The sequence below is a fragment of the Centruroides vittatus genome, unplaced genomic scaffold (genome assembly GCF_030686945.1).
Source record: "Centruroides vittatus isolate TY-2023 unplaced genomic scaffold, ASM3068694v2 contig_355, whole genome shotgun sequence".
NCBI lineage: Eukaryota > Metazoa > Arthropoda > Arachnida > Scorpiones > Buthidae > Centruroides > Centruroides vittatus.
This window is the reverse complement of record NW_027122178.1, coordinates 1,050,403-1,627,118: the sequence shown is the minus strand read 5'-3', so window position 1 is coordinate 1,627,118 and position 576,716 is coordinate 1,050,403. Positions and strand designations below refer to the sequence as shown.

Genomic DNA, 576,716 nt, shown 5'->3' with positions numbered 1-576,716 from the left:
ACAAGATAAAGCCCTTCTACTGTAATGAAAAGAAACCTTTGGCAATTTTCTTGTCAGAAAATACACGAGTGTCAATGTGACAATCAACAAAAATGAACAGGACCATTAATACCAAGACTAAAGGCATTTTGCAAGAAGTAGATAGTCACAGTTAATTTATTACCATTCTGAATTTAATAGCTTTTATGGCACAATCTTATAATCTTTCAAAGTTCAAAAGGAAAAAGAAAGAAAAGTCAAATATATAAATTTTAAATTGACTTTTTTTGAATGGATATATTTACAAATTTATCAAATTACTGAAATAAATCGCTTTAAAACTTTACTAAATTATATTTTAGATTGTTTTTAGTAATTTAATATATTATTTTATTTTATTAAATTACTTTAAACATTTTAAAAGAATTTACATTTATTATTTAATATTGAAAATATTAATAAATATTGTCCGTGAGTGTAGTGTAAAACTGGGATTACATTTATGTAAATAATTTATATATTAAAATATTAGGTATTCTTCTTATCAAATACCTGTTAAATAGGGCCTACCTGAAGACCCGAGGCCTAAAAAATAGAATAAGAAATGATTCTTTATTTACGAAGGTCTCCACAGGATTAACAGGATCATTTATGGGGCCTGATGACCTGGAAATTATGGAGACCCGTAAATGGTCTTCTTGTCTATAGGAGGCTATTCACGAGACCTCGTATTTGTAAGACTCTCAAAAAAAACTCACCTCAAACATTAATAAAACCTTTTCATTAAATTTTAAATTGTTTAAAAATACAATACTTAACGCCGTATTTGTTATTTTAATATATAATACGCTTCATAAAGGATCAACCATTGAAAACTTTATGAGGCCTCAAAATAAATCTTATAATAGGTTTCACAAATAGGTCTTACATTAAGCTTCGCAAATATGCCTCACAACAAGAATAGGCCTTACAAAGACCTATTGTAAGTCTTGTTCTTATTATTAGAAAGTCTCTTCCACTTAGGCTACACGCAAAGGGAAAAAAATTACCTGCTTAATCAATGAAATGTGATAGGAAATATTTAAAAAAATGACAATAAAAATATTTTAATTAAAATTTTTATAAGATTGTTTTCTCTCGTGACAGTTAATTCTAAAAACATCTGATGTTATCATTTTAAAAAATGATTCAATTTTTCTTCATTTTTGAAGTAAAAAATCGTGTTTTTCATTCAATCTCATCTAAAGTTTACAAATCAACATTGTAATAAAAAAAGATAAATAAAGCTATAACATTACAAAAATTGATTTTATTGTATTTTATTTTTAAATTTTTATCTTATTTTCTGGAGCAAAGAATGCAAACAACGCCTACTTCTATCCATTTCTTTAATACTATAATCAGTCTGCTATTTAGTATTGGCAGGTATATATTATGTAATTAAATCACTGATTGATTAATTAATTAATCGTCACTTATCGTTTAAAACATAATTCATTAAAAGTTTCGAGAGTTATGATTATTTCTGGGAAAAATATATTTCGAAATTTTCAAATAAATTATATATTTAACTAATAATAAATTGCTGTAGTATGTAATTTTAAACCGGGTATATCTTAATTTACAAAATATTAAAGAATATTGATTTTAAAATTTCATTTTATAAAATTTTAAAAATCATTTTTGACATATTTTTTATTAAAAAAACACTTTTATTGAGTAGCTTAACGTATAAAAAATAATAACGATCTAAATTAAAAATTATAAATAAAATATAATATAATTTTCATAATATATTGAAGGTGTAGAGTGGGGTGTAAGTTGAGTGTAATTATTTTTTTATTTTATTGTACTAAATATATAGAGGTTTGCCACCTACTAGGAATGTATTCCTAGATATTTTCTAACCATCATTAAGGGATGGTTATTGGTTTAATCTTCATCGTGACGATATTACTGAAGCTGATCTGATCGAAAGTAACTTACGTGACGCGAAGCGTGATCGAATTTCGGAAGAGTCCTAGTTCGATTTCCGCTTAGATAAATGTTTAAATTTTACTCGAAATAGAAATGTTTTATTTAATTGTGTTACATGACTGTAATCAAATGACTTTCAGCTTTCATTTCTCTATTAATATAGCAAATGTTGGAATAAAGGAAAGGGAATAAAGGCCTATCAGCCAGTTAACTGATGTATATGTATAATTACATACGCACTTTTTTAAAGAACGGTTCAAATTGGTTTCGATAGCTGCATGTTATACATGATCACAAGTAACGTGCCGTTGTTAACTAATTTTTGGACAACCGTGTTGTGATTCTCTACAAAAATTCCTGCTCTATAGAAAATCACAGTAATTCCTTCCAAAATCCACATTGATGTGCTTAACATTTATATAATTTAATTATGTAAATATTAAACATGCTAATATGTAATTCCATGTAATTCCATGCATCACAATTCCTTGCTCATGCTTGTAATTCCATGCACCTTATTATCATTAACGAAAAATCTCATTAATCATTAATCATTAGCTCTAAATAATATGACTTTTTGATTTATATTTAGAAATAATTTCTTAAATGAAAATCGAGAATTTTGAATACATTTACATAAATCCATAAGAATGTAAGCATTAATAATTCTGATATGGAATTACATATTCATCTCTTTCATATCATTATATGTGATTGATTCGAAAAGGGTTGTTAATACCTCGTGTTAAAGTTTAAGATACTGAAAAACACGTGACAATCTTTGATATTGCTTAATTTTAATTGATGAATCACACTGAGATATGGCTCAATTAACCAATTTGTGGTACAAGAACATCAATTTAAAATAATAAATTTTAATATTTTAATTGAAAAATATGAAAATTTTGCTTAGTGATTCTTATATATTCTTTCTGTTCCGAAACTGTCTTGAAAGCAATAAATAAATCGTCAAAAAGAAATTTTCTGAGCTGGTAAAACGTCATTTTATTGAATTTTCAAATTGGAATTTATGAGACGATGCAATTTAAGTTATTCTTTAAAAAATAAAAGTTAGAATACAAAGAATATAATATTGTTATATAGCAAGAATAGAAGGTCTTCTATTCTTTTATGAAATTTATAGAGTTTGTTTCAATGTCTTTTATAAGTTTTCCAGGAAATATGTAAAAAGTCTGCATCTCTGTTTTCTGTCAAACTCTTCCATGAAATGTATAAAAAGTCAGTTTCCATATCATCTATGAGTCTGCTTTTGTATCTTCTATAAAAGTCTTCCATGAATTATATAGAAAGTCAGTTTTCATATCCTCTATGAAAGTTTTCTGCAAAATGTCAACTATATCTTCTACTAATCTTTCATGAAACGCATGAAATGCCTGCTTTTATATCTTTTACGAAAGTCTTCTATGAAATGTATAAAAAGTCTTTAGAAAGTATAAAAAATATTATAATATTCTATAACTAAAAACACTTTCTAAAAAAGATTTCTTACTTGAAATGTGTCATTTGTCAATATTTATTGTAAAATACTGACTGAGTATAAAATAAATTCGAATTGATGACGACTCATTTGTTATTCGTTCAAGGATAAAGTATTGTTACTTTCAGAAACTAGAATAAAGTAAACTTAACATATTTAAATTTTAGAAATAAATTGAAAAGAATTGAGACTTTCTCATCAAGTCAACCAAATGACTTTTGATTCTCAAGGTCTTCCCGATCTTTATCTTGAACAATATTTCTCATTTTCTAATTTTCAAGCTCTTTTTTTAAATAAAGAACTCTTGGATAAAGTTAGAAAGTCTTAAGAAAATTACTAAAAGTTCTTGATAAGTTTTGTTAAAATATATATATATTTTTTTTTAACAAAAACTATCAAGAACTTTTAGTAATTTTCTTATATATATATATATATTAATAACTATTAGTTAATTCTATATATATATATATATATATAATGATTTATTGCACAGTTACTAAATTTGAATAAATTGCGTCGAAAATTTTTATTGGATAGTTGAAATATAATGGATCTATCTATTTTCAAGATTAAATCTTAGAACTATATGACTAGAATTTGTTTCGATATATTAAGCGAATAATATATTCACAGACTTAATCAATATTATAAATGTCAACATTCTACTGGATAAAATTTTTAATACATAAAAAATATTATTTTGTAAAACAGAATATGATTTATAAGTTTAAATTAAATTTTAAATCTTGAAATTTATTTTCTAGAAAGTTTATTCAGAGATTGATCAAATGATGTTTAAGTAAAGCTGCATGCATGCATTTTTATAACGTTTTTAAAAACAACATTTTGTTTTTGTACGGTTTTCTGCTTGTCCTTTTATCTTCCTACATAATTTATATATATATATATTAGCAACAGATGAACAAAGCGTACATTAGTTTCATTAAATTAATAAATGCAACAGCGACGTTCATTTTTATTCGCACTATGGATAGTGAACAAAAATCAGGATTTGCAAAATAATTAAATATAATTGTTTAATAAACAACAGAGTAACTATTTTGTCTGTGAATTAACATTAACTGTTTGTGTATGTATTATTATTATTATTAATTATACTGAGCCAAGTACAAGCCTTCTAAAGAGCAAAGAAGAACATTCAAATTATTAAAATAGCTTATGTTGAAGAAAAGTACACCTTTTAGCCCTTAAAGAGCCTGCCGGAAGCATTTAAGGCTTCAGTCTATCGCCCTAGGAGAACTGGAATTAAATCTGAGCACTCGAAAAATCCTGGGAAGTCTGGGACAACAGCCACTCTTGCATTTTTCGAGAGGTAGTCTGAGCCCGGATATATTAGGCTCGCCCTCTCTAACCAGCTGACTCATTGTGGACATGGCCGAACCTATGTTAAGCCTGAAAAACGGCATAATGTGGGTTTGTTTAAAGGGCTGAAAGAGTAAAAAAATTACCATTGTCAGAAGATGCTTACTAGAAAGCATGACCTATAAAGCAATTGTTAAAGCCAGAAAACATAGTAATATAAAGGAAATCCTCGTCAGTTCGAAATTCAAGGGACAAAATAATCGCGACTTCGAATTATAGAATTTGAAATTATCCGAGATTTAAGTACAGTATTTATGTACAATATTCCAAATGCCACGTGACTGATGTAATTTATTAAGCAAACGAAATACAGCGACGAGCACAGAATACTATTTTCGTTAATTAATAATTAATAATAATATAAATAAACGGGTAAACAGCACGTGTCTAGTGAGAACTCATAGGTTGCCAGATAGGTTTTATAAAGTGTAAAGCAGAATTCCTCGAAATGTAGCCCAAATTATGTATTATATTATATTATATGATCGCAAGTAATCGTGAGCCTACTTCTTTGGGAGAATGACTATAAGGTTAGACAGATGCGGACAGGACAGGACACACATACAGTATTTTGAAAGGAAACTTGGCATACCCCAAGTATTACTTGCATACCCCCACTTTGAAGACCACTGGCCTAGAGCCTACAAATATCTCAATATGCTACTTGTAGCCCAATCTCGCAATCTCGAAAACCAGCAGTATTTTATGAGATAAGAGAAAAAAAGGTAGTCCAAGAGTAAGGTGAAACCGGAAAATGTGTTTCTGTAAAAACAAAGCCGTATTGACCAGATTAGTAGTTCTCGGTATATTGTTCTCTTATAGCATGGAGGCATTTCGATCTAAATGAACAAGTTATCATAACCATACACAGTTCAGACAAAATTTTCACTTCGAATTTCAAAGTAGCCGTATTTCGAAATAATCGAATTCCTTAACATCTAAATCACTATATCCCCTGCCGGGCCAAAAGTACAGCTACAAACTAACAGGATTTTGAACTATCCGAGTTGGAATTAACGAGGATTTCCTGTAGTAACATTTTTTGCGAGAGAGCATCAGGATCGTCAAGAACGATGAAAATGGGTATTTTCTCCGTCTAGGAGAAAACTTAAGGGGCGATAGCGATTCTCAGTCTTGTAAAATTAACGTTATTTTTACTAAGAGAAAATACAATCTTTAAGACTTCTTTTTTAAATAAAGAAACATTCTACGCATTTCATTTGTTCAAAATGCAAAAGGCAAAATGGATCTGCCCACTATACTCCAAAGCTTCATGTAGTCCATGATTTTGGACAGCAACTGTCCTTGCTAGAGAGCGTAAACTTAATTAGTTCTTCATACCTACATAAAACTATAAGTATAAAAATTAATTGTAATTACATGAACAGATAAAAGTCGATTACAGTAATTTGTAATTATACTTTTTTAATAGTTAGGTCCTTAAAATGATTTCATTTCAAATGGTAAATGTTGTACAAAAAATACTTTCGATATCAAATAATTGCATGTCTTAATAAATTTTATTAAATTTAAGACAATCGTTCATTATTCTGATCTGTTAATTTGTGAAGAAAGATAAAAATAGCTTCAATAAAATGGCTCCCGTTGAAAATTTTTCACACTTTTATTCATTAATTCTGTTGTGATGAATTATTTTCTTGGAAATCAAAAGAAAATTTTGGAATTTTGAAATACAGTAGAGCGTCGTTTATCCGAAAGCCGGTTATCCGAAATCTTTCCAGTCGGACTGTGTCGCGCTGAATCGAACGTTTTTGATACTAGATTAACTTGTAAAGTATAATTTTTTTGTTTTTATATTTTTCAATATATTTATTTTGTTTGTACAAACTAAAGAATAATTTTTAACGATACAATAGCCTCGATTATTATTATAAAAATTTTCGTTAGGCTTAAAATCGACGAAAATTCAACACGAAGCGACACGCAACGGAGAAAATCAACACGAAGCGACACGCAACGAAGAAAAATTTGAACATCGGACAGGTTAATATATTTTTTCGTACATACTCGGTTATCCGAACAACCCCAGTCACCAATTGATTCGGATAAATGACGCTCTACTGTATTGCATATTAGGATCAATATGCATATAGTTTTCTCTTTCTTTTCTGGGACTTCTTCCACCATCACCATCGATGAATGAACTTTGCAATCAGCAGTAAGAAAATTATGGAAATTGCATCCAAGAATGCATAACCATTAAAAGGTATGCCGCCAATTATCGGGCATAGAAGTCCAGATACGTATTTTGATATGTTATATCGACTAGATTTTTGAAGACCAAAGGGAAGATCTCCAAGATATCCGAAAACTGCTAATAGTCTCTATTCCTGTTTTGTTTTACGACAGATTCGGTCGTATATTTTACTCATGATGGAACGTTTTAGAAAAGTAATTTAATTTAATTAACTAAACTGCCTGAAATAACTTTAAAAATTACAAATCTAATCACTCACCATCGGGGAAGTAATCTTGTATAAATTCATTCATCAAATTAGTCTCGCTTGCTGAAGTCGTAGGTTATTAAGCAAGACAGCCACGAATCACTTTCTTCGGGACAAAATGTTCCCTCGAAGTATTTTTCGAGTTTGAGCTTGAGGCAAGCTAAAATGCCCATTCTGCCTCTTCTAAACAGTCTTGCCAAGCGGGTTCAGCTAATGGTGAGAATTTATAAGTCAGAACCTTTCTCTATCCAGAATTATTATAGTAATGTACTGTACGTACTTACTTCGGACAACGAAAGATTGTAACCAGTATCCAGTTATTAGTATAAAAAAGGCGACAAATATCCCTTTGAAAATCATCTTTAATGAATTATTTCTAGTTGTTGCGAGAATCTAGACGATATAATGAATTTTAAATTGTTGATCTTTACAATTAAATTGATAATTGTTACAATACTTTTACGTAACAATAATGTTTTTTACGTAGTATCCGTAATGGAAATGACTTAAATGTACTTTAACGCTTTAATTGGTCATGTTTTTTAGAGTTGGGGTTTTTGAGAGATTGGTCATTATGAATGATAGAGGTGGGGATTATATAACTCCATTATATACTAAAGTGCATCTACACACACACAAATCATGATTAAATTCTACATTTGGTTATGTTTATCAGGTTTCGGAGATGGGAAAGATGGTAAATTTTAAAAATGTTGGGAGGAGATGATCACCCTTACCATATATAGTACAGTACATGCTGAAGATTAAATTTTACTTTCGATAATTTTTATAGGGGACTGAGGGTGGAGATGAACTCACATCACTACAATGCACGTAGACACACACTCATCCAAAATATACAAATATAATTACTGATTAAATTATTATATATTTTAAAATCATGTTTATCAAGATTGGGTATGGAGATGGCAAGGTGGGGCCACCCCTTAAAAAACCATTAAAATGCATTATCATTAAACTTAGGTACTGTAAGTCCTGAGAGTTTCGCATTCTGTCTTAATTAAAAATGGATGAAATTTTCGTTACCATTATTACAAAAATTATAAACTTTCTTATAAATTATTTACTGGCTGCTTTGTAATTAATTACTTAAATAAAAATAAAACTTGTAATGGTTGCTAAAAATTCTATTTAAAAACATATAATTAATTTATGCTTTATATTATTATAAAACAGTAATTTAATTAATTTATTTTTTTTTATTTGTTATAGTTAAACTATAAAATTAATACACAGACACAGCAATTAAGTATTAAAATAAATTTTAAAAAATTTACGAGATTAGGGTCAAAGTTCATGTAGAAGCCACGTTAATTTCAACAGAGGAGCGATTTTCAATATGAATTTTTAATATAAAAGCATTTAAAAATATCTAATATCTATATATTTTTAATTAAAATTGTTAAAATTTACATTAAAAAACTGAAATTGAAGCAGCAGTTGTGTTAGTCTGAACGTTCATTTTACTTCATAACACGTAGTATATGAGATAAATACTATTTTCATGAGAAAATCGATGCCGAGATTTCGATCTAAAAGTATATTTTTAATGTATTAAACACAATTTAACATTTAAGCATAAATTTCTTTGTTTATTAGCAATTTAATAATTTCGACATGATGATGATGAGATTACAATTTAAAAGTTATGAAGTCAACGAATGAAATTCATTCTAAATTTTGTTTTTTTTTACATTTATAGCTCCTATTGATTTTTTAAACGATCCAAAACTGGAAATGAAAGTGGTTAAGATTTTTGTCGATCTTTCCACGTGACACGTTCACGAAAGCATCGTGGTATAACTCATTTGCATAATGCGGAACACAGAGGAGGGGGAGAGAAAACTAATATGACGTCTCTACTAAACTTTTTCTAATAAAAATCACATTTTAATCTATTATATTTCGTAAAAAAGAAGGTTGTATCAGATAAATTTCCATTTTAAAATAGAAAAAGTGTTGTGTGTGCGTGTGTTTTCTTTGATAAGAATCCTGTGATTATTTTTAATATTCTAAAAAAACGAAACGAAATACCTCGTGTTTCTTAATTCGAATAATAAAATTTAATTTATTTTATTTTTAATTTATATAAAAATTATTAAAATTAATTTAAAATTTTAAACTTTTAACCAATCGAAAAAAGCCGAATTTTATGTAAAAATGTGCGCATTATACGCGAATAAAGTACTAAAATCAGCAAAGTATGACTAAAATAATGATGAGTTTTATAACCTTAAAGTGCATTTAACAGTTTTGTAAGAATACATCCATCTTCTTGATGTCCACTGTTCATTATTCCCAAAAGACAAAATTTAAATTGATGTCTCTTGTAACTCGCTTCAAAGTGTATTCTAAAAGTTGGCCATTGAAAATAGAAAATACCTTGTTCTCATCAGTTAAAGCATTAAATATACCTTAAATATATTTTTTTAAAACATTATTTTAATTAAAATAATTTGATCATTACACTCCAACTTATAAGAAAAGTTTTAAACACTGAAACTACAAGTCATTAATTAGTAAGTTAAACAATTTAGGAATAGTTAAGGAATTATTAATGATACGTAAGTGTTACAACTGTTTAAATTCATCGGAGCGTAACACGTTTAAATAAATTATTATAACTCATTTAAAAGAAAATTTTGCTCTAGAATAGTGATTCTTAACATGGAATGCACCACTCCCGCTATGTTAGGTGCATTCGTTTGCCAAAATAGCTCACATTTTTACGTCAGTTGCACGTCATTCTTATATTTTTGTTACGGGAAAGTGTAAAATTACATTAAATTGGCATAATAGTGTACACTATACCGGCAAAACAAATGCACTCTTTGTGTTACAGATTACCTATTGTATACATTTAATTAGTAACACGAGCAAAGTTTAGAGTTTATAATGAACACTTCTTCAAAAACATCATCAAAACATCCCTAAAACACTCCAATTTATATCTATTTGAGTCTCACTTCAGTAGAAGTTTAAGAATTTTGGTGGATTTTTTCAATCACTTAAGCAGTGCATAAAGATAGAATACACGTGAAAAAATAGAACCCTACTCTCTTAAATTAAAAAAAAGAAAAGAAAATTTATGGGGTGCTAGAGATAGTTTAAAAATTCAAGAGGGGTGCGGACAGCAGAAAAGGTTAAGAATCACTTTTCTAGAATTAAAGAGTAAACTTTAAGTAAGGAACAATTTTTCTTTGTATATATACATAAAAAGAGAGAAATAAATAAAAATACGATGTCAACAGAAAGATTTATTATACATATTAAGATAAATTTCACTTCAGATAAATTTTATTGAGTAAAACATGGAGTAGAAAATCTTCAAAATATCTTTGAATACAACATTTACGAATTATGAAACGACATCTTTAAATGATTTATTGGAGATTTTCTATTGTGATAAATGAAATATTTGTGTTAAATTCTCGATCCATTTCGTAGGAAATTTGTATTGTTTATATGATTTACAAATTTATAAATTAAGTCACTTTTCAAATTGATGAGTACTATAAAAAAAATGTCAACATTTTTGTCATGTAATCAATTATCATTAAAATTTGAATAATTTCTTATGGATTGAATTGATGAAATAACAAAGCAACATTTGGCCGATCTGCTAAGCGGGGATGTCTCCAAGGTGGATTTTCTATTTTACTGGTCCCTGTTTAGGTGTTAGGCACGTGAAGAAAACTCGCTACCAGTCCGTTGGTGAGGTTCCCCGCGACCAATGTTCAGATACACTCGATCACCAATGAGCCTAATTTCTCATAGAACATTTAAACAACATTATAACTTGTTTAAACGTTATAATGTTGTTTAAACATTGAAACGACGTGTTTAAACAAATTATAGAACTATAAATTGTTATAACTTATGTACTAAAGTACATAATATATAGAAATTACGTTTTTAAAGTTATACAACGCTAAAGCAAAACTATAAGGAATTTAGGAACAATTTCAGAAATGATAGAATTATATATAGTAGGCATATATTATTCTTGTAACTAATATCAAGAAAGTCTCAATTTATTCCCGTTGTCGCCAACGTTTTCTGTATGATAAGTCAATTCTCTAAGCTTTGAATTTAAAACTACAATGTAATAAAGTTTAAACAAAATTTTTATACTCCTGACTGTTATTCATTTGTATAAATTATTTGCGAATATTATACAATAATAAAAATTAATCGTTTGAACAGTTTAAACAACATTAAATTAAACTAATTGCAAAATATTGATTATAATGTTTAACCGGAAAAACAATTTATTGCTACATCTCCATTATCATCTAGAAGAGGGGAGGAAAAACAAGAAAAAAATCTGTGATAGTTTGAATGGATATGAGACAGAACATATAAATGAGTTTGGGTATTTTGGGAATAGCTCGTGTCTGATAGAATTGATAGAGAAATTGGTTGAAAGACGAATAACGTTTGAAAGTAATTGGTAGCGTGGGAGAATTGCCAATAAATGATGCCTTTTCTTCCTTCCAACTTACTTTATGATAAATCGGTCGTATACAGAAAGGAGATTAATAGTTATAATATATGTCTACTGTGCAGCCATTATCTGAAAATTATACAGTGAATCACACTTGAGATATGAGAGGTGTGCGGTGAAGAGAGAGCAGACCTCCTGATAATAGTACTTGTTGTTTATAATTAACGTGACAAGTAATTATTATAGTTAATTCTATCATTTGTGGTTCGTGTTAGAGTTAGTTTATATGATAAAACTATAGTTTTATGTTAGAAACTATAATAATTTTCTCTAAGTTACATTATAATCTATTAACGTTTCGTAACAATCTTGTAGAAGGATGTGAAATAATGTTACGTTACTGTTAAATATTTAACACGTAATTTATATGTAATGATGAACAATACATGTAAAGTACATTATCATGAAATATTTTTACGATTCTTTGCGAATGAATTTAAAAAAACTGAAAGAATTTCTAACCGAAAGAAATTCTATTTTTAGAAAGGTTATAAATTGTGTTAGAATTTGCTTCTTTGTATTTGTTGTAACCGAAATGTCGATTGTTTTTTTTTGTATTTTTCTACACTGAAAATGTTCTCTTTGAGACTAGAGGCTGGTATATATCAAACAGAATTGAAGTCGATTGTAGATAACAATACTGTGAAACAACTCTTTTGCAATTCACAATTGAATTATTATATGAAAAATGTTTTTATGGGTTTTTATAAATTATTTATTAATTTAGAAAATTATTAAAAGTAGACAAAGCTTGCGTAAGAATCGTGATCGAAAAAAAGTCTTGACGAATTAATTTTTCCACTTGTTTTAATCAAATTTACTATTTACATCTTCAAATTGTACCCAAAGCATTAAGAAACGCATTAAAATTTTGAAATATAAAATCCAACTTTGATATAACGACCATCTAAATAGTGCTACCCTGTATAAGCGCCAAATGGTCAACGGATCTTTCCCATAAATATTCGAGAAACTTTCAGTATTTGTTAATTATTAAATCTGCCACCAGTGGCTGACTGAATAAAACCACTGAAAACTAATAATTGGTGGGCTCGCACGTCAACAATAGGCTATCAATGCGGAGTTTTCCTAGTTTTCTTCATAAATAGCGGCCAGTTACCCCATAAAAAGTCCCCTGAAGGTATCCCCTTTGGCAGATCGTCCAAATGTTACGTTGCCTTATCGCATCAGTCCAATCCAAGAATCATTAAATGTACAATTTTTTATTGTAACATATTGCTATCACCAAATCACGTAACTTTTACACTCTCAAACTGAAACTTGTGTATAGATTTCAATCTTACGTATTGTATAGTTCTTATTGTTGAGGTAAATCGATTTAGTGTCAATTTCAGAGGCAGACAAAGGTTGGCTCTAAATCGAAGTTTGAAGGCAATTAAAGAAATTTTCTTTTTATTTATTTCCAAAATATTAAAATTTAAAAAATAAAATAATTTTTTGATTAACTTTCGAGTAGTTTGGCCAATTTGGGAATTGTCATTCTCTCTTATTTAATATAATCGATTGTTGATTCAAGCTTGATTTGATAACTGTGTCATATATAAATCAATCTTTGGCGATGTCAACGAGTTGAGAATCCAAAATAAAATTGTAAATTTTTTAATTCAAAAATTTAATATCTTTCTTTATGTTTAATTTTAAATATAACATTTTAAATTTCTTTCTTTTACATGATTTAATTTAAAGCAGTTGCTTCTAAGATTAAGGTGCATAAATTTTAAAGTTTATTTAAAATAATTAGTGCCAATAAGCCATTTTTTCGGGGAATGGGCGCGATTCTATATTTTTGTAAGAAGAGAATCATCGAGAAAACATTAACAGGTGCATAATTTATTTTAAAAAGCATTAATTCAGATGGCTATATTTAGATATACAATTCATATAAAAAGTATTAACTCAGATTCATTAACTTCTAGTGCATAATTTATTAAGAAAGCATTAAATCAGCTTTATAATCTTCGGTGTATAACTTATTAACAGGGCAATAAGTCAGATAGATAAATACAGGTGCACAATTAATTCAGATGCATAAACTCGATTGCAGAAAAAAGAAGGCACCAAATCAGCCTCATAATTATAGGTGCATAGTTTATCAGCAAAACACTAATTAATTATGATACATAAACTATCAAGAAGGTAATAACTCATACATATAATACTGTATATTAAGAAGATTTAACTCAGGTGTATAAACTGAATGGTTTTATTATAAAAAGCGTGTTTTTTAATATTACACACTTTTAATAATTCCTGTAATACATAGAATAATCACATATTTCAAATTATTATTACTATTTATTTTTAAATAGTAACTTTAATTGATCAACTTTAGCGATCTACAGAATATAGAAAAGAAAGAAAGTATTTAATCCGAAAATACTGTATATAAATTTATGCATATTATATTCAATTAAATATCAAAATCTAAAATTTATATCTCGTTTTCATGTTTCTAAGGTTTTGTACTTTTACTGCAAGTTGTAAACAAGCAGGCACCGTTCTTAATTAAAATAAATATTTATTAAATTAATAAATAATCATAAAGAAACTATTAGTCTTTAATTAGTTTTTCATCTTACTTCCTCTACAACCACGTTGTTTTTCTTGTTTATGCTTATGCTGAAGAAACTGAAACTTTAATTAATAATTAATGCAGCATTTACAAAATCATTTATTATCATAACAATAATACAGTATAGATATACATTCCAACATTCCATTTTTTGCGACAACATACTTTTCAGGTCTTTATCCCTCATCGGTTGGCTACCCGTAACCGAGTGGTACTAAACACTAATCGTTAGTTGGTCCTGGATTTGCATCTCACTCACGTGGAGTTTTCTGAATTTTTCTTCATGTCTAATATCTAAATAGGGAGTCAGTTTTCCATTGAAAGTCCTCGTAGGAGGCAATTCCCTTTACCTATGAGTTACGTTGTCTTATTCCATCAATCCAATTCATCCTTTAGTTTCTATTTTAAAATATTAAAACCAATTTCTATAATTCTAAACATTCAAGAGAAGCTAAATTAGAAAAAACTCTTTAGATGATTTTATTCAGAAAGCAAATTAATATTTAAGAATTCACCAATGGGCACGTTGCTTATCTAGCTACATTAAAGCCGCTTTACCAGGCAATGCTTCCAACGTCTATGTTAGTGGCTTGCAGCAAATTAAATGCATTTAATCCAGAACACAGAATAATTAGGAAACCAGTTAGAATAATCATTTATCCAGATAATTTCATTAACTTCTAAGTGCTTTCTAGGCTAAGGATAGAGGCGATGTTCATTAGTCTACGTACTAGAAGAAAAATAGTTTTGTGTACATTACGAAGTAGGATTTAATAAATGTATATACGGTAAGTATACGCAATGTATATATCAATAAATAAAATATATATAAAAATATATAATACATATATTAGACAGGCTTGCAAGAAATTTGTGATTATAAAAAAAAACCTAACGCAAGGCCTTTGAGACGGAAAATACATTTTTCCACGGGCCCAGAGAAAACCTAGAAACTCGTAGTGTTTCTTACTCCTATAAATTAATATAAGTTTTACTTGCAAAAAAAACTGGACCCTATTTACGTGAAGAAAATCCAGAAAACTCTAGGTAGCCGGTCCACTGGCAAGGTGCGAACCAACGACCAACTACCAATTTTAAGTGGTTTTTATCTACTGTTCGCTGCTTAGATGTTTTTAAAACTGAATTTAGTATTGTTTTACAAATAAAGATCATGAAATAGGCTGACCATAATTTCTTCATATCTAAAAGATACGGAGAGCTGCAGCTGATAATTACAGACCTTCTCTTATTAGAATTTTGTCAAGAAATATTATATATAACATTTTATTTTCGAAAATTGATATTTTTATTACAATATGACAAAATTTAATAGGTATGTTGACGTAAAGTAAAACCAAGCATATTTTTCAGATGAACTTATTTTGTTTACATTAATTTGTTTAAATTCCGCTTACTCGTAATTTTATCATAAAACTTATCGGATTGTACTGTAAGTTGCAGTTTTGCTTTATAATTAGCATTGCTTTCGTGGTTTCAATATTTAATTTCGACCTCTCTTTTGACCATAGGAATTCGCCAGTAAAACTATAGCTCCTGAGGAAGAAAGAACTAATTTTATCAAATTATTAAAATCTTTTTTCGTTCATTTCATTAAATATTTTGATCCATCTGTCGGCTACATTGATATTTTTCTTCGTTTCGTCTTTCCAAGTGTTTGCTTTTATTAGCGCCCATTGATCGAATTATCGAATTTCATCGGTTTCTGTTCGTATAGTTTGTTTCTTAAATCGTTGAAACTATTCTGTAAGCTATATTTTATGCTCTTTCTACTTCAATGCTATCCATTTAAATTTATGACCCTTATCGACACAGAATAAACATTTTCTAACAAATCACCAGTTCGGAATACAATATGCAAATGTGTTTAATGTACAAACTGAAGAGTTTCCTTGATGTTCGAGAACGCGACAAAAGTGCAAATTTTACTAAAAACGACGGGACGGCGGGGACAGAGAGGGATGAAGTATTGTTCCGTTCAAAATGCTGTCATAAAATAGTTTTCATATAATATTTAAAAAACTATTGAAAAATTACTCTCTTCATTTTTCTTAGATTAGTAAAGACACAGAAAACATTTACAGGGCGCCTCTAAATTACAGCTATTCAACTGTTCATATGATTCATTAAGTATACAAAAATTAAAGGAAAATTGGTTTTTAATGAAACGGATGTACTTGCTTTTTACTACATAAAAACTAATTCTTGGTGCAATGTTTGACACTGCTGGACGTAAAATCGCTTCAACGTTTTTTAGCGATGAACGATATTGGGATTTGATATGTGTTAAAGCTGAAAAAGTAATTTCACATAAATATGTGGTGTTGAATGGCAGAAGAACATTTTCAAACTCTCACAAATTATTTTCAATATTTTTCATTAAAATCTCGCGACCCCAATATTTCGCTAAGCGACCCTAAATGGGGTCGTGACCCATAGTTTAAGAAGCCCTGCCTTATGCCATCAATCCAATACGAATTCATCTATAAATATATATTTTTCATTAAATTAAAAAATATATATATAATTCGAATTGTTAAACACAAGATCGTGTTATTAACTCAATCACTTGGCTTTTGACTCCACCTTTATTTAGTTGATCAACTAAATAAAGGTGGAGTCAAAAGCCAAGTGATTGAGTTAATAACACGATCTTGTGTTTAACAATTCGAATAAGCAATCTAGCACAACATGGTTTCTCTACGACTGATATATATAATTGTTACATCGTTTAAATAATGTCGACCGAGCTGATAGATGTTGAAAAATTTATATCTATAAAGTCCATTTTCTGTGATGCCTTCTAACAGAACTGATTAACCCCGATAGGTGCATTCCATTAGTTTGGACCATAAACCATCACCAGAGTTTAAAAAGTTCGCTAAACTAATGACTAACCACTAACTCAATTATTTTTGGTTTCACTCTTCAGATTATTCGCTTAACTATGTTATAAGTCTACAATATCGTAAAATTCGGACATAGTACCATTTCTTCTAAGAAAAGAAAGTTAAATTTTGTTCAGCTTTACATCGTTTTATTTAATTGAATTGTCGTTATTATTTTATTTAAAGCGAGGAGGACGAAACGGAAAATATTCAATTTACAAAAATTTCAAAATTACAATTTTTTTAAGGTATAAAAATATCTTATGATTAATTATATTAAACTTTAATTACAAGGAATATTGTAATGATTGAAAACATATTAATATTTTTAATTATAAAAATATTTATAATTTATAACACATCTATACGGTAAGCAGTATATCCGTTATAACAGACTAAATAATTTCATTCAATTTAATTTATAATTATTTTAAACCTAACACAAGATGACAGCCTAACCATATACTTTTAAGCCAAATTGCATTGTTTAATCCTTTATTAATTAGTCTTATAAAAATAGCCCAAATGTAAATCTCTAGTCGTTTAAATATTTATTATATTTTTACTTTCCATTTTTTATTTTAAATAAAAATTATATTTACACCACATACCTAACATGATTTTCTAATTTTAGAGATAAAATGTAATACATTTAAAAATTGTTTTATATAATACGTTAAAGAGATAGAATTTTGATTGAATTTACAACTAACCAAATTTTTAGAAACTCTTTTATTAAATTTTTAGAAAATTTTATTGTAAGAAAACTTTAAAACTATTCCTAGCTTGAATCACTTAAACTTTATCAATTAATGAAATGTATTTGTCGATTCTGGAAATTTAAACTTTATCTAATTTACTGTTATACTTCGTATAATAAAATTGTTATTATACATGATACAACAGAAGTTTAGAAGGAAGATTTATATTTCAAATTTAAAAATATAACTAAAATTTAAATTTTTTTTTAAAAGTTACTCTAAATTTAGAAAATTTAAAACAGTATTTCTTTTTATTATTGTTCCTGACGTATTTAAATATTAACATTTTTTGAAATGTATTTTTGTATTTAATCATTCTTAGTTTGCTATATTCCTAGCAATTTTTATTTATTTATTTTTTTTCGTTAACATACGTAAAATTCTAAACTATAAGAATAGAAAATTGCTTTTGACATAACTATCAATATAATAATTCGTCTATATATATATAAAACTTACAGTATACAATATATTGCAGCATCTGTAAGAAAAAAAAACGAATAATCTGTTTAGCATAGTATAAATTCTTTAATCCGGCTCCCTCTGAAAAATAGCCAACAATCCTTCGCTGTCCGGTAATATTCCCAAATGCTGTTTTCGTTTTTGTCTCTTACCGCCCGGTGGACAAGAAAGCTATTTTTATTCATACCCATTAGGGGTTGGCCAGCCTCATAATAGGATCGACCGGATGATAAGAGATATCTGGACAAACCCGAAAAATTCTCGGTAGGCTGACGTCTTATCCTGCCTCGTTATTCAATTAATGTTAACCAGTGGCGTAACTACATATGAACGGACTCCTATGCAACATTTCCAAAACATGCCACCACCACTGGGCTTTCTTGTAATTTTTTTCGTGACACAATCTAATTATAGTGATAAGTAATATATTCCTTTTTAAAATAGTAAAAGATATTAGTACACGTAGGTCTACTGACTGTGTGATGAACGTTGATCACCTAAAAAATATTTTCTGTACTTAATTACAGCAAATATATCTACTGTCTTGGACAAATCCAGTTTCCTCACTTCTAAATGTCTATAGAAAGTAATGCTAAACCAATTACTTGTTAGTCGCTCTTCGAGTATTGATCGCTTCAAATATTTCTTTTTATAATTTTGGCTATTTAGGTTATTTTGGCTACTATGAACTGGCAAGGTCCCCTACTTGCTAGTCCCCTTGGGAGCTGAAGTATAAGACGGCTTGATGAGTAATGCTGTTAAGGTCCGTTCCTCACCATCCGGTCGTTCCCATTGTGAGCCTGCCCGAATCCACAATGGGTATGCAAAAAAACCCTCTTGTGCCCATAAGGTAGAAAAAGTTTAAGAATATTCTGGTATATAATTAAAATTACATATATGATAAAATATATCTTCTATATATAATTTATTTTCTTTAATAATGTTATACTGTTATATAAAATAATATTAAAATATTAATTACTTTTTTAAATTGTAAAAATTTCTGAATGAGTAAATATTTTTAAAGCACATTTCTTCAGGAACTACTTAATTAGCATAACCTTTTTTATCCACAATACTAGTTTAATGAAGTATTTTAATATATAATTTTTTACAAATCATGTGAATAAATTTTTACGTAATTATTTACAATTTTTACTGAACTGCTTTTATGTTGGAAATCCTTTTCTGTGATATTTCCTTTTTCTAAGTAAATGCCATTTCTCTTTCTGCAGAATCAATGAAATCTCCAAGGAATGAGTCGAAATTGGCATTTGGTAAAGCATTAAGTAGAATCTGGCGATTAGTTATGATAAGTTAGTGACATTGATGGGAAATACACTATGGGACAACTATACCAATATCTGCTACAAATAACAAAAATAACGTATCACTAAAATAACTTTTCCATTGCTGGACGTTAAAGAAAATTCTGTATATTTTTCAAATATGTTTTTAAATTAATAGAGAAGCATTACTAAATCACAATAAAAAACAAAAGATAAATTAATTAAGTTTTAACTAATTAATTAGAAGACCCTCGAGAGAGGCGCCGATCAATTACCTTTTTGAGTAATCCGTCATATTACAAGACTAAAATTCGCACCATAAACTGATAAAAAATAAAAATTTTTATTCTTAACACAAAAAAATGCGACGTAAGGAATACATAATATTTTTGAGGCCGTCCTGGATTGAAGTGTAAGCTAAAGGACCTGCTGATTTCTCCATAATAGGGATTGGATTCATGGTACAAGGTAAAGCAACCTATGGCCGATCTGCCAAAAGGGGACGTCCCCCGGGAGAACTGTCTTTCAGAAACTGGTCATTATTTACGAATTATGACTCAGAAAACTCCACTCACTCAGACACAAACTACTAGAGTTCAGTAATTTTATTCATTCGGCCACTAGTGGGCCTATAATAGCCTTGCTGTTTGTACATGTATTTGTGTAAAATATTCTGACTATGTGACAACTATTTAATTTTGCTACTTTTTTTCATATTAAGTAAAAGTCTTGATTAAAGTTTAATGCTTCTAGACTTACGTGGAGTATGGCATACTGGAAAAGCCGTGATGAATATCTCCTATATTTTTATAGTTACTTTATTTTATTTATGTTACTATGCAAGCTATTTCTCTCATTTCGAATTTATTTTATCAGCAAATAGATCGTGGACCCGTCAGTGGCCGAGTCGATAAAACCATTGAACATGATACGTGGGTTCGCGCCTTCACGACGGGCTAGCCACGTGGCGTTTTCCGGGTTTTCTTCACGTTAGTAATACTTAGATAGGGGCCATTTTCCCATAAAAGATCTCCCGGAAGGCATCGCCCATATGTTGCATTGCCATATATAAATAAAACCAAACAAAAAAAAAAATAGAGCGTAACCTAAAAATTTTTGGCGATTTTTTCACATTTCGATTGCTTATATTTCGGCAACTCCTTCATAGAAAAATCTGAAATTTTGTACACTACCTAAGAAAATAATTATCTTTCGAACGAGATATTCAGAATCAGTTTACGCATTGAGGCGGAGAAATTGATCCCCGAAAATCAGCAACTCTGATTTCTATATATATTCGGTGACTTTTTTTACTTGGCTGCCGTGATTCTCAATTAATTCTTAATCCAAAATAATTTTAATATTTCTAATTAAGTTTTTCATTATCAATTTTTTTAACCTAGAGTATGATAATGATCGTTAATTTAGATTTAAAGATGAAAGTAACAATTGTATTTAGTGATAATTAGAGATGCAATGAGGGAGGAGTGATGTTTAAGTATCAGTTCTTTAACAAAAATTCCATTTTTCTTGTTTTTAATTGTTACAACAATTCATTAAATCGAAACAAGATGTTAAAAACATTTAAAACATGAGTTTTACTTGTTAACCTTTAAACGATATGACAAAGATTATCTGAAGCCCCAGTCTGTTCGGATTAAATTATCTTCCTTAACAAATGTTTTTAATTAACTTTTTTAACAATCCAAATAAAATTTTCCTTCATCATCTTAATAATTATATAAAATTTAATTATATTCGATTTGTACCATTAAAATATAGCATAACTTAGAAAATTTTCTATTCCTAATTCAACTACTCAAAAATCTTACAATTTTATTTGTAATTATTTAAAATTTTTACTTTTTCTTTTATTTTATTTTGTCCGCCGTCTAGATTTGACTGTTGTTGGAGGTTCGATTGTATATAGTTTAATTTATTTTAATAGTTAATTATTGGACTAATTCCGATTCTTAATGGGATTTAAACAATATAATGACCTAAATTTTTTGAAAATTTTCATATTCTCTTTGTCATTTTTCATTTCATAAAATAACTAATCGTTAGGTTACTCACGTTTACGAGTCATCAATAAGATCAATATCTTATTGATGCTTTCAGAATTTGCAAAATTTATTCTCTCAAGTGATAAATTGTTATCCATTCCTATTTCTTCTTACATAGAAAAATGAAATTAAATATAATTTATTTGAAGAAGAAAATTAATTGTGACGTAAAATTTTTGAAACTCTTAATAAATTTCAACACATCACTTCAATAAATCAACAAAACTAAATCTTTTGAAAGAGACAAAGAAAAGTGTCCTAAAATTATATTTCATTAAAAGTTATTTAGAAATAAAACAATACATTTAAGTGCAGCCAATGGTGTGGCATATTTCATTATAAAAGGATTCTTGTCATTGGCTTAAGTAATAAATGATACAAATTAGATGGCCGGATTGTAGAAGCGGTCTACCGTTCTCCGGATTTCCCTAAACATGGTTCGAATACCGAATTGTTTGAATTAGTTCGAGTACCGAGGTACCGCTAACCAATTATAATTTTACTCTATTCTATTGTAAATTTATTTTAATTTGAAGAAAGCATTTCTATTATCTATTATCACTTGTATCAGTTGAAAAGCACGCGAGAATTTTTCTTCCATTTTAGACAGAAGAACTTGGAATATTTATTTAGATCTTGTTTTACTTTGTGTCAAACATATTCAGTTAACAAAGCATACTGCAAAGTAGGAAATCACAATGACTAAAGGTTTTGATTCAAAAATATGATTGTTAGATTATATTATAACTAGATAGTTTCCCGTCATGCTTGACGGGAAACTATTTATAGATAATTAATGGTCCGGACTTTTGTCCCAGTCAGGTGAGTCGGAGCCGTCTTGTTAGTATGTTTTCGTTACATGGTGAAAAGAATGAAATTTGTTAATCTCATACCCAATGCCGTAACTAGGCAGGGACAATAGGTGCACCCGCACAGGGCCCACTTGGATGGGGGCCCAAAATGCATGTATTTGTTTTATTATTTTCCCGAACCTAATTAATTAAGAGGCCTAAATGCAAACTCTTGCACAGGGCACAGGAATGACTAGTTCTACTCATCCCCTTCTCCTCGTTAATATATTACGTTTCCATCAATCACTACTCACTTGTCAGACTGACCCAACCGGAAAAACATGGCTGACCATGACGGTATACATGCTTCCGCCATATGCGAAACCATACCAAAAATTTATAGCTTCGAAAAATGTTTCCTTGCTGTCTTTTCTGAATAATAGAGATCTTGACATTTATTTGATTTCTTAAATGAGATAAGGCAAATTCTAAATTAATAAAATCCTGCAACCAGTTGCAAAACTTTTCTGGCTATTATGAGTTTTCATTTAAAAAATAACTTTTATATTATTAATCACAATATATAAAATTGTATGTGTATTATAATATTTTGTTATTTAAAAACTTTTCAAATTATTAAATATTATAAAATATCAAAAAAAACTTAATTTTGATGGTAAGGATGAGTTTTATATAAAAAATTTGTAAATTCTAATAACGAGTAAAATCTTTATTAAGTTCGACGTTTCTTGCGATATGACCCTCTCCATCTCCTCATCCTTTTAACCTTTAACCACCAAAATTTATTAGCATCAATACACCTTGTACACAAGTTATCGTGCCAAAATTCGTTTCTTAATCTCCATCCTGAGATACTAAACGAAACAGACGCCAACACACACGTTCCATGAAAATTGTTTTCCTGTTTTTGAATTTTTTAGTTCAGGACGTCTCAAAACGTGGAGACTTGCGAAAAACTCAGAGGATCAAATTTGTCACGATTCTAATACTTGTTATGTATACATAACAGCCAGGAAAGTAAAACTCTTCAATTATAGTTGAAAAATCACATCATTAAGAAATCTCTTTAGTTGCAGTTAAAAAGCGCCTCACAGAGAAAAATAAGTTATCTTACGAAGGTCAAGGACTCTTTAAGGACCATTCTGTAATCTGAACTGTTGTGATATTTCGAGTTACATAACGTATTGACTCGTTTGCAGTTGCATGATTTGTTGAACACTTGGCAGCACACGAACACCTTGAAAATTCTTAGCGACTAGTTAAAGATGACTCGGTGTGACACTGTTCTTAGCGGTATTTCGTTGCCCGAAATCGATGGCAAAGAAACAATTTCTCTTTAAGAACAACACTCCTGGCGTACAACTGCTTCAAAACTCCGAACTTTGTTAAGTTTATACAAGTCATTTTCCAGAGCCAAAATCACAGCTGTAACGATTCCTACGTCCTCTGTCAACGTCCTCTATCGGAATGCAAACGTTGTCTTCGACTGTTGCTGGAGGAAACTTTTTATCAGAATTCTTCAGCATTTCTTGGCTTGTTTATTTAGGCAATCGTGTGCTAAAGGTCATTTTTTAATAATATCTTTTTCTTACTGCAAAGATTACAAGTTACTTTGCTGCTATGCTCTTCATCTTCTTCAGTTGATACCCTACAAATGGTACGGACTGCTTGAACATTTCTAGAAGTGGCCGGGTCACTTCTAGCAGTATCAGACAACAATAAAAATATTACTATTAACATTAATAATAGCAACCTAACAATAAAAAATAATCATAAACTATAAATATTACAATGCGTTATGAAGTACCGCCATCTATTGAGAAAGAAAGACAACAAATGAAGCTATAAACAAACAGACTTTGATTATTATATTAATAATTAATTGAGTAAGTCAACCATTAGTTAAACAGGAAACAGTTTATAAAAATTATCGGTATATTATTAAAATATTTTAAAAATTTTAATGTAATTTATCGGCAGTCACTCTGCAAATCTATTATTGAACTTTCTTTAACAAAGAGAGAGAAAATTTTTACAAGTTTAAGCATATTTTATCATATTCTGCTTCTTTCTATTCTTTGCAATAATAAATAAAACGTACAATTGACTATTACCTACTTATTAATTTAAAAAGCTGTCATGAGCTCGTGGAAGAATCGCCGCCGTTCACTATTTGTAACAGATGTCACCATACATAATTTTATGAGATTTAATTAAAAATCTTTATATTATTAATTATTATAAAATGTCAAAGGATTATTTGTGGAAGTAGGGATGACCTTTTTAAGAAATTGCAAATACTAATAACGAGTAAAATTTTTATTAAGGTTGACCCTACTCTAGCTATGTATAGAAATACTCCTGCCAAGTTTCAAAACTTTTGATTTATACAGTCCTGGGATATAATGCAAGATAGGCGTTAACACCATACAACATACACACCTACACGCACAGACAATGCACATACCTACAAACATACTGAATTTTGTAAAGGGTTTTTACATTTTTGGGTTCCTGTTGTGTCAGACGTCAAAAAATACAAAAAAAGGAATCCTATTTGACTGATAACCATATTTTTCCTATATTATAGTTTATGACAGCCGTAAAGTAAAACTACAAGAAAATATTAAAACATTAATAAATTATTTATTAATTTTATCAATGTATTTCTTTATAATTTATTAGAAATTTTACAGTAAAATGTATTTTTTATTTGCAATAATTTTTAAAATTATGGATAAATACAGTTGAACTTGTTTATCTCAAACATGTTTATCTCGAAATTTATTTTTCCCCCGCATTTTCAGCCTCAGTTTTATTTTCCATGTTTATCTCAAATTAATTTTCTCCCAAAACCTCTATATTTCAAATTGTGAACTGAAGTGTTAACTAAAAATCCAAAGCTCTGCGGGTACATTTTGATAGCATAAACTGTAATTGGAGAAAATCTCTTATCATAATTTACAGTGCACAGTTGCAATCAACAATGTTTTTCTCTGATTGGGTACTGCGACTTATCGGTTGAGAAAAGTCTGGCATCAGAAACTATTGAGAAACTATTCCTGTTAAGGTATGTCAAAAATGTTTTATTTATATCTAACACAGGTATGTACTGTACTTGCTATTGTATTACTACAATACCATACCTCCAATCAAACCTTTATATCTGGGAACCTGCCTATCTCGAATTATTTTTCTCATTCTCAAGAGATTCGAAATAAACAGGTTCAACTGTTTATATAAAAGTATAGTTTTTTGTAAAGTAAGCGTCTCATCCTTAATTCGTTTTAAAATATTCTTTGTCTTTTTTAAAATCATATCTTATTACATTTGTAGTATGGAAGGAAGGAAAAAAGTATAGTTTTCTTGTATGTTACCAAGATCACAAATATTTTCTTTATTGTGTTAAATGAATCTAATTATATAAATTAATTTATTGGATTAATTGTAATTTGCAAAAGCAATATTTTCAATCAATAATAAATTTCATTATTTTAATGTTAATTACTGTTCTATTATTCTTAAATATATTTAGTCTACTTTAATAAAATTTGTCGTAGAAAAAGTAACTCTTATAAAATTCAATTTATTTACATTTATATGATGCACTTTCTATCAAATTAAACTTTCAGATATGGAAAGTAAATAAATGAGAGAAATGTAATATTATACTGTTACAAATAAAATTCATAAACATCTCAAAAATAATAAAATTTTTATTTATATCAAAATTTTTTCATAAGTACTACACAAATCTACTTTAAAGCTTTAAAAGTTATGCAGTATAAACGTAAATTACACTTAAAATTAAATATGAAAGCTTTAAACAAGTTCTTTCATTTTATTCGGATTATTGTATTTTACAATGGCTTCTTTCAATCTACTCCAGAATAATAATCGAGCGCCTTCTTCAGTTGACCATAACAAATAAGTTTTTGTTTTTAACAAATAACGAAGTCTTCGAGGTAGTAACGCTTTTTTTAATTCTTCCATTTTGACTAAAATTAACGCATCTCTATTTTCTTCGAATAACTTGTCGTGAGCCAAATATAGTTCCATCATACTCCAATCGTCCTTCAGAAAATTGTTCGATAACAGAATCACTACTTTACGACTCTCTTCTATTTTGTCGATAATATTTTGATGGATTTCCTCTCCGAGTTTAAAATCGCGAAGGCGTATGCACAGCTTCAATCTCGATTCATCAGATTCCATTTTAGGCACGAATTCATTCGCTACCCATTCTATATCTTTATCGCAAAACGATATAAAGGCGTCGTACTTGTATTGATGAGAAGATAGTTTTTCTTGTTTAAGATACCAAACTTTCGATCGTAAATGAAACAGCAAATAACGAATGCTCCAGCGATAATAATATATCACTGATCCAGCTAATAAGATAACTAATATTGTACTACATAAAGATATTACAATTGTTACTGTTGCATCAGTTTCTAAATGTAAACAATCTTCAAATCTTGACTGAAGATTCATTACTTTTTCATCGGAAATTTTCTCCATAAAAAAACAAATAAAATTATCAGAATCTCTGTAGTCGGTGACATTTAACCACATATGCAAATAGTAAAGATTACAAGGTAAACAATTAAACGGATTCGATGATAAATTAACAAATTTGATGTTTTGTAAAATTTCAAATAATTCTTTAGAAAAGTTGCTTATAAGATTAGAAGAAATATCAAGATTTTCTAACAGTGGTAAATCGATTGACTCATTAGTAATCTCTTTAATACGATTGTTTCTCAGATTTAAATATCGTAGATTGAAATGGGAAAAATTAGATAGATATTTTATGGCATTGTTTTCTAAATTCAAAAACCTAAGATTGAAAACAAAATTGATAGAAGATTGTGGAATGAAATAAAAACGATTAGTACTCAGATTTAGATACTGAAGAGAATGAAAAACTACAAAGATATCGTCTTGAATAATTTCTAAACGATTTCTTGATAAATCAAGCGATACAAGAGAAGTCAAATTATCAAACGTGCCTTCGGGTATGGATGCGAGATGACATTCACTAAGATAAAGATAACGCAAGCGAGAAAAAGATGCGAAGGATCCCCTTTGCAAGTGTGTTATATAAGTTTTCGAAAGTATGAGTATCTGGAGATTTGACGGTGCTGAGTAGGATCGCGCTGGCAAAGAAAACTCTTTGCTTACAGGTTTATTAGCTTCTAAATTCAAATACGTCAGATTAATAAACTGTGGTTTATAAAACGGTTCGGGTATAGAGTGTAATCGATTTCTACTAAAATCCACAATTCTTAAACCTGGAAGGTTGTCTAACGCATTTTCCTCTATTAAATAAATTGTACTTTTTGTCATATTTAATACTTGCAACTTAGGAGTATATGAAAAATCGCCATTTTGAATAATATCAAAATGATTTTCTGGAATTTCTAATTTAAGCAAATCAATTTCTGGGATGGAAGAAAACAATTTTACTGATTTTATATTTTGCGTTAAATAAAGAGAAAATTCTGTAATTGTTGCTTGGCGAAGGAAGTAAATCTGATCAAGTTGATTATAAATCAGTGCTATTTCGTGTTCTGATGTAGGAAACTTTTTAATCCTCTCTGCGGTCATCATCATTTCATAAATACCTTGAATAACTAATCTACACGATGCATTTCGATGTTCATCAATGGCCATAAAGTCAAACTTTGGTGAAGTCACATCGCATTTACCTACAGCTTCAGCGATGCCAATCATACGACGTCTATTAAAATTTATGTGAACTTTGACTTTTCTGATACCAGACAATGTGGATGCTAATGGAGTCAACAAAGAGAATTTTAAACCATAATTATTCATTTGATGTGGAGAAACTCGGAATTTCCTAATCGTCATGTTTGTAAGCCTTAAACAAATTTTTTCGTCCAAATTGTGAATGAAATTATCGCTTTCCATTCCTATTGTCATTTCAACTGCGCTACGTTTATGTCCGACGTAAGGTGAGAAACTTTTAACAGAAGAGTACATATCACAACTTGCCTGAAGCATTTGCTTATTCGTAGAAACTTTGCAATTTTGCATAAATATTAATTCGTGATCTTTTAGATCATCACAGGTATTGCTGGTTACATTCCAAGAATTAATTGGATAAATCGTCGCAGTAAAGACACAAATAAAGATAAACATATTTATCTGAAAAACAATTTTAAATATTAATATATCAGGTAGAAGTAAAATATATTTAAAAGTTTTAATAATTTATATGTTCCTTAGAATTGTAAAATTTATTAAATTAACACTTCATTATCTGAAATAGATTCGGATTAAATTATACCCTGTCTCTTTCCTTTTGCAAAAAGCACTCACTAAATTCACTGGTACTAAAACTGCACCCACAGACACAAGCACATGAATCAAAAATCCTTCAGAAGCGTGTCTGGCAAAGAAAAGTAGAAATACAAATAAAAAATATTAGACGGCAGCTAGGCAAGCTGACACAATACGCTAATAACAAAACAACACCTAAATTAATGAAACAACTAAAAAAAATTATCAAAAAAATTAAAACATAACCAAAGCAAGAACAACACTATGTCCACATTGACATACTCAAACAAAAACTTGCAGCGAAAGCACGTCGACTCAAATGATATATAACTTGCTCTGTATGGAAACAACAAAATAAATTATTCACAAACGAGCAATTATTTATTATGACATCGTCACAATGCCACGCTTTTAAAACAACCATATAGTTTTCACAATTCTACTGAAAAAAGTTTCTGACGCAATTATTTTAAACCCCGATGCAGATCTGGCTATTGATTAAAAAACTGCTTTTGTCTGTGGCTTACATTGTATAGATGTCACGTAGAAAAATATTTGCTAAGATCTTGTATCAGTTATTATAAGTGTTGCAACGAATAGTATTTTCGGCCTGAGGCCGAATACCGAATATTCCGTGAGGAGTGTGGCCGAATAGCCGAATATTCGGCCAAACTATTCGGCTTGATTAACGCAGGTACGAAAATTGGCGCGCAAACCGCATTATGGCAAGGACCCTGCTCTCTATTGGCCCGCTGTCACTATGCTTCGCCAATCGCGTTAATTCCTGACAGTTGTAGCGGACAGACGAGAGCGTCATGGCAGTATGTGATAAATGATGATATCAAATGTGGATAACAATGAAATGACCTACACGTGTAAATAACGGAAAAAGAACAGAGAAGGACCGCGAAGTAAAAATGTGAAAATAAATATGAAATTGAGTTGATAACATAATCGAACAAATCGAAGGAGCTTATTGGCGCCAAATTCGCGGCCGTCAATGCCAAATAATTGTTCTCATAGACTTCGAAAAGCTAAATGCTTGTAATGAAAGTCACTTAGCGTGCATGGGCGAAAGCCTGGGGCCGTTCGGGCTACCAAGCTTCCAGTATCGTGCCGTCATTGGAAGCGGTGGAAGCGGCGCTTCCACCTTCCAATGACATTCCCTCGTAGTTTCTAAAATATAAATTTTCATATTTTAACGTACTTTGAATTAATTAAAATTAATATTTTATTATAACTGCATTATGTATCTTATTAAAAACTTCTATACTATATGTGAAAAAAACGATAAGATTGCTATTGTATATTCGAATGTCAGTGACGGAATGGAAGAGCTTCCGAGACAGCTTTCAAGGAGAGAATAACTGAATGGTGTAAAGCAGCCAGAGGGCATTGGTGCATGCGCTTTACAGAGCACCAACCTCAGCCGGTTTAGCTGGTGGAAACCACACACGTGTAACGCTTCCAACGATTCTATCCCTTAGCCACTGGTAGGAGCTATCTGACTGAGTGCATTGTTTAAGATTTAAAAAGTAAAGAGTATTCAATGTTATTTCTATGTACGTTTTTTTGCAAAGTTATATTTAATTACAGTATAATTAAAAGAAAATTATAATTATATTGACAGATTTTCAGACATAAAATCTTTAGAATTGTTATCATTTTTAGATGTTTTTCATAATATTAAAATTATTAACAATTTTTCCAAGCGTGTTTTAATTCTTTAAATTAAGTAAATTTTATGGGAAATTTTTTGATTTATCTAAATTACGTAGTGAATCGCAATATTTATATTCGTGTCTGGACTATATTGACAAGTAACTCTTAGACATAAAACATATTATAATTAATGTCGATCCGAACAAAGACGTACTAAAAGAATTATATGATTTAATTAATATCATTAATTTTTACGGTACCATCTACCAGTGGGTCTGTTGAGCGCAGTTTTTCAACCACGAAGCAAATTCATACATTGGCCAGGAACACTCGGTCGGAGGAAAAACTGTCGTTGCTAGCGTTGCTTTCGATAGAAAAAGAGCTTTCAAATATGTTGATAGTATCAACGACCAGCGACTTTTATGATGAAGTAATTAACGACTTTGCGGAAAAAATCGCCGAATAGAGTTAGTTTATAAAAAATTTTAAAAACAAGTTTTTCTATCATTGTTTGTATCGTATCAATTTATATTATGTATGTATTATTTGTATTTTAGAACTAAAATACAGAAATTGTTTATTTTTGTCATTTCCAGTATTTGTTTAAAACTTTTATGGAAATGTGATGTACCGGACGGGTCTGACCCGTCACGAAAGACGCGAAAAAACGGTTAATTTAGAGAAAAATTTATTAGTTTAAAAAAACATAGGTAAAAGTCGTTTGTAGTCGGACACCCATTGTTTATATCAAACTGCCAGGCAGAAACCATAAATCGCGGAAGGAAGTCGTCCTATGATCGGTGGAAGATCGAATTCGTCTTCGATTTAGACTTTTCTCGCGCTCCAGGTAAGAGTCTCGTTACGTTTAGTAACGAGGGACCAACCACTCGGGAAGCGTGATTGAGGGAGAACGACCAACCAAAATGGATGAAAGAAAGAACGGAGATTGATATAATCTCCGACAATCGAGGACACCTGGCACTCGGTTAACGTTCCGAATGACCAAACCGCCATGTGTCAACGCGCAAAAAAAAAAAAAAAAAAAAAAATGTACAATTTCTCGTCTATTGTGCCAACCTGTAACCAGGTGTGATATTCAGCGGGTTCGCACAGGTTCGGCCGAACCCGTTGATAAAATTTTCAGTTTTCCGAACCTTGTTTTCATTGAACCTTGCACATTTCTCAGTGGTTTTGTTTGTTTTTTTTTTAAATATATTAAAAAATACGTATTATACTCTGTAATACTACTAAACTAGAGTTTTATACCCCGTTCGCACCGAGCATTTCAATCTAGATTGTGAGCAAGGTCGGGGACTGTCTTGGTGCGATCTCTCTCGACCGTTTTAATCTCGACCGAAACGAGGTTTAATCGCGATCGATTTAAGAGAGTTCTTGAAACTAGATCCAGTCATAAGAGAGATCCCACAATCTCATGCGCGCGAGATAATACAAGATGGCTGTGGAACACGTGTCGGGCTATGGACAGCGAAATAAAAAGTATATTGTGTTTCGAGAGATGATGACATCTCTCTATTATCAGCAGTGCCATTCGGGGTAAAAAATTTCTCTGCCTAAAAAACAAGTCGACAGCACTAATATACTATTGTTACCCGGTCTTCGCCCAAGGCTCGTTATGTTCCAAATACGCCACTGATTATTAGATATATCGCAAGAAAAGGTATTGTATTTATTTCTAGTCAAAACTTCCATTTCGTTTGTCGGTGATTGTCAGGGAAAAATTTTCTGCTAGCGAACCCTTTGTTAACTATTTCGAATATCACCACTGCCTGTAACCCGTGCCTCTTCGGACTTAGACCGTGTCCTCGACGCCAACAGAGGAAGTCTCCCCGTGCCCTACAGACTTGTCAACGCCACTGTCCCGGGGGCACTTTCGATCGACCATCGAAGAACCAAATCGACGCCCAGGATATCAGAACGGCTGATTGTCCTAAAGCAAACTACTTTGTACATAGTATATGTTTATTTTATGTTTCTTTTTTGTCGGTTTTTGTCAGGTACGTCTCTTCCGCCACCACGCACGTACGATTGGACCCTAGGCCATCACTGACGCGCAATTAACTGATTGCCCCTGAAAGTCGACTTCTTACAGAAACACAGCTTCCCTATCATCAAATGTCACGGCATGCCAGTGCAAGCTTCTCGAATCTGTGAAATCATAACTGTGACTTATACCGACGTCCTATCTATCTCTTTTCTCTGTTATCACCAGGCTATGAGTCACGTAATTGTAAAGTGGGAAATATACGACGGAAAAGTGACGAATCGAAAGTATCGTGCGCGCACATTATGATGTATGCATAGGCATACGTGAAGTAGAGGAAAGAGAAAGGAAAGAGCAAAGACGAGCGCTTAAAAAGAACGATAGGCAGTGTCAGACCCTCAGATGTGCAACGATTCTCGAACGAATAGGTGTGTACTGTACAGTAAGTGTGCTGATCTTTGTAATTATAAATTGTGAATACATGTGACTAATATTATTTTCTTTTTTATTTTGTGCGTGTTATAAGTTATAAATAAATATAAACAAACAACACTAACCCGATAACATTAAATCTAATACCAAAATGATTAATTTACTGTGTTTTTGTTATTTCTTACTCCTGTTTTTAGGTATTCGATATTCGGCCAAATAGTGATTTAAATATTCGGTATTCGGCCGAATAGCGAAAAATAGGCCGAGTACCGAATAGTAACCGAATATTCGTTGCACCACTAGTTATTATCTTATCAGTGAACGTTCTGTGTAGAGGAAGAGTTCACCTCGGGAGCCGCAAAAACATTTTAAAAGAGTCTCACGCGGCTTTTTGAAAATGTTTCTGAAATTTCTTCAAAAGTTATCCTTAAAAGACACCATAACCATATGAAACTAATTTTATTGTAAAAAAAATTATTAAATTATCAAAACAATGAAACAGGCCAGACGACCTTACTATCAGACTTACCCCGATTCGAACCTGATTCTAGTTCCCACAATTTATCATGGGTATTATGGATAGAGACATCGTTCCCATTTCTCATCCACGTAAGTTGACCGATTTGCTGGTACTCCTCATACAGTAATGAACTTTCTTATAACACGATAGTAGCGAGTTTGCGCAATATTATTTTCCGTTATTCTTACAAATTTAGAAAATGGCGTAACATCACAGGCGGCGTTTGTGCACATGCTCTTATGAAATTATATTTTGAAAACGAAAAGTATTGCAGACAAGGATACAGCTTTAAAGGAAATATATAAGTAACGTAACGAAACGAAATTATTGACTGAAAAATATTGTATTGATCAATCTGAAAGTTGTACAAAACTTGGAAATCTTCAATACGGAACAACTGGAAAATTACTAACTTATCATACAGGAACTTAAAAAACAACATAGCTGAATTTAGACTTTATTGGTGTTAGTTATAGGAAAATACATTTCGAGTGTCATACCACTCATCAGTTCTTATAATCTTTTAGTAGCTGTATTCTTCAAAGATGTTATTTATACTATTTCAAAAACAATTGGACTTTTCTTAACATATAATAATCAATTTTAAAATGATCACATTTAAAAAAAGATTTTTTATTCTTCTCATTCATTTGTGATTTATTTCATAACTGGTCTTGTTATTTAATGAATGGTAAGACTAGTTACATTTTTAAAATTTATTATTATATGTTAAGAAAAATCCGATTTGATAAGTCCGTAGAAAAGAGATATTATATGCTTGAAAGTGAAACTGTAAAAGAAACGGAACAAGAAGCTAGAATAACAATTGGAAAATTATTTTATATGTAAATCTATGCAGAGATCTGCGAAGGAACAAGAATGCTTATATCAAACTATTAGATTTAATATCAAAAAATTGTAATTTCAAATATATTGACATATGTTCGGATTATAATTTACAGATTGTTTTAAGCATTTGGGCATCAAAAATCCCAAATCGTGCCTTCTCGATGGCTACGTTTGAAATAATGACATCAATATTTTGTTATAAACAAAAAACTAACATTTACTTTAGGCAATTGTACATTAGAATAAGAGAATAAATACGCATTTAACTTTCCAAGTAATTTTCAATGTCATCATAGTAATGCTGTGTTAAATTTCTATTGATATATTTTTAATACAGTATTATTTAACAATGAAGTAATAATTCTCATCTAACATGTATCGATTGCTTTGACACATTTTCCTCTGAAACTTGTGTGTTTTTCCTGTGTTTATATAAAGGAACTGATTAAATGTAACTGATAAAAATTTCCGTTTATATGATGTGTATTTCATATTAAATTTTATTTGACATTAAAATCATGAAAATTATTCATATATTTCAAACGTTATAAAATAGAATAGAATAAATGTTATAATAAATGATAGATCTATTAAAATTGTAGAAACAAGAATACTTTCAGTAAAAATAACGATATTAAGTCAATCATTTTAATTTTTAATTAATTTAAGTGGATTTAGCTTTTAAAAAGTCAGATTGACAGATTCAAGAGATTCCATTAAATTAAAACAACAACAATCACTGTTTAAATATCACAATAGAATCAATTAAAATCTTGCCTATTGTTTTTGTTTTTTTTTTTTTTTTTTTTTTTTTTTTTGGTTAATAGTGTAGTTTATATTCTAAATCTCCGGTTTACAAAATATGAACTTTTAACCAAAAAAAGAGTTTTGTTGATTTGTTTGATGAAACCGTGTTTCTTTCTATAATTTAGGCTTCGTAAACACTAGTGTTGTGTTATGTTACAAAAATCGACTAAACCGAATAAAGAAATTTGATGGAAAACTTGCCAAGTGTCTTTGTAACACAACACAACACTAGTGTTTACTAAGCCAAAAAAAGAGTAATAGGCAAGAATTCAATTGACTTTTATTATAATAATTAAATTGTAATTCTTGCTTTTAGTTTAACGATTTTGAATAAATACCTATATAGAGAGATTTTAAACCTTAGTTAGACTGCAATTTGAAAAAAATGTAGACCTATAAATTCCCACTGTCTTTCCTTAATCTCGCGAATGGAGACAGATAAACATCGAGACCAGATATGGAGAATATAGTGGCAAAAGGCCCGATTAACTATATGAAAACTTTCAGTGTAAACTGGAAGTCAAGTTATGTCAATTTAAAACGTTTTCCCTGGAAGCAGCTAATAGATAACTCTCACGAATCCATTGCTAACGGAAAAGTATAATGTACAGGATCAAAATACTACAGTAGTAATTTGAGGTGAAGAGCATATATTTTAAATAAAATAAATTAAAAATTGCAGTCCGGTATTTTGACGATGTCACAATAAATAATTTATAATTAGGAAATCGCTGCAAACAATTTGTAAACATTGTTTTAAGTTTAAGTGAAGACTGCTTATTATTCATTAGAGATTAGACGGACAACCCGAGAGTATTTTCCTTCCTTTTCAAACGGAAGGGTTTCAAAATTCTAATAATTATTTTATTTAATTTGTCTCCTGTATTAATACACTCATAACTGCGAGAAAGCGTTTATTGATGATAATAAAAGTTAATTTTTTTCATTTTTAATTAAATTCGCAAATAATAAAACGTTTATTTTATCAAATATTAGTTCACAATCATTAGTAAATTTAATAAAAGTGAATATTTAAAGCTATGATAAAATAAAAAATAATAAATTATTGACTAATTTAAAAAATTTTATTACTGTTATACAGAATTTTATACTCATATCCGATGACTATAAAATTCTGCAGTAAAATTTTGAGTATAAAATTCATGAGTATACTCTTCGACCGATCTGCACCAAATTTTTCATACATACTCTTTAGTACCCTACGGATAACGTGTTACCGTAAAACCTGGACACCCCATCCTTCCCCTGAATTTACCCCGTGGTTTGTTTTTAATTATTATACAACTCTTACTTGCATATACTTCATTACTCAATACCTATATTCCTCTGATTTCATTCCCTTTAACATTCAACTATCTAACTTCTTTAAGGGAAAAAGTTTTAAATTAAAATAAACAAAAACAGTTTTTATTTGTTTGTTCCTATGAAATATTACCATTTAAATGAAAAAATTATTAGTAATAATTAAAAAAAAAGTGCCGTGACCAGGATTCGAACCTGGGTTATTGCGGCCACAACGCAATGTCCTAACCACTAGACGATCACGGCAACCCGACACGTGTGTAAGTTCTTCTTATTCCCTATAAATATCTGAAATTACTAAAGTGTTACAAGTTAAATGTAAAAGTACAAAAAGTAGTTCAATATAAAAAAGTAGTCCGTTCAGTTGTAGTTATCTTTAGTGTACATTATACGTTATGTAGCCTATATTTTTCTTACATAATTTATAATTTATGATGTAAAAGGATACAAATATTTTAGTTACATTATGTTAATTGAATTTAATTATATACTTTTCTATCTACAAGAACAATTACTTTCATTAAAATTACAATCCCCTGTTTTCTTTTTAAACTTTAATTACTCCTTTATTATAATAAAACGTTTATAATTATTATATTAATTAAATTTATTCTTTATTTAAAAATCTTTTCGGCCATAGTATAGCCGAAAAAACGAAAAAGCAGTCACTATTTATTCACTTTCACTGTTCCACAATACAGTCGACTGACCTTCCTTTGAAGGCTACCAGAAGTACAGTACACTATAAATGCATTGTATTTATAATATCGTAATGCTTTTTCTTTTTGTTTACAATTAGAAAATATGTTTCTAAAATGAAACCAAAAGTAGCGGAGATACCAACGATAGTAATATAAAATAGGACTTAATATTAATTCGAAACATAAAGAACACATACGGTAATAGATAATGTTACAGTCATAAAGAAGTTCATTAATCTTCATATCTAGAATTGAGATCTTCCAATTTTTTATCCATTAATTCTGTAGGAAGAAAACAAATAAAAAGATTAAAATCTCTATAATCGATCCCATTCAGCCAAGTATGCAAGTAAAAAAAGGTTTCAATGTGAATTATAAAAATGGATTGGAAGATAAATTAACAAAACTCGATATTTAATAAAATATCGATAATTTCTTTGAAAAAGATAATTGCGCGATTGGAAAATAGATAAAGATTATGCAGCAGGGAAAAATCTGCAAGGGAATAATCAATTCTTTGTTTGAATAGTTAAACTAAACTAAAATACAGACAAAAAGGCATGGGTATACTAATACTTTGATCAGATTGTTCCTCAAATTTAAGTGTCGTAGACTGGAATGTGAAAAGCTTCAAAGATCTCTAATAAAATTGTTTTGAAAATTTATGAATGTAAGATTCAACGCCATAGATATAAAACGATTATTATTTCGATTGTTGCTTCTTAAATCTCATAACTTGACAAATGTAGGACTTATCATACAAGATATGTGTTTACAAGAGCATGGCAAAATTAATTACTTTTAATTGTCGTTTTTGTATGCATTTCGGGTCTAAATTCCTCTTCAGCCCTTGACAATTCTTTAAAAACTGGTTTCGGAAGAAGTCACAATTATAGATTTTATATATCAAAACTGTAATCTAAAAACTATGTAGAATATTCCAGAGTTTAAAACACATCTTAAAATCTATACTTAAAATAAATGTTAAATTATGTTTAATACAGGTACTGTACTTCTCACTTTACGACCTATCTGCTTAACGACCACTCGCACTTACGACCAATCAAGTTTCGACCGGCAATTCGGGGAATCCCCTTTCTCAGCTTGAGTGTCGATCAGTGGCGTGGTGACATGCGCATTAAGCGTACTATAATTGTCTTATAGTACTGTAATAGGCTAATAGTGTACTATAATTGTCTTATAGTACTTAATAGGCTAATAGTGTACTATAATAGTCTTTTTATGAATAAATTTACAGTTTGTTGCATAATTTGTATAATTTTACAACGATCCTATATTCCCGGCGCAAGCTTCTCGCTTATCGACCAATTCGCTTAACGACGTAATCGTCGGAACGGAACTCGGTCGTACAGTGAGGAGTACCTGCACATTAAAATGGCCCAAAAAGTAGTAAGTCACCCAAATGTAGCCTAGAGCAGTGATCTCAAACTTTTTTGATCGCGTACCCGTAAGACGTAAATAGTTATAAGTTGTACCTCCTATAATATAACATAATATTATTATTTTATATTATATCATCGCAAGTGATCGTGAGCCTACTTCTTCGGGAGGATGACTATAAGATTAGACAGATGCGGACAGGACACACATACAGTATTTTGAAAAGAAACTTGGCGTACCCCACTTTGAAGACTACTGGCCTAGAGCCTAAAAATACCTCAATATGCTACTTGTAGCCTAATCTCCCAATCTCGAAAACCAGCAGTATTTTATGAGATAAAAGAAAAAAGAGTAGTCCGAAGGTAAGGTGACACACGAAAATGTGTTTCTGTAAAAGCAAAGCCATATTGATCTGATTAGTAGTTCTCGGTATATTGTTCTCTTATAGCATAGAGGCACTTCGATCTAAACGAACAAGTTATCATAACCATAACACAGTTCAGACAAACTTTTCACTTCGAATTTCAAAGTAGCCGTATTTTGAAATAATCGAATTCCTTAAATTTTACATTTGGTTATGTTTATCAGGTTTCGGAGATGCGAAAGATGGTAAATTTTAAAAACGTTCGGAGATGATCACTCTTACCTGTACAGTACATGGTGACGGTGATTAAATTTTACTTTCAATATTTTTTATAGGGGACAGGGTAGAGATGAACTCACATCACTACAATGCACGTAGACACACACTCATCCGAAATATACAAATATAATTACTGATTAAATTATTATATATTTTTAAATCATGTTTATCAAGATTGGGTATGGAGATGGCATGGTGGGGCCACCCCTTAAAAAAACCATTAAAATGCATCATCATTAAACTTAGGTACTGTAAGTCCTGAGAGTTTCGCATTCTGTCTTCATTAAAAATGGATGAAATTTTCGTTACGATTATTACAAAAATTATAAAATTTCTTATAAATTATTTACTGACTGCTTTGTAATTAATTACTTAAATAAAAATAAAACTTGTAATGGTTGCTAAAAATTCTATTTAAAAACATAATTAATTTATGCTTTATATTATTATAAAACAGTAATTTAATTAATTTATTTTTTCTATTTGTTATAGTTAAACTATAAAATTAATACACAGACACAGCAATTAAGTATTAAAATAAATTTTAAAAAATTTACGAGATTAGGGTCAAAGTTCATGTAGAAGCCACGTTAATTTCAACAGAGGAGCGATTTTCAATATGAATTTTTAATATAAAAGCATAAAAAATATCTAATATCTATATATTTTTAATTAAAATTGTTAAAATTTACATTAAAAAACTGAAATTAAAGCAGCAGTCGTGTAGTCTGAACGTTCATTTTACTTCATAACACGTAGTATATGAGATAAATACTGTTTTCATGAGAAAATCGATGCCGAGATTTCGATCTAAACGTATATTTTTAAAAATAATTTGGGCTATATTTCGAAGAGTTCTGCTTTACACTTTATAAAACCTATCTGGCAACCTGTAAGTTCTCACTGGACAGGTGCTGGTTAGCACGCAGTTTATTTATATTAATTATTAATTAACGAAAATAGCATTCTGTGCTCGTCGCTGTATTTCGTTTGCTTAATAAATTACATCAGTTACGTGGCATTTGGAATATTGTACATAAATACTGTACTTAAATCTCGGATAATTTGAAATTCTATAATTCGAAGTCGCGATTATTTTGTCCTTTGAATTTCGAACTGACGAGGATTTCCTTTATATTACTACGTTTTCTGGCTTTAACAATTGTTATATAGGTCATGCTTTCTAGTAAACATCTTCTGACAAGCGTAATTTTTTACTCTTTCAGCCCTTTAAGCAAACCCACGTTAAGCCGTTTTTCAGGTTTAATTAACGTGGATTCGGCCATGTCCACAATGAGTCAGCTGGTTAGAGAGGACGAGCCTAATATATCTGGGCTCAGATTACCTCTCGAAAAATGGCTGTTGTCCCAAACTTTCCAGGATTTTTCCAGTGCCCGGATTTAATTCCAGTTCTCCTAGGGCGATAGACTAAAGCCTTAAATGTCTCCGGCAGGCTCTTTAAGGGCTAAAAGTGTACTTTTCTTCAACATAAGCTATTTTAATAATTTGAACGTTCTTTTTAGCTCTTTAGAAGGCTTGTACTTGGCTCAGTATAATTAATAATAATAATAATACGTACACAAACAGTTAATGTGAATTCATAGACAAAATAGTTACTCTGTTGTTTATTAAAGAATTATATTTTTATTTTGCAAATATTTTGTTCACTATCCATAGTGCGAATAAAAATGAACGTCGCTGTTGCATTTATTAATTTAATGAAACTAATGTACGCTTTGTTCATCTGTTGCTAATATATATATATATAAATTATGTAGTCGCTCCTGACCAGTTGCGTTTCTTTGTTACGTCTTTAGTGAATTTGCCAGTTTGCCGAGTTGTTAGGTCTCTCGCCTCACACCACTAAGGACTCGGTTCGAGTGGGGAGGGGAGAGGGATGAGGCTCGCCAATGATCCTAGTCTTAAGTTCCCGCTTTAGGATGTGGTGGCCACGATAACTATCTTATGCAACATAATTTTATAAGAGTGGGCAAGTAAACTTTTTATTTATGAATAAGGTTATGGCAGTAGAACTTTGGTACTTTTGACTTTTTAAAGTAGATCACACCCCACAAAAAATTACTAGGCCTATCGGTCAAAATGGTAAGATTGCAATTTCAATAATGCATTATAATCGTAATAAACTATTCTATACGTGACTGCAATAGTAATTTTTCCAGGAAAAATTACTACTGCAGGTGAATTGAATAAAAGTTTTGTTTTCTGATCTAACTGTCAGTTTTGTATCAAATATTAAACACCAGTTAACGTCCTACTAATAATCATTGTCCAAGAAGACTGTAAAAAATAAAATTCATTTTTAACACGTTTGTGAACGAAATTCTCTTTATTTAATTTTACAGGGGTTGGCCCATAAGTTTTCTCCAGATCTGAAAAAAAGCTTCTCGACGGCCCTGGCGATAAGAACACGCGAAGATCGTCCATTTTAATTGAAACAGAAGAATATTGAAAAGATTGTACTCTTAAACTACCGTATTTTACGGAGTATAAGACGCACCTTAATTTTTAAGCAATTTTTTAAAAAAAATACTCATAAGACGCTACGGACCATAAGACGCGCCTGAATTTTGGAGGCAATTTTTCGAAGAAAAAAGTGCGTCTTATAGTCCGTAAAATACGGTATATGATGGGCATTCGGCTAATCACAGAATAAGAACATTGATAAAGAAACGATAAAAACGATTTTGTCAGAGTAATTTGGTATGAGAAAGAGGTGCTTAGAATAATCCAATCCTCAGAGGACCAGAAGCAGAAACAAAAAAATTTGCAGTGCAGTTTTGAAAAAATCGTACATCTCCAAAATTTTTACATTTTATGATAACAAGAAATGCATCCTGCCTCTTTTAATATGATCCCGAAGCGAAGCGGCAGAGTATATAACTACAAATTCTCACATAACTTATTTTGAAGAAATCAATGTCTCGATCAAAGATCAGCATGCTTTCTTCTAATGGGTTTATCTAACCGCGGAGGATGAGGCATTTATTATTGACGCATCTTTTTTCTATATTTGCCTACTCCATAGCGGTAGGTATGAACCTACCGTCATGGAGTAGGCAAACGTAGAAAAAAGATGATGGATGGCATATCGAAGCGTCGTTCCTTTGCCTGCTGACTTCATTACTGATTAGACCCGATTGTAATAGACAAAATATGCCGGTTATATATCATTAATTTCGCTCTAATCAATCCATCGTTACTGAAATTCAGATAGCTGAGCGGTTAAGCTATCACCCTGTCACTCTGGATGCTTCCGGAAACGAAACCGGATGAGCCGAAAACCCCAGGAATTTTTTGGAGTGATTCGTCCGGATGTGTCGGGCTCCGTCTCTCATCACTAAGCCGTCTCATAGTGGGCCTGGCTGAAGCCATAATGGCTTGCTCTACAAAGAGGAAAGAGTTTTAAATATATTTTAATGTATAATAATGTAAAGCATTTTTTAATTGGTAAATGTTAATAAACTTTATTTTTAATGTAAAAAGCACGAATTTTAAAATTAAAATACAAAACTTGTATCTTGATCATCACGCCCCTAGTGTTAAAAATACTAATCACGTGATGATTAGTCACATGGATAATGTCAATTTGTGAGTAATCAGCTGATATTTTCGATTAATTAAATTTCAGTACGCATATTCTTAAGAACCGATGAGTACAGAATTAACTACTCCATTAACTGCATTTTCGCTGGAAGATGATCAACGTTATCTTCCCCTGAAAACTTCAGATATAGAAGACCAAATAGTGCCGGATGTCTCTTTTGTGCCAACATCTGTACTAACTAAAGAGAGTGTTCGGGAAAACCAACCCTTATTGAGGAGGACTGAAGATTGTGCTTGTAACTTTAACCATTTTCCTGACGATCCACAGTTTTCAACGATTGTTAAGGAAGCTGAAGTAGCTATTGGAAATGGTGTTTACCCTCAACGAATTTACCAAGGATCCAGTGGTAGTTATTTTGTGAAAAACAATGATAGTACGGTAAATATATCCTTACTTTGTTTACTTTTTAAATAAATAAATGATTTTTGTATTAATTCTTATTTTTTTTAATACTGTTATTCACTAAACATTTTAATGCCATAAACTATTACAAACTTTTTCATTTTTACCATATTTTTCTGTATTGTTGTAAATTAAATTTGTTACAATCACTGAATTAATAACATATAAAAGTATATTTTTCCTAAATTATTGTTTGTCATAATTGAACAGTTTTTTGATATTTAGGACACCCCAATTTCAAAGTTATGTTATAATTTTAACCTAAATCCACATACCTTATGTGTTTTTTGAATGTTGTAATTTTATTTTGGATTGCAACATTTATCTTTGAAAACTTAGATAATATGTATATATACACATGTTTTTCTGAATAGATCTACAAACTCATATATTAACTTCAAAGAATTTAAACAAATTGAATTATGCTATATATAACAAGAAGGAAAATTTTGTTGTTTAAGTATTTTATAATTCTAATTTTTATTTCAGTTTTCAGGTGTTTAGTTTGGATAAAATGTTAGAATTAAACAGAAATTTTTACATGCGAAATTTAAACTATTACCAATGACTTTCTCTGAATTGGATTATATTGAGCCTGTCTTCTGAAGTTTTTATTGAATATTTATCTTCATATATCATCATTAATATTAGAAAAAACTTATCACATTTAAAGACTTTATGAACATTATTTTATTTCACAGAAGACTATTTCTATAGTATTTTGCTATCTTTGATCGTACTTTAATTGGTAATTTTCTAACTTAAAATTGTCCATTTATATATTATTTTGGTTAACACATTTTTCAATGATAATGATTATTTATATTTTGATTTGTTAGAAAGAAAAGTAGATTTCTCTTTAAATAATTTTTTCAATAACAAATAAAAAGTGATTAAAAATAATTTCAATCACTATTATTATTATTATTTAGGCCTATAGATTAACTCAGTTTCAATCACAATATATTTTAATTACAATAAATATGAAATATAAAGAATGATCAACTAGATTTTCTACTGATTACAAATATTTCTTGATTAAACATTGAAATACCAAAGTTGAATTATAATATCTTGAAAATATTAGTTTTAGTGTGTACTTCTATCATATAGCTAAACATCATGAAAATCATGAAATATTTTTCAAAATATTATTTAAAGTTTATTTCAGATTATTGTATTTAGATTGAAATGCCAGTAATTAAGTAATCTAATATATTTTAGGTATGAAGCCATATAATGAACAGATAAACTCTGTGTTTATGGAGATTTCATTAAATGTACATAAACTGATATGAAACTTTTTTGATTTTATTTGGATAATTTTCAATAATTTTAACTTCATAAAATGTGTTTTTAAAATTTTACAGGCATTCAAATTAGATCTGTGGAAAAATTTATACATATATATATTATATATATAGTAAGACCTCGCTTAATGTGGGGGATGCATGTTCCTATACAACAAAGTGCTAAATGAAACAATGTTAAACGAGGTCATTTTAACATAGAGTAAATAGGGAAAGAGGAACACGCGACCAAAAATAAACAGATTTTCTTTTAATTTTAAGTCATTTTTATATTAATTTGTATATTAATATATGTTAAATAACACATAAACATATGTACACAGAAATGTAAAGTTCAATTTCTGTGATGTAGGTCCTGACTTTTCTGAAATTCTTGTTTTTTTTTTTTTTTTTGCAATAAAGTTGTGGTTTCACTTGTCACTTTTTTTCTTTCTTTAAGCAAATGTCGGTAGCAGAAGATTGCATCCAAAATGCTTCGTTTTGCTTTTGCACTCCTTTCAAAATCTGGATTATTCGGTACAATTTGATCAACAATTTCAGTTATCATTACCAAACTTTTACTAAGGAAATCTGTAGAGAAATTTTTTGGGTTCTTCGTTTTCAGAATCACTATTTTTCAGTTCTACATCAATTCCTTGTGCCAGTTCTTGATGGTTGTCACTGGTAAAGATCTCACCAGAAACTTGTAGTAACTCCTTAATATCCTGCTTGTCTACAGCTCCTAGTCCTGCTGTATTGATTAGGTTGACCAAAGTCAACCTAACGATACAGTGATAGGCTCTTCTCATTGAGAATTCTTGAATACCTTCAGCCATAACTTCTTCCACACTTCATTCATGCATTTATCAGTTAATTCTTGCTAAGTGAAACCGATATTGCCTATGGCATCCACGATGTTATATTTTTTCCAAAATTGCATCAAACAAACATAGATTTAAGGAAAGTACAGCGCTACAACGAATTGCCACCTTTTGCTGATTGGTTCATGTTCATAAATAATTGTATTATATACTAATCAATGAAATGCCGAGATAATTTAAATCAGCGTAAATTTTGAGCTTAAAAAAAGGCTTCGAGCAGACCACGTTATTTCGAATCAGCGTTAAGTGAGGCAGCATTAAGCAGGGTCTTACTGTATATATATTACATATCATATTTCCTTGATTCTAAAAAATGCTATTGAGTTTGGAATCTTTAAGGTTTTTTCAGGGAAGGAAAGTTTTTAAATAAGCCTAATATATTTCATTAAGTTTTGTCAAGTAATAATGAGTTCAAAAAACAATACAGATATTGTGAAACAGATATTGTTTGATAGCTCTGTTTCCATATTTGGTATATATAATAACTATTTATTTTAATGCTGCATCATAATATCATCTCAAAGACATGTAAACATTTAAACACTAGTTTTAAATGAGCTGTTTGTTATTTGTAAACCTCATTCGAACTGATGTGAATGTTGAGTAATATTACCTAGCTGAAAAGTCTATTATTAGTGCATAAAACATCACATGGTTTGCTTGATATGATTATTGTTTGGACTGTAAGACACTTAATTCTAGCATGTACAGTATCTTTACTTCAAACAAGTAAAAATAGATTTTAAAAAAGTGTCTTAGAATTAAGCAAATACAATACATTCAATTGCATGTAGAAGTCAGAAAGAATAAATATTATTAAATAAATATACGAAAGTAATTTCAATATTTCAAATCACAAAATGATAATATATAAATATGACTACCACTTCCTTGAAAAACAATGCTCACATATTGTCAAGGAAAACATTTGCTGCTGGATAAGGTTGAATATATTTATTTTTTAATCATTTAATTTTTTCATCTATTTTCTACTTGAATTTATCTGTGAATATTTAATCTTTTAATAATTACTATAAAATATTTTCTTATTTTCAACAATATTTATTTGATTATTTACTTAATCATAATTTTTTTCATTTTTATAATTTTATTATCAACAACAAAATAAAACATTTAATAAGTACTTTTACTTTTGCATGTACTGTACATTCTAGCTTGATCAGAATTTTTAAAAAAGAACAACAAAATTTGATTACATAGAATGGGTTTTTTTTTATCTTGTGAAACTTAGTCCTAATGAGTTTCAACACCTGTATATTTGCATAATTACCAATAAAAAAAAATAGTATGATAAATATAAATTAGAAAGAACTGATAAACCAAAGGAAATTATATTATTTTACTGCATTTCATATTATTAATTTTTTATTGTTAGTTCAATTATATCCACAAAGTTGGATAATTATTGCAATTATATTATATAACATATGTGCTCGATAATAAACTAAATAAATATTAAACATATAAGAATTTGAGAAATATATAATAAATATTATTCATTTATACCTGTTGTTAAAATTATTTTAGTGATAGGAGTTTAGATAGTTTGTTTTTTTAAGTCACAAGCAACTTAAATTCATATGCTTTGTTTCTTATTGCATAAAAAATTCTTTTGATATAGTAAGCAAGTTTTTTTTTTTACTTTCTCTCCTGCAAACAATTTACATTTGAAAACTGAGATTATAGCTCTTTTACTAATTTTGCACTCTCTCTCTCTCTCTAAACTCAGCAGATTTTTCAACTTTCTGAGCCTTTCGTGTTACCAGTCTCGAGCTCTTTCTTGCCTTCTCTCCCACTTGCCTTCCAATTTAAGGACTTTTTGGGCAGGAACTTCTAACCAATTATAGATATTCTGTGTGAATAGCTTTCACCCAGGTCTGCTTGAATCAGATGAGGACGAAGCTTACTTTTGCATTCGCCCATCTCCAATGTGGGTGGTCTCCTGCTTGTTTACTGCCAGGTGTTTACCACTGGACCACCCTTGAATCCAATTAGCTTCCTTTTGTTCCCTTACTGTTTACAAGCCAATACTTTACAGAAGTATTAATTATTTTTAGAATTTTATATATTCATTATAATAGAAATGTCAACAGATATATAGTATAGTATTTAAAATGTCTACTCGGACTTATTTTATTAACAGGACATATTATACCAACGTTTTTGTTCAGCAAAAGTTAAGAAAGCTTATTAGAAAAAACAGTCTTTATTTTCCACTTGTACACATACACAATATTGTGTTTCGGACTAGTTCGTCTCTCATCATCAGGTCTACATTCAATATTTTCTAAAACAGATCATTAAAATCAATATAAATTTTTAAAATCCTGACAATAAAAAACCGATTACATTAAATTATTTACAGTTTTTCTATTTTTAAACACTTCGAAAATCAAAATTATAAACAGAGCCACTATCATTATATTTATTAGATACCTGTACAATAGTAATAAACATAGGTTACATTATTAAAGTATATTTTAAACATATTTACAACATAGAGATTGTATTTCCAACTTTTACTTGAACTATTAACTTATTATTAGATGCTCTCTCTTATATATGTCCCGTGTCACTCTCTTATATATGTCCCGTGTCATTCCTTCTGTCGACGATTCTATTCCATGATTGGTGGATTTCTCTTCCTATATTGTTGTTCATTCTGTTCTGTTGTCTTGCTAAGTAAATGTGTTTGTACAGTTGCCTTTTGAAATTATTTTTTTCTTTTTTCTTTATTTTTACAGTATTTAAATCTATTTCACACCCAGTTGTATTACAGTGCTATGTCCTGTTAATAAACTAAATCTGAGTAGACATTTTAAATGCTATACTATAAGATGAGAACACAGAGGCATATGATTTAATAAAATTTACCTATAATTTATCTTTCTATTTCTATTCCATTTTTCTTTAGTTTCAAAAAGTGTTTGTGCTTCATTTGGCTAGTTTAAAAGAAAGCCACCAAGGAGGGATGAATAACCTTCTATATTGTAGAATTGTAGTATTGTTGAAAATATTGTAACTTCTAAATTGTATCTGGGTGAAATAAAGTTGTTGATTGGCTAGTATTTTTGGAGTTTGTGAATATAATTCTTAGAGAATAATGGTGTTTGAACCAGTTACATATCTATGTCAACACATTTGTATTGCTGTATCTTGATGACATTTTTCAATACCAGATTAATTTTAGAAAATATATGAGTTTAAAATAATAATAATTAAAATAAAAACATTTCAATATCATATGATAATATTTAAAAAGAAAAAAAAACAGGAAAAGATTGGTACGGCTTTCTTATTATTCAAGCAATAAATTTTTAAAAAAGTTGTTATTACATTTTTTTTACAGTAATTGGATTCTATTCTAAATTAATGTATCTTTATTCAAATTTATATTAATACAGAAAACCAATTTAAAAACTTATGAAATTAAATTAGAAAATATTTTGGTTTTTAAGTAAGGAACTTAATGTAGTCATATCTATTGATCAAAATCCTAATAATTTTTCATGAATAAGGATAAAGATTACATGACTTAATTATATTACATGTTTTCAAACAAATTTAAATTTGTATTTATTAATTCTGAACCTTTTGAAAACAGTAACTGTTACCTAATTATTATTGCATTAAAGGTTCCTCAAAAACAAAATATTTTTTATTTTAGCTATCTAAATTTTTTTCAGCATTTGAAGTTGTATTATATGTGATATATGTTTTTGAATAAATTGATATTATTAAATTATATAAATTTATAAAATCATTTTAAGACTTCAACTTATCAACTTATCCAGAATAAATAAAAAATTTATCAGATATACATATACTGTAGTTTCATTTAATTTCTCAATAGGTATTTTTTCTTTGATTCATGTAGAAACATGACAATTAAGTTTTTAAAAATTGGTTACACTTATCAATAAATCTATGTATTTATGTTTTGGAAATGCCACAACTTAAAAGAAATTTTTTAATGTATATATGATTAATATATTCAAATTAGTGAAATTTTAGTTCTAAAATCTGTGCTTTTTTCATAATTTTTCACTTATATTTACAAACTAAAATGCAATAAATTCATATAATTTATAACTGTTAAGATCATTTTTACTTTGCTGTTATATCAGGGCTATGTAATTGACTAAGTAAATTTTCTCCCTCTTTAGTTCATAGTATATCAGCCAAATGCAGATCATTATCTTAATTAATCAAGTTTTTATTTCATTTATTGGAACTTTAAACATTTAAAAAATTTTCTAATATTCAACTTGACTTTGGATCTTAACAGAACTGAATAATCTGAGTTCTGAATCCTGGGATCTGATTATCTGTTTTGATAATCTTTCATTGTTAACACTCTCTCTCATTGCCAAGACTGTTTCTTTATTTAATCTGTTTTTTAATTATGCACTTAGAAACATTATTTATATTAAAGGAAACAATATTTTTCTTAAAATAATGGATAAATTTACAATTTGTACTAAAGTCTAATGGTGCACTCCGAGGGGCCAAGGGGCCCTGTCTCCTCTAGAGAAAAAGGAAAACAAATGTTAGAAATTTTCCAAAAATCATTATTAAAATTCATTTATATTTATATATATATTCTGTGGTGTCTCTTATTTCTATACATCTTATGAATTATCAGTCAAATGGTGAAGTTTATTGTATTTGCATTAAAAAATTTTTATTTATTCAACTCTTTTCTCCCGAGATTAAATCCTGACTGCACCACTGCTAAAATCTTATGTAGTTGAATAATATATATTAAAGTTCATCCTTGCTAATTATTATGAGGTTATTCGAGTTAACAGATTTGTACATAAAAAGTCAAAAAAAAATGATTACACATAGATGTACAGGTACTCCTCACTTTATGACCTATCTGTTTAACGACCACTCAACTTATGACCAATCAAGTTTCGACCTGCAATTTGGGGAATCCCCTTTCTCAGTTTGAGTGTCAGTCAGTGGCAAATGGTGACATGCGCACTAAGCATACTATAATAGGCTTGCGTGTACTATAATAGTCTTTTTGTGAATAAATTTGAAGTTTGTTGCATAATTTGTATAATTTTACAACGATCCTATATTCCCGGTGCAAGCTCCTCACTTATCGACCAATTCGCTTAACAATGTAGTCATCGGAACGGAACTCGGTCGTAAAGTGAGGAGTGCCTGTATATATTTTGTAGTTTCAAAAACCAAATTTTATACTGTATTTGCCTACATGGTATACATATTTTTTATTTATGTTAAAATGTGTAATACATATTAATTTTACAAATTTGTCATATTATAAAAAAAACCTATGATTTACAATATTTATTTTATTTTTGTTTTCTTTTTGGTTGGAACATTTTGAACAATGGAAATATGAACAAGCTTAATTCAAATTAAGTGGAGTGAAGTTAGCAGGAGTGCCTTATGTACGAAAGGTCCCTTTTTAGTTTCAATCACGTATTGCAATGTACTGTACTTTACAGAAATTTTTGGAATTATCTTTGTAATTTGTATAATTTTCTTGTTAGCATTATTAATTTTTAAGATATTTAACATTAGTTTTTTTGTAAACTTTTTTCCCCTCGGTGTGGGTTCCTGTCCGTGGTGAGGGGACCTCCCAGAGATGGTTTAGTAATTCTCTTTACCATCCCTGGGATCTGAACGCCCACCCAGTGTTTGCCGTGCGTGGTGTCCCGTATGCCGGAAAGGGGGATCCTGGTAGTTGAGGGGCAACATAACGTCCCCAACACACTGCTTTGGCCCCTGCTTCGGATAAACGGGAGGCTCAAATCAGGCTCCGTTTGAGTCAATCGGCTGGTCGTTGAGTCATTCTTGATCTCGGCCTGGAGTCAACCGATCGATGCAGACCGGGCGACACATCAGACAAGATGTGCTCTTCTCGACTGCATTGTGAGAGTATAGCTCCTGGGAAACCCTGGTGTGACGGTCTATGGGAGTCTCCCATGTGATAGCATCCCCTAGTTGGGCCCCATGGTGGGTGGGGTCACTAGGAGCTGAATGTAAATTCTTAAATATGGATTTTAAAACAACAAAACAAGCGACCAAAGACCAGAACTCCAGCCAACCTGCTTACTTAATAGTGCATGCAACTGGAGAAAAACCTCTATCTAAAGCATCGCCATTCTTGATTCAAAAATTGTTTGAATCGACCATAGGACAATTGAAAAAAATACAAAAATTAAGATCGGGAGATTTACTGGTGGAAACAGCTTCTCCACAACAATCGGCAAAACTTCTGCAAACAAAGACTCTGGGAGAAATGGAAGTCACTGTCACACCACACGGAAGCCTAAACTCATCACGTGGTGTGATATCTGAAATTGATCTGATGTCTGAAGATGAATCAGACATTCAGATCGGTCTTTCAGACCAAGGCGTCACTGCTGTCTGACGCATCTCCATTCGTCGGGATGGCAAGTTTATTCCTACGAAACATCTTATTTTGACATTTAATAAACCGACTTTGCCATCTGTTATTACAGCAGGGTATCTACGCTGCTGTGAAGTTCAGTTCGCCCGTATGTTCCAAATCCGCTGCGTTGCTTTAAATGCCAGCGATTTGGACATTCACAAACATCTTGCCGAGGGAAAAGCGTATGCGCACAGTGTGGGACTGAAGGTCATGAGAGTACCGAATGTAAAACTACTCCATGCTGTGTGAACTGCAAGGATACCCATCCTGCCTACTCCCGAAAATGCCCTGCATGGCAGAGAGAGAAAGAGATCCAGCGAGTGAAAACCATCAACAATTTACCATACCCATAGGCTCGCCGAATGGTCACTTCAAGTGCACCACTGAAACAAAAAACATTTGCTGCTGCTCTGAAATTCACAAAGACATGTGAAGTTCAGACGGACATTTCTGTTTTCCCAAAGGAATCTCTCACTCGCCATGCAAAATGTTTACTGATCCCTTCAAAAGAAACACCAGAAAAGGACAATACAAAACAAAAAACACCCCTACCTAAAACAGGGGTGATAACAAGAAACCTGGGTTCTAAAAAGGCTAGTAAGAACCCATTAAACAAACAGAGAGTGAAAGCAGCTCTCTCTAAATCCAAAAAATCAGAGACTCAGTCTGTGAGCGAGTTCTCTGATATCTCTGATGAAGAGAATAATGTGGAGGTTACAAAACCAATGTCACCTCCAAAAGAGAGACCACCTGTTAAATTAAAGAGGGATACCCTCGCAAAGAATGCTGTCTCAAACACATAATGGATTATAAAATAATCCAATGGAACTGTCGTGGTTTCTGCAACAACTTTTCTGACATTAAATACTTGACATCATGTACCACATCTCTCTGCGTGGCACTCCAGGAAACACATCTAAAACCTGGAGAAAAAATTTCTTTAAAAGGATTTCATCTCTACCGTAAGGATGACGATAGCCACACCCGCGCCAGTGGAGGTGTGGCTATACTGGTTTCAAACCGCATCCCTTCCTTACCGGTACAAATAACAACAGAGCTGCAAGCTGTGGCAGTCAGAATTTCTATTGGAGTAACTGTAACAGTTTGTTCCATATACTTGCCACCAGATGTCAGAGTCGATGAAGATGAATTGGATGACTTGGTTGAACAGCTGCCGACTCCATTCCTTTTACTTGGTGATTTCAATGGCCACAATCCAATGTGGGGCAGTCCCGACATAAATTGTCGAGGCAGGGCCATTGAGAGATTTATAGGCAATCACCAACTATATTTATTTAATACTGGAGAAGTGACATACTTCCACACCCCAACAAGAACATTCACTGCCATTGATCTATCATTAGCAACCCCAAATCTGTTTTCAGCGCTTACATGGGAGGTTGGATCTAATCCACTTTCCAGTGACCACTTCCCAATATTTTTAAAATATCGAGGCAGAGAAAGCTGTGAAACAGCCCGTCCACCACGCTGGAAACTTGAAACGGCAGATTGGCCTGCATTTTCCTCTTTGGCTAACATCACTGAGGAAATGGTCAATACTACTGATATCAATGATGCAGTTGAAGTTGTCACTTCCAGTATTATTCAGGCAGCTGAAAAAATAATGGGGAAAACGTCAACCAGATATCCAAAACATCCGAAACCATGGTGGGATCAGAATTGCGAGGCAGCATTTAAAAAACAAAAGAAAGCATGGGGGATTTTCAGAAGATACCCCACTGCTGAGAATTTGATAGCTTTTAAAAAAGCAAAGGCAAATGCCAGAAAAATAAGAAGGCAAAGCCAAAGGGATTCTTGGAGGAAGTATGTATCTAGCATAACATCTTCCACCAGCTACAAAAGCAATCTGGGATAAAATCCATAAAATTAATGGGAAATATGCTTTTCATTCCCTGTCCATGTGGAAAATAATGGCACAATAATCAGTGATATGCAAGGTATTGCTGATTTGTTGGGTGAAACATTTTCGTCTTTATCCAGCAATATTATGTATACAAGGGATTTTCAGGCTTATAAAGTCCAAACTGAAAAACAATATCTAAACTTCCACTCTCCATCTAATGAGGAATATAATGTGCCATTCAGCAGAATAGAACTATGTACAGCAATCTCTCGCTCGGGGAATACTGCTGTAGGCCCGGATAAAATCCACTACAGCATGATTAAAAATCTGTCAGACAATTCCCTCAGTAATCTTCTGAATCTGTTTAACAGAATATGGACAGAATGTATTTTTCCTGACTCTTGGAGGCTATCAATTATTATTCCCATCCCAAGCCAGGTAAAGACTGCAAGAATCCCTCTAATTATAGACCAATTTCTCTGACTAGTTGTCTCTGCAAACTTTTCGAGAGAATGGTAAACAGACGCCTGATGTTCCTCCTAGAGGAAAAGAACTACTTTTCACCACATCAGAGTGGATTCCGTAGGAACAGAAGTACCACAGACAATTTATTAAACCTTGAAACATCCATATACGAAGCATTTGTTAGACGACAGCACTTAGTGTCTGTGTTTTTTGATATAGAGAAGGCCTATGATCGTTGCTGGCGATACGGAATACTCCGTGATCTGCATGAATTCGGACTGCGAGGTAATCTGCCAATTTTTATAAAAAACTTCCTACAGAATCGAAGATTCCAAGTCAGGATGGGCAACACTTTGTCTAGGCTTTTCACACAAGAAGAGGGTGTCCCTCAAGGTTCTATTTTGAGTGTAACTCTGTTCCTAATAAAAATTAACAGCATAGCTAAGTGCCTTCCTCCCAGTGTGAAACACTCTCTGTATGTGGATGACTTTCAGATCTCCTGTCAGTCTAGTAACATGGGTTTCATCGAGAGACAACTGCAAACCTCCCTAAATCGCATCGACGATTGATCCAAGACCAATGGTTTCAGTTTTAATGCAGAGAAGACCTCGTGCATCCATTTTTGCCGAAGGCGTGGTTTGCACCTGGATCCTGAAATTCACCTAAATGGGGTCAAAATCCCAATGGTTAACGAGGCTAAGTTTCTTGGTGTCATGTTTGACTATAAATTGACGTTTTTGCCTCACTTGCGCAATTTGAAGAGTAGATGTTTAAAAGCTCTGAACCTTTTAAAGGTATTATGCTGCTTATCCTGGGGAGCAGACAAATGTTCAATGCTCAGGATTTATAGGGCTCTTGTCCGCTCTAAGCTGGATTATGGATGCATTGTATATGGCTCTGCGCGAGAATCTACTCTTCGGATGCTGGATCCAATCCACCATCAAGCATTGCGTTTGTGCACTGGTGCGTTTCGAACTTCTCCTCTTCAAAGTCTGTACGTGGATGCTCATGAGCCTTCACTATCTCTTAGGAGAAAACAGTCGTCTCTTTTTTATTACATTAAACAGAAATCTCAGAATAAACTGTTAGCTGATCGTTCAGATACTCAGCTGAAAAGATTATTTGCAGCTCGTCCAAGTAGTGTACCTACATTCGACATAAGAATGGAGAATCTAAGCAGCACGATTGACCTGGACACAAGCAACATTTCACATGCCAAGGTCGATAATATATCACCTTGGTCAATTCCTGTGATAAATGTTGATTTAAGCTTAAAGCAGTTTCCCAAAGAAACTACACCAGACTACGTCTATAGACAGCACTTTGCAGAAATTCATCATCGTGACAGGAATTTAATTCCTATATACACTGATGGATCTAAATCGGATGACTATGTTGGCTTAGCCTTTGTTTGCCAGGATGAAATTGTTGCAGAACAAATATCACCGAATTCTTCCATCTTTACTGCGGAGTTGCAGGCTATTTATTTAGCCTTAAAGTATGTAAATAGGAAAGGTCATCGTTGCTGCGTGATTTACACTGACTCAGTCAGTGCACTTCAGGCCTTGATCTCGTGTGAACCTAGTTCTCACTCAATAGTGATTAAAATTCTTAAAATGATTTGTCATCTTATTGCGATTAATTTCTCTATAAAATTTTGTTGGGTCCCAGGCCACGTGGGTATAAGGGGAAATGAAGAAGCTGATGCAGCTGCAAAGTCAGCAAGCCCTTCTCAGCATACAATGTTTATTGAAGGAGTGACTTGAAGCTTGTTGTTAAAAAACGACTAGCAGAGAGATGGCAAAATGTGTGGAACGAACAAGTCCACAATAAACTACACGAGATCAAACCTATCATAGAAAATTGGACACAGAAGAAACTATATGGCAGGAGATCTGAGGTTATTCTTACCCGTTTGAGAATTGGACATACTCGACTGACTCATCAATACCTTTTGAAGGGTGATGACCAGCCTGTATGTCGGTATTGTAAGTACCCTCTTAGTGTAAAACACATACTGTGCAATTGCTCTGTCTTTGAGAGGTCGCGTAAACAGTATTTTCGAAATACAAGTCTGTCAGAGATTTTGGGCCAGAGGTCAAGTCTGGACAATCTACTGGACTTTCTGAAAGTCATTAATATGTATAAAGAGATTTGATCATTTATTTATTATATAGTTTTATCTATTTTGTTTTTTACTTAAATTGTTGTATATATTTGTTGTTGTTGTTGTTTGTTTATTTATCTATTTAATTTATTTATTTTATTCTGTTCTTTATTTATGTTTAGTACGTAATTTGTATCATATGTTTATTGATTTGTCTTGTTTAAATTTATTTATCATTTGACCTGGCGCAGCTTAGCCTACATGGTTCTTGTGCCAAAAAACAAGAATCAACCAACCGTAAACTTTTTTAATTTTTGAGATTTATATTTTGATTAGGAAGTCTTCACATATATGATTTCACTTTCTTATTGAATTATGGCAGAATCCTATTTAGGAGTATTATAGCTTACATTTAGGCATAGGTCACATTTAATTTTATAGGCTTCAGGATTTTTTCTATTAGAAAAATGATTCTATTTTAACCAGCATTTTTTGAAACTATCTTGTTATATTTATGTATGTCCACTTTCACAATTTAATCAATTATTTTTAAGAACTAATTTATTGACCTCTCTAGAGTTTTGATCTTTATGAATTCTGTGCTCAAACCTTTGACCTCATGGATTAAAATACCTCTGGTGAGTCTGGTTTTATATTTTTGGAAATCTTTTAGTTTATTTCAGTTTACTATTCAATGTTACTGTATATTCTACAAATATCACTTGTGCTCATTTTCTACATTGTTATTGTCCATGATATATTTATAGTAGTCTCATTTCTGCAGAAATATTAATAACACTACTCTGCATCAAAATTTTCCCATGAAAGAAAATATGATTTTTTTTTACGTAAGTTAATGTGCTAAATATGAATCAGATGGCCAAAATCGTCTATTACCCACAATTTTTTTCAAAAATACCACTTTTTTTTTGCATAAAAATCCCTCTTTTAGACAAACTTTCTGTTGCTGCTGTTTGAATTAAATGTAAAACTAGAAGTGGAAACTTTTGGAGAAAGAAGTTAAGATGCCCTGTTACAGAAAAAGAGAATCAAGAAATGTGAAATTTTTCAATGGAAGACAATCTCGTTTTTTGCCACAATATACTGCATTTGTTGGAGGAACTTCGGGGATTATATAGATTACTCCCTATGGAATTTCAGGACTTTGAATATACATCTGAACTCAGAGGACCGAGATGAGTTCGATACCCGGATGAGATGAAAAATAAGAAAGTTATTATATTTACGATTTCTTGCCTTTCACAATGCATTCTACACCATTTTAGAGTTAGTTTTCCACTAGGTGACACTGCTTATAGTTCAGTATACGTTTCCTTTTTTTTCTTTTGTTCAAGAACTACCGTGAATCAATAACCAGTGATGTTAAACACTGGGCAGCCTGCCGGCGACTCCCCTCCAGGAGGAGTCTGTCGGGAGCATGAATAGTCAAATGCCATCTAGTGGAAAACTCTAAAATGGTATAGAATGCATTGTGAAAGGCAAGAAATCATTAATATCATAACTTTCTTATTTTTGGTCTCCGGTCCAGAAGTAGGATATGGTTGAACTCATCTCGGTCCCCTGAGTTAAGATACATATTCAAAGTCCCGAAATTCCATTGGGAGTAATCTATAGTACAGCCGGAACTTCGGCTACCACAACATCCCACAGGACAGTGACTTTCTATTGACTATTAAAGTTCAGCCTTAAAGAAGTTTTGTACACAATGGCAACAAACACCCAGTCATTCTGGTTGCTCACATTGTTCACATGAAAGAAATGTACAACAACATGAAGGTAACATACAATGAGCATAAGTGGAATGTGTGTGCTGACGTCAAAGTTGTTACAGTACTAACAGGTCTTCAAGGAGGATATACAGTAATACCCCGAACTTACGTGATAGGTGGGACTGAGCGATAACCAAGTAAGTCAAATTCACGTAAGTTGGGGTATAATTTCGCATATAAATACATACAAATTATTTTTAATTCGGGCCAGAGACTAAAGAAAACAATAATTTAGAGAAGAAAAATGTTTAATAAAATCTTAGATAATACATATGTATAACAAATTATATTATAAAATCGTAAACTGAAGTTATTTTGATGTAGAAGGTTTCATAAAATCTAACAAATTCGTCTGACGGCTCAAAGAATTTTTTTTTCCCCGCAAAATTTCCTCGTAGCATGCTAATAATATTTTTATTTTTCGTTTTGTAGAGGAAATGTGCTCTTCGTTGGAGTCTATATTTTCTAAAATTTGTAATCCCTTTTCAATTGAACTGAGGCCTTCTGTCAAGTTTTCACAGCTTCGAGAATTTTTTTCTTTACCTTTTATAATTGTTATGATCGTCGATTCTGGTAGATCAAACTTCTTTGCCAATTCACAAATTTTCATTTTTGTATCGAAGTCTTTAATAATAATAACTTTACATTCCAAAGATAAAGTTTTTCTTTTCTTGTTTGATGCAGAGGAATCACTTCTACTTTGTTTGGATGACATAGTAGAGTCTCTCAAGTCTCCATAGATATAACAAATACAGAAATAAGTAACACAAAATAAATTGTAGCTATTTGTCGATTCTGCGAGACATGTCTGAACATGTAAGCTGAACAATAGTGCGGGGGGAGTGAGTAATCAAGAGTTGAGTGGTGCTCAAACAAAAGATGAATCGACAAGATTTGAAAATCGTGTAACTCCGGGTTCGTGTAAGTCAAGGTATTACTGTACTAAATTCTACTGTTTTTTATGTGAACAGAACAGTCAAGCAAGAATCAGTCACTACTTGGTAAAAACATGGCTCGGTTATGTAGCAAACATACAAAGTCGAAAGAATATTGCTTTTTCTGCTTTGGTGGAGAAAACTAAAATCCTCTTACTTCCTCTTCATATCAAGTTTGATGAAAAACTTTGTGAAAGGTATGGACAGAGAAGAAGAAGGCTTTGCTTACCTGAAGCAAAAGTTTTCTCATCTGTGCAATGCAAAAGTAAAGGAGGGAATTTTTTGTTGGTCTCCAAGTAAGATAGCTTTTGAAGTATCTTAGTTTCAAGGAAAACTTAACTTAGCAGAAAGGACGGTGTGGGACACATTTGAAAACATGCACATGAGTGTTTTGGGGAATGTACAAGTGAACAGCTATGAGGAAATCATGGAGAAGCTAGTAAAATCCTACCAAACGGTGGATTGCAATATGTCCCAAGATGGATTTCCTGCTTTCCCATTTAGATATTTTTCACACCTAGTGGAAGGTGGAGGAAGAACATGTTAGTCAATTACTGCTAGGCACTACAGCAAGAGACTTCAGAAGAATATAAAAGATAACATGCTATTAAGTGTTTAAGTTTTTAAATGTATTGAATTATGATAAAGGAATAATTAACATAAATTTATTTGTATCTAATTATCCAATTAGCAATGTCTGTGTAACCAATAAATAAAACATTTTCTATTCAAAATATCATATCTTAAACCTCATTTTTCTCAAAAGTGGTGGGTTTTAGACTAATTCTGTTGCCAGATTCAGATTCAGAACCATTGAAACTAAAAATCTGAAAATGTTTGATGGTAGAGGGAAAAAATTTTTCCAGAACAGTGTAATACATTTTATGTTTAATTAATGCAATGAGATTTTAAATTCATTTTCTGTATAATAAAACATTATCAAAGCTTATCTTATTTGTAAGCTTCTTATCATTAGTTATCAAAATTAAGGGGGGAGAGTTTTATTTATTATAGCAAATAATTAAATGAAATTTCTAGATTATTTTTATGATTATTGCAAAAATTATTATTAATTTAATTTAATATATTTCATGGATGAGAAAATTTGTTTGTTTAGTTGTTTTAAGTCCTTTTTTCAGAATTATAGCATTCAGCTTCATTAGTAATGACAATGAACAGACAAAAGAACATTTTGTACATTTTATGTCTGGACAAATGAAACCAAACAAAATATAACCATCTTAGCAGACATTTTCTCACAGTTCTTAAAGGGAAAGAAACACATTATATACATCATCATTACAAAGACATACACAAAATTTCCTGATAAGAAACAAAAGAGAATGATTAAGTAGAAAATTACAAAAAATATAAAGATAATTAAGAAAACAAAATAAAACTTTTCATAGGAGTCAATAACAACATAACTGAAGAAAATTCCTGATTATTAGGAATAAGTTAGCTCTAATCATGTGATTACATATTAGGCCTAAACGGTTATTAAGCATTTGTTATACATAATATCTCCATTATATCCTCTGGAGAAATATGTTTGTAAATCATTTCTCCAGAGAATTTTATGTGGAAACAAGAGAATCTGTCTTTTGTATTAAAATAATAAATTATCAACAATTAAATAATAGTTATTACATAAATCTTATATATGCTGAATATGATTGTTGAAAAGAAAAACAAATTAACCCTTAAAGATTTATTTAGTCATTGCCAGATTAATCTGAATAAACATATTCTGTTTACTAACTATTAAGTCAGCAAGTTGTATAATTGTATAAGGTACTAGCATTTACACATTGATTATGATTTGTTTATTAAGAGATTAGTCACTCAGTTATTTAAGAAATGTCTGCCATAAAAAGAAATTGTTTGCTAGAGTTTTAAAAAATTCCCTTCAGAAGAGACTTCTTTTTTTTAATGTTTTGCTTCCATATACTCTCTTTACAGGTCAAATTCTGATATAATGAAATTTTCATAACAAACAGTTCTCTTCTATTTGGGTGAATTTATTTACTAACTTATAAAAAAGCAAATATTGTTTTAGTGAAATCAATAACTCAGCATAATGAATATTGTTTTATTACCATACTTATAAAAAACGTCTGTACTATAGATAGACAAAGACTATAGCTACTTTGGTAAAGTTTGTCTAAGTTTAGCTTGTTTTGAACTCAGTGACATTCGTTCATAGTGAATGCGATTTGCAATTCAGGAACAGTATACTTAGCAAAATTACTTTGTAGTCTTTCTCTTACTGTATTTTTATTTTCGTTCAGGCCAGCTAGTGAATATTTAAATTTAACAGCGGTGCCTCTCAGCAATTCTGTTGTTTTTTCTGTGCACATTTGTGAGAAACTTATTTATGAGAAACTTTTTATGAGAAACTTCTAGGACTTTCTGCGCATTCTTTTTTCGAATGCTTTGGAACTTTTTCTTTGGTTAGAGTGCTCCCATTTTATATATTGCTGTAATAGCACACACCAATTGCTATTACAATTATTACAAAGTTAAGTAATTTTATGTTCACATAACCATTAAAATGAACAAACTATTGAGATGGGACTTCAATTACAGCAATTTATATTAAAAAAATAATAATAGTTTGGAAAATTAGATCTTGAGAAGAAAAAGTGATGTAAGAAAATTTGATATTTCTTCTTTGACTCTATCTAAATTATAATTGAATTAACTGATGAAAGAAATTCGGGGGGAAAAATCCTCTAGTATTGAGCCTTTAGGTCTAAAAACTGGATGATTTGATCTACATATAAAATGCAAAAATTTACTGCCATGCAAAAAAAAGAAATTTACATACGATAGTGTAATTTGAAAATTGCGCCACCTACAATGAATTTCTAACATCACATGCTGTCGAGATTACCGGAAGCGCGACCATTGGGGTTCCCTAGGTAAACTTTAACCAAATAATCTTACAACACTTGCAAAAAGTTTAATTTATTAATACAAACATTTTTAATATTAAGTAATTTATTTCACATTATTTATTATTTCCTGTTTAACTGTTACAATTTTAAATTGTAAATATTTATATTATAAACATGGAACACACTTTTGAATTTCAAAGTTATTCCAAATTTTAAATTGTTATAACATTCACATTTACATTACAAAATAGAATATAAAGTGATATGGACCTATTGCTAGGCTGAAAACATTTGTATTAAATTAAACTTTTTGCAGGTTTTGTATTAAGGTTACTCTTGTATGTGTTATTGATTAGTTGTAACAGAATAATTTTATTTTTATTTATTCAAAATATATTTTGATGTTTATATGTTGTTAGCAGTAATAAAATACTTAAATGAAACATTCAGTGCTTTAATGACAAAAAATGTAAAAGAACAATACAAGAAATTAAACAGTTACTGCTGGAAAGTATGAGAAATGTGTGGATTTTCTCTGTTATAGAATAGTTCCAGCTTATAGATTTAATAAATTCAATAAGAAAAATACCAGAGTGATTTTTTCCTTACTGTCATTCTTTTACATATGAAAGATTGCTAGATAGTACATTATTTTTCTTTCATTTTATAAATTTATAATTGTGTATACTGATAACATGTTAAACAAAGAATTATAAATAATGTTAAATAGATTACTTAATATTAATTTAACATTAATAAATAGCATTATTCAGAAATGATTCTATAAAAGATTTAACTTTTGTTTATAGGAATATAAATATAAATAAATTTAAAATCATATCTAAAAGAATGCTTTACAGCTAACACACAATATTTATCATTATCATTTCTACTGTGCATAGTAGAGATGATAATGACATTAATACATAGCTATGTATAAAATTTTACATTTTTATAAAAATGTATTTCTTTTTACATATCTGTATTGGATTTTAATATTGTATTTATTTACTTATTTTTTCTGGCATTTATGTTATGTTTATATTTTATTTTTGTTAATTTTACTGGGATTGTAATTCATTCTTGTATTGGGAGACTAGGGTAGATGTACCAGTTTTGGCCAGTGTACCAGTTCTGGCCAGAAAACGAATTTAACTTAAAAATATAATCACCACATATTCAAATCTGTCCAACAAAACAAACTTTTATTGTTAACTATTCACACAGTTAACAATAAAAGTTTGTTTCATTTGTGATTATATTTTTAAGTTAAATTTGTTTTCTGGCCAGAACTGGTACTACACTGGCCAAAACTGGTACATCTACCCTACCATTGCCATAATGCATTACCAAATGTATATGTCTAATTAAAATAAATTAACAATAAATTGTTACTATATATTTTTCAGTGTTATATGACATATAATACTAATTATCTATCTAATCTTCACTATTTATAAACTATGAAGATAAGGTAGTATTCAAACAAACAACTTAGATTTGCTATTTAAATTTAATAATTATTTTATTGAAAGATAACTGCTTAAATTCTGAAAAAAATCATTTCTACAAAAAAGACACTATTTAGTAACTGGAATTAATTTTAAAATGTTTTATACAAAATAATCCATCTAAATTCACAATCTGTATGAATGATAGTTAGTTATAAAGTGTTTTTCATAATTCACATACTATAGGAGATGTGCAGAAATGTGCAAATGTGCAGAAAAACATCAGGAGATTATAGACAAAGCAACAGGGGCTATATATAATGTACTGGTTATATGATGCCTCATTTTGGGTTTGCAGTATTATCAAATGGAAATTAATTGCACAAAATTCAAATGTATGGTTGAATCACTTTCAACTAATATAGGCCCAGCTGTATAGTTCTGTAACTAAGTGGAATGTTTTGAGGGTTGAACTTTTTTTTAATACTCAATATGCATATGATAACAAGAACACAACATATTATCAGTTTTTAATGTTATTTTTTAGTTTATTTAAATAAAATTAAGCAGTACAATAATAAAAAACATCAATGTTTTGTGTGTTAAATAGAACAAGTTCAATCCTCACAAACGATTTCTATTAGGATTTGTAATATATTTCTTTATGTACTCTTAAGTTTTTCCAAGGTAAATTTGTTATATCCATTTTTTGATTCTCACCATAAATTTTAGTACACATTTTTATAGAGAAATTTTAGATAAAAATATTATCCATTGGTATAACGTGTCAAACTATAATTCCTTTTATATTTTTAAAATAGGAAAGATTAGAATCACACATTTCAAATTTGTCAGAGTCAAGCTGTTTGTTTACTGACTTCCCCACACTGCTCATAACACACTGATTATTAATTACAGAACTATGCAGTTGAGCCTATATTAGTTGAAAGTGATACAACCATGAATATGAATTTTGTGCAATTAATTTCCATTTGATGGTATTGCAGACCTGAAATGAAACAGCATATAATCAATACACTATACATTTGCCCTAGTTTCTTTTCCTACAATTACCTGATGCTTCTTTGCACAATCTCCTGTGATGCATGATATAAAATCCTGTATATATACAAGGTTATTATATTAACCAAGTAGAGACTGACAAATATCTAAATTTGTCTTCTTTTTTATACAAAAACTAATTTTTTTTCATATTTCAGGAGATTTGTGTTTCATTATTCTTAAATGTACCGAAATTATTATTCATTTAATACTATTTAATTTATTATTAGTATTAATAATTTATCATTCTGTTCAGTAAGTTTAAGTTTTAATATTGTTTAAGAATTACTTTATCTATGTAGACTTTACACTAATAATTTGATAAGTCTGATAGAGTAGCTATTAATAATTTTTTTAATGACTTTTAAAATGCAAAAGTAGAATAAATCTGTAAAATGAAATATTTTATTGATTATTTTTTAAGAAATTTTTGAAACTAATGACAAAGCATATTTATTATTTTATTTTGACTGTTTGGATCAAAATTAAATAACAACATACTTCATACTAATTAATATATACAAAAAATTAAACTAAAATATTATAACACAAAATAAACTCTTCTATTAACACTGGAGTGAGTAATAAACAGTCACAATCAAAACCTTTTTACCAGTATTGTACTTGACACAAAAACCTAACGTTTTCAGCCTCCACCAAGGCCTTCTTCAGGTGCTGAACTAACTGGAATCTCCCTTGGACCATTAGAACAATGCTTCCCAAGTTATAATCATTGTACGTATCATGTTTTACCCCTCCGCCTGGCTCCGTTCAAATTCCTCGAACAGGTATCTCCACGCATGCATGATCATCTCCCCATCCTTAAAGTTGATACAGGTGCCCGCAACATTGGCTTTATAGATCTCCCAGGCCTCCAGGTAATGAATGTGATCGATTTGAAATGCCTGTCTAATTAATTTGGTGTTCCGGAAGTCCGCTCGAATTTCGTTTATATTTCATGTGTTAAAATATTATGTACCAGTAATAATGTTTTAAATTTATATTTTGTTCTCCAATGTATTCTGATTTTAGAACATTGATTTACTTGAAGAGGATCTAGTTGTCATTGAAAACATTTGTCAGAAATATTTTCAAAGTTATATTAAGTTTCATACTAAAGTTAACAAAAGTTTTTTTTTATTTTTGTGGTGTTTTGTGAGTTGTTATCCAATTAAGAGAAATAATTAAGTTTTGTGTAAAGAGATACACTAAACAAAAAGCCAGAGAAACTATTTAATTTGAAAATAAAAATTTTTAGAACTTGTTTACATTTCAGATCCATTCTATAGAAATAATGTTCTAAAGCAAATATTCAAAAATAAACATTTCTTTTAAACTCTAAGAACATTTATCAAAATCCCAAATTTAAAAAATTGCTCCAGTCAACTAACACCAATTTTTACATCTAGTATTGAAACAGAACCATTGCTTTAGTGTAATGTTTTCTTGCCTGCCCCTTTCATAGTATTCATATCCAAAGATTGAGACTGTTACTCTCTTTTTGACATTGATCACTTTATCATTATTTAGTTATTACTATTTTTTCTACTGTTTTTAGCAATAGGAAACTCAAGTCAGTATGACCACAAATGCTTGACCCAGTATATTTGAATTTCTTCCTTTCTAGCAGCTTGGTCTAAGGCAGGGATGGCCAACATACAGCCCGCGTAATGGGTTTATCCGGCCCAGCCCACGATTAATTATTCAAAATTAGCTACTTAACTTCCAATAATTGGTGGAATGGATTCACAATACTTCTTCATGTTTTAAAAAAATTCTGTTGTAGAGATCTACAACTTTTGCATTCCTCTGTTATAAATTTACACTATCTGAAGAACGAAAGACCACACACTCACTGAAACTCATCTGCCATTCTGCCATGTCACTCTGTTTATGCCGCCTGCCTGTTGACCATTTTCTTTTCTTTTCTTTTTTTTTTTTGCTCATACGTTTCTTTACATCGTAAAATGACGTTGTGCATGTGTCAGGAACTTCTGTTATTTAACATGATTTAATTTTAATATTTTGTCCAGTCCACGAAAGAATTTTTCTTTCCAATTCGGCCCGGGGCAAAAACTGTTGGTCACCCCTGGTCTAAGGCCATCATAAAATGGAAAAATTCTTTTTGATATCTCTTATAATCACTGTTCAATTGCTGACAGGTCTTACTTATATAGTATGTAAACATTTATTGTTAATGAAAACATGTTTAATTTGATAAAGATAAAAAAAAAATTATTTATCAAATTCAATTTAGAGTATTTTGGAAGAAAAGAACATCTCGGAGTAAAACTCAAACCTGCAACTCATGCTTACTATGCAGAAACATTGCCACTTATGCTACCAGGATCTGTCTGATCTTTGCTTCCAGACCAATTAATTAATTTATATAAACCATAATGGTCACTCAGAAGAAAATAAGTTAATTTATTTGTCATATATCCTGTTCAATTATGTTTGACCAAACATAATGTATGCACTTTAAATAGTTTTATTAAAAAAATTTCATGTTTGAAACTTTTCCAGTATTTAATTTGAATCAATATGAAGATGAGATGAAGACATCTCATAAAGCATGTAATCAGAATATAGAATAGAAGTGACTCTTTCAAACCATGTCTGCTGTCGGACTTTGGTGACACTAGGCATAGGTTAGTAAAGTTAGTGATATGCCACGGTGTTTTCTAAGGACGGTTAAACCCAGAGTGTTTCCTCTTGCCCTCTCTGGGATGCGATGTTACACGTGGGGAAAATGCCTTCCAGGAGGTCTTTTAAGGGAAACTAGCCCTTATTCAGGTGTTACAAATGTGGAAAAAACCCAGAAAACTCCACATAGCCAGTCCGTTCGAGCGTGGCATAAACCCGCAACCGAACTCCCAGTGTTTAGTGGCAGATCTGCTCGGCCACTGGTGGGCCTTTCAAACCCATAGTGAGATAAATTTTGCTTTATCAAAACTAAGATTGTAAGTTGAACAATTTAAGGCAGTGTCCTAATGATATTCAAGTACATAGATGATTTGAAGTTTTCCATAAAAGAGAAAGAACAAAGAACATTGTGAACTTGACCAAACTTGTGACCATAGACCTGCTTAGTGCCTCCAGAGTGGAACATGTTTAAATAATTTATGACAACTGAAAATTACTATTACCATACTTATTTATCCATATTTTTCATTGTTATTTTAATAGCTGTTAGCAGAAATGTAATTGCAGTGTAAATATTATGATACATTATAATTACATTTCATTTGTCCATCGTTAATCTCAGAGTTAGGTGGATGAAAATTGAAATCAGATATGGAAAGCTTAGGGGCCAGAGACTCCAATTAACAATGTACTAACTTCCAGTCTAGACTAGAAGTCATGCAGTGTCAATTCAAAATTTTTATTGGGCTGCAATTTAAAAAAATTGTAGACCTATAAATTCCCAGTCTTGTCTTGAGAACGGAGTTAGACAGATGAAAGTTGAGACCAGATATGAAAAGTTTAGGGGCAGGAGGCCCTGATTAACTATATATGAACTTCTAATGCAAATCAGAAGTCATGTTATTTCAATTCAAAGATTTTCCCCTGAAAGGAGTTAGATGACCCTATTGCTAACAGGAAAAGTATGATGCAAGCCACTACTAATTTGAGATGGAGAGCATATAATTTAAAGTAAATAAATTAAAAATATCATTAAAAATTGCAGTTTGGCATTGTGGCAATGTTGTAATAAGTAATATGGATTTTTATTTGGTGTAATCATTCTGTTTTACTGATTTAGATTTTTAAAGATTTCTTTTAAATTAATTAATTTCTTAAATCCAAAGCTAACAAAAAACAAAGGTTTTGCGTCTAACACCGGTAAAAGGTTCCCGAAAGTGTTGTTTAAAGCTAACAAATTTTTCTAAGTTAATTTTAAAAATTAATATTATAAGGAAATATATTTATTTTTCAGTTTAACAGATATTTAACATATTTAACCAAAATTCATTTATTAGAAAACTATTGGCGTTTTTAAACCCAAAGATGAAGAACCATATGGCCGTCTTAATCCTAAATGGACCAAATGGATGCATAAGTTATGTTGTCCGTGCTGTTTTGGAAGAAGTTGCTTAGTTCCTAATCAAGGTTATCTTTCAGAAGCAGGAGCATCTTTAGTTGATCAAAAATTGCAGCTCAACATTGTACCAAAGACTAAAGTAAACTATAAAAATTTAATTTTTTAACATATAAATATTGATATTTAATGTTTTATTCTTGTTTATGTAAGTGGATCTTGTCTATTTTTTTTAGATAGTGAGACTTGCCAGTGAGACATTTAATTATTCTGCTATTGATAGAGCTAAAGCAAGAACAAAAAAGAATGTTTCAGAAAGATTTCCTAAAGTTGGTAGGCATTTTCATAGAATAGGTCTGCCTCCAAAAGTAAGTAAAAGAATTTTGTTATGTAAATACAGTAGACCCCCCCTATAACATGGTAGATACGCTTCGTGTTATATGAATCCGTGTTGTACGAGTCACTTGAATACATGAGCCAATCACAGCCCGGCACTTGTGCAGTTTAGGGGCTATGGCTGTTTGAAAGGTTTTCTTCCATAAAATTAATCGATTCTAGACTAATTTGACTCAACATTTCCAAAACACATATAATTTTTTGGGAATAATCCATATAAACTATGCTATAAACAAAAAATTGTAGGATTACTTACCGAGTGTGCACCATTCAACGACGCCATTGCTTAAGCTTGTTTTTGTTGCGGAGTGGCTCATCGGACGGCGGGCGCATGTTTCCTGATCAGTGCATTTTTCACAGATAAATAACTTAACTTTGAAGACATCATTAATAAAAATATAATTTTTATGGCCGTTGAATAATAAATGTTTTTTAGTAGGTCCGCTGCTCAATGGTTTGTACAATATCCGCTATTGGTCCAGATTTGACCAATCCTGTCGCGACACAAGTCGGCGATGACATTTTACCATGTTATACAAGTCTCTTTTAGCATGTTATATGAATACAATCGCAATTTTTTTGCCATGTTATACGAATCCGTGTTATATGAACCCATGTTATAGGGGGGTCTACTGTATATACAATTCAGGTATATTATATCATATAAGCTTACAGATTTTGGATTTTCTTCATTTAGGTTGGTTCTTTTCAACTATATGTTGAAGGCTACAAAGATGCAGATTTTTGGTTAAGGAAATTTGAATCAGAACCATTACCAGAAAATTTACAAAGGCAATTTCAGTTACAGTTTGAACGATTAGTAGTATTGGATTATATCATAAGAAATACTGGTAAAACTTGAATAATAAAATCATGTTTATTTACTATTTATGTTTTCAATTCATTATGAAATATGTTGAAATCATATAATTATAGATAGAGGGAATGACAATTGGTTGATAAAATATGTTAAACCAGATTTAGAAAATGGAAATAAGGTAAATATTTTGAAAGTAATCTTAAATTTAATAATCTTTTTACAGAATACTTATGTTTATATTATTATTTTCTAAAATAAAAACTACAAATAAATGATACTTATTACAAAAAGCTAAATTTTTTTATACAATCAAAGCATAAAGTCATACTATACACTAAATTTAATATAATAAAGTTCATTGTTGAAGACTGTTTAAAATAAATAAATTCTGTTATTTTCAATTAATTTCTTTTTGTTCACAATTGAAATGAACTGTAGTGCAACGTGACAATTTTATCTTATGAGAGTGGTGGCTAAAAGTAGTGCAACGTTACAAATACCAGGTGTATAAGCTTAAATCCGCTGTTTTTTAGTCAGAAAAAAAAACACGTTTTTTTCATAGCAAGCAAAAACAAATTTATTCAAAGTACTTTCCCTGACTAGTGACACATTTTTTCCATCTCTCGGGCAATGTGTGGATACCATGCCAAAAAAATTCTTTTTCTTTCGAGGCAAACCACTCATCAAGCCATTTCTGGACATTTTCGTAAGAATCAAAGTGGCGCTCAGCAAGCGCGTGACCCATCGACAAAAATAAGTGATAGTCAGAAGGGGCCAGACCTGGTGAATAAGCGGGATGGGGTAGCACCTCCCAGTCGAGTGTCTCCAAGTAGTTTCGGACCAATGTTGATGAGTGCGATGGTGCATTGTCGTAGAGGAAAATCAGCTTGTGTCTTTGCTGATAATCTGGCCTTTTTTCATGCAGAGCATGGTGCAATTTGATCAGTTGTTGGTAGTAGTGGTGGGCATTGACAGTTTCACCAGGTTTCAACAGCTCATAGTAGATGATACCCTGCTGATCCCACCAAACGCACAGCAACATCTTCCGTCCAAAGCGATTTGGTCTTGGGGAAGATGTTGATGGTTTGCCTGGATCAACCCACGATTTCTTGCGTTTAGGATTCTCGAAATGTATACATTTTTCGTCGCCAGTTAGAATTCGATGAAGAAACGACTTTCGTTTTTGTCTGGCGAGTAAGATTTCGCATGTGTTTTGGCGTCGTGTGTCGGCATCTGCCTATCGTTCAATTCGTGCAGCACCCATTTTCCGATCTTTTGAATCTTTCCCATGGCACGTAGACGCATGGAAATGGCTGGTTGAGTAACACCCAGTTGCTCAGCAAGCATTTTTTGTGATTGGGTATTGTTCTCATCCAAAAGAGCCTGCAATTGATGGTCTTCAACCTTCCTGGGCCGATTTTCACGCTTCTTGTCGCTTAGGTCAAAATTGCTGTCTTTGAACTGACGAAACCAATCTCTGCACGTGGTTTCCGATAAAGCACTGTCGCCATAGGCTTCCACAAGCATTCGATGAGCTTCGGCAGCCGATTTCTTCAAATTGAAGCAGAAAAGCAGAGCTTCCCACATATGCTGTTTTTCTGGCACAAAACTAGGCATGATTACCAAAGGAAAAATGTATGATGTCGTATGAAATCGCTGATGATGTGCACTGATTAATGTTGACAAATGTCCAAATCATCAAAAAAAAAAAATATGGCGTCTCCACGGTAGCTTAATACGCTTACTAACGCCATCTATTAGCAAACAGCGGATTTAAGCTTATACACCTGGTATATACAAACTAATAATAAATAATTACTAGGCATGTTTTTTAAAGAAAATTACTTTATTTGATATATTAGTATGTTGAGTATTCACTGATGTTATTTATTAAGCAAATGGGATATGGCTACAAACACAGAATGCTATTTTCATTAATTAATAATAATATGAATATGCTGCAGGTAAACATGTGTCTGGTGAGAACTTCACAGGTTGCCAGATAGGTTTTATAAAGTGTAAAGTAGAATTCCTCAAAATATAGTCCAAATTATTTTGGGCTACATTTCAAGAAATTCTGCCACTCAGCTATCCAGCTGTCTAAATTTTCTGTTAATTTATACTGTTAGTATGAAAGCGTGATTAATGAAAGTTTTTCTTTTTACATAATATATGTAATTATGCCCCTACAAAGCAAATTAGATGTATTTTTTAGCTTATAAATATTTCAGTTTAGTTTTTCATAAATGAGGAAAAACCATTCATAAGAAATGCAATGTTCTTTTTTTAATGCCTTTGTAAAAACAAACAAGTTAATTCATAACTGAAATTTTGCAAAAATTTATTGTAAAATGCTTATTAATTGGTTGCTTTGTTGTTAAAGACGACTTCATAAAAGGCAAATGAGATTTTATATGTGTGTGATTTATGAAATGCTTATGTTATAATTTCATTTAAAATAAACATTTATTGAAAAGTCTTAATCGATTCTGCTAAAGCTTAATTTGAAAAAAAACTTTGACTAATGTTTTCAGTTTACAAATCGAGGTCTTCTTCAGGTCTATACATTCCACGATGGAAAGTGTGAATAGAATAACAATGTTTTTTGAAAAATTAAATAAAGTAACTTTCAAGTACATAAAAATAAAATAAATAGAGCAAGATACAGGAATGATTAAAAATAAAACAAAACTAAAAAGTAACAAATCAAATTATATAAATATATATGAGAACATTCCATTATACAGAGTGTTTGGAAAGTCACTATGCACTTATATATTTATTAACAGATGTGTTTCAATATACAATGCAGGAAATAAAAATGAATGATAATTATAAACAATTAAACAAATATCAAGCAATGGGATCGGTTATTGTATATTTAAAAAACAATAATCTTTAAAAAATTGTAAAAATTTTTTAAAAATAAACGAGTTTCTAAAATTAACTCTTTTCTATCCGACTTCGAAAGAGCTAAGAACTGAGATGGACACCGTGGAAATTAATAAATACTTCTTACTTTATTATTCACCATCCATGCGTTATCATTCAAAATATCCAAATGCATTTCGCAAAATTTTCCTTTGCCTCTTCAGTGGATATTACACCTTTACGACAGTGTTACATTTATATTCTATCAAATTTTCCCAGCATGCATCTACAGATAATCCGGTATTCAGGTTGATGACATTTGCATAATTTTTTATACAATAATGTTCCGCGATACGTCTTGTTACAATATTTTCAAATTTATACAATATTTTGATACTATTTCTATTTATGATACAATTATTATTTTTACAATGTTGATACCATGGGGATTCACTTCGCTTCAGGCGAATTGCCGCTTCATGCTCTTTAACACGTTGTTCAAGCTGTCTTCCCGTTTCTCCAACATAGATCTTACTTTCTGGGCATGTACATATTAGTTTGTAGACGACTCCTGCTGTTTTCAAAGGGTCTTGTGCATGTCCTACTATTCCTCTGTTTACCACATGAATACTTTTGCTTAATCTATTTTTCTGTTCGCCCACTAAGTTGACAGAACAATTATTAAAGTTATTTTTATATTTTTCATAGAACTTTTTAATATATGGTATTTTAATGTATAGGTTTTTACTTTTTTCTTCTTTTACATTATATCTACTTATTGTATAACAATTATACCACTTACGTATTACTTGTTGAGGGTAATCGTTTAGCAGATATTTTTTAAACAGTACGTAAGTAATACGTATTTAGATCTAGAAAATTTTTACAATTTTTTAAAGATTATTGTTTTTTAATTATAAACAATGTTGAAAGTGGCCCCCATTAGCATCAATACAGGCTTGGATCCTTCTTTTGTTTCTAAACATTACTATCAGTTGCTTGCTTGAAATAGACTGAATGATTGCTGTTATCACTGCTTTCAAGTCATCCAGCATGTGCGGACAATCTTGATACACTGCAGATTTTGCTGCTCCCCACAGATAAAAGTCTGGTGGATTTAGATCTAGTGAGTGTGGGGCCATATGTCTTTTGAAATAATGCAAAAATATGATTAGAAAAATGTACAGTGACTCCTATCATTACATCATGATGTTACCTTATAAATGAACACAGTTATATTGGGATTACCACACACAAGATTCTAGTCTCCTAGTTGGTGTTGGAACTCTATTCATTTAAAATATTTTTGATAATTTATAGTTATTCAATTTGAAAACATTCATTACCTTATTTCTGTTCTATATCCAATCTTAAGAATTATATTTAGTGGCAATTATTAAAAGTTTACATATTTGTGTTCTTGTTTGATAGTCATATAATTTAAAGTTAACTTGTTAAGAAATTACCGTATTTTACGGACTATAAGACGCACTTTTTTCTTCGAAAAATTGCCTTCAAAATTAGGGTGCATCTTATAGTCCGTAGCGTCTTATAGTCTGTAAAATACGGTATTTATTTCAACCAACTAACCTGTGGCTCCAGCATGAATCCATTCCTTTTAGCAAATGTTTTTGGGTCCATTCATAATCCTTCTTTGGGCTTTCCAAATCGAACATAAAATTTGATGTCTACATTGTAATTAAATACACTTTTGGATGATGTGTTTGGAACAAAATTGAATTATATTACAACTGAGATAGATGTATTGCCAGTAAATATGTAATAAAATATGATGCAGGATATTTCTATAAGTGTGATCACTGTTAGTCTGCTACTTCACCACTTTATAAGTTAATTTTTATTGCATTTCCCTTTAATTGCATATTTCCATGCAATAGAAATGCTGGCTGCATATTTTCTATAGATGAGGCTTTGAATATTTCAAATATCTCGGTATATTTGGCTTCTCTTTTGTTGCAGACTTGTCTAATGATCTTAGTACCATTCCACTGTACTAAGTTGCTCTCCTACATAGCAAAGACCACTATCATCATGTTAATTTCTTTTTAGAGATGTCATACTTGTGTTCTTTAATTCCATACTGTAGTATTTTAGATGTGAATCTAGAGAATGTCGAATCTGTTATCCTTAGCTGGTATAACAGCTAAAGATATGTGATATAATTGAAATATAAATTAAGTGTATATTTTAAACCTTTTCAGAGTTGGAGTCCATCAAAACCACCAGAAATTAAAATAGCAGCTATTGATAATGGTCTTGCATTTCCTTTTAAGCATCCAGATTCATGGAGAGCATGTAAGTTCAGACTTAGAAATAAGACTGAAAATTTATATATAATAAATATTCATATTGTATTAGTCATAATAAATATTAGAAAAAATTGATTAAATGGGATATTTCATTTGGTTCAGTAATAATGGATAAAACTTAGAAACACTTAATTTTTTATATTTATATTTGATGACAGACATTTTAATTAAAACATTTACATTCTATACTTATATGTATTTAAAAATACAAAATTAAATTTTTAGTTATTAAAATAATAATTCTTAAAACAAGAAAAATAAGTCACTTACCTTCAAATTTAAGTTGATTTTACTTATTAAAGTTACATAAAGGCAAAATTGCCTTTTCACCATCTCATAATAATTTTAAAACTTTAAGTAACAATTTAAAAACATATAGATAAAAGATAGGCTAGAAATAGTACTCAAACTCATACAATATAAAAGCTGGAGAATATATTACCCAATTAAAGCATCTAATGCACTCTCTTCTAGATATACAAATAACTTAGCTCTGAACATAGCTATATATAGAACTCTTTTTGTAAAAAAAACTTATTGCTGATATGCATACATGGTAACTAAAAATGAAATTCTGTTTTAGGAAAAATGTAACATTAACCAAAAAAGAGTGTTTAATACTTCTATTTATTTATGTTTTGTAATAAGTATACATGTTTATAATGTAGCATTTGTATCTTCCAAATTCTGTTGAATAAAATACATTTCTGGTTAAGATTGCAGATCTGAATGAGCCTGTTGAGACTTAACAGAGCTACAGGCTATACCTATAGGAGCAAAAATGTCAAAGGAACCATATTTCTACATGCCACCCTTCATGAGATATTTGCGTCCAAATGTGGAACTCCAATGGCAGCAGTTCTGGTCACCATTTTGCTTGTGGATGTTATGTTTGCATGTGGCACTTGGTGCCATAATGGTGACCAGAATGTATAACATAAATAATAAATGCATTAACTTTCTACTGATCAAAAACAGTTTTAACCTTGAACCAGTACTACTGTCTATTAACTACACACACGGAACTATTCACAGTGTGATAACAAAACATTGAAAAAACAGAAAAACAAACGTTTTCGAACCCGTTCTGGGCTCTGCATCAAGAGACTAGATAGTAGTTATTTACTACTGTCTATTCTCCGTGCACTGCTTTGGTCAAGAGTCACTGTCACTTGCCTTGACTGACACTCTGCTTATAATTATGTGCTGAGGTGCAAGTGCAATAGCAAGCAACTCAGCACATGGGGACAAACCTCCACACTCCCTAAAACAATATAACATAAAGTATTCCACAAACAGTCAAGTGGGCTACTCAAAGCTGGCATAATCTCATGTAGACTAAATAGATGAATCTGTAATAACAAGGCTTTTTCTTATTCTTTACCAATAGATTTTGTAGGAATGTCTGTCCACCATGCTGGGATGCCAGTTAAACACAACAGTCTTAGCAGTGCATGCAGTGCATGACTCCCGATTGCACCCTGGAAGTAGTCTGATTTCAGGGGGGGGTTATGAAAGGGTCACATGTAGAGGTATGGTTCCTTTGACTTTTTTTCTCCTATGGATATGGTCTACAGCTCCTTTAAGATCCCAAGTGTCATTCTCAGATAATAACTAACATAATTTAAGATAGTAACATTTTTTTTGAAAGACACTGTATGTATAGGTTGTTTTGCAAGTGCACAGATTTGAGTAGGTTATTACAATATTCACTTGCAATATAAAATTTTGCTAAAATTTTCCATTTCTGTTATATTAAATTCCAAAAATCAGCAAAAATTAGCATGTTTTTTTACTAACAAATATCCATTTTTCTAATTAATTCCTAATGAGATGAAAGCCATAATTGGTATCTAATGTTCTCATTCCTAAAATAAAATTTAAAAATTTTTTCTTTGAAATTGTATATTAATTCTATTCGATAGATTCATTGAATGAGTAATAAATTTTTTTGAATTTTTATAATTTTTACTTCAGTTTTATTTTTAGTTGATATTTCATTTTTAATCTGATGATAATTTATTTTCAGATCCATATCATTGGGCATGGCTTCCATATGCCAAAATTCCATTTTCTAGTGAAACAAGAGATTTGGTTTTACCACAGCTTTCTGATATGAATTTTGTGGAAGATTTATGTGATGATCTGTATGAATTGTTTAAGGTATGATGTATTTGGTTAATAATTTTAATTTTTATAATTTAATCATCTATAAAATGTATCTTTGACATGATAATTTTGCATGTATGTACAATATGGGTTCCAACTTTAAGTGCTTCCATCATTATAAATCTGTCATTTTGCATATTTTTGTTACATTAGCTTTATGTTTACATGATATATTAGATGGGTTGATGTTAAAATTAACAAAAATAACACTTGAAATTTGCACCATATTCAAATTGATGAGAAAAATGCTAACTTCTGGAAACCAAATTAAATTTTTATTCAGGAACATTTTTGTTCTTTTACAAGAACATCATTAGCAATGAAAATTATTGAGTGCATTAGAACAAATACATTAAAAAAAAAGAACAGTTTTACATTGCAACTTTTTCAAATTTTAAAAGTTATAATTATTCAAAAATTAATAAAATAAAGTAAAATCAAAATAAATTAAAACAGGAAAAGAAACAAATTGAATTAAATATAACACCATATAACATTAAATGCATACTTGCAGTCACCCTAACTATGTGACAGTCAACAAACACACATATTGATGCTGCTTCTAGATAAAGTTGGAAAGAACTTTTTATTCAAAAAGTTATAATCATTAGAGTCTAAATTGATTTCCAAAATTAAGTATTTTTTTCCTTATTTATTTGATATTAAAATTAACTCTTCCTTTGTCAAAATGTTTTACAATGTATGAAGAGCTACTTTTGATGTCTTATACATATTTTACTTCTTTTTTTTTTTTTTTTTAATCTGCCTAATAGAGAAAAACATCTCTAAAATAGAAACCTGCATAAACAGGAAAAAACTCTGGGATGGAGCAATTTTTCTGTTAAATTTGCTACAAGCCAGAAACATGTCTAACACAGAACAGAAGATTTTTTTTGGATATGAAGAACATAATTTCATTTGAATAAAATGGAAGATTAAGATTTACTTATACACAAATAAGTGTCTCCATTATAATGATTACATCAGAACAAACTATTTAGAGAATGAGTTTAAACTTTTTCAGAGAAATAAAGGTCACATGACAAGAGAAATACAAATAAGATCAGTTAATTAACTGAAGTTCTGCCTTATCCAACATGAACCTGTAATGAATACACTACTTTTCTTTTATAGTAATTCATAGGTTTTAAACAATAACAAGTATTGTTTAACAATAAAATGACTTGTTTCTGTCACCTTTTATTATTTAACTTCAATATGAGAGAAACCATTTATATTATGTTATGATTTTTCTTTGTATTTCTGGAATATTACTATGTTTTTAAACATAGTAATATTCCAGAAGAACTATGTTTTTAAACATAGTAATATTCCAGAAGAACAAAGAAAATAATGACATATTATGAAACTTATACTTGTTCTTTCTCTCTTTAATTTTGGTATGGGGAATATAGTAACAATAATCTATTAGACATTAAGAGTTTTGTAAAATCCAACTTACAGAAGTCTCCCTGCAAATGTCAGAGACAAACTTTTTTATTTTGATTTTATCTTTGTTTTTCTATAAGAAGCATACTTCTATTTAAACATTTGATGTTAGTCAGAGGTCAACATTGCTTTATATTGGCCAAAGATGCTACAGTCTATTGGAATAAAATAAATAAAAAATATCTGTGGAACATCTTTCAGCCAATATGCTTGTGGAACAATGGCTGCTCCCATAAATACTAAGTATACAGTGGAGCAAGTTATGCAAAAATTTTATTTTTGTTCTAACAGTTTTCTGCAAGGTATGTTGCCATGGATTATATGCATGAAAATAGGATATAATACAATAAATCAGACACTTTCACTACAAAGAATTCTTTCTTTTACTCATAAATCTAGATGTGATTATTTTTAATTATCACTAGTTTTAAATCAAATTTTAATAAATAAGTAAAATGATACAAGGAAAGATACCTTAATCTGAACATTCTCTTAAAATATCTTCATCTTACTTGGTATCGTATTACTTTCCAGTGCCTTCTTCCATTTACCATTATCGTGTTATATCAAAACTAGAAATTCCCCTGCCAAGCATGACAGACTACTTTCTGTGTGGAACTATAGATTTCAAGAAGTCCAAGAAGAGTAGCTAAATGTTTCTACAAACTAGTCTATACTGCCTGTGAAAGCATAATTAATGCACAATAATACATTTTAAATAACAAGCTTGGTAGATCATTACTTTTGATTGGATAATAGAATCCATATTCTATTATCTATAAAAAAAAAAATTATTTTTTTAATTGTAGAAGTGACACAGTGTGGCTATCATTTTTTAAAGTTTAAATTATAAATTTACTGTAGTAAGTTTAAAATATGCCATTTGCCAAAATATTTTAAGATGCAACTTAAGGGAAATTCCATTGTTAAGCATGAACTAAATGAGGTCACTGATGTCACTGCAAATAAGTGCACTCACTGATCCAAAATTGATAAAACATTTATTCTATAGCTAATATTTCTGCAAAATAAATAGCATATTATACTTTCCATCAGAACTTCAAACAAGTATAACCAAAATTTCATCTGGATTGGACAAAAAGTTCAGGAATTCACATACACAACAGACAATGACATTTATATTATTAATAAAGACTTCTTGTTATATTTTATTGTAATGTTTTTTAGCCCTATGATTATATGGATGTATATGTTAGGCTTAAAGACCAAAAACACTCATTGAGCAAAAAAAAAATTGATCAACATCGTCTGACTGCTCAGATCCAGCCACAATGTGAATTTTACATCATGGCACTCAGAAATGTGCACAATGCATTGTAGCATTTATTAATGCAGCCACAACACATTATGATAAAAATATCTGTGCAAATATAAATAACAAATTTCTGTAGAATTCCATTTTATTCTAAATAACAATCTACATTGAGAATGAGTAATTATTTATTGTGATGTTGTCACAATGTCAGGCTGCAATTTTTCATCATAATGTTCTCAGTTTTTTAGTAGTGTTTTGTTCCTATATATCATACTTTTCCTGTTAGATAGATGACTAGCAAAATTCCATTGCTAAGTCTGTTTGGGGGAAAATTTTTGAATTGAAATAACATGACTTCTGGTGCAAACTGGAAATTTATATATAGTTAATTGGAGCCTCCTACCTCTTAAGCTTTCCATATCTGGTTTTGACTTTCATCTATCTAACGCCATTCTCAAGATTTAGGAAAGACAATGGAAATTTATAGGCTACAATATTTTCAAATTGCAGCCCAATTATACTGAAAATAATCTTTAATTTCTCTCATAATCTCTCAACAATCTTACATCTGAGCTTTAAATTTTTAAGATAGAAACTTCTATTCATCATTTTTTTTTTAACTAATATTAATATAAAAATTTGTTTGGAATTGGTCTCTGTGGGAGTGTCATTATTGCAAATAAATCTGCAATCAATTGGCAAAGTGACTTATAAATAAATTTCTTTACTTGACTTTGTATCTGCAAAGTCAAATAAAGAAATTTTAGGTATCATATTTAGGTCATAGGTATCATTACATATCAAGTAAAGACTATTTTAGGTATCATATGTAAATATCAAGGATTCATAAGGAAAACAATTGACAGCAAATTGTCTTCTTGATTGTTAATTATAAAAGAAAATGAAGAGTTTTGTATATCATTCTATGGTTCTTTTATCATACAACATTTTGTGATAGAAACTTTCACTGATGAGTATTTTTCTAATAGTAAATATTGTTCAGAATTGGTCCTTTGGTGGAAATTATGCATAAATTATTTATTTTTGTAAGAACAACTGTTTTGATATTTGGAATTGCACTTTGTTTTTGGTGAGACATATACACTTTTTCTCAATGCAGTATCTTTTGCATTGACAGCTTATAATACTTTGCTTGCTTCCAGATGACAACATAGAAACTGAAAGAAAAGTTAGTAAAGTTAAAGATACATCTTGCAGTTTAATGAAGTTGCTGTCAGCAACTATAAATTCATTGCAAGCATAAAATGGGTCAAGGTGTCCTTTTTTTTTTTTTTACCTAATTGATAAAGACCTGATGAATTAATTCTACCAACAATGGCTAAGATGTTTCTGGGAGTTGCACATCCTCTGTCAATGCCAGGGACTCTGATCACAGTATAGTATAACTTCCAGTAACAACTTCAGAAAATGTTGAATTTTTTCTTGACCAGATTCAGCACATTCTCTCTCAATTCTAATATTGCTCTTCCTTTTATGGTTTAATTCTTAATATAGATTAGAGTTTGATTTTATTTATTTTATAATATTAATTATTTTATTACATCACTTAAAAATACATTTCTTTATTATATATTTTAAATATTTAAGTAATTTGTTACTTATTTTTGCACAGATGATTATCACATTGCATCATGTCTGCATTGTTAAGCATCCACAACACGTTATGGCATTTTCTCATTGCCAGATTATGTTTTGGTTGATTATTAAAAGAATCTCAACACAAATTTCTTTGTGGTCTTATTGAATATTCAAAATGTGTTGTGGCTGGATCTGAAGTCAGAATGCATTGTGGTTGATTTTTTTCTCAATGAACATTTTCAGTCTTTGAGCTTTTTAACATATATGTCAAATTTCAATAAATTCTGTTAAGTACATCTCATTTATTTTTTAAATGGGACTTTCAATCTTATTTATCTTAAGAAATGTCACATGATTCTTACATTTAATTCATATTTTGTTTTTAAAGCGTGAAGTTGAAGCTAAGCATTTTAGTGGGTCAGAAAACATTTCTCAAATTAAAAACTGTTTTGTTTCTTTAAAAATCTGTCTTTATTGCATTGATACTTAAACATGATACCAACTATTACAGAAGTTTATAACTTTCAGTCTTTAATTTCTGCTCCAGATTGATCTTTACTTGTAGAGTATTCCAAATACTTTTTACTTTTCCCTGCATATTTTGATTTTTTTTTTTTTAGATGACAATATGGTCTTCACATTAGTGATTATAATCTTTTTATTATAAATTATGCAAATGTATTTTAAGATGATGATTTAATATTATTTTGGAATTTTATGGTAAATTACAGAGTGATCGAGGATTTGATCGTCAAATTTTTGAGCGTCAAGCATCAGTAGTCAGGGGTCAAGTAAGTGTTTCTGTTGTTATTTCTGTTTGAAAAATAAAGTACTTTAGATAATTTAAGATTTTTTTTCTTTGACTTGTAGATATTAAATCTTTCTCAAGCACTTAAAGATGGAAAATCCCCTGTTCAGTTAGTTCAAATGCCAGCTGTAATTGTCGAAAGAAGCAAAAAGGGAAGAGTTAAAGCTATTAATGATAGTTTTACACAGAAATTCCAAGACAAAGCACCATTTTTCTCTTGGTGTTAATTTATAATTCCAGTACCAGTCTATCCATTTTAAATATTTCACCTATAATTTCAGAAAAATTTATAAATTAAGTGTTATGTGAATTATAGTTTGAATGTATTCATTATCCATTTCATTCAGAAGAAAACGAAATCTCTCTCATACACATATGATATATAAAAAATACATATATATATATTATTATAACACTTATTGTTTAATCATTATCTAAGTTAACAGCATTAAATTTTTTAATGAACTTTTCTTCTAAATTAATTAACATAACTTTTCCTAAATTTTAATATATATTGTCTATACATTAGTATCAGTACACACATCATCATTATATTCTCTTTATGGTCTTTGCTTATTAATTTATTAATTAAAAGCAGTTTGTAACATGAAATAATTTGAACATAAATTTGTTACAGTAACATTTCTGTGAGTTTATAAATATAATATTGGTTCCTATCAGATATTTTTGATTTAAATGTAAACAGAATTTTTTAACTGAATGATGAAAAAATAGCTTCAAGCTTATTAGTTTTATAATATTCTCATCTTTTTTAAATTGCCAAATGAAATGATTTAAATTGGCTACTTTATAAATATGTAAACTTTGTGATTTCATATCTAGTCACTTTTTTCTCTTTAAAAAATTGTTCTGGTCATAGATATTGAATTAAAGACCATAAAGAAAAATGCTTTAAAGATTCAATATAATTTTTCAAATTTCTTTAATGTTGTAGAGAGTGTTTGTTTTTAAAATTATCATTTACATTTTAGAAATTAAGAAAGGGATATATTATGTAATAACATCAAAAGTATATTTATTAGTATATCAACATTTGATATTACTGTATATGAATATTGCCAGTATTTCTACATAATTGAGGTTGTTAACACATGTTTAGAGTAACCTTTTAACTTTACCATATATTTTCATTAAATTTGCATATCCATAATGCTCATTTGATGTATTTACAATAACACAAAGAACTTTTGTCAATATGAATAATTCAGCTCCAAATTTGGATTGGAGCCTTAGGTATTTATGGATCCAGAGTCTCCATAAATTCCTGATGTAATCCAAATATATTGATTGGGTTCTGCTGTACTGTACATCATGCAAAAATCTGAAGCTATGAAATTACAAGATCAAGCTGTGGAAGATCATTATTGCAGAATATTATGTGATGTATTTAACAGGTTTTAGATCATGCAGAAATATTTATAATACTCATAAAGCATCAAATGTGTGTTTACATATATTGAAGTTTGCATTTGATTACTAAATATAAGATCATAGATAAGAAATCAAATATCATATTTCATGACGTATAAGATGCAAAATAAGGCTCAAAAAGTCATCTTGAGTCTTATATATGAGGTTGTGAACTCCCATAGGCTAATGAATTTCTTAAATAGTCTTCAGGTATCCCTATCTAGCCCAACTCTTGAATAAAAATGTTAATTGTTTAATTAAAAATATTATTATTACTTTTTAACCAGAATACAGTAGAAAAAGAAAATGGGGTCAACTGCTAAAGATACAGGATAGCTTAAATACACTAAATACTTTTTCCCTAAATATTCTTTGCTGAAATGGGAGTGCATCTTATATGTTATATCTTATAGAATAGAGTAATTCTCTGTTCACTACAGGATTTTCTATATAATAACCCTCTTTAAAGATTATGTGATAATCATGAGTTCTTAAATTCTATACATAAATTTAAAAAATACTTCAATATATAAAAACATGCATTTCATGTTTATACTTATAACAAATGAAATGTCATTTAAAACAGTTTTTTGATAGTTAACATCTTTGACTCAACAGCAATAAGCAAAAGCATTTTTGTCAATATGAATAATTCAGCTCCAAATTTGGATTGGAACCTTAGGTATTTATGGATCCAGAGTCTCCATAAATTCCTGATGTAATCCAAATATATTGATTGGGTTCTGCTGTACTGTACATCATACAGTACAGCATGCCGGGTGTGCCATCATACAAACTGATATCATTATAGGTTGAAATGTCTGTATTATGCAAAATTGAAAGTGACAACGTTGATCAGAGATGCTAGTGTCTCATATTGACAAATAAATTGTCAAAAGTATTTTGATACAATTAGCATTTTTGCAGAGCAAGAGAACAGTTTCTCCTGCAAAGACGAGAATTTGTCAATATAACTAATTTGATTTTTCCACTTCTATTATCATATATTTAGTAATAATGGAAACTTAGAAGGTACAATAATTTACTTTTGATGCTGATTTGCATAATGTATCCCAATTACTTTGAAATTTATAAAAATCTTTAGTTACTTTGTCAAAAATTTGAGAATTAAACTTAAATATAAGTTTATAATACAGTCTTCCAAAAAAGAATGCTATCATGTTAAATTACTGTAATTATGTTAATTATTACCTGAGAAGTATGCGAAATAAATCAATCAATAGAGTAATTGTCTGAGTTTCATCTCCCATCTGCATTAAAACATGTTTACTGCCTCTAAGAAGTGCCATAAATGGCAACTCCACAGTAGAAAAGGTGTTTTGTGTTTGGAAGTTTGCAGTCAGAATCACTCATCAATGTGTAACCTGCAGGAGCTGTAGAATTGTGGCTGCTGTGGGAGAAGTGACAACAGATATGCTATAGCAATTGTAGAAAGAATTTAAGTATCTGGTGGATGTGTGCCATGTGACACAAGGTGTACACATTGATAAATTATAATGGGCAGATGTGAGACAATTTTCCAATGTTTGTAATGTACTCTACAGTATATTACAATGTTCTCAGTTAATAATTAGCATATTTACAATAATTTAAAATGATAGAATTCTTTTTGGAAGAACATATACTTGATTAATTTTTGGAAATTTCTTTGAGCATAATGATTTTCAAACATTAGATGATAGGCATTATTTATTAATTTGTAAAATGTATTAATTTCTGTTACTATTATAATAACTCATATTAAAATTTTATTATTTAATATAATAATAATTGTTGCCAAAATAAAATTTTTGTATACATAGTTGTTTTGACAAATTTTCAAATTGTTTGATTTTTCTCAATTAGCATTTTGCTATGGAATTAAGAAAAAATCAAATAGATTAGAAAAATTTTATAAGGATAGGCAAATTTTAAAAGAAAATTTCGATATTCTGGCTTTAATTTCAGAGTTCCATACTCAAACCAGTTTTTAAGGATTCTAAAATTAATTAAAATCCTTAAAATTAATGGAAAGGAACAAAATTTATTAAAATTTTATCCTTCTTTCAGTATTCCAAAGTATAGGGCGACTCAAAAGTTTGTCAACCAAGTTCTGTTTCAGGTACACTTGTGAATATGAATTGTACACTGAGTTTAGAACTTGAGGTTATATAATTTTAAAAATATAATATTTAAGTATTTGAGTAAGATTGCAATTTAGTCCTTTCAATGGTTATAAGACTTTTGAGATTATTCCATATATTAATAAATTGGAATTTAAGTGTGTTAATATTTACCATTTAAATTTCTGATAAATTCCAATAAGAGAATTTTGACAGAGGATAATTTATTTTTTGAATTATATTTTGTACCTGCAGTTAAATCTTGTGTTTTGTAATTGCACTGACGTTTGCCTATGAAGGTACAAAACTATTTTTTAAAGTGAATCCATTATAAAATTGTAAAATGTATTGCATGAATGTAATCAATTCACATAAATTGATATATTCACTTTACTATTCCAAAAAATATTTGTTATAAATTGTCAATAAATTAATTTTCTTGTATTTGTTTACCATTTTAATAATTCGATTTTATTATTAAGCATTGCTTGGACAATATTAGAGGAAGATATAAAGAGACTTGACATTCAAGATGAAATGTAACATTTCATCATGAATCTTATTATAAATATGAAATATTTATAATAATAAGATTCATGATAGAGAAAAGACTGTTTGATAACTTAATAAAAAATAACATCAAGAAGCCAGTTTCAATTGCTTGGCTTATGTTAAAATAGTAGATGGTATCTACAGGTCCATCAAGAGCTTGGATAGGTCCGGAGTAGAGCTAGCCTCTTACCAAGTTTCCTTTGCCTTTTTTTAAACTGATGAAATATATAGAATGTTTCTTTAATAATGGTAATTGGCTAGTAGGTCCTCCCAGTAGGCTCCATGGTCCAATATGACTAGTTCTACTCATTTTGAATGCTGCTTGATAAAAAAAAACTGATTGAACATGATGTTTTATTAACATAGAACACATTAAACATGTTAGTTAAACATTGATTTTGACTTAGTGACGACCAATTAGAAAGTGGAGATGAGGAAAGATAACCAATTGAAGTAGTTAATAAACGTTAGTAAGTTTTTGTCATTTAATTTAATTTAAACACGAATTCTTGAAAGCCATTTATATTACATGAATATCAAAGCGGTTTTTATTAATTAATTTGATTTAAAAAATGTTGTAGACTTACAAATTTCCACTGTTCCACCGTCTTTCCTTAATCTTGAGAACGGAGTTTTTTTTTTTTTTTTTTTTTTAACTCTTTCCGCCCTGTGGGTACTAAGAGGGCCTCTTTTAGTAGGCCCATTATGGGTTCGGCCAGGCCCACAATGGGGCGACCGGGTGGTGAGGGACGGGGCCCGACATATCCGAACGGACCACCCCCCGAAAAATTCCTGGGGATTATTCGACCCGTTCGGATTCGATCCCGGGTCCCCCAGAGCGGAGTTAGATAGATGAAAGACGAGACATATATGGAAAACTTAGGAGCAGGAGGCCCCGATTAACTATATAGAACCTTCCGATGCAAACCAGAAGTCACGTTATTTTAATTCAAAAATGTTCCCCTGAAAGGAGTTAAGCATAATCCATTGTTAAAGGAAAAGTGTGATGTGCAGGGACAAGCCACTACTAATTTGAGGTAGAAAGCATATAAATAAATTGAAAATATGATTAAAAATTGCAGCCCGGCATAAATATTTGCTGGGTTTTATTTATATATTCTATTTTATGAGCGTGAAATTGGAGTGAAGTCGCTTTTTACAAAATACACTGACACGTCATTTTCAAAGTCACTTTAAAATTAAAATTACGCTAGCGAATTGAACCGATTTCACGCCATAATATGCAAAGAGTACACTCAAACCTGTTTTTGTGCGATTTTTTTTTGTACGATTTGTTTTGTGCGGTATATGAATTTCAATCAAATTAGTACACCGCACAAAAACAGGTTTGAGTGTAATTTAGTACATATAGTTCTGGATCTCTTGGATATGAAAGAGATGACGATTTTACGAGAAATTAAGAATAAAGGCAGCTCGAATGATATGGACATATAAGACAAGCACGACTGGAATGGGGAATTGAGTGAAAGAGAGGAAGTGGGAATGAAAAAGAAGCACGGAAAAATATGGTTTGTCAGAAGAGGATGTACTGGACAGAGAGAAGTGACAAAGTTGTACAACTTGACTCAGAAGAAATGAGGAATTGAAAACACCAAATTCAAAAAATAAATATATGAAACAAGAATATTTAATACATTTAACAGTATCTATCTGTTTCAATTACCCATACTTTATTATAGTACTGTAAATCTTATGTCAAAAATTTATATCGTATGTGGTCGTTAAAGATATTTAGCTCAGAAACGATCTCTAAACTTAACATCTGACCAAAAAACGGTATAATTGTGTTATCAAAACTGATTCTTAGGTGTTTTCGTAAGCAGTTTTTATAATGAGACCGAGAAAAATGAAATAAAAACAGACTTTAAAACATGGAACTATGAAATTGTATTTGCAAAATGAACTTAATGTTTTACATGAATTATTTCTTACAAATAAGTATTTTACTATAAATTCATAACATATTTTCATAAATACAAGAATCATTCGAGGGCTTCGTCTAATATTTTACATCATCAAATCTTGAAGAGTTGAGATGAATATGATACATTGCAATGATTTATATTATTTTTCAGACGATGTAATTTTTTTATTCGTGTAAGCCTTATTAGTATATTAATATAGTTATTTTTCCGTCTAATTTCAAACCGTGTCTTCTATTATGTTTATCCGTATTGCACGATGAAGCGCTTTTCGATAGACTCTTACTTTACATCCATCTTTATTTAGGTGCCGATACGCAGGGCCGGATCATCGTATAGACAAATGAGACAAATGACTAGGGCCCGGTCAAACTGTCTATTTTGAAAATATTTGCAAATAAGATAGTTTACTTTTCTAAATGTTTATATAAAGTTTATTCGTATTTATATACGAGTACTTACTTTTTAAAAATATATTGGCTTTTATTTAAATTATCTTTTTCATTATTCAATTTACCTTTTAATGGGTAAAATATTATATTATTTAAATATTAACAAAAAAGGTTAATTTAAACAATTAATATTTTAAGGTAACATTGTTATTGTATAACAACTTTTGTTAGACATTTAATAAAATAAATTTCAATTTTTTTAAATTTATAAATAAATTGTTCAAACGTTTCTAGAAAAACTAAAATTTATTGTTGTATATTAAATATTTTTTATTAATAAAAATTTGTTTTAGTTTTTCACATTATTTAGTTTTGTTTTATTTATTGTTTTATATTTTTCGTGTGCTCTATTTCTTGTGGGAGAGGGAAGGGGCCCGGTAAGAAGAAAATGTCTAGGGCCCCCAAAGTGGGTTAATCCGGCCCCGCCGATACGTGTTTCGGGCTCTTGTCTCTAATCTGTCGGCTACAAAATTAGTTTAACAATATTATAAAATTATAAAACTTGTTTTTAAAAAACGTATCTCATTATTGTTTCTTATCTCGCATATTGTTTAAAACAAATAAACACATGGCATTCTCTCCTCTTTACAAATGCATTGAACAATTAAAAAGCAGTATATACATCTTGTACCAGAAAAATAAGAGTGAAACACATCTTCCGGTTTTATACAATATGTTGGATAAGAAATCATATGAAATCTATTGAATATTTTTTTATAGTTTATGAATATGATATTTTCAAGACAGTAAAATCATATTCATAAGTTCATGGAATTATTGGATTCATAGTGAGAATAAATTGAAATAACTTTTCCTAATATTGCTGCCACTAGTGTCCCTGTGAATAACTTCCATTGGCCAAAGGGACCACTGAACACCGATAGTAAGTAGTCTGACAAACGGTTTGGCCACGTGCAGTTTTTCGGGTTTTCTTTAGGCGTCAAACGCCTAAATATAGGCCAGCTCCCTTGGAAACTCTCCCCTTGGCAGATCGCAATGTTTTGTGTTGGTTTGTCTCATCAATCCAATCCAGTCTCTAGTACCGTTTATAAAACAAATTATTGCTTAGCAACTGATTTAAATATGTTTCTCGAAATTTCATTTACACTTGTTAAACCATTTACATTATAAATTCAATTTTGTTTTTATTTGTAAAGAAAAAGAAACTTTCTGTTCGTTGTTGTAATAGCACCTGCGCTAGTCTAAACTTTCCTGCTACCCCAGGAATTTTACACAACAAAGTGGCGCAAATTAAAATAATAATAATAATAATAATAAAATTATGGAATAAACACATTGTGCACAGTTTCGAAAATAGAACTTTATATCCCTTTAAACTTGTTCAATCGGATAATTGTGACATATCTAAAATTGTTGATACAGTAAGGACATTGAAGAGGTGATCTAAACCCTACTAGTTTTGATCTTGATTTTATCTAATCGGTCCATTGTCCTCGACTGTAATCAGTGCGTGACATTAATAAAATTAAAACAAAAAAATGATATTTAGACTCGAATTTCAAATTTCCTTTTTATTATTATTTCGTCCTTGTCCGATGCATGAAATTAAAAATAGTACTGTATATGAAACAGGCTTGTTCAAACTTTGGCTGCTCTGGATGATAAACAGCTAAGTAAGCAAACCAATGGCATAGTAAAACGGATTATATCATTGGTTTACTTACTTAGCGCTTGCCGCCTATACTCGTCCTTTGAGAACTACAACCTACTGGTTCCTGTGCCTTTGTCATGTTTCTTATACGAATTACGGTTATCATCTTCCTCTTCAGTAGAAGTATGCAGTAAATTTTTAAAATTGTTTATACAGAAAAATAATTATTTATTAATATTTAAAATCAATTGAAAATCTGAATGTATTTAGCAATTTTCTTTCTAAACGTGTGACCAATTTTACAATATTCAGATAATTATCTTTCATTTTGGATCAGAGCATTTATTTTGAAATCTAACAACACTTGAACAGCCGAAAGACAGAAATAAAATTTTTATATTTGTCTTTCGGCTGTTCTTTCTGTCAAATCATCATAAACATAATAGAAATTATCCTCTAGTGTGTGTGACTCCTTTTTTCTTTGATATAACAAGTCCCACTACAATAAGTCTTCGTGGACAAGTTAAATTACTAAACATAATAGAAAATTTATACGTCATAAATATGGAAATCATAAAGCAAGCGGCCGTAAAATAAGGCTTATTATAAAAAAAAATTTTAAAGTATTTCTATACCTGCAGCAGTTTGAGCTTAAGTAAAAATACTGTATATATTTTACAGACGAGTGGAATAAGATATCACGTTATATTAACTTATTACAAAATAACGTTTTATGTCTTTAAGAAATTGCTTACAACAATCTAATTGCATCTTCCTTGGATTCAATATTGCGAATATATTTACAAGTTCGTCAATGTCGACATGAGAATTATAATGACAATGAATTAGGGCTAGTCATTGCAGCTCTCATGTAATTGCTCAATCTTCTCAACATGCTGACTGACCTTTCGCATTCGCTTGATGTTGTGGGGATTATGACACAAAAGTATTCAGAAATATATGTGGATCTCAAGTTTTCCCCGATTCCGCCAATGTACACGGCAACTCCTCGTCTGCTAATCCAGGTCTTCCGCCTTTGAGAATCTCGAGACTAGGTAGGTCATCACAATCAAAGTCTCTCTCTCTTTGATCACAATAGATGTCAATGAGTCCTTTTAGACTCATTGACATCTATTGTGACATTCAGACATCTAAAAATTTAATTTTCATCAAATACGCTGAAAATATCGTATTGATGCGTTATTAACAATAGAATTAAATAATATCTCTTACAAATTATATAATTCTGTAAAAAAAATTAATAAATAAGCCATTCATCGCGTTATTAGTCAGCATTTTATACAATAAACACAAACTTTAACCTTAAAAATACTGTAGTTTTTTCGTTAAACAAGTAGAAACATTAACTGGAGCCCAGCTTTGTGATGTATTACAATCCTACACTGTGGAAAAAGATCTCATTAGACCTCCCACTGATGACTCTTTTTTATGATAAGAAAGATATTAATAAAAGAAATTAGTTTCATTTATATCGTCTCATATAAGAGAAATGGAATACAGTAGAGCGTCGATAAGTGGAACGTCGGTAAGTGGAATGGTCGGAAAGTGGAACGATTTTCAGTTGGACTGTGTCGTGCTGAATCGAATGTTTTTGATACTAAATTTACTTCTAAAGTATAATTTTCATGTTTTTTATATTCTTTAATATATTTATTTTGTTTGTACAAAATGCAGAAATAATTTTTAACGATACGATAGCCTCGATGATTATTATAAAAATTTTCGTTAGGCTTAAAATCGACGAAAATTCAACACGAAGCGACACGCAACGGAGAAAAATTCAACAGGAAGCGATACGCAACGGAGAAAAATTTGAACATCGGACTGGTTAATGTATTTTTTCGTACAAAGTCGGAAACTGGAACAAATCATTAACTGGAAAGACCCCAGTCCCCAATTGGTTCCACTTATCGACGCTCTACTGTATTCTTGACTGATTGCCAACAAGGCTTATCTCATTTGTGTGAAGTGGCTTTATTAATGTTCTCTAAATAGCGAATACGCTACTGTAAAATATGTGTAGTATTTTATAATAACGAATTTTATGTTGTTTATATATTAATTATCGTATATCCTTTTATAAAGTATTATTTCGGGATTCCATTTGTTGGGATGCAATTTGTAAAAATCGTAGACCTATAAATTCACACTGTCGTCGTCGTCCGTCCGTCCGTCCGTTTTTCCTTAATCTCGAAAACGGAGTTAGAGAGCTGAAAGCCGAGACGGATACGGCAACATTAGAGGCATGAGGTCCCGATTAACTATATAAGAACTTTTGATGGAAACCGGAAGTCATGTTATTTCAATTCAAAAATTTTCTGCCGAAAGGTGTTAAATAGATGACCGGCACGACTCCATTGTTAAAGGAAAAGTATGGATGTACAGAGGCAAGCTACTACTAATTTGAAGTGGAGAGCATATATTTTAAATTAAATAAATTTAAAATATGATTAAAAATTGCATCTCGGCATTGTGGCGATGTCAGAATAAATATTTGCTCGTTAGTTATTATGAACATGCTTGGAGAGTCTTAAGGAGTCAATATAAGTCAGAGCCCACTATACAGTAACACAACACATCATGCGTTGTCAATAGTAATACGACAAGGATACATTTGGTTATTTGACAGTCAGATTATGCTTATTTACCGCGTGGACGTTGATGTAATGTGATTAACTCTTCTAACATAATATTTTAATCATTTTTGAAAGGATTTTCAAGGAAATAAAAGTGTATCCATACATTTAACTTGATTCTACTAAAATGAAAACGAAGTGGTTTCGTATCTAGCACCTATATTTAATAACAATTAAATAATATTTAAAATTGCTAATTGTTAAATTTAGATTCTAATAAGTTGGTATCAATTAATAGCATGCATTTCATTAATAGTAATTACAAAAATTGATTTATTTTTCAGTAATGCGCATAATACGCTAATGATGTTAAATAAGTGCTTATACATTTTGAATGTTTACTATTATATCCTGTTCTTTATTATGGCATATAAGGCGCTTTATTTCCTAACTTACTACTTGTTTAACAAATTTTAATTGCTGATATTTTATCTTTTTATTAGGAAAATTTATTTATAAACTCTTTATGTCATTATAATACATTTATTATTTTGTCTGTTATGTATTATCTAATACAATCTAGACATTTAAATGGGATTATTTAGCTACCTTAACAGCATTATTTTAATAGTTCGAAATAATTGGAAATTAATTTATTGCTTGAAAAATTAATTAGACTTTAAATAGAATGTGTATAAATAGGTCGTTAGAAAATTGGGCAAGAGGTCATAAAGCCAAATGCATTTATAATTGTTAAATATTAAAAATGAAGTACAAAGTATTTTTGATATATCGAACTAATGTTTCGTATATACTTGAAGAAAACGATCGGATGGGAAAGGCGGTTGAGGCATCGAATTCTGGCGAGCAACCGCATGAATTTTTCATGGAAGGTCTGTTCCGGATATGTTGGGCACCAATGTGCGCCTAGCCGAATCAGCGATGGATAAAAGGTCTTCTTAGTGTCCTCAGGATAGAAAGAGAGGAAAAAATACTTGGGGGCTTTTTCTAGTATACATGATTTTTACATTATAGTTACCAATTACTACTATACTATTGCCAATAATATATTGGCAATATATACGTATTGACTTTGAATGAAAAAAATGTACGCAAAAACTGTTTCCGATACTCCTAAACGACAATGAATCCTAACTAGATAAATTGTAACATAGGAAATTTTTTTATAATTTATCAAATAAGTAAATAAGTATAAAATATTTTATAAATATAGCCTAAGCGATCATACATATTATAATTAAATTACATTTAAAGAAATGTTCTGTGAGGTACCACTGATAGTCCACGGAGCATATTGTTTAATCAGTCGTTCAGGCACAAACCTTGTACCTGGAAGCACCAGGGGAAATTTTTAGCGAGTCACACAAATGGTATTTCATGGCGGTTAATGTTTAAACAGTTTTCTAATGTGCAAAATAGTTTTAGATAACATTTTAAGGAGATGGATCACGTTTCAATTCATTTCAAAGTATTAATATATGGATCACGTATCAATTCATTTAAATATTAATATATATATTAATATATATATATTAATACTTTGAAATGAATTGAAACGTGATCCATCTCCTTAAAATGTTATCTAAAACTATTTTGCACATTAGAAAACTGTTTAAACATTAACCGCCATGAAATACCATTTGTGTGACTCGCTAAAAATTTCCCCTGGTGCTTCCAGGTACAAGGTTTGTGCCTGAACGACTGATTAAACAATATGCTCCGTGGACTATCAGTGGTACCTCACAGAACATTTCTTTAAATGTAATTTAATTAAAAAATAAAGCAATACAAACCTGCAACTGAGACAATATATATTAATTAATCACGGGCCTGTTCTATACAGTACATGTAAATTCATTCATCTAAGCCTTGGAGCATATATATTTTACTGTACCTCAAACAAAACCTTCAAAATTAGCATATTATTTTAAAAAATCCATTCAAAAAGAAAATTCAAATTTTCTAATATGAAAAAACAGCATAAATCTATTAAAAGAGAATGGCCCAGGTGACACAATAAATTTTTATTTTCATTTTAAATTGTTCAATTTCGGTCACTGGCATTGCATCAGTCGACGTTTACGATGAATTAAAACGTGTTGCATTTAATGAATTATGAATAAATATTCACAATCATCATTTCAGAATTTAACGAAAGAATTCAATAATAATTTGGCTGAATGTCTTTCCAAAAAGGTTTTACAAAAATTTATTTATTTCGTGTATTAAACATTGACTGAATCATGAAAAGGAATTGCGTAGTGTGTACGTTTTCTTAATTCGATTGTAGAATAAAAATAAAATTCGATAGTATAAAACTTATTTTATACTATTAAATAATTTTATAAATAATAAACTAGTTTTTTTTCGTGTACTGCATCGTGCATTTATTTAATCAGATTGCATTTTATTCAATGGCGTAAGAAACATTTTAATGAAAATAGAACAAATGTTTAAAAATCTAATTAAAATTTTGATTGAATTTCTTCACTTTGAAAATTAATTAAATATATAGTTTTCGCTAGTATTTTAATAGCTAGTAAAGTGATCGGTTCTGAAAGAAATGTATTTTACTCATAAATACAACCAAACCTCTGAGCGATGATCACTGAAGAAAACATAAAAATGGCTGTTGTTTGAAGGTTATTTTGTCTGCATTTTTGTTGTTTTTAAGAAGAGAAAAAAGAAAGAAAGAAAAAAATGGTCGCTGTTTGTAGTAGTACTGTATTTAAATTCATGCAATCACACATAAATATATGTATAATCATACTTAATAAAGATATACTCTTATAGGCCTATATAGACTATATATATATTTTAAGTATGATTGCATGCAATTTAAATACTATCCATCTACAAGTGAAAAAGTATGCATTATAAATTTAAATTATTTATATAATTACAGTTTACGTGGTTCAATAGTCAATGAAAATGTTTTTATTATTGTTAGTGTTAAAAATTCATTAGATTCATCGTTAAATGTAGTTTTAAACGATTAGAGATGGTCAATTTGCTCAAAAAATAGATGAGAATAACCAAATTTTTAATTATTTTTTAAAAATATTATTGTAGAGCATCAAACACAAGACCGTGTTATTTATTAAACACTTGGCACTTTTCCACTTCTATTAGTCAACTAATAGAAGTGGAAAAGTGCCAAGTGTTTAATAAATAACACGGTCTTGTGTTTGATGCTCAACATATAAGAAAACACGGTTTCAAGAATACCTAAATATTATTGTAGTTTTTTATTTTAATTTCATTAAATAAAAATTAAATTGGCAAAATTCACAGAAATAGAATACTGCAATGTTTAAGATAATCGCTAAAAAATTAAAAGGAAATTATTTAATTTAATTAGTACTAATAATAATAAATGAATTTCTCGAATTTCTGAACTCATATTTTTCCTCGTTTAATTATAATATATTCTCATTTTTATTCACTAAAGTACACACGCAGGAAGTGGGATGTAGTTCTAAATTTGATAAATGTAGACTGGGACGTGGAAAAAATATTAACGAAAGTCAGAAAATTTCATTACATTCCAGTATCTGAAAAATATACATAAATAAGTTATATAAGTTATGCACATACGTGTAATTAATGAGGAAATTAAATGCGTTATAACTCTCTCAATAACAGCAATATTAAAGATTTTTTTAATAATTTTACTATAAATTTTAAGGTAAAATTAGCTCACAATCCATGTATTTATTTAATTTTATGTTTAAATAATGTATTTTTTTTCCTTGTTATTTTTTAATATAGTTAAACCTTCAATAACGGTGGTCAATTTTTCAAAAGCGTTTCTTTTTGAAATGGGTGCGAAATAACCCCTCAAAAACGGCCATTTTTATGTTTCTGTTGGCCGTTGTTCAGAGGTTTGATTGTATTTAGAAGAATTTTTAGGCTTTCGTATGTTTCTTATTTCATAAGTTTCTTGACACGTAAAACCGAGTGTGAAGTTGTAAAATTCCCATAGAATATACATTTAAATCCTTTTGACAAGAGTGTAAATATTAATTAATACTTTTAACGTGACAGATTTTCAGTAGGAAAATCAAATTATGTTGAATTTAAATAGTTTAAAGCATCGAACAAACAAACATGGTTGAACTGTTGTATAAAAAAAAGATAAAATTTACCTTTGCAAATGGCTTCAAATATTTAAATAAATAAACATTAATTTTCCTTTTTTGTTTTGTTCTATTGACTAGAATGTGTCCGCAGGCGATGTCGTGCAATTGTGATTTCACTTAATGAATAACTTATTCCCTTTTTATTGTACCACGTTGTCTTTAGTGCAACACGAATGTCGTGTAAAGAATTCTTCTAAGAGCAATATTGTTTAGAATTGATCTGCACAAATTAATTAAAAATCTGTAATTAATTATAGATTAATCTAAATTATATACTAGAATAACACACAAATTAAGGAACTACCATTTTCTGATTCTCACAATCTATGAGAGAATTCATTTTAAAAATGAAAACAAAATTAATTTTTTATGAAATTACAGTATAATAACAATGAGAAAATTATCTAAGAAAGAACTTCTCAACCTTTTTTTTTTTAGTTGTTGACCTCTTTAGTCAGATCGTGACGATAGCCATAAATACCGTTTGGGAATCGCGAACCACCAGTTGAGAAACTTAACTAAAGGAAACTAAACTATCAATAGAATCTATATTAACACACTTCTGAAATATTAAATAGAATTTATTAACTTAAATAAGTTAAATTATCATAAACCTTCGATAATTATTCTAAATTTATTTAGTTTTTTATTTATATTCATAATTATAAAAAATTATATTACTGGTTATGCATCACTGACATTCTTCAACCTATCTTGGAGGTTACAAACACGTTATGCAGTATTTTAAACATCATCTTTTAAAGAATAAAGTCGATATCCTTGACAGGCATCTCTTGTTTAGGAATTAGAAGAAGTAGGACGTGAGAAATAATTTGAAAGCAGACTATCTAACATCTTCACATCAACAGTATTTCAAGGAAAACATATACTAGACAAAGTTCTAGTATTTAACAAATGGACGTACTGAGCATTAACTGTCCCTATACATTTACCACGTTTTATTATTCTTGGATATGACATAAACTATAATCATCCGTCTGAAAGTCATTACATGTTTTTACGATTTTTATATTATTTTAAATATTTCTAATCATTTTTTGTGAATACTTATTAAATTTGCCATTTCTTTTTAGCTGTTTTTATCAAAATTTAAAGCACTTTACTAAATTCACACTCGTAGTAAGCCTTTACAGCATACATTTTTCTCCTAAAGTCACGTTTCTTTGCTCCCTATTGAACTATTTTTATTGTAAATAAATTTTTAAAACTAATTTGGACTTTATATATTTTTAAAAATTTCTTAAAGCAAATTTATATTTAAAAAAAAAAGAATAATAAGAATATTAATTTGTCGATGAGTGAAGGTTATTAAGCTATGTCATGACTACGTTTAACATCATTACTAATGACTTTAAAGGAAAAAACAAAAAAGATTATCAACAAAATGGCTTGTTTTCAACTTACATAAGCATTATTATTATAAAAAAATATATAAAATACTCGATTTTTACAGTAAATTTTTAAGAAAAAATTTTTTATAAGTATGTATTATAAGAGTTATTATATGAAAATCTCAGTTTTATGAACATTAAATTCAGTTCCTAAATATATATATTAATTGTAAACCAGCTTACTATATGAGAACATTCTAAAAATCTCTAGAAAGCAAATACAGAATGGCCCAAAAGTTAATTAATAGTTTTGAAGCAAGTATTTTATTGTAGTTATGAGTCATTCTGTGCATTGTAGTTATAGACAAAACACGAAACAAATCACGAAACAAGCAACTATAAAAAAAAATCTGTTGCAGTTTGTTACTCGTTTTATGAATTTTTACTATTTTATATACAACTTTATTATTTAAATGTATCTAGAAAATAATATTTTATAAAAGTTTCATAGCAAAAATCTTTGTTATTCTATAAATAACAATTTAATTATTAATAAAGTAAAACAAAAAAAAAATTGAAAGGCTGTAACTAGTTGTATTTATGTGTAAAAGAATATATTTTTTAAATAATAGAAAGCTTATAACTACTAACAAATACAGGATTTCAAACAAAAATACTGTACTAAATATTTAATGAAGCTTGAAAGCATAACAAATTATCTTAGCATGTGTTAATTGTATATCTTTTTCCGAAGGTTACCGATGATTCACAGGTTCTGGTTGATTTTTTCAGTAACCTTCTTTAACGAGGTATACGAATTAATAAACATGGAATGCCAATTAAATTAACGGGAATCTAATTAGTATAAAGTATTTTAATGTGTATACGTAATTAAGTTGTTATTTATAAAATTAGAAACAATGGGTGGCCAGTAACTCAGTCGTCTTTCGGACAAAATTTCTTAATGAATTATTTATTGAATATGATTTGGTGTAACTTTTGATTTTGATGAACTTTAAACGGTTAGTTTACTACTGATTATTAATAAATAACTATGAGCCCGCTGACCTTATTGTTAATTTACTTTTAGACCAGTGTATTTGATGATATTTATAAATAAATGTGTATAATTTTTATTCAGGACAAGATTTAAACTGGTTGTAGCTCTTAGCTGTAACATATAAGCTTAAAAGGTGCTTCCTTCTTCAACAAACGATAATAAATTTATAAACGTGAGGCCTTTGTTTAGCTTATGTGTAAATCCATTCTTGATAACATCGATTTATTGAACGTTTAATTGCGTTTTATGTATACTTATATTTAAATCAATAAAAATGTTTTATAAAAAAGCTTAAAATATAATATACTTATTATTTTTTAATGTAAAGTAAGAAAATAAACTATTTCAAAATTGTATTTACAGAATCTGGTTATGCCAAGTTGATTAATTAAACGAAATTTACAATCTATATATATAAAAAACAAAAGTGTAATTAATTAAAAGTGCATTTGAATCATTGAAGCTTGAGAAATGCTTCTATTTTTAGTCACGAATCTTGTATATAATAATTATATACAGAATATTAATCAGGCCGCATCTCTTCAACAGTCCATTCACTTTTTTCTTGTTAGCTCCCCATAGATTCTACGGAAAATAATTTACAAAATTAATACAAACAATGGAAGTAAAAAACATTTTTTGACCCAAATTCACATTTAAACAATAATAACTTTTTTAAAATTTTAATTATATTGTTATAAACCTTATTGTTTAGGGAATATCTGCGTGAAAATTTAAATGTGTGACAATCTTTAAGCCCACGCAAAACTCAAATAACCTAGTGAAGTATACTTACTCGTCCGATAAACAACAGGTAGAACCACAAATGAATAAGAATTATAAAAAAAAAAAAAAATCGTCTTGAAATGGGGGAAGTACATCTAGATTACTATTTGTAAAGTAGGTCGGTCGGTGACACAACCTCACCCTCTGACCTCTTAAAGACTGGTTTCCGATGACTTCTTCCTCATCTGTAACTTCTAGGATGATCTATGTCGAGCGACAGAGGGAGGCACCTGTGCACGCAGTCGATAGTCATATGCCAGTAGTGTTGCACTTGAACGCTTGCTGCATAACCAGTCTGACACTAATGGGAATCGAAGATGGAAGTTTTGATCTTGATCTCCAGTTTACTAAGAGTGGCTTTAGTCGCCGGTGTTTACATCCTCAACATACGTGCACTACTGATACTCGCGTGGCAATCCAAGACGTGTGTTCATTCTCTAACCACCGGTGCTGTTCTTTTAAGTTGTTTGCTATATTTAAGTAGTTGGACGCCTTACCTGACTTACGGACTAGCGAACGGACAATGGCTACTGTTAACTGCAAGAAGTCACTGCGTCTTACAGCAATTCGTTACCATGGAAACATCATCCGTTCTTCTCGCTCTTTTAGCTGTAAGGATAACTTATAAGTTTTTCGTTCGAATTCGCAGTAAATCCGTTTCTAGTGCTTTTGCTTCTAGTTTAATCTTGTGCGTAGCTTGGTTAGGTCCTCAACTTGTTTTCGATGTTATTAATTTAGTTAGAGATGAACCTGAACGTGGAAGCAATTATCGATTCCTCGACGATTTATTAGTGGTACCTAATACAGTAAATGCTACTAGAGGTTATCGAGTGGGTTTTATGATATGTATGCAAGCTCTGAGCTCACCTGTTATCAGTTATTACACATCTCAATATATATTTTTGGTGCTTCCATTAGCTCATATTGTTGCCTATTGCTCCTTACGTTTGTATCTGATGAAAAGAGGTCGATGTTTATCTCCTGGCCATGATAATTCCGGGATTGAAACAGGTAAGACATTTTTCTGACCTTGTTCTTTTTTTATACATAACAAATATTTTTGTCTATGAAAAATTATAACAAAAAATAACGTTTCGTACACGTCATGTCATTTATAAATTGTCTTTTCTACGTAAAATATTTTAATTAAGAATTAAAATATAAAATATAACAACTTAGAATTTATTAGATTTAACGAAAAGTTATCATTTAGACTATAATTTTATTTCTAAATTTAGCTAAAACTAATTATAATAAAGGTAAAATTTCATTTTCTAAATGTATAAGATAGAATATTTTCACTAAATTTAATAGAGAAAAATTGTTATCTCGTAAAATTATAAATATCTTGAATTATTTTTAAGCAATAATTAATTAAAATCTAATCTGCTTTTATTATTTAATGCAATAAAATATTATAATTTTATCTTTTGTATGCATACGGACACTTATACTGATTTACAAAATAATTGTAAAAGTTTGTTAATATGAATCATAATTAACGAAATAATTACGATTCATATCCATAAGTATAACTGGAATACGTAAAAGTTACAGTTAGTAGACTTTTGGATCACCCTCATAATATAAAGGATATAATTAAATTTAATAAAATAGCTTATCCTTAAAGTAATTTAATATTTAAAATATACAAAAAACACGATTTAAATCAATGTATAATAAATATAAAGTTACAATAGCATTAAATCGACTTCGACCTTGCTACTAAACCTTGAAAATTTAATAAATTAATAATAATTTAAATTAAAAATTCATATTAAAAATTGAAAGCGTATCAAATGAAATTTTATAATTTCGTGTAGAAAATAATAATTCTGTAAAAATATACCTCTATTTTTTGCTTTTTCCTTCTTTGCTGTTGGACATTTACCAATATTGTAAAATCATTTATCATATCCAAAAACTTCTTAAAGTATGGAATTTTAACAGTTCTTATAACTTTTAAATTATGTTATTTTATAATTTTGTGCATCCCTCCTCAACATATACAACATCCTTTTGTGTTGAGGAGGTATGAAAGACGTAAGATATGACTAAAAGTACTAAGGAAACTCGTGATAATTTGGAAAATAATTGCACAGACAAATACAATTTCGAAGTGAGTGGCTCACATTATTATTACATAATCACATTATTAGATACCATGTTTTGTAAAATTTTAAAAATAAAAAATTGGCAGGTATCACTCTTGAATTAAATATAAAAGAAACGACTCTCAGTCTATAAATAACTCGAAAAACTCTACAAATTTTATAAATAAAAATGTACAGAATACTTTTTTATATGAATTATTTATATAAAATATTATAATTTGTATAAAAAATGGCTTTAAAAGCCAGTTTTGTAGTCAGTTACGCTTAAACTTAGTTTACGATTCATATTAATAAGTGTATTTGGAGTAATCAAAAAAAAAAAAAAAACACCGTAAACTAACTTTTGGCCGTTATAATATAAGAAAAATATAATTAGATTTCTTAAACATAAAAGTCCCTTCTTTTATAAAGTATTATAGTAAAGTTATTGTGTATTTAAGCATTAAAAATCGCATTGTGTTTGAATAATTCTATTTAATGTATCCTTGGTATAAACATAATTCAACTTTTGTGCATTTAACATACAGTATAATACATATTTTTAAAGTGGTGTATACAGATTTAAAGCTCTTTCAAATTCACATTGATATTATAGGTACATTTAACAAATGTTGCCGGACATAATGATGAAAAAAAAAACGTCATGCAGTTCTTTCCTACACCATCAGTGAAGTGTTGAGACCTTGTCATACAATAGCAGCACTTCCTTTTCGCTCAAATTAAACATTTCGATATATTATAAGGCACAAGGATATATATTTTTTATTTATTTATTTATTTATAATCTTACGTTCTATATTTAAAATTAAACAATTAAAATCTGATAAGATAGATGTTCGTTGGGAGTTCCCCTTCCCAAAAAGGTTGCTTTATTTATAGATTAAAGTAGTGTATAACAATTAATTTCCGTTCGAAAACTAATTTTTTTGGATAAATATTTCATTATTATAGTCCAAGGAAGCGTTACTCGAATTGGTTTTCCCCCTTCTTAACATCAAGTAAATATCCAAAAGAAAAACAAAACAAACTTTTGTATAAAAACATTAGTGTTTTTGGATAGAAAATTAAAAATGAATAATAAATTTTGTTAAACTTCATTAATTATTTTTAATAAAAAGCAATTTTAAATGTTTTAAGGTTAATTTTTTTATTATCTAAAAACACTAAATTTTTCAAAAAATATCAAAACTAAATAATAAAAAGACATTTTGTGTGCTATTTAAAGATTAATTATTTTTATCTAAAAAGGTCAAATTTTTGTTTAAAACTTTGAGTTTTTGGATTTAAAAAAAATTAAAATATTCAAATTAATGAATTTTAAAAAATAACAAACAAATTTTTATAATTAATTTTTTAGAAATCAAAGTAATTTTATAAACAGAATTTAGACTTAATTCCATAAAAATTCTTCAAAACCTGTTCTAATATAATAAAATCGATATAAATTTTTATTTAAAAAATCGAATATTTGCTAACAATAAAAAGCAATAAATGTCACCGAAGTAATTTTAAAATACTTATTTCAGGTTTATGAATGAAACGAAAAAGTAGTTTATTTTCTTGATTCTTTACGAAATATTAAACGAGAATTTAAAAGTTTTATATTTAATTTTACAAAAATTTAATAATTTTTTAAATAAAATTTAAGTAGAAATTATGGTAATTTATTAAATATTCACGATTTCGTCAAGATGATCGAGTGAAAGAATCCACACGGAAGAACGGATCTATCGTGATATCGTACTTCCGTACACCATCTTATTTGTCATTCTTATCTCGTCACGTTTTAGTGTCATGAACTGAGTAGGTGTGTATATTCGGTTATGTGTGACCAGCTCTAGTCTTCAGAGCGTGACGACGTGACTCCCATGAACGTGACATGTCTTTATTCCGCTTTTCTGCGTGATGCTTTCACCTAGAGGTCAAGCAGGAACTTATACACACCTATTTTTTTCTATTTTCACTACAGTTAATTTGTATATAACTTTTCCTTTTATTCATTTTTAGTACTCTTAAACGCACAGTTGTAGTTTCTAGAAGTGTTTCCTAATTCTAGAGTATTCTACGCGTGTTTTTGACAGTGAAAATCGATTTTTTTTTTTTTTTTTTTTTTTTTTTGGATGTTCTTCCGGTGGTTTAAGGTGGAACTTTAGAAATTCTGTTTAAGTGTCAACGTGGGTGGAGTTTAGTTTAAGAAAATTTTTAGGTTTTGGGTTAATTATGGTAAAAGTTTTTTATTTTATGTATTTGTTTTCGCATGTCTGCCTGAAAAATAAAGTTATACAAATTGATAAATAATAATTACAACGTTTAAATTGGGTTGTAATGTCTTCTAATTTAAGAATTGATATATTTTAGGACAGAAAAGATATAATGATTTTATAGAAATATATTACAGTCCTTTATAGGGCTCAGAAATATTCTTGACCTGAGAAGGTATAATGGTTTCTATAAAATTATTGTACCTTCTATAAGACTCATTACATAACTTATACAGTAAACTTATGCATTTTTAGGATAATTTCTTTATAAATTTAAAAGATATATTCTATGCACCAGAAGATATAATAACTTCTATATGATCATTATATCTTTTCAGGCGTATAATATATTTTTTAAACTTATAAAAAATTTTCTGATATATATATATATAAGTTTTTTTTTAGTAAATATTATAATTGTATATACACTGTGATCCAAAAGTCTTTATACAAAATATAGATCACCGGAAGAATGTACTTGTAGTATGTGTGTGCACTTGTTAACATATGTACTGTACTTCATGAGTGGGAGAAAAGCATTTAGATTTGCATTCAATTAAATAGCACCACACAGGCCTTCACCTTGTATGTCGCATAACATGACTCGTAATATGTTATGTGACTTTAAATAATTGCAAAATACCGTGAACTTTTTGCCTATGTATGCAGACTTTTGAATCACTTTAAACAAACGTTAATTTATTTATATATATATATAAATTAACGTTTGTTTAACTTTCTAAATTATATAGAGTAGCATAAAAGTCAGATAACCTAGATGTAATATTTCAGTTAATTGACTTACAGGCCGATAATTTATTACGATTTATATTTTCATTACAGATCAATACGTAAAATTCCCTATAAGAGTAAAAGAGATACAATATCTTCTTTTTTTCCATGTATAATTGTTTAAAGTAAATGTATAATTTTGCAGCAGATTTTAGATAAAATGTCAAAAGAAAGGATTTTTTTTATAATTAACACGTTTAAGTCCAATTTAATTTTAGTTTTTAATTCTTATATCATTCATGCTCTACAAGTAAAATGACACTTCCAAGTAATAGGACCTACTATTATATTTAAAAACTATGTCAAGTGTGATACTGAATTAATTATTATTAAACCCCTCATCAAAAGAGCCGAAATAATTGTATTTAAAACGTCCCAATATAAAACTAAGTAATATAAATTAAATATAGATATTTAATGATATACTGTACATATCCGGATATATCGAGATGATACGATGATGCTTATTACAAGATAGGGTATTGTTTAACGTTTGTAGGGGTGTAATTTGTTATGAAAACCGTGCAGGAAGTTGATACAGGGCTTATTCTAATACGGAAGAATGGACTTAAAAAAATCTGTTGAATAGAGGGCGAGGAAAGAAACGTTTTTGTTCGTGTACTCTGCCCGACACATCATCCAAAACTAATGAGGTTGTTTAACAATAATAATAATAAAATATATTCTTAATAAGCTTCATATTATATTTTAGAGCATTTTATAATACAGTATTAATATGAAAATTTTCTAGTTATATTAGTGTTTACTAATAAGATTACATCAAAAAATCAAATATAAAATGACAAATTTAGGCAATAGTCAATTACCTTTAATATAAATTTTTTAAACTTAATATAATAATTTTCAAATAAATAAATTATGTTTTCATATATTTATTTTTAAACATAAAACGTATGTTATTATTACAAATACATATAATTAAATCACTGGATTTAATTTACATCTGGATTTAATTTACAAAAACTTCAATCCACCTGCAAAGTTACATCTGTTTTATCAGAAAATATAATAATACTGTACTTTGTTATTTTAATTACTTTAAAACTGCTTATATAGGAATATATTAAACTAAACTGTAAAATGGTCTAAAGTCAGTTGTTAACTGTGTTTTGCTTTAGGCCCAATATATTACATATTACATACATTATTACATATGCATATATTTTAATGTATATATGTATGTAGACCTACTTCAAGTGACTTTTAAATGAAAAAAAAAAAAAAATACAAAGAAAAGGTTAGAATCTTCACGATAAGAATTCAAAGAATAAAAGTTTCGATCCATGATGTACAGACAGATAGAAATGACAGTTAAAGATCGAAACCTTTCGATTCTTAACTTTTATATGTTTAATAAGCCATTTGACATCCTAAATATCCTATTATCTAATGGGCTAACTAGGAATGTGTAGCGATTAACATCAATCATAAACTATTACAGGACGAGCAGACTAATCACGTTAATGCTATCGTATGATTGAGGGTGTAAAACTACCACACTAACGAGATTCATATTGTTAGGCAGGAAGCATTAAGCTTTTTTTATATCTTCCTCTCCTTTTACTATATATATATTTTTTATTTTCTATATTTTATTTCGGTTCAGTTGGCGAACAAAAACAACTAACTGTATAGGTGACACAATAAGGTCATTGGAAGTGCTCTGAATAATCTTTATACTTTTTTTATTTACCGTAAAAGTACATGAAAAATCGTTAAATATTTTTTATAGTTAATTTATAAAACGATATTTATTTATTTAAAATATTTATATATAATTTTTTATAACGTTATAAAGTCATTAACTATTAAAATAGCAGAAAAATGGCACTAAGCCATTAAAATCACAAAAAAAATAATTATTATGAATATTATAAAGGTAATAATGTTGTAAATATTTAATTGTAATTATTTTTTTTAATTGTGTTTTACTCTTTATTTTATTCCTTATATCCTCATTAACAGCAATTAATAATGAATATCCTTTCATAAAACATTCTTATAAAAGTTCTGATAGATCATAATTTATTTAAGTGAATATTTTATATATTATTTTAATTGACTGTTATTAAATATGTTTAAGCATGGTTTTATTAATTATTGATATATTCTAAAGAGCCGTTTATAAGGCTAGTTAATTGTAAATTTTTTCCTAATTTTTTATGTTTTATATGATAAAATAAGCCTTCTGTTAGATACAATCGATTTTTTTGCACGAGGAAAGTAATTTAATTTTAAAATTTTTATACTTATTTGATAGAATTTAAAAAAAAAAAAACTCACTAAAATTGTTTACAAATATTCAGTTAATATATTCAAATACAAGCAAACTTCTGAACACCCGCCACTGATGGGAATATAAAAAATGGCCGTGGTAATCGTATATGGACTGTGAATTATTACAGTGAAACCTGTTAAAACCGGAATCGCACGGTACCAAAGTATTTTTTTCGTTTTGGCAGGCTCCCGTTTTGAACACGTTTTATTATTATTATTTTTTTTAGTTATTAAATTACACCAAATGAACGTAATGTTGATTTTTTACACACGTAAAGAAATTTTATTACCGTGCTAAAATTAAAATGATTGCAACTAAAGACGAAAGTATTCGAATGCAAGAATTGAAACTATTCGATTGTAAAAAGCTATTGTTGTCCTAAAAGCTTGTGCTAGGTCTTAAATGCGATCTTTATGAACTCATACAGCGAACGAGTCAATTCTAATACTAACTCGTAGAACTAGTTCTTAGTATTCGAATTGTATATTAACTTGTTTCCTGCCCTTAGTTGATTCCAACAAAGAGATTAGTCCGTATGTCTCCTTTCTTTCTCTGACCATATCCGAAGTTATTCTCTGCGATGACTGTTATTCCTGGAGGCGAGTTTATTTATTTGTGTACAAGAAAAATCTTGATTTTTCTCTTTATCCAGTTTGTTAAGTTCTTCGTACCCAAAAACCTCATATGTTTTCGTTTTAGACAAGTTTTACTATATTTAGATGATGTGTTTTATAAAGAATATTCCAATATGGAGCTAAATTAATTTGGAAAATTGATTAAAACTACGGTTAATTTTATTAATTATGAATAGATTGTTAAAGAATTTTTTCTGCCTAATCAAGATTTAAGTTAAATTTTATTATCTTCTTGTAATGTGTTGAAGAAGGAAAGCATGTAGCAATACACTGAAGATTTCTTTTTTATCATAATAATTATTAGCTTTAATTATTTATTATTAATATAGTATTTAATTTTATCGAATTTTATTGTGTAATTAGATTATAAATTAAGATAATTTTAATATTTATTATTATTATTATTTTTAGGTTATTTGCAGAGGATTATTGAAACGAATAGCTGTTGCAGGGATTATAAAAATGACACATTTGTCAACATGTCTCTTTATTATAACTGTATCTGGATGATATTCCTTCGTCCTTTGGCTATTTTACATGCCATGTATTTACAGTCGAAGGATTGGGAAAGTGCTTATTATATGGACTTTGGTACTCATCTAGTACTAGCCTTCGCTTCTGTTTTTAGTCCTTTATCACCAAGATTTGGAATTTGTCAACCTTTCAGGAGAAGAAAAAGTGACTACAAGACAAAAAATAATAAACCTGAAATATTTGTCTCGGAAAAAACTGCAAATTTTTTAGAAATATCTCCAAAAAAACAAACAGAAAAGGAAGAAAGTGTTTGTTAAATTATTATTATTGTCATTATCTGATCTGTTAATTTTATTTCTATGCAGAAAAGGGGTATATTGAATTGTAATTATACCCTCAAAAATATATGAGAATAGAAATTTCTCGTTGTTTATTACGAATTTGGTTGGCTTTAATCAAAAAAATTAAGTAAAATGTTTTAGATGATTTTCTATATTTTTTTTATTTAAATAATATACATTCGTGTTTTTTAATGAGATTTTTATCCTTACAGCGCAACGAAGCCAATAATGAACGGGATATCCTGTATATGCTAATGCTGTAGATAGCTATTTTATGGGGCATTGGTTATAAATCATCCAAAGCAAAAATGTGATATATTATATAGAGTAGAAGATTTATAAATATATAAAGAAATTTTTAAATACTGCACTTTATGAGAATGCTCTGCTTTAAGTTGATTTATATGATGGGATAATTTAGCATACACACATGTATCGATTTACTATATTATAAATATATATACCTAGCTATGCAATATCCGTCCACAGCTATATTTTAATAACAATAAAATTATTGTTTATATCTAAAATATTACAATAAATATCTTTTGAAATGATCATCCTGTTATCATTAATGATAAATTTATCCTGTCTTTATCATTAATGGTATGTTGTATAGACTTTATGCATGTATAACTGTTTTTATTATGAAAATTTATAAATCAATAATTATGTAAAATTATATATTTATTATATATCTATTATTCTTTTTCCTTCTATTTTTAGTTAAAATGTAAATTGCACATTTTTTATAATATACATAATCGAAAGATTTAATTGTGTTTTTAATGATAATGTAAGATAATTATTTTGATGATTTATTTCTAAATTATTAAATTTAAAATAATACATCAATAATAAATTGTTAATATTTTCTGAAGTATTTTTTAATATTCCAAAAGTCGTAATTCCAAAGATTCGTGCGCTGTGTCCCAAGAAAGGATTGAATTGATGGAATAACACAACTCAACACAAGTGAGATATGTCAAGAAAGGTTCCTTCTGGAGGAGTTTCTGTAAGAAATTGGTCTCTATTCAGGTGTTAGACACCTGAAAAAAATCAGAAAACTCCAATAGTCAGCACATTTATCAGGCACAACTGACCAGTATTCAGTGGTATTAGGCCTATCCATATTGCCTTCTCAAGAATGCTATTTCAAGCTTATATCTCTGGTCCTGATAAGAAGAGTTACAGTAATTTGAAACTGGGAATATCCATACATCTAAAAACTACATTCTTTCGTGATATATCGATGCTGTGACCTTTGAACTTTAACTGTAAAGACAATTGTAACTTTAAAATTAAAAATGGTAACACATCTTATGACAAATCGTTTTAAACTATTTTTAATGCTGAATTCAACGGTGCAATCAAATTTGAAATGGGCGAACCTGTCAATATTACACCAAAATATGTACCACAAGGTTGTCTTTGAAATTTTTAAAGTTAGAAGCATTTTGCCTTTAAATGTCAAAAATTAAATAAGAAAATAACGTAAAGACAGCTTTTAGACTGTTATTATTCTCAAAGTTTCAAATTTCTATATCTCATAGAACTATAAATGTAAGCCAGCAAGGTCGTTCCAGATCTTTTTGGTACACTGAATAAGAATAATTGTTTTAATATCTACACATTGCACAAGAGTAAAGAATTTCAATAGATCTTAAAACAATATAAAGATTTATATATAATTTAATGTAAGTTAATTGTTAAACTCATTTTTATCAGTAAATATCTATTCAGTTAACCGTATACAAATTTCTTCATCAATAGTATAAAAAGTATTAAATCTAAAAATATTAGAATAGCTTTCATACTTGGTTGATTAAGAATAGACGTGCTGAATATAGGAAACAATTATTTTGTTAAAAAACAAGACTACCAACGAAACTTATCTTAAGACGAAGAGCGGGGATTTCTGAGGATGATTGAACCCACAAACAAAGGATGCATTGTCGGAGGAAAAAAGACGGATTTTATCGTATAGGAGTCAATATTCATTTTCTTTGGATGAACATATGACATAATGCACTAGGATCTGAACACATATCTTTCAGTAAGAAAGGATACGATAGCAAAAAGATGCTTGAACAATTAATGCTCTAATAAAGAGTAGGGCAAAAATATATGCTTTGGATGATGATGAACAAATATAAAACAAAAATAATGTATGCGGTTGTGTAATTTTATTCATTCTAAGGAATACAATGGGAGGAATTGTCATAATGGTTTCTTGTATAGAGAGAAAAGAATGTTGTTACCAGCAACTAAACATATAATTTATACACTAAAATCCGAACCCACTCTTTCATTACAAAAATCACGTGGGTTCGATCCCATTGGAGCCAAACATACAAATTTTCTTGAGATAAATATATAATTTATGTAATAACAGAATTTATAATAAATGTGCTAGTTATAATATATATTTTATATTTTTTTAAAGAAATCAAAATTATAAAAGCATTACGATAAATATTTTATTTTTTCGGAAAAAATATTAAGTATTTTTAAAATTCTCATTATAATAATTCTATATAATTATGCAAATTTTTTCAATTAAAAAATAAAATATTCTTAAAAAACAAACTTTTAGTTTTATTTTAAATTTTTATAAAAAAATTAAATAAAGTTATGTTTTAAAATGATCGTTGAGAGTAATTTTGACAAGATTGAATATTTCAGAGAAAAAATATTTTAAACATTATAAATATTTATATTTATGAAAGAGCAAACGGTTGTACTGTGCATAAATATTAATCCTACAAAAAACAAAGCGAGACCATAAAATATGAATATTAATTTAAGAATCATCAAATAAAATTTCATAAAGTTAAATATTTATTTAAACATCCTGAAAAGTTATAAATCATTTGGATAGAACTGTAAATCAGAACAACCAAGCATATTTTATGGGAATCTTAACGTTACAGAAGTGACATTTATTTATATTGTCTTTTGTCTGTCTGTAAGAGACAGACTCCAAATCCAAAAACTCTAGAAAATTAAAATTTTCAGTTGTTTACTGGTTCTCTCCTTAAAATGGCTAGTGTTTTAAGTTTAATTTTCTTGAATACAAAGTACTAAAAGAATATAAACTTCTTAAACTCAAAGCACTAATATTCGTTACAATTATGATAAGATAAAACTCGTATTTATATACAGTCGAACTTCAAACAACGGCCATGTCTAAATGGCGCCAGTTTTTCAGAGTTGTTTCTTTTTGAATGTATACAACATAACCTCCAAATAACGGCCATTTTTATGTCTTCATAAAGACCGTTGTTCAGAAGTTTGACTGTACATTATTTGTCTGTCTGTATGTCTGACGGCAAAACTTTTTAGACATTAAGCATTGAATTAGTAATATTATTGGAGAGTAATGTCAGAAATATTCCTACACGATACAAATATAAAGTTTTGTTTTTTAAATATCCTAACTTTTTATATGTATAAATATACTCTTACAATTTAAATTTAAAGGCATGGATATAATTGTTTATGTTAAACTATCCATCACATTATTTTTTTAGATATTCTACGAACAAACACACAAATATATATTTATATGTTTAACAAATTTCTAAGGCAAATGAATAATTTTATGTTATATAAACAATATAAAAGTGTATCAAAATTTAATTATACGCTGAATTTTAAATTTTCATAATTATATGTTTCTCTTTAATTATATTTAAGATTAAAATGTTGAATTTAAATTTTTAGTCACGCAAGTTTTTAATTTTTTTTTTTTTGTTTTTTTTTATCGCTATTACAGTAAGTTCTTTAATTTCGCATTAACACAGACTTCTACATTAAATAGGCCAATTGATTTTTATAAACACGTATATATGTTGTTATAAAATTTTAATAAGATTCTATATAAAGAATTCCTTAGGTTCATTTATTGATTATGAATAAATATTTTTTGGTATAAATTAATTTATTTAAATGGTAATTTGTTACAGGAATTTATTCGGTTATTTTTACGTTCAAGCTTTGTTTAACCTGTTAAAAAAAGGCATTTTTTAAGGTTTTTAAAGATATATTTAAATATTCATGATTTGTGTGCACGGTTTTTGATTTTAGTTAATCGTAATTCATTTACTGTAATTGTGGTAAACTGAGTCTGTAACAACGTGTTTTTCTTTTATAAAATTGGTGTAAACGTGATAAAAATATGACTACGAGTGAATAAAGTAGCAATTTAATCTTTTACTATAGTTAACTAACTTTGGGTCATCCTGTATATCTGTACAGTAAGAATTACGTCACGATAGATACATTACGAGAAGGATTTAGTGAAAATATTAGAATGAATACTTGGTGGTTCAACCATTGTAAGAGTATATTTCCCAATGCGTAGGGGTAAAAAATATGGTTTAAAATAGGATAAAAACGTGAAAGTGTCTTTATCTGCTAAACACATAAATTTTCCATCTTGAGTTTGTATAAGTGTCAAACAATTGAATATAGATAATTTTAATTAATCAGTTTATAGATTATTGAACTATTAATATATTTTCGTCCTACATTTTAAATTCGGGAAATGGATAAAGGTAATTACTGGAAATTCATTTAAATATATATCAAAATTATACAAGAGAAATAATATAACTAATGATAATAGAGTTAAAAAAATCCTTAGTAATTATAGTTGATCACAGACAAACCAGGAATTTCTGCTCTCTTATTTTTATATTTTTGAGAAATCATGGATCATAGATGAAGTAGAAAATTTTAATTCTTTAAATCTTATTTATTTCTGAGAAATTTTAACTATAAGCGAATCAAGACAACAATGTAAATTCTTACTTATAAATTACACTTGTATTTTCAATAGGACAATATAAAAGATAGTTTAGCATAATATCTCCCAGAGATGGAATCTTGATTCTCAAATTAAATCATATTCCAGATACTGTTACAATATTTCGATAGATTTTAAGACTGAGAAGTCTTTGATTTAGAAAAATTTGATTTTATAATTCTCTCGAAAATTTCATATTTAAAGAAGAACTTAAAAGATTTAATACATAGTTTATTCATTTGATATATGAATTCCTCTTGATATCCGCATAGTGGCGATAAGGCTGATGCTAAACGAAATGGAAGAAACATGGAAGTACAAACTCCTAGTAGGGACAGCCAAGGATTGAATCGGATAGAATTGATGGGATAGGGCAACGAAACTGGCAATGAAAGAGTGCCTACCAGGAGAGCTTCTTACGGGAAACTGGTCCTTATTTAGGTAAATAAAATCACAAAAATCGTAAAAAAAATTCTTGTAAAAGAATTTCATCACATTTAATTCGACGGAAGACTACATGAAAGATAAAACTCCGACTCCCGCAGTAGTATAAGTAAAGGCCTGCTGTGAGGAATGCGCTTTGTCATTCGTGAAACTATTTCGTCAGTTAACGTTTTTATAGTTCTTTAAAATATTTATTTTAAAATCAAATACGATGAAGCCCAATAAATTTTTTGCAAGTTTTGTAATTTCTAAATTAATTATGTTTCCATAAATAGAAATATATAGAACATACTTCAATGTTAGTTGAGATATATCAATGATAATCGATCTAATTACACAAATGAATAATTATGTAATATTGAAATAGAGCTTATACGTCTGTAGAGATAAATGTCACCTGGCAATTTGGAAAAGATTTAATACAAATAAACGATGAAAACAAAGAGAAGTGATAGGAATGACTGGTAATAGTAACTTTTCTTATAGCAGTGATTGGTTCTGCCTGTAGTTTTCATATTTTATTATTATTTTCCCCCTTTTAATTTGTCCTGTGTACCGCTGTTTAAAGAACGGAAGTTCTGGAAACACAGTCAAGTATTTACTTTAAAATTGTATTTTACTTTCGGAAGAGAGAGTCTTTTTTAAAGCTCTTTCTGCCCTGTTGGCGCTAAGAGGGCCTTTTTAGCAAGGCTATTATAGATTCGGCCAAGTTCACAATGGGGATGATGAGGGACGCGGCCCGACACGTCCAGACTGACCATCCAGCAAAACATTTCTGAATTTTTTGACCCGTCCGGTTCGATCTCGGGTTCCCCAGTGGGATAGGCTGCTACCCTAATCTCTCAGCTCTCCAGCAATGAGGGAAGAGAGGATGGTCAACGATTGCTACTTAATATCGGTCTATTAATATTTGAAAAGTGATTCGTGTTAGACAGGTCGTGATGGCCCCACATGTGATCGAATTTGCTAACCTTAATGTCCGAAAGACTTCGTATGACTTGTTTAAATAAAAAAAATCTTGTAGAAATAATAAAATAATTGATTTTATGTGATGATAAAGTGTTTATATTTTTGCAACAGATTGTATAAATTAAGTGGGAAGTATGTTCTCGTAAATATTGCGTTTATAGAAAAATTATTGGGCTGCCATTTCAAAAAATTGTAGGCCTATAAATTTCGATTGTCCTTTGTCTGTGTGCCTGTCTGTCTTTCTTAATCTCGAGAAAGGAGTTAGAGAGATGAAAGTCGTGACCAGATGTCGAAGCTCAGTAGAATAGGAGGCCCAGATTAACTATATACGAACTTACGATTTGAAACGAAAGTAACATTACTTCAATTCAAAATTTTTTCCTGAACGGAGTTAGATATATGACCGACACTACTCTATTGCTAACAGGAAAAGTATGACGTGCAGGGGCAAGACCACCCCTAAAAGAATTGAGAACATTGTAACAAAAAGTTTTAGCATAATATTGTGACGATGACACGATAAATAATTGCTCGTTAGAATTGGTTTTGTTTATTTGGTTATGACAACGCGACATGTGAGCGATCTGTCAACGAAAATGCATCCTGGGTAGACTTTTTATGTAAAGCTGGCCCCTATTTAGGTATTACTAACGCGAAGAAAACCCAGAAAACTCCACGTGGCCAGTCCGTTGGCCATACGCGAACCCACGACCGACTACCTGTGTTCGATGGTTTTATCCACTCGGTTACAGAAGATATTCATTGGGCTGCAATTTGAAAAAAAAATTGCAGACCTATAAAATTCCCTTCCTCGAAAACGGAGTTAGATAGATGAAAGTCGAGATCATATATAGAAATCTAAGAGAAAGAGAATCAGATTAACTATATATGAACTTTCGATTTGTACCGCAAGTCACGTTATTTTCATTCAAAATTTTCCCCTGAATAGAGTTAGATACATAATTGGCACGACTCTATTGCTAACAGGAAAAGTATGATGTACAGAAGCAAAACACTACTACACTCCACGCAGGCAAGTGCTGTCGCAGTAATGACTTAATGGCCTGTAATAGAACATCTATTTCGCTCTATATCATTGTTGCAGTAATTAAGTGAATATAATATAATATAATATAATATACAGTATGTTTTTTTAAATTATACCCTTTTTTGTAAGAATTATATTTAGTTAATAATTTTGTTAAATTTTTTTTCAATAATTGCGCTACATGTAAATCCAGCGATCAAATATAGACAGAAATTGATCGATATGTGGAAATTCAATCGATAAGTTGTAGCGGGATGTAAGACATGATTCAAGTTAGAAGTATTTGAACATAACTGCCGAATTTGGTAGCAATTGGTCGCACGACCTAGGCGTGTATAGCAAACAAACAAACAAACATTCTCATTTATATATATACCAGTAGATTAATAATAATAAAAGGGAAAAGTTTCCGGAAAAATGTAAATTAACCTCATAAATTAAATGTGAAGTTAATTTACATTTTTCCCGGAAACTCTTCCTGTTTATTATATATCAAAACAATAATTTATATTATTGCTTTGATATTAGAAACTGACCGCCGGATCAACCTGTCACTCTGAAAGACCTGTGATCGATCCGGATTAGCAACCTCAGAAATTTTCATGGGTAGTTTGCCCCATACGTTGGGTTCTGTTTGTCCACTCGGCCGCTCCCATTGTGGACCTGGCCGAATCCACGATGAGTATGAAAAAAGGCTTCTTAGTGCCTACAGGATAGAAAGTGTAAAAATAAGTTCTTTTATAGTATATGATATACTTGGCTGCTCTTGAAACTGAAAACAATATGTCGAAAATAAGAAAACTGAATATTTTCTACTGCCATAATTATGATAAACAAACACTTTTCCACAGATAAAATCATAAATTTATATAATATCATATTGAGTGACGCAATCGCTGCCTCAATTGCGCCACCGGATATGATTGCTAAGCCCAACAGTTTTAATGACCAAAATGAATTTCGTGTTCTGAAATTTGTATTTACTGATTTTGAAACGTAAATTTCTGTAACATGATTTAAAACTGTACGAATACAAAACATATAAAATAAGTTCATAAATAAAAAATATTTTAATGTATATATTATAAAATAAATAATGTTATAGTTATATCGGGGACACATTGTGATTGTTTGCTTCATTCACATAAAATTTTGAGGCACTGAAACAGTGCTTCATAAAGGCTTTACGTGCCTGGAGTGTTCTTTCGTATGGTTTAAAAACACGTGTGTATTTTCCTACCGTCCTAAGATACAATTTCCAGTGTAATGAAGCTACTCATTCTTCTGCTTTACGAATGTTCATATAAAGATGGAATAACTAAATAATTTAGTTCGTTGATGTAAATTGACATAAATTTCTTTAATTAATAATCTTTCATTTAAAATTATTAATATAATAATAACTAATCTGTTTGTTTTGTCTTCCTTTGTTGTTTTTTATCTCCACAGATGGCGCTACTTTATAACATGTATGAAATTCTATAAACACAAGGTATGGATACGATACCGTAATGCATTGCGGACGTCGGTCGGAGAAAGAGCCGCAAAGGCTATAATCTCCATATTAAATTAAATTGAAGAAGAAAAATGCATTGCGGCAGTTGCCATTTTGATTCCTTTGTGGTAGTGTATACGGTATTTGTAGAGTGAATTTGGTGTTTTTGGTAAGATTGCAGATGTGAATGACGCTGTTCGGAGATGTAGAGCATGTCTATAGGAGCAATAAAGCGAAAGGAACCATATCTCTATATGTGACACTTCTTGAGATTTAGCCCCCCGAAATCAGCCTACAGCCTACTTCCAGAGATATACAGTCACGCGGCGTGCTCCGCTAAGCCTGTTGCATGTTTAACAGATAGTACAGCACGGTGATCAGCTATTTAACGATATTTATTGGAAAAGAATAAAGAAAAGCCTGACACCCGACGTTTGCGAGATATTTGCCTCCAAATGTGAAATCCATTGGTGGCAGTTCCGGTTGCCATCTTGCTTGTGGACGTCATGCTAGCAAGCAAGTTATGTTATAGGCACGGCAATCTGTGCCTATAACAAATAATAAATGCATTAACTTCTACAGACCGAAAACAATTTTCCCGTGTACCAGTATTATTGCCTATTCTCCATGCTCCGCGTCATCAAGGCTCGCTATCGCTTTCTTTCTTTCTGTTTAATCTGGTTCATATGGAGACTTCGGCCTTTATCGGCCCTTCTCTCTGAAGAGCGCTATCGCTTGCCTTGACTGACGCTCCACATGTAGTCTGCGCTTCGGTGCTCACTATCGCTCGTACCTCGGCGCCCGAGTGGGAGCGAGCTCCCACACCCCCTAAAACTGTATAACATCAAGTACTCCACGAACAGTCGAGTGAACTACTCGAACCCGGCATAGTCGCATGGGCTAAATAGCTAAAAGCGATAGTCTTAGAGACATCATTCTGCTGCTTTTCCTTGCCGCGCTGCATGTGTGCATCCTGCTTTAGAGGAGCGCACAGTGCGACTTGAATGTGGCTGATTTCGAGGGCTATATTTCGCAAGGATCACGTTTAGAGATATGGCTCTTTTGCTTCGGTAGACATGCTCTACCGCTCTGTTAAGGTTGACGGCCAGATGGCCGAGAGGTCAAGATTGCAGCCTACCGCTCTGGGAGACCCGGGTTTGAATCCAGACGGGTCGATAAATCTCCAGGAATTTTTCGGGGGTGGGCAGTCCGGCTATGTCAGGCCCCGTCCCTCACCACCCGGCCGCCCCATTGTGGGCCTGGCCGAACCCATAAAAGATTGCTAATAAAGGTCTTCTTATGGTCCACAGGGCAGAAAGACTAAAGAAAATCCTCTGTTAAGGTCCGAACAGTGGCATTCGTATCTGCAATTGTACTCAATTTAGAAAGTTCAATTCTCTGTCATTTATTCCGTCTCCCATTTGCACCCATCTTGCTTTTCTGCAGGAAATCTAAGTAATCTAACATCCGAAGATTTACTTTTAAGCCACACAATAACTCATTCTTTCACTTTTTGAACTTGAGCACTTAAAGCTGATTCACACGGAAACCACGTGTAGGGGATTTTTTAAACTCTTTCTGCCCTGTGGGCACTAAGAATGCCTCATTTTAGCAAGACGATTAGAGGTTTGGCCAGGCCCAGAATGGGGCAGTCGGGTGGTGAAAGACGGGGTCCCGACATAGCCGGTCGGACCACCACCCGAAAAATTCCTGGGGATTTTTCGACCCGTCCGGATTCGAACGCGGGTTCTCCAGAGCAGTAGGAAACCACCTTGACCGCTCGGCCATCCGACTGTCAACCTCATATAGGGTATATTCTATCGATAAGCCCCAAAAGGGCCGTTGCCACAAAGGGTCAAAGGATCGTGTCCAGACCTTGTTTCTACAGTACTTACTTCCTGTTTTGTTAAATAAAATCCTTGTTGTTTGGACTTCGGTGTGTGGGTGTTTATTGTTTCCTTTGTTTAACCACGCTAAACTCTGCTAAAACTTTCATTACATGAACAGCGTGGTTCGGCATGGAGAGGCTTCAAGAACGAACATAAAAAATGTGGAAAAGTTTGTGAAAGAATTTGGTGCGTTATGTGACTGCTGAGTTTTTTCTCCCAGCAAGTGTTTAATTGTGATGAAACCGGACTGTTTTAGAAAAAAATGCCGAACATAACGTTCATAACCCAGGAGGAAAAGGTTTTGCCTGGACGCAAGTTAATGAAGGACTGGCTAACCCTTGTTTTGTGACAATGATAATGGCGATTTCAAGGTGAAACCATTGCTCGTGTATCATTCGGAGAACCGTCGTGTGTTTAAGGATGATTTTCTGGGTTGTCAAAATTGAAGCGTTAATGCAATTCCGGCGCTCTTCCGAAGACAGTGCGACCATAAACCGTGTCCTTTACATACCCCGACAGAAAGAAATACCACATGGCATGAGGTCCAGGGATGTATTATGCATCTGTTTAGCGGTAATGCTTTACCCACTCAGCCACTGGTTTGCTTTTACATTGCTCTTTCCCTTGCTTTTTAACTGGGGGTTTAATCATCAAAGAAAAGTGCAGTACGGGAAGAACAAAAAGTTTGTAAAATCTTTTTAATAGAAAATAGAAAAATCTATTTCAAAATAGAAAAATTATCGGAATAAAAAGCAGTTTGCACAGTAGGTTCCTTTGTTGACAGGGGTAAAATTTTATTAGATAACAAATAGAAAATACAGTATTTACTTGAACGCCTACTAAAGTAGTAAAACGTTAAATTAATAAGTATAAATTACAAGACTTTTTAGACTGGAACCTAATTTCCAGATACCGAAAATGAAATGAAAAGTTCATCGATGACTTTCAAAATCGCCTTTGTCGGTGTCGTATTTTAAAATATCAAAAAGTGATTCGATACGCTTTAGAGTACATTTTATATTTATTTATTAAGATTTCAAATTCATATTTCTTATATGTAAAAATAATGATAACACAATATAAATAAATATGTAAATGCGGTAAAAGTTTCTTTCTGAAATTTGAAATAATACAAGAGTGCACACTTATGCTTTATTTTACCCATCCTTATTATTAATACCCTCCTCAGACTCAACCATATCGGCGGTCTTTCTTTTCTCTCCTTTCACCTTTCATCTGGCTTTCCACACCAAACATTATGTTATATAAGTTGCCGACAGGTATTTGAACTGTAGGAAGACAAACTAATATTCAAATACTAAATAGAAAAACAGAATTAATAAATCATATAGTTGACTTGAAAATGTAATAATTGTTTCGATGCTATTATTACAGAAACAATCATTGTATTGTAAAACCGTTTATTTCGCCATTTATTGTTTAGAATTTCGAGTGCCCGGGTTGCACGTTAAACGGAAGCGAGCACGCTTTCGTTTGACGTGCAACCCGGGAGCTCGAATGTGAGGATTTTTAATTAATATAGTTAATTAAAAATCCTGTAATAAAAAATATCGTAATATAGTTACGATATTTTTTATTACAAGATAACGCCAGGTATACCACAAATTACACGCTCCATCTGACCCAGTTTGGACCGCGATAAGCTGTCCTCGGCGCCAGGTGGGTATTAGTTTATCAATCGGAACGAATTTTAGAATCCGGAAACAAATTGATGGACAAGCTAGACGACGACCTAAGAAAAAGGACCGACGACGTAACGCTGGTGTTGGCAGAGGAGCGGAAAAAAGATAGAAAGACATCGAGGTCTTCGGTGCACGACTGCACTATGCGGAGGATGAAGAAGCGTGAATTTCGTTATTTAAACGATTTCGACGGTTTCATTACAACACATCCTTACAAACACCCCTCGCCGTAACATTCACAATTGAACCATTATTTAGTTTTTCGTCGCATCCAATCATTTACATATCACGCTTCGTTACAGTAAACGACACCGTCACATAACACCAACACTGCTTCCCGAAATCCAACCCCTAGGTCCTCGTCCTGGGAAGTGGAAACGTCACTCGATGTTTTCGAGTGGCGGCTAAAGGGGCTCTGGTACAAACACTACAGTTGTCTTAATTAATCTTTTCTGTGAAACTGTCAACACAGATGTAAGGGATATTTGCAAAATGCTAAAACTTTCTAAAGATATTTTCATTGAAGAGCACGGATGCTGTGTTTAAACTGTTTCATAAGTATAAAGGAATCATGTAATTTATATATAAACTAGCAGGTAGGCCCGGCGTTGCTCGGGCAAAAGTAACGATAGCAAAAATTAAAATTATTACATTATAGTCACAAAAGAAAAAAAGTAATTTCATCAACGAACTAAGTATTTCTAAATAAAGGTCGAATTTGAAAATCGAATGTTCTAATATTGTTCGATTTTTACGACTTGTTCTGATTATATCGTTCAATTTTCATCGAATGTTCTAAAGAAGAAAGGTCGAGAAAAACCGAACTAATGTGTTTAAATTTGAAAATCGAATATGTTCTAACATATTATCTTTTCTTTCTTTTTTTTCTCCAGCGCCGGTAAATCTTGCACGTCGCTTTCTCTTGTTCTCCATTGTTACTTAACACTTCCATTGTTGACATGGAAGTGTTAAGTAACAATGGAGAACAAGAGAAAGCGACGTGCAAGATTTACCGGCGCTGGAGAAAAAAAAGAAAGAAAAAGATAATATGTTAGAACATATTCGATTTTCAAATTTAAACACATTAGTTCGGTTTTTCTCGACCTTTCTTCTTTAGAACATTCGATGAAAATTGAACGATATAATCAGAACAAGTCGTAAAAATCGAACAATATTAGAACATTCGATTTTCAAATTCGACCTTTATTTAGAAATACTTAGTTCGTTGATGAAATTACTTTTTACTTAACACTTCCATTGTTGATGGAAGTGTTAAGACTTAATCCTGTCCATCTCCCCCGTGGGGAGGAATTTCGAAAAATCCCTTTTTAGTGTGCGTCCTCGTGACGTACCCTAACTGTGTACCAAATTTCAACTTTCAACTCCTTACCGTTTGGGCTCTGCACTGATTATTATTATTATTATTATGTTGGGTTAAGTGAGATATACTCGGTTAACACCGGTGGCTGTGTGCTATGCCGGACCAAAGTCAAGGCATAGTAACCAAAACAGAAATTAAAGAAGTGTATCAGTGTGTGTGTCTGTATTCAGGAATTTTCTCACAATATGACATGTATTCAATATAGTGGCCTTCTGTAGTGTGATGTATATGTTTCTATTCAATTGTAATGTGCCCAGGCTTTTGTGTAGTGTGTGTGGTATGACACCTGTAGAGGAGAGAACAACAGGTACAATAAGCACCCTATCCATCCTCCACAGATGCCTTATTTCCTGGGCGAGTTCTGTGTACTTGCTAAATTTTTCAGCACATGCGTTTTGTATATTGTGAGTGTTTGGAATGGATATGTCTATAATGTATGTGATTTTACTGTGTTTGTCAACGAGTGTGATGTCTGGTCTGTTGTGGTATATTGTTTTATCTGTGATTATGGTTCTGTCGTAGTACATTTTGTGCGTGTTGTTTTCCAATACTGTCTGTGGAATGTATTTGTAGTATGGCTAGTGGATGCCTACTAATTTGTGTTTTTTTACAAGCTCTTGGTGTATTATATTTGCTACTTGGTTATGTCTGTGTAAATAATCTGTCTGTGCCAAGAGCTTGCAACCAGAGGTGATGTGTTGTATAGTTTCTGGCATGATGTGACATTTTCTGCACGTGTCATTTGTGAGTGTTGCATCTTTGAGTATGTGTTTTCTGTAGTTTTTAGTATTTATGACCTGATCCTGTATGGCAATCATGAATCCTTCCGTCTCCCCAAAGAGGCATCCCCGAGCTAACCAGCTGTTTGACGCAGTTTTGTCAACAAAATCCTGGGCCAGATCATAAGGATGCCTGCCATGGAGTGCCTTTCGAGCCACGATTGCTTAATGGTGTCTATGCTTTTTATATGTTGCGTTGTGTCCATATGATGTGAGTGTAAGTTTAATGGTGTGTTATTCGAGTCTGCTAGAGTTACTGCTTTATGTAATTGTGATGTTTCTTGTTTTTTGTAGAAAAACTCTCGCAGTGACTGTATTTGTTTGTAGTGAAGGTTAACTATGTCAATCAGGCCACGTCCGCCATCTTTACGTGGAAGGGTTAATCTTTCTGTGGCAGATTTAAGATGATGTTGTTTATGCTTAGTAAGTGTTGTTCTTGTTTTCCTTTGGAGTTGCTCAAGATCTGTGTGAGTCCAATGTATAACTCCAAAAGAATATGTGAGTACTGGGATGACATATGTGTTTATTGCTTTAACTGTGTATTTTGCATTTAACTGTGTTCTGAGAATAGCATTTAACCTACTTTGGTATTCTTTAATTAATCTTTGCTTTATTTGTGCATGTTCTGTTAGTTTGGCCTGTTGGAATACTAAATACTTGCAGAACTCGCCCTCTTCCATGGATTCAATAACGTCTCCATTTCCAAGTGCAAAATCTTCTTTCTTCAGGATTCCTTTTTCTATGTGAACTGTTTTGCATTTATCTAGGCCAAATTCCATTTGTATGTCCTTGGTGTATGAATGTGTGATTTGTAGGAGTTGATGAAGTTGTTTTTGTGTGGATGCATAAAGTTTTATGTCATCCATGTACATGAGATGTGACAGTGTAAACTGTGTTGTTTTTTCGTGTCTGATATTGTAACCATATTGCGTGTTGTTTAACATGTTGGATAATGGGTTCAGGACTAAGCAGAACCAGAGAGGACTCAAGGAATCTCCTTGAAATATTCCTCGCCTAATAAAAATTTGGTTTGTTTGTATGGAAGTGTTACTAACCCTGAGATGTAGTGTTGTTCTCCAGTGCTGCATAGTGTTTTGAAAGAATGCAATGAGTGATGGATGTATTTTGTACATGTGTAGAATATGTAGCAGCCAACTGTGTGGAACACTGTCGAATGCTTTTCTGCAGTCTATATATGCCATGTGTATGTTTCTGTGTTGTTTGTGTGCTTGCCGTAGAATGACTGAATCTATGAGTAACTGTTCTTTGCATCCCCTGTGGTTTCTACGACAACCTTTTTGCTGTTCTGTTAGAATGTTGTGTTCTTCAACGTGTTTGTATATTTTGTTTGCGATACAGGATGTCAATAATTTGTAGAGTGTTGGAAGACATGTAATTGGTCTGTATTGTGTGGGGTCTGTGGTATTGTTGTTTTTAGGTTTCATGTAGGTGATGCCCTGGGTAAGAAAATTTGGCATGTCTTGTGGATTGATGATGATGTGTGTTAGATGTTTAGCTAGTTCCTGGTGCAGTGATGTAAACTTTTTGTACCAGAAATTGTGAATGTTGTCTACACCAGGTGTCTTCCAGTTGTGTGTTCTGTTAACAGTGTATTGGAAATCATGTATGCTTATTTCAACACAGGGCATAGTTGGTATGTTGTGTAAGTTTCTGTTCTCCTCCTCGATCCAGCCTGCATCAGCATTATGCGTGACAGCACTGGACCAAAGAGAAGACCAATATGTTGTGAGTTCTTCTTCTGTTGGTGTGCCACTGTGCTGTGTAACAGTGTTTGCTTTGTTATTGATTTGTCTGTAAAAGAGTTTTTCATTGTTTGTAAATAATTTATTTTGTTGTTTTCGTAGTGTACATGTTTTGTATCGTTTGAGTCTACGTGCTTTGGCAGCAAGTTTTTGTTTTAGTGTATCAATGTATTCTGTAATGCGTGTGTTGTGATGTTCATGTTTTGTGTGTGTTTTTATTTTCTTGAAAATGTTTTTGAGCTGTTTCCTTAATTTGGGTGTTATGTTGTTTTTAGTGTATTGTGTTAGCCTGCCTAATTGCTGTCTAATGTCATTTATTTGTGTTTCTATTCTTCTCTGCCAGGCAGGCTTGTGATAGAATTGTGTTTTCTGTGTATTTGTCTGTGATTGTACTTTCAGTCCATGGTGTGTCACTACTGTGACTGCCCCAGCATAAACTAATGTATGAATGTCTGCGAGTGTAGAAATTGAATGAATGTAGTGTGGTAGTAAGTGAGTGTTTACATAATTTAGTGTTTTTCCTACTTTTTTTGACGTGTTGATTTTTGGTATTCGTGGTCGTTGTGTGGGATCTGTACCTGTATATTTAGTGAGTGTTTCCTGAAATATAAGTGAGAGCGTATTAACTAAATCCAAGTCTATGTTATCAGTGATGGATGAGGAAGTGTCTGTAGTATCATTAGTGGTAATTGTTGTATGTGTGTTCTTATCAATGCTTGTTGCTGGATTATCCTGACAGGTTACATGATCTTCATTAATGTTAGATGTTTCTGTCTGTTGATGTATTTGATCAGCAACCTGTTGTTTGATAAGTTCAAGTGTTGTTTGTGGTGTAAGACCGCCGACTGCCAGGGGAAAACAGTTAATCCCGCGTCAGGAAAACCTAGGGTCGAAAACGTATGTGGGTGGTGGCGGTAGGAGACAAAGATGACAAGTGTCTTACACAAAACCGTTTATTCTAACTACTAAGTTAACTTACATATTATTGGTACAAATTGCGATCTAGATCGACTCTTATGGTGATAGAGATCTCCAGTTGTCGGTAGTCGGATGCGGTCGTCTTCCGAAGATGCGTGCCCGGGGCTGGAATGACGAACTGTCTATTGCACTGGACGTGTGGCTTGGACGGGGGTCACCAGCTGGCGGACGTAGGTTCTGGCGTCTATGAGGTAACACTGGTCCAGAGGAGAACTGCCGCACTTCTTCCAAGAACGACGGAAGGAGGGTCCACACCCTTGACCTTGCGACTCGGGAGTTTTATAGGGGTTTCCCCCCTGAATTTCACCGTTTTGATTGGTTCTATTCTTCCTCTCCCTTACCCCGATTGGTCATTTCTTTTGTTTCTATGCGAAACTGGAGACCGATCTGGGTCGGGAGAGTTCCGAGAGGTGTTGACGGAGTCTTTGAAGTTCGTGCTCGTATATTCCGGCCGTTATGGCCCTCTCTTTGACGTTTTTGACCTCACGCGGTCCGCCAGATGCTTCGGTGGCCATTTACCCCCCTCTGTTTCCCGTTTCCGACACTCGTACACGAGCACCTGGACAAAGCTCCCTCTCTCTCGGTTGACATCCCCTCGGTCGTTCATTATCGTGTCGCGTTTGTTTTAGGATAAGTTTGGGAGAGTTTCTTTCGTGTCTGGTTTACATCACCAACACATGTTCCTGACACGATTTGACTCTCGAAACTTTCCGACTTCGGAACTTTATAATTATTCACCATTTTTACGCGTTTTTGCGATCCCTACAGTGGAATAAGGTTGTTGTGTATAATTGTTCTTTTTTGATCAACAACCCTTTGTTCGGTGACAGTGAGATGAGGATACTGTTGTGTGAATCTATGGTGTAGTTGTTGTCTGTATGCTGTCATGTTTGTTTCGAGTTTTATGATGGTGTAATAAGTACGGATGATAAACTCGTTCATTTCTACTGTCCATTTCATCCGTTGGCGTGGTTTTCCAGCCTTTGTGGTCTGTGGATGCATTGCCACAGAAACACCAAGGCTGGGTTGGTTCCTCACATCTGTTGAGGGCATTGCAGTAGCCATGCTTGGGCCGGTGCTGCTTTCGCCACCGGTAACCAAGGGAGACTGTGACCTATTTTTCGAACGTGAGCCTCTGCCTAACCCACGAACGCGGACCTTGTTAACCCGGGCGACGTCCGAGCCGGTATCACACTTTGATCTAGTTATTATCATGATGAATATCTCCACAGAATGTGGGCGTGGTCACTCTTAGTTTTATTTCTTCCCATAGACCTTACTGGCATGGGTGTCCCTACCAGGAGCTTATGCTCCAGCCTGCATTGCCCTATGGATCAGTAAAATTACTGGGCTCTCCCACCACGACCAGGTGGTGACCACGGGAGAGTTATTATTATTATTATTATTATCATCAACTCGTCTCGATTATATATATAGATATGAGGATGTTTGTTTGTTTGTTTGTTTTTTTTTTTTGTTTCGCTATACACTCCTAGGGCGTTTGAGCAATTGCTACGAAACTCGGTGGTTCCGCTTAAATACTTCTAACTTAGATCATGTCGTACATCCCACCCCAAAATATCTATTGAATTTCTGTAAATCAATTAATTTCTGTCTACATTCAATTTTCTGATTTACACGTAGCGCCATATATTGGTAAAAAATTTACCAAAATCATAAACTAAATATAATTCTTACCAAACAAAACAAAAATATATATTACATTCGCTCAATTACTGTGACAGGTAGCACATAGCACTTTCCACACGTATTTTTGCTTTTCGAACGATATTTTCTTAATAAGTGTAGCCGAGTAGACAAAACCACTGAATACCGGTAGTTAGTTTGTAGTTTGTCGTGAATTCGGGCATGGCCAACGGGCCAGCCAAAAGCAGTTTTCCGATTTAGTAACACCTAAATAGGGACCAACTTCTCATAAAAGTCTTCCCTAGATGCATCCCCTCAGCAGATCGCTCACGTGGTGCGTTGCCTTAACCAGATAAACCAAACTAATTGTAACAAGTCATTACTTATTTTGAAATGGTCATAATGCCGAGCTGCAACTTTTCGTCAATTCTTTTAGTGGTGGTCTTGCCCCTGTACTGTACATCATACTTTTCCTGTTAGCAATAAAGTCGTGTCGGTCATCCATCTAACTCCGTTCGGGAGAAAAGTAACGTTACTTCCGTTCTAAACTGGATATTCGTATATCTAAGTCTTCTGCCCTAAGCTTTTCACTTCTGGTATCGACTTTCATCCATCTAACTCCTTTCTCGCGATTAAGGAAGGACAGGTAGATAGGTGACGACAGCGGGTCTACAATTTTTTCAAATTGCAGCCCAATAATTTTTCTATAAACGCAGTATTTACGAGAACACACTTCCCGCATAGTTTATACAATCTGTTTCCAAAATTTTTAAAAATTTATTATCACATAAAAGCATATATTCTAGTATTTTTACAATTTTTTTCTAATTAAATATTAAAAATTAAAAAAGAACCATCGGACGAAAAAATAACAAATTATGACTGTAAAGTATCGTCGCCAGGGAAACCTTTTCAATCTACATTTTCCAGCGTTCTCCTCTCTGTGGATAAAAGGACGAAACACCCCCGAGAAGGCAAGATGCCCACCAGTGGCCGAGTGGACTCAGTTGCCGCTCATAGCGGCGGTAACCAGACCCTAAACACTGGGAAGTGTGTGGGTTCGCGCCCCGGTCGGACAGGCTGGCAGCTAGGAGTTTTCCGGGTTTTCTCCTAGTAGATAACGCCTAAATAGAAGCCAGCTCTCCATAAAAGTCCTCTCGGAAAGCGTTCTATCTCCCCTCGCGTACGTTAAGACCGTTTTCTATAAGGCCGGCTTGTCGGTCGCCTAGCAATCAAACCAAACTCGTCGGAGTATAGTGCCTAACTGTGTCATAAACTCCATATAAACACCCTGTCCAAGAAAGAGAAGGCAAGATGGTAACAAGGACACTCGTATATCACCGAATCCGATTTTAGAAAATTTTCGTATTTTTAATTGGAAAAATGTTTGTGTTTTTTTTAAATATATATATTTAAAAAAAATTTTACCCCGAATGGCACTGCTGATAATAGACAGATGTCATCATCTCTCGAAATACAATATCCTTTTTATTTCGCTGTCCATAGCCCGACACGTGTTCCACAGCCATCTTGTATTATCTCGTGCGATATTAATATATTATATTAATATCGTTTATACTTGAACTATATTTATACGATTAGATAAATGATAATTTACTCTTATGGGGAAATCCCGTTTTATGTAGAAGAATCCGCCAACGGATATTCCAAGAGGAATTTTTCCAAACCTCTTCATAAAGTCGTTTATCTTTTAAATACAAAATTATAAAATATTAATCAGTTTCCTATAAGTAAATCCCGTATTTCCTTGTTTTTTCGTTGATGCTGTTTATAATTAACCTGATTCAGCTTTTTCAAATTCATTTTTATACAATTCTCAATACTCAGTGGTGATATTCAGCGGGTTCCACAGGTTCGGCCGAACCCGTTGGTAAAATTTTCAGTTTCCCGAACCTTGTTAAACACATGTAATATTTCTCAGTAGTTTTGTTTCTTTTAAAAAATATATTAAAATATACGTATTATACTCTGTAACACTACTAAACTAGAGCCTTATACCCCGTTCGCACCGAGCATTTCAATCTAGATTGTGAGCAAGGTCGGGGACTATGCCTTGGTGCGATCTCTCTCGACCGTTTCAATCTCGACCGAAACGAGGTTTAATCGCGATTGATTCAAAAGAGTTCTTGAAACTAGATCCATTCATAAGAGAAATCCCACAATCTCACGCGCGCGAGATAATACAAGATGGCTGTGGAACATGTGTCGGGCTATGGACAGCGAAATAAAAAGTATATTGTATTTCGAGAGATGATGACATCTGTCTATTATCAGCAGTGCCATTCGGGGTGAAAAATTTCTCTGCCTAAAAAAAAATAAACAAAAAAGGTCGACAGCACTAATATACTATTGTTACCCGGTCTTCGCCCAGGGCTCGTTACGTTCCAAATACGCCACTGATTATTAGATATATCGCAAGAAAAGGTATTGTATTTATTTCTAGCCAAAACTTCCATTTTGTTTGTCGGTGATTGTTAGGGAAAAATTTTCTGCTAGCGAACCCTTTGTTAAATATTTCGAAGATCACCACTGTCAATACTTTTATTCAGTCTGTACAATGTACTGTACAATGCCAGCATCGCTGAGCACAGCTGAGCTTAAGATACAGTATAATACATAATAATACGTTTTTAATTCACAACATTTGTTTAATTAGCTTCATGCATTTTAAGAGAAATAACGTTATGAAAAACTGTGTCATGTGGAGGGTTAACAGTAAGGCCTGGGTGACCGGACAGTTTTTCCTGGAATGAATCCATGAAGTTATTGTTCCTAGTGTGAGGAAAAATCTTAATAAAAATAACTTGCCATTGAAGTGCTTGCTTTTGATGGACGATACTCCTACCCATCCCCAGGCATGAAGACCGAGTTACTGGAAGAGTTCGACTTCATATCATCGTGAAGTCTCTGCCTCCTAATACGACTCCACTGATTCAGCTGATGGATCAACACGTCATTTCTAACTTTAAAAAGTATTACATCAAAGCAGTTTTTAATAGGTATCTCTGTCATGGAGTTAACCTCGAAGCACTTTTGAAAGAATCACTTCAATATCTTCCTTTGCTTAGGTCTTATTGACAAGGCCTGGCAGCAAGTGACTCGCAAGACCTTGAACTCAGCCTGGAGGCAGTGGCGTAGCGTGGGTGTCAGCCGCCCGGGCGGAGGAAAATTTCGCCGCCTCCTTATTTAGGTATTCTTACAAGATATTATTATTTATTGTGAAATTTTGCCGCCCCCTATAAGTGCCGCCCGGGGCGGGCCGCCCCTGCCGCCTCCACTACGCTAAGCCACTGCCTGGAGAAACCTCTGGCCTGATTGTGTTGCAGAGAGAGACTTCGAGGGATTCGAGACAGAGCCTACTAGAGTTGTCAAAGACATTGTATCTCTGGGCAAAAGCATGGGCCTGGAAGTCGACAATACTGACGTCGAAGAGCTGGTGAAGGAACACGGCACAGAGTTGTCTACCTACGAACTCAAACTCATTCAAAAGGAGTAGCAGAATGCTTGAAAAGATGCCGTTGGAGGAAGAAGAGGGAAAGGAGGATGTGCCTACTGCTCTTATTAATGAAATGTGCAAAATGGGGTAAAGCGCAAAGTTTTGTCGAAAGATATAATTCTGATAAGGCCAGCCGTTATAAAGAAAGACAATTTACAACTTTTTGCTTATAAACTATAAACTGCATTTACTTATGCTTTTGATGGTGCGAGTGCCATTTTTTAAAATATTAACAATATTGAAACAACCATTTATTTTACAGTTTTCTGCATTTATTATTACTACGAAGACTGAAATCAGGTCAGATAACTGCTTAAGCTACGCAGATTTTTCTACATCATTGCTTACATCATTGGACGCTAAGCGCCTTTAGGGAGCGTAAATGTTCATTCTAGATTTCGTTTCACTTGATGTTCGTCTTCCGGTGAGGAGAGTTGAGATGACAGCCTCAGGACAGTGACGAGATAGCGATCGTTGAGATGAGTCTCGAAAGTAGAGGTGCACGGGATAGAGAGGAGAAATCGTCAGTGACTGGGAGCGATAACGATTTCGTCTGGCGACCCAGAATCGTCGGATGACGCAGGTTAGAAGTACTACCTGTTTGTTGATGTTCAGACTTTGTGCACACGTCTTTTTTTAAAGTTCGGGGTTTTATCGACCCTTTTCCTTTCTAATTCTTCCTTGATTTGCTGGACTTCCCTTTCCTCGCTCCCCGATTGGTCTCTCACTTGTCTTCAGGTGAAAATTGAGATCAGTTCGGATTCAGTTCAGATCTCTTTTCCCGATCAAGTTCTCTTCTCACTATTGTATATGAGCAATGGTGTCAAAGTCCGGCATTGCTGACATCGATGCATGTAAACTCGGCACTTTGCGGAATCTTTCGTCTGTCTCCGCTTCACGTTAATTATTTATAACAAATTTTTATAAACCTTTTTAGGTTCGAACTCGATCTGGGCCTCACATGATCAACAACTGATAATCTCCAAATGAGATTTTCGTCTTCTAATTGTAATAAACTCCTCAAAAGCAATACCGCACGCTAGGTATTTGCTTATGCCCTTAATGTACTGTACATTAATGCATTGACATATACCCCGTTATTTCATAAATCATATTTTAATATCCTTTGATACATTTACGGTTTCAACCGTAATTCATTGCTGGGGCTTTTGTTAATTGGATGTTTTTTGTCGGCTGATAGTTCCTAATTATGTATAAAACAAATAAATAAAAACGTAATAAACTTGGTATGTTATAATATAATAATATAATATAATATTTAGTTGGTATGTTATAATATAATATTACGTTGCATTATTAGGCATTTTTATGGATGAAATACAGCTAAAAAGTAAAACAAAGGTTTTGTATTGTAGGTCGGGAACGGATTAATCCATTATACATTGTTTCTTATGGGCAAATTTGTTTCGGTTTGAGAACAAGTCGGTTTCCGAACAACATTTAGAAACAAATTAAGTTTGTAAATCGAGGTTTAGATATACAGTGGAACATCGCTTAACGAGCAAATCAAATATTTAAAAATTGACTCGCTTAACTAGCGAAGTTTCGCATAACGAGTGACGGAGAGAGGGGGGAAGTCCCGGATTGTGCGCATGCTCCATCGTGCTATTATCTGTGAATTTTTTTTTCTGCAAATCGAATTCGCATTCCAGGTTGGTTCATTCCGTGCTAGAAGAAAAGATGATGATTCATGCTCCTTAACAATATATATTATATAATTTTCTTTGAATAAACGGGACTGTTATGCGTAAAATACCGTATTTACTCACATATAGGACGAGGAGTGATTTTAAAGATCAAAATAAAGAAAATTATATTTATTAATACAATTCTCATTTTATTTCGTTTAATAACAAATAAATTATCACCAAATGCACGTATTAAGGCTAACAACCATGTTTTCTTGACACTATCACCTTTTGTCTACTCGGACTCGCTCTCCGAAGCTTCGTTATAATTCTCCTCTTTTTCACTCTTACTCCACAAAGCATCGTCCTCTGATCCATCGAGTGAATTTAAAATGCAGTATTTCCTGAATGACTGCTATCAGCTTTTGAAGATTGCTTTTCCACGCATCCGATATCCATGTGGCAAAATCAAAAGATTATAATGCACGTGGCAGAAAAAGTTTATTTTTAATGATTCAGAATGTACAAATATTCATTAAAAATACCAATTTAACAAATATGAAATAACTACATTTATAATCATTGCTAAGTGACCAGCTATTTTCGGATCATCTCTTTAAAAGCGGCATTTACCTTGACCTCGATAGCACTCTGCTATAATGGCAGCATGAACCTTACAGGGTTCACAAAAATTATTGCAAAAACGCAAAGGATCATTCGCCGCGCATATAGGACCTAGGTTTTTGAAGCAGTGAAAAATGATTAAAACCTCATCCTATACGCAAATAAATACGGTATTTGAGTATTTTTTCAGCAGAGAATGCATTATTATATTTTACATTAATTTCTATGGGAAAATTTGTTTCGCTTAACGAGTGTTTCGCATTACGAGTAAGGTTCTAAAGCGAATTATGCTCGTTAAGCGAGGTTCCACTGTATTTATTTTATCGTTAATCATGTTAATTTAATTACAAAAAAAAATTAACAATTTAAAAAAAAATAAAAAATCTAGAATTTAACTTTAAAATTTTGAAAATTATTATTGTATTAATTTTTAAATTTTATTATTAGTATTGCCATAATAAATTATTAAATTATTCCTATTATATTTTTACGTTTATTATTAATATAGATTTTTATTTATTTTTTTTACAATTTTGTGGCCAGATAGCCAAATTGTTAAATGTTGCTAGAGGTCTCTGTCGCTGCACGTGTTTGAATGGCGCGAAGCACGGTTTGACGAAGGTTCTAGAATACTTTGTGGTTTGACAAGTTTTAAAAAATGTCGGTGTTTGTTCGATATGCGAAAGAAAGGCAAATCGCTTGGGAATGGTGCCGTGAATTTATATGCTGGGAATTTTGTGCACAACTCATCGAACAGGATAATGAGAATCAACTTTATCCTAAGATAGAATCAGGTACAATTAGTTTAAAAGGTTAATGTTACTTATGGTTCCAAAATATCGGCTCGTCTCTGATTCCAGCAAATAGAAGAAAGGAAACAGTGGGGACGCACGTTCTAACCTAACCTAACGTATTCTAATACATTACCATAATTATTAGCAACCAATAAACGCAATATTCCTTCTTACCAGTTTAACAGAAGAAAGGAAAGGGTTGTCAGTGACCTTGACCTTTGCCTATGGCACCCTGCCTCCGGTGTCCCCTGCCGCCCATTTGCCTCCGAGATTAGTGCTCACTTTGGGAACCACTGATTTAAAAGATAAAAGCGTTGTCAAACTATAATTTTTTGAAGTTAAAAAAATAAAGCAACTTGGTCGTAATTCGAGAAATCATCAAAAATTTTTTTCTATTTACAGACATTTATCAATAGATGACGGGTTCGAACACTGTTATTCTCTAGGAATTATTGCATCTGCAGATTTGAAAAGTATTAGCTGATTGACAACTTTATTTACCTGGTTGCATTTGGAAACTACGATATTTCCTTCCTCAGTGGGCTTTCTTCCAAATGAGTCAAACAAAGCACAAACACTTTTTTGATACTGTAGTAAATATACAATAAATTTACAATAATACATGTACTAAAAATTTAAAATGTTTTACTTTACAGAATATTTCAATATTCCAATCATTATTTTTTTTTTCCATAATTATATGAGCAACACCATTTTGTAAAGCACATTGTGAACACAAATGTCACCTGGCAGCAATGACTATTGGTACAGAGCTGCATTATTGTTTACTCTTTCAATATTATTAGTCTCAAACTTGTATGTTACATTATGTTTTTAATTAAACTACTAACTTTATTTATTGGATCTGTCTCCTATAAACAATTAGTACTGATAAAATAATTTCTTTACTTTCAAAGTAACTTACAGATATAATTATTTTTTTTTAGATAAGATTGCAATAAAATATTAAAAACTTTTGGTAACTATTATTTTATTTTATTCAAGAATTACTGTTTTTTGTTTTGAGAACTCCAGATTTTCTGTTTTCATTTAATGTTTTTTGGAATCTACAGTTCAATCTGTTTAAAAGCTTGTTTTAGGAAGATTTTTATTTGAATTTTGATTACAAAATAGTTATTTTATTAATATTATTTACAGTAATATGGTACATCTTTAAAAATATTATGAGTCATAAAATTTTTGAAATTCAAAATATTTATTCATAAGTTTTTGTTGTCTAACTAATTTTTTCTAACTGTGAATAAATTAAATTGAATCTTTAATATTGATTAATATATTTTTTTCCTTATTTGTTGTAGAATTTTTTCAACGATTAGTAGAATCTAATGATCAAGATAAAGAAGATTTCACATTTTATCGAACTTTAATAAAATATTTAAAACTAACAAATCACTTACTAGATGAAAATGTTTCAAATGATGACTTTCAATGCAATTTGGAGACCTGTTTAGACTGTCTGAATGAGATGTGCTGTGTCTATCCTCAACTTAAATATTTTGGTCATCATTTAAATAAATTATTTCAGGTATGTTATACAAATAAAGATATGTTATAAACAAATATAATTTTTATTAGATTTGTTGTTAGATTTTGATGTTTTTGCAATACAAACTAGAGCAGAGGTTGGCAACCCAAATGCATTGGCGTGTCACAAAACATGTAATTGAAAATACCGGACACTATGCGTGTCACTAAAATAAAATTATAAAATTTATTGCACATTAACACATTTTTATTTAACTAAAAAATACACACTATATAAAAAATTACAATATTTAAACATTAGTGCAGGAGTCCCCAACCCTATGTCCGTGGGTACCATAGCGCCCACCGATCATTTTGTGTGCCCCCGCCGCTGTGTGACCACGATAAAAATAAAAATATTTCATTTTTCAGTAAAATGGTATGTAAAAGTTTTCTCATTTTTAATGATTATCCACACAAAAGTAGAAATGGCATCCAACACAGATAAAAGCACAAAGCGAAACGCGACCGATCTCTTTTTCCCCTCGCGCCAAATCTTCGCCAACCAAATTTCCCATACCTAAAATGAAATGAATCGGTCCGTTTCTGTGATTGCCATGACAACGCAGACATTTGTTTGGAGCTCCAGCGTTGCCATATTTGGCCACTTTGCGCCAAATTTGGCTACCCTTTTTTTAGTTTGGCGTAAAAAATATCATTTGGCGAATTGGCTACTTTTTGGATTACATAAATTTGACGTGACTACATTTTATTTATAAGTATATTATTTGAATAAAAATCACTTTAAAATGGTGTTTTGTCGTTTTTGATTAATTACAGACCCAAATAAAACAAATATTTGTTTCATTATGTTTTTCAAATTATGCTCTTTTCAAATACATTTTTGTTTGTCTCCTTTATAATAAATGAATATATCTATATCAGGTGATGAGGGACGGAGCCCGACATATCCGCTTGGACCATCCCGAAAAATTCCTGGGGATTTTTCGACCCGATCGGATTCGATTCCGGGTCTTTCCAGAGGGGGTAGGCTGGAGGGGTAGAGATAAAAATTTTGGATCTTCAGAACGATGTTATCTTAAAATCCATTGTATCAGATGAGAACTTCTGGAATATAGTTGAAAGAAACAAATTTCCATTCTTGAAAAAAAGCAGCGTATAAAATAAAATAGTTTTTCGGTTCCACATATTTGTGTTAATCATTGATTTTATAATGTTCATTGTCAAAAACAAAGTACAGATCACGACTTACAGATGAACACCTTGACAATTGCTTACGAGCAGGAATAACATCATACTCTTCTAATTACGAAGCAATGGCCAATGAAATGCAATGCCAAAAATCACATTGACTTTGAGATTTATATTTTTTTTGTAAAGAATTTTTATACTTTGTAGATTTTGTATGCATTGTTTAGTAATTACTTGTTTTATAAAAATTATTCTTGTGTATGTTAAATTACATTTTTGGAATTAAATGTTTTTCGTATATTATATGTATTATTAACTATGTCCAATTCTAAATTCACCTTGAAAAAATAAATGGTGCCCGCCGTCCGACCGGTATTCTAAAATGTGCTCTTAGGTACAAAAAGGTTGGGGACCCCTGCATTAGTGTCTCCCTTGTGGTTCAATCTTAGAAGCTAACACATCAATACTTGGCTCATAGTTTTTAATTTTATGAACAATTGGTGTACCACTCAAAATTCTTTCGCAAGCCACCTAGTGGCACGCATGGCATAAGTTGCCAACCGCTGAACTAGAGTATCTAAGTATATATTATCAGTATGTTACAATTGGCAATATAGCAAACTTTAGAAATAATCATTATCTGTTGTGTTCTTTATGTGGTGTAAATATGTAGGTGATTCAAAAAGTAAGGTAACAAGAGCTCTCCTGTACAAATTTGATTTTACAGGCAGATATTGTGATACAGATTATTATGGCACTGGTACATATTATTTTTTAACATAGTCACCATGCTTGTCCAAACATTTATTCCAATGGTATAACAAGGCATCGATACTGGCAGAGAAGAAATCTGCGTCGAGTCCCTTCAGCCATGTCATGACGGCTTGCTGAACTTCCATATCAGTTTGGATAAGCCCACCACTCAGGTGCTTCTTGAATGGTCTGAAGAGATGGAAATCACTTCATTGTGAATCAGACCTTCAATACAACACAGATTGTCATCTGTGGAGGATGTGTTTGACCTACCAGATCTTTACTCAGTTTGCACATCTGTCCTGTCTTTATCAAACTTTGTGCACTAAACCCACACCTGTTTTTGTGACATGACATTATCACCATACATCCTCAACAAGTTGATGATGAATTTTTACTGGTGAGTTGCCCTTAGATGCAGAAACTGAATCACACTATACACTTCCATGTTTGACCATGTTTCTGTGAGCACAGCCATCTTCAAAATGATATTGCGAGAGTCTAAATGACATTTGCTCCAAGCAACACCTGTGCGATAAAGCTGTGGTCTTCTGCTGCAGCCCTAATGGAAAATTTGAACAAGAGGTATATGACACCCATGAGAGCTCTTGTTACCTTACTTTTTGAATCAGCCTTGTAATATACTGTTTACTATTTAGCTTATTTCAATCAAATTTTGATTTAGCACCATTATTTGTTTACCTCAGAAACTGACACTACATCAAGTGTGACACTAAACAGAAATAGCTCATGCAATAAGAACTATACAAAACAGATCAGTTAAATAACTCACTACTCACCACACCAAAATTACTTCAAAAAATTACGTACACGGAACCTGATATTTAACGGCAATCAAACATCCATCTAGAAATGGTTTGGAACCTGATGCAGAGCCCAGAAGGGGTTCAAAAACATTTGTTTATCAATATTTATGCATTATCACATCATAAAAGGTTCTGTGTATGTAATTTTTTGCAGATCAGTTATATGCACTTGTTTGAAGTTTTAGTTTGAAAGTCACTTAATTTAGTGATGATAATTATTTCCAATGCAAAATTTTAGAGTCAATATTCGCATACTGAAGGGTTTGCTACTTAATATTTATGGGGAAGATCCATTCAGGGATATTCACAGAAGCTGCCCAAGGATTTGTGAGACCTAGGCAAAATTTATTTTTGAGACCATTAAAAGAATGATGGAGGTAGAGGTAGATTTATTTATATCTATGATAATATAAGTAATTTTAATTAATACAGAAACAGACAGTAAAACACACAATAAAATAAAATTTGTACAATAGTTTTACAATAAATTGGAAAATTCACTTACAGAACTGCTCTCATGCTTTTAGCAGTGCTAAATTTATCAATTACAGAGAAAAACGTCCAGCTCTGCAGCAATATTTCTTTCACTGGACAAGATCAAAAGTGAAGAAAGTCTCTCTTGTACCCCCCTTTTTTAAGATAGTTCTTCTTGATCAGTAGTGCTCTTGATAAGCACTGCAGAATTGTAACACCCCAAAAGAAAAAGAAAATTCAAAAAAAGATTGATTTTTATTATTTGTAAGTATATAAATTATTATATACTGTAAAAATTAATGTTTTTTTATCAAAACTAGCACCAACCAAATCATTATATGAAATCAAAAAGATTCTATTAAAGTTGTATGCCATGCACTTTTCTGAGACAGCCACAAGATGCTACTGTCCTTGATCAATTTTTATCTTTGAGAATAGCCATTCTTCAGATAGAACAGATAATTATATTTTCAACAGTTACTGATAATTGATAGTACTTTTGTAGTATTTTTAAATGTGTACTAAAACTAATACTAAACTAATACTAAAATGTACTATAAAATTTGTGAGGCTCTGGGCATTGCATTCTGTGCCTAGATAAGGCCACTTCTGAGTGTTCATTATGAGAGTGATGCTGTGTAGGAGGATTTGATTATACTTTGCCCTTACTTTAACTATACATAACAAAATTTGTATTCTGCAAAATAGCCAAGACAAAGACATTGATGTCTTCTGAGCAAGCGTATAAGTGGTAACTGAGTAAAATGAAATGCCAATGTCTAAAATATGCACTTCTATAGTACTAATTTGCTTCAATTTAAGTTTAATGAAGGTATACATCAAGGTAACTGAATAGACTGGATGTAGGTTAGTTGATGACTAATACATTATCTCTATTGATTAGACAATTTTAGCTACTGAGTGATTGTGAACACATCACATGTTCTTATATTTCTGATATCATGTGATTGGCAGTTGGTTGTTTTTGTTTCTCAAAGCCTTGCCATTTTTGTCTTGTCTATAGGAAATAAACAAAATTGTTTTTAGATGTTTTGTGTCAAAAAAAAAAGAGGAGATAGCTTTTTATACACATCTCTTTATGACATAATGTATTCAAATAAAAAACATACATAAAATAAAATTATAATTTGTATTATAAAACATTTGAGTGATTTTAATGTTTGTTTGTGATAAAATTAGAAATTATTTCAGTTATAGTTTATTAATAAGAATTGAGTTATTTTCAAAGCCCATTTACAAATTTTTTATAACTAGGAAAGAAAAGTTATGCACTAACATGTATTAAGAATTATACTAAATAATAGAATGATACAAAATTTTGGTTGTTGTGTCTTTTGAAGGCCTGATAAACTTTTAATGAATATGCTAAAAGAGACTGTCTTAACAATCACAGGGTGGAAAGAATACAAAATAATAAATATTATAAGTATAATATGAGATAAAAAAAATTTTTTAGGACTGGAAGCAAAACATTCTCATTTGACAGAGAGTATAAACTGTATCAGTTGAGTCCGCATAAGTTGACACCTGATAACTCAACACCATCAGTTAAGTAGTCAGTTTTTTGTGATCCTGGCTGACTTACATAGGCATTAATGTTAAAAAACTCCGGTTTACTCGACACCATTTAACTCGTCACCACTGGATAAGTCGACATACTTTTGCTGTCCCACACGCCGATAAGTCGTCACCCCCTCCTGAAAAATGAATTCACTCCACACGTGTGGTGCAAACTCATTTTTTTCAGGAGGGGGAGTCGATTTATTTATTAATAATTGATTTATTAATATGTATATATATATATACATATTAATAAAAATGCCTTAACATTTTATGTATTTTTATATATAAAATAATAACAGATAAACGAAAAGAAAATATACAATCTACATCAATGTCACACCAGAATCCAATTTTGCATTTTCTCACGCTAGAGGCATTAAGAATCCTTAGACATTACTGGCTAACAATTGACAATTGCGAAGATGATGTTTTCAAGGCGTTCATGATCATTGAAAAAGAAAGTCGAGACAGTTAAGTGCTCAAAACAAACAACACTAAACGAATTTTTCAGTTTTTCATCTACATAGTAATTGTAAATGGAGGACACAATGTATTGTAAGTCTATACTACTGTATAACACACTATTGTATTTTCCTAATTGTAGTTTTGTGGTTTTTTTTCCAACTTTGCTTTAGTCGTCACATCGGATAACTCGACACATTTTCACTTCCCCTTGGGGTGGAAGTGGAAATGTTTCAAAACTGTTTCGAAAAAAAATTTTAACCAAAAATTATGCTTAAGGTAATTAAATAAGCTTTCAGTACTTTTTGTAACTATCAAAAATTTTTAAGATGAGTTGTTATATAACAACTGGAAAGAAGGGTGATTTCATTATCACAAAATAAGAGTTTATCAATATAAATTCTTAGATATTTTAATTTTAACTCTTAAATCCTAAAATGAATATTTACTTTTACACCAAAGAATATTAAATTATATAAATATTTTTCAAAATATTTAAATATAACCTAACACTCTTTACATTTTACTAATGTCAATATCAAGTAAAAGTGAGACCAAATAAACTTAGTTTGATGCCATAAGTTGAGATTATGTTTCTAAAAATACAATTTTTTCTATATAATATTGATCGTAAATAGCAACAAAAAATACAGCACTTAAATATAATTATTTCATATACTCCTAATACGAATTTATGCAGTCAGAAAACAGAATTGTAAAACAGTTGTCAAGTAATCATAGTAATCATAGAATGCTTTATATAGACAAGTAAATATATATATAAATCATTCTATATTATATATAGAAAGACTTATATACAATATATTTTATCTATTACTGAATTAATTCCAAATAAATTAAAAGTATAAAATTGGGGGAAAATAGTATTAATAATTATGAAATATATAGGGTAACTAAAATTATGTCTCCTGTTTTATTTTAAATCAATTGTGTTGAAATTCATACACTATAAATTACATATTACAAAGCTTATCTTGGTAAAGGATTTTGAGTCTCACTTGATTTCAATATGGCTGCCTGCAATGCCAATGCACAAGCTTATGTAGCATTTTTTCTTCAAAGCTATAACTTAATGTATAATGCAAAACATTGTTATAAGATATTTATATTTAATTAAAAGTACTTTTGCTTACTTTATGTAAAGCTTCATTAGTTAGATATTGAACAGAATGATCAGCACGAACTTCAAAATTTAGAAATTTTCTTTTTGAAATACAAACTTTTAAAATTGAAAAATGCTCTTTTAAAATATTTAAAAGAAAAGTATAATATAACAAATAAAATAAATAATATAAATGCTATAACAAATAAATAAATATAATAAAGTAGTCTTGCTTTGGAACCACATTGTATTGCTGCAAATTATTTCAGTATGAAGGAAAATCAATTCATGCTAAGCTAACACTTGCCTTGTTAATAAAGATGGTTTGACAAGGTAAGTGTTGGTATGGATTGATGTTCCATCCTACAGATATAATAAAATATGTAAATAAATAACAAAAATTACAAATTATAAAATTAAGTTGCATCCTGGAGACAGAAGGTTGGTTGGTTTATAGAATTGTTTTGGAGGATGAACAAGGTTCCGAGAAGAAATAACAAGTATGTTATCAGTCCTGCTTATCATGGAAGCATCATGATGAAAATTGTGATGTATAACCAAATCTTCCAATTTAGTGGAATTTCTTTCTGCTAAATAAAATCAAATTGTAATATAAGAACTGTATTGTGGTCATAACAATAAAAATAACCTGCAACTTAATAAGATTAATGAAATTAATATGGAAATTGTAAGGATTTTTAGTCCTACATTGTATTGAAACCAGTAAACACAAAGTTCAATAGATGTGGGAGTTGTACATGAAAATAAAAAATAAGAATGATATTTCTTCACATTCTCTTGAAAGGGTCTCATGTCCCACTTTAGGCTTATCTCACAGTTCAAGAACCACTGGTTTATAAGAATATATGTATTACATGTGAGTTATATAACGTAAGATACAAGAGAGTAAATCTTTACTTAATGATTGTATGAAATGCCACATTTAAATACTGTACTGTGTTATTATGTAGAGTATAAGTTACTGTAATTATGTTAATTATTATCCAAGAAGTATATGATGTACACCAATCTGAGTTTCATCTTTTATATGTATTAAAACATCTTATTGTCTACTACCTGTAAAAAGCACTATAAACAAAAATGGTAACTTCCCATAGAGAAGATGTTTTGTGTTTTGCATTTTACAAAGTCAGAATCATTTATCATTGTGCATTTATGTAGACTAACATTTATATATAAATGGAAGTAGATTTCACATGAATGTTACTCTTGGTTTACATGATTTCAATTAACACACAACTTTCACACGATTTAAATTGACGATTGAATGTACTACTCAAAAATTTATATGGAATACTGTATAATATTTCTTATTACAATAATAGTTTCTTCATGGAGGGCTGAAAATGTAGAGGTTGTCTGTAAACTGTTTGATTTATTAGAAGAAAAAGATATTGATCTATATTTTATTAATCAGGCTGAAAATGTAGAGGTTGTCTGTAAACTGTTTGATTTATTAGAAGAAAAAGATATTGATCTATATTTTATTAACGTATTTAGCAACTTAAATTTGAAATTAGTTATCATTTTCTAGTTTTCAATTTCCTGATTTTATAGCAGCAATAATTATTAATGTAAGCAATTCATTGATCTGTTTATATTTAGGAAATTCGAATTGATTTAAGTTATCAAGAAAGATGTAAAGTATGGAAGACACTGTTTAATTTATCACAAAGTTGTCTTTTAAAACAAATCTTAGAGTTACTTCCAAAACCATGTATTCTAAATGTAAGTATTAAAATATTTTAATTATTTCACATAATTGTATTAATTGACAGTCTTTATTTTTTTTATACAGTTAATCAATGGTTTTGATATGAATAAACATGATTCCATTAATGACAGATCTTTTATTGATAAAGTTGTAGAATTCATAAAAAATTTGTGAGTAAATGAAATATAATTTTAATATTTCTTCTTAACTATATTAAATAATTATTATCTGAATTGTTTTAGATAACTTTGTCATTAATTATAATATTGCTGACAGGAAATCTTACTTTTGCACTTAACTAATATCATTGAAACTTATTTTAAATTCTTATAATCAAACAGCCAAATAGTCAAGATGGCTAAGATGTCAGCATACTGCTCTGAGGGACATAGCATCAGATCAGATAAGGCACAGAGAGGCTTATGAGAGACAAAACAAAAATTCTTATAATAATTTTATTTTAAAATCAAACATTTTCAGATTGTCAGAAACATCTATTTTTCCATCTAGTTTTGAATTATCAATATTTGTGATTTCTTTGTAAACATTTTTGATTAAGTTACAAATATGTATAATTTATATATTTTTATTCATTTTTAAGGCATATCATTTGAATATTCTATTGTTGCTGACATAAACATAAATATTTAAAAATAAATAAATAAAAATTGGGTATATGAATTAGCTGAAAAAGTTTTTGATGAAAATTCTTCAAGAAACTGATGTTCTTATAAAAATGAATTTCAATGATTATTAATTAGTATTTTTATCAGAATTATTTAGATTATTAATTAAACACTATAAATTAATCAAAATCTGATGATTTTAAAGCAGATAATTAATATTCAATATGTGATATTTCAAATATTCAAAAAATATTATTAAAAGAATGTTAATTGAGATTTCTGTATTATTAAAAATAATGAGATATTGGTAAAAGCTTATATGCAATAATTTTCAGAATTTCAATTCAAGCCCATATCAAATCATAGAATAAAATTTTTTACAACACTTCATATTGAATTCATAACATTTCTTAGAACTGAATTGAATAAATTATATTATCTTCTAGGCCAGTTGAGAAAAAAGACTTCAATAAAATAAAAGAATTGTTAGTAGAAGATGAAAGGATAAGAAATATTTTAAATGAAAACATTTCTGCAAATAATAATGACAGAGAGGTAAGTAAATATATACAAATTTTTTAAAATAAAATTTTATTGAAAATGTGAGGGGCTGACCCATCTCAACTATCCTGATATATAGTTGAGGTGTGAGGTTGTCAATATGGGGCATGATGGCAAGGACAAGTAGAAAGGTTGAGAGGATATTATGTAGGTGCAACTGAGACAGACTCTGATTGCAACAAATCATTTACTTGACACAAAAAGCTGACAAGGTTTCCACAATCTTGAGAGTTCAAAGTCAGTCTTCCTCACCCTTCCAAGATAATCCCAATGAAGGAATGTCTGTTATTAATGAGTGAGAGTTCCTTTGATGACTCCAGGATGATATAGTCAACTTCTAGTGATGGGAAGATATTGATCTGAGAAAGGGAGAGTGACAAAAGTAGATACAAGACACATACAACAAATAGTCTAACACTTGGAATTTTTAGAAAAAGCTGTTGTGTCCTTGAAATTCCAGGTTTTATTTTCTGTTCTTGATCATCCATTTCAATTGGTCACTTTCTAAGTAGTTGAGCACTCATTGTTAAGTATAACAAGATCTCATCTTTGATTTTGACCTCTCTCATAATCTATGTTTAATCCAATCCCAACTGGAGTCTTAAGCCATGGTCACACCATGTGATTTCCAACCGCATAGGTGACCACAACTGCAACAAGCATGAGTTGCACATGTCTTCTTGTGGCCACACATTGTTTGCTGACGTTGCAACTTGGAAACACGTGACCCTATAATAAACCAATAAAACTACAGTGTAAGGAACTGAGTCCGAGCGTTATTTTTATTTTATTATTATTTTTCGTTTTATTATATTTTGTTTGGGGCTTATATTTAGTTAGGACAAAGGTTTCCCACCACTCTCTTATTAGTAACCAAAAAAGAAGATAATAAACCAACTCACGAAAGAATGAGTGGCGTAGGAAAAATCGCGCGCACTTGCGCTGCCCAGCGGAAATAAACAGTCTGCAGAAAAAAAAATGGAGAGGGGAATCCCCACACTCACTAGAAAAGAAATACTTACTAAACCGTCATAAAACATCCCAGAAAATTGTGCTAAATGCTTTGTAAACGGTTTATAAGATTTTGTCAGAGAATTGAAGCTGCCAGAAAGAAATTTGATGTTAGAAAAACTAAGTATGTAAATAAGGGGAGTAACCTAGCTGAATTGGTGACGTCACCTCACAGCATAAAACCAGCACGCTAACCAAAGACGATCGAGGTGTACTACTGAGTGAAAGATTCGAAGCGAAGTCCAGATTGAGAATTAGGCGATCCAGGGTGTTTAAAGAGGAATTCGATTTGATGATAGCAAAAGGATTGAGGAAACAGGTTCCTAGTATAGTGAGGTGACGGATAGACGTTTGGTTTGTAAGAGACTCTGTTCATAGTTCTTAAGTATTTGATTTGTCGGATTTTCAAAGGGGAATTAAGACTAAGTTAAACTAAGTAGCTGAGTTTTATTGTTGGGTTGACTTGTTGATTTTTGTTAATAAATTTTGTTTTGGATTATAGACATAGGACATAGTTAAATTCGATTTACTAATTAAATATATTTGAAACTTTTGCTTTGACTTGAGATTTGTCGTTATTCTTACTAAATTTTTCAGTACATGCGTAAAAGCCCAGGCCTGGCAAACTAATCTTGAATCCGCATAAAGTACCCGTTAGGTTAACAGAAGTTTTACCGGCCGCAGTTAGTGTTGGTTTCCTAAGATACTAAAAATAGTACTTTACAACAGTAGCTTGTTTTTGACTACTTTTGTGAGTTTACCAACATTTTACATTCTACTTCAGAGTATTTATGGAATTTTAGCCACTTTTCTTATTAAAATGGCAAGCAGTTTCTTTCCTGGATTGAATAAAAGAAAAAAGGCAATTACTTTGATAAAGCTGGCGAGAATACATGAAAAGATAAAATCTTCGATAAAACAAAGAATTAAAATCCCATAGGTATTCGTGAGCCTGAATAAGCTCAATCAATCTCGATTCTGTAAAAGTATTAATCCTCTAACTATCCACCATGATGATGAACTATTTTCAATGTTGTCACCATATGATGTGGCACAAAGGCATTTGTTGATTGGATGCACGTTTGCAATTAATGCAAGTAGAACAAACTTTTGTTTCTAGTTGCGGTTGCAGTTGCCTCAGTTTACAAAGGGGGTTTACTAGTTAATGGGAACAGTTGTTGCAGTTGCAGTTGCCTGCACGGCTAGAAATCGTATGGTGTACCACGGCTTTAGGACTTACATTGTTTACGTGTTCATGTCATATTTTTCGTACTAAAAAATTATTTCTAACTTCCTTTTTATCCCCACAAGACAGCTAACTCAATAACCTAAAACCAGCAATAAGAACACTCACTTTAGAACAGCACACATTTTCTTCTGTCTGGCGTGGACTTCATCAGGCTAATGTACAAAAATAGAACTGCATGTGTTGAATCAAATAGATTTGAATATACAGCTGCTTGCTGATTGGTGGAGATGTCTCCAGCATGAAACTTGTGAAAATATCAAGATTTAAGAAGAATGGAGCTTCAATATCTATAGCTTATGGAGATATAAACTAACCTGCCAAAAAATTAGAGACAGTAGCGCATCAATATTGTTACCTCCACTCATGAGGGAAATGCTTTGAGTCAGAACATTTGCATATGATGCCATAGGTGCAGTACAATACTTATCAGTTGTGTGTGAGCTTGGTTAAAGTATCAATGGGCTGTGTAAAGGAATTTATTGCCATTTGATTGTGGATAGATTGTTGGAGCAAGAAGAATAGATCACTCTATAGGCCATCTTGCTGATAAACTGAGGATTGGCCATCTTGCTGATAGAGCAAGATGGCCAATTTTCATGGATTTTCTTGTGCAACAGGTTCAAGGGGTTTACCAAGAAAACTTAAATTCCATATAGACATTAGCAGCACATGCACAGTGTGGGTGCCTTTGGCTGATGCAAGAATGTCACTGCTGGTGGCTAACCAGGTTAGTAACCATGCAATAAAGAGCAATTCTGTGCCAAATCACATCAGTGAACACATTGTACAACATACACTACATTCCTTGGGGTTTGGTAGTCATTGACCCACTCAGGTACCACTACCAACACCCAGGCATCTGGCAATGCTCCTCACCTAAGCCAAAGAATATCAAATTGGATAGTGGCTGACTGATGCTGTGTTGTGTTCAGATGAATTTTGTTTTTGGCTAATGATTGTGTTTGTGTAATGACCACGTGAAGCCATGGATACATCGCGTCAGCAAGATATTGTGCAAGCTGATGGCAGCTCTGTCCTGGTTTAGAGTTTGTTCTGTTGGTGTGAACAGAAACCAATAGTGAGATTGCGGTCGACTTTGACAGGTGCAATGTATGCTACTCTTGTGGCAGACATTTTGCATCCCTTTACGCTTTCTGTATTCTCCAACAGTGATGGTTTATACCAACAGGATAATGCTACTCCCCACAAGGCATGGTTGACACAGCAATAGTTTCAAGAACACTTGACAGATTTTCAGCTACTTTCTTAGCTGTCTTTGTTACCAGACTTGAACCCCACAGAGCATTTATGGGACACTGCAAATGTCACTCATTGTGTTGCAGAACTGTCTAACAAATGCAACTGAATTATGTCAAGCCATTGAACATGTCTGGTTTTAAAATATCTTAAAATGGCTTGCCATAATACAGTTGCAATGGCTTGGCATAAGAACTCAGATACATCATAGAGTCCATGCCACATTGTGTAGTTGCTGTTATTTGGGCTCAGGGAGGAACTACATGTTATTAAGTTGGTGTCTCTAATTTTTTGGCACTTTAGTTTATAAGGAGATTTCAAGAAAAGTGGCCATCAACTTTAAAGATGATGACACTTTCCCAACAGCATAGAATACAGTAAAACTTCTTTTTAATGGATCACAGAATAACAAATTTTTTTTTTCTGGGTCCTAATTTTACCTCTTTAGTGGATCCATTACAGTCTTTATTCTTTTTATATAGTTTATCCAATGGTTTTTCCTCTTTCAATGTAATTTCATCTCTTTTTAATGGATCCATAACTCAAAATAACAGATTTTTATCTAGCCCCATTTATTGTAAACTTAGTTTTTCAATGTTTAGTTAATGTTTGGGTGTTTCTGGGAATTTGTAGAGTTCATTGATGCATCTGGATATGTACATATGCATAGTCAGCAGGCTGATACAATTTAGCTTGCTGATTGTAATACAAAAGCTAAAATAATATGGAAAATACAGAAGAAGCAGAATATCATTTTTGTAAACTTTCTTGACTTGATGATGAATCTCATATGATCACATTTTCTGCATGAAAAGATGAATCACAGATCTCACTTTACATGTGACAGGATTTTTTACATACTTATTCATTTTAAATACTCACAGCAACAATAAAAATGCTAATTACTCAATAAAGATCAAAAGTATGATTAACTAACGAGTGAGACTGACTGATTTTGAATTATCCTGCTAATCCAAAATCAGTCAGTCTATTTGCTTTGTGCAAATATGATGTGCAAATAGACTACTTTCTGAACAACCCGTGTAATTCTACATGATCACTGCTTACATTCATGAGAGAATATTAAATTTATAACTTCTAGTTGAATACAACTTTTAGGGAAATTGTCTGGTACTCAGTCATATAATCATCCATTTGATGATCATATAATCATCCATTTTTTTTAATTTTATAAACTTTTTTATCATATTGAGTATATAGAATTTGCCTGTGCTTTTATATGTCCAGTAATATTTTTGTTGTAGTTTATATTATTAGCTTCATAAGCATTAATAAAGTAATTGTTGAAAACATACAAATTGAAGCATAATAAATAACACACACATTTATTTAAAATTTAGACATCAAGTCCAGATGGATCATACCAAAGTGCTGTTTCAAATCTTTCTGATACTTTAGTCAATGAAATGTAAGTTTTTAAAAATCTCAATATTTTTAGATATAAAATCATTCAATGTACATAATATTTAGTGTAACAGAAAAAGAAATGCATGTTGAAAATAGTGATGAAAGTGATTGTATACAAGACAAAGAAATTTGTCAACAAGCAGTTCATTCAGATGACAGTGTTGTAGAAATTAATAATAAAACTAAAGAAGCTTTTAAATGTAAGAAAATAATTAATACTTTATAAAATAAGAATTAATTCATTATAAATTATATATTAATTAACAAAAATTTTAATTTAGCTAGTTATTTTCAAACACCTGCTCCCTTGCCAGATTTAAAAACAGTTCTTAGAAGAAATGCAGTTAAACAAAAAATGACTATAGAATCAGATAATGAATTTGAAAATCTAAATAGATCTCCATCACCCACTTCCAGTATTTCTTCATCCAGGAGTTATGAAGATGCAGCACGTAGAAGGGTAAGTGCAAATTATTAACTTATTTTATGCAAATTTTATAAAATCTGTGTTTATGTAATGGATTTTACCATAAAACAAAAAATAAATACTAAAAGAACATCACTTATAAATTAATCTCAATACAATTAAAATATATTAAATACTTTATTAAAAATTTCTACTGATATTTTATTATTTGTATTAAATAGGTGAAAATTATTTTATCAAAAAATTACTTTTAACTATATATACGTTTTACTGAATTTAATTAAAGAAACAAGCTATTTGAGTATTTTAATAAAGTTAACCTTTGAAAGTTATTTTTTTATTTAATATAACAAATCTGCATTAGCTCACTTCTTTTCTCATTTACTTATTTATGTGAAATGTTTGAAAAGAAACAGAGTACTTACAGGAAACATAGTATAGTTGAAAAGGAAATTGAATAAGATACCAGAAAAATGTAAAATTTCAAAAAAATGAAATATTTTTATGGGCTATGAAATGTCAAAGCTCAAGCCCACATTCTAGACATAAATATTACTTTTTCATCCCACACAATCCAATGACCCATAGCCATATAAAATAGCTGCGTTCAGAGTGTTAGTCACTAGGCCTACACACATTGTTTCAACATCACAAACACCAGGAAGGGGCTTACAGAGAAGAAATTCCCATAGCTCACTGATAGAGCAGAAAGCTTGTAAGGAACATCCACATCTGTGAGGCAAATATACAACCCCACCAACAGTTGCCTAGATTTATAATTTTAGATTATGATTCCAGGCTATTGTCAACTTATAAACAGATAGCCAAACACATAAATGCTCATATCACATATCCATCTATAGACTGTTGAGCAATGATAAGGATAAAGTAAACACTGATAGGGTCTAGAAGAGTATACTCTATCCCAATTTATGATGGTAGAACCAATGTATGCTGTCTATTGAACCTACTAATGAATCTTTATCTCTCAGTCTTAAAGAACATAAATAACACACACATTTATCCTTGACCTTAGAAAAGGATAAACCAATTATAACCTTAGCTCAGTATGCTGCAGAGTCAAGGGTGTCAATTAATTTTAGCAAAGCAAGGCTAATATGACAGGTTTTTAAAGAACATTTATTAATAACATGGAGACACTTGAAATATTTAAGGAAAACTTAAATGGGGATTGTATTAACAACAAAGACTGTAAAATACTGTCTTTGTTGACATGGAAGTCATTGTTTGATAACCCCTGATGAATATTGGAGTCCCATCCACACAAGGTAACTACAACTAAATTTAAAATTAAGCAGGTTAAACAGGATATTAATAAATTTATAGCTTTGTAACAAATTACAGGATTTATTGATGAATAATAAATAAAAACAATGTTTTACTTTCCCAGCTTGTTATTTGTACAGTATAACATGGGAAAATATTGCAATCGTGTCAGATTTGATCCTCCAAGTTTTCTGAGACCTCCTGAATCAAAAATGGCAAAAAAAAAAAAAAAAAAAAAAAAAAAAAAAAAAAAAATCATATGTTTTGGTGTCTATTTCATTTAATATCTCAGGATGGAATAATGATTAAGAAATGAAAGTTAGCACAGTAGCTTGTGTATAAAGGGCATTGACGCTATTAAATTTTGATAGTTATAGATCGAGGAGTGGGGAGATAGAAAGGTGTTACATGTCATAACTTGAGTGGAGTCTAACTTAATGAAGATTTTACTTGTTATTAGCATTTATAACTTTATATAAAAGTTGTTTTTTAACAAAACCTTGTAACAGATGGAGCCATAAACTAATTTTAAATTTGTTCTATTATGTTGTCATATTTTTACCTGGAAAGTTATGCATTTTGTTTCTGGGTTTTTATTTAATGAAATGTCTTGTTTTAAGTTTAAATAATTCTGCGACTCTGAAAACTTTTTCTAATTAATAATTTTAATCAATTAAAAATTTAAATTTATAGAATTTAAGAAGATAACTCATTAGAAAGAACTGTAAATATACAGGTGATTTTTTTTTTTTTTTTTTTTAAACAGGGATATGCTGTATATCTTCTAATAGATGCCTCCCACATTTAATTATCGAACTGGCTGGCCAACCCGACACTTATTAGTCTGTGAATATGGTCTACAAAAAATAAAAAAACCAAGTAAAGAACAGATCAAAATATACAGATATAACAAAGAATAATTAACAACCCCTTTTCTCTAATTTTGATCAACTGACTCAGATTCGACACACTTGAACACTTGAAAATGAAAGAGTTTTGGTCTCGATTTTGCCAGAGAGTGTAGTCTATTCGAGTCTTTGCTGTAAGGCTGTGTTTATGCAAATGCAAGAAGAGGGAAAAAACACACAAAAATGAACTTTCCGGACCAGAATTTGCAATAGTGACACTGTTTATGCAGAAGCAAGAAACAAATTTCTCGCATGAATGTGCAAGAAATGCGCACAAATGTCTAGACTCTGTGTGAGCATTAGTTCTAAATTATGCCACTGTGGCAAACAGCACCAATAGCCAGAAATTGATTTGTGGTATTTTCTGGTCATAATTACAAATTATGGTTGCTTTATTAGTAATTATTATTTGTTAAAAATGAAAATAAGTTATTGTCCTTTAAACAAAAGATAACATTCTCAAACTAAATTATAACATCAAATGAAACAAAACCTATAAAAGTAAAATAACATTTGGACTTGACTCCTAATAAATAATGTATTTTATATCATGGTCAACTAATTTTATTTCAGTTATTGTTTAGTCACTTTTTCCTTGCTGGGAATTACTATTCTCACTTATTTTGAAGTCATTTTCTGTTCTGAGGCCTGTTAATAATATAAACACGTTTTAAATAAAATCTCAACAGATGACACACCACACAATTTTTAACTCTTGCCAGAAAACTTACTGGACTTGTTGTTGGATTTTTTGAAGATTGTATTTATTTTAAGACAAAAATAAATGAAAATAAATGTATACAAACATAGAATATAGTTTGTGGTATACAATATACAAGTTTTAGAAAGTTTTAAACAGTACTTTTTGTTCCATCTATTAAAATTGAAAAATTTATTGTGTGCGAACATGACAAGTATTTTTTCAATTTTTGACTCTGTTCTGTGAGCAGTAATAGGGCTTTTTACCAAGCTCATTATGGCTTGAATAAAAGGAGGTGATCAAATGGTGAGGGACAGGATCCAACATATCTGAAACAGATCACATCCCAAAAAATTCCTAGGGAATTTTTGATCATTCAGATTGGATCCCATGTCCTTGGAGTGGTAAACTGGCATTTTAATTGCTTCAGCTATTTGGCCATAATTTGTTTATATCAAAGAAGTATCTTTTAGATCAACTGGGGTATTCTTTAATATTTTAAATACTGTCAAATAGAAAATATTGCTTTCTTTTAATAAGTTTTTATTCCATGTTATCTGCAAAGTATCAAAATAGATACATGGATTTTGTTGAACGTTCTTGTAATTGTTATTAATAGAGAAGTATTAAGATATCAAAATTTGTTCATAGTGAAATGCTAGGAACTACTTCTGCACTTCTGACAACTGATTTAGTTGTCATTTGATTATTAATTTTTATTGTTTTGTGTTATCATAATTACAGTGGGCGATTGGTTAATGAACAAATCGGATAACAAACACTTTCATGAAGGATTTTTATGTTCAGACAACGAACACCTCACAGAACAAACATAAGAAGAAGTGATGTAAAATAATGAATACCAATTAATCTTCCCTTGTCTTCAGGCAACAATTTGAAACTTTTTGGAGCACATGAGACATTGACATCAATGCTTGACCTGGTATATACTGATCGGATAGTATTCCTTCAAACTTTGAAACTCTCCCTTCTAATTCCAGCTTTTTATTTTTCTGATAAAGAATTTTTTTATAGTATTCGCAAGACTGTCAGGCGGGCACTCCTTAAGTTTTGCGACAGTTTTTATTTTCGAAAGGTGAGAGTATAGCAGCAAAGGTAGAGAGTGGGCTTGAACACATATACAGTAGGACACAGTTCAATCTTATCTAAGAAAGATGCTGTATAATCAAGAAGACTCAAGCAGATTAAGGAGTAACAAAAATCATATCTGAGAAATAAAGAATATTGAAGAGCTCATAATGGAACCTGAAACTGATCTGACGACAGAAGAACGCCAAGAAACTTGGTGAAATATGAAAAAGAGGATGAATGCTGATATCTGCTATTAAACATCTTTTTAAAAAGTGGGAAGATGTCAGAACATCATCTTAGAATGGCATCCAAACCAGGTTGGCATTAATAGGCTTGGGATCTCTACAATTACAATGCTACTATTTACTTCTGAAAAATCCTGAAGAAGAGAGAAAAGCAATCGACATTGGACAGATTCTTTAACCCTCACAAACAGAAAAAACATGACTAATGAAAATGCAAGACTGTGTATATATATTTTTATTATTGCATATAAATAAACATAGTAAGAAAGTATATATTTTTTATTTTTTTGGGTCTCCAGAATGAATTGATCAAGTTCCCATAAAAACCTATGGTAAATCAATAATCAATTAACGAACAATTTGGATAGCAAACAAAGTCTTGGAACAGATTATGTTCATTAACCAATCACCCACTATACTGTATTTTTAAAACATGCATGTTGATTTTAAATTATATACTGTTTGATTTCTGAAATACTGTATTTCCATGCACATAAGAACATGCTCTTACAGATATTGCAATTAGCATATTTTGCAAAACAGTTAAAAGAAACTCATTACTTTTAAAAAACTTTTAGAGTATCAGAAGAATTTTATTGTGTTTACATTGACACTACAATGCAGTGCCAAATCAAGCTGGCACATATAAGACCATATGCTTCAAAATTGTGAAAACAGGCAATTCTTACATTTAGGAGCATGCTCTCATATATATGGAAATATGGTATATGCTTAACTAAGAATAGTATGTTACCAAAAAAGTTTTTTAGTTAAAATTTTCTATGAACAGTATTACAACATGTGTTATAAGAATCCAATTACGAGATTGTAATTTGATAAGTAACACGTAAAGAAATAGTTTTATACTTTTTAAAAATCATAATTATCCAAGGAGAAATGATCAAAATATCTTCATTTTATATGATATTTGTATGTTTTAGTTATATGTTACAAGTATTTTCAATTAAGAATTAGAGAATGCTTACTTTATAACACACATCTATATACATTTTTTTAAATGTATTTCTTATAATAATAGTTTTTTATAATACTTTTTGCATTTTTTATAACACAGTTGTTTAACATAAAAAAGCTAAGATGAATTTGATGAGATTTGAAACATTTGTCTTCCTATCCAAAAAGTAACTTTTAAATGGTTCACTGTAAATAATTCAAATTGTTAGTCATTTGTAATTTAGAATTGTACAATAAGATTTGTGTTGCAAGTTTGGAGATGATATCAATTATTAATTTTGATAATGTCACCTCCAAAAGTGTTTCAACTTGGTTTAAATATATCAATTATTTGGCATAAGCAATACATTACAATATTCCTCTCTTTGCAGATTCCATGGTCTATGGAAGAAGAAGAATTATTAGTTGCCGGTGTTCAAAAATATGGAACAGGCCACTGGAAGTTCATTATATCAGATGGAGGACTCTACAATCGAACACCACGTGATCTTTATGACAAATGGAAAAATATTAATAAATATAATCATCTTGAAATGATAAAAGCAAGATTAAAGAAAAAATTTGCTCAAGAAAAGAAATGAATTTATTTATTTAATAAGAATTATTTATACTTTTCAATTAAATGGAATATTTAACATTAATTGACCTATGCAAAAATATAAAGATTATTAGAAAAATTCTCAATAAATATTTCAACTAGATACAGGTACTCCTCACTTTACAACTAAGTTCCGTTCCAATGACTATGTCGTTAAGTAAATTGGTCGATAAGTGATGAGCTTGTGCTGGGAATATAGGATCATTGTAAAATTATACAAATTATGCAACAAACTTCAAATTTATTCATAGAAAGATTATTATAGTATGCTATTAGCCTATTATAGTACTATAAGACTATTATAGTATGTGCAAGCCTATTATAGTACGCTTAGTGCGCATGTCACCATTTGCCACTGACCGACACTCAAGCTGAGAAAGGGGATTCCCCAAATTGCAGGTCGAAACTTGATTGGTCATAAGTGCGAGTGGTCGTTAAGCAGATAGGTCGTAAAATGAAATCTCTTTATTGAGAAATCCAGAGCTTTTGTGCCCTTACATTGTCTAACCATATAGATTATCAGATATATTTAATTCAATTAAAAAATTGTTATTTGTAAAAATTTGAATAAACTAAAAATAGATTTCAGGTCTGATAACATTTATAATAATAAAAATCAACGCTTTTAGCCCATGACTATAAATTAGATAGAGTTAGGATTTAATAAATAGGATTTAACAATTTGGAGGGCTTATCGCACCAAGGCTGACAGAAATAAGGACCAGATCTTTTACAAAAAAATTAGTCTTTAATAATCACATATCAAATTTAGGTAAGGATGCATTTCGGGTACAAGGACCCCTCATCAGCTTACAAACACATGGCACCAACATAATAATTATAGCAATTATATTCTTGTACCCGAAATGCATCCTTACCTAAATTTGAAATGTGATTATTAAAGACTAACTTTTTTGTAAAAGATCTGGTCCTTATTTCAGTCAGCCTTGGTGTGATAAGCCTTCCAAATTGTTAAATCCTATTTATTAGGTTATCTAACTCTAATTTAATCTGATAACATTTGTTCAAATAAAAATGTTTTTTGCTGTTGTGTGCTGTACATATGAACTGTATATCAATATACGGTACATCAGGGATGGACAACCTTTTTCTATGTAAGGGCTGCATTTGAAGACTTTTGAACTGATGCGGGCTGCATACATGAGAAAGAGAAGAAAAATGTTGGGTAAATCAGAATTATTTATTCATATATAATTATAAACTAGCATAGGTATACTTAATTTAGCTTTTGGAACTGATGTAAATGTAATATATTGGAAATATTTGGTTAAATATTCGTCACTGCTAGTTTTAAATTAGTTTCGATGTGTCTGTTAGCCGGTTTCTTGTTTTAATTTTTACTAAATTCATTGTGGGAAAAACTATTCCCATACATAAGTTGTAGAAAATAACGTTTGAATTTTTGTTGCATACTTCCTTAAGCTGGGAAATTGATATATTTATTCACATTTTATGCATCGCGGGCCACAAAATATATGAATGCGGGCCGCAGGTTGCCCATCCCTGCGGTACATATATATGTATATTGATATATTTTGTTAATATTAAATATTCTTACAATATAAAAAAAATTATTATATTCATTATTAATCTATGTAGTTATTTCCATATTTATGATATTTAAGCAAAGTTGTAAATATCCCTATGTAGTAGTGAAAAATTATTACAAAATAACAACTCTGATTCTATTCATTTAAGCTAATGAAAAGACTAATTTGATAATTAACATTTTATTTTAAAATGAAACTGTTTTATTTGTTGATTTGAATTGCATTTTGTGATTGTAACTGATTAGGATATTTGGAAACAATTGAAGTTTTATTTTGTGGTAATTTGCTTTTATTGAATAAATTATTTCAATTTTTTGTAATGTTCTGAAACATTATATTGATATGTATAATTTTCTATACTTTACAAATGTACAGTATTTAATTTTCAAATTAAATTTAAATGTACTCAGTAAATAGAGATAAACCAAAGAGCATGGAAATAATTTCTTGTGTGTTGTTATAAGGATAAAAAAATCATAATTTTTGCTGTGGGATAGAAGTTTTGAACTTTATTGACACCAAACAAAGTTGACAACCTCTATCCAACAGCAATCAAAATAAGTGTGTTTAAATTTTAAGAAAGTTGTACATGCCAAAGTTCAAATTGGAACAACTAATTTTTTAAAAGAAATGAAGTGAATATGCTTTAATGAGAATAAATTTTTAAAACTCATTAACAATGAGCACTTATCGTATAATAAAAAATAGTTACTATAAATTATCATTATTAATAATATTTTTGTTTTATTGTAATCAACGTAAAGTTTTTTAATCTAACAAAAAATGGGGCCCTATTGGGCTTCAATGAGCTCTATGCCCGAACAAACCTAGATCCGCCCGATTGAAAAGCTCGTCCACAGATATGACAAATGTTTCAATCTTCACCGTGATTGTGTCGAAAAATAACCTGCTAAACCGAAATCGTATGACGCTACTTGCCTGTTGATTCTCACAACATGCCACTTTTGGCATGCGTGCCATAGGTTCACCCCGACTGAAAAAAGGATGATCAGATGATAAACTGAAATTGTTTGACACGTTACTTGCCAGTTGCTTGTGATGATGTGATTGTAACGACTGAAAAGGGACAGCTTGTCTGTCCGAAATGTACAAATAAATAAAGTTCATCAGTCTGAGAGTTCGCGATAGTGTGTGATGTCCTAAAAAGCGCTATTTATAGTGATCAAATAATTACTTGTACGAATATATTTAAAAAAACTCATTACTAATAACAATTATAGAAGTGCTTTTATTACAACTTATTTTTAATAATACAGTCAAACCTGTTTTTACGCGCTCTTTTTATGTGCGATTTTTTTAATGCGAATTTTTAATTTATGCGGTTTTTTATTTGTGCGGTATAGTTGGCGACTAGTCTCGTGCGATTCGTCATGTCTTACGTTGACTTATTATAGCTAAATAAACTTATTATAGCATAAATGCACTTATTATAGTAATATTATTGCATGAATATGCGAAAAATGAAATAATTTACTTTTTAAGTCAACAAAACACCACCTGGACAAAAATATGTAAAACAGACGATAGACCAGACGATGCAGTCAAGTGCTGACATCTGTTGTCAATAAATTCTATTTCGTACGGTTTTGTGTTATTTTCTATATGAGACTTTTTTATGCGGTCCCTGTTGACCGCATAAAAAAAATATTTTTTAATTGTGTTGCGAAAACTTTTTTACAGCCATTCGTGAAGTTTTCGTGCTATTTTTTTTTTTTTTTAATGCGTCTTTTTTAATGCGGTCCCTATCTCCCGCATAAAAACAGGTTTGACTGTATATAAACGTTAAATATAGTTAATATTAACCAGAATTATAGGAATCAGACATGTCAGCTAATGAATAGCAAACGTTGTGCTTAGCAATTGGCATAATAGTGATTAGTTCTTGCAGCAACACTATATGTAACTTAAGATAAACCCAATTGCTATCTATTTTTGCTTTCCTACTCTTTATCCGAAGCTAAGCTTATTTAGATCAACAGTAAACGATTTTTTAAAATAAAATATAAAAATCGTTATTTATACTGTTGTCTTTATATAACTGGGCGGCAATTTGAAAAAAAATTGTTAAACCTATAAATTCCCGCTATCGTCCGTCTTTCCTTAATCTCGAGAACTGAGTTAGATAGATGAAAGACGTGACCAGGTATGGAAACCTTATGGACACGAAGACCCAATTAACTATACGAATTTCCTGTGCAAATTAGGAGTAATTTTATTTCAATTAAAAATTTTTCCCTGAAGGAGTTAGATGACCAGCACGACTCTATTGTTAAAGGAAAAGTATGATGTACTGGGGCAAGCCGCCACTAATTTGAGGTGGAGAGCATATATTTTAAAATTAAATTATAAATTGCAGCCCGGTATTGTGACATCGTCACAATAAATATTTGCTCGTTCTTATATAAGAGCAATAAATTAGCAATATATGTAATCTATAGAGGCTTTGTTTTCGCTAAACGGGAAATGACGTCACAAGTTTTAATCTTTTGTTTTATAATGTTTAAACGTGAGGAATTATAATATTAATAATGATGCGGTAAAATAAAGTTACATATAAAATTAATTAAACCAAACCAAATCTCCGAACCTACATCATCTAGCTCCAGTGCTTAGCATCTTATTCACTCCGCTATCGCCACTCTTGGATATGAAACTTCCAAAGACTTGGCTAAATACTAAATTTTCAGATGCCCATTTTTCGGAAAAGCTCGAAAAGTGGGTTTAATTATTTGGACGAAGAGCCGTTCGTGTTTAAGCCTACGTGCTCACCAAGCTTCGTTCGAATTGTAGACTCGAATGTCTGGACCTCCTCTTGCTAGCAATAGGAATGATTTTTTAATGAATAATTCCGAACAACAAACACATTTGATCACAATGTTTAAACAGTATTTTAAAGGTTCAAAACTGTGGTTAAAATTTTTTAGTCTACTGAAAAAAAAGATTAAAACGAAAAAAGTCATTCAAAAAATTCCCCAAAATTTCTACTGGTGAATAAAATATCCCAATCTGGAAACACTGGGCGGCATTGCATAAAACTACCTTCGGTTCTCGACGTCACTTACCACTTTTCTTCCCGAATTTGCCGTGTGATGTTATGAAATCGTTAGATGTTCGTGTTGTGCACGGGATCCCCATTGCACGGAAGCTCGACATTTTGCTGTTTTTCCTGAAGTGTGTTTTGTGATTCAATTTCACGCTGAATGTCCAAACAAGCGGACTAGGATTTTATTGCCAGTATTGTTACCTTAATAAAAAAGTCGCCAAGTGGAGATTTTGGCCCTATGCAGCGCGATCCCTGCGTTCACTAGAAAGTGTTTTTTACCTCTCCTGAAAAGTTTGTTTTTTGGCATTGCACACTTGATTTATTTAATGAAAGAGCCCGGTAGGATTTTTGTGACCAGAACACTCTTTGTAACTGAATATGTATAAATATAAAAAGGTATTTGCAGATGTGATACGTCCTGTGAGAAATTTATTACACTGTAGATGTTTAATTTGTTTATTTGACTTCAAATGTTCTTAATCAATCAAAAGTATTGAACCAGAATTATAAAATCAATTCACAACTTTGTATCCATTGTCAATGCATGTCGATTGGTCTTATGACTTAATTCTGAAAACTTCATACGAACATCTTAAACGCAAAAACGTATAGCAGTTGAGTATCAAAAATATATTCGTAAGCAGGGAGAGACCAAGGAGCATAGTCCCTTTGTAAATGAATAAATTAAGGAAAACCCAAATAAGTACAGAAAAAACGGTTTGAATGTCAAATGCGCACTTATGTATCAATATTGTATAAGCCAACAACCGTAAGTAGGTGAATAGCGAACTTTTCCTATAGTTGGCTTTAAAATATACAAACGATTTCAATAATTACAAAATAGTATTTTGGGTACAAATACCATATTTTCTAATAATTCACCGGATTGCACATCTCAGAAAAAGTTGGAAGAAAACAGCACGAACCCACAACGTCGAGCTTACTCGTTATACTGTTTATTGAGTTTTTTAAACGAATCGCAATGCACACAGAAAAGTTTAAAGAATAATTTCTCATAAACTAATACTCATTGGCACGAGTTATGTTACGTGGCATTAGTAGAAGAGATGTGCTAAAACATATTAAAATTTCAGCAAAATTCAGAATTTCGAAGCTAGGATGTCTCTTCGTATGCATAAAAACTGTCATGCAAGACAGCATCACTTCTCCTCTTCCTATTATGTCGGAGAGTTGAACAAGTGTCTAGAATGCTTTCTTACCACAGAAGTGATTAATAAGCAGAAGATTAAATCCATGATGTAGAAAATTCATCTTTAAGATTAATGGTAAATGTTTAAGACATCTTCGAGTAGATCACGTGGAATCGTGAGATGCTTCTGATGACTTCATGCTAGAACACGCGAGCACCGAACACATCGATTCGGTTGAAAATAGCCTTTCCTTCAAGCAGTTGTTATAAGATTCTTCTACTTCTATGATAATGATGTTCACTTGCCCCATACTTTAAGAAAATATTTGAAATTTCATTGGAGAAGATGAGGAAAAATCTATAATCTATAATGACCAGAGCCAATTGATTAATAACCCAGACCTCTTGAGAGATTCTTTTATAATTTTTATAACAGACAAGTACTCAGACTAATTCGATTACTTTAAGAGTCGGTAAAAGCTTATAAATTAAGCTTTTACCGATTGAAGAGTTGAAAAATAAATAAAATTTAACTTTAGATAAATTTTTATCAAGATGTTCTTACTTTTAATATTCTTAAACACAGATCCTATATAGTAGCTATGTATACTGCTATTATATACTGTGGTATGTATAGACCTTATATATTATTATACATTTTAATTAATATAATTAATAAGAAAATTAATTAAATAATGCAGAGTGAATTTATCAAATGACATATATTTTATTTTATTTTTTTCTGTTAATGCGAGTAAAGTAAATGGAGAAAAGATTTTCTGTACTTTAAGCCAACTTTATTAATGGTAGTTTGGATGATTTGTTTTCCAGACAATCTCTATGACGCACGATAATTCGTCGGTTCCAGACTCTTCCGCCAATGTCACGCTTGTCACCATAGAGCTTAATCTGCCATAACTTTCATTTCGTCATAACACAAAAGTTTTCCAATAGTGCTTAATAGCAATCGTTACGACTAAAGCCTTCCGATAGAGATTACTCCTCTCACATCCTCCTTTCCCCACTAAATATCATCGTTATTAAAGGAGTATTGATCTTTATTGTCATTAAAATAAATGTTTACGTGTACACAGAAGGGCCGAAAAATCAGTTAGCCGCGTTTTGTGTGTTTCAGGTACTCGTGAATATTATTGGTAAATTGAGTTTAGAACAGCATGGAAACAATTTGAAAAATGCAAGTTTAGTTTTTATGCTGGTTAACTGACAATAAGAGAAATAATACTATTTTTGTTTTTTACAGTACACATTAGTTAATTTTTATACTAACAGATGGCGATAGATATTATTCCCTTCTTTTAAATACACACACATATATATAGAGGCACGTGAAAATAAATTTATATATAAATTTATTAGCATAACAGTGAATATAAATGTTGAAAAAAATTGAAAAAAATAATAATTTTTAAATGTTAATTCTTTCACGCAACGGAAATAGCGAACTTTGCTTAAAATAAATCTTAAAATAGAAGTCCAGCTGGAGAAAATGTGGGTGTGACCTGTTTTAGAAACAGTTCCTATTCTTTATTTCTGTTGCATTATTTATATTAACAATATAATTCTTTAATGATCATAAAACGAAATTTAATCTCAAGTAATTTACGAATAAATTCAGGGTGGTCCTAAAATCGGTTAACCATTCTAAAGATTAAATTTCTATAGAAGGATAATTAATATAACTTTTTAAAGTAAAGTTTTATCTTCATTAGTCGAAAATATATTATTTTACTCTGTTACTTTATATAGGCTAATTAATTAATAGATGTGATAGAATGTAACTGCTTGGCACCGTAGAATCAGCAGTTTTATGAAAGTATATATACTTGTATGGTGCCAAAGTTCTTACATTACACTAAGATACAGTTCCATTTAATCGAGAGATCAATGTTAATTCGGTTAAGATAGACAAAACTTAGGATTATTCCATCAATTTATCGACAATGCAGCACTTTTATTTAAAGAACTGTCAACTGTCTGTTTAAAAGTGATTTAAGATAGAAACAATAATAATTTGTATATATATGGCCCAACCCAACAGTTAGTTTACCGTGTATTTTGCAAGCGATTCAGCAATTTGTGTGTTCGTTAAATCGTAATTTTTATCGAATAAGAAGATTTCATTTTAAACATTTTACAAATAATAAAGAATTTTTATAGGGCAGCAATTTAGTGTTTACAGCGTTAGCTGGCTTTTAGGCCACTCTATATTTAAACAAATCAAAATTATCGTCGTAAATATAATTTTTCTGTTAAAACCGTTTATATCGTGTAACATAATTAAATTTAATTGAAGTTGTTTAATTGTTGTAAAACGTGCTTCTGGCTGTTTATTGGAAAATAATAAAAATAGTAATAAAAAAATTAAAAGTTATATTATTTCAAAATAACGCATTAAATTTCTGTATTTTAAAAAGTGTAAGGTTTAATATTTTTCTATTTTGATCGTTGCTTTGAAAAATAATATCTGATAAAATTTTATACAAAGTAAATTTATCTCGTACAAAATTCTAATTAAACTAATATGCTGTATATCAGTTTGTTTTGTGACCTTTGCATGTTCAGCTCTCACTCACGTGTTTGAGTCAACACGTTTGAATTGTGACGTGTCTGAACACATGTTTGAGTATTGATCTGTCTGGATGCATGTTCCAGTAGTGAGTATTTGAGTATGTATTTACTTTACACAATTGAGCACATATTTGATTACTGGCACTTTACTCACGCAGTTGAACACGTATTAGAGTATTAACTCACGTGTTTGACTACAATTACGAATAGTGACGTATTCAATGTGATTACTCGCGTATTCGATTACTCATGTGTGTATTTTAATGTTTATAATGCACTGATATGAAATGAACAATTAAATTTTTTACACTTGAATTTAAATGCTTTAATTAATTTATATTTAATTTTAGTAGAAATTCCTATTTTAAAAAGTTCTGATGTTTTGATATCAATAAAGCTTTTAGTGTTTATTTAGAATTCCACAATGAATATAACTCAAAGAATGAAATCCGTATCAGATGATATCATATAAAAATTATTTTCTGACACTTTTATCAACATTCCATTTTTCAAAATAAATGGAATGTTTTTTTTCTAGAATTAAATTGTTTTTTAAAATATACACCAATTTACGCGTTTATTTAATAAATTATCCTGGACAATTTTAATATAAACTCATTTTATAATGAAAAAAAATACAACTTTTTGTTTAATTGATTAAAAATTAATTACATTTAATTCAATTATAATTTAATATTATCTTAAAGCCATAAAATATAATTAAGTAATTATAATTAAACTTCGACTTTAGATAATTTTAAATTAAAAATAAATTAGATAATTAAGATTTTAAATTTAATTAATTTGTCTTAATTGTTTTTTAAAACAAATGATTTGTAACTTTTAAAATTGCTAATTATAAAATTAAGAATTTTATATTTATTAAATGTAAATATAAATAAAATTACTAAATTTTTATTATTTTACTAGTTTAAATACAAAGCATTTTACACATTTTTTCATTCTTTGATAATGTAACTTATATAATTCATTGAATGAAGGAATGAAAATTTATGGGGATGTTATTAACAACGGGAGCACGTTATTAGCATTTATAAATTATTCCTCTGTCGTTTGTTTATCATTTATTATCCTATCTGGAAAAATGTAATTGTGTAATAACTTTTAGATATACTCGATTTTGTACATAAATATTTGCTTTGTATATGAAGTACGATCTTAAAATCAGTAACAAGTCATTTGCATAGTCCTCTTATTGTTGAAATTAATGATCATGCTGCTTATAGAATAATTAATAATTCATACATTTCTATTGTTTCGTTATTAATCACTTTAAATAGCTAATATAAATATCTATTTAATGCTATTTAAATTACTTAATTAACTTCACCGCTGGTGTCGTACTCGAACAGTTTTCAGTTTTAAATAAATTTATTGTTATTTTTCTATTATTGAAATTTTCAATTTAAAAACTAATGAAAGGAATTTATTTAAATCGAATTAGCATAGTGAAAAGAGTATCGTTTTACAATTTTTCTGACTGTTCCAGAGTATTTATTATGGTATTATAATAGAGTCTTTGGAAGAAAAACCGACTTTATTATTATCCTTAGAGTATGTAATTGAAAGTAATTTATTTACCTTCAGAAAAATGCTAATTTATACTAATTGAATAAATATAATCGTGCTATTGTTGAAACTCTTGTACTTTGTTAATTTATGAATTGTTTCACGTACTGCTTTGTCTCGCTACCGACTTAATTGGACAATACAGTGTATAGCATTAATATATGACATATATGTTAAATTACGCCATTAATATACAGTTTAGTGCATTAATATAAGTGCATAACGTCAATATATGTTATATATTAATGTTATTTATAGTATTATTTTTATCGTTCGGATTTTATTACCTAAATATATGAAGAGAATATTGAACTAGAATACTGAATTTATTATCAATAATATATTGAAAGTAAGATTTTTTGCTTGTTTATAGCATAGCTTTCCTTCGGTTAACATGTTATTCTTTCAATTTAGCGCAGTGTGGACTTAATAGAAAGCTATAAAATTGGAAAATTAGCATTAAAAAAACCACAGAAAATACATTACACACGCTTTAAGACAGTTATAGGAGCAGGAAGTTTATCGCCTTTTAATTAATCTGAATGACTACAGAAATATTTCACTACTAATTCAACATCCTACAGATGATAAATACCGATATAGGTAATAAAAAAATTAAAAAAGGTCCAACCAATTAAAAAATATTCACTTTTTTTTAATTCTCCGTAGCATAGCTAGCGAAGTGGAAGCATTAATATCACCCATCGTTTCTAAAGAATGGACGGAGGGTCCTAGGGTAGAGGACCACCATCTGCGAAACCAAAGAACTAACACACGTTGTACAAGGTACAAAATAATCACTGGCCCAATGGGCAAATATTTCGCGGTAACTGGCGACGACACCATCGCTTCAATCAGTCACTTGTCTCGCGGAGACACGAAATCCATTAAGAAGTACTCAGTCGGAGGTTATATATAACTAGTCGAGAGAAGAACCGATAAAAAATGGCACTAGTTTCATTCTCAGACACAATAATTAGAGTCGATAACATAGAATGTCACAACCCTATCACCGTATAACTCTGACAAATGATTGCAGATCACAGGCAAGTCACCCTACGGTTTGTCATAGTCACTCACGTGTATGATGGTGCGGAAGTGCTTCTGCCCCCTCTATGCCTCCCTAGGTTTCTATAATGAGGTACACCTTCGGAAGAAAAATCAATAAAATATCTAAGTGGCACAGTCCAACCGCATACCTCGCTTCTGAACATTTTTTTTATGCCCCGTGTTTTGCTCTTCTTAAATTAAATGGGAAGTTTATTACAAATTCATTTTTTTCTCTTACTTATTAAAAGCAAGAAAAAAATTTTGTAACGTTAATTGAAAAACGCCCATGTTTATTTTTGCATTTTTTTCCTATATCAAATTCTTTGATTTTATTAATTAAAATACAGTAAAAAAATAAGATTAAATTTATTATTTTATATATTTTTTAAAATTTTATTTTATTTGTTGTAATAAGTATTTAATCTGTTCTACAAGTTCATGTAAAAATTAATTTTATTTTAATTATTTTGCATGGAAAATTGTAATAAAAGTATATTTTTACTCTTATTAAAATATCTATTAATTTTATTTCTTTACTTATTGTACCATTAAAAATAAATAAATATAAATAATTTGTAAAGAATGATTTTATTTTTATTTGGAATATTTGTAAATAATTAAATTTTTATTTTATTTTAATCAATGTTTTAAATTTAGTATAGTTTTTAACGTTAAAATTTGTCAAAAGATGGCGTTACCCTTTTTTTTGCATTTAATAAATTAATTAATCGATTTCATTGTACACGTGTTTAAAGGTTAAAATATAATTTTTGTATTATTTAACACTTATTGATGAGTCACGTATTCATTACTTACATTGCTTGTGAGTTATATACATTTATATACTTTGTAAATGCGTAGTTATTTTTTAAAATAAATTGCATTTTTATTATATTTTTTAATTTATTTATGCAAAATTTTGCAAAGTAAAGCAATTGCTTTGTACTTTTTTTTGTAAGCGGGTCATATTTTAAGTGCCGAATGATATAACTTATAGGACAAGGATGTACTGTACTAACTTGTACAAGGATAAGATGGCAAAATGCTATATTGTAAATCAATTGGTTGTGGAGAATGCTTTGAAGAGATGCGGCTCCAATAAGTTACGATTCACAATCACATATAGTAATTGGGACTTGCCGAATATGGAGCATATTATGCAATATAAATTTATATGACCTTTGACGTATCTTCCCCGCTGTGATGTAGGAAAAGCCCACACATATTCTCTTCTGCAGTCATATTTCTTCACACCCTGACATCCCGTGGAATAAGAGAAGTGCTGGCCTATCTGCCACGGTGGGTGTTCGCTAAGTTTTTTTATGACACAACCTATGTCAAAGGTGAAAACGGTATTATATGGTCCTTAGATTAATATAATCGTAGTTTAGTTAGTTTCTGTGACTTGTATTTAATAAGTAAATGAGATTGTTTTCCAGAATAGGAATAAAGGATTTTTAAGTCTCAATTGCAATTTTATAGAAAATAAGAAGAGATATTTTTTAAAAATTATTCATTACACTGCAATTCTGACAAGTGCAGAGGGATGTTACTAAGCTAAAGAATAGTGATTAAAAATAATTTATGTTATTAATTACAGTTAGACCCCGCTTAACGCGGGGGATGCGTTCCTAGACAACAAAGCGCTAAGCGAAATAGCGTTAAACGAGACCATTAACGAGTAAATAGGGATAGGGGACACGCGACTAAAAAATAAGCAAATTTTACTATAATTTTAAGTTATTTTTATATAAACTTTTGCATAATAAAATATGTTAAATAACACACAAACATATGCGCACAGAAATGTAAAGTTAATTTTTTGTGACGAAGGTCCTGGCTCTTCTGAAATTCTTGTTTTTTGCGATGAAGTCGTGTAGTTTTATTGGTCGCTTTCTCTTTCTTTCCTTGAGCAAATGTCGGTAGCAGAAGATAGCATTTAAAGGCTCTTACCAGAAACCTGCAGTAACTCTCCAATATACTACTCGTCTACATCTCCTGTATCGATTAAGTTGACAATTTTGTCAATCTAACGATCAGCGATAGGATCTTCTTTATGAGAATTCTTGAATACCTTCAGCCATAACATCTTCCACACTCCGTTCATGCATTTCTCAGTTAATTCTTGCCAAGCGAAGTCGATATATCTTATGGCATCCATGATGTTATATTTTTTCCAAAATTTCACAAAACAAACATAGATTTAAGGGAAGTACAGCGCTACGACGAATTGCCACCTTTTTCTGATTGGTTCGTGTTTGGGAATAATTGTATTATATACGAATCAATGAAATACCGCGTTATATTGAATCAGCGTTAAGCGGGGTCTTACTGTACTTTTAAAAAATTCGTTATTTTACATTATGCTTTCCATTATGCATTACACTTGTGCATATAAATTGTAAATTGGATTTCGAACAAGTATTTCTCTTTTACAAAAGTTGAAGAAAATATGCAGCAATTTAATCTTTAGAAACGTTAACTGATTTTTGAGCTACCCTGTATATATTATATAAATACCGTGAGAATACAGTCTTCACAGCGTGAATATAGGGAGCATGCGAAACGTAAGTAATTAATAATCTCAAAGAAACGTTAAAAACAGAGATTATCATGGTTTAAAGAAAATTGGAACTGTCGAGTACTTAGAATATAGTCAAATCTCCTATAGCGGTGACCCCTAAACGAATGTCGCTATTCAAGAAATTTTCCTTACGTATTTACGTAAAATAATCTCTAAACAACAGCTATTTTTTCCATTATCTTCAATGCATACTTATGTTTATTTTTGTATGTTATTTCTACTTGTTTTAACATCGAAAACGAGATAAAATCTGTTAGAGACTTTAATCCATTGCTATCACTTGAATTACAAATTACGCATCTATCGTAAGTTATATGAAAATAAAATAACAAGACAAGTATCCATCACAGAACATATTTTTGTAAAGGAGTAGCGATATCGAAGGTGCTCTTAAGCTATGTAATAATTGCATATCACCACGAACTCATCTCAGGTCGTACTTAACTCTAGCAAAGACAGGTATGGCTCATTGGTTTTAATGTATTTTAGCAGATGCTTGACTAACAACCAGACCTCGGTTACGTGCGACATCATAAATTACGTACGTCTATTGTCAATGATCTTCTTAAACGGTCAATTACTGTATTTTTTCCCGTCCGTTTATTGTATAAGCCTCCAGGTAAAATAACTAACTAGACAACTCCTCAGTACTACAACTACGTAATTAGAAGTTGTAATTAATGATTTAACACATAATTAACACTAACGATGGGAGACACGCGAACGACTACAGCTATTTTGAATTAGTCAACCGGATGTTGATAGTAAAATCAATTAAAATGAGGCAACAGAAAAAGTTTGTGCTTACACAAGAATAATATTATTCTAATTTAAATTGTCGATAAAATAAATAAATTAATTACGAAGTCTGACAGGTCACATGGATTATAAGCATTTATATATAGTGGTTTTGGGGATCAAAAATGTCTCATTATAATTTTCCAACCAGTGGATCACGATCTACGAATCCTGTTGGTAGATTGTGGTGTTCTCTTCCAGGTGATATTACGTATAAAAAGTTGGAGAACGTCACCTTTGTTCCATTTGTATTATTGATATAATTGCAGTGCTTTATAGCGTAACGTGTAACTTTATATATGTACTGATATAGGCCTATTACATATCTTGCGTAGTAATGTTCATCCATTAAAAGCCAAAATATAAATATATACTGTAGTTTTTAAGTTTTTTATAGATTATTTAATGGTTAAATTAAGAAATGTAAAGTAATATATATGTATTTTAATTAAAGTTAGTCAATTATAGGTAATTTATTTGTAGTAGGAAGAAAGAAAAAGCAATAAAGGCCCAAACGAGGAAACAAAGATGATTTAATGATGCCACTTTTTTTATTGTTGGCTTAAAAAGTTAAGAATCAAGATTGTTAAATGATAAATTGCACACGAGACAAGACAAAAGTGATATCCCATTCGAAACTTCTAAAATTTCTACGCTTTGCAATTAAATATTTAAAAAAAGTTTTAAAAAATCAGATTTGTTTGACAAGCAAATTAATTAGACGCGGGTCAAAATGGCTAACAGATCATCATTTTAAAATGTAAGTACCCATAAATATAGTAGAATGCTCATTAACATCAAAAAATATAGCCTTATTTTAACACATTAGGAGGCCATCGAATAAGCATACAATCTGTAAAGAGTGAAAATTTTTCTTAAAAAATGTCCTCTAATTAATTTTAATAAGAATTTTCGCATCTTTAACAACTGCAACCCATATTTTTTTTAAATACAGGTAACGGTGTATTTTTTTTATCAGGTAGCAAAGTCATGATTCATTTCTTTTGATAAACGACCAGTCGCCCTTTTTCCTTAATTAATAGCCAGCAGTTTGTTTGCAGTACTAATTAAATACGAAACGTTATCAGTCCTGTGATCCTCCCCCTTCGAATTAGTAAAACTGATTTACAAACAAATAAGATCCCTGCAAGGCCCTTCGCAGTCAATATATGAGAAACGACTCCTTTATGGGGGTCTACAAATTGTTTATATTCTAAAAGCATCCTACTCGAAATGTTTTTAACTTTATTACTAAACACGTTGCCCTCCCTTCTTCGAAATTTTGCAAATTCTTCGCACAAAAAAGTACTCTAAATCACTAGTTTTTACTCAAAATAAATACAATATATAAAAGTTCTGCAAACAGTAATAAAATACATAGATGCTGTTGATTATATTAACATATTTATGGTTTTAAACAGAGAGTAAGTGATTCAATACATTGTATATACAGTAAATATATTATATATTTACTTCATAATATATAGACACAGAAAAATAATTAGGCAGATTTCAATACACGTCAAAAGATTTTTAACCATTAAAGAAAATTTAGAGTGTAACATATCAGTTTTATTTACACAAACATCTGCTTCCAAGAAGGGCTAAACTCTATTTATAATTGTTTGACTCTAAATAAACTATATAATAAATTAAACTTAAACACATTTAAGTAAATTCTAGATTAGAAAGATAGATAAAGTAGATAAAAAAAAAGAAAGAAAAATACGCTTAAAGGTTAGATCCAGAAGACACGAAAGCAAGAAGTTAACTCTTTTATTTATTAGTGTTAATGTATATTAATATAGTTTTTTTAAAACGATTTAAAGCAATTTTTTATTGTTTTTAGTTAAGACATCGCTAAAGAAACATGTCTTTTCTTATCAGTTAATGCCACCTGGCTAGTCATCGCTAGTCAAGTTATAATTTATGTTAGTACTTAAATTGAACAATGTCATCTTGTCGTATCTTTATTTTATCTTACGACCGAACACAAACTGTAATTTTCGAAACTCATCGCTCAATGCTACGTACAACGTCCCAATTTTCTAAAAGAAAAACAAAATATATATATACGCTAAAAAATTTATGAGTTCAATCAGTTATCTTCATTCAATACTATTGACAGTTAAAATCAATATTCTTTAGAAATTACATTTTATAATTTTTTGATAGATGGTTTACTCAATTTTTCTTGTATATAGGTTAAAGAGATTCTCTCTCTCTCGATACTATTAAATGATTAGTTCATGACAATCATAAAGCAAAATACCTATAATTTTATCAAAGTTAATCTATCACTGAGACGGAAATATTTTTAGTTAATTATGCAGTCGTGATAGGGTAAGTAGGTCATCTATATTTTGTGTAAATGAGGAGAATAACTTTGAATGTACTTTCTAATGGGTGGCTGATTACACCATTAATTGTATACGTGTGTTCTAGTCTTTATCTTTAGTTTCTTTCTGGCGAAATTCGTTATCATATCGTGCATTTTAAACTAGTTCTAATACCAAATTGAGCGTCTTTCTTCCAGTATTCTTTCACATAAATATATGAAAAAGTATAATTTACTGTATAGATAGAGTTATAAAATGCATTTATCTTTATTCTAATCAATATTTTGCGAGTCAACTTGCGCGTGAAAAGACCCGTCAACTTTACAAGCATCTATTACTTTATTAATTGGAAAATTAAGTTATCACAGCAGAAAACTAAGAGATTGTTCAACTATCGAGATAAAAATCGAAACGTTTTTTAAGAAAGTAAAAAAATATAACAATTTTTTTGTCATCTCAAAACCTTTTTTTTTGTATAATACCCGAAGCCATTTAACGTAGCAGGTATCTAACAAGGTCACAGTTACCACTTTCCCAAACCGTAAATACCATCAAGTCGGTCGACAGACAGTACAGTAATATATAACCAAACAAGACATTCTTAACTTCACCTGCCGTTCGAAGTTTTTTAAATCAAGTCACGTGAACAGGTAAGAAAAGAGAGAGAGAGAGAAGAAAAAAATGCCCGGATGCGGAAACTACATGTAATTACTTAGACCTATCTGTGAGAAACATTCTAGACTGCCTCAAGATAAATCAATTTATCAAACAACAAATGCTATATCTTCTCTTATATCCCCCATCTTTGAACTATGTCCTCAAAAATTTTCTCTGTACTTTTACGTGATTGGTTAAAAAGTTTTAGTAAATATTTTATAGGACTTTGTCATTTTAATTTGCGTCAACCTTTCTCCTATCGAAAACACTTCACGAAGCGCACAAATATATTACTTTTTTTTTTCTTTGAAGAATCGTTGACAGAATGAGATTTTATATAAGTATTTATCCACTCTAACTCGAGTGCTAATTAAACTTTGTGGAGTGCACCAGATAAGCCATTTTATTACTAATTGATTATTTTCTTCATTTGTGCATATTAATTATTTTCGTAAAAGAATAAAATTGTTTTTAATATTTATCTCAATATTTTAAAGAATAATTTCATTTTTTTTTCTTCTAACTATACGCATTGTTGCCACATTCAAAATAATACGTTGACTATTTTAAAATCTTTATTAAAAATTCCCGTAAAGGATGTATTTTAAATACAAATAACGTATTAGATATTAATAATATTTATTAATTTTGAATGTTTGAATAATAATAATATTAACATTTTGTTAATTTTTAAAATTTTCTAGATAAAAAACACCAGGTGTCGCGACGTCCTTGGAAAAATGTTTACAGGAAGAAATTGCGACGTAATATTTTTATTTATATATTTAAACATTTTTATCTTTATTAATATTAATTTGCATAATTTACATTTTGCATATTAAATAAGAAAAATATATGAAATTTTTCACTTCAAATTCTTATTTTACGGTATAGAAAAAGTTGAGTTAAAAGGCGCCCTTGGTTTTGATATTTTTAATCATTTAACACACGAAATTTCATTGTTTTTAATTAGTTATGAGCTTTACGAGACGTAGGAATGCGGAATTTTATAAATTTGCAAATTTAAACGTGTCTGGAAGATAGAAAATAAGGAAGCAATCTTCGAAATGAAAACAAAGAAACAAGATATCAAGTTTCATTTCCATAACAAGAGTAAGTTTATCTCATCTTTTGTGTAACAAATATATTTATTTATTTATCTTGTGATAAATGTGTAAATGCTTTTATGCATTAATCATGTATAACAGCAAAAATATATATAAAATAGGTGTTTTTATTTATGTTTATATTTTAAAAAAGAAACACAAAATAAGATAAGATTATATTAATTAAAAAATTTTAAGCAATTCAATCAATTAACGCCTATTATAACCTTCAAAGTGATAACCTTACAGAAGGGTGTATTATTGTCTCTTCTATATGACACGTTCATACTTAAATCTAGTGACGTAAAACCCCCCACGAAGTGTCGCAGTAATATCATTTCAGTACAAGGGTAAGTGATTATGTAAGCTTTAAAGGATTAAAGAACAAATTTTCGATTTTTTTAATCTAAAAAAACAATATTTAGAAAATTAAAAAATGTGTTTTACATATTTTTGAAATATCTTTTCATAACGTTCTAATGAAGAAGTATTTTTCATAAGTATATTAAGAGAAATATATTTTCTCATAATAGTACTTAAGAATAGCTCGATGACAATGTTATAATCTGGTGACAAAGTCCATTTATTTAACTGTAGATTTTCTTGAACAAGCTGTAAAACAAAAATCTATAATTCATCGATTTAAAATTCAGTTTAGGAAATAAAATTGATAGAAAAAAATGTTTTGTATGGAATCTCTTAGCATTTATTTTTAAACAGCCGAGTTGAGGAAAAGTTATTCTTATTTCCCAGAACAACTATATTTTTTAGATTTAAGTAGTCCTATGGGTAAAGAAGTATCTAATATATATTTTGACTTCTTTCAAATATAACTAGGAGATCTCATATATCTCCACTACACAGCACATATATTTTTTTTCGTACATAATTTACAAGTATTATTAAGAAGCTTTAGAATAAAGGTTGTCTTCGTGTCGCATTTTTTTCCTTGCAAAACAAAATTTAAGATTCACAAAATTGTAAATATCTTTTTTTAAATTTAAAATGTTTTCTTTCTTGCAAAACATAAGTGAAAGTTGCTGTCATGCATTATATATAAAACGCAATTGGCGTCATTATTTATTGATTATTCAATTGATAAATTTACTTCAGGGAAGTCGTTTGTGTAATATAGTATCGCAGATTCCATTCTACATATTTTTATTTCAATATAGCAGAGTTTTAAATATTTTAAAATTCTCAAAGCACATGAAAACTATTGTTGAGCTTCTCAGAAATGAAAATAATGAGTAGTGTCTTATTACTGATTTTGTTTTGTCTGCATTAACGATAAAATGTCCCAGTCTTTTATGATTGAATTTAACAAAGGTGAAAAATATTTGTATAATTTATTATTTTAAAATGTTTGTTTTTTAAAATCTATTTTTAAATTAAAAAAAACCCCCAATAAAAAATTGTCAATTTATAAATACTGGTATAACAAACAGATCAAGTAGAATAATGAAATTTCTAAATGTTAAAGATCAAGTCAATCTGTCATTTTGCAACAAGCTAATACTTTAGAACACATTACTTCTGAATATTAACATTCAAATAAATATCCTTATATCTTCAAACAAAAGTAAATGATTCGTTACAGCAAAACAAACATAACGAATGCGTAATCGTCTATCTGTATAGTGACTGTTTAGATGGATCTGGTTCTAATTATCGAGCGATTATTTATATGTGACGTGACAAATAGGCAGTAAGGATCACCTTCCGAGTAAGAGGCCTGGAATATGTCAACAACAAAAGAATTAAACTACTGTAAAAGAAACACTAAAGCCACTGACTCGACTTTTTCAATTACCAAACTTGATATAATCCATTCACATTATTACTAGCTTATTTTTCTTATTTTTTAATGTATGTTTATAGGATATATGAACTCGTAAATACTATAAAAATTCCTGATTTTTCCTTCGTGTCCAGTAGACGTTTCATTTGTCAATGTTTTCAGTTTTTTCTTGTACAGTGATGTATTCTTTTGTGTTTCACTGTGTATGCTTTGTAAGGAGGAAATGTAGCAAATACTTAAGGCGCCTCCTGTTTGTATTCGATGTCACGTTGCGTAACAATCGTAACGTCATTGCACTTATGCTTTAAGGTAACGGATGTTGCTTCTTGATATCTTAATTAAATCATTTTCCATCCCTACAAAATGAGAATGAGAAGAAAATTTACCGCCTTAGAAATAAGCGCACTGCATTTAATGGGGCCCAGGAAATAGGAAGATTATGTAGTGGGCCTAAAGAGTTATGAGATATGACGAATAGTCCTCAGGCAAATTTACTGCACCAGGCCTCTTTATTCCGGTATGTAAGGGTTTTTGCTCCTTTATGATCTCTATTGGTGATGGAAGGTTGTAGCTAAACTTGTTGGAATGCCATAAATGATCAGGTGCAGTAACAACTATAAATTACATCATTCCGATTCTACAGCAAGAAAAATTGCAATAAAAATCTAAAATAGTGGCAGATGGATTATTTTAAAATTTATATTTGTAACATTTGTTTCTAAAATCTTAAATATTCCTGAGCGTAAAATTGTAGTTTTGATTTTATTTATTATTACCTTTTTCCTTAATTAAACTTTCACCTCATTATCTGTTCTCCACTTCAGTTTTGAAATGTTTAATCAGTGAGAGTTTTGCACCTCTTTCTTTATTAAAAATATGAAAAAACTCTCCCTGTTAGCTTTCACCCCCAAAAAAAGCCAGCAGCAGCCGCAGTTAATGACTCATACTAAAGTAAGTGCTTATAAGAAATTACAAGCAGACCTATCCTGACCTTTTTCTAAACATAATATCATAAATTTTACTTTCTTTCTGTAACTCACTGTACATTACACTAGTTGAACCAGTTTTAATACATTCGAGAATTTTTTTCTGCTCAAATGCAATTTATGTACACTCTAATTACAAATTCACTTGAATGTCCTCCTATCATATCTAGTATTGTTGATCTTAGTTGCATTAAATAAAGATACTCATAAGTTTAGTTGATAAGACGATAAGAATGATTTAACTTTTTACCTCGAAGCGATAGAATTTTTTTCTAAAGAAGGAAGTTGTGACATGTGACATTTTGAATATAAAATTTTTTTATTTTATTAAGGTTAATTAATTTTTTAATAAATTGGTTCTTAAGCTTAAGACTTGAATCGTGATTTTTCAAGTTTGTTCTTAAAATATACGTCAGAAAGTTATATAAATTAGATTTAATGTAGTAAAGAAGTCCTTTGCTCTATTGAGTTAATAAAAATTTTAAAATTTTTACGAATGCATTCTATGTATAAATATTTTTATACACTACTCAAAAGGCATTTATATACACTCTTTAATGCATATAAAATTACTTTGTATGCGGTATACTCATAAATATATTTTTATTTAAAGTAGGCTACTAATTTTATCATTTGTGCAGAATTTCTTAAATGATTGCAATTTATCTTTTAAGTTTCATTATGGTGAAAATACCAGTTTTGCGAAGGGAAAAAAAACAATGGAAGTGCAACATGTAAACAAATAAAAGGAAATCTGTTAATGGAAGGAAGTGAAGATTCTTTTTGAGGAATTTAAAGAAGAAAACCAGTTGATAAATGATCTAAATGGAATTCTAATGCTTTTAGAAAAAGTTCAGTATAAAACGAATAGTTTTTATTCGCATTATCTTAAAATTGAACATATAAAGTAATTTTTATATTTGAGTTTTAAAAAAGGAAATAATTGATAAAATTTCTATTCCATTTTAATTTTTCATCTGAACTTTTTTCATATGAAACCTTCCTTTTAAACAGGATTGATGCTGAATATATATAATTGTAATTAAAAATGTTTTCTGTGTTACGTTAATCCCGTTTGTTTTGGTTCAGAATGAAAGTAAATAAGGGAATTTATCTAAACAATATAAAATATTATAAAAAAAAAGGACATGAAAGACAACAAAAAATGATGGAGAAGTGTGCAAAATGTCATATTACGACCTACAGTTATATATTGATTATATCAATTTGTATAGTGACACTCAGACGGGTAATTCTTCAACACTGTCATGCTTCTGCACGACAACCTGGACAAGTTTGATAATCGATCGAATGCCGAAGGGAAAAGAAAAGTAGTAGTGACTAAGAAAAAACATACCTTAAATCGAAAGCTTGTAACGGTCAAAAGAAGAAGAAGAAAAAAAAAAAAAAAGCCGTTAGTCAGTTTAGGATTAAACAAAATCTGAACAATGACCTTTGATGTCAGACCACCTGGTAGAGTTCGTTACAAACTGATAGAAATTGTGTCACTTCTTCAATGTAAAATCTAAAAAAGTCTTTTGTTTTAGTTCTTTTTTTTAGGTTTCGGAATAATGTTTAGTAGAGTAAGATGTTACCCAATAGCGATAACATTTTTTTTTAAATATCTGTGGAGTAAACCTTTCTATCCATCATTTCTGCCTGATGTCTTTTAAATGTCTGAAATGTTAAAGAAGATGAATTACGATCTTTTAGAATTATGATGAAACTAAGCCTTCTCTTTGATGAGATTTTCAGTAAACTATATTCTTCAATAAAAGCCGTTTTATACATCTTATAATTACATACATTAACAACTTAATCGTCTAATAACCTTCCCTATAGATTCAAAAAAATTATCAAGTTATAGTAGAATTTATTTCTTAAAAAATAAAACTTTACAATTAAAAAACTATCCTTACTTTTTCACTAAAAAAAAAATGTGGATATAGACTAATAACGAGTTAAAATTCAAAAATTTTATGATAAATTATTCATATTTACTTTTATCTGATTGTATAAAATGTTTGTACAAAAATATTTTAGAGTTTCCAAGTAAGGATAATATATTAGAATCGCTACAAAAATTAACTGATCAATTATAATTTATAAAACAATCTTTATATAAAATCTTACGCATAAACTTTTAAAATATATGTTATGTTAAATTCCTCAATTTCTGAATCGAAATTCGAGACGATAAAACTTAAAAGAAAAAGTATTTGAATTATAAACAATAAAGTATTAACACCTTTTACATCGTGACAGTATAATATTTATGGACGATATACATCTTGCACTATAAAGGAGCGGAATTATTTCAGAGTCAGGAGCTATTGACTAAAGGTAACTTGGGAGCCTCATCACCCATCATAAGGCCTCTCTGTTAGTTTGAAGCGTGGAATGAATAAAGAGTTAAATTTCTAAAATCTGCCATGTCATTGTCATATCGAGATAACTAGGAGGATTTTTTTTTTGTCGTCATCAAACTGACTAAGGAGATGGAATGGACAAAAAATGGAGAAAGAGACCGAAAACCTTCAAATCTAAAAAAATCCATAAGTAAGAGAAAGACATAATAACACAAAAGTAAGGATATAAAAAAAAGGAGGAAGAAAATTATGAGGTACGTAAGAGGTGATGATTGACACCAACCTTAAAATGCTGAAGATTATAGATGTTAGGAAAGATATAAAAACAAGCATTTTCATGCTTAGAGGTGATACAAAGTAGGAAGGAGTGGCAAATTGCAGAGAGAGAAGAGAGAAAAGGGTGGTGGATAAATGGATACAAAAGGAGAAAAGTGTGATAGAATTAAAGAACGATGCCACAATCAAATTATATCATTTGAAACAAAATCACGATTTTTTTTTTACCTTGAATTTGCTGTGATATTCTGATATACTTAAAATAATCTTACATTTTATGATTTTTATTACTAAAAAAAAAAGTTTATTCATTTTTCGTTGAAAATTTTCAAATTAAAAGAAAATGATAAATTTGCTTTAAGAAAACGTTTTATTTAAATTTTCTTATTTTTTTAATGCATAAATGTAATTTTATATTCAATACAAGAATTCTAAAATATAGTAGATGTAAATTTATGATGACTTATTCGAAATTGTTTTTTGAATCGATCTTAGTATCAAAAGTTTTTCTAAGTCCTTAATTCGTTATAGAAACACGATTAGTCTGTAGAAAAATTTGCTTTTATCTTAATTTTATCAATTTAAAACGAGATTCGCTAAAATTCATATGCTGAGTTAATGTTTAGGCCTATATTTAAATGGAGATAACTAGAACTATACAGATTCTAATGGGAAAGTAGAGGTTTACTTTTTTCTTCATTATAGACAATAGTATATTTTTATAATAAAGAAGATAAAAATAATAGAAAAGGAAAAGTAAAGCACAACTGGCTGGCGCCACAATCTACTTACCAAGTCGTCCGATTGATCGAACAAGTCGTAACATTTTCTTTGATAGGGCCTATCGATCTCAGTAAAACGGCGACAGTTCGATCTGTCTGGACAAAACTAAATTTTCTGATGGTCAAGCATTAAATGCTTTGACGGTCAAACCTATAAAAAGATAAAGGATTTTTTAAATGATCCAAAAAAAAGTAGGTTCAGAATCGTCACTTTCGAATTTGCTTTTTCTTTCTTCTTTCTTTTTCGTCTCTGGATCGTAACACACTTTTTCTTACGAGGAATTTATCTGTAAATATATAACGTTAAAGCATTTTCTTTCATTTCTATATATTTCTTTTTTTTTTTTTAATTTGTGTATAGATTTATTTTTCTGGTATTTTTCGTTCTACTTTATCGCTGAATTAACTGCATCGATAATGCTCTAATTTGATTTTCTTTGGATTGATTTTTATTTTTCGCATTAACTATTTATCTTTTCGTCTAATTTATTGCCCCTTTTACGAGTCTAGCGTGAACAATAAAGTTTCTTTTCAAAGAAATTAAAAAAGTTAGTTTCAGGATTATGAATGGATACGTAATAAAACAGTTGAAAAGTTATTGCTATAGTTGTATTTATTGATATTGAACTTCAAAACTTTCGAACAAGAAAAATCTTATTTATTCTAACGTGTCCATTCTTTAGAGATGAAGAATGAGTATATTATATATATAAGAAAAATGTGCGGTTAGATATTGAATGAAGTAAACTTTCGGGTATTTCATTTATTTGTTTATTGTTGTACAGTATATTAGATGAAATTTTCAACGGAAGTAAGTTTTGATTTAAAAATAACTAAATTTAACTGTATTAATTCTGAAATTACATTTAAACTCGGAAATATAGAAGAGAAATTTTAAGTAAGTTATATATATATGTAAGATATATATACTTCCTGGGTCAGTTTTCGACAAAATATGCTTCAACAGTTGAACAAATTAATAACTTTTTTATTCACGGGTCAAGTGTTGAATACTAAGTAAATATTAAAATTTAGACTCATATTATTAATATTAAAGCACACCAGGCGTTACTAAATCACCACCCTTAGAGTAAAAATTTCTGTTAAAATATAGGTAAATGTGTTTTGACCTTCCGTCAAAGGCGTACCCTACTGTACTCAGTGACATTCCTGCATCTTTATAGTGGGTATCATTTTTTTACGGCCGAGCGGCACGTCCATCTTCTAGACATTTTATGTCAAAACAGAATATTAAGACTTAAAAGAGAAATAGAGAAACTAATGTACATAAAACTAGGCAATTGTAAAGTGCATATATTTTTGAAACTAGTCTAAACTCTAAAGACTTTCTTTTAAAGAAGGGAAACGTACGAGCTTAACAATTCGTGACAACATATTAATTTAATTCACAATTATAGGAAATTATACACGCAGTTTCTTTTTGCAAAACATTGTATCAAGAATATTTTCGCAAATAAAACAATATGAAAAAATCATAAATAAATATCGGAGGAAAAAAGCGGAAAGCGGCTTAAAAAACAGAAATGTGCCATAAACATTAATTATCCTAAACTAAATTAAATCTCAATAAATTATAAAATTAATCTGTTAATTAACACTCTTGTATGAGCTTAATACTCGTAGCCTACATCAAGTATATGAAAATCAATGCGATTATCTGATTAAAAAAATATTTTAACATTTTTATGCACATTGATAATGATAAGTATCACTTTATAAAACCTGTTTTTTATTAAGTTTCGTATCATTAAGTGCGAAAAGTCAAACGAATGAGTGTAAATTTTATAGCAAATATTAACAAGTGCAAATGCTATTAGTTATCAGACTGTAAAAAAAAGGTCTTGCATACCAACAACCTGTTTTCCCATTAAAGAAACATTACAGATATAAGATAACCACGCCTACTTGTCAGGTGCTAGTTATTTTTCAAGTCTTCACAGGTGTTATTTTAAAATATCAAGTAGATTGAAGTCGAATGGAATAAAATCTCTGATAACTACTACAAGATTAGATCTGCCGAGAAGATTTTGCTATATGCATCAATTATTATATCATAATCCTATATTATCCTATCATAACTGACACCATCTTAATGTCTACTATCCTATCATGGGTTATTACCGTGATAAGATTGCTACCAATGCATTTATCGTCTTATTATGATTTTTTCATGTTTTAACGCGTTTAAATAATAACGTTCCGGGTGTTTTATTATTTATTTATGATGATTTCTATCAAAGATCTCCGGAAATCTTTATTCGTAACGAAAAAAAACGAGAAGGAAGTTATCTGAATTGTAAATAGGAAGATGCATGCACTCTTGTAATTTAATTTAGTGCTTCCTGATTATATACCAAATGAATTGTGTGTTATTTATTAATGCATGATTATTTTGCACACTCTATTAACTCTTTATCCTTTTTCGATCTTCGATAATCCTTCACAATTCATCATTCATTCATTCTTCATCTTGATACCATTCATTTTTCGTTTCTGCTTTCATCTTGATATCGTTCTTGTTTCGGTTGTGATGGTTTTTATTAGGGGCCCTTTATTTTTATTTTTTTATCACTTCTATCTTTTTGATATCATTCGTTATATCAACCCTTCTTTGCTGTCAATAGCGTTTTAATCCCATTCATTGAATCTATACTTTTCCAAAGATGGTTCTACTTTCCACTGTTTTTTCAAAGATAGCACCTTGCCATAGATTATTATAATTTCTAGTATAGTTCAATAGATGGTCTATTTTATGCAGAACATTTCAAATTTTTTAATAGTTTCTTGAAAACTTGAGATTTCCAGTCATTTTTCATAGATAATTCTAAACTTTGATAAGTTTTTATAGATAGTTTCAGTATCCATAGACGGATTCAAAAATATGAAAATATATTATAAATAAATATATTAATAAAGCACATCCTTCTACTACATATTTCAAAGTTTCATTCATTCAGTTTGAAGAATGGGTGGTGATGCCTTCGAAATGCGTTGTGCAATGTTTGTGATTAATAGGACAGGTACAAATGTGTTGAGTTGGTTTGAACAAGTTTAACGAATGAATAATAAGCAATTAGCAAAGTAAAATAGAAGGAAAAAAGACGACTAAAAAGATTTAAATTTAAATAAATAGATTATTCCATTTAGAATGTTTTACATTTCATTTATATTCTATACGAAAATGAAACTCTAAATTCATTTACACTCTTAAAATTGTCTTATTAAGCGATAAGATATAATAATTTTTATAAAAATTCTTAAAAGCAACGTTAGATATCGATTAAGTATTCGTTTATCGAATTGTTGGAATACAGAAAAATAATTACAACCATTTAACTGTAATCAAATTCGTTTAAAATAGATTATTGTTTATCTGCAAAAACAAATGAGCACAAGAATATACATTAGAATATTTCGAAATACACTTTTATCAGATTATTTTTATACATAAAAAAAATGATATGTAATATTGCACAACATAATATTTTTAATTTTCTTCGCCGAACTAAAATAAAGTTCCTTGACACTTGACAGTCCTTGATGTGGACTATGATCTTGTCAACATTAATATCAAAGATGTCATAGCAAAACTTATTTCTGACTGAAATATTATCAACATTCTTAATAATTTTTAAACGTTTTTTAGTTTCTTTTTTTCATAATTTTTCACTCGAAAAATATATTTTCTATTCCGTTATTGGCTTTTGGAAACATTTATGACATTCTCATAAAATTATTTGGAGATTAATGCAATTGTTGTTTACAATTATAAAGATTTTTTTTAAAAAAATAATGTCTTTTCTACAGATGTAATAAATAATAGGAGGAAAATGTTTACGGAATATACGATGCAATTCCCACCTGCCGAAATATAGTCCTATATATTAACAGGTGTTACTACGTATCTTTCGAGTTGTTCCATTTGTAAAGACGAAGCTCCGAGGCATGTTTTCTTCGTTTTCTCGAGGACATTCTTTCGAAAATAGTACAATTTCTTGACGATTTTCGACTCAACAAGGCTTTTGGAAAGAAAAATTTCCTTTTAGAGAAATATTCCAAGTACCGAATCCATACTAAATTACTTATTTTCTTATCAATGCGATGCTACCGCAAAGCGAAAACCTTCAGACAATTCGACATCAGCAATCTGCAAAAATCTAGAAATGCAATAAACAGACTGGACTGCAATCAGGGGATTACCTGTGGACTTTATTTCAGTACGAATCATGAGACGTTTATGGGGGGTCGAAAAATCGGTCTTTGGCCTCATACCTCCCGGTATTCGCTGCCGATGCGATAAGGGTGTCTCTCAGGTAGGGGGTCGATTCGCAGCACTGTGGCCAGGGTGGCCTCGGTACTTTTTTATGGAGGTTTTGTGCTCTGCACGTGCAGACCTCCCTCATATCTTAGGGGGAAGAATGGGGGATTAAACTATCAGTAAATGGAGGCCTCTTTTGATGCCGACTAAAGGTGATACTGCCTGACTTGTCTGAGAATCTTCGTGCGATCCTCTCACTCGAAATCACGTTTGTTAAGATTTCTCTGATTAATAATCGTGACAAAATTTATTAATTGGCTGGTGCTCGATGCGGACCGGGGAGAGTTAACGAGGCAAAAAACTCCATAATTTTTTACCATTACTTTTTATTGTCATAACATTGTTATATAATTTTTCATTACTTATCACAAGAGTAATCATTTTCCCATTATAAATGAGTATTTATTAAAATAATATTGCTATTCATTGTTATTGAAATAACAAAAGTCCAATGTAACAAATTATACGGTAATCATAATTAAATTTTATTTTTATTTAATTGAATGTAGACTATGATATTCATAGTAATTAAAAAGTAGTTTAAATTAATACGACAATAAACTTTCATATAAAATTTTTAAAAGTTTGAAATTATTGATTTAGAAGTTAAAATTTGTAAGTAAATGAAATGATTGTTTAGGTATCTTCTTCATTAATTAAAGAATTGCTTTTACACGACGGTCATCAAACGAAAAATTCCAGTTGGCAACGAGATGAAATCTCTTGTTACTGCTTTAATTTAATAGGTCAACTTCTATCTCTAATCGGAATTGCAATTTTGTTACAACAGAAAAAGATATCTACAAATCAAAAAATTAAATAAAATACTCCTGTAATGAAATATTTCATATAAAAAGTTTGATAACGGTGTTGAAAATATTTGTATTAAAATAATTTTTAAAATATAATTCAAAATTGTTTTAATAATTTAGTACGAAAATTTTCTTTCTTTTTTATCCATTTTTTCGTATTGATAACAATGCATTTTAAGATGAGTGCGGTTCGTTGTTTTTATTTATAAATCTGAGAAAATTTACTGATTTAACAATAAGATTATACTAATGTAAAAATCGCAACTTATTTAAATCAAAAGCATTGATATAAACAGATTATGAATTAATACGTGTTCAATATGACAAGTTTTGCGATCCTCTTTGTTTTGTATTTATTTATCTGTCAGTGAGTTGCGACTCGCTGATTAGGAAACTTTTGTAGACTTGTGTATTGTTTGTACTCTTTATTTTCTCTGGAATTATAATCGAATTTCAATTAGAAATTGCTTGAGAAAAGAGATTAATAATAAAATTTGACATTTTATACCTCTATATGGAAATGGTAAATTTTTTGACTACCTAACGAAGATTTATTGGTGAAATTTCTGATTTAGTGAAAACTTTAAAACGTCATCATTTAAATTCATCGAAACTTTAAGTAAAGATGTCTAAGAAATGAACAGTAATTAATTATATGTATTCGTTAAATCTAAAGAAATATTTTATAAGTGAGTGTTCATAAATTTTATTTGAAAAACACTAACTGAATCTAATAGAATTTGAAGCATACTAAATTAGAATCTAACTGACTGAAATAAGAAAGTACAGTGTCCAATAACCTATTTTGGAATCAGTAGGAAAATTTCTACCGTTTCTATACTAAACTTGCGTCATTCTAAAAAGATTTATACGATTCTTCTACACCACATGAGTCTACCACGATATCATCTGCCATTAAATTCCCAAGAGGACCCTCATTTATCAGTCTTTAAATTCGTTGTTTATTGACTTCGTTTATGGCCCCAAAAGTTTCTAAAAAGATAAAGTTATCATTTCCATCTTTCACTTTAACTTCTGTATTTTTCAATTTTATCGTTTTTATATTGATTATTAATCGCTCGATATCGCATTGTGTTAAAACTTTTATTATCAAAAAACAAAAAGAAATGCTCAGATTAAGTTAATATTCTACCACTGAAATAGAGAGAAATCAAAATTATGAACAGTTAACATGCGTGTATTGTAAATTTACTGTTGAATGTTGAATATTTGCCACTTGTCTATTAAACATCGAAAATAAAATTCATACAGAACTGATCCTATACAATAATAATATATTTTTATAATAATCTATAAATTCTAGTGAATAAATTACAATGTAACAGAAAATCAAAATTTAATATAAGTTATGAATACACGAAAACTCCAAAGTATTACATTAGGTAACATATAATCAATACATTGAAAGCATTATTGCAGTGACTTGTAGATTTATAACGGCTTGAGTTTACTTTAACAACTAGAAAATTAATTATAAAATTAAGAATTAGGTTAGTCTAAGTAATATAGAAAGTTAAAATTTGAATGAATTCGCTGGACTAGTTTCGTGTATTGAGAATGAAACGGTTGAGAGAGAAGGATTGATTGATACGCACTAACTCGTTGGTTAACTAAGATTTATACTTCTTGTCGAATAAAGAATTAGACATATAATGTATTAAGAGAGTGAATTATGCTTTTTTGTCGCCTTCTACTCGTCTACCGAGATCCTGTCTACAGTTCCATCGGGAGGTCTATATGATGATGAATGACATGGTCATAGCCTCCGACATCGGGTTAAAGGTCAATTCAACATCGATGGATCGTAAACAGTGGGCCTAACGGATATGTGACCCTGGGTGTAGGTATTTATCACACGCTTAAGACTGGATTAGAAATAAAACGGTTTGTTTACGTCAATCAAGTGTAAAATTTGATAGTTGTCATATTTAAAGATTACGTTGTACGCGGAAGTTAGGAGAGTTAAATTTAGATTAGAGTTGTACTTTTAAAATATAAAAAAAAATGTCTCGTATCTAATAAATATCACAAAGAAAGGAAACTTTAAAATAGGGAAAAGAAAATTCAAATCGTAATTTACTTGCAGAACTTTAAAAATATTGTACGAGTTTCACCATAAATCAGATAAGTGCCTTTTATGTACAAGATTTTCTGTTTGCTTCGGTAAACAAAACGATCGAAATAAAGTCTTTTCTATAGATATCACGTTTTTTTTATTTTACATAAATCACACCTGATAAAGAAAAATCATTCGGATAGTGCATACACAGGAAAAACTTTTGGGATAAATGGGTGACATTTATGAAAGAGATTAGAGAAAGGGCCATCTGCTACACTCTTAACTCGAGAGTTCCATAACGTAGATTGTACGTCCATGCCGTACACACGGAGGCCACAGCAGGTATGGGTTACTTTATGCGTTGCCTTGTACGACCTTTGACCCACAATCCATTTGTTGTCATCACTGGTGTGGTTAGACAGGAACATGATGGTAAAAAGTACCCGAAATGGTTAAATATCTACCATTTCGAAATTATTTACTTGTAGAATATCTGGCGAAATTAGCGAGCTTAAGGTAGTATCTATTGTTTAGAGGTGAATCCGAGTTTGCCCTTTCTGCGGATTCGAATTCTTTCCCAAGTTGTCCTAACTTGTTACAAGTTCTATTTATAACTAGGAATAGGAGGGCAGGTGGGCGCTTGTCCCGACTTCTTTATCGGATGCCGACAGGAGCCTTGTGAATAAAGATCCTAATTGTAAAGTTTAGAAACGATTTTACCTGAAACTATACGCAAGAAAAATGTCTATCGAGTTAAGTTATGCTTTAAAAGATGCAAACAAGGAAGTTATAAATTAATCTAATCCATCAAATTAATCTTAAGATAAAAATATTTTTAAAAAGTATGTTTTATTTATGAATGAAGTAATGTAAATCCTAAATTTTAAGATTTTATTTATGCTGATTTTCTGGAACTTTTTAAAAATCAGATGCAATACAAAATTAGAACAAGATGCAAAACGATTTTTAAACCATTTTGTATGAAGAAAGACGTAGAAGTTTGAAGTGAGAATTTTGCAGATTTGAAATTCGCAAGTAAAAGAAACAAAATATATTGTTTCGTTTTTAATTTTCGTACTTTCAGTACATTTTTATTATTATTTTTAATAAAATAAACTTAATTATATGTATAGTTCAGGAAGGGAAAGACAAGTTAGTCTGTCGGAGGTACGTTTTGCAATTTTCTTGTTCATACCCGCAGACACGTTGTCTGTTATTTGCAGGGATATATAGGTTGTATTTACAAAATGTAATAAACGGCATGGACACACGTGGGTGGACCCAAACGAGCCGAAATTTCAAAGCACGTACCAAATAGAAATTATTTGTTCAGTTGGGGCATTTTTGGAAAGGAGCCTTAAGCACGGAGAAGAGAGAGAAAGATAAGTTTCTGTACTTAGTATAACTGTTCCGGAATCACGTGTCACTTTACATCTACTTTTACACGGTATATTTTTCAACTGGTATATTATTAATAACCTTGTCAAATGTCAACAGCCTCATTTTTCTTTTTTTTAAATACCTTCCTGATAATATAATTTGTCAGCTTGTGTATAGATTAAATGTTTGCTTTTCATATTTATTCTGATTTTTAAACGTCATTATCATATTTTTTATTAATATAATTACTGTAGGGATCTTTTTTTACATAAAGGTGTTTTATTTTAGTAACTTGTATCAAACAGTTTTCCAGGTTAAAGCCGGCTCTGGCAACTCGAACAGATTCATGTTGCCAGAAAGTTGATTCAAAATATTAATAATAAAGCATTATACAAGAGTTATTATTCTTAAAAAGACGTTATTACAGCAAAAATATTTGTGATATAATGAGGAGAATCGGCTCATAAATACTCTTTTAAGACGTATAATAAGCTTATTTAGTATAATTAACACATAGTACTATCAATATATCATTTATATTAGACATAAAAAGTTGAAAAATAGTAATGGTAGGCCTATCGACAAATTACATTAAGCGGTTATTTTGAAAATACATCAACACCAGTTTGTAACGTGAAAGTAAAGTAGATCTACTGTATAATTATATACAGTAGGTGCAATCTCGGGTACAGCCCAGAGGCCCTAATGACGAGGAAGCTCGGATTTAAGAAGCGCAGATGCAGATTGAGATTGATGTTAATCTGATGGACAATTAGCAAGTTTTCAGAATTTTTAAAAACTTTGAACCGAAAAGATTGCTTAGTTTTTTATTAAAAGGAAAAAATAAGTAAGTAGATATTTTAATAGTCAATGAAAGATAACCTAATCTTTGTAGTAAGCAGCGACAGACTATTTTTGTTTATTTAACAGGAAAAATTCTGCCATTTTTTAAACTTTAAAATTAGAAGTACCGTAATAGAGGCGTTTGCGTTTCTTGTGTTATACAATTTTATAGTGTTTTGGACGATTTTTATTTATTTATTTATTGTTATAACTTAAAATTATGAGCTGTTTTTATTCTTTGTTATTGTTCACACGTATAGTTATTCTGTCAAATGCAAAATTATTTTTAATTTAAATTTTATCAAATGTTTTTCTAATCAGAATTGATTTTAAATAAGCAACGATTTAAAAAATGAAGAAGTTAGGGAAAGGAATTAATGTAGTAAACATTAAGTAACCTAATCTATTATAGCATTTATAATTATTTTAAATATTGTTTTCATGCGCGATTAAGAATTAAAGTTTCTGAAATTTAATGTAACCGTATAACAAATATTTAAATAAAGTCGACAGTAGTTTTTTAATAATTACTTTATCGTTCTTAAATTATTGTAAAAAAAATAATTATCACAGAATGATTTAAGATACAAAAAAAGTTTTGTATACACAGTAAAATGTCTATTTAACATTTCTATATTTAGCATTTACCGCATTTCGCATTTTTTTTTTTTTTTTTTTTTTTTTTTTTTTTTGTTTAAAGATAAACATTAAAAACAGATAATTTATTAAATTCACGAAATTTCGAATGTATTTTCTAAATGAAAATCTGGAAAATGCAAATATTAGAAATGTAACAAATATCCCCTTCTCTAAAGATAGTCACGTGGTGTAATCTTCAGCTTCTTCCATTCTCGTTCCTCACTTTATCTTTTTCCTGCTCGATCTCTTCCTCTACCAGTTCAGTGAAGTGAAGTGAAGAGAAAAGAGCTTAATATTTGTTTAATTTCGCTCAAATTCAAAAAATATTGTGCTTCGTATGGCGCATTTAATATTAACAATAAATTGCTTGTTCCATTTAAATTGAATTCACTTTCAATAATTTAAAAAATCTATTTATATTCCTAATTAAGTATTAATTTTTAATTTCGTGTTATCATTATGAGATTACTTTACTCAGATAAAAAGATATATAGCTTATATTAACTAGTTGATCCGATCAGATATTATATAATACATTTTTATGACAATAAATATGGTTGTACAAAATGTTCTCATATGCTTTAAAATATATTTACTCTGTATCAAAGTATTTATAATGAATATGCCGTTATTTAGAACAGCACAATATGTTTTAATTAAAAGTCCTACCAAATAGGTTGAGCCGCAGTTCAGCATTATATTCTGAGTCTTTTGAAATTCGAGATAGTCTTGTTCCGTCCACTTTGAATTATCGTTACTCTACTGTACTGTATATGTTTGGCTAGAAATTATCGTCGTTTTTTTTGTATTGTTTTAAAATACAGTAGAGAGTCGTTAATCCGAATCAATTGGGGACTGGGGTTGTTCGGATTAGTGATTTGTTCGGATAACCGATTATGTGCGAAAAAATATATTAACCTGTCCGATGTTCAAATTTTTCTCCGTTGCGTGTCGCTTCGTGCTGAATTTTCGTCGATTTTAAGCCTAACGAAAATTTTTATAATAATAATCGAGGCTATCGTATCGTTAAAAATTATTTCTGCATTTTGTACAAACAAAATAAATATATTGAAGAATATAAAAACATGAAAATTATACTTTAGAAGTAAATCTAGTATCAAAAACGTTCGATTCAGCACGACACAGTCCGACTGGAAAGCGTTCGGATTATCGGCGATTCGAATTACCGGGGTTCGGATTAACGACTCTCTACTGTATTACCCTTTATTACCTTTAATAATTCTCTTAATCTAAAAATTGTTTATAGTTCAATAGCTTAATGCTCAAGTATAGTTTATTCGAATGCTCTCATTTTAATAACAGACAAGTGAAAACATATCCGACATATTGCGTATCCGTCATTATTACAGATGCAATTTACTGGTAATTTCAAAAATGAGCTTTGCTGCAACACAGCTTAGCTCTCCTATCAAGACTCAACTCAGCACGGTATTTCCAAATAACTAAGCTGAGCTTTGACAAACTTCGGAAATAATTTGTGATACACGATCCATATTTCTGTAAGATATAGCTGATGGAAAACTTAACTTTTTCATTAATTATATATCTTCGTTTTTGGTTCTAATGTAGTGAAATTATTTTTCATTAGATAATTTTTTAATAAATAAATAAATAATAATCTCTGTGATTTGCACAAAATAATAATGTTATTTTTTTAATAGAAACAAATAGAGTCAGTGCATTTTAGAATATCTTCGTCTCTTTTTTTTTAGTCCCTCTCATAACTGCAATAGAAGAAATAATTAATAAAAATTCTAACTATTTTATAATTACAAAATTTAATTTTCATGAAACACTATTTTGACTTTCTTTTAAATTATTCTGCAGAAAATATAGTCACACTAAAATAATCATTTTTCACATATTCGTACAATTCAAAAAGTGTTATTCAGTATCACATTTTATACCTTTTTTTCGTTTATAAAAACTAAAACATGTACAAAATATGATGACACATGGGGAAGAAAACTAAATCAATAAATCTGATTTCATAGTTGTCGTGACTATAGAAATAAGAGGAATTTTATTTAATTTATGCAATTACACTTTTATCATGCATGTTATTAGTAAGAAGTGTGTAGAGAAACTCGTGCATTGTGACTCTTAACGAGTTATAATGCATAAGTCACAGAACAGCTATTTTATATCTGTTCTTAAGATGTTTTAATTTTTATTTAGTGCCACCCGTGCATGACATAATCGCTACTAATTACTCACTTGTTTTCACACACCAGTTTTACTATCTTAGCCATCTCGTCATCTTCCTCTGGCGAAGAACCTGTAAATTAGACATCCTAGAACGTGACTCGAGGTACTTTGTATCGACTAAACTCCCGTGGGGTTGGAAACGTTCTCAAAAATGACTAAAACACGTTTTTTAAAAATGAAAATCCGTTTCTTCTTATCTCTCGTGTCTTAGAATTATATCCGTGACTGTTCGCAATTTAGATTCGACACTTTGACCCTTGTACCTTCTACACCTGTCTTTCCCTTTATTAAAGATGCAAGTATATGGTACTATAGCTCCTTATACCATTCGATCTCATATTTGTGTTTGTTAGATTAAACGAATTCTCTCGGTATTAAAACACAGTCAACGTAGGCAATATTCATGCTTGAGACATAATTATAATTTATATGAATTTCAAAATTATTTTTCTCTTTTGCATATAAAAAACAAAAATATAGTTAATGCAATTGTACTATATCGACTTTAAAATATACTAAATTCTCACTTGAGGAAATTCTTTAGAAGACAGGTAAGATCTAACTTGATTCGTGACATATACGTCAGGTCGTCACCTTTAACATCATCTATTTTCTTTCCATCACCGTGTCCTACTTAAAAAACGTATTCTGGTTTATCCACATTTGCACTTTCAATGAATATGTAACGATAGTTTACATAATGACCATTACTTATAATTATCATTTTTAACGGTTTACGGATAACAGGGGAGAAATTAGTATATTTTGATGAGGTCGAGCACTTCTGTGTGCATCGACATTGTAAAAATTCCTTAGTTAAGTATGAGCAATGTGTGCATTGAGGCCAGCGTGGGAATTGCGCCGAGGTTCTTATCAGAAGGAACAGGCGCGCTCTTCTTTATAAAAGCTATTTTTATCTACAAATATATTTTCTTTTACATCGAAAAAACCCGGATTTCTAATTTTATACAAGTTACGTTTCACAATGTATATTTCTGCGACCAGCCATAACTTTATTTTCATGTTTTCGTGCTCGAAATTAAAAATAAACAATAATAGTAATTTAGTTTCATATAACTTTGAACGCGTTTATGCATTTTTTAAATAATATATTTGATAATTTATAAATAAATAAAGTTATAAAAATTTTATTTATTTACTTATAAATTTAAATAGGTATATTGCTATTTTTCTCTAATGCAAAATTCAAGAAAAAAACAATAACTTTTTTCAGAAAAAATATTTAAAATGTGAAATAAATAAATCAGTTATTCGCATTATTATTATTACTTTTTAGAGATTTTTAATATTAAATATTCAATTTTAGATAAGTAGCGACAAAAGGCAGTAAATAATAAACAGGTGAGCTAATAACGCGTTTATATTAAAAGCATTAAGTACATGGATACTGTTCCAGATAGAAATGGCATTTCCCAAGGCTTCGTCGCTTAGGTCAAAGTTCGTCTAAAATACGGTCACGTTCCATTTTCCTACGACCGTGAAGCGTGATTGAAAGAGTGACACGTATGCTACGCGTCACTCTAAAAAAATCTAAATAAAATTAATGCTTACGTCTTAAATATTAAAAAAATAACAAGAGAAACAAGATCATGGACAACACATTTATTTTTTATAAAATATCTGAATAAATATATTTTATAAACAATATATACAAACGGTATGGATCGGACCTAGTCCTCATTTGACATCCAAAAAAGATTCCCTTGATTAGTATATGGACATCATTTTTCGTTAGTGTTTTTTAAAATATACTTACAGTATACACATAAGCTTTCTACAAAAAACATTTTTTTTTCCTAAAATTTTTCAATCGAATCTACACACTGATCAAACGAGAAGAGTTTTTCTTAACCTGTGTCCACCAGAAGTTTTCGAACTCGGGCCCCGTTTCTTACACGAAGATTTGCCACCCAAAGCATAGATACACTTTTTTTTTATTTCTAGAAAGTTTAAATAGTCCAAAAACAAAATGAGACTTAAAAATGTTTATTGCTAGCGAAAATACTTAAGCTTGTTAATACATTAGTTCTGTGCAAATTATTACAGTCCATTCGGCAGCCTAAAGCTATTTCCGGAAGTCTATTGTAGTTTCCAGGTAAAGTGGACATGTGAATGACTGCGAGTGTGAGTAGTTGATTGAGAGGTCTTTGCTGTTTTCCCGCAAGCAACGACTTTAATTGGTAGAGGGACACAGGTAAGGTAGTTTATTTACAACATCGGTCTGGGCTATTGTATCGAAAGAAACTATTGAAAACTGGGGATCAATTTATGACTAAAGTGTTCAACAGTTAGTCCTCCACCCCCTTAAGTCGGTGAAGGGCTTCTAATAACAGAACCGTAGGACTTTATGCCCCACCCTTCTTCGGGACTTTGTGATGCGGGGGAGAATTGTATTCCTACGCCTTTAGGCGAAAATCTTTTTGTCCCGTCCATTAGTGTCAAGTTTGGGAGTGGTCCGGAAAGATGACATCACACTTATTGTTAGTTATCCTTTGTTGATGTGATTAGTAATGCTTTTCCAATTGAAACAGGATCTGTTATAATTGGGTCTTTATTATTATTATTATTATTCTTATTCTTAGAAAAAATTTTTTTTCGATTTCTGTTCGTTAGGGATGACATTTATAAATTATAACGATTTGACACTCATTATATTTTGTTACTGCTACTAAGGCAAAAGAATATTACAAATGGTTTCAAAGACGTGTTAAAAATAAGTAAATGAAAAATTACTTAATTAGTGTTGAATAAGTATATAAGTTTACTGGCCTAAAGTACAGTGTGTCCTCGTTATAACTCAATTGAGAACATGAAGTGGGAGCTTAAAAAAATTTTTGGGACGTGTTTCCATTTGATTATTTTCGTTATTTTACTTGTATAGTATGTTCATTATTAATTTTTGATTGGAGAAAATTATTTTGACGAATACGATTTGCCAATCTCTTTTAGAAACGTTATTTTAATAAGTGTATAAACTCACGAGTTAAACGAAGAACACACTGCATGTTATATTTTACAGAATTATAGTAAATAAATATGAAACAATTTATCGGAACATAATTACATATATATGTATGTATATATATACATACACATATGTATGTATTTATATACATATAGTATAAGATGTTCCCATTTAAAAAGTTTATCAAGCTTCTCTTGACTTAAAAAAACAAACAAAGATCAGTGCGCGAGGAATGTATAATTGAAAGGACCCGTTTTATTAAAATGATCAAAATAATGGCAACAACAATAGCGAACAATGTTTCGTTTTGCACACAATACAAAGAAGTAGTCCACTATGAAGAGAGCCTCGATATACTGTACTGTACATCCATGCCACATTGGTCTCGATAAATGCACAAGGCCACGAATGGCCCTAAATCTAAATAATGTACTCTTGTAGTGTATCCAATATTAATTTTTAATATCGTAGTTCCATTAGCACACGCACACGCACTGCACACACACGCACACTTATGAGCTACGGGTTCCAGCCCGATGCTTGGGATGCAGAAGTTTATCTGAAAGGACGTTTCTTGTCCCTTTTTGTAACTTTCCTTTCGTGAGTTTTTTCCGTTTCTTTAGCAAAAAGTTTCGATGGATCGTCTGGCATCTTAGGTCCGGGTTGATTCGAATGAATGGTTAAATAAGAGAATCCTCTTTTGATAAATGAAAAACAATGTCTCTTCCCCTTGTGACGATCTGGTTTACCTTTAAGTGGTTTGCCTTTTTTATTAAAACCCACGAACCAGTCGGAGTTATAAAGTGACTGAAATTTGGTATACATGTCTGGACTGAGTACTTCTTTAAATAAACACCTTTTGTTTTCTCCTACAAACTATAAAAATAAATAAAAATAAAAATTAGTCAACAATTTATCACCGTATTATAAATTTAAACATAAGATTTTAAGCTTTATTAACTTGTTTTATTAAATTTTGAATTCTAAAAATACTTTCTCAACTAAACAGGGTTATTAGTATCATTATCAATCGATTTTAATAGGAGAAAAACTATCAATATTTAATGATGTCATCCAATGTCACTCACACGATATATAAAAATCATCTCGACGAGTCAATGACACAATCGATACAACTCGACAATTTTAGACTTTCGAAATATTTCTTTATTTAACTTTAGAAAAATTACGTATCCATATAAAATGCGGTAATAATTTATCTTTAGCTTTATAAATTACGCATTCGTCTAATATTTCACATCACTTTTATATTCACGTGACGGAAAGATGGCACGTCAACTGACGTCAGAATATCAAACAGTAGAAACTGTCAATATTTGCAAAGATAAATCTAAGTTAAACTTATAGAGATATAGGCCTATATCGTTCTTTGGAAGGTAGCAACTGGGACCTTTTGTTAGTTTCGTTTACATAAAATCATTAAGCTGTTTTGACAACTCGATAATTTTGTTATTATTATTATTATTTTACAAATATCTTCTGTTACATATAACCAGGACGGGCGAGCTTCTCCGCATAGTTCTCTCTGAATTGCAAACACCACAACCTCAAGGTAAAATGGGGCCAGGGGCTGGGTGTTGATTACTAATAAAACTCGCTTATTTTTTATAATGACAAATTCTTTCCTTCTTTTAATTGAGCTGACGATAAAAATTATCCCGATGCTCTTTGATCGGTTACAATGGAGGAGATTTTGTGATGACGAAGTTAAAAAGGCCTCAATTTCTATGTAGAGCCTTGGGCAACCCATTTTTTTTTTCTTTTTTTTTTAGAAGTCAACACAGGGATTAAGAAAAATAGAAATGAAACGTTAGATAAAAGGAGCCGTAAGGGGGAAGAGGGGAATATTAGATTTACGAACTCCCTTTCTTTATCTACTGCCTCATCGAGGTCAGATTTCGGTTAGTTATTGCATAAACAAGATATCTGTAAAGATAGCAAAGTAAAGTCGATGTTATGAAATCGTAGAAAAATTTCTAATTTATACTCACATATGTATAAAAAAATATTCAATATTTTTTCAACTACAGACAAAGACTGACCACAAATATAATCTTATCACTCGGTGTGGTCTTTAAAATCCAGTTTCCCAACGTAATTACAAGGAAGTCAAGGTTGCAATCTACTGTTAAGAACTACGTAATGGTTTTCTCCTGCAAACATTACTATATTTTACTCCAATTAGGAAGGTATCTAACTTCTATACAGGAAGTAGGGACACTATAGATTACTGATGTTAGCGTGCAAACGTGTCATTGTGCAAACAGTACGACAAATTGTTACGTCTCTCTTAAGGTAGTTCTACAACTTCTAGAACAATAACTTTCTGATCTGACATTACATTAAAATGATTTCTTTCGTCCGTTTTGTATTATTCATAAGTTGACGGATCGTAAATATTCATATTTTTTAAATATAATTTTGAAATACGGAAATCTTTATTTCTGTTGAAATATAACGAAGCGTTGCGTTGTAGTATGAACTGCGCTGTAATCTTGTTTATTATTGAAATAACTTAAAATACTGAAATTAAATAAATACTTAAGCTTGAATATTAAACATGGAATATGTACGTAAAATAAATAATAAACGCGTTATAATATACTTAAAGGTGAAGAAAGAAAATAATTTGGATGAATTTCATCTAAGATTTTCATAATTTTAAAATCTGAAATTCTTCAAGTTTGAATATTTCATATTTTCGATATGTTTATAGTTTAAATAATGGAGCCTAATACAGAACTCGAATGACTATAATACTCTACCAACCAGAAATAGTAAATTTCGAAATTATTTATGGAAATGGCCAGCGGAAGAAAGAGATCCTAGGAAAGAGTGCATTGGTATTATTGATTTTACAGACACTACAAAGATCGTAGGTGATATAGTCTTTTCTATCGTCCACCATCTTTTTCTTTAATGGGGTTTTGGGGCTTACCTCAGGCGTAAACAGCAAAGTAAGACATCTCTGTTTGACAGATTGCTGTGGTAGTCAAAGTCGACGCCACGTTTGTCTGCTGGCTTTTCTAATCGCCAACCATCGGCAGCGATCACGTCTGGCCAGGGTTAATGGTGTTTCGGCTAGGGTGGTCGGTAAAACACGCCCAATACCCTTACATCGGGACTTTGTGGGACCAAATAATAACACGACCCACTCCGAGAACAAATAATGGACTCTGCTAAGTAACTATCTACCGTTCGACCAAGTTAAGTAACGTCTATAACAGATTTTTTTATTGTATCTCTGAATTTGAATTTGTTTGATAAAGATCGAGATTCTTACCCTTGCTATGAGTTTTCCTCTTTTATTAAAACAAAGGTATCGGCCAGAATTCAAGCCCATAATTTTCAGTCCTATGGTATTTTTTCGCACCACTGTCTCAAGACTCATATTGGCTAGAGAAAAACAAAAAAATCACCTATTAAAATAACATGTACACTTATTTATATAATTCTACATAATATATACTGTATAACTAATTTTAGATTAAATAGCTATATCACAAATTTAAAACTTCCTAAATATGTAAAAATTGTTGATATGATATATCTTATGAAAGTAGTGTATGCCTTCTAATAGAATATTTACTTTTACATATACTTTACAGTGTAACATAATTATATTGTTTTTATATTATTACAACTTCTACACTTTTCTGATTTTTATTATCCTAAACTTTTCAAATATAATGTAAATAGTATAAGTTATTACAAAAAAATCTCATTAAGTTTCTAAATTTTCCTACTTTTAATTTCACTGGTAACAATACATTTATAATGTTATTATCACTATAACACAGCATATTTAAAATAATATAATTATAAAAAAAAACTATAATCAGATAGAAAAATATGAATTTTACTATAAATTCTGTATAGTAAGTATAGTTTATATCAATACAATTACTATTCTTTTCTTAAAGTAACTGCTCTTATTTATGCAAAGTCATCGCTAAAAATCCCTACTAAACGATAGAAGAAAAACCGAAAAAATTCCTTAACAGCAAATTTATCTTACAGACAGCACGGGGTCTGTTATCCCTACCCCACTGAGAGGATAAGAAGTAGTGTCCCAACGCTAAAGACCCCCTGCAGTTGATTATTGATATGTGGTTAGCTGTAAATTAAGTAAGAAGATAATGGAGGACAAGTAATCGCAGCAGATAAGACGCATCCACGACCTTGAATACTTTTGTTTACTTGATTAGCGGCTCCGACTTATAAATACTACCAGAAATACATATATCATTTTAATAAGATTTTAAAACTCTCATAAAAATTCAATTGGATAACACTAAAACATTATTTTTACCCCGCGGCTAACGCAGGTGTGCCCTTTCTTAATAAAGAGGCAGGTATTTTTTTAGGCAGGTGTTCGATCAATAATTGGAGCAGAAAAAAAGGGGTAATGATTGATTTACTATATTTAACTATATTAAGCATATCATAAAACTGTATAAATTTTTAGTGTTACAAGGTCAAACTAATCAGTGAATCATGCTAAATTTACACCCTAATTTTAGTGACTAAAGCCGTGCAGTTTTGTAGAACCACCCATTCGTTCAAGTTAGACGATTGGCAGACGTAAATTATTCTGACCTTAAACATTTTTTTCTGCTTCGATTTTGCTCTATGACAGATGTCATGAGCTATTAAAAACGTTACGAAGTGTTATTATGATAGGAATTTAAAATAGTATCGCTTCCAGCGGAATGTGTTTCAGAGATTGGCAGAGACTGAGATTTTTCTTTCGTACTACTTCGAAGCCTTCGAGCATCTAATTGGGGCCTCGAAGGCTTCAATTTTTAATATATATATATATATATATTAAATAACTCTGTACTCTGTAACAGTTCTGTCAGATACAAGAAATTCTGAAATAGAATAACAATTTATTATTATTGTTTCTTTTGTCCTTATCCCTATGTGTATTGTTGTTTAATACATAGATTTTATTTAGTTTTCAATGTTATTTCTTAATATATCAAAATTTAAAATCACTAAATAACGTAAAAAGCAAATTTTAAAATAATTCCTGAAATATTTTCGAAAAAGTTTATAATAATATAAAGGAAAAAATTCTAAAGTATTTGATCATTATAATACAATATATTTTGAAATATATTTTTATAAAACAAATTATAAAAATTTATATTAATACCTTTTGAAACCAATATATATATATTTACGATTGACGAAATTTCGTATATAAAGTAAATACAATTTATCGAATAAAAAAATCTTGATCTATTATAATCCTTAATGTAAGATTTAAAAGGATTTATTCTGTAATTTCTTTTATGAAATTACTGATCATGAAAAATCTTTGAGTTCTCATTCCTTTCCTCGAAATTATTAGGAATTTTTATAAAAGAGTCTAAGGAATATATTAAAGGGAAGAAAATACTCACCGAAAGGAGATTGGTCAACACCCAAAGCGGTTATATTTTTTCCTACGATACTCAGATGCTTTCGACTGCACTGGTTATATAACAAGGAGTATCTTTTGACATCGGCACCTGTTATGCTTCCAGGAAGATTTTCTGCTCCTTTGACCAGACCGCTCGCAACGTCCTGACACAACACCTAAGATTAATAATCAGCATTGAAGTATAACTATATCATGTAATATTATTACGCGACGTAAAATATCGGTTCGATCGCTAAGATAGAAAAGACACAGGTGTGGTAACATTCCGCATTTGTGAAACATTTTGTAGAAAAGAAGGGCGACGGTAACAATAAAAGAGAAAATCCCATTAAAAGCCGCCAAGGATATTGCGGAGTTAGATGGCTTAACGACAACATAAACAGGTGTCTAATACGTGTCGGCGGACTCTTTACGATCGGTCGAGTCGGCGGCGTACGTCGAGCGGAGTGTGTCCCCCCCGCCAACGACGTGAGAACAAGACCGCCACTAGGTTTATAGGACATTTTTATAAGCGGTGCCCCAATGGCTACTCGCGAATACGTCGGGACAGTTCCATGCTGGAGTGCCTAAGGGGTTTCGACGCCCGGGCCAACCCCGTTTTGCTAAAGGCGGTTTCACATAGCCAGCGATTTGCGAGAAGCGACAAGAAAATTGCGACGATTGCTAATAATTTGTCGCACTAGCCATCAAAAACGTCGTAACTCGGCGACGAGATTTTTCCAGCTAACTCGTTCTCGCTTGGATATAGTCGCAGCGACAAACGAGTGAAATGGAGAAAAATTAATCTCGAAGTCATTCGATCGTCACAGCTGTTATAAAATAAGAAAGCAGTCGAAGACAAAAACAATATTCCAGCGGCCGAAAATTATGCCACAATTGCAGCGAAAATTATGAATGGTAGTAGTAGAAATAATGAAATGGAATATAAATTTATTATTTCTCTTATTATTAAAATATAAATAGGATCAATTATTTTATGTGTTTATGTATCTGTCATCAAATGAAGAACAATGAACGGAGAAATGTTTCTTTTCTGAATAATAGTAAATGGAATGAATCCACCGTCGTCTTTTGACTTGGATGTAACATAAATAATAATAAAAATATTAGCATTAACGATTTATATTTTAAGAGGGATCTCCATGTCAGTTACCTACATTGCCTCGCGAGTATTGCGATGTGGTAAACTTTATCTCTGTAGTAGCATTTCTCTTATAAATAAAATTCGCTATTTATTTCGCATCGCAAATCGCTATCGCAAGCTATGTAAAATTGCCTTAGGGCTATCCATCCAAACACTACTCCAGTACTTGCGAGAAACTTTATTCCTTTACGTCGATTTTTAGGCACGGTAGCGATTTCGCTTCGTACAGAAATTTTACGAGATTCCTAAAATAACAATTTTGTTTTTAATCCGAATTTGTGATATCGATATCAGAAGAATGATAAATAAATTGTTTTTTTTTGGGGGGGAATTAATTAATCAATTTTATTTGAAATGCACATATACGCCTTTATTTGAATGGCAAAAAGTAATTAAGCCATAATGCCTAATCAAGAATGCTGGTAGAAAACTTTTTTCTAACTCGTTGTTCTTTTAACCGATTCCCAGTCGAGTTTGCAGCTAATGGGCTATTTCCCTCTAGCTCCAGACGTTTGGGGAAATAATGACTACTACGACTTCGACAGCAAATATTGTTCTCGCTCTGTATCGAATGTCATTCACTTCCCGACTAACCAAAGTACTTTTTTTTATTTCGATATCCTTCCTGCCTATTTAAATAAGCGCTTTCTAAATTTCTATTATTTGATTGCAATGTTAAAATTTTTAAATTTTCTCAGTGGAAAAAGTTTAATTTTAATGTTGCGCTTTGCAAAAGTTTTAGAATTTTACGAATAAAATTAGCTTTGGCTTTTATGTTTTCTTTTGTAGGTTAACTATTATCGAATAAACGAATATTTTCTTTTAGTCTCTTCCACACAAGATAAATACTGCATTTTAAAATATCTTATACGTACTTAGAAATAAAGCTAATTAAGGTACTAATTAATAGATATAAAAATTATCATTATTATTTATTTAATCCGTTCGAAATATTTTACATAAATCTATACAACTGGCAATAAATAATAATACGTTAACAGATCTTTGACGATAATTTAACCGTTTTACCTTTTTTTTAAGTGACACAGATTTGTCAAATTGCATAACGCTTAAGTCTACGGAACAATTATCCATTACTCTTGACGCCGCCGCAAAAGACAAGTCGTTGTAAAATACACAACGAGCACAACACAATCAAACTTAATGTATGTAAATTATTGTGATCCTTTGCTGTTCTTAATCTAGTCGCATCCAGTGATTGGTTAATTGTGAACACCTATCAAGACTTGTCAACAAGTTAGTTGCATTTGCATTGCTTCAGGCTCCGTACTGTTATAATGATAGCCTTTTAGACGGCTAATGTTTCATTCTTTCAGAAAAAGCTGAGTATTTATACAATTTAATAATATAAGCTATAATTTTATAATAAAGAATTAAAATTTTTTCACTTTCATCTCTTATCTATTTATTATTTTATTTAACATTTTAAATCTTTGCAGATAAAAAGAAATGTAAACGTAAAAATTATTCGTATATATATTTAAAATTTAATTTAAATTAATATTTGTAATTCTTAAATAAATAAATATTTAATTATTTAATATATGAGAATTAAAACAATTTTTCTAAACCTTAAATTTTTGAGGAAATATAATTTTCGGAATAGATGTAACGAAAGAAAATAAGAGAACTGTAAAAGTGTTGTTTGAACGTAATTAATGAAAGTCGAGCAGCAGGTCGAGTTTAAATCTTCCAATTAAGTGAAAGAAATTGAACTATTGTAGTTAATTCCATTATTATATAGAAAATCTATTCCAATGTGAGCATTTAAACAGTGTTTCTAATTTCATATTCTACACACGCCTTTCTAGGGAATACTCGTAGAACTTTGCCCAATGGCTGTATATCTAACCGATGTAGAATGCTGTACTTAATTTTATTTACATTATACGATTTTATGTGTAAGCGCTTAGACATGATTTTAGTTACTGAGCTTTAACCTATTTCGAATGGCGCCCATCTATTAAACCTATCTGTAAGCGTGGAATGAAACCAATGTCTGGACAAAGTATATGATGAAATAGTAAACCGGGTTGGAAAATTGTCAAATGGCTTAAATTACTATGGCTATCTATCGTTCTCAAAGGATCTGGGCTGGTCAAAAATTTTTAAAACTATTTACTTACTATTACCGCTCGACATAAGAGATTTTTTTATCTCCAAAATTCTTATCACTTATTTTAAAGTTACTTTTATGTTAATTTTTTTTTAGTTATCTTATCTCCCGTGCCTTTAGGGATTTGTTAATTATAGTAATCTTCCACTACTGTCACTTCCAATTAGATTTAACATCTTAACATTGCTAAGGGGTCGTCTATCACTACCTGTCCAAAATAACTTTAATTTTAAGAAACTTTAGATTTAATTAATATTTCTATATTTAGTTTAAAAAAAACTTTTTTATGATTTGTTTTTTCCTTCTATAATAATATATATATAAGTAATGTAACTGAAGAACATCTTTAAAATAACTTACCAGTAGATTTTTATTTTTATTTTATTGCATGTTCCAAAACACGAAAAAATAAAAATAAAGAAATTCTTTTATAAAAAGAAAAATGTATTTTTTTCTCTTTCCCCAAATATAAAAATCTTTTCGAAGGGTTTTTTGTAACATTACAAAAATAGCAAATATTATTTTAGGAATCTCTTTCTAGTGATTCAAACTGCTGTTTGATGAGTCTGTGTTTTCAGCGTTACAGTTCACGAAGATTATCATGATGGAATATTTAAATAATGTACGTAATAAAATTAAACTTTATATTTAAATTATGCATAACAATAAAAAAATTGTTATTTTAAAAAAAAGCTATAAAAATTACAATAGGATTGTATTTTAAAAAGCTGTAATTATTCGAGTTTATTTTGAAAAATAATTAGTTTCTTTTTATTCCATTTATAATCGAGCTTATAAAAATTACGTAATAAATTTAGCCTAAGAATAAAATTTTAAATAAATATCCAAACGATTCTTAATTAAAAATCAATAATAAAAGTAATAATTAACATTTTCGAAAAAAAATATCCATTTAAATTGGTTAAGTTTCCGATAAGATCACGTTTCAAAAAGTTAACGGAGTAATCAATTAAAAGTTAAACGTTAATGATTAGCATAATTGAATAGCGTAACTCGAACTGGATATTTTACTGGAACAACCTTTCATAAAGGAACCATCAGTCATCGTCGACCAGATGAATATCTGTGGACGTGGTATGCAGAGTAGAATACGCATACCTAGTAACGTTAACAGCCATCGGGTCATACTGGTCTTTTTGAAATACATTCCTACAGTAACATTATACTCGGACAACAGCACGTGTTACAGACATGTGAAACTTACCATTGGTGAACTGTACATACACGCTAGGACGGTAACTTGGAGCAACCTGTTAAAGAACAAACTGCTTTAGATTCTATAATTAACTGTCTTTCGAGACGAAAGTTATATAAACAAAAAACAGAATATGCTATTTATATACACATAAGTTTTATATTTCATAGTTATGTCTATATTTCGTAACGAGTCCTATATTCCTACGTATGTTTCGCTATCAAAATACGAACCATGAAACTTTGATTCTATATTTTCGCCAGCTGACGAATATAAGCGAGTGAACATTTCAAAAGATGGGTAATTTAAAATAAAAAAAAAAAATTATTTATTCCAAAGAGTATTTTATCCATATTTTGTATAGTAATTCGACGAATATTTGGCAATTTCGTAATTGTACAGTACGTGATTCACCGAAGGCTACCAACAGTGTTTGAGATGTAGGTCTTACCTGTTCTGTGTATTACACAATATAATTTATCCATTTTGAGTCGTATTTAAATGCATTATTGATCTTTCGACGAGTCTAAATGCAACAAATTCAAATATCTATTTTATAATAAATTATTATATATATATAAAGAAATTAAATAAGTAGTAAAATCAAAGTTTCATTTCTTAGATTAAGTAAAATAAAATTCTAATAATTAAAAACTCAAAAAAAAAAAAAAATTCAAAATATAATAATGGGAAAAAGTTATTGCATCTAATAAGATGAAAAAGTTGTCTAGACTATATGAATTTTGATGCAGAGCTTTATTAAAAGATAATTTATTTTGATGGTTATTATATTCGCTGTGCCTTTATTTTTAAATTTCGAATTAAAAAGATCATTGGTTAGAATTTTAATGAGAAAAGTTTTCGAAAAAAAATCTTTTAATTCTACGCTTCGTCACTATTAGATTGACTTATAATGGATAAATATAAATATATGATTGCTACCAGTATTTTGGGTGGAATACGGTAACTTGCCACCCATCATACAACTTCGCCCGAACGATGATAAGAGTGGCACTCCGCCCAAACCCTAAATATAAACGCCGCTCCAGACTCCGCCCAATTTAGCTACTTCAAGTTCAATCGAATAATCGAGTTTAATCGATTTAAGATAATATCGATTGTCGTTAATCGCGATAATTAAATTGCTTGGCAATAGTTTTCGTTGTTTAATAGTCCCTGAGCGTCTTGTTTTCATATATAAAAATAACTGATAAGTTTGTTTTTCAATAACCGCAACAGACATACGTTCTAATCGTGTCATGGTTAGAACGAGTTTCGTAAGTATTAAATATGCTTAACGTAATTTTGCATTATTTTTATTTTTTCGTAACTCAAAGAAGAACTCTATTTTTTGATATTTTCACGGATTAATCTTTTTGAATATAACATCTTTTCTATTTTAGATGCAGACTTGTGGTACTACTTTTTTTCCTATCTACAACGAATAAATTGCAGCAGGAGGAGTCGCGGAAAAAAGTAAGAAAGTAAATTTATATATGCAGTATATATATATAAATATAGAGCTATATATAACTTGAGCTCCTTCATTACTAAACTACTTCATTTTCACTGCTGCTTTTTTTTTTTTTTTTTTTTGTAAAGCAAATAAGACAATTACACAATTCCAGCTTAGTCGATGCGCTTTCTTCACAAAAGAGAAGAAAATTCACACAATTTCTGTATTTAAGAGTTCTAGGAAGAATAGCGAAAAACAAGCCTCGGGTCAAGCGGGAAAGTTGTCGCCTTAGGATATACAGTAAGTATTTCTCTATTTGTTATGTTACTTCTGTTTGTTCAACAAGGTAGACGTTATAGCATGAACAGATCTTACTACCACAAAACAAGTTCCTTGTCACACGCTCTAATTCGAGTGCTTAATGGGGAATAACTTTAACTATAATATAATCGGCTGTTAAAAGCTAAATAACACGCTAATAAAATCGGAATAAATCGTCTACAATTAAAGAATTTAATCTCTCTCTCTCTTTTTTTTTAATCTAAAAATCGCTGAGTTGTAATTTTATCTCTCATTTTATTATTTTTTAGTATTATCTTTATGAAAGTACTTAAAATTTACCAAAAATAATTTGGATAAATATTTAAGTTCCGTCTACGTATCCTGAAATCTCGATATTGTAAGAAAGACTTCAGAAATGTGTGTAAAACATATAAATGTCTTTTTTAAATGATTGTTAATGTCTAGGTTATTGGGGCATTGAAATCACGTGCAAGATTTTCTGAATTTTACAAAATATAAAGAAAGCAAACACGAAACAACTACAATGGTCGAACAAATGATGACATTAATATTGCAAAACGCTATAATTTGTCACGCATAATTTTGCATTGTAAAAATATTTGGAAAAGAGAAGGGGAAAAACCGGTGGCGGATGGCAGCGATTTTTATAAGAAACGTCATAAAACGTCCTAAATATCCAATTTGGACGGATGTTATAAGCCCGAAGGATCTTTCATCGATGGAACCGCACCCGGTAACAACAAGGACGTTAAAACAGACGGGATCCCTTATCTCCGAATTTTTTCGTCCGATCACGTCACTTTTACGCGATGACCTGCATCGACGCCAAAGGGAGAAACGCCCCGGGCTAACAATAGTTCCGTTGCAGGATTTTTATTGAGAGGCACTCCATACAATACCAATATATACAATTTCTCCACAGAAATTTCTCGCTGTCTTACGGGGAAATTAAATCGCGACGCCATGCTACTTTGCATTTAGATTAGAAATTTGCCAAGAATTTATATTAAAGGGAAAATCGAGACGTTATTTCAGAAATTAAATAAAGCTAATCATATATACAGTACATATTAACCGCCGATTACAGATATTTCATATCTCTGAGTAAATTAGAAAATGCTATTGACATTCTTTTCTAAACAAAAGACGTTCGAAAAATACATCGGATATTTTAAAATTATTTATTCCAGCAATTTTAAATGGAATATGGACAAAATTGCATTGTCAAAGCTTTCTTTGGTACGTATAAAGAATTTTAAAGATATTTAATATATATTTAGTGTGTGTGTGTGTGTGTGAGTGGAGATAACTTTTGTCGATAGTTTTTTCGGTCTATCTCTCATCCATCATGGATGTCTTCTACCGCTTTTATTTTGTGCATTCCCAATCTCCTTTTACTTATACCCCGTGGGTAGAAAGACCTTTTATTTCGGCACCGTAAACAGAAAGAAATGATCGAGAAGATGAATCATCGGGTGGATCCTTCCGGTGATTGAAAGGAATCAAAGACGTTTAATCAGAGTAGAGAATAAAATCCCAACGACGTAATGACGATTTTCATAATCTTATATCGCGCCTTATAATCTCGACTATAAAAATAATACGTCGGTTAGAAAATAAAAATTCTTTTTTCTTTATCGTTTTATACTTATTAGGACGATTTTAATTAACTATAAAAGCGTATTTAAAATTAGATAAGGCTCTCCTTTTGTCTCGCTCTACGATAATTTTAAAAGTCGGACTTAATTGCCTTCAAAAGTAGTTTCCCAAATCGTAGCGAAGAGCTATCAAGAATTACAATAAAGCCGTTACGCGATATCCACGCGTAGTAACGATCGATGGAACATCCAATACCTAAAAATAGGGTTGCGTATCGTCTTTCGACCGTCGTCGGCCGAGAAATTGGCGCAGTTTTCGTTTCAATAATATTATATGGGTCGAATACGTTACGCCGCCGCTATAACGTAACTTCTTTTACTCGAGTTAATATAAATGAAACTCCACTTACACTCTTCTCATATATACTGCCTCTATTGTTCGACACAAAAAACACTTTCCTTTCGGATAAGTTCGAAACATATATCTATTCGACATGTAACATGCAAATATTTTAAATTATTAATGCCACTTATCTCGTATCGAAAAAAATGGAACTGACGTCACGAAAACTTCCCCCATACACAAAAGATTGGGAAATGCTTATTACCGGAAATGTTATAATTTGTAATAGGAATTTGTTTGTTTAGAAAAAAGTCAGAGAATAAAATGAATAAAACGTTGGAATTGCTTTTCGATGCAGTCGACATCCCAAAATGAATTTAAAAGAGGCGAAGCGAATAAAAATTCCATCAAACGAATCGGGTTTGATTTATAATATGCGATTAATTATAGATTTATATGGATGAAATAAAAATTTTCTCGTTAATTTCGATTAATGGAAATCTTTGAGTAGTCCCGCAATGGTGGTTCGTTGCACTCGCTCCGAATTCCATCGCTATCACTCCGTTATCTCGGACAGTAACCACACGCGTTGGTTGTAAAACAGCAAACTCATTCTTCTCTTTAATTGTCCAAGGTTTCGACGACTTTACGGCCAAACTTCTGGCTTCGGACACAAAACAATTTCTTTTTCTTTTTTTAAATCGATCAGTTTTTATATTAACAAGATAGCGCCGGGCGTTGGACCAGGACAGACTAGTTCAGAGTCCAGCAGACACTAAACCTTCGCAACTTATCCGGAACGTAATATGTAGAGAAGACATAAATTCTGATGTCAAAAATGGCCGTACGATCATTCAAAATCATAGAGTGCCGGGTCAAAGAGTGTAGTTCGAAAAATCGACCGGATAAGTAAATAATAAATTTTTTGTTCTTTTTTCCTTTCTTCTATAGCCAAAATCTTTGCCTCTTACATCGTTTCCTCTCCCCTCGTTAACGGGCGCGGGCAATTCGCCGGCAACAATACGCGAATGACAAAACGATGACGAAAATTATTTGTAACTAAACGAATTGTCAAATAAACAAATAATTGTAATAACAGAAATTTGATCAGAAACGAGTTCGATTTCATCCTGCAAATTCTTTCTCCGTTATAATAACTTTCGTCGAAATCGTTTGGAATAAAGGAATGTAAATAGAAAGCCAGAGATAAATTTCCAGCGAGTGACGTAACGACTTTCTTAACTTTTAAACGTCGGAAAATTTAAATAGATATTTTGCAACGTCTCTCTACATTAGTCCGCATACCAGGAGCGATTATCGAGCCATTAAAGTTATTCGGACGGTAATAAAATTACGAGTTTCTAACCAGACAATTTTATCGACGTCGGAAAAAGTGGCCGAGAGAGAGAAAGAGGAGCGGACGTCATTTAAAAACGCTTCTTTTTTTTCTTCGTATCGAATAGTTCTTTCGGTGTCCGACGACCGACGAAAAACTTTCCCGTTTCCCGACAACGCGGCCTCCGTCCCACTCGTGACGTGACCGCTACGACGAAAAGATCGCCTCCGGGCCAAATGGTAGCGAAGACAGAAGCGCCCGCGTAACACGTGGGTCCTGAAGATGGCACAAAGAATTGGAAAATTTTCGATTCCGAACGACGCATATTCTGTAAACCGGAATAGTTCCAAGTTTATTTGGCGTCACCACTATTAAATATTTCGAGTTCCATTAAGGGCGGGTGGATTCCTTCGGTTGTTTGTTTTGACTACTGCCACGGACCATGCTACTGCGCTAAATTGCACGCTATAGGTGCGAACATTACACCTCTCGGCGGGTGACGACCTTGAATAGAGAGAGTCCGTCTGCGCGCTCTCGCTTTTAAGGAAAAAGTCCGATTAAATCGGCAAAAATTTCCGCCGCTATCGATTCGTCTCCTGTTATTTGTTTAAAAAAGCCAACAAACAGAAATAAGCGTGGATGGTGGATAAATTTACTACTGTCCGAGTGACGTCACCGAGTATTGCTTTACCTGTTAAGAGACGGCGGCTATTGCTCCCGTCTGCTAGTATCAATAAATGTCTGTTCTCCGGATACGGTCCGTCCGCCTACAAACGTGCTTTCGAAGTCAATTTTCGTCTAATTGTTTTTTACTAAGGGGTGCGTTACCGACGATCGTAGCTTTAAACGCCACCTCGTCCAAAAAATAAATCAATCGAACGTATATTAAAGCCAGGAAACGAAATATATTATTTATCCGGGAAAATCGTAAAATATCGGGACTTAACCAGCCTAGGCTTAACGTTTGCTACCAGGAAATTAATGAAGATATCCTTTCTCCCGTTCCTGACGACACTCGAGGGAGTGAGCGTACAATAGAGTACTCCTTTAATCCCAATGCGTATCGCCCGAAAGAGCTGACAGCTTCATTCCATAATCCCTGTACCGTCGCTCGAGGGTACGAGTCCCTAACGTGCCTTCCTATTACCACCTGGGACAAATTAGTTCGTACATGCATGCCACACATACCAGCCAAAACCTTCAAATACACCTAATTCGATCCCCGAGGTATCTGCAAATTAAGTACAGAGCCAGTTCGTATCGAATTGGGTCTTCCGGAAATTTCCATGAGGTCGACCAGACGAGCAAAAGAAAAACGTTTTTCTCGACAAAAACTTTATTAGACGCGCTTTTCGCCTTCCGCCGGTCATTTTTTAAACTTTCTCGTACGCCCGGCCGTAAATCGCAGCGCCTTCGACTCGGGTCTGCGCCAATCTACTAATTTAGCCAGGCTTATATGTATATTTATAGCTTCTGCCGAGAGGAGGAACTTATGATGTCACTATTATTTAACCAATGGTAAAGAAGAACGATTAATAAGGGGGAAAACGATAATCTAGCGGAGAAAGAAAAATAGTGGAAAAAGCGAGATCGCGCGTAGAAAAAGAAGGTTTCGAATTTTAGGCAGAGAGGCGCTCCGCCACACCCAACCTGTTAGCCCTAAGAGAGAGAGAAGGTACCTGCGGTGACTAAGTAACACCGCCCGGGCGACCGTAGCGCGGCCACCCGGCGAGTCGAAAGTACCCAGGCCAGGAAGTCCGACGGACCAACGAGAAAGGCGTCCGACCGCACGTTATTTAAGGTCGCACGCGCGCAGCCCCGTCCGGAAAGACGCGTCGGTAAATGGCCACGCCGCCGACGATGGCGGAAAACCGGTCCGGAGTGGCCGAAAGATACTTTAGAGCGGACGGACGAGACGAACCGTTAGGGTACTTACTTGGTTATGAACATGGATTTTCATACAGAAGGCATGGAGACCCTCGTCTCCAAATATAGTAGGTCGACACGGGTGGTGGCACCGTAGACCCCCACCACCTTCAACTGACCACCTCGCGCGCAAGGCGCGGGCAATATCCAATCTTTGGCCGGAGACTCTATTCGATGAATAACGGCGAGGGTGCCGTCGGCTGACGTTTCGATAATCCTTGGATCGAGATTGGCACAGTTCGGCCCGTTTTTCATGCTTTCCAAGCCAGCGGCATCTGGCTTATACACGAGAATCCTTGCTTACTAGAAGCCACCGCTTGTTTGGACTGACTATCCGTATAACTGCCGGTACGATATCAACAGACGTAGCTGCGTCACGTGATACAGCCGGTCCGTCCAATGGCAGCGATTGGCTCGGCTTTCCCGCGTTTCACCTCGCCTCGGGGACGGCAGTTGCCGAGGTGACGGAAAGACTAAGATCGTCTGCGCCTCCGGCTACCTGGGGAACCAGCCATCACCCAATTTTTATTTATCTCGCCAGGGCGCCCGTTCCGATTCGAACCCTTTCTTTGTTGACGTCAGCCCTCGTGACTAACGCAATTTTCCGGTTCCAGTTTAAACCAGAAAATTTCCCGCTCGACATGTCTTTGCTCGTCGTAGACGAAACGATCGCAAGTTATTGTTTTCCTCTGTAAACGGAAATACTTTAACCAATGAAAATACGAAATAATCACTTTTGTTCACTTACGGCTTATTCTGGCTACGAACGTTATTTACGCAGCGGATATTTATTACATGTAGTGAGATAGGTACGGTAGTAACTAATGTTAGAGATGTATTAGTGTTTGATCGTACGTGCAAAAGCATTTACTGCGAAAATGAAGTATAGTTCGACTTTAAAACAATACAAAAAGCAACTTTATGTGTAAAAGTTTCTCCTACGTTTACGCTTCGAAAATAAGAGACAAAAAGTTATCGACCGAACATGATTATCAGATAGGATCATCTCGTGGAAATTAAGAGTATTATTTACGTACTGTACGTATAGATCAAATGCGTACGCGTTAAATGTAGCCTATCTGATAGTCCTATCTGTCATTTATCTTATTAAGAACAATTTATTTAAAATCCTTTTTAATACAGAACGAATAACTTACCGGAAGAAAATATTCTAGCAAAATTTTGTCGGGTGGCGAATGTGTTAGGGCTGACGTCACGGGCGATTCACCGTTGGTGGTCTGCGATGACGAGGTGTGTACAATTTACTTATCGTTTGTGTAACGCTTTTATTGTCTCTTCCCGTAAATAACCATTCCCGATTATTAGAATGAATAAGATTCGAGTATACACCTAGTTATGGAAGAAAGAGTCAATATTCCATCCCCTAATGAAATATGATTGTCTAACGAGATAGTAATTTTATCTGATCGAAAGTCCATATTACTGATGTGTTATATATACTGGAAATAACACACGCTCGATCTTTTCGAAATTATATCTACGTGCCTTAAATTGCGATGGATTTTGTTATATTGAAATTAAAATCGTTATCATAAATATTTTCGTGTAATTAAATTATAATTCAGCTTCTTTTTCCATGAAATCGTACTTTAAATGTTTATATATTTCGCTACATTATTCTGCTAATTTATAAAATAATTTTATAGGCAACGAAATTAAATTATAATTATTATCTTTAATTGTAATAATTAAAAACTGTAAATTTAATTATGATTTAACTGCTATCGTCATTATATACTGTTAATTTATAATATTTAAAATTTAAATACAAAAGAAAATGTCTAAATAAATTGTAAACCCGTAACCACTTAATGAAAATGGGATGCATAATTATTTAAATGAATATAATTTATTCTTTAATTTAGCAAACTTTTTAAATTAGCATAAATTCAAGAATCAAATATACAGAATTTAATAATTATAATTTAAGTTATTAAAATGTTCTGTGTCTGTTATAAGAAAAAATAAAAAAATTTAAAGAAATGTAAGAATTTCTAGTGAAGAATTCTCTACTTAACAGTCCTTAAAGATAAAAGTACTGTACTTGTTTGGATCACTGTTTTATTAGCAAATTTTTCCAGTTGATAATATTGTTAAGCCTGTTACCTGCCATAAGCCAGAGTAAACTTGTCTAAGATCTCACGTTTATACATTATATCGAATTAAGTGAACTGCGAAGAGCGCGGAATTATAAACTGTCCCAATGGGAGATTGACCCCGACGTTAAAACAAAATATGTTATAAATTTTGTGAGGATGAATTACTGAATTTATGTAAATTAACGTAAATATGATATCAAACATAATTTATAAGATATAGAGAGTTTATGAAAATATTGATCGGAGTTTTAATTGACATCAGCAACATCACGGCTAAGTTTAAATGGTTTCAAAAATATTTATCTCGTTCCACGTAAGAATAATAATTGATTTGAATGATGTACGATCGCGATTAATCAAATTAGATAACAGGATATTTTACTGTCTTCCTAAATTCGTGGCTTCGATTCTTATCGAAGTTAACCACAAATTTCTATCTAAATTTTGATTTCTTTCCCAATAACCAATTGTCCAATTTTAATAATATACGGTCGGTTACGAAGCAGACAGAAAGAATACGTTTACTTCTTCTTAGATGGAAAGCGTCAAAAATACGGCTTGAACAGATGCTATCGTATAATAGTCCATGCTGAATTGAAAAACATTACCTTTTGTTAATAGTTTTTTAAACTTAAATTTAGTATTATTTCCGGAATTAAAACCAAAATCACGACGTTAATATGCAGATTTGTTGTGGTATAGTTTCAGTCGAATGTAAATGACCATCATACATGAAATTCGTGTTAAGGTATTACGAGGCTTCGATTTAATCGCTTACCTGTACGACTCCGATAAAACGTCCTCTAATGAGACGACACGCGTGCGAAATCACAAATTAGCGGTCATAAATCCCGTTAACAATTGTTCTTTTATGTTTGAAGAAAAACATCAAAGGATCCTCTGTTAGTGAAATCGCATTTTTTTTTTTTTTTTTTTTTTTTTGATCTATAGGCCTAACTGCACAGAATTTTTCCCGATGAAAACTATGCGGCTTAAACAGTTAAAAATAAAATAATAGTTTAAAAGGGGGAAAAACTAAGAGAAAAAGAATGTAGTGTCCCGAAGATGAAATGTCCTTTCACCTGATCCCCCTACAGGGCATCAATTTTTCAAACCTGTGACGGTATGCAGAATTTTTTCACTCTCTTTCTCTCTCTCTCTCTCTCTCTCTCTCTCTGTCTCTCTTTTTAACTATTCTTGGACATTAATTAAATATATTGCTTAAATTTTAAATTATCATAATTAGTGAGTAATTTATAATTTCATTATTTTTTAAATACTTGACGTTTCCTCGAATCAAAAAACATTGACGCAGAGTTAAATTTCTAAATCGGAGCTATAAATTAATTACATTTCATTAAATAATCGGAAAAGAAATAATTAATTTTAATTAAGGTATAAATTATTTTGTATTTAAAATTTTTATCTAAAATCAAATAGTTTTAAACTCGCAGGCGTTTAATTAAAAATGGCCGGAAAATATGTTAATTATTATAATTTATCGTTACAAATTATGAAGAAACAATTTTTTCGCTCGTATAGATTCTTTATCACTAGCTTCCAGCAAATTTTTGGTCGTTTTATTGGAATCTGGAACCTAATTAGGGACGAAATATCCCAGGTATGTATGTGGATAACAGTAATACACGTTCTACCGAAGAGAAGAAAATGTGCCGGGTGTTTGGAACCGTAATAGCAATATCCCATGGCAGAAGGGGAGGGAAAAATTTGTAATCTTTAAGAAGAGGCCGTTTTCTCCGACTATTGATCAATAAAGGAATGGGAAATATGTAGTTATCCTTATCAAAAATTTGTAACAGGATTTATCGCTGGTACTTCCACATTCAAATCGGTATGTGTAAATATATAATCGAGACACGTTCAATTATATCAAATGGCAGCCGGTTAAGCGTGTTGTGGGATGCATCGATAACTGGCGTCGACGTTTCCGCACAAGTGGCGACGTCTGACGTTCGTTGCAGACAACATCCGTAGCGATTCTTTGTCCGCTTTTGATTCCACTTCGTTTCCTGTTTATTACGATGTTTCGTCACTGTATTCGTCGATATTTTAATATACGGAATCCGTCGCCATTTTTGCTTGTTTATTTATTTATTTCGATGATGTCACCCGCATTGCTGACGATGTCGTTCCAAATATGTTACGTTGTTTGAAAAGTTTACGCTTACAAAGAGTAATTATACGCTCGTCGTTGCGATTTACGATGGCAATTCTCGAATTTAAATTTCGCTTTATTCTAAATTTCAAACATCGGTAACCACATAATATACATTGGAATCGCTAATGATATATTTACAAACAGAGATTTAATTGCGTACATTCCTATTTATATCTATTTTTATAGATAATTAATTAAACAATTGCTGAAAAAAAATTATCATCGTAGATTCGTTTCGTAATAAAAAGGTGATTTAGAATTACGTGTTTAGATAACATTAAACCGTATTTACGAATATAAGCTAATTGGAATGTTTTACTTTAGAATGAATGACTTTGATATAAGCTATTTAAAAATCTAGGAGTTATATATCGACTAGTCATCAATATATCAGTTGTCTGCACTTACATTTATTAACTAGTTTATATGAAAATTGATAGTTGTATATAGTCTAATATACTTCTAGGACGAAAAATGAGACGAATCTGAAAATTTTCCATTATCATTACACTATATGACACATTTGAACATATTTCCATCGCTTGCAACATAAGTTCCTTTGAAACTTTTAAATAAAATCGTGTTGCATACATACATAATGGCAAATGCGTACGTAATATGTAAACAATGCTTTTTTAAGAATAAAAAAAGGTCTATAATAATTTTCGACTTAAGCTTAATTTAATGAATATTCGACTATAATTTCCGTTCATTTAAACTGTATTACTTTTTTGTGTTATTTACAAATAAGAAGAAAAAACACATAAATAAAATTGAAATTCAAAAAAGTATTGTTAAATAACAGCTTATTATTATTATTATTTTCCTACTATTCAGCGCCACCTGGAGTGAAAATGTAAAACCAATCGTCCGGGTGAGGAAAGAAGTATTAGAACGGGTCTTACATTTAATTCGAAATATTAATTTTTATCGGGTGCTAAACAGCACTTTAAAAAATAAAATAAAATAAAACCATTTCCGATAGCATTGTTAAGTTGATTAATGCTTTCGGAGATGGATAAAGATACAAGGACATATTTTAGCAAAAAGAAACCTTATATGGCATCCCGATTCTTCAATAGGTGAATGGTTGTAGAGTAATTTCGTCGGAAGTGAAGTTATTTCCTGTCTTACAACCTTACATGTGATCATATTACCACTAAACACTGAACTAAATTCATTCACCAGCGTTGCTTTTCATTCACGTTCTTCTAAATATAGAACAAGAAAACACCCACAGCTTGTATATATGGCGCCTGTAACCAGCGGGAGGGGCGAGAAGGAGAATGAATAGATGAGTGTCATAAAGAAAACACTTCATAAACGATGTTTCGTCGAGTGTCTGTGGTAGATTTCAATTATCGACCAAACCACAATTAACGGAAAAAAACTCTTAGGTCTAGGCAGAAAATTGCATTTTCTAATCGGAAACGTTACTTCTTCCCAGCGAAGGTCATCGAAGAGACCGTCCTCGAGTAACACTATTTTCTTATTTAATACGTGTCAATCATAAAAGCGTCGAGATAGTTTTTTTATTCATTTATTTGATCCAATTCACAACATTACTACCGGAAACTATTATCTCAATTGGTGATGTCAAAAAGGGTGGAATAATAAGTGAAATTTTTCCGATAACCTTCACATACATTAACGATAAGATGCGTCTAATCACTTTTTTACTGAAAGATTTATCAAAAGTTTTTCCTTTATCCGAGGAATTTTATGTTTATATATTCTATACTTATAAATATTTTCTTAGGTAGAATTTAAAACGTTCTCGCTTCTACTCAGGTGGCTGAAATGTCGATAGAAAAAAGCACTTAAATATATTTATCCAGTAAAGTTTTTAATTAAAAATATATTAAAGCAATTTAAGAAATAGGAAAAAAGTCTTCTTTTAACTCCACTTTAATTATTATTTGTATCGAGAGTTGTATTAAAATTTTTTCCTCTATTTCTTTTTTTTAAACAGATGTAACATTTTAACAAATCGCGACTTATGTAATAAAATTTATGTTTATGTGCCGAAGTTCCTAGAACGTAAAGATAAAGAACTTCCAGGAATGGTTAACAGTTTATTCCCTGATCTAAACGTTTATACGAGTCGGAACATTACTAATCACTCAGCAGCACTGTCTATCGCACCCGACATTCTTGGTAGCAAGTTGATACTAAGTCGGAGAAGTTTATTTACACTTTGCTTGTTAATACGTTTGAATATTACTGAAGAAAATACTTTGGTGAAAATCAATAATAATATATATTTAACGGTTCATAAATATTTACCATTTTTATCAGAATTTATTAACCGCATTATCTCTCGTACTATTTTTAGCACTAGCGTAAATCTACTTGCATTTTAATATATATATATATATATATGTATATATATATATATACGCGTGTTAAAATTTTTCGATACTGTACTGTTGTTCGGAAATGTAAACGTTAAAAACTAAGTAAAATATAAAAGATAATTCAGGAGTTACGAGAATTTATAAACATATTTATCCTCGTATGTTTTCTATTATCTTATATAAGTGCTTTTTAGCTTGATTATAATAAATAGGCCTGCTCAAGTAGTATTATTAAGTGTACGGATAACGTTTATTTAATTGAAAAATGATTTCGGGAAATCAGACAAGTGTTACGCAGTGAAAAAGAAACAAATTGCCTTCTTTATATGTACTGTACGTACAACGTACAAAGAACGTTGATGCAGAGCTCGGTGGAAAAAGGCAAAGACATTATAGATATTAATTGTAGACAGAACATTGTTACGAAGTGGGTGTTGTGTGGGATCTCGCCCACTTTCTAGTTAAATTTGGAGCACCCATGTAACTTTAAACTTTCGTGGTATTATCAATCACTACGTAATATAAGAAAATAAATGTTGTTTATGAGCAATCACATAAAATCTTAACTTATATGCACATGTATATACATACATTCGAATTGATAATTATAAAAGCTATTTAAAACGATTATAATACGCATAATTTTAAAATAAACTTTGAAAATTGATATAGCACTCTTCTTTTCAAGAATTATCTAAACAATTTCGGGTAGGCGTACCACAATTCCGCCTACACTACAATAACCTGGCATGCTTATTGCCAAAATCAGTCGTTGGAACATATGGTTGCATAGGACACACCTACCAGAATCTAAAGGATTATATTTCTAAACACTCCGCACACGTCACTTGGATACAATGCGCTCCCTTTTGTTATTTTTGCATTTAAGCATTAATGTTTTGTTGGAAAGACGAAGAAGTGGCTTACTCGAAACTTTTCAGACAAGTCGCGGAACGAAATACGAAAGAATATTTTTTAATTAACAACAAACAAGTTAAAAGCTCGAAATAAATTCGAAGTAAAAATATATCGATTGTTATTGTTATTGTTTAATTTATTAAAATATTAAACAGATAAATCACGTATATTCCGAGAATTTTTTTGTTATCATTTCCTGTTTAGTAATTTCACTTATCCATATATTGCTACTACAAAGGGGATTATCTCGATGTGATTTTTCACGCGAAAAATGGCACGTAAAACAGCAGTAATTTAACTTTGAACGTGATTATGTAGGATCTTCATTGATATTATATTTACTAGACACTCACGATCTTTGTATTTTTTCAACTCTGACCCTGTACCTTACAGAAAACACCTGGCCATTCAGTTTTTTTTTTTTTTTTACGTACGATTTCCTTCTGACTACTCGGAGGTCTGGTAACATCGAAATCGTGATTCACTCGATTAGATACGCTCCCGCTTGTCTAAATTGTATGGTAGTGTGAAAATTAAAAGGAGGTGACAATGAAATCATTGTTATATTATATAACTAACAAATATTTTGGATAATCTCAATAATCGTAAACATCGGTTCAACTTAAAGCGCAAGAAAATACATAAAGGCATGGATAATTAAATCTTTCGCTTAATTATCAATTCACCGTAACGTGCACTTTTTATTTTTTACGCGATTAATTCTCGATCAGTCTAACAATTTTTCTATTAACGTTAAATTTAATTTACATTTTTTCATCTATTAACTACTATTGAAAATCGCATCATTCTCATTAAAAATAATTTTATAAAATTTAAGGAGATAAGCTTTTTTTAAGAATTTTACCGAAGAAAAATGAGTTATTAATCGATTAAAATTCTCTAAAGCCTCTATAATTTTGCTGGAAAAACTATTCTTCTGCTTTAAACGTTATTGTACTAATTTAATAAGTTATAAAGAAATTTTTGTTCATTAATTTCCGTATTTTTTACATTTTTAGTCTATAAAACTAAATTATACATAGCTAAGTAATTAAAGTTTCGTGGATTTTTTTTAAACTTCTGATACAAGGAAAGTAGATAAAACCGTTTTCCTTTATCTGTGAAACGTCAGTCGACCTCCTCACGATCTTCATTGTTAGTGTCGTGTCTATTAAAAAAAACTTCACCCAAAAATCTCGACCTCTGTTTAAATAATTAAATTACGGCGCGAATTAAACCCACACAACACCCACGTAATATTAAAATATTTTCTCTAGATCCGGAATAAAATCGAATTCAATTTACAAAATTTTTGAATTTTCAGAAACCATTTCCTACTTTTTAGTAGGCGTATATATTTGTCGGGAACAAATAGCCCATGGTCAAAACCACTAATCCTTCCTGTAAACACGAGAAGATATAGTGAGAAGCATAAAATAAACAATTGTTTTAATTTATATACACTGCTTCATTCTCGACATACGTAGGATATACATAGACATAGAAACGTAAAAGAGAATGTTCTTTTTTTTTATTACGGTCTAAGGGGAAGAAAATTCTGCTCCGCCCATAGGTCTATCTGGGAGTTTTTGGAGACAGGTACGGTGAACCACAGGGAACAGCAGCCATGATAGATCTCGCCTGCTAAGGCCATGCCCATTCGTCAATGTCTGCTGTCGGCACCCTGTAACGTAGTACCCGCATGAAACCCGGCGTGGGAACCGAGATCAGTTTGTCCTTTCTACTTGGGTATGTTATTAGAAGCCGGAAACACATCGGTTTTTACTCTAGTCGTACTTATATTAAACCGTATAAAATATTTGCTTATTCTAAAAATCTCTTTCCTATTTTTCAAAAATGTCAAAGACTCGTCGAATCGCTAGGTTTTCCGTACAATCGTTTATAACCAAAGACTAGAAACCACCGTAAAAAATATAGGATGTATCGAGTTTCAGACAGTATTCTTTACTTTCGGTACTTGATTTAATTATTTGTTACTTATAATTTGAAGTCCTTAAAAGCAGAAATTAAAATGTTTTCTTTGGATGGCAGGTAATAAATTTCGAGAGATATCGAATATATTTTCTGGAATGGTGACAAAATTAAATTGAAAAAAGTAGGCGGATGACGAAAGAATAACTCTATTCAGACAGAGACTATCGAAGGCAATTTTCCATATAAAATATACGATGGGACGAGTTATGCAAGAACGATAATTTATCACTCCAAAAGCGTCGATATGGTTCTCGAATTTTTCTCCTCCTTTTTATTAGGAGTTTTCGAAATTTTTCTCAGAGGTTTCATCGCATGATTAATCGAATTAAATGCACAAAAGCTAAAATACTTTCCTTTAATATTTTTTCCCACACCATTGGGTCACGTGACGCGACGCCATCATCGATCAGCCTATAGCCATATTTCCATTATAGGCCTACCGCCAGATAAGGGGGAAGTAGATATGATGGACAGTAACTTCTGGTAAATGGGGTCTTGGAGAATTTTCACGGTCTGTTAATGATGATACAGCTCCGGGCTTTAAACGACTTAATCAGCTTCGCATAACTGATACAACTGTGACGTATTGACCTGTCATAGAAAATCTCTACTTATCTAAACTTACCGTTTCTTATATACTATTACAACTTTGTAATATGGAGATAGTATCGCCAACAATGGGTAACCGACTATTAGAAACGATGATTGATTCCGTTTACTTACTTATCCCGCAAAACCGTTGATTTTATTTCAAAGAAATCTAAAGCAAACACGTCATTCAATGTATTCTATCTGGCAGCACTTCCGAATATTCTCTTTGATCACGCTTAACGACGTAATTAAAAACGTTTTCGGAACCGCAATCGACCAGGGCCACAAACGTCATGAATTCTTTCTTATTTCGTAAATATTTTTCATTTTTTTTTAAATAGATATAAGATAAAACAATTAAAATGTACTATCGAATGTTAATTCTTAACAAAAGTTCCCTTATAAGTTAATCTAGATAAAGCAGAACTTGTAAGTTAATTTTATACAATTAAGAAGAATTATCTCTATATATTAAGCTAAAAACGTTGTTAAAATATATTTTTATAATAGATATAATATAATGAAAAGTGTTAAATATAATTTATAATAATATTTAACACGTTTTAACGTTAAATAGCAGCAAATCATTTATATTTAATGCGCTGACAACAACGATAGTGGAAATTACATATCATAACATTATCTACGTTTTCAAGAGTATAACATTTCGTGAAACATTTATCATTTATGATATATCAATTTTTTGACGTTAAGTAAATATTATTATTTTATATTTTAAACATTCCGATCGTTCCTTTCCTAAACTAAAGTCGAGTTTCTGCGAACAAATAAAATGCCGGACTTCGAAACCAGGCGACAAAGTCACCAAAGAAGTCTGTGCCACTGTATGGCGGCATTTCATCGATCTTTTCTATTTGTTAGACAATTATTTTGTTACGTTTAACTTATTCGACAAACATCGCATCTACGTAATCGATGGCTGATACGAAAGTCGATTATCTTCCGTTTAAATATTTATTTTAATTTGCGTGAATATTTTCGAATAATTGTACGATTTAGTCTAAGATTTCAAGTTTTAACAACTGCTGAAAAAATAGGAAGCACTGAAAATTTATTTTATTAAATCTTAATCTTAAATATTATCGCTAATTTTGATGTAAGGAGAGGACCAAAAGTTATTTAACCGTTCTAAAGCTAGAATTGCTCTTATTCGAATACTCTAGTACTTACAAATTTAACAGAATTTAACAAATCTGATTCGTGATTCATATTCATAAATGTAGGTGAAGACGAGAAAGAACATGGTTAAGTAACTTTTGGGCTACCCTGTTTTCTCTCCGTAATCTGAAGACAAAGTTTTATTATCCTGATCGAAGTAACAAATATTAGTTTCCTATTTTTCACCGTAAATTTGTTTCTCCTCGGTTTAAAGAAATCTCCTCAAATTACAACCGATTGTTCGTGTAAAAGATATATTTCAACGTTGATAAATAAGTTCAAATTTCTAATTAAACAATTTTTTCTTTAAACCGTGTTTCCTTATTTTTGTAAATCTCGTAGAAAATTATATAAAAACCATAATCAAATAATATAAATTCGTTCAATACCGATGCTGGTAAAATGAGGCCAGGTCCTTATAGGGGCATGGGAACGTCAAAACAAAAGAGGGTCAGTTAAAAAAGCAGCGTTTAACTTCCACCATATACAATTACTGCTATTAAATTCGATATCCGAGTCGTTAATCATTGATTGATTTACATACAAATTTGAAATTCTATCAAATTACATAAAAATTCGGTCAAAATAGTCCAATTAAAAAATACAGGTAAGTTAAAAGACCTCACAGAAGGTTGAAAATAATGGTTTCACCAAGAAGGCGTGACAGTGGTTTCTACAACGACCTCGGTGTCGACATCGTGGATTACTAAAGCAAGAGAATTGCATTGTTGCAACGATTAATCTAAAGACCCATCGAGCAGGGTGGCCTGAACCCCCGAAGACACTTCTACGCCATCGGTACTGCACAATTACGTATGCATCTTCCTTTGTAACGAATCGCGGGAGTATGTGCACCGATTAACCTGTCATGTGCCTCTGTCTTCAGAAGGAAATCCTAAAACTTATGTCCGTCGTGTTTCATGGATTGTTCGTTTGCTTCCAAGTATTACGTATTAAAGGTCAAAGTTCATTTTGCATATCGAAATCTTTTTTTTTTCTATTTCAGAATTTGCTTAAGAAATATTCTGGAGAGTGGAATTTATCCGATCACGCGAGATCCATAATAAATTTTGACGTGACCCCCAATTAATTTTTATCTCCAAAATTAATATGTAATAAATTAATATTGGGATTTTTAATTATGAAAATGTATTTAGCTTAATGGCCTCATATCACTTCTAGGCATACGAGAATTTTCTACTTTTATAACAGACACACCTTTTTTTTAAATCTTTATTCATTTTCTATTCTCTACTTTGCTTTTGTTTTTATGCAATACTTATACAGTTTATTAATAATTAATTAAATAATAATTCAGCATTTTAAGGATTTAGATTTTAACTGATCTTCTATTAGTTTTCTAATATATTTATATAAATAATAGAGCGTAAGTAATGTAATTCTCAAGGAATCAATAAAATTTTAACTTAATGAGCTAAATTGCATTCGGAGCTAAGTTAACATGGAATAAATCCATCATCCGAAATTCTTATTTTTATCTAAATTGAAATGTTTTTATAGCTTTTCGTTAACTGAAAATAGCTCTTCAGTAAATGAATGCTGTACAACTAAACTATAGTGAAATGTAAATGAGATTGTGGACATAAATTTAAAATATAGTCATTATGAAAACTCTTTAATTAATCAATTATTATGTATTAACGCGATGAAACGAATTAAAACGGACTTTTGAGTTCTATATGTCATGAAATTAACACAGTCGACTAGTAGGTGTTATCACTCGACCGAAATGTCGGTTTAAAAAAAACATAGAGCAATGCCCATGATAGAAGGGAAGGGCCTCTTCAGTACCAGACGGAGGATCAAGCCGCTATGATTAGCCAAAACAAAGCTGGTGTAATTATAGTAGATCATAAGTCATGTTTGGCGGTGGGCCAGCTGTCGAGAAAAGGGGCGGATTACACCCTGAGACCCCTCAAGGGTGCTTTGCACCCTGGTTGTTGTAAATATCACAACACGTGACATTGATGTAAGTAATGACGTACCTGTCACTTGCATCCAATTAGGTCACTTCCTTCCTCGCAGGTGGTGTCGAGGGGTGAGGTTAGCCCGGCATTGTCGGCTTAACGATTGGAATGTTCCATTTAGAGCAATGTAGGAATTTGTGAAGTAGTCAACTACGATCGACTCGATGAAAGAAACACTCGTTACATTCTTAAAGACCGCGCCGAAGTGTATGTGAAGAAGGAAGTTCGAGCATCGGCTGTAAGTAAAGTAAAAGTTCTAAGTCAAATTATATTAAAGTTAACGACCAGAAGAGTTTTAATTGTAGGAATATCTTATTACTGATATACTTACACAAAAGATAACGCTGGAAAAATTACCTTCTTTAATTTTATAAAAAGAACTTCAAGAAGTAATACAAAAAATAACGGTATTATTCTAAACGTAATCCTTAATAGTTGAGTAAGTATTATATTTGGAAATTTATCGGCTTCCTTGTTCCCTTTAATGCTTCAGGCAGCGGCTACTTTTATACGCTTAAACCCTCTATCAATTATTGCATCTGTGACACCATCTAACTATCCCCCTTCTAAGATAGCCTTCGGGATTCTTTAAACACTGAAGTAAAAATTTAGCCAATAATCTATCTTTGCAAATCGATTCAATCTTAAAATAGTCATCTTGCATTCCATTTTTTCCTTTTTCTTCAATGATTGGACTGAACTGAGTAAACAATTATTTTATTGTATTAAATATGTATAAAATATCCAAATTTTATCAACATTTTTTAGACAAGTTATCCGGTAAAAAAAAAATATTGAACTATTGTCGAAACATATAAAAGCCTTTGCAATCAGTTCTTCCATATTCTCTGTTGATTGATTTTTTCACCCTCTACATCTGAGTTTGATTATGGTGTTGCAAAGACACTTCATTGTATTGCAACAGATGTGTCAAATGTAAATGTTTATTAGATCGTACGTATCGGAGTTTGGCTGAGTTGCAACATTTTTACAAAGTGTTGTAAGACAGCCAAAATACCGGCGCATAAACGTTTCATCCAACAACCTCTTTGAAAATAATTATTTTCCACTTATTCGACAATATTTTTCGACTTTCTATGCACGAAAACATCGTATTAAATTAATTGCGTATTAAATATTTGGCGAATTTGCATCTAATCATAGAATAAAAGGAGTATTCATAGCTTTACAAAACTCCATCAACGTGTCTATGTTTATGATATAGGATATTTATCACCGACTCACAGCAGGTAAGCCGGTAGCTCTGCGCCAAGTACACTTGTCCAGATAAAAACATGTTCAGAAAAAATCGATTGGTTAAAAAAAAGTTGGTGTGTGCAACTAAGAAAAAGGTCAATAGGTTAGAATGATGTACTTAGGAGTTCGCTACTCTACCTGGCTCGGTTCAGATAACAAGTAGATAACATGTCCAACAGGCAGCTTAATTCGTTCTTATGCTGAATACAAATCAAAGATGTTTGCAGTAACTTAATTTTTTTTATTTAGCCTTTGCCCTTTGCTTTAAGAAAAGGTCTAAAATAAATAGACTTATGAGATCGCATATCTTTTGATATATGCCCTACTCTTTCTCTGATAATGTACTTTTATTTACAACTCGGATATAATATTTCTATTTATGATAATACGTTTTAAATTTAACGCTCTAAAAACATTAATTCGAAAAAAAAAAATCTAATAAGAAGAGGTGGAGCGTGTAGGTAGAAATGCTCTCCATTTTTGGATTTATAACGTCCACTTAATTACAGTATTTGTAGTTATTATTAGACTACTGATTTTAAGATAGACCTTTACTTTTTTTTTGTTGTTTTTTTGATTGACATTCATCCTTTAAATGTAATTTAATTGAACTTCTGATACAATTTTCATTAAACAACTACCATTTAAGGTAGTTACTTAATGAAAATTGTAACTTAGAAAAGTCAATTAAAATGCAGCCGCTCAATTTATTCTGAAAGTGTAAATTAGTGTTTTGCAATTTCTTATTTTGATGTTAGTGAAATTTGCATTTTTAAAACTCGAATAAAATTTTTAAAAAATTATCTAAATTATGAGAAACTGGTACTCATTAATTAGTGCAAAAACTAATTATAGATGTTTTTATGATAAAGTTTTCAAGTTTCTTTTCTTATCTTAATATGTTTTAAGAATTAGATACTATTAAACAATTATATCTACGTCTTATACTATAAAAATTCAATATTCGTAAAATTGCTAAGTGGCAAATTTGCTAGAATAATACATTTAATTATAGGCTATTCGGTTAAAAGCTACACGAATTTAATTATACTTTAAAGTAAAAAAAAAAAAAAAAAAAAAAAACGAGATATTAATCTTTAAATTGGTTTAAAGTGAGATTCTATATACATAAATGTCTTCTTCATTATTATTTTTTTCTTAACTTTAGAAGCGATGACGCACTGTAAAGAAAATTTAAACGTGAAGGCATTCAAGGTTAGATCTACTTATGAAACGGTTAAGAATAAATCGTAGGTAAGATCTGTGGCAAATTGCCAGATATTAGAACGTTTTTCTGTATACACAAAACACATATTTATAAATTCGTACATAATATTATATGCATCGATTGTCAAACTGTTTAATCGGGCAGATAACAATCTTTTAAAGAATTTCTCTCGATAGATATATCGAATAGTCGACTTTGTGCATCTCCGGAGCAGAAAATTGACATCATGTAAGAGGAAATTAGCGGGAACGAAGTTAGCCATCTGCTCGCCACACCCTGTCTGGGAGTCGGCGAGCTACTTGTGTTGATGGCAAAGAGTGATAATTAATACTCTCGGGGTTCCGAAACTTTCACCTTACGACGTGTCCTGACTGTAGACCCATCGATACGAACTATATCCATCCATCAAAAGCAAAAAAAAAAAAAAAAAAAATTCAGCAACTGCCCGTTATTAGAAACATATCCATCTTCCTTATTTGTAAAAAACTACACTTCTCTTGTTTGTGTATCCAGTTGCGTAGAATTATACACGTATAAAATGCTTTTTTATTCAAAATGTATGCTATTCAATTTGTACTATTTTGTACAGAAAAGTACGCAAAGTAAACAGAATGTCTATAAATAATGACGATCGATATCTGTTGAAACGACGCCACTCGTGCAGCAAATGGTGCAACTATCAAGCGAGAAGATCTATTGTAGGAAGACATATGAGTTATTATTCTTATCGACTTTAAACTTAAACTAGTCTCGGACATTTAGATTAATTCAATGTCACCCTTACATATCATCTCTCTCGATCTGAGTATTAAATGCAGCTAGACACTTTAAATTACATATAACGTTTTCATCTTAAATGAATAGCCGCTATATTTAATATAATGAATTGTCCTGTATGAACATTCTACTGTTTCATTTAGATATAAATCTACATAACTTGATAAATCATTCTTATTTATAGATATTTAAACATTCTTTATATAAATCGACCAGACTTAAGTTGAAAAAAAATACTGACCTAAAAATTAGTTAATCCGTATTTTGTATAATTCCAGGTTCACTTGTGAATATGAATCGCAAACCGAATATATTGAGGTGTTTTAATTCATCTTTTAAGAAATTTTTAACAATTTGTAAATAATAAAGTACACGAATAAGGCATTAATTATGTCTTTACAGTGTTTAACTGACATTTGGACCATACTGTACACCAAAAATAAATTACATATAAAAAGTTTTGCTTCCAGTTCGATAAAATTGCGAAACAAATTTAAAATTAAAAATCAATTATTGAATATATTTCATAGTTTTTATAATTTAGAATTTTTAAAATACTTTTTACTCAAAACTTTGACATAAGAAAAAAATAATAATAAATTTACTTATGTCTTGTAGAAATTTCAATTTAATTCCCTAATATCTTAATAGATATAAAAATGCAGTAGTGGTTAGCTACACCCTTAGTACATCAAAACAGTAAAGCTAGAAATGTCTTATCGCAATATCCTGATGTCCCGATGTGCATCTATCTAATGGGACACTTGTCTTGGGTTGTCGCGTGTAGCAGGCCACAGTGTCCCGTGTCTCGCTCACTAATTAAGTTGTCCAGAACACCCTCTTGATTAATACATCGCTGGCTGTAGACGCCCAGTCAAATAAATAGTCTCCAAGTTCCGCCCTTGAAGGTACTAGGGATTAATGTGAATTTTTTTTATTAATCTACTTCTGGATAACCTATATAAATATTTCTATGTTGGGCCATGTATTGATTAGATTTATATAGCCATTAATACTAAAGTACAAGGGAGGAGATTATTTATAACAAGGCAACAAATCTGTTCCGAACTGTATCTTCAGATTAAGTAACGTTTGGTTTAATGTTTGCAATTAATCTTGCAAGTAATTATTATTATATATCGACTTGTGTTTTTATATAGAACTTTCGGACAAAGAAAGCTTTGAAGGAGTTCGGTTTCAATTTTCTTAATGTTATAAATTTTTAAATACCCTAAATTTAGAATATAACTTTTGCTTTTGCTTGCCATTTATTTTGTCAATGCAAGTTAATTAATTATTATTTCTATATTTAGCTATACTAATATATTAATAATTGAACATTTATATTCTCGTGTTTTAAGTTTACTAGCTTTATTTTTGCATATTTAAAATAAATTAAAAATATATATATTTTTACATATGTTTTACGTAGTGTTTTTTCTTTTTTTTTTTTTTATGTGGAAGAAATGAAAGCGAATCTTTAACCTTCAAACAAGAATATCAAGAAATTTCTTTTTATTGTTTAGATACTTCTGCAGCTATTTCTTTGCTCGAACGACATTGAAAGTTCAAGTAGAAGAAACCAGTTTATCCATTTAAAATTTAAAACGTAAGTATCTGTGCATATGATCTTGTAATTACTTAAAATTTGAAGAACGGTTAAATGCGGAATGCAAGCAGTAGTATTTATTATTGCATGGATAATTTATAATAGGGAATGTAATAATTTTATTTTACTTTTTTAAAATTCAGTATGTTGTAAAAGGAACATCAGATAAAAGTGCAACGGGTTCCACTCTAACCACTACCTCTTGACATAATCAATACATTAAATCAAATTAAACCAATTTAGTGTTTTTCTTTCCATTATAAGCTTAGTTTCATTAGTTTCCTTCTTTCATTTCGCGAGCAGATCAAGTTAATAGCTATTATCTGCTCTGGTTGCTGATATGTTAGCGACCAAACCCTTAGGCGTACTATGACAAATCCGGCTGAAGTCACGCTATATTACGTCATTAAGCTTAATTAGGAACCATTCATTTAGATATACGATTTTTCCGTTTTGAAATATTATTTATAAATACGATGAGCACGAATTTTCCAAATCAATATTCTCGGGCATACGGTCATTTGTGCAACTTGACGTTTAATCGAACATGTAAAAATACCCCTTAAAAGAGGCCTCTACAAAAATGAGAATTTTTTTATAACTGATGGACTTTGGGCCTCCTGTCATATGGGCATTAGTTTTTCATATAGTGTCGATGTACTTCCTATATATCTAACTGCTCATTAACGAGAAGAAGCGGGCACAAAAACATGGTCCAATTTTCCGAGAAGACTCGTCATAGCGATTTTACACTTAGATAACCCTGTTGGGGTTCCCGATTTTCAAACACCTCCGCCCCCTTTCCACAGATCTCCCCCAATAGCGATGATTTTTCCAAAATCCATGATGCCATCTTATCATATTCACATCGACAGGTTGAGGTAGCCCCAGGTTGACATAACCTTTAACCCGAAGAATACGCCTCTCGTTCCTTCCATAACGAAAATCCTGGGAAAAAATCATTTAAGAGGGCGTAAGATAAGTTTTTGGGCGGAATTGACCCACGGTTAAAACAACCTTGGATAATCTTTGATCTGTTATCTGGACCACACTCGAGTCGGTAGCTTTTAAGAATATTTTAAAATATATTACTTACCGTGGCTGTAGGTTAAAATCATTTACGATGGGTATAGAAAAATTGTAATTTTTCTATACGATAATTACTGTCTCTTCAAAACAAAGAAAAAAAACAACAGGCACTCGTGAGCCTTTCAATAGGTGACGTCTTGTTGGAAAGAAATATAAATTACATATACTCTACTATCACGCGTGATGCAACGTGAATGTTTGCTATTAATTCGGTTATAAACATGTCTTTCTTGACGGTGACCCAACTATTTATTACCCATTAGATCTCTGTAGGACGCCCAACACTTCAGATTTTCTTCTCTGATTCCGTATTCAGGAACATAAGGATCGTTTTAAACTTCGTCGTATAAAATTATAAAATAAAGGCTATTATTTTGTAAGTTATAAGGCCGAAAACTTTTAACTTAATCCTTCGATAACACATTTATTGTTGTTCTCTCGTAGATCAGAAAGAGGAAAAATCTTCAATTATAAAAATATATATTAATAAATTTAATAAGTTGTCTAAATTTATTTATTTATTTATTCGATAACGTGATCAAATATTTTCATTATTAACATTCTATTGTTATCTTCTTTTTTCCTATAAACATTTTAGATTTCTATGAATTACAAGCAGGCTTACTTCGAGGAAGCAGTCACATAAAGAGTCAAATTGATATTCTTGTAACATAAGAATAGCCTTTAGTAGCTTTTAAAGTGTATAGAATATCTCTTGTACATTCGATATCTACAAGGTAAAAGATATTGTTCTTAATAAAAAATGGATTAAGTCATCCTTCATAACAGCATCTTACGTCACACTGTCATCTTGTAAAAACATTTACATTCTCCAATGCATCCTAAACAGCCTCACCTTACATGCATACCTTGACGTACAGATATGTCAAGGGTATTTGTAGAATTTCTATGAACCTTCGAGGGAATATTTACAGTTGCTATAATAATATTATGTCGATACTCTAAAATGTTTATACGTAAATAATTTATTATTAAGATTATTAGTAATGGAAATGTTAAATTCGAATTTTTAAATTCGTGAAAAGCATTTTATAAAAGGAAAAAAATACATATTAAAATTATTGCATCATTCAATTATTGCATGGCAATATTAAAAATGCTATCGAAAGAGTGTAAGGTATTTTATAAATTTTGCTAATAAGCTTAAGGGTTCGCATAAGGGCAAACACTTTAGACAACATGGACGTTGCGCCTACGTGTTTTGACCCCAACTTCCCACGCTTTTTGACAAAAAGCCAACATTAAAGACGAACGACTATCGCTAGTTGCAGCTTATGACAAGTTGCAGCACTTTGGCGACTACTAGACGCGTTCTTTCCCATCAAAATATCGTGGAAGTGCAAACAATAATTCAAACATCTCCTGTCATATCTCAAAGAATTTCTAACAACCAGGAAGTCGTTTGTAGGTTCCAGTCGTTCCTTTTCTAAACGATTATCCAAAAACAATGTAATCAGATTTTTTATAAATATCGAAAATATACATTGCTATTTATTAATTTTTACTTAACAATACGTGAATCAATGAAGTACATGATACAAGAAGCGTCCTAAAAGTCAATTAATTGTGTTTTGTTTTTCTTGTCTGAAGTATACCTGAGAATAAGAATTGTAAACTGAATTCAGAACAAAATACGTTTCATTTTAAACAATTTTTGTGAAGTTTATATGTAAATGAAGAGTTTAAATAAGACTGCAATTAAGTCTTTACAATGATTAACTGACTTTTAGCCATTTTGTATAGCCTCTAGCGATTGTTCGATACTCGAAATTTGTATCTCGAATTCAAGCTGTTCAAAAAGAAATTATAAAATATGTTTAATATAATGATAAGTAGTATAATAATTCTAATTAGCATACTTTAATGAATTTCGTATCATTAATATTAATGAACTTTAAAAAATATTTATGGAAACCTTTGCGATTTTAATTTTAACTTTTATTGAAAGTATAATTGTTCGAGTCTAATTTTTCCCTTGTTATTTCTTTATTTCATTATTAGGACATTTAAATTCCTTCATTTATTTTAAAATTTATATTGGGATAAAGATATCTCTTGGTTTAATAAAAGCCTAATCCTTTATGCAAAGTCAGACGTATAGACATAATTACGACAAGGAATATTCAAAGTAGCCATTGTTCTACTTTGATTTATAATTAAGGACAACGTGTTTTCCCCTTCTTATTGCCTAATTATCTATATTAATATAATTCACGACGTAGATAATATAATAATTTCTTAATTTAGATCTGTGGTCGAAAGGTTGATTATAAATTTAAACTTTGAGAGAATTCAAAAATGTTTCGACTCGAAGATCTGGAAATGTTTAATTATTCTCAGAATCATATTTTCTATAACAACAATTTCATTGTTTTAGAAATTATACGAGTAACTGTAAAAAACAAAATTATTGTATAAATTTCACGATTTTTTGAATTTTTAAAATTAAGAAAAGATTTATTATTTAAAATTTAATTAGGAAATTAGTATTTTGACTTTTAACTCAGTTTCTATTTTGACATTTTAGATAAATATATATATAGATAGAGGGTAACCCAACAGTCACGTAATAGTAAAGACTAAATTACTGTATTATTCAAATACAAAACGATATCCTTCTTGTTTAATACACAAAATTACAACTCAGACTCATTTTCAAAATATATATATTTGAATAACATCATGTATTTGAATAATACAGTAATTTAGTCTTTACAACGGTTATATATATATACACATGAATGAAATAGTACTTAATACGGCGACATAATATAGAAGCACTTTTAAATTTCTTTTTTAATTAATAGAATTCAGATATACGTGATTTTCTCAAAAATTTTCCTGCTAATGAGGCTTCCCTGTCATATATTACAGTTAGTAGGAGAAGCTATAAAAATTCTTATAGGCAAACAATAATATCATTATATTATCTTTAAAATATTTAAAATAAAATAAAAATAATAATATAAAAAATGAATAAAATTAAAATAATATATTAACATATGCATCTAACAAATTTAAAGAAAAAAATAAGCAAATATTAAAATATTTATTTATTTTAAAAGTATGTTATATTAATTATTTGAAATAACTTATAAATTATCTAACCTAATTGCTTTATTATATAAAAGTACATATTATGTAAATATATATCATTATCAATTATTAAAAACTTAGACAATTAAATATAATAATAGCTTGAAAACAAAAAATATAAATTATTTAATATATATAGGGCCTATATATAATTGAATAGTAAAAATTGATGAAGCCATCCACTTTATTAAATTAAAAAAGACATTAAAACTTTTTCGATCGAAAAAAGTGCTATCACTTTAATGAACTGATAAATCTCGGTATCCTATATTTTAAAAGAATGCCAGGACATAAATAAAACGAAATAAAAAAACACTCGAGGTTACGTAAGATAACGTGGTAGTGTATAAAGAATGTCTAATATAGAAAGTCCGGTAGAGGACATAATATAGTTTATCAAAATATCTTACAAGACGAAAACAAAGAGGTCCTTTGTTGTCGTTTCAAAACATTAAGCTCAATATAGATAATATACTTCATAAAGCACAATTCTCGGTAAGATAAAATAAAGCGAACGTCCTTCGTTTTTCATATCTACATCCTGGTGCATCTATTGTGGCCTTTATTCTTTCATATAACTGATATATATTATATATATTTATTTATTATGAATTAAAATTTCTCCTTGTTACATTGTTAAATAATTTCATTTAAACATATTTCTAATAAAATCGATTTGATTTATCAGACACTGTATTCATTTCTTTTTTTAACTTATTATAAACTAGCTCTATTAAAAATGATTAAAAAATAATTTGTTTATTATTAAACACGTAAACTTTAAATTTATATGTATTAATATTAGAGTTTAACAATAGCTGTTATTATTATTTACTGTTATTTGGATCTATTTTACGTAAAGGACGTTAAAGATTTATAAATGATGCGATAACTGTTAAAAATAATAATAAATCGTGTAAAAAACAAAATAGGAATCAGAAAAAGTTGTCGAGCCTGTTTTACCTTTGTCACCATGGCCTACTTTTACATTTATTTATTAATTCACTTATCAATTTTTGAAATGTATGATTAAAAGAATTCCTCCTTTCTGTCTGAAAACAAAATGGAAAAAAGTGTAAAAAATTTTTTATATTGTTATTGTGTGTGAGCGTGTTAATCTTTATAAAATGTCTGACGTGTTAGAAGGGCCACTTTATATATTATTTTAGAAAATAAACAAACTTAAGAGCCGCTTCTTGTCTCTATTCTTGGTTCGCTTTATTCTTAACGTTCTTTCCTTAATTAAAATTTTTAATTAAATTGTTTTTATTTTCCGTAATAATTCTGTCTTAATTTTACTAATTTATACACTAATTTTTTACTACTATCTTTTAATTGTATAAACAGATTAGAATTAGAATTATATTAATAATAAAATTACTAACTTAAATAACAAAACATAATGATGATAACTTTTATTTGGGAAATTTTATTTGTTCTTAATCCAACTTTTATCTTATGTTTATTTTGCATAAGTAAATAGATAATTAGTATTGATAAAGATATAAATAATTCTATTGTTTAAAATAAATTTATATAAATATTCTACGAAATATAAGTAATAATTAAGAGTCATTTTAAATAATAATAATGATAACCGTTCAGTTTAACTTTTAAGTAAAATTAATGGCAGTATTTATAAAAACTTTTAAAGGCATTTTCCTAAAATAAAAAAGAAAAAACAAAATTATCTTATTGGCCATCTTTTCTCACAGTTGATAATCGATAATCATTTTTCTGATTTAACTAATTACAAAACTGATTTTAAGAATGAAAATAGAATCTATATCACAGCAGGGGGTAGAATTTTAAAAAGGATATTCCGACAAATAACCTGTTTTTATCTTAAGAGATAAGAATAATAAAGTAAAAGGATGAGAATATCGGTAAGGAAATTACCAACCTGGTGCGTTTATTACGGATTATGATAAAATTATTATCGTTCTTTTAATTGAAATTTACTTTATCAATTTAGTTTTTTCTTTTATAAATATACTCAATCTAAAATCTTAAGTCGTTACTTGATAAAAAAATTATGCAATTTTTTAATGTTAATTTTCGATAATTACAAAAAGAATTTATTAAAATTGATTATGTTCTATTAATTTTAAATTGAATCCTCAAAGTATTTTATTATTATTGTTTTTTTCCTGCATTATTTAATTGGGCACAAATTAGATATCTTAATAAAAACTAAAAAAATTAATAAATTATTGTAACGTCACGCTTATAAAAATAAATAATATTACGTTACGTGTATAGACTAAATATAATATAAGTTTGACTGACAATATTTTAACGAAACCGAAACTTAATAAGCACGTCTAACCATTAGAAAATGTTGATGAAAGGTCAAAAAGTCAACTCAGTCAGTCACGACCTCCAGTACGTCCTTCGTCGAACTAAAAAAGTATATTCTTTTTTTTACTGCTAGATATTCACGTGTATATCCAGATATCAATTTGGCCAAGGTCCTCTCAGTAGGGGGTTTGATGTAGGTCACACCTGTTGAACTTTCCCCTTCTGATAAAAGTGTCAACTCTACCGTTCGTGTTACTAACCAACTAAATTTAGTGTCTAAAGGAATGCAAAAATTGAGTTTATATTTTATTATTATATAATACAGGTAGTTGTGATGTGTGTATGTATGTATATACATTTTGTTTGTGGAATACCGGTTTTAAATATATCATTCTTTTATGATGTGTGATGTGATTTTATTTTATAGTCTTATCGTAATAATCACTGTAACAGTTAAATTGATATTCAAAATGGCTTCTAATCAGGAAAAGTATATACTTATTTATTTATTTTATAGGTGAGTTTAGTACTTAAACAATTTTTTGTTCGTCAATTGTCGTCTATAAATAATTTATAAGTAAATCTAATATACTGGACTGTAAATAAAATTTGAATATATAGATATATATATTTCTAAAGCTACACTTTTGATGTATTTTTAAAAAAGTATAAGTAAAGCTTGAAAACTTTTCACAAAGAATAACTCACAGAATCTTAAAGTTCAAAAGAGCCCTTCAGTTCTTTTGTAACTGAAGTGCTTCTTTCAAAACTATCTCCTTTTATATGTTATTTTAAATTTTTAGCCTGCGTAAAAAAATAAAATATTTGTGCATGAAGTGATTCGAAAATGTAAAAAAATGTCTTTAAATTTAGTATTAAAAAAATAATTCTGAAGATCTTATAACTGACTCGTTTTTTAAAGGAAGCAAACTCTTACGAACCCAATTAAAACTCGAAATGTTGACGGAGAAAATGTAAAAAATTCGATAATAAAATGAATTAAATTTGGGAATATTTTTAAGTATTAAAGTTGTCAGGACACACAACATTATCGTTTCTTAGAAATTTATCGCGAGCCCACGAAAACTACCAGTTGCGACATAAATGAATAAAAAAAAAGCAAATTATGCGCTTTAATTTATGCCCATAATTTTCGTATATATTAAATTATCCACTTTATAAATAAAGTATCTTACGTAAAAGTATGTTATTTTAATATTCGACTATTAGGTAAATATAGACTTAAGTAAATTCTCGCAGTTAATTAAAAATTATTAAACATAATAATTATTCTTTAATAGATAAAAGTATCATTAGTATGTCATTAAATGATTATAATCTCGTTTGGATGTAGTATTATAAATTCTGCTGATATTATCAGTTTATTATCTAAGTATTGCATTATTATTATTAAATTATTCCCATCATCAACCTCACGTCTTGTCAAATACTAAGCTCATTATGCTGCTAGTGAATACACTGACAACATGTCAGTGCATCATTTTGTTTTTCTGAATCTGCCTTTCACTAACTTGACAAGCGTGAGAACATGATGCAACTTAATAAAACTTCGAAGGAACTTATTAATAATTATGAAAATTTTATTGACTTGCCCCTTCTCGCTTTATTATAAAAACTAAAAGTTACTTACTGGAAAAGATATTTTAAATTTGATTTTTATAACTGTCAAAATTTTCTCACATTTCTTTAATTTTTTATATTAAGTGTTGATTAAGATAACTTTCAATACTGTTTTTATTTAATATAAGATAGCCAAAGGCCACTCTGTATTATAGATCTATATGAAGTAAGAAGGCACAAATTAGGTTATAAGTCCTGGAAATTTTTTTATTAAAGATCTATGATTTGCATAATAATTTCGAGGAATGTTTAATAAGTGAATTAATGATTACTACGATTTTATTAAAAGTTAAAGGAATTTATTTAAAATATTTAAGATGTTTTTTTAAGTTTAAAACTATTTAAAGGGGACTTTTTAGAATTTTATTTAATTAAAAGCGATCAAAGTAAGTTTTAATCGTAGACAGAACTTGAATAAGAATTTATGCTAAAAATATGTTATGAAGAACACTTTTAGAGTTTGTTTGCATCGAAAGAATGTGTTATTAAGAGGAAGATATGTGAACAGTCGAGAATAACTAAATATATTAATAACAAGACAATGACAGTCTCATTTCGATCATTTATATATCACCGAAATATTTTAATCTATCGATAAATAAAACTTTCAACGAAATAAAAATTAATAAGAAAAATATATAAAATGCGATTTATTGTCAGTAAAATATATATATTTTCTTTTTATTATAATTATTATTCGTTATTAAAAATGGTGTTATCCGACATGACATCAATTTGTCGTGTGTCACAGTTTCATCAATTGCCGCCGGTGTCACTACTTGAATGAAGTATGACCCTACGTAAGGTACAACTTAATAAGGTGCAACAACTGTGGGCCCAGAAGCGGAGGAGTTACCCAGGTGTGAACATAAACAGAACCAATGGTAATTGGATACGAGAAACGTTAATAGTTGATTAATGGGCGAACAGAGGGGGAAGATTATCTCACTAAACTGAATATTCATGTTATATGTAGTAGATAGTGGTATCATTCATTTTGTGGTTGGTTGACTTGAATTTTTGATATATAGGAAACATTACCTCTATAAATCAAATTAATACAGAGGTGTAACTAATTACAGGCGTACTGCTTTAATATTAATATTATTTGCAACAAGGATACTACTAAGAAGTGTCCTGCAGCAATTGTTCTCGTAAAATTAGTATAGATTCTCTTCCCAATGATATAATATGCAGAAGCATTATGTGAACCTTCGTCTATGACCTTCCTAATAGATTCCACACAACGCTATTATTTAATTCAAAGCGATGTAGTTCTATCAAGAATAGCTCAAATTATAATATTTTGCTCACGTTCTATAATGTGTAATATCATACTTAAAATATTAAGCTATAGATATAATTTTATTAAGAAATTTTTTAAAAATTGTGCATTTACTGATGCGGAACTTACATTTTACTAAACCTACCCTTTTTTCTACAATTTAATGAAAGTCATTATAACTACCGAATATTAATATAATTACAATGAAAATTAATAAAATATTAACTAAGACCGAGTGTTAAATACAGTGCTAGAAGCTACTGTAAATAGAAGTAGAGGTGAGTTAATTATGAAACTGCAAAAATGCAGCAGCTCTGTCAACAGTGCAATCATTCTAGGCACGTCAGAGCCTTACAAAAATTAATAGGTCGGTCGTGATTTCCTGCCGATGTCGATGCGACATGTCTCATTAATCATGACAAAAACATCATTGGAATGTTAACGGATAGACATTCGGGTAGAGACACAATTAAGTTAACCTTATCGTTTGCTAAATTTACAATTCAATTACACCCCTCCCTTTCAATATGGATTCTGTTATCATTTATAAGATACCATCTCTAGTTTTGAAAGCAGATAAAAAATCTTGAGTTATTTACTAGCTTTTTTGATTGTTAAAAGAAAATTTTTTTACTGTTATAAATCTTCCATTAAATAAAATTTATTAATAATAATAATTGAGAAGAAAAATTAATTTAGGAAAAATCATTTTTTAAAGGTAAAGTCAACACTTCTTTCAAAGGTGACGAGTTTCTAGGTCGCACTTTGATTTATTTATATTCTTCCGAGAGAATTCTAACTGTTGTTTTGGTTTTTTATTGGTTTTTTACGTTATTTTATTACACAGATTTTCTTTTAGTTTGAGTTTTAAACACGAAATTCTTTAACTACATCGATGGTTTTTAAACGATTGCTCGATTTAAAATTAAAAAGTACTTTCACCAAGGTTTGTGTTCTTTGTAATTACTTAATTTTAAATAATTATAAAATACCATAAATTGATTTTAAAGTTGCCTACATTATTTTAATAAGCCCTAAAATAAATTTTATGCATTTAAAAAGTGTTAATTCCATCAATAAAATATATACAATTTTCCAGATATGTAGCATCATAATCTTTTAATTATTAATAAGATGTAGGCCTCAATACATATGTTAATCGATATAATGTATTCATCTTCAAATATTTTATTTCATTAATTATACACAAAGCTCTTTTCGAGGTATTTATCTCTACTTAATTTACGGATATAACTTTACCTTTTAAGGAGCTGGAGAATATCCTGTTGGTTCCATTACTAGGCATAAAAAATATTTAGTTATTCGAATGTATACCATGTATCAGTTAAGACCACCTACTGATAAATCTCTTAACTGGTTTGCGATTTTAATTCCAAAGATGAAAAATCTTGATCATCCGCAAAACGGACATTGCAGTGTCTTCTTGCATTTAATGCGATGCGACGTCTATGTAAATAATATCCTCTAATATAAATGTCAGGTAAGTGAAGAATAATGAAAACATGTTTTCGAAATTTTTCAAATTGTTGTCATAGAAGTGACAGTAAAATCGCACGCGGCTCTTTACTGGTAAAAACATAAAAAGTTTTATTTTGCTATTTAAATTACACTGATAAACAAAAGATTAACGGCAATTTCAAACGAAAAGAAGAGGAAGAATTCGAGCTATATCTTTAAAAATCTATTCGTTCTTCTATAAAATTAACATGAAATCGTCATTATCTTACATTTTAAATTTAAGAAACAATATTTCTCTTGTTGAATATAAAATATACAGAATACTACATTTTGATAACGCAATTATTATCATATATTAATACATGTAACATTATATACATACAACTTAACCTTATGAGACTATGCTGTATAGATATATTTCATATACATTATTATGTATACATTTAAAATATAGGCTGTGTGTGTGTGTGTGTGTGTGCGTGTGTGGTTACATTGTCTCGATAGAATAATAATATGCAATTTTCGAATCAATTTATAGTTTTGTGTATTCTATGATAACATTATATTGTATCTATTTATGCAATAATAATACTTAAAAAAACTATGCAGTTGGATCATACATAATCCGAAATATCTCGTTAAAGTGGCACGCAGTTTTTAAAAATGACCTGTCACACCTGACATTTGATCATTCGATAAAGGAATTACTCAACAGACTAATTTTGAGTTTTTCACGGATATAAAAAATAGAATCAATAATTAACAATTATATACGTAGGTAAAGAAAGTTTAATTTACGAACAAGTGCTATTTGATCATCATTTCTCAATAACTTCAATTAATGAAGAAAGTATCAACAGAGAAAGAGTATAATCTGCAAAGAAATTATTTCTCGCCAGATCGTTACTAATTTTAAACCGATTTTTTCGCAAATGGAATTAAAAACCGACTACATCTATCACAATCCGTTATAGGTAATTACACTCTAGACAACGAAAATTGGAAGGAAATGAGTTCTCTTCTAATCAGTGATCGTCATCAAAGGATTCAAGTGTTTAATTCCCATCCAGTCGTTCGTAGCACTTGCATTTGATGGAGCACGCATTACCCCTCTCAATCTTGAAGAAGAAAAAAAAAACATTATTGCTAATAAAAGGGGCAAAGAAGGCGTTTAAAAAATGAACAGGGATGCTTAAATTATTCCCCACAGCTAAAATCCGTACAATGTAAGGGCGTGGTATCTCTAAGATTGTTTGTTGCCAAAGCTGTCTTGTGTGTGCATCATCTTTTTTTCCTCTGTTACTCGCGTGTGATGGGAGAGGCCAAAGGGGGTAAGCAATACTGTTCTAGTAATCGATTGCAGCACACCCCCTTTTATCCACTATTAACACGGATAAGGGGGCGTAATTGTAAGGGGCGTTTACGAGCTATTCCTCAAGGTTCTAATATATCGACAATTACTTTTAAATTTTGTGATCGTCTCTTCAAACTCTAACGATACGTATCGCTTATATGGTTTGAAGGTATAATTTTTTGCCCGCTATGTGTATTTAGTGATGTGCTGAACTAATTTGTTCTTTGATGGGTTCTCAATCTCAAAAGAAAGTCTACTGAATACCATCCGGATTCTGTTCCTGTTAGTTTAACTAATAGAAAATTATTATCCTATTTATAATAGAGAAGCGATGCATAGAATAGAAATTTAGAACTTTATGCCATGTTCAGTACACTGATTCATATAATTCCCTCGTATTTTCCTTTACAAATGCATGATGTTTCTACTTCTCATGTTGATTTTATCCGAAATTTATATATTGATTATTTGATTTTGTATATTGATTATATTTTTATTCGTAAAGCTGAATTATTATCATAGCATCCACGGATAGAAATACTATTGGCAGAGAATGTCGTTACATGTTTAAAGTTTTACTTGTTAAAGAGCATGCAGGAACTTCAACTAATTCGTACCTATTCTCTTGCTAATAAAGCATAGCATATTTGTCACATAAATTGAGCTTGATTATACAGCAAATTACTTATTTTAATAGCCATTTTTCAAGAGCTGAAATCCTATAAATTTCGATCTTGTGTTATTGATGTGCTTCTTGTTATTTTGTGTCGAACGATTGAGTAGCGTGACCAGCACCAATATCCAGTATAAGACTCTAGGTAATGCATAAATTCACAGATAACATCTACCAACGACAAGCAGTAGCTAAAATTTTCTAATCAACCTTCAGGTTACATGATATCTATTGAGGTTTTCACTCACATGCAACATTTGAGGTGTCAATGAATTAATACTTCAACATTGATCTTCTGATTTGATTGTACTACTTCATTCACAGTAATCATTAAGAAAGTTCTTGTTTTCTGCTTGAATAAGCATGCTTACTTCATCATAATCCATTGGAGCACAATTTTTTTTTATATCACTCTGTAATTTCCAAAATAAATAACTCATTTAAATGAATTTCTACAATTAAATTTGTGGAATGAAAGATTTCAAAAATTGAATTAAGATCATCATCTTAAATTGAATCAAAATAAATTTTGATTCATGTTAATATCTAGAGCATAGTTACTCTTGATTTTGTATGTAAAGGTTCGAAACTATGTCATTCTCTTGATCGTAAAGTAGAAAATTTATGTTTAAAGAGTGGCATTTAGGTCACACTCATCATCTGAACCAGATAAGAGATGCATTTTTCCTCTTTTTTTTTCATTGTGTGAATGTTATACCTCTTTAAATTCCTAAACAAGTACGCATTTTTTCGGTATGTTCAATCACGTTTTTTTTGTAAGTCAAATGGGTGTCATTAGATATTTTTTACTGGAGATTCTAAACGTTTCAGTTAACAAAACAAAGTCATTCCATTAATTTTATTGCAACAACCAGTAACACTGTAATATCAAATAACTAGAAATTATTCAAAAGTTTTATATTGTTTTGTAATAATATTTAGTAAGCTTCAAGATAACGTCTTAAAATATCCAAAAAAGCTATTTGAATGTCAATACGCAGGGTGGTCCAAAAAAATCAATTAACCGTTGAATAGCGTAAATTGCTATTTTATTCAAACACTACTAGCAAATTATAGAAAAATTCTTCAAAATGGGATCTTTCCTATTCAATGCACAAATTATAGCGCTTTAACAAAATCAAGTTTAGGAATTCATGGTCACAAGTGTAGCTGATACAGTTAACTGATATTCTGTATTTTAATTGATCCCAAATTGATTCTAATATTTTCTAACAACTCGGAGTAATTATTTTTATAAAGATTATCCGATTTTTATATAAACTAACTTTTCCTTATGAAACTAGAAATCGTTATGAAGTTATCGATCAGTTTTATAAGGACAGGGGAAAAGTTTTCTTAGGACATGGCAGATTATTGCCAAATGGTGAATGTCACATGATTTTCATCGAAACGGACAAAGCTATTAAATGGCAACTTTAGTGAGTAATGTTGACATTTCCCTGAAATAATTCTATTATAATAGCAGAACAAACAACAATAATTTTACTTTGTCTGACAACTCGCTTTGTATATGCTTGTTAAGTTTGTTTGATGTTTTATTTTTACATGTTACAAAATTATGTCAAGTACTCTCAAGAAGACATAGATCCTAGCTAGATCAGCTTAAACTGGAACAAATATTTTTAAGCTTATTCAATAGAATATAAATATTATGAATTTACCAAGAAACTCTTCCACAAACAATTTACTCCATGAGAAAAATATTAATTTTAATATTTAAAATTTATTAACCCATTAAGTGACGTTATTTAAATCATTCGTTACAAAAGTGTGATTGATCTCTATTAAAAATATAATAAATTTCGTCCAAAAAGTTGTTAAACAACCACATAAATCTCAAAGTGAGTCATTGGAGATATTTTATAAACTAAAAAGAAAAAAAAAATGTTAATGTATCACAGATTATCGGCTCAGCATGCAAAGTGTATGAATTGGGAACATAAAAATAAATAATTAAGTGCAATAGCATAAAAGACAATATTGATAATTTAAGAAGAAATACACCTGTAGTATCTACTTGTTACTTTTATAGAGTCGTAGTTCATGGAAATGGTTAATAAGTTCGTCAACGGGTGGTACACGTAACAGAAGAAACCATCTCTTATGCGAGAAAAACCACAGGTTACCATCTGACTTATATAGAACTGCATGGGGTAGATAAAAATCAGCGGGTAGTCCAACGCGGAATCTGGATAAAGGAATAGTTAGTAAAAATTTATATTAAAAAAAATGCATTTACAGGTATGTGTTCATAAAAAATATGCTTATTTTACAGATGCTAATGTCAATATAGAACTGTTTTAATGCCAGAAATATTGCAAGATAGGTTTAAAGTAGATAACAGAAGGAAATTTAAAGTTTGTGATATATCAGATTTTGACCTCACTTTTAAATATTAAATACTTAGTTTAATGAATTATTTTATATTGATGTTTTGTTACGGTGCCTGCTTTCATCTAAATTAAAAAGTCAAATTTATGATAATAATTGCAGGACACACTTGGCCTAGTCACTCGCACCCTCATAGGTTTGTTATGAGTCGTGTGCTCAATGTATCATCTAAATCTTCCCTTTTAAGGCTTGGAGATTTAAATTTTTGTTTGCTTGCCCACCTTATGGCCTTGTTTATCTCTTTAGAATTGTTAAATTCAAGGATAATTTTATCAAATTTAACGACGAAATGAAAATGATTTTAAATAAAATTTCTATTTAATTTGGTTGTAATTAAAAATGATTAAACTCGATAATTTTATAGTAAAGATTTAGATGAATGCGAAACTCCATTGTGACCTTGCTAAATCGAACACGTGAGGGATGAAGGATATCAAATGTTTATTCAACCTCATAAAAAGTTGTAAACTACTACGATTGGAACTTACCAGGTTTAGTATTCAATATGTAACAGAATTTACATAGTTTGTGAAGCATTTATAACATAAATTATTAGGAAACTTTATTTCTACTCATGTATAAATATCGAAAAGTATGCAAATTACGCTTCACGTTATGAAAATTAAGACACTGACCTATTATTTTGCAAAGTCTTCGAGAACATTTTTCATCCTAAATCATCAGCTGCATTCTAAAACATAGCAATCGTCTCGTTAAATTTGTTTAAATAGGGGGGAACTACTTAAAATTGTTATCAGTGTAATAACAATCTCAAATTCTAGCAGTAATTATAAAAATAATACGTAACTTTTCAGAAAAAGCGCCTTTAAACATGTAAAAGAAATTCGAAATTTTGGTTACACGTTAACAGGGTCAACAGCATAAAGGAGGAGCAATAGTAGAAAAGTTTCTAAATAGCCATATAATGTTTGACTAAGCTATAAACACCAAATAAAGAAATAACAGATTGCCAAATAAATTACATTTTGGTACAGCAAATGGTGTTATTTACTACTCATGGGGTCGCCTGTCATTTCTTTCAGAGTGCACGCGTCATGTGATCGAGTGACTGTACCCCTCCTCTTCCAAGACGTGCGGTGGGTTGGATACTTAACAAGGTGTGTCGTTATTTCATATGTCGTATGTCCACCTGAAAACCAATACCTCAATCCGTGTTACAAATTGGATTAGGAGAGTAGGTGTGGTGTAACTCTGTGTAGCGTGAAACTCCAAATACGCATACGTGCACATAAAAATATAGGAACTAATTTAAATTTAGTTTTATCTCGTTTACTCTGCCTTTTCTATCATCTGTTTTGATTTTTATAAACATACCAAATTATAAAAAGTACCATGTATTCATGCTACTTTTTATAAGAATTAACTAAATTCATTTGTATTAACATTACTTATGGCTAAACACATGATTGTTTTCCGTTTCCTGTATTCGTGACAATGAATCGATTCCAGAATGTTCGTGAATTGCTAACTTTACTTAGGCTATATTATTACATAGAGTTTCGTGTGGAAAGTTCAACAATTAAAAAAGTTTCTATGAAACAAAAAAATTGTGTTACTACACGAAACGAAAGATTTTATATAAGTAAAACATTTTATATACATGTATACAATATACATTCAATATACATATTATTAATTTGCTAATAATAATAATAATAAGTGTATATAATTGTTGTTGAAATATATATCTTTATATCACTAACAAAATATTTTTTATATTATAAAATTATTTGATGAAAATGTAATTTTAAAATATATATAAAAATATAACACATACAAACGTAAGTGTGTAATATTTTTATACATTCATATGTGTGATACAGCTTTCCTTATGAATTGTTTAAAACCGTAAGGGGTGAGGAGGTCAAAAAGTGAATGTCAGAGGCCTTACTAAGCATTTAAAAATTGATTAATTTAGAATTTAATTTCATATTTTAAGCGAAATTTTCCTTAACGACACTTAGGCACGTCCACCTATACAATGTTGGATACGAACGCTTGATGATTATTAAATAAGTGATATTTGAAACTTAAATAAAGTAAAATTACTGCAGAAATTTAAACAAAATTTTGGTTAGGAGAATAATCCTTCCACCCCGTAGAAACATTAAAGTTCAGACGGAAGGCGGCACTATTCACCTGCTTTGCCGCCATTGTGTCGAGGGTGATGTGATGGGACTGGGCTAAACTCATAAGCATCCACCCACATCTTCTACATAATTATGTTGTCTCCCGGACACGGGGGCGTCCCATCAACCACCGGTGTGATTAATACACGTATTGTACAACTTACACACTTCTGTACAAGAAAATAAGCATATAGTTATCGATCATTTGAAATATTTTCTAGTAACGTCTGTTTATATAAATCCAATCGATCATCTTCGAGAATAAATAACTTATAAAAAATGATCACGAATCACGAAACAAAAAGATATTTTCGAGCATCGACGATACATCACCCCACATCAATCGAAAAGTCACAAGTAAAAGATATTTCTTCTCGAGTCAATTTTGAATTTTAAAACTTTCTCTTTTTTTAGATATGGAATGGAAGAAGGCAGGTGCAACAACACACCCCTAGACAATGGCATGTTTGTACTGGAAAAAAAAATCCATTTTAGTTTCTTGGCCCCCATGCAGGGTCTATTTGTTCTCCGCCTTTACATTGTCACCGACATCGTACTTCACCTCTCTCTAGGATCTCGTGCCCTTCGACCTTATTCTGACCTTAAGCGATGACCGAATTCGCCAATACTAATTGGTTCCTATTTTTCTTCTCGTACTTTAGATTGATTCGTGTTTAAAACAGAAAAAGATGAGTTTTTTTGGTTTAGTTAATTCGGACCGGATCAACGTGTCATTCTTCTTGCTTCTGAAAGAATTCCATTAGATTTATCACCATTAGAATGTTGGCAGGAGTGTCCGAAAGCTTGGATCACAACTCGATCCTTGAGAGGGGACCACGCGACTATGCTTGTATATAATCATAGACTGCTCTTCTTATCCCAATCTGGTTTTCCTGTTCTTAATAACCTTTAATTGGCTTCAATGTCTTTAACATTACACACGTTCCACTTATGAATTATTTACTTTAACAGGATACATTCATAAATGTCACACAGACAAGGATTGCTTTTCGCTTCCCCATTTTTTCCTCTTCTGTACCAGTGCTTAGCTACTGATTTGCTTTCACCGCATCTCTGCATCTTCGTTTTATTGTTATGAATCGTAATGATTCACGAGAGCATTCAGAAGTACATTTTCTTAAAGCAGTTAATTATTTTTTTATAAAGTTTTATAAATGTTTTTTATCTAAAAATTAGTTTTTCAAATAAGCATTTTTTAAACAGATCTTTATCATAAATTTACAATTAAAATTTACTATACGAGGCTTTATAAACGAAGTAGTAATAAATTAATGAGCTTTAAAAATATATTTTTATTGTAATTTTTTTTTTAAATAAGGTATATTATCTGCTATAAGTATATTATTTTTCAGTTAACCTCATTGAAAATTTCCAACTTAAATGTTAGCTAAAACAGTAATAAACACATTTAAAATTTAAATGCAGTATCAGTATCGTAATTAGACAGGCGCAACAGGTGCACAGGCACAGGGCCTCGAAATATATACTGTAATAATATTTTCGTTTATAAATGATCTTGTGTATTTCTTGTGTACACAAAAATCATTTATAAACAATTAGTTTTTCATATTTTTTTTCTAATTATTTCCTCTTCCCAAAAAATTAGAGCCCCAAAATAAACCATGTACAAAACAAATGAAAAGCTAGTTGCAACACTGTGTAGTATGTTATTTTTAAAATTTAAGAATCTAAATTTTTTCTAAATGTAGTTAGTTTTAAAGTTTAAAAATATATCGATTTACCTATACAGAGTGACCCAAAAATCATTTAAATCATTGTAAAGACTAAATTTCTGTCTTATTCAAATGTTTTACTACTTATCACAATTTATTAAAAATTGTTTAAATGAGATTCTTCATATGAAATGCACAAAAGACAACGCTTTAATGCATTTTCGAGCAATTTGAAATTCATCCAAAGTCACGGTTAATCGACCTGTAGATTTATAAGCAAGAATTTAGTTGAATTAACTGCGGGATGATACAAAATTCAATTAAGTGTGTTTTGTTTTGTGTTCAGATACAAGTTAATCGTGCATTTTTTACAGATTTGTTGGAGTTTGTAAGTAATAAAAGTATTTGAATAAATAACGGTTTATTTTTTATTATAGATAACTGACTTTTGGACTCCTCTGCATATTTGATGACCAAATCAACTTTAATTAAAGTCCAGATTCACTTTTTCGATATGTATATAAAGTGTAATTTCAAATGTGAAATAAAAAATTTGAATCATATTTAATAGGCTATACAATTTACAGATAGTATTTAATCACGATTACGAAAAAAAAGCAAAATTTGGACGTAATTTCAAGCTATAAAACCATAACAGAAGCTATTAAATAAATTTGCTCAACTAATTCTAGTCATAAAATAACATACAATTCCTTATCAATTTATAAGTCTTATTATTCCTTAATAGATTATAGAGACCTACTATTACGGAATGACAAATACATCTGAAATTGCCATTCTAATGCGTCCTTGGTTGAAAAACTTCCATCTGCTTACCTCTCCCCAGGGCATATTTTTCAATTCCATATAAAGGAGAGGCACCACGCATTCGAAATAAAGACACCGCAGTTTAGAGTAACGTGACGCGACAACCGTGACTACTGCGTGACACTGTTTCTAATCCATCATGGTGACGATCCCTCCCGGTACTCCGTCACACGGAGGACAAGTACGATACCGTGGGAAAAGTTATAGTCTTATCCCCCGTGCGACAAAGGTCAAAGGTAAAGAACTAGTCGGTATTGCAATAGCCACCGAGACGAGCGAAAGCGTTCTTCTTCACAACACGACAGCGCAGTTTTATCTATTTCTCTTTCTCCACTGTGCTTTTTTACGTATACGAAAGATGTCACTCGTAAATGATATACTTCGCCTATTGAAAGATGTATTGGTCTACGAATTATCACAACGATGCGTCAACTCCCTGTCGTAATTAAATGGTAGTTAGGACTCTTTATGTGGATTCATTTCTCTCGTCCTTCAACATCTACTTTTCTTTATAAGTTTTTTTCGTGTCTGTATCTGAAAATAGCAGTTATTTAACATTTCAGGACATTAGAAAGGCATTTATATAGCATTTGAAGGTTAAAGATTATTCGAAGAACAGTCACTGCACTTTTATTAAACGATGTAATCGTATCTATCGACATTGCATGAAAATTTGATTCGTTTTTATGATATTAAATACTTCAAAGCATTATCACTACTTTACAAAGTTAATTGCAGGCTTTGTAATTTTTTTTAATTATTTAGAATAGACTGGAAATTGGAAATTTTTATACCAATTACGATTTGTAAAAAATTTAATAGCGAGGGTGGCCCAAAAGTCGGTTAATTATTGCAAAGATTAAATTTCTCTCTTACTTAGAAACTTTATTATAGGCCTATATAGACGCTACAAAAATTCACGAGATCCTTCTTGTTCGATATACAATTTTCTATACTTTAATAAATTCAGATTTATAAAAGTAATACCTGTAACCCACTGTTAACTGGCTCAAGAACCATTTTTTGGAGTAGATTTCTTTAAAACAGACTCCAGAGAATATAAGAAAGGTTTTATATAATTCAAGAGAGATAATTCGGATCTTCAATTTAGCATTTTTATGCAATACAATTTCTTGCGATTGGATTCTATAAAAACAGAATCCAATCGCAAGAAATCGTGTCACGAGTAGAACAACCTTTAACCCGAAGGTGGGTCAAGGGGCCTTCGCCCGCCCTGTACCCCAGGTCAGCACCAAGTTGTTGATTACAGATTGCCACCTGCCAATTTGGTACCATAGTAGTGTCTTGCCTCTTGACTCAGGTGTGAACTCCCTTCGTTCTCAACACTATTTCGGGAAATTTCGACACAGAAATTTGAAATTTATTTTTTTTCGTTTTGCACTATGGACTTTGTTCACATCACCCAATACATTTAATACAAATTTTTTAAATTTCAGAGTCCTTGAATTTCTCATCCAGCACTACTTGGAGGAAAGGAAGAAAACAACGAAATTTTAAAGCTTTGAAGCTTTCAATTATATGTAAAAGTAAAAATTAAACTTATATTTATCAAAATTATAGATTATTTATTAACGTGTATCATAAACAGAAGTGAACAAATAACCTTATTGTTATAAAAATATACTTTATTTAAATTTCTCTTAAATTTGAAATTTTAACTGATATTTCTGTAAACTTTCCAACTTAAAGTTAAGTTATCTGGATTTTAAAGGGAACTGGCCACAAATAATAGAATTTCTATCTGTATTTTGGTCTCAAAAAAGGAAGTTAACATACCTCCTCTCTTCCAATAAAACTTAACGAAGAGAAATTTTTGTGAAAATATTCCACATAAATTCTAAAAGATATTTAATATACTTTTTCCCGTAATTCAAGTCAAATCACGCATGGGCTGTAATTATTTAGCTTTCAGCTCACGATCATCCATGTATCTTCTACAGCCTTAACGTCCACTACTGTTAAAAACAATACCGGCGCTGCAGGCTTTCTTTTTTCTTGTCTACATGAAGAATCACAAAGAAAAAAAAACAAATATAAAACTGATAATCTTGCGGGGGTGTTAAAAACCCATTTTGAGCAAACTAATACCCGAAATAGCGCTAATAGATTTTCTAGTAGTGCTGATAAGAACTTGGCGGCCCTTTCTGGGTGGTTTGAAATTTCGTTTTCAATAGAATTGGGTGGACGAGTTCCTGAATCCTACGATGCGGTAGGCCCGAGGTTAAATTTAACCACAAAGGGTTAAAAATAACTTACTCTATAATTACCCCATTGCGACAGTTTTTTCTAACACTAGACAAAGCCATACCATAATGGACACTATCTTACAAATTTAAAAACTCACCCAGTTTAGTACGTGCCCGGAATATACCTGACGGCTGCGGTAGGGCTATGTGTTAACTGTAACCCCTGTTTCAATTTTGCTGCCGAATATTTGCTGCTGGCAAACTAAACGATGCGGTAGGTTATTTAGTAAAGATTTTTTCTTTTTTGGGGGGAAATACCTATTCAAACATAAGACTTTAAATTCGTGCATAGTTCTATTTATTTCGGTCCGAACCGTTTATGTTAAATTTTGTGAAATCTTTGCATACACCCTGATAAATTTCCCATTTATGTTAAAGAAAATCTAAAAATTTTAAGGCATTTTTCTTAAGATTCATCTCATTCCTTCGCTTACAGTCAACAGGTGGTGGGAATCTGTACACTCAAGATTGGTGTCTAAGTTATTTATAGACATAGAGGAATTGTTGTTATAATTAATAAATTAAATACATACACTTTGTGATTTTTTAAAAGCCGTATCGCTTATCACGAGTGAAAGAATCGTTGTTTAAAATTGATGATAAGTCAACAGTTGGCGGTGAACAGAGTTAAATTTAGAAATACTTTTTTTTTCGTTCTTTCTTTAATGAAAGTATTATTAAAGAAGATTTGTTCCTTTATCAATTAGCCTACCAAGACTGATATCTTTTTATATGTCTGCAGATGAAATAAGTTTACTCACTGTCTGCAAACTATGGGAGGTTATAGTCGGTCTGACTGGCGACCCTTTAAACACCTTTAGAACATCATTCACAGCGACAGGTCTGAATTATCTTTTCTTGGAAACTTATTTTATGTAAGCTGATAAACAGTGGGTTTTCCTACTTGCAATACGTTATAAAGCTAGTTTTTCCTGCTTTTAATTAAGTGTGGGTTGGGTAATACTGAATACCCTTTTAGGAATTATAGGATTATATTAGAAATGGAATTCTATAATCTTCCGCTTTATGTAACTTTTTTAGTAATTAAATTTGTTTAATATTATTGCATCTTCGTAAATTATCTGATTTAATATCACAACTGAAGGAAATTAAACATTATAATACTATAAAAAATGCTCGTATACAGTGCAACAGTCTCTTGAAAAAGTATGGAAAAGATAGATTTTATGACAACCACGAGGAATGATCATATTGTATAGTAAATAAATGAATATATAAACACTGTGTTCTCTGTAGATGAAACTTAGCAATAGGAAAAAATCAACATCTTTATATTATCATTTATAATATAATAATTAAGTGTTTTGGTTTCGAGAAAACTTGAGGACAGCATATAAACAATAAACAAACCGAATTGAATGTTATAATTCTTTTAATTTACGAAAAATTTATACGGACAGACAATCATTCGGACAAAGTGTAAAAGAAAAAATATTTTCTTAAATCTCTAAAAATATCATCCAAAACAGTTATATTTTTAGTAAAGAATCCCGAAGACAAATTCCATTTTATGGCTCCCGCACTTTACAATTCACACTAAATATAGAAAATGCGAAAATAATATCATCCAACAGCTGCTAGAAGCGATAAATTTTTAATGAATAATCACCTAATTAAGTAAACTGATCTTTTATATTCGGTACAATTTATATTTTGTAACATCTGGCGCAATCGTATCTATCGGAACCATCAATATAATTGGTCATTTTAAAATTGTCCTTGTAATAAAAGATTAAGTAACTCGTATAATTAATTTACCGGCGAATAGCCTTGCACTTTTTTCCCCTTAACTAAATGTTACTTAAGGTAAATTAATCTTAAAGATAAGAATCAGTTATAAAGACCATGCAATTTGATCGTATCTAAAAAATCAAACCCTATCGGTCGTACACACCTATGATTTTATGTCTAATAATTGAGAAAACGTTAAACATATTAATGCTGTAAAAAAAAATTGGATTCTGTGCTCTACGAATCCTCTAAGATTAATCAGAGTGATCGAGTGAAGCATTGCACAATCTTCCTCTTTTTTCTTATTGTTTTCTATTACCATAATTAACTTAAGTGTCATTTACCTGTCGTCATTTTTTTTCTCTATTTATAAATATATTTTAATACTTCAACACGCAATAAGTTTTAAAATAGTTATATTTAAAATAAATCTTTATAATCAATTCTTTTGCATACTTTTTATTAATTCGAAGATCAATATTTTAAATAAATTTATATACTTCCACACGAGTAGTAATAATTACAGAAACATTTCGATATTAGTTTTAAATATTGGATAATGTATACAATGTAAGCGGTATAGGGAAGTATTAAATTCGTATACGTGATTTAAAATTTATAATTTATTCTTCATGAACGTTTCTATGATTAAATTTGATTTATGTATACGATACACATCATACATTATACATGGAATATCAGACAATAATAATATTTCGGCCTTCAAAATTCTGTTTATTACAGTCTCTTCGCATTATATTAATTATTTTAGATAATATTTTCTTTTTGGTCAAGTTCTCCTTTTTTTTTGTTTGTTTAAAATATTGGCTCTCTGCTGTATTATTGCATTAAGAGATTCAACTTATCATTAATCTTTGGAATAAAACTTTAAAAAATTCGTTAAAGGTTATCGAATACTCTGAAAGGTTTCGATGTTAATGTCACATTTCTAAATCAGAAGTTGAAGTAATGCATTTTCTTTCACTGGCCTCTTTCCGGTTAATCCAGCCCGTGGCTGCCAACTGTATAAAAAGATTAAACTTCACCCTACCAGCAAATCCATCATGTTTTTCTCTTACGAAAGAAATGCAAATATTTTATATATAATTTAACTAAAGAAAAACTTCTCGTATGTTTAGTCTATAAAAATATTATTAAAATAAATTTTAATAAGCGTTAAAAATCATTAAAGTTCTTTGTTGAAGTGGATAAGAAATAGAAGAGGCAGCATTAAGATCCTCGCCTTTGATGTTCCGCTCTTGGCCTGCAAGGTCAGGTAAACACATAGCTAGAGGACAATGGAACGTAATCTCACACGTGGACCTTTTTATCTTCCCCCGATTCGCTTCCCCCTCTTCTTTTAACCCGATGTCGACGTGTAAGTCATAAAATAGACTGGTTGAAGCATTAACGATATTGTTATTTTTTTTCCTTCCTTTATATCTTTTATCTTAATATTTATTTTCGTGGCATCTGCAAATTATTTTACAATTTAACAAATAAAAGAAAAAATATATATTACATATATATATATATATATATAAATGCCTCGTCAGCTTTATTAAAAAAAATTGTTTGCAGTATTCGGTTTAAGAAGTGGAATATAAAAATAGAAAGTGATAAAAATGGTAAGAGTTAAGACCTTTTCTTTTTATTTTATTCCAACAAACATTATTATTCTTTATAATGTTTTAATAGTTGATAAGGAACATTGCAATTCGAAAATTTTAAGGAGGAGAAAGAATTTTAATTATTTAAAATGACATTTTTTAATACATTTAGTGTGTTTATACTTTTTATCCTGATTTTATTATTGCATGTTTTCTCATTTTTCTCTCTGTTAAGTATAAACAAACTCTTTATTCTTAAGGAAAGCGTTTTATTTTCGTTTAAGATTCAATTTTTTGCACATAATGGAATTATAAGCAACCGAGAAGTAGAATGCGATTTACTAACGTTATAATAATCTTAACTGCACTTTTTGAATTTATTTTCCTATTAAAATAAAAAGGAAACATCTCGGAATATTCGAAATTTGCTTGAGGATTTTGTTTTGAGCATGGCTTAGGGAAAACGTACTCATTTCGAAATGAGTTTTAATAGAGAGTGCATTAAGCACTTAAAGATTAATTACGAGTAAACATACAATACACAACAAGATTCTAAACTGCAACTTTCAAAGTTTTGGAGATACGTTGGAAAGTTTAGTCCATTAACAACGCAACTTTAAACATTTTTCATCAAATGAATCTGTCTTCCTGGTAGTTGGCACCGATGTCTCGCGACTTTTTAAAGGGGTGGACGATATAGTCAAGTTTCTCCGCCAAAGTGTCTACTTCCTTGCATCAAAGGGTCACATCGTCAGGGCTTAGGTTACTCGTATCGTCACGACTGCGATTTAAACTGACGCAATGATTCATCGAATTACTTATTCGATTCGATATTCTAAATCTGACAATCTCGCCGTTCGCATAATTTTCAACATAAGCTATATTTTGTCTGGAAGCCATCTGGAAACTAACTAACTAGCATTATTAAACTCTATATCACTTTTACTCATTTTATGTTTACATTCTTAACGACAAACGAAAAAATAAGAAAATTTAGTAATTACATCGTGACACATAATTACATAGATGATGTCAAAGGTGATTGTTACAGAAATGGAAGTAGCTGATTTACGTTACACGATGCTCATTTATTTATCGTAGATGACAACCATGAACCGAGTTGAATCTTTAGGTGTAAATGCGTAGATAAATTGTGGCTTGTGCTGCATGAATAGTTCTTTTGTATTACTGTTATCTTTTTTCCTTTAGATTCTGAAGAAATAATTTTATTTGTCACACAGCATTTAGTCCTACCATAATTACTCTATTATATCCTCTACGGGTAATTCTAAACTGTCGAATCATTTTAAGGATAGTTCTGTGTGATAATTTAGAAATTTAACAAACAAAACTTTCAACTGACCACTGCTTTATATCATTGTTATGTAAAAAATTAAATGCAAAATTGGATAATATTATCACTTACAAACAGATTACTCTGCTTAGAATCTTACAAAGCAGCAGCTTGTAATAGTATTAGTATTGTTTACATAGTGTAATTACTAGACAATGGAAATTAAAAACTGTTTAAAAATGATATGACTTGCCTGTTTAATTTTGATGACAATTTTTAATATTCTTACTCAACTATTTACGTAATTAATGATGCTTTATCGGGTAGTAATGACATCAACGTTCATCTACGCTAAGATCTTGCCCGCAGGTATTTCGTGTAACGGCACGGTGTTAGTATTAACCATTCAAACTTGATAATTATTCGAAAAGTAGTTCTAACTTATATGATCAATGTGTTCAGTGCGACGATCTCTATTTAAGAAAGATCTGAAATGAGGGATGAACTAAAAGAGGAGGTCGAACGAAACAAAACGCCGGTCGTGGGAACGCGTGCCTATGACCTTGGGATAGGAGGTTAAAAAAAGGAACAGAGTAGTACGGGGCAGTTCTTAAGAAGTGTTTCGACTTAAACATGAAAAGACGAACGGCATGCGCTCGGACACACTGTAATAACTTGATAAAAATCTTGTGAGGAAGTCTATCATTTAACAAGCACCCTATGTCCAATCATTGGAACAGAAAAAAAGATTACAATCTCGTAATCCATCAATGATTATTCACACGTTCATCTTACAAACTTACAAGAGATTGATATATTTTTTTTTCCTACTATAATTGCAGTTTTGCTATGGATATGATCAAGTTGTTATATAGATGTCTATATTAATCCTGGATAAAGCTTTATTTGGGAACATTTATAAATTAATAACAATTTTCTCCCTTTTCTTCGAACTTCGCCAATCAAGAAAGAAACCACAATTTCTAAGCACGTCTTGAAACCAAGTTCAAAATTTATGATCTTTTTAATTAAGATTTTTGATAATTTAAGCTTAATTAACTAAAGCCAACAACAATAGGTTAATATTCACTAAGTGAAGATTAAAAAATATACATTTTTTATTCACTTTTTTTTCCTTCTATATTCAGTAAAACTTATGTAGTAATTTTATTAAATTTTTATCAACACAGTTGAAAAACCTTATTGATAAAAATTTAATTGTCCCGAAAACAGTATGGATTCCAAATCAAGAAAAGATCAGTTGTAATTAAGAAGATATGCAAAAATCTAAGAAATTCCATACAAATTTAATTTCCAAACGTTATCAAATTAAAGATCAGAGAAATGGCGAGTCTGCAATAGAATGAGTAAATAACAGAGCTGTCACTCTCTCTAATGCTCTCTCATTAACTTCTATCCTCCTCCAAATGACGTGAAATTTGATTTGCAAGAGGTACCCTCTAACAAGCTTGGCATTCAACAAAATGCCTCTTGGACTTTCAGACAGATTTCGAATTTTTTCTGATTTCTACGCAAATGATTATATGGGAGCATGCATCAAACTTTTTTCAACTTTTTCATTAACTTTAATCATCAAATATGCATTAGTTTTGATAAAGGTAATGAGTTTTAACGCCATTACCAAATCTTACATTCAATCGAATTATATTTACCATTCTAGTTTACAATTTATTATTTAGAAAGATCTTATTCCAATTAGGATTGAAGACTAAGAGTATCAGCTGGATAAATTTAAACTAGAAATCAATAAGTTAAAAATGTTTCTATAAGACATATATACTATTGGATATTGTTGAAACGCTATAATTTATGCGTTGAACAAGAAGAATAGCATGAATATTTGTAACTATTTGAATAAGACAGCAATATAATGCTAATTTATAACTGTTAATACGAGGGACGAAAAAATCAGTTAAGTAAAAATGGAAAAGACAAGAAAAAAGTGTTGTTACAGCTATAGTACCGCTCGCATACCTTTATTAATCAATAAAGATAAAAATTCAAACAACCATTCTTTACGTACGAGGCTGTAAATAAATAACTGTAATTATCGACTCCTTACAAAGCACGAGTATTTAAAATATCGACGTTCAGTCACCAACCCAATAAATCAAAAACTAGTGAATTCCTGTTTCGATCTTAACATTAGAAGAGTTGAGTTGACTTAATAACTAACCGACACCAAATTGGCGAGTTATAAATCTCTGCTCACTTGATCATAAAAATAGTAAGTTTTTTGTTTCTTTTTTTCTTTAATCTTTTACAACCTTCTTACTCCCCGACTACAGTTAGCATTCCAACTACTGAAGGTTTCATCTTTAAATGATGCCAGAAGGCATATAAAGTAATAAAAAAAGTACGTTTTAACGATCGTGTTAATTGTTTTGATGTCGTATCAAATGTTCTCGAAATGGGTTAAAAGCTGTCCATTAACTATATTTAATGTATTGGTAATGACTTGGGAAAGTCGCATTTTATAGAGAAGACTTTTCTCGTGATGACCTGAAAAATTGAAATAAATTATTCATTGAATAACGAATTGTTACTGTAGATATAAATGGTTCTTTAACTTAATTAACTTAATAATGGCATGAGTCGAATATAGGAGAAGTTTTTATGAAAATTATGTAAAGGGTTTGGTTGATAATCTCATTATGGGTTGTTAAAAATAGGTCTGAAAAGGGCTACATGGTTCTTAATGTTAAATAGTGGAGGAAAGTTACAAGGGTTAATGGATCTAATGGGAAATTGATAGTATAAGGCCATAAGGGTTAATGTGCTTAATGGAGAGTGAGGCATATCATTATAAAGTTAATTGCTGTAAAATGTGGTAATATAAAGATATAATGGTCAGTTCTTTAAGTATGAGAAATTTAATTGTGAATGATAAGGTACCGAGCAGGATAATAGCTAATTATTGGATTATAATTAGAGATTCATTAGACCAATATCGCTCGAATACCCTATCTCTACTTTAAGTGAACCCTATAAAAATTTAATAGTAATTAGTAAACGTCTTATTACATTCCAAATGTCTACTCAGCTGTATTCAGGGCAGCTACAATAATACCATGAGGCACTGTTTGAGGCGCAGATATGTAGTCAATGCCCTGTGGACATATAGGCCAAGATGATGTGAAAATGGAGGATGTAGAACTCAGTGCCGACGCCCCATTCCCTGTGCGTTGACCCCTGACATATCTTTTCCTGCCCCTTTATCGTTGGGTGATGACCTTGTTATTTGAAGCCTACTAACAACTCTGTATAACATGACAGATAAGGAAATTTCATTTAAAATTATGTTTAAAACACACCTTATAAAGTTTTTAAGCCGAAAGAAACCGAAACCCTACTTTTCAATCATAAGTCTTTTCCTCTAAACTTATCCAATTATTACTGTTAAAGAGGTTCTTTTTTTTAATCATTTTACCGCTATCTACATTATCTTTTTTTTTATCTTTATTCCTGTAAATTGATTCTAAAAATATAACTGACGTTTATTTTTTTCAATTTTAAGCTCTTTTTCCTCCCTATTTTAATATTAAAATATATAAATATTCCATTTATTTTTACTTAAATCTCTAATGTTTTTCAATGGGAAGGAAAAAAAACATTTATTAATATAAATAGATAAATTTGACGAATTAATTAAATTATTTAAAAATAAAATTTATCATTTTTATTCTGGTACCTAAAGGTAAACAAATAAAATTTGAATAAATTCTCAAAATGCACTCCATTAGAAGGAACTTATATGTCTACATCTTTAATACTTAAACATGTTATATATTATTATTATTATTATTATTATTATTATTTAAATAACACGAAACATTTTTTTAAAATCTTTTATTAAAAGTGTGATGACAAATGACGTTGTCATAGTTCTAGTTCTTTAAACTTTTCCGGTATTATTTCTGTAAGGAATACTTTGACATGTTTAATATTAAATTCAATCTCATACAAAATCTGAATGTTTTTCTTCTATGCAATGGAAAAATTTCTAAGAATATTAAAATATCATTACTCGAATTTTAAGAGAAAAACTTGTAAGGAAAAAAATAGTAATATTAAAACATTCAAATATCGTTCGATGAAAGAGTAATTCATTGATTTCGAATCATTCTTCCTATTTTTTGTAACATCTTGAAACGACAAACGGAAATCTAAAGGATAAACTTTTCTTTCACTTTTCAAAACTAACGGGCACCTATTTAATATATAAACCCCATTATAATGCCAAAATAATAAAATACAATTAATCGTTTATCTTTTATTCACTTCTTTCCATAAAAATCAATTTTTCTAACGAATTCTTTTATTATATTTAACAAAAATTAGAATCGATTTTTCTCCAGATTTTGTGTAATTAAATATTTATAATAAAATAATATTTAAATTTTAATTATATATTATATATTTTAATAAACTTTTTAAAGGACTTTTTCCTAATAAAAAGTCCTCCTTAAAATTGAGGTCGTATGATAAAAAGAAGATAAGTGGAGAAATTTTAAGTGAACCGCGTGAAACTTTTAATTAATTATGAATCAATTTATATACTTAAATGCCATAAAGTTAGTAACAGAAAAGGAAAGTTCATGATCAAATATTGATTTTTATATTATTCAGAGTAGATGAAAAAGCAGAGAAAAAGAAAGGGGGAAAAAGAAACGAAGAAAGAAAAATAATCAAGGAAACCAAATAACTGGAAATTATCTAAGAATTTTAAACGTGAATAAATTCATTAATATGATTATAATTTACAGTTTTTTTAAAATTCAATAATATTAATTTAAATTCGATTAAACGCTCCAAATATATTTTAATAAGATGTAAATAGATCTTTAAAAAAAACATTTTTCCAATTAGGGATATATCGCGTGAGAGTCTCGAAAGGAAATGAAAGTATCAAAAGTAATCTAGTTGATAACAAACCGCTTATAGATCAATAAAAAGCATTTCTTCATCGCTCATATAGTAAATGCAGGGTGGGAGAATAGCGCTAGTTAACAGTGCAGACAAATTGCTGGGTATTATGGTCGTTCCCATACAATAGTCAAAGAGATCGATTAGTGAAGGCGCCGAGGATCAAATAACAGCCCACATACACTGCAACTAATGATATACGGGGATTGAGAAAACGTGCCACTTGCAATAACCAGCATTCTTTCTTTGAATGGACTTGATAGAGGCTATGAATGGTCAACCGTTCATTCAAGTCAGTGACGAGACGGAAATATGAAATCGGTTGGTACTCATCTAACTTATATCGAGTCGTCTCGGCTCTCTTCATAACTGTTTCTGATGGATGTTCTCCACTAGTTAATCAAGCGAACCAGGACATTTTATGAAATCTATGAATGAAAATCGATCAATTTTTAGATATTTCATTTATATTTCAACAGTCGTAAGAATTCCATTAAAAGAAGTGAGCTTCTAATAAAAGTTTCGTAGCATTAAATTTTAGTTTGAAAATTTGTCATTCATTGAATGCATTTTGAAAATTTAAAATGGATTAAAACTATTTTAAGATTAAATTAGTATAAGAAAATGCAGACAGCCCACAACGTGTCCAACTTAGATACTTTTTTTTTAATGTAACGAATTTTTTATCTTTCAAATCAAATTTTTTCCTGGAAAATGCTTAAGAAGGCTGCACACGATCTCGATTTTTAATCAAAGTAGGAAAAAACTAATCAGGTTTAATGAAAACGATATTGGATCCCTCAATGAATTTTCTTCATCTAAATTAAAGAAGCGGTGACAAATAGGGGTGCCATAAATTCGCTTTGCATCCGGGTGAAGTAATTAAAGAGGGACGGGCTTAACAGCTATCTTACTTTTTAAGAAACACGGAAAAGTTTGCTTGAAAATTTAACCTTTTTTTTTATATAAATAAATATTGAAAGATTGACTTTTAAAAGCTTACATTCGGCTACAAACGTATAAAATTCTTTTTTTACTATATGTTTCCAATATCATTTGAAAGCACGCACTATAAAAACAGGAATTTTTATCATCTTTTCCAAATCTTCTTCCCTCTAAAGCAATAAAATATATATATATATTTATTTTTGTCGAACATAAAAATAGTGTTTTACTGTCTATTGTACATCGAAATTAATTTTTTTCTTTTCTGTTAGATTTTACTGCTGTTTAACTCGAAGTGCGGTCGATATTGTATGTCTGACATTTTCTTCCGTAAATCCAATCTTCTAAAGAATTTTTCTTATTCAATTTCACTTTTCCATGTCGATAATCTTCTGTCATTCACAAGTAATCCTATATAAAGCTTTGTCGGAGAGATTTTTAGTCGAAATCCTTTTTCATGCTCCGTGCATCTCGAGTAGACTTTGGGTAATCCCGTCAGCTTTAATACTATACTTATACAAAATCTTTATTTACTATGTTACTATAGTAGACTATAGGATAATATTAAAGTTTTTATCGCCATTCTAAACTACTTCCGCTATCAATATTCCGCTTTATAACACGGAATATTGATTTCTTTCAGCGTTACAACATTGAAATTTTTCGAGTGTATTTTATACAGTCTGAATATCCGAAAATGAATTTAATATTTTTCTAAAGGAATTTCGTCTTAAAATTTCTACCATTGTAGTATTAACAATATAACGATAATAATATATTTAAACATGAAAATTATTAATAAACGTAAGGTTTATTTCTTTTTGATTAACTGAAGTTCAACATGCGTAAAATTAGCGATACAAATTCTTTATATATATAGGTTAGAATTTCTATACCAGAATATATTATAAAATATTAAACATTTCCTTTAAAAGATCATCCTTATTTTTAAAAGACTGAACAATTCAGTGATTTATATTAATCATTGCTATAAATACTCTTAAAATAAATTATAATTTATAAGAAAACACTTTTACGAATTTAAATCTTTCCTTATTTCTCGAGGTTTATAATTAATTTCATTTAATTTATCTATGACATGTTAAGTGTAGATATTATATTAGAAAAGTATAATATGACACAAAAACATTATTAATGGTTTTAATAAAGTGATTATGGGTCATTCGCTTTGCCATCATCTATTCTTGTTTTCTTATTCAATTATTTTGATTCACTAATGTCTAACGATTATTAATACATTTCCATCATTGTTAATGCTCTCAAGCGTGACTATAACCATTAATGGCTATTTTATTGTTAAATAATGTATTTTCATCTTTCAACTCCACTACGTCTGGATGTAATTATCATCAGGAAGCTCGATTATCTCCATTTGTGATAATGTTTTAGACTAACCGACTAATATACATGATATTTAGTTTAATGACGTGACAAATTTCTGAATGATTATCCTTAAAATACACATTATTTTACTTCGAACATATTTATAGAAGTCGGTTGCTACATGTTTGAAATTTCTTCGCATTGACTTTGCAGATAAAAGTAGGTTGTTTTATGATTTATAGAGTAAAACTAAGTTGTAGACATGATTTATGATTGAAACAAACTTAGATTGGGGGAACTTAGAGATATAAGAAAAAATATTTTTAGAAATCTTCCTGATACATCAAAAATGACACGAAATTTCTTAGATTTTTATTAAAATCTTGTGACTGAAATATTCAAGTCTTCGTGAGAATTTTAAATTACGAAAAGATACAAATGCAAAAAAAAAAAAAAACTCTATATCATCCATCTTCTTTGAAATATTATAATGATTTGGACATATTTAATTTATTTTTTAAAACTTAAATTTACTAATTTGGGTATAACAAGGGCTTGTTGAAAGTGAATTTCTTGGAAAACTTAAATATCCACCCAGACTGCTTATTACTAAACCTTAGACATGGTATTTAAGTGTGACTCATCTGTTGAAAGATGAAAATTTTCAAATATGAGCTGTTTAAACCATACTACAAATTATAAACTAAGGGGGAAAAATAACAAATATTTAAGAAATAGTTCGTATTGAAAAAATTGCGTTAATATGCATTGCAAACAATATTGTAGAAAAGTTTTCATCGCTATTCTTTGTTATTTGCATATAAAAAATGACAATATATTGCCCATTATTAACATCAATTTATTGTAGATGTAAATAACAGTCTTTAAAATATCGTTCTCTTTTAATATCCTATGATTCCGATGTAATTCAATGAAGACCAAAGAAAAATGAAAGATTGTGGAGAGAGAAACCAATAAAATTGATGACGTTAAAGGCAAAAATAGGCTCGATTCCTAGAGCATATCCTGTTCCAAAAGCTAATTGCCTCCTTTAGGGTCTTATTTATTCAAATGTGGAAGATCCTATCAGAATGACTTATCAAGGATAGTCTCCTCTCCGTTACCTCGATTAGACTACAGGTTTTGCGGCGCTCCTGCTCTTTTATAAGAGAACATAAAAGCTGAAAAAGAGAATGCTCTCTTTAAAAAACTAACCTTTCACTTTTGAGAAAATTGACCATTTGAAGCAATATTGCTATATTCCGACGTGAGGATGTGCCAGGGCGTGGAGTTCACAGTATAGGGGTGTAGTTCACTATTTGTTAAACCAGGTGGGTGTAATCATGAGATCAGAGCGGAGTAACCTACCGAATTAACCCTAATTTTTTAGACAGATTACATGAATTAGCACCGGAACAGGATGCGAAGAGACTAAAATGCCAGTCACGCTCTTGGCCTTTCTTAAATACAAAAAATTGCAGGTTTTTTACTCCTAGGTTATCATCAAACATACGAATGGATGATTCTATGTATTAATTCAGTGCGTATATCACATTTTAATAAATTTTAAACGCGAGTCTTTAAATTTAGTTCGACGAAGGAACCAGCGATTATTAACAGTTCGTTTCGTTTAAGTAGAATGACAAAAATTTCACGCGACAGTGAAAGGTTAAATATCCGAAGGGAAAAGAACACACCCTGGTGATATATGTCTGAGAGTAGACGTTACACTAGAGATTTACTGATGGCAACTCGGGGCGGAGATTGTTGGATTTTGTTAAGGTATGCGAGGCCAAACAGTGGAATTTTTACTTATTTCTAAAATTCTCTCCTCGAGAAGAGTGTCAAAACTTATAAAAATTACCTTAAAACTTCAATTACAGCACATTACCAAACCCAACAGGGGAAGATCGCAAAACAAGTTGAAGAGTGGCTGACTCGAAAGCCTTCTATGCTTATAATGATGTCAATGCCACTTTTTCATTATCTCTCATTACATTTTTTAGATATTTTCATTAACTTTTAAATAAAATAATTAATAAAATGCTAATATTAGAAATCAATTTATTAAGCACCGAGAATTTTTTCTTCTTGATTCTTTTTTTTCATTGACATATTTTGATTTATGACACTTAATGACATTTAATAAATTAACTTTTTAAAGAAATTAATATTATAAATACTTATAAACTAAATGGCTTAATCAATCAAACAGCATTATTGACTACTGTCAAAAACAAGGAAAAAAAATTGTCGGTTAAATGTGCTTCAAAGGCTAAATCCCATTTAAATAGTTAAAAAAAAACAATTAATTTTTTTAAAGTTCGGTTGCAACCGGAATTTACACTTTTAGAGATTTAATAATGCATATTTAATATTGATCTCGTTAAACATTTTTATTTCTATAAAACGAACGAGTCGTTATGGGGGAAAAATGAACAAGTTTTATCCAAGGACAATTTATACAAAAGTTGCAACTGCGGAACTTTCCATTATTAATCTTAGCGAAAGCTGCATTGTGAAGATGAGCAATATTAGGAGAAAAGTAGATAACCCCTCGGTATTTTCTGTCAGTCGTCTAATGTCTGGGATGGCGCCTTATGTACTAACTAAGCACCAGCCGTCGCCTACCTTGACATAACAGACGATGGAGTATGCTTCTACTGACACTTGTAAATCACACCCAGGGTTGTCCAGTCATACAAATATTCACTTCCATTAATTTCATAAGTGAAAAAAAACAAACCAACTAGTTCCTTCCTAATATAATTTATTGTAATTAAAGATATTATTAAATTATACATTTGATAATCCTAAATTTGTTGTATATCAAGTACCAGATTAAAGTCTATTATGTTTTATTCAATTGCAAATCTTTCGTATAATAGGCTTCAGTTATTGGAATCGTTGTCACGTTTTTCTTTCTTTCTTTTTGTGCTTATATTTTCTTTACTTAATTATGTTTTTATATAATTATTTTATTTAATTAAGTTTTTTAAATATATATATATATATATATATATATATATATTTTGCTTTTATAATTTTTAGTAAACAAACAGACAAAAGTAGAACAATATTTCGAATCCTAAAAGTTTTCCTGAGAAGAGCGAAGAGATATTAAAATTATAAAAGTAGGACGTCTTTAGTGCCACAAATCACTAAAGGGGTACGGGCTTGTAGCTCTGGTTCTATAAATCACAGATGCCATTTTTATAGCTTTTATTCTACTAAATGAGTTAGTTTTTTTTTCTTTTTTTGTTCGTAAGACTCGCAACAAGACGGGACGTATATATTGCACTGTCGGAAAATACCCAAATTCTAATGAGTTTATTTGAGCAAAAGAAAATGGAGTATCACCTGCAAAATCGCCAATGATCTGGTATGTGTCTCGGGCTCTGATGGGTGCCCCGCCACAGCCAAAAAGTTTCTAACGATGCTGGCCGTGACCTCTAGTGACAGGATAAACAAACATACGAAGAATGGAACGAATACCACCAGCTCGATTCGAGGAATCTATAAAACGTTGTCAGAAAAGGAGTAATAGACGTATCTTATTGCCAAAAAAACTATATTCGGCCATTCCCGTCATGTACTTTAATTCGGAGATTCAATGAACAATTATTTCATTGCTTTCTAAACACTCGAAAAACGATTAAAAGTGACGTGATACAGTCCAGCAACATAGATACTAATGTTTATTGTACTGGAAGCATATTGTGATTTATTATATTACCCATATCGAATGTTTTCTCCTTACCAAATTTATCACTTTGGGAATTTTTGAGAGCAGACATTAAGAGCTGGCCATTTATTACATTTTCTTAAATTAATCCGGTAAATTATGTTATGAAAGGGTATTTTTTCTCTTCCGTAAAAAATAAATATTTCTATAGAAAAATTAGCAAAGGTTTTCTAGAATTTAAGTGTTTTTTTCCCATAAAAATTTTAAAGAAAGATGCATGCGATGATTATTTATATGAGAATGAATCAGGATAACATCCGATAAACTTTGACATGGATTTGTAAGAAAATGTATGGAGGTTGACCACATTATAATTCGAACCAATAAATATCTCGGAAGACAGATGTAAAATATTTTTGTTTTGACCCTCCTATTATATGGTTAGTGAGACAGAACTATTGACATCATTAGGTGATAGCGGCCAACTATTCCCTCGATGGTGGCGACCCTGGTGGTCGGTATGGTTATCTATCACAGACTCTGGCAGGATATATTTCATTGTGTCAGCAGACTGAGATGTCAGATTCTAGTACCTCTGTGAGTCCGGTCAGTGTACGACGCCAAAGAATTTTCGGCATTCTCTATAGATCCGAGTCGACCTTTGACTTTTTGGTGATTGCGACGGTGGAAATAGGGACCCCGGTGTGCCCTTCTTAAGGGTCAATTGGCTCCCCTTCGAGTTGCGAAAATGTAAAAAAGAAATGATAACATGTCGTCGGAACAATATTTTTACCCAATCAAAATTATGGAAAACAATGTTTCCAATTTTACAGTTTCTAATTATGATAATCTCTAATCAGAAAATATATTAATATAATTTGCACAGTTTTAAGGTTTGAATTATAAATAGCCTTTCAAACGGATACAGTATACTTTCTGATGGCTGGTATGGTGTATATTTGAATATTCATTTTAAAAAATTACATAAATTGATGACTGAAGCACCAGCGTTATCCTATATGATGTAATGTTTTTCCTGCCTCGTCAAGACTGCGACGAGCATCGATGCACAATTACTTGTAACAATTGGAGATTGTGTGAGAAAAAAGAAAAAAAGGTTTGCTTTCCCAAATTATCTCTTATCTAAATGCCAATTTTAGTAATTGAAAATCGCCATTAAATAAGTAATGCACATCGTTTACGTGACCCTTGTTACTCTTATTAAAATGACCCATATCTTTAGGCCGCACGCAATAATTCCTTTTAAGGGAATATCTTTGATCAGTTGTTTTTACTATAGAGAGAGGATAATTTAAGAATGCGGAAATGTAGGCGTCATTTAGAACCTTATTGGCTACATATGTTAGATATAGGTGTGTCTTTTATATGACGTTATCAAAGGGTGAAATTGTGACACGAAGATATTGCACGTTGTTTTACATTCCTAAGTTCGTGACATCCCGCAAGCAATGCCAGGTGAATTTTGATTGTATATATTGATTTATACAATCCAAGAAAACAGAACGAGATTTGAAAACATTACGAAAATGTGTGCAAGCGCATTATCTTTTTTTAAAAAAAACAATTATCTTTTCCTTGAAATATTTTAACAATTCTATTTTTTATAACGTAATTTTATATTTAAACTTATTTTAGTAATTCTGATTAAATCACTCATAAAATAAAACACTGCCATCTGATTAGCGCCATCTGTTGCTGATCACACTAATTAAATTAAAATCTAAAAGAAAAATAAATATTTCAACGTGACATCGACAGAAATCAGAAGGAAAAAATAAAACCTTTCACTTAAAAAACGAAATTCTTCAATTTGTTTCGAGTTTTAATCAGGTTTAAATTTGTTCAACCAGAAGCGAACCGAATCGATGAGATAAAAGTTCTGTAGTCTTCAATCTTCCAAACTTTAATACGACTTCATTCTTTTCAATGGAGTATTTCGTAGAATTAAAAGACGAACCTAGCGATGCTGGAGGTCTGTCCCACTAGAGTCCTTAACTGATTTACGGCGTTGGGGACTGGGGTGCTGATAACTCACGTGCCGCCCCCATCGCGAGTCGGTGGTCCCTGGACGAGGGGATGCAAAACATGCCTTATTCCCTCTAACCAAGTCGATAGGTTTGATGTAGATTTGACAAATAATATCGATACCATATTTTTTTTTATGTCTACTAAAGAGAACAGAGAGTTTTTTGATCTGTAGAGCGAGAGGGGTTCTAGAGTTTCCTTCTTATTTATAGCCTTCTAAATGCGTGACAAATATGTTTCGTTTAAATAAAATTCTGTGGAAGAAGAAAAATTCCAAAAATTAAATAATTTGTCGTTAGCATTCAGTTTGTATAAAAGCAATGACATTTCAGCCTTTCCTCCTTGAAACCAACCACGCTTGGCATCCGAACAATTTAACTCCTCTCGATAACATACTTTATCAACAAATCCTATAAAAGACTTTTGTACCGTACTTCACAGCAGGTTTATCACAGGAAAGGTCGTATTAACAAAGGACATCATTCCAAACCCGGTTTTCTGTTGAAGAAAAAAGAAAAAAATAAAGGAAAATACCTCATTTCCGTAATAACTTAACATACACGTATTTTTGCCTTTTAAAGCGCCAGCTTACTTCACATTGTTCATAAATCAGCACAAGGATTAAAGAATGGAGAAAACAAGGCGACGGTGAAGCCCCCTGCCGATTAAAACCGGCATCATTATCGTGTAGACGACAGAAGAGAGATTTACGTGCGGGAAAGAAGCAAAAGAGGATAACCCGACGAAAATTAAAAAGATGAGATGATACGATAACAAATGATGCTGTCAATGATGTAGACCTTGTCGTTGATGCATTGACGAAACGTCAGCGGTGGGCCGAAATAACTTTCTACCTTGACTAAAATACCTCCAAATTACTTTTAATTACCTTTAAGTCAATGCCAACCGACGAGTTTACGTTCACTCCCTTTAATTTTCTTCTACCTTGTACGTGACGTACACACGTTGACTACATACATGTACGCATACGCATACATACAATACTGAGTCTGATAGTTTGAAAATTTATATTTACTTCCGAGTGATTGTTAAATGAGCGTGAAGAATTTGATCAAAAAAAATATATAATGCTGCGCAATTACATCCCCTGCAACTTCAAAAGCGATAAATGTAACTCAGAACAGAATGTATAAAAAATATTAGATATTGTCGCTTCTTAAATGACCTTTTAATTATTATCATTCGACTCGAGAGATATTTGAAACGAGAAATACATGGCGGTATTTTACAGAGAGCTTCTGCAGCTTCGATATACCATCTGGTGTAAAGAGAAAACTGTGACGTCATAGCCATCTGGGCGATCAATTAAGCAAAGAAGGCAGATAGAATGTAGAAGAGAGTTTAAGAGTAATTGCCTGCCAAGACCGGAGTGAGGAATTATGAGATTGAACAAAGCACCGATTGCAGTCCCTCTACAGGACATCGTAAGTTACGACTTTTGTTAAGTCCGATAGTGTCTAGGAGTGTCGCCTTCATTACAGATGACACTTTTCTTCTTTGTAGACTTTGTCCTACTTTTAAGTCTCGGAGAAAATAATTAAAGAAAATCATCGAATTTCTAATGAAAAATAATACATTTTTTAAATCTATTTTATTCTTACACAATCACTTCTGCTATTCCTACTCCTTTTAGAATGATATAACAAATCATGTTTATAATGTATGCAATAGGAGCAGCTAGTTAAGTTGATTTAATGCTTCAAAAAAATAAAAAAAAGAATGATAATTTGAATATTTAAACTCGTCTTTTATTCTCTTATGTTTTTTAATAACTTTTTCGGCACGTATTAATAAAAGAATAAATGCATTTAAATATCCTATATAAATATAATATAAGGAATATAATTATAATCTATATTTAATAATAAGTACAGTAAAATCTTTATCATGTGAGAAACTAAAAATCTATCATCTGTTGGATCAAGTCATACGAGAACGACTTGATCCAGATAATTGACTTTCTCTTGCATTCAAACAACGATATAAGTTATTTTCACCGTTTAAGGAAAAACCAGCTAGAACAATTTCCTTTATGACCTACTGTATATTAAGCAAACTAGTTTTACTATCACCAATTCAATTCCAAATTTGTTTTCTTTATAAATCACTCCTAAAGTGGTAAAAATCCAGCCAAAAGAATTTCTTTCTTAAATTTAATTAATCGTCCTCTGCATTAGTCTAAATCCCTTAAAATAAATTCATTTCAAGCTCTGTAAATATCTCGTTTGATATTTACTTATGCAGATGACTTTATAAGTGTAAGTTGATATAAAATTTAAATATTAAATTTTAAATTCCTCGTGTTTAAATGCAAAAGCAAAAAAATGATATATTGCAAATCGAGCGAATCTACTTTTTCAATTTAAATTTTTTATTTGATAGACAAGTTAAAAGACAACAAAACGACCTCGATTTTGCAGAAAGATTTATTTTCCATGTCTTAACTGGGTGAAATATGTGAAGACTTTAAAATCCGGATTCAACCTGCCTGTCTGTCTCTTGTCCAAAATGATAGAGTGTAAAGGAAGAGAAAAATGTCAGACCCACCCTTTCAAACACTATTTACTATTACCAACAATTTAACAAAACAAAATTATAATAATTATACAACTATTGAATTAAATATCTATTTAATTGTTATAGTCTAGTTTTGAGGTAAAATCATTTCCTCGTTTCATAGGTGAAACAAACAATCATCTGTCAACAACTATACACCTTATCAAATGAACTTTATACGAAGAAAAGTCGTTAATAGATCCTTCACCTTTCAGTTCCAGTTACATTCTTCAAGGACGTTTATATTTTCGATATTTATAAATAGATATTAATACAAAAATTACACCAATTATTTCCTTTTCGACACATTTTGCCTTTTTAAACACCTATTTCATGTTTCTGTTGTTTCTTATCTCATTTAACATAGTTTCTAGCCCGTTCTTTCGCCATATCATTAATTAAATTACTACATATTAATTGTTTAAATAACTTATCGTTAGTATCCTCAGGATAGACTCATAAACTTAATGAGCAAATGAATCGTGTAATTAAACACTATATAACGTAGTTATGTTCGTAAAATAACTAATTACAAATATTTAATAACTTTTAAATAGAATACGACATCAACTGACTTGTCAGTTATAAGGATTATATAAGCTTAAGTATTGAAAATACTTTCAGTAAACAACATTCCATCAAAGGCTGAAGATTAGAATACAAACAATGATATCACCTTCAAAACTATTTTGCAAAAAAACAAAGAAAAAATGTTCCCAAATACTTTTTGATTATCAGAGGGGGAAAGTCACTGTTTTATTGGATGTTCGTTGAACTCAGAAAAAGATAAAATTCGATAGTCGTTAAACAGTTTAAGAAGAACCGTTTGAATGTATAGTAATTAAGTAATTTGTGCATAGAAACAGCGAAAAAATAATAAAAATTTATCTATTTGATATTGGATAAATTGTTTTTCTCAAATAACACTTTTTATTTTCTCGCTTTTTTATGGGAAGGAATAAAAACACTTCCATATAAACAAATATAAACGATTCTACAGTTGTGTTTTCTCTATTACCCCCTTCATCATTTCCACATTTTCTTAATACTATTATATAAGGGGCCAATTTCACTAGGGCCGACGAGAAGAGAGCTAGAAATTTTCTAGGGACCGAAGAAAACTTAGGGGTCCGTAGTGATTCCTAAAAATTAATTTTAATTTTTCTAACAATAAATAAAAGCTTTAAGACTGCTTTTACTTTTCCGGCTGATATGTATACATAACAAGGGAAAGTATTGGAATCGTGTCAAATTTGACCCTCCGAGTTTTTTCAATCTCCACGTTATGAGACCCCCTGAATCTGAACGAAATTTGGCACGGTATCTCGTGTATAAGAGGCATTGATGCTATTAAATTTTGGTGATTAAAGGTCGAGGACAAGGGAAAAGGAGGGTGGTCACGTGTCATATGTCGCGTGGAGTTGGATTTAATGAAGACTTTACTTGTTATGAGCATTTACAGATCTCTATAAAACTCACCTCTACCCTCAAAATTAAGTCCTTTGCTATTTTATAACAATTAAAAATATATAAAGTTTTTATAACAAAATCTCGTAATAGATGGCGCCACATATAATTTTATTTATTTATTATGATTAATAATTAAAATACGATTTTAAAAATAAAATCTCATAACAGCCGGTAAAGTTACGCAACTCGTTGCTAGATTTTTTATTAATAAAGAAACATTCTAAGCATTTCTTATGTATTAAAAAAATGGCAAAAGGGGCACGGCTCATGCAAGGTCTCGACAGATGTAGATTTCACATTACCATTTCTATTAATAATAGTGTATTTAAAAGTCGCGAAAGTTTTATATTATTGTGATAAATAATATACAAGATAGCCCAAAGGTCAGTTTACGATTATAAAAGACTCAGTTATGCTATCTTCTTCAAAACGAGATCTTATTTGTTCGATACGTAAATTATAACGCTTTAATCAATCCGTTTGACTCACATTCACAACTATACTTGGACGCACTTAAAAAGCAAATGTGATTTTGGGTCATCTTGTATTTCAAATATTTTTTAATGCGTTTAATACGACAAATTTCACACACAAGATGTAATGAAATTATGTAATTTAAAATTTTTCTATTAAAAAGTTCCAATTATTATTTTTAAGTATTTATAATTATAAAACTCACCTTATCAGCTCGACTGTATTATTGGATAGATATTCCTTCCACCTGAATGACTTTCACTTGAAATAAGAAATAAAAAACAATTTTTAATGTAATTAATTATTAAAATAAACGGAAAATAGTTCGAAATTCTAAACAAAAAGTATCGCTAAAAAATTCTTCCAAATTTTTTCTAGCAATTAATCTAGGATAGGGTAAAAGTTTTTTCTTTGTTAAGCAAACACGAGGGGGATATAAAATATTTTAGACTATTATATAAACTCTGTTGTTTCCTTCCGTCCTATTCACCAATGTCCTATTTTCTGTGTAGGTTCCTGTTTAAAATTTTTGTTATATCCTTTACTAGATAAATTCTAGTTTTACAGAACTTTTATTACTACAATAGAATTACATACATTTTTTATCTAAAATTAAAAAAAGAAGCATTTCTTCTTATCGTGTGAAATATTGATCCTAACCAGACTTATATTTGCTGACCTGTAGGAAATGTGTGTACATCTTCAATCCAATACTGTGTTTTAAAAACAGAGATAAAGCAGAAAAATTAATATTTATTTTCTGTAGATTTTTAAAGGATACAAGCATTTTTTTTTTTTTTTTTTACGAACTTCTCATAATTCTTCGTCGGTATCTCTATTTTCCATCAGAGTTCCTTGATTCGCATTCAATAATGACAGAAATCCAAGTTTGATTTACGTCTCTGCTATTTTGTAGACAACATTGAATCCCAAACTGCTGTTTAGCTTTGGTAACAATGATAGTTACAATCTCAATATATTTCTGTTGACAGCTCAGATAGGGAGACTTATGTTTATCGAGAATTCCCGCTGTCTTGAATGGAATACGAATTTATATACATAAATTTATATTTCGCAGATATAAATGACATTTATTTATAAATATTTTTGAGAAATAAAATATTTAAAAAATCTGTACAAAAAACTATTTATTTTTATTATTATTTTTTATTAATAATACATACTTTTAGTACATTTAAGTGTTGTAAATTAGGTGATGTTACGTAGCGCCATCTTCCGAGAAAAGATATATCTATTTTTTGTTTTTCGAAATTAATTTTTTGAAATTTGTCAATATGTTAAAATAATTCAAAAAATTGCTGTACTGTAAATGATTTCGATTACTTTAATTTAACTATAATTTAAATGTTTTAAATTTGAAATAAATAAATTGTTAAAAAAAAACTCCTTACGGAATAATATGAGTAAAGGTTCGTTTGTTTCGTCACAATAGTATACTATGTTACGTCATTTTGATATCATCCCTACAATTTTTGCAATAATAAATTTTAAATGACATCAAATTGACGTAAAAGCATATGCCATGTTCTGACAAACTAAATGCATTTTATTTTCATTATATACGGGTGGCCCAAAAGTCAGGTAACTAGTGAGAAAAACCTAAATTGCTGTCTTATTAAAATATTTAAATACTTGACATTATTTTTAAAATCACAGTTGTACAGTCTTTTTTAAGAATAAAATACAATACCTCGTTCTAAATTCAGTTTGTGATTACTATTCACACTCTTATCTGGAACACAGAAAGCAAAAACATTTTTAGTTCATCCTGTGAAAAATAACCGAAAAATTTTCTCAAATTCAAACACGTTTAACTCAAATTACACTTATTTATGGAATGTATCTATTCTTTGAACATTTCTAAAATGTTTCTGAATGATAAATTCAGTATATTTACAATGGTATCTTTGGTATAAAGGTTCAAATATATCGCTTGTTAGCAATTAACTAGACAAAAAGCTGTTACTAGTTTCAAATTAAATTACTTTTCTATTCCTCATAACAATCTTTTTTTAAAAAAAATTGAAGTAAATTACGAAAACATCACACTTTGGTGCGATAGTCTAGTAGATGATTACACATTTATATGAGAGCATCTCAAAACGATAATCCTTCCAAGATGACGTTCAGACCTACCACTGAGCATACAACATCTCGTTCTAAGAAATGCCATTTCCTGCACTACCTGGAGTTAAGTAGAATGTTACCTGTCATCTCTATTTATTTAACGTTGATACCTTTGACAAGATTCTCTCTTTCATACTCATTTGAAATATTTGTTTTTCTTACAAGGCAGTATGAGAGAATTTTCATATTTAGAAAAAGATTGCCCGTGACAAGAGATATTAATAATCGTTATTTCGACAAACTGAGTTAGAAAAATTTATTTTTTATTTATTGTCACCTGTTATAAACTAAGAAAACTAAGAAGACCTAAAGAAAGAAAAGAAGAATTTCCTATTCTTCAGGTGTTTCATTTTTCTTACTTCATTTTGTAATGATAACCGAATGGATCCATCTTAATCTAAAACACTTGAAATTCCGTTTAAAAAAAACCCTCTAATTTTTCAAATCCATCTTTCAATTGCTCGTTTTCCTTCTTCCGCACTATAATAATCGTCAAATAAGAACAATTTTCCGCAATAAATGTGCTTCTAAAAGAACATTTGAAAGAGGACCATTAGTCAATGCCTTCGACTCCACCAAAAAGTAAAAAGATTAATCTTTTCCTAAACAGGCTGCTTGAGTTTGGGTGTGCGGGACAGTGAGAGTCACCCTGGCGTGGAAATTGCGACTCACCTCCACACCTGAGGTCACGTGTCAGCAGGGTCGCTGGGCTGTCATTACGTCATGTCTGTCACTTCAGTCTGTCCGCTTGTCTGTCATAGCACCGGAGGAAGTCGAGTGCCGAAATTAGGTACTCCGTCGGGGGTAGTATTCGGGGATGGAAAAGCCCCTTAACTTTCAAGATAGACTAACTGTCGAAAAAAAAAGTTGAAGATTTTGATAAAATTAAGATTTTAATTCGTCCTCGAATACTTATGGTAAAATACAGCGAGACATTGACAAAGCATCTTGTTGAAGAAGCATAAAAAAAAAAAGGTTTAGCATCTCCATAATCGAGCCGCACGCCATTTACTATTTTAAACCCCATCATTATCTGAATACTTGGTATTAAATTATCGCTTTTTACATTTAATGGTGTCTAATAGCAGTCTTGACATTGTTAGTTGAATATGTATGGCGAGTTTTGAAAACAAGGTCTTATTTTCTTTTTTTTTTTAAGAAAGTATGACCCTACAAATTCTTATTACTTGCCAGATCAAAATATTAAGTGAAGACGTTTCATTTTTCAAAATTTATGTTAAGTAATCGCTAATTTATGGCTACTTGCTGCTAATTAGACGTACACTGAATTCTAAATAATTTTTTTCTCGATGATAATTCGTAGTAAATTTGTCTGCAGCAGTGATAGAACCTTAGTATCGTGACCTTTTACCACTCCCTCACCCTTGGGGTCGCGAACTTGACCTTTGATCTTCAGATTCCTTCATTCTCTACCTCCCTCACTTGCTCGTTTTGACCTCTACGGGTCATCTCCAAATACTAATGGGCGTCGGCCAGTTTTTACACTGACGTTCCTTTATTGGGTTGGAAGCATCATTTTTTTTTTTTAAAGTACAAAACGCCCTTTTTGCATTTTTACGATACTTATTCCTATTGTTGCTTTCCTTTAATATCTAGAGATTTTTATAGATGTAAATTTGATTAAATAGGAGAATTCCCTGTCTTTTCTTTCGTCTTTTCTTTTGGGCATTTATATTTAAAATCTATACAGAAAGTATAATAATAAAAATTTAAACCCTTCATTCTCATCTGAATTCAGCTTATCATAAATTTTACTGGTAAATAAAGTTATCATACGGAATCATTAGTGTCAAGTCTACATTAAAAATTCTAAGGAAATGCTTTAGTATCTTCTAAAGTTAGAAAATTTCTTTCAAGGAAAAGAATTCATTCATACTGATTATAATATAACAAAATAAAGTTATATGTTAAGTTTTAAACTTCTTTAAATATAATCTGAGTTAATTGTATTTATAATGCTACATAAATTAGCCTGTATGGTTGTTTTTCTTTCACGCTTCCCTTGTAAAACTGTGAAACAATCTTTACATTGGTGGAAATAAATGTAAGAATTTTGCAGTTTTATTTATTTATTTATTTGTTGAATAGTTTAATTTGGAATATTCTGTGAATACGTCGAGCGCCTGTTTACTTGTAAAATAATAATCATTAAGAATAAAAGAAATTAAGAACTATTATACAGTAAATAAAAGTATCAAGCTAAAAGATCGGCATAAATTGTAGGATGAAGTGATAATTTTTGTTAATTTTAAAGAGAGAAAAATTTTTAGAGAAGAGAATTAAATGATATAACTTGATTAAATAATTTTTAAAAGATTTTTGAAACTGAAATGAACGTATTTAGCAAAGTTTTATAATTTTGTTAAGTGCGTGTGCTTGTTTCTCTGTTTGTTTTTGATGAGTAATATTATCGAAAATGTTTTGGAAAAATTAGAAATTAATTTATTCTTGTACGCGCTGCTTTCTTTTTACCGGCATCAAACTACTTTCGGCATTTTAAAGGCATCCTTAAAACTTAAATAATGATTGGTACTTAACTAACAAAACAAAAAATCTTAACGATATAATTGATTATATATAGATTAAATATTAGATTACATATATTATATAAATACATCTTGACAAAAGTATTTTAAAGTACGAAATCATCGTTAATTTTTATCTTCAAATAACTAACCATATCAAATAGCCTAAAGTAGTGGTGAGTTTTGGTACTTTTTCTTTTTACGGGAATGTCATGAAATGTTACCTTACCAGATTTAGTTGCATTTAAATTTCTAAATAGCTTTCTGGACACGTTAAATTGAGTACTTTAATTACGATTATTCGATAAATTTAGAATAATTTCAAAAAACTCTTTCTTCATATTTATGAATTAAAATTATAAATAGGCCTAATTATTTATTATAATTACTTCTAGACAGATTTAAATGAGAAATAATAGCCAATTCTATTAAATAAAAGAAATAATAAAATAAAGATCAAAATACATTTAAAATTAAACACAATCTAAAATTAACCCTTGGATGCACGGCATGACGGACTTACGCAAATGCATAAAAGGGATCGAAAAGACCTCCATATAAGGACTAAACTAAAACTAGTGGACTTTTTCACAGTACTATTTCATATTTCTTATTGAAACTCAAAACATAACTTTAACGACATATTTAAGAAATACTGTATATCGATAAAGATATAATTGGTAACAACAAATATATCGATAAAAGAATAAAATAATATTCATTCATATTTTTTAAATAATACATTTAAGAAATATGTACCGGTATATTCCATATATGTTGCCATGTTATGTTTCCTGACTCTCCCGTTCACACGTCTGTCTCAAACATACATCTAGATTAAAGCAATCTTTACAGATAATTACTCCGTGTTCTTTGAAATTGTATTTGTAGCATTTACAACAGTTTTGAGCGACTTTCCTATGAAAGCGACGTGGATACGTGAAACAATACATTTTTAAATCTTTGGCATTTCTTCCTCTATTGGACATGACACTTAACACCATGCCATAGCTTGAAGGATAAATTGATTATTTTATTTTATTTTCCACGCGAGGGGGATAGGCTCACAGCTTAGCTCTTTCAAAATAGTCTTCTGTTTTAGATTTTCACATTGGTAAAATTGGTACATTAGCGTATGTACTGTACGTATATGCAGAAAGCATTGATAACTGTCACATCTGTAACATTACACTAATGTACAAAACAAATGGCCATCTTGATTCTACTGGTACAAGTATAGGTTCGAGTTTTCTGGTCAAGTACGTCCGCTCCGTTTTATTACAATATAAATTAATATATAAAACTAAATAATATATTAAAAATTATAAATATATATATTTATATTGGCAGATTAAAATGAATTTTTTCTCTATAAGTTTTCAAAAAGTATTTAATTATTATACATTTTCCTTGTAATCTTGGACTAGTGATTTTTAATTACGTCTTTTTTCAGCAATCCGTATTGATCAGAGACCAAGATTCTTAATCAATTCTTATTACGCTGATTAAGTGTCTCGGACTCCGATCAATACGGGTTGTTCAAAAAAGACGTGATTAAAAATCGCTAGTCCAAGATTATAAGAAAATTCATACAAGTTATATCCATTTCCGAACTTAACGTTTTTGATTATCTTTATTTAACTATTGAGAAAAGATCTCAATAATTAAATGTTATACATTAGATGACGCACACTACTTCAAACATTTCATTTTTATATCAATATCCATAAACATAAAAATTAAATGGCATAAATATCTTTCGTTTGCTTCGTTGTATTATACGGAAAAAATAGTAACCAAAGAATATGGTCCAAAATAATACTGTATAAAATTATCAATTTGTGCCCAATTCTGCAGGATAAAATGGAAATAAAGGATTATTATCAATTGAAACAGTTTATTAATGCACAACTCGTTTTCTCTTTAAAAATGAATACGATTTACTAGAGGGTGAAGATGTTTACTGAATGTAATAAATTATTTTTTTAAGTTTTATATGATGCACTGAATTACATTGAATATATAAAGATATGCAAATCCAGAATCGAATTCGGCGAGCAACCCCAGGAATCGCTGGACGAATCGCTCCATGAGCGATTCGTCCTGAATGAGCCTACCAGTAATTGAATGAATAAAACCTCTAAACATTAGTCGTGGGTTGTCTAACATCTAAATAGGAGCCAGTTTTTCATAGAAAATCCTCGAGGCATCCCCTCTTGTCAGATTGCTCACATTTCGCGTTGCCTTACTTCATAAAACCAAACCAAACTGTAAGGGATGTGTTGGCCCCCGCCACTCATTACTCTGCATCACCATGGTTGGCTTAGCCGAATCTGAGCGTGGGTTCAGCCAAGCCAACAATGGAGATGTAGAGAATTTAAGGATACCTACCATGGCCGCGGTGGGTATTCTTCGACTTCCAATACTGTGGGCGCTAAGTCCACCGTATGGATTATCAAGATCAATTGTTGTTATGGAATGTATTCCGGAACTTCAAAGTGAATTAAAGGTGATTGTTTTAACAGATTTTTTTTCGATTTTAATTAATTAATATGAAAATTTACTATTCGTCCGAATTTTATAAGAATAAACTCTAACATATTAGTGAAAACTATCATACGTTTCAGTGCTGGTCCTCAGTGCCGGATGTAAGTAGTGTCCAATTGATCATAGCATTCTCTGATGCCAAAACATTCCTCGATAAAGGAATGAGATATGTCGTATTGAGAAACCTATGTTCCCCAATGAATGAAGAGACATCGGTGTTCCATATTTCATAATAATATTATAGTAGTTGTATCCAGCAAAATATATGCTGTAAAAGGTTATTAATTTACAACTAAATAGGGAAAATAAAAGCAAATAAATCTATTTCCATAAAGTTTATTTTTATAAAACTTTCTCGGTAAACAGCACTAGTACTTTCACGAACTGAAAATAGATTTCATCTTAGTACTTTTGTATAAACAGATTCGATTATGTCACTGGTCAATTTTAACAAAGACTAATATTGGGCGTATTCAAAATCTCAGGGAGCTGCCAGCACCACTCTTTGAGCACCTCTGTTCAAAATATCAGGCAACTTCCGGTTGCTGCCATCAAACTGCTATTAAATTTTGGTGGTTAAAGGTCGTGCGTATCTCCAGTAGAGTCAGACTTAATGATGATTTTACTCGTCATTAACATTTATACTTTTTTATGAAACTCATCCCTACCCTGAAAATTAAGCTTTTTGCCATTTTATAGTAATTAAAAATATAATAATTTTTTATAACAAAATCCCATAACAGATGGCGCCACACACAATTTTATTATATTGTAATTAAATACTGTATATAAAAGTTATTTTTTAAAAAACCTCATAATAGTTGGGAAAGTTATGCAACTCGTTGCCGATTTTTTTTAGCAAGCCTATCATGATTTCGACCACGTCCACAATGAGGCAGCTGAATAACGAAAACGTGGCCCGATATATTCGAGAGGACCGCTCCCAAAAAATTTCCTGGATTTTTTGACCCGTCGAATCTGATCCCGGGTCCTTAGAAAGTTACGTTGCCACATTAACCATGCGGCCATCCGGTTGTCCGTTTTTATACTGGATGGGGTAAGTTCCATCGTCGGAATGTCAAGGAGGAATGCCACTCCGCCAAAAACGAAACTAGGCACATTTTCACTTCTAATTACTTAAAATCAAATTAAACAGTAAATCCTGACAACTGCCTTTTATTGTATCATTCGTTGCAAGAATACCATTACACTAAAGTCCTTTGGTAGCTACAGGAAAGAGAGTTAGACCGTATCCTAATCCGCGGCAATTGTGCTCAAACACGTTTGTTTTTGTTTTCTGGAAATTTTTCATTCGCTATTGATTGTGTTTTGTTTTCACTCAAAATGATTGATGACGAGAAGTTAATAAAATTAATTCAGCTATACCCAATCGTGTACGACATTTCACACAAATATTGTTAAGACCACTGTCTGGAAAAATAATACGTGGGAAGAAATGTATGAAACTCTATCATAAGTATTAACATTTCCAACCCTTAGGTTTGACCGACTATTTAGTAGCTTGAGTAACACTTACAGATAAATTAAACGATTGTCCAACTATGATGTGAAGTGCATGTTTAAATGTGTCGGGCTCAGTGGCGTAGCGTAGTGGGGGCGGCAGGGGCGGCCCGCCCCGGGCGGCACTTTTAGGGGGCGGCAAAATTTTACAATAAATAATAATAATATTTTGTAAAAATTTTTGTAATAAATGTGATTATTGAATTGCAAAACATATATACATGACTTTTTTATTTGTAACATGTACTGTACAATACACAATAATGATGATTGTTCTTGCCGAAAAGTTCTTTAGAATTACTGTATATTTTAGTCTTTTAAATTGAGATACCTAAATAAGGGGGCAGCGAAATTTTCCTCCGCCCCGGGCGGCTGACTCCCACGCTACGCCACTGGTCGGGCTCACTTCTAACTGAACAGTAGGACAATTCAGATAAGTTTAGTGAAAGTGAGCCCACCAAAACAGTGGGCAATTCAGTTAAGTTTTGGTGGGGCCCACTTCCAACTAAACAGTCGATTTGGTTTATTTGGTTATGGCAACGGGACACATGGGCGTTCTGTCGACGGGGAAATGCCTCCAGGGAGGTCTTTTTGTGGGAAATTGGCCCTATTTAGGTGTTAGGCGGAAAAAAAACACGGAAAACTACGAGGCCAGCCGGTTGGCGAGGAGCGAACCCACGACCGGAATGTGAATTTTCAAGATGTGAAAATTCCAGCATTTCCGAATCATTTCTGCTTATAATTTGAGTTTAAATTTAAATTCAGAATCCGATGATAATTGGAGACTGGTGTCACGATACAGATTTTTAAAAACTTATTTACAGATAAATGAAAATAAGTAGATGAATTTTTTTATTTACATATACATAAAAGTTTCATGAAGATATCAGAGAATACATTCAGTTCTTGGTAAAGAGTGTTCTCCATGATAGAGATGTCAATTTTTTCACAGAATCATAATATTTAAGAGACTGAGTTTCGTCTACATATCAATCATTATAAAACGTATAATAACCGAGTTACCAGAAATAGATTATATAAATATATAAATCCATTATAGGTACTGTACAGTAGTAGGATCCAAAAGTTCGGAACTTAACATATATCTTGTGTTGAATAGTTTAAAACACCAACGCACAACCACCATCAAACTAATCTCCTTGAGCGACCATACACTTTTCCTAGCGTTAATACAGCTTCTTGAAACATTGCTGTAAGCTATATTTTGCAACCACCCGTAATTCCTCCTGCGATGTTGTTTTTATTTCATTTGATGACTCAAAACGATGTCCCTGCAGATATTGTTTCACCAGTGGAAAGTGGTAAAAGTCAGGAGGGGATAAGTGGGGTGAATAAGTGGCTTGAAGCACATTATTACCATTTCTGGCAAGAAACTCTGACCATTATGGACCGGTGTGTAGGCGCGATATCACGGAGAAGGTAACATTGTCCACTTCGTCACATATCCGTCATAAAGGATTGAAATCTGACGAAGTGGGTAATGTTACCTTCTCCCTGTCAACGCGCATACACACCGATACATAATGGCACAGAGTTTCTCGCCAGAAATGGTAATAATGTGCTTCCACGTCCATCCTATTCATCCAACTTGCAATGAGTATTACACATGTCTTCCACCGATATTGAATTTTTGCACAAGGGTAGTGCTTGATATGAAATTGCAATCTCCAAACCATTTCATTCTATGGACCATAACGAGCAAGTTTTCCAGGTATAAAAATTAAGGTATCCATCACCGTAGCCTGCTGCCAGTTTGTAGAGGCTCTGTCGTATCACTGACTACTTCTCTGGGGCAGCCTCTTGACATCACCTTTCATCGGTAGTTAAAGCACCTTGTCAGAAAAATTCTAACAGGACTAGAGGATTCCTCAATGCCAGAGGGGTACACAGCGATGATAACTGGAATACATACAAAGGTGTTATCAAGTTGCAATCTCTCTGCATTTTCGGTTATCGACTGACATTTTCAAACATGATTTGTTACTCGTGGTGTTCTTATGGGCTTCTTATTGGTAGACCTTCCTCAGCGTCAAGGAAATATGCTTCACATTTACAGAGAGCGACAGTCTTCTCTGTGATGATGTAGATTGTGATCAAAATAGATTTATAAAAAGGTGTACACAAGCACTATCGCAAACGTAATAGCCAAAATAATTATTATTGAGAATCTACTAGATGCTACTGTCCCGGTAATCTAGGTACACACAATCACGGGATCCCGTTAGAGAAACCCTAATAAGAAGTATCAGCAACATTTTTTCATATTTTTTATCATAAAAAAATTTTTATAAATGACGAAATAAAAATATGTTATTAATCGAAAATTTGTTCTAGAGCAGGGATCACCAAACTACGGCCCGCGGCCTCCAAGATCAGTTCATCCGGCCCGTCGCCGCACTGTGTCACAAATGAGCTAAAATATAGTTATTTATATGGAAATATCATAGATTATAGATGGACTTACTAGGTAGAAAAAATTAAAATAAGTATAAGTAAAAATGCCAAAATTGGTCCAATCTGATTTTTGCATCTGACAGTAATATAATATTTAGGAAAATCAGTAAAATAAAAAAATTTGGCGACTTTTTCCGACTTTGGATATCAGAGCGCTTTTCATGTAAATACCTGCAACGAAGTCTGTAAGAAAAGTGATTACCAGCTGCGGAGAGACTTTTCCCAGAATTCGTGTTCGAATACCGAATTGTTCGAGCACCGAGATACCGCCGTATTTCGTTCGTCATTTTATGAATTATTGCATATCTACAGTTTAAAAAAGTTTAATAACACTTACCTAAAAACATTTAAATAAACTTTTCTTTTTATAGATTAATCTTAGTATTTAGTAAACAGAGTGAGTGTTAAGGTCTAAAAGCAACGACGACGACGACACCTGGTTGATAAGAAAGTTAAAACAAGGAAGAAAAAATTGCACTATCAGTTTTCATGAAACTGACGAAAAACACAAAATAATTTGAAAATTTCAATATTCTAAAATCCATGGGCAAATTTGACACAACTTGAATTACAAAAAAAAAAAAAAATATATCGAATAACGAAGTTTACACTTAAAAATTGTGAAATTTGGTATGGAGAATTTCCAAAACAGTGTTAGAGCGAAACCCTTTTATGTGAGAGGTATCTGTATTTTAACCGTTTCAATCTTGTGAACACAAAGAGGCTTTTTCCCAGACCCATCGTGGTTTCGATCAGGTGCATAATGGAGCGGCCATATGGTGAGGAATAAAGCCCGATATATCCAGGACAACCATAAAAACTCATCTCCATCAGACTTGATTAATTAGTTGGAATAATTTTGGCACAAAAACGATACAAGTGGAAGAAAGAAAATTGTATTCGCTTTCATTTATGCGTCATTATTTTCTGCTAGTACAATTAGAACGTAATCTTATATATAAAATTCTCGTGTCACAATGTTAGTTACCTTACTCCTCCGAAACGGCTTTACCGATTTTTACCAAATTTTATATGCATATTCAGTAGGTCTGAGAATCGGCTACTATCTATTTTACATACCCCTACACCATTTCCCCCTTTCAAAAATATATTTATATATGGATTAAGGCTTTTATGTCCAACAGCTGGCGCTAACTTCCGACGACCTAAGTTTGCTTTTCTGTGAGGCATTATGCTTTTCTGTGAGAATGGACTGAAGCAGATCATTTTCTATCTATCTATATAAATAAAATATAACGTTTGTTTGTTCCTACCGATTCCTTTGAAATTTTGACACAACGTTGCATTCGAATACGCACGTGTTTTTATATAATATACATGTCGAAATTCCCCCCAGTGGGGGGAGATGGACGGGATTAAGGCTTACCGTGAAGAACTCGGCTTCTATTATACTATTTTACATGCGGTTTTTTGCGTTTTAATAGGTTACGTCAACAGAATATACACTAAAAAGGGATTTTTCGATATTCCCCAGCGGAAAAAGTGACGGGATTAAGGCTTACTGTGAAGAACTCGGCTTTTATTATACTATTTTAGATGCGTTTTTGATTGCGTTTTAATAGGGTACGTCAAGAGAATGTACACTAAGAAGGAATTTTTTGAAATTTCCCCCACGGGGGAAGTGTTATACATTTATAATAGATACATTTTGAGCCACAACAACGCGTGGCTGGGTCAGCTAGTTAAATCTAATATCCTTTTTATTAATCAGTTCATTTTAACTTGTGTAAATACATTTTATCATTACTAGGGTTTCTCAAACGGGATCCCGGTCGTTTTTTTAACCCGGGAAATTTTTCTTGTCCAGGGATATCCCGCAAATTTTTTAAAAATTCACTTTTTTCTTATTTTATGTTAAGGTTGAGGAAAGTTTGCAAATAAAAAGTATCATTAACTCATAAACTGTCAGAATACATTTGTATTTATTAATTTTAAACCTACTTATTAGTTTTTTTAACTTTTGTTCGTTATGGCAGGTCACAAATGGTCAATAATCAATACGTAGCTTATTTGTGGCAGAACTCTCAAAATTCTTTACCAGTAATATCTGGAATAAGTGTGCTTGTGCTGTCTTAATTTTTAACCATGCTTAGTAGCTTCAATAACTGCGTAACGCCAAGTTGTGCAAATTGGGCAACGATACAAACGAGTACGAAGTTTGCAAGTAAAACTTCATACTTGCTTTATTGTTTTATGAACTTGCTTTATTGTTTTATTGAAAGTTTTATGCATACATGCATAAAACTTTCTTCATAACCTGATTATTAAAGACAAACGAACTGCCGAATTATTGGGCTATGATCTTTCTATTAATGCAGTTGAGGTAGACAAATCAAGAATACTAGAGAACAAAAGAAGTACTACAATCTCGAAAACGAACTAGAAATCTTTCAAGATACAGATGAAAACACATATTTGTCTTCTCTTAAATGCATAAAACACGATTCCAATCACATCAATTGAATCGGTAAAGGCATTCTTGGTAGCAAGACTTTTCATTACTAAAATAAGAATCAGATTGAGCGATCGGAGTATTGACCATCTTTGTTTTTTAAAATCGTATAAAAATTTACAATATTTTGTATTATATTTTATTTAAAAAATCAAAAATTACCTTCTAAGTTAGAAGTTTGATCTAATTTTTTTTTTTAATTTTCAACTCAATTCAAAGGCATTTTTTGTCGTTGCTGTATGCAGTTTCCAGCAAACATTAATAAATGTTTTCTATTTGTGAAAATTTCTACGTAATTCAAAGGTAATTTTTAATACATATCTTATACAGCATTATTAATATGATTTTGGAGGATGCAGAACGTATTAAATTACTTTAAAAGACAAAAAATAATTAAATCATTTGATTTCATGACATTTTGTATATCTTAAAAATAATTTTGTCCCGGAATTTTCCGGGATCCCGGGAAACAGTTCACTTTTATCCCGCGATTCCGGGACAAGCAAAAGACCGGGAAATGAGAAACCCTAATCATTACAATGGCCTTTTTCTAGTTCTTCCGGAAAATTTTTTCTAAGGGGAATCAATACGGTCCACTAGTAGACGGAATCCCGAGAGCTTGTGTCAGCCTAACCTATGAACCTGAAAACGAATCTTGACAGATTTAAAACCCCACGGATTTTCGGGGTTGTTCCAACCTTCATCATATGGCCAACTATTGTGGGCCTGGCCAAACCCACAAGGAGGTTGATAAAAAAGCCTTTAGTGCCCACAGGGCGAATAAAAAAATGGCCTAATTAAGCCATATAGATTACACAGTATATATATATATAACAATATTTTTTATTTTTAGCATAGATTTCCGAGTCGAAGATAAGTCAAGGAAGCTAGGAACTCCCCAAAAAAGTTTGAGGCAATCGCAAAGAGAAATCGGATTATCCGTGAAAAAAATACGTGGGACAAAAGAAAACTGGGATCTTATCTATCTATCCCGGTTAAAGTTCCACATCATCAATACATTCGTTAATTCATTTCGTCTTCCATCTTTCATTTCTAAAAATTGTAACAGGACAGTTAGTTTTTTAGACTGCAATTTGAAAAAAAATTGTAGACCTATAAATTCCCACTATCGTCCTCCGTCTGTCTTTCCTTAATCTCGAGAGAAATCTCGTTAGATGAAAGACGAGACCAGGACCGTGTTCATGATGCTCAAGCATTCTTAGCTCCCCCCACTAAGCCACTCAGAATTCTAACTTAGGTGTTCTGCGTTACTGAACACAGCCCAGGTACCTTAGGGCAGGAAGCCAAGATTAAACTATATACGAACTTCTAGTGCAAACCAGAAGTCATGTTATTTCAATTCAAAAATTTTCCCCTGAAAGTAGTTAGTTAGATGACTGGCAGGACTCTATTGCTAACAGGAAAAGCATGACGTATAGGGGCAAGACACTAGAAATTTGAAGTGGAGAGCATATATATTAAATTAAAAAATTATTAAAAATTGCAGTCCAGTATTGTGACAATGTCACAACAAATAATTGCTTGTTCTTTTTAAACCCTTTCCATTTTTTGAGTACTTCTTATCAAGCCAATCACAGGTTTGACAGTGCCTACAATGGGAAGTCCAAATGGCGAGGGTCTGGGGTCAACATCCAGGAGACCATCCCCGTCTGAAAAACCAGATTTGATTCCGGGTCCCTGGAGAGAGATTAAGTATTTTTTTATTAGAAGCTTTTTATAAGAAATCAATCTAAATATTAAAAAATTTTGATTTAATATTTATTTTCCAATGTTTTAAGTAATAATGTAAGAATATTGCATGTCAATATCTGTACTTTTGATCCTTTCCATTTAATAGATTTATTTTATGAAACATTTCAAATTTAATAACCAAAATTATGCAATGAAACAATAGTGTATATATTAACAAAAATTTATAAAAATACAACTTTGAGATGAATTTAAACATAAGAAAAACATTTAATCCATTGAATAATTCACAAAGTTCGATTTTTCATAATACACGTGAATAAATACAAAATTAAAAATACATCATAGTTCAAATCTTAAAGAATTGAATTATGCTACATATTATTCTGTTGGTTAAAAATGCTTATTGATATGCAAAATACTTATTCTCTGTTTATTTAATAAAATTTCATTTTTATTCCTGGGTTATAGTCATTTGGATTGGAAGCATTTTTGGATAAGTATATGTTTTTCGAACTGGAGTAGCACCTGAAAAGATAATTTTAACGATTAAATAATTTACAAAATTATAATTAAAAAAAATATTTAATTTTATAATAATGTTAGATAAAACTTTAAATATATACCTGTAGGAATGTATTTTTTAAAATTTTCCAAACAATTTCCAATATTGTTTTCAAATGATTTTATGATAGATACAGCATTTTCTACTTGTAAATCATTCTTATTTTTTATATCTTGAAGAATACTGAATTGGGTATTGACATGATTTTTTTGAAATTCTTTCTGTGTGTGTAACATTTTGTTATAATCATCATCCACTTTATTTGAAATATTGTATGCTTCCTAAAAATATATAATTTATCATAATTAAATTAAATAATAATAAAATGATCAAATTATAAAACTTACATTTATTTCAGCTTGAGTTTGTCTCAGTTCAAATGCTGATACTTTGGAGTATTCATTCACAGAATTTTTCAATTGTTCTACATTTTCATTTAAGTCCTTATATAAAGAAACAGTATGAATAAAGCAATAAAATCATTAGAGTTTCTTTCTAGATACATATACAATATTTAATTTAGTAGTTTTACTTTATTAATGTTAAGAAGAAAGTATAATTTTCATGAGAAAATTTTTGAATTAATATACATAAATTTAAAGATACTGCAGACATGATTTAACAACTTTGGATATAATCATTGTCTTTAATGAGCCATTCCATTTATCTTCATTAAAAAAAAAATTTATCAAATGAACAATTCAGTCATATTCATATGACAAAATTAGTTAATGTTTAGATTGTCCTATATTGTATGGAAATTAGCATTTTTATTCCTTTTACTTTTTTAAATATTCATATTTGATTTTATACAAATTTTATTTTTACCATTTGATATTGATTCAATATTTTGCAGTCAATATCAACATTTTATAATACGTTACATATTATGGGAAAAAATTTTAATCTTATTCTAAATAATAAATAGTTATTAATAATCAAACTTTTATTGTATTAGAACAAAATTAAATTATTTAATTTTTATAATATCCATTAAATTACTTACAATTTCTGTTTTTGAAGTTAAATTCTTAATGTTTTCCTTAAGAAGCTCATTTTGCATAAAACCTATCTTAGAAACTTCTGTAACCTAGTAAATCATATTTGAATTTAAAATCTTTATGTAAAATTTAAATAAAAGTATTATATGTACCATGAACCAACCTGTTGCATTTTATCATCAATTTCTTCATGCCAAGAATTAATAGATGACTTAAATGAATTTTCTAAAGCAACCGCAGATTTCTTCAAGTTTACAGAATTGCTATAAATTATATAAAAGTTAAAATCAAATTATTTTTTAAAATTCAAAATTAATTATCAGCAAAATACCTTAATAAAACTGTTTTATTTTTTTCTAATAGTAGTTTGGCTTGATTTATTTTTTCAGTGTGCTAAGTAAAATAAAATATAATTAGTAAGAATATTAGGAGAAAATATAATTGATGAGAATATCTAATATGTAATTATAAAAATAAATATGTAAAATATCTATATCAATTAATATGAAGTTATATTTGAGTTTTTTGAAAATTAAACATTAAAAAAAATAACTTAAAATTTTTCTATTGTTTATTAAATATAGCAGAAACTGCGAGTATTAAAAAAAATTGAATATATTAAAAACCAGTAGTTAAACCTTGATTGATTTTATATGAATTAACTTTTATTCTCTCTGAAATGTATCAAATCAAATTTTATCAAATAAAAAAGTTTTCAGTAATAATTTTAATAATTATTGAAACAAGTTTTGCTTTAATTTAAAATATTAAAAATTATTATTTGTGATAATTAACAATCAATTAAAATTTCTACCATATATATATTTATAAGAGTCAGTAACACAAACCAAATAAATTCAGTTTTTAATACATATGTTCAAAAATATAAAAGCTATAAAAACTTGATAAATTTTATTAACTCACAAATAATTATTTTTTTTTCTTTTCTGTAAAATTTGTTGAATGGGAGATTGAAAAATAGTTTCAGAGTATAATAGTAATAGTTTCAGAGTATACTACCAACAATGCAGTCTTTCTTTTTTTTTTTTTAACACTGCTTTGTGGGCACTAAGAGGTCCTCTTTTTAGCAAGTTCATTATGGGTTCAGCCAGATCCACAATAGGGTGGCTAAGTGGTGAAGGACAGATCTAGACACATTCATAAGGACCACTCCTAAAATGTACTGGAATTTTTTCAACCCATCTGGATATGATTCCAAGTCCACAGAGCAGTAGGCTGCTATCTTAACCATTTCACCATCTGGTCATCAGCAATGCCATATAATGCTTTTTTAAGATTTTAATTCGTGATTTTTCTAAATTATAAACTTTTATCCAATTTAATACATCATAAAATTTTTTATTACTCAGAGAAACTGCTAACGTATGAATGTATTTTCATGAAAATGAAATAATAATTGAGAAATTAACAATGCAGAGCCTTCCTCATCTTTACAAAGGATAAATTGTACAAAACACATATAGACTGAACCATTTCAAAGTAATGCCAAACAAACTACTGGATTATTTATCAAGCTATAACAACACTAATTTAATGATTAGATATAAACCAACTTGTCTAATGGTAGGTGATAAGCAGTAGTCACAGATTTAGTCCACTTCAGGCCAATATTTTCTTCCAGAATAGTCTAAATTTAAATTCAAAATTAAATTTATCAGTAGATGGTGTAGTAACTGCATATGTATAGAGAAACTGCTTTATATCTAATCATTAAATTAGTCTTGTTATAACCTGATAAATAATGCAGCTGTTTATTTAACAAACAGAAAAAATGGGACTGAATGACATGATAGAAAATTGACTTTATCTTCAGAATTTAATACAGTAATAAGGATGATGAATAATTGGAGAGTCATCAGAAAATGATTAACAAGTATTTATTTAATCTTAAATATTTCTATAAAAATATGAGAGATGTTTAATCCAAAACATTATGATAAATAAACAAGCAATAAAATTTCCAAGACTGTTAATGATGAATACTGCTGCATTTCTCTTTTCATTCTATACTTTTTCAAAAAACAAAAATACAGATTTTGTGCCATTTTTATAAGTTATAAACATGATGACTAGTTCCTCTATTAGCAAATTGGTAAATGTTGCTCAAAAGGAGCATTCAATAGCTTTAAGTGCAAAACCTGTACTAACAAAAAGAGGACAAGAAAAGCAATGCTTTATCATATTTATGACAGCTGTAGAGCTGGATAAGTAAGAAAAGTTTCTCATTGTGAATACCCTGAATACTTTATTTCACTATAAAACTAAATAATGAAATAACTGATATTTTCATTTATTATTGTAATATTGTCCAAAATAATTATAAAAAACGATGGAGTCAGACTTTCTATTCTTCTTTTAATCTTAAAGTATATGAAAAAATTATATTTTTCTTCCAGTTCTGACTTATGAATCCTGTATAACTAAAAAATTTTTTTAAAACATTGTGTTAACAATGAATAAAAAAGATTACAGTTAAAAAGGTAAAAAGAAATCAACTTGCAGAGAAAAAACTTTTTATTTACTTTAACAAACCCATGGGTTTGTTGAAGTAAATAAAAAGTAATTTCAAAAGTTAAAGTAACATTTGGAATTAATACATCTACTAAGTGATATTTAAAAATTAATACCTTAGAGATATAATTATTACAAGCTTTATGTTTCTCAGTTATTCTCATTGTATCTTTAATCCAGAAATTGACTTTTTCATTTATCTTTGTCCAGTTCTGTAATATTTAAAATTTAAATTCAAAAATTTGAATTGAAACTTTTTTAATTATAAATATTTACCTCAGTCATTTCTTTTGCAGATTTCTGTAAATTTGTCACAATTACTTCAGAAGAATTGCATCTCTGTTTTTTCTCTTTTTCATAATCGCTCTTAAAAGTCTTCATCTCATTAAGCACATGACTTTGTTCAATTGTATTATTTTGAACTGTTTTGGTTAAATTTTCAAACTGAAAATATTTATTACAAAATTTTATGTAAAACAATTAAAAACACATTGAATTTTTCATATAAAATAAATTATATTAATACTGTATATTTATATAATTTAAAAATTCATCATATTTACTTGTAAATGATTAATTAGTTTTAAACTATAAAAAATACTTGCATTATTCTGTATATTAATCTTCATTTCTTTTGTTAAATTGAAATTTTGAAGAATTTGTTGTTCATCCAGAAAACATTTTATTTTAGTTTTCAGATCATTCACAGTACCTTGAAACATAGGCTAAAACAATTTTTTTTTTAATTTTTATAAAATATATGTAATAATATTCTAAATTTTACTATTAAACATATTTAATAACAACTTTATGATAAGATTTAATAATGCAAATTGTTAAAACTATTAAAATTTGAAAAGAAAAAATTAAAAATTGCAATAGAGAAGGGAAAAAACCTTTCATTTAATCATAACTAAAAGTATTGATTTTCAAATAAGATTACTTATATTTAATTATTAGTTGAGTATTAAATAGATATTTAAGGTAATATAAAAATATGTGATTATGTTTAAATTGAACTGGAAGTTTTTAATTTAAATCAATCTTAGTTGCATTTTTCTTCCACCAAATAATTTTCCATTTTTACATATTCTAAAGTAACAATAAAGACTATAAGTTCTAGAAATATACAATAAGAATCAAAAGCTAAATACATTAGCAAAAAGTAGATATAATTTTAATCATTTTTATTATATAAAATATTAAAACAAATTTATTACATAAAATATTCAGTCTTACCATAGTTTTTTCATTAGCCTTTAAATGATTTTCATACCAAATATTTTGTTTCTGATTCTCAAATTTTAAATTATTTGTTAAATGGTCTACATTGTTTGTAAATGAATTATGAAATGTATTTAAAACATTACATATGTCATCCGATCTTTTTTTATGAATTTCAACAAGGGCATCTGTAAAATATATTAAATATATCAAATCTTTAAAATATATTTATTTATGTATATAAAACATGTTATACCGGGGGGAGGGGTGCAAAAGTAGGTATATAGTTGAGAATCTGAGAAATACAAATGTTTGGTGTTCATTATTATTATTTTCATTATCTTTTATTAGTTTGTATTCCTTATTTGTGATTTAATTTGTACATAGAAATAAATGTTTTTTCTTTCTATTTTCTCCCTGTATGTTTTTTTCCATAATAACAACTGTATACCTACTTTTGCATCCCCCTGTATATTATGCCAAAACTATGAATAACTTGCCAAAATTTTTTTCTAAATCATTATATGAAGATCTATGTTTTTGATCCATTTCTTCAACACACGTTTTCAATAAATTAATTTTTTTTAAAATACCATCTTTCATTTCTTGTAATATAATGGTATTTTCTTTCTCCATTTGATTTTTCCTTTCCAGTGTAGAATGTAATAAATGTGCATCAGAAGTACTATTTTCCACAACTTCTAACACCTATTCAAAAATTAAAATAAAAATTTAGCATTTTATATTGTTTAAATTTGTCAAAAAAAATAGAGCTTTAATAGTATTTTTACTGAAAATCCTGGGAAAAACAAATATAAATATAATCAAACATTAAATACAAATTATATATTTTATAATACATTTTATAATTAAAACGTTAACATTTTTAAATTACAAAATATTTGCCACCATCTTAAAATTGTTCTGATAATATAAATCAGACAAATACACACATTTCCTTTCACATTTATCAAATTATAAAATAAAAAAACTTATATAAATGAAATTTAAACATATTAATAAAGTAAATTACATATTTATTATTTGATGATGATAATTTGAATCATATTTTTGATATTCAAGCAAAATTCTTAAGCATATAAAAACTTAGTTTCTAGGAACGCTTTCATAATATCAAAGAGTTGCAATACTTTTCTTTTATATTATAAAAATGTGCCTTTTACTTTTTCAGCTATTATAATAACATGAGAAAATATTAGAATCATGTGAATTTGATCCTCCAGGTTTTTGCAAATCTGATTATTTTGAGAGCCTGTGAACAAGAAATAAATATTTCTATATATAACATCTCTTTAATCCAAAAATCTTGTTTGGTAGACTATCTCACAGCTTTCTGGTTAGAAACAGCTTTATTTCACAAATTGGATTACAAATGCATTTCAGGTTGGTATATGCACCTTGTATTATGCTGTGTTATGAAGTAACATTTCATAACACACAGCCCAAATACAATTTTTTAAATTTTATGCTAATGTGTCTTAGTATTTCTTAAACAAATTTTTTTTGCGGTAAACTTATGCAATTCATTGTTGGATTTTCTCAATATCATTGAACAATTATTTATTAAATAATTAATGTAATAAATCAATATAATAACTAAAATTAACATAAAAAAACAAGATTAATTTCATGAATGTGGAATTTTTTCTTTATTGTGGCATGAAGCAATGATTTATAACTAAAGATCAATGAATTTTTAACTTAAAAATGAATATTTAACTTCTTATCTTTAGGTTTTACTAACTTTGTTAATATATAATTTTGTGACCGGAGGGTCGGGGTCTATTTGACCCCTCGTCAGGATGTGACACCACCGAGTCGATCGAGACTCGGAAATCGCGACGCAAGAGTTCTTCGTCGCGCGAGCGGTCGGCTGAGCGGGTACGTTCGCGGTAGAGGTGGAGGTAGGAGAACCGAGGAAGTGAGTCACTCAAGACACCGGCTAAGTAACAAGGCTAATTTTAATAAGGGAGTATAACAAAAGTACAATAAGACGCATCGCTAATACGGATGTATTTTTAGATACGCGGAGAGAGAGAGTTTACAAACGATTCGCGAGTTGATAAATACCTTAGAGAGTCTTGGAGCCGGAGTCGGGTATCCCTGAGATGATATGGTCGATTTGAAGGAACAGTTCACAAGATAATCCGTATGGCACTATGGTCACGGCACTTGGTATAATCCCCGGTTCGGACGATGGCGGAAAGGGTTACTTCCACGACTAAACGACGACTGCCGGAGTTGTCATCGTTCGTTCGTTTTATTTTTTCACTCGGGTTTTTTCCATGAGGGTCGGGTGTCCAATACGTAAATTTCTTCTAAAAGTTCCTGGTGGCATATGTCTAACTAGATGGGTCATCCTCAATGAGGAAGCAAGTTCGTGGGAAATAATTTTTATGAGTTTCTACAGATCTGTTGATAAAAATGGTGGAAAAAAATTTGAAAAAGTTTTGATTGAACACCTTCGTCTTTTTGTCCGTCACATCGCCCCGGCCTTTCCAAAATTGTGCTTGTTCTAAGTGAGCAAGATCGATTTTAATGAGTACAGGAACCGTAGTGGTTAAGAAATTTTTCTCTCTCTCTTTCTCTCGAGGTTTTTATTTATTGTATTAATTATATTAATTATTTCCGTCATTACTACAGTTATCGTTACAATTAATTAGTTCCGACAATATCCTGTTACACGCGGTATGTTAAAATTCCTCTACAGTGAGAGTTTGAACAAGAATAGTGTACTCTCTCTCTCATAGAAATAAAGCGCAATGATGCAATTGTTTGGCGTACCTAGGGTATCTATTTCGATTATCCAGATGTAATTGTAAAATTTACTTTTCCTTCCTGGCAGGATTGTTCAAGTTGAGGGGGGCAACGGTAGTGGACAGGTAATATCAATGTTACTGGAGTTTGCAGATGAATTGGTTGTCCTCTTGCAAATTGGATGAGAGCATTCAACGCTCCTGTATCATGTTAACAAACTTTTGGAATAAAGCTTTATTCATCAAAAGTTATTTTAGTGGGCGATCGTCGATGATCGAAGAAATGACACGTTACGTAGCTACAGAGGAAGAAAGGAATTATTTTAATGCGTCCATATTGTGAGGTGCCTTTTTTCTGGGTTAGGCGCATTTGAATTAGGTTCAGCTCAAGTTGATTGAGGATGTTACAATTTAAGGTTGGGTGTGGTGTGTGTTTTCTTTTCCTTTTAGCTTTCCCGTTTTGTTATCTTGGGCTAAGTGTTATTTCCTCCCTTTGGCGGGCTAGCCTTTCGCTTGGGGATGCGACGACTTCTAGGCGTTGGGAGGACCCAGGGACGGTCTTCCACTGGTCCTTGACTGCGTAATGCATAGGAATGGGCTGAGGTTTCTTCTGGCTCTTCTCGGGTGGTAGGTTCTATGATTCTTCCCTTTCAGATTCGTCCTCTAATTCTGTTCTCGTTTCTGATTGCGGTTGAATTTCGGCGAGGATGAACTCGTCCCAAGGATCTACATTGATCATGGAGGGTTGTATGGTTGTAGGTTGTGTTACCGTTGGGCTAGGAGATTGGGTTAAATCTTTTGATCCTTTGAACTCTTGCCTAGCTGTGCAGTGTTTTAGTCGATTGGCATGTACTTGAAGTTGTTTTTTCGTTTGTATGTTTTCAATGAGAAAGGTGACAGGACTTAATTTGGATATGATGCGAAATGGGCCTGACCATCTGGGTGCTAACTTTCGTTTTAACCCTTGAGTGAAGACTACTTCGTTGAGGAATACTCGGTCACCTAGCTGATAAGTCAGGATTTTATGAGTTCGGCGATGTATCTTTTGGTGTTCTCTGGCCGCAGCTTTGGCATGTTCTTGTGCTAATTGATGGGCGTTAGCCATTCGAAGATGGAGCTCCGATGAGAAGTTATCTTCGACATTGTATTTAGTCCGAGTCGGACGAGTGACAAGGTCAAAGGGGTATAGTGGGTCTCGTCCGTACAGCAGGAAAAATGGACTATCGTTTGTAGAGGCGTGGACGGTAGTGTTATATGCAAATAAGGCGTAAGGAATCCACTCATCCCAATCTCATTGGTCCTTGGCTACATAGTGGGAAATAATGTCCACAAGTGTTTTATTAAATCTTTCGACTATTCCATTACAAGCGGGGTGATAAGCTGTGGTTAGCAGTCTTTTGATATGAAGCAATTCGCACACTTCCTTAAACATCTTTCAAAAATGTTTAAGGAGACTTTTTACCAAACCTTTCTGTGGCTAACAAGAAAGGTTTGGTAAAAAGTCTCCTTAAACATCTTTGAAATTAAATTGGGAGCTTAAGATGATGTTAATAACGAAGGCTTTGGCGATAGTTTTGCTATGAATGTCGGGTAAAGGTATCGCCTCTGCATATCGGCTAAAATGGTCGACAAAGACCAAGATATATTTATTTCCATTAGTTGTAATAGGCAATGGGCCTATAATGTCCATGGCCGTCCGTTCAAATAGGTGAGTTAAGGGAGCGAACAGCTGTAACTCCGCTTCCGCTCGTCTGTCCTTTCTTTTGTGTATAGCGCATCGTTGACATTCTTGGCAATGCGTCCGGATATCTTTGCTCATGGTTGGCCAATAAAATAACGTTCAAAGTTTTTGTTGCATTCTTTGTGCTCTCAAATGCCCTCCGACAGGAGTATCGTGGTAAGTATGTAAAATATATGGAATTAGGACAGATGGAACAACTAATTGTTCAAAAAAGTCTCCTCGGTCGATAGGTTGTAAATGATAAAGTGCTCCTTCCTCGTCTAAGAAAAATTGCTCAGTGAGATACGGATCTGGAGTGGGTTCGTCTTCGAGTTGTTGAATTATAGGACCCCATCGTTTGTCGCGTCTTTGGAAATCTCGGATCTGGGCCTTCGAATAGATAGGGTCGAGTTCTTCAGTCTCCAGAATTTGCCTGATAGGAATTCGGCTTAACGCATCGGCATTTTTATGGCACTCGCCAGCTTTATGTTTTACTTCGAAGTTAAATTCCTGCAAGAATATAATCCAGCGGGCTATTCGAGAATTCGTACTAGAGTCTTTGTTACTCATGAGCCATCTTAATGGGCGGTGATCTGTAAGAATAACGAACTTTCTTCCGTATAAATAGGGCTTGAAATATTTGGTAGCCCAGACAACCGCAAGGCATTCTTTCTCGGTTGTACTATAATTTTTCTCGGCTTTCCGCAATATCCGACTGGCGTAAGCAATCGGCATTTCTCCTCTTTCATCCTCTTGTGATAATACTGCCCCTATGGCCTCATTAGAAGCATCTGTGGCTAACAAGAAAGGTTTGGTAAAATCGGGGGATTTTAAAAGTGGGGCCGAGGGAATAATTTCCTTCAGTCTTTCGAAACTTCGGTCTTGTTCTTCTCCCCACTGAAATGGACTGTCATTTTTCAATAAATCTGTCAGGGGCTTTGCGATATCTGCATACGATTTTATGTGACGCCGATAATATCCCGTTAACCCTAAAAATGACTTAATATCATGTTTGTTGGCAGGTCTAGGGAAAGTCAATACGCACTGGATTTTGTCGGGATCTGGTCTTATCCCTTCGTCGGAAACGTCATGGCCCAAGAATTTAATTCGTCGCTGCAAGAAATGGCACTTTTTTGGTTTTAATTTTAAGCCCGCGGCGGCAAGACGCTGAAAGATTTGCTCTAGTCGGTGGAGATGAGTTTGGAAGTCCGAACTAAAAGTCAAAATGTTGTCCATATAGACGAGACAAGTTTTTCCCTTTAATCCACAAAGAATGAAGTCTGCAGCCCGTTGCCAGGATGCAGGGCTTCCGCAAAGACCCATGGGCATCCGATTCCAATGATAATGACCGTCAGGGCTAGAAAATGCAGACTTTTCTTTGTCTCTCAGGGCTAATTGCCAGAACCCCGAAAGCCGAAAGGGTGTCCATTGTTGAGAAATATTTTGCCTGTCCCATCAAACTGAGGGCTTCCTGGACCAAGGGCAATGGATATGGGTCTGTCTTGGTAACTTTGTTGAGCTTGTGGTAATCTATTACTAGGCGCCATAGCCCTGGCTCTTTCTTTTTGACCAATAACGCTGGAGCTGACCAGGGTGATTTCAAGTGTGATATGATTCCATGATCTAGTAATTCGTCAATGATTTCGTTCATTTTCTCTCTTTGAGCGTATGGTATTCGATAGGGAGGTTGATATATGGGAGAAGCCTCTCCAGTATTAATTTCGTGCTCCACTACTTGACAATACCCCAAATCATAATCGTGAGTGGCAAAGACTTGTTGATATTTGTATAAAAGGTCTAATAAAGGCTGTTTCTGGTTTTTCCCAATGTGGGACCAGTCGAATAATTGACCGAACTCTTCCTTGGTAAGATTGGAGGTACTAGATTTGTTGAGAGGACTGGGCATTGTAGGAAGTTTGTCTTCTACTGCCCTCAAGAAGATTCCTACCCTTTCGCCTTTCGCCAGTTTTCTCGGTTGAGTGGAGAAGTTGGTTATGCGGACCGGCACTTGTCCGTCTTTCATGGTTTTTGCCAGGATATCAGTCCCTATAACCCCCTCTTGACTACCAGTGGAGGACTCTATAACCCCAATTTGGCCCTTGTTGCTTATTCCTGATACGTTGGCCACCGTAATTATTTCGGATCTTGGGGGAAGGTTACAATCTGCCACCAGACATACCTCTCGAGGTTGTTCGGAATCAAAGGGCTTTTTCTGATCCCTGCTAACTTGGGGTAGTGGTCGATTACGAATCGAGTAACCTTTGGATGGGACCTGCGCGACTCTACGAGGTCGTCCTCTCTCTCCTGGCGCTACGAGATTGAAGTCGTTTGAATTGGAGGCTTGTCGAAATGGGACTTCCTCCCCTCCTGGGAGGATGAATGTTTCTCTTGCCAGACAAATCGTCAACTGTTTCGCGGTAATAATATCTCTTCCTAAAAGTCCATCACACGGGTGTGTAATCTGATCATCCACCACATAACACGAGTGAGAAAATTGCAAAGGGCCTATGTCGAATTGAACTTTTATGGCTCCGTAGGTGACTATGCCATGGCCCGTAACACTTTGAAACAGAGTCTCTCCCCTACTCCAGTTCCGTTCTACCGGGGTCACTCTGTGTGCTAACGATCGGGATATAAGGGTGACTTTGGACCCGGTATCTATGGCTAGACGAGCCGTACATCCGTTTATGTTACACGAGAGATTGGGCTCGGAATCTCGATTGAATGCCCGGATTTTTCCCTTACTTCTGAACCGTGAAGGCATTCCCTTTTGGGAGAGGTATGAGTCTCCTGCGGTCGGCCCTCACACGTTTCGGTATCCTTCCCTTTCAGGAAATTCTCGGTAAGTATCCCTCTTACGTTTCCGCCAATTTACCTTACTAATTCAACCGTATGTCGGGTTCCTGGGTGGTCAGGAGTTGGCTCTCCTTCGGTTGGTCCTCGACCCCCTTTGTACATTTCTAGTCCCATATTGGGGAGCATAGGTAGCATCTCGGTTCTCGATCCTACTTCACTCTAAAGGAGGATATCGGGGCCCTTGGGAGTCGTCGTCTAGTCGCCCTCGAACTGGATATTGGGATCGGGACTCGCCATATGCTCTAGGGCGCCAGAATCTGGGGTTTCTGCGTTGCGGGTCTCCCTGACTCCTTTCTTGAGTCCCTAATCGTTGTAATTGCTTCTGTATCTCCGCTAAAGTTTCCTCTAATGGCTTAGGAGTTGTACTATTATGGTCCTGTTTCGAATCAGTAGGATTATTTATACTTCTAACTATTGCTCGTGATTTGGCCGTTAATTGTTCTATGGTTTCCTTCGCTTATAGCAGCCTGTACCGCCTTATCGAACGTATCAGGATCACGTGACATCACGGGTCTCTTTATGCGGTCATTTAATCCATGAAGAAATTGCACTAATAATCTTTCATCTCGTTCCTTTTGTTGACATCTTCTAATAACTTCCCTTTCTTGAGCGTCCCCCTAGTTTGTTCTACCATTGTGTCCATTGCTAAGGTTTGTAATCGAACCGCATAGGTTTGCACATCCTCATCTCGCGCTTGGACGCAGGCATGAAATTTCTGCAATCGTAACGACATGGGATTTTAAATTACAGTACTACCTCGAATACTATTTTATTTCTTAAAATAATCAATGTTTTGGGTTGATTATGAAAATTCAGTGTAAAATTTCTATACAGATAGTTTATATTATCCTTATTATACTTCACTTTATATTTTACATGTTGCAATTATATTTGAAAAGAACTAAATTTATTTCCACATATTTAACAAATATATCAGGTTTTATTGAACTAGTTTGGAAAATCTGAATCTCATCCAGAAAAATTAGTCTTAAATCCATAAACCAGGTATCAAATCACAAAACATACTGCATTAGAACTAATTTTGATCAGAAACTTCAAAATATAGGTAAATATTTATTAAATAAAAACTAAAATTTGAAATAATAAACTAATAGCTTATTATTATTCATATAAATATTTTTAAAAATTTAATAAATAAATAAATATTTTAAATATTTTTACCTTTGATGCCTGATTTTTTAATTTGGTTTCTGTTCTCTTATGATGTGACACTAATTGCTTCACAGCTTCAAATTCATGTTGAGATTTTTGTAATTTCTGTTAAATATTATATAATTTTCAATATCACAAATAAATTGTGATCATTTTATTAAGGAAAAATAAAGACACTTACATTCTGTACCGAGCTTAATTTTTTTCTATCTTTTTTTAACTGCACTATTACTTTTTCTAAGTATGTTTTACATTTATTGAGTTCAATCTTTTTTTCCGAAAGCTCATTCTTTGTATTTGTAGCTTGAAAGCTCACCTGTTAAAAATTTTAAATCAATAAATTAAATTTTATCTTAAATATAATTTATCTTGATGTTATAATATAAGATTACTTCTTCCAACTTTTCCTGTAGTTTTTCTACTTCATTTGTTTTTTCATTGAAAGTTTTTCTTGTACTACTTAATTCATTTTCTAATGAACTAATATGAAAAAAAAATATTTATAAATTTGAGTTTATTTCAGAGCATTTAAAGTAATTATATTACAAGATCATTATACCTTACAAACTGTTATAAGTAAATTTTACATTTTAATTAACTTTAATTACATTCTTTTTAAATTAAAAGAACATATGAAAGTTAAAAAATGCATTTATACAGGATACATAGTAAAGTCCTTATACACCCATGTAACTGACATAGTTACAGTTATAAATGTGATATACAGTTATGAATGTGATATATAGTTATAGTAAAGTGTGTAGTACACTGTAAGACTAAGCCACTCACAACACCCCTAGTGGTAAAATTCAGAAGTTAGCAGTCCTATTTCAAAAATAATGTACAATATGAAAAAAGTCAATTACCAAGTTGTAGAACATGATCAATTTAGTATTAAAGGACACCCTATGCCATGAATACAATGAACCGAAAGTATGAAATGCTGATGAGCATATCAAGCACAAACAGTAAATTAAAATATATTTCTCATGTGTTTATTTATATGTGTATTTCTCATTTTCTTGTATCTTCATGCTGTACTCATTAGTATGTGTCCTGTGTTGGTGTATCACTCAGATATGGTAGTGTATAAAGACACTAGGCACTCAGTACGTATATAATGTATATACAGTAGAATCTTACTAATATCAACAAATTGTGGCCAAAACCTGCTCACATTATCCAAAATTATTTTCCTCCATGTATTTTTAGTGTTAATCAGGGGTTCCTCAATACATTATAGTTGGATGAACCTGTTATAGGGTGCACACACATTATTGGACGATTTGTTTGGGAGTACCTAAATGGGCACCTACCAGATCAATGGATTGGTCATGCAGTGTCTGCAGACAACACTTTCTGCACATGGCCACCCAGTCACATGACATCACAGTGTGCAATTTCTTCCTGTGGGGTTTTGCCAAGGAGAATGTTTACATCCCTCCACTTCCAATGATACTGTCAGAATTGTGGAGGCACATCAACACTGCCATCAAGAACATCACATAAGACATGCTTGAGAGGGTTTGGCAAAAATGGGAGTACTGCCTGGACATCTGCTATGACACACATGGGGTGCACATCAAATGCTTTTAAGGTTAGTATAAATATTCCTCTTTCAAATTGTGGTAATATCATGTTTCTCTTCAGTATTAATGAAAATATGGTCTTAAAAAATTACCCAATAATTTATATGCCCCTTGTATTATGTCAGGTTGACGACACCAGTCAGTTTTTTGATTCAGGTAGATTGGGGGTTTCAACCTCTTTTTATGAGTAAATGTATGACTGTATGACAGAAGACTAGACTTCATTTTCTATTCTTAATAACAAATTTTTAATTTATTTTCAGGGGTTTGTATGCACCACATATTTTGACCAGTGCAAAAGAAGGCACAACAGTCATGTATTTTGTTGAGAGAGAGTGATAAAATTTTTTTACCATCCAATTTAACTACAGTTTTGGACTAAAGGGTTTGGATTAACAAGATCTTACTGTATATACACTTTTAAATTCTTCTGGTTTTTACTTTAAGATCTGATTTTCTTCACATTTGTTCAGTTTTTACTAATTTGATCCCTGTTTATTATTAGTAAAATGTTTGTATTATTATTCTAATAAATTTATAAAAGTTGATAACTGATTATACCTTTGATGCAATCTAATATGAATACAAAATATTTTTCATTTAATTTTTAATATATTAAGAATTTTTAAATTTTCAACAATTAAATGCCTTTTAATAAACATAAGTAACTGAACAGTTTATTGAAATTCCAATATACTATAGAGAGCACACTGTACAAATTTAAAATGACAGTTTGTTTACATTATTCAAAAGAAAGTGAAAATACAATGAATTCAAGCTATATCATATTAATCAGGTTTCAAGATAAAAATTCAATTAAGATTATTCTTACTATTATAGATTGTATTTGCAATCTTTATTCTCTGACTCTCAAAATCAGTTTTACTGTTTCAAAGGAAACTGAACAACAATAACTATAAATAATTACAAATGTAATTGTATTATTGAAAGTTCAGAAAAGTGTAAACATATTTATACATTACCTGGTATTAGTGTTTGTTTTTAATAGAAATTGCATTTTAACTTAGGCTTATAAGTAACCTTAAATATTAAGGTATTCTAAATTCAAAATGTAACATATTAAGACAACCTTTGTATAACATGCAACCTCTACAACACATTTTGCTCAAAGAATTGTATGAAATCCTTCATAACCCTGTATTTCTGAGCTTTTGTTCAGGGAAAGCCTTGCTATTATATTTGATGCAATTGTTTAAATGTTTCCATTCTTTTTCACAAAACCTTGCTATTGATTCACTAGCTATTAAAACAAAAATTACATTAGGAAATCCCCAAATCATATAGATTCTGTGCTACGGAACTTGTGCTTGTTTGAAATGATTATGATTTTTAAATGCAAAGATTATTTAGAATAACCTTTTGCATTTAAAAATTGCTTAAGAACTTTGTTCTTAAGAATCATACTGAAATAATTTCTTTCTTACAAATTAAATTCCTAAATTATGTTCCCAATGAAAGTAAATATGAACTACTGAAAAAACTTATTTCCCTAGAATCAAAGATACAAATTCTAGATGTCTTTAAAAAAAGGAGAAAAGATATCATAAGTTTAAAATGTTTGAATTTAAGTGAAGCAACAAACCAAACAAATAAAAATAAACAAAAAATTACAAATATTATTACTGCAAAATCTATTTCTGCAAATTTGACAGGTTTTGGTTTCACATTTCTCATACTAGTTCTTAGTCCTGTACAATACAGTTTAATACTACATGAAATTTTATAGAATCTTAACTACACTAATTATTTGAATGAATTAAGCTGTGCAGATAATAATCTGTGTTTGGAGGGTCTTTGAAATAATTTATTTTAAAATAGTTATCATAGATTATAATATTGAAACATTTACATATCATATAAAACATTATAAAAATTTATCATCTGTCTATACAAGACTTGCATAATCAACCAATCAACAGCCAAATTAAATCAAGCAGAAATTATGCTACGAATATTTATTAGAAATTACATGACAAGAACAACTAGAGGTAGACATTAGATGCCATCTCTTAAAAGTACAATGGGTGATCAGTTAACGAACATAATCTGTTCCAAGACTTTGCTCACTACCAGAATTCATTAACAGATTATTGATTTACCATAGGTTTTTACGAGAATTTGATTATTAATTCTAAAGACCCCAAAAATAAAAAATATATACTTTTCTACTACATTTATTTATATGTAATAATAAAAATACATATACACACAGTCTTGCATTTTTATTAGTCATGTCTTTTCCATTTGTGGAAGTTAAAGAATCTGTCCAATGTCAATTGCTTTTCTTTCTTCTTCAGGATTTTTCAGAAGTAATTAATAGCATTGTAATTGTAAGCCTATTAACCTCAACCTGGTTTGGATGCCATTCTAAGACCGTTGTTTTGACATCCTCCCTCTTCTTCATATGATCTTTAATAGCAAATATCGGCATTAATACTCTTTTTCAGAAGAAAACATATCTCGCCGAGTTCCTTGGTTTTCTTCATTCAAGAGTTCTTTGTGTTCTTCTGTCTTCAGATCAGTTTCAGGTTCCATTATAAGCTCTTCAATGTTCTTTATTTCTCAGATGTGATTTTTGTTACTCCTTAATCTGCTTGAGTCTTCTTGATTATACAGCATCTTTCTTAGATAAGATTAAACTGTGGCCTACTGTAGACATGTTCAAGCCATACTGCCCAGCAACATCAGACATCTTCTGCCCACTCTCTACCTTTGCTATTATACTCTCATCTTTCGAAAATAAAAACCATCGCAAAACTTAACAAGTGCCCGCCTGACAGTCTCACAAATACTATAAAAGAATTGTTTCTGTCAGAAAAATAAAAGGCTGGAATTACAAGGGAGAGTTTAGAAGTTCGGAGGAATACTATCCGATTAGTATATACTAAGTTGAGTGTCGACGTCTCTCACACTCTGAAAGTTTCGAATTGTTGCCTGAAAACAAGGGAAGACCAATTGGTATTCATTATTTTATCTTGATTCTTCTTGTGTTTGTTCTGCGAGCTGTTCGTAATCTGAACATAAAAATCTTTTGCGAAAGTGTTCGTTATCCGATCACCCACTATAGTAAGAATAATGTAATTTTAAATTTAGAATAATCTGGAAGAAAAGAATAGTTGTTCTTGTCATGTAATTTCTAATTATTTGTAACATAATTTCTGCCCAATTAGTTCAGCTGTTAGTTGGTTATTAAGACTTGCATAATTTAAGTATCCATTGTTTTTGTTGACAAATTGTTTTCATTAGAAAATGATGCAAGTATAACATTTTATCTTTCCATTTACTCAATGTACATTGAATAAACATCTTTTGAGTCTTTCGAGCCATTCTAATTTCTTAAAACTGGTTGTTTCTCTTTCTTCTTTGTGTTAATTAGAATTTTTTCCACAAAATGCTTCAATATGGTTGGAATCACAAATTATTATGCTTATTTTAAATTTTATAAATGTATTGAACAATTTTTACACATGATTCAATATACTTATAAAATTTAATGACATCTTCATTAAAAATTTGTAATAATCAAATTTTTAAAATAATAAATGACTATAAACACTAACAAAAACATACAAGAAAATTGTCATTATTTTTTTTCAGTATTACAAATTTGTTATTAATAAAAATTGATAATAAAATGATTCTGTATGGTATTTCAATCTGTGTTAAATGCATTTTTGCAATGATTTTGTATATTAATAAACATGCAAGTTTTCTACTTCATATGCCATAACAATTATCATTGTAAGATTCAAAATCATCGTAAAATAATATAATCAAGTATATATTTCTTACATATTAATAGCTACAAATTCCTAATCAATAATTAAAAATTAAAATTAATTTATAAAATAATAAACTTCAAGAAAAAATTCTATTCAAAAAATTTTAAGAATTCATATTACTTGTAAGTTTCTTCCGGAATATTTACACCACTTTTCTCTAAAGTTGCAAATAAATCTCGTTGCAGATTTGATATTTTGCTGGTAAAATCCTTAAAAAAATAAATTAAATAGATATATTTGTATATCTATAATAGACTACATATATTATAAATATATTCTAGTACAATTCTTAATTTTTACCTTCATAGATGTTACTTTAATTGATTTCTGATTAGCTTTGGGATGATTAACAACATTTTTAGCAAGACATGCATATTCCAGGGTACTTAGTGTTTCTTCAATATTGCTTGCTGCAGGAGATATTGTTGCAATAAGAGTTGTCTTACAATGGCCTCCTAAAGAATCTTGTAGCATACGTGTAAGTTTACTCTCTCTGAAAATAAAATATCAAGTTTTAAAATAATTTTAATCAATATTTTATTTTCATATTACACATCAGCTATTACCTGTAGGGTACATGGACAGCTTTTTTAACTAGGGCCATTGTTACTCTATTCAATGTTAATAAACTCTGATTAATGCTCCCTGAAATATAAAATATACATTGAATGTTACATCAAGTAATGAAAAAGATGAATTTATAATTAATATAAATAATATTAAACCTGCTTCTCTAGCCTGTTTATCAACTGCACCTGATCGACCTATATTTTCACTGCCAGCTAAATCAACCTTAAAATTATAGAAAAATATTAAAATTTTAAAGTAAACTAGCTTTATATTTTTACAGATTCACTAACCAAAGTTAATTTTCCCATTTTAAACAGTTCTGTTTTTGTATTTGTTTTTGTTGACACAGAAATAAAGAATACAGCGTGACTACGGCTTGATGCACCATGAGTAAGAGTTGCATTGGTTTGTCTTCTTAACATTGCTTTTTCAATTATAAAATAAGCTTGATCTGTATTGCATACTGGTACTTCTGTAAGTCCCTGTATTAGTACTGATCCCTAAATAATAATTTAAAATTTTTAATTTGAAAAATTTTTATTACTACTACTTTTTACTATAATTAGAGTACATGTTTACTTTTAAAACATTATCTTCGTATAATTTCAGCTTAACACTATCACTTTCATTCAATAAATCAAATATTTCTTCATTATAAATCTGAACTGCAGAAATACGAACAGAACACTCTCCATTATATTTTGATAATTCTCGAAAAATATTAAATAGTGCTCTTGGAATTATTCCTGCTAAAGGATCCTATTTTAAAAAAAGAATAATTAATTAATTTCATTAATATATGCATATATTCACTACAATCACTACAAAACACTAACAATTGTCATGTGACATGTACAGTGGAACCTCTATATTTGTAATATTTGATATTTGTCACATTATGATGACTTCCCCCATATTTGTCAGTATTTTTTGTATTTGTCGTCATTCCCAACACTGGCAGTAGCACTACAATTGCATGCCTTCACCAATCAGCTAGCTGTGTTAGCTTAGTGTTGCCAATTTAGCTAATTTTTTGCTAGATTTAGTGGATTTATGAACAATCTAGCTATGCAAATTACCTAAATTATAATGGCCTAGCTATTTTTATAATGCTATCTTGCCATAAAAAAAAAAAAAAAAAAAAAACAATTTTAATGGAAACAATATGAATATTTTTATTAAAATGTCTAGCTATAAATTTGAATTTTGAGTTAGCAACACTCTGTTAGTCAGCTGTAGTTAATCAGTCTGCTTTGTGCGATTGTCACGTGTGTTCTTGGTTTCTCGCATTCATTAGTTTCAAAAACTCAAGTTTCAATGGCTCCAACAATGTGCACTAAAGAAAAACAGCAAAAAAAAAAAAAGTTAGACCAACAATTGAGATAAAAAAAAGTATTGCTAAGTCTGAAAACAAAGTGTTTCCAACTTAGTCAAAGAATTTAATATACCAAGATTATAATTGGAATTACCTAATGTTTTAATTGATGGTATGTCTTCTAAACAATAATAACCTTACTCTTCTTCCCCTTTTACCACTATACTGTATTTATTTATTACAATAAAGTTTTACAAACAACGTAATTTTTATTCTTGTACCTTTTTTTAGGATGGGACCGGATTAATTGAATATCAGTTATTTATTATGAGAAAAATTGTTTCTATATTCGTCATATTCCATATTTAGAAACAGATTAATGACAAATATAGAGGTTCCACTGTATTTGCATATATGCATGTTGAGTTTTTATATCAACATGCACACAATACAAAAATTTTGTCTTTACAACAGTCTTCTAAACAGTAATTTTATTTAATATGCTGCATAGTTTTGATCTTAACAAAAAATTTTAATTATTTATATTTAGGTATTGCTAAAATAATCATAAGACTAATAATAGTAATGTACATTAGTTAGGTTAGTACAAAAATTAGTTTTAATATAAAAACAAATTTATATTTAAGTTAATTTTAACATATTTCTATAATAATTTCTAAGCATGTAAAATACAAAATCTGTCCAGTAAGTTTGCAAATTTTTTCAATAAAAAATTTTCCACTTTCTTTAAAAACTGTCATCTTCATAGTAGGCCCATCCACTTTGAATACATCTCACCCAATGTTTATTCCATCCTTCTAAACATTTCATTCAGGATACTGTTGTAAGTTAGCTGACTTCCAGGGGCATATATGGTGGCAGAGGAGATAAAGATGACAAGTATCTAACATAAAACAGTTTATTGTGAATAAAAGTAACTTACACAATACTAAAATAATACTTCATTTTGAAGTTTGGCTACTGGGTGTGATGACCAACAATTTAAAGAGTTGCTCGATCATTGATGATGGTGATCATTGGCCTTCATTTTCCTAAGCAACTTGATCATTTGCAATAACTCCAAACAATCACGAGAGTAGCCACAATGACAACAATAGGGTTATGAGTGTCAAGTTCCATTTGGAGAATGGCTAATTCCATACATTTGGTGTTTTCAAAAAGGGGATATTGGTCTTAATTGATTCTATTTCCTGACTTATATCTCGAAGTATCTGTCCAGAAAATTCCAATGACCAATTGTGTTCATTGGTTTGCAGAGTGCTCGAGTTAATGTTTTTACGGATATATTCTCACAGAATCTTAATCTCCATAAGATCGAGAACATCTGTTATCGCTGGTATTACATAATGGTTTCAAAGAGCAATCTTGAATGTGGACCATGATTGAAAGTGAGAAATAAGGCATATGCTGGGTACATGGCTGACACTAGTCACAGGCAATTTGAAAATTCCAGTGTTATTTAACTTGATCATTTTGACCTGTGGTTGTATTAAGCTACTTATTTGGTTGCACTCTATAACTAAATTCAAAGGCAATGGAGTCCCTTCCTTGTCGATGTGACAGAACATTGGTTTTGAATAACGGTAACCTTTCTCTTACACAATTTATTTACAGTTGGCTCATCTGCCATGAACAAAGTGTATTCGGATGCTTGATACGGGAGTTTCCATACTGCAACTTCCAGAACGCAGATTGTTGTTAATCCAATTTTACATTTTTATAAGTCATGCATTTCCAACAACATGTAAAGCTGTTGGTTCCTTGACAAAGCAATGTACAGGAAATCAGCTTGGTAACAGGCAAATGTTCTTGAAACATATGGAGAATTTCACTACTTCAAACAAATCAAAATATCCTTCAGGAGTAATTAATGGAAATTTTGCAAAAATTCTTAGTGTTGATGAAAGTGCTATGGCTATAGTGGTGATCCACTGGTAGTATTTGAAGACATTAACTGTTTCATTTACATTTAAAGTAATATTTTGAAAATCTCTTAACTATGAATATCTGCCATATTTAATTAAAATTTCTTCACTTCTTAAACATCTATAAATTTGATTTTTTTTCAACAGTTGTGTAGAAAATTGTTAATTAAAAAACTCTAATTTTATTACACTAAATTTCCACATAATAAATAACAACATGTATAACATTAATTTTTCAAATGTATTGATTAAAGTTTCATGAGTACTCACAAATACAAAAATGTAATGAATTTACATTTCATAATCTTTATAATTATATTAAAATAAAATATTGCTTACGACATAAATTATTACCTTTTCCCATGGAATGAACTTATTACTTCTTTCACCTTCTATTGTATAGGTTTTTCCAGTACCAGTTTGACCATAACTATCAAAAGCATTTAAACAGTTTATTTAATTTCCAAAATTATTAATTAACCAAATAAATTTATGATAAATGTCTAATAAATTATTTTAGAATATTTAAATTAAAAATACTGAATATTTTACAGTGGAATCTAGTTATTGTAAACACAGATGCTATCAATTGACTTTTGTCATCATAATCAGTCAGTTCCAAAACACTACATAAAAGTATTGATAGTTAATAATAATCCACCTGTTATAATCAAACTTCAGCTATTGTTATCAATTGTAATAATTACACTTGGAAACAAATGATAGGTATTCTTAGAAAATTCCTACTATTGTAAATGGACCATTTCTCTGAAGCTTACTTTTAACTGAAATATATTGATACCTTTTATCCTATACATACCAAGTGATGACAGGAATTGTTAAAAAAATACATAAATTAGATCTTTTCCTGAAGCATGCTTTTTATCTTTTCAAAACATATTGCTGTAGTGAGTGGGGATAAACTTTTGCACCTGTTGCAATTCCTCTAGTTTAATCTTGTGATCTGTTGAGTTACGACAACTGTATAAAATGCTTAATAAAAAAATAACCCTTTGGATCATGGTAAAAACAAAGGAAAAACATAGCAACTTGTTTCTTCAAGAAAAGCAAAGAATTTTAGAATGCTACAATAAGTTGCCTAAAATGAATCACTGTAGTGTGACTGTGTATTTAAAAATTTCACAACCACATTTGTGCAAGATCTTAACAGATCAAACAGAAATTTTTTCACTTTTTAACAGGAACATGGATCAAAAGAACAATCTGCAAAGGATAGTAGAGTCAGCACAAAAAATTTGATTTAGTAATGTTTGTGAAAAAAATGCTCTAGTCTATGGACCTATTATGCATCAAAAAGCAGAAAACTAGCAAAAACTATGGACAAATATTGCAACTGACAGATGGTTCAACAGATGGAAAAAGCTAGAGAATATCATGTATAAACAACTTAATGATGAAGAAAAGATGCCAATTTGTTAGTAGCTAATAAGTGGATAAAGACAGTGTGACCAAAAATTATAATTCATCTGCATTATATTTATTATAATTCATCTGCATTATAGCTGAATTTATTCAGATATAATGCAGATGAATTATAATTTTTGGTCACACTGTCTTTATCCACTTATTAGCTACTAACAAATTGGCATCTTTTTCTTCATCTTTCTTCATTTTCACTATAGCTGAATAAATTCAGCTATAGTGAAAATGAAACTGGACTCTATTTTTATGCAATGCTTGAGCAGTCTTATTTATATAAAAATAAAACTGCTTAAGGATTCAAATTTTCTAAAGAATGAGTTACAGTTCTTTGTTCTGTTAACATGATAGGTGAAAAATGAGACCTTGGTGGTTGGAAAAAGTAAAAATCCTCAATATTTTAAAGGTATCAAAGTATGCCTGTTGATTACTTTTCTAGAGCAAATGCTTGGATGATGAATGTCATTTTCAATAATTGGTTAATTAAGTGAGGTCGTGAATTAATGTGAAAAATTATCTTGTTAGTAGACAGCCACATGACATACACAAACAATTTGTCATTAAAAAAAGTCAAAATGATCTTATGTTCAAACACTACATTGTTAATTCAGCTGTCTGACTAAGGTATCATACAAAGTTTAAAAGCTTATTACCACAAGCAAATTCATGCACAAATTATAGTTGAACTTGAAATTCAAAATCAATCTGCAATTAAAAACAGATTTCTATTCTTAAAATATTGCATTTGCTAGCAATATCTTGGAAGCAAATCTGGAAGAAAATCTTTGAAAACTGCTTCTGAAAAGATGGATTTTCTAAAATAAAAACTGAAACTTCAACTTCTAAGAACTTGATCTCACCCACTGAAATTTGCAAAAGAATCCCAGATGGTATGTCTAAAGAAGAATGTGAAAACTGGATGGATATAGATAGCAATAATTAAGTGGCAACTATAATTATCAATTGTGATAATTACACTTGGAAACAAATGATAGGTATTCTTAGAAAATTCCTACTATTGTAAATGGACCATTTCTCTGAAGCTTACTTTTAACTGAAATATATTGATACCTTTTATCCTATACATACCAAGTGTATGACAGGAATCATTAAAAAATACATAAATTAGATCTTTTCCTGAAGCATGCTTTTTATCTTTTCAAAACATATTGCTGTAGTGAGTGGAATGTATTGGAAATATGTCATATTATCATAATAAAATGGACCTAACCTATTTACAGAAGAAATTTCAGATCTTCCAACTATTGCCCAAATGCAACAAGTTCTAAGAATTCTTTGTCATAATGTGCAATATAAAGCAACAAACTTTGAAAAGCATATGACTGTGAGAATTATATTCAGAAGCAAATAAATGTAAACAAACAACAGACAATACTTGATAAGTTTTTCTAATAAATTTTATGTTGTTTTAAAAAACAGTTGTTTATAAGAAATTTAGCATATATAAATGTGTAATGATGAATTAAGTTAACAATTTGTGATAAATATAAATTGTACAAATGTCACAATTGTTTGTAATAAATTGAGTTCAATAATGAAAATTTTTTATCCTCTAATGTTTTCAGCTGGTCATTGTTATCAAAAAGTATAAGCTCCAATGTGATCATAATAAGCAGATTTCACTGTATATATCTATATAAAAATTTTAATAATTATATAATTAAATTTATTATATACATACGCAAAAATGGTGCAATGATAACCTTTAAGTACTTCTTCAACAATAGGTTCAACAATTGCTTTGTAGATATCTTTCTGAAATTTTTAAAGTCAAAATATTATTTATTAAATATAAAGTGTATGTTGATAAGTAAAATGTTACAATCATCAGTATCTACATAGACAATCAGAATTTACTATATGGAAAATCCACAATTATTTTTCTTTCAGTGTAAAAAAAAGTTTTTTGATTTACTTAGAAATGAATTGTCACAAATACTAGCAAATTCTTACTAAGATTCACATAATAATTATAGAATAAATTACCACACAAAATGGATAATGATTACTGAAGTTTCATACTACACGGTTAGTGTCCAGTAGCACTTTAAATATCCAAAATCTATTTCAGAGTACTAATTTCAGAAATTATAAAGTTTTTATATAATAGAGAGGTTGTGGCCAACGTTTTCATCACAAAAACGTGAATGTTGGACATTCAGCATCGCCTTCCTGTAAGCCTAGAAGTTTGACAATGGCATTTGGAATGTCAAGCATGGTTTCACTGACATTCCAAATGCCATTGTCAAACTTCTAGGCTTACAGGAAGGCGACACTGAACATCCGACGTACACATTTTCTCAATGAAAACGTCAGCTGCAACCTCTCTAATAATTATTGTTGGTGATCTTCTGTAGGCCTCCTTGGTGAGCTATCTTATTATCAATACTAGTACTAGGTTTTATTTATTACAGTACAAGTAGAAAAGCAAGGATTAATAGTCACAGGTTTCTAATGCATTAAATTTTATTGCCTTAACCTTTTATCATCATTGTACTAGAATTAAAACTAATATTTATAATTTATTTACAATATATCTATTTATTCTTTCTCTAAAGTATAATTAGAGATTATTCAAGATTGTCCCATCCCAATTATTTTGCAATCAATCAATGATGGAAGTGATCAGCAACCTATAGCATGTGAGATGATTTTTTGTGGCACAATGATTGAATAGAAATGTAGTAACAACTATGTTTTAATTATTAATTATACATTTAAATGAAAGCCATAGTTCAGTGTAGGCCATGGTACATTAAAAATGAATCTCTTTCTTGTATATTTATATTGCAGCGCACATGTATGATCGTGTGTCATATCTAGAGTAAGGTCGGACTTAATGATGATTTTACTTGCTATCAGCATTTACAATTTTTTTTTTATAAAACCCATTCTTACTCTGAAAAGTAAGCTCTTTGCCATTTTATAATAATTAATAATATAAAAAGTTTTTAAATAAAATATCATAACAGATGGCATCACAAAAATTTTAAATGTTGTTTGATTTTTTTCAGAGAAAACAAAGACTTTAGATATTTCATTTAACATCAAAACAGATCATCAAAATTAATCCATTTGAAATTCATTAATTTGTTTTGTATTTAATGCTTTTTTTTAATACATACATGTACTGATATTGTGTTGTTTTATTTATGGATAAGAGCATTGCTGCATTTATGAAAAATATCTCATCTAATATAAATAGAAACCATGCCTATCAATTAAACATTCGAAGATCACAACTTCAATAAAGAAAAAGAAATACAATAGAATTCACATATTGTAATCACTTATTGTCTGTACTGATAACATTAAGTGGGATACATATATAAGACTAAAATACTGGAAGTTACTAAACTCGGAAATTATTAATTAATATATAATTCATCCATTATTATTCACCTATTTCCACCTTTAACAGCTAATGCATAACAAAAGTAAGAAATATTAGTAATTTAAATTGCAGTATTACAAGAAAATCATAATTAAAATAAATGTTTAATGTTTACAGCCCTAGTTAAAACTAATAATAATTGTATGTTATTAGCTAGATGTTGAAGTTAATAGCATAAAAAGAGAAGCTATTTATCTAAAGATAACAATAACTTAATTCTGATTACAATAAGTGAAGATTTTATAGGGTATTTTACTTTATATATTTTGATACTTGCTAATTCTAACAACTAAATGATTGATGATAATATCTGTAATTACAATAAAGACTACTGTGTAAATTAGTAGTGTAGAGTAAAATTGAGGAGTAGGCATGTAGAAAAGTTTTTGACTTCAGAAAGAAAAGTTTGTAAAATGGCATATGCGTAATATCTATATCTAAATATAAGGTTGCAAACTTACTTATTTGTATCACAAGACATTTTAACTCAAAGTCAACCTTATACAAGCACAATCATCACTAAAATCATACAAAAACATTCAGACTCACACTTTATAAAATGTACAAATGAAAATTTTTAAAAATTTTTTATATAATTGATATGTAAAATATTTAATTGATACTTAAATAATAAATCATATAATTTTCAGTTATGAATAATATAAAAGTACATGATTTTAATTTGAAGCATAATTTATACAATCGAAATAAAATAATTACCTGGTTTGTTTGTTCATTAAATATTTTACCAAATATAAAATTTTTATGAAAATTTTTTTCTCCAACTTTTGCTTCTATTATTATTTCTGAATTATTCTTATCATATTTCAAAATAGACTGTTTTAAAACTTTTATTTCAGAATTAACTGGAGGCCTAATAAAAGAAATCAGTAATATTAAAAAATTTATAATATAAAATAAAATTATAAATTATTAAATTTAATACTAAGATTTGTTGATTTTTTACAAACATACAATAAGAACTGGATATGATAAAATACACGACAATAAATTCTGGAAAAAAAATTTAATCTCCAATATCTCACCATACAACCTGGAATACAGAAAATTTACCAACAAGACTAGGATACAATTCAATTTATTCTATGTTCATTTTTGTCATTTAGTCGTTATATTGTTTCTAATATAAATTAAATATTAATGTTATTTTGTCTCTTATAATCATATTTTATTTATAAAAATTTTTTTATATATAAAATCTCATTTATTCATACTACTCTAATTCATTTCTCATCAAAACCTACTCATATTAATTAATATTTTGGAAAGATTTTATCTCTGCCAGACACCACTGGCATCTTATCTTGTTAGGAATGTAAATCATCCAAGTAGAACAAAATCACTACAGGAAACCATGATCCAGGAGCAACTCTACATGGGATATTCTACTCCAAAGTTTTCCTTATATTTCCTTTTTGGTTTCACCAGTCATAGCTGAAAATTAATCTATATTTTTAAAGTTTGTTAATGGTTTTTCTGTTAAAAATTCAACTATTTCCTAGAAGAAACCTTGTAATTTGTATATTATATAAATTATAATTAAAATAGTAAGTAGTTCAATTTTGAATAATATCTTTACAATGTACATTAAATGTCAACAAATGCTCTAAAACCTTGCTATAGGCCACAGCCTACACACTTTATAAAATTCACTGTGTGGGCTTATGCACAAAAGCAACTAATACACAAAAAAACCTGATTACTAGCAAAAAATTATACCTATAGTAAAGAAAAACGCTGTAAAATATTCCAATAATAATGCACTGATATACCAGTAATAATAATGTTAAACATTTGTGAAAATTGACAAAAATGGCCAAAAAATGGCATACAATTTACTTTAGTACATAGCATAGTGAAATTTACATGATGTTATTCCTGATCCTGTTCCTTTCCTATTGATTTTTATTTTGGAGTTGTACCTACAGGGTGCAGCTTATATACAAGAGTAGTTTATCCATAAAATAGTCAACATTCCTTTACAACTTTTACAGAATATACATGAAAACAGCCTATAGCCAAGGTTTTACGATGTCAGCAATACACTTTACATCATTTAAGCATTTTTTGTCAATTTTTTTGTAAAAAATTGAAATTTATTATATTAATTTTAAACACTTTTTAGCTTATTCTAATTTCTTTTATTTTAAATTTCCATCAATGTTTGCAAATCATTTAATACTGCAAGAAGTAATTTTTGCAGTCTTGTGAAGGATTCTCTTAATCAAGGATTCTTTCTGTTTTGATTGTATAGAGATGAGCTAAAACTAACAGATTGCCAATGATGCTTGACAGAAATAAAATAATGCATTAAAACATGAAAATAATACAAAGTATCAAAACTCAAATTAGTCTATTTTCAAGGCATGAAGTTAATAGAAAATTACAATTAGTTAGACCTGCTACACACTCCTAGATAACAAAGCACTAAACAGACCAGCATTAAATGAGGTCATTTTAATACAGAGTAAATAGGGAAAGGGGAACAGGCAACTAAAAGTAAACAAATTTTACTTTAAGTTATTTTTATATTAATTTGCATAATAATATATGTTAAATAACACACAAACATATGCACATAGAAATATAAAGTTAATTTTTGTAAAGAAGGTTCTGGCTCTTCTGAAATTCTTGATATTTTGCAATAAAGTTGTGTAGTTTCATTTGTCACTTTTTTCTCCTTAAGCAAATTGTTGGTAGCAGATCTCATCCAAAACGCTTCCTTTTGCTTTTGAACTCCTTTCAAAATCTGGATCATTCGCTACAATTTGATCAACAATTTTTGTTATCGTTACCAAATTTTTACTAAAAAAATCTGTAAAGAAATTTTTTGGCTTCTTCATCTTCAGAATATCTATTTTCCAGTTCTATGTGAATTCCTTGTTCTGCCAGTTCTTGAAGGTTGTCATTGATAAGGCTCTCACCAGAAACCTTCTGTAACTCCTCAATATTCTGCTCGTTTATATCTCCTAGTCCTGCTGTATTGATTAGGTTGACAATTTAATCAACCTAATGATACAGCAATAGGTTCTTCTCATTGAGAATCTTTGAATACCTTCAGTTATAACTTCTTCCACACTTTGTTTTTCCACATTTATCAGTTAATTCTTGCCAAGTGACGTCTGATATTTCCTATGGCATCCATGACACTTTCCAAAATCACACAAAACATAGATTTAAGGGAAGTACAGCGCTAAGACGAATTGCCACCTTTCGCCAATTGGTTCGTGTTCATATTGTTAATCCATGTTCTAAATAATGCTTCTATATCTTAAAAAATTGTCTAAAAATGATTTTGGTTTTTGTATTTCATAGTTTACAATATTCATTGTAAACTATGAATTACAATGATTTTTGTGCAAGAAAATCCTTGAACAAAAACATTTTACTACTAGAATTTTTCATTGTAGAGTAGTTTTACATATTAAAAATATTTATGTAGTTTTACGTATTGGGTAGAAGTTACTTTTAAGTCATGTATTTAACTAAAAGTAACTTCTACCTGAGTAACAACAAAGTATCGAGTAAATTTTAAATCTTTTAAAAGATATATATATATATATCATTTTAATACATTTTGTTCAAAATACATAAAACATTTATACCTGCATCGTAGAAAGACATTAATATTTTCTTTAGAAATCTCCATACTTTAGAACCATTAAATTCTAAATTTGAATTTTTTGCCACTCTGACGTCACTGTGACGAATAAAAGTAAAGCGCCCTCTCAATTTTTCAATTCAATACTTTGAATATTTTGAAAATGTTAGGAATATAAAACGCCGTATGAAAAATTATTATAAATAAGTTTACATCTATAAAATTAATTTAAGGATGTAAATTTATAAATCTATAAAATTATTTTAAAGTAATTTCAAAATATGTTTGTACTAATATAAAATAATTAAAAAATAATAATATTCTTTAATGCAGGGATGGGCAACCTTTTTTTTATGTAAGGGCCGCATTTCAGAACTTTTGAACTAACGCAGACCGCATACAAGAGAAAAGAGGAAAATAATGTCGGTAAATCACAATTATTTATTCATATATAATTATAAATTATCATAGGTATTCTTAATTTAGCTTCCGGAACTGTTGTAAACGTAATATTTAACTACCGGGAAATATTTGTCACTGCTAGTTTCAAATTAATTTCGTTGTGTCTGTTAGCCGGTTTCTTGTTTTAATTTTTACTAAATTCATTACGGGAAAATAAGTTGTAGAAAATAACGTTTGAATTTTTGCTGCATACTTCCTTAAGCTGGGAAATTGATATATTTATTCAAATTTTATGCGACGCGGGCCTCATTGCATAAAATTGTGGCCCTTCGGTTGCCCATCTCTGCTTTAACGTATTTCACTTCTTTTGCTTTCAAAATTGTTATTCAAAATCGTATAATATCATAACATCAAATCTACATAAATCGCCTGCCACACTTTACTTAGTTTTGATTTTTTCTGCTCTATGGACTCTAAGAGATTATTCTCATACCCATCGTTGACTGCCACCTTGACGAGCGGTCAAGGTGGCAGCCTAGGGACCCGGGTTCGAAACTCAGACGAATCGAAAAATCCTCACAAATGTTTCGGGGAGGATCCATCTGATATGTCGGGCCCCGGCTACCCCATTGTGTAATGGACTTGCTAAAAAGAGGCCCTCTTAGTGCCCACAGGGCGGAGAGTTAAAAAAAACCCTTATCGGTATTCGGCTAAGTCCGTCATTGGAGTGATCGGGCAATGAGGGACGAGGCTCTGACATATTTAGTACAGATTGCCAATAAAAACCTATTGTGATTTTTCGACCGCCCGGATCCGAACCAGAGTCTACCAGAGCGGTAGGCTGACGCTTTGGCCATCCGGTCGTCTGTTTACACTTTATTTAGAAATTGATTTTTATTACAGGTAAAAATTTTAAATTTCGAAATAATCTTTAACATTTTTTTCTTTCTTTTGCGTACAATTGCGTTACCCAAAGAAAGTATATACAGTAGACCCCTACAACACGGGTTCATATAACACGGATTCGTATAACACGGCGAAAAAATTGCCATCGTATTTGTATAACACGCTAAAAAAGACTCGTATAACACGGTAAACGTCATCGCCGACTCGTGTCGCGACAGGATTGGTCGAATATGGACCAATAGCGGATATTGTACAAACCGTTGAGTTTAAATGAGCACTGGACCTACTAAAAAACATTTATTATTCAACGGCCATAAAAATTATATTTTTATTAATGATGTCTCCAAAGTTAAGTTATTTTTCTGAAAAAATTCGCTGATCAGGAAACACGCGTCCGCCATTCGATGAGTCGCTCCGCGATGAAAACAAGCTTAAGCAATGGCGTCGTCGAACGGTGCACACTCGGTAAGTAATCCTATAATTTTTTGTTTATAGCATAGTTTATATGGATTATTCCCAAAAAATTATACGTGATTTGGAAATGTTGAGTCAAATTAGTCTAGAATCGATTAATTTTATGGAAGAAAATCTTTCAAACAGCCGTAGACTCTAAACTGCAACGTACCGGGACGTATCAACGTACCAACGTAGATACGTTCCGTGTTATATGAATCCATGTTGTACGAGTCACTTGAATACATGAGCCAATCACAATTGGCTTATTCAAGTGACTCGTACAACACGGATTCATATAACACGGAACGTATCTACTGTGTTATAGGGGGGTCTACTGTACATTTATTTCGAAACCATCATACACTGCGAATTACGTGGTATTGTTTTCATAATTGCGTAAAATACCTTTAGAAAATATTAAAATGTAAAAATATGAAAATGTAAAACATTTATATATCGTGGGAAACATGTCTGGGAGTCGTTCTCCACTCCTCACTATGTTAAGCGATCGTATTGTGGGTCGGCCCTGTTCCTAATAAGCAAAACTGCAACTAACAACATAATTTTAACGTGGCTTAGATGATTTAATATGCTTCAATCTCTCACTCTAGAAAATCTTCGTTCTAAGCTGATCTGTCAAAATTTCTGAGATTCTGAGAAATTTTGACAGATGTCTTCATCTAGACAAGTTTATGTTATTCATAAAAAGGGTTCCGGATTTGTCCGATCGCATCTTTTGTAGCCCTATTCGAATCATAAGTCTTTTTAACTACAGTACTTCGTAAGATTTTGAAGCGTTTACCTGTTTTGTGTATAAATTTTCTTTAAACGGCACAATCCGTGATAATTTATTAAATTATAATATTATTTCATTAATAGGAATATTTCTATTATGTATAAATATGTATTATGTATAACTTAAGACAAATAAATACAATTTATATAATTTTAATTAATTTGGTGGCATAGATCACTTATTTTATATTTAGAAACTATTAACTGAACTGAATTGGTTTTAAGGTTTAAAATGTGTGAAAATGAAGCCAATAATCTGTTTTCCGGCAGATGAGGTAATATTTTCTTTTACACTAGATAAAATGCCTTGATTTTCATTATTGCCTGTATTTGAAGTCAAAGTCTCCACTTTAGTGAAAGATAATTCCTCAGATGCTTCGACTTTAATGGAAAATTCCTCAAAAAGATTTTTCAATTCTTCTTCTGTAAAAAGAACCATTGTTCCTGATTTTAATTCAGAAAGTACATCGTTATCAAACACAGAATCCGAATAAATGGGCATACAATAGTCAGAATAGAAGTTTTGAATCTCTGATTTTGGTGTGAAGGTCACGACTCTGCATTTTTCCCCGTTTTTCTGTTTGCTCGAAGTTGGTTTTGTTATAGATTCTGGTTGTTCGTAAAATAAATATTTCTGATTTCTAGGAGGAGTCATATTTTTAACAGATTTCTCGGCTTCACCCAAAACTGTGAACTCGATGGACCTCGGACAATCGCTAAAAATTTTGGAAACTAACGATTTCATAACATTCTATTATACGTATTTAAATATTATTTATATCTAGGTAAATTCTAAGAAAAACGTTCTTACGATGAAGAGGATTTTGAATACAGACAACCCATTATTGGTGGTTTAATTATCTGTTTCTCAGCAGAGACGTACCATCAAATACCAAGATTTTAATTGTTAAAACTAATAATGGATGACAAATAATGAGCAATGTACAGTATTTGTTATTGTCAAATATATACACTGTATATAGAATTTTAAATATAACTAGATCACTCGTAACTCGTTGAGTCACTTACTACTTAAAATTATAAAGAATAGAAGATACTGTAATAGGTAATAGTAACCTTTTATAGATGCGTAACGCTTCCGCATAATAAATTGTAGACCTATAAATTTCCACTGTTATTTGTCTTTTCTTAAACTCGAGAGAGGAGTTAGATAGATGAAAGCTGAGACCAAATATGAAACGATTAGGGGCAAGAGGCCCTGATTAACTATATATAAACATCTGGTACAAACCAGAAGTCATGTTATTTTAATTCAAAAATTTCCCCCTGAAAGGAAGTAGATAGATGACCAACACGACCCCATTGCTAACGGAAAAGTATAATGTACAGGGGCAAGCCACTACTAATTTGAGATGGAGAGCATATATTTTAAATGAAATAAATTAAAAATATGATTAAAAATTGCAACCTGGCATTGTGACGATGTCACAATAAATAATTGCTCGTTATTTTTATTTTGTCGACAGTAAAAACGTTTTCTGTGATAAAAATGAATAATTACTTTAGAAATATAATGAAACTTTAGAGTTCCTTGGTGTTTAAGAAAAGAGCAACCTTAAAGACCATTGACGTGCATAGACGTCCAGACCCGAGATAACTCGGGCAAATTCCATAGCGTTACAAAAAAACGGTACTTTGGGACCCGAAATTTTTTTTTGATTTTTGGAATGTTTTCTGTCTCCAAATTTTTTGAAAAATTTTTACCCGCGCGAAAAAAAATTTATTGCGATTTTAATGAACCTTTAATGACGCGCGATTAACGCTTAATTGTTTTTTTATGGGATTTTTTTATGGAACTTCATTCATCGTTCTAAAGTTCTAGTGCGCCGATTTTACTTCGGTAAAGTTATTTAAAGCTATTTTCTGATGTCAAAAACAACATCCAATAGTTTTTTAATTTTTTTAATTAATTGATTTTTTTATATATACGTTTAATTAAGTCGGAGGGGTCGGAAATTTCAATTAAAATCGTAATTTAAAAAAAATATTTAGAAATATACCGCCATCTAGTATTCACCCTACTTTTTACTCTTCTCCTCCTGAGAGATTCATGAGAATGTCCCGCGAAAGCTGACACCAGCTGTTCTCAAGGTCATCCAGCTGTGTAAACAATGACTCATCGGTGTCAGATTTCGCGGAAAGGCGAGACAGGAAATTGTACTTTGAAGCTTTTTCTTCAAAATTAACACATTTCTTTCGTTTTTATTATTTTTTTTAATTATTTTTAATTATTCTTAATCATTAATTTCAATTAAATAGGTGAAGAAGGAGTTAAGAAAAGAGCAACCCGACGACAAAGGGGGACAAATGAAGCATTATTAATTTCAAATATTTTTTATGATTTAAAATAATATAATATTTGGAATTTTGACTATAAATATTGTAATTACTGTCAGTTATCACATTTTATTTTCTTTAGAAATTTTCATTGCTAAAAAATGATGAAGGTAAAAAATTCCTGTATACAACATCATGGAAAACTAAGCAGCCTTATACTATAATTTAAGTGAGACATGTATCAAAAATACTTTAATTTTTACTAAAAAAATATCATAATGCATTTATTTCTTAAATAAACTTTGAAAGCACACTTGGAAGTTCTCCAATTGTTAACAAAGAAAAGTATTACGATTATCGAATAATCAAATGTTAAAAGGTTTTCATTATTAAGTAATATTTTTCACGCTAGATAATACTTTAACATTTGAAGAAAAGTTTATTTTAAGGTTTCTATGGCTGAAATTGAAAATCCTAAATTTATATATGGTGCGGTACAATCAGCTTTAATATGGCCTGATCCTGACTATGATGAATATATGGCAAAAACTGAAAGTATAAAAAAGGGAAAGTATCCTGTCCTGGAAAAATTGCGTCATGAAGTCAAAGATCCAGTAAAATGCCTCAAAATGGTTTACACGACAGTAGATTCCAATAGAAACCAAGTCGTAACTAGAGAAGAATTGAAAAGGGCAATTCGTTATGGATTAAATTTTCCAAATGTTATTAAAGATAAGGACTTTGAGGATTTGTTTCTTCTTTTGGATCCATGTCATACTAATTGGATCAAGTGTGAAAAATTTTTAGATTTATTCAGAATCGATCCTCGCGAAACATTCAAAGAAGATCTTAATAAAAACGGTTCTGATAAATATTTGACTGTCTTTGATATAAATGAAAGATTGAAGGAATGTGTAAAATTATGTGCGCAACAAATTCTGAAAGATTTTTTAAATTATGATGTGGATAATTCGGGATGCATTAAGAAATCTCATGTAAAATATATACTTCAGAAGCATACTTTCCCAATTCACGATAGTATCTTTGAAAGATTATGGAGAAATTTTCCAAAAACGGCACAAAATGAGCTAAAATATTATGATTTTTTACACGAATACGGCAACATAGCACTAGTTCCTCGGCCAACGTGCGAAAAATCTTGGATTCCTCATAAAGTAGAAGGAATCGTGTACGAAGATTACGCGGGAAATGGATTTTCAAAGCCACGGATGACTTCTCTTTATGCTTCCGATTGTGATGACTTGTTGAAGAAAACAATCGAAAAAAGATGGCGTGAAATTCTCCGTAGATGTCGACTTTTAGATCCTTGTAGGACTGGTCATATTCCTGCAAATTGCCTCATAGAAGTTTTAGGTCAGTGTGGCATACCTGTTCATAATGAAAGTATGGCAGACGTTCTTGAAATTAAATACGGATTTACAAGACAAAACATAATGAATTACTGGAATTTCCTAAGAAAATGCATCAGTTCTTTTCAAGATGAAGATTACGATTTAATCACGAAACTTGAAACAGGTGACATATTTGATAATAAAGGGCGTTTCGCACCTTATAAAATACTTCTTGCGATAAGAGGACAGGTATTGCATTATTGGAGACGACTTAGAGAAAGATTTCTTGAGAAAGATCCCGATGGCACAGGTTTTATTGATGGCTGCGATTTTCGAAAAATTCTCCACGATTATAGTATTTATTTCAGCGATGAAGAATTTTTCAAAATTCTAAGATATTTTGATCCACATTTAACAGGAAAAGTGCCCTATAGTAGCTTTCTGCAAACATATGCCAATCCCATTCTTTATTAAAAATTAACCTAGGAATCTACAAATTTTGCATTGTAAATTTATTATTACAAACTCTTTCGTGGAAAAATTAATTTAAATTTTAAATTAGAAACATAAATTTTGTATGATTTAAGAACTAGTTTTTCTAAATAAATCGATATTTTCAGTTATTATTGTAATGTAATTTACTATTATTCACTACTCTAGGCAAGATAGAGGTTTTAGAAAATTAATGTTTTTTCTTAAAATTTATAAAATGACAAAAAAGAAACTCCCATTAGTTAAATACAGGTATCCTTTGATTAAGGTGGTTAATTAATCCCTCGATGCCACCACGTATATCAAATATCTATGTTAAGTAAAGATAGCTGCTAAAGCCGCGTTAATTAAAATTTCTGCCGTGTATGTAAAGGGCAATGCCGCAATTAATTTTGCTGTTAATCAAATCCCCGTCAAGCAAGGTATATCTTTATACTTATTGACAAAAAAGTTTTGCGCCGAGGCGGCATTCGAACGATTACCATATCATAGCAGAGAGATAATTTTTTGTGCAGCAACAGTCCAATAGTGTATAAAGGATAATTTACCTTTAATACCGTGCAGGACTTTATCTTGCCTTGATACATGAGGCGATATGGTCGAAAGTAGAGGCACACACTCCTGCAACTGGTTTGTCCACAAATGTTACACCTACCACTCCAGATCCTTCAAACTTGTAGATGGCTGAACATATGGTTCAACAAATCTGAAGACTAAACACGCCAAGAAAGTGTGACAACATGAAGGAGACATTCCTGGTATATCACTGTTCTGTCAATGTCCCTCATACCGCTGCTAGAACTTAGTGTCATAAAAGATGACTCCCAGACTAGCATGCCAGTAGTGGGGACAGTGTATCATTCAACAATAAAGGCAAGATTGAATTAATCACCAGTGGTTGCCCATCCCCAGACAGAAATGAGATTTATCATTAAAATCAATACATCAGTAGTTCATACTTCTCTGTCAAGGCACCATTACAAAAGAAGTCAGTGATGTTGTGGTACAAATGGCAGAATGTATAGCATTTGCAATGCATGAAAATTTACCTTTGCTAATTTCCTGCCAATGGTATGGGAAGAGTGTTTTGTAGCAAGGTTTCCATTGGATGGTAGTTAAAAATGCCATTGCAGCTGTTTGTGCTTGCCTCAACATAATTTCATCATCCTCCGGGTAGTCTGCCTGTGTGTGTGTGTCCTCATGTATCCACAGGCTCCAACACCTTCTCACAGTCAGATCAGAATGGCCAGATAGTGGACAATTTAGTAAAATAGCCATCCTGCTTTTCTCAGTCCAATAATGTGACTTTTCTCAAACTCAGTCAGCTATGCATATCTTTGACTGTGTCATACAGGATGTCTTGCCAGACATCCCTATATGACACATTTGAAAACCTCCAAATAGGTACATTAAAAATTCTAAACACAGTGAGCCATTGCAAACCTTTGTTATAGGGTACTGGAGTAGCATACATTGGTGGCATTCATTACCTGAAATTCAATCAGGTCACAACTACAATTATTTACATGCCTGTCTGAGACAGCTGTATGCTGAGTTTTGCAGTAATCAAACAAGTCTATCTGGGTGCATAACTATTTGTCAATGAATGTATCACATAGTGAAAATAAACAGAAAATGCATGGTTTCACAATTACAATAGATTCAATAGAAAAGTGTAAGTACGAAAAAATTTTATTTAAACCTATTGATGTTAAAATTCAAAAAATCATATTAAAATATACAAAGTTAGATATAATTGCTTTCACATTAATAACATTTATTTTTTAATTTTGAATACTTTTTAGATATACTTTACAGGAAAAAAAAAACATTTATGTCATTTTCCTGTTTTCCACTAGTTATTATACAGTACACAATATTTTATTAAAGAATTAATTTTTCTCTCTCTCATTCTTCTTAAAATCAGATGGCAAAATAATAAAAATGAATAATAATTACAATAATGAAAATTCTGTACAAACTTCTAATTCTCAAAACAAAGAACATGTCCCAATATATGATCATATTCTTATAAATACTATGTTATGAAATTTATTATCTATTGCTTATTGGCTTTTTGACAAACCATCAAAGAATGACAGTATGAAGCATGACTTACAATAAACAGATGCAAACACTGGCTGCATTTTCACTAGACAAAATGGTTTGTTCAAATGTTATGTAAAATGGTGTCGGTGTATGATACAAAACCATGTCAAAATGATGATCTCTTTGTTTATAAAAATGGTTTATATTAAGATAAGAAAATGCCATCCACATTGTTGTTACTTAGATGTGGACATAGCCTTAAAGATACCTTCTATCTTATGCCAATGATATTGGAAGACTAATGTCAGTCATAATAAAGGAAATACTATGTCATATCTAAATTCTAGATGAAAAAAGTGTAACAAAATTGTTTTTAAATTTTATAATGAGAATGACATTGAAATTATGTGTTTTTTCTAAACTCTTTCTGCTCTGTGGGCATTAAGAGCACCTTTTTAATCATATCCATTATGAGTTTAACCAGGCCCACAATGGGGCAGCCAGATGGTGAAGGACAGAACCTGACATAATCAAACAAATCACCACTGAAAACCTCCTGGATTCTCTGGGGAATCAGGTTCTCCAGAGCAGTAGGCTACCATCTTAACTGCTTGGCTATCCTGCCATTAAGAGATTACAAAGTATATGTTGCTGTAATATAGACACAAAATTTCATCAGAATTAAACCTTCAAACTTTTAATAATGATATTTTATTTTTCTAATTATTGAAATCATTACAATAACAGAATTATAACTCTTTTAACTAAATAAATAACTTATCACATCATACAGTAGATTAATTTTCTAAATGATAATTACACTGATCATGAAATTAGGATGATGTTTTAAAACAACATATGAGCAAGTTTTAGAGCCTATGTTACAACTCTTAAGTTCATAAGAATGATATAAAAGATCATGTCTGACAAAGAATTACATAAGCAAATATTATTATACTTGAAGGCACATTATTTTCAAACAAAAATAAATAGAATTATGTAATTATTTTTTGTGACTAGCATTACTGGCAATAGAAGAGTTTATAAATTTAAATTTTGTTCATTTACATATTTAGCTGAAAATTAATATTTTTACACAAGTTTCTTTGCTTCAAAGAAACTTTTCAAATGCCTCATCTGCCATAACCCCATCAAAATGAGTATTATTGTTTGGAAGATTGACCACCACAGAACTCTTTGGCTGGTACTTTCACTTGTTGTACGAAATCGTTCTTCTCGATACTGCAAATTATTATAAAACATAAATTAAGTTATTTTGAAATTTATAAAATATAATAATAAACCTATCTTAGTACTCTAAAATAACTTTTTTCTACTGCATTAAAGTTTGCATTTAATGTAAAAAACCAAAAGTTAATTTGATATCTTAATTGCAACAAAAGCAAATCCACTTCCACCCTCTTTTTTTTCCTTAAGAAGAAATAAGACTTATTTCTAAAAAATTTAAAATATTCTTAACAAATGTGTAAAAAACATGTACCAAAATACACAAATAAGTTTCATATAAATATTACTGCAGAATTTTATCATAGATTTGAATAGAATTGAAAAAATAATGATTTACTTTATCAATGCAAGATATCCTCATATTAAGAATGTGTGGAAAGCCACAATTTTTTCAGATTACAGACAGGCTTGACCTACAAGATAATCTTGTAGGTCAAGAAGTAAGAATGATACCCCAATCTACAGTATTCACTTATAGTTATAGATATAGTTAGTTATAATCAGAAATAAGTCTAATAATCATCTTTAATCATCAAAAATTTCAATCAGAATAATATGAATTTTTAAAAATATTTATAATGTATATAAAATGTAATTTTATAATTAAGTTAAATTATAATCGATACAAATCTCTGTTTCTATGACTAAATCTAATAAAATGTAGATCTTAAGATGATGGTGACAGAAGTTATAAAGAAATGCTTTTTATTCACATAAATGCACTAAAAAGTAAACAAAACTTTCTTCAGCTTTACAGTATTCTTGGTATTAACTGGAGGTATACCAAGAATATTGTAAATTATGATTATTTTGAATAAGTGAAGAATAATAGAAACAAACTATTCTAGCATTTTTATTAAATCTTTTACTAGTTAAAATTTACATACCAAAGTTTAATTATGGATATAGAAAGTAGTTCAGATTCTGATGATACCTCATTGAAATTGAAAATGAAAATTCCTCAATGCAGTTTCAAATATTTCAGGTAAAACTGTTGATAATGATTTGATAAGAGAGAAAAATATTGAATCTTTAGAAATAGTAAAATCTGGAAAGTCTTTTACAAATGGAGAAGATATGATTAATGGAAAACATTTAGAAGAAAAAGATCTTTCAAATGATAAAAATATGGAAATAGATGATGACATTATGGAATCTGAACAAGATGATGATTCTGATAAAGTTTCAGATGAAAGTAAATCTCAGGAAGCTTCATCATCTGATGATCAAGATGATCATATGTCTAATGGCTTTGATAGTGAAAGTGAATTAAATGATAATGACAAAAAGTATTCTAAAGATAAATATGTTACATCTGAGAAAACAAGGAATAAAAAAAATGTTAAAAGTTCAACAAACAATAAAATTCATGTTAGTCATAGTCATCAGTTTCTCAGTTATTACTAAAGCAAAACAAAATGCTAAGTTTAGGTCATTCCAGTAATGCTGAAAAATCATAAAAATCGTTTATTTTGTCAGAAGTTACAAATGATGATATTGAACAGATAAGGGATGATTCTTGTTTTCCAGACTGTCTGAAATCGTTAATTTCCATTGGAAGGTATATTCCAGTCCAAACAGTTAATCCTCGTGATTACAGACCAAAGAATAATGAAACACTAATTGAAGCACCCTCATTAACAGTTCCTCTTTAAGTTAAGAAACAAAATATATATTTTGATAAAACTTATAAAAGTGAAAGAGAAAAGCACAATATACATTCATCTCAGGATAACTATTTCAATAGTTCTGTAGGACAATTTCTAATTGGATTGGGTTTTAGCAGAGTTTGAGAATGGTATCATAGATATATGACAAAAATCAAGGTAAGACAAATTAGGAAAAAGTCAAAGAAAAATCAAGGAGAAAATGATGGCACAAATTTAGAAGAGGAATTACAAGAGCATAAAAGTGAATACATCCAAGCTAATGAACCATTTATGTTTCCAATGAAAAAATGTAATTTATCTCCTTTTCAAACTGAATCACATTTAGTATTGGATGGACATTCTTTAATTCTACATATTTCTTCAAGAAGAGAATATCTTTGTAACTTTTATAGTTTTAATTCCAGAGATCCAAAATTGATGTTATTTCATATGGAAGCAATACACAACAAACATGGTATTATTGATCTACCCATTTTTTATGAGTGTCCATTTTGTTTGTTTGATACTCATCTAAAAACAAAATTAACAAGTTATCTTAGCAGATGTCAGAGAACTTTTTGGTACTCTCTTAATCAAGCACCATCTACAGGTTTTCCATATGCAACTCTAAAAAATTATTAATTAACAAAAATAGCATTCTGCATACCATAGCCGTATTCCGTTTCCTTAATAAATTACATCAATTACATGGAATTGCATATTGTAGAAAAATATGTAAATCTTGGATAATTCAAAGTCTCAATTATTTCATCCCTTAATTTAACTAAAGAGGATTTCCTGTACCAATACCAAGAATACAGTGAAAGCAAAAAAAAAAATTTTTTTACATTTTATGTGAATAAAAAAGCATTTCTTAAAAATTTTTTTAAAATAGTCTTTTATTTTCTACTTTTTAGTTTTATATGTGCCCACCAGTGGCCAAGTGGTTCTGTCGCTAAACACTGGGAGTTTGGTTGTGGGTTCGTGCCGTGCTCGGACGGCTGGCTGGTTTTCCGGGTTTTCTCCACGTTTGTAACACCTGAATAGGAGCCAGTTTCCCTTACAAGACCTCCTGGAAGGCATTTCCCCTTGCATAACATCGCACACCAGAGAAGGCAACAGGGAACCACTCTGGTCGTAACTTCCCCCAGGATACACCTTGGCACCTTAACTAACCACTTATTAACCTGTACCAGGTACTTGCCGATGTCAGGATTTCTGATATGGCACGCAGAGAGAGAGAGTTTTATATATGTTAAGCTCAAAGAACAAAAATGCTCATTGAGCGAAAACGATTTTTAAATCATCCACAATGTGAAATTCCATCGTGGCACTTGTAAAAACAGCCACAATGCATTGTGACTAACTCAAAAAGACTATGAAGCGAAATTTGCGTCGTGGCTTTCATGACATTTGACCACTATGCGTTATGGTGATTAAGAAAAGCCATAATACATTCTGAACGTTAGCTGATGCAACCACGATACAGGGTGATATGACACATAGTGGTTTGTAACATTAAAATATGTGTTCTAGCCTCAAAATATTTTTCTTTACAACTTTTAATGTTGAACAACATTAGTTCTACAAATTTTCCTAGAAATTTAATTTTCATACTTAAAAAAATTTCAAAGAAATAAATGTACAAAGAAAAATACACAATTGGTTGTTCTTTTGTTTTGCTTAAAAGTGCTAAAGGTCAAAGTACATACTAGTAGGTGCTTGATGTACTCTACATGATCGCATAAAAATCAGCTGCTAAAGTTAAAAACCACTGTGCAACAGATTTATTATGGTTAAAAGTCACCACAAGTTGTGGATGTTAACTAATAATGAGGTTATGATAAAAAAATAAAACTTTCTTTTTCATTATGATTTATCTATCTTCAATTATCTTATATAAGTAGTTAACAAAATTATTCCCCACATACAGAAATGTAACTTGGTTACTTTTCAACAACATTTAATCATTCATGAAAATCTGTTGTGGTGTATGAGATGTTAACATTTTCGAACAATAATTACTTTGTCAGGAACTTTTATTAATAAATCAGTCTTTTTTTTATGAGAATCAAGAATGTTGCAGAGTTATTTATTTCTACAAGAACTATTACTGTTACATTTCGAGTTGCATTTCATGTTCTTTGAACGACATTTACATTTTTTATCAATACAGTATCTTTTACAGTGAGACATTATAAACCCTTGCTTACTGATGTTAACATGAATGCTGAAGTGTTAATGAAGTTGAGGGTATGTCCTGAATGTTAATAAAGTTACTCTTAGAGATTGTAAATTCATTATGAGCATGAAGTCGATCAAAAACGCCTTCCTTGTTTCCTAACTGATAGAGACCTGATGGATTAATGCTCATTCAACAGCTAAAACATTTCTGGAAGCTGCACGTCCCCTATCAACATCAGGCATCCTAATTAAAACATTTAAACCAATTTCAACCTGTCCGTCATATCGTGGTGCATCAGCTAACATTCAGAATGCATTATGGCTTTTCTTAATAACTGCAATGCTTAGTGGTAAAATATCATGAAAGCCACAAAGCAAAATTTGCTTTGTGGTCTTTCTGAGTTAGTCACAATGCATTGTGGCTGTTTTTACAAGTCCCATAACACAAACTTTGCATTATGGATGATTTCAAAAGACCACAATGTGTTGTAGTAGTTTTTTCACTCAATGAGCATTTTCATTCTTTGAGTCTAACATATATATAAAACTGAATTATCACAGCTTCTTGTTTTAGCATTTAATTTGGAACTGGGTGAAAAACTGAGTTACAAGATTTCATGAAGACATTTCAACTAAAATGGAGCAAGGACTCTACATGTAGTGCCATCTATTATCAGATTTTTACAAATTGTAATTTTTTGCTAATTGCTAAAATTGTTTGCATATTCTAAAAACACATATTTTCATCAGGAATACATATGTATGCAAGATTTAATTAGATTGGAAATTGAGTTACTTTATCTGAACACACAGACAATGGACTGAAAGAATAAGTTAATAAAAACTAAATTAGTTGGATTTGTTTAAAATAAAATATATGTAATACTAATTGTTATTAAGATTAGAATTAATAAGAATAAATTGATTCAATCACAATTAAATCTTAATTAAATTGTGATTGACTTAATTGATTTAATTGTGAATTACTTTAATATTTTAAAATCATTTCCAAACATTTTCTTTAATCTTGACATTTCTTTTGTACATTTTATAGAAAATTTTAATTTTGTGAATGTTCTTTTAATCAAAACTGAAAGAAATCATATGAATTGATAATATAGACTAAAAAATATTTTCATTTGTAATTCCTATCATGTATGTATACTGGAAGACAGATTTATGGTAAATTTTAAGTTTTTAAATAACTAAATATTTTACACAAACTTATTTAAATCAAATCAAATATTGTAAATTTTCATATAATAAAGTTTTTGTTCTCATATTTCTGACTGACATATTGGATTTGAGACAGGGAAGATTTAATCATGTTCTATGTTCCTTAATTGTTTTCAAGAATAAATAGTTAAAAATTTAAAAAAATATGGAGCTTCAATTTCATACAATCATATTGGACTGATCTCTTCAACAAATGGAAATAATTTATATCATTTAACATCAAATCTTACCCTTTGATAATTCTGTTCTTTAGTAATCTGTTCCACTTGATCCAGTAACTGACGAACTCTTAATTGAAGTTCTGTTAATTTTTCTTTTTGAGCCACATTACCATAATCAATAGCATGTTCACCAACTTGTAGATCTAAATGGACTCTCTGAAATAAATAAAAAAATAAATATGACATCTGTTCAAAAAAAGACTCGACTTCTGTCATAGCTCACAAACTATTGCACCAATTGAATTCCAGCAAGTGGTGCCACATAGCCAGAAACTTCAGTAACAAACATCACTTGGTTCATTGTAGTACTCTGATCAGTTGGCAAACTAGAGCTATTGAAGTGAACACATGCAGTCACTGCTCTGTGAAGTGAAATTGAAAGACTTTAAAGAGCGACATATTTGGGTGAAATTTTGCTTTAAGACTGGCAAAACTTTTACTGAAATATGGACTTTGCTTCAGCAAACTTATGAGGATGACTATATGTGCCATTCACAGTGTCACAAGTGGTTTAACCTGTCCTGTGTTATTCCCAACAATTCTCAGGGTCATGACCTCTGACCTCAAGCGTTTGACACAAGATGTCTCGTTACAGTATCAATACATTTTTGGAACTAGATGTCACTAGTCATTATAATTTTTATATTAAAACTAACTTCCAAAGTATAATTTTTTTGTTTTTATATTTATTAATATATCTATTTTGTGAAAAATAAAAAAATAATTTCAGACAATACAATAGCCATAATTATTTTTTTTTTTAAATGTAAAATTTTGTTAGGCTTAACATTGACAAAAATTCAACATGGCAGCCACACGCAATGGAGAAAAATTTCAACATGGGATAGATTAAGCATTTTAAATCAGGCAAAACATCTATTGAGAAAGAATCAAGATCAGAATGACTGATATTTTTTATTATCGAGGCATAATACATCATGAATTCATGCCACAAATTCAGACTGTTAACAAGGAGTTCTACATAGAAGTTTTAAAGTATTTGAGGGACAATGTGTGCTGGAAGAGGCCTGAGCTGTGAGAAAACAAAAGCTGTGTGCTGGAAGAGGCCTGAGCTGTGAGAAAACAAAAGCTGTGTGCTGCATCATGACATATCTGCTTATCAGCAAATTTTTGGCCCATCCTTCCCCACTCCAGTACTCTCTAGACTTGGTCCATGCAGACTTTTTCCTGTTTCAACTACAGTTTGAATAGGACATTGTTTTAAAACTATAGTTGAGATTCAACAAAATTTTCAGAGATAGCTATATGCGATCTCACAAAATGTGTTCCAGGGAGCATTCCAACAGTGGCAAAAACAATGGAAATGCAAGCTGAGAGAAGTACTTTGAAGGGAATAAACATGTATAATATTGTAATCACAGTAATAAAGTTTGTATGACAAAAGTCCAGTCTTTTTTGAACAAGCCTCGTCTTTCTAATTACAATTAAAACAAAAAGTAAAATATTCACATACAAATTATATTGTTCTTAAAATGATATTTAGTAAATATTTCTTCTAATTTAATGATATATATATATATATATATACTGTAAATTGAGTTACTTACCAACTGGCTTCCACTAAACCATTTGGTTGTATTTGAATATAAACAAATGACATGCTCTCCAGGATCATTGGATGTGAAACTAAAACGACCTTCAGAGCTGTAAACTTTAGACATGATAACTTTATCATCTGGATCTTTTACTTCCACATGCATTCCTATACCTGGACTAGATGGCATATAACCACCAGTTTTAGGATCATAAAGTTGGCATTTATAATTACCTAAAAATTTTGTTTAAAAATTCCAATAAGTAAAATTCAACAACATATACAAACAACCTAATAATTAAATTTAATTAAACAAACAGCCAGATTCTTATTGAACTACATAAGACTAATTAATTAATTAATTAATCAGGCATTAAGGGTTAAAGATTAAGTAATTTGGTTAGAGCAGTGATTTTCAACCAGTGTGCTACAAAAATTTTTGAAGGTTATTAAATAAATTATTTCCAAAAGAAGCCAAAGAACAAGTGTAAACATCAAAATTAAATTAAAACACTGGGTTATTTCATTTCAAATGAAATTTCTTTAAATCAAAAATGTATCTATAATTGTCCATATTTAGTTAAAATTATTTTAATTTAGAGTTGGGCAGGTTTCTAAAGGCAATTATCATGCTACTTTTAAATATAAATCAAGACTTATTGTTAATTTTATTTCTGACTCTTCTTATGAAAATGATATTAATTTAAATAAGTATTGTTGGAATATGCTGCTATTTTAAGGAACAATAGTACTGTTTTATTTAATTTACAAAAAAAATAGACAAAAAGAATTAAGCCAATTGGCAAGTAATATGGCAATAGAATGTGATCAAAGGTGATTTAAATCATGTGATTTTATCCACAGAAATTTAATTATAGGTTGAAGTGTGCTGCAAGATAAAAAAAAAAAAAAATTGAAAAAATACTAGGCTAGAGGTAGGCAGTTAAACTGCCATCTCGTTTTATATTTAATAATTAGTAATAATTTAATTTAATTTAGAACATTCTAAATGAAAAGATCAGCCAACAGTGAGATTCAAACCAACAATTCCTTACCATGTAGATGCATGAAATTTATATTACCTGAAATCTAAAAAGTTGCAGGTTCAAGTTTATAGGCCAATCTTTTTTTCAGATTATTATAAATTATTTTTTAATTATTAAATGTAACAAAAGATGGCAGCTTAACTGTTTACTTCTAGCCAAATTAATGATTCCTTAATAATTAATTAGTGTTAATGCAGCTAGATAAAAATCTGGCTTATTTAAATAATTATATGTTCAATATTAATATATATATATATATATATATATATATAAAATAAATAAATTTATATATATTATTTCAGAATGATAAAAAGATGTAAAAATATTAAATGCAATGATCACCTATGACGACTGTGTGGCCGTCGGCCATATAGATATATGTATATATTAAAAAATGTATATTTGTATATAGTCATAATTCTATGCTATTTCTGTGATTTCTTCTATTTCTTTCTTCTATCCTTTTCTGGAACTTTCTAGAACAACTGTTATTGCCTTTGGGTAGGATTAGCCATTCCACAAACAGGAAGAGAACAATAGGAGATAAGGTGACCGGGTGAGAAACGACTGGCAAGTTGATCAGGTTTTGACTGGAGACCGAAGGGGTTAGATGCATTGTTAAGAAAGTCAAAGGGAGATCATGACAAGAAGGTCAAGAGGACAAAGACTGTTAAGAAAGAAGGTATGGAAGGAACTTCATATTAGTGAAAGGCCTGAAGACGACTTTAAGAACCTCAGAGAACTGTATAGTTTGGTACGGGGAAAGAATCGTACCTAGGCACTGAATTGGAAAGGAAATTCGATACTCAAGAATCTTGAAATCAGCAAAGGAATCATCGAGACGGCAGGAATAATAATCTCCGAAAGAACTCCTACCCAAAGAGCATATCGGCACAGACGAGAGAACAAATTCCGGGTGACTGTAGACTTCTATTCTTCCTCATTCCTCACTTTCCTACCTCTATTTTCACTTCCTTAGGTTAAGTTAGTTTTAAAAATTAATTAAGAAAGGTTCGAATACACAGTTGGGCTAAAAAGATTGTTACGTGACCATTTCGTGTATAAATTATATTTCCGACTTGTGTGAAAATCCAACAAGAAATCCTAAGCGACACACCTCAAATCTTGTAAATTTTAGAAGAACAGTTGGAATTCCCTAAAATCGAACCCGTTCACCATGAATAAAGAAAGGATTGTGTAATATAGAAAGTTTTCGTGTGTCTTTTCTTTTGTTTGTATGTTTCCTTCGCGGACAACATTACGTCACATAACAAACGACACACACGCATACACGCACTCATCCACTCAACAAGCACTCAGGAAAGAGTTGAACCACATTGAGAAGATTGCTGATACACACGGCTACCGCAACATTATTCCAAGAATGTCGGAACGCCAAAAAATACGAATGAGCCAAAACATGCCCACAATGGCACAAGGTAACAACCAAAGTACGGAGGTAGAGAGAATACCCGTCACATATAACCCGACATTGAAATCCATATATGAATCTATCGCCAGGAGACGTAAGGTCACCGTTGCTTACAGGAGAGGCCCAACTATATACAGTTTGTTGCGTAACGGAAAGGACCCATGTGACCCGAATAGAATGGCAGGCGTATACCGAATCCCGATAAAAGACGAGAGATTTAATAGGGATCTGATCTACATAGGATCAACGAAACGCTCTATGGAAGTCAGACTTAAAGAGCATAAGGCGGATATAAGATACAACAGAGCTACCACGTCACTCGCAGTATACGCTTCTGAACCGGGCATCAATGTGGACTTCGCGGGAGCCAAGCTAATAACCAAAACGACCCAGATAGAACACCTTAAATGGCTGGAAGCGATAGAGATACATAAAGCGCAAAGTGCAACAAAATGCATTAATTCACGCGATGAGATAGCTCTTTCGCTTGCTTGGCAAGCTTTATTACAAGAGGATGCCTAAAAACTTATTTGGGTCCGATGACACATGAAGTCAAGTGACCCCAAGATAAAAAAGAGCACCAAGATTAAAAAGTATGATACAACACGGAACACGACAGTTATAACGCACGCGCCTTGAACGTCACACATTCGAACTATCATCATTCGAATTCGTTCGTATAAATTCGGAACGGCGGTTTCGTTTTTAAAAAATAGAATCCAGCGATTTTAACCTGAAGAAGGGCACGGAAGGTGTCCAGAAAACGTTTGTTAGTTTTGAATTGTTTTCACACCGGTCACAGGCTCGAGTAAGTTGTAATTATTTAATACATACCCCGGTGTGTATGAAGAAGAGAGGTTCAATTCGTTGCCATTTTGTATAATATATTCCAGGTTTGAAGAGTTTTAAGTTGCTACTCTAATATACAGTAAAACTCCAATTATCCAGATGGTATTATCTGAATTTGTCTTCAACTTTGTTAAAAATAAATAGGCACGTAAGTGTATATACTGTACAGTACATGTTAAAAAGTAACTTTTTTCCTAAAAAAATGTAGAAAATAAACCATTTTCATTTGTAGGTATGGTACATTTTCAAATTTGTTATATGCATGTAATTATGTACACACAAACATAACAGGATGTTCAGATAGAGGAAAAAATGACTATTTTAAGCAAAGATCCAATTAACCAGATGATCCAAGGTCCCAATTCATTTGGAAAATTGGAGTCCTACCATATAAAACAATAAATTGATATCACTATATTTCCTCTATTCTAGGACACACCTTTTTACCCATTTTTACCTCTATGAGCACAGTCTACAGCTTTTATAAAGCCTCATTCAGAGCTGCATTTGTACCAAATTAAATAATCTTTTTAAGATACTTTAAAGGAATTTGACAAAATATATCCTGGATTATTATATTATACAGTAACACATCATCAAATTTATTTTGCATCACGTATAATTGCCGTTACTTTAATATTTATCGTCGTACAATGATTTTTCAATACGTTTTAGGCTTAATAAAAAAATAAAAAAAATTACCAACAACTAATGTCTCATCCGGAATTTCTTCAATAAAACATTTCCTTTCAACTTCCGTTATATGAAAATAAAGTCCGTGTATACTTAAAGGAAGAAACGTCGCATACAAAAGCAATAAAATTTGCCTCGATTCGCACATTTTTTTTTACAAATTTGATCAAATCAAAATAAATTTCCAATTACGTTTACGCCCGATGCGCCGCCATTATATATACATATTGATTTATTATATAAATTCAATTAAATTTAATAAAATAAATTAATGTCGAGATTAAAATTTAATAGCAATCAGATACATTTTAATTAATTTGTAATTTATTTTATTTATAAACGTTATTTTATATTTTTTTAAACTGATATTTATATTTTAAAATTATTGTTTTATGTCACTAGAGGGGGTTTACTGTCATTAAATGGCAGATCTTTAAACGCGTTATCAATTTATTTTTAAAAATCTGAAATTATTCGAGATTTGTTATTTACTTTTAAAATGGAGGCTGCCTTAATATTATCTGCTTGTATTTCGGCTGTGATTATTGTATTGATTATAGCGTTATTATTGAGAAATTTACAAAAATCTTCGTCAACATATGTTCCAGGTAGGTTAATGTATAAATGTACGGTACAGTTTACTTTTAGATCATTTACTCATAATGTATACATGCACAAAGTACCTAATAGTAACTTCTACTAAAGTTAATTATAATATTGTATTCATTTGATTCACAGTATCAAATTATATGTAATGATGGTCTTATTTCATAAAAGTAGTCAAAATTACTATCTCCAAATATTGTTTTCATATATATACAGCAATAAACCTAAGACGGAAACCTTCCTAAAAGGAAAAAATCTTGGTAGAGGAACGATTTTCTATGTTAAACTTAACTATAAGACAAAAACCTGTCCAATGCAGAAACGGAAGAGGTTTTTGGGTAGAAGATAATCTGGATAAAGTGGAAACTAAGATTCCACTTGGAGACAAAAAAGTAAAATTGCTTCTGGGTATAACGGTTGTCGCAGAGCATGATGTACTGTATTCCAAGAATGATTTTCAACTTTATCAGAGAAATGAAAGTCACATGGCGAGTGATGTACAGACACGAAATCTTTATTGGAATTAATTAGGCAGATTACTCGATACCGTTAAGACTCGAGAACTTTCAAGAATCAATTGAGTTTCTGAGAGCCAAACTCTTGAAAACAATGAATTTGATTTGTGAAAACAATGAAAATAAGGTAATGCAGTACTGCCAATTTGCCTTGTGTGAAATGATTAGTAACTATCTAGTACAGTAATACCCCAAACTTACGTGATAGGTGGGACTGAGTGATAACTGCGTAAGTCAGGGTATAATTTCGCATATAAATACATACAAATTATTTTTAATTGGGGCCGGAGACTAAAGAAAACAATAATTTAGGAAAAATGTTTAATAAAATCTTAGATAATACACATGTATAACAAATTATATTATTAAAATCATAAACCAAAGTTATTTTGATGTAGAAGGCTTCATAAAATCTAACAAATTCGTCTGATGGCTCAAAAAATTTTTTTCTCTCTTGCAAAATTTCCTCATAGCATACTAATAATTTTTTTATTTCTCGTTTTGTTGAAGAAATGCACTCTGTGTTGGAGTCTATTTTCTAAAATTTGTAACCTCTTTTCATTTTTGTATCAAAGTCTTTGATAATGTTATCTTTACATTCCAAAGATAGTTTTTCTTTTCTTGTTTGGTGCAGAAGAATCAGTTCCACTTCATTTGGATGACATAGTAGAGTCTCTTAAGTCTCCATAGATATAACAAACACAGAAATAAATAACACAAAATAAATTGTAGCTATGCGTCGATTCCGCACGACATGTCCGAACGTATAAGCTGAGCAATAGTGTGGGGGGGGCGTGAGTAATCAAGAGTTGCGTGCTGCTCAAACAAAAGACGAATCGTCGAGATTTAAAAATCGCGTAACTCCGGGTTCGCGTAAGTCGGGGTAGCTTAAGTCGAGGTATTACTGTATGAGTTTGGGAATTGATTAACATTTTCATAATTATAGAGATTGAAGTAAGCAATTAATTAGAGTATTAAAATTCCATAGGAAGTCAGATTGCAGAATAATTTGGTTTCTGTATTACTCTAATGCAATTAGAATTTCCAACGGCAGAGCGAGACTCTAGTTCTTGATACTCAAATTGTCTTGTTTGCTGTTGTATAAGCTCCTAAAACTGAGAACTTTTTGAATATCTAGTGCAAATTCTTGGAAACAATGAGAACTTTTTTAATCAAATAATTTTCAATTCTTTTATTCAAATACTCCAATCTTTAGTTTGAATCACTCCAGATTAAAGCTTGTAAAAATTTTTTTAATGTGTTAAAGTTATTTTACTATGAAAAATGAATTTAAATGTGACATTTATCTGGTATAGTTTAAACATAAAACAAAAAAAAACTAAAACTTGTTCAAAATGGAAAAAATAATTCAGTTTTCAGTTTACACAAGTTTTACTGTGTTATAGTTATACAGGACTCCTCTGATGATATATTAAATAAAGTTAATGAGTGATTTAATCTTAATTTCAGATAAAACTTACACTAATAGGAATACATAAAAGCATTTTCTGTTGATTTTTAAGAGAACTGTTATATGACTGTTTCTAATTGATAATGTTGGATAGAAGAACTGTTGGATATTTATCTGAGTAATTATAATGCATCAAGTGATCAGTAATAGATAATAATTGCCTAGTCTATTAAAATGCATAATCTGAATGCTTGCAAAAAACAAACTCTGCTAATTAAATTCCTGACTTACCAAATGATATCTTTCATTCCCCAGTCAGCACCTATTTTTTCAGCTTTTTCAAATTCCATGTTTATTTCCATTAATTTCTCTTATAGCTGTATCTTATCACACTTGTATCTTCTCAACATGATGCATATTCATTCCCAGTCAAAACAAAAATGCATGTACATTAAAGCATTTGATGGTTTTCAAACATTATTTTGCAGTCTACAAACACCTCTTAGATTGTGGATAAAGCTTAGACACAAAAAATTATGGTGATGATGTCAGCATTTGAAAAAATGAAATAAAGCAAAACAAAGCAGTTGACTGGGGAATTAAAGGTCATAGTTGATATATCAGGAATTGTTTAATTAGCTTGCAGAGTTTGAAATAAAAAAAATATTTCTTGTAAGCCTCTAGTTTACAATGCTTCATTTTAAGTAGCTTCACCAAATAGATTAAGTTTAACTCTGTATTTTGTTAGTTAGAAGGTGCATAGTTAGTTGTCATCACACAATATTTTGCATTTGGAAAACATGTATTTGTTAAAAATATATTTTTAGCAATTATTTATTTTTAGTTTTTATAATCAATTTTTTTTATTATATTATATATACATTATTAGCATCATTTGATGCATTATAAATTACATGATATTTGCAAGAATATTGATGTAACCAAAAGTGCAAAGGTTTTATTTCTGTTGTAGCAATTTTCTGTGGGTGTATGTGCCATGTGGATTAAATGCCGCTGCTGGTTATCTGCGTAAAATTACAATAATTAACATTTTGTAGTATAAATAGAGAATTTATTAAAATTAAGTGATCGTTAATAGAAAATGATGAACAGAGGCTTCGAGCTGTACCAATTAATCGTGAAGATGGAGGAGGACAAAGGCGTGCTGGTAGAAATGTTAGAGCAAGAATGAGAGCAGCTGCTGCAAGACAACTTGAAGAAGAAGAAGGTTTACATATATTTTTATAAATATAAATGTTAAATATATTATTCTTAAACAGTTTTTGTAAAATTTTAATATTTCAGATGAAGAAAATGATCCACTTGCAGAAGAAATAGCATTACCTGATGGTAAAATTGGTGCTAAAAAAAGAAAAAAGTTAGAAATGAAAGCTGAAAAAAGAGCACAAAGAGAGGTAGATATTTAAAAGAACTTTTTAAAAGTATAATTATATTTATTATTAATTTGAAAAGTATATAACAAAGAAATTAAATTTCCAAATCAAAATAAGTATTTAAATGATTTTAATACAATTAGTTTAATTATACAACAAAATTTTTATATACAAGTTTATTAAAATAAAATAGCAATTTATAAATCAACATTCTAAGAATGATTGTATAATAAAACTTGAAATATTTTTGATAAATATATCTTCTGTTACTCAGAAATATCTTAAAATCTTAAAAAATTTCTCATAGTTGTAAATAGTCATATTTGATGTAAATTATCCAAATCTATGTTGAAAATTTTTTATGCTTAATGTTGTTATTTTCTGTTTTTATTTTCATAATTTAGTAAATAGGACAAATATTTATTTAAAAATAAATAAAATTATGCAAAAAGTACATGCAAAACTATTTAACTGAGTTTTATTTTTACAAAATTGAAAATTTCCTAGACAATATTTTCTTTTGGTGTCAAAGTTCATTTATTTATTTTTGTATTTTTTAAATAAAGTTTAATTGATAATTTCATCAATATGATTTTATTATTACCGTATTTTACGGACTATAAGACGCACTTTTTTTTTCGAAAAATTGCCTCCAAAATTCAGGTGTGTCTTATAGTCCATAGCGTCTTATAGGTATTTTTTTTTTTTTAATTGCTTAAAAATTAAGGTACGTCTTATAGTCCCTAGCGTCTTATAGTCCGTAAAATACGGTATATGTTAATAATCATGAAAACAATAGTAAATTTTTAGACAATGGATAATTATAGGAAAATCTTAGAAGCTTCTCACAAATGTTGTGACAGCATAATGTAAACATTGTTATAAGTTTGAATATTTGTATTTTAAATCAGAAAAAACCAAACACCTTAAGTTGCTGAGAAAAAATTTAATAAATAACGTAACAAACGTTTTCAGCCAAACCTGTTGGCCATCATCAGGTTAAACATATTCGAATGCAAACAAAATGGAACAAAAATTTAAATACAAATAAAATAACGGATGAAATATACATATAATAAAGTAAAAAGTAATTATAAATAACAAAGAAATATATATATAAAAAAAAATATGTATAGGCTAAATAAATAAATATTAAGCCATTACATAATAATAAATTACATGAAAGTCTAATAAATGCAAGATATGCAATGAAAACAAAATCAAGGCATTAAATTAAGAGCTCTCAAATCTTTTAATTAAATATTTCCAGGCTGAAGGCAACCCTTCAGCATCCCTGGCATTAATGCAGGTATTATGCAATCCGCTCTTAAATATTTCAATTTTTTCGGCGCTAAACGCTAAAGTCGATGAATGTACAGGTTTAATAATGCCTGCTTCGCCCCATTTGACTACTGAGCCTTCAACCTGCGCCATCTGAGATAGAATTGTGGCGTTAGATCTTTTGCTGATGTTGTACTTGTGTTTCCTCAATCTAATCCCTAAGTTTCTATTAGTGACACCAATGTAGTTTTTATTAATGCCTAGTTCTTGGTTTTCATAAGGAATTTTGTACACTTCAGCCATTCTTTCTTTATCAATGCTGTCTTTGTCGTTCCTTAATAATTTGTACAGGTTGGGAGCTCTCTTGAAAATTAATTTGGAATTTTTGTGGGCTGAGATTTCCTTCATGATAGCTTCTTTCCTTCTGTCATATGTGAACTTTGTGAATTTGCTGAACCTGTACACTCACTGACTTTAGCATTTAGCACCAAAAAAATTGAAATATTTAAGAGCAGATTGCATAATACCTGCATTAATGCCAGAGATGCTGAAGGGTTGCCTTCAGCCTGGAAATATTTAATTAAAAGATTTGAGAGTTCTTAATTTAATGCCTTGATTTCATTATCATTGCATATTTTGCATTTATTAGAATTTCATGTAATTTATTATTATGTAATGGCTTAATATTTATTTATTTAACCTATACATATTTTTATATATATATATATATATTTCTTTGTTATTTATAATTATTTTTTACTTTATTATATGTATATTTCATCCGTTATTTTATTTGTATTTAAATTTTTGTTCCATTTTGTTTGCATTCGAATATGTTTAACCTGATGATGGCCAACAGGTTTGGCTGAAAACGTTTGTTACGTTATTTATTAAATTTTTTCTCAGCAACTTAAGGTGTTTGGTTTTTTTCTGATTTACATATTGCTGAGTGAGTTCACTTCAATATTTGTATTTTAAAAAATCACATGATTTGAATTGTAAATTCAATTATTAACAGTCTGCAGCAGCTTACCAACGTCCGGTTCGGATCTCCAAATAATAAGAATATCATCAACATACCGCGTGTAGAGTACGATTTCTGCGTTGAAGGTTTGTAGGACTTCGCTATCTAATTTTCTAACCACTAATTCACAGAGGTCTCCAGACAGGGGGCTACTCATTGGGACCCCTCTCCTTTGAAGGTAGACTTGCTGGTTGAAGGTGAAAAAGGAGGTGTAGCATACTAGGTGGGCCAGCTCCAAAATCTGCTTGTGGTGCTTAGGTCCGGGCGGAACAGCTTGGAAGAGGAAGTCTCTAAGGGCACAGAAGCACGGTTCCAATTTAATGGACAGATACATAGCTTCATAGTCCAGCACTGTGATAAATTCTTGCCCGGTTAAAGCAATGCCTTGTAATTTAGAGACGAGTTTGCCCGCGTTCGAAACGGTGTAGCTATATTCTTTCAAATAAGCTCTGAGGAGCTCATGCAAATTCAATTACATACTATTTGTCTTTAAATAATAAAATTTTAAAAATTTACTTTATAATTAATTATCATATTCAAAATTAATGTATATATTTATATGTAAATACTACAATGACTTTTGAATTGAGATTGAAATCATAGTCAGTGTGTCTACACCAGTCTCATGGCAAATAATGTGAAATCTCTTCTGTGAATGAGCAGGATCCTTGATTGTCCAGGGATCAATTCACAATTTGAGTGACTCTTTTGTCTTTAACCTTTTTGACCTGGGACTAAACAGGTGGTTAACTTAACTCTTCTATATACACTGGACGACAAAAAAAATAATGCACCATGAAGGACTTGTTGGATTTGAATAAAAGTTAGTATGTTGCATCATCATAGCTAGATATGTAAATGATTAGCTTTTGGGATCAGGTTCTTGTGTTGTATCACCACCAGAGGGTAGAAAAGTGCTTCCTCTGTCTGGTATAAAGGTGCACGCTGTGATGACTTGTGCATATGTCCTGCGCTTGTGTTGATGGTTGTGACTTCGTTGAGTGATAGACATGCCTCTACGACACATTCGACGGCCTTACACTCAGTTAAGTGAGTTTGAGAGAGGTCACATCGTTGGATTGAGAGAAGGAGGATTGTCATACCGCCAGATTGGCCATCATCTGAACCGTTCTGATGGAACTGTTAGGATGTGTTATGAGCAGTGGGTACGTAGGGGTACACATGAATGGCAAACAGGCTCCGGACGCTATCAACAGACCACCAGGCGGGAGGATCGTCTCATTGTACGTCAAGCACGGACAGCGCCTACAGCTTCGTCATCTACCATTCATGCAGCAGTAGCACCTGCGTTACGGAACCGTGTATCCAGCTGCACCATTTCCAGGCACTTAGTAGAAGGCGGATTGGTCTCCCAATGCCCAGTATGTGTTCTACCATTAACAGCCACCCACCAACACCTCCGTCTGCAGTGGTGTCTTGCATGACAATCATGGACAGCTACCAACCGGCAGCGTATTGTCTTCAGCGACGAATCCCGCTTTTGTTTGGGGGCTCACGATGGCCATGTGAGGGTATGGTGACCCGCTGGTCAAGGTGTCAACCCAGCTTATACTGTAGAGCGGCACACGGGCCCAACCCCCAGTGTTATGGTGTGGGGAGCTGCAACATATGACAGTAGGACACCTCTAGTTGTCATGCGTACTACCCTCACAGCCCAACGATATGTGCAATACATTCTCTGGCAACATGTGTTGCCCCTCATGGCAGGGCTTCCGACAGGCATATTCCAGCAGGATAATGCCCTGCTACACACCGCAGCAGTCTCCCAAGCATGCCTACATAACATTGCACACTTCCTTGGCCTGCACGGTCTCCAGATTTATCGTTAATCAAACATGTATGGGACTACCTGGGACGCCAGCTGCGACAGCCGCAGGATCTGACGCATCTTGAGTCTCAGTTGCATCACGCGTGGACAGATATGCCACAGAACATTATACACAACCTTTATGCCTCCAAGCCAAGGCATATCACAGCTTGTATCCGCGCTAGAGGCAGCCCAATGGGATATTAGTGCCTGCACTGTATTGAACATTACTGCACAATAAAGTATGTTTTTGCTTTATGGTTGCAATCATATACCTGTCTAGCTATGACGATGTCACATACCAATTTTTATTCAAATCCAACAAGTCCTTCATGGTGCGGTTTTTTTTTGTCGTCCAGTGTATATAGAACATGAAATGTAAATTATATACACATATTTATGATAATCTAAAAATTATATATTGTATTAATTAAATGAAAAATAATAATAATACTTGACAAATTTTCAACATTGTAAAAAATTAAAACATGTAAATCTTTATAATCTTTTAGAGAGATTTAGAAGAACGTGAAGAAAGAAAACGTAGACAAGCTTTATTAGATGAACAAAGAAGAGTAGAAGATGAGAAAAGAAAAGAAGAAGAAGCAAGACAGGTAAAATTGATTTTTAAATACATTTTTTGAAAAAAATAAATGATCTAAGTCAGTGTTTCCCAACATGGGGCCCACGCCCCACAGAGGGGCAATTTGATTGTTAAGGGGGGCAATTCGAAAATGGACTCATCCAGAGTTTAAGTTAACCGTATAGCCGCTGTATGCCATATTTATTGTAAATATTGATTTAAGTTAGTTTTAATTTTCTTTGCTCTTTGTTTCCCTTTCCTTCTAGAACTTCCCTTTATAACCCTTTTCCCTTGGGGTGGGATTAACAATTCTGGGAACCACCGAGAACAAAGAGTGAACAAGGCCCTGAGGCCGGTGAAAGAGGAGAAAGGGCATTCTTTGCCCAGACCTCGAGGTGGGCAGACGTGAGTTGTGGTGTTCCAGGTTGTGTTTGGCAATGACTGGAAAGTGCAAAAGACTATGATGAAAGGATTGGGTTTTATCGCGGTTACAATAAAACAGTGTGGCAATTAAGTGCAAGAAAAACTTCAACGAACACGACAATGAGAGACCTTCCAAAAGACCTCAACGTTGGGGGGCATAAGAATTTTAGAAAGGCTTAGGTGGGGCATAGCACAAAAAAGGTTGGGAAACACTGATCTAAGTGTTTAAATTATATATATATCTATATATATATAGATATATATATATAGATATATATATATATATATCTAAAAGATATATATATATATATATATCTTTTAAATATGTATTTTAATAAATTATTATTAATTATATATGTTAAATATACAAATTAAAAGTTTACTGTGTCTGAGATTGGATGATAATATTTTGTCCAAACAAGTTAAGTAAATGGCATTTCTATATTTAAATTTTGTTACATATCTCTTTTATAATATGCTTAATCAGAAAATTAATTTAAAAATTAGATTTATTTTAAGAGTATTTTTTAAAAATTTTATTACATGAATTATTGACTAAAGTTTAAACAAATAAAATTATTTTAAATTCCGTAAATTTGTTAAATAATATCATTTACATATGATTTAATATAAAATTACTGATGATATTTAAAATTATTAAAGGAAGAAGAAGAAAAAAGACTTAAAAAAGAAAAAGAGCAGCAGGAATTGGAAGAATATTTAAAATTGAAAGAGAGTTTTCTTGTAGAAGAAGAAGGCTGTGAAGGAGATATTGATGAGCAAGCAGTAATTATAATCTTTTTCAAATAATCAACATATAAATTTTTATAGTTACATAGCAGCATAATTGCTTGAATTTTTGGGTTTTCACAAACTTTTTTTTTTTGGTGATATTGTCATTCAGGAAAAATTCAGAATTATTGTCAAGACTGGCATATACAGTATAGTTAAATGTATTTTTTTAAATTCAAAATATATTTTGGTCATTATACAGGATGCTAGTAAAGTCTTTATACACCCATGTAACCGACAAACATAGATAGCAACAATTATGAACATAACATTTATGGTTATAGTAAAACGACTGTGCACTACAATAGACCACTTAAAGCACCCCTAGAAGTAAAATTTAGAATTTAGTGCTCCTATCTTCAAACAATGCATGATACAGAAAAAATCAGTTACACACCTGTATAGCATGACTGATTTAGTATGAAAGGATACCCAGCATGAATGACTAGAAAGCATGAAATGCTAATGTGCATTTCACATTTTCTAGTCACACAGATACATAGAGCACAGACAATAAAATATGTATTTCTCATGTGTTCAGTCATGTGTTCTCATTCATGCTTGTTTATAACATATACATTTCTCATTTTTCTTTGTCTTTCTGCTACATTTGTTACAGTGTATCATACATTGTGTGTTGCTGACATGTCAGTGCATAAAGACTTTACTATGCACCATGTATATGCATATTATTTACTTTACATAAACTTTTTATTCAACATAAATAGATATTGAAAGAATTAAAAAAATGTATTTAATTTTAATTTTTTTTCTAATGAAAAGTGTTTATCCAAATACCATATTTCCTGAAAGAGTGAATAACCATTTAATTGAATGATATTGCAAGTACCAAAATAGCCAAATTGAGATTTTTATAATAAATTGTGCACTGCAAAATGATGCACTGAATAGTATCTTTAGTAGTAAAGATACCATATAAGTTTTTTACTTTTTAATAGTACAGATACTATTAAAAAGATCCAAACTGGTTACTGTGAAAAATGCTTCCAACTTATCAACTGCATGGAAAACATTGCACATGCATACAAAATGGCAAATGATCAGGTGTTCACTCTTACCTCTTAGGAGCTGCAAATGCAAAATTTAGGAGAGAGAAGGTATCATGAACTTTTAAATTGGAATCATAAGAAATAGAAAATGCAGAGGGAGTCAGGAAATGAATATTCAACATGCAGTGGACAAATTAAACCAGCCATAAAACCCCCAAGTGATCTGAGTGAAGGACCGTTGCATGTGCCATGCTGCAAATTTTGTATCATAGAGCATGTAATGGTGGACATAAAAGACCTTAGTATTTTAGAAAGCTTTTTTTGTGAGGCCAAAGTGTCTGAAAATTACCTTGGTAATCTGGGTTCAGATTACGTTCAATGACCCTACTGTCATTAGAATAAGACACTCCCTTGATGATTTACAGCCATGAGATGCATTTTCCTTACAGCTGTCAACAAGAAGTTGTGCACACAAGGGAGTTCTGAATTGCTTTAATAGCCTAAAGAGGCCATTACAGCAATCCAACTACTATCTGCATATAGTAGGCCATTCCCAATAAAAAGTGCTAAGAAGGACAGACCTGTACTGTCTATGTGCAAGTTACATGTCTAGAAAATGCAGACTTTTACAGATCTTTAATCTAATGACAAAATTAATAATACTGACTACATCCAAATAAACCATAGCTTTCAGTTTGATAATCTGTGCTTTCATTAAAGATATTTTTATGTTTGGCTAGAGAGATCTATTATGTCACAAGCAACATTCTTCCATAAGCACACCTTTTTTTTGTTAAGTGCCCCAAAATAGGTAGGTTATAAAATGATGTGTCATAAATAAGAAATAAGAACGTTCGTTATAACAGAAATATATACTTTAAAGGCAGAACCTCACTTTGAAATCAAAATATATTAAACTTTTAAAACATCATGTGGAAAAATTTCCATTACACAGAATGCTTTATCATTGTTTTATAAAGTATTTAGCAGTTTTGACCCAACTTTTTGCAGAAGTGTTGTTAAAGGTATATTTAACTGAAATCCCCTTTATACTGAAATCAGTCATTGTTTCAAGTGCTCCAGTGCAATTTAAGGATTTTCCAGTTTCTTCTGTGTTTTTCTAGACCCATTACTTTGGTGGTTGCAATGTTATTCAGTGCAAGCCTTCAATTTTTCTTTATTCACTTTTTATATTTTACTGATCTTAATAATGTAATACAAGAATTATATATCAATTCAGCTGTTGATTCTTGGCAAAAGAAGCATTTAGCAAAAAGAAAACAATTTTGTGTGGGCTTCTGAAATTAGAATTGAGAAAAAGAATGGTCAAATGCTACATCTGGAGTTTTTCTCTATGATGCTTAACTTGTACAGTAGATTGAGACAATACAACATTAGGAGAATAGAGACCTGGAGATGTGGCTGTGGAGAAGAATAAAGTCAGATAGAGCAATAAGGTGAGAAGTGAGGAAGTCCTAAGAAGAGCAAGTGAAAAAATGAGCATATTAGAGACAATAAAGAGGCAAAAAGCTAATTGGATGGCACACATGATTTGAGAGAAAGGCTTATGGAATGATGTTATGGAAGGTATGGTTGCAGGAGGAAAGAAACAAGGGAGAAGGAGAATTAAAATGGTGGATGACTTAAAAGAGGATAATTATAAGGAGCTAAAGACAAGAGCATAGGATAGAATAATATGGAAAAAGAGGTGGTGCTCACTGGACCTGCTATAATTAACAGAAAACTAAAGAAGAGGAAAGAAGAATTATATATAATCATAGTTATAGATAACCATTTAATATAAACAAATAAAATATGGAAATATTAGAAAATGTTTATAATAAATTTTTATTTCATTTCAGACACAAAATAAATTACAAGAATTTATTAATTATATAAAGGTAAGCTCCTTTTTTCAAATGAAAAGTATTTAATAATAATTTTATATTTTTGGGAATACTTTTAAGTTTTTTCATTGCTATGAGTAATTTGGATATTTAGTATATGAAGTTTATTTATAGAAATTACATTCTTCATTTTATTTGTAATAAAGATTTCAGTTATGATTTTTTTTAAAAATAGAAAAATAAAATATCAGTAATGACATTTCAAGAAAATAATGCAGTGTCTTCCAAAATGAATGTTACCATTTTAAATTACTGTAATTATGTTAATTATTATCTGAGAAATATGTGATGAAACACCAATCACTAGAGTAACTCTCTGAGTTCCATCTCCATTCTTCATTTCATTGTCTTGTCTACAACCTGTAAGAAGCACCATAAATGAAAATGGAGACTCCACAATGAGAAGGCATTTTGTTTTCTGCAGTTTGCAAAGCCAGAATTGCTCATCATTGTACAACATGAGTAATCTGCAGGAGCTGTAGAATTGTGACTGCTGTGGAAGTGACAATGACAATGGATATGCTATAGCAAATATAGGAAGAATTTGAGTATCTGTTGTACAGTGCCATGTGATGCAAGGTGCTTACATTGAGAAATTGTAATGGGTAAATGTGAAACTTGGACAGTTTTCCAATATTTTAATGTACATTATAATATTCTCAGGTAGTAATAAATATAATTACAATACTTAACTGCACCACACTGTGATGAATATATAAAAAAGGGAGTGACTCACAATAACCAATTAACCGGAGTCTAAAAGTTTAATATTTGTGAATGTTTTCAAAGCCCCTTCTGGGCTCTTCCTAAGGCTTCTTTTTTTTATTCCAAACAAGCTGGCCATTAAGCTTCAAATATGTATTGAATGGCCAGCTTGTTTGGAATAAAAAAAGAAGCCTGAAGAAGAGTCCAGAAGGGGCTTCAAAAACATTTGCAAATATCGACCTTTTGCACTCCAGTTAATAGGTTATTGTGAGTTTCTAACTTTTTATAATTACAATAATTTAAACTTTGGTAATATTCTTTTTGGAAGACTCTATAGTTTCTAAGATCATTGAAAACTTGAAGAAAATTTCATGTTTTTTATAAACATTTGTATGTAATTTTACTGGTTATTCAAAAAGTTTGAGCCAGTTTTACATGGTCAATACATAGTACTATTGTTGATTTAACAGTATATACTATAAAGATGATTAGAGTAACTCTCCAAGTTTGTTTCATGCCCTATTTTACCAAGGTAAGATTTATCCTGATTAAATTAACTAGGAGTAACTATAACACAGGTTAAAACTGTGTTCATACAGAATGCAGCTTGTTTAGTTTAACATGACATCATTTTTCCAGTTACTAATTCCAGCAGAGGATTAATGCTGTGACTTATGTCAGTAAACCACTTTAAAGATTAAATCAGTTGAAAAAAGAAGTATTAAAATGTCCCAATTGTTAGAGTTAGTTGATTCTAATCAATAGTCTATCTTGTTAAAATGAGAAAAGTTGATTGTGTTTAAAGGCTTAATTGAATGTTAATTCCTGTGTAAACATAGTATTACAGTGATTTGATACAAGTACTACCAGTGATGTGACACATCAATACAATATTTCAGCTCCTCCCACATAATATAACATGTCTCTGGTAACAGAAACCATGATGACACAGATGCTCTGCTTCAGTTTGATAGTTGGCATAGGCATTGCCATCAAAAGAATATATAGTGTCTTTAACAAAACTGTACAAGAAAAAGTCATAAGGTGTCATATTAGATGGCCACAGAAAGGTCATTGAAATTGTTGGCAATGCAGACCATCTCTTGACAGTGATCTGCATTTCTAACAATTTCACAGATGATGCAAACTAAAACTTGCAGACTTTGTCTACAAGTTTTAGTTTGCTTCATGTAGACATATTGTTATAATCATCTGGCAGGAATCAATTAGCACATGAAATCAGATCAACTTTTTTGAATAACCCTGTATTATTTAATCATACTCTTAATCTTTTCAATAATTGGATATGATTATGAAATCATATTTTTAAAATAGTAAAATGAATAGATAAATAATTTATTTATAAGTTGAAGTTAAATTTTCATTAACCAAAGTTTTTAAATCATGATGATTAATATGGAAGTTGTTATGATTAAGTACAGTAAAAATTTGAATATTTTCTTGTTAAAAAAATTTTAAATATATATTTCATTTGATTATTGTTATTTTAATTATTAATTTGGATGCATTTATAAATTACTAAATAATTATAGTAAGCATGTTCAACAACATTTAAAATTTGAAAATTTATAATGTGAAACCTTTTTAAATAAAATATAAAACTTATCAATTATTTTTTGTTTTTTAATAATTGATTAATTTAGTAAAATGTTTCCAACTTATTTTCTTTTTTCCTAATAAAAGTTTATGATAAATGAACAAATTTGCAAATACAGTAGAGAACCAAAAATCGGAATCAATTGGGGACTGGGGATGTTCAGATTAGTGATTTGTTCCAATTACCGATTATGTACGAATAAATATATTAACCTGTCCGATGTTCAAATTTTTCTCCGTTGCGTGTCGCTTCGTGTTGAATTTTCGTTGATTTTAAGCCTAATGAAAATTTTTATAATAATAATCGAGGTTATCGTATCATTAAAAATTATTTCTGCATTTTGCACAAACAAAATAAATATATTGAAGAATATAAAAGCATGAAAATTATACTTTAGAAGTAAATTTAGTATCAAAAACGTTCAATTCAGCATGACACAGTCTGACTGAAAATCGTTCTGATTACCGGCAATTCCGATTATCGGGGTTCCGATTAACGAGTCTCTACTGTACTACAAATTATAATAATTTAAGTGAATATAATTGAGAATTTTCATGTTTTAAATGTATTTTTACAATTTAATTGATAAAGTGTAAAAATATGTCTTTGATTATATTAAATGTAAATAGGAAAAATTATTTTATAATTATTATTTCTTTTAAAACTTTACAGACTTCTAAAGTTGTACTTTTAGAAGATCTTGCAGCTAAGTTTCAATTAAAAACACAGGTATAAATATTTTCTTTTTAAAAATAGGTGGGAATTCAAAACTATTTCCTCTAAAAAGTTACAAAACTGGGACAGGAAATACAATTAAAAGAAGAAACCATATACTAATTTTCAGTAATATTTAATATTGCTGGAAATTAGTATATATTGTTTCTTCTTTTCATTGTACTATTTAGCCCTTTTTTTTTACAATGTTTATTTACTATTGATCAGTTACTACTACAGTCAGTTTTCCTAATCTACAATCTCTCTTCCTACTGTTCTTCCCAATCATCTGTAACATTTGAGACACAACAAAAATACTTGTTATATAAACCAGTGTTTTTTAACCTTTTGTCATTGTGGATCAGTAATTATTTGTGACCAGTCGAAAGGCCTGATGCAGGCAATGGGGCATACTAAATTACAAATAAAAATAATAGTATACTGAATATTATACTGTAAATATATAAAATAATTTATATTGTTAAAGTAATTTAAATAATAGCTAGGGGTGCCCCTAATGACCGTTTTTGGCATACCATGACAGAAACCAACTATTTTTTCAGTTTTATATAGTAGATTATGAATTATGCTTATTTATTATGCCTATATTGATGGTTCAGTTCATACTATTGCAACTAGCATTTTTTGAAATTTACAGGAAGTTAAAGAAAACTTCTGATCATTATTATAAATCTAGATGTACACATACAAAATGTATGAATATATTGTAATATGGGCTTTTTTATGCTCTTCAGGATATCTGATGCCTTTTTCTGCAGTGATTGTAACAGTGATTAATATGTTCCAATAAAGTGACTATACTCAAGTTCTAACATCATACATAATTCTATTGTACCGAACCAAAATTCTTTCAGTATCTGTTAAGATAATAATAGGCTGACATTTTATCTGCAAATGTTATTAAGTCAATGAAACAAAAATAGGAATATGGCCAACATAAAAGTTTTGTATGGCAAAATATATTGCTTCATATAATTACAGTATATTATATTTACTTGCATATAAGACAAGGTTTTTATTCATTTTTCACTGCTTCAAAAACCTAGATTGTCCTGTACATGCAAAGGATTCTATATGGTTTTGCAATAATTTTTATGAACTGTGTATTTGCATTTTTTTTTACCCAATGCTCACCCTCTGGGGTTTAAAAACAAAAGTATTTTATCTGGGTCATTTCAGTCGTTGTGTATTGTCTGGAGTACAGATGAATAGCATTAGAAAAAGGCTTTGAATTGAATTCCAAATTGAAATTCCAAAATCATACAGGAGCTCAATATAAGTTTTAATCTATTCCCATGTGAAAACAGATAATTATTCAGAAATCAGAATTCGGAGAAACTCATAAGTGTAATCAACAAAGAGTGGATTCAACTGTTAAGAATTGGCATAAAAGGTTCCCGATTGTCCAGCTTTACATGAATAAATTATATTGTTAATTTTACAAGATTTTTCTTTGGTTTAAAATGCTAGTAATTTGTGTGGGACAATGTGTGCATTTTACATGCATTTGATATTTTACTTGTGATTAAACAAAATAAAATTAGAATTATATTAATAAATCTAATTTTTTTTTTTTTTTATAATTAAATTCACACCTCGTCCTTTATGTGAGTAAATATGATAAAACATTTCATAAAAAAATAATTTCTTTCCAAGTACATTAACAGTATCATCTCCATATCCCTCTGGCTAAGTAACATAAACTGAACATGATTTAGATGTGGAAGTGCAAGATAGTGACATAAAATCATCATAATAATATGTATTCTTAAAATCATTGGATATAAAAAAAGCTAATCTGAACTCACTCATCCTCTTCCATGTTACAGTCTGTGCACTTTAAATTCTGATAAAATTCATGATAAACTGAAGGAATGATATTTTATTACAAAGGACTTCAAATCTGAGTATTTGGCTTTCAAAATAGGCAAGTCTTTAGTGTAAACTCTTTGAAGTGTGACAACATGATCTATTGATACCCTACAACCTTATGATTTGTAAAATAGATCAATACTTTAAAAATGTTCCTCATAATCATACTTGAATGAGCAGATCCATGGCTGCTCTTTCTTCACCAACACAATAATGTCAACCACCTGACTTTTTCACTATTTTCAGCCTTTGTTAAATTCTTTGCTGTTGCTGATGCCATCTTAAAATCATAAAAGTTGTCTTGCGACATCATATGAATCTTGTACCTCTTTCTATTTTGCTTGGCTGCTGTTGCATGTAGCACTCTTCTGGCACAGATTTTCATGCCTTTTTTTGGCTCTCTCAATAACATTGTGCATGCAGTTTCCTTTATTTTCATTGTGCCCCTTCTCAAAAAATTTATGACGGATTACATCAATATTGAAAACACCAACACAGAAAAGGTACACAAAGAAAATAAAGCAGTTATGCCCACCACCAGTTATAGAGAAGAATGAAAATTCCCCTTTTCCTTCCATACTTTGCTTCACAAGAAACTTATGTATGCAGCTGGACACTTCAATACTGCCTTGTCTTCCAATTCCTTCTTGCTACATATAACATTCTCCTTTGTATTTTCTAAAATTATAAATGGTGATATTGTAGATGCTTAGTTTTCTGAAGATATGTCACAATATGGTGTAGTCAGCACCTGTTAAAAATCAAAGCATACACATAAAAATAACTACAATTATACTATAATTGTAGTGTTAATGTAATTGAATTATGTTTTCATAATAGGGGAACATTGAGTTTTTACTGACTTTATTATATAATAATTGCAAAAATTAGAAAATTTTTTTACTTGTAAGCATTATAAAATTGTTTGTCCAGACTAAACTGATCAAAAAATACTTTTATTTCTAGCATAATTCAGTTAAATAGGATCATAAATGCAGTTACAATGCTTAGGCGTGGGCTATCAATACAGTTTTTCTGCTACTGTACATGACTTATGATCAATTAGTACAGAAAAATCTTTGAATCTGTAGTTACCATGATAGAGTTTCAACTTATCTATGCTATTCACACAGTGTAGCATATAAAATGTTATTTTTCCAGATAGAGGTTACCTTCTGCATTACTGGAGTATTGTAAATTCATTTATGGTATTTTGACAGTTACAATAATATTGTACTGAACCGTCAATATGTTTATCTAGAGTTATTGCACATAATGTAGAGTTGCTGTATGTACTTTATTATTTAAATGTCACTCATAATTAACTGTGCCAGCAATCAATATAGTCAATTGTTTTTCACAGATCAGCAGTTGAAAAGTATTTGATAGACTAGATAGGGAAAAGTATTAATTCCTTTATTCATCTTTATTTCATCCAAAGATATACAAACATTCTTTTTCTGGTTTGCACTGAATATAATCTTTTTAAATTCTTATTTCTTTATTATCATACTAACAAAAAATACATGAATGACCTTTGTTTGCAATGATTTTAATTAGTCATAAGATTGTTTTTTAATAGGATGTATATTTATACAAAACAAACTTCAGATATTTTGGCCTTGTGTTTGTTTTTTGATATCTCAAAAGATTTTTATGAAGAAACCCAAACATGTTTTATTTGTAATACATAAAATAATGAAAATTCTTATATTCTAAAAAAATCTATTTTCAGGATTGTATCGACAGAGTCCAAGAACTTCTGCTTCAAGAACAGTTAGTCGGTGTCATAGATGATAGAGGCAAGTTTATATACATAACCCATGAAGAGCTTGGAGCTGTGGCTAAATTCATCAAACAGCGTGGAAGAGTGTCAATTAATGAACTCGTCGAACACAGCAATAATCTCATTAATCTTCAAACAGATGTTAAATGTGAAGCATAAAAATGATTTATTTATGATAGAAAGTTTTATAAAGTATGAAAATTTATTAGAGTACTTTTTTTTATTTAAGTATACTTAATATATGTTTAAGTTATTACAGAAAGTTGAATGAGAATTTTATATATTAAATAAAATTTAACTATTTTCTTTAATCTGTAAAAATTTCTTTTTAAAACTGAATTCATGAATATATTGTATTAAGATTTTGCAAGTTCAATTTCTAAAAAAAATGTATCTGTAAAGTATAAATCACAAAATATAATTGCTTTACTGAAACGTAATTTTCATTAAATTATAATAAATAGTTTAAAGATGTTAATTCACTGACAGAAAGTTTCAAAAATTGATGTATGTAAAACAGAACTTAGAATAGCCTTCTGCTTTGTTACTTATTCTCAAAAAATAAAGTTTTTTAAACAAATTAACATTTTTATTTATAGAACGTTGTTTTTAATTTTATAATAATAATATGTAACTTTAAGTAATAATAATAATAATTTCATTTCTATTTTTAAAAGGAAACTATTTTTCACTGTTTCAACACATTATTTCTTGTGTTGTTATGCAATATCTAATAAGTGTAATAAAATTGGTATAATAAATTTATCAAATATTAAAATGAAGAAATCATCTATCATCTTTACATTGACAACTGATGCCTGTGCATATAAACAATTCCACAAGCCTGATTTTTGATTAAAGTCAGACAATCTGCTGAATTATTGGATTATGATTAGGCTAAGCTAATAATTAAATACTATGTAATTTGTTTAGAAGTAGATAGTTAAACTACCATCTATTGATAAATTTAATAATTAAAATAATTTTAATTTAGAATTTCTGGAAAAGAATTAGACCAGAACGGGACTGGAACTTGCAACTTCTGCTTACTGTGCAGATGCATGGCAGTTTCACTATCCGACCTCTTTGATCTTCACTTCCTGAACTATTCATTTATGAATGACCTGTGTGATTACATCTGAATTAATAGTTCTGGAAACAGAGATCTTGGCAGCATAGTTGGCTACACATCTGCAGGGTAAGTGGAAGTTGTGGGTTTGAGTCCTGCTTTGGACAGATTCTTTTAATACAGAAATTCTAAGTTAATATTATCTTGATGGTTGCTTAACTGCCTACCTCTAGATAAGTTACTTTGTATTTGATCATTAACTTAGTCTAATCAAAGCCCAATAATTCGGCAGACTGTTTTGACTATTGCACATTAATGTGTTAAGAATACTTTTTCTATTAGGAATTGTTTCTCTTGTTGACAATACAGATGTCTCTGAAGTATGTTGCACTAACTGGAAAAACACAACTGGCAAAAAAATTTAAATAATTACATTTTATTTCATGCTCTGTTACTAAAAGCTTTACTTTGTCACTGAACCAATGCTCTCTGTCCACTGCAATCCTTTTTAATTCATAATAATTTCAAAACCCATAAAAGCATTGATCTCTTTTAGATACTTTTTCCTTGGTCTTCCTTTCTTTCCAAGAATTTAGTTTACAAGGATAGTTTTTAGGAAATTATTGGACCTATCAATTTTTCTCTTTTTCTTGCATTAACTTTTTATTCTGCCATTTCCCTCAAAATTGTTTCATTTGTCTTGTTTACTCTCTTGCACATCGACATTTCTGCTGCCTCCAGATGGGTCATCTCTTGCTTTTGTGACCATGTGCAAAGTGCCCCTATGCTTCTGCAATGAGACTGAAGGGTTGACATCACATTGGCAATGACAAAGTTGTCAGGACTGACACCACTGTGTCTTTAAGGACACACACAGAAACCTCTATGGCTGTTGAGTTAGTTTTTACAGGAGCAGTTGCATGTGTTTTTACGCAAGCAGGCAATCTGATTTGGGATGGAGATGGATTAGGCGAAAGAAGTGCACTCTACAACTAAATTACAAAAATACCCATTTATTTATCATAGGATATTTACAAATAAGCTGAATGTAACTATTTACAATTGAAAGGTTGAACATTAGTTATTGGCTATCATATTGTATATTATAACTATTGGCTATCTCTCTGTATATTATATAAGGCTAGTATATTATATTTAAGGCTATTGTAACTACCCTTGCAAGTCCTAGTCATGAGAGAGAGTTTACAGAGATTGGCAGGTGGATAAATACCTTATTTAGAAGCTGAGAATACTCTTCTTTGCCAATCGGGTTGATGGCACGATAACTTGATGATTGGGAAGTTAGATGGAAGGCTCTTAATGTTTGGTAAGGTCTTGATATTTGGATTATTTTGGTGACAGGAGGGTCTTCAGAGGGAGATATCCAAGAACTCGTGCATGTAAGGTATCCGAGTGTGGTAAGGTTGACAGGTGTAAGGTATCTGAGAACTCCAAAGAGGGTGAACTTTTGGTGATGATGGACGAACCCTCTGTCGTCATCAGACCTTGCCTTTTATTTGGAGGTCCTCCCCTCTTCCTTCTATTGCCTTTTTTTGGTAAAGTAAATCTCCACATCCAATAGCGATTTATTCATTAGGTTCCTGTTGAAACATTCAATGTATCATGTTGGAAAAGAAAGTGAGTCCAGGGTGAAAGATACAATCATATCCTTTGCATTTAATAATCATGGAAAAGTTCTAACAATTTTTTTCTTGACAAAAATTTTATTCAAAAATTTTGTAAGGTTTGGGCTCTCACACTTTCCTAGTATCCAGCATTCATTTCCATACACAAAATTCTCCACACAAATGTCTTAGTAAATGTCTTCTTTCCTTCCATACTTAGGTGTTTTGACATTAGCATATTTCTTTTGCTTTGGAAAGCTTGTTTTATGAATCTTATCCTTTTTTTTTTAAATTTCCTTTATATATATCTATTATCAAAACTTACACAACCAAAAATGCAGCTTGTAAAACACAGCTATGGAGAAAAAAACATTTTCATGTTAAAGAATTTATTCAGAAACATATATCAGAATAGAATGTATGAAGGAATGTAATGATATTCATTTCCAGATAAGTTCTTTAACTTGAGGAAAATTGCTAAAAACAATTGAAAACATTTGTTTTTCTCCATAGTTATGTTTCATGAGCTGGATTTTTGGTTGTGTAAGTGTTTTGAATATTATCCAGTATTTAGTGCATTTATCTATATATATAATTGAGACGAGTTGATAATGATAATAATCAGCACAGAGCCTGAACGGTTAGGAGTTGAAAGTTGAAATTTGGTACACAGTTAGGGTACATCACGAGAATGCACACTAAAAGAGGATATTTCGAAATTCCCACACGGGGGAGAGGGACAGGATTAAGGCTTAACACTTCCATCAACAATGGAATTGTTAAGAGAAAGCGACATGCAAGTCGCAGATGCAGTTTTTTTTTGTTTTTGCAGGAAATCACATATTTTTAGACCCATCTAAAAATTCTCTAATTAGTCTGGAAACAGGGGGACCCAATTCTTGCATTCTGTGAAAACAGGTAAGGTTGACTATAACGTAATAATCTTAATCTTCGCTATCATTACTTTTGCCCAAGCAATGCCGGGCCTACCTGCTAGTTATATCTGTTATCTTCTGTAATTTCACTCCCTAAACAGGAGATGGAAAAAGTAAAAAATTTTACCTTTCTATCCTTTTTATCTTCCTGTTGTTCTTTTTTACCACTATCACCTTTGTTTTCTTAATATTTATCCTTAAACCTCATTGATATAAGTTCTTATACAGTATACTAAACATATGATTCATTTCTCTAACAGTGACAATGAATAATTCAGAATCTTTTTCCCATTTCTCATTATATTTTTTGTACTCTCTTCATTGTACATATTAAACAGATAAGGAGAATGTGGCAGCCCTTACACCCTTCATCATCATTGTTTCTCTCTCCACCCCATTGATAGATAAATAAATAATTTATATATATACATATATTTATCATATACAGTGGGCGATTGGTTAACGAACACTTTCGCGTAAGATTTTTATGATCGGACAATGAACATATGTTCGGATAACAAACACTTCACTGAACAAACAAAAAGAAGCAACGAAAATAGCAAATACCGATTGATTTTCCCTTGTCTTCAGGTAACAATTTGAAACTTTTTGGAGTGCGGGAGATGTCGACATCAATGCTCAATCCGATATATACTGATCAGATAGTATTCCTCAAACTTTGAAATACTTCCTTGTAATTCCAGCCTTTTATTTTTCTGACAGAAACAATTCTTTTATAGTATTCGCGAGACTGTCGGGCGGGCACTCATTAAGTTTTGCATCGGTTTTTATTTTCGAAAGGTGAGAGTATAATAGCAAAGGTAGAGAGTGGGCAGAAGATGTCTGATGTTGCTGGGCAGTATGGCTTGAACATGTCTACAGTAGGGTGCAGTTTAATCTTATCTGAGATACAGTATAATTAAGAAGACTCAAGCAGCTAAAGGAGTAACAAAAATCACATCTGAGAAATAAAGATCACCGAAGAGCTCATAATGGAACCTGAAACTGATCTGACGACAGAACGCCAAGAACTCTTGAATGAAGGACACCAAGAAACTTGGCAAGATATGTTTTCTTCTGAAAAAGAGGATTAATGTCAATATCTGCTATTAATTAAAGATCTTTTGAAGAAGTGGGGGATGTCAGATCAACAGTCTTAAAATGGCATCCAAACCAGGTTGAGGTTAATAGGCTTGGGGATCTCTACAATTACAATGCTATTAATTACTTCAGAAAATCCTGAAGAAGAAAGAAAAGCGATCAACATTAGACAGATTCTTTAACCCCCACAAACAAAAAAACATGACTATTAAAAATGCAAGACTGTGTATATATGTATTTTTATTATTACATATAAATAAATGTAGTAGGAATTTGGAAAGTATATATATTTTTTTATTTTTTGGGGTCTCCGGAATGAATTAATCAAATTCCCATAAAAACCTATTGTAAATCGATAATTGGTTAACGAACAAAGTCTTGGAATGGATTACGTTCATTAACCGATCACCTCATGCATTCTTGTGTAACTGGTAAATTATCCTTTTATCCTGCCAATCTAAGTTTGCCTTCTTCATAGTTTTAAACAGCAGATTCCACTGTATCAAATGACTATCAGGGAGCAAGATCAGCCAAATATTACATCCTGGATATGTTGAGTAATACAGATTCTCCTACATCCAGTAGCATGAATTAGTGGAATTAATGTTACCAAGTTTTTTGGTAGATTGGTTACTGTTTCTACATTTTATGTTAACTTTTTCCTTAATTTCAACAAAACAGCATGAAATAAAATGTATTTATTTAAATTTTTTTTGCATGTAATATATTTCTACCATATTGTCAACAAAGAAAAAAGATCTGTAAGGCATTAATGCACAACAGTCAAAACTTTTTCACGTAACATTGTAAAAATGACAGAAAAACCCTGTTTTATATGTTGTCCTGAATGGCATTCTCTTTTCATTAGGTGCTCCTTTGGATCATTTTTTACCAAATACCCTGTATAGATAAGAAAATGAACAATTATTTATTGTGACATCACAATGCCGGGTTGCAATTTTTAATTGTATTTTTTTAATATACTGTATACGCTCTCCACCTCAAATTAGTAGTGTCTTGCCCCTATACATCATACTTTTCCTGTTAGTTAGATGACAAGCATGATTCTATTGCTAACTCCTTTCAGAGAAAAATTTTTGAATTGAAATAATGTGACTTCCTGTTTGTACCAGAAGTTCATTATATATATATTAGTTAATAGAGACCTCTTGCCCCTAATCTTTTCATATCTGGTCTCGGCTTTCATCTATCTAACTCTACTCTCGAGATTAAGGAAAGACAGACGGACAACAGTAGGAATTTATAGGTCTACAATTTTTTCAAATTGCATCCCAATGATAAAACTTGGATAAATGAGTAATTTGTCACAAATACTACTAGCTTAAGGATGAATGAATTTATATTTCTAACGTAAGTATTGAATAGTTTAATATTAAATTCTAAAGTCTCTTATATTATTCAAAATGGTATATCTAGAATTTTAAAAGTTCTTCACATAACAATAGTAACGAAAATAATACCTGGAGATCATGTAACTTATCAAATTCTCAATTTTTCCCCCACTTATAACTAGAAACATTAAGAAATGAACTAAGAGATACATCAGCTGCATGTTCTACAATAAGATTTTATTTGCTTCATTTGTCTCAAGTAGAAGACTTAAGTAACTTTCTGATGTTAATATGCATAATATTAGTAAAGGAATTGGACTGTCGTTCTGTGGACCATGTACAAATTTGATCCAGTCATCAAACCTGCAATGGTCACAAAAAAGGGTCCTCTTAGTCCTCGTATGGATTAAAAAAAGAAACGAAAAATACTTTTGTTAAATATGTTTATTTAAAACGTTTTAAAATATACTGCGATGAAAAAAGTAACAAATTTATAATACATTAGATACAAAAAATAGGTTTTTTTTAATAGCAGAGATAAAATGGACCCTTATTATTATAAAACTGCTGCTTTCAGGGCCATACACACATACATACATACATAGTTCTAACTCCCTTGAAAGAAAAGCAGAATTGTCACATATATATATCAAAACTTACATATAATAAATACTGCATAGAAAATTTCTAAGAACGTTTTCTTCTAGTTATTATTGCTCTTTCAATCTGGAAAGTTTCAACAATATTCTACAAAAAAAAAATAGACAACTATTATTATTATTTAGGTGAAATGTACATAGAATTTTTTTAAACAAACTTTAACAGTTTTAAGCCTATATAAATCATTTACAATATCTAAGTAAATTATTTATATACATTATGATTTATATTACTTAATATATAATATATTAATATATTACTATAATAATTATATATAGGGGGTCATTATAATTAAAGTTCCACTTCAAAATGGCCATAACATTCTGTCCAGTAGTTTACCTTTTATCAAACTTGGTAATAGTTTACAGGAAGTCATGGGATTTTATTTTCTGCAAAAAAATAGTTCAAAAACTCACCACCAGCAGGGAATGGCACTGTATGCAATATATTTAAACAAAATAAGACATTAAGACGTCGATCAAAAATGTTTTTAATCGAAAATGTGTTACAAAGCATGTTCAATGTGGCATCCACCATTTTCTGAAAGCAAGTTGAATTGCATTACTGTGTTCTCAACAGTAGCTCTTAACATATCAGGAGGAATTTAACTTAATGTAAATTTCTAATTTGGCCCATTAGGAAAAAAGGTTGGACAACCCTGATCTAAGGTATTTAATTGTGTTATTTTCACCTTAAATTTAAACAGCAAATAAAATAATTTATCAAAATGGGTATTGTTTAGGATCTGGGAACAGATTAATTCACTTTCCATTATTTTCTAATGAGGAAAATTGATTTAGACTTCAAACAGCTTCCTGAAATTAATTCAATTCAAAATAAAAGGCACCACTGTATTCATCGCAATCTTTTTTTCATTGCAACTACAATAATCTTCAACACTCTTGAAATGAATTTTTACATTGAACAACAATTCATTTCAAGAGTTTTGGAATGAATTATATTTAACACTTAGTATTGTTTGCTGAACAGACACCCATGATGATGAGCTAGGAAGTTTGAAGTATTCTGGAATCATAGCTGGATTTAAACTAAAATCAAACTTTGTTGGAGAGCTAACATGTTACTTATAGAATAGTCTTAGTTTAAAGCAGGTTCATGTATATGTATGTATATTTCCCAGAATTTGTTGAAGAGCTGCATATACATATATACATATTTTTCCACAGCAATTCATTTAAATATTTATAAAAAAAAACAACACTTTAGCTATTATTTCATTTTATATTATGTTTTATAATACAATATAATTTTTTTAATAATAAATAAATTATAATTGTCGTATTAAGTAGCATAATCTAAATTTAAAAACCAAAAAATGCTAAAATGTTTCCTAGTTTCAATTGTCAATAAGGAAATATAAATTTCAAAACTATTAACATTATAGAAATTGTTATTCATTATATATTCATTTTTAATATTGATTTGGATAAATAAGCATTATAATTATTTTTTTCTATTAATGTTTTTACGTATTATGATATTTAATAAATATTACATTTATTTTTCAATAAATAATGTATAACGTTGCCATATTTTGACTTTTTTATTTCAAACAATATATTATTTATTTTATATTATCCAGGAATCATACATAAAAAATAATAAAAGCAAAATTAAAAATAAAAACAAATTTGGTATAAATTTAAGTATCTTGCAGTGAGCCACAAGTATACTAGAAAAGAGCCACAGTTTGGCCACCGTGGGACTATAAGATGCACTTTTTTCTTCGAAAAATTGCCTCCAAAATTCAGGTGCATCTTATAGTCCGTAAAATACGGTAATTAGTGTGGTACCAATTTTTATAATTTCTCTGGTGTTATTTCTATATCATAAATGAAAAATGTGATAAGTTCCTTTCTTATTTGAAAATTATTATTTATATGTTGTATGATTCTATATATTATAAATAATTACCTTCCATTCTTGAATTGTGACCGACATAATAATCTGATGTTGTTTTCCTCTTGAAGAACCTGTACTCTCTTTGTTTTGCTGTAAAATTGGTTCTATAAAAATAAAAAAATATATGTTTTCAAGTAATTAAATGCAATATAGTGCTTCAAATAACAGTTTTTACAGGGAAAACTTTTCTAATTGTTTAATTTTTTACATTAACAAAAAATTCATTTTTTAACTATAATGGCAATATCTACGTGTACAGAATGTGATAAGGTGAAATCTATTTTCAATTCATTAAAGCACTTGTATAAAACAAATGAAATTTATAATCATTTTGAAAATTATTTCATGTAGGTTAGCCTTGCTGCATCTATTTTACTGTTTAATTTTACTTAAAATAATTAGAAGCAAAACATACCCAATTCTGCTCTTGCCATATCAGCATTTCTCCCTGGTATTCCAGCTATTAAACTTACCTCCATCCAGTATAAAGTTAATTTCCAATTATTTTTTAATTTTGTTATTAATGGAAAGATTATTGTAAATTAAATTTTGGTCAGGCAAACTGAGACACCATTTTATTTGAAAGAAATTACCTAAGTAAAGAATTCTTACAGGTATGTGAGAAAGAAACAATAAACTATATTGAACATTAAGTTGATGACATTTAATCAATCAAGTTTGTATTTATTTATTGCAGCCATTTTGGATCTGTGTAGCTATATGTTGCTATGTCTAGGTAATATCTTTGGATAACTTTAAACTTTAATTTTGAATTCTTCAGAACAAGGTTTATTAACTTAGAAAGTAATTACAAAAAAATGTATACTGGTGAAGTTTCTGATTAGCAAAGAGAGGAAATCTTAGTCAACTTTTAGCCCAATGGTTTACAGCAGTTGAAGATGTTATTGCTATGTATTGGGTTTAGTAAAGATGTTTATATTTATATATATTTGTCTTGCCGGGTATGCAATAGCCAACCGAGTGTCCTGTGTGGGAGTTTACAGGACAAGGGCACTGAATGCATCCAGAGTTGCCACAATAGTAACCAACAATGGTTATATCGTAAATGTTAAGTGCACTGGAAGAGGAGATTGGACCGGAGGTCCTAGTAGCGTAACTGGCTATGCATCCACACGATAAGAGGTTCAACTGTTTATATATTTATCGTGTACTTGAAATTTAATTTTTTCAAACACATTATTTTCTGTAAAATGCTAATAAAAATATTCTTACCAATTACTGGCAGATTATCATCATCCAAATATATTTTTACAACACCATCCTGAAATATTAATATAAATTAATATATGATTTAAAATATAGTGGAACCAGGTTAACTCAAATTGTTCAAAAAGAAAAAGAATTTGGACTTAAAGTTAAAAAGTTTAGAATTATGGAGGTTTGGCTAAAAATCAAGATTTTGTGCATTCGTTTATAAGTGACCCATAATAAACCACTGACACAATATTTCCGTGGGTCTTATTAGGTAAAATCATTGTGTCAATGTAAGGCTCTTGGTATTGTCCAGAAACTTGAGAATGTTTAACCAAATGGTTAAATAAGCTACTGAGAAAAGCTTATTAACTAAATAGTTGTTCCATTCACTCCTAATTGTTTAGTGAGGATTTTTTTAATTGTGATATTGTGTGCCTAGAATCAATCTGATTTATATTTTTTTTATCACAAACATATCCCATGCATTATAGAAAATTTGTGATTAGTTTACAGTAGACCCCCCTATAACATGGTAGATACGTTCAACATGGTACGAGTCACTTAAATACATGAGCTAATCACAGCCCAGAACCTGTGCAGTTTAGGGGCTATGGCTGTTTGAAAGATTTTCTTCCATAAAATTAATCAATTCTAGACTAATTTGACTCAACATTTCCAAATCACGTATAATTTTTTGGGAATAATCCATATAAACTATGCTATAAACAAAAAATTGTAGGATTACTTACAGAGTGTGCACCATTTGATGACGCCATTGCTTAAGCTTGTTTTTGTCACAAAACGGCTCATCAAACAGTGGGCGCGTGTTTCCTGATAAGTTATTTTTCTGTGAAAAATTTGCTGAACTTTGGAGACATCATTAATAAAAATATAATTTTTATGGCCGTTGAATAATAAATGTTTTTTAGTAGGTCTGCTGCTCATTTAATTTCAGTGATTTGTGCAATGTCCGCTATTGGTCCAGATTCGACCAATCCTGTCACGATACGAGTTGGCGTCGACGTTTTACCGTGTTATGCAAGTCTCTTTTAGCATGTTATATGAACACAATTGCAATTTTTTCACCGTGTTATATGAACCCATGTTATAAGGGGGGTCTACTGTATGACTATTAACAAAGAAATACTGGAAAAATTAAGATGCCCAAAGAAAATCAATTTCCCCATAATTCTGGAATTCGTCATGACAATTCAAGGGCAGACTCAGTAAAGTTGGTATTTATTTCACAAAGCCAGTTTTCAGTCATGATATGCTTTATGTGGCCCTTTCCTGATCCAGACCATAAACATCTGTAGCAGTAAAAATTTTACACCTGGATCTCAATGATTTGTCCACCTTGGAAGGATGGATTCAAAATATTGTATTTCAAAAAGTTCTGAAATAAATTTCAATTAAAATGGCAAATACTATTTTTATAATTTAAAAAATAATAAGAAACAAGAAACATCATCTTCAATTCTGTCATGTCCAATCACCAGGAACAAAACAATCTTCTTTTGCAAAGACAACTTTTATTACAGGATAACACTCTGCAAATTATGTAAAACAGTTAAAGTGTTCATTGATAACATCATTGGTTAACTGTTTTACATAATTTGCAGAGTGTATCCTCTAATAAGAGGCCATCTCTCTAAAAGAAGACTGTTTTGTTCCTGGTTACTGGACATGACAGAATTGAAGACAACATGGTTTCTTCTATATTTTTTAAATTCTGAAATATCTGATTGTTTTAAGTCTAAAAGTTTTATCTGCAAAATGAATGGCATGGGGGGCCACCACTACCATCACCATTAATCCAAATCCCCATCAGTTGAATTCAATTGGTCTGTCTTAAGAATGCTAAATTGCCACCCTGGGACCTGGATGCAAAATTGAAAGAAGCCTCATGGCATCAGGAACAGGCATATGGAATCACCTATAGACAGACCCAGAAAACATTTGCTATACTGATGATTTTTGTGTAGAATGACAATTTTAAATGAGCTCATGATTGTATTTTAATTGAATAAAACAGTTAATTTTGACAGATTCTTGCTAGTTTTATTTAAATTAAAATTAGAGAGATTTTATTAAAATGCTGTATCAAAACCCCATTCAAGTTAAACAGTTTGAAGAATTCAACTTAACCTGTTTGATTTAACAATGCCTATGCTAGATAATGGGGAAAGAGAATAACTTCAAGTTATTTTTGTCCAAGTTAACAAGATTCCACTATATAAATAAAATACTTTAAAAATAAAAGAAAATAACATACATACACATGTTTACATATATAAATTATTTGAAAGAATGATTTCATTAAGAATAATACATTACCATTGTAAAACTTTTATGATATCCAATATAGAGTTTTAAAAGATAAATCATACTCATAAATCTCTGTATAAAATTTAATGAAGTATGTTATTTTTCTAAACTTTCATTTATGAACATGCTAGAGCATATGTGTAAATGAAGTTATAGAAAAATAACAACCATCCCACAGAAATGCATTAAAATTTGAAGACTTATATTTTGAAAATTAATATTATCACCAATCCAACAATCTTTTTTTGGCTTATTTTATGCAAGTAAATTACAATTATGTTAAATATTATTAGTAAGATAAATTTAAGTGAAACTTATAATGAAAATTTAGATGTATTGCATGGAAAAAATTATTTGCTTACAAATTCAACTGAATGTTATTTGTATAAGAAAAAAGTACAGATAAGTAGTAAAAAACATGTTATAATGTGTTGTTTTATAAAATTTATTTATTAACTAAAGGCATTTTTGATCTTGCACAAAGATGTACTTCTTATGTTTTTAAAATTAAAATTAATGTAACAAAACAAACAAATTATAATAAACAAATTATATTAAAGATCTGATTACATGAGTCTTGATAAAAAGGTAATATGTTATTTAAAAAAAATAGCAAAAGTTCTGGCTCAACTTTCCTAGCACTTGAACAGAAGGGGACCATTAGGAAGTTTGAAAATTTTCAATTATACTAGGATATAAAATGTAAGTAAACGCAAAAGCTTAAAAAAAGTAATTTTCTTGAATTATGATAAAAATCTTCATTTAAAAAATATTACAACACTAGCTCAAAGTTAAAATTGTGTGTGGCACCATCTGTTGAGAGATGTTCCTAAAAAATAACTTTTATCTTTAATTATTATAAAAAGGCAAATAAAGAGTTAATTTTGAGAATAGAGACAACTTTTTAGAAATATTGTAAATGCCCATAATGAATAAAATTTTCATTAAGTCCGATCCCACTCAAGATGTGACACGACATCTCCCTATCCTTGAGTTCTGTACTCCACAATTTAATAGCATCAATGCTCCTTATATACAAGTTACCATGCCAAATTTCATTTCTTAATCTTCACCCATTCCAGAGATATTAAATAAAATAGATGTCAACAAACAAATACACTCATCAGGAATTTTTTTTCTTTGTTTGATTCAGGGTTCTCAAAACATTGAGATTTGAAAAAACCCAGAGGGTCATTTTGACACAATTACAAATTTATACTTTCCAATGTTATAACAGTGATGAAAATAAAATTATGTAATTCACTTAAATTGTAATCATATTGTATTTCAATTCTTTATAATTTCTATTTGTAGTTTATGAGCATTACTCTATTATAAGTTAAAAGTATTTTATTAGAGAGTGATGTAATTAAACTATTTGAATAAGTTTATAAATCAAAAAATATAAGATTAATAAATAAGTTAAACTATTTGTTATAACTAAATACAGTCAACTCGACTTAAAGTAAACACCATTAAAGCAAATGTTGCCATTGCCCTGTTCATTTTCACCTGCAAAACACCATTGTCACTATGTTAATTTTCATGCAATAAAGCAAACAAAACTTTTACCAGAATTCATTAAATCAAACTGTAAATTACATCAGGAAATAATCCTACTTCCAGTTATGGTTGCTTTTTACTGTTTTTGATGTGAACAATAAAAAAATAGTACTGTAATAAATGTTCTATCTTGAGTAGAATGCATTTTTCCTCATAGTAAGCAAAGATAGGTTCAACCTCCAATTGTAGAGCAATTCAAACTTCTGGTTTTGGAAAATCATTTTACTGTACTCAGAAAATATGATTAAACTTTAAGGACACCCACTCCTTTAAATGGAAGCAGTCCCATGCAAACACATGCTAGTTTGCATATTGGGGAGTGCATATGATGATGCCAGCTTTGGCTATGCCAAATTTGGTTTTTTTTTACTCTTTTGGCACCAAAAATATTTTCTACTTTTTAAAATAATCTTCAACAGAAAAAAAACTTATGAATATCTTTTAACTTTGTTTTGTTTCACCATTTCACACTTAAATGGCAAATATTGTCTCCTCATCATTTTGTTTGATTTGAAAAATCATTCAGAATTTTTTTTTGTTAATGAATTTAATTTTATTTAATAAATTAATTCAAAATACTATATTATATTTTAGAAATTTCAATCATCTGTTAAGTCTTAACTCCCTAAATCAGTGGTTCTAAAACCATGGTCTGAGGAATTTGGGTGCTCTGTGAAGCCACTTCAAGTGCTCTACAAAAAAATCAAATATACAATTAAAAATTGTTGCAAAAGAAAAATCAATACAATGTAAAATAATTTTTGTATGGAAATGTAATCAGCAAATGCCAATATCGTCATCTACTACACTGAGTGCTCTTGATTTCAAGAAGGTTTGCCACCCTGCTTTAAAGCTGATGTATTGTAAGTGTTCCGCAGAAAAAAATGTCAAAGTTTAGTGTTCCTCGACTTCACAAAGATTGAGAACCACTGCCCTAAATTATACAACCTTGGCCTTGACCCTGAAACTCGTTAATACAAACTTTCAATGAAGAGAACTAATTACTGTTCCCCTAATGATTCATATTAACACAAGCTGACTGTAAAATCATTTAATTATCAAATTTATCAAGAGGTTTATATTTATCATTAATAATATTACTAATAAAATTATTTGGATTATTAATGTGATATTAACTTAATTCTCTCAAAATTCTTTAATGTAAATTAGAGAATTTGTCAGTTATAATACTTAAAAAATGCCAAATCAGATGTTGATTAATTGAAAAAATGAAAAATTGGATAGCTTACTTTCACAAGAAAGGAAACATGAAACATATTTTCCACTGTATGAGAAAATGATTCAGGATCAGTCACGAATTCAAAATAACAAATTGGTTCATCTGAAATATTTAATTTTAATAAAATAATATGTATGTTTACATTTATTATACAATGTTAATTTTAAATATTGTTACATTGTTATTCAGTATTACTTGTAAATAAGATGCTATATCTAATGCTAGATTTACACTGGCATATGAACTACTACAAAGTGAATACAAGTAGCCAGTTCATCACCTTTTGGCGAGCATTCAAACCAATTCATTAAAAGTTGAGAAGATCTTAACTTTTGCCAGACTTCAGATTGTTCAACCAATCAACTTTTCACAATTAGTATTCAAAAGCTTTTTAACCAACACATCCTAACTTTGCATCATGTAGACCAGTGTTCTGCAACCGGTGTGCCCTCACTAGGTGAAAGTTGTGACATGAACTTTTAGATATTTTCAATTAATTTTAAGTTTTATTTATATATTTTTATCACAGTTGCTGTGTTTTTTAAACTTGTATTTCAAGTATTATTTTATAAGTGCTGCAGCACTTATGAAATAAGATGATGTTTATTCTTTATTACAAGTCAAGCATTTTTATGTATTTTAAGAAACTAAATGTAAAATAAATTTGCTCACAGGTGTTGATGTCTTTTTAATAATAATAATAATAATAATAATAATAATAATAATAATAACTTCCACGTAAAGATGGCGGACGTGGCCTGATTGACATAGTTAATCTTCACTACAAACATACAGTCACTGCGAGAGTTTTTCTACAAAAAACAAGAAACATCACAATTACATAAAGCAGTAACTCTAGCAGACTCAAATAACACACCATTAAACTTACACTCACATCATATGGACACAACACAACATATAAAAAGCATAGACACCATTAAGCAATCGTGGGCTCGAAAGGCACTCCATGGCAGGCATCCTTATGATCTGGCCCAGGATTTTGTTGACAAAACTGCGTCAAACAGCTGGCTAGCTCGGGGATGCCTCTTTGGGGAGACGGAAGGATTCATGATTGCCATACACGATCAGGTCATAAATACTAAAAACTACAGAAAACACATACTCAAAGATGCAACACTCACAAATGACACATGCAGAAAATGTCACATCATGCCAAAAACTATACAACACATCACCTCTGGTTGCAAGCTCTTGGCACAGACAGATTATTTACACAAACATAATCAAATTGCAAATATAATACCCCAACAGCTTGCAAAGAAACACAAATTAGTAGACATCCACGAATCATACTACAAATACATTCCACAGACAGTATTGGAAAACAACACGCACAAAATGTACTAAGACAGAGCCATAATCACAGATAAAACAATATACCACAACAGACCAGACATCACACTCATTGACAAACACAATAAAATCACATACATTATAGACATATCCATTCCAAACACTCACAATATATAAAACGCATGCACTGAAAAAATTAGCAAGTACACAGAACTCACCCAGGAAATAAGGCATCTGTGGAGGATGGATAGGGTGCTTATTGTACCTGTTGTTCTCTCCTCTACAGGTGTCATACCACACACACTACACAAAAGCCTGGGCACATTACAATTGAATTGAAACACATACATCACACTACAGAAGGCCATTATATTGAATACATGTCATATTGTGAGAAAATTCCTGAATACAGACACACACACACTGATACACTTCTTTAATTTTTGTTTTGGTTACTATGCCTTGACTTTAGTCCGGCTTAGTACACAGCCACCGGTGTTAACCGAGTATATCTAACTTAACCCAACATAATAATAATAGGTTAGTGGCATTATGTAATTCTATTAATAGTATCATATCATACATTTTTGAGGGGCATAACATTTTGGTGTGCCTTGTTGAGACATGTCAAGTCAAGGGTGTGCCGCAAGTAGAAAAAGGTTGCGGAACACTGACATAGACAATAGCTCATAACTGTTCATTTCATTCATTCTTAGCAGTTCATATGACAGTGTAAACTGAGCTAAAGATAGATGACTTACGTTTATTTTTAACATAGAGTTTTTGCAACAGTTTTAAAATTTCTTCCACCTCTTCAGTTGTAGTCTCATTATTGCTACCCAAGGAATTTACCTATTGAATAATTCAATATATTAATTTTTAAAATTACATATTTACTGTTGTGAATAATTCATTTATAAAATTTAATTTGATCATAAAAACTGTATCTATTTAAAATTATATTTAATGCATTTGGAATTAATTAAATGTATTTGAAATTACTAATTTTATATTTTTAACAAAAAATTCATATAGTTAGCTAGGTCTGCTTATCTAGATATACAGAATCTTTTAAAAAGAATGCTACCATTTTAAATTATTGTAATTATTAATTAATTTGTAATAAATAACTATGAACCTCATTGGCTTTTCCATTATAATTTCAGATTTATCACACATCTTTTCAATTTTTTTTTATTAAATTTCTACTATTAGTTCACACTCTCCCTATATATATTTATATATCTTGTTCAAATTTTCAATCGTTAATAAAATACTTTTTATTCATCCACTCAAGTTCAAATACATTTTTTTTAAACTTGTAGTGGATGACACTTGATGTTAATACAGTTTTTTCAAATATTAATTCATTAATTAAATTTAATTAATTAATTTTAGTTTTATATGGGAGAAAAAATTTCTCTTATACGAGATATTTAGCATATGTATATACATATTTATATTAATTGTAATTATTTAATAAAAAGTAACTAGAATAAAATTTTTCTTTGTTGACATAAGTAGGAATTGACTTTAGAAAAATTTTTTTATATTACTTGTATTCAATCAACACAAAAATTTCCTAGAATGCATTTCAGTCTGTTCAAAAGCCCTCTTCAGCCAGGTAACATATACATTCGACTGGCTGAAGAGGGCTTTTGAACAGACTGAAATGCATTCTAGGAAATTTTGTGTTGATTGAATAAAAAAATTGAAAAGATGTGTGATAAATCTGAAATTATAATGGAAAAGCCAATGAGGTTCATAGTTATTTACTGCAAATTAATTGATAACACAGATCAGACACATATTACTGTAATTATGTTAATTATTATCTGGGAAGTATGTGAATGTACAGTACAACAACCAATAGAATAACTGTCCAAGTTTCATCTCCCATCTGCATTCAAACATGTTGTTATCTACCACCAGCAGGAAGCACTGTAAATGAAAATCATGACTTCACAATAGAGGTGTTTTGTGTTCTGCAGTTTGCAAAGTTTGAATCACTCATCATTGTGCAACATGAAGAATTTGCAGGAGCTGTAGAATTGTAGCTACAATGGGAGGAGTGACAATGGATATGCAATACTGAGTGTAGGAAGAATTTGAGTATGTTTTTCTCAGATAATAATTAACACAATTACAATAATTTAAACTTTGGTAACATTCTTTTTGGAAGATCTTGTGTTTATGAATTTTTAGGTTGCAACTGAAGACATTAGCCTCAAGAATTCTCTAATCTCTTGAAGTAATTTGTGACAGGATTTGCTTCTCACTTAATATAACTTCTTTTATTTCTCCAAATTTCCCCCCTCTATTTAGCCATAGATATTAAATATAATTTATGCTTAATTATTTAATGATCTTCCTTGTTTAAACAAAGAATTAATAAGTATCATTTAGCTTTTAGAATATTTTATAGTCAACCATAAAACGATAGAAAATACTCAGAGATTTTAATAAAACAAACATTATACTGTCAATTTTCTTCATCTTTCACAATGAAACTGTAAAATATTTTTTAATTTATTTTTTTATTATTAAGAAAGCTATTTGTCTCAATTCACAATATGCCAAGTAGAATGAGGGAGGCATATCCCATTCGTCAAGGCTATTGGTGACTTTCATAAAGCACATCGCTATCTGCATTAAGTTCAAGAACTGATCAATTCTGTTTATTTTAAACTGTTAAAAAAGGATAATATTTGTTTAAACTAATACTACCTGAGAAAATATTAATATTAATAAAAATGCAACAATCTCCAGTAAAGTGTGGAAGACCACCACTTAATTGAACTAAGCCAGAGAGTAAAAGAAATCAACCCCCCCTCAACAAACTCCAAGCTCATAACAGACTTTAACGTATACTCGGATAAAAATCCACAATAAATCTCTGCAGAGGCTGTGAATCCTAATTTGAATTTATTACAACAAAACCTTCCATGTTTTTCAGGTGAGCCAACTAATTTTGATCCCATATTACTAAATAACCCAGACAACTTACTAGACACTCCTACTACAGTCCTATGGAATAAAATCTCCAATCTGATAAATACTTCAAATGACAAACTCCTCAATCAAATGACCTTTATAAAAGATTTGGAACTTATACACGAAAACCTACATGAAACTAAAGAGCAACAAATAAAAATGGAAGAAGAAATTAATAATTTGAAACAACAGGTCAACAACTTACAAATTGAAAAGGAACTTATGCAATTTAAAATGGACTCTTTAATTAATGATCATCACTACAACAATATATTATTATATAACTACCCTAATTCGAAAACTATTTCTAAATCAGAAATTTATAACTTTATTATTTCTTTACTAAACATACCAAATATAGTTCAAGAAGATATCTTAGAAATAATGCAGTTAGCTAAATTACTAAATTCGATCACAAGAATAACTCTTAGCAATAATCAAATTCGTAATCTTATTTTTTCTGCCTTTATACAAAAAAAGCAACAAAAATTATTGGAAGATTGGAAAGATATGCAGATATCGCCAGATTTAACAAAAAATTCAAGACTTAGACGAAAACACTTACTCTCAACTTTATATGAATTGTGAAAACAAAATCCTCAGGCCAAACTACGTAATGACATTTTAACAATAGGACGTGATAAACTAACATACAGTACTAATATGAGAAAGTTGGTCCATGTGGATACCTTTCTTCCTTTCGCCAGATTAACAAATACGGCAAGCTGATATATAGTAAAGCGTAATGAATGAAGATTTCTCACCATACTACTTATTACTAAACTGTCAAGAACTCGTACGTATGCACAAGCAATATGAAATAGTTTGCAAATGTAATTGTAACTCGTCTCTTGAATTTAAAACAAACTTAAACAATCTCAACAAAAAAAATTTATATAAAATATACAATTATTTTGTTAAAATTGTGAAAAAAAAATTACCATCTGTAGTTAAATCAATGCAAGATAAAGTAGTAACTATGATACAGTGTGGAAACAGTTATACAGTTGCTTCTACCATAGAAAACACTGTTTATTTTTGGGAAGGAAGACAAGTTACTTCTACACCATCTAGCATTGATTTACCCTTAGAAAAAGATTCTGTTTCACAAAGTTTCAAACCTATAGATCTTATTATAATGATAAATCTAAAAATGATTTAGAATATAAAATCTCTGTTATTAGTGACTGTTCCATTTCTGAAGTAATAAAAATTGGTAAAAGTAATTCTCCTTTGATGACAGAATTGGAAAGAATTGGCCCAGATTCTTCAATTATTCAAGTTAGAACACCAGAATCTAGACACTCAGATTTATTATTTTCATCTCAGTTAACATCTAGAAGACATTCTGATGCAGATTATCCTAAAACAGAATTTACCCCAGGAAAAAAAGAAGCCGTTTTACAGCCTCGGGAAATTTTGGCTCTTTATGCTTCTTCTGCACAAATTACTTGGGGAGAAACCTTTACACTATCCAATATTTATTGCTATGCTAATCATCTTTACTTAGCTGTAAACACCACAGCTTCAACATCTAAAAAGAAGTCCAACAGAAATAATGTTTTAAGCAATTCAAATATTTCAAAAATGCATTTAAAATAAACATAATTTGCCTGAGGAAGATAGTATAGGACCAGTTCCAGAATGGTTGAAAGAGGAACTTGCAAGTGCTATTTTACCTGGAATTGTCATGGATAATATTTCAGTGTCAAGGCAAAGTAACGACGATAAATCCTATTCTAAAAACACTTCTGATTCATCAAATACATTGCATAATATCCAAAGTACAGATCAGTGGCGTGCTGTGACATTTGATGATAGGGAAGCTGTGTTTCTGTAAAAAGCCGACTTCCAGGGGCAATCAGTTACTTGCACGTCAGTGATAGTCTAGGGTCCATTCGATACATGGGTGGTGGCTGTAGAGACAGATGACAAGTATCTGACAAAAACTGTTTATTTTAACATAAAATAAACTATTTTTTATAAAGCAAACTATTTTTTACATAGTGTATGTGACCTATGTAAAAAATAGTTTGCTTTAGGACAATCAGCTGTTCAGACGTCCTGGGCGTCGATGTGGTTCTTTGATCGTCAATCGAAGGTGGTCCCTGAACAGTGGCGTTGACAAGTCTGAAGCACAAGGAGACTTTGTCCATTGGTATCAAGGACACAGTCTAAATCCGAAGTGGCACGGGTTACAGATTGGCACAATAGATGAGAAATTATTATTTTTTTTGCATGTTGACACACAGCATTTTAGTTATTCAGAACGTTAACCGAGTGTGAGGTGTCCTCGATTGTCGGGAATTATATCAATCTCCGTTCTTTCTTTCATCCATTTTGATTGGTCATTCTCCCTCAATTATGCTTCCCGAGTGGTTGGTCCCTCGTTACATTTAGTAACGAGACTCTTACCTGGAGCACAATAAAAGTCAAAATCAAAGATGAATTCAATCTTCCACAATCATAGGATGACTTCCTTCTGCAATTTATGGTTTCTGCATTGCAGTTTGATATAAACAATGGGTGTCCAATTAAAAATAACTTTTTCCTATGTTTTTTTAAACTAATAAATTTTTCTCTAAATTAACCATTTTTTTGTGCCTTTTGTGACGGGTCAGACCTGTCCGGTACATCACATTTTCATAAAAACTTTAAACAAATACTGGAAATGACAAAAATAAACAATTTATGTATTTTAGTTCTAAAATACAAATAATACATACATAATACAAATTGATATGATACAAACTATGATAGAAAAACTTGTTTTTTTTTAAATTTTTTATAAACTAACTCTATTAGGCGATTTTTTCCACAAAGTCGTTAATTACTTCATCATAAAAGTTGCTGGTCGTCGACGCCATCAACATATTTGAAAACTCTTTTTCTATCAAAAGCAATGCTAGCAATGACAATTTTTCTTCTGACCAAGTGAGTGTTCCTGGCCAATGTATGAATTTGCTTCGTGGTTGAAAAACTGCGCTCAACAGACACACTGGTAGATGATACCGTAAAAATTAATGATATTAAATCATATAATTCATTTAGTACATCTTTGTTTGGATCAACATTAATTATAATATGTTTTATGTCTTAAGAGTTACTTGTCAATATAGTCCGGACACAAATATAAATATTGCGATTCGCTACGTAATTTAGATAAATCAAAAAATTTCCCATAAAATTTACTTAATTTAAAGAATTAAAACGCACTTGGAAAAATTGTTTTTCGTAATTTTAAAATTATTAACATCTAAAAGTGATAAAAATTCTAAAGATTTTATGTCTGAAAATGTGTCAATATAATTACAGTATAATTAAAAGAAAATTATAATTAAATATAACTTTGCAAAGAAACGTACATAAAAATAACATTGAATACTCTTTACTTTTTAAATCTTAAACAATTCATTTAGTCAGATAGCTCCCTACATGTGGCTAAGGGATAGAATCGTTGTAAGCGTTATATGATATTTTTGGTGTGTAGCTTCTACCAGCTAAATCAGGTGAGGTTGGTGCTCTGTAAAGCACATGCGCCAATGCCTATAATCTGGCTGCTTTACACCATTCAGTTATTTTTGCCATGGAAACTGACAATACAGGTTTCAACAATACAGCACTTTCATTTCACCACTGATATTCAAATATACAATAGCAATCTTATCGTTTTTTTTTACATGTAGTATAGAAATTTGTAATAAGATACATAATGCGGTAATAATAAAATATTAATTTTAATTAATTCAAAGTACATTAAAATATGAAAATAATTGCCCAATATGAATTTATATTTTAGAAAATACAAAGGAAGCAGCGCTTCCACTGCTTCCAATGACGGCACGCCACTGGTATAGATGTTTCATTGATGAAAAATAAAAGTGGTAGTGCTCCAAAACATAAAACCTCTGAGGATTTTGATAATATATATGATGGAAAAAATACTAAAAAATTTAGGATAATGTTACTTAATATACATAAAAATAACTTTTCTATTTCTATTAAATTTGAATGTGTCTTTATTGATACAAAATATGATCTACTATAAAAATGAATGTATGGATCTGTTGATTGTAGATGCTTTGTAATTGATACAATATCTCTGTAAACTAAAATTGTAAACTTATATCATTCAATTGTAATACCCCCTGTAACAGGGAAATCATTCCTTTTAATTAATAAAGATGATAAATATGCCAAGTAGGAAAAAAAAGTATGTTAATTTTCAATCAAGTTTCTAAAATTCAAATATATTTAAATAAACAGAAAAACATAAACCCCATAATAACAAACACTTTTGACCTTATTCAAAGGCTTTCATCAGACTATATCACATCAAAAACATTCATTACTGAACAATTTATGCTGGAATTTACAGTTGTTTATATTTTTTCTCCTTATTTTTATCCAGCTTCTGCATTTAATTTTTGATATTTAAATAATTTTCTTAAAAATTTTATATCAGATTATATAAATATTGAATAGATAATGTTTTTATAATTATATATGATATTATCTTAAGATGAAAAAACAGAGAACTACTTAACATTGGATTTGAACTGCCAATTAGAATAGCATACTGCTAATTAAATCTAACCTGATCTAATCAATAGCTTTAATGTATTCAAATAGCATCAATACTAAAATATGTGTTTTCCATGCCATAATCTGGCCAATTTCAGAATGCAAGAATTATATGAAATAAATATCTAATACATTTCGAATACAGAAATAGAATAGCAAACCAAAAATATAAAATAATATAATTATTTTAATACAGAAATATTTTATAAGATTTCTATACCATAATATATAATTAAGCCTCTTTAATCCGGTGCAAAATAGTCCAGATTATGTATTTTTCTAAATCATAAATATTATATGGTAACTTTATTAATTCATCCTATAATTTTATGAGTGTAAGAATAATGCTAAAATTGCATTAAAAATTTGCATTGTCTTCATTGCAAACTCTATAGCTGAAGAGCATATGATAAAAACAGAAAAATATATATAAATTTAATGAATTCACTGGCTTAAATTAAATCAAACCTCAAAAAATTTAAGATTTATAGATATGTACAAGAGAGCTATCTGCACTCCTCAATAGACACACAACACATCTACAATCATCCCAGTGATTTACTACAGCGACTTATAAAACATCTATAAGAAATGTTTCTAACATTGCAAGTTTCCAACAGTTATCTACAATGTTTTTTTAGATTTCTTAAAATTATAATTGGTATAGCTTATTAAAATAAATCAATTAATTATAAAATTTTGAATTCTTACTGTAGTAGGAGTGATAGCTTTGGTTGGAGCATCTTTGTCTTTTTTCTTCATTGGTTTTCGTTTTCCTTTGGCTTGTACATCACCAATTTCAAAGGATCCATATCTTAAAAAGAAATATTAATACTTATAAATTTATTATTATGATGTTATTGGAATGTAAACTACTAAGTTTATGCTAATGCCTAGTGCTATGCTGGATCAAGTTCAAAGCATAGCTACAGGAAAAATTATTTTGTTCACATGCTATTTGTTTATGTATCTGTGATTAAGAATTTTCTTACTACTATATATGAAATTTGTGTTGATTTGAAGCCCTAATGTTTGCAGATTTTTGTGTTGTATATATCTGTACAAGAAAAAACTACAAGCATAATAAATATCTTATCTGCATAGGCACTTATTTCATGAGCAAGTTTAGAGCATTTACTAATTTTTTCAGTGTATGCAATTTGTTGTTTTCAGTGTTGTGAGAATTTGGTACAGTTATGTCCATGATGTATGTGATTTTGTTTTGTTTGTCAATGAATGTGACAGATTGTTTTGTCTTTTATTATGATTAGTCATAGTATATTCTGTATTTAGTATTTGATTGTCTGAACTATGGATATTGACTTCTCCCTGGGTTTGTAATAGTTTGTGTTTGTGTTTGTGTTCAAGCTTTTGATTTATATATTTACTATTTAATTATATCAATGTAAATAGTTAGTTTGTGTTTGAAGCTTACAACTCAATGTATAGCTTTATACATGACATTTCCTCAAAGTGTCGTTTGTAAGTGTTGTTTCTTCTAAAATGTTTTCCTGTAGTTTTTTGTACTTATGATCTAGTATGTCAATCAATTGTACGACAATAATAAATCTTTCTGACTCAAAGACATCTGCAAGTCAGCCATCATTTGACACATTTGAGATTGTTACTGCTTATTGCAGAGCTCTTCTGATCCAGAACTGTGTTATGGCATTAGTATGTATGGCACATATCTATCTGTATGTGTCTCTTATATACCATGTTAGATACAAGTCAGTACAGGTATACCTCACCTTACGTCAGTAATTGGTTCCAGGAGAGGTGACGTAAGTCGAAACTATGGTGGAAAATGCCAATAATGAGCACTTAAAAACTGCTAAATAAGACAACACAGAAACACAAATGTTTTCATGTTTCGTTCTCTAGGATTTATGATGATTATACTAACATTTATTGTAAATGCACATATTTTAATATGATTTTATGTGCTTTTACAACTTCAATATTTGTGGCGGACGGATGTGAAGTCGAATAAAATGACTTAAACTTGATTTTTATTTTTCCATATACTTTTTTGACAAACAATGTATAATCGAGAACGACATAACTCGAAACGACGTAACTTGAGGTATACTTGTATTATGTAAGTTTAATAGTAAGCTGTTTTTGTCTGCTGAGTTACAACTTTGTGTTATTGTGATGCTTCTTGTTTTCTGTAGAAAATCTCTCATAGTTTCTGTATTTGTTTGCAGCAAAGATTTACTATATCTGTAAAACCTCATTTACCAACTTTACAAGAATAAGTCAGTCTTAGAGTGTGATTATGCTTTTTAAAGTTGTTTATGTTTTCCTTTGGTGTTATTCTAGTTCTGTGTATGCCAACTGTAGAATTCAAACTAAATATGAGAGTATTGAAATAACATATTCTTTGATTGCTTTAAATGCATGTTTTGCATTCAACTGTGTTGTTAGTAATGAGTTTGATCAGCTGTTGTATCTTTTGTTAGTCTTTATTTTATTTGTGAATGTTCTGCAAGTTTGGTGTGTTGAAATCTTAAATATCTGTAGACTTTACGCTCATCCACAGATTCAATGACAGTCATTTCTGAGTGCAAAATTACCTTTCTTCAAGATTTTTTTTTATGTAAAGTGTTTCGTATTTATCTAGCCACTCCCCATCTGAATGTCAATGGAGTAGTGTATGTAATTTCTAGTAGATGATTTAGCTGTTCTTATGTGAATGTAAAATGAGATAATATGTATTGTGTTGTTTTGTTATGTTATTATTATTAATAGTATTATCAGAAAACAAGATGTTAGTTTCTTAGATAATGTTAAAGAAACAAACTGTTATAAAAGCATATTGAATAAGTAGTATTTCTTCAAGCAAAAGGACGAAACTTTTCATCCTATTCAACAACAAGTTATGTCTAAATTTCATATAAAGATATCCTATTTAATACAGTGCTGTGTTATGTAGATCCTCTGTGTGAAACAAAGGACTAGTACAAAACATAGGGTTAGGTTTTATAAGTTAGCAAAGTATACTATTCTTTTTTGTAATTAAGAGAAAATATATTTATTAAAACAATCAATAATTAACAATCACAATCAAAAATATTGCATGTTAACATAATTTTTTCTTCACTCCTAAATATTATTAAATGAGAACATTTTCTTTTTGGCAAAATATCATCATCTTCTGAGCTTTCCTGTTGACCTTAATCTGAAGTATCAGCATCTTGCTTTTTCTCTATTTTTTTCATAAAATGTAATACAGTCGACTCCGGATAAGTCAACACCCGAATAACTCGTCACCGTAGGTTAATTAGTCAGCTTTCTGTGGTCCCGGCCGACTTACATAGGCAATAATGTTACTAATGTTAAAAAACTCGGTTTACTCAACATCGTTTAATTTGTCACCACTGGATAAATCAACATACTTTTTCTTTTTCACACTTTTTTGACATCTGTTAAGTTGACTCCCCTCCTGAAAAAATGAGTTTACACCGTACAATAAGCTGTGTGGTGTGAACTCATTTTTCAGGGGGGAGTCGACTTATCAGAATTCTAAAAAGTGTGAAACAGAAAAAGTATGTTGATTTATCCAGTGGTGACGAGTTAAACAATGTCAAGTAAATCGAGTTTTTTAACATTAGTAACATTATTGCCTATGTAAGTCGGCCGGGACCACAGAAAGCTGACTAATTAACCTACGGTGACGAGTTATCTGGGTGTCGACTTATGCGGAGTCGACTGTATTTTCATTTGCTTGCATTTGCCTAAGAGATCTTTAAAAATTTAAACTTTTTATGAAGCAACTTTTAATTTAATCTATAAAAATGAAACACAGTGACAGTCTTTTGGTTTCATTTAGAGCCCTATCACCAACAACAGCAACACCTGGTTTACAGACAAGCTAGAATAAGAAGCTAGGACAAGGAAAAATACAATTGTACAATCAGTTCTCATTAAAGAAAACTAGGTAAAAGGCATGAAACACCATAGAAAATTTCAATATTCTAAAATCCACGGGCAAATATGAGACAACATGCATGCTTGCTTGAATAAAAAATATAGAATGACAGTGTTTTCATTTAAAAATTGTAATGTTTTGTATAGGGATGTCTCCAATTCCCAAACTATGTTAGAGCAAAACCAAGTTGAATGAAGGATACCCATACATCAATTAATTAATCACATGTGCAACATTTCTTTCTAATAATTTCAGTAGCAGTGATTGAAATAAATGACTTAAAATGTGTTGTTGAAAAATAAATTCATTTATACACTAAGTTATAAATACCTTTTTAAGTATAGGAAATTTTTCTTCAGTTATCCTCTACAGATTATTAATTTTAAATTATTAAATCAATAAAAACGTAAAGAACTATTAAATGAAATATTCAAATTGTCAATCAACAGAAAATCATCCTGATACTGATCAAACAATTTTCATCTACAGAGACAACCTTTTTATGGAGACTATGCCTTTGCAATAATAAAATTTGAAATAAACTATTTGTTTTTTAGCAATCGCAATGTCACCAGAGGAAGTTTTAACCAAATAGCATTATTGCAGAGGCCATAAAAAGATTGTCTCTGTATATGAAGATTGTTTGTTGTTGATGATTGTTAAGACATACCCAAAGACATTTTGTATCTTCTATATTTTTGTATTTTATTAAAAATGTAAATATTGTCAGTCAATTTGAAATTGAAATGAATATCTGTGGTTAATTAGGTCTTTCTTAACCAACTTTCTTTTAATAATTTCAGTTCATACAATAGAAAACTAGAATCAAAACAAATGTAAAATTTACAGAAAATATATTGTAACAAATAATGCTTTCTTTGAATAAATACAGATACAGCTACTGAGTGTCCAAAAAGTTACAGTGCAGTCAGAAATTTGTAATGACAGTAAAGTTATATGCATGGTATTGCACACACACATACCTGTAAGTTGTCAATTTAATATCAGACTAGTTCACCACATGGTATTACATACAACTTATATGTACAGTATTATATGCAAGACCTATAACATTACTGTCATTAAGAATTTGTCACTGAACTGCAACTTTTTTGACACCCTCTATAAAATTTGTTAAGTGCTTTCAAGCTTACTGATTGTCTTGAATCAAATTCAAGCAATAAAATCAAAAACACTTATCAACCTATCTCTGTATTTACTCCAAAAAACCATTATATGTTGCTTTATTCTAATTTAATTTGAAGATTATAATTGTATGTATGTACCTATACATACAATTATAATCAATACAATATACATACATACATACATACACACATACAGATTTGAAAAAATGTAATTACATGTAATGAAAGGATGGTGATTTATTTATAAGTGGATGAAATTGTTTTCCAAATTCAATCCAATGTTCAGATAATAAGGGACAAGGCTGTTCACTTCCTCCTCCTTCATCAGTATCTATTCTATTTGGCCTTAAATAAGATATCTGAAATGATGATAAACATTTTTGCAAAATGTTTTGATAAAGTTTTCTAATGATATTACTAAGCATACTATATTAGAATCTTACTAATTTTTCTGCAAATTCTAAAGGTTGGAATGTTAAAAAGTCTGTATGAAGGGCTTGAGCTTGTTGTTTTCCAGCAGCAGCGCAAAGATATATTAAACGTGAATCCATTGCTGCTTCTCTTGTCTTCTTTACTATAGTAAAATTAATTTTAAATTTATTTTTTATCCAGTAAAATCTATAAAAAATATTGACTTTAAAAATAATTATTTCTTTTCATTTTAAAAAATAAAATAATAAAGAGTAAAAACCTTGCATGTAACTGAAGGAAAATAATATTTAAAAATAAAATTATGTTAAAATTATTAAAATTAAAAATTAATTTATACAATAGATAAAAATTGTTGTTCCAATTATGTTATTGTTCTATTATCAAATTAAAAATATTTATTATTATATAGAATACCTTTTTTGAAAAGTAAATTTGCTTCATTTAACCTTTCTGATAATAAATCTGACTTGCTATGTGTTATTTCTTCTCTCTGTCCTAAATTAATTAAAAATTGTAACATTATTAAAACAGATTAAACAACTTAATTTAAACTTTATTATCAATTGAGAAAACCATATTCCAGTATTTCTGACTCAGGACTTTAAAAATTAATCATATGTAAATACTAATATATAATTTAAATCTCAAAAACTGCAACTGAAATCTACAAATTAATAATACTCTGCATTACTGGAATACTTATGTCTAAATATGTAATACTCTAGCACAGTGGTTCTCAACCTTTGAGACCTCATAACACAATTCATATACTTTTCATACACCTTTCATTAAATGGAGCATCCGCATCAGTATATACAAAAATCCATAAGCAATTCCTTATTTACTATTTTCATGAAACAATAATGCAATAAGCTATTAATCTTTACTGTATTGGATAAAATAGTAAACATGGAATTGTTTACAAATAAAGAAATATGTTGTAATATATTGGAATATATTTGCAATAAAAACTTTAAAATTTTTTTACTCATGGAACATTTGGGGCAACTTTGTGGAACATGGGTTGAGAACCATTGCTCTACTATGTAAAATCTACTCTCTCTCTCTCTCTAGTTTGTCATCAGAGATTAGTTTTCTGATGATGATATAGTAAATACTGAATATTCTAAATTAATAATAATAATAATTTATTTTGGTCTGTATGGTTACAAAAAGCAATGAACATAGATACAAAATTAAGAAAACCAGGGGTAAGAAGATTTCTTCATATGTGTAACCAGTGGTGATATTCGAAATAGTTAACAAAGGGTTCGCTAGCAGAAAATTTTTCCCTGACAATCACCGACAAACAAAATGGAAGTTTTGGCTAGAAATAAATACAATACCTTTACTTGCGATACATCTAAAAATCAGTGGCATATTTGGAGTGTAATGAGCCCTGGGCAAAGACCAGGTAACAATAGTATATTACTGCTGTTGACCTTTTTTTTTTTAGGCAGAGAATTTTTTTACCCCAAATGCCAGTGCTGATAATAGACAGATGTCATCATCTCTCAAAATACAATATCCTTTTAATTTCGCAGTCCATAGCCCGACACGTGTTCCACAGCCATCTTGTATTATCTCTCGTGCATGAGATTGTGGGATCTCTCTTATGACTGGAACTAGTTTCAAGAACTCTCTTGAATCGATCACGATTAAACTTCGTTTTGGTCGAGATTGAAACGGTCGAGAGAGATCACACCAAGACATAGTCCCCGACCTTGCTCACAATCTAGATTGAAATGCTAGGTGCAAACAGGGTATAAAGCTCTAGTTTAGTATAGTATTACAGAGTATAATACATATATTTTAATATATTTAAAAAAAAAACAAACCCACTGAGAAATGTTCCGTGTGTTTAACAAGGTTCAGAAAACTGAAAATTTTAACAACGGGTTCAGCCGAACCTGTGTGAACCCGCTGAATATCACCACTGTGTATAACAACAACCACATTGTTATTATACATATAAAGAAATAAACTATAGGATGAAAAGCTTTACCATATATGATTATTAGTATTTGAGTTTAAATGTAAAAACATAGTACTTTATCACTTAGAATAGATGTATAGTATCTAATTATTAATTACATTTTGAAAAAGCCTATCTTATCCATTGGCAGTTTATCTCATTATTTTTTAAACGTACAATACGTGCATTGGACATTCTGATGTCATATCCTTGGCTCAATTCAAGCTCCGGACGAGACAGTCAGGATCTTATCAGAGCTATAGAGCATACCCACAGGAGCAAAAAAGTCAAAGGAACCATACTCTACAAGCAACCCTTTGCAAGTTACAGCTCCCCAAAATCAGATCACATGAGATCATAAGTCACATCTCTCCACTAAAATTATTGTATTTAACTATTTAGCCCACGTGACTACACCAGTTTTGAGTAACCCACTCAACCGTTTATGGAATACTCGACGTCATATAGTTTTAGAGGGATGAAGGCACCAAGGTGCTGGCTATGGCCAACGTGGCGTTGCTATGGCTTGCACCGAAACACACGACTACATGCGGAACATCGATCAAGGCAAGCAATTGCAAGCCTCGACAACGCGGGGCACAGAGAATAGGCAGTATACCGATACATGTTAAAAACAGCTTTGGAGGAGAGTATTTCGCGAAAGGTCGCATGTACTGGTACATGTGTAGTTCCTTTGACTTTTTTGCTCCTATTAGTATGCTCTACAGCCCTGTTAAGGTCCCAACCCCCTCACACACAACTAGAATTGTGCCCCCTAGAATTGTACCTTGTAAACTACATTACCCTGCTCTTTCTGAATAATATAGCTTACGTTTAGTATCGTTGATCATTTCTCTGTATTTATGTCTGATACTTCGACGCTCTCTCTCATCATCTGTCCAACTTTCATCTTCGCAGTCGCTTTCATTATCTCTTTTGCTTCGACTCATCTTAACTGCAATTTACGATTCACACGCGACCACAAATTAGATCGAATCACATTTGTCCGCGCACAAACTTTAACTTTGACGCCCTCTTTGATATAAAATTTAAACTATCAAAAAAATTTATATTATTTAAGTCAAACCGAAACTTTGTTCTTATTTACATTTAATTTAAATATATAAAAATATATAAGTATGTTTATATTTAAATATAAAATATTAAATATTTAAAATAAGTATTTTAATATCATAGATTATACGTGATTGGTCAGCTTAATTATTAGCGAGGTTGAGGCCGAAGTTTTCAACGCAAAAACGTGTACGTCGGACGTTCGGCGCCGCTTTCCTGTAAGCTTAGAAGTTTGACAATGATGTTTGGAAAGTCAGTGGAATCATGCTCGACATTCCAAACACCATTGTCAAACTTCTAGACTTACAGGAAAGCGGCGCCGAACGTCCGACGTACACGTTTTTGCGTTGAAAACTTCGGCCTCAACCTCGCTATTATTATTTTTATTATTTTTTGGATTTTCGGATTGTGGACATTATTTTATTACGACTAGAGTCGACAGATATGCTAATTAGAAATGGGAGATCCAGTTCCACTGCTGGAACTGGAACTGGAACTAGAACTGTTGGAACTGAACCGAGCGCTGAACGGTTCCATCGGAACCGTTAAGCTAGACCAAGGGTCGCCAAAGCGGTCGATATCGACCCCCAGTGGTCGATACAGCGTTATTTGGAGGTTGATGAAAAGACTAAAACTTACAAATTTTGAAGCGAATATTGCTAAAGATCATCAAGCTAATCCGTCTCATTTATTGTCAGTTACAAAAATTATTATTAACATATATACAATAAATGTAAAATTAAAAAATATATATTAAAATAGTAAGAGTTTTTTTTTTTTTTTTTTTGCTTGTAACACAAACTTTTTGGTGGAGGTCGATGTGAGGTTTTGAAATGTTGTAGAGAGTCGACGCTCAAAAAAATTTGGCGACCCCTGAGCTAGACGGTTTCGTCGAAGCAGTTGGACTAGACCAGTGGTTCTTAACCTGGAGTGCGTACACCCTCATGGGTGCGAAAGAGCATTTCCCGGGGTGTGAGAGAAATTTCAAAAATTAAAAAAAAAAAAAAAAGAAAGAAAAAAAAAAAGCTAACGCGCCTATGGACAACTAGACTTAGAACAGTTCTGGTGTAAACAGTTAGAAACTTATCCACGACTGGCAAAAGCAGCACTGGAGACGCTTTTACCATTTGCCACCACCTACCATTGTAAAATGGGATTTTCAGCACTTTTGCACATCAAAACAAAAGCCAGAAATTGCTTCTGGTGACTTAGGCGTGGCTCTTTCAAAAAATAGCCTCGTTTTAATAGAATTATTATGAATAAACAACAACAACCTAGCCATTAAAATTTAAATATTGCTTTTTATGTTATATACAGTGGCGTAGCGTAGTGGGGGCGGCAGGGGCGGCCCTCCCCGGGCGGCACTTTTAGAGGGCGGCAAAATTTCACAATAAATAATAATATCATGCAAAAATAACTAAATAAGGGGGCGGCGAAGTTTTCCTCCGCCCCGGGCGGCTGACACCCACGCTACGCCACTGGTTATATAGTAATATATATTGTAAATAAACACGGCATTTGTTTATGCAATAAATGTTTTTTTTAAATAAATAATACACACACATTTTTTAAGGGGGTGCTGACCACTAAAAAGGTTAAGAACCGCTGGACTAAACGGTTCCGCGGACTCATTACGTAACGTCCAAATCGCTTGGTCTGTTGGTCTAGAGTCTAGACCAGTGATTCCTAAACTTTTTCGAGCTACCGCCTTCTTGGTTCCTTAAAGTTATACTCAACGCCCACTTGTTGCACCACAACGCCAGTTTCCCTTGTTGAGAAAGGCTTGGAAATATTCTTAGACAAACTTTTCTATGAAATTCACACTTTACGTCTTTACTGTATATTGTTTTCCACATTTCAAAATCATTAAACGCAATGTTTCTTCTGTAGGGCCGCCGACTTCCAGGGGAAAACAGTTAATCACGCGTCAGGAAAACCTAGGGTCGAAATCGTATGTGGGTGGTGGCGGTAGGAGACAAAGATGACAAGTGTCTTTCACAAAACCGTTTATTCTAACTACTAAGTTAACTTACATATAATTGCAGTACAATACGATCTAGATCGTCAACGTAGCGTTGTTGAGGTGACGTTGGGAACGTTCCGGGGCTTCCTCAGTCAATTCTGGAGAGACAGTCTCTGGGCGCTGATGGACGATGAGGTATGGTCCAGTTGTAGATGAGAGGGAATCTTGTTTCGTTTCCCGTGATCTCCAGATCGTCTTGTTCTGGGTAGACTCGGCTGGAGATGCACTCGTCTGTAGGAGAACCGCCGCACTTCTTTTCCGAAAGACCGAAGGAGAATCGACTCTCTGTCTGGAGGAGAACCCCTGTCTTCGCGACTCGGGAGTTTTATAATATTTTTTCCTTTGAATCTCACCCTCTTGATTGGTTCTGTTTCTCCTCTCCCTTATCCCGATTGGTCATTTCTTTTGTTTCTATGCGAAACCGGAGACCGATCTGGGTCGGGAGAGTTCCGAGAGGTGTTGACGGAGTCTTTGAAGTTCGTGCTCGTATATTCCGCCGTTATGGCCCTCTCTTTGACGTTTTTGACCTCACGCGGTCCGCCAGATGCTTCGGTGGCCATTTACCCCCCTTTGTTTCCCGTTTCTGACACTCGTACACGAGCACCTGGACGAAGCTCCCTCTCTCTCGGTTGACATCCCCTCGGTCGTTCATTATCGTGTCGCGTTTGTTTCAGGATAAGTTTTGGGAGAGTTTCTTTCGTGTCTGGTTTACATCACCAACACATGTTCCTGACACGATTTGACTCTCGAAACTTCCCGACTTCGGAACTTTATAATTATTCACCATTTTTGCGCGTTTTTGCGATCCCTACACTTCTTACTCGTTTTAAGAGGAAAGGGAAAGATTGTCAGTGACCCCAACCTTCGCCTATAGCCCTGGTCACACCATGCGATTTCCAGCCGCGCAGGCGACCGCGATTGCAACACGCGCGAGTCGCTCGCGTCTTCTCTTGGTCACACATTTTCGCTGGCGTGCAACTCGGAAACACGTGACCCTATAATAAACCAATAAAATTATAGTAGCTTGTTTTTGACTTCTTTCATCAGTTTACCGACATTTTACATTTCACTTCAGATTATTTACGGAATTTTAGCCATTTTTTTATTATTAAAATGGCAAGCAGTTCCTTTTCTGGAATGAACAAAAGAAAAAAAGCGATAATTTTGTTAGAGCTAGCGAGAATATACGAAGAGAAAAATAAGAGAAAACGTTCATCTTGGGTTAAAACTTGGAAAAATGAAAATCAACAGGCTAAACAAGGGGATAGTATAGATTGCACCCTATGGAATTTCGGGACTTTGAGTATATATCTGAACTCAGGGGACCGAGACGAGTTCAACGATACCTTACTTTTGGACCGGAGACGAAAAATAAGAAAGTTATCATACTTTTTAAGTTATCATATTCAGCGGCGGCCTTAATGATTGCGAGGCTCCGGGCAGTAGATCTTTGAGAGGCCCCGGGCGGCAGATCTTTGTGAGGCCCTTGTCCTTTGTGCAAAGTATGTGAATGGAAAATAGATATTTCTGATGATTGACGAGAAATGCAAAAGTTATAAATAAATAAATTTAGAGTGTTAAAATATTATATTAGGAGATTTATAAAAGTTAACAGTCATAAAGACGACAAATTAGTAATGATGATACACTAAGGCACTTTTTTTTTTAACTCTTTCCGCCCTGTGGGCACTAAGAGGGCCTCTTATAGACGGCCCATTATGGGTTCGGCCAGGCCCACAATGGGGCGACCGGGTAGTGAGGGACGGGGCCCGACATATCCGAACGGACCACCCCCGAAAAATTCCTGGGGATTATTCGACCCGTTCGGATTCGATCCCGGGTCCACCAGAGCGGTAGGACTGCCACCTTGACCCAGCGGCGTAGCTAGGGTTTTCCGGAATCAGATTTGTGGGCCTCGAATTACCATTTACCATTACCATTACGGAAAGGACACCCGTACCGAAAAATTTTTCAGCAGGAGTGTGCTTTTTCTGTAATGGTAATCGGGAAGGTCCAAACAAAAACAAGTAGTTTTTTCTGTAAATTTCGGCTTTTATTTATTCCGTTTTGTGCGAGGTAAAACAAATAATATTAGGATACATTTAAATTTTAAAAACTTACTTTTCGAGCTTTCTGACTAGCAAAAGCAGAAATAACAGAATCGAAATCAATGGAATCAGTAACTTCACGTTCAATGGATAAAAAGGCAAGGTTCGTCAATCTCAGGTTGCTCATTGTCGATCTCAGGTAGTTTTTAATTAGCTTCAGCTTGGAAAAGCTTTTCTCACAAGTTGCAACACTAACTCCGATTGTTAATTAAGAAGATTCAGCGACTAATTTCTATATTCGGTATCGAATCGATTAATTTGTATCGGTGAATAAAATACAGAAGCTCCATTGGTCCATCTTGACAAATCAGATTAAGTTCCGAAGACACAGCAACGAAGTCTTGAAGCCGTTTTCGTTCAAGAGCAAATTCTTTTTTGTCGATTTCTTCCGGAGCGTTTTCAAGGTCCACTTCCGAAACAGGATCCAGCAAAATTGCTGGCATTAAGAAGCCGTATTTCTTTCGTTTGATAAATGATGCGTTAGATATATTTTTTTGTTTACGTAAACAAACTAAAATATTTTTGTGTAGTGGTTTATATAGTGTATAACTAGATTAAAGTTGAGTTGCTGGTTTTTTTCTTGTGTAAAAGGGACCCCAGCAGCTCGATAAGCCAAATGCAAATTTTGCTTTGTTCTGATTACCGTGAAAAATTTTTCGGGTCTTTTTTTCTTGTGATTTCGGGGCTTTCATGGGCCTATCGCTTTCCAGGAGCCTGGTGCAGACCGCATCTACAGCACCCCCTAGCTACGTCACTGCCTTGACCGCTCGGCCATCCGGCCGTTTCATATCAACTATTATTATTAAGCACTTTTCAGATTGAATAAATTAAATGTAATGTATAAATGTAATGTAATAGTATGCGTTTATGATGTCGTTACGCGGGGAAAAATCTCTTCCGGGAGGTCTTTTGAGGGTAATTGGCCCCTATTCAGGCGTTACAGACGTGGAGAAAACCCGGAAAACTCCACGTCCGGACCCACGACCACGTTTAGGGAATAGAACCGGTTGAACACCGGTGGGCCCAAATTGCAAGTACAATAATCTATTTTTATATTCGCCCTCTAGTGATAATACACAGAAGTTATTTAAAAATTCGTAAATGTAAAAAATATATTAATAAAATAAATAATCTTATTTATATTTAATTTTTATTTTTATACAAATATGACAAAAAATTTAAACTGTTTCTAAAAAGTATTTTATATAGTAATTACTAAGACTGTCGCGTTTCGGGATTGAGATTAGGAACTTCTGAAATCGAGATTATCTGTCAACGGACGGAATTTTGATAAAGGTTCGAATAACGGCTTGTAGTTGGCTTTAAAAAAATGTATAAAAATTCATCATTCTGAGTTAATTCCTTAAAGAATGAAATATAAATTTAGAGTCATGTAGATCACAACATTTTCTGCAGGATGAAAAGACGACAAAGTATCTAGGTCGAAAGGTTTTAAGTTAGTCAACTGTCAGTGTTTTAAGAAAATGAATCTACTTCAACAGTAAGTTAATTTTAAAATGAAATCAGTTTCTAAAGTAAAATAGATTAATAAAAATTCTGTCATTGGAAAATTGTAGATTTTTAAAATTATAACAGCCAATATGAATGAAACAAGTGTAGATCTTTGCAATGTCACGTGACCACAATTATTAATCCATTACAAAGATTTTTACACTTGATTTTAAAATATAAAAATTTCCCGAAAAAAACGCTATTAAACTCTAATAAATTCTAAGAAATAATTTATTTCCAACTTTTATTTGTTATATTCATCTTCATTCACAATTTACTGTACTGTACTGTACATACAAAAAATTTTGAATACATATCATTATAAAATAAAATTGATTTTTATAATATTAAATGTTTAGTAGGTCAGAAAATAAAGACTGTGAAATACAAAAAAAAAAAATGATTTTAGGAATATTGTATTAATAGTGGCTAAAGCATGTCATTGATAAAATACTATGTTCAACTTATGCAACATAAAATATATGATCATTCAAAGATTTTAAACTACTGTTACAAAATTGATAAAAATATTTTGTTAGAATGGTTAGAATCAATTCCTTTAGAGCTTAATATTCATATCCATAAAATAAACAAACTTAATTTGATTAACAATACTCAAGTGGTATTACTAAGATGCCATTAGCATTATAATGCTATATCATTTGCATTATTTTTGCCTCCTTCCGTTTACATTTAATAAAGTGTATAGATATCATACCTGCATCTACCTTAGTAGCCATCTGGATGAAATGCTTACCATTCCAATATATCCATCAAGATGATGGCAATAATTTAGTCAATTATATCATATGAAGCATGTTTGAAAAGTAAAGATATAAGGTGAGTAGAAATTCAAGGAAAATTATTTGTTTACAGTTTTCTGCAGTGCTGCATCTGTTAGGCTCTGAGCCATATGACAGAAGTCGCTTGATTTTAATTGTATCATTGTTATGCTTGCAGTGTGTGTTTAAAATGGCTGTGACAATTTTTCATCCTGCCAAGTGCTATGTTTATTCAGTGATTCAATTCCTTTGTTCAAAAGGAGAAACTGCCACTGAGATTCATTGGTAACTTGTTTCTGTTTATGGAAAAGACATTATGAACATCCAAAACTTGACAAAATATAACATTCTGTTGAATATATTATATAAAATTTTCATTATATCAGAAATATAACAATATACATTGAAACCTCCATTAATAGACACTCCTGAATAGCAGACACCTCTACTTAACGGACATTTTTACAATCCCCAGACCCTTCAAATAGGACATCTATAATATTTACCTCTAAATAGTGGAGACACTAAATAACAGATGCAGTCCATCATAACCTACCTTATGAAAACACAATGTCCTCCCTTAAATATTTTAAAAGAATTAATTACATGAAAAATATTTTAAAACTAAAACAAAGAATCAGTTCAAATACTATTTCAGAGGATAATTTTGATCATAGGAGTTGAATAAAAACTGGCTTAAAATAGGAAAATAAGGGAGGAGGGCAAGTTGTAAATAGCCAAACAATATTCTTTATCTGTTAGAGAAAACTAATCTGATTAAGTTGTCAATCACAATTTTTCATTGTACATATTAATGTTGTTAAACTTCTGTCTTATTGTTGGAATTAAGCTTATGGTACCAAGAAACCATAAACTTTTCTGAAGTTATTCATTTGACAAGAACTGTAGTACAGTAGTAATGAAAAAGAAACAGTTTAAGGTTAAGACAACAGGTATTTATTTGGAGAAAGTTCAAAGATTGTGTTATGAAGGAAATTTGCTGACCACTTTAAAGTGTAGGAACATATTTGATTTTCTCGCATTTATAACGTCATTTATGATCTTAACAACTTTGTGGGGGCTAAAGTAATTTTTAATAAATCATTTATTGAAAAAAGCAAAAATGTTCAAAAAATTATACCTCGATAACTATAAAACAGATAAATCACTATGTCGATTTTTATTAGTCACTTAGAACATAAGTGATGTTATAAATAAGAATACTGAATATATTTCTTACCCCTTGAATTGACTAGCAAATTGCCTTTGTAACTGGACATTTGAACTTTCACCACATAAGCAGAACAATAAGCTTCGTAAACTATTCTGTTTGTAATAATAGTTTCATTTTTCTTTATTATTACTTTTGCTTAAGTTGTTTTTGATTATTTAATAATTAATCAATGTTTGTTTTGTTGTAAATTTTGTTCCATTTAATTAAAGTATGCTATACAATCTGTTTGCTATTTAGCATTCAATTAATGTTTTTACAGCTGAAAAGATAAATAATATGCTGTATATGTATATATATATTAATTATATATGCTATGTGTATATAATTAAAATTTTGCCTAATTGGATTGAGGTTGAAACAAAATTTTATATTTTTTATTTCATGTACTGTACAGTATATACTAAATATATTCATTATGACACGAGATGATATGGAAAAGTTACATCTTGGTGATACTGTATTTCAGCAGTAATAGAAGCAAAAGCAGCAATTGAAGTAAAATTTGAAAGCTGTAGCTCACGTTAGCATAGAATTCACCTCAAGCTGAGCTGTTGGCCAATCTGTGATTCTGGACTTAATTTAATTTGACCATTAAAATTCTGAGCTGCAGCTTAGACAAAGCTTATGAATGAGATTGGCTCGTACCAAGACAAAGAGCCTAGCTTTTGCAGAGAATATAGCAGAGGTTGGCAAGCAAGAGTTCAGTGAGAGCCAAAATGTAGGTTTTGCAAAATGCATGGGAGCCGTAGTTCCGTACTGTCGTGGCGGATAGTATGGTAAGGCAGGGAAGGATAGGGTGTCCCCCATCCTGTTCAAGAACTTGTTTTAAAAGAATAGATTTGAAATGTCAATTTAATTTATTGCACCAACTTGGAAATAAATTACAGTAGAGAGTCGTTTATCCAAACGCTTTCCAGTCGGACTGTGTCGTGCTGAATTGAACTTTTTTGATACTAGATTTACTTCTAAAGTATAATTTTTGTTTTTATATTTTTCAATATATTTATTTTGTTTGTACAAAATAAAGAAATAATTTTTAATGATACAATAGCCTCGATTATTATTATAAAAATTTTCGTTAGGCTTAAAATCGATGAAAATTCAACACGAAGCGACACGCAATGGAGAAAAATTCAACACGAAGTGATACACAACGGAGAAAAATTTCAACATTGACAGGTTAATATATTTTTTTGTACATAATCGGTTATCCGAAAAATCAGTTATCCGAACAACCCCAGTCCCCAATTGAGTTGGATAAACGACTCTCTACTGTACTAAATATTGCATATATATAATTACACATTTTCACAAAATTGTGGAAATAATTGTGAAAATTGTAAAAATAATAATAAAAAGCAGAAATTAACACTTTCAGCAAGAGCTGCATGTAACTCAAAAAGAGCCGCATTTGCCCATGTCTGGTATATAGTATAGAATTCAAATTTTCAATTCAGCACATTGAAGTTTATTACAAAATTTAATGTTTTATTTGTATATATATTTATGGTAATAAATAAACTAGATGAATAATACATGTATTTTATACATTTATAACTTATTACATTTTTAGTTTTTACATTTTTCAGTGTAAACAAGTTGTGATTTTCCAAAAAAAAAATTCCATTTAATTATTGATGGTGAATTTGCAAATAATCAAATATGCAAAAGTTAACCTGTGAAAGTTGATGTTTGATTGTAGAAAGTATTTCTAAATACATTAAATATTTTTTAAAGTAATAAAACATTCAATAATGTTAGCAAAAATTATTTTTTGCAATTAAATGAAACAGTTTCATTTTACAGTATTTTATTAGCTTATACATAGTTTCCTAGTAACATTGAAAAAATAATTTTAACTTTAGTTATTTAAATTAATCATATTTTAAGTGCAAAATACAATTTTTGTTAATGTAATTGAAGTGTAAATTCAGTTATTCTATTCAAAAATGTTTAACTTTCACATATTCATCATGGCATTCTGATCTGATCACTTTTAATACCAGTTATATGAATTTATCTGGATATAGTTCTTTGTTATTCATGAGATGTTTAACATTCAGGATAAATTTGTATTTTCTTTTTTTTTTAGTTGTGTTATGCTCTGTTAAATTTCACATATTTTTGTGAAATGTCTTTGCTGCTTATTAGAGAAAGCATGTTTGGAAAAAATATATATAAACCAAAAACACATTTAATTTTCTTTACATTTAAAACGTTTTGACTCCTTTTGAACCATCTTCAGTACATTAGATATTCTCTAATGTAAAGTAGTTTGTACTGAAGATGGCTCAAAAGGAGTCAAAAACATTTCAAATGTAAAGAAAATTAAATGTGTTTTGGCTGCCTTTACAAGCAGAATTAATAGATAGATATAAATATGGTGCTAAGTTTTGCTAATTATAATGTTTTGGAATAGTAATGAAATAAGCATGAACTAATTTTAGGAAAATTATTTTACATGAAGCATGTATTTTGTAAACTGTGAATGTGTTGATCTATTAAGATTTGATATTTTGTTTCAGTTTTTATATATAAAACACACTTGTAACTAAATTGATATATAGTATTCTGTATTTAATTTTCAAATATATTTAATGGTACTGCATGTTCAGATATATTAATTTTAGATGTAATATCTGATTTAAGTAGAAATATATAATGGTTAATTTGCTGATATAAAAATAAGCATGCTTAAAATAGTTTGTAATATCTAGACTAAATATATGTATTAATTTTTAAAAAAATAATTGAATTACTTTTAGATTTTTACATATTTATTGTCCAGCCTAGTTCTAGAAGAAACATTTATTCACTTCTACACACACACACACACACACACACACACACAACTTATATATGGAAGAAGGAAATACATATGTTACATCTGTGGATGTAACTGAAAGCCAAAAAAGAGAAGGTAAAATAAGTGTAATTTTTTATAGGTTTACTTGGAATACCCTCCCTTTTTTTTTTTAAAAAAAAGAGACATAATTGTAAAAACATTTAAAAAACAGGTAAACATTTAGATTCCGATATATTTATTTCTACAACTATACTAATTTTTGATTTGTTAAAATAGACAATGAACAAACATAATCACAAAATAATGTTCAGTGAAAATTGTTAAAATGAAATGCAGTAGTGGCTGTAACATATTGAATATAATTTGATAATAGAATATGTTCAATATATTATGATATATTTTAATCTTTAAAATAATAATAACCTATAATTGATGATAAAATATGTATGGCTGTAATTAAATATTCCTAATTTAAATTTAAGCTGTTAATGAATTTATAAATCTAACTGTAAAGTTGGTAATATTTTTCTTAGTGCATATCTAAATATTAGAATATAAATTAAAAATAATGATTGTTTTTAATTAATATATAATTTTCTACTTGTTAATTCTGATTTAAAATATTATGTAGCAAATTAATTAGCTTGTCTTAGTGGTTGATAGTTTTGCCACCTTTTCAAAATTGCTGACCTGGATGGCAGGTCAGGTTTGTTCGAACAGAAGTCCCTGATGCATGTGCAATGTTATTTTACCATGCAAAGAATAATGTGCACTCCAGTTCTAAACCAGTTAGGGACTTGTGTAGGAGTAACTTAAATTAAGAAATGAAATAAGAAATAACTTAGCTTTAAAGATCTGAGAAGGAAAAAAAGTTGACAGGTTGTGATGTACAGTACATTGGCATAAGATGGCAAATTACTTTTTTCGGTGAGAGTGTGCAGTCTTTTGCTGTTAAAATAAAGTAAATTTATAAAAATATTTACTAGTACTTTTGTTCATCATAATTTCACAACTTCTACGAAATCCTGGACAAAATTAATTGTTAACCCGGACAATGAATTAAAAACCAGATGGGTGGCAACACTAGTGGTTGACCATATTTTTTGCACAGTTCTATATAAATATTAGACAATAAAAAAAATAAGCATTTGAGTTAGTTTGTAAAATTAATTCAGTTTATTTCAAAACTCTCAGAAATAACTGTTAAAATAGAATAATAATGTTTGAGATAATTACACATTTTATTTTGACATAGTTAATATTTAGTTTGAAAATAACTGGTTTACTCTCTCAAATAATTTATAAGGACTGTACAAAATTATTTTTTAATAAATTGCTGAATAGCATAAATAAATAAATGTATATGAATAACTAATGATGTATACATTTTTTTTATTTACTTGAATAATTATTACATTGAGTTGAATCTTATTATATAGGGCTTTTATAAATTTTGAGCTCAATGTCTGCTTATAAGCATTAAACTTTTATTTGACTAACATATCAATGATTTCTTTGTGAATTTTCTTATAATGAAATAATCCACTATACCCTGCATTATATTAATTTTGTGATTTATGCTATTTTAATATTAAATTTTCTTTTCAAAGATTTGTTGATGCAATCTTAACAGAAAATGCAAATACTGTACATAAATTTATCACTTACAGCCTACTTAAATATGTTAAATGTTTAAGAATTTTCTTCTTCCCATACTGGATTCAAGTAATCTTCCAATCAGAAGACAGGTAGCCTACTATACATTTGTATGTACAGTAGTACAGTAATTCTTGCATGTAAGATACTAATCCTAAATAAACAAGTAATTGAAAACCTGCAAATTTCACACCATCTAGGAATTAAATAGCCCAAATTCCTTAGGATTAAGATCAGACTTGACTTGTAGAGATTTTGCTACCATGTGGTGTACCAACTTTTTAAAGATTTTTAGACCAACGTTAAAATATAATGTTTAAAAATGAAAATTTTACAGTTCCCTTGCTACCAGCTCAAGACATTATATTTTGAAAAAAAATTGCCTCAAAAAACAAATATACAAGAAAATTTGAAATAAATATAATAAAATGTATAAACTGTACAAAACTTAATGGAAAAAAAAGGACATCCACTGAAGCCCAATCCCCCTTGTCCAATTTCGTGAAACTTTCATAACCCTCTCTCCCCCTTCCAGTGCAGACATGGCCCTTGGAAAATTTTTTAGGCAATTATACCTATTAAATTAGATATAAAACACAAAAAAAAGTATTTCACAGACCTAACAATTATTTAGGTTTACAGGATATTAAAACCTGATATTTAGAAATACTTTTAATATAATTCATAAAGCCATTCTAATGACTTTCTGAAATATTTTAAAGGTATTGTTAATGTAATGTTGTAATATGGAAATGTAAATTGTGATTAAATAGTTGATCATAAGGATACAATCATGTATAAGTAAGATTCAGAATAAAATATTTTATTAAAGTATATGACAATATTACATAATATCAAATTCTACAAAAATGATTGAAATAATTTGTTGCATTCTAAAATTCAAATATTATAAATTTAACTTTTTATATCCTAATTGTTTCTGTTTCTGTCTCTAGAATGAATTCTTAATCTTGGAAAATATTAATTATCAACAATATTAAAATTTTCAATACATTTCTTGTAAGAAATATTGTTCTACATATATATTTATTTTAAAATATAAATTTGGGTATTTTATGAAATAATCTTAAAATTTATTTATAAACTGATATTTTCAGTTTTGTTTGTCAATAAAAATAAACTAGGAACTTTACAAATAGTTTTTAAAAGATGTAAGTCATGAAAAATAAGCATGATCATGATACATTTATGAATATATTAATTTGCATAATTATAATAAGTTCAAAATTCTGAAGAAACCTTCTTTCATGTAGAAAAGGTTGAAATATAAAAAAAAAATATTAATTCTTTTGTATGCATAAAATATGAAAAAATAATTTTTCTAAACAAGGAAATGACAATTTATACTATGATTAACCAAACAAGAACAAATTAAAATCTTTATATTTAGATTGTACACAGTTGTGTTAAAGTAGAATAATTACATATTTGGAATGTAGAATGTAATTTGTTGATGATGGAATGGATATCTTGAAAATGTTCAAAAGATTGACTTTTTGAAAAAATAGACTTGTATTTTTTATTATTATTTAATTATGAAAAAGTTTATATTGTGGTTTAATTTAATCAAAACACTAAATTTGGAAATTTCTTTATGCTATTCATTTTTACAAATTATTATTGTTGTGTTAAATAGTTAGTATATAAAAATGTTACTGCTTATTTAATTACAGAAATGCAATTTGAAATGTGAAACTTAATACAGGTATACCTCGAGTTATGTTGTTTCGAGTTACGTCGTTCTCAATTATACGTCGTTTGTCAAAAAAGTATATGGAAAAATAAAAATAAAGTTTAAGTCATTTTATTCGACTTTACATCTGTCCGCCACAAATATTTGTCTTAATATCACTAGAAAAGCGTTAAAAGCACATAAAATCATATTAAAATATATACATTTACAGTAAATATTAATATAATCATCATAAATCCTAGAGAACGAAACATGAAAACATCTGTGTTTTTGTGTTGTTGTCTTATTTAGCGGTCTTTAAGTGCTCATTATTGGCATTTTCTACCATAGTTTTGCAAGGGCGTCGCCAGCCAATGGGCCAGGGGGGGGCAAGATGATATAAATTGATAGAGGATATGAATTGTATGTAGGTAAAATAAAAACGATTCATAAATTTTAAGAAGCTTAAGAAGATTATTTTAATTAAAACATAATCATCTTGGGTTTTTCGCGCGGGAATTATAAATCGGGCAATAAATGACTTAGCATTTAAATAATTTTTTTCGCATGTCTAGGGAGGGGCAACTGCCCCTCTGCCCCCCTCTGGCGACGCCCTTGTAGTTTTGACTTACGTTGTAACTATACAAGTAAATTTGATTTACGTCACCTCTCCTGGAACGAATTACTCACGTAAGGCAATTACCTGTAAATTCAAATATATATATTATTGACTTATTTGTGAAAATTGATAATTTTTTTTGTAGACATTTGTATATTCACAAACATCATATTCATAAAGCCAATTTTTCGAAAACAATATATATATATATATATATAAAAAGAACATTATTTTTGATCTGTAAGACTAAATGTCTGCATCCATAATTTCCAGTATAATAAGTCCTGTTAATATATAGAAAGTACTAGTATACAAAATAAATTTTAAATAGAGTTAAAAAGGACACAAAGGCATAATAATTAAACAATCTATATAACTTTAACATATTATGATTGCAAACTATTTGCCCATTTATGCCAAATAAACATTTTTATATGGTTGTATTTAGGGATTGCAATTGCTGGATCCCTCATCCAGCAATCCAGCTGGATCCAGCGCATTCTTCGGCCTGCTGGATCCAGCGCTGCGGATCTGCAAATACTCAATTAACTTTCTAAATAATTGCGCAAAAGTCTACGTTGTCGCGTTGCCGCTTTGCTAAGTACTAGACTGCTACTAATTACTTACTCACTACTTTACTAACACTAATAATTAAATTACTTATAAATAAATTATACTTTAATCAATCCAGCAAAATTTAATAAAATAATAACGTATTCAATCGCTTTTAACGATCTTCCTCAGTTACAAAAAAATACAACATTAACTATAGAACATAAAATGTGTTTGGAATAAATATAAAAAGAATAGTGCTTGATTACATCCCATTTTTTTAAACAAGATACATAGATGTACTGCCAGGTCTGATAATTTTCGTATTGTATACCGATGTAATCCCACTGTTTTCAAACATTTAAGAAACGATAAAAAGAAAGAGAATTAACAACGGGTATATATTCGGTGCCTCTACCCGACCAACGTTTCAATTCCAAGCTTGTTTATGTGGGTGCAACGATGCGCAGTTTAAAACAAAGGCTCAAGAGCACAAATATACAATCAGTAAGAACCTTGACAACACTGTGCTGGCATCATACGCAAGACAGAAGGATGTTAACGTCCAATGGGATCGAGCGGCAATTATAAAAACGACGACGAATAGGCAAACGGTCAAACATCTTGAGAGATTGGAAATCTGCAAGGTGCACATGACAACTGGTTGTATAAACCATAGAGATGCGGACTCATTGTCTACCGTCTGGAGATCCTTTTACATTAATTAAAATGTTATTAACAGATTCTGCCGGTTTCGTTGGATCTTATATACCGTGTGTTTTTTTTAAACTGATGGTACTCAGAGACATCTGTAGAGCAATCTAACAGCTGGACTGTAGCCAAATTTGGGAGAGTGACTAAGGACGACATGAGAAAAGGATTCCGCGAAGAAAAAAGTAGTACCCAAATTTGCCGGTAGGGGTGGATTTGGCGCTGTTGTAGCAAAACAGCTACGAATCTGCATAAAATGCAGCTGCAATTAACAAACACACGAATGAATATGATTATTCATTCGTGTGTTTGTTAATTGCAGCTAGATTTTAACTTTCAGATAAAGGTTTCAGTGTAATAACGAAAGTTTAATTAATCAGCAAATAACCTTCTCCCTTCTTCAATGTGATCACCATCCTGCTGGACAACTCATTGCATCCTGAACACCGTGTTCTCTATGGCCGAACGTAACATGTCCGCAGGAATGTTCATCACAGTTCGAGAAATGTTGTCCTTCAAAGTCATCAAGTTTGGGACACTACCAAGATAGACCTTGGACTTTAAGTAACCCCACAGGAAAAAGTAACATGGGATTAGATCCGGGGAGCGAGGCGGCCATGCAAGTGGAAAAAAGCGACTGATGATCCTTTCTTCAGTGAAGTGCTGGTAGCTTTTTCGCTACAACAGTGCCAAATCCTCCTCTACCGGCGAATTTAGGTACTACTTTTTTCTTTGCGGAATCTATTTTCCATGTCATCCTTAGTCGCTGTCCCAAATTTGGCGACAGTCCGGCTGTTAGATTGCTCTACAGATGTTTCTGAGTACCGTCAGTTTAAAAAAAACACCCTGTATATATTTTTTCCGCTATTTATTTTGTTTATTTATCTATATTTTGTCTGTTTGGGCGTTTTCCGTTAATTTTTACATTTATTCCGAACACATTTTATGTTCTATATTTAATGTTCTATTTTTTTGTAACCGAGGAAGATCATTAAAAATAATTGAAAACGTTATTATTTTGTTAAATTTTGCTGGATTGATAAAGGTGTAGTTTATTTAACTTATTCTACTTCCAGTACATAGTTTTATATATTTATAAATAACTACAGACTAATATGTAGAGCCTATATCTGAAAACTGGTAAGACTGATAGCTGCTTAGCCACTGATTATCCGTCCTTACATTATTATAATATATTAATATAAATTAATCAGTAGAATTACCTTTGCTATTATTTAACTTAAAAATATCAGTAGAAATTAGAAAGTAGAAAGATCAGTAGAATTACCATTGCTATTATTTAACTTAAAGATTACATTATAATTATAATTCAACTAAACATTTAAAGTTAATTATCTCTATCTCGAGTGTTAAACCGAACCAAAGTTAAGTTTACTACCTAAATGTGTAAGAAGTTTTACTGATTTATAGTGACCAGTCTAAATAATAAAAGTTTCTTAAGTATTTTTAAAAAAAATGTTTTATTTCTTTAAAAATCCATAAATTTCTGGATAGATAGATAGACAGATAACACTTTATTGCACCAGAAATATATCTGCGCTGGATCCAGCTGGAATGATTTCAATCCAGCAAAAATCCAGCTGGATTCAAAACACTGCTGGATTGCAATCCCTAGTTGTATTGATGCAGAATATAGTTATCATTAATACATTAAGTAGAAAAATAATTAATGAAAATATCTACAATTAATTAAATCTCCACCAATATCAGCACCATCAAAGGGGTTTATGGGGAAAAATTACTCAGACAAAGCTATTCCAGGCATGTCTGCAACTTGTTTAATGATAATGTCTTGCCCCATTTTAGGCAAGAAACAGACCTCTTTGGACAGTTTTCTTGTGTGACATGGATCCACTGACTCTGAAGCTGGTCTTAATGCCAAAAGACCAAGAAGGGAAGCGATCCAGATAGTGCATTGACACCTAAGGTCCTTATGGAAGATGATTCTCCTTCCAAACAATAATAGTGTATCTGCGCCTCTCTCTATCCCCTCCTTGCTGTCTTCCATACACCAAGAGGACTCTTCAGAAAGGTCAATGCCATGTTAAATGTTCATTTATTCTTTACGTTATATTATATTCTATAATATGCTTCTTGTCTAGTCTTGCATTCAATTTATGAGCTCTATGACAGCTTTTCTTTTCCACTAGATTTATTACACCATCATTCAGAAACAGGACAAGCTTTAGAAAAATCCCATTTTATTTCCTAGAGAATGCATTTTGGACTTCAAGTCCCTTATCTACTCTTTGTGATGTAACTGTTTAGGAAATAATGCATACAAGTTAACTATAAAATTTTTTGCACTGTTACAAAATCTGCAAAAATTTTTTAACTTACATGGTTTTGAGAAGCACAGAAATGGTGACAATTGATAAAATACAGATGACAATTATTATTTTACAGGTATTTGCTGTAACAATAGTAGAATGTTAAGGATTTACAAGAACAATATATATAACATAGATGTAAAAGTTGTGAACTTACATTAGATATGATGGTGCGATACATAAACTAGTATTAGTAGTGAGAGACAAACAATATACATAATAAAGTACACTGTTAAAACCATAACATTTAAAACTGTTTTACCATTAAAACAATAAAATAGAATAATGAAGTAAAAAACCTGTTCACCGTTACAGTAGAATTGTAACACAATGAAACGATTCACAGAAATAACAAAAAAATTTGTTGCCATTTTCCTTTTTATTTAAACACTCCCCCATCCTCCTTGCACCCCCTCTTGGTCAAATACGGATACCATGTTTCATGTAATTTTTGACCAGCATTATTATTCATAATTTTGTCTTTATTTTTTGGTATTTCTAAATGTTTATGCCATCTCCTTTTTGCATATTAGATTCTTTTTTAACAATTTTTACGGTGTCCCTAATAATTTGGCAACCTTCACTGTTACAATGAACTGTAACAGCCAAACTACTATTATTATATTTAATTGCAGCTATGTGTTCTTTAAACCGAATCTTCAAATCTGCCATTTTTGCATGTATAAAATTTAGGTACAGTGCAGCTACAACAGAGTTTGTAAATTACATTTCTATGGTTCCATATATTTTCATCATTGTCATGAACATTTATCTTCCTATTTAAACTAGTGATTTTTTTGGGCACTAAAATTATACCATATTTGTTCGATTTAGATTATTAGGGACACCGTAAAAATTGTTAAAAAAGAATCTAATATGCAAAAAGGAGATGGCATAAACATTTAGAAATACCAAAAAATAAAGACAAAATTATGAATAATAATGCTGGTCAAAAATTACATGAAACATGGTATCCGTATTTGACCAAGAGGGGGTGCAAGGAGGATGGGGGAGTGTTTAAATAAAAAGGAAAATGGCAACAAATTTTTTTGTTATTTCTGTGAATCGTTTCATTGTGTTACAATTCTACTGTAACGGTGAACAGGTTTTTTACTTCATTATTCTATTTTATTGTTTTAATGGTAAAACAGTTTTAAATGTTATGGTTTTAACAGTGTACTTTATTATGTATATTGTTTGTCTCTCACTACTAATACTAGTTTATGTATCGCACCATCATATCTAATGTAAGTTCACAACTTTTACATCTATGTTATATATATTGTTCTTGTAAATCCTTAACATTCTACTATTGTTACAGCAAATACCTGTAAAATAATAATTGTCATCTGTATTTTATCAATTGTCACCATTTCTGTGCTTCTCAAAACCATGTAAGTTAAAAAATTTTTGCAGATTTTGTAACAGTGCAAAAAATTTTATAGTTAACTTGTATGCATTATTTCCTAAACAGTTACATCACAAAGAGTAGATAAGGGACTTGAAGTCCAAAATGCATTCTCTAGGAAATAAAATGGGATTTTTCTAAAGCTTGTCCTGTTTCTGAATGATGGTGTAATAAATCTAGTGGAAAAGAAAAGCTGTCATAGAGCTCATAAATTGAATGCAAGACTAGACAAGAAGCATATTATAGAATATAATATAACGTAAAGAATAAATGAACATTTAACATGGCATTGACCTTTCTGAAGAGTCCTCTTGGTGTATGGAAGACAGCAAGGAGGGGATAGAGAGAGGCGCAGATACACTATTATTGTTTGGAAGGAGAATCATCTTCCATAAGGACCTTAGGTGTCAATGCACTATCTGGATCGCTTCCCTTCTTGGTCTTTTGGCATTAAGACCAGCTTCAGAGTCAGTGGATCCATGTCACACAAGAAAACTGTCCAAAGAGGTCTGTTTCTTGCCTAAAATGGGGCAAGACATTATCATTAAACAAGTTGCAGACACGGCCTGGAATAGTTTTGTCTCAGTAATTTTTCTACACAAACCCCTGTACCTTACTCCACATAGAGAAAATGTCCTTAATCTCTGAAGAAGGCACATTCTCCCATCTCTTCTTCCTCATCTGAAGCAACTTCTTCATCTGCCATTGTTGCACTTCTAGGTGAAGGTTTTGCAGCTCTTCAGTGGTGAGTTCTTCACTGTGGTCATCCACCAACTTTTCAACATCATCACCATACACCATTTTTTGGAAATGCTTGAGAAGTGGGTTCTATTATTTGGACAAGGAGTTGTTTGTGTTTAAGGCTACATGCTTGCCAGGTTTTGTTTGAATAGAAGACCCGAATGTCTGGCCCTTTCTTTATTAGCAACTAGCTGACCCGGCCACGCGTTGTTGTGGCTCAAAATGTATCTTTTATAAATGTGTAACACTTCCCCGTGGGGGGAATTTCAAAAAATCCCTTCTTAGTGTACAGTACATTCGGAGCCAGGATGTACATTAATTTGTACCTTTTAATAAAACAACTGAACTGAAACTGTACAGTACATTCTCTTGACATACCCTATTAAAACACAATCAAAAACGCGTTTAAAATAGTATAATAAAAGCAGAGTTCTTCACAGTAAGCCTTAATCCTGTCCCTCTCCCCGCTGGGGAATATCGAAAAATTCCTTTTTAGTGTATATTCTGTTGACGTACCCTATTAAAACGCAATTAAAAACCCAAAAAACTGCATCTAAAATAAGAAGCCAAGTTCTTCACAGTAAGCCATAATCCCGTCCCTCTCCCTGCTGGGGAATATCGAAAAATTCCTTTTTAGTGTATATTCTGTTGACGTACCCTATTAAAACGCAATTAAAAACCCAAAAAACCGCATCTAAAACAGTATAACAGAAGCCAAGTTCTTCACAGTAAGCCATAATCCTGTCCATCTCACCCCCCAGGGGGGAATTTCGACATGTATATTATATAAAAACACGTGTGTATTTGAATGCAACGTTGTGTCAAAATTTCAAAGGAATCGGTAGGAACAAACAAACGTTATATTTTATTTATATAGATAGATAGAAAATGATCTGCTTTAGTCCATTCTCACAGAGAAGCATAATGCCTCACAGAAAAGCAAACTTAGGTCGTCGGAAGTTAGCGCCATCTGTTGGACATAAAAGCCTTAATCCATATATAAATATATTTTTGAAAGGGGGGAAATGGTGGTCTTTACATGTGCCAGAAACCTTCGCGGGAGTGTATTAAACAACTTCCCGAAGTTTCATGGCAATCGGATAAATGGTGTGGTAGTGCATGAAGGACAAACACACACCACACACACACAGACATACATTCATTTTTATATATATAGATAAGGAGAGGGTGCTTTATGGTTCAGTTTCATACTGAATGTTGAAATAAGTGAACTAGGATTTTTATCACTGCATTAATAAAAATATCGCTAACTAGCAATTTTGGTACTATGCAGCGGAACTCCTGTATATAGCATTAGTGGTTATAAATAACATCTAGAGTATAATTAAAGTAAGAAATTTAAACTACTGTATAGTAAGCAAATAATGATTAAAGCGATAAACATTAACTATAGCATAGACTAAGACTGATAACAATTGTGTAAATAGGAATTTTTAAGCTTCTTTTCTCCCCATCAGTTGCACTATGTGACTGATAGTGCACAAAGACAGCTTAAAAATGCCTAGTTACCTGGTAACAATAAATATAATTAACTTCTGATTACTGTAAGTGAAGTTTCATAAGCATATTAATGTTTTGGAACTTACTAATTCTGATAACATTAAGCAGCTAATAACAATATTGTGATGACAATAAATGGACCTTACTGTATTATGCTATTTTGTGTTTAGATATAAAATTGATTGATAGATTATTAAATTCTTTAGTCATTTCTCTATGTAATATTTAGCTAATGTAATATTTCTATTATGAATTTCTTTAATAATAACATAGATAATTTTATAAATATTAATATAATAATAAATATATTAATATTAAAACTGGTTTTGCATAAGTTAAAATTAATTTATGTAAAATTCAAATGTTTCTAATTAGATTCATTTTTAGAAATAGTGCAAATATGAAAGCAGATGATTTTTGTTTTGAATGAATTTTAAATTCAAATTTATTTATAAAATATTTTGTATTTAAAAATCATTTGAGAGTGATTTTAAATGATGAAACATTTAAACAAATTTTCTTTAAACTCTTTAAGAACAGTGAATACTTTTAGAATGTGATGTTTAACTTTGGAATTCTATAATAATTTCTTTATTATAGAATAAAGAAATTTAAGTTTTTAAATTAAATTTACAAATATTTAATTTTGAGAAAAGTTTTTAAAATTTTCACATTTTACTTGAAGATGGCTGAAAATAAACAATAGTCAAATATATATGCTCTCATTAGAATAAATATGTTTTTCAGAAATAATATTGCAATAATAAATTTCACCCATTTCATGTTCTGTATTGAATTCTTACTGTTTAGTTTGTATTTTGATTTTAATGATATATTTACTTGACTTATTTTAAATAAAATCAATCATTTCAGATTTTATGTTAAAAATCTAATCTGAAGTGACTTACATTGCATTATATGATTTAGTACATCTGTAAGTATAAATTTTTAAAAATTTTCTTTTACTATTTGATATTATCAATAATTGTAATAAAGTATGATTATTTAAATTTTTAATTAAAAATTATTATATTAAAATTTTTTGTTTTATATTTATCATTTTTTGTTATTTTACTTATTTTATTTTTTTATATAAGTTTTGATAATTGATATACCCTTCCCATGAAAATAAATATACAACTGGAAAAAATTTTGAACAGCAACAACTATGCAAGAATTATTGATTGTAGGAATTTATTTGTTAACAAATAATCCTAAAGTAATAAAAATTCTGGAGTTTAGTTTAATGATAAGAGCTTTTATTATGCAAAATATCACACTAAAAAATTAATTTGGAATAAATAAAAAAAAATCATATCTAACAAAAACAAGTACAGTTTTCTTACTATTTATAACAACCGTGATTGGGGTGCGTGCACATTTATTTCCACAGAAAAGGTACATGAATTTATTTTCTATAGGGAGGCACATATATATTGGCTTCTCAAATGCAAAATACAATTTAAAAGTTTTATTTGGTAATAATGTACTGAATGTTTGATTTACATTTATTATGATAAAATATTTTTAACTTAAAAATGCTTTAAATTAATTAAAATGAAAGCTTTTAAAAATTTTGTTATTGATTCTGATAGAACATAGAAGCAGCAATGGTTTTAGCCTTTTTTGGGGGATGATGTGAGTGTAAGTTTCCCTTAGCAAGATGTACAGTACTAGAGACTGACTGAGAGAATAATTAAATGTATGGATCAAATGACTTAATTTGTATGGAATCTATTTACAATTGAAAGCTAGTAATATTTATAATATACATAAAAATTAAAAAATAACATATCTCTGTCTTATAATTTGAAATAAAAGCATTAATTAATTAAACCTAATTTTGATGTGCCTCTAATGTTCAACAAATAATTGCATTGAGTGGATGTATATTAATGTATTCATTTCTTAATTGCAAAACATTATGAGCCAAAGAGAGACTTACAATATTTTGATATTATAATATAAATGTATATAGAATATACTATAAAAAGAAGGAAACTGATTACATTAGACTCTTATAAGTTGAATTCCTTAACTCTAATTTTATTTTGCCTCAACTTAGTCTTTTAAAATTATTATTTTTTAAATTTTTAGATTTTGAAAATTTAAAAATGTAGTGATTTCAAAATGTAGCACACCACTTATCTGTGATTTGACAAGTTGCTGAATTATTGACTAATAAAATTTTTTAGTTGTCTATATGCACTCCTTATTTGGAACTAAACATTCATAAACATGTATAAATCTCACTTCAAGTTCAAATTGCATGTGGACATTCATTGTCCAAGTTCATTGCATGTGGACATTCATTGCATGTGGACAATTAATCAGTATATTTACCAGTTTTGTTTTGAAGTAGAAAAAAATGACAAATAAGAAAAAACTAAAGATTTTGTTGATAGTAGTAGAGATATTTCATTGATTGAAAAGATATGTAAAGACTGCAGAGAAAAGCAACAAAACAAATCAGAAATTAAAAAAGAATTCCATTAGATACACTCTCTACATGTCTGAAAAACAAGATTTTGGAAAACTTCAGTGAACAATAGAATCAGACAGAACAGAAAAGAAAGCATAAATGTGAGTATCCATATGCTGAAAGGTGTATGCTGAAGTAGTTTTGTATAGTGTAGTGACAAGAATATTTGTCAATGGGAAACTTCTTAGAGAAAAAGTTGAACAGTTAGAACATATGGATTCAAAGTAATCAGTGGGTGGCTGGATAAATTTAAAAGGCATGGAATACTTTTCAATAAAATCTATTGTGAAAGTGCAGAATGTGCAAGAGGAGAATTTTGCATAAAATGGTTGTAAAGTTTACCAGAAATTTTACAGAAGTATAGTCCAGATGATGATTTTAATGCAGATGAAATGAGTTTGTATTAAAACAAACTCATTTAATTTCTGTTGGACAAAATAACAGTATTTAATGGTGAATTCAATGCATGGAGATAAAAAAGCAAAGAAAGCAGGTAACTCATTTTTTGGGAGTAAATATGAAAAGTAATGAAAAACTGATGATGATACTAGTTGAAAAATCTTTAAGTCTCGTTTCTGTAATGCATAACTACATCTATTCACGATGTCAAAAGTTTAAACTGGTTGAAAAAGACATCAGCATGATTTCCAAAAAAGAAAAATTATTCTTTTTATGGCTATTGCAGGGCACATTTCATGGTTGACACTGAAATCTATAACAGTTCAAGTTTTTATCAAATACAACTTATAGATTGGAATCTTTAGATCAGTGAATTATTTAGAACTTTAAATTACAGTATCAAACAAAATATGTTGCTTGTTATTGAAGATGGATCACATGAGTTTGGAGTGATGAAGATGCTTGATGCAATGTGAATGAATGGTTAACAAAGTTTGGAATGAAGCTTAGATGTATCATTGCAAATTGCTTTTCAAAAGCAAGTTTTGATCAACAATTTATTGAATAAATTGGAATATTTGATAGGATCCATCAACTATATTGAAGATGATTAAGCCAATCTTATTACAGCAATGAGTGATGGAAAAGTGTTTTCAATGACTATTTCACGATAATATGACAGCATTTTGGGTAGTGTTTTATGATAAAAACAGTTAAAACAAAATGGCTCATTGCACTATGTGCACATAATCATTGCCTCTTTGCACAGTTTTTTCATTTTGTTATATTAACAGAGGGTGAAAATAAACTTCATTAACATTTTTGAAAATATTTGTTTTGTGTGTTGTTTGGAAATCATGCATATTTTAACATGTCACAAAAAACTGGTGTGTTCAACTGGTGAATTAGAGATGGTATTTTATTAACATCTTTGCAATTGACTATTTCTCTATGGATTTCGAAGAGATAGCTACAATTTTGTAACTTTCCATAAAAATTTTTAACCTTTCTATTAAAATAAACATGCAAGGCTGATAAAGATGAGTACATTTCGGCAAGATTATTTTTAATTGTTAAGATGGAATATTGTTATCATCTACAAAAACTTCATCATATATTTGAGAACTTGTTTGACCACTACATACATCTATTATTAATAAAAACTCTTCATTTTTACAGATGCGGTAAGATTTTAATTAAGTCTAAGTCTGTAAAAACCTACATTACATTAAATACAGTGAAATTCCATTAATCTGGCATCCAGTATGCCAGAAAACCTGATAAACTGGCATGTTGAGCTTCTTGTTGGAGATTAACAGTGTACTAGTTATATCCAGAGTTAAAATTTTTGTGTAAAGGCACTCAAAACATGCAGTTCTTGGAAAGATGTGGGTTCCACTTTTAGAGATAACAAATGCCAAGACAACATGATGCTTTGCAAGGTAAACCAGTTAGCTTGTACATGATTTTTCTAGGCTTGCCAAAAGCAGTGCACAGGTTTCATATGAGAAGTGGAAATATTTAGCACACTTGGAATCAATAATTATCATGGAAACAGCTACAGTACACTATTTACTGTACTTTCATAATTAGAGTTCATCTGTATTTATAAGCAATAAAAGTGTACAAAGCACAATAAGAATAGTGTGTTCTTGTTTCAAATTAATCAAAGATAGGAATAGTCTAGAAAAATTGAAATGGCATGTTAAACAATCATAAAAGGCTGATTTGTACAGTTTTACACACACAGATATGTAAAATTGTGTCCAGAGATTGAAAAAAAAACTGGATAAACTTTCACTGTCTGATAAGGTGGCATATTCGATAACACAGCACTGCATTGGTCCCAATGATGCTGGGTTAAGTATAATAAATACAACACACCTAAAACATTCTATGAAATCAGTGATTACAAACTGTCAGATTCCCCTTGTAAATAAAATTTTATCTTAAAATTCCTAAATGGTAATTGTTGTTGTATATTTAAAACATTAGTATCAGTTCATAAATTTTGAAAAGTTTTATGAAATTCTTATATTCAAATATATGAAAATGTATAATTTTTTTATTTTTTGTAAAAACTATTGAAAAAAATAATAATTTGTCACAATCCTATGATGGGTTTGCACAATATTTCAATATTTAATTTTTTTTACTGGTCAGTGAGAATAATTTATAAAAATTATATCATTCAGTAGTATCACTTTATATAGAAAAAATTCAGAAATTAAGAAAACTGCTTTTACATCTTTACATCTCTAAATTAATTTGTATGATATGGTTAGATTGAGAGTCATGATGATGATTCTGCACCAAGTGAAAAAATAATTGACTGACTATATATACAGAATTAGAGTTGCAAATTTTTGGTGATCAATTTCTCTGCCCCAAAAACCTATAGTAATTCTGAATATATCATTTGAAAGATAATTGTTTTCTTAGGTAGTATGCAAAATTTTAAATATTTCTATAAAGGGGTTGCCAAAATATAAGCAATCAAAAAGTGTAAAAAAAAAAGCTTTTATTTTCTTCTTTTTTCATCCAGCACTGCAGTTGCTTTTAGATAAAAAGAAAAACTACTGGGCCTGGAAAGCTCAAATTTTGAACTGAAGCCTCTCTTGTTAGCAGTTAGGCATTTGTAAAACTTTTCAGGTTGATAGGTCAAAGTTTGCGAGGGTTCTTCATAGAGCTGTTTTACATTTATCACTTAAATTTATTCTTCTAAGAATAAAATTGCACTGAAATAACTGGTTTTTATTCAAAATGTTTTCCAGAATAACAAAAGGTCAGATTTATGTAAATTAAAACTTTTTACAGCAATTTTAGTAGTGGCGTATTGAAAACATTCTGTTGCTGAGCACCAATTGAACTGTACATCATTGTCTTAGGTATTGGGGTAATAACACAATTATTAACCAAAAAGAATTGATATTCAAACAAGAACATCTGAGATGTGAAAAATTATGACAATTTAGATGACAGTCAAATTTTTTCTTTCAGATTTTCTTTGATAAAGATAAGCTTGGCTAAGACTTCGAAACAATAATAAAAATCTTGTGGAAAAACTTTTTAGAAAAAAATTTGACAGTCATTTAAATTGACGTTGTTTTTTACTTGATACAAGATGTAAAAAATGGTAAAATTTTTTACATCTCAGATGTTTTTGTTTGGATAATTCCTTTATTGTTGTTGCATCATAACAAAAATGAATGAGCTATAAAATTTTCTTCTAGTGAACCAATCAGAAATGAAAATAATTTTTGTTTTCACTTTTTCTGTTCTGTTTATCATCAATAGGGCCTTTTTATCAAGCTTATTATTGGTTTGGTCAGGTCCACATTGAGGTAGCCAGATGATGAGAGATGGAGTTCAACATGTATGTGATAGACTACCCCTTGAAAAATTCCTGGGGTTTTTCAACTCATTCAGATTCAGTCCCAGGTCCCCTAGAGCAATAAGCTGCCATCTGGTCATCACTCTTTTATTTTAAATTTTTCATCCTTTATTTTATTTGTTTTTTCACCTGGTTTGATTTGTACACTGATTTTTTTTTTTTATAAGTTTATATGAATAACTATTTGGAACACTAGATATACTATTATCTGTCATGTTATCTCTATCCACAAGTTGCAAATCCAACCACAAATTCATGTTTTTGATTTTCAAGGAAAAGGAAAGATATATGAAAAATTGAAGATCCTATAAGAATAAAACAGTCTATAGCAGGCCTGGCCAACCCATGGGCCACATGCAGCCCATCACATTAAATTGTGTGGCCTGCTAAGCAATATTATATATCTATTAAAACTTTTGTTTCCTGTTATGTGTATATCAAAACAATTAGATAAATGAAAATTTGCATGTGTCATTGTTATAATGTGCAAGTGTGAGTACGAACTCTTGGTATAACAAAAAAATCTTATTCATTTTGTATTTGTTTTACTTTTTTAACTTACATACTAACTACAGTGGGCCACAATTTAGGCAACCATGCCTAAATTGTGGCCCACTGTAATGTTACGCATGATGAAAGTGGCCCGCGAAATAATTTGGGTTGGCCAGGCCTGGTCTATACATTCATAAAGTAGAATGAGTTAAACAAGAATGATGTTATTGTTCTAACTTTTGCTAATTAATTTAAAAAATGGCTGTTTCTAAAGCTGAAATTGTGAATGTTGCTAATTCAATTGTATCTAATGTTTTTCTCCGACTATTTTACATAGGCAGTTATTTTTATCATTTCACCTTATCTATAATGTATATATTTGAGTGAATTTAGAAACATTAATATTGCCTGATGCCTTAATCTGCAGTTCAAATAATTTATAATAATTTAAAACAAAGTAAAATATATTTTATTATTAGAGGAAGTGAATAACAATACAATGATATGCAATAAATAATAATTGCTGGTTTGTCTGGTTTTTTTTCCTATCATCTGGCATTATGAAATGAAATAAATGTTAATGATGTAATTTAATAATTGCTTAATTTTAAACAATTAACAAACATTAAAAAAGTATTAAAAGATAAATTGAAAGAAAATATTAAAAACAGTGAAAATTTAAATTATAAAAATTTCATTTTAGAGATTAGAGAAAAACTGCATAATATTGAGGAAAACATACTATCAGAAAGCACAATCAGGAGTCATGGCAGTGACTCCACATCAAGTAAAAAAGTCATTGATTGACTACATATACAGGAATCAGAGTTGCCAATTTTTGGAGGTTGATTTCTCTGTCCCCCAAACACCTGAATTAATTTTGAATATCTCATTCAAAAGGAAATTCTTTTCTTAGGTAGTGTGCAAAATTTCAAGATTTTCTATAAAGCAGTTGCCAAAATATAAGCAATTAAAAAGTGCAAAAATTCCCCAAAAAAAGCTGTATTTTCTTCTCCTTTTTCTTCATCCAACACTGCAGACACTCGTAGAGAAAAACCACTGAGTCTAGAAAGCTCAAATTATAAACTGAAGCCTTTCTCGCTATCAGTGAGGTGCTTGCAAAACTTCTGAGTTGATAGGTCAAAAGTTTATTGGGGTTTCCCATAGAGCTAATTCAGTTTTATGGCTTAATTTCATGCTTATAAAGATAAAATTGAATGGAAACAAAATAATTTTATTCAAAATGTTACTGAATTCTATGTGTAGTAAGTTAGAACTTCTATAAATTATCATAAAATGCCTTTCTCATTTTATCTAGCAAATTTTTTATTAAATTAAACTAACAGTTTCAGCTATCTTAAATAGCCTCCGTTATGTTAAACATAATTTGGAACATCCTAGATGTTAAGCTAAGTATTAACAATTTTCAAGGTCAAGGTTATTTATTTTACAGGGTTAAGGATTAATAGGCAATTGAAATCTTTAAATTATAATATTTTGAATTAATTTATTGAAATTAAATAAATTAAATTTATTTACAAAAATAAAGTACTGATCTAAATGATTTTTAAATCGAACAAACTGAGGAGATGGTATTTGCTGTTTAGTGTAAAGCAGTTAATCAGAGTGGTTAGACAAAACAAAAGCAAAAAAAAATCTTTGATTTTTTTTTATTTGCTGAAGATTATTTGAAAAGTAGAAAATAATTTTTGGTGTTGAAAGAATAAAAAAAGAAAAGAACTAAATTTGGCACAAAGTAGCCAAACCTGGCATTACTGTATGCACCCCTGATATTCAAACTAACATGTTTGCATGGGACTGCATCCATTTAAAGGGGTGAACATTTTTAAACTTTAATTTTTATTTTCTGAGTATAGTAGAATGGCCTGCTAAAACCCCAGATGTTTGAATTACTCTACAACTGGAGGTCAAACTCATCTTTGTTTACTAAGAGAATAAAATTATTCTACTCAAAAGAAAACATTTATTATAGTATCTCTTTGCTTTTAACTTTTCAGTGTGAATAATAAAATTATTATTGAAAATGGGGTTATTTCTTGTGAAATTAATTTACAGTTTGGTTTAATGAAGTCTGGTAAAGGTTTGGTTTGCTTTATCGTGTGAAAACTAACATTGTGACAATTTGCTTTAATGGAGTTTGCTTTAAGGCAGGCCTGGCCAACCCAAATTGTTTCGTGGGCCACTTTGATCATGCTTAACATTATGGCGGGCCACAATTAGGCAAACATGCTTTTAAAAAAGTAAAACAAATACAAAATGAATAAGATTTTATTCTTATACCAAGAGTTTGTTTGCACTTGTGCATTGTAACAATGACACATCATTTTTTTAATTGTTTTGGTACACACATAATGGGAAACAAAAGTTTTTATAGATATATCATATCGCTTAGCGGGCCACACAATTTAACGTGACGGGCCGTGGGTTGGCCAGGCCTGCTTTAAGGTAAAATGACTGCGTTTCAAAATAAAGTAAATTTTCTTGTTTATATAAAATTACATATTAGATTTGATCAAATTTTATTTATTTAAATAATTTAGAATTACTAATTTTTTAATGTAAATTTTAAAAAATCCTATTTGACTTTAGTTTAATTAACTTTGATCTTTTCTTTTTCAGAAATTATCAAAAAAAGATTAGAAATATTTATTTATATTATATTGCTTGAAATGGCAGAAGATAATATACAGACTCCAAAAACAGGATACAGATTTGATTTTGACGAGAACATTAACCCATTTTGTAGCAAAAGTAAATTAAGTCGCTCACCAACATCATCTATATGTTATGAGGACAACCAAAATATAATATCAAGTTCTGTTACGCAAACTAGTTATTCCATTGAAGAAACGTCCAGTAAAGCAATGGCTTCTTTTACTACCACTAAACGAAAACAAGAAAGTATTAGTTCATTCTGTAATCAGTCTAATAGTTTTGATAAAATACAAGACTGTAAAGTATTTTCAATGTCACACAATGAACATAGTGATGAAAAGACTACAGATATGTCCATACCTGAAAATTATAAAATTATTACTGATTGTTCACATGTGGAAAATGGAATGAATATACCTAACAATATGGTTATTGAGAAACATATTCATTCTGTTGTTCACAGAAGATCATCCTTAAGTGATGATATTAAAGTGGAGGATTTAGAGGTAAGTTTAGTTATTTTATTAGTTCTAGTCTGTAATTTGTAATGTTAGGATAATTTAGATGCAATTATGCTGAAGTCTCAAACCTTTTTCTGAGAAGATCCCTATAAACTGTAAAAAAAAATGTCTGCGTTCTGAGGGCTAAGAATGAAATATATATACAGTAGAGCATCGGTATCCGACCGCCGATTAACCGACTGCATTCTAGTCGGCAAATTCAAATGTCCGCTAGTGATGTGGCACTACAATATTTGATTATGTCTTGGCTACTTTAATATTATTTTTGTTAAATTTTTGCACGTTTTAGCTGGCAGCACTGGCTCAATCATGAAAGGGAGGCTAGTATTTAAACCAGGCCTAATACACTATACTAATACAGTAGAGTCGTTAATTCGAATCAATTGGGGACTGGAGTTGTTTGGATTAGTGATTTGTTCGGATAACCGATTATGTATGAAAAAATATATTAACCTGTCCAATGTTCAAATTTTTCTCCGTTGCATGTCGCTTTGTGTTGAATTTTCATTGATTTTAAGCCTAATGAAAATTTTTATAATAATAGTCGAGGCTATTGTATCGTTAAAAATTATTTCTTTATTTTGTACAAACAAAATAAATATATTGAAGAATATAAAAACATGAAAATTATACTTTAAAAGTAAATTTAGTATCAAAAACGTTCGATTCAGCACGACACAGTCCAACTGAAAATCATTCGGATAACCGGGGTTCAGATTAACGACTCTCTACTGTAATGTATTTTTTCATACTTTTCGGTTATCCGACCAACCCTAGTCCCCAATTAAGTCGGATAATCGATGCTCTACTGTATATATATATTTCATTCTTATGTATATTGAAAGATTAAGATTTTTCTGTTTCTGAATAACAACAGACATAAATCAATGTCAAGGTCAAGTTTGCAACTGCAGCTGTGTTGTCTAAAACTGATGGAACTTTAGGAATATTTTCCTTGCAAACTTCTTAAAACTTTTTAAGTTCTTTTCTGGCAGATTTGTAAATATCTAACAAACTCCCTCCTCTAAATGTATTATTATAAAAATCATTTACAGCAAGGTCTACAAATTCTAGTTGACTTTTGAAAAGTTTATATACTTTGAACTAGTTGAAATATTGATGTTAAAACATGTTAGTGATAACAAACTGTTCAGACCAGGTAAATATGTTTCAGAACCATATTTGGCTTAAGTGCCTTAGGTTGGAGACCTTTTCAATTATGTATTAATTTTATCCCAAACTTTCGCTACAGGCTGCCCTTCTGTTATAAGACACACTCATATATAGGCTGAAGCTTATTGCCAAGGTTTTAGGAAAATTGCATTTTTACAACTAAACATTATTACTTTAAATATTTAAAGTAATAATGTTTAATTATAAAAAGTTGTATTAAAGTAGATAAATAATTATGCTTAACACTTACCAAGTTTGTGCTTAGTTACATACCTGTTTTAATGTGTTAATTATACAAGGTGTCCCATCAAGACCACATAAACTTTGCAGAGTGAGAATCTTTGCTTGGAGTAGGGTTTCTCATTTCCCGGTCTTTTGCTTGTCCTGGTATTCCGGGATAAAAGTGAACTGTTTCCCGGGAAATCCCGGGACAAAATTAATTATTTTTAAGATATACAAATTATCATGAAATCAAATGATATAATTTTTTTCATCTTTTAAAATAATTTAATACATTCTGCAACCTCCAAAATCATATTAATAACGCTGTGTAAGATATATATTAAAAATTACCTTTGAATTATGTAGAAATTTTCACAAATAGAAAAAATTTATTAAAGTTTGCTGGAAACTGCAGACAACAACAAAATTCTTTGAATTGAGTTAAAAATAACTTTGATCTTTTCTTAATGTAATCTTTTCTTAAGGTAATTTTCGTTTTTTAAATAAAACATAATACAAAATATTGTAAATGTTTATAAGATTTTAAAAAGCAAAGATGGTCAATACTCTGATCGCTCAATCTAATTCTTATTTTAGTAATGAAAAGTCTTGCTACCGAGAATGCCTTTTCCGATTCAATTGATCTGATTGGAATCGTGTTTAATGCATTTAAGAGAAGACAAATATTGTGTTTTTTTCACCTGTATTTTGAAAGATTTCGAGTTCATTTTCGAGATTGTAGTACTTCTTTTGTTCCCTAGTATTCTTGATTTGTCTACCTCGACTACTTTCATAGAAACATCATAGCCCAATAATTCGGCAGTTCGTTTGTCTTTAATAATCAGGTTATGAAGAAAAACTTCATACTCGCTGACTTCATACTCGTTTGTATCCTTGCCCAATTTGCACAACTTGGCGTTACGCAGTCATTGAAGCTACTGGGCTTGGTTAAAAATTAAGGCAGCATAAGCACAATTATTCCAGATATTACAGGTAAAGAATTTTGAGAGTCCTGCCATAAGTAAGCTATGTGTTGATTATTGACCATTTGTGACCTGCCATAACGAACAAAAGTTAAAAAAACTAATAATTAGGTCTAAAATTAATAAATACAAATGTATTCTGACAGTTTGAGTTAATTATACTTTCTATTTGCAAAATTTCCTCAACTTTAACACAAAATAAGAAGAAAAGTGAATTTTTAAGAAATCTGAGGGATCTCCCAGGCTAAAAAACAACCAGGATCCCGTGATCCCATTTGAAAAACTCTAGCTTGGAGTACAGTAGAGTCCTGCTATTCTGAACTAATTGAGACCAAGCCCTGTTCGGATTAGCCGAATAATTGAAATAATGCAGAAGCAAGCAATAAAACAGATCTGCTATATATATAGATCCAGCACAATCAATCACCCCTCCCTTTATTTCATCTGACTTGTATTCAATAGAGGATACAAACAGTTAACAAAAACAAGTTTTGTAATTTTGAAATGGCAACCTGTCTTCATTGTTTACCTTAAAATTATTTTAACTGTAAAAAAAGTTTTTATTACACAGTCCAGGATTTCAATCAGTTGACTAATGCTACTGTGTGAGTTAGCATGCTTAATTGTGGATATTGAATGTACTCTTCACTCTACAATATTTTAGTTTAATTTAGTCTGCTGCTACAATGGCCATGAAACGGAAATACACAATGTGTTTGTTGAAAGATAAACTGGATGTTTTGAAAAGGCTGGACAAGTGTGAAAGTGCAATGAAATTGGCAATAGTTTGGAGTGGGCAAGGCCACAATAACAAACAGGAAAAAAACTGTGCAAAGATGAAGCAGTTTTGTGAAAAAAATTCAGAAAAATCAGTTTAAAATCGACAAACAGTAAGATCCTCAACGTTTGACAAGCTTAATGAAGTCTTATTCACATGGGGAAAGAGGAGGAACACCCCTAAGTGGACCTCTTGTTAGAGAAAATTTCCGACCGAAACATGTTTGGATTAGGCAGACATTCGGATTAACACTGTTTGGACTAGCAGGACTCTACTGTATATAAAGAATGACTCAAGAACCGTACTTCCACGACCCATAGTTTTTGAGAAAAATGCAAAAGAAAATGTATGACGTGACATCCTGAGCATGGAAATAAGGTTTATTGGAAACATGAACATCATTACTTGCATATGACATTATGCATACATAGGAGGATGTTCAAAATAACCACCATGCATATTGGGGCATGCATGCATGCATGCACACACCCTAGAATAGCTGAATGTGCATGATCCAGCATCGTGTTCTTTACAAAATTGAACACAGCATGAAGACAAGCAATCAAGATCATGTGCAGTCAGCCATTCTACAGCATGCACATGCATGTCTTGATATGCACAGTGGTCATTCTGAGCATCCTCCTATATATGTATAATGTCATATGCAAATATAATGTTTCCAATAAAGCTTATTTTCGTATTTTCTGTATTTATTTTCTGGTTCTTGGATCATTTTTATATACAGTGGAACCTCGCTTAACGAGCATAACTCATTCCAGAATCTTACTCATAATGTGAAACACTCGTTAAGTGAAACAATTTTTTCCATATAAATTCATGCAAAATATGATCCATGTCGAAAAAAAAATACTCAAATATTTCATCTATAACATTTATTCAAAGAAAATTATACAATATACATTGTTAAGGAGCACGAATCATCATCATTTCTTCTTGTGTGGAATGAACCATCCTGGAATGTGAATTCGATTTCCAGGAAACAAAAAATCAAAATAATTACTGTTTAAATAATTAATTTTTACTTTAGACATTTCTGGAACTTAATTTGGAATTGGTCATTAAATTTAATACAAGATGGCAGCATAACTGCCTACCTCTAGTCAAATTAATTAATTTCTAATATTTAATTATAGCCTTTACATAGCCCAAGAATTTGGCATATCGTTTGGTGTGTATATTATATAATGGGCTGTGGTTGTCAATGTTTGTATGTAATATGTCTGAACACAAACAAACTTGGAAAAATATGTGATCACAAGCGGTACCAAAATGCTAGTGGAATAATTGCTAAACACAGACTGATGTAGCATGCACACAATCTGGGACTTCCTCTCTCCTTGTTGCTCGTTAAGCAAGTTATTTTTTAAAAATTTGTTTTGTTCATTATGTGAATTACTCATTATGAAAGGTGCTCGTTAAGTGAGGTTCCACTGTATTCCAAGTGGGGATTCTCACTCTGCAGTTTTATGTGGTCTTGACAGGATACCCTGTATTCCATAATTACAACTAAGTATATTGGACCTGACAAATATACATTTCTTTTATTCTTTCTTCATTCTTTGCTGCTTATACTTTTATCATTATGTTGCAACCAGAAATGAAAAAGATCACATGTTATTTCAGAGGATAATAAATAATATATTCTAATATTAATATTGTTAGGATTTCGGCTGTTGGTGATTGTTTAATAACCCATAGTTGATAGTTTAAAAATTTTCATGCAAAATACAGAATTCATATTTCTGTGAAAATTACAGATCTTTTCACATATCTTGGCCAGGCCATCCATAGTACTTGGTTGAGGATCTGGAAATTTCAAAAATTTTAAGAACTTCTTTTTGGTAACTCATCTTGTCCTTGAAAATTTTGACTTTGTCATAGATGTGTTCCTTCATTAATAGACTGGTCCCTGCTTCCACACATCTTTATAGGCTGGCCAAGATTTATGAAATGAGCTGTACAAATTGTTTTTTGTGCTGTTTTTATACACGATCACTGGTTGATCACAGTTGATAGCTGGACTTGATCTATACAAAGAAATTAATGAAATACCTTTGTCAGTTTTATTTTTATAAGTTAAAAAAATTTGAATATCATTATTTTTTTAGTAGTGAAGTTGCAGTTTAGTAATTTATCATAAAATGCAAAATTCAACAAATAATGAAAATCAAATATTTATTCTGAAAAATTTTTATTTTTTATGTTATCATTTTAGTTTTATATTAAATTAAAAGTCAAAAAATTAATGTAAAAATGTTTTCATATATTAAACTAATTCAGCATTTGGTATTTCTTATATCTATAAGAAACACTGTTTAAGTTGCTGTAATTCTGATTATATTTATTAAATACTGTATATTTTACATTTTGAGTAATTAAAAGTCACAAATATTATGTTCAAGAGGCAATAATAAATAATAATATACTGAGAAATATAATGTCTTCACAATGGTGATTTTATTATATGTTTTGTATCACTGTTAGTTTATAGAGAAGTTAACTATTTAAATAGAAAATAAGAAAGAACATTACATTAACACCTGTTAATCTTCCATTAATTATTTTAAAATGTCATAAGGAACAAAGTTACTGTTAATTAGATTTGAATGCTATGCTATTTCTGCATTGATGGTGGTATGCTTTATGAAAGCTATTTAATATTACTCTGGAAACAGTGTTAAAACAGTATTGTAATTAATTTTTTAAAGAATGTAAAATAATTGTTGTATTTATTAGAAAAGCATAATATAAATTCCAAAATAAAACTCTTTCTCAATTAAAATAATTGTGCCAATAAAGATACTAAATTATAAGAATTATTTATAAATTTGAGGATATGAATCATGAAAACAACTGCAAATTAACACATGAAGTTAATGAAAAAAATCAAATGATAAACTACTGTATATTAATTACAAATTGTTTATAGCAGGGATGGGCAACCTTTTTCTATGTAAGGACTGCATTTTAAGACTTTTGAACTGATGCGGGCCGCATACAAGAGAAAGAGAAAAAAAAAAATGTTGGTAAATCAGAATTATTTATTCATATATAATTATAAATTAGCATAGGTATACTTAATTTAGCTTCTGGAACTGATGTAAACGTAATATATTGGAAATATTTGGTTAAATATTTGTCACTGCTAGTTTTAAATTAGTTTCCATGTGTCTGTTAGCCAATTCCTTGTTTTAATTTTTACTAAATTCATTGCGGGAAAAGCTATTCACATACATAAGTTGTAAAAATAACGTTTGAATTTTTGCTGCATACTTCCTTAAGCTGGGAAATTGATATATTTATTCACATTTTGTGTCGCGGGCCGCAAAATATATGATTGTGGGCCGCAGGTTGCTCATCCCTGGTTTATAGGCATAAATTTGGTGATGCATATAGGCAAAGTGAGAAATTTATGAAAGTTAATGTTTTAATGTTCTTTAATTAATTTAAACAGAACTTTTCATGCACCAAATTTATACAGAAAATCATATTTAATAAGTAGTCTATACTTTTTGTCAGAACATAAAACCAATTAACCAAAATTTCATCTGGATTGGACAAAAATTGCAGGAGTTATAAGAAATTCGCACAGTTGACGGCTTTTATATTAGTAATTATATACTAGTTTTGATAATTAATATTTTGGTTTGGTTTATTATTTAAAAATTATTTATCGGATAGTTATAAAATAAGTATCTCTATTCGGAGTTATCGTTAGCTTGAAGGAATAGCCCAAATTAAACCAAAATTGGTACACTTACTATTGAAGAAGGGGGAAGAAGAATGGAACAAGGAAATAAAAAATAGTTTAAAAATTACTAACAGAGGGCATTGTAATGTGTAATATTGTGGAACCTGAACTGGATCATCAATGCCATGTGACAGCATAACCACATTAACAATGACACTTTCCAATAAATAGTGGTATGTCATCAGTTTTTGCATCTTAATTCTTTCTTCTTATATAATATCACTTTATAGTGCCCTCTATTGGCAATTTTTTAACTTTTTTTCCTTGTTCATTCTTCTTCTATTCAAGTTATTCTTTCAAGCAATGACAGCTTTAAATAGAGATACTGATTTTATAACCACTCAGTATATTCTTACATTTGATTTCACAAAGATATTGGCATAATGTTAAATATATTGTTATATTTAATATATTAATATATATTGAAATTCAATGTTAAATATATTGTTTTGAACAAATTTATTTAAATTTCTTAATGAACTGTGTGAAAAGAAAATAATATAGATACAGTGGAACCTCAGTATACGACCTTAATCCATTCCTGATGTTTGGACTTATACCGAATAGGACGTATACCAAACCAACCTTTCCCATAAGAAGTAATGTAAAAATGATTAATCCGTTCTCATGTAAAAAAAGAAAACCCTCTTGATATGATATATTAATGGGGTTGTTAAATAATTTAAACACTGTTTGAGCACATTAATAAAAAAATAAATTTTATTATAGATTTTTAAAGTTATTACAGTATATTGTATTATATTATTTAAATCATTAAATCAAAATCAAATCAAACTCTCCTTAATACTAACAATCTGTTTAGAAATTGATTAAATCCCTTTTGCAACGTTAGCAGATTTAATAATGTCTTTATTTTTCATGATTGTCGATATCGTCGTTCTCGAAATATGGTATGCAACAGTTAAATCTCGAACATCCATGCCACCTTCATATTTCTCAACAATCTCTTTTTTCAGTTCCATTGTGATTCTAGTCATTTTTTTAGTTTTCTGTTGCTTTTCATTTGCCTTTTTGCAAGTTTTACTTACAAATTAAAATCAGAAGAAATTTAACAAAGTTATAGACCATGGCACCGCGAACGTCTATCTGGTCTAGTACACTGATAGTGCTACTTGTTCATAGATGGCGCATATAATTGAATTAAGTCGTATACCGAACAAAAGTTGTATACCGAGCAAAATTTGTTTCGTCCAAACAGGACGTATTCCAAATTGGACGTATTCTAAAGCAGACATATACCGAGGTTCCACTGTATTAAAGAATGTGATACTTTTTCTTTATAATTGTTTAATTAAAATTGGGTAAATGTTAATATTACAATCTCTGATGAAACATTAGTGATTAGTGAAAATAGCAATTAATATAATTTAATTTTAATAGTAATTGCTTTTTGTAATTGTAATTTTTACAAATGGATTTTTCTAGTCTATTCTATCAGGTAAAAAATATTATCAGATGTTTCTTATATATAATTTTATACTTACATTGCAAAATATAATAGTTTGTCATCAGATTTTTTTCTTTTTTTTGTTTATTTTGCAATACTTGGTGACTTGTTTAAACTTGGAAGTCATAAGGTGTTGATTGAAGGTGCTGTTACTTTGTACTGTACTGTACATATGCACTCTTATTTTATATTTGTGATATAGTATGAATGACAATTGACTTACTGTAGTGGAGAAACATTTTATTAATATTATTTTGATATAAATTATAAGATAATATTTAAAATTCTTTAATTATGATTATATAAATTTGAAATATAAATCGTATAAAAGTTTCTTTTTCTTGATTCTGAAGAAATGCTATTCAAAATGGCTACACTAAAGAATTGTTTAAATTTTTATACTAAAACATTTTTGGGTCTATTAGAAAAATAACATGCTTCAAACAGAATAGAATGTATTTTAAGTTTAAAAACAGTAGCAGTTTGTATTACTTGTAATATGTACCAAAAAGCATTCAATTGATGTGCAAAGAGCACATTTAAATTACTTATTACATCTATGATCGTGATATTTAATGATAACTAGTACAGAGAACAAGCCAAAAATAATAAACCATGTAATTTATTGAAGCAGAGTATTAGCAAAGCTTCTTCTATGAGGCTTACAGAATTGTGTTTGTTCTCAAAATCCATTTGATCAATTTTGATTAAACTTTGCCATTTTCCATTAATTGTGATGCGGAATCCAAAAATGAAATAAAAAATGGGGTCCATGATTTTGTTTTCGAGATATAAGGGTGTTTCACAAGTGTGCATGACAAAGCACATTTCACGGTCACTAGCATGTCTTGTATGGGCTTATAGAATCGAGTTTGTTCTTAAAATTTAATGGGTCAATTTTGATAAAACTTTATCATTTTCCATTAATTGGTACAAGGAATCCAGAAATGTAATATGGGTCCATTTAAATGTAAAAAAAATCCAGCAACAAATCACATAACTTTCCCAGCAACATTTAAAATTCTGGTGGCGATATCTGTTACGATATTTTATTTTAAAAAGCTGTTTACATTTTTAATTATTATAAAATGGCAAAAAGCTTTATTTTGAAAATAGGGATGGATTTTATGAAAAAATTGTAAATGCTAATAATAAATAAAATTGTCGTCGTTATTGTCCACTTTGGGAATCACTGCTCTATATGTTTCTTGCTGTTTAACCAAGATAAACCATTGTGTGTGCATTCTATTTGTCAACAATGGTTTTTTATTTGGATGGTAGACTTTTAAACCCATGTTATGCAGATGATGATGATCAGTTTGTGTATTTGCTGTTTTGTCTGTCTGCTCTTCCCATTTTACTTTCAGTTCAGAATAATTAACAATATATTGAATCAGCTTAGACTGAAACATTTAAGAATAAAAATTTTTCAGCTAATTCCTTGATTTAACTGTTTTAATAAATTTTTTACAAAATTTGAAATAAATCATCTTTTTCACTAAAATTCATAAAATACACAATTTATTGAAACCAAGTAATATATACACATGTTATTTTATTATTTAGAAATATTTACAAATTGGTGTAAAAGATAATATAAGAAATGATGATTTAAAGTTTGGATTGGTTTCAATTACTTTTTATGTAACTGATTCTGCAAAATTATTAGGAATCAGTGCAGTTATAACTATCAGTTATCTTCCTTATTATTTTAATATCTAGTACTTTAACAATATTGATATTAATTTTACACTATTGTCAAAAGTGAAAATCACAGAAATCAAGAGCTTTTTATCAACTATGTCCACAAAGCTAACATCCTGGAGCCTTGAATTTATGAAAGTGTGTTCTGGTTAGCCTCAATGAATTATCATATTTGTAAAAGTAGTGAAATGTATGGAGGGAAAATATGTAGCTGGGGTCTACACACAAAATATCCTGGATAAGTACAAGAAATATATGCTACAGTATATATACTACAGTAGAGCATCAATTATCCGACTTAATTGGGGACTGGGGTTGGTCGGATAACTGAAAAGTCGGATAACCGAAAAGTATGAAAAAATACATTATTAGTATAGTGTATTAGGCCTGGTTTAAATACTAGCCTCCCTTTCATGGTTGAGCCAGTGCTGCCAACTAAAACATACAAAAATTTAACAAAAATAATATTAAAGCAGCCAAGACATAACCAAATATTGTAGCACCACATCACTAGTGGACATATGAATTTGCCGACTAGAACGCGGTCAGTTAACCAATAAGTCGGATAATCGATGCTCTACTGTAATTATACATGTTGGCAAATGAGCAAGAACATGATTAAAGATAGCATGTTATTACATATATTGTAATAAGTGTTTTGAAATTTTAAAATTTTGCTTTATTTCATTAATAATTTTGTATTAATAGTTTGAATTTAACAAAAGTATCATTTAATACTTTTGTTATGAGGAACATTACAAGGAAGAATTATGAAATTGTGGGAAATTTAAAAATTGAGAAATCTTTGGGAACTGCTTAATTATCTTGTTACAAATCACAAAATATTAATTTGTATTAAATAAAATTATTATGTTGTAGAATTTTTTAGAATAATATTTTTTGTGTTAAGTTATTTTTTGTATCAGTAAGCTAATTTTTTGTCATTTTTCAAGTTTCAAAAAATGCATGAATGTAAAAATATTGAAGGTTATTGTTATGTTTATCTACATGCTGAAATGATTCAATTTATAGATAAACTTAACAATAAAATTTAATTATAAATGTATAAAGTTGCCTGAAGAATTATGGGACTTCTAAAAAAAACCATATTCAACTAATGCATTAGTAGTACTTGTTCATTTAATTCCTCCTACCATGAGCTCTCACCATGGGCTTCCATCATATCCCTCTTCTCATCTGTGAACAATGTTGTGTATATAAATATTGATGTAATTTAGTGTAATTAATTTGTATGTTATTTATTTATTTCATATTAAGTGTTTTTTGTGGATAAATGTTTGTGAATGATTTTTAAATTAAATTAATTAGTTGGAAAATGAAGTATGATGCAATAAAATTACTTTTAATATATTATTTGAAATCGATTTAAAGCAGTTCTGTGTTTTTTTTAATATTTAAAATAGTTAATAATAATTAATTGGGCTTTAATGTTAAATTACTTTTTATTTAATTTTGCCTAAAATTTCACAGAAAACAGACAACTGCAGTTTTTGTCTGTGTACTATTTTTATGTAAAAGAACGTTTTCTATAGAAATTTAGTAGAGTTCTGAATTCAGTCGTCTATATACTGTATAATAATTTTATTGATAACTTAATTCTTGTATTATTCTGATAAGAGTTTGAGTCATGTTTCTCTGGAACACAGTTAATATAATTAAATATTTGTTTTCATAATGGAATCACAGCTAAAATGTTTAGATCTGTTTTTATTTTTATGGTTTGTTCCTAATCTGAAATGCTGTATAAAATACTTTTTTCTTGTTGGAGAATGGGAATAGTATAGTTGCCAAATGCGGCTCATACATTTTAATTTGCAGCTTTGTAATGAGTTCATTTGAATAATTAATTTTAATTAGTAAATTTTACATATTTGTGATAGTGGAGTTAATCGAGACAATTAATAAAAATGTTAAAAAAAAAAGGTAAGTTCGATCGATATATATTCGAACGAGTGCCATTGAACGTCATGTTTCTTGCGATCGGCGGCAGGCGGCGCTTTCGAATATTATCGGACAATTTATTCTATGTAAGGTAACATCATAATTTTTATACCGCCTACTACATAATGTGCAATTATGGAAAAGGAGATTGGTCAGACGAGAAATTAGCCGTTGCGTACTTCGGAAAGCTCTCGTTTTAATTGGTAATTTATATAGTAATATCTTTTAAAATTGAGGGACGATATTAAAGCAGTTAGGAACGGTTCGCGGGTTTAAAAATTGAATAAAATTCGAGCACGTGTTTCCTCACGTGGGAGTCATTTCTGTGTAGGATTGACCGCCTTGTAGATACTGTTCTGGGTGTGTCCTGTGCAGCATTCTTTAACCATCCATTCGTATTCGTCGATCGTAATCGTAACATTGGTCATCAACGGTTGCTCTTACAAGTAAGTAATATCGTACGATATAAGCTTATATTTCGATCCCTGTACATGTATTAATTATATATATATGCTCGATTAATTGTCAGTAATCAAATTATTTTCCTGTAAATATTAAGAATCGAAAAATCAGCCTTGCTGTAAAGCTAAAGCTGATTTTTGCCAGGAAATTTAATAAATATAAGCTAATTTAAAGTAATTAATTATATTTTTCACTTTCTCCTTAATGGATTTTTTACATTAACATTTGAATGCCGTATTTTAATTTATTACGCTTCTAAAATTCCATTAGCGTGTAGGCTTTATTAGTGCGTTGGCTTTTATATAATCTAATTGTCTTTATGTATATTTAGTAAAATAACTAAATTTAAACGATGATATATCCAAATATATCGCCGCTTCTGAATAAAATATCGAATTTTTGGGTGTATTATCATAATCGATTTTCCATTCGTAAAATTGTGGAATTAACTATTTATCCGTTATTTTTATCTCGCAATTTTAAAGGCGTTATCCGCCACTAGATAGGGAATTGTTCGTTTTATTTTTATTTTTTTGAAAAATATCTAACATTGTTACCGAGTATAGACTATAGTATGCTCTGGAGACGGTCCAGCACATTAACCCGAATATGTAGTTCGAAAATGTTTTGACTCCTCAATGCACTTTGATCCTATTTTCGGCCCTTTATGTGTAATAATTATACACAAATAATAGGTATTACGAATGTACGATAATTATAATCGGTGTGTTTAAATTAATATGTTAACGATTAATTTTAAAACAGCTGATTTGATATTTGATTTGTGACGTAGGATGGTTTATAGGCGCATGTTCTGTTATGTTCCAAGTGTGTCGGATTGTTGTGTCGCCCTAGCCTTGTCCCAGATCGGCGTGCATATGTTTTGTTCTCTTTACCTTTAGCAAGTTTACTTTCACGTGAACGGAAATCCTGTTTCTTGCTATTGCTTATAAAATAGATACTATTGATTGATTGTTATCGAGTATTAGTATTTTTACACCCTCCTCGAAACACATCTATCGATGTTTCGTATATATTATTGTACTGTTTAACGTTGGTGCATTGCGTATTGATATTAGTATATAGTTTTGTGTTTTGAAATTTTTCCCCTCATCTAGGAAGTTTAGAAAATAAAAATCTAAACTCATTTAATTTGTCGCGATTTATTTTTATTTTTTTGTTTTAATACAATTGTTTCCGTTTCAAACGAAACTAAATGTTCAAAATGACATCATAGATTTTAATAGAATTTTTGGTTGATGAAATCATTGCTAATTGAAAATGCCTGAATTAGTAAGTATTTGCGATCTTAAATTTTAACCTTCATCCAAATTATTTTTTTACGTATAGAAATAATGTAATACTTAAATGTAAATGTAATCTAAAAGTAATCAAGTCTTTCCGTTATATTTCCTACAGTAATTATAGAAAAGCATTCTGGAAATGTTTTGTTAACAGATTCTATTTGTAATATTTTATCAGTTGATAACAAAAAGTGCTGAATTACTCATTTAATTATTTTATTTAGATTCATTATATAAGAATTAATTGTATTAAAATGTAAGCTGCTGGAAATTTCTTTATCAATATATAAATAGAATATTTTTATTTCTTTTCATGTAGCTTGTTTAAACATTTTTCATTTTACCTTGTGCTAATATAGAAACAATGTTGCTTATAATGTTTTAAATTTTTTGTTATGATTGTTTAAAAATATATTTACCAATATACTATATTGGTATATAATATAATATATACTATAATATATACAATATAATATATACTATACAATATATATACGGTATACGGTATACAATAAAATATATACTATAATAGTTTATTTATCTCTGTTATACTAATTAACTAACTGTGCTGTTAATTTGAAATTATTCTCATTAATGATTATACATTATTTCTTGTTCAAGTTTTATTCTGATTGCAAATAGTTGTTTAAATAGGATTTTTGTGTATACAATATCTTTGTTCTTAAATGTTATTTCACTTGTTTTCTTAATCAAAATTTTTCTCTTAGAAGATTTAATACATAAATGGAATTCAGTTTAAATGAATATATATTATGGCATATTATGGCCATGTAAAAGAATTATGATAGAAAAATATATTTTCAAAGTATATTTTACATAAAATATTTTATTGAATGGAAGCTTAGTAATTTCCATTCAGTTCTATTTAATTGCAAATTAAATAGATTTAGTATTCCGAAAATAGTGGTCTGAATTAGTATTCTGAAAGAGACTTTGAAGATAATTCTTTTTTTAGATTGGCATTAATTTTCTTACAGCAATAATGAAACTAGAATTTTGAACAGATTAAGATTATGCAAATTTTTCTAATATCAAGTCCTTTGAATACTTTGTGATATAATTATGTGATTGAAAATTCTCACTTGTGGCCAACTGAATTATCCTGTTTGCCAAATTCTTTCATCTTTATCATATCATCATATCAAAAATGAAATCTCCTGTGAGGATATTGCTCATTTAGGCTATATGTTTAAGATAAAATAATCAATTAAAATTTTTTGTAATGTATCTGGAATGTTCTGTTTGATTGTTATCAAATTACTTTCTGGCTGATATAATTCTGATTCAGTTTAGGTTAAATTTATTTTTAAACAATCATACTTTGGAAAACAGAGTATATGATAAAATGTAGTAAAAATTTGTTATTCATTAATAATTAATATCTGCTTATTAATAAATATTTTAATTTTAGGTACTATATATAAATAATTATGATAAATAAAAAATTCATGACTTATTTATATGGAATAGATAACTAATATAGAATGGATTCTTAACATGTGTTGAAAGAAAAATTTATTTTTAAATTTTTCATAATTTAAGTATAATTTTAAATCATGTTTTAAAGTTAAATGTATATACTAATTAAAAGAATTATAAAAAAAATTTCTGTTTGTATTATAACACAAAGAATAAGGATCAGAATGTTATTCACAGATGTTGGATTGTGAAATACTTTTGCATAGTGGTAACACATTATTTATAGAATGCAGCTGTAAAATATTAACTGCAGTCAGCCACTCATTTTGGGGAAAATTGTTTTAAAAATTAGATAAGTAAGTATCTGTTTAATGTTATCTTTAGATGATGATTGTTTTATATACAGTGTCACTGTTAGAAATTATTCTAGGATATATGTTAGTTCTAACTTTATAGTCATGATTATTACCTGGAGTTCTAAAAAAAAAAATTATTATAAATTTTTTCTTCAATCAATATTTAATTTTTAAAAGCAATGTTCTAAAACTCACTTCATAATATTTCTTATTATATCTTAAAATATGACAGTTGCATTCTACAAAAATACATTACTGTTACCAAATATCTTTTCAGTTGTTTAACCATAGTATTCAATTTAGCTTTTAGTAACACTTAGTATGTGTATAATAGGTGACTTTTTTTACCTGTAACTTGAAAATATTAAAGTTGTCTGTAAAGCTTTATGTATGTAGTCAAATCTATTTTTCCAATAGTATGAAAATATATAAACATGTTTAAATGTTGATTATATTTGTATTTGAATGCTTTTTTGGTAATTCATTTTTATATGTGGATTTAAAAAAAGGAAAGAAAGAATATTCTGGAAAGTTTTAGTCTGAATTTTGGACTTACAAAAATCAGGCTTTCTTGTTGATTTAATAAGCTTTGGTAATATTCTTTTTAATAATTGATTACAATATTACATGTTCAATACATGTTCAAGCTACACTCAAACCTGTTTTTGTGCGGTCTTTTTTTGTGTGCGGTATATGAATTTCAATCAAATTGGTATACTGCACAAAAATAATTGCACAAAACACATTGCACGTATAAAAAATTGCACAAAAAAAGACCGCACAAAAACAGGTTTGAGTGTATCTTACTATACTGTACATATCATGAAAACAGTAGTTATATATTAAATGCATCAGCCTGTATAATATGGATTTTTTTAATGCATAATTTATTAAGTTTTTATATATATAGTCTTCAAAATAAAACTTAAATTTTTATAATTTAGTGAATTTTTTTTGGATTACAAATTGTAAAAATTAGAAATATAAATGAAATGATTCAGTATCGTCACTTCTTGACCTTGCTTATAATGTTTCTTTCAGATAAGAGACATTATATATACTTGCATTTCTAGAGATACTTTCCCACCATTGAATTAGTTTTATCTAAAATAATTTTACATCTGATCTAATTAATATTTTCTTTAATATAGTTAAAATCAACCCTGCAATTTTTGTTAATTAATAAAAAATATATGTCAACATATAATTAAACTATATACATCTAACGTAATTGTAATTCAATGTATTCTATGTTTATGTCTCAATCTCAACATACTAAAGTTAGCTTTTACTTTTATATACACTGTATATATTTCTTAAAAGTCATAAAAAGATAATGAAAATAAATGTTTATTCTTCTCTGAAGTAGATTATAGTTTAAATAGTAATGTAAAATACGTTTAACATATTTAGATATAGGTTGCAGGAAAATGGTATTCTCCATTAGTCTCATTATTTTTAGAAAACAATTAGACAGTAATTAACAGGATGGATAAGGAATGTTTACATTTTAAATTTTTTGAGAGATGCAAATTTGTATTTAATGCTCATTGTTTTAAAAGCAAGTCATAAATAAAAACAGTAATTTATAAACTTTAGTTACATTCATGACTTTGCAAACTAGGATTATAAAATTTTTAATTTAGATCTATTGAATATTGAAAAGAAATGGCTTGAGTCAACTTGTATTTCTCAACTGTTTTGATTAAATTAGGTCAAGCATGAGAGGATTGTTTTATTAGTTTTTTTTTAAATTCATATATTTAGATTAATTTATTCAGTTAGATTTAGTTTTTAATAGTTTCAAAATAACGGAATTATAAATTTATTAATAATTTTCATATTTTAAATAAAATTTTATATATGAACAACAAACATGATTTTATTGCTTGGTTGAAGATCTATATGTTGTTTTTGTTTGAAACTGAAATAGTAGTTTGTAGTTTCGGTTGTGAGTAGTTTGCATTTATCTTATAACCTTTGTTTTTTTGTTTTTTATTATGGTTAGTAGATTATGATTATGATCATAATCTAGTAACCATATTCAGAAAAAATTTTGGAAAAGACTCATACTTTGAAACTTTTTCTTTGAATGAAAAATATTAGTAATTTTAAGTTGCTTCTGTATTTTATTTCATTTATATTTTACAGCCGTTAAATATTCTTAAATTCAAAATGTATTTTTTTGCTATGTGCATATTTACTAAAATTATTTTGCTGAAATGATTGTATGTATTAAATGATGTATATTTTTTATAGTCAAAAATACACCATTATCATATTATTCTTATTTAAAAAAGTTACAACATACAGAAGTGCAGAAACATTCAGTTATCTTGTTTTTACAATGTGTGCTAATTGCCATTAGACATCACATGAAATGCCCAGTTTCATTAGACATCCTGGGGCCGTATTCTGGTCACTTATCCCTTGTCTCTTCAAGGACAAATGACGTCAAAACGAGAGACGAAATTTGTCTCTCAGAGACTGTGGTGATTCTGGTCTGTTTTAACAATCTCGTCTTCGTTGACGGCATCATAATTCTACTAGGTTGATTATACATGCTTGGGTTATCTGCATGCACAACACAGTATAGAATTTTAACCAATGAAATTGTAAAATTTTCGAAAATGCAGAGTACATAATTATAGATCACATCGCAAGGAAAGCACATGTTCAAATAAAGCATGTAATTTTGACAAAGTTATGTTTTTTACTTTATAACGTTTTTACAGACTAATGTCAAATCGTCTCTTAAGAAATAAAAATTTTAATAACCTAAGTTAGAAAAGCATGTGTACTTATTTTTTGAAATATTACCATCTGATTTCTCCTTAACTATCTAAGTAAGATTAACATTGTATTCAATAGTTCAGTAATTGATGTAGAATAATTAAAAACAAAAAATGGAATCAGCGATATTTCCGAGTAATCACTGGGAAAAAAATCAGAAGCATTTTCTCTCTCGAATTATTCTTTCCCGAGATAGAGAACATTCTCTAATACAATTGTATAGCGCAAGTAGCATTCAGTCATCCATAATGGATATAACAAAATTGAGGCAAAAGACGAAAGATAGGTCAAAAGACAACTATTCCCTTGTCTCTGAGAAACAAGAGAATCTTTGAGAGAAATCGCGTCCAGCAGAATCGCGTTTGGAAAGATGCAGTGATCTCTTGAGACATAAACAAATGCTTAGCCAATCAACGATCGGCTTACGAGAGACAATGACCAGAGTATGGCCCCTGATTTCTGAAGATGTTGAAATAAAGATCTTCAGAAACCAAGAGAGCATAGCATTTCATGATGTGACCAGAAAATTTAGAGTTTGAAACGAGTCTATTACAGGATGTGCTAGCACTTCATGAAATGGTAAATTTCAACATGTACAACAGTAACAACACATGTACACACACACACACACACCACTTCTATATACTAAATACAATCTACATATATATAATCTTATTTATTTACTAAATATATAATTCTAAAAGCTGTTTGTTTCTAAATAACTATTCAAATCTAACAAGAATTTATTTAGAAGCAAACAGCTTTTAAAATTATATATTTAATAAAATTTCCAAATGCAATTTATAGTAAATTCAAAAATCATACTAAAAACAAACATTTTTCAGCTTTTAATATTATTTTTAATGTAATGTAATTTTTTTAAATCATCTATTGATATGAATTGAATAGTATATGCTAGGTATGAAAATTGAATTATTACTTTACAATTACACTGGACAACAAATTTTAACTTTGATAATTTTTCTTGATCTTTTGTACTTATCATAACAAAAAAATACTTCTATCATGTCAGAATAAGAAAATAAAAGACAACTTTCTTATTAATTTTATTAGTAATAAAAAAAATACAAATTTATATTAAAGTTTTTCATGCCACTTTTCCTTTGTATAATGCTCTTTTTGGTTTCTAAAATCAGTACCCAGCAATAGTCAGCCAACATTCTTCATTCTTTTTAAAACTTAGGTTTACATTACGAGTATAAACTGTTGCTAGTCAATTCACCAAAAATCTATAATTAAATTTGGCAAGAAATTCTTGGATGATTTTAACAAAAGATGATCTGTTTCTCTCAAGAACTGTGCATTCCAATATTCCCAGCTCTCTTATTTTTCCAAAAACTTAATTTGACAACAAAATAATATCCCATGTTTAAAACTCAATATTTAGTGCAGATGTATTCTAATTAAAAGTTATTAATGATGGTGTATGCTGATGTGTAGGTTGTAAAATAATTGCCAACATTTCCTGTTTATGAAATACTGTACAATATTTTTAAAAAGTGATAAACTATAAAATAACATGTAAGCAGACAATTTACTTCTATACAGCAGTGTTAGATAACATTTTCATTTTTAAAAATTTCAGAGTTTAAAATCAAACTTAATGTTTGAGTAAGTTGTTTCATGATTTTGTTTTTGACTTTCTCTCCAAATGTATATAGTATTGTAAAAATTAAAACAGTTTTAAACTCTAATGGCAGCTTGTATAAGAGAAGGATTTGGTCTCTATTATAGATGTTAAAATATGTATTTTATATTTAGGAGGCTGATTCTGTTGTCAGTAGTGTGTGCTGATGATGAAATTGGCATTCAGCAGGAGCAGATTGATTGTGGAGGTGACTTGTGTTAAACCTTTCCCATTGACACACAAAAAGTAAAATTTAAGATCATTAAAATTTGTTCAAAAACTATTTTTAATAAAAGTTATTTGTTCAATCTTCAAAAGAAAAACATTTATGGTTGCAACTGTAGTTTGTTGGATCATCCACTCTGAATCATCATAAACATGATAAAAACACTAATAATAAATTATTCAAATATTTTTATTTTTGAGTTAGAGAAAGCTAATTCAAAAATTTTAAATACTTGAATAAGCACTAGCTTATTATTCTTCCACTGCTGATTAGTTTCTTTACAAAAGAACTTTCAATTCATACTGAACAATCTGATGCTACACTTCACATTTGACTCAAATTCAGATAGGTGTAGCAACGAGCATTTAAAACATTGTTAAATTTAAATGTAGATGTTTGTTGTCACATCTGTGATTTTAATATGTATATTTATTATCATATTTTATTTTTTTATATTACTCTTATTTTCATTTTATTTTATCTTATTTTAATTCTAATCTTAAAGTTATATTTCTAATTTTAGGTAATCTGTTAAGTCTCTCTGTGTTTTGTACATACTTTTACATATTTTAAATCAAAAATGATTCAAAATGTTGTTCTTAAATTCTTAATTATAAAATTTAATTGTTGAAATTTTAAATACATAAAATTGATAATGGAAAACATGCCTAATCTTTACATTCGATTTAAATTAATATTTGTTGAATCTACAGAATTTTTGTAATTAAATAATAGTATTTTAATTGGCATGTTACATGTACAGTACCTTATTTATACAAATCCCACAGGTTTCTTTACATGTAATAGTATTAACAACTTTTTTAATACACAACAAGCATTTTAATCATACATTTCCTATAGCAAGTGCACCAATATTTTTTTCTACATTCAGCATTGAAAAGTATCTATAGAAAATTTAACTTGTTAACAAATTAAAAGTAAATATTAAAAAATTTAATATAATTATATATTTTGTAAGATTTTGTTTTGTTACATGTGTTTTCTTTATAGCATTTGACTATAAATAATTTTTTATACTAATGATAATTTCTAAATGAAAGCATAAAAATAGAAAATGCTTACAATATTATTGTCAAACACTAACCATTATGTAATATTCTTGAATTATGAATTATCATATTTTTGCAGCAATATTCTTTTGCTTTATAATAACACATTACATAAATTTTTGTGTTTCAAGCTATTTATTAAATTATTTTTTTATTAATTGTTTCTGAAAAATAATTTTAGCAATTTAGATGTGTAGTTAGTTATATTGCAGTTCAAGTATACAATAAGATTTATTTGTTAAGTCTTAATAAAGTAATATTTGTTTATATTTTTTTAATATATGTATAGTGGAAACTTGATTATCCAAAACTCTGGATTATTCAATATGGTTTTCAAAAAAAAAAAAAAGAAAAAAACTAGAATGTGTAGTGTTGTACATACCACAGACTATAATAGTTGAGTAAATTAATTTACTTTCAAATACAATAAGTGTATTACAGTATTCATAGTTCATTGAACTATAAATGCAGTGTACCAGAAATACAAAAACAAACAAATTTCTGGATTATCTGAATGACCCTTAGCCCCTCAAGTTTGGAGAATGATAGGACAACAGGTCTGAAAAGTTTATGCCATATTTGAGCAAAGGCATATTAAATTTTTGTCATTTGTATTATACTTTAATACTCTCTAATTAGTTGATGATTGAGAAAATGAAACCACTAAATTCTGGAATTAATGAATTAACCAATACATTTTTTCTTCATGCAAAAAACCCAGTTTCTGTTCACATATAGCATGAACTTCTCACCATTGCTTTTCTGTGGGATGGTTATTCATGGCATACTCTGCATATTCAATCAATTTTATATATAAATAAAAGGTTTTTTGTAAAGTTTATTAATTTTATTACTAAATTTTATTAGGGAACAACATCTACAGAAAACGACAAAGAAAAATTATTAGATTTTAAAGATTTGGGAGATATTTCATCTAGCAACTTAGGATCTGTGTCTAATCAAAGTGAAGCTGGTCCGGATGTTGCACAGTTTACTGAAGAGGAATTCAGATCTGCTGCAGAATGTAAGAAAGATAATTTATATATTTACACGGATATGTAAAGAATATTTGTTCTTACTCATAGTTCAAAAATTTTACAATATACTATTACAATTAAATAATTTTTATGAAATGTCTAAATTTTTAAATCTAAAATGAACAAAATATATTAGTCTGACAAATAAACTTAATAAAATATGACTAATTTGACTTAAAAACTTAGTAAAATTTGATTTATTTATTAAATGAAGAATAGAGATATATTGATAAGTAGAAAATACTTTTATACAATACAATATTTAATAATGTATTTTAATTTTATAAAAAATTAATTAATCTGTTAGACATAATTTTGGATTCATTACTGCTAATTTCATCCAGGACTTTTAGTAATATAAAAAGTTGAATTTTAAATAGTTTATATGATAGTTTAATAGTAAAATTTTCATATATTAAGCAAATTAAAAAAGCAATAGATTTCATTACATCTTGTGGTTTTGAATATATTCTTAGATTATTAAATTGAAGGATGCTATAAAATATAATTTTCAATTTTAATTTATTCACATAAAATTTGAGAATTATGAGAAAATGAAATATTAAATTATTTCTTAAAGAAATAGATGAAATATATATTACATTATTTAATTATTGGCTTTGTTTATTTTTAGTTTTCAAAGATCCCTCTGCATTTGAATTTCTTCAAAAAGCAGGAAATAGTACGGTAAGTTTTATTTAACACTATAATCCTTTGTGTTGTGTTTTGTTATAAATAAGATTATTAATATGCTAGGTGTTCTAATAGAGTTCTCCAGAAATCCTATGTAATAAATTTTTAAGAAATGTCAGTTTTATAACATTCAAAAATAATTATTTATCAAATTTTGTATTTTGATTGCAACTTTCACTTTTTAACTTATTTATTCTCAGTAACAGAAAAGGTTAGATTAAGTTTTTTGTTTAATTTTTTCTCATGGAAGTGAGTTGTTGTTATATGACTTATGAGGATTATCAGATGAACAAACCAAGATTTGTATTTTGTTCTGTGTTATGATACAAATACATTATATCCAAGGCTAAAGAATATTTTTAGGGTCATAAATTTCTCTGAAGGTTATTGTACATTAACATACAAAATAAAACATTTTATGAACTAATTTATAATTATTACTATATACAGTAGAACCTCGATTATCCGGACTAATTGGGGATGAAGGTAGTCCGGATAAGGAAAAATCCGGATAATCAAAAAAATAATAATTGACAGTGAAAGACATGTACTGTACATACAGTATGAATACTTTTTATTTGTCTAGATTTACATATAGCTTTAATATTAAATTCTTTTTTTTAAGAAATTCAATTTTCGATTTTTGTTTAAAGCTAGCTGTTCTTTTTGAAGCTGCTAAATCGCGAATACTTTTAAGACATATAAGTTGTCCTGAGTTACACTCTTTTTGGCTCTCAAACCACTTCATGGTGACATCTAAACACTGGGCAAGGTACATTTTGCCAGGCTCTCTGGTGGCGCAAGAAGACGGATGTTATAAAATAAAAAGCAGTTGAAACTGTCAAATTTTTATTCATAAAAAGGCAAACTATTTATCATTTTATGACGAGTAAAATTTTTTTGTCGCATTCACGGCTTTTAAGTACTGTAATGCATAAACCTTCGAGGCGTGAGGCCCTAGGCGGTGGCCCACGTCACCCATGCCTTACGTTGCCCTTGGCCATAGAAATGATGTAATTTGAATATAAATTATTTATAAATATGTATGTCAAGTTATATTTTTATTACAACGCAAAATGTATTAAAAAGTTTAGTGTGCTGGATGAGACGTTGTGTGCAAATCAGCAAATCCATAAAATTTTTGTTTATTTTGAACAATCCGGATAATCGAGGTTCTACTGTAGTTTGGAAAATTCAAATTAAATCATGTATGTAATTAAATTGGCCTATTAATTGTCACACAACACTAAATTGATAAATTTACTTAAAAAAGTTTTTAATTAAAAGAACACTTTAAGTACATGTCATCATCGTAGGGTAGCATACAGTTTTAAACTTAGTGGAAGTAAAATTGAAGTTGATAGGATGAATAATATTTTTAGCATGGGTAGTTAGTTAATGTTCATCATGTCCAAAAATGCAAAATTTCTTTATGATGATAAGTCATGCAAGTTTTTTTTTTTTTTTAATTAAGAACTGCACAATTTTTTTTTTACTTTTTCGTTAGTCACTTTTTCATAAAAATAAAAATATGTTTTTATATTTTAAAATTTATTATAAAACTACTAGCCCGGGACGCCCCCTAGTGGACATTCTAGCAGCAGTGGTGTTATTCCATGGTATAAATAATAAATTCGTATTACACATAAAAATAACAATATACTGAATTTCTCATGGTGTACCCTACTAAAACACAGTCAAAAACGCAAAAAACCACATCTAAAATAGTACAGTAGAAGCCGAGTTCTTCGGGTTAATCCTTAACCCTCTCTCCTGTGGGAGGAATTTTAAAAAATCCCTTTTTAATGTGCATTCTCATGGCATACCCTACTAAAACGTAGTCAAAAATACAAAAAACCGTATTTATTGTTATAATATTGTTACGCAAAAAACTGAATTTATTGTTAATTTAAATAATAGCTAGAGTGCACCTAGTGGTCATTTTTGGCTTACTGTGACAGACTTCCCAGTTTTTCAGTTTTATATAGTAGATAATACAGTAGAGTCTCAGAAACTCAACAATCTGTAAAACTTGTCATGTTATCCAAAAAAAGAAATACATGTAACTAATTTTTGTAATTAATCTCTGTAACTTAATACTAGAATCAAATAAGTTACAGTTCTTACTATCAACACTTGATAATAGAATCAATTCCATGCATTAACAAAGAATATAATCCATTTTCCAAGGTGCCAGTGAAAAATGACACAGCATGAATATCACTAATCCAGATGTAATCACTGAATACCAATGTTTTTTTTAAATTAAAATTTAACTACAAATAGAAATATTCATTATTAGTGCATAGTTAATACATATAATACCTTTATGAAAATGTTGCTATTTAGACTAGCATCATTGCTATGTTGCAAAACTCATCATTTTTGATAACTTGACACCTTCTCAGTTCACATTTAGTTGAGTTTGCAGGACTCTACTGTATTAACATTTGAATAGATCTACAAAAGAAAAATACAAAAAATAAAGAGAAATGTGTATAAAATGACAATAAAACTTTTATTTTTCTATTTAATCAACAGTTCAGAAATTTTTTAAATTCACTATGTTAATCACAAATTTTTCATGGTGAATATTTTGTTTTAATAAAAGCTGATATGAAATTCTCACCCTTTAAATAATGTCAAAAAGAGTTTTGAAATAAAAACATACTTTCTTTTTTAATTTTTTTCACAACTCTCGTTTCAGTTTCAGTTGTTTGTAAAACTCACATCTGTGATTTGGTCCAAGACTGACTTATCCAAATGCATGTGTATAACTGTGTTAATTAAACAGTGACAAGTGACTGAACTGACCAGAAACAAAATAAACTATATTCCAATTTCACTTTTAAAACACAAGATCTCCATACTTTGGCAAATTTTCCAAATTAATGTGTCTAAGCTTAGCTGAGACACTACTACATTATTATTGTAATGTTTTTGCAGTTATTGCCATAATATTTTTCTACTTAAAATGTTCCTGGTACTTCTTTAATTTCCCTTCAACCTCATTTGTGTGATTGGATATATTCTGTACCCTTGATTATACCTACTAACTTTTAGTGAATCTATATATATAATTGAGACGAGTTGATGATAATAATAATAATCAGCGCAGAGCCCAAATGGTTAGGAGTTGAAAGTTGAAATTTGGTGCACAGTTAGGGTACGTCACAAGAATGCACAATAAGAAGGGATTTTTCAAAATTCCTCCCCACAAGGGAGAGGGACAGGAATAAGGCTTAACACTTCCAACAACAATGGAACTGTTACGTAACGATGGAAGTGTCAAGTATCAATGAAATTGTTAAGAGAAAGCGACGTGCAAGACGCAGATGTGGTTTTTTTCGTTTTTGCAGGAAATCGAACATATTTTTAGACCCATCTAAAAATTCTCTAATTAGTCTGGAAACAGGGGATCCCAATTCTTGCATTCTGTGAAAACGGGTAAGGTTGACTATAATGTAATAATCTTAATTTTCACTATCGTTAATTTTGCCCAAGCAACGCCGAGTCCACTTGCTAGTATTATCATAATTCTTATGAATTAAGTACTTTTAAATTACTAAATATTTTTCATTCAATAAATTTCAAAATTTATTTAAACAACAAAGTTTTGTTTTTTAATGACAAATGGTTTACTTATATTTTGTTTTATGTTAATTTACATTGAATCATTTTATTCAAGCATTAAATGGTTCAGGAAAAATTAATAAAGAAAAGAACTTGTCAAGTATAATACTTCTTTGTACTCCTATTTGACAGTCTCTACAAAGATATTTAGCATTTCAAATGCAACTAAACATGGTATGGTGAAATTTCAGGAGATATAAAAGACATTTTCATAAAAAAAATCAGTACCAAAACTTGCTACTATGGCACTATTGGATTGTCACAAGCAATTATTTTTAAACTATTACAGTTATTTTTTCCCACTTTGAGTCACCCAATGTGTTTCAAAAATTGGCACTAATGCTGCAAAGAATATGATTAAAAAGACCCTGTTAGTGCTCAAAGTACTTGATATTTCATAAAATTCTAAGAAATTGTCAAAAAGCTGATTTGTATCAAATACATTTTTGATACAACAATGAAATTTCTCTAAATGCAATATGCAAAATATTGCTGACTTCAGATAATACTTAATTATCATCAGTAGTAAAACAAACTCAGAGAAACTTTCCAAATAGATATTCAAACTGCTTGGTAATATTAAATAGCAATAATGCTTACTATATTTTAAGATTTTTAAAATTTTATCACATTTATTAATAAAATTTAATAACTTTTGATTATCTGTTCAGAGAAATAAAGGTAATTGAGAAAGAAAAAAGATGGAATTTGATCAGGAAAAGTTTTTAAAAAGTGAAATTGTAACTATTGTGTGTATTCTGTTTTTACTGTCATTGTATTCTATATATCAGGCATCAAATGATAAAATAATGTCTTCAAAAAACTTTAAATAAAAATGTTTATCAATATTTTTAGAAAAATTAAATATAAGCTATCATTTTTTATATACAGTATGATTCTTTTATACAAGAATTCAATACAACCTACTTTACAAGACAAAATACTCTATCACAATTATTGTATATGCCATTTAGATGGCTTATAGCAGGGTCACCAAACTACAGCCTGTGAGGTCAGTTCATCCAGCTCATTGCTGCATTGTGCCACAAATGAGCTAAAATATAATTATTTGTATGGAAATATCATAGATTGAAGATAAACTTAATATGTAGAAAAATTAAAATAAGTGTAAGTAAAAATGCCAAAATTGGTTCTAATCTGATTTTTGCATCTGACAGTAATATAATATTTAGGAAAATCAGTGAAATAAAAAAATTTGGCAACTTTCTGCGACTTTGGATATCAGAGTGCTTTTTGTGTAAGTACAGTACCTGCAATGAAGTTTCTAAGAAAAGTGATTACAAGCTGCTGCTGCTGTCATCAGGTTTGTGTATTGGTAAATAAATGTATTGGTTATCTTTATTTTTTGTGTATACAGTATACTGTATTGAACAAAATAGTTATGCGACTCATGTTCGTCATTTTCTCAGTTATCCAGCCCACTGTGAAAAAGTTTGGTGACTCCTGGCTTATAGGTTCCAGTCTTCATTTCCTTTGTTTCATTCACACTCTTATATTTATTTTTTTAGGAATAGTATCATTTATTCTAGTGCAGTTTAGTAATCTTTATTTATTACACTGTGATTACATTTCATTAATTAAATTATTTTACTTTATTTTAAATTATGTTCTGCTTGCTTATTGTTTCAACTAACTTCTGTTCTCTTTCTATTAAGTAAATAATGTCTGATAATTTCCATGTTTGTTTTTCTCGTTTTGTATTAGTTTATTTTATAGTAGTGAATAACATAATCAATGCTTTCATTTTATTTATTTTAGTTTATTTAGAATCATACTGGTTGTTAAATAAATAGGGGTTTTTGTAGCACTTCAGTGTTATTTGGGGATTGTGAATAAGGTGACTCATAACATCATTAGGAGGTACGAATTTTGACCATAATAAATAATGGATAAGCTTATACAGTACATGTTTATGAAATTTCAATATATGAGTTGTTTGTAGGTGTTTAGTATGCTCTGTGTCATGCTGTATATTTGGTTACTTCCTGTAAGGAAAATTTTTTGACAGAATATTATTATTATTATTATTTTATTAAATTTTTTAATGAAAAGTTGATATGAAAATTATTGTTATAGTAATATACTTTTTTAATGATTGCACACTATATTTTAATGTATTTGGTCTTATGGCTACATAATTTGATTTTTTATATTAAATTTTTTAGGCTTTACAAGAATCAACTTTAGCAAGATTTTCGTTATATGTAAAGTTTGATCCACTTTTGAAATCAGACTCTCCAGGTTTGTTAACTTTTTTAAATATTCAAATTTTAAATTAGTGATCAAATTTGTTTTCAAATTACAATATGTTTCTCTCTGTAATCTGAAACAATGAATCCTGCAGAAAATTGTTATAACAAATAAAATCTTTCAATAACTGTACCTGTGGAGCATCCATTGAAATCATGACATTTATGGTATGCAGTTTAGAAAATTCATCTCATACATCAAAACACCATTTTTCTGTTATACTTCATTCTAGATGTGAAATAGATTACTAGAAAGATATCTAATTTCTTATGTCAAAGATTAAAAAATATCTATTAAACAAGAACATTTTTTTAGCAAATTACTTTATTTCACTTATTTATCTAATGATGATGATGATAAGTGTTGAAAAAAATTCAGAAAAAAAAATTGAATAAAAAAAAATTATATATGGATAATATGTGATGAAATGAATTCCAAAGTTGATTGCTAAGATCCTTTTGGTTGTAGAAAACACTAAGTTTAGTTTATACAGATATTTACTATGAAGGTGAAAGCACATTACATTAGCTATTTTTACATAGTAAATTTGATTTTCACTGGCATTTTACAAAATGAAAAAATAAACAATGAAGTGAATATAGCAAATTAAAACAAAATAATAACTTGTTTCTAACACACGATGCAGTATAATCCAGCAACCACTTGGCTTCTTTCATCTTTATTTCAGTTGATACACATATACATTCCGCGTTTCGGGCCTAATATGCCCTTCTTCAGTCAACTTGTATCTTCTCTGTTTGGTAATGTTCTGTTGTCGAACTGTATGCATTTCTTGCACTAGATGAAGTCAGCTGTTTCTGTTTCTGTAACTTGTTTTGATAACTTGAAACCGTGTCGTATTTCTATTGTTTCAACTGAAATAAAGATGAAAAGAAGCCAAAATAATAACTGATAACAATAAGTTTTTTAAGTTGGTTTTGTCCATTTACACATTAAAAGAAAATTCCAAAATTAATTATGTTGATTACAATCCGTCACCAAGTAAAGGAGGCATATCTTTTGTTTGAACAAGTTTTTTTTTAAAAGACAATTTTTCATATCGTATCGATTCTGCCTTATTTATCAAATAAAAATAATAAATGTTAAAATAAACTAAGAAATGTAAAAAGAAAATAATTTTTTAATATTTTGATTATAAGCTTAGTTCGTATAGAAAACAAATCACTATGAAAACATAACAAATACTTTGAACAGCAACATTCTTTCCAGTAAATTTTTCTGTTTTGAGAATTGTAATCACATTTTAACAAGTTTTCCACTAGCAAAAAACATTTTCCACTAATTGGAATAAGTAATCTCTCAAAATAAGAGAGAAAAAGACTTACGAACAGTAGTTACAAAGAATTTACTTTTTAATTATGTTATATGAATGTTGCTGTTCACAAAGTATTTGTTTTCATAGTGATTTGTTTTCTATATGAACTAAGCTTAAAATCAAAATATTAAAAAATTATTTTCTTTTTACATTTTTTAGTTTATTTTAACATTTATTATTTTTATTTGATAAATAAGGCAGAATTGACACAATATGAAAAATTGTCTTTTAAAAAAGAACTTGTTCAAACAAAAGATGTGCCTCCTTGGTGATGAATTGTAATTGTTAAACCATCTGATAGGATGCTGACATTGTTTCATTTATTCACTTACTGTTTGGGGAATGTTACACGGAGATTGAGAGTCATTGCAATGATTCCCCATCAAGTAAAACAGTCATTGACTGACAATATATACTGGAATCAGAGTGCTGATTTTTGGGGGTTGATTTCTATGCCCTTAACACCTGAAGTAATTCCAAATATCTCATTCAAAAGATAATTCTTTTCATAAGTAGTGTGCAAAATTTCAAGATTTTCTATAAAGCAGTTGCTGAAACATAAGCAATTGAAAAGTATAAAAAATTGCCAAAAAAGTTGTATTTTCTTGTTGTCTTCATCCAACACTGCAGACACTCCTAGAGAAAAAACTACCAAGTCTAGAAAGCCCCAGGTCTAGATTTTAAACTTAAGCCTGTCTTGTTATTAGTGAGGTACTGGCAAAACTTCTAGGTCAATAGGTCAAAGTTCACAGGGCTATTTCAGTTTTATTCCTTACTTTATGCTTGTAAGGATAAAATTGCATTGAAACAAATAATTTTTATTCAGAATGTTACTTGGAATTACAAAAGCTCCAATTTATGCCAATTAAAACTTTTTATGATGATTTTCCTAAATAGGATTTGAAAAGCATGTCAGCAGCATGTTCAGTTGGTGCATAGTCAAGTTATGATTATCATTTAAATGTATATAATTATTTTTTAGTTTTCTAAATTCACTTTATAGTGATGAAAAGAACAAGAGTCTATAGCTTATTAGGAGGATGATTATTGCCTCATTTATCTTAACTAACAGTTCTCTGAAACAATGTTATGTTATGCTATAGAATACCATAAATTTATCATCTTTCAAGATATAAATTAAAATGGTTGTATTTAATATCAATAGCAGCATTCAGCACACCCTGTTGTTCTGGAACAGTTTATTTTTTATAACTTAATCAGTTTCAAACTCATGGTTTAGAATTGAGAAAATATGGCTTATTATCTCAGAAATAAAAACCAAAATTTTTAATGAAACATTATTAAATTCATTCATTTTTTAATTGAATTAGCTTAGATTAATTTTTTATACTTAGAAATAATTTGATCCTAGTCTGTATTCTTTTCCTATTTATGCGCTTTGTTTTTAAATATATAATTTCTATCATTTTGTAAATTTAACAAGTAGAAAAATAATGATATAATTTGTATTTTTAGTTAAGCATCAGTCAGGAAATAAGAAGAGTGATTCATCAAACAAGTATGCAAATATTTGTAATATGAAATACTAGTTTATAAAATAAATAAATAAATAAATAATAATAATAATAATAATAATTTTACAATTCTTTTAGATGTGTAGATGATCAGTGTGTAAATAATCAGATTGATGACAATTTTTCACCAAAACACTTAAATAAAAGTAGTGATAGAAATGATCAAACTTCTGTAGAGATGGTTGGCAATATGGCAAAAAAACAGACTATTGGAAGTGGAAAATTGATTGATTTCAGCCCCTCACCAAAAAAGGTTAATGACTTTATTCAATCAAAATATTATTGTTTGTTTTTAATTTAAAATTTATATATAAAAATCCTACAAATAGAAAGACTCTTGTAATCCTGCCAATCAGCAATTAGATAATGGCTCTTCTCATCCCCTGCAAGTAAGAAATTCATGTTGTATTAATTAAATATACATAATATGCTAATAATTACTTCATGAATTTTGTTTCTAGGAAACAAAAATGTTTTCTGAGGATGAAGTCAATCAAGCTTTGAAAATGCAAGAATTATTGTATCAAGAAAAATTAATAAAAAAAGATAAGGAGTGGAACGAAAAGCAAAAATTATATGATAAAGAAAAACAACAATTAAAAAACCAGAACATTGCACTAAAGCAAGCATTAGCAGTAGCAAGGTCTGCTTAAAGAATATATGATAATTTCTGTCTATTTTTAATTAATTAATTAATTAATTGAACAATTTCAATTTTATTTCAGTTTTGTTGCATTAGAAATGTCAAAAATGTTTTCATTGTTTAAAGACCAAAAAGAACAAGAAAGGGTGGAAATGACAGCCACAAATCAAAGATTGATTAAAGAAAGGGACCAAGTAAGTATTTTAAATATTTTCAGTTACTAATCATTAAAATAATTAGAGTTTTAAACTTATTGCTTTATTATTAAATTTTTTTTTACTCCATATAAATACATTAAATTACATGAATAAAATTAGAACACTATTCAGATTCAGAATAATTATAGTTATTGCAGGAATTGTTTTCCTAACAGAACAGAATATTATTCTGTTATTTTTCTTCTGCATTAATGAGTCTTGATGGTATTATTATTGAAAATAAAAGCAGATGTCATACAGTATGGATTTTCCATAGTTTCTATGGAAGTCAAGTGTAAATTATGGACTCATGGATAATCCTTTAAAAACTACAGAATGGTCTTTTATGCTCTCAAATAAGTGCACTAATGCCACAACATGTGTAGATTTGTTTGAATAGAATAGCCAATATGCCAAGTCGCAAACCAATGACATGGAATGTTCAGACAGCAAGTCCTTTCAGTTTGCAAGTGGCTAAGGGTTTGCCTAAAAATTGTTCCTGTGTAAGACCAAGTTGCATGGTCAGACCTGTTCAAAAATGACTCATACTTGTATCTAAAAATGACATGTACTCTTCTGACATCAAAATCACACATGCTGGAAAATAGTGCATTACAAAGCTTGATTTATAAAGCAGTAATGTAAAAATTTTCAACTAAATGTTCTTAATCTCATCACATCAATTGATGATAATTCAACAGTCTTGAAACACACTCGTCATAACTGAAAGCTGTTGTGTGTGTGTGTGTGTTTAACTACATCATAGACATACTGAAAGAATTTTATTTCTCATCCATGATAGTGTAGATTGATTAATTACACAAACATTAATTACATAATCAGTAAAACTACAAAATTGAAAAATGGAGAAACTTTATAAAATTCAATAGGAAGGATAATTGACAGAAATAATGTATTATGTCAAATTTATAAAATAAATTATGCTTGTTCAATTTTTACATATGCAGGGATGCAGAATATTTTCAGGATCTAAAAATTAACATAAAGGGTATTAAATGAAAAGAATACTTTAAGCATATGTTTTCATCATAGGATGGCATATACAATTATAAATTTGATGTAATATGTTGATTAATGGAAATAAAAATTGAAGTCAAATGTAACAGATGCTGTCACCAGCATCACAGATAATCTATTTTTAGCATGATGGATCAATTTATGGCCTTTTTAACATTCAAAAATGTAAAATTTCTTTATAACAAGCAGTTTTTTTTAATAAATTTTAAAACATTATTGTCAAAATATATCTACAAAAAATATGAGAAATAAAAGAATATATGTTTATAAAGTGATTATAAAACTTTCTGAATTATTTGATTAAATAGCTAAATAAACATTTTTTAAATTCACTAAATTAATTTGCAAATTTTTTGTAGGAATGAATGAATATTTTGTTTTAATTTGAGCCAACATAATTTAACCCATTAAATAGTGTTGAAAAGAGTTTTGAAATAAAAATAGGTTTTTTTTGTTGACTGTTTTAAAGTTTGGTGTCAATTTTTCATAAAAATAGAAATGATGGTTCAGTTTACTCATGCACGAGGTATAAGCTATTTGTATCTTCAAAGAAAGATACATTATCTACAAATATAATATATTTAATAATAAATTAACTAAACAATTAATTAAAAATAAGTGTCTTTGCATTGTTCAATTCTTTTATATTCATTAAACTCCTCCAATCAGAATTCTGCTCGCTTGTGTGTAGCATGCTCTCTGTGCAAGTGGTTTATGGTTAAAGAGTGAAATGTATAAGGCTCTGGGTTGTGTTTAATTAATATTTTATAGGTCATTTAGTGACGCTATAAAGATAAATGAACTCTTTTTTTAAGAACTGTGATAAAATGGAATTTTTATATATACAGTCAAACTTCTATGTAATGAAGTTACTAAATCCTAAAAAAAATTCACTTTAGGGAAATTTCGTTATTCAGAAATTACACATTTCGATAAATAAAGTATTGTTTTAATGAAGTTTTTTTTATTGTTTTACATAATTTAAATTAATATAAATATAATATACAGTAATAACTAAAGACTGGATTTTTAGGTACCACACCTTTTTTTTATTTTAAGGGAGTGTTAAAAACTATCTGAATTAAGCATAAATATTATAAATAAATGTATATCAGATGATAGTGGGGGTTTAGTGTTGTCCCTTTTTGCATCTATTATGATGTTTAGCACTTTTTGTAGTTATTCTTTTTATATTTGTACTTAAATGACAATTCCATAGGTAATATGATTGCTACCAGTGCTGAAGCATTCATGCCTTGCTCAGTGAGAGGGATTAACGATTAGTAAGAGAAGTCAAAATTTAGTGAAACTCAAGTTTTAATGTAATTAGAGAATTGTGATTTTGTTTGAAAGAGTGATATACATAGTAATAAAAACATTAAATAGAAATATTTGTCAGAAATCATTACTAAAAAGCAATTTATGGGATTTTCTTCATTACAAATGTTATAAAATTAAGAATACTGTCAAAAATAATCTTGGAAACTATGTAGGGAATAGAACAATGAAGGAAGGTATAGTATAATTATGATCTGATTGTCATCAAAATAGACATCTCTCTAACGATTGTCTTTTCCTGCCTTTCTCAAGCGTTGTTGTCATCCCTCTCATCTCCCCTCGTCTGCCTCTCGTCTACATTCCCCTTGTTTATTTTCTTAATAGTTTAGGAATTTCACTCATTTAACCCCCACATATATTTAGCACAAATCTATCGTTAAAAACCAGATGGTGCCTTGTAGAGAGAGAATTCAAAATTTCCATTGATGAAGGAACTGGAGAGTTGAAAAATGGCAAAAAGATTGACTAAAGGCAAACTTTGTGAGATTTTACAAGAATTTAAAAATGAAAAAATTATTTCCAATGGAAAACTTATTCTGTGTGATGTCTGCAGTGTGACAGTAAATGTTGCTGAAAAACATCAAAGGTCTAGGATCCAGCAACATATAAGAAGTACAAAACATCAAAAGAACAAATCCGTGAAAGAAACTTCCTCAAGACAGCAACAGTTTATTGGACAGGCCTTGAAAAATGCAGTCAATTCTCCAAAGAATCAATTTTTTCTTAATACTGCTGAAACATTTATTAGGGCAGGAATTCCATTATTGAAATTCAATCAACCTATGTTTAAAAATATATTGGAAAGAAATTGCCAGATGAAAGTTCTGTTAGGAAGAATTACTTGCCTTCTGTCTATCAGGCAACTTTCCAAAAAGTGTTAAGGACTGTGGGTGAGAATCCAGACTGCTTTATCTTGGATAAGACTACTGATGTCTTAAATAGGTATTGGTTAAATATCTTGGTAGTTCCTCTAACTGGTGAATATGTGAAATCTATATTGCTGAAAACATTTTTTTGAAAAACCAAACAACACAGTCATCATAAAAGCTTTTAACGATGCATGCTCAAAGCTTTGGCTAGGTTGAATTTGATATGACAATATGATTCTTATTCTCTCAGACCAAGCATCATACATAGTTCTTGCTTTTAACAGTTTGAAAGGAAAGTACCCAAATATGGAACATGTTACTTGTTTAGCCCATGCTATTCATAAAGTGTGTGAATGTGTTTGCAGTGAGTACTATGTAGTAAATTCATATATGTCTGAAATGAAAAAAGTGCCCAACAAGAGTTTAGCGATATAAGGACATTATTAGTCTGCCTCTTCCACCTTTTCCAATAGTAACTCACTGAGGAACTTGGATAAATGCTGCAGTGTTTCATTGTGAAAATTTTCAGATTTCAGAATTACTTAAACAGTTGAAACCAGAAACTGCCATCATATATAAAATTAAACAGGTTGTAAGAGACCAAAAATTGGAAGAGAAACTTTATGCAGTACACATTTAAGTTCTTAGTAGAAGCAATAAAAAGTTTGGAAGAAATCAGAAGTACTATAGAATGTCAGTAGGGAATAGTTAAAGAAACTTTAGATTGTTTAGAGGGAGTTGCAAAAGAAAAGCTTGAGCAGTTGATTTGGAAAAATCCAGATATTTAAGAACTTGTTCAATGTAAAGACATGAATCAGAGAATTAAAACACTATATGCTCCACTTCTTACTGTAGAAGTAGAAAGATCCTCTATATATAAACATTTGTTAGGAGACAAGCAAATGAACTTTACAGAAAAACACATTGAATGATAAATATTATGTACAACAACAGATTTTTATTTGAATAAAACTAATTGTGTTTTCTGAAATGTAAGTTTTTGCACTTATTTCTGCCCCTTTTCAGCCTTTTTCCAGCACTTTTTTTGCACCTAAATAGTCATCTTTTAGTAATAACATAATATAAACACAGTTTTAATTTTAAATAAGTTTACATTTGTGTTAAAATACTTACAACTTAGTTCAACTACATTTTTGTTTAAAATATTGTAATTTTTTGTTGCACAGAATAATTAAAAAATGTTCTTTCTTCACACTTATTAACAGCATTAAAACCGCTTCATCTACATTGATGTAAACACAGGTTCTAGCACATTTTCTTGTAGGTCTCACCTCATTGGCTAATTTCAAAATTGATTTGTGATTTGTTGTTATGGTTGATAAATTACTCACAGGAATTCCAAACTTTGCTATAATGTCTTTCTTTTTTGAGCTTTTATTAAAACTTCTTGCAACACATTAATTTTTTTTACTAATGTTTAATTAAACAGTACATTAACAGTTCTTCAAATTCCAACTGGATGACTTACTAAATAAAATAAAATCTCAGTACCTCAAAAATTAGTCCAGCAGTTGTGAAATTATCACCTTTCTAACATTTTCGACATTTGTAATTGTAAATTGTTTATCTGTCAATGATAGCATTTGGACCTAATCTTTCTCTCTTTCTTCTTTACAAGAGTAGCTGTGAGGGGACAGGTTAAATGATGGTTTTAAAAATTAATGACCAATATTTCTCACACTTGGGCCACAGTTTTACAAAGGATTTACAGATTGATACCTGAAATTGAACGTAAATTTGAACTCAACCCAGAAGGAGTAATCAACTTTTAATGATTAATGGTTCTACAAATTAAAAAGCTTGTTATATAGAAATTTAACTTTGTTATTTAGAAGCAATTTTACATATACTTTTAGCTGAAAGAGCAGTGTACAATGCAAAAATTTGCTATATATAGAAGTTTGTAATATGGAAGTTTGACTGTGTATATTTATATATTAAGTAAAAAAAAAATATTAATTACATTTATAAAATTCATAACATAATTTTATAATTTATTTCGGATGATGATCTGAAAATGTTATAACTTATTTTAGAATCAAATTAAGATAGTTTATAAATATCTTAAAATTGGAGCTGGGAGTGGAAGGGGGAGCACATCCCATCCATCCCCACTACTACTAATGGCCCTCTTCTCAGAGTGGCATCTCTGAAAAAGTATTTGAATATACTTTCTAATCAGTTCTTTAATAATTGTATTTTAGCAAGTTAACTATTTTTCATTATGTTTGCACTTTTGTATATATTTTTTGAGATTAATTTCACATACATATGATGCTACAGATACATTCTATGTATAATTTCTTCATTTAAACAATTGCTTTCTTATAATATCTCCTGAAAAACATGTGAATAATTTTTATAACAAATGTAATTTATTTTGAAAATTAGGTTGTATGATTTGTGTATTGGCTTAAATATGTAATTGCTGTTTTCTTTTAGTAACATAAAATGTACATTGAAGAATGTTTTTCTGTGGATCTTATTGACATAAATATGATGTAGGAAAATGATTGTTTTTAAATTTTATTAATAAGTTTTAGATACTATGAATTATTCATTTTAATTAGTCAGATCCAAATGTGATACCGTATTTTACGGACTATAAGACGCACTTTTTTCTTCGAAAAATTGCCTCCAAAATTCAGGTGTGTCTTATAGTCTGTAAAAAACGGTAAGTGTAAAATTGTATTATCAGTTAACATGAAGTTCTTTTGCATTTTCGTTAATGATTTCATTATAGAGTACTACAGTAGAGAACCGAAAATCGGAATTAATTGGGGACTGGGGTTGTTCAGATTAGTGATTTGTTCCGATTACCGATTATGTACGAATAAATATATCAACCTGTCCGATGTTCAGATTTTTCTCCGTCACTTCGTGTTAAATTTTCATTGATTTTAAGCCTAACGAAAATTTTTATAATTATAATCGAGGCTATCGTATCGTTAAAATTATTTAAAATTATTAAAAACATGAAAATTATACTTTAGAAGTAAATTTAGTATCAAAAACGTTTGATTCAGCACGACACAGTCCGACAGAAAATCGTTCCGATTACCGGGGTTCGGATTAACGAGTCTCTACTGTATATATTCATTTCATTTCAAAATATTATAGAATATAAATGGCATGAGCAATTGTAAAAAATTTTATTTTAAAGTTATTTTATGTAAAATTTAAGTTTCTTTAGAGACTTTTGAGTTTACATTAATTATAACATTTAAGAATATAACTTATGTTTATATATAATTTGTAATACATTATATGAAAATCTTTTAATTTATAATTTTTTTATTAAAATTTTATGGCATTATGTCTTTTGTTAAATTATTTATTGCATTATGCTATTTTGATATTTTTTATTAGGCATTAGAAGATCTACAAAATGTAGAATCTGCTTTTGCAGATTTACATCGGCGATATGAAAAAGCTAAGGGTGTTCTTGAGGGTTACAAACAGGTAAATTGTATTTCAATGCTATAGGTTTTAAAACTAACTTAAGTTTACTAAACCAAAGTTTAGTAAAATTAAATTCATTTGAACATTTTTCTGATTATTGGTATAGAGAAATTTTGCCAGAAATGTTTTTTGTTTGAAGTGGCTAGACATTTCTGATTGTTAGCATAGATTTATATGAAATAATATATTCAAATAAAGTTAGAGTTTGCTGTAAGGAAATAAAATATGATTTTATTGATGTAATGCATGGTTAATATTTCTAAAACTTAAAAATTCACTTTGTGACTTTCGTAAATATATTTATTGAGTAATATTTATGCTTTAATGTGTGTATTCTACATTTCCTAAAAATTAAATTGAGAATTAAAATTGAATAATTAGGTGTATTTTTAAAATTTGTATATTTAACTCTTAATTTATGCAATAGAGTGGTTCTATATAAGTCAAAACTAGCATTTACAATATATGGAAAATGATGGGGTGGGTTCCAAGGTTCCATTTTTAATTAAACATTATAAAATGAACAAAAATTTAATTTGTATCTATACCTTCATTTTTCAGTTGAAAATCCTGTTAGCGCTGTTATTAACTTCTTTGAATCCTAGTTTTTTTTTTTTTTTTCTAATTATAGTAATTTACTGAAGACATTGGTGGTCTTGTCTCAAGAAATTTCATTATCAAAACTGTTTTTTAATCATTAGATACATATATATGTATGTATGTATGTATGTATGTAAACATCTCAGCTCAACCAAACAGTTGCTAGATTAAATTGGGCTATTTTGTTGCTACTATTAATAGTCATTAATTAATGCAGGATTGTAGTACTTACTGATAATTAAGAATTAAATGTTTGAAAAAAAATTTAATTTTGAAAACAATAATAATTTATTATTGATTATCATACATTTAATTTCAGTGTGCTTCTTTTATATTTCAAATAAATAAATTATAAAAGAATTTTTAACAACTATGTTTTCAGCATATCTTAAAAAATTTATTGTGCCACTTCAAATTTCAACTTGTATTACTTTTGAATTTATTATTTCTTGACAGGAAATCATTTTTTGTTGGCAGTTTTAATAACTTCTTTAATTTAGAATTTGAAATACAGAGATAGTTCTTAGTTAATCTATTTTAAATTAATGCAATTTTGTTTTAACATAATTTATTAAAATATGGATTAAAATAATATCATTGCTGTTTTCTAGTAACATGTTATTGCATTAACTAAGAACTATCTATGTACTTAATTTTTAGAATAATTTGGTCAGTTTGTAATTAATTTATAATAAATAGTAACTTTAATTTTCAATTAGATTTATTATTATTTGATGTATTTGTTTGAAATGTAGTAATTTCTATCATATTCAAAATTATTGCATTTAGTAATACTTTATATCAGATTCAAAGAAATAATTATGCTAATTAATATTTTTGTAGAATGAAGATAAATTAAGAGACCAATGTAGTGAATTACAGGATAAAATTAAACAGCAAGAACAGAAATTTGATTTATTAAGGTTACGCACAGAGGAAAAATTAGAGAGGTATGAAGAATGGAATGTATTATGTATAAATACTAAATATTTTTGTGTATATTGCATTTATCACTAAATTATTTGGATTCAAAAGAGTAAAAAATTTTTTAAAAAGTGTGAAATTTATATTGGTAATGTATAAAGTTTCTTCCACTCAAAAACAATGTACAGTAATAGCTCAATATAATGGACCTCATATTGCAGATGGCTGATTTTGGTCTGGCTAAAAGTATAGGAAAATTATAAGGAAACTCATTTGCTATAATGGACTATTTTTCAGGTCTTGCAGACCACTGTTCTTCCATTATAATGAATTTAGTTGTCACTTTATTTATTTTGTCATAGTTGTCATTTTATTTATTTCATTAGAAAAAATAAATACAAAATAATGTAAAATTTACTTTTGATGTAGATTTTTACATTATGTCTAGTTTTTGTTTTTTCTGCAAGTAATGAGTCTTGGGTTTGTTGTGTAAAGTCATCGATAATGAAAAGCTTTAGATTTACTGATAGATTAATATATAGTTTTTTAAAAGTTTAATCAAAAAATCTGGCTTATATAATTTACAGACAAAATTTTGTCTACTATATAATTGACTTTTGTCCTCAAAATTGAGAGTAATGGAGAAGTCAATATTTCTATATACAGTATAATCCTCTTATATTTGTGGTAAAAGATTGACCAAAATGAGACAAAAACACATTGACTTGGCATCTGGATCTGGAGAAAATATCTGCAAACTGCAGATATTTACTCCAGGTCTGTAATCAAGATCCATTCTAACATGATTTTACTGAATCGTATTGGACTTTTGATATAACAAATGAGTTCAAAATAATAGAGAGGTTGAGGCATAAGTACAAACGTTAAACTTGTATAACAAGCAGAAGTGCCGTATTTTACGGACTATAAGACGCACCATAATTTTTAAGCAATTTTTTAAAAAAAAATACCTATAAGACTCACCTGAATTTTGGAGGGAATTTTTTGAAGAAAATAGTGCATCTTATAGTCCATAAAATACGGTACACGTCTGACGTTTTAAGTCCAAGTAAAAGACCTTACAGCGCTTGTTCACAACACGTGACTCGTGAATGTTGTGCATTGACTCGCAGGAAATTTGTTGAAAAAATGATGGATACATTTAACATCGAGGGTTACCAGCAAAGGTAAATAAACAAATTAAACTGTTTAAAAGTATTTATAGGATGTTTAATAACACTAAATAATTATTTTTAATTAGTGTGGTGTCTCCTATCGTACAATTACCTCCTACTTTTGTTGAAGGAAGTAGTGGTTTATGTAAATTCAAAAGCAGCTCGGAAAATTAACTTTTAGAAATTTACAAACGTATTACACTGTTGATGGTAGAAAATGCTGTGGAAGAACAAACCTACCTTAAGATAAGCTATTATGAAGACAAATATATGTAAATTCTATAGGCACTTCACGTCACTTGCTAAAAAATTGAATAATTAAATAATTTCTGGATTAAAATCATCTGTTTCTTTACAATATTATTTGTAAATGCTTAAATAATTATTATTTTAACCACAAACACAAAAAATGAAGAACTTTAAGCCAATCGTCTACTCACCATTCTAGACATAGCAAATGCCATTATTGACCGTATAGCATTGCCACATGGTGGCGCTCATCCGTCCACCATTCATGTTTTGGGCTGAATACGTGTGCCTCAACCTCTCTAATGAGTAAACACAATAAAATGAGCTTTATTTATACAAATCAATTTCTTTGATACTGTGGTGGTCTGTTATATTAAGATTTTACTTTATTAACATTCTCTAGTAAGATTTGTTTTAATTCAATTTTTATGCATTTAGTAATTTTTATATTTAAATATTATATGATAAAGGTGTAAGAGTTTCTTTTTTCTTTTTAAATATTAAATGATGAGTATGAAAGAAATGAATTTGTCTTAAAGAATGAATTTAAAATTTTTAATCAAAGGTATAAAGAGAAATTTTATATAAAAGTTATATAATCTTTTGATAAAATTATAACATTTTACTTTTATTTAAAAAAATTCATGTTTCTATTTACTAAATAGTGCCAATACAGAGCTTGAATCTGCTAAAAAAGGAGTAGAAGCAGAAGTAACTGTTTTGAGAGCACAAGTTAAAAAGGCAGAAATGAAAATAAGTAGTTTGGAAAGGAATCTTGAGCAAAAGGTTACATTATTTTCAGTATGACATAAAAAATGAATTTGAATATTATACAGTCAAACCTGTTTTTATGTGGTGGATAGGGACCACATAAAAAAAAATCGCACAAAACTTCACGAGTGGCTATAAAAATTAGTTTTCGCAACACAATTAAAAAAGTAGTTTTTTTATGCGGTCAATAGGGACCGCATAAAAAAAGTCTCACATAGAAAATAACTCAAAACCGTACGAAATAGAATTTATTGACAACAGATGTCAGCTCTTGACTGCATCGTCTCGTCTGTCGTCTGTTTTACATATTTTTGTCCAGGTGGTGTTTTGTTGACTTAAAAAATAAATTATTTCATTTTTTGCATATTTATGCAATAATATTACTATAATAAGTTCATTTCTGCTATAATAAGTTTATTTAGCTATAATAAGTCAACGTGAGACATGACAAATTGCACAAGACTAGTCGCCAACTATACCGCACAAAAAAAAGACCGCATAAAAACAGGTTTGATTGTATATGTCATTTTTTAAAATTTGTTTTAAATTAATTTTGATTTTGCCCCAATGCATTATTATACCATATTTTTTTGTATCATTACAATATTTGCAGTTTTATTTATTACATAATTCTCTATTAAGTTTATTGTAAGTTTTTTTTATTTCAAAAATAATTTATTTTTAATATAAGTATAAGGTTGCTAAAATTAGTTTTTCATTTTACAGAACAAAGAAAACACAGAACTTTCCAATATCTGTGACGAACTGATAGCAAAAGTTGGAAAAACGTGAAAGACGTGAAATATAACATGCAGGGCACAGTTGTAATTATGCTTCTTATTGATGCTTAAGTCCATTGGACAATATATAAAAGGTTGTTAATTTTTAAGCTCTGCAGCAATACTGTTATATTTGTGCCATAATGGCACATAGATTAAAACAAGAGACTGATATCTCTAGCATAACAGTTCATATATATCTATAATTTTTTTATGTTAATGTTGAAAACTATAATTTCATGTATATAAGTCATATGAAATATTCATAATCAATAAACATTGATAATATTTTGCAAAAGGAAAAAAAGATTTGATTAAAACAATAAAACATTCTTGTATAGTGTTTTAAAAAAATATAAATATATATTAAATAGTATATGTATCATTTTTGTATTCTGTAATTACAAAAATTGAAGTTAATTTTTGTAATATGAATGCTTTGATGAAATATTAATTTCATTACATTTTCACTAATGCACTCCTATGACTTGTTGGGGTAAATAAATTTGGTTGATTTTAATTTGTTATTCTGATTTAGAAAATGATAAAAGATTGAAAGTTCTTTGCTCAGAAAAATGCATTACTGTACACTAAAAACTGAGATTTCATACAAATAAACAGTTCCATTGATACCTGTTGTTAAAATTATATAATGTTGATACAAATTACTGTGAAAGTTTTAATTATATTTTTAAACTGTTTGCTATGTGAAGCTAAAATTTTAAATTAGTATGTAAGTAGTAATTATTTGTAATACTTATTTACCATTCTGAGAATTATTCCCATTTTGAGCTTAATTTGCTTTTATTGAAGTAAGCAAACCAATTTGCATTACAAAAGAATTTTGTATAAGTTTTTTTTCTACATAAGAATCAGTTTTTTTTAAAATGTCACTGCAGATTTTTTGATAACTTCAACTGTGATCATAATATTAATTTAATAAATGTCAAAAATTTTTAATATACATCCAAATTTCTTGATGTTTTATAAGATAATTGCATTATTTACAGTTTTAGAATAAAGTAAATAGGATTTCCAAGAGAAAAGTACTTTTTAAATTATAATAATTTATTACTTTTGGGGGATTTAACTTTCCTAGTTATGACTTTAAATATTCATTTTATTAAAAAATGAAATAGTTCCTCTGTTAAAAGTTACCTCTGTTCCAGATAGTGTCACATTTCAATTGAAAAGTACAGTACAATATGTAATAAATAATGCTTATTACAGGGTGTCCGGAAAGTTACTGTGCAGTGAGAAATTTGCAATGACATTAAAGTTTTACGTATGGCATTGCATACAACTTTCAGATCTTCTATGTCCTGCATTTCCACTTGCATTACTGCATGACATTAATGTTTCCTCACTGATATTGTTGTTTTTGGACTATAGATTATGGAAGACTTTTTTGCCAATTGCATAATTTCCAATGGAAACTGGCCAGATAGATATTTGGATCTCATTCAGCCTGAATTTTGGAGTTGCTGGGAGATACTTTCAGCATTGCTGTAGGAGAAATTGCAGTATCCTACGTGAAACTTCACTTTTATTAAAACTATACTAAAAAATTTTCCACTGCACAGTAACTTTTTGGACATCCTGTATAGTCCTACTTTCTATAACAACAACAAATAACAATAACAATAATTCATACAATAATTATAACTATAATTCTATAACAATAATTCATAGCCTGATTTAATTAATTAATGCCAAATGACATTAATTAACTTTATTTTGAAATTAATATTTTTGGAATCAAAGATCTGGGTATCATAATTGGCAAATGCATCAGAAGTTGCAAGTTCAAGTCCTGCTTTGGCCCAATTATTTTTCTCCAGAAATTTTTAAATTAAAAATAAATAAATAAATAAATAAATAAAATTAATTAATTATAATTATTAAAATTTGTATGAGATGGCAGTACATCTGACTACCTCCTAGTCAAATTAATTAGTAACTAACCATTAACATAGCCTGATCATTTGGCATTAATTAATCCTACTTTCTACCCCCCCCCAAAAAAAAAACAAATATTAGCTTATATTAAGTATTTTTTTTTATTCTTTAAGATATCCTCAGATTACATTTGATGTTTCAGGTTAATTGTAATATCTTGTTAAGGTTTATCATTTTTATACAGTTTTAACAGCTCCAAACATTACAAAGTTTATATTTTCCACCTCTTATTTACAGATTATTTCATATAACTTGGCCAAGTGCTGCTGCATGGTACTCAGTTGGGGCTCTGAAAGTTTTATAAAAGTCAAGAGTCCCTTTTAATTAACACATATGTTAACCATGTCAAAGAATTTGTTCCCTTTACTAAGTAAATAGATTTGTCCCTACTACTATGCATTTTTACAGAACTCAGCCAACATTCATGAAACAAGCTGTAAGCCAAATTTCCATTAATGACAACACCATTTTATTCCATTTAAAGTGCTGTGGGCACCATTTTGAATTATTATTATTATTATTTTTTTTTTAAACTTCATAATGAACTTTTTATATAAGATACAGTACATCATCAGTAATAGGACAATGTTTTAAGCACTGCAGAGTGCTTCAAACATATCACAAACCTGTGCATCACCATTGATGGTGCACAAGTTAACACAAAATGGAAAATTGTTCAGAGATTAACTAGTTGATATATGATTATGTAACAAAACCTTGCTTTTGCAAGAAAACAAACTTTTAATATCACAGTGCTTCATTGTCCTACTACCAGTGATGTATCCTGTATAATGTCATATAAAATTAATTATAATATTGATTGTACAAATAGTTACAAGTATAGCGTTTTGATGAGCCAAACTAAAGATACAATATAATGTGATTAGTTGTGCTAATCGAGCTTTCCAGTGCTTTTCAAGTTAATTGAATAGATGGCTTACATCAGTTTTCTTTATAATGTTTTTATTCTATCAATCAAATATAAATACTGGTAAATGCTGTCAATATTCAGAAAGAAAATATACTTATATAAAAACTCGTTTGGAACAGAGGTAATATAAATGCAGAAGCAATATCAACTAGTTGACATTATGAACACAAAACAATTCAAATAATTTTCTGTATGATTAAAAAAAGTTTTATAAAGCAAAAAGTACTTTGATTGTTTTATGATCTTAACTAGCTGATGTTGCTGAAATTTATTCTAAAATGTTTTATTTATTGCCACTATTTGCAGTTAGTATAATAATTTTGTTAATGTTCAGTTTAGATAAATTGTATATTTCAGTTAATTGTTAGTTAGTTATTTTAATAGTAAATTGTATATTTTAGTTATATGTACAAATTATATTTGAATGTATAATTGAGAAACTATATTAAAAATTGAAAACAAATTTCTTAAAGCATCTATTAAACTGCTATTAATTTTTTAAATTATTGGGTTCAAATGTTAAGAAAGGAATAACATTGAAGAATACTAAAGAAAATTATTATTAAAACAAATAATAATTCTCTAAGTGTGGTTTGATATTGATGATCGCTATTATTTTCAATTGAATAACAGCAATAGCATGATATTCTTTCAGAAATCATTTGAAATCAAAACAGAGAAGACTTTTTAACTTATGATGAGCATGGTAAATGCTCTTTTTTTAAGTTTAGGCAGGCCACAATAGAGGCATTTGAGTAGTGAAGTGTTCAACATAAACCCATCTATAAAAATTTTCAAATTAATCTGTACAGTACAGTACTTTAATCATATCCCACAAAGCAGCAGACAGTGCATCCAACTGTTTGATAAATTAGTAGTTCATACTAGCTATTTTGCAAGGAACAAAATAAATGTGTTCCTGGAACAAGTTTATTTTGGAACTGAAACTGGAAAAGGGAAAAATAATTTCATTTCAGTAACCACATATTCACTTAAATGAACAGAACTTGCATGTTTCAATAATTTACACTATTTTTAAATATATTTCTATGTACTGTACACTATATATACAAATTTATATATTAGTTTTAAATTGTAGAGATAATCTAATCAGGTATTTTCTTCACATAACTTTTGACTTGGAGATTTTTACAAAAAAAAAAAAAAATATTAGCTTTAGAACTTGAAGTTATACCTCAAGGTATTAATATACTGTATTAAACAACAGTGCTACAATTTATTTTAAATTTATGTAATAAATTAAAATTTTTCCTCTAATTAAAAGCAATTCCTCATCAATAATTTATACATGTACAGTATTTGTTTTTGCACAAATTGGAGATGAGTAATATTTAATTTCAGGAAAAATAATTTGAGTAATTACTGTAAATATAAATTTTACAAATTGTGGTATATTATTGATGGTACTATATTATTTGCCACATATAAAACATTACTTGGTAATTTGTAAGTTTTTTTTTCAGTCTTTTAGTTTCAATGAATGTCCTTTTTGAAGATAAGCTTGAAAGTAAAACTGAATAGTGTGTGAAATTCTTCCTTGACATTATTAAATAAAAATCTAGTTAGCATTTTCAATCTGTTTGTTGGATGAATGTAAAAAGTTATAGCACATTGATGAATTTCATTCAAATACTTCAACTATGTTGATCATTTCTTTAATATGATTTAAATGTTTATGGTTCCTATGATCAGAGTTTGTCCCTAGAATATTTTGAATTTGCTTTTATCTCTAACTTAGAAATTTATCTTTGATCAAAATTAACGATAAGAGATTATTATATGATTTAATGATGTAATTACTGTTTTTATACAAATCCTGGTCATATGTCCTGATCATCCATTTCCTTTTTCTATGTATTTGAATTTGAGTTTTTTAAATCATATTTCCTGTTGTTTTCTCTCCACTTTAAATTTTAGTCTCCAGAGCAGGTGTCAGCTTACTGCCAGGATTGAAAACAGATGAGCGAATGCACGAATTTTTCTTGGTTAGTCTGTTGCTTCACTACTTGCCTCCCTTGTGTGTGTGACCAAATCCAGATAGATATGTCAAAAGAAAGGTTTAGTATCCGCAGAGTAAAAAATATCAAGTTTTTTTTTATTTCTCAACACCTATTACTAATCTCACTAGCGATGTCTCTCATTTTTACTTTCACGGATGTTATGTATAATATATGTTATCATATATATAACAAGGGAAAGAACGGAAATCGTGTCGAATTTGACCCTCCGATTTTTTTGCAAATCACGTTTTGAGACCACCTGAAACCTGTATTGGCATCTATTTTGCTTAATATCTTAGAATGGAGTAAAGATTAAGAAACGAAATTTGGCATGATGGGTTGTATATAAGGACATTGATACTATTAAATTTTGGTTGTTAAAGGTCGAGAGGGTAAGAAGATAGAAGGGTTTCATGTGTCATATCTCAAGAGGGGTTGACTTAATGAAGAATTTATTCGTTATTAACATTTATACTTTTTGTGAAACATCCCTACCCTCAAAATTAAAGCTTTTTGCCTTTGTATCTGTTACCGGCAAAACCCGATTTCACGCCAAACTAGTTTAGAATTATTATTCAAGTATGTTAATGGTTCAAATAAAATTAAAAGGCAATCAATTAGATGAATAATATTTATTCAAACATAGTCTACTTAATTATAGAAAAAAACGGGGTTAATGTTACCCTACGTATCGAAAGTGGCGGCTCGTCTCCGAGTCCAGCAATCAGAAGACGGAACAGTGAAGACGCGCGTTCTAACCTAACCTAACCTAACCTAACCTATTCTCAATGTCAGCAGATGTGGTAGCTGTATATACGTAACGTGAATGTATGTCTCTTTAATCCGGATTTATTTATTCGAATTAAAGAGACATACATTCACACTAACCTATTTTAATAAATTACCATAATTATTAAGTAGACCATGTTTGAATAAATATTGTTAATCTCATTGGTTGCCTTTTAATTTTATTTTAACCATTAATACTTGAATAATAATTCTAAACTAGTTTGGCGTAAAATCGGGTTTTGCCGGTAACATATCTTCCAGAGAAGGATTCCAGAGAAGGTTCGTGTATTTTCCGCTGCCATTAAGATACTGCAGAACTATAGACAATATAATTGATTTTGAAATTAATAGAAATTCGTTCATAACGCCCACTGTGTTAATAATTGTAATAATTTTTATATTTTAAATTACAAAGAGAGTATTTTCAATGTTTTTACAAGTTTAAAGGTTTTCTAACGTAAACCAAAAAAAAAAAAAACAGCGTGTTACATGCATATTGAGGCTACGTCTTAAAACTGATAAAAATTGGCGGCCGGATGGCTGAGCGGTCAAGATGGCAGCCTGCCACTTTGGGCGACCCAGGATCGAATTCGAACGGGTTGAAAAATCCTCAGGAATTTTTCGGAGGGGGTCCGTTCGAATAAGTCGGGCTCCGTCCCTCAACACCCGGCCGCCCCATTGTGGGCTTGGCCGAACCCATAATGGGCTTGCTAAAAAAAGCCCTCGGTGCTCACAGAGCGGAAAGCAGTGGCAAGTTGGAACCATTTTGCACGAGTCGGTTGTTACAAATTTTAAAATTTAGGACAGACTGTTAAAAGTCTTGATGGATGGATAGATGATGAAGGATAAACAGTGTTTTACATATTAAAAGCCATGACTTCTACTTGATTCTGAAAACAATAAAAATACGATCTGTGTTTTCTGAATTAAAATTTTACGAAACAACTACGCATTTAATATTTTCATCTTTCTTTACGAAACGAAATAATTTTGGAAAATTTTTAGTCTTTTGTTTTGAATGAATAAAATATATTTTAAAATTAATTACTGTTGTATCCATTTGGCCCTATGAAGATTATTGCCTCATTTAGCCCTATAGTTTTCACCTTCCACCGTAAATGGAAAGTGAAAACTAGATCGAATCAGTTTTAAAAATAATAAGTTTTATTATTATTTTTTAAAAATAAGTGAGAAAATTTAAATAAATAAAATAATCAAATAAGTGTTAAGAATTTTAATCAATAAAATAAAATTATTTCCACCAGGTGGAAGCCGAAACAAAATATGGTGGCAGCATGTGGTTGAAATACTTGTGTTACGTTATAATTATTTTGATAAAGGTACATAAATATCAATAATTATAATCATATTATATTAATAATTTTCGTTTTATAGTTATTTTTGGTCATTTAAAATGTTACAAAATTTAATTTACGGCGTAGAAAAGTCCCAAATACTATTAATAGAGGATTATTTTTCACATAGTTGTCTTGCACTTTTAAAATGTACTTTAAAATCAAGATTACAAACAGGAAAACTTGTTCATTTTTTCTGTTTCGAAAATCCTCCAGAAACGTATTTAGATGATATTGGTGAACACACTTCCAATATAAAGATTCACAATTGCTATGTAGACCCTTTATCCTGGGAAAATTTACAGAATGACAATGATTTATATGGTTATGAGTTATGCAAATATATTGATAATTTAAAGAGTGATGAGCCTAGTATATTAATAATAGATTCTCTATCCTATGTTTTACTTCATAATTCAGCTTCAGATATTTATAAATCATTAGATATGCTGAAAAGGAATCAGAGTATCCAAATGGAGCAAATTATATGTTTTCATGCGAGTGTTCATGGTGAAGAAGTAATTGATTTATTCGAACATTTAGCTACTTCAATCGTAAGGCTTTCCGAGCGTTTGCCTTTTACGGCATTGACAATTCATAAAAAATCAACCAAGATTATTAAGGAAGTTGAAGAATATTACATAATTAATATCTGTGATATTCATTGTGTAAAGATGACAATTGAGTCAAAAAAAGTTGCTGAAGAAGTAGATCCGACTGCTAATTTAACTTTTAATCTTCAATTAAAAGAAAGTGAAAAAAATGCACGAGAAAATCTTGTTCTTCCTTACACAAAAGTTAAAGAAGGAAGTGGTAATATATATTTTGAACCAGAGGATGAAGATTTTGAAGATCCTGATGATGACTTGGATATTTGATTTGTGAATATAATTAAAAAGTTTGCTGATTAAGGAAAGACTAAATATTTGAATTAAAATTGAAAGGAATTTCTTTTACAGAATTATTAAAAATTGGTATTCTGCTAATACAGAATGACTACATAAACATTTTGTTTTGATATTTTTGATGTATATTAATTTTAAGAATTATGATCAATGAACTTAAAAACTGCAATATTTTTTGATTATGTAAAAATTATAAAACAGTAATAAATTTTATATAAGTTGATTTGAATCATTCTTTTTGAAAAATCTCTCGATTAATTAAATTCTCTGATAGAATTTAATTGATGAAACTTTATAATAATTTAAATCATATTTAGAAGTAATTCTACTAATAGTAGTAATTATTAAAAAGATATGATTGCATAACAATACATCAGGCTGCTATGATATGTTACTTTACAAAACTGTTCAAATATATTTGTGGATTAAGAAAATCAAAGCTATGAATCCTAATATTTCAATATTTACAAAAATAAAATCAAGCTGCATTGATTTTCAATAGCAATGAATCATTATATAAAAATAGGACACCTCACCTGCTGCTTTTGGCAGTTCACATTTCGTGTTGCTAGTAACCTTGGACATTGTCCCTTTGGTGCCACTATTTTGAAAACAAAATCATATACTCCCAATTTTTATTACATTTTAAATACATTTTAATTTTCCAATCTCATATTATGTAAAATGACAAAGTTTTTAATCAAAATCAGTGATCAAATTTTGAGAATGAACTCAGTTCTATAAGCCACATAGAAAGAGGCCTTGTTAACACTCTGTCTCAATAAAGATTGTATAAGTTATAACTCACATGATGTTTTTGTGTGATTACAATAAGTGGAATCTAATTTATTAGCCTCAATATGTAGCTAATAACACTCAATCATTAATTATTGTTATGACTTAAAAACCCTATATTTGACAGATGTAACAATAAAAATGTTTTTGCTTAGTCACAAATTATGTTGAATACTTTAATATCTATGTCTTATTACATATTAAAGCGTGTGGGTGGGCCGGCGTTGCTTGGGCAAAAGTAACAATACCGAAGATTAAGATTATTACCTTACTCATTTTCACAGAATGCAAGAATTGGGTCTCCCTGTTTCCAGATTAATTAGAATTTTTAGGTGAATCTAAAAATATGTTTGATTTCCCGCAAAAACGAAAAAAACTGCATTTGCGTCTTGCACGTCGCTTTCTCTTAACAATTCCATTGTCACTTAACACTTCCATTGTTGATGGAAGTGAAGTGTTAAGACTCAATCCTGTCCCTCTCCCCCGTGGGAAGAAATTTCGAAAAATCCCTTCTTAGTGTGCGTCCTCGTGACGTACCCTGTGTACCAAATTTCAACTTTCAGCTCCTTACCGTTTGGGCTCTGCACCGATTATTATTATTATTATCAACTTGTCTCGATTATATATATAGATTCAACATGGTTTGTATCTAAGTAGATTGGATTAATCGAAAAAATTTACATTGTTGCTTCTGTCAATATATAGGGTTTCTAAGTCATAACAATAATTAATGATTGAGTGTTATTAGCTACATATTGAGGCTAATAAAGTAGATTCCACTTATTGTAATCACACAAAAAAGTCATGTGAGTTATAACTTATACAATCTTTATTGAGACAGTGTGTTAACAAGGCCACTTATATGTGGCTTATAGAATTGAGTTCATTCTCAAAATTTGATCAGTTGATTTTGATTAAACTTAGTCAATTTGCATAACATGAGATTGGAAAATTAAAATGTAATAAAAATTGGGAGTATGTGATTTTGTTTTAAGGTACAGTGGGGGAAAAAGGACAATGTCCAAGGCAAGCACAAGCATGCACAATTTTTTTATTCCTTTTTGCATCAACAGCAACATCACTGACACAGTAGTGGCAAGTGATTGTCATAGATTGCCTCCAAAACAATATGATTAACTTACTAATGTTTCAATTGAATCCTTCTATATCCTGGCCCTAGTAATCATAGATATTATGTATATGAAACTGTATTCTTAAAGAATTATTTATACATGTAGGATTTTATAGAATTAAATTTTAAGTTACCATATTTTTGTGCATATAACCTGCATTTAAAAGCTATTTTGAACAGGAGTGCAGGTTATATAATGGGGTGGATTTACAACAATTTTATATACTTACATTTATGGATTATCCCTTATATTCAGTATACACTGGCAGATTATGCAAGGTTATATAATAAAAGTTTTAATTTTATTCATTCTTAAAAAATAAACAAATAATATGCTCAAAACACAACTTCCAGCATGTTCTTTTCTCCAAAATATTAACATTTTTTCTCTCTTCAGAGGCCCTCATCAGGTATTGGAACAAAAAAGACATTTTTCAATTAAACTTTCTTATATCTGCAATCATCAAATTCATTTAAATTAGTGCTTGTTGATGACATTTGAAAATCCATCTACAGTTCAAAATTTTTTTAAATTAAAGTTTTAACCAATGATATTTTTTTAGCAGTCTTCTTGGCATACCATAATTTTTAGATGAATACAAGTCCTTTTAAAAGGATAAAAGGCTACTTACATAAGAATAGTATAACCTGCCATACTTCAGGTAGATTTAGCTTATTCTTATAATTAATGCAGCCATCTTTACATATGTTTGTATATTTCAATGCTTTTCACTATTTTTAGCTTTGTTTTGTCAAACACTGTTTTTATAAGTCTAGCTTTGGACAAGCATGGTATCATTTTCGATTTGAAGTGAACTGGGTAAGATCTGTTGTGTGTTTATTCTTGATGTTGTAGACATGTTCTTTAATTCTAGTTTCAATAAATCTACAGGTAAACCTACATAAGTTAGTCTTATATTACATCTCAGGAATGTTACTGGTAATTCAACAATCCAAAACTACAGTTTAATTATGTTTATTTTGGTTGATTACATATGTAACTAAGGGACCACATTTTATTTTAAAATTATTATATTGTCTATAAAATAAAAAATTTATATAATTGTGTTTCAAAACTTAGATGTAAAAAGTTTTTTTATATGGTATTTACTGAGGTTACTTTAATGATGGCTTATAGAAACAAGTGATACAAGGCGACAACCTTGTATCACAAAGCGACCACCTGGATTTGAGTTATCCAGAAATCTTTGGAGTGTGTTAAATCGGATTCGGACCAAACATGGGTTGTGCAGGGACAGTCTTTTTAGGTGGGGAAAAGTTGCATCCCCGCAGTGTGACTGTGGTGCTGAAAGACAGACTATACACCATATCTTGGAAGATTGTCCAGTAAGATCTTTTCCGGGACAACTGAGTGACTTCCTGATTGTGACTGAAAGTGCTTTAAACTATATTTCTAACTTAGATTTACATTTATGATTTGTGTTCTTTCATTTATGATTTGTTCTTTTTTGAATTAGATGTGTAGCCATACGCTAAATAAATAAATAGAAACAAGTGTTAAGCTAGGTTTACACTGTCATACAAACAAATGAAATGAATAATCAAAGTGAAATGTTCACTTCATACTATATGACACAAACAGATTTAGAATGTTATTGGTTGAAAAATGTTTCGAATACAGTAAGTCCCGGAAACTCAAATCTTGATAACTTGACATTTTGTGAAACTCTTTGTGTCATTAAAAAAAAAACTTATAATTTAATTTTTTCCTTTATAACTTAACACTAGGATCAAATAAGTTATCATTTTTCACTGAACATTTCATAATAGCATCAGTTCTACATGCTAACAAAGAATATATTCCCTTTCCAAGGTACCACTGCAAAATGCAACAACATAAATGTCACTAACTTGAAAGCAGCCACTGAATATCCAATATTTTTTTTTAATTAAAATTTAACAAATAGAAATAGCCACTGTTGTTATATAGTTAATATAGGTATACAAACTTATACAAATAATACCTTTACAATAATTCCACTAATTATACTAGCATTATTGTTATATTGTAAAACTTGGCACTTTTAATAAACTTGTCACTTGCTCAGTCCACATTAAGCTGAGTTTCAGTACTCTATTGTACTAGTTGTGAAAAGTTGATTGGTCAAACAAACAGAACTTCAACAAAAATTGAGATATTTTCAACTCCTAACAAACCGGTTGAACAACTGCCAAAAGGAGGTGAACTGGCAGTTCATATCTATTTTGTTGTGGCTCATATGTCAATGTGAACCTAGTTTTAGGAATAATGAGAAATATAAACTGCAAAAAAGCAGTTTTAGGAATAAGTTGATATACAAAAGATAAGATTTAATCCATAAAATGTAAGTATATTTTGACTGAATTACAGTAGATTTGCTTTTATGACTTTAATTGATTTCCAAGGACAATTATCAAACCATTCTGTGTCTTATTTCTCAATGCCATAAACTAAGATTATATTTTTGGAAATAAAATACTACCATATGATAATATACAGAGCTAACAAAACTAAGTTTAATGCTTAAATGTAACATTTCATAGTTTTTAACACTTTCTACTAAGAACACTTTTTTTGAGCTCTTCCCTGTGAGCACTAAGAGGACTTTTTAGAAAGCCCATTTATGGGTTTAGCCAGATCCAGAATGGGGCAGTTGGGTGGTAAGGAAGGAGGTCTTACATATCCAGACATACCACCCAAAAAACTTTTCAGGTTTTTTGACCCATCCAGGATTTGATCTTCAATTCCCCAGATTGGTAGGTTGCACTTTGACCACTTAGCTATCTAGTCATTACCTATGATCTCTAAGACAGCATTTCATATACTCATAATAGAAACTTTATATAAAATTTAAAGACAGAATTGTAAAACAACAAGTTTTAGAGATTTACTGTTTTGATGTATTTAATTTGAGAAGTGACTAAGGAAAAGCACATTAAAATAAATTGATTAAGTTATTTTTGATGAAACTAATTAGAAGCTTAAAATACAATTTTATATAAAAACAAAATATTTTCTTAAAAGTTCTTAAAGTAAAATTTTATGAACTTTATGTTAACTTAGAACTAGACTTTGTGTAATCTTTGTTTAAAATAAAATATAAAAATTATGATGTAACAGGTTATAAGTAAAAATATAAAAGGATAAATTCTAAAAGGTATTATTTTGAAATATAAAATTAATTTTGAATGACTTCTACAGGTTAAAAGTTACAATTCAATTAAATTCTCCAAATTAAAACAAAGTAACCAAGAGCCATTAAAATATTCAATTAATATTGATTTATCTGTATCAGACGGAAATTTAAAACATTTTTGGAAAAATACTGGTCTTTGGTGAGTGAAGAAGGTATCATTGTTTAAATTAATTAATTTTTTTTGAGTTTATAACTTTAATTTGATTATTTTTAAATTGCTAGTCCTCCAGATCCTCATCAAGAAGCTCACAAATATCTTCTAAATGACCAAATGAAACATAATTTTGCTTTAATTGGATCACTTCCTCATAATGGAATTGAACAAGTTCGAATCCATTGGCTTCTTGATTTAGTTAAAGTGAGGTATATATTTAATATTTGCATTATTTACATAAAAATATTTTTGTAGTTTAAATTTTACTGAAATAAGTTTATGGAATTAACTTGCTTTAAGAATATTACAGATTAATTTAATTGTTTTAAATCAGGATTGTGTTGCCCTTTTTAAATGGCAAGCCAAACAAAATAGTTGTAAAGCCAAATTTTTTAGCTTTAAACAATTGATGGAAAAATTGCATATCTTGCAAAACTACAAAAAATGAATTGTTAACAAAATTGTACATTATCTGTCTTTGGAGAAACTTTTGTGATTCAGTTGCGTGTCCCACATGGGCTATATATACACTCACATTAATAAAATGTTTCATATTAAAGTGCTAATGAATTGAAAACAAATCCTTCCTAATCTGAGATATGCCATTTTTCCACTAAGCCATTCAATTCATATTATTAAAATGATTTATAACAATGTTTCTCAAAGTGGTTCCTATTGACCTCTGGGTTCTTGGAACCACTGATGGGGTCCACAAAAGGTTTAATAAAAAGTAAAATGATTGTGACCTATTTTCATTATTATGAAAGTTAAAAATAAATAAATTGGTAAGACTACTAATTTATTTATTTGAAAAATATACACTATAGAAAAAATGTCTGCCAAGCACATGTTTTTCCTCCCTGAAGTTTATACAATTCTCTTTTGCTTCTGCTTGAAAAATTTCCAGTGCTTCCTGGGGTCTGATGTTACAACATTGTTGTGCCCATCCGATGAGGATGTTCAGGAGATCCAGCTGCACGTCTTCTTCGGATGTGTAACAAGACAGGGTGGTGATATATTTTTTGTTATTAATATTGTAAGCATGCTCTTCAATTCTCTTTTTTGTGGAGCAGACGGTGGAACCAATGTACTGTTGGTTACATTGGTTCCACCATCTACAGTTACCTACAGTTACCAAATCAAAGATTTGATAACTGTAGGTTACATTGAAATCTGTAATATATGTTAACAAATTAAATTAAACATTAAATTTAATGTATACGTGCGGGAAGTGGCAACACGGGTTGAGAGTGGAGACAGGTGGGGAAACAAGACCACCATGTTTGGAGCTCCACAGAGCCAGTGAGATGTACCAGTTCAGTTGTGTTTGAATAAAGAGTTGTTTGTATTACTTGATCAGTAATACCTTATTACCGAGTCATTTATAATAAAAAATCTTAAGTCTCTTACCAGGATACTATATATTCCTGATAGATGTAGATGATTGGTGGTGTCCTTACTGTTTCATAGTGGGGTTGCATAAGTATGTAAGTTTTGCATTTTTTACTGGGCTATTTCCTTATATAACTTATTCATTAAGTGGTTATATTCCAATACAATACAATTAGTGTTGTTGCTGTAGTTTTCATCCACGCTAGAGGTTTCATTTATAATAGTAGGGTTTTTTTTCTTTCAAAATGATCTCTTCACATTGTGAAAATAACAGTTTTAACACAATATATGTTGTATCTAGGGGAGTGTTCTGCAAAAATTTTTACTGGCAACCTCTGTTATTTATTTAGTATTCTTAGTTCTAATTAACCAATAAGTAGCATAATGTGAGGTTTGAATGGTTTACTGTTTTTTTGTTTTATACCATATATCATATTTTAATATTTTTGAGAATTTTGTGTAATTGACAAAATTTTTCTTACAACCTCTTTGGGGTACTTTGTCCTGAAGAGTCTAAGAAGACCTCTCTTCAGGCTGACAGTGGACTTGCTGGGTGATGAATGATAGGTGCCCTATTGGACCTCATCCCTCATTCAGAACAGACTATCCCCAAAAAACTTCTGGAGTTTTTCAACTGTCTGGATTCATTCCAGGTTCCCCGGAGAGTGGGAGGCTGACACTTTAACTATGTTGACCAACTCCCTTGTTGCATCATGATCTATACTTTTTATAAGAATCTATGAAGTTTCACAGAATACAGTTTTAAATATCCATGAAATAATTTGTCATTATGACTTAAAATTCCAAACTTCTATAAAAAAAAATGTTGTTAAAGAACATATTTTACAGAAGTTTTTGAAAAAGTAGTTTTGTTATATAAAATTATGACATCATTATCATATTTTTGTGTAATATTGATTATAACCCAATTTAATTTTATATTATATTGAAGTATATGTTATAAGAACATGAAATTTAATAATCAAATATGTAATATTAAATTGTATATATTTTTTAAAATAGGAAAACAAGTTACAAACATTTAGAATATTCATTTGATTATTTGGATCAGTTAATTGATATCTTAAGGTCAAATGAATTAAAACTAGGATTTGAATTAATGGGCAATCCAAGTAATATATATAACAATTTTGAAAATAATACAGAAGTTTATTTGTGGAGAGATTTCATTGAAATTCTTTCAAAAAGATACATTAGTAAGTATATTAATTTGTTGATATTTTCTTGTTTATTATCTGATTATCTTGTTTTATTATCAGAATTAAAATAATGAACTGATAATATATATGTAAAATATGTGAAAAAAATTCATTTAAAAATAACTGACAACTTTTACTATTAAATTGATATTAAAATTATTATCCTTTGCAGTTAAGGATGTCATCAGTCAGTTCATGTACATGTTGAACTATTTCTCAAATTACATGACTAAATTTAATTGAGCAATAAACTAGAGTATCTATTCTCCAAAAAATCAATAAATTGAAATTGACTAGAGAAAATACTAATTCCATAAATTAAGTTTTTATGTAATAACAATTGTTGATGATTTTCAGTTTGCTCACTATTGAACTATCTTGTTGTTTTATTAATTTATTACTTATATATTTTTTATTTTGAGTTTTATCACTATATTGTAGATATCGAGGAAAGACTCATGTTTGATTTTAATAAATTAGACATTTTATTTCTAATCATTTGTATGTATTAAATTTTTAAACCATCTACAAACTTGATGTAAATATGTAACAAGTCAACAACTACTGAATTATATAAGGCTATTATGTCATGATTATTTTAAATTGATTACTAAATAATTTGTCACTAGATGGAGACATTAGGCAGCATCTCTTATTAGATTTAATAATTATAATTATAATTAAATTAAATAATTTAGAAAATTCTAGAAGAAAAGAATTGGCCCAGAGCAGGACTTGAACCTACAGCTGCCACTTACCATTGCAATGTGGTACCTAATGCCTCCCTCTAGTGACAAATTGTTTAGTAATTAATTTAAATAATCGCAATATAATAGTCTAATATAATCCAGTAGTTGTTGGTTTATTAAATTTTTATGCTTTAATTTTTCTTTACTTTGTACTAGAATTATAATTAATATATTTATTTCATTTAAGATTCTTATCTTTTCATTCTTTCTCTAACAAGTGCTGGTTATCTGGAAGTGTCCTGATTAGATTATTTTGAATAATTGACACTCTATTACTATATTGTAGATAAATTTGTGGACATTTTGAGCTAAAGAACTATATAGTAATTCCACACTTATAAATAGATAAAAAGTGGGAATACTTTAATGGAGCTTAAATCTACATACTAAAATCCACATTAAATGTGATTTTAGCATCCCTAGTGGCAAAGCTAATGAGAGAACCGAGGGGGTAAAGCGGTGAGCTTGACCCTTCTTATCGGCGGCTTGTGTCAGGTTGGTCATAGGAGGGCATTTAAAGTTGTGGGGAGGATCGGTGAGGTCGTGATAAGGCATCGGCCATACTCAAGGATGACAACCATTAAATATAAAAAAGGATATTTAATGTACAGTACAATTATAGAAGGATACAAAATTGAACAGAAGGATTATACATAATTGACAGATCTATCAGCCGAACAATTATTACACCTCAACGTCTCTGGTAGACGAGGAGTCCTCCGGTGAGAGTTTGCATTCTTTAACATGACTTGGGGGCTTTCGTGCTTCCCATAGCTGATAGCTATCTTATAGCTATCCAAAAGAGAGAGAGAGAGAGAGAAAATTTTCCAAGTTACTTTTGGTAATTTACCTAGTAACTTTTGGCAATCGAGGTCCGGACAATCGGATAGTCGGCAAGTGAATCTAACGGAGTCTTTTGCCTGAGGGTTTCCTCTGAACATCGTCTGGAAGCTCAGGTACGACCCCTTTTTATATGTGTTTGTTCGGGGGAATTCTGATGCCATTCACGATGTGAAATGTTCTAAGGTCACTTTGGTCTGAGTGTCATTTATATTAATTGTCATGAATCAAACAGTTTATCAAATTTATTACTGTGTCTATCTGGTATTGTTACACATTTTACTTCATAAAATTGATAACAACTGTCAAAGCCTTTGAAATAAATGGTCAGAGGTGACGTAAGGTCAAGATTTGTCTTGCAACCTTAGTAATAATTGTTCCGTCAGATCGGTTTTATCAGTAATGAAATTGGCGAAAATAGGAAATATGTGGGTGTATTTGATTCGGACTCCACTGTTAAGGTGACCCTCTCCTTACCCTCTGTTGGGTACCGAATTTAGTCTTGTGCTAATTGGTTAGCGTCATAGATCACGACGAGGTATAAATGAACAAATGACACCCAGTTGAAAGGGGAGAGTTGTCTCTGACATATTCCAAAGGGTAAAGAGGTCATGTTTGCTCTGGAAGTGTCACACAAATCGGAGAGGGAAAGGTCACCTTCTTGACCTTTCATGGGGAGAAAAAAAAGGAATCGGAGAAAGAAGGGAAATAATAATTTCTCACAAACTTCCAAAAACTCACAAAAAAGTGCAAAATTCCACACTAATCTTTTTACAAAAAGTCCTTCAGAGCTTTTTTTATTTTATGGTGGGTTTTTTTATCTTTGCAATGTTCCACAGTCACCTTGGCATCATTTTTTTTTATGGGCAGTCATTCTCAGATATGTTGGGTTTTGTCCCTTACCACCCAGCCACCATCATTATGGATCAGGCCAAACTTGCAATGGGCATGGAAAAAGGCCCTTTTAGTGCCCACAGGACAGAAAACTTTTAAAAATTCATTTACTTGATACAGTCAAGGATAAAAGCAGTATTTATTCACTTATTTACTACTAGTATATTACTACAGTATTTATACACTTGGTACATTTTCAGCAATTCTTTTATAAATTATAAGAAAAATAGTGTATTCACTTAAAGGTTTGCCTCAGAAAATGTGGAACCTCAGTTAATTGGTATTCAGATTATCAGGGATCTACTATAAAACAAAAGTTACTGAAAATATGTTTTTCTATAAATATAAATTTTTTGATATTTTTTCTTTTACTTGTATACTTTTAATAAATTTTTCTTATAATTACTAATGATAAATGAAAACATTATAAAAAATTAAATTAATTAAGAACATTTAAATCATATTTTTATAAATCATGTTTTAAAATTAAATATTTATTTTTTTATAGAAAAATATGGAATTAATTTTGTGAAAGAATGGAATTTTGAATCATGGAATGAACCAGATCATACTAAAGAGTTGGAATTTAATTTTACAAGAAAAGGTACATAATGTAAGTTTATATATTGATAACCTTTAGGTCATAAAAGTAGGTTCTACTGTATAATTAATTAAAGCAGTTTAATAAACTGGAAATTAAAAGTTTCTAAACAATTATCTTGGAAAATCATTACCATGCAGTTTTATTTGACATATGCTCTGCATATAAGTTAAAATTATATTCTTAGGAATATAGTATTAGTTACATAATATCATACAGAGATGGTCAATCAAAAATATAATAATATGATATTTCATATTATTCATAACAGAAAATTCATATCCAAGTTATAAATCAAGTAATCCTAGTGTGATCAGCTGTGATTGCTTCTTTACAACCATTTGTTTACAGTTAGAATTTTTAAAACAAGTGGTCATAAAGTAGGTTTCTACAGTACAGGATGTTCTACTCAAAAGTACCTGATTTTAATTTACCGTAGAAAATGAATTGTTTAAGACATAAAAGCAACAATTAGTGTTTGGTGGGAAAACTCATCAAGTTTTACATAGATTTTTTTTTTGTGCTGCAAGATTTCACTGAAGTTGAATCATGAGCATTATTGTCCAGTCATGGCTTTGCCAAAGGAGAAAGTGCAGGTTGTGGTCTGCTATGCCCAGTAGTGTAGTTGCCAAAATCTCTCGATCTGGCCCACTTAGATTTCTTTCTCCTGTTGGTTTAGGTGAACGATATGGTTTATGCAACTTTGGTCAGAGACCTTCACAATCTTTGTTATGGTGATGTGTGAGATAATTAAAAGCATGAGCTTATTGAAGATTTGAAGATTTTTACATGATTTATGTAAATTATTGTTAAATTGTCAATAGATAAATCAAGTTGACAGTCCTAGTACAATGATATAACAAAATTGACAAGTAAGGAATGATGCAGATAATAGTTTTTTTATTACTTTGATCATTATTAGTTACTGTATTTACTTGAATGTATTACATACTTTTTTAGATTTTAGTACAGTGGTACTTTGTACTTCAAATTTTTCAGAATTTAAATGAGACTAAGTTCAAGAGAAATTCAATTCAGAGTTTGAATGGTGCTTCTATGTTTAAATTACATTTATGGTGAAAAATACACTCACTGTGTAAACATCATTTGTTGTGCACTCAAGTTGTCTATCATTCTCATTGTATCAAGCATCTCTTAAGTTATGCTTGTATGTTTTTGGTTTTTTTTTTGCGTTATTTTTGGTGTGTTTATTATTTATATATATATACATATATATATATATATGTGTGTGTGTGTGTATATGTATGTATATATAAATAGCATACATAAATATTATACATACATATGTATGTATAATCCCTACCTATTAACCATGGCGTCTAAGAAGAGTGTAGAGAAGTAATAAAGTTTAAGAAGAAGGTTGTAATATCAATGATTGAGGGGAAAAAGGAACTTATTGCAAAGTATGAAAGTGGTACACATGTGACTGATCTGGCAGTCATGTTTAAGAGGTTGAAGTTGATTACTGTGTGATCAGTAAATGAAATTTTCATTTTATTATACAGTATTTATGGATTTTATTTATTGTTTTCATGATTTAATTTATTATTTAGGACATTTAATTGTGTTATTTTTACCTTAAATTATGTGTGTTTTCTGTTTACCAAAATGAGTATTTTAACAATACTCATTAAGGGTCTAGAAACAGATTAATTCACTTTCCATTATTTCTAATGGGGAAAATTTATTTGGACTTTGAACAATTCAGAGTTCAAACAGCTTCCTGGAATGGATTGAATTACCACTCCACTGTACCTCTGAAATTAGGGTGCATCATACCATAGATTCAATGTAATACATCATAATTAGCAATTTCTAGTGTCATGCATCTTATTTCTTTGTCACTGATTCTATTGCATAATTTCATTAATTTTATTAGACCAATATTTAAGAGGTAAAACTTAGCTCAATCTCATTAGTCTATTGTAGTAACATTATAAGTATTTAGATGAAAATCCCAGAAAAAGTTGTGCATCACTCTTTCAAGAAATGTTGCATTTTTGATGCTTCAAATAGCACCAAAAATGATTGTATGGTGAGATGTGGGTGTTGAATCCTGTATTGATTCAGAAGAGCCCAACGTGGAAGGTAAAGAGGTTTCTGACTCCAATATCATGGAAAAAGTGATATAGGGAAATGTGAGGTTATTTCATGCAAGAGGTAATTCAATGCAAGCATCTCCTTTGATCTTTATACATTGGAAATAGTAAAATACATTGTGGTGCCTTGTTGGAACATCCTTTAGTCTGATAGGAAATTGTGGAGCAACATGGCAGCTGCTATTTAGAAATGATTTCTCAATGTGCTTCAATTTTCACCCAAATGTTGTATCCTGTTTTTCAGGTAAGAAATTTCACACAAAGAGCAGTTATAATGATTGGTGATATAAAGATCATGTTGATGAAGGTCTTATTTATCCATAAATGTCATTTTCTTCAAAATATATATGATCATTTGTTCAAAATCAACATGCTTGGAATAATTCCCTCATGCACTTTATTGGTAAATTTCAAGTGGTCTGTGTTGGGTAAATCAAAGCAACCTGCTTGGAATTATCCTGTAAAAAATATTGTGGGTTTTTTGTAGCACACAAAAGAAGCTTTCAATTATCCCACATTAAGTTATAAACATTATTGGCCAGATTTGACTTAGACCATTTTTCTGGCTATTGTTTACCATCTGACAATAATGGGAAAATAATCAAGCTATACATTTGACATTTTTTTAGATGAAAAGAACATTTGTACTGTTGAGAAATGCTTTGTCATTTTAAGAAGAAGTCAAACAGATGTTTATACAATCCAAAAGTAATGACTGATGATGTATAATTTATTGTTTTATTTATCTTAATTGAGTAATTTAGACTTTCAACAATGCTCATGTCAAATGTGACAACTTTGTTTCCTATACAAATCTATATTTAAAATACAACTTTTGCACAGCAAACTTGCCAAAGATGGTTGTGGACTGTGACTAATTTAACCAGGCAACATGTGTAGAGGTAATATTAAAGCCAAATGATTTAATCTGGCAAATTTTTGGCTTTAATATTACTATTGGGCTTAGTGATGCTTATATATGTATGTAGATGTAAAATTATTTTTCTTAAAAGGGTTCCAAGTATACACACACAATTTAAGGAATAAAATTCATTGTTGTGCAATATCTTTGTAACCAGTGAATGGATTTCAATAAAATTTTCAGAGCAGATTGTACTATACATGCTAACAATTGCATGGAATTACTTGCTTTGAAAAATATATGAAAGTCAATGGCACTTTGACAAACTCTTGATTTAACCCCAAATGGGAAAATTCTAAGCATTGAAAAGACCTGCAAAACAGACCTCCTCCCAAATCACCCCCTTAATTAATCTCTCTTCTCAACTACCTTCATTACATAGGAAATCTTGTTATCTTTAGAACAATATCTAAAATTATTGGTGACAACTATGCTGTTTATGTAATATATATGTAAAGACAATGTTTGTATTTTTTGGCTTGCCCCATTCACCCCTAGAACTTTACTATGAAATTTATGTCAACAGAATTGATTCTATTGACATAAATTTGTCTGGACTTGTCTATTTTTAAAGAAAAAATCATCTGTGGGTGAACATGTAGAAACTAAAGTGCATTTTAGATTCAATGGCATCTTATATTCAAGTAAATACAGTATATAGCTGTATGAAAATGTATTTTTTCACTGCTCTAAGTGATTCAAGTGAGAATCAAATCTAGACTTTATGATTTCTCATCGTTCATTCATCTGATTCTCCTGTGATACAGGTTTAGTAATACAAATATTCTTCTTTGTTTTTAATCAATTACTTTAATTTATAATGAAAAATTAAAAATAGTTTTTCATAATGTCTAATAATATAAATTATTTTATTTCATTTTATTTGACAAGCAATTTTGAACACAAAGTTAACAGTTATTGCAAATTTTAGGTTTTCTTAATTATTATGATGCATGTTCAGAGGGATTAAAGTTAGCAGATGTCAATCTTACATTTGGTGGACCTGGCGGTTCCTGTCATGACCCATCCACTGGTCAGTCACCCCTATGTTGGGCTCTTATGGAACATTGTAACAATGGAAAAAATTTTTTTACTAAGAAAAGGAGTACTAGAATTAATTTTATATCAATTCACAAAAAAGTAATTACAAATTTTAAAAATTTTGTATTTTTTTATGCCTGTTTATTTAATATCAATAGTTTATTTTATTAGGGCAATGGAACTTCATCTGAAATTATACGGGATGAATTAGAAACAATGAATATAATTATGAAACATTATCCAAAGTTAAAAAATACACCATTATATAATGAGTAAGTAGAATTTTGTCTTTTTATGAATATTTTTATACTTAGAGAATATTATAAATAGTAAACAGAGATAATTTTACTTGACAAGGAATTAATTACTTTTGGAATTTAATAAATTTTTAATTATAAATTAATTATAACAATAAATTAAATATATTTTAAAATAAATTTTCAAAGTTATCAGAAAACAATTAAAATTGTTTATTTAAACAAATTTCAAATAAAATAATATACATTAAAAATTAAATACAGGCATACCCCAGGTTATGATCATCTCAGGATAAAACAAACTGCAGATACAACTCATATATTTCTACCCCTATCATGATCTGACTTAGCTATCCTGACTAATATGATGCTTTGTCCATTCCAAGTATTGCCACCTAACCTGTTATTGCTTCGTGTTCAGGCAGAGACCAAAAAAAGTCTGGGGTTTAAGATAATTTGGGAAATCATCAATAATTAATTATTTTTTAATGATATAGGTGATTTTATAACTGACAAATAGAAACAGTCTGATAATTTAATTAGCAAGTTATTTATAATAACATTACAGAGTAGGGGTCCAGATACTAAACCTTGAAGACAACCTTTATTTAGAGAGCAGATTTTTTTTAACAAAGCCCAATTTAAGCTCAGTTCTTGTTTTTTAAGAAATCCTTGAGCACGTAGTAAATATTTTGAGGTACTTTGTTATCTCTGATAAGTTTTAAAATTGAGGGCCACCATGCATTGTCAAATGTGCCTTTGATATGTAGAAATATTAAGAGAGACATCAATCTCTTCTTCTTTCCTTGCTGTATAGTATCACACAATTTAACAAGAGCATCCTCTGCAGAATACTGGAGCTTGAAACCATATTGGTCATTGCTCAAAAACTTTTCATGTATGGGAAAAATAAATAAAAAATATAAATGAACAACATTTTTAAAAAAGTATGGAGATAGCAATTGCATTGTAAATGGTTGTATTGTAAATTGCCATTTGATGGAACACATTATGTACACAACCTAGGTTATACCTATATTGTAATTTTGTACAGATAACCTGAATGTTATCTATGTTTAAAAGCAAGTTGAAAGTGGACATATGTTATATTTTAATTTAAAATTGTAATTACAAACCCATCAAACAGCTTTTCATTTGTCTACAGTCACTAAAAACATTTTTAGATGATGTGAAAATTCTTTGTATACCACAAAGATATTTATCTGCCATTTCATTTTTTACCAAAACCAATAATGACATAATATATTCATACTTTATCTTTAGATTCTCCATTCATTTTTTATGTGCCACTCTATACTTTATCATTATTAGACATTTCTATTTGAACTTTTATCTTAAAAGCTGATAGATTTCCATTTAATTTCACTCCTCTGCATGTAATGTCATCATTTCAAAGAACTATTTAGCAACTGGCTATCTAGTTTAGTCTATACTAGCTTGTTATGCCTGGCTTCAATTGCATTTAAAAAGTTAAAAAGTACTCCTCACAGTAATTGTTATATCTGGTGTTATTATTCATAAATTTCAAAAATGTATGTGATAAAACTCATTTTAAGAACATTATCAGAATGAGGACATATTTCCCATGCAGTTTATGGGCATAAATAGCAAGTTTATAGATAAATAATTACAATTAGTTTGGTTTATTTGGTTATGGCAATGTGACCCATTTGTGTCACATTGCCATAACCAAGATCTGCTGAGGGGTGACTCCCAGGAAGAGTTTTATGAGAAACTGCCCCTATTTAGGTGTTACGAACAAACCCCAGAAAACTGCATGTGGCCAGCCTGTTGGCAATGCTTGAACCCACAACCATCTATCAATGTAACAGTTTTGACTCCACACAGGTGAGTGAGTATCAAAGTAATAATATAGCATATCTACTTCACACTATGTCATGGTTGCTATAACAAAGGGAATGTACTGTAATATTTATTTTTTTTAAAATTATATCTCTTTTTATACGAATTATAGTTAGTTTATTATTTATTTAATTTTTTGCTCATAGATGGCGTTATATGTAAATCCAGCAAATCTAATGTAAATAGAAATTAATTGATATATAGAAGTTTAATAAATAATTAGGTTGGAATGTATGACATTGTCTAAGATAGATGTAAGTTAATGTAACTGCAGAGTTTTGTAGCAATTGGTTAAATGGCCTTGGAATATATAGTGAACAAACATTCTCATTTATAGATATAGATTAAGTCATTGCATTTTTTTTTTTTTTTTATTATAAAATGAATTTTGATGGTTAAAATAATTATATTGATTCAAAATGATAGGTCTGGCTACTTAATTTAAGAGCTGGGTATCTTCTGAACTGTATACCAGTAGATGTTATAATTTCTCTGGCCACTATAGAGTTACATCATATACCAATGATATACTGTACTTTTGTGCTGTATCAATAATAGTTATTTGCATGAAATTAAAATAGTTTTATAATGATTCAAAAATAAGTATGATACACTTTTATCAGTGAAAGTGATCCCATGGTTACTTGGTCCAAACCTCTAGAATGGAGAGCAGATGCAACTTATGCTGCCATTGCCATTAAAGTAAGTATTGGGCAATAACAAATTAAATATTTAAATGAAATTATGATTAATCAGCACAATTAATGCAGATAAAGTTGTTATTATAAAATATATGTTTGTAATTTATATAATTTTTATAATGGAAAATTATAAAGATAAGTAAAGTAGCTTGCTTTTACATAGAAAAATACAAAGCCATTAAATGACTAAATGAGTTATTATTTAACTATATGTTTAATAAGAAAATCATCTTGTTAACAAAGTCTAATATTTAAAATATAAGTCTTGACTATTCTTTATCAAATCACTTCTGCTATTTCTGTTTTCATTCTTATTCATTCTGTTTCCATTTGAATTTTCAGATTATAGCACAACATCTTGAAATGTTTTATACAAACAACACTCCACCTTTCAACTACAATCTTTTGAGCAATGATAATGCATTTCTCAGTTATTATCCTCATCTGTTTACACAGAGAACATTATTTGCCCGATTTCAAATGAATAACACCAAAACTCCTTACACTGAGTTTGTAAAAAAACCTATTTATTCTGTTCTTGGACTTCTCGGTTTACTTGGTAAAAAATTAATTTATGTTAAAGGTTGGTTCTTTTTTAATATTCTGATATTTAAATACTTATCAATATTTTTAGAACTGTGTAACAATCAGTGTGTTAATTTCTTACCAGGAAATTGGAGAAATTCAAAAACATTAGGTGCAATAGCAACACTCAATGATGAATCTGAAAGGTAATTGTTAATGAAAATTGTGATAATATTTAGAAAAATATTTTACAACATACTGTAATATTTTTAGATTTGAATTTGTACTACTATTGTACAATAGTATGGATACTTTCAATATTTCAAGTTATAATTATTTAGATATTACAATTCATGGACTTAATATTACATCAGGTTATTAAATTTTTTTATTTCTGTTAATTACAATAATAATGTTTCTTGAGTAAACTGTATTCTTTTACAGTAAAAGACTTCAGAATGGTACAGTATCATATAAATAACAAAGATACAAATCCATATTTTTGGTGGAAGAAATTTGGATATCCTCCATATCCTTCTATACATCAGTTTAAGATCATGCGATCTGTAGAGGTAAGAAAAGTTTTGTGTAATTTAAGTTTCAAGTATTTGTTATTGATCAAAAGTCAATAAACTATAAAATTACATTAGTCATGAAATAATTTTTTATGAGAAAATAAAACTTGCAACAGACTTTTTCTTGTAGGTTATTGTGGAGTCTAGAGACTCCCTCCCCATAGTTCAGCTTACTTCTGAAACAGCCATAACAATTAATTTACACAGTAGGAAAATTGCATTGTGAATGTAAACTGTCTGTCAATTTTTTTAGAATTGAAAATGCTAGTTTTACAATATTTTTAGATTTTTAAAAATTAATTTATTAAATTTAACATTTTCTAATATTTACCATATGGTCTGTAAATTTGCCATGAATACAGAAAGGAGAAATAACAAGTAAAACGGCAAGGCTGTATTTGGGATAAGACTATGTCTCGGAGACTCACTACTAAGTGGGATTACTTTGATACTGAAGACAGATCTCATTCTCATTCTTCAATTTTCTTTGGTATTGCTGGTTTTGAGCGTGATTGTTCAAACTTCTCCGGCCATGACCATGAGGTTGTCCACAATGCATTTTTGGTGAAATTAACTTATTCAATGTTGAAATTTCTTTCTGTTGCGTGTCGTGTGTCTCCCTGGATTGAATTTTTGTCGATGCCTAATGAAAATTTCCCATTTTTGAAAAAAATAATCATGGCTATCGTATTGTCCAAAATTTTTTTAATATTTTGCACAAACTATATATATATATATATATAAATGTAAAAAGAAAAAAAAATTATATTTTGAAAGTTATAATTTTATATTAAAACTAACGACTAGCACCATCTACTTTCAAAAACATTTCGATGCTGAAATGCAATATTTCGGGTCAACCAGTCAAGGTCAGCATGTCACAACCAGAGATATGTCAGGAATAACACAGGACAGGTAAATAGGTTTTTTCAAAGACTCGTTTGTCAAAATTCAATTTTGCAACATTCATATTTCCAACTTTCCAACAAGCATCACATGCACAAATCTCACACTAGTGCCTGTTTCTAGAAAGAGTGTTGCCATTTTTTATTTTATTTTGACTCGGTTCTCGATCCTGAGTATCTACAAGTCTGGTTTTTTTTATGCATGCATGATTTCAGCACCTGATACTCTGTTCCAAATTGCAACTCCTGACATGTACTGTACTCTTTCATACCTCTAAGCTGGTAAGCCAGAACGGCAGCACGATTTTCTAAACAAGACATAGTCTTGTCAATTATCATCTTATGATTATAAAATATGACTTTGTATGAAAATTTTTTATAGCATACATATTCTTAAGACAGATAAAAATTAGAAGTTTTTTATCATTCTTTGGAAATCACATGACAGTTCCTAATAATATAAATATTTAACATGTATTCTTAAATTTAAATTGTAAACTCCTCAGGTAAATTCTTTTTCTTAAATTTTTGAAAAGCCAGAACAATAAATATACTTAAAATTCACAAAAAATAGAAGAAATGCTTTCAATTTATTTTAGTATTTTCACATTTTATTCCTTTTCACAACTCAGAAACACAGCAGTCTCACTGCAGAAGTTCTCATCTACTTCAAGATCAGTAGCTGCTCATGATGTGGAACTGCAGCATTTCCAAAGAAAAATAAAATCACAAATAATGACTCAATTTTTATTATTTATAGTAATTTATATATTGTTTTTTAATCAAAAACAGGATACAAAATAAAAACAATTTTATTAGGATGATTGCTAGAAGTTCTCCTAAAAAGCTGCCAGCAACCACCCTAAAGGAATTGAGTAGGGATGTGGCACAATTGCTTCCCACTCAAGGAGACCAAATGTGCATTATTGTTCTCTGTCTCTTGAAACAATGAAAATGATTCAGATGGCACTGCAGTGCTGTTGCAGTTGGCTGCATGGCATAATAGATACTGAGTCAGAGCAGAGATATAGAGTAAATGTTAAACAAAAAATTTCAAAGCTTAATGAATTTTTTCATATTAATTTAAATTAAATTTTAAATATATATATTTTATGAATACAATAGTATATACTGTATATGTGAGATAATCTGCAGGTTAGAGGGTTTGTTCCTAACCTTTGAGTGGCATCAGGACAGTGAGTCCTGCTCTCTATGTCACTGGATGGCTGGGATTTGAGTGGAAGGGGTCATGGTTAAGTCAATAGGGTGATCAGATCTCATAATAACTGATATCAACACCAGTTAAACAAAACAACAAATTTAATAAGTAACAAAAAGGGGTTAGATACGTAAAAAGGGATTGTTGATACTCTCTGCTACTCTTATTACAATATAATTTAAACAAATTCAAAGTTCTTATGCGTCATCAATTCAGTGTTGGGACTTATCTTCCAACTTTCTCAAAACAAAGCAAAAGCAACAATCTCAGCAGCCCAAGTCATTCGATTGTCTTGTTTATCTGATCAGAGTTTGATGGAAATGCCAGATAAGAACTGGGTTTCTTTTATTTCCTAATTACTCTAATTACTTAATTTTCCCCAGACTCTCATATATATATGTAAAGTTGTAATTGTTACTCAGTACTGTTACTGCTCAATATAACAATCTCATGGTGGAGTTGACTTTTATGTTCCTGAGATGTAAAAAGGGGTGTTTTGTGAAGATTTTTTTTTTTAATAATTCTTTAATTTTTGTTTAAACTCATAAAATATTTCTGAAGAATGTTTACTTAAAATTTACATTGTCTCATTGAGTAATTTTATTATCAACAAAAAAGTGAAATGTCAGTTGATATAGACTGATAATCAATCCAGATGCACGAATCCTCACAATTTTGCTTTTTAGGATGATGATACTTATTTTTGTAAATGATTGATTCATTTATGACAAAAGAGAGTAATTTTAGCTACTGATTCTTCTTCCTGAAAATGATCAAGCACCTTAATTTTTGTTTTGGAGAATCATCAATGCCAAAATATCAAAAAGAAAGCATTCTTTTACAGATAAAAGAAATCTGCTTGTAATTCACAAGTGTTTTATATTGGTATACATACTCTTACACAGATAATGACTTGAAAAACTGCAGAACCAATATTCACTAGCATAGTTTAATAGTCCACAACACATCTTAAACACATTCTGCTGCAATCTAAGGAAACAATTTTTAATGCTTTTATCCGTTGTTTTGGAGCTTCTATCTCATATGTGTGAATTATAATCAGGTTGTCATAAAAAAAAAAAAAAACAATGGAATGAAATAGAACAGCCATAAAATTAAATATTTTTCTGCACATAACACAGTTATAGTGACCAAAAACATTTAATAAACATAACAATTATTTTTTCTTCTGTCAATTATAGAACCAAGTGTCACAAGTTTTTATTTTATTGATATTACTTACCAGGAAATAATATGTTCATATATTAGATATTTAAAATGTTAATAGTAAAATAATTTATATTTGAACAGAGCTTTCTTAGGAATTATGGACCTTTGACAAATTTTGATCCATAGTGGAGGGCTATGATTTGGAACCTGGTTACAAACCTCTTATAACAATGATAAAGCTAGTCCATCAACCCAAACAATTATTTTTAAAAAAGCCATTAAATTGTAGTTCTACTAGTAGTAAAAATTTTCAAATACAGTAGACAGCAATTCATACTGAGATGTACAGGGTGATTCAAAAGTCACAAAAATTTTAAAAAATTAATAACTCACAAACTATTTACAGTAAGATGATGCAGTTTTCACAGAAATGCTTAGAAAGAAATGTGATTTTTTTTTAGGTGTAATAAAAATTTTAGTACCAAAAATTTTTAGTACCAAAAATTTTTATTACACCTAAAAAAAATCCCTTCTAAGCATTTCTGTGAAAACCACATCATCTTACTGTAAATAGTTTGTGAGTTATTTTAAAAAATTAATTTCTGTGACTTTTGAATCACCCTGATATATTAACAACTTTAAGAAAAATGTACACTATTTAGTTTTAATGCTATGAATTAAATTTTTGTTTAGGATCCATTTCGATTGCATAAACCAAAAAAACTATCTTATCCACCATGGAAGTTTTACATGAAGATACCATTGCCTGGTATTAATTTGTTATATATCTGTGATAAGAACAATTTACCAACCTATGTGAGTAGTACAAGTTTATTTCATAATAGTTGTCTAATCTTTTTATTAGTTAATCAACAGATTCTTTCTAATAATAACAATTTATTGATATTGACAATTTTTAACAAAAGTTTTATCTTTTAAACAGGTAAAAAAGATCCAAATACTGAGTATTTCTCAACAAAGTATCATTATAACTTGGAAAGATCCTTCTAATAGGTAAATAATTTATAATTTTAGGAATCCTTTTTAATTCTATAAAATGATTATAGAATTTATTTGAGAAGACATTTGGTTACTGTTTAAAAATTTATATTTGAAATTCTATCTGTTATTTTAACATTAATAAATGTTTATTTTGATTAATTTCAGTCTAATTAACCAGATTAAACATTAAATTTAGATAATTTGGAAGGAAAACTTGCCCAGAATGAAACTCAAACTTGTATCTGTTACACTTCCTCTTTTAAACATATATAAGTTAGACTTCTATTACCATAAAGAACAACTATTTTCTTAAAAACTAATTTCCACACATTCTTCTTGTCATTAAAACAATTACCCATTTTAAGTCTTCAATGTGTCTTAGAATGGTTAAAGACTTGAAAAAAGCTGTTGGCAACTATTTTAATGACAAGAAGAATGTCCTCAAATATGTCTTAGAATGGTTGATAACTTGAGCAATTTGTTACTTAAGTTTTGCCTTTGATTGAGTACAATGATTCAGTTGATCTCTGTTACACTGAAAATTTACTAAAAATAAAACAAATAATTAGCAGAGAATACATGCTTAAGGATTTTGCAGCCACTCTATACAACATTTACCGTATTTTACGGACTATAAGACGCACTTTTTTCTTCGAAAAATTGCCTCCAAAATTCAGGTGCGTCTTATAGTCCGTAGCGTCTTATAGGTATTTTTTTTTTTAAATTGCTTAAAAATTCAGGTGCGTCTCATAGCCCGTAGTGTCTTATAGTCCGTAAAATACAGTACATCAATATGGTTAATTGAGCTAAAGTACAATGTGATTTTACTTATAGATGAGCCTAATGTTGCTTGGGCAAAAAATAACAGCAGCAAAGATTAAGATTATTAGATTATTTCATACTTCTAATGCTTCTGTTATATTATATTATAGTATTTGATTTATATTTACAAAGATTATCTTATGTAAGCATTTATCACACCACATTTTAAAAATTCTTGAAATTGTGTACAGTAGAGGAATAAAGGATTTTAAAAATTTGTTAGATTGGGCACTCGGTGTGATAAACTCTTACATAAGATAACCTTTGTAAATATAAATCAAATACTATAATGTAACAAACATTAAAACAAAAACCATATAAAGAGTTTTGTTATTTCAGCCAACCATTGGTCATGTTTATCATGATACTCAGATGGTACTAAATGGCACAAATTCAATGATCAAGTAGACAGGAATTGACAATAGATGTTAAATTTTTTAGATGTCATAATATTTTCTAATGTTAACTTTAAGAAACTGCACCATTCACAGCCAAATATCAAACAGCAATCTGCTAACTAATCAAATTTCACAAAAACTGGGCCAAATATTTAAACTCTGCACCCTCGAAAACCACTTAAATCATATTTTGTGCTTGCCGGTAACTTTGTATTATGTAATTTTTCTATTCAAATGCCACCATACTGCTGGTCTGATAGAAAGAAGGGTTGCAGAAAGGGGTTGGAGTAATTTGACCAAAAGGACTACTTTTGACCTCCTCCTGGAAGAAAGGATGCTCAATGACTACTAATTAATATTGGTCTACTATTAATATTTGAAAAGTAATTCATGTTGGATAGATTGTGATGGCCCCAATCCTAACAAGTTCCTAACCTTAACATCTGAAAGACTTCATGTTGAAATTTTTCTCCGTCGTGTGGCCACCATGTTGAATTTTTGTCGATGTTAAGCCTAACAAAAATTTTATGTTATTAATAAAATAATCGTGGCTATTGTATCATCTGAAATTATTTTTTTTATTTTTTACAAACAAAATAGATATAATTTTTTTTATTTTTATATTTATTAATATATGTTGGAAGTTAGTTTTAATATAAAAATTATAACAACTAGCGACATCTATTTCCAAGAACATACGAATACTGTAACAAGATATTTCAGGTCAAATGCTCAAGGTCAGAGGTCGTGACCCCAAGAATTGTCGGGAATAACACAGGACAAGTTAAATAAAATCTTGTAAAAATGCTAGAATAATTGTTTTTAATAGTGTTTAAATTTTGGCAACATGTTGTATAAACTATGTGGGAAGTATGTTCTCATAAATTTTGCATTTATAGAAAAATTATTGGGCTGCAATTTGAAAGAATTGTAGACCTATAAATTTCAGCTGTCATCCCGTCTGTCCGTCCTTCATCGATCTCAAGAAAGGAGTTAGACAGATGAAAGTAGAGACAAGACATGGAAATCATGAGAGAAAGAGGATCAGATTAATTATATATGAACTTCTGATTTGTACTGCAAGTTGTGTTATTTCAATTTAAAATTTTCCCTTGAATGGAGTTAGATACGTAATTGGCACAATTCAACTGCTAACAGGAAATGTATGATGTACAGGAGAAAAACACTACTACATTCCTTGCAGCAAGGGCTATATGCTACCTGTTGCAGTATCGGCGTAATGGCGCATCTATTTCATGCTATATCATTGTCACAGTAATTAATTGAATATAATATATATTTTTTAAATTACATTATATTCTTTTTTGTAATAATTATATTTAGTTAAATTTTTTTTCGATAGATGGCACTGTGTGTAAAACCAGCAATCAAATGTAGACAAAAATTATATAGATGTATATCTATATAATTTTGATATATAGAAATCTAATTGATATTTTGGAGTGGGATGTACGACATGACCTAAGAAGAATTTGAACATAACTGCCCCGTTTTGTAGCAGTTGGTCAAACGGCATAGGCGTGCATAGCAAACAAACAAACATCCTCATTTATATATATATATATATATATATATATATATACACCATATATTTTCGCAGATAAGACAACCTTCAGATAAGACAAGGTATAAATTTTCACCAAAGTTTTATAGTTTGATAGCATATACAGGGTGGGCCAGCGAAAACGAAACGGCAGAGTGTTCGTGTTCGTCCAAGCAAAGTGCTCGGACAGGTCGATTTTACTCTCGAGGGGACATTTTTGCAATAAAGTTTTTGCGATTTTGAATACAACAGACAACAAAAAATTTTAAAAACTCATTTATTTTGTATTAACTAAACAAGCATTTATTTCGAAAAAAATGTTTGTTTAGTTAATATTCAGAATCGCAAAAACTTTATTGCAAAAGATGTCCCCTCAAGAGTAAAATCGACCTGTCCGAGCACTTTGCTTGGATGAACACGAACATTCTGCCGTTTCGTTTTCGCTGGCCCACCCTGTATCTGTCCTATAAGACAATCCTCAAACTATCAATGGCCTATGAATTTAGTTTAGATCAGCAATCATCATCTGGATAATAATACTGTATAGCATATATAGAATTATGTCCTATTTGTAATTTTTCGAATGAACAAATTTTATTTTCTTGCATTTGGCAGCACTGCCTTGCAATTGTTGCAAATATTCACACTGATTCCGGCATTCCAGTAATGACTGACTATTCACAGAAAAGTCATATGGGCTATTCCATTTTGTGGACATAACCTACTCTCTAATAGTAAATAATTACGGTTTGTCCATTTTTTTTAATAATGGTTTTAATTTATATAAATTTCAATCTAATTTTTTTTGTATCTGTCCTATAAGATGACCCCGGATTTTGGGGGCCTTTTTTTTATGATTCAACTATTTTCTTATCTGCGGAAATATACGGTATATACTGTATATATTTATATATAGATAGATACATAATTAAACCATTAAAGATATAGTCAGTTGAATCACTTGTACTGTACATGTACACAATAGTGAGAGGGAAACATGGGAGCTAATTTATTTTCTTGACAAACATAAAACTGAAGGGAAAAAATATATTTTTATAATAATGAATATAACACATTAGAACTAACTTTTATTTTTATTTTTGAAGCCTCTTTTAAAAGGTAGTTTCACATACATATGATAACAGTAATCATAAATCTGATGATTTTTTCTATTCATTAGAGTATTTTAAAACTGACAATATTACAAAGTGCATGATAAAAGGCCTTCTTTTTTTAATTTGTACTACACAAAATATAAAATCTAATATTGTTATGCCAAAAAGTTGAAACTTTAAAATTTTAATTCAAAATATCCAAATATATAGCAATCAGTTATAAGTATATTTTCAAATTCTATTTCTGGTTTCACTCATTCTTCATAATTCAAATTTATAATTCATTGATTGATCTATTAATAATTTCATACTAAGTGATCAAATAAACAGGACTTAGTGTGCACTTATCCCTAGCTTGCAGCATTATGTTGTAACAGATAGAGAAAAAAATCCACTTGCATTGTAAGCTATGGAGATGTGCACGCTAGGCAGGATTACAAGTTACATGGGAGGAAATTTGTCTTGCTTTTTTGAGGTCTGCCTGTTTACCTCAAACCAATAAGGTCACTAATCCAGATGCCCAGCTATTGAAACTCCTGCACTCTATTTATTGAAAGAAATATTACTTTTTTTAGAGGATGCACTGTCATTTGTACCCATTTCTTTTATTAATTGAAAAAACAGTTAATGTAGATGCAACTTTTAATTTCTCTGAGACAAAACTACAAAGAATTTATATAATTTGTAGCTCATTACCACTCATCTGAATACTTTCAATGTTTTTTGCTCTAAATTATGCTTGATTTGTCATTGAAATGTAATCAAGTGCATGCAAACTGATGCAATTTCATCTGATCCATTCACTTGCCAAAGTGTGCACTTAGCTTGGGAGTATTGCATGATGAGTCAGTTAGGCAAATTAACTGATGTGATATCCGAAAATTCTACACTGAAAATTTTATAGTGTAAGGTAAGTTACATAAAGAAGAAAAGTAACTGAAAACTAAGATGATGATTGTGTAAAAATGAGCTATTATGAACAAAAAAGTTATCTGATGAAAGACTGAATAAGTACAGTTATAAAAAGCGTTTCAAATTCTGAAGACAAATTTGATTTCTTACATTTACCGTATTTTACGGACTATAAGACGCACCTTAATTTTTAAGCAATTTTTAAAAAAAAAAATACCTATAAGACGCTATGGACTATAAGACACACCTGAATTTTGGAGGCAATTTTTCGAAGAAAAAGGTGCGTCTTATAGTCCGTAAAATACGGTATTTATTATGGACTCAAGAGATAAAACCAAACAAAATGCCAAATTATTGGGCTATTATATGGATAAGTTGATTATTAGAAATTTTGCACTTCAGGAGTTTGTTTTCATTTGATCATTTAGTATAAGTGTTTAATAAAATATACTTTTGAAGTAATATATATTATATAATTTTATTACAGATGCCTTTTAACCTATGAGGTTCAGCATTCTCCAAATGGTATTTTGAGAACTTACACAAGGATTAACCAAAAAGACACGATTTTTCTATCATTTACATACATGCAAAAGTTACAAAATTCAAGCCAAAGTAAGAAATTGTTGCATAATGTTTGTTATATTTATATAATGTTAAACATTGCAAAGCCCGATGAGTATATATATAGAAACATCCAATTGTCCTTAGGCCATGGGCAAGGAGTCGTCCCCAGCTGGCATTGTGATTAACCAAGTAAGGTTATATCCAAATTTAAATACCTCTGGAAGCTACCTCTTGCTCGGGGTCTGGGTGGCATAGCTGGCAAGTGTACTACACGACAAGCAGAGGTTGCAGATTAAAGCCCTGCCCTGAGTCAGTTCTTTCTTTCAGAAGGTTCTAAATTATTTAATAAATTACTAAAATTATAATTATTAATTTAGTTAAGAGGTGGCATCTAATGCCTACCTCTAGTGACAAATTACTTTGTATTAATTATTGAATTAGCCAAATTGTAGCCCGATCATTTAGGCAATTATTGGATGTTTCTATGTATAACATTGTTTAGTAAAAAAGCTTTTTACAAACTGCAAATAAAGTATTCCACTTGAGCTATGCACTACAACAAACATTGGTAAATACAGTCCTTCCAACAATAATAAAACATAGTGATTGCCTAGAAACTCTTTATTAATTATTTTTCTCTAAACTTGTACAATAATTGCTGATATCTTACTATAAAATGTACTAGAAAATTTCATCAAAGTTACATGAAAATAATAAATGTAAGAGCTAGACACTATTAGCAAAAATTGAATGTCCAACATTAATATAACATCTTAATGTATGATATCTTTAAATTAAAATTAGTAGCTGATTTTGCTACCATCTTTGGCAAGAAGCTGAAAAATACAATTAGACATTGAATTATCAAAGATTACAGTTGTTCTTGTGGAATATTTTCCAATACTTCAATGAGAACAGTCTTGTAGTGCTTTCTACTGCTACACATTTGGAAAACCAAGTCACCCAAAAGATTCTCAATTGGGTTTAAATCTGCACTGAGGGGTTGAATGTTCTTGCTCTGGAAAAAGGATAATGTTGATTTTGATATACAGAAGTTTTCATTATCCTGCATAAATTCAAAGTCCTGTCTAGCAATTTTCTGTCTATAAGTTTGGAGCTGCTTTCAGACAAGCTCCTGATATGTTTGAGAATTGTTTCAACATTAAATAAATACTATATCTGTCTTTTCATTCCATCCAATCCCTGCCCAAGTCGTGAGTGTACTACCACCAGCCACTCTCTTTGAGCATTGCTTTTGATCTAGTTTTTTGTCTGCCCAGTAAAACTTAAAACCATCAGGTCCATTGAGATTCCACTTTTTCTCATCCTTCCCTTCTTTCAAAGTTGTTTCTGGCAAACTGTAATCAAGTTGTCTGTCATTTTGATGAATCAAAATGACAGACAACTTGATGAATCAACAAGATGAATCAACAGTACACAATATTTTCAGAACATTGTCTGTTGTTCTGAAAATATTGTGTACTGTTGATTTACTACAGCTCAGCTTCAATTCATTTTGATTTTTTGAATGAATATTATATTTTAGTTCTATATCTTCCTTTTCTATTCTATTCTATTCCTTTTCTATTCTAGTATATATCTTCCTTTAAGTTAACATCAAACAATTGCACATTGTTCTCTAGGTATTGTTGAACTCTTGCAAGCACTGTTTCATTTTCCTCTTCATGCTCCTTATTATTGAAATACTTTGAGATTGTTGAATGAGGTCTTCCCAAATTTTTAGCAATCAAAGTTACTTTTCTCTTTCTGATGAAATAAATCAATTTTGATCTCCACTACAGTTAGGTCCTTTCCACATCCCATTTTTAATAGTAAGGTACTATGGAATTTACTAAATCTTTTTTCCACTTGTTTGTATTTTTATAGAAATTTCATGGATTCCAATCATTACTTTCTTTGAAATTAATTCCAATCAGTATATGTTCTATTAATGTTGGACATCCTATTTTCAATGATAATATCCAACTCTTTTGTTTATTAATAATTTTTCTCCAAACTTATGCAATAATTGATATTTTGCTATCAAATATGCATGAAAATAATAGAGAGTTTCTAGGCAATCACTGTATGTTCTATTATGGTTGGAAGGACTGTACACTGTAACAGGTATTCAGGGTGTATGCCTGGAAACATCAGTCTACTGAAAACATGGAGTCAGTTAGTTATACTTCATAAATTTTTGTTGTTTCATGCTATATACACTTTCCCATATGCATAAAAACAGCAGTATAGAATCTGGTGCTGTCTCTGTTCAGAACTCAAAACAATGATAAGAGAGATGTTAGGCTGCTGATATGTGAGCAGAACCTCCAAAATGATGCAATGAAGTAGTATGCAGCAGATTTCTTGGGGATTATGTTTTAATGTATTTATTATAAAAGCATTCATCAGACACTACAAGGAAATAATTCCATAGTGCCTGGATATAGCAATAGTAGATATTCAACAGCTATTGCCAGAAAAGTTCAAATTTTGCTTAGCCTTGTTATGAAATACTGACCTAGTGCAGTATATTCATGTTAATAGCAGAATTGCAAAAAAGATAGATAGAATATCTTGTTTATTAACAAATTGCTAGCAACAGGCTAATGACATGATGGCACAGGTTGCACAAGAGTATGCTGAAACCCAATGTCAGTTCAGAATATAAAGCAGTTTGCCTTTCCCTGACCTGTATGAAAATATCAGGAAATCTCAATGAAAGATTCACTCAAAACTATGTGAAGCAAAATGCCAAATATCCAGCCATAGTGCAAGTGTGGAGATTATTTGCTATATTGGCATTGGTGATGTAATTGTGTGTGATAGAGCTGTCAATGCATAATGCTATCAGGAAATTTTGGGCAAGCATTTTTTTGCTTTCTATGGTTAGCCTGTTTCTGTAGAGAGATACAACCTTACAACATGCATTTGTCAAGCTGCATACTACACACTTTACCAAAATTAGTTCAAGTTCTGTAACATCTCAAATTTGTCTGATCTGAACCATTCAATGGCATTTGGCATGTCCTAGAGAAAAAGATGTAAAAACAGGCTCTGAACAATAAGATCAGCTAAAGACAATACTTAAAGAAATATGGGTCAACATTCTACAGAACATTTGTAATGTTTGTATCATATTGATAAATACACAAATTGTTGATGTGCATACTGCAAAAGGAGATGCTCAAACTGGTGATTACATGCACCTTGCATCCACATATAAACTTATTGCCTCTACATTTTGAGTGGAATGGTATTTCTAAGCCTACATTGAGATGCCTGTCACTGTAAGTTCAAGTGGAGTTCTTTGCCAAGGTAAAGTAAAACCAAAACAATGTATTTTATATTAAATTACATGACTCTACATATGCTCTGCAATTAATATTTTGATTTTTAAGCTAAACAGATAACCAATTTCAACAAAAAAGTGAAAGCTGAATCTCTAATGAACAAAAATGTTTCATTAAAGATTTCAGAAATTGTGACTACAATATCTAGATTTCTAGATGTTGATTTGAGACTAAATTTTTGTAGTGTATAACATTTTAACAATTGAAGACTATTCAATAACATTTTATCATATTGAAAGAATAATTTGTAGCATGAAAAATTACTATTTGAACTATAAAATGGCTAAGAAGCAAGTTCGGTGAAAGCTAAAAAAATGGTATGTTCTTTAAATTGAAAATTGTATGCATACTGAGAGAGATTTAAAGGACTTAATATTTTGCCACTTTCTAACTTTTTTCAATCAGTTATGTGTGTTATAATGAGATGATTTATTTGTTTTAAACTGGGTTAAGATCCTGTATTTATGTATTTGGTGTAGTGCATCAAAATATTACTTTTTTATTTATTGATTAATAGCATTAACCTTAGACAAAACTGTACAAGTTATGCTAACATAATATTACCATTTCTTTTACAGCTTTTCATTGGAAATGCCCATTTAAAGGATTTTACAGAGTTAGGGCTGTTGATTTTTGGAACCAGATGGGACCTTACTCACAACCTGTTTTCTATTCGTGTTAGCAGAATAACAAGTTTTCTAAAAGCATTATTCACTATATGTATACTTGTCCAAATTTAATATGTCTAATTATAGTAGTTTATTCATAATTATCAATTATTCTCAATCATTTTTGTATTTTTATTTTCAAGATATGCTAGACTGAAATATTACATCTAGTATCAGCACACAAATTAGAAAACAAAATTAATATCCCAGTTAAATTAAAGTTCAAATATTCAATAGATTTATCACATAGTTTTGAATTTTAGAAGGTGCAAAAGAATCTAAAATTTAATTATTTAAAATATCAATTGTATACTTTTAGATACAATTCAAAAATAAAATATAAGTTCTACTTGGAGTGCTGATATTAGGCTACATACTCTGAAAATGCTTTTAAAAGAATAAATATTTTTATTCGAATCTCTACTCAGCCACTATTTTTCTGGGTAAATCTGGGTTTTTTTCTCATCTAGACCAGAGTTTTTTCAGATGTCATGGGTGGCATATACAGTGGCCTATAACACGTGTTCATATAAGACAGATTCGTATAACATGGTGGAAAAATTGTGATCGTGTTCATATAACACGCAAAAAAGGGGCTCGTATAACATGGTACAAGAATGAGAAAGATTGTCATGGCCGACTCATGTCTCAACAGGATTGGTCGAATCTGGATCAATAGTGGACGAGCAGCAGACCTACTTGAGAGCTATCAGCATAGCAAAGATGCTGATTGGATGACTGCTGTCCAGCAGCATGCATATATATGGACAGTTTAGGCAGGAAAGTTGAGTTTCTTGTGGAAAAAAAAAAACATTTATTATTCAACGGCCATAAAAATTGTTGTCATGTAATGCCTTAAGCCTGATTACTAAAGAAAGTTATTTTAAATATAACAAGTAAGTTAATCGCTTTGGGCTGTGAACGGCTCATGTATTTGTAAAATCTAAGTGACTCATACAACACAGATTCATATAACACAGAACGTAACTACCATGTTATAGGGGGTCTACTGTATACATTGGCTGTATATATTGATCAAGTTAATAACTTGTGTAGCCCCCAGGTGACAAAGGACACTTTTCCTAGTAAAGCACTTTACTTAAGCTTCTGGACAGCACTAACCAATTACACCTCAACTACTCAAGCATTGTTGTTTGGCCCTTTATATATGTTGTTTTGTAGGAATAAAATTGTGTAGTCAGAAATGATGCAGAATATGACTATTAACAAAGAAATAATGGAAAAATTAAGATGCCCAAAGAAAATCAATTTTCTTCAGAAGTGACTGAAATTTGGAGATTAAAAGCAAATGGACATTGTTACTGAAGTTTCAAGCAACATAGGTTGTTTAGCTTCAGGAATATATAAAGTTTTGGTAAGAAAAGAAAATTTTAAACCAGAAACACGTTCAGGTTGACCTAAAGTAACATCACCCACAGATGACCGATGTATTATTAGACTGGTATCTAGACAAAATTTATCAGTTAGACTCTCTTAAAACTCGTTTAACTTAAATATTTCTAAAAATACTGTGCACAGAATAATAAGTAAAAATCCTTATATTAAACTAACAAGGATGTATAAAAACCATCTCCCAAACCTGAACATCTTAAAGCAAGATTGGAATGGGCCAAAAGCTACATGCAGTGAAAACATGAATGATTAAGTACACTCTTCAGTGATGAAAAAAGTGGAACTTAGATGGCCTTGATGGCTGGAATTACAACTGGCATGATCTGAGAAAAAAAGACAGTGTTTTATAGCAGAGAACAAGATGATGGCTCTCTAAACACCTTAGAGTGGCATCTCCTTCCTATAGCAGAAATGATAGGTGGTCCAAATTGGACATTTCAACAGAACAACACTCTCATTTATTGTTCAAATTAAACCAAAAAATGGCTCCAGATCAAAACGAGAATGTTATGAAATGGCCTACAAGAAGTCCTGACCTAAACACAATAGAAAACTTATAGGGGATCATGGCAAGACAGGTAGGTGGTCGTCAGTTTTCCAATGTTACAGAACTTATACCATGAATCTTCAATTGAATATTTAACTTGAAACCAGAATTGTTGCAAACTCTTGTGAATTCAATGCCAAATCATGTTTGATGTTATTAAAAATAATGAAAGTACAATTAGCCATTAAAAATGTTTTTTTTAATGTAATTTTTGAAATTTACCTAAACTTTTGGGCAAAATGAAACATATCGATAAAATTTGATACGTAGGTCGGGGGAAGTAGCAGATGACGGCGATACTCTTATTTTGTCCAGATGCTGCATATATTTTTAGATTTTTAATAAAGTGTGAACTCGGATAGACAATATGTTCAAATTTCAGTATTACAAGTTGCACCTTCGAAAACAACATTATTGATTCTATTGTTGAGTCTACAGATTAACAAAGAATTATTATTTGTTGCTACGTTGTTAAAGTTTTAAATTTGCTAAATGATTATTAAATTATCATTTGTATCTTTTAGGGTTTCTCAAACGGGATTCCGGGATCCCGGTTGTTTTTTTAACCCGGGAGATATCCCGGGAAATCCCGCAGATTTCTTAAAAATTCACTTTTTTCTTATTTTACGTTAAGGTTGAGGAAATTTTGCAAATAGAAAGTATCATTAACTCATAAACTGTCAGAATACATTTGTATTTATTAATTTTAAACCTACTTATTAGTTTATTATTATTATTATTATTATTATTATTGTTGTTCGTTATGGCACGTCACAAATGGTCAATAATCAATACGAAGCTTATTTGGGGCAGAACTCTCAAAATTCTTTACCAGTAATATCTGGAATAATTGTGCTTATGTTGTCTTAATTTTTAACCATGCCCAGTAGCTTCAATGACTGCGTAACGCCAAGTTGTGCAAATTGGGCAAGGATACAAACGAGTATGAAGTTTTTCTTCATAATCTGATTATTAAAGACAAACGAACTGCCGAATTATTGGGCTATGATGTTTCTATTAAAGTAGTCGAGGTAGACGAATCAAGAATACTAGGGAACAAAAGAAGTACTACCATCTCGAAAACGAACTAGAAATCTTTCAGGATACAGATGAGAAAACACAATATTTGTCTTCTTTTAAATGCATTAAACACGATTCCAATCACATCAATTGAATCGGAAAAGGCATTCTCGGTAGCAAGACTAAAATAAAGATTAGATTGAGTGATCGGAGTATTGACCATCTTTGCTTTTTTAAAATCTTATAAAAATTTACAATATTTTGTATTATATTTTATTTAAAAAATCAAAGATTATCTTCTAAGTTAGAAGTTTGATCTAAATTCATTTTTCTTTAAATTTTCAACTCAATTCAAAGGCATTTTTGTCGTTGCTGTATGCAGTTTCCAGCAAACTTTAATAAATTTTTTCTATTTGTGAAAATTTCTACGTAATTCAAAGGTAATTTTTAATATATATCTTACACAGCATTATCAATATGTTTTTGGAGGTTGCAGAATGTATTAAATTACTTTAAAAAACGAAAAATAATTATATCATTTGATTTCATGATATTTTGTATATCTTAAAAATAATTAGTTTTGTCTCGGGATTTCCCAGGATCCCCGGAAACAGTTCACTTTTATCCCGGAATCCCGGGACAAGCAAAAGACCGGGAAATGAGAAACCCTAATATCTTTCATGTTTCATTAGTTAAAATACATAACTGAAATTTTGAGCGAGCTAAACTAAAATGCTCTCCAGGATGGAGAGCATTTTATTGTACCTACATGGCGGCTCCATCTAGTATGTATATTAAGAGAATAAGTTATTTATTGTCAACGTATCGTTTGTAGTCTTTGATTTCTCATTTCTTGCAGGCAAACAATTTCACATAGAATTTGTTTTACTATCATTTTTTCTGACATCTTGCAAGATTCGATTAATTATCTGAATCTTCCTGATGGTCGAATGGCAGAGGTTTGCCGCTCTGTAGGACCCGGACTCAATTCGAGCTGGTAACTTCAGGAATTTTTCAAGTGTGATCTATCACGGATATGTTGGGCCTCATCCCTCATCATCCGGCCGCACTCCGTTTTGGCTGGCCGAATGTACAACAGACGTGGGAAAAAGACACACTAATGCCCACACGACGAAAAGCGTTGTAAAAAAATTCAACGAGTTGCTTAATTTTTCCGGCAACATTTAAAATTGTGTGTGTGGCGCTATCTGTTATGATAATTAAAAATATTTAAAAAAGCTAAATTTTGAGGGTAGGGATGGGTCTTATAAAAGAACAAAAAAAGTGTAAATGCTAATAACGAGTAAAATCGTCATATCTAATGACGATTTTACTCGTTGTTAGCATTTACAGACCCTACTCGAGATATGACACAACCCTTTTTATCTCCCCACTCCGTCGACCTTTAACCACGAAATATAATATGCTTCCTGCCGAAATCAGATGGCGCTACGATAAAGCGCCCTCTTGCGGTGGAAAATGAAAAATGTAGTTGAAATCACGAGGCGTTACAGCGTGAGTGGCTGCGACTGTCCGACATCTGGTGGTGGAACTTAGAAGTTTCTCGATGGCTGCGATCTACAATCCCTGTATCAGATGAGTGTCTGATACGTGGGCACTTATTATATTCGTATACCGAAATCAATAATCGCTTAGAAAACGATCGCGTTTTTATTTTGATAACTTTACAGATGTAAAAATTCCATTAAATTGAAGAACAGTAAGGGTAGTGTTTTACAAATTTTCTGAATAATAAGGAAGCAATGCACATTTCTTACGTATAAAGATTTTTATTTAACAAATATTTAAATATATAAAATATATACAATGACAATTACTCAGTCTTAATAAAAAAGGAGGTTGACGACTGCATGAAAATTTACATACTAAATTATTATTTAATGGCCAGTATAAATTTATAAATGACTCATTCTACAGTGAATCAGTATACTTTATTTACTACATCATAGGTTCAATACTCTCGTAGAGTAGGAATCCTACGGATCTTCTTGAAGCAGCACAAATGATAAAGCTTTCTTTGAAAAGTTGCATGGAAAAACTTAAAATAGCTAAGAAATTTTCTTCGTTATCAATATTTAACTAATTTTTCCCCAGTTTATACAGGAGTCAACAGAAAATTATCAGGGAGGGAAGTTTAGTGGAATAAGAAACAACACGTTATGCATATTACAAAATAACGTTTCATGTCTTGAAGAAAACTTTCAATTGCACCCCCTTTAGATACAATGTCGTTAAACAAGTATAAACATAAATCGAAGACCAATTTTGTGATATATTCCGCCCTACATGGCAAAAAATATGGGGTTCTACACACCCATTAAATCCCCCACATGTTATTAGATTATCTTCACAATCCTTAACAGAGTACTACAAACCTTTCACTTTAAAATATTTTATAATATAAATCTTCATTTTAAAAATGTTTTCTCTCATGTAACAGAAATTAAAATCACTTCAACTTCATTTTTGTTAATTTTAAATTATCAGTTATAATCTGATAGTAAATAAAAACGATAATGATGAAAATGATCTTTATGAAAGTTTGTATTTTTGACACCAGATGGAAGCAGGTGTTAGTACACGTCGTTAGCGTGGTGAAATATTTTAATTTATAATAAATAAATTTGAAAAAAAAAAAAAACAGACTTTCTAAATCAAGTAATAAAACAGTAATTTATAAATATAATTTTACTAATAAAAGAGTGAAAAATACAATTTTAAAATAATATCTCTTTTCACATTCTGTTCTGAAAAATATAAGAAATAGCAAAATATCAAGAAGTTTCAAAAACAAAATATAAATATTTTCTTCCAATATTTTTTAATTTTTATTTTAATATTTTTCACTTGTCAATCCGCCATGTTCAAACACTAATAAGTGGCGCCGCCTAACAACTTTTTTAATTACATCACAAATTATAATTAATAATAAATACAGTAGTTTGCAATAATTAAATCAAAACTTTTTAATAACAAACTTAATATTTTATTATTATTATTATTTAATAGAAATTATATATTAATATAAAAATAAAAATATGAAACATCAACGATTTTAAAATTTAAAAAGTAATTACGTAAATATTAGAATTACCAATCGGAAACGAATCTACGATTTTTAAAAAAATTTGAACTTTTAATCGGATTTTTTCCGAAGGGAAAGACTAAATTTGGAGAATAAACTTTTGATTTTTTATTTTATTATTATTTTTTTTATTTCGTCTAGTTTATCCGAAATTTCAAAGTGGATCGTGCTTGGGAATGCCAACAAAGAAAGTGAGCAACGATCGAAACCACTCAGAACAAAATCTCACTTGCCCACCTTTCTGAAGGTATCAGGCAGGAAGAGGGGGGAAAGAATCTCGATTGATCTAGTAACTGTGTCCACAGGGAAATAGTGGTCCTCTACTCCAGATTAAATACTGTTGACGTCATCTTATATCAATGATTCGAAACCGGAGCCATTTAATTTGGTTTGATCACAGATAAAATCCGATTCCGTTTAATAATATTGCAAAAGTAATTGCTGTTAGATTGCCAATTGCTCGAAATCTGATTTTAATTTACAATATTTGTAAGTTTTTATCATTAAATTCATTTAGGTGACTTCGAGAATATGTGCCAATTTCCTTTCTGAAATAGCAAAATTTTTGTAAGGCATCTTAACAAATTAAAACACTTTTTACAAAAGATTTTTGTGAATATTAAAGTAAAAATATAGACTATACATTAGTTACACCATTAACAATTGCCTCAACCCTCTTAACAAAGGTCAAAGATTAATGGGGTTTAACCACTCATACGTGGGGTTTAGGTAAAATTTTGTGATTTGTTTATTAATTTTATTTAAAATGCCAATAAAAAGTAAAAGTAAAACGATAGCGGAATGTGAAAGTAAGAAAATTTCTGTAAATAGAGGTTTATTAAAGGATTTATTCACGTAAAAACTCCATATACCTTATCCAAATTGAATACACCTAGCAGACAAAACTCATTTTAAACTGTTTGGCTGTATATTTACACCTAGTAAAAATGAAAATACTTTTTAAATAGACAAGAAGCGCTGGAGAATCAAGAGACTGTATACAGGCGACAGCGTGATATTTTTACGAGCGCATACCACATGAATAAGTAAGTATGCAGTTGCTACAACAGACTACAGTAATTTCCATCTTCTGATGACTAAAATCTAGCTGTTGGCTCGTAGAAGCAAAGAGAGTTTTATTGATCCTAGTGTAACGTCGACGTTGAAAACCCAATAGATAGTACCCAGGGGTGGAGTGTCAAGGGGTAAGTATGTAAGGGTAATGAAGATGAACGATGCAATACGGAATAGCAAAAGTTATCCCGTGTAATGTAAAGTTGTTATTCTTACATTCTTGATGGTTGCTCTATTGTATATTCATAAAAGTTCTTTACATTCATTGAAAAAAAATTACATTCGATGTGTCATAAAGCGATACCCCTTGTCATCTTTTTTATCACCTAGTTTCTTTTTTATTTTTTTGTCTTTTTTTCTGTTAAAAGTACTCTTAACATGTTTGCGTGTAAATAATAGATAAAGCTATTTCAACCTTTATGTGTAGAAAATGTCGCATTTTCTCGAAATGAAGTAAAGGAATATAGGGCTTAAACATTGAGTTTTGTTTCTTTTCTTTTTTTTTCTTTTTTTTACTTGCTGTTTACTTTGAATTTTAAAAAAATTTAAATAAATTATATTGAAAAATTGATTACAGCCGTCAAAAATCTTAATGATTACTTATTTACAGGGGGTATTTGTACTTTAATTATGATTTAAACCTCAAATAAATTATATTTAAACATTTATTAAATTATTTTAAAATTCATTGCCTGCAGATGAATTAAGAATGTTTGAATTTTGTAATGTAAAATTCCTCGTTTCCGACTTCTGTCAGCGGGATAATTCTCTTGCAGACGGTGTTGATGTATTAACATTAACATTAATTTATCCCTCTACAGGATGCCCCCTCGTAGGAGGGCTTGTGGCATTCGGTAGGAGGATAGTTCCTCGTTTAAATATGCTTTTCAGTAGAGAAATGATTTTTTTGGTAAGGATTTGTCCCAACTGCATATACTCCTTAGTAAGACGTAGCTTCTCAGTTTAATATGTCACTTAATCCTGTAGGCTTTTCAGTAGAGATTCCCTCGCTAAGAAAGACACAGCCTCAAGAGGTGGCTCCTCAGCCTCAAAAAATAAAACGTATATCTCATTAATTCGGTAAAATTCCTCACTAAGAAGTGAGGAATTTGACCGTTTTACCTCAATAAAGTGTTCCTGAAAAGAAAATATTGTTCATTAAGAAACGATTCTCTGATGAGAGATCTCTATCAGAAATTGATCAACAGAAAATTTTAAAAATATGGTTCCTCAATTTAAAAAAAAAAAAAAGCTGTGCAAAGATCCATTATACGTTAGAAGCTTATCAGAAAGTCGATTATAAATTAAATATACATTTTGTCTTCATAAAATTGTCAGTAGATATATAGAAACGTAGACGACGTTATATAGATGAGGAAGAAATACAGAGCGATTAGATCTAGTGGAAAGTGATCGGATAATTATATCACAGGTAAAAATTGAATAAAATGAATCATAAATTAAATTCTAATAGGGAGAGGCGAAGAAAAAGCCACGGCATTAAAAGGCGCCATTAAGAGATGGGCAGAAGGAGCATTAGCACAACTATCACCCTTCTCTATTACATAGTTATTAGAGAGATATTGAATTGCAAATTTGCCAAATGTGCACTCGGATAATTTATAATATCTTTGCTGATATCGTCTTACCGATAAATTTCGATAATGTCCAATATATAAAAGAGAGAAATCAAAAAAAAAAAAAGAGAAAAGAAAAAAGTCACGACATCAAAGCTCTTGACCTTTTGTCGGAAGTTGGAAAAAGGAAGAGTCGAAAAAAGACTTGTAATCAGTATTTTATTTGCCATGCGAATCGAAGTTGGTAACCGCACTGTCGGAATGGGAAATTAGATTCTATTTCTGACATCAAAAGCGCCTGGTATCAAGAGAGAGAGTAAACACGTTATGTGAAATGAAGGAATCTCTATGGCCATTCTCGACTGTGTGCAGAGGAAAAGCGTAGCACTGCATGCATTCAAGTATGCTGAGAGTTTTCTAAACGGATGATAATTGAATGTGTTTAATACATTAATTCATTAATTGTGCGAGATTACAGGAGTGTGAACAGCAGTACGGTTTAGTTATACATGTCATCTGCGCCAACTGTCATGTTGACACTCCTTGACGGATAACCCTACTTTGTTAACGTTCCACATTAGGTTATGTAAAGACGTTTTTTTAATGTTTGGTTTGTCGACGAGTTTCTTTTTTCCTTTATTTTTCTCACCCACGGGTTCATCTCGTGTTAACGCTTCTTCTTCTATATAACGGTTAATTAAGCGGAAAGAGGGGCCAAACATCCGAGTAGGGAATCTGGGATTCTATCAGAAGAGAGGCGAGATCGATAGTTTAAAAAAATGAGGCATTTATTTGTATTCTTTTAGTGTTCTGGACTCTAGAATTGGTTAATTTAACGGGCCAATTGAATTTATAAGCTTGTGATTATTTGAGGGACATCCAATCTTCATTTGTGTGTTAGAAGGATTCCAATTGGGATGATGGTTTCTGATTAAGGATGATGAAAAGACGCGTAAGAATTTATAACGAATTTATTTATTAATCTTCTTTATTTTTTCTAAGTATTAACAAGATACAGTATATACGTGTGTTCCACTGAGTTTTAATTCAATTACCTCTGTAAATATCCATAAAAACTTAGGAAAATAATCTTAGAAGTAAAGAAGAAATTGCAATTTGGAAGATAAAATGCTAAAAAAATAAATTACAAAATTCTAAACGACTTAACTAATCATAAATAAAAAAGAGTTTTTAATGAATAAAACAGAAAATGATTTTTTAAGAGTACAAGTTTGCTCAAAAGTCAGTTAACCTGTATGTAACAAATTCAATTGACTTGGTCTTATATAGACTTTTCAAAAAAACATCAAATAACAATTTTCATGCTTCAATGAAAATTCAATTTTCATTGAATTTTACTTATAAATAGTATAAATTTATTAGTCATTTAGACTAATAAATTTATACTATTTATAAGTAAAATTCAATTTTAAGCTGTAATTTATTTAAAAACAATTTAATTTAATTTAATTAATTAAAAATTATTTTTCTTTATTTCTTTTTTCAGGGAAATGATTTAAATTTTTATACTAATCATAACATGTTTAAATATATGTTTAAAATAGTTAATTAATTCTAATTAATCTATTATTGTTATTAAAATAATTTTTTTATTTATTTATAAATTATTTTTTAAAAATAAATTTACTTAAGAAATTATTTAAATATTTAATATTTATAATGATAATAATATAATATTTTAATAAATTTATATATAAAAATTGAATATAAAATAAGTTATTTTAATTATTTTTGAAGTCAATTTTAATAAATTTTAAAAATTTATAATGGAAAATGGAATTTTGTTTTTTTGAATTTCAATTTTTATTCCTAAATTAATTTTTTTAAATTATTGATTTATAAGGAAATTTTTTAAATATAAATTACATGTTTACTATAAACAACAAATATTCAAAGTTAGATTAAATTAGCTTTAAAAAAATAAAATTTTTTTAGTTTATATTATTCAGATGAAATTTTAATTTCATCTGAATTTTTATTCTATTTTTTTATGTTAAAATAATTAATTTAACTAATGATTTCTTAATGATTTTGTGCTGTAAGATCTCATTACTCTTTATTCTAGCCCTAAGCTATAACATATAATAGGCCCTTACTTTCCACCAAATAATGATACATGTAAAAAACGTTGGGTTCTAAGTTATATACTCATAATACAAAGCCATAAGCTGCAGCTTATTTAGTTGATGTGCAACCTGCTTGAAGGCCTTCAAGAACACTGAGTTCTGTAGCAAGATGAGACTTTCAGATGCTGCCAGTAGGTTTGAAATTATTAAAAGTAATTTATTTCGCTATAGAATTCATTATTCTATAAGGGCCTTAAGGCCTTATATAAAGCCCTATATAAAGGCCTTAAGGCATTAAGAGTAATTATTTTTATAACAGAATGAGGCTTCAATGTTAAAACAAGATGCATTTTCTTCAGCTTATAACAAGACGTTGACTTCATCCACGCAACAAAAGAGGCCTTCGACACTTAGTTATGGATTTATAACCACAAAAAAAAAATATTATTAATGATAAAAGATTCATTTTGCTATAAAATTCATTATTTTTGAAGGTCTTTACACTTCGAGATTTAGAAATGCAAGACAAGACCTATACCATTATTTTAAAAAATGAGGCCTTTAGCTGCTGTCATCATCTATTTTGATTTTGAAACTACCGAAAAGAATTAATTTGCTTTAAATTTAATTTTCTTAAGTGGTTCAATATTCGTGAATGATTCTTTAGTGAGGTAAGACCTTCAGCATTATAGCAAAACAAGGCCTTTGATTTTATAATAAGATGAAGCCTTGAGTCTCATAATAGAATGAGTTTTTCAGCTTCTAGCAACATTTATTTTGTGTTTGAAACTATCAAAAAGGACAGCCTGCAGCATTTAATCTCCTAATAACAGTTCTAATATGGAGATTAAGTTATTGATATGTCAAACGTGGCGGAAAAGCTGAGCATTTTCGAAATGATAGCTTTCGAATTAATGATCACTTCTATTATCTGCAAACTGCGATCAGCCAATCGTAAGCTATCATTAGAAGATTTCCTGTCTTAATTTTCCGAATTATCTATAACTAAATCGTGAAGAATAATCAATAGAATTTTTTGAACATTTCCATTCATAAAATGATTAAAATATTTAATTATAATTACAATATAAAGTCTACATATATATAATTTTAAGTATTTTATAATAGTTTTTGAATACTTTAAGCAGTTTTTTTATGCTAAAAATCGATTTAGTAGGGATATTTATTAAGTAGTAAGAAGGCTCTGAAAACCCCAAAAGACCTTTTGAGTTAAATCTAGACATTAAAGAAGATGGAAGAAACTTTATAGAAAAAAATCACATTAAATTCTGGAAAATAAATATAATTTTCATCATCCCTATATACCACACTAGAGTGCGTGAAGAAGAGGAGGGGAAAAAATCACTTCTTCCATTCACTAATCCGCAAGCGACGTTAGCGGAATTAAATTTAGGCAAAGTAAACCAACACCAAAAAGCCAAAAAAATCCATTTTTGTAACCATCCCAAACTTTTTTCTTTTTGATAAAACTTCAGTCCACCTTATTAGCCACATCATTTACTTAGGCAACACGATCTTACCACAATTTCAAGCGACACAGTTTCATTTGTAATTTCTTACACCCCTCAGTACCCAAGGAAGAGAAAAAGGAACACCATAATAAATAGAATCTCGGAAATATCTGTTCGCAGTTATAACATGTCATCATTTTACGTCTCCTTAGGGCTTCTCAAATTCACAGTTTCCATCAGCCTACCTCATCCCAAATACTACAATAATCCCCCTACAGTATGTCAGTAGCATTTCTAAGGTTATTGTCGCTTCGCCGGTTGACACCGCGACTAGATTAGCTACCACAGTCGCCATTTCGATAGTTTTAGCTTCAACATGGTGTGTAGTAGATATTTCTCATCACAGGTTTGGTCTTAAAGGTTCATAACATCTCACAGAAGCCATTGCTTCGGCGAAATAGTTGCTCGTATTTCTCAATTACACGATACGAGGTGGCTATAATTCTCTGTGTATCACCGTCTAGTGTTCTTTAACATTTCATTGCTGCTGTTCTGACTTAACGACACCCAGCCTGGTGTTGTCTCATCAAATATTAAACGTTTGCACGTCCTGGATTTCGCTAGAAGCGTAGCAAACTACAATCTCCTATAATGAAACGTTCCGTAATGCCAAACATATTTCAGATGATATTCTAAGCTTCTATTGTCGGCCATTAGAGGTTTATTAGGATGGTGCAACGATATCGAGTGGAAGAAAAACACGCCATTTTGAAGCTACATTTTTCTTCCTTCTTTTTTTATATAAAAATAAGAAGAAAAAATGTGTATAAAATCATTAGTTTTCGGCATTAATTAATTTTTATTTAATTGCATTTTTTTCTTTCTTAACGTTTTGCTGGGTTTATGTTTAATTGCTTGCGAAGTTTTATCCGATTTACTCATTTGCTACGGCGTTATTCGGTAATTATGTTTGTTTTCTTAAATTAATTGAAAGGGATTTAATGTTTAATTGTTTTTCATTTTATTTACATAAAAATTTGATTTTATTGACTTTTATTTTAATTTGTATTAACGCATTTCTTTAGAGTGAAATCAGCTTCGTTTCCACGCACCAAAATTTAACTTCTGTTCATAATTAAAATGCACTTAATTAAAATAGAATTTGTTTAATTTGATTAAAAAAACAAGAAAAACTTTAATTCAGTTTCATATTTAACCATATTTACGCTTTACAGATCGAAGAATGCTTCAACACTTCGCGCAACAACCCACTTCGATGTGGCTCTTGTGACACCAATTCCCTCCAACAGATGAGGTTTTTTTTTGAACTTCTAAAAAAACCCCTACCATCTCGTGTCTCCATCTAGCGTAAAAAACACGAAACTAACATCTAAAAAACGATTAAATCTAATAAAATTACATTATTCAAACACATTTTTATGGGGGAATTTTTTAAAGAGTAGTTTGAGGAATCCTTTGTTTTTTTTTTAAATTCTCTTTCGATAATAGTGGCAACATTTACTGGAACCTGTTCAAATCAATATTAATATCTTATTATATACACTACCTGGTATAATTAATCACCTAGCAGAGATGCTTCAACAATATAAATCTTTCAATAATTTAGCTAAGATTGGTGGGCATTCTACTCTGTGGATGAATTGTAGGCAGACAACTTAATGGCCCGAAAAGTATAATCCAAGTGGAAAAGATTGATTTTGCTGAGAGTGATCTATCAGAATTTCCACCGAATATAATGAAGATATAATTATCTGCTGTGTATAAATTGATATGCGATATTCCCTTGATTGTATATTCACACTTAACTGCTTAATCAGTTTATAATATTATCAACCGTCATCCGACATCAATTATCTTTCGAATAAATAAATATTTGAATATAAAAAAAATATATAAAAATAAATTGTTAAAATGAGAACAGTTCTTTAACTTGTTAAGATTCTTTGTTGAGGTGTTAATTACTTTATTAATGAGTGCTTTTTTTATGCTCCTTCAGCCAATCAACGTGTAGTTTTTTTTTCTTTCTTAAATTTGTTTCTTATTTTTATAATTTTTCAAAGTGTTTAATAAATAAAATATTTAAATTTAGGGTAAAGTTAGGCTGTACTGTTTAAAAGAGGGTGATTTTTGTGCTTTTGTTTTAGTAGTATAAATACTGGAAATATCGAACCACAGAGCGGGCATTAATTTTAAAGATAATAAATAATACTTTAGATCCTTTTTAAGGTTTTAAAGTTGTTTAATAAATAAAATATTTAAACCTTTAATAAAAATTTTAGCGTAAAGTTAGCCTGCAGTGTTTAAAAGAGGGTGATTTTTAGAGGGCGGGTTTCTGTAGTATAAATACTGGAAGTATGTAATTATAGAGCAGGCATTAGTTATTAAAAACTACTCAGAGGTGTATGTGCGTGTGTGTATAAGAAAGGGGAAGCTTTAGTCGGTTTTTCTCCTTCATCCACGTTGCCTATGTCTCCTCCGTCTTGTAGACGCAAGAGACGAAGATAGGCCGTGAGCAAGCGGAAAATCGTTGTCCGTGCTTAAGGCTTATAGCATGGGTGTCCGTTGGAGCATGACTACACGGTGTGCAACTTCTGTGATAGACTAATCCAACGGCGGTCAAGTAAAGCGATCGTCATTTCACACTAATGAGTTCTGGACTGAAGCAAACTGTTTGTGTGGAACGAATTCGCTTAGGAGTGATAGCCTGATGTCGGATTATAGTACTTAAGCATGACTGAGGCTAAAGAATTAACTAAAAGGTGGAAATACCCCTTATTGGGGCATCCCCATCCTATAATATAAGCTAAGGGTATGATTGAAACTAAGGATCTCTTCCTCCTCCCTACTACTTAGATGCTCTTCTTCTTCAAGATGGATGCTTTTTTTTATTTTGGTGTTTCTTTTTTTATTTTTTAGATATCTTTATAGTTTAAAATTTGAATGTTGATGTTTCTGATAATTGTTAAAGGGGGATTTGTTTAAAATTTCTAATTTTATTTTCCATGTTCTTGATCCAATTAGAACTAATCCGAATTAGTGGATGCGTAAAGCGGATCATTCTATATTTAATAGCAAATGAGCTCAATTTATTATCCGAGAAGATTTTTAAATAGAAAAATAACAAATATATTTATTAATTTAAAATTTTTTTAAATAAAATATATAATTATTTAATAGAAAATGTAATTTAAATTTTAAATTAATTTACTTTAATGCGTGCTCAAAATTGTTTTTTAAGTAATTAAAAATATTTTAAATTCTTTAAAAATTGGAATTTGCAGTTAAATTTTTAAAACTATTTTTTCTGATGTTTTAAATATTTAAAAATATTTGAATTATATTTTTATAAAGCTAAAGCGAAATTATATATAAAACTTCATATTTTTTAATATGAAATTTTTAAAAACTCAATAAAGATGATTTATACTTTGCGTATGTTTTAGCTGTAACTAACTGCTGCTTTCTGCACTAAAGAAAGCTTATTTAGTGCAGTATTAGTCTTTCAAGTCTTTCAAGTCTTTGGGATTAAAATATTATTTCAAATTAATAAAATATATAGAAAAAAAATATATTAAAATTAAATTTACCAGAATTTACCCAAAATTCCTAAATTTAGCGATAAAAAAATCCAAGAAACTACACTTTATACAGAAAGTTGTTGAGGTGAATGTAGAGAGTGTTTTGCATATTTTACAATTTTTTAAACATAATTTTAAAAAATTAGCATAAAATTATGTAAATATATAGTATATAATTTACTACTTTAAATTTAAAATAAAGGTTGGCTCAAAACTCAGGTTAGCCGTGTTTTACTTTGTGTTGTTTCGGATACTCTTGTGACTTTGAATCATAAGCTGAGTTTCACAGAATTGATAAAGTTTGTATTATCAAGAGAGCGATTTATTCTTTACGACAGTTAATTGATTTTTGGAGCCATCCCTATAAAGAAATTTACACAAATAAGGAGATTATATATAGCAGAATTAATCTAAAACTTGACAATGAAAATTCAAGAAATTGCTCTAATTTCTATCAATTTAACATTATTTCTCCTTTTGCAAGAAAATAAAGTTTATTTTTATAATGAATATAGTATTAAGTAATGTAGTAAAAGTATCAATTTACTTTATATATTTTTGTTGATTTTTATAGAATTTTTTTTAGAATATAGGCCTATATTTTATAAAAATTAGCTTGAAATTCCCACGTAATGAAAAATTCAAAAAAGTTTTTAAAAATAGTTTTAAAATACCCAAAATTTTAAGGAAGTTTGCTCTAATTTTTAACTGCAAACTTCCTTAATAATTCTTAAATTCTAAAAAAAAAAAAAAAAAAAAAAAAAAATCACTTGAATCTTAAGGGACTTCATACAAGAAGAATAGAGATACTTCATATTTAAATTCCAACAAACGGTACTAATTTAGTATAATATATATATATAAAGAAGTGGGGGATTTTTGAAGACGAATATAATATTGAACAATTTGTTTATTTACAGATAGAGACGAAGTGAAGAGAGTAATCGTTATCTTTTTAAAAATTCGTTGTTTAACTTGGAAAGGCATCAAGTAAAAGTTGCCATTCTTTCAAAGAAATGCTATGCTAGGCAATTGGCATCTTTTCCTGTATTTACAGCTGACACTTTCGCTACAGTGGCGTGAAAAATTGGACACTCGCTGTGTGTTTTGGAACAGTTTGTAACCCGATCAACGGCTTTTGCTGACTAAAATGGTTGCCCGTCCCGACGCAACATAACCGATAGATGTCTTGAAAGGATGACGGTATTTATCACAGAAAAGTGGAAAAAGATATTCAAGCCTTATTTTCCAATCTCTTCGAAAATAAAAAAATTTATATACCAGTAATCAATTTTATAGACATCCTCAATTTCTATAGTTCTTTATTTTCTTCTTCTTCCTCTTTTTTTTGCTATAAATTTGTGGCCTTATATATTTTCTTTAGTCCTAACGTCGTAAAATAATAATGCTTTATTAAGCTATATATTATCTGATAGGATATTAATGTTTAAAATATTCCAATTTTATAAAAATACTCGTGATTTAATAACCTTTTTCTTGGATTTAATCTATGGTAAGTATTCGATGGTCCTCGTTTTACAGTTCAAAAAACCTTACTGTTGTATTAATATATTTTTCTATTTTTAAGGTTTTATAGACCCTCCTTCTTTATTTATTATATATAAATAAATATATATATATATATATATTCTCGATATATAAAGCTCTAACTGAAAAATACTACCGACTCGAGTTTAATATTTAAAATGTATTTGTTTAAAATTAAATAAACTAGTCTTTAAAATCGTTTTTTTTTTCTAAATTTAAAATTTAAATTCTTTTTTGGCCAATTATCGACAGTTTAGCAATCACGTGGTTAGCTAGTTCGAAAACGTTTTGTTTCTTGATTGGTGTAACTTATCACGTGTTTAACGTTTGAATTTTTAAATTTTTAAAAATAACAATTAGTTATCTGTTTTAGTAAATGGTAAAATTAAAACATATTTTTTAAACTGAATATAGCATTTTTAATTGTAATTAAAATTTAGTTTTAATTTAGTTATATCTAGGCTATTAAATTTTATATAAAACATCTTAAAAATTAATGGTTTTAGGAGATATATTTACATTAAATATAGGAATAAAATACTAATTTATGTTAAATTTTAATTATAATTAATTCTATGTTAATTTTTAAACATTAGTTTAATCATTAAATAATCGTTTTTTTCCGAAAATTAAATTTCGAATTTTTTTAGCCAATTACCGAAAGTTTTGCAATCACGTGGTTAGCTAGTTCGGAGACTTGATTGGTGTAACTTATCACGTGCTTAATATTCGAATATTTAAATTTGAAAATAACGATTATTTATTTATCTTAATGAATTGTGAAAATAAATTATAATTAAAATTTAATTTTAAACTATTTTTTATTTCATTTTTAGTATTTTATGTAAAATCTGATAGTTTTTATACTTAAAAATAGATGTAGTGTTTTTTTTATTCAATAAACTAAAAAAATTATATATTTATTAATTTTTCTAGAGTTTCCTTTGAAAGAAACGTCGCTATTTATTGAAGAAGATTTTAAATAACTTTATAATAATCAAGCGACTGCAGGTACGAATGATATTAATAAGGAATTGGTTTGTTGACTAAACAAAAATTGAAGTTATCTAACACCATTATGCATTTCAGCAGGCAATTATTTTGTCAGCAAGTGCTTTATTCCTTAATTGGTTTTCTGATGGATGCTTAATTAATCTAGACTCCTTTGTTATTGTATCTGCTGACATTAGTAATGTCTTCAGGCTGTCTGCACAGATTCACTGAATATTTAGATAGAAGCTGACATTTCTTCTGTCAAGTATGACTTTGTTAATTGGCTCGACGATGACTTAACGCTTTGTTGTCTTCAATTTACTATTATATTGTTATCGAACTGTCAATTTACTCGCTACATATTGACAGTTTGATATACCTTATAAATTAAGCGTTAAAAATTACTTGACTATTTGCTTCTAAACAATATATTCTATTTATTTTAAACTATTTGCTAATTTAAAATTTTTAAAATATTTTAATAAATTTAAATACTGAATTTCTATATTTTTCGTTTTAATTAGTTTCTTAAAGGTTTATTAATGTCATTGTTGAGTTTTAATTATGTTATGAGGTTAAAAAAAAAAAGTATTTAAAGTTGCTTGAATAAACTATAAATGTAATTATGATTTATGAGTTGTGCTTAGCTCTGCTAAAAAACACTCGATGTAGTGTACCTTTGTCTTCACTTATAGAAGAGCCTACTTTTAAAGGTATATTTTATCTTTGTGTTTATCTTTTATGTAAAATCCTATAAAGAGCTAGCTGTAGGCCTTTGCACGCCTTGTCCTATGTGTAAATTATTTTAATAATTAATTGCAAATGTCTTCGGAATCGATTTGTATGTGTCGAAATTCTACTAATCTATCGCTCTAAATCTATCCTCTCAGAGATCAAGAGATGCCCGGGCTAATTAACTTAAAAGGTCCTAATATTTAAATACACATAAAAGACTATTTTAAAATTGTAATAACTTTTAAATAGTAATAAAATTTGAAGAAATAAAGATTTTTTTCCCCCTTAACGTTTAAGAAATTGAACGGAATGAATAATTTGTAATAAATGCCTTATTAAATTTGAGGTGTTATCACAAGGAATAAGACCCCGCCGAAATAGTATCCATAAAAAATCATTTCAAACAGAAATTGAGTATTATTGTAAGCTAATTGGGTACTGAGATTGATTTTCAAAAGCCTAGAAGTAGGCCTATGCTGAAACATTATAGGCTTTGAGTAAAACGGTGGGAAAATTGTGCGAATATCGAAAAAGTGTTTGTGCCTTGTTTAGCTTGTGTAAAAGAAAACCCACCGAGTAGAGAAATATTGTAATTTCCGAAATGCATCTAGGTAAAATAAGGTTGTTGATTGGCTAGTATTTTTGGAGTCTAATTCCTAGAAAGTAACGGTGTTTGAACCGATTACATATTGAGATATTTGTAGATAAGCCTAAACTATATGCTTAATTTTATAGGCCTATCCGTTTCGCTCGAAACAATTTTGGAAACAGATTGTTGTTTCTAAATTTAACTAAACCGGAGATTAGATCAATCTTTAACCTTCAAAGTTAAAGATTGATCTAATCTTAGCTTTTTTAATTATTATTATTATTATTATTAATTATATTTTTAAGATTAAGATCAATCTTTAACCTTTGATTCTTGAAGTATAAAGATTCAACATCGAAGCGATGAAGAAAATTAATTCAAAAATAAAGTTTTTTTTTTCTTTTCGACGTTTCGATGCCAAATACTCCATGCGCAATGCAAAAGTATTTTAATTAGAATTACTCCGACGGCCTATCTCTAAGTATGGAGGAGGTTCTCGCGAAACTGAATAGGATATAGAAAGTCCACACAATCTCAATCAACGAGTAATTTTCACTCATAATGCACCCACTTCACATCAATGCACATCTCTATGTAGTACTCTATAGGGGTTATATATAATCTCCCTCAATCACCTGCTTACTGTCTCACGAATGACTCAAGCGGATTAGTTCGCTCTCAGCTGCTTGACCTCTCACGTACTGCTTATTGACGTCACACTTCCGATACTAAAGATCGATTATGTACGCCTAGACGATTCTCTGTTTAGGTAACGAGTCAGCTAGTTAGGTCCTGGGATCCTAAGTGTTGACTTTATTGTCATTAGGTAGCGTGAAGAATCAACTAGGCCTATTTTAACATCAATTTAGACAAATTACTAAGCCATATTAAGTGAAACTGACTATAGCAACTGAGAGACTAGTTACTATAGTTCATTTCGATAGTGACTCTAACACAGGGCCAAAGTTGGATCTCTTATACCAAATGTTCTTCTGCGTTTTGCTAGCATTTATTTTTAAAACTTTTGACTTTCTTAGAGGAGTAAATTCACATTTTATTATTTTTTATTCAAAATTATTAATTAACGTTAGAGTTACGCAATTTTATTCAAAACTGGGACCCGAAACTTGCTGTGCAGTAGGTTGTAGGCCTGTGCAAATGCTGATAAACCGTTCAAGACTGTTTCTGCACCTATTTAGAATACTTCTCCATAGAAGTTACACATAATGTAATTTATTATTAACAGTGTTATCCAGTTAAATAATTGTCTCTTTATAAAACATCGGGATCTTGATTTGGCCTATTTGTAAAAGTTTTGACTATGATAAGAAGTAGGCTAAGATAGAAACCTATTAAAATATTATATGAAATACTTCAAAAGGTGTAAAAATATACTAAAAGTTTTTAATTTTTGAGTTTATTATCCTTAATTTATCTCAGGATACTTTAGAGAAGTAAGCCAAGTATCTCGAGGAAGAAGAAAATACTTGACTCATTTCTCTTAAGTCAAGTATCGTTTTGTAGTAGTCTCAATTATCAAAAAATTGAGAAATATCAGCATTTTTATTATATTAAGAAGAATTTCGAGAAGTGTTTTTCATTCGAAAAAATAAATAAATAACACGAAATATTTGGTTAGATAAGCATGTGCCATTCGGACATGCATCCATCTGTTACACTTTGTATTCTCTTTTGAGAAGTGTAGCACAGATTCAAATCAGTAACTGCTATCACTAACAGGGAGACAAGGCTTCCCTATATATTCCCCCCTCAACCTTCTTTCTCTATGTTTGATAATTGAAGGGAGTCTCTAATAGAGTGAAGGTTTTTATTTGGCATCGGGCGATCCGCTGTTGTCGACAGAACAAAGACCCTCTTTTGACGCTTTTTCGTCACGCTTATGTGTTTACGTGATCAAAACCGTCAGTGTATGACGTCACGTGATGCGTGGCCATCAGAAAACCGTATCGATTGCAGTTAAAGAAAGAAATACACTAGGCCTTTTAACCTTGGCTTTAGTGAGATCCATGTGCTTTATGGATATATTTGTTTGTTGTAACGGACTGGTTTACAATTATATTTAAAAATTTTTAAATTTAAATTGTAAAATTTTGTCTATAAATTATTGTCACAAATTTCATGTATTAATAATAATTCTTAAATTTATTAAATAATATAACTTTTAGCACTATATATATCTATATAATTGCTTAGGCCTATATCGGATTATGTAACTCTGATTTGGTATAAAACTATCATTCATGATCCTGTACAGTACAGTCTCGAATAATAGTCCTAGTGGTTCCTATAAACACCTGTACTTGTGGGTCTATATATTTTTTAGAATATTATACTATCACGTGGTTATTTAAGCACTTGTTTATATTAGAACCGGTAAGAATTTTAAACTATAACTGATATTAATTCTTATATAATATATGCATAAGAAGAACTACTATCAAAGTACAGTACGTTAAGTCAACTTATAGAAAACACTATATGGTTTTAAGACATTAAATGATAGAAATTTTTGCAGAAAAATAAGTTATATGTTTGTTTTGAGATTTTTACAAGCTAGTGGATCCTACAAGCTAACGATTCCTATAAGCGATTGGTTACTACAAGTTACTAATTTCTACAGGTTGCTACAAACTAGTGATTCCTACAAGTTAATGATTTTAAAAAACTGCAATTCCCACTATATATAGTTCTCACTAGTTAGTAGTTCCTACAAACACGAAGAAGAATTTATAACTTGTAAAATTCTTTAAGTAGCGATACTATCAGATTTCCTCATACTTACGAATATTTTAGAAGCGATATTAATTAAAATGGTAACGTAGAGATCTGGAAACAGTGGGGAATAATCTAATAGTTGCGCACTTAACGGCATTAAATGTTGAATCAACAAAGTGCCCTTTATCGGAAAGATTATTCTAGCGATGAAAGAAACTTTCTTAAACATGTCGGGTATAAAGTTCCGCTTGTGTGCAAAGAAATGCCAAAGATGATCCTTGCAACATGTCAAGATGAGTATCTTCTTTACGCTTCTTTCAAGTCAAAGAAATTCCACACCTTATACTTAGCCCTATACGGTTTTAGTTTACATCCCTCTTGATAATAATCTTCGTTTCTTTATTTATATCCTGAATTAATTTACTAAAATCCAATCGAATTGCTAAGTTTTAATGTTTAAAAATAGAAAAAAAATCGTATTTTTTGTTATAATTTTTTTTTAAAAAGTTATAAAATTTAAACTTTTTTCTTGTTTTAGAAACTAAAGTGGTTCCTTTGCTTTAAAATATACGCGCGAGTTTAAAGATTTTTAGTGTAGAAAAATTGAATTTTTTAGAATAATTTATTCAAAACAATAATTTCTTTCAATCATCCTAAAAATTCTCTAAAAAATTTCGAAAAATAATCAAAATAAACTAAAATTTTTTTTTATGTTTTAGTCTATTTCGTATTTTAAAATGTATTTATTTCGTACATAATTATTCAATTTAATTCATGTTGAAAGTATAAGTATTACTTGTGTACCGATCATGCTCCCAATTCGTTTTAACAGGTTCGGGTCGTTCAGAATAATATTTTCTCATTGTTTCGTCATTTTAACGTTACGTCATCAAATGTGAATAACTAATTACTTTTTTATATTTAATTATTAATTATTCGATCAATAGATGGAGACACTAATATGGAAATTTTTTAATTTTTTTTAATTAAAAAAAATGGAAACAATATTATATTTTGAATAATTTAGTCAAAAACGGCATTTATTAATTTGAAAAATCAATATTTTGCTATTTTTGGAGTTTTTTACTTGGAAATATATGTAATAAAGTAGGTCGTTTTATATTTAAAAAAAAACAGAAAAAATTGCATTTTTTTGTACAATTTATTCCAAAAAATCGTTTATAAACTGCAAAAAAAATTTTTATTTTTTAGAATCTAAAAAAACGCGTTTAATTCGCATAAATTCGATATTACAGCGCTTTAAAGAAAGAAAAAAGAAGGGAAAAATTGTAAGAATAACGTATATAATCCAGCTTAAGTTAGGAAATTTTTGATATTTTGCTAAGAAATATCAAAAGCAAAACAATAAATTACAAATTGTGATGATTAAAAATTACATAATCTTACAATTTGTGTCATTTTTAACGTCATTGAAAAGATATTCAGTTAATGGAAAAGATGCGAGTCATCTGCTTCTTGAATAATTAACAAGAGCAAGAACCCATATTCATGAGGAAAGATACGTTAATAATTGACTATCTAATCAAATTTCTAACAATATTGCTTTGTTAGAAATATCCAAAAAATCGACTTTAACATTCTCTAGATTAATTAAAATACTAAAAATGATTTTTCTTCTATAATTTTCTCTCATTAGACTCTTCTTATCTAAAGGATTTGCCTGCTTTAATTTACTGCAATTTTGGAGAAGGGGGGTTTCTGAGTGTTTTTCTTAGAAATTAAATAGAAAATATTGATGATAATGTAATTAGATATTTGATTTTATGATTTTCTAAGATTATTTAAAAGTCTTTTTAGTTATTAAGGATTATAGTTTTCTTAGAAGCGAATGTTGAAGGTGGACTTCTGTTGAGTTATTGGTTCGGAAAAACACGCATAAATATTTCTTAAATTTTAAAAAAATTCGAGAAAATATTATCTTTTTTTTAAAATTAATTTTTAATAATTCTTTAATTTTTTAAAGGGATTTTGTTTTAATTTTTGATTTTGTAATTGGTCTCGGACTGGATTTACACACAAGCTGAAGCTTAGTATCTCGCTTAGGGCCTCGCGTTTACATGTATCACTATTTAATTGAGGGAAGAGCTTGTTATATGTTAAATTTTAGGATCATAACAAACCTAAATCCAACCTGACTAATCTAAATTAGATTTAGTCGGATAATTTTTAATTAAAATGAAAAATTATCATGATCAGAAATCTAATTCTGTTTGAGATTCTCGTGATCAGAGCAGGTGTTGTGGCCCTAAGCTATAGCATATAATAGGTCTACTCCTCTACCAAATAATAATACATGTAAAAATGTCAGGCCCTAAACTTAAAAGCGAGGCCCTGACCTTTATCTTGTTTAAGTTACGCGCATCTGGAACCTAATTTTAAGAATTCTTTAATTATTTTCTCATTTATTTTACTTAAAATCTTCGAAAATATTTACACAGATGTCGAGTGAAAATTAGAAAGTTTTCACACCCTCGATTTAACGCTCTATTTTCGAAGAAAAATAAAAAGAAAATCTGAAAATAGATTGTCTTCACGATTGAACTTCTTTCTATTTTCGACAAACTAATCCATTTTGTCACTTCATTTTCTTTTTTAAAAAGGAAATAAAACTCAAACCAAAAGTTACATTTTCAATACAAAACTGCGGTTTATCCAATAAATAACAGAAACGTAGAAGGGGGGATCCAACAGAGATTTAAGATAATAAAATGAGGATAATCTAGCTGGAGTCCAGTCACTTCTCATTAATGTTTCACTTGTATAATAATGTATTTGGTGAAGAGGGATATCTCTGTGGAAATGCTCTGACAGATTAACAGACGTCGTTAACCTACCCAACATCAGTCAGTGGTGGCGCTAGGGACCCTCTCCATTAGGGGACGGGTGGTGACAACCCGGGAGGTAATTTGCAACATGTGGCGAGATCCAGTTACTGCCTAATATCGTATCGTTCCTGGCTTTCATTGTTCTATTCTAAAGGCTTTTTTGGTTAATGACGTCTCGATAAATATCTAAAGTTGTACCTCCCTTTTGATTCATTGCTTTCAAGCTCTTTACTAATTATCATTGCTACTCCTGTTACTACTGTGCTACTCTTATATCTTTTACTATATTTGTTAAGCTATCGTAGAGGGGATTTGATAAATTTTTACTGCGTTTTTCTTCATTTTAGCTACTATTTTATGCTTTTTTTTTCTAGATAACTATTAGTAATGAGGCCTATTTATAATTATAAACAGCCCCGATTCATAGGATCGGTTCTGTAGTTACAATATTGTTATAGTTGATACGGTGTGAGGCTTATATAACTCCATTTTATATTAGTTATAATATGGTTTTGGTTAAGTAAAATACTGCAAGGCCTTTTTTGTAATGTGTAGAATTGTAAAAAGGCCTTTAAACTCCTTCTAGAATTAGTTTTGTAGTTACATTAATAACATTCTTATAGTTGATACAGTGTTGGGCCAATTTATAGGAGTATAACATTGTTATAGTTAAGTAAAACCCTGCAAGGCGTTTCTGTAATGTGTAGAATTATAAAGGCCTTAACTACTAGGCATTACGCTATAAAATTAGTTGCATATATATACTACAGTATAATACAGTTAACTGACACAATTTAAGCCTATACAACATAAGCTCGTATAACTTCAATATACAATAGTTACAACATTATGAAACATTGTGATGCCTTTCTATAATGCTTATATTTATAAAAAGGCCTTCAATTAGGATCTAACTACAGCTAAACCCATAAAAAGTTGGTTCTAAATATGCATCTTTAGAGATTCATACCATAAATTTGGAACCATTTTATTAGCATTTTTAAGCACTTGCGGCCTTAATTGCTTTAAAATAAATTAAATTTTTATTGTGAAAGCCTCGGTAAATGGTAGAAAATATTATAGGAGCCGCGTATAATTTGTAAATGTAACATAATATATCATTGGAAATTGTAAAATCAATAAAAAGTGTTATAAAGTAAACGTTTGTTTTAAAGCAATTAATTAAGAGAATGAAGTTTAAAAGAGGGGGATGCAATACTTTACGTTGAGCAGCAATTGCATTCGTCAACAGCAGGAAGTCTTAATGGTTTGCAGGTGCAAACATGGAAAGTGTTGATAGCTATACGAACATTCTTTGACTTTGCTGAGTGAAGAGAGTAATTCTAAATGACTCCCTCTGAACTCCCTAACACACTATTAATGTTTACCAAATACAGCACAGTTAAAAGTCAAATTCCTGTAATTCGAGATTTTGTATAAACATTCTTCTTCAAATAATTTTTATATAAGCAAATTTATAATATGTAAAGGCCACAAATGAAGCCTTTCGTCACTTTTCACATATTCTAAACGATTTAGAAACTCATTTTCTATATAAAACCAACACTAGAAGCGGCATAAAGACCCTATAAATGCATCTACTCGAAAAATCTGTAGAGAATTTCCATAATTGTATATAAATTCTAAATTATTTCTTCATTTTAACGATCACAGAAGGTAATTGAGGATACTAGAAGGCGTTACGTTAACTAATCAATGCGTAGGCCTAATTTTAGAACATATTTGAATGTATAATACGCAGCGATGTCGCTCTTTACCAGATAACTGTATTCGAACAAGGCCTACAAATGTAAATATATAGGCCTTTTTCGTAGCCTATATATATAATTTACATTGATTCAAGTCATGATTTTAGCTTATATATAAAATATTTAGAAACATAACTCAAAAATTGGGAAGAGGTAGATGCAGCTCTACGAGAGAAGTGCCTTGTTAAAATTGATGACTTGTAATTATTGGGCTTGAAAGTTTCAACAGATACTAATGTTTCTAATGTACAATGTATTGTGCTTTCTACTATACATAGAACATAAAAGTATAGTCCTTCAATGCAAGAATAGGAAAAATTGTTTGGTAAACATTACTCGTATAGTCAAGCATGTTTACTAGAATCGTTACAATTTGATCCCTTCTTTAGCTTTTAAAACATGGTTCTAGAATAAAATAATGTGTAGTTAATTAAAAAAACACGTATTTTTTATGTTAAAATCTTTTATTAGACGATTTTTTAGAGTAGAATGTAACAAGTATCTAAGAAATTCAGCTGTGTATACAGATATAAAAGGAAGATAATCTAATAGACTAATATTATAGACCATTTTAAAAAGTGCAATTTTGGCAATAAGAGGAACCGCTTTGTACAGTAGTTAGTCAGTACGACACCTGTCGGGGATATCAGTTTGCTAAGGCAGAAGCTAACGAGTCCCCGAGGGACCTCACCCGCTCAGCTGTGCTCTTATGGGGGAGGGGTTTAGTCGAGCAGGTGCAAGATCGTAGTTTGTACGGCTGGCCTATACAGAACAACAGCTCCGTTCACTCCGACCATTATAGGGTTAACGGACCTTCCTTTAATGACGAGGGCATTAGAGGAACGGCAGACAGCGCCATCTGTATGACATAAAATCATTATCACGTTCACCATGTGGCAAACATGGCCACAAAGGGCAGGAAGCGACTCGTGTAGGTGTCTAGCAATCGTCGTAGCGCGGCTCTAACGATCGAAGGAGTTTGATGAGCTCCTTTATCTGGGGTACAGGAAATGAGGGTGATGTATACACACACACACACACACACACACACAAGCGACGATAGATCCTCTGATGGAATTCTTGGAACTATTCCAATGCCCGAGTTACCTTTTTACGTTATTCAAACGGCGATAAGATTTGAAAGATAGTTACACGATAGCCCCCATTTTTTTCGATTTTTCAACGATAAGATGGATATTCTAAAGGACAAATATCTTTCCTTAAAAAAAAAAATACAAAATTTTCCTCCATTTTAGATCATGAAATTCCATATTAATCGGCCCAACTTTCCTATAGAAGCATTGCATTCTTAGAGCTGTAGACATTTTAAAAAAAATCACCTCAAAAACCATAAATTTATTTTTAAAATACTGTAAAAAAAAGGATTAAATGAGGAGTGTGCTTATAACAAATTATTATGCATAAAATAATACAAATCTTTATTTAAAATTAGATGAAGATGAGGATGAAGACGAGGGCTTCAAGTGATGAACTGTAAATAGATGTATAATGGAGTTTATATTGATCTTAAGCATCTTTTATTGCTCTAATTAAAATGATTTGACAAAATGTGTAATTCGATTGCAAAAATGTGGCATTAAGACCGCCTTCTATCGTATCTGCTTGTCCATTGGATGTTACTTAGTCACAGGAAGTTGCTATCTACACCAAATGTGGCTCGTTTAATATTATTTGTAGTTACCTTTTCCTATTGGTTGACTCTATGTACGAGGAGGGAATGGCCGTTTCTAAACGTAAATTTCTCTTCTTTCTTCCATTTTTATGTCGCAAAAACCGATTTTTTCTCCCTTATTTATTTTGATATTACTACAGAATCTAATAGAATTTTATTGCTTAAAAAATTTAAAAAATGACTTTTAATACGCGTAAAAATGAGGATTTGTGTAAAACATTGCTGAATATAACTGTAAAAATGTACTTGCACACATCATATAAAGAATTTCTTTGTAATTGGTACAGAACCAGGCGTTATTTTGATGCGTGATTCACGCAAAAAGCGTTATTTCGAAGTGTAGTACAACATAGAACATCATTTCGTAGTATAAAGCAATAATTTGAGGTGTGGCGCAGTAAAAAAATATAACTCAATACAACGCATCACTGTAAATCACTATTTCGACGTACATTATAATAAAATGAACCACCTCACAGAATGTTGTTATTTTGAAGTATATCACCGCACAAAACATACACTATAACACGCTTCTCAAAGCATTACTTCGAAGTGCGATATATAAAATAAATCGCATCGAAGTAGAGCATAGAACGAAACGTTATATCGAGGTGCAGCACAATACGAAGCATTACTTTGAGATATACTAGAGTAATAAGAGAATAAAGTACGGTATAAAGTGTTAGATCATGATATAAATATTAATTCGAGGTATAATACAAAAACAAGCGCTACAACGAGATATAAAAAACGATTCAGTAAAGCTACAATAGAAAAAACAATACTCCAAACTACGCTAAATTTGGAACAACTTAGGATTTTTCCCTACAAATTCCCCAAGCACAATATAAACAAAACTGTCCATTTTCTTCCCCAAATATTAAATATAAATAAAAATCAAACATGGATCTTCTTCTATTTTTTCTCTATTTGTTAACAAATAACAATAATGTTTGATAAAATATTGTTTTCAACAATAATATTTCGAATATTTTCTTGTGTTTACACGAAGATATAAAGATGGGTTCTTTTCCCCCCCTCTCTCTCTCTTATAAATATAGATTAGATTATAATCATGGCTTATAAAAATTGAAATTTTCCATTTTATAATAAAAATATATGTTAAAAATAGAAAAAAAAATCAAGTTAAAATCTCTTTTTCATAGGAAAAAAAAATAATAATAATAATAAAAATGCGTATTGTAATATCCACATATCGAATTTATTCTCTTAAATTTATTATTTTTTAAAATAGGATTTTATAAAGTTTTTACTTTAGAAAATTTATTTTTATTTAAATAAAGTTTAAATTAAATTTTTAAAATTATTTATATAGATTTTTTTTCGTTAAAATGTAGTTTTATAAGTTCTTTTAAAGTCTATTTTCTTACATGTAGGATTTTATAGATAAGCTTATGGATGATTTATGCAGATTCATTTCTAGAATCTATCTAAAAGGTCTTCTATGTGAAGTCTCTACTACAAAATTTTCTATAAGGGCTCTGATGAAGTCTTTATCTATTAAGTTCTCGTCTATAAATTAAGTAATTAAGTTTCTCTCTCTGTATTACACAGATATAGAGGACTTTATAGAGATTTTATATATATATATATATATAATACAGTGTGACTCATAGAGGAGACAAAAATGTATTTATAGGAAAAGACTTTTTATAGATAGAATCTTCATAGATAGTTCTTATCGATGATTCCATAAGTCACTCTCTATAGAGAGGACGTTATAGACAGATTATAAAGGATTTTATGGAATATTTATACACTTTTGAAGGTCTTTCTACCTAAGAAAGTCTTGTAGAAGACTTCATAAATCTACAGAGGGGTTCTCTTAAACAGTTTTACAAAGACTTCAGGATATTTTATAAGGAAAGACTTACAGAGGACTTCATAAGTCTTTCTGTTAGAGAGGACTTTATAGACAGACCAATTACAGGAAAGTTAAGCATTAAAAGGCATGCTTTCGAACTTTTAAAGGCATTATTTAGAGGTATTTCTACTGTAAAAAGGGAGGTAATGGTTTCATTGATTCGTCTTTAATTGAGACCGATAAAAACAGACTTTACTTTTTTCCTTCCTACAGTCGGATAATATCAAAGTACGGTAGCAGGCAATAAATTTTATCATTTTAACCTTAAGTTGACCTTTCACCCCATTCCGACTTGACTTATAAAATGATATATGATAATGCCGCTTCTATATAAGCACAAGTTTCTTCGTTATAACGATAAAGGGGGGTAGAGATCCAGGGAGTTAGAGCTTTAACACTGCCAAAAGTTAGTTTTATTTTGTAAATTAAAGCTAAGGAGGGTCTAAAAGACCATTTTAAAATAAAGGGGAGTGCAGTTAGAGTCGATTTTGTGTTTAGTTAGTTAAAGGAAGGGTCGTAGTTATTAATTAACTAAAGCTGTTTTTGTAAAAAGGAACAGAAAAAATGGCAGTAGGGAGGAAGGAAACGGCTTGTAAGAGAACACTTGCCGTGATTTTGGCAGCAGGACTCGACTGTCACACGAGCCTGACGCAGATGTCACGCAACGGGTGGGAGTTTGGACAACTTAACACGTGCGATGCATTTGGGATGACCGAGCAAAACGATAGCTTTTTAAGTTTCGTACAAGTTTAATGAGACAATTTGTAGCTTCTAATTACCTGTAAGACCCTCTGTGCCTTTGATAAACAACCGTTAGCACATGGTAACCACCTGTGCTAACTCAGCCAACAAATCTGAGGATAGATGTTACCATTTTTGGTAACATCTATCCTCTTTCTATGCTACTTGTGCATTTATAGATTGTTCTTTCTATTGATAAAGGTCATAGATCGTCTATATTTCTTATCTAATGTCTTACTAAATATAAATTTAAGTTTTTCTAAAGTGTTCTGAGGCTAATTATGGTTAAGAAATTAGGGGTGTGGGATGTTTAATTCTAAAAAAATTTAGTTAATTTATCGAAAAATTGTGTTTGTTTTTTTTGTGTGTGTGTGTGTTTAAGGAGAGAAAAAAGTGTCTTTTTAGTGACAAATGTGTACAGGATTTAGAAAATTCAATACATTGCAATGATGATAACCAGTGCTGGCCCTATGCTGTAAAATATAACAGGTTTTTCACCCCTATAAAGTAATGAATCTTAGAGTCTCATATTTTCTAAAAATGTAAGGCCTTAAGCTATGCGAGGCCCTAAGCTGCAAGCTTGCTTAGCTTATATGCAAATCAACCCTAAAAAACCGACTTTTTATTGACAAATAATGAAGAATTAATTGCGTAGAGTGTAATTAAACTAATATTTAGAGTTAAATTGGCTTCAATTTTAATAAAAGTTTGATGAAAAATTCCGAGTCACATGCGTGATTTAGATCCGCTCCCCATTATAATCACACTTCACTAAAAACGAATTTTACGCATTAATAAGCTTAAATTAATATTAAAAAGTATAAATAAACACAAATTGGATGAAAATTTAATAATAAAAGCACAATAAAACGATTATTTGGAGTGTAATTTAGCGACTAAATTATCACGTCTGTGCTAATTAAACATATTTTTTTAACGTTTAAAGATAAAATTACATCTAATGATTGCTCTAAAGTGAAAATAAAGAAGGAGAAATTCAATAAAATAATAAAAAATGAGGATTTATATATATGGGACCAAGAAAATCGCTTTGTAAATATGATTCGAATCATCAGTCAATAAATGGTCAGCGAGGGTAATACCTCACATTTAGTTAACAATTGGCTGACATTTCTACTGTTTACGCAGATACGTTGCAGTATATAGTATCCACCTATAACGCTATGATAAATTGTTAGTAGGACGTAAGAAATAGTCCTAGTTAAGACGTGATATATCGCCGCCATTGCCAGCTATAGTCAGGTATCGTTTTTCTCCGAGCCCCAGGAAATTTTAGCTGAGAAATTTTCACCATGCGAACTACTCGTATTCGGTTTCAATATAAAAAAATCCTCTTTTCCTCTCTCTTTCTCTCCCTTTTGACGAAATAAAAAAAATTGTAAGTAATTATTTTAGTCTTTTCTTGAGCTTTACTCACTTAACTCATCCCAGAAAAATGGAGTTTGGATACAGGAATTTCAGCATCTCGTGTGCTTTCTAGGTAGAAATATAATTAAAATTCGATGTATTTTTGGTTTAAATAGTATTTAAGATTCGTATACTTTTCTTAAAATGTTATAATCGTCATCCATGCTCTTCAGCATCCGCAGCATCCTTTAGAATGTTGCCATGTGAATTGATGCTTTGGATGATACTGAAGCAGAGATGTTGATTACGTTGCATTTTATACAATTATAACTACTTATTTTAAGTATAACTATAATGAAAAACAGAAATAATTATTATATTCTAGAAAATTATAACTATTCATCTATCTCTACTCTTCGTTTTCCACAACATCTTAGTGGAGTTTGGATATAGGAATTATGACATTTCGGTTATTTTCTTAGAGGAAAAATACTCGAAAATAATTAAAAATTAAGTTATTTATAGTTTAAATAACATTTTCGATTCGTATACTTTTGTAAAATAGGTTATAATCACTATCATCACTAACTGTTCAGCATCTTTTAGAATGTTGAGATGTGAATTGATGCTCTGGATGATGCTGAAGCATCAAAGATGATAATTATATTGCATTTGATACAATTTAAGTATAACTATAATGAAAAAAAAATTAATATAACTAATTATCATTATCATCTATGCTCTTCGTTATCCACTGTATCCTAAAAAGGATGCTATGGATAAGGAAGAGCAGAGATGTTGATGATGGTTTGATTTATTCATCTGTGAGGTGTTAGATTATTAAAATGGCGATTAAAAATTTGTTTTTGAAAAATAAATCTTATTTTTAACGGATTTATGGTTTAATAATGAATTCAATCTAACATCCATTTATAAAAATATTCCGTTTATATAGGCCTATAAATTGTTCTATAAAAAAAAGATGCTAAGTTATCTTGAATGTAATTTTTTTATTAATTTAAATATAATTGTATGGGATAATTAAAGAAACTGTGACTTAAAACAATAAACGTCTGCAACAGAAAGGTTTATAGACTCATTATTATTCAAAATACTAAACTTATCAGAGATTATTGAGTAAAAATATAGAAAAAATCATAAATAGAAGTTTAACTTTACTAATTTCATTTAAGAAAGACTTAATTTAGATAGGAGAAAAGCATTTATTAGCCTAATTTTTTTAATTTTTAGCCTGGAGATATAAATTAGTTGGCAATATTTTTCCTTGTTTTAATTAAGTTTTTTTATTACTTTCCGCATATTATTGTAATTTTTAACATGAAAATGCATTCAGAAAACATTTTATGGCATTATTTATCGTTTTTATCCGTAATTTTTACTAAAAAGAAGGCCGAAAAGAAGTCCTGTCACCCTCTAATATATATACATTTCGACCATTCCACCAATCAATTGCAATTAGTCCCTAATCCTAAAACACAATTGCTACATCTTAATGGTTATTAGGACTACCTAAAATTAAGCAATCAACTGGAGAGAAGTTGGAAAGACAAATTATAGGTCCAGATGACATGTGGCAGTCCTGGTCAGTGACTGAAGATAAGCACATATTTCACGCTTCAGAATCACTTTCCGCTTACTGACTAGGAATTTTTGGCATTTTTCCCCCCTCGACTTTACTGGTGACAGCCAAGAATATGTGACATAGCTTTTAGAATACTTTTAGGAATCCTTTTAATTGACAATGACGTCCAATGACAACTTATCTATCAACGTCTTACCAAAGTTTCGTCCCTATACTTTCCCCCTTATAGGGCCTTTAAGTAAATAATTAGCTTTAAAATCAAAACTGCTTCGTAAATCCTTACCAGAAGGCATATAGGGCCTATAATTCCCTTCTAGAAAATCGATATAAATGGAGATTTTTATCCCTATCTTCGCGGGGTATCTCGTCGAAATCGGATTATGAGAAGGGATATTATTGAATTCTATTCATTAATAAAATCATTTTAATTAAGAATTTAATCAATTAAAAGCGCTAAATTAAGTTTAAATCGAATATTTAATGTCTAAATTAAGAAGCAAACTGAGCAAAAAACAATTATATATAAAAATGTACAGTTAAGTGATAGAAGATTTATAATCATTTTAGAGATAGGAACCGTAAAATTAAGCTAAAATTGAGTTATAGTTAGTTAGAAAGAAACAAAAACGTCTTAATTTAGCAGAAAATTGTCTTAGAGGCCTTAATTCCTTAAAAATCGTGTAAACTTATGTAAAAAATAAGGACTTTTAAGAATTACCAACGTAAATTTTAGATTAAAAAATAAGGATTTTGAGAGTCAATTCTGTAAATTTAAATAAAAAGTAAGAAAGATTATAAGGAATTAAATACTAGAAGACTAAACAGCCATTTTACTTAATTATTCAATTAATAAAAAATTAATTAATGAGGAGCGAAATGCTTAATTTCAGCATAAAAATCACGCAAACTCCTTTCAGAATTAAGCAAATTTAAGGGTAAAGAAATATATAAGGATTTCATTAAGTAATTAAGTAAAAATAAGAATTAAACATTAAAAATATTATCGAAAGGGGGAGGAACAATTAATAAATCTAGTGTTATTAATTAAAAAACGATTGACTTTTTAAAACGAAAGAGTTTTTTGCATTTATATAGTATTAAATATCAGTAAAAATAAAGGGGGGATAGAACAGAAAACATAGTGCAAATGAAACGCAAACATTGCCTTCGGTCCATACTCTATATATATATATATATATATATATATATATATATATAGAGTAATGCCTTCGCTATATACATCAATGGTTGAAAAGACTGCTATGGATATTGACGTCTTACAAAATGAAACGTAGGGCTAAGAGAAAAGAGCCTCACAACACGCCCAAGGGGGATGTGAATAAACGTATTCATCTATACACAAGAAAAATACTGTCTCTCTACCCAGGAAATTTCTTACAAAGCAATCCTAATACAAACCAGAATGGAAGTAACTTAATTGAAAGAAAACTATTCCATCTGTTGTTTATTCTATTTTCCCAATTTTTTTTTCTCTTTTCCCCTATTTCTTCTTGTCTTAATCGACTCGTACGTTGGGAATTTTTGTAAGGGGGTGAAGAAGAAGCGTTCTTAATCAATTATTATTCTTTCCCCCTTTCTTTCTCTTACTCCTCTTTTGAAATTTCCTCTTGAAAAAGATGAAGTGGGGGATAAAGGGAGTGACGTGTGTTCAAAAATCTGTAGACAAATCAACAGTAATTAGTTGTTAATTAACAAAAATGGGTATGGAAATTAAGAGCGTGATGTCAGGAATTTAACGTGTTTTTTTTTTCTGTTAAATTAACGAAAGAGTTTAAGTTTTATGCAATTTATTGAGAATTTTTAATGGTGAAAATGCATTTTTCTTTGCTGAAAATTGGGATATTTATCTGTTTTGATTTTTTTAATTGTTTACATATTTATAATATTTTTTTAAAGTACAAACTATTAATTTTTAATGTAAAATTTGCTATGTAATTTGTATTTAAGCTACTGAAAAGCTGAAGAAAAAGTACCAAAATCCTAAGTGGAAAATCGGTTCTTAATAGCTTTCCAGCTTGAATTTTGATACTTTTCTTGAGATAAATATATTTTATATATTAATTTTAATATTTTAGACGCTGTCCGAGTATTTAAAATAAAACGTTTTAAGTAAATTAAATTTATAGTCAACTTTACAGATATATCCCCAATGGGGATCAGAATCAACCTCCACATCATTTGATAAAGAAGAGAAAAATTTAGCATTTTCCACCGTAAAATTGAAGATTTCTAATCATTTTTATACAAATCGAGGAAAAATTAAGTCATAAAAATGAAAAATGCCTGTTGGAGAGTAGAGAAGATCTACAGGAATCAGCGAGACATCAGGAACGACATCAAGACAAAAAGAGAAGCAAAATTTAACATTTGGCTCTACAAAATTTAGGATTCCGAGCCATCTTTATACAAATGGAAGAAAAATTAAGTCATAAAAGTGAAAAATGCCTGGTGGAGGGGGTGAAGATATATAGGAATCAGCATATTGCAAAAGAGTGTCCTGGTTTAAATCAGGAATGACATTATAATTGCTCACCTAATTACCAAAGGAGAGTAGATTGGCAATTTGGCGGCTGACATAAAAGGTGAGGGGATAGTTTTCTCCATGTTCTCCATCGTTTCGCCGCTAATTTCCCATGAACCGTTGGCTTGGCACAATGGACACCATTATCTTCTTTCAGTCTTTTAACGTCGTTTTGATGCCGCTAATTTTATTTGCTTGCCTTTTTCTTCTTCTTATTTTTCTTCTTTTTGCTGTTTTCTTTTTTATATTTTATTTCCATTTTTCTCCATTCTTTCCAACTTGCTTATCATTTATTCATTCGTTGATTCCACAACTCGTTTGCCTACCTTCTTCTAATTAATTTTTCCTCCATGTTTACCATTTATTTCATCCCGAAAAAAAAGAAAAAATTCCTTTTCTTTTATATATTCTATTTCGTTTTTGTTGATTGAAATTTCTGTTTACTTTTTTTTATTTTTCCTTCTTTTTTGATGGTCTTTTCGAATTGAATTACTTAAATTGAATTACTTTGATATAATTGACTTTACGCTTTATATTCTTAAATGTTTATTTTCATTTTGTTTTCTTTAGTTTTCTTCGATATTTCTATATCTATCCATACATACAGACATACATACGCACGCACACACACACACACACACACACACACACACACATATATATATATATATAAGATAAACACGTATGAATTAGATGATTTGAAATTGTTTTATTAAATTTAAACTTATTGCATTAGTTTCTATTTCTGTATTTTTTTTAGAAATTTAAAGATTTGTTTAGCATTTAATTAATTATTTTTGTAATTTTCTCCGTTTGCATCTTTATAAATTGCAATTTTTTTAGCTTCTTTCTTCAATTTTCCACGTGTTCTACCATCATTTTTGCCTATAATCGAAGTGTTGTCCCTTTACAGAACTTATAACGTCAGGGGGTGAAGTTTGGAAACCTTTTCGGCAACTGTTCCTGTCGGTTTTCTTATAATCTGAGCTTTGGTTATCGTCGAGCTTGTTGCAAAGAAGTTGTGTAACAATACCCTGTTTTAGTGCCATGTCTCCGTTTCCTGCTATAACGTCCTGTTCAATTCTCTTAGTTTATGTCGACAATTCTTCCCTGTCCGTAACATCCTCTTTACACTCCATTTTGAGTCGCAACATTTCTGGTTCGCAACAATTCTTTTGTTTTGTAACCAACACTGTAATGTAAGCAACTATTTCTATATTCTGTAAAACAAATTTTGTTTTACAGAATATAGAAATGAATATAAATGAATAGAATATATTGTGTAACATATCCCTATATTGGGCAAATATCCCTCCGTTTTGTGCGACAAATCGTGTGGTTCGCAAAAATTCCCTTGTTTTGTACACAACTTTCCCAAATCTGAGCAACAATTTCCCGATTCTGTATAATCTTTTGTCCCGCAGATCTCTATTTTCTTCTGCGGCATTTTTATTTTGTCCTACGGTATCTTATTTTGTCCCACAGCATCCCTTTTCGTGCTACAGTATTCACATGTAGCATCCATATAAGGATCGGGATTTTACTACAGCATCCATACCTTGTATCCCAACAACCCTATTCTGTGCAATAATACTTATGTTTCGTGCAATTAGACATCTGTTTTGTGCAGTAATTCCCCAATTTTGTACAACAACCCATCTGTTTTGCACTACACTCTCCCTGTTTGGTGCAACAACCCACTTTTTTTATAGAACATCCTACTGTTTGGTGCAACAATCCCCCTTTTTTTTGTAGAATAATCCTCTTGTTTTGCACTACACTCTCCCAATTTGGTGCAACAATTCTCTTGTTTTACACTACAATCTCTCTTTTTGATGCAACAACGCGCTTTTTTTTATAGAAGATCCTCCTGTTTTGCGCAACAATTTCCCTGTTTTGTACAACAATTCCCCCTCGTTCCGTGCAACAACTTCACTGCCTGGTGTTGGTCTAATTGATGATTTCGGTGGTCACTCGAACAGTTTTTAAAGAAATCCGATCTTTGGGGAGGAAATTGGAAGTAACGTAATAGGTCTAGTCGAGGAAGTGATGATAATGGGAAAGAAGACTGCCCACTTAGGTTACAAAAGATAGTCCAATTTCGTTTTGTGGCAAAATGTTGGGAAAATGACCAAAACTAACTGAACTCTGTGTTGTTCAATTTAGAAAAACGTTCAAAAAATAAAAAATAAAAATAATAAAAAGTAATCGAAGAACCTCTTCTGTTACTTAGCAACAAAATTCCCGAATATTTAAAACTATTATAAACTACTTATAATAAAAATTGTTTGTTTATTTAAAAAATAAATTAAATAATATTTCAAATTTAAATACTCGAAATATTTATTGTTCATAAATATTTTATGCATTAAACCAGAGAAGACTTCGGAGGGTAGCCCAAAAGTCAGTATAACGTAAAAGCTAAATTTCTTCTTTATTCAAACACACTATGACTGATACAGTGATTTTTGAACCATTATAGGCCTATATATTTGATTTTTCATATTTTCGATTTATTTTTATGGGAAAAATTGGATAAAATACTTTCTAAAATTCTTTCTTTGTGAGTGATAATTGAATTGTCCATTGAGATTATTGAAAAAAGGGGGTGATATTTCAGAGATTTTTAAAAAGAATTTTGAACCTAAAATTAATCAAAATAACTAAATTTTTTTATGTGTTTTTGGGTAGATATTACTTTATTTGCATGATTTTTTTGTACATAAAGTGTAATGATTTTTAAGCTTCCTCCTGAGAGCATCGAGAGAAAAATGGATTGTAAGAGGATGAGTTCAATATGGTCAATTGAATAAAAAAAAACAGTAATAAATTTTTAAAACGTTCACATTTGAAAATTGGTATAAACCTGTCGAGATTATTGAAATTGAAAGTACAGTACGTGGCTATCAATGTGCTTTCACTTTCAATTTGAAAGAAATCCAATTAAGAAATCGCTTGTTTTGAGGATTTTATAAAACTTTTTCAAATTTGAATGACAAAGACAATAACAATATTAATTTTTAATGTATTTTTATATCTAAACTTGTTAATTTATTACCTTATTTCAGAAAGTTTTGAGAGCAACGAAAGCATAAGAGTCAATTGATTCAACAAGAGTCAAGAGTTTCAATTTAATCACTTGATGTTATGAAAAAGTAGTTTTTTGGGGGAGAGAGAGACTTTGTATCGAATGTTTTTCAAATTTAAATTGAAAAATCCTAAATATCTAAGTTTTAATGCATTATTTATATGTATACACATTAATTGATTAACATCTTTTCAGCATCCTCTGAGAGCAGAAGGAGCAAAGATTATAAGAGGATGGTTTAATATACTCAATTGTAATCATTAAAAATAGCCTTTTGAGATATTTTATTGAATTCATTCAACTTTAAACAACAAAAACAATTTTAAAATGTAATTTTTAATAATATTTATACATAGAAACATTAATTGATTACCACATTTTTTAGCATCATTTGAGAGCAGCAGGAGCAAAGTTGATTATAAGAGGACGATTCAATATGGTCAGTTGTAAAGTCTGAAAGAAGAATCAAAGCTATACAATCCGTAACCGATCGTTAGTTCCGGGTGGAGTGGGTGTGATGAGTCCCATCCGATTGCAGGGTCTTATTTACGGCAATTAGGGATGGTGTGTCTGCCAAAAACAAGTTGCTTTTTATCCGATATCACTCGCTGAAATGCACTCACTCCACATTGATCCCTTCACTTAGCTAATATAATGGCGTTTTTTCCCTGCCAATTACGTCCCTTTTTCTTCGTCCCTCTTACGAAGACTCGAATCGTCTGTCAATCTGATGGATTTTCTCTGATCTAAATGCCTAGATACGACTATTACTAACTGTAATAGGTTTTAACAGCTTTATTTTACAAAAAAAAGCAGAAAAAACACGATTTTTTCCTAAAATTTTACTTAAAATTGTTAAGAAAATTCCGAGATGTGTGAATAAAAGCTGGTAAGTGTACGCTTCACATGTCTCCATACATTTAAATTCTAAAACAATTAATTATAAATTAAAATAAATTTATATTATAATCGATAAATTAAAGCCTTTTTTAAGTACGAAATGTAAGAAATTTTGTTAGAATATCGCTGATCTAGTTCTAAAAATAGCAGCATTTTTAATCAATTAAAAAGCTCTACCATTAAACGTAGCCTCATATTTAATAACTGAGCCTTATTTAAATGCCTTTAGATTAAAATACTCTTAAAAAATTAGATAATTAAATATTAATAAGCATAATCTAAAGCATATACTGTAAATTAATATACTGTAATTATATACTGTAAATTAAGTTATTTAATTCAAAAAAACTACAGTAATTTTATCAAAAAATCAGAAATATTTTATTAATGAAAAGTTTATTTATGCCTTTTCAGAGCCATTAATCTAAAAAAAACCCGATAATTAAGGCTAAAAACGTTTAAAATCAAGTCTAAAGCACATACTGTAAATGGATTAATGTAGCATAACAGAACCTTAAAAAATCAAGCCTTACACATTACTTTATAGCAAATTTATAAATTGAATATCATATTTTCATAACAGGATATTTAATTGTACTGTAAAATGAAAAAACATTGAAGTTTTGACGATTGTTGCTTGAAAGATTGCACAGTGTGTAGCACTTGTTACGCAGAAATCATGCAGAGCTAATTGGAAACACGATACATTTGTAAACTGATTGAACTTCCATTTATCAAAAGTGCCGATTATACAATGACCATTGTTTATTTTAAAATAACTAAGTCAAATAAAAGTGTCCTTTTACCCTATAAGTTTGTTTTGTAAGCTAAGAAAAATAAACTGGACACAAAACTTGATGTTTACATGAATGGTGTGTATATAAGATAACGTCTCTGATTGAATCTCAACAATGAATTTAGTGTAACCTAAGTGCACTTTCTGTTGGAAAAAATTAAAGTTTTCTTTTGAATAATTTAAAATTTATTTTAAGATATTTTTTAAGAATTAAAATCCTTTTTAAAAAAATTATTATTTTAAATAATAAACCCGACTGTTTAAGCTTTAGTTTCGATGATCTTATGAGAATTTTTCAGATTTGCACTGCTTTAAACATATTTAAGCTACATTTTTTAAATTTTAAATTAAAATTTAAAGCTTATAATTGCTTAAAAATTATTAATTTAGGTAATATAAACACGCCTGCATAAGCTGCAACTTCGATACATCTTAAGGAAAGTTTCGAGTTTTGCATTGCTTTAATACGCTTTAAGCTAATTCCTTGATTAATTTTTAATTATAAACTTTAATTTAATAAAATTTTGAGGCAAATTTAAACATAAAATTGCTTTAAAATCACTTTTCAAAGCAATAAATACAATAAATAAACTACGACTTTTATACATCTTAAGGGTAGCTTCGAGTATGCACAGCATCAAACCCACCAAAAGTATTCCCTTGCACTAAAAAAAAAATACGATATTAATTCATAAATGCTGCAATTTTATCAACAAAAGGCTAAGATATACAAAGCGTAAGATCGAATGGAAAAAATAAACAGATATATCTTAAGATATTTGGTCACGTGTACCCCACCCCCTTATCTAATTTATGATATGGACTAAGTTACTAAAGTAAGACTAGTTCGCACGTTATATAAGGTACTAATTTCACGCTCAAGTAGAGTCCTATTAGCTGCAGAACAGGAAATTAGGAAATAGTACGTCACATTAATGATTTACGTCACGGTCGCCACTCACTCACTCCTTTTCTACTTTAGAAAATTTTCATTAAAAAAATATAAGAAAAAAAAACTAAATTTTTACCTATCAGGAAACAAGGAAGAAAGAAAAGAAAGTATTTTATTTGGATTTAAAATAGTTCCTTTTTTTCTTTTCTTTTCTTTTCTTAGAAAATTACATTCTAGTTTTATAGCGCGAATCTACTTTGATTGAACTCTGAATAAAGACATTTTTATTTGAGGCAAAATGTAATATTTTAAAGGTTCTTTAAAGAAATCTCATTAGTTTCTTGTTATTTATACCTTGCTCTTACCTCTTCTTCTTTGATTCAAATTATGGGAAGCTTTCTCTCCCCCTTTTTTTGAGTTTTAAACTTGTAAATATGTTCTGTTCTCTTGCTTAAATCGTTATGTCTGAAGTTTGTTGATGATGTAAGGGGGATCTTAATGAATGTTTTTTTCTTTCTTATCTAATTGTTTACAATAAAATTTGGTAATTTTTCTAATTTAACTTTTTTTGTAATTTTCAGCTTAATCTTTGTAAATTTTTATGTAGTTTTTTTTGTAGATTTTAATGTAAATTGTGTTAAATTTTTGCACTAGTTTTGTACATTTTTGTACAAATTTTGGTACATTTCTTGAACAATTTTTTGTACATTTTTTCACAATTTTTGGTGAATTTTCATCCAATTATTTGTACAATTTTACTCAATTATTATAGATTTTAATAAGATTTTTAAAAATTTAACGTAATAATTTCTAAATTTTAATATAAAAAATAACAATTAAATAATATTAAATTAGATAATAAAAACACAGTTCTTTCTTCGCTATAAAAATAAATAAATTAATATATTTATAAAGATTAATTGTTACAATTTTTTAAATTAAAAATAAATGAATAAAACTAAAAAGTAAAATAAATTAAAGCAAAAATTAAATTTAAAAATTTTTTATTTTCTTTTGCTGTTGAAAGAAAGCAAAAATAAAATGCAATATTTTTATTTTTTTATTTAACTTTTTCATAAATTAAAACAACAAAATAAAATAAAAATAAAATTTAATAAATTTCAAAAATTGAAATTGTAATTTCTGTTTCCTGTCACGAGTCCAAAATATTGCCCTGAGAAGACGTCCTATATCTAGAATTCAAATTAGGTGAAAATGTTTGCGTGAATGTTATCATAATATTATATTTCGCCTTCTAAAACTCTATAAAATATATCAATTTTCGGATATTTAAATATTCTACAAATTTTTTTGAATTCCAAAAAAAAAAAAATTTCTCTTTCATTCATTCATAAATATTCGTTTATTATACACTGTTAATACTAAAATTTATCTTGGAAAATGTCAAGATATGCTTGATTTTTAGATTTTATGGATATAAAATTATGCATAAATCTAAAAAAGTCATAAATTTTAAGAATTTAATGTGGAAAAAATCAATAAAATTCACATAAAAATATCGTTCTATTTGTATACTATCAAAGGAATCATTACATGTTAAGAAAAATGCACTCAAAAATTCAAATTTTGAGCTAAATAAGTGTCTAAAATAATCGAATTTTTGAATAAAATGTGGAAATAATTGCTTTAAAATATATACCTTAAAATATAAATGTGTTAAGATTGCATATTTTTTAATTGTATATGATTTTATATCCAAAAGACCTAAAAAATCAACTGTTTTGTCAGTTTTTTTTAGATTTTATGGTTATAAATTATGTGTAAATCTTAAAAGGGTCATAAATTATGTCGAAAAATCAATAATTTTACGTCAAAATATTAATTCTGTATTATCAAAAAAGTATTGTTAAGAAAATGATCTTAGTTACGTTCAAAACAAATCAAATTTAAAGCTTAATATGTTTCAAAAACATTTTATTTTTGAATAAATTTGGCTTTAAATATATCCTTAAAATCAGAGTGATATTTTAGATAAATATGCTGCATTTACTTTGATGTGTGCATAATTTTATACCCAAAATAATGCAAAAATAGCGACTAGATATTTTTAGACGAAAAAACTTTTTTGTGATTATGTGAGTATTTGTGATCGTGATTTCCTGCTCACAAATTGTTTTTGTGTTTTCTGTGATCTGTGATTTATCTATTGAGTGTGATTTCCTGTGATTTTTACGGTCTTTTGTGAAATGAATTTGTGTGAATTTTGTGAATATTTTAACCGCGAGTTTCTCTTACAAAACAGTGTTGTGATTTTGTAATCTGTGAGTTTATAAAGACATTTCTGTGATTTTTTTGAAGTTTTTATGGTCTGGGAGTTTATAATAAATATATTCGTAGTGTGAGTTTTGTGATCTGGGAAGTTTTTTGTGCTCACAAAATGGATTTGTTAATTTATAAAACGCTCAAAAAAGACATTTTTTTGTGATTTTTGCGGGTTTACAAGTACGTTTTTTAGACGTTAACCTTAAAAAGCATTTTCTAAATACTACGCATAAATACATTTATACTAAAAGTTGTACAATTTTAATAAATTTACGTATGCAATAAAGCAAAATAAAGAAAATCGTAAATATTTGATTTAAAAAGGGAGCAAAAAATACTTTTAAAAATACAAAGTAATATTTATGATTTGTAGGAAATAAAAATTTATGAAAAGAAATAAATTTTTAATGCAGGAACACGTACGTGCATTTCAAAAAATATATTTTTTAATCCAAAGAAAAAAAAAAATCTAAATAAATTGCATATAAGAGTGTAATTAACAAATTAGAAAAAGTTTACAATTTTCAATTTTATATTTAAATATAATGAAAGAATCGTTTCATAATTGTAATCATTTTTTTAAAGAAAAAATGTAATTAAATTCTTATAAAAAGTCTCAATTTTTGTAATGTTTTTTAACGCGACAAAAAAATTCGTGTAATTTATGGAAATTTAATGAAAATCGATAACAGTTATCTGTTGCATAAACAATTAAAAATTTAAATTTAAAAAAATGTATTTTTTTAATTAAAAAAATTATTATAAAATTCTTCGCTTTCTTCACATTATTTTTAATAAAAAAATCATTTATTTAATTTCAGTTTTTGGTAGGATAAAAATGAACTTTTTTTTATCGATAACATTTATCTGTTATATAAACAATTAAAAAAATGTTTAAATTAAAATATACATTTATTTTATTACAGAATTATTTATTGTACTTTTTTCACATTCTCATCATCATCATCTTCTGATAAACAATTAAAAAGATCATTTTAGATAGTATAAATTAATGAAAATAATCTTTTTATCATCCTCTCATCATCATAGATTGTTTTTGTATAAAAAATCATTTGCATTTTTTAGAATTTTTAGGAAAATCGCGTGGTTCTTTCAATGACTTGCATCTGATGATAACTGTGATGATGAAGAGTTTATGAATTTTTAAATTTAAAAAATAAAAAAATAAACAAAATATTAATAAAAACACATAATTTTTATCATTATCATCGTTAGCGGCAGCATCATCTTATTTTAAAATTATTTTAAATGTAAAAAGTATTATCCTCTCTTCAATTTACATATTTTTAAAGCAGTACTTTCATCATCTTTCCTTTCAATTTTCATTTTCCTCTCTCTTTCATTTTTTGGAAGCGAAATTGTAAATTTTAAAAATTCGCGCCATCGAGAACAATTAACACTCGAATAGACAATTAAATAAACTTTAAATCCCCGAAAATCTCTCATCGCAAACGTCTCAACACGCTAAAAAATCGCATCTTTAGAGGTCAAGCGCGCGCGATTTTCAGACATCCGCAACAACTATAATACTCATTATTAAAAACTAAATTAAAGACCCGTTTAAACGGGATAGAAACGCCGAAAATTAAAAAAGGAGAGAGAGAGAGCGAGAGAGAAAATCTAAAAAGCCGGACGTCTTAAAGAGGGGTCAAGCAAAGGAGAAGGTATTGCAAAGGGGTGTACAAGGCTAGTGTTTGGTCATCCGTGACTCTAGTGGTTAAAGCGGCCAGCAGCCACTAGGGGGAACTCATTTGAACAATGCGTCCGATTTCCCGTGACACTTTAGTAGGGAGAATGGTGAAAAATAGTGGCTATTACTGGCAAGCGAGACGTTCCCTCGAGAGTGGAGCAATAGCTACTGGAGGTGTGTGCAGAACCAATTATAGACAGCAGCCCGCCAATGGGACGGACAATCATTCTTAATGAAGGGTAACGGATACGGTTTCGTGATTCCGGACTGACTGTACCGATAGACTAGATGGCTGTTTAGGAAGCGTGTCGCATCGTTGAATCGTATGCCTGCTTCTTTTCCGTGTCTTTTCTTCCACGGTAATTCAGTATGAATATGTAATGTCTGTCATGTGAGTCATACGGATGCCTACCTCCATCTGTTATTTCATTTTTTCCCTTTTTTTATATATATATATTATCTAAATAATACATCAGATTAAAGTAGTTTATGTATTTTAAAACTATACAAAACATTACGTTCCCAATCTTAATGCTCTTTTCACCCCCTCAAACGCTTCTCTGTATCTTATTTTACGTCTTTATCATCTAAATAATACAAGAGATTTAAGTATTTTAAACTTATGTTATATGTTTATATAAATTTTCAGCATTGTATTCGAGTCGAGGAGTGAAGAACCGTTTTTCACTTCTCGTTATAGAAGAATGAAAAATTCTTCTCCGTGTTTTTTTTTTTTTTTTTTTTTTTACGTCTCAAGCTCTTAAATAATGCACAAAATTTTAAAATTATCTACGTTTTCAGTATAAGTATTTGAGTCAAGACGTTTAAGATTGTTACGAACACGTTTCTCAACTTCTTAAACGTTATAAAAGGGGTGTACTTCATCATTTACACATCATCTCTCAGATTAAAACAGTTTATATGTTATCAAATTATATAAATATATATTTAGAACTTGTTGGCCCTAAACTATAACAGGCCTTTTCTGTCCAATAATTAGTAAAACGTGTAAAAATGAGGTCCTAAAGCTATAAATTCATAACGCGAGGCCCTACCTGCATACTCATGTACAGTACTTTTAAATGTATCGACTCAACATAGGCCAATTTTTAACTCATTTTTCACTCCTTAAAAACGTTTCTTCCCTTATAAATCTTTTTTATTTTAATAAAATATAAATTCAATTTTAAAATGCTGACTATTCTTTTCTCTAAAAATATGTATATTTTTTATATTTTTTTTTTATTTTTTAACGTTTATAGATAAGGAAGATCGCTCTGGATTCCAGCCAATATACTGTATATTGTATGCGTTATATACATACTGTAAGGTTCTATTGTAGTTTAAATAAACAATTCTGTACGAACCTGTGTGTAAAATAGGACATTCTTTGAGGTTTAAATTAATCTAAAAATTCTATAAATAATAAATTTACTTGATTAGAATGCTTTGATTTTTGATCTTTTAATCTTTTTATCTATTAATTTATCAAAATATTATGAAATTATTTATTGCTTAACGTATTTTTTTTATTTACATGCATAAAATGCACGTATTTTTTGGAATTTAAAGATAAAAATTTAGATAATTTTTGCTATTCTGTGCACGGAAATCTTTTATATTATAAAGTACTTTTTATAAAATATACTTAATTACTTACTTAAATATATCATTTATAAAAGTATTTACTTAAACTTAACATTTAAAACATGTAAAACAAAATTTGCATAAATATATTTTTAAAAAAACACGGAAAAAAATCTTGTATAACCTGCGATTGTTTACGCTAGAATCCTTTGTTTTTAAAGTCTTAAAAAACAAATTTAATTATATAATTAAAAAATCTTAAAAACATAAATTATATTTTAAAAAATATAAATGAACTAATTTTTTTTTTAATAAAACACTGGTACAGCCTACGATTTTTTGAGAAAAATCATATAGTTCTTCAAAGAAATTCACAAAATAAACTTAAGTATTTATCTTAAATAGAAAATTTAAAGAAGAAAAAGAAAGAAAGTAAAAAATGAAAAAAGGAGGAAGAAAGTGAAGAAGAAGAAGAAGAAGAAGAAGAAGAAGAAGAAGAAGAGTGCATAAATATTAAAAAATATATAGCAAACGAATTTACTTTCCACCGAAAAAGTACATAATCAATTTTTCTCGATACATCCATCAATTTTCCAACTACATCAATACCAACAAGCAATATATAAATATCTTAGTAGGTGTTATTTCGTAGCCATTTTTCTTTCTCTCTCTCTCTCTCTCTCTCTCTCACTCTTCTTCTTATTTTTTTGAATTGTACAAGAATCAAAAACAGATCCCGTGAGATATTTTTCTATTGTATTTTTCTCTTATATTACCAGAGACAAATATAATCACAATTTAAATCTTGCTACAAATTGATCTGCCAGTGATTAAAGTTAGAAGAAAAGAAAAGAAAAGAAACTGAACGTCATTGACTATACAAAAACATCATGGGAGTGATGTTCCCTTGGGAATTTAAGCCATCCCCATACACAGTCAAAGTTTTGACTGTCTTTAAGGAGCTACAACATTCAAAGTATCAGAAGAAGAGAGAAAAATAAAAAGTAAAAGATGCTGTGAGAAATTGGATGGTTCGCTTTAACTACTTTATGGATGTACACAATTGGGAATAACTGGTTTTTTCTTCTTCTTTATTTATTTATTTTCTTTATATATAAATATTATTGTCTTATTTTCTGAATTGTAAATGAGAAATCTTTATTTTACTTTAAAATAAACTTACGTACATATATATTTATTTATTTTCTACAAATTTATTAAATATATAAAAGTGAAATGAATACATTGCTCCTCATTTTATCAACGAAATGTCATTTTGTTATCTCGAGATTTGATTGAAAATTGGGCCTGTGAGTATTTTATTTTTGTTCGTAAGCGGGCCTTGTTAGTTGCTATTAATAGAAGAGGGGCCCTAGATGATTTGTTTTTATTTAATTAGTCATTTTGGCACGGTTCTTGATTAGTCTGTGTGATACTCTTCAGTGATAGAGTCGGCTGAGCTAAATTTTATTTATAGCTGAAATGGACTATTTATTATACAGCTAAAACATTTAAAAATATTGTTAATTATTAGCATATCATCATTATAATCACTTTTATTCATTGATTATCAGAAGAGAAATGATGTTATTGATGTTGTATCTGCCTCTAAAAGCTCTAAATATATTTAAAATATGATTAGCATTTTTAGAATAATTTAGAATAAAATATATTAAATGGAATGATTTCTTGGATATATCTAATTCTTTTTTAGATAGCAATTTCAGGAGTAGAGAAATCATTTGAGTTTTCTACTCTTAATCCCACCTTTTCCATTTTCCTCAATAATTAACATAACCGCTTTTATTCAATAATTTTTATTAAAAAGTAAATAGAATAATATGTTTTATATCCAAAGGAAACTCTAAACATAACTAATATTTCTAAAATATTTTAGAATTAATTTAGAGTGAAAAACTTAAACACAATTATATTGGCCTCTTCAATTGTAGCATTAACCTCTTTTAGATACGTCTAGATTTTTTGAGGAATATCTAGAATTATTATTAGTGCTTAAATAATATTATCCATACTAAAAAAATCATAATTTCTTCGTTAATATCCCTAGAATCCATTAGCAAAGTATACAACTGTACAAGTTTATGAATGGAATAGCATCAGCAATCTTGTTTTGGGTATGCCTAGATTTTCTAGATAATCACGTAGAATTATAATTAGTACTTAAATGTAATTAAATTATCTCTCTTTGATAATTATACCTACTAAAAAAGCCTATAATTCCTTTGTTGATATGCGAAGATTCCATTAGAAAAGTGTTCAACTGTACTTCTATTTAACAAGTTTTTCAAAGAAAAGATCATCAGAAACAGGGGGGAAATAGCAAGCATTAGTACAGCTCTTGCTCACATCCAGGCCTATAATTTAATCTGTACCCAAATTGCTTTTAGATGCGATCTATTTGTCATAATAATTGGAACTATGATAGAGGATTTTTTCACAAGCCTGTTTTTATTTCCGCTGGATGCTGAGGAAAAAAGAGGAAGAGCGTAAAAGTAATTTTTCATCAACATGAAAATGAGTCGAAAATATTATCATTTTCATCATAATTCATCATAAATGATCGGATATATTGTAGAATTAAATATTTTGGGTTGGATCCACTACCCTAAGACGTATTTTAAATGGCATCACTTGATCATTTTAACGCAACTTCATTAGCTATTTTTAAGCTTTAAATAAAATTTTAATAATAAAAATTTAAATTAAACTATTCTAAAATATATTTAGATTAGTTTACGATGTGTTAAAGCGAAAGCCTACGTCAAATTTTGGTAATTTTCCTCTTCTTCTTACGCTTCTTTCCTCCTTCTAGAGTTATGCTTTAAATTTAATGATTTCAGGCTAATTAACAGCGTGTAACCACTTAAATGTTTTTAAAAAATTTAAAGTTTAAATTTAAAATTTTTAAATTTAAATCGAATTAAGTTTAACAATTTTAAAGTTAAACTAGAAAATCTTTGTTTTAAAAAATGGAAAAAGTACATCCGTTTAATGGATGAAATTTTAAAGGAGTACATCAATTTATGATATAAAATATATATTTTTTTTATGAAATTTATTAAATTTTTATCTGGAAAATCAAATATATTACGCTCCATTTGAAAGATCTTACGCCTTTTTTACTTTAAGCTTCTTTAAAATAAGCCTACTAGAGATTTGAAAGTAATCGCATAGAAAAATTTCGATAGAGTAATTTAAAATTCAGAAAGGCCGATAAAGAATAGAGAAAAGAGGAAAAAAGAAAAAGAAAGTAAAAGGTATATTCTATAGTCGAACGATCAAAGTAAAAAAGTCAGAAAATGTCTCAGGTACTGCTCAACAAGAAGCAAAATGTACCGAATCCATGTCAAAGAGGGAAGAGAAGTGAGGTAATGTTCTTCGTCCAGTTAGAGTAGCAGTGAAAAGTCACTCAAGTCGAAATTGCTAGAAATCCTTTCGTAACAGCCTCACTTATCGGCAGGGATGCGTCGGGTTACCCTACGGTCTGCCTCGTGCTAGAGGGGAGGGCCGGAAAACGGGAGGGGGACGTTGCAGAAGTGCGCGCACGGCATTTCACTCACCCAAGCTGACTGTGCGCATCCAAGCAGGAGTCAATAGCGGACGAGTGGAGGGAGAAGCATATAATAGGAGAAACCGGAATAATCGCAGTGATGAATAGACATTGTGAACAAATTGGCTATTGTATCGGTGGCAAGGCTCGCAATCTGACACGGCTCCTGCTTCCTAAATGATTGGCTTTCTCGCATGGAGGGTATGGAGTGAACCTTCTCCCTTGATATCAACGGCGTCTGACTCCGTTGCTTCATCTCTTCCCCCACTTCCCAGTCTTTGCCTCCATAACCCCGGTAATTTAACGCAATTTGTCACCAAAACCCGAGCTCAAAACGCGGAACAGCGGTCCCATTAATTGGCTCTCACTGCACGGTAATTTGAAAATAAAATAGCGAAAGGAAACGATGCCTGTAATGGGCTTAAAACTACGCATTAGCGGGATACACGACTCCCTATCGTCGTGCCTTCCGGAAGGGTTGATCCGGATGAAGACAACGTTCAACGTTTGTCGCTTGAAATAATAATCCTTCAGACACGTTGCACGAATTGGTCTCACGTCGATGCTTCGTCCCCGATTCTAAAATCCCCACCACCACCACCACCACCCAATTGATGTAAGAAGTCGCCATCCACCCCCTTCTTCGGTCCTTTAATAAACCACCCAACAAATACCCCTTTTCAATGAAGCTGACCATTCATAAAGGCATAATGGAGGCATACGTTATGCCTTTTATGCAATCATTAAACAATATTTTAAGGCGGAATTAAAAAAATCCCGTGCTTATAAGAGTTGAAAGATTAAAACATTATTTTATTTAAAAATATCCCCTTTTTATTGTTAATTAATTAGGCTTTTTAAGCTTCATAACAGCTTAAATCGCATCAAAATTAGATTAGAAGGGTAGAAAATCGCTTATAAAAAAATTCATATTTGTAGTTTATATAAATTTAAACTCTAAAATTTAATAAAATAATATATAAACTTAAGGATAAATTAATTAAAATGCCTTAAATTACCCTAAATTCGAAAAAATTTCCTATTAATATCTTGCGGCAACGTAAATAAACAAAGCTAATTGTTACTTTATCACTTTTAATTTACAATCAAATAAGTTAATATACTTGACAGAAGGAACGAACAGCAAATTTATAAACAATGTTCCGTTAAAAATAATTAAGAAGAGTGTTTTTTAATATATAATTCTTTAGTTTCTTAGTGTTCCAAGTGGGACGAACCCGATCTTGTTGAGTAATGAGGTTTCGTAGGTAGATATCCTCTCATCAACAGTCAGCAGGATGGAGAACGGAAGTAGGAGGGGCTAAGTGATGGGTCGAGGCGGGACTGCACATTTTCCTTCTCTTCACATAACTCGTTAACACGTGCAGCCTCCTAATTTTTAACAAACCTCCCCATTTTAAGTTTCACTTCTTCTTTTGCTCTTGCTCCTCCTCATCCTTTTTTTTCCTCCTTTAATTTTAAGAATCATTTTGGAAAATATGGTCTTCTTTAAAAAGCATTTACTTTTCGCATTCCATCTAAATTGTGTTTCTATTAATAGCTACATAATTTAGTAGATGGCATATGAATATATATATATATATATATATATATATATACTAAATGAGCATTAATGAGATAGGTTACGTTTCCAGACAGCTGTCTAATGCCGACAACAGTATTTTGTGTATGGCCTAGTCTATCTCTATCGTCATTAAATAAATATTTTAACCGCTTTTTTTTAAAAAAAATCGTTTACTAATTTAGGATGATGATTTGATTCAAAATGACGTTTAATTTTAGCTAATTGTAATTTAAAATCGAGTCGAATCTTTATAGAGTGAAATAAACGATCTATTATAGGTTTTAAATGAGTACTTTTAATGCTTCCATATATTGAATTTACCTTTTTATCTACTTTTCTCCTCATCTGCCTCAATTTTTATTGTCTATCTTCTTCTCTATCATCCATACAATTTACTTATTATCCTTATCATACTTTATCTTCCTACATTCTGTGCTTATCTTCTGCATAGTTTACTTATCATCCTATCATCTCCCTCACTATCTTACAACATCGACTGCTCTAAGTACTTGTACTTTATCTCCATATCATTCTCTCTACGTATAGAACCTCCTAACCTAAATAGGATGTTATTGTTTAGGGAAGATAGGAAGAATTTGCCTATTTTCCTTCAGTTTTATTGATGTTTTTCCTCTCTATCATCTTTCAATACACTAAAATATACCTAAACGCCTATGCAGAGAAGTAGGTGTTTAAGTATATTGAAAGGATAATCGGAAGGACGAAACAGCCGTAAAACTTTTCTGCTTTATCTTTCTGCCTTTCTATATATTTTCCTATTAATTTACCTACTCTCTACCTACAGAATTTACCAATTAACTCAATCACCTCACTGCCTAACTCAAACATAGAAGTGGTAGCTTCAAAGCATAAGCACTTACCTGTCTATTTTTATATATATATAAAAAAAAGAAAAATTAAAAAAAGTGCCGACAATCCAATTACTTGATAAATATAAATCTTTTTAAAATTTATAAATGCGTAAAATTCAAAAAAATAACATCGTAACAGGCAAATATGTGTTTTTAGAAACGTAACAGATGCGCCGAAATGTGAAGTGGATCCCGTTTGTTTATTCGTCTCTGCAGCATCAGAACATTCCGGAGCCCCGGACAGACATACATCTTTCGTCAAATTATCCGGAAATGCATTTCTCATATAGTAATTGAGCTGCCAACGATAACCGCTTCATTAGAAGTTGGAAATGACAAGTCTCCATCTATAATATGGCATTGACGTTGATGTCTTGTCAGCAGATTTGTCAAATGATATACTTTGTTTAAAGGAAAACGTTAAAGGAAATTTTTAAATAAACGATCAATATTTATAAATAATTAATTTTTAATTAATTTTATTATTAATAAACGCCATTATTTATGACATTAAAAGTGGCCATTAACGTATCTAGAAGAGTGCTCCTACTGTACTTAAAATGGGGAATTAATTTATGAAATTTTCACCAAATTTCTTCATTTTATACATGAATTGGATCAATTTAAATTATTTTAGATAAATTATTAATAAAATGAGGCTTTTAAAAAACTGGTTTAAGCTGTAAAAAAGTAAAATAAACCCGCAATATGGTCTAGAAGATAATGTGTTATGCTTAAAATTGTCTGAAGAATTGACTTAAATGCGGAATTAATTTACCGAAATTCTTAATTTTATACATAAACTGGATTATATCTAAATTATTTCAGATAAATTATTAATAACATAACATTTTTAAAAAAATAGTTTAAGCTGTGAAAAAGTACGATAAATTCACAATATTGTCGAGATGTGTTATGCTTAATATTGAGAAAAACTTGAGTTAAATGAAGGATTAATTTACAAAAATTCTTATATTATATATATATATATATTGGATTATATTTACGATATTTTATATAATTCATTAATAAAATACGGGTTTAAGCAGTGATAAACTAAGATAAACCAGCAATATGGTGACTAGATGACATCTCGTCGTTGGATTTGTTAATCTTAAAACTGACTTAAAAAATTCACTTAAATATAAATGTGTATATCTAAATATTTACACAAAATTATCCGTATAATTACTTAAATTAGTGTAAACACACAAGAAACAATCCGTTAATTAACAAGAAATTTAAAAAAGATAAATAATTAACGCATTCTCCGAGTAACACGAGCATTCGACATAAGAAAACCGTTATAAAATACTTAATTAATAATTAATTTTAAAAGATATTTAAATATATTAAAAGACTTTAATTAAATTTATACATATTTCCAATTAGGCCATGTAATTTCAAGAATAAAAATTGAATTTTTTTTTTTTTATGCCTGATCTTCCTTTGAAGGTGGAAGCATCCTCCTCCGGCATGAAAGGAAAAATAATTAAAGCGTTAATTAAAATTAAGCATACGTCAATTTAAAAACGTTTGAAATTTCTTTAAAGTATCAATTAAAATTGGTTTTTGAATGTTCGAATGGATCTTTGTGCTTTTAGTTAAAGCTCGAGAGAATAAAGAACCGTCTGCTCTACTTTGTTGTTTTTAAGCGAACTGCAAATGAGCCATGGGATTTGATGTATCATCAGAAAGATAGCAAAGCCATGAACATTTTAACGATTCGCAATGGCTTTCTACTAATTTAAACGCAAAGCTTGAACTTAAAAACAAAAAAAAAAAAGGAAAAAAGAATTAACTTTACCTTCAAACACGAAACTTAAGCTTATATCTCGTGAAGAGGATTCATTAAAATGCAAAGCTGTTACGCCAGACTCCAGCCTTAATTTGGATAAGATATCCGTGTTTCGGCGAAAGAGGATTGCGTAGCTATGACTTTTCTTTATTTTTTCTTAACCCTGGTTAACACAAGATTCGGTTATGAAATCTTCAAATGTGTATACGCCACACGTAAAATGCGTAACTTCATTACTTCACGCGTTATTCCTTACGTTCCCCTTTAAATATATTATCTGATTTATCACGAAATTTGTTTATTTAGTAAAGGATAAGTTCAATTTCGTTATTTCGATGGTAAATTCGAGTTAGATTTTTTATAAATTTGCGCGTAAAAGTGCTGTTTAGTTGGAGTTTGTCGTATGTAAATGTGAGTGTTTAGTAAAGAATTCGGAAGGGATTTACGTGTAAAACTGTGTTTTGGTAAAGAGTCTGCTAACAAATTTACTGCTTAGTAATAAATTTGTAAAAGAACTTGTATATATGTTGTTCAGTAAAGAATTTTGTGCAGTACAAGTAAATATACATGTTCAGTGAAGACTTTTGTAAGGGAAGTTACAACGGGAAGTTGTAAGGGAAGTTACACGTAAATATGGCTGTCCAGTAAAGATTTTTTGAAGGCGTTTACACATAGCTATGGCTCTCCAATAAAGAACTTTGTGGAGTTTACACGTAAAATGGTTGTTCAGTAAAGAATTTTGCGAGAGAGCTTACACGTTAGAAAAGACTATTCAGTTCGGGATTACGTAAAAAAAATGAAGTGTTTCCTATAACTATTTTTACTTTAAAGTATTATAAAATACTCTTTTAAAACTTAATTAAACGCATGAAACAATTTTAAAAAATTGAGAGAAAACAATTTTCGCACAAATACCAGATCTGATTTTATTCATTTTTTTCTTTGTATTTCACAAATAAAAGTGAAATATTTCATAAAAGGCCTAATAAGCACTCTACAATGTAGGGCCTAGGGCCTATATATATAAATATATATAATTTATATATATATTTATATATAATCACACCATTTCAGTACTAAAAACAGTTCATTTGGTTGGTGTTTTGGATTAAATCTCGGCGACACGAGTTAATAAACTTTTTTTTTTTTTTTTGCTTTTTATTGTGTTTTAATAATCGAAGACATCGATATATAGTCTAATTCTTGACCTAGACAATAGGCCTTTCTTAATGAGGTTTTTTTTTAAACTATATACATAACACAATGTTAAATTTTTACGTAATTGCACACTAAAAATTGTTCACGTATGTGCCAAATGAGAAAGGTACGGATGAGTGGTTGCAAAGTGTTGAGGTGGTGATAAAATAGGATAACTTAACGCAGTTGCTGTTGGTAAATAAGGTATTTGAGTCCCGTATAACAAACCTGCTGCAGTATAGGGTGGATTTGATGGATATGAAGACTGTAATGCAGCCGGTTGAGTAGGAGGTATAGTTGGACTGTTAGCATCCATACCGGGATTTTGTTTCTTCCATTTTGTCCTCCTATTTTGGAACCATATTTTGACTTGTGTTTCCGTTAATCTTAACGACAATGCCAAATTAAGTCTCTCGCAAACTGATAAATATCTTGTAGTCTTGAATTTATTCTCTAGTGCCACTAATTGTTCGTATGTAAAAGCTGTTCTTGCACGTCTTGGCTTTCCTGTTTTGTGATCACCCATTGATTTTTTCTTTTTACTGCTACCTTTTGAGGTTTCTCTTTCTGTCATAGGATCGTTTCGTCCGTTATCGTCTGAGGAGGGTAGACATTCGCATTTTTGTCTCTCCAATTCCGTTTCGTCGTTTGTCGAATCGCTGCTATGTGAATCTATAGAAGAGAATTATAACTTAAATTACTATAAAATTCTCTTAAATATATGCATTAAATTATATATATTTTTAAAGCCTACAATTACCTAAATTAACAAAACAAAGGTGCGCATTATACACCGATTTACGCCCCGAAATTTTCATTAAAAATACTACTTAAGTGATTTTCTAATGAAAATTTCGGTTTTAAATCGTTATTTATGTGACCTAAATTAATATTTCAGGACGGGTGCGCATTATACCCTGATTTAAAGATCGAAATTTTCGTTAAAAATACAACTTTAGAGCTTTTCTGTACTGCAAGTTTCTGTAATAAGCTTTAAATTGTTATATATGCATTTGTGTGTTTATCTAAATTAATAGATCGGGACGTCAAAAGGGGGTGCGCATTATACGCCGACCGAGGCTTCAATTTGCCTTAAAAATGCAAGATAGGGCTTTTGCAATACAAAGTTTCGGCTTTATATTGTTATACGTACAATTATACGCTCTAAATTTCGATAATTTAATTAACTTTAACACAATTTTTATCAAGTTTTAATCGCTTAAGAGGGCGAAAGAAGAAGAGAGAGATGTGTATTATTAAAACAAAACATCATTAACAATCTTTAACGATTCGTTTAAAAGTTAAATATAATTACAAGAATCTGTTACACATTTAAAAATAATACAAAATGAAGACACTTAACCGTTTGACACCAATTAAGTCAAGATTGTCAAAGAGACTTAAAAGTCATCATAGCAATTAACTTTTAAAAATCACTCCCCTTTTTTTAACGTGATTTTCTTAATTTTTGGGAAATTTATAAATTAGAAAACCAACTTAATTTATATTTTGTTAGTTTATTTACTCTCCGATTAGAAATTTAATTAAAAATCATAATAATAAACGATATAATCAATGGACCGTCTTCTCTTTAAAATATTGGCGGTTTCCCGTTTAAAATTACCATTTCCTCTAAAAATTCCTTCATTTGTTGTTTAAAAATCTTAATTAGAATTAATAAATTCTAATAAGATATATTTTTAAAAGCATAAAATTTAAATTTAGTATAAGAATAGTTTACTTTTATTCATCCAAAACTGTGAGATCCCGCATTGATTTCTATGGAGGAACTCGAGTAGATAGGCAGATAAGTGGATTTTTAATTAAAAATTCGTTTTTCTAATTCGATATAAGAGATTTAGAAGCTAAAATTCTTGAATTTTTGTATAATTCTTTTATAATTTTTAAAGAAATCTTCGCTGTAGAGCTGAAAGAACATTCTTAGAGATGCTCGTGTACTGTAGAATGAAGATTCGGAATTCAAAAAGAACGGAAGAAAAATATAATAATAATAATTGATAAAGTAAATTTTATAATCGAGTAAAGTTCTTTTTCATTTTAAAATTGAGAAAGAATTCAATTTTTCTAATGCAACATCTAAATCTAAGACACAACAGCGATCTGCTGGAACGATCTCCAATTCTGGAAGCACGAAGAAGAAATTGCTGAGTTTTTAGACATGAAATTTATCATTTCTACATGGAAATAGTCTCAAATTATGCATTTTCCTTAATATTTTTGCGTTATATTTTCGAATTTCGAAGATTTTAAGTAGAAATTTTACGCTTCTTAATTCTATATCATCCATCTTTTATTAAAAAAAAAAAAAATGAATTATCGTAGAGTTAAAAACGGCGGTCAATCTTCTGTCGTTCACTTCCGATTGTCCGGATATTAGAAGGTTCTTTAATTTCCCTTAATAGTCTGGCAGAAAAACGCAATGAGTGTTTGCAGCAGTTAAGATTTGTTGTCTCACGACACACAACAGATAGAAGTGCAGTAAATAGCGATCAATCAAAGCCCATGTCCAAACACGGGAGAGACGGACATTATGAGGTCAATTGTGTGTGTGCTGCAAACGACAGCCAATCAAAACCCATCTTATAAATATCAGAATTTAAATTTTGATTAAAAAATTATCCATAAATATATCCAGAGGGTATAAAATTTGGTATTTTAATAGCAGAATGATTTGCTTCTAAAACGCACGAATTGTTAACAAAATTTAATAAAGTAGTGCTTTTGGATAATTTTAGATGCATTTAAAGTGTTTTTAGACTTAAATTGTGATTACTTTAAGGATGCATCAATTGCTAACATACTTTGATCATCATTATGAAGATATATTGTCCTTATGAGAATTTTCCTTACAAGGACTTATAGAAGTTATAGAAACTTTCTTTATAAGTCCTTAGGAAGAAAAATCGCCGTTAAGCTCTTGTAATTTTATAGAATTATTCATATAAATTTAATTTTTAATAAAAGATAGGAGAATCGTTACTAATCTATCCGGTAGGCCAACATTAACTATGTCTCAAAACCTAAAAATATGTAAAAAATTATCGAATAAAGACACTTTAATTATCCTTAAAATACCTAAAAATTCAGTAAAAAAGTTGCATAATTTTCTTATAATTTCTCTAATTAACTCTGATTATCTCTAAATTTCTCTAAATAACTCGAATTTTGCAACGATTTTCTTTAATTAAAATCTAATACATTTATATATAAACTGCCTTCTACCCCTAAAAAATATCAACAATTTTTACTATGGTGTTATTTTTAAATGCAAAACATAGTTTATAATCGAAATTTACCATAATTTAACCAATTAAAAGAATAGGATATGTTTAAAAAGGGGGAGATTGATGATAATTTTGATGGCACTTCCAGCAAGTTTAGGGAACATTTTATCTTTTGAATTTGAATTTTACAGTTCTTACTCATTCAAAAATTGTTTAAAAGATAAGATTCTGTCAAAATTAGGCAATAGGGGATTTAATTTGACACTGGAATTATAACACGGTTGTTAATTTTAAGGCTAATCAAGACCATTAGAGACTATTAGAAATTATTGTTATAGTCTCTTTCATAATCTCTTATTGCACTCATCACCTTATGACAAATTATAATCATTTAAATGTTTATAAATGATAATTATGTTCATTTATTTTGTAAAAAGTAAATTAAAAGTCATTTATTCGTTTAATTTTAAGAGGTTTTAGAGTAGCGAAGCTAATATCGAAGAGTACAGATAGATCAGACATTTTATTAAGAGAACGTCGTGTTTGTCTGTCTGTATTTAGGAAACTTGAGAAAACAACTACAATAAAGTAATTACAGTTAAAATGTAAATGGGTTTCTTCGACAATTGTCTTGAAATTTTTTGAATGTGGTGAATAATACGCGATTGCTCTTGTTATAGGCCTCATATTTAAATAGTATATTATGAAAATTGGAGGGAAAAGCCTCTTATATAGGAAAAATATTACGTTTTCTATTAAAATTATGTACAAATTTCGATTTTAGCACAGTGAATTAATGTAAGAATGATTTAGAGTGCGTATCGCTATATAATTTTCTCTTAAATATGATTTTCTAAATGATATATATTTTTAAAAATCTCAATCCTAGGCCTAGAAAAATGATTAAATACCCAAATTATTATCAAAATTTTACAAATGTTACGAAAAGAATCGTCTCGAAAGTTACAAGATTTGAATAGATAAAAGTCCATCCTGAATGGCCTTAGTTATAAGGTCATTCAGTATGGACTTTACTAAACTCCAAGCCCCCATAATTGCTACTTAAAGATTATAACCTATGCATCGATAATACAGTAATAAAATAGAGATTCTAAAGTATAAATCAGGATAAAAAATAAGAAGAGAAGAGTAGGGGAAGAAGTAATTCTTTGAAGAGACCACAAGAAGAATACCAAAGCAAAATGGCTTACTAAAGCAGTGGAGTTTAAAATTTCCTAAATATTAGAACGATTTCAATTCATCAAAGTTCTCATGCCAAATAAGAAAATAGGTGAATTGGAAAAGTAGTTTTCCAAAATCCAGAGCAATAAAGATCTTTCTGGCATGAACAGAGTATCTTCGCTAAGGCTGAACGGAAAATAGGATAAACGCCTCATTAAGTGATAGGCAATTCAAAAACTTCCCATTATGCTCCAAAGAATACAATAAACGATTTGACCTTCTCTCTTTTGTTCAATTTATTTTTTAATATCTTGTATTTTTTTAAATATAAATGATTCTTAATCATCGGTAGACGTATGATGAAGTGGGGTATCCATTGAACGGAATGATGATCTTCGCCATTTATGCACTCGATATGGCTTAAATATTGCATTGTTTAATAATTATATTCGAATTTTTATTAATTTTACATTGTATTTAATCGATTATGCATCATTAATTGCTATTTTTTCGTGAATGTTATCGATAAATTCTCATTTTTATCCAGGGCAATAAAGCGTTATGGAATGGCTTAATAATTATAATAAATTAACGTTTTAAATCAAAATGGACGTTTTATATAAAAATATAAAGAATTTAAACTTAGAAAATCAATAAATTTGGCAAATTCACGCTTAAAAAAACCTCAGTTTTCTTATGTTTAAGGCGGGTTTCATTGATCATCAATTGATGTAAGAAGAGCAACTAAGCAAGAATTTAAAGTTGTTTAATAATTTTTCTTTTTAAAAAATCAATTTTTAAGAATGAAAATTCGGTTTTAATTTAATTACATATATTATAAACATGGCCTAAATTATGATAGCGGCCTTATTCATAGCAAGGGATTAAGAATTTTCAAGTCATAATATAATTAAAATTATGTTATTTAATATTTTTCCATTTAATTTTTAAGAAAAAAAACAAGTTAAAGGTAGAGATCTATCTAAATTACAGTCATTTACTTAACTTAATAATGAGAAAAACTTGAATTTTTCGAGCATTTGCAAGGCTCTACTTGATTGCAAATGCTTAGGAAGAGAAAAAAAATGCGTGTTTTTAAATTATTAGGCATTACATTAAATTACTCGTACGTGTAACGCATTAAATATGAAGTTTTTCAGTTAAAAAATAATTACTGAACCTTAAAAAAAATTTAACTTTCTTGTTTAATTGTATCTGATCCAAACTTTAATCATAGGAAAAGTATAGGTTAAGTTAGATGAGGATCGTCCTTTATATTGTTTAAATATTGAATTAAAAATGATTTAATTAACACAAATTATGTATTTTTAATCAATTTTATGCAATTTTAGTTAAAAATTAATTTAAATTCAAGCAGAAATTAGCGCATCTCTACCACTTAATGTAGCATCTCTATTACTTTCTGTAAGCTAGATTCAACTCTAAATCTGTAGATTTATTTTTTAAATAATTATCAATTTAACTCTTAATCGAATTAAATTAAGTTAATTATAATAAGTTTCTAAATTTAAATCCATATAAAATGCGTTTTGAAGTTAAACAAATAACCAATTTATGGAAGCTTAATCTTCAGGCCTCTGTAGTAAAGTAATATTTAAACTAAATTTAATTAATAATTTGGTTTTATATTTAAAAAATTAATTAAATATATAAAAAATTATCGTTATAGTTTTATATAAAACAATATTTTATAACATTTAAATCAAGTTTTACGAGGCCTGAAGCGATAGAAAGTTCGTTAAAATTTTTTAAAATTAAGCAAGAATTATACAAAATTGAGCTTATATAATGAAAAATTATTGTGTTTTATATAAAATTTATTTAATTTTATATAAAAATAACTGTAAAAAACTGATTGAAGTTAGATCTAAGGGTGTGAAGATTGAATTTTATCTAAAGTCTAGTAGATCAATAAAGGATGCTGTAGCTTTAGGTAATTTAATAGAAGGTTTACTTGTAAGACGTTGAATGAAAATATTTTATTATATATTTTTTTCTTATTAAGATCTTTTTATAATTAAGTAAGTAATTAAGTAGACAATTAGCTAAGTCGTTAAGGAGCCAAACCGATTTTTGTCCATTGTTTAGACATTAAAACGTTTCTTAAACAATCAAAAAAGCGGGTTGAAAGATGGATGAAGAAACACGTTTTTTAGGGATTTAAACTTATTTAAACTAAGGCCTATGTATAAATTTAATTAAATAACATTATAATTTTATTAAATTAATCAAATTATATAATATTTTATCGATTATACACTAACAAATTCTCATCTAGACTACGATACTTACCATATATTAATTCAAATCTTCATCATAACACCATTAAGGCCTACGATACTTTTTAAATGTGTTTCGGATTGTTTAATGAGTAAAAACGCTTTATAAATCCATTCAAAAAATTATAAAAATTAATCTTATTTAATCAATTAAGCGGTATTTAAGCGAATAAATCGATTTTTTAAACGAATTTTTAAGTAATTTGTACTTCTTTCGCGCGTATTTCAAGCCGCAATTCAGAGACGAAGGTGATATAAAATGGCAAGGAAAAATATACTTTTTTTATCAAAAATGATTGTTAA

At 30.1% G+C, this 576,716-nt stretch overlaps 15 protein-coding genes, 1 long non-coding RNA gene and 1 other non-coding gene across 21 annotated transcripts in view; 8 read left to right on the top strand and 9 right to left on the bottom strand.

Annotated features, from left to right (window-relative positions):
• Positions 1 to 26,452: 26,452 nt before the first annotated feature.
• On the bottom strand, positions 26,453 to 28,935 carry LOC136974721 (toll-like receptor 2). Its single transcript, XM_067269663.1, has one exon. It carries the CDS (start codon positions 28,882 to 28,884, stop codon positions 26,542 to 26,544), a length of 2,343 nt encoding a protein of 780 aa, XP_067125764.1. The 5' UTR covers positions 28,885 to 28,935; the 3' UTR covers positions 26,453 to 26,541.
• Positions 28,936 to 36,794: 7,859 nt separating this feature from the next.
• Positions 36,795 to 36,866, bottom strand: TRNAH-GUG (transfer RNA histidin (anticodon GUG)). The gene has a single exon. It is a non-coding gene; the product is annotated as a tRNA-His (tRNA).
• A 6,081-nt stretch (positions 36,867 to 42,947) lies between these two features.
• LOC136974727 (phosphatidylinositol 4-kinase type 2-beta-like) lies at positions 42,948 to 83,468 on the top strand. The gene is made up of 9 exons (XM_067269674.1): positions 42,948 to 43,368; positions 68,574 to 68,774; positions 68,869 to 69,000; positions 69,726 to 69,879; positions 69,965 to 70,026; positions 74,942 to 75,035; positions 77,079 to 77,212; positions 82,274 to 82,333; positions 82,413 to 83,468. Exons 1-9 carry the CDS (start codon positions 43,036 to 43,038, stop codon positions 82,575 to 82,577), a joined length of 1,335 nt encoding a protein of 444 aa, XP_067125775.1. The 5' UTR covers positions 42,948 to 43,035; the 3' UTR covers positions 82,578 to 83,468.
• A 17,213-nt stretch (positions 83,469 to 100,681) lies between these two features.
• LOC136974720 (uncharacterized) lies at positions 100,682 to 109,482 on the top strand. The gene is made up of 2 exons (XM_067269662.1): positions 100,682 to 101,432; positions 108,934 to 109,482. The coding sequence occupies exons 1-2, from the start codon at positions 100,739 to 100,741 to the stop codon at positions 109,311 to 109,313; spliced, it is 1,074 nt and encodes a 357-aa protein (XP_067125763.1). The 5' UTR covers positions 100,682 to 100,738; the 3' UTR covers positions 109,314 to 109,482.
• Positions 109,483 to 134,639: 25,157 nt separating this feature from the next.
• Positions 134,640 to 156,872, top strand: LOC136974728 (uncharacterized). Its single transcript, XM_067269675.1, has 9 exons — positions 134,640 to 134,827; positions 136,147 to 136,373; positions 144,374 to 144,496; positions 144,567 to 144,652; positions 145,555 to 145,663; positions 150,548 to 150,615; positions 150,678 to 150,814; positions 150,896 to 151,074; positions 156,620 to 156,872. Exons 1-9 carry the CDS (start codon positions 134,692 to 134,694, stop codon positions 156,827 to 156,829), a joined length of 1,275 nt encoding a protein of 424 aa, XP_067125776.1. The 5' UTR covers positions 134,640 to 134,691; the 3' UTR covers positions 156,830 to 156,872.
• A 38,616-nt stretch (positions 156,873 to 195,488) lies between these two features.
• LOC136974719 (fibroblast growth factor 8-like) lies at positions 195,489 to 227,208 on the bottom strand. 2 transcript variants are annotated; one of them, XM_067269661.1, is made up of 5 exons: positions 227,123 to 227,208; positions 206,825 to 206,870; positions 202,299 to 202,473; positions 200,171 to 200,283; positions 195,489 to 197,742 (listed from the first exon to the last, which is right to left on the bottom strand). In XM_067269661.1, exons 2-5 carry the CDS (start codon positions 206,840 to 206,842, stop codon positions 197,422 to 197,424), a joined length of 627 nt encoding a protein of 208 aa, XP_067125762.1. In that variant the 5' UTR covers positions 206,843 to 206,870; positions 227,123 to 227,208; the 3' UTR covers positions 195,489 to 197,421. The 2 variants fall into 2 exon arrangements, with proteins under 2 accessions (XP_067125762.1, XP_067125761.1); XM_067269660.1 differs by lacking the exon at positions 227,123 to 227,208 and adding an exon at positions 213,788 to 214,118.
• Positions 227,209 to 271,664: 44,456 nt separating this feature from the next.
• On the bottom strand, positions 271,665 to 272,515 carry LOC136974758 (uncharacterized). Its single transcript, XR_010880690.1, has 2 exons — positions 272,481 to 272,515; positions 271,665 to 272,386 (listed from the first exon to the last, which is right to left on the bottom strand). It is a non-coding gene; the product is annotated as an uncharacterized lncRNA (long non-coding RNA).
• A 19,560-nt stretch (positions 272,516 to 292,075) lies between these two features.
• Positions 292,076 to 323,499, bottom strand: LOC136974739 (kinesin-like protein KIF11). The gene is made up of 24 exons (XM_067269685.1): positions 323,382 to 323,499; positions 320,476 to 320,629; positions 318,043 to 318,116; positions 315,255 to 315,330; positions 312,219 to 312,398; positions 311,930 to 312,139; positions 311,795 to 311,861; positions 311,636 to 311,714; positions 311,370 to 311,562; positions 311,190 to 311,278; positions 306,070 to 306,157; positions 305,859 to 305,993; positions 305,687 to 305,782; positions 297,652 to 297,859; positions 297,167 to 297,339; positions 296,533 to 296,652; positions 296,204 to 296,371; positions 296,044 to 296,139; positions 293,727 to 293,788; positions 293,559 to 293,658; positions 293,401 to 293,484; positions 292,742 to 292,837; positions 292,456 to 292,675; positions 292,076 to 292,357 (listed from the first exon to the last, which is right to left on the bottom strand). The coding sequence occupies exons 1-24, from the start codon at positions 323,423 to 323,425 to the stop codon at positions 292,284 to 292,286; spliced, it is 2,886 nt and encodes a 961-aa protein (XP_067125786.1). The 5' UTR covers positions 323,426 to 323,499; the 3' UTR covers positions 292,076 to 292,283.
• A 2,582-nt stretch (positions 323,500 to 326,081) lies between these two features.
• LOC136974757 (uncharacterized) lies at positions 326,082 to 326,883 on the bottom strand. Its single transcript, XM_067269701.1, has 2 exons — positions 326,748 to 326,883; positions 326,082 to 326,652 (listed from the first exon to the last, which is right to left on the bottom strand). Exons 1-2 carry the CDS (start codon positions 326,777 to 326,779, stop codon positions 326,157 to 326,159), a joined length of 528 nt encoding a protein of 175 aa, XP_067125802.1. The 5' UTR covers positions 326,780 to 326,883; the 3' UTR covers positions 326,082 to 326,156.
• Positions 326,884 to 328,567: 1,684 nt separating this feature from the next.
• LOC136974756 (EF-hand calcium-binding domain-containing protein 6-like) lies at positions 328,568 to 330,109 on the top strand. Its single transcript, XM_067269700.1, has one exon. It carries the CDS (start codon positions 328,690 to 328,692, stop codon positions 330,058 to 330,060), a length of 1,371 nt encoding a protein of 456 aa, XP_067125801.1. The 5' UTR covers positions 328,568 to 328,689; the 3' UTR covers positions 330,061 to 330,109.
• A 2,710-nt stretch (positions 330,110 to 332,819) lies between these two features.
• On the bottom strand, positions 332,820 to 344,444 carry LOC136974732 (transmembrane emp24 domain-containing protein eca-like). The gene is made up of 4 exons (XM_067269678.1): positions 344,250 to 344,444; positions 340,234 to 340,454; positions 338,675 to 338,821; positions 332,820 to 333,369 (listed from the first exon to the last, which is right to left on the bottom strand). Exons 1-4 carry the CDS (start codon positions 344,386 to 344,388, stop codon positions 333,220 to 333,222), a joined length of 657 nt encoding a protein of 218 aa, XP_067125779.1. The 5' UTR covers positions 344,389 to 344,444; the 3' UTR covers positions 332,820 to 333,219.
• A 208-nt stretch (positions 344,445 to 344,652) lies between these two features.
• Ddrgk1 (DDRGK domain containing 1) lies at positions 344,653 to 364,314 on the top strand. The gene is made up of 8 exons (XM_067269677.1): positions 344,653 to 344,848; positions 347,872 to 348,000; positions 348,078 to 348,187; positions 352,812 to 352,913; positions 353,969 to 354,091; positions 356,970 to 357,008; positions 360,010 to 360,066; positions 363,680 to 364,314. The coding sequence occupies exons 1-8, from the start codon at positions 344,740 to 344,742 to the stop codon at positions 363,887 to 363,889; spliced, it is 879 nt and encodes a 292-aa protein (XP_067125778.1). The 5' UTR covers positions 344,653 to 344,739; the 3' UTR covers positions 363,890 to 364,314.
• A 6,007-nt stretch (positions 364,315 to 370,321) lies between these two features.
• On the bottom strand, positions 370,322 to 396,149 carry Nse4 (Non-SMC element 4). Its single transcript, XM_067269676.1, has 10 exons — positions 395,955 to 396,149; positions 393,562 to 393,642; positions 393,159 to 393,289; positions 392,932 to 393,074; positions 388,345 to 388,447; positions 380,817 to 380,907; positions 378,752 to 378,843; positions 373,629 to 373,677; positions 372,408 to 372,499; positions 370,322 to 370,559 (listed from the first exon to the last, which is right to left on the bottom strand). The coding sequence occupies exons 1-10, from the start codon at positions 396,070 to 396,072 to the stop codon at positions 370,500 to 370,502; spliced, it is 960 nt and encodes a 319-aa protein (XP_067125777.1). The 5' UTR covers positions 396,073 to 396,149; the 3' UTR covers positions 370,322 to 370,499.
• Positions 396,150 to 401,580: 5,431 nt separating this feature from the next.
• LOC136974726 (transforming acidic coiled-coil-containing protein 1-like) lies at positions 401,581 to 472,441 on the top strand. Of its 3 annotated transcripts, XM_067269671.1 has the most exons (15): positions 401,581 to 401,828; positions 418,787 to 418,847; positions 427,321 to 427,862; positions 450,106 to 450,262; positions 450,910 to 450,962; positions 456,788 to 456,863; positions 459,685 to 459,727; positions 459,822 to 459,996; positions 460,073 to 460,132; positions 460,205 to 460,386; positions 460,469 to 460,580; positions 467,219 to 467,311; positions 468,755 to 468,861; positions 470,925 to 471,045; positions 471,757 to 472,441. In XM_067269671.1, the coding sequence occupies exons 3-15, from the start codon at positions 427,371 to 427,373 to the stop codon at positions 471,820 to 471,822; spliced, it is 1,737 nt and encodes a 578-aa protein (XP_067125772.1). In that variant the 5' UTR covers positions 401,581 to 401,828; positions 418,787 to 418,847; positions 427,321 to 427,370; the 3' UTR covers positions 471,823 to 472,441. The 3 variants fall into 3 exon arrangements, with proteins under 3 accessions (XP_067125772.1, XP_067125774.1, XP_067125773.1); XM_067269673.1 differs by lacking the exons at positions 401,581 to 401,828; positions 418,787 to 418,847; positions 427,321 to 427,862 and adding an exon at positions 440,258 to 440,385; XM_067269672.1 differs by lacking the exons at positions 401,581 to 401,828; positions 418,787 to 418,847; positions 427,321 to 427,862 and adding an exon at positions 441,221 to 441,694.
• A 6,347-nt stretch (positions 472,442 to 478,788) lies between these two features.
• Elp5 (Elongator complex protein 5) lies at positions 478,789 to 479,992 on the top strand. Its single transcript, XM_067269659.1, has one exon. It carries the CDS (start codon positions 478,924 to 478,926, stop codon positions 479,740 to 479,742), a length of 819 nt encoding a protein of 272 aa, XP_067125760.1. The 5' UTR covers positions 478,789 to 478,923; the 3' UTR covers positions 479,743 to 479,992.
• Positions 478,789 to 512,564, top strand: Idua (alpha-L-iduronidase). 2 transcript variants are annotated; one of them, XM_067269657.1, is made up of 16 exons: positions 478,789 to 478,849; positions 484,899 to 485,032; positions 485,116 to 485,256; positions 487,463 to 487,656; positions 490,651 to 490,746; positions 494,717 to 494,925; positions 494,998 to 495,098; positions 497,591 to 497,669; positions 498,011 to 498,251; positions 498,339 to 498,399; positions 498,467 to 498,567; positions 498,638 to 498,765; positions 502,756 to 502,878; positions 503,006 to 503,076; positions 508,363 to 508,490; positions 512,374 to 512,564. In XM_067269657.1, exons 1-16 carry the CDS (start codon positions 478,805 to 478,807, stop codon positions 512,475 to 512,477), a joined length of 1,956 nt encoding a protein of 651 aa, XP_067125758.1. In that variant the 5' UTR covers positions 478,789 to 478,804; the 3' UTR covers positions 512,478 to 512,564. The 2 variants fall into 2 exon arrangements, with proteins under 2 accessions (XP_067125758.1, XP_067125759.1); XM_067269658.1 differs by lacking the exon at positions 508,363 to 508,490.
• A 56,825-nt stretch (positions 512,565 to 569,389) lies between these two features.
• LOC136974755 (homeobox protein slou-like) overlaps positions 569,390 to 576,716 on the bottom strand; it is an 8,451-nt gene continuing 1,124 nt past the window's right edge. Inside the window, exon 2 of the mRNA XM_067269698.1 lies at positions 569,390 to 570,358. Coding sequence (XP_067125799.1) covers positions 569,790 to 570,358 — 569 coding nt within the window. The 3' untranslated portion in view covers positions 569,390 to 569,789. The remainder of the gene's footprint in view (positions 570,359 to 576,716) is intronic.

What these genes read in the sequence shown, in the direction of transcription:
- LOC136974721 (XM_067269663.1), bottom strand. Translation starts at nt 28,884, where the DNA reads ATGTTTATCTTTATTTGTGTCTTTACTGCGACGATTTATCCAATTAAT.
- LOC136974727 (XM_067269674.1), top strand. Translation starts at nt 43,036, where the DNA reads ATGAGTACAGAATTAACTACTCCATTAACTGCATTTTCGCTGGAAGAT. An exon ending in ACATTGTACCAAAGACTAAA is followed by an intron (nt 68,775 to 68,868) that starts GTAAACTATAAA and finishes TATTTTTTTTAG; the next exon opens with ATAGTGAGACTTGCCAGTGA. An exon ending in TCCAGATTCATGGAGAGCAT is followed by an intron (nt 75,036 to 77,078) that starts GTAAGTTCAGAC and finishes ATTTATTTTCAG; the next exon opens with ATCCATATCATTGGGCATGG.
- LOC136974720 (XM_067269662.1), top strand. Translation starts at nt 100,739, where the DNA reads ATGGAAGTTTTGATCTTGATCTCCAGTTTACTAAGAGTGGCTTTAGTC. An exon ending in TAATTCCGGGATTGAAACAG is followed by an intron (nt 101,433 to 108,933) that starts GTAAGACATTTT and finishes TATTATTTTTAG; the next exon opens with GTTATTTGCAGAGGATTATT.
- LOC136974728 (XM_067269675.1), top strand. Translation starts at nt 134,692, where the DNA reads ATGTCGGTGTTTGTTCGATATGCGAAAGAAAGGCAAATCGCTTGGGAA. An exon ending in ATTTAAATAAATTATTTCAG is followed by an intron (nt 136,374 to 144,373) that starts GTATGTTATACA and finishes GTTTATATTTAG; the next exon opens with GAAATTCGAATTGATTTAAG. An exon ending in CAAATAATAATGACAGAGAG is followed by an intron (nt 145,664 to 150,547) that starts GTAAGTAAATAT and finishes TTTAAAATTTAG; the next exon opens with ACATCAAGTCCAGATGGATC.
- LOC136974719 (XM_067269660.1), bottom strand. An exon ending in GTATGTACAGTTCACCAATG is followed by an intron (nt 202,474 to 206,824) that starts GTAAGTTTCACA and finishes TATTAATCTTAG; the next exon opens with GTGTTGTGTCAGGACGTTGC. An exon ending in GAGGAAAACTCATAGCAAGG is followed by an intron (nt 197,743 to 200,170) that starts GTAAGAATCTCG and finishes TTATTTTTATAG; the next exon opens with TTTGTAGGAGAAAACAAAAG.
- LOC136974739 (XM_067269685.1), bottom strand. Translation starts at nt 323,425, where the DNA reads ATGGAGATTTCTAAAGAAAATATTAATGTCTTTCTACGATGCAG. An exon ending in ACGAAGATAATGTTTTAAAA is followed by an intron (nt 312,140 to 312,218) that starts GTAAACATGTAC and finishes ATTATTATTTAG; the next exon opens with GGATCAGTACTAATACAGGG. An exon ending in AAACTCAAGCTGAAATAAAT is followed by an intron (nt 292,676 to 292,741) that starts GTAAGTTTTATA and finishes ATATATTTTTAG; the next exon opens with GAAGCATACAATATTTCAAA.
- LOC136974757 (XM_067269701.1), bottom strand. Translation starts at nt 326,779, where the DNA reads ATGGGTTGTCTGTATTCAAAATCCTCTTCATC. An exon ending in TATTCAAAATCCTCTTCATC is followed by an intron (nt 326,653 to 326,747) that starts GTAAGAACGTTT and finishes CAAAATTTTTAG; the next exon opens with CGATTGTCCGAGGTCCATCG.
- LOC136974756 (XM_067269700.1), top strand. Translation starts at nt 328,690, where the DNA reads ATGGCTGAAATTGAAAATCCTAAATTTATATATGGTGCGGTACAATCA.
- LOC136974732 (XM_067269678.1), bottom strand. Translation starts at nt 344,388, where the DNA reads ATGTGCGAATCGAGGCAAATTTTATTGCTTTTGTATGCGACGTTTCTT. An exon ending in GGTTTAGTGGAAGCCAGTTG is followed by an intron (nt 338,822 to 340,233) that starts GTAAGTAACTCA and finishes TATTTATTTCAG; the next exon opens with AGAGTCCATTTAGATCTACA. An exon ending in AAGAACAGAATTATCAAAGG is followed by an intron (nt 333,370 to 338,674) that starts GTAAGATTTGAT and finishes AATAATTTGCAG; the next exon opens with TATCGAGAAGAACGATTTCG.
- Ddrgk1 (XM_067269677.1), top strand. Translation starts at nt 344,740, where the DNA reads ATGGAGGCTGCCTTAATATTATCTGCTTGTATTTCGGCTGTGATTATT. An exon ending in AAGAAGAAGAAGCAAGACAG is followed by an intron (nt 352,914 to 353,968) that starts GTAAAATTGATT and finishes AAATTATTAAAG; the next exon opens with GAAGAAGAAGAAAAAAGACT. An exon ending in AGTTTCAATTAAAAACACAG is followed by an intron (nt 360,067 to 363,679) that starts GTATAAATATTT and finishes ATCTATTTTCAG; the next exon opens with GATTGTATCGACAGAGTCCA.
- Nse4 (XM_067269676.1), bottom strand. Translation starts at nt 396,072, where the DNA reads ATGAGTCGAAGCAAAAGAGATAATGAAAGCGACTGCGAAGATGAAAGT. An exon ending in AAATTTACTTTTCAAAAAAG is followed by an intron (nt 393,290 to 393,561) that starts GTATTCTATATA and finishes ATTTTACTATAG; the next exon opens with TAAAGAAGACAAGAGAAGCA. An exon ending in TCACAATTCAAGAATGGAAG is followed by an intron (nt 370,560 to 372,407) that starts GTAATTATTTAT and finishes TTTTTTTTGTAG; the next exon opens with AATATTGTTGAAACTTTCCA.
- LOC136974726 (XM_067269671.1), top strand. Translation starts at nt 427,371, where the DNA reads ATGGCAGAAGATAATATACAGACTCCAAAAACAGGATACAGATTTGAT. An exon ending in CAAGCATTAGCAGTAGCAAG is followed by an intron (nt 460,387 to 460,468) that starts GTCTGCTTAAAG and finishes ATTTTATTTCAG; the next exon opens with TTTTGTTGCATTAGAAATGT. An exon ending in AAAGGAATCTTGAGCAAAAG is followed by an intron (nt 471,046 to 471,756) that starts GTTACATTATTT and finishes TTCATTTTACAG; the next exon opens with AACAAAGAAAACACAGAACT.
- Idua (XM_067269657.1), top strand. Translation starts at nt 478,805, where the DNA reads ATGTGGTTGAAATACTTGTGTTACGTTATAATTATTTTGATAAAG. An exon ending in AGAACAATTTACCAACCTAT is followed by an intron (nt 502,879 to 503,005) that starts GTGAGTAGTACA and finishes TCTTTTAAACAG; the next exon opens with GTAAAAAAGATCCAAATACT. An exon ending in TGGAAAGATCCTTCTAATAG is followed by an intron (nt 503,077 to 508,362) that starts GTAAATAATTTA and finishes ATTTTATTACAG; the next exon opens with ATGCCTTTTAACCTATGAGG.
- Elp5 (XM_067269659.1), top strand. Translation starts at nt 478,924, where the DNA reads ATGTTACAAAATTTAATTTACGGCGTAGAAAAGTCCCAAATACTATTA.